The sequence below is a fragment of the Pelmatolapia mariae genome, linkage group LG8, assembly GCF_036321145.2.
Source record: "Pelmatolapia mariae isolate MD_Pm_ZW linkage group LG8, Pm_UMD_F_2, whole genome shotgun sequence".
In the NCBI taxonomy this organism is placed as follows: domain Eukaryota; kingdom Metazoa; phylum Chordata; class Actinopteri; order Cichliformes; family Cichlidae; genus Pelmatolapia; species Pelmatolapia mariae.
In genome coordinates this window covers 6,729,468-7,268,212 of record NC_086234.1, presented here as the reverse complement: position 1 = coordinate 7,268,212, position 538,745 = coordinate 6,729,468, and the positions used below count along the sequence as shown (strand labels likewise).

The 538,745-nt window shown below is 39.0% G+C and overlaps 29 protein-coding genes, 2 non-coding genes and 1 pseudogene across 53 annotated transcripts; 18 read left to right on the top strand and 14 right to left on the bottom strand.

Annotated features, from left to right (window-relative positions):
- Window positions 1-14,309: 14,309 nt before the first annotated feature.
- Window positions 14,310-16,784, bottom strand: LOC134633070 (peroxiredoxin-like 2A; annotated as a pseudogene).
- Window positions 16,785-17,435: 651 nt separating this feature from the next.
- dydc2 (DPY30 domain containing 2) lies at window positions 17,436-22,036 on the bottom strand. 2 transcript variants are annotated; one of them, XM_063482144.1, is made up of 9 exons: window positions 21,993-22,036; window positions 21,599-21,761; window positions 19,868-19,960; window positions 19,446-19,616; window positions 18,923-19,207; window positions 18,617-18,769; window positions 18,166-18,312; window positions 17,833-17,988; window positions 17,436-17,513 (listed from the first exon to the last, which is right to left on the bottom strand). In XM_063482144.1, exons 2-9 carry the CDS (start codon window positions 21,743-21,745, stop codon window positions 17,484-17,486), a joined length of 1,182 nt encoding a protein of 393 aa, XP_063338214.1. In that variant the 5' UTR covers window positions 21,746-21,761; window positions 21,993-22,036; the 3' UTR covers window positions 17,436-17,483. The 2 variants fall into 2 exon arrangements, with proteins under 2 accessions (XP_063338214.1, XP_063338215.1); XM_063482145.1 differs by lacking the exon at window positions 19,446-19,616.
- Window positions 22,037-38,251: 16,215 nt separating this feature from the next.
- Window positions 38,252-55,011, top strand: scn4aa (sodium channel, voltage-gated, type IV, alpha, a). Its single transcript, XM_063481929.1, has 25 exons — window positions 38,252-38,506; window positions 38,702-38,820; window positions 38,901-38,990; window positions 39,073-39,201; window positions 39,725-39,816; window positions 39,951-40,241; window positions 40,350-40,413; window positions 40,581-40,722; window positions 40,833-41,030; window positions 42,767-42,937; window positions 43,040-43,169; window positions 43,652-43,890; window positions 43,978-44,151; window positions 44,259-44,615; window positions 48,107-48,589; window positions 49,158-49,281; window positions 49,399-49,553; window positions 49,666-49,839; window positions 49,938-50,060; window positions 51,137-51,418; window positions 51,503-51,556; window positions 51,777-51,914; window positions 53,007-53,111; window positions 53,352-53,622; window positions 53,720-55,011. Exons 1-25 carry the CDS (start codon window positions 38,252-38,254, stop codon window positions 55,009-55,011), a joined length of 5,652 nt encoding a protein of 1,883 aa, XP_063337999.1.
- A 7,358-nt stretch (window positions 55,012-62,369) lies between these two features.
- Window positions 62,370-70,329, top strand: cd79b (CD79b molecule, immunoglobulin-associated beta). The gene is made up of 5 exons (XM_063482136.1): window positions 62,370-62,497; window positions 65,128-65,439; window positions 65,574-65,692; window positions 67,267-67,320; window positions 69,602-70,329. The coding sequence occupies exons 1-5, from the start codon at window positions 62,446-62,448 to the stop codon at window positions 69,689-69,691; spliced, it is 627 nt and encodes a 208-aa protein (XP_063338206.1). The 5' UTR covers window positions 62,370-62,445; the 3' UTR covers window positions 69,692-70,329.
- A 211-nt stretch (window positions 70,330-70,540) lies between these two features.
- On the bottom strand, window positions 70,541-71,647 carry LOC134633207 (interferon a3-like). The gene is made up of 5 exons (XM_063482082.1): window positions 71,516-71,647; window positions 71,319-71,402; window positions 70,923-71,072; window positions 70,725-70,820; window positions 70,541-70,639 (listed from the first exon to the last, which is right to left on the bottom strand). The coding sequence occupies exons 1-5, from the start codon at window positions 71,645-71,647 to the stop codon at window positions 70,541-70,543; spliced, it is 561 nt and encodes a 186-aa protein (XP_063338152.1).
- A 4,770-nt stretch (window positions 71,648-76,417) lies between these two features.
- LOC134633214 (interferon a3-like) lies at window positions 76,418-77,571 on the top strand. Its single transcript, XM_063482089.1, has 5 exons — window positions 76,418-76,549; window positions 76,653-76,745; window positions 77,039-77,188; window positions 77,291-77,386; window positions 77,473-77,571. The coding sequence occupies exons 1-5, from the start codon at window positions 76,418-76,420 to the stop codon at window positions 77,569-77,571; spliced, it is 570 nt and encodes a 189-aa protein (XP_063338159.1).
- Window positions 77,572-79,872: 2,301 nt separating this feature from the next.
- LOC134633236 (interferon a3-like) lies at window positions 79,873-80,872 on the bottom strand. Its single transcript, XM_063482115.1, has 5 exons — window positions 80,741-80,872; window positions 80,554-80,637; window positions 80,253-80,402; window positions 80,055-80,150; window positions 79,873-79,971 (listed from the first exon to the last, which is right to left on the bottom strand). Exons 1-5 carry the CDS (start codon window positions 80,870-80,872, stop codon window positions 79,873-79,875), a joined length of 561 nt encoding a protein of 186 aa, XP_063338185.1.
- A 4,973-nt stretch (window positions 80,873-85,845) lies between these two features.
- Window positions 85,846-94,280, top strand: LOC134633452 (uncharacterized). The gene is made up of 10 exons (XM_063482293.1): window positions 85,846-85,977; window positions 86,096-86,179; window positions 86,275-86,439; window positions 86,505-86,564; window positions 86,941-87,023; window positions 93,214-93,415; window positions 93,516-93,599; window positions 93,740-93,889; window positions 93,988-94,071; window positions 94,182-94,280. The coding sequence occupies exons 1-10, from the start codon at window positions 85,846-85,848 to the stop codon at window positions 94,278-94,280; spliced, it is 1,143 nt and encodes a 380-aa protein (XP_063338363.1).
- Window positions 94,281-96,832: 2,552 nt separating this feature from the next.
- LOC134633451 (interferon a3-like) lies at window positions 96,833-98,776 on the bottom strand. The gene is made up of 4 exons (XM_063482292.1): window positions 98,642-98,776; window positions 98,457-98,540; window positions 97,849-97,998; window positions 96,833-96,928 (listed from the first exon to the last, which is right to left on the bottom strand). Exons 1-4 carry the CDS (start codon window positions 98,774-98,776, stop codon window positions 96,833-96,835), a joined length of 465 nt encoding a protein of 154 aa, XP_063338362.1.
- Window positions 98,777-102,596: 3,820 nt separating this feature from the next.
- LOC134633067 (interferon a3-like) lies at window positions 102,597-103,595 on the top strand. The gene is made up of 5 exons (XM_063481927.1): window positions 102,597-102,728; window positions 102,831-102,914; window positions 103,055-103,204; window positions 103,303-103,386; window positions 103,497-103,595. Exons 1-5 carry the CDS (start codon window positions 102,597-102,599, stop codon window positions 103,593-103,595), a joined length of 549 nt encoding a protein of 182 aa, XP_063337997.1.
- A 2,537-nt stretch (window positions 103,596-106,132) lies between these two features.
- LOC134633449 (interferon a3-like) lies at window positions 106,133-108,050 on the bottom strand. The gene is made up of 4 exons (XM_063482291.1): window positions 107,916-108,050; window positions 107,731-107,814; window positions 107,152-107,301; window positions 106,133-106,228 (listed from the first exon to the last, which is right to left on the bottom strand). The coding sequence occupies exons 1-4, from the start codon at window positions 108,048-108,050 to the stop codon at window positions 106,133-106,135; spliced, it is 465 nt and encodes a 154-aa protein (XP_063338361.1).
- Window positions 108,051-112,143: 4,093 nt separating this feature from the next.
- LOC134633068 (interferon a3-like) lies at window positions 112,144-113,142 on the top strand. The gene is made up of 5 exons (XM_063481928.1): window positions 112,144-112,275; window positions 112,378-112,461; window positions 112,602-112,751; window positions 112,850-112,933; window positions 113,044-113,142. The coding sequence occupies exons 1-5, from the start codon at window positions 112,144-112,146 to the stop codon at window positions 113,140-113,142; spliced, it is 549 nt and encodes a 182-aa protein (XP_063337998.1).
- A 3,864-nt stretch (window positions 113,143-117,006) lies between these two features.
- Window positions 117,007-118,316, bottom strand: LOC134633065 (interferon a3-like). Its single transcript, XM_063481926.1, has 5 exons — window positions 118,134-118,316; window positions 117,981-118,064; window positions 117,440-117,589; window positions 117,199-117,297; window positions 117,007-117,105 (listed from the first exon to the last, which is right to left on the bottom strand). The coding sequence occupies exons 1-5, from the start codon at window positions 118,314-118,316 to the stop codon at window positions 117,007-117,009; spliced, it is 615 nt and encodes a 204-aa protein (XP_063337996.1).
- A 2,423-nt stretch (window positions 118,317-120,739) lies between these two features.
- On the top strand, window positions 120,740-139,115 carry plekhm1 (pleckstrin homology domain containing, family M (with RUN domain) member 1). Of its 5 annotated transcripts, none has more exons than XR_010094776.1 (13): window positions 120,740-120,917; window positions 121,590-121,676; window positions 124,602-124,843; window positions 125,803-126,474; window positions 126,875-127,328; window positions 128,270-128,417; window positions 129,861-130,829; window positions 132,256-132,401; window positions 133,325-133,518; window positions 133,674-133,737; window positions 133,824-133,981; window positions 135,687-135,850; window positions 136,741-137,710. XR_010094776.1 is itself a non-coding variant. In XM_063482643.1 (13 exons), the coding sequence occupies exons 2-12, from the start codon at window positions 121,626-121,628 to the stop codon at window positions 135,793-135,795; spliced, it is 3,207 nt and encodes a 1,068-aa protein (XP_063338713.1). In that variant the 5' UTR covers window positions 120,740-120,917; window positions 121,590-121,625; the 3' UTR covers window positions 135,796-135,800; window positions 139,012-139,115. The 5 variants fall into 5 exon arrangements, 4 of the variants coding, with proteins under 4 accessions (XP_063338713.1, XP_063338712.1, XP_063338710.1 ...); XM_063482643.1 differs by lacking the exon at window positions 136,741-137,710 and adding an exon at window positions 139,012-139,115 and having other exon boundaries at window positions 135,687-135,800; XM_063482642.1 differs by having other exon boundaries at window positions 135,687-135,800.
- A 732-nt stretch (window positions 139,116-139,847) lies between these two features.
- On the top strand, window positions 139,848-151,643 carry LOC134633683 (kelch domain-containing protein 1-like). Its single transcript, XM_063482637.1, has 13 exons — window positions 139,848-140,121; window positions 140,901-140,971; window positions 141,246-141,363; window positions 144,918-145,030; window positions 145,248-145,338; window positions 145,431-145,529; window positions 146,411-146,485; window positions 148,322-148,380; window positions 148,494-148,606; window positions 148,896-148,968; window positions 149,132-149,216; window positions 150,454-150,533; window positions 151,265-151,643. The coding sequence occupies exons 1-13, from the start codon at window positions 140,020-140,022 to the stop codon at window positions 151,383-151,385; spliced, it is 1,200 nt and encodes a 399-aa protein (XP_063338707.1). The 5' UTR covers window positions 139,848-140,019; the 3' UTR covers window positions 151,386-151,643.
- Window positions 151,644-151,828: 185 nt separating this feature from the next.
- Window positions 151,829-163,820, bottom strand: LOC134633684 (LIM and SH3 domain protein 1-like). Of its 2 annotated transcripts, XM_063482638.1 has the most exons (8): window positions 163,650-163,820; window positions 162,595-162,689; window positions 161,005-161,089; window positions 157,283-157,390; window positions 155,810-155,917; window positions 153,258-153,327; window positions 153,080-153,171; window positions 151,829-152,307 (listed from the first exon to the last, which is right to left on the bottom strand). In XM_063482638.1, exons 1-8 carry the CDS (start codon window positions 163,716-163,718, stop codon window positions 152,134-152,136), a joined length of 801 nt encoding a protein of 266 aa, XP_063338708.1. In that variant the 5' UTR covers window positions 163,719-163,820; the 3' UTR covers window positions 151,829-152,133. The 2 variants fall into 2 exon arrangements, with proteins under 2 accessions (XP_063338708.1, XP_063338709.1); XM_063482639.1 differs by lacking the exon at window positions 157,283-157,390.
- Window positions 163,821-164,653: 833 nt separating this feature from the next.
- On the top strand, window positions 164,654-164,725 carry trnac-gca (transfer RNA cysteine (anticodon GCA)). Its single transcript has one exon. It is a non-coding gene; the product is annotated as a tRNA-Cys (tRNA).
- A 755-nt stretch (window positions 164,726-165,480) lies between these two features.
- Window positions 165,481-183,127, bottom strand: LOC134633063 (plexin domain-containing protein 1-like). Its single transcript, XM_063481924.1, has 13 exons — window positions 182,581-183,127; window positions 175,100-175,260; window positions 171,802-171,945; window positions 171,647-171,716; window positions 171,397-171,519; window positions 171,193-171,311; window positions 170,962-171,061; window positions 169,624-169,719; window positions 169,450-169,531; window positions 169,321-169,381; window positions 169,118-169,235; window positions 167,085-167,242; window positions 165,481-166,340 (listed from the first exon to the last, which is right to left on the bottom strand). Exons 1-13 carry the CDS (start codon window positions 182,654-182,656, stop codon window positions 166,215-166,217), a joined length of 1,434 nt encoding a protein of 477 aa, XP_063337994.1. The 5' UTR covers window positions 182,657-183,127; the 3' UTR covers window positions 165,481-166,214.
- A 6,536-nt stretch (window positions 183,128-189,663) lies between these two features.
- On the bottom strand, window positions 189,664-189,736 carry trnav-cac (transfer RNA valine (anticodon CAC)). The gene has a single exon. It is a non-coding gene; the product is annotated as a tRNA-Val (tRNA).
- Window positions 189,737-197,694: 7,958 nt separating this feature from the next.
- On the top strand, window positions 197,695-198,475 carry LOC134633031 (dickkopf-related protein 3-like). The gene is made up of 3 exons (XM_063481888.1): window positions 197,695-197,847; window positions 198,002-198,176; window positions 198,270-198,475. The coding sequence occupies exons 1-3, from the start codon at window positions 197,695-197,697 to the stop codon at window positions 198,473-198,475; spliced, it is 534 nt and encodes a 177-aa protein (XP_063337958.1).
- Window positions 198,476-202,951: 4,476 nt separating this feature from the next.
- Window positions 202,952-206,371, top strand: tectb (tectorin beta). The gene is made up of 10 exons (XM_063482289.1): window positions 202,952-203,018; window positions 203,319-203,509; window positions 204,014-204,165; window positions 204,274-204,346; window positions 204,536-204,639; window positions 204,733-204,816; window positions 204,911-205,073; window positions 205,825-205,903; window positions 206,001-206,033; window positions 206,295-206,371. The coding sequence occupies exons 1-10, from the start codon at window positions 202,952-202,954 to the stop codon at window positions 206,369-206,371; spliced, it is 1,023 nt and encodes a 340-aa protein (XP_063338359.1).
- A 1,190-nt stretch (window positions 206,372-207,561) lies between these two features.
- gucy2g (guanylate cyclase 2g) lies at window positions 207,562-218,899 on the bottom strand. The gene is made up of 22 exons (XM_063482288.1): window positions 218,570-218,899; window positions 217,611-217,959; window positions 217,101-217,225; window positions 216,156-216,338; window positions 215,920-216,064; window positions 214,816-214,951; window positions 214,598-214,701; window positions 213,760-213,926; window positions 213,539-213,679; window positions 212,826-212,909; window positions 212,550-212,654; window positions 212,367-212,438; window positions 211,819-211,987; window positions 211,574-211,729; window positions 211,027-211,204; window positions 210,703-210,843; window positions 210,418-210,610; window positions 209,826-210,000; window positions 208,960-209,058; window positions 208,016-208,107; window positions 207,840-207,932; window positions 207,562-207,657 (listed from the first exon to the last, which is right to left on the bottom strand). The coding sequence occupies exons 1-22, from the start codon at window positions 218,897-218,899 to the stop codon at window positions 207,562-207,564; spliced, it is 3,333 nt and encodes a 1,110-aa protein (XP_063338358.1).
- Window positions 218,900-221,124: 2,225 nt separating this feature from the next.
- On the top strand, window positions 221,125-229,666 carry acsl5 (acyl-CoA synthetase long chain family member 5). The gene is made up of 20 exons (XM_063481923.1): window positions 221,125-221,280; window positions 221,380-221,491; window positions 222,787-222,851; window positions 222,950-223,051; window positions 223,164-223,263; window positions 223,533-223,711; window positions 223,859-223,891; window positions 223,983-224,034; window positions 224,793-224,866; window positions 225,007-225,084; window positions 225,156-225,290; window positions 225,409-225,543; window positions 226,815-226,910; window positions 227,178-227,250; window positions 227,385-227,473; window positions 227,855-227,971; window positions 228,739-228,882; window positions 228,961-229,062; window positions 229,152-229,223; window positions 229,529-229,666. Exons 1-20 carry the CDS (start codon window positions 221,125-221,127, stop codon window positions 229,664-229,666), a joined length of 2,052 nt encoding a protein of 683 aa, XP_063337993.1.
- A 3,221-nt stretch (window positions 229,667-232,887) lies between these two features.
- On the top strand, window positions 232,888-410,995 carry ank3b (ankyrin 3b). 16 transcript variants are annotated; one of them, XM_063482630.1, is made up of 47 exons: window positions 232,888-232,940; window positions 316,453-316,554; window positions 317,002-317,100; window positions 320,628-320,726; window positions 323,127-323,225; window positions 331,972-332,157; window positions 333,501-333,524; window positions 338,121-338,219; window positions 340,335-340,433; window positions 340,914-341,012; window positions 341,106-341,303; window positions 343,270-343,368; window positions 343,674-343,772; window positions 345,403-345,501; window positions 347,431-347,628; window positions 348,774-348,872; window positions 349,052-349,150; window positions 350,006-350,203; window positions 350,551-350,649; window positions 352,184-352,282; window positions 352,376-352,474; window positions 352,559-352,654; window positions 353,330-353,402; window positions 361,046-361,169; window positions 366,046-366,148; window positions 367,797-367,841; window positions 368,761-368,867; window positions 370,667-370,699; window positions 372,238-372,462; window positions 377,691-377,845; window positions 378,444-378,655; window positions 378,809-379,016; window positions 380,066-380,162; window positions 380,252-380,480; window positions 381,090-381,215; window positions 382,629-382,751; window positions 383,253-383,279; window positions 383,895-383,979; window positions 395,042-395,116; window positions 396,833-396,964; window positions 397,119-397,262; window positions 403,596-404,280; window positions 404,364-404,556; window positions 406,395-406,478; window positions 406,884-407,132; window positions 408,593-408,664; window positions 409,524-410,995. In XM_063482630.1, the coding sequence occupies exons 1-46, from the start codon at window positions 232,905-232,907 to the stop codon at window positions 408,638-408,640; spliced, it is 6,006 nt and encodes a 2,001-aa protein (XP_063338700.1). In that variant the 5' UTR covers window positions 232,888-232,904; the 3' UTR covers window positions 408,641-408,664; window positions 409,524-410,995. The 16 variants fall into 16 exon arrangements, with proteins under 16 accessions (XP_063338700.1, XP_065327699.1, XP_063338689.1 ...); XM_063482619.1 differs by lacking the exon at window positions 232,888-232,940 and adding an exon at window positions 283,683-283,861 and having other exon boundaries at window positions 366,061-366,148; XM_063482618.1 differs by lacking the exon at window positions 232,888-232,940 and adding an exon at window positions 283,684-283,861.
- LOC134633394 (microfibril-associated glycoprotein 4-like) lies at window positions 303,364-308,991 on the bottom strand. Its single transcript, XM_063482249.1, has 6 exons — window positions 308,883-308,991; window positions 305,741-305,781; window positions 304,609-304,806; window positions 304,128-304,224; window positions 303,752-303,919; window positions 303,364-303,614 (listed from the first exon to the last, which is right to left on the bottom strand). Exons 1-6 carry the CDS (start codon window positions 308,989-308,991, stop codon window positions 303,364-303,366), a joined length of 864 nt encoding a protein of 287 aa, XP_063338319.1.
- Window positions 410,996-420,960: 9,965 nt separating the features above from the next.
- On the bottom strand, window positions 420,961-423,434 carry LOC134633061 (glucose-6-phosphatase catalytic subunit 1-like). The gene is made up of 5 exons (XM_063481922.1): window positions 423,165-423,434; window positions 422,965-423,074; window positions 422,323-422,425; window positions 421,892-422,007; window positions 420,961-421,733 (listed from the first exon to the last, which is right to left on the bottom strand). Exons 1-5 carry the CDS (start codon window positions 423,395-423,397, stop codon window positions 421,231-421,233), a joined length of 1,065 nt encoding a protein of 354 aa, XP_063337992.1. The 5' UTR covers window positions 423,398-423,434; the 3' UTR covers window positions 420,961-421,230.
- Window positions 423,435-424,512: 1,078 nt separating this feature from the next.
- Window positions 424,513-426,714, top strand: LOC134633089 (glucose-6-phosphatase catalytic subunit 1). The gene is made up of 5 exons (XM_063481947.1): window positions 424,513-424,730; window positions 424,854-424,963; window positions 425,551-425,656; window positions 425,743-425,858; window positions 426,206-426,714. Exons 1-5 carry the CDS (start codon window positions 424,513-424,515, stop codon window positions 426,712-426,714), a joined length of 1,059 nt encoding a protein of 352 aa, XP_063338017.1.
- Window positions 426,715-430,572: 3,858 nt separating this feature from the next.
- Window positions 430,573-438,049, bottom strand: psme3 (proteasome activator subunit 3). The gene is made up of 10 exons (XM_063482617.1): window positions 437,905-438,049; window positions 437,374-437,406; window positions 436,710-436,772; window positions 434,189-434,293; window positions 434,042-434,090; window positions 433,851-433,969; window positions 433,406-433,542; window positions 433,229-433,283; window positions 431,851-431,937; window positions 430,573-431,760 (listed from the first exon to the last, which is right to left on the bottom strand). Exons 1-10 carry the CDS (start codon window positions 437,944-437,946, stop codon window positions 431,680-431,682), a joined length of 771 nt encoding a protein of 256 aa, XP_063338687.1. The 5' UTR covers window positions 437,947-438,049; the 3' UTR covers window positions 430,573-431,679.
- A 77-nt stretch (window positions 438,050-438,126) lies between these two features.
- On the top strand, window positions 438,127-452,015 carry nbr1a (NBR1 autophagy cargo receptor a). 2 transcript variants are annotated; one of them, XM_063482615.1, is made up of 22 exons: window positions 438,127-438,328; window positions 438,678-438,740; window positions 438,833-438,851; window positions 439,868-439,890; window positions 441,078-441,260; window positions 441,464-441,541; window positions 441,644-441,867; window positions 441,988-442,107; window positions 442,311-442,610; window positions 442,961-443,120; window positions 443,585-443,833; window positions 445,916-446,056; window positions 446,271-446,346; window positions 446,524-446,634; window positions 447,806-447,985; window positions 448,075-448,233; window positions 448,366-448,514; window positions 448,604-449,013; window positions 449,147-449,232; window positions 449,443-449,530; window positions 449,760-449,859; window positions 450,506-452,015. In XM_063482615.1, the coding sequence occupies exons 1-22, from the start codon at window positions 438,227-438,229 to the stop codon at window positions 450,686-450,688; spliced, it is 3,204 nt and encodes a 1,067-aa protein (XP_063338685.1). In that variant the 5' UTR covers window positions 438,127-438,226; the 3' UTR covers window positions 450,689-452,015. The 2 variants fall into 2 exon arrangements, with proteins under 2 accessions (XP_063338685.1, XP_063338686.1); XM_063482616.1 differs by lacking the exon at window positions 442,311-442,610.
- Window positions 452,016-454,550: 2,535 nt separating this feature from the next.
- On the top strand, window positions 454,551-461,892 carry tmem106a (transmembrane protein 106A). Its single transcript, XM_063482103.1, has 8 exons — window positions 454,551-454,660; window positions 455,737-455,900; window positions 456,222-456,285; window positions 456,435-456,588; window positions 458,594-458,734; window positions 458,828-458,871; window positions 458,994-459,047; window positions 461,459-461,892. Exons 2-8 carry the CDS (start codon window positions 455,744-455,746, stop codon window positions 461,568-461,570), a joined length of 726 nt encoding a protein of 241 aa, XP_063338173.1. The 5' UTR covers window positions 454,551-454,660; window positions 455,737-455,743; the 3' UTR covers window positions 461,571-461,892.
- A 2,200-nt stretch (window positions 461,893-464,092) lies between these two features.
- Window positions 464,093-471,049, top strand: arl4d (ADP-ribosylation factor-like 4D). Its single transcript, XM_063482614.1, has 2 exons — window positions 464,093-464,222; window positions 465,153-471,049. Exon 2 carries the CDS (start codon window positions 465,265-465,267, stop codon window positions 465,868-465,870), a length of 606 nt encoding a protein of 201 aa, XP_063338684.1. The 5' UTR covers window positions 464,093-464,222; window positions 465,153-465,264; the 3' UTR covers window positions 465,871-471,049.
- Window positions 471,050-506,526: 35,477 nt separating this feature from the next.
- Window positions 506,527-538,536, top strand: dusp3a (dual specificity phosphatase 3a). Its single transcript, XM_063482613.1, has 3 exons — window positions 506,527-506,881; window positions 524,934-525,166; window positions 529,902-538,536. The coding sequence occupies exons 1-3, from the start codon at window positions 506,691-506,693 to the stop codon at window positions 530,129-530,131; spliced, it is 654 nt and encodes a 217-aa protein (XP_063338683.1). The 5' UTR covers window positions 506,527-506,690; the 3' UTR covers window positions 530,132-538,536.
- Window positions 538,537-538,745: the final 209 nt, after the last annotated feature.

Sequence of the window (538,745 nt, the reverse complement as noted above, 5' to 3'; positions counted from 1 at the left end):
TACTGTTTTAGGTCTGAGGCACTGTACCTGGCTGAGGATCCCAGTCCTTTAGGTTTCTGAATATTAAACTTGTTACTGCCTTTCATAGTGTTTAATTTAAAGGCCCTGAGTACTTTCTCCCACATTGAAAACACTTGAATGATAAAATTATTTTAACAATACCAGACAATTAGTTATTTTAAACTTTTCTAGCAGTCCTTCACGAAGAGGGAACAGTCTGTCTATTCTCTCCATCTCTCAGCTGGTGCTGGCTCTTCCTCTTCCTCATAGCTACAGGATTCAAACACATGTGTAACTTATAAATACATGTTCACACCTTTATTACACAATCAGAGAGAAAGAAGGAGAAAGAGAGTGCAGGACAGACAGGCGACTGTCTCAGGTGTATACATTGCTATAAAACAGCAAAAGAGAAGGAGTATTTTGTGTTTGTGTGATTATGAGTGCTAAACAAGAAGGGTTCCCAGATGGGACATGTGTGACTCCTGTGATTAAAGCATCTTTCTTTCAGCTTAACAGAGCACAAAGTAAAACAGGAAATATGACACGTGCGCACAGACACGGACTCAGAAACGAGAGTAAGATGGCGACATCAAAGACGTGGCAACAGAGACCGGGGACCAGGACAGGCACAAACTAGACATTGAAAAGAGGGGACACGTAATCAAAACCTAAGAACTAAAACACACAGAGCAAGGATGAACTAGAGCGTTAGAGATGCAAAACAGAAACCAAAACTATGAACAATAATAATCAAATCATACATTTACTAGTACCGTGACATGTAAGCTTTTGTCTCACTCTGCAAGTATGCATATCTGCCTGGGGTTTCTAAAACATCTACTTTTACATAGCATCATTGAGGTTTACACAAATACTTTCATCAGGAGTCAGGATCACTTAATGATGTTGTTAAAGTTACCTTTGCAACATTTTTTTAGTGTAAATAAAGCTGAGACTCTTGGAAATGTAAATTTTCTCAGCATTTAATTATGTCACTGTGTTCTCACACATGGCTTTTATTCCCCTTTATTAATCAAGCATAATATTTAAAAAGATGGAAAGAGATACATGTCATAGATGATTTTTGATGTAAAGTGTCCTAACCGAAACAGCCAGCCAACCAAAACAGTGTCTGTTTCGGTTGGCAGGTGGGCTAGGGCTCTTCAACAGTCAGACAGCTGTCAGATGGTCAGCCGGCCTGATAGGTTATTATCGTCAACCCCAGCACAGGTCCGGTGTTCTGAGAAACCATCCTACTCTGACAAAACGTCCTACCCATATTATAATTTGACGGTGACTTGCGACTAAACCTAACCCTACCCCTAACCATAACCCTAACCTTAAGAAGTATTCTGGATAGGTGAGAGAAAAAGAAGTCAATTCGGCGTTGGTATTGTGCGCATGCGCGGCGTCTGCGCAGAAACATTGGGTAGGATGTTTTTTCAGGTAGGATGGATTCCCAGAACACCGGCAGCGTGGACCCCAAACTATTAGCATCTTTTTCATTACCTACTTAGATCAGCAGGGTTTTAAGCGATTTTCATTAGGTGGTGGTACCTGGTACCAGGCACTGTTTTCGTACCTACTCGGCCGGTGCTCCAAATTATCTGTGGCAATTCGAAAATGTGACATCAGCAGACTGCATACCACCAATTGGCCAGTCGGTTGCGTCACTCGTTGAGTCATGAGAGCGTCTCCTTCACGAAAATCTAAACCGCCATTTTTGACACCCAGCAACTAGGGAAATAGCTACATAAAAAACAACACCCTGATCCCCAAGGTTGAAAAGCCATACACCGATCAGCTAGTGTACCAATGTCACAACGACCTCCTTTGTTGCGCCATTTGTGTGTCATACAAATGACATTACGGGACATTTGTGCATCTACTAAAATGCTGAGGAGCAGCACTGGTGGCTGCCAGTATTTTTTCTTTTAATTATCATACACTAAAAATGTCAGGGTTGGCTGAAGGAGAACCCAAATGCTGGACTTTTAGAATGGAGAAAGTGTGTTTATTTACAGAAAAACAGTGCCAACAATCCATAGTGTGTGCTCTGCCAATTGCCTGTGCCGTGCTTCCTCTCCATGATGCATGGTAATGTTTCGTCCTCCTCTGTGCCCGTGTTCAACAGTGTGCTCCTCCCTCCACACGTTTCTGTAATCACCCTGGAAACAAGAGATGCCACGAGTACCGTCCCATCCCCCGGTCGACAAAACACATTAACCATTCCAACAAGAGAGTAATTGAAAACACAACTATACGAGCTAACTATATTTCTAGTTTAACCATCGCACTCCGATTGCTGCTCCACTGCTCTCTTAAGTAGAGCTCCTCGATTAGGCAGATCGGCAACAGGTGAGTGATTCTCCAAGGTGTGGCTGGCTCCAAGGCAGGAGACTCGCCAGACCTGGTGGGGCAGCAAAAGTGACACAACAAGACACACGGGGAAACGAGGGACCAGGAGCAGACGACACCACAAACAACCATAAACCATTAAGAAAGACGAATAAAACTCATAATATTCATTAAACTCAAAAATAACACATGATCCCTGGGACACAGACCCAAGGCCATGACAAAAAAGGAATTAGACAACATTAAAAGATATGTTTTATAACAAAATGAAGGCAAATGATTAAACTGAGAATTTCCTTGAATAATCTTTTGTATCCAAATTAAGATCTTTCTTGCATGAAAACACTGGTACCTGTTATCCATTTCAAACCTGCTGACTCATCTTAATACAGAGGCACTTAAATAAAGCAGAATTTAAGTTATTCAGCTTCACTTAGTTGCTTCTATTATTTTCCTTTAGAAATGTTTCTGAACAACACTGAAATTGATTATGACCCTGAAGCAAAGTGAATTTATTTAAAAGTTTCTCCATGTGGAAAATAATATCCTGTAAAATCCCCTGATGCTTGCAGGGAAAGACTTGTACACTACACAGCTTTAGACTAAATAATTTCTATATCTGACCTGTTTAATAAAGTGACAAACAGACGTGTAAAAATCCAATTGACTGTGTTTATTGATTTTAAAATGCCCAACTCTGTTGGTGGTGTTTTATTAATTTTGTGTCTTTGAATCCAATTAGAAATTTATTCACTCAAAGGTGAAGAAACTGGTTGCAATTGATAGAGGAAAGAAAGGGAGAGAAAATAGTAGAAAAGAAAGGAGTAAAGAAAAGGTAGATGGCTAAAACATAGAGGAAAGAAGGTGTTGAGGAGCAAAAAGGGAAAAGGGGAGAAAAGGGGTCAGAGAAGAAGAAAGGGAGAAGAGAGAATCCCAACAATCCCCTATGAGCAAGCACTAGGCAACAGTGGGGAGTAAAAACTCCCTTTTAACAGGAAGAAAACTCCAGCAGAACCCGGCTCAGGGAGGGGCAGCCTTCTGCCGTGACTGGTTGGGAGTGAGAGGAAAGAGGGGAAAAAAAGAAAAGGGGTGGAGGACTATGACTATGGTAGAGTGAAATCTTGGGTATTGTTGATGTTATAGCTGCCCAAATTCGTTATCCATCTGAATTCTTCTTTTGGCTTCTTGAAAAACTGTCAGAATTCAGTCTATTGCTGAGTAAAAAGTTGCAGCTGTGACCTTCTCAATGAGTTGATAGAACATGTGGAGCATAAAGATCACAGTGTAAGCTGCCACAGTAATTCTCAATGTTGTCCAGGTTGTAGCTGCCTCAATTAGTTGTCCAATCTGAATTTTTCTTCGGGCTGCTTGAACCACTGCCAGAATCCACTCTATTGACCAATAAATAATTGTCCGAAACGCAGCTGCGACGTCCAAAAAGACTTGATAGAGGATGTGGAACATAAAGATCACAGTGAAAGCTGCCACAGTAATTCTCAATGTTGCCCAGGTTGTAGCTGCCTCAATTAGTTGTCCAATCTGAATTTTTCTTTGGGCTGCTTGAATTACTGCCAGAATCCAGTTTATTGGCCAGTAAACAATTGACCGAAATGCAGCTGCGACACTCACGAAGAGTTGATAGAGCATGTGGAACATAAAGATCACAGTGTAAGCTGCCACAGTAATTCTCAATGTTGCCCAGGTTGTAGCTGCCTCAATTAGTTGTCAAATCTGAATTTTTCTTTGGGCTGCTTGAATTACTGCCAGAATCCAGTTTATTGGCCAGTAAACAATTGTCCGAAATGCAGCTGCGACACTCACGAAGAGTTGATAGAACATGTGGAACATAAAGACCACATTGAAAGCTGCCACAGTAATTCTCAATGTTGCCCAGGTAGTAGCTGCCTCAATTAGTTGTCCAATCTGAATTTTTCTTCGGGCTGCTTGAATTACTGCCAGAATCCAGTTTATTGGCCAGTAAATAATTGTCCGAAATGCAGCTGCGACACTCACGAAGAGTTGATAGAACATGTGGAACATAAAGACCACAGTGAAAGCTGCCACAGTAATTCTCAATGTTGCCCAGGTTGTAGCTGCCTCAATTAGTTGTCCAATCTGAATTTTTCTTCGGGCTGCTTGAATTACTGCCAGAATCCAGTTTATTGGCCAGTAAATAATTGTCCGAAATGCAGCTGCGACACTCACGAAGAGTTGATAGAACATGTGGAACATAAAGACCACAGTGAAAGCTGCCACAGTAATTCTCAATGTTGCCCAGGTTGTAGCTGCCTCAATTAGTTGTCCAATCTGAATTTTTCTTTGGGCTGCTTGAATTACTGCCAGAATCCAGTTTATTGGCCAGTAAATAATTGTCCGAAATGCAGCTGCGACACTCACGAAGAGTTGATAGAACATGTGGAACATAAAGACCACAGTGAAAGCTGCCACAGTAATTCTCAATGTTGCCCAGGTAGTAGCTGCCTCAATTAGTTGTCCAATCTGAATTTTTCTTTGGGCTGCTTGAATTACTGCCAGAATCCAGTCTATTGGCCAGTAAACAATTGTCCGAAATGCAGCTGCGACACTCACGAAGAGTTGATAGAACATGTGGAACATAAAGACCACAGTGAAAGCTGCCACAGTAATTCTCAATGTTGCCCAGGTAGTAGCTGCCTCAATTAGTTGTCCAATCTGAATTTTTCTTTGGGCTGCTTGAATTACTGCCAGAATCCAGTTTATTGGCCAGTAAATAATTGTCCGAAATGCAGCTGCGACACTCACGAAGAGTTGATAGAACATGTGGAACATAAAGACCACAGTGAAAGCTGCCACAGTAATTCTCAATGTTGCCCAGGTTGTAGCTGCCTCAATTAGTTGTCCAATCTGAATTTTTCTTCGGGCTGCTTGAATTACTGCCAGAATCCAGTTTATTGGCCAGTAAATAATTGTCCGAAATGCAGCTGCGACACTCACGAAGAGTTGATAGAACATGTGGAACATAAAGACCACAGTGAAAGCTGCCACAGTAATTCTCAATGTTGCCCAGGTTGTAGCTGCCTCAATTAGTTGTCCAATCTGAATTTTTCTTTGGGCTGCTTGAATTACTGCCAGAATCCAGTCTATTGGCCAGTAAACAATTGTCCGAAATGCAGCTGCGACACTCACGAAGAGTTGATAGAACATGTGGAACATAAAGACCACAGTGAAAGCTGCCACAGTAATTCTCAATGTTGCCCAGGTAGTAGCTGCCTCAATTAGTTGTCCAATCTGAATTTTTCTTTGGGCTGCTTGAATTACTGCCAGAATCCAGTTTATTGGCCAGTAAATAATTGTCCGAAATGCAGCTGCGACACTCACGAAGAGTTGATAGAACATGTGGAACATAAAGACCACAGTGAAAGCTGCCACAGTAATTCTCAATGTTGCCCAGGTTGTAGCTGCCTCAATTAGTTGTCCAATCTGAATTTTTCTTCGGGCTGCTTGAATTACTGCCAGAATCCAGTTTATTGGCCAGTAAATAATTGTCCGAAATGCAGCTGCGACACTCACGAAGAGTTGATAGAACATGTGGAACATAAAGACCACAGTGAAAGCTGCCACAGTAATTCTCAATGTTGCCCAGGTTGTAGCTGCCTCAATTAGTTGTCCAATCTGAATTTTTCTTTGGGCTGCTTGAATTACTGCCAGAATCCAGTCTATTGGCCAGTAAACAATTGTCCGAAATGCAGCTGCGACACTCACGAAGAGTTGATAGAACATGTGGAACATAAAGACCACAGTGAAAGCTGCCACAGTAATTCTCAATGTTGCCCAGGTAGTAGCTGCCTCAATTAGTTGTCCAATCTGAATTTTTCTTTGGGCTGCTTGAATTACTGCCAGAATCCAGTCTATTGGCCAGTAAACAATTGTCCGAAATGCAGCTGCGACACTCACGAAGAGTTGATAGAACATGTGGAACATAAAGACCACAGTGAAAGCTGCCACAGTAATTCTCAATGTTGCCCAGGTTGTAGCTGCCTCAATTAGTTGTCCAATCTGAATTTTTCTTTGGGCTGCTTGAATTACTGCCAGAATCCAGTCTATTGGCCAGTAAACAATTGTCCGAAATGCAGCTGCGACACTCACGAAGAGTTGATAGAACATGTGGAACATAAAGACCACAGTGAAAGCTGCCACAGTAATTCTCAATGTTGCCCAGGTTGTAGCTGCCTCAATTAGTTGTCCAATCTGAATTTTTCTTCGGGCTGCTTGAATTACTGCCAGAATCCAGTCTATTGGCCAGTAAACAATTGTCCGAAATGCAGCTGCGACACTCACGAAGAGTTGATAGAACATGTGGAACATAAAGATCACAGTGAAAGCTGCCACAGTAATTCTCAATGTTGCCCAGGTTGTAGCTGCCTCAATTAGTTGTCCAATCTGAATTTTTCTTTGGGCTGCTTGAATTACTGCCAGAATCCAGTTTATTGGCCAGTAAATAATTGTCCGAAATGCAGCTGCGACACTCACGAAGAGTTGATAGAACATGTGGAACATAAAGACCACAGTGAAAGCTGCCACAGTAATTCTCAATGTTGCCCAGGTTGTAGCTGCCTCAATTAGTTGTCCAATCTGAATTTTTCTTCGGGCTGCTTGAATTACTGCCAGAGTCCAGTTTATTGGCCAGTAAATAATTGTCCGAAATGCAGCTGCGACAGTCACAAAGAGTTGATAGAACATGTGGAACATAAAGACCACAGTGAAAGCTGCCACAGTAATTCTCAATGTTGCCCAGGTAGTAGCTGCCTCAATTAGTTGTCCAATCTGAATTTTCCTTCGGGCTGCTTGAATTACTGCCAGAATCCAGTTTATTGGCCAGTAAATAATTGTCCGAAATGCAGCTGCGACACTCACGAAGAGTTGATAGAACATGTGGAACATAAAGACCACAGTGAAAGCTGCCACAGTAATTCTCAATGTTGCCCAGGTTGTAGCTGCCTCAATTAGTTGTCCAATCTGAATTTTTCTTCGGGCTGCTTGAATTACTGCCAGAATCCAGTTTATTGGCCAGTAAATAATTGTCCGAAATGCAGCTGCGACTCTCACGAAGAGTTGATAGAACATGTGGAACATAAAGACCACAGTGAAAGCTGCCACAGTAATTCTCAATGTTGCCCAGGTAGTAGCTGCCTCAATTAGTTGTCCAATCTGAATTTTTCTTCGGGCTGCTTGAATTACTGCCAGAATCCAGTCTATTGGCCAGTAAACAATTGTCCGAAATGCAGCTGCGACACTCACAAAGAGTTGATAGAACATGTGGAACATAAAGACCACAGTGAAAGCTGCCACAGTAATTCTCAATGTTGCCCAGGTAGTAGCTGCCTCAATTAGTTGTCCAATCTGAATTTTTCTTCGGGCTGCTTGAATTACTGCCAGAATCCAGTCTATTGGCCAGTAAATAATTGTCCGAAATGCAGCTGCGACTCTCACGAAGAGTTGATAGAACATGTGGAACATAAAGACCACAGTGAAAGCTGCCACAGTAATTCTCAATGTTGCCCAGGTTGTAGCTGCCTCAATTAGTTGTCCAATCTGAATTTTTCTTTGGGCTGCTTGAATTACTGCCAGAATCCAGTTTATTGGCCAGTAAACAATTGTCCGAAATGCAGCTGCGACACTCACGAAGAGTTGATAGAGCATGTGGAACATAAAGACCACAGTGAAAGCAGCTACTGTAATTTGCAGTGTTGCCCACTGTATAGCTGTCCCAATTTGTTGCCTCATAAGATTTTTTCTTCTGGCTTCTCGAGAAATTGCCAGAATCCTGTTTATTGCCCAGTAAACAGTTGTCAGAAATGCAGCTGCGATGTTCACAAAGAGTTGATAGAGGATGTAGAACATAATGATCACAGTGAAAGCTGCTATTGTAATTTTCAATGTTGGCCACAGTGTAGCTATCCCAATTTGTTGTCCCAATAGATTTTTTCTTCTGGCTTCTTTAAAAACTGCCAGAACCCAGTCGGATGCCCAGTAAGCGGTTGTTTGAAATGGACCTGCTGGGGTCTCAAAGAGTGGATAGAACATGTAGAACATGAAAATCACAGTGAAAGCAGCCACTGTAAATCTCAACGGTGCACACATTGTAGCTGTCTCATTTTGTTGTTGCATCTGAAATTTTCTTCTGGCTTCTTGAAAAATGACCAGAATCCTGTCTCTTGCCCAATAAAAGGTCCTGACAAATGGGGCTGCGGTGTTCTTAAAGACTTGATACAACATGTAGAACATATAGATCACAATCATAATTGGAGCTGTAAGTCTGGTTCCGAGCCATGTTATAGCAGCCTGAGCTCTTCTTCTGGCGGCTTGAAAACCAGCCCCAATGCTGTGTAGTGTGCTGTAAATAAACCCATTCTCTGTTTCAGGAATTTCCACATTCTCCCAGGCCATGTCATTTATGGACCAATAGCCAGTGTAGGAAGAATCGGGTTGGGATTCTGATTTTTCTTCTGGTTCATCTTTAAAATTTTCACTGGCAGGTTTCAATGTATGAGTCACAGAAGTGGACTGAATTTCACTCAAATGCGAGGTGACATGGTCATATGGCTTATCAGTAAGACAAGGAAGCATATCATTAGACACAGTTCCTCGCCTAGCTGTGGAATAAATAATTATTGATCTCTCGTGGCTCCAGTAAACTGAGAAGTCATCGTCAGTTGTTGTCCTACTAGTAGAAACAACAGTGACAGTTTTTTCCTGGGCCCAGTAAATTGATGCCATTCTTGCTTGACCCATGCTGTCAAAAGGTTTGGTCTTCTCTGAACCCAGGAATTCAATATTTAGCCATTCTCTCTTACTTAGGGCATAAATACTTCTTACAGTTAGCCGTGGGGGTGCACAGGGAGAAAGCTTGAGCTCTGAAATGGCAGAATCCTTTGTTCTGTGCTCAGGTTTCTCTTGCGCCATTTCACTGCAAGAGTGCAAACCAATGGAACTGGGTCCATGACTCTCATAGATCACCTCATCACCATCGTTGCTTCTGACATTTTTTTCTGTCTGAGCCGATGGCTGCACAGATGTATATCGTTCGTGAGCTTTTTCAGCTATATATGATACAATATGTGGAAAAATATTTTCCACATTCTCCCAGGCCATGTCATTTATGGACCAATAGCCAGTGTTGGAAAAATCGGGTTGGGGTTCTGATTTTTCTTCTGGTTCATCTTTAAAACTTTCACTGGCAGGTTTCAATGTATGAGTCACAGAAGTGGACTGAATTTCACTCAAATGCGAGGTGACATGGTCATATGGCTTATCAGTAAGACAAGGAAGCATATCATTAGACACAGTTCCTCGCCTAGCTGTGGAATAAATAATTATTGATCTCTCGTGGCTCCAGTAAACTGAGAAGTCATCGTCAGTTGTTGTCCTACTAGTAGAAACAACAGTGACAGTTTTTTCCTGGGCCCAGTAAATTGATGCCATTCTTGCTTGACCCATGCTGTCAAAAGGTTTGGTCTTCTCTGAACCCAGGAATTCAATATTTAGCCATTCTCTCTTATTTAGGGCATAAATACTTCTTACAGTTAGCCGTGGGGGTGCACAGGGAGAAAGCTTGAGCTCTGAAATGGCAGAATCCTTTGTTCTGTGCTCAGGTTTCTCTTGCGCCATTTCGTTGCAAGAGTGCAAACCAATGGAACTGGGTCCATGACTCTCATAGATCACTTCATCATCATCGTTGCATCTGACATTTTTTTCTGTCTGAGCCGATGCCTGCGCAGATGTATATCGTTGCAGAGCTTTTTTAGCTATATATGATGCAATTTGTGGAAAAATATTTTCCACAGCATATGTGAGAGCCACACCAAAAATGTTGTCCATGTTTGCAGAGCAAATGGGTTTAAATAAAGCCAGTGGTTGTGCAGTGGCTGAAAGGCACTTGCTCCACTCACTGTTGGGATTTCTAGTTGGACTGCTGTGAGTTCTGATTGCAAAAGTATTTCTTGTCGTCCTCTGGAGCTTGAATAAAGTCCAAGGTGAAGAAAAGCAGGTAAATATACGCCAAACTGTGCACTTGCTTTGAAAGCAGCAGGAAGGAATGATATGAGACTGGAACTTATTTGGGCTATTTAAGCTTTTAGGGACATCAAAGGAACAAAAGGATGATGACATCACAGAGGGTCAAAGCATGCACATGCAACATTCCGTGGCTTTAATCCAGAGATAGAGAAAAACTAAAACCTTCATGTTTATGAAGTAGTTACATATGAGAGTTTGTGTTGCCAGTATTTAGGTTTGTTTTTATTTTTTTCTTATACCAGTGATGGTCTCAAAGCTTCTGGTTCTATTGTGCCATAATGGTCACTTTGAAAGTGTGCTGTCTTTTGGATGTTTGCCTTCTCTTCACCCTTCTTTTTTGTCTCATCCATGTGCTGTACTCATCATCTCTTCTGCTCTCTCGTCCTGTGAGGAATACAGTCAGTATGTGTCAGAAAAGCCAAATCTCTAATATCTGATGTGATTATTAGGTTATTATCTCATAGATTTTCTCTGCTTATTTTATACAGTGACACAATCAAGAAATATCAGCTATCAGAAAAGCAACATTTATTACATACAATTCATTCTCTGTAGTGTCATCAAATATATATTAATACAGCTTGAGCAAGGAACAGAACATAGTATGTCAACCTCTGCATTACATCTTCTTTATTGCATACTTAGACAGATACTCAATTTTGAATAGGAAAATAAAAATGTCATTAGCATTGTCAGTACAACAGAAATACATACAGTACACACACACACACACACACACACACACACACACACACACACACACACACACAGATATATATATATATATATATATATATATATATATATATATATATATATATATATATATATATATATACATATATATACATATATATATATATATATATATATATATATACATACGTATGTATGTATGTATGTATGTATGTATGTATGCATATATATATATGTATGTATATATATATATATGTATATACATATATATGTGTGTATATATATATTTATATACATATATGTATTGTGTATATATATGTATTTTTACAAGGTTTTAGCACTGAGGTACAATGTCAGTATTTTATAGACATAGTAATGAGATCTTTTTAGGGGGAATAATTCATTTCACAGCATATTTCTGTAACCTTGTTCCTGCGTGCCTGTGTATGTGCATAGTTTGAAGAGAAAATGAGAACTCTCTGTGAATGGTACTCACGGCCAATTGTTAATTCTCATTGATCAGTGGTTATTGATCAATGTCTCAGTCATTATGCAAATGTCCTGTTTATAAGGTTGAGGAAAGGTACATTGAGACTGAAGATGAGTGAAGAAAGTTTTCTCCCAACCTTTGTCCAGTTTAACAAAATCAACTTTTTGGGATTGCCCTACGGGATGATTGTGGTGACGGACTACTAGTCTATTGTGCGCTGCACACGTGGGTTTGAATCCCATCCTTGTAGCTGTACTTGGGTCTTAAATCTGTTGGGATGTGGTGAATTACATCCTGGGTCACTTCTGTTATAGTTCAAAGATCAAACACAGGAAGATATCTCAGTGTCTCTGCTGAAGAAAAAAAAAACATGACCTCATGCACAAATGAAATCACTGCAAATTAAATGAATGAAAGGCTTGGAGGTGTTTACTACTCTCATAATATTTATCATTATACCTTAACTTTTTTTTGTATAAATAAAAAAATTTTCATGTCGGCATATACTTGAAATATTACATTAAATATTTGTATTATTTTTCTAAATAATACTGAAGTCATTGTTTCTCTTCCATAGAAGTGAGGTGTAGATGATGCTGCAGAATAGAAGCTGTCAAAGCGGTGACTGTGATGTGAGTGCAACTGTGGTGTTTGTGCGGGTCAGATGACTGAATCTTACTGGCAAACTACTGTGAGAAAATGAACATAAAAATTGAGTTAACGCAAAAGTTAGCCCAACATCATCACTTTAACAGACTAATGAAGAAGCTTCTTGAATGTCACAGATTTCAGTGGAATAAAAACTGGTCTGCTGATCTGGTAAAGCTGGGCTTAAATTTGGGTCATGGTTATGGTTGATATTCCTAACGTCACACAGTTAGTACTGCCACTGTAACTTAGTGTTCACAAACCTGTGGTTGCATTCTTACAGCTGTGTTTTTATGTATCATCTTATACTGCAATGATCGTACCTTATGCATATCTGAATGTTTATTCCTGAACTCCTGCTAGACGACTGGTTCAATCTTCATGAAACTTACCCCCATAAACTGGTTTCAAATTGTTAGTTAATATGTTTTCCTTCAAATTCTCAACTGTAACGGTCCAAAGTTACCAAGTTTGCAGGTTTGGCAGAAACAGTCTGTAGGGGAAGTTTTTGTTTGATGTGTGGAATAATATAAAGTAAGTAAAAATTCTAGAAAACGTTTACAAAACAGACATTTTACATAATAAAAATCAAAAGACAAGCATATTCTCTGATGACAAGACAGATAAAAATCAAGTGTAAAACCAAAATCCATTACTAAACATCTGACTAGACCTAGTGATACACCCATGATTGGCCCTCCATGCAAAAACACAAATAGGCTGCTTCAGTACAATTTGGTTGTGTTGGGAGGCGAACAGTCCTGACCTTGAAATATCTAATATCAAAGGTTTTCAACACAACTCCCACAAACAATACTGAATAGATCTAAAAAATGTGAATTATATCTTTAAACTGAAATGTATTCATGTAATTTTCCTCTCTGCACAGGGCTAAACCAAGTTTCCTCGCTACCAGAGCCACAGCTCCACTCCTCAAAGCATATACAATGCATTTTATTTAGATTTTGGGTAATGTTTGGTTTTTAAATAGACAGTAGACCCCTAACTTACTTGATATTCTTTTTTTTTCCAAACATTTCTCCTCTTAAGTTCTTCAGACAAGAACAGGGGGGTGAACATCTGTGTGAATATTAGGGTAACCAGTTCCTCCAGTGAGAGGGTTCTGACTTTATCTAGAATAAGCTAAAGTTGCTACAGGTAAAGAGACACATTAAACACATCCCCTTTCAGGATTTAAGAAAGCTGAATGGGAACAGAGAGAAAAGTCAGTCATCTCAAGATGGATAAAAGACTTCTTTTGAGAAACAAAATACTAAAAGGTAAGCCTAATCCAACAATACAGCACACCAAAATACTAATTAAATACCAAATCCAGAATCCCTGCATAATTAAAACAGACCTAAGCAAAACTCCAGTTTCCAAAGAGCAAATTTAACATTTCATGTGTGAAGGCAATATTTTTCCATTTTATTCTGGCAATGTACCACTCAATGGTGTTTTTCAAAAGGTACAGATGCCTACACCCAAAACTAAATTTGTAAGACTATAACACTGTGTAGCAAGGCTGTATCTAACCAATGCTTTTTAATGTTTGAGTTTCATAAGTTTGATTTTTTCCCCCCCAATCTCCTGAGCTTATCCAGTATATCAGGTTGTGTAACCTGCTTTGTAATTGATTTCTAAAACCAACACAAGTAGATTACAAAACATGTTTTAAAGGACCACAGCCTTCATGTCAAGTCAAGCTCATGTCCCTCTAGGCAGATGAATATCTGCAGTAAACTAAAATGCTCATATTTTATAGTCTTAATAAAAATGTTAAAGGAAAAAAAAAATAGAACATCATCCAGGAGAAAATGAAGTCTTTCTGAACACAAGACTCAAAGATGCTTTCTGAACTGTGCTTCTTGCAAAGTTAAAGTACAAAGTGACTTCGATAGTTCTCATAACTTAATAAGAGAGAACTCAACAGGAAATAAGACTTATCATAGATGATGATCTTGGCTCTGAAAATGGTTCCACCCTCCACCCACCCTGGTATCAGTCCAGCTACTGAATAACTTCAATGCATAGAGAAAAAACAAAAAGAATACAAATCTGCCGAGCACCGAAATGTATTTTATTGTTCAAAAGATTAGCCTCATTACTTCCAGGACAGCATAGTGGTATCAGAGTTTTAAGAAAATGAGCATTAAGCATCAGGTCTGCTTCTTCTATAGAGTTTAAAGACAGGCCATCATTAACACACTCAGACTCTTAAAAACAGTCATACTGCAAAATGCATCCTTATCTTAAAGAGACAGGCAAACTATCAAATGTACAAATTTCCTCGTTTGAAAGAAATTTTAAATTTCTATACCATATATTTAGACAGTGCTGTAAATTTTATGTTATCTGAAAGGTGTTTGTTAATTTTATGAGATGTTCAAAAACACGAGTAATACAAAGAATTATTTCTTCTCCAAAGACTGTAGTTCCTGTGGTATTTTTCTGACAGCTTGGAGGACATCTTCAATGTTGACTTTATCTCCAAACTCAATCTCTCTGTGTTCCAAAAGTATTCCCTGCAGGACAAACAGACAAGCGATACTAAACATTTTCTAGTATGATGGCTTCACTCTTCTTAAGAAATTTGTATTGCAATATATTAGAACCATTCCAATGACATTGGATTAATGTGAAATTTTTACCTGCTGTCCTTGCCCGATGACAAAGACCCCACCAAGGACAAAACCCTCTCCGAGAACATTTCCCACAAAGCCATTCCTGAAAGCCCTTACGCCATTCATCCACACTCCAACACGCAGGAATGCCAGGAGACCCAGCTTCCGCTCACGAGGCCCATAAAAACGTCTCTGCAAGCATATCAGAATGCTTTGTTAATTCATGCAGACCTAAAGGGATTTTTCACACACTCTAAATGGGTCCAAGTGTATTTGGAAGTAGTTATGCTTAAAAACAGGCCAAATGTAGTTTGCAGATAACTTTTGACCATGGTAGAACAGTTCATTAGAGGAAAATTGACCTTTTCATCCAAGAAGACTTCCCCCTGAAAGTATGGCCTGAAGTTCTTGACCTCTGTGCCAACATCTTCCTTTACAACAGCGTACAGAGGAATCCCGAGTTCATCCAGCTGAGGTTTCAGAGAGGACAGCTCTGCAGCTTCCTGCAGCCAAAGAGCATTAAGAATCTTAACAGCTAGCAACTGCAGTTACAAACGGAAAGGTACAATTGAGGGGTCATGTTGTATTCATTATATGCACACTGCCCATATTTTGTGTGGTAAGCAGGGATTGTGGGGTCCTGCAACAGTACTTTGGGCACTTTATTGTATTATTACAGGAGGATTATGACTTTCTGTTAATTCAATCTAAATACTTATTTGACCACACTTAATTTTCAGGCCAATTTCATGTAATAGAGCAAAGTCAGGTGGATGCACTGCAATTATGTGCCCTCTCTGACGGGGAAAAATAAAATATACTGAGACACTTCTGGGGGCAAGGTGAGCTACTGATTTACATATACATCCTCGTGCCTTTTATAGCTTAGATTTAGAGGATTATAACCACACCAGGTTAAAATACTCCAGAACTACCTCAGATTTATGCTATGCAAATCCACACTCAAGAGCTCAAGTTACAAGAGGCAGACATAGTTGTAGAGTATGTAGGTACTTTATATGAAGACTGAACTTCACAGCATTTGAGAGCCACTTTGCACCTCCAGTGCAGACATTTTCATAGTTTGTATCATTTTAATCACCATACCTGAACTGAGACCAAATGTTTGATGTTGTATAAGTTATCCATTCCCTTATTCATCCCCCTATGTTGCCTTTTGGTTACAATTGACAAGAAATGGAAAATATGTGTATGGCAAACTTTCTCTTTTGTGTAGCAGGCAAAACCAAAGGGCTTAAAGTAATAAGCCAATAGTTTATGATAGCCAACTGTCACTGGAACAATACCTCTCTGCACAAAAATCATCCAGGACGCCGGACTGCCATGATAACTGCTCCAGACTTTTCCCACAGAGACTTGGCTTTGAACGTCTTTATTTCTAAGGAAAGAGATTAGGTGAAAGGGTAAAAGTTTAGCAACAGGCTAAATGCGTAACAAATCCGAGCAGGGAGGGAAAAACGATTTTAAAACAAACTATTTTTATAATTACATGGTTTCTTTGGGTAAACACAGATATGACTCACCTCCCTTCGTGGTCTTGAGTTCAGCCTCCTCTAAATATTTGAGAGTTGCTTCCAGCGGCGGTGTGAGAAATCTGTCAGTGAAGAAATTCATTACACCGGTAACGAGGCCACCGACAGTGGCCACAACATTGGTTACGAGTTCCATTACAGCCTCTTTTTGCAGCCCGTTCTTGATTAAAGCATCTCAGCTCCGCTGTTGTTGCGCACTCTCGACAGCGCCGCGTTCAAACGCGCATTTAAATTCCAACTCCAGCTGATCTGCCAGCGTTTCCCAAACCCAGCCTCTCTTGGGTGCAGATACTGATCAGATTGAATACAGCTGTATTTCATCAGCGACGAGAAGGGGAACGCAGATGCGGAAACATTCAATACAAACCAGTCATATGCACCAAACTTTGCCCTCCTCCTCCTCCAGGCTAAAGGTCACTCAACAGCCTGGAAACTGCAGCGTCATCCAGTCGAAATGCCAGCCATGACGAGAATTACTTTGCACGCTTACACAATCAAGCATTTCTATAACAGGATCAATAAAAGCTAATGCAAACTTATATTATCATTACTACTATAAAAGCTAGTTACAGTTTCAGCTATTGTCTGCTCTAATGTGGGTTGAAGAAGCAGACTATCACATTAATGGTTTTCTTTATTTGCTTGTATGTCACTCCACATTCCATTAGCTCTGCACAAAGTTTGAGTTAAGGCTGATTTTAAATTCACCTGCTAAAAGGGGGGGGGGGGGGGGGGGGACAGTTTATGTGGAATCACCTTTAATCTCAGTTTAACATGTGGATGTGCCATTGGGATTTTGGACACTGCAACGTGACTGGAAGCCAACTGTGCTACTTACACAAGTGTGATGTGGAAACAAGCACGTGGACTGGGTTGTTTTCATAACTTTTAAAAATGTCTAGAGGGGATCTTTAACGCTATGCAAAAACAAAAAAGGACAAATGAATAAACAATAATAAATTATGTTGGCTCACTATTTATTGTGTATTTTCTTATTTACACATTAGTAACCATTTATGATTTCAGCTTCGGTAAAAGCTCGGACATGTGATGTGATCAAGCTTGGTCTTCTTCCTCTTCTTGGTCCTGAAAAGCAAACAAAGCTGAGTTACAAATTAATCAGTATTAAGTAAAAAAAAAAAAATATATATATCACACTTGTCAGAATATAGATGTAGACACTGGTTCTCAAACACAGAGACCCTGGAGGTGGTCCCTAAATGACCAGAGAGTGGGAATGATATTCCAATGATTTAGAAAAAAATTATATGATCATGCTATATTTTATTTCACTAAAATTGAAACGGGATATTTTGTAATCGCTAGAAACCAAACATATTTGCTGGGTGCTCGCAAGAAAAAGTTTGAGAACCAATAGATGAGTAACGCATTCACTCAGGTCAACCTTCTCCTGGGAGTCTTCCTCGTTAGACGGAGACTTTTCAGGTTCCTCTTGTGAACTCTCAGGTTCCCCGCGCTGCATCATTTCCTCTGCTGTTACCTCAACCTCAGCTGGAGGTGAGGAATCAGTGCTTTTGCTCTTCAGTTCTTCATCACCTGCCTGAGGCCAGAAAAGTTCTGGTTAAGCCTTGTTTTATTATTTCCAGCTTTTGAACAGACCTTTGATTCTGAAACCCAAAAGTGCTGCTTCCCCTGGGCAAATTTTCTACATCAATGTTTAAAAAATGAGCAAAGTATTAAAGGGAAACATTGTGGATTCAAAAGAAGGTCATGCCACCTTTTCTTGGTCCAGGAGAATTCCTGATTCCTGTGCCTCCTGTTCAGATTCAGATGTCTTCTCAGGTTCGATGTTCTCTCTCTGTGGAGCTGAAGCTGGCTCCACTTGGATGGCATCTTCAGGTTTGCCAGTTTCTTCTTCATGGGCCTTATGGTAAAGGAAAAGTAAAGCAGATTAGATTATGGAGAACATAATAATTCTGTGTTTCTACCTGTGCTCAGTCTGACTGTGTTGTCTCAGAAAACTCTTGCTCTTCTCATCTTTATTTGTGTTCCTTGTCTCCTCTGTCCTCCTCTGGCCTGAACTTTAACTCATCTTCAAATCTACCTCACCACTCTGCTGATCTGTCCTTCATCTTTTCTTGAACTTGAGCCTGCACCTCTTGCCTCTTCGATCTGAATATGTGCCAAACTGAATCCTCAACGCACAGTCTGCATTTCACCCGCTTCACCTTTTCTGTGTTGTGAGAGTCAAGGTCAGGAGGACTTTGCTTGCTGTATTGATCTTCTGTTTCATTTGATTTTGAATCACTCCCATCTTGTGTGAGAGTTGACTGTAGTGGGCCAGTCTTCTCAGGTTCAGCAGTTTCAGATTGATCAACCTCCTGCAAAGCAGATAAGAGCCACAATTACTAACTAAACCATTTTAGCACCACAAACAAAATCAGGTTGTGCCATTTCTTTATTGACAGTGTTTGACCCCTGTTTAATGATATTTCTTACATTATCCAGGCAAATACGACAAAATTTCTCCTGACCTTATCCTCATCTTGGTCACCTTCCTTCTCTTCTTTTTGGCTGGTAATTCCTTCCTTCTCCTCCTCTTCAGTTTTTTCCTCAACACTATTCGTACTTGGCTCTATTTCTGTTTTTTCTTCTATTTGCTCCATCCTTGTCTCCACTTCAGTTTTTTCATCAGGCTTCTCTTCAGACTCCTCTTTGACCTCTGTGCCCTGCCCCTCAGATAGGTAAGAATGACTGACCTCTGCAGGTTTTCCTTCAGGTGGCTCTGGAGTGGTTGCTGCTTTATCTGTGATGTCCACCTGGCAGATCTCAAACCATTTATAGTCAGTGATTTGTAGTTTCTTTCAAAAACCATACGATGCAAGTCATGCAGTTTTAGAGTGAGCTTGGTAGACTGACCCATCACCAAAGAAAAAAAACCCCAGAAGCACTCATGGCTCAAAACCAAAAACCACAGAAATGAAAGGGACAATCAGAAAATATCACAGAGATTGCCACCACCTCCAGAGGCACTCATATTTTTTTAATTCTTATCACCTCCTTTTCAGTGACATTTTCCTGCACTTCAGTTTGGCGATCTTCTGCGCCTTGCTGGTTTTCCAGATTGGGTGTGTTTGATTTCTCATCTTGTACGGGTTTGCTGTCCTCAACGACTCCTGTTGTGGCTGCGGTGGGTGCTTCAGAATCTGTGGGCTTCTTCTCAGAGAGCTGTTGATGTGTTTATGTTATATGCTTTTAAACAATTTGCTTAAAAGTGTTTTGGAGTAATTGGAAGCAAGTGGAGAGGATTGAAACGAAAATAAGCAACTGGTCATTTTAAAGGATAACAGGAGAAATAAAACATCTCAACACATACTAATTTTTTAAAATTTGATGTAAGAAACACAAACAAATGTTTGGTTAGATTAAAAGTTTTGTGTTTTACAAGTAGTTTGCGACTCCTCCCAGGTCTCACTGACCTTTCGCTCCTCCTCCCTTAGCTTCGCCTGGTGTAACTCCTCCTCTCTGGCCTTTGCCTGCTCTTTCTCCAGGAGTGCCAGTTTGGCCTTTTTCTACAAATAAAATTGTGGTTACAACAAAGACGCTTCTAACTATGAGGTAAAAAGCTTTCACCTAGACCTTTTACTCCTTGTAATCCTAAAGCGGCTGTAGATCTCTATAGGCATGCAGGGATCTGTTGGTACTTCCTGAGTCAAGGTAAAAAGGTGACTGGGTTTTTGTTACCTTGGCTCTTACAGGCTTTTAATCTTTCAGCCTGATAAGCTTAGACTGTCTAAGCCTCTTTTATCCTTTATATCAGCCCTTAAAACCTATGTAAGGACAGAGGCTTTAAGGCACTAGTAGTGTGAGCAGAAATAGTTTCACTGCTCACACTTTAACAGCCAGTGGAAGCTTCCAAGAGCTAATCATCTGTTTCACTGTCAGCTGTTGTTTACTACAACACTTTTGTAGTTATTATGGTGCTAATTTAACTATTTGGATTCTGTTTAATACCGTATATTGCCACATAAGGCTGATGAATGCTAATAGTGCAACACTGTAAAATACTCCAAGTGTTTACTCCACTGAAAATAATTTAGATTTGAGCACTTGTAGCTTCTTAAACAAATGACACTAATGCTCATTGTTAGTTACAGAACACAAAGACATATTTGGCTTTAGATTGTGACACTTGGAGTGGGAATAAAATTGACTCAAAATACTTTGAGGGCTTCTAACTTGGACAGTTTTCAGATTATAAAGGTCAAATTTAAGTTACAAAGTACAAAAAAAGAGAAAAGAACCCCCCCGCTGATTCTGAAGGGGTCAAATGGGAGAAAATCACATTTTTTATGGGCTGTCCCAATGTAAGGAAATTAATTTTTCCAAATTTTCCAAGTTTATCAACTGAGGCTGTGAACAATACAACTAACAGTGGTAGGACAAATACAAAACAATGAGTTATAAATGTTAACGGAACCTTCAATGTCTTTTGTCTAAAAAGACGAATAATTCATTTCCAGTTTTAAAAATTGTGGAGATGTCACCAAGCCAAACATCCATATCAAAACAGACTGCAGAACTGCATTAACTCAGTACTTTTATTTCAAATTAGTATTGCTTCGGATGATCACACCAAGCATTATATTTTGTAAGTTAATGGTGTTGCACCTGTTATTATACAGCACAGGGCTGGTCTCCTGTACACGATATGGACAGAACCACAGCAGCTCAGCCACAGAGCAAGAGTCACCAACGCTATGGGTTAGTAACTGCAGAGGTCTACGCTAGACCTTTGGCGTTAACAGCACTTAAACCACAATTTAATTCCCAAACTTAAAAGGTTGTCATTCACGTTCGCTGCACTGTGACAAAGGCTGAGCCTCATATTAGACAATAAGTTGTGCATGCTACCCCCTACTGACAGGACAACAAAACAGCGACTATTATCAGGGAATTTTTTTCTTCCACGATTCTCAATTTTTTTTTAAAATTGTTTCTTAGTGGCACTGATCATAATCTTGAGTCTCCAACACTTATAACAAATAACCAGAAATATATGCAAAAATTAGATCTGTCTGGCTTTCCCCCCTATTAATGCCCCGATTTACTCATCTTTTGATTCAAGTATTTTTTCTGACTGTGTTGTCATAAGATAGCATGACTTGTAAACTGTAACAGGTACAGTAATGAATAAAAGAAGAGCTCACCTCTGTTTGGTATTCACGGTTTGAGCTGTACTTGTAAAGCCAGTGAGCCAGATACAGGATCGGGTTCACAGGTCGCTGCTCGGCCACTTCAGCCAGGCCGTCCGCCAGGCACTGACCCAGGTTTCTTTTTAAATACTCCGAGTCCATGCGTATGTTTTCCTGTCTGAATAGCGAAAAACATCATTATATTAACAACTAAAGTGATAAACGCATGTATCACTTTTAATAAACAGCAAGTAGCGTCGGTGAACAGGAAGTTTCCCAGCAAATACAAAATTTCGGTCGTTTTTGTTTTGTTTTTTTCTGTTAGCGGTTAGACTAAGCGTTTTTCTCTTCTGTTTTATAAATGTTAGTTTCACACAGTAACTAAAAGACGACAGGAAGACAAACAAACCTATTTCTTCCTGAAAGTCCGTGTGTAGTGGTTAGGGCTCCATGGTAACGGTGTCACATTATTAATCTTCCCCCCAGTGTTTTGAATTACCCAACTTCTGACTGCTACTACTCTACATACCGCAAGTATATTCTCCCAGTACCTATACTGATATTTTTAACCTATAACTGCAGCTTATGCAGTGGAGAACAGTGTGTTATGATTTATGAGTTAATCATCGTACATTTGCAAGTTTAACACATTTTAACAACCGCTAAATGACTGTGATTTTTTTACTTAATAATAAATAGTTTACACAACAAACCACGTCACGAAACGTGTATCTGGAATTGTAGAAAATCTGTTTTTTTGCCTGCCTTCTTTTATTTTATTTTATTTTATTTTATTGTATATTTGCCACATTTACATGTTTCAGGTTATTAAATGATTAAACTAAAATATACTGAAGAGTTATGACTTTCCTGTCACTGTTCACTGTAATCCTGTAATTTGCAATTAGAACAACATTTTGGTGACTAAATTCAATTATTCATAAATAACAATTCTACAAAATAATAGAAAACATAATAAAAACATAATTCAAGAGAAAAAATGTAAATATCAAGATGAAGCCATATACATCAAGAAACATGAAATGTCCTGAAAACATTATATATAACTGTGACATTAACGAGCGTTTAATAAGTACATTATATTTCTGATAATTTCCAGCAACCTAAAACTTAGCTACTTAGATGCATATCTGCACATTTCAGACATTGAAATTGCATTAATCTATGCGTTTCACTCAGACAAAATACAGACAAACATTTTGAATTCTGTATGGTGATCTAATCATCCGGTAAGAATGTGACTCAGGTGCCTTCATGATAATTCAAATGGCTTCTCAGACCAGTAACATTAAATAACATTCCAGGAAGAGAGAAGTCAGACCTCTCTCTCTTGGCTGAACAGCTCCCTCTGAACACCAGACCCAGTGCAGAGACTGAACATGAGAGGCTTTTTTTTTTAAACATATGATGCTATATATGTAAAAGTTTCCAGGAGTTTAATTTAGTGAATGCTTTATTTAAAACCATTCTTGTTTTAGTGACTCTGATCATAATGTTTCATGGAATAACCCTGCTGGTTCCTATTTTGTGCAGGTACAAACAGCTTTGCCTTTAATAATTATTTAAATAAAGACACTTCCCATTTTGCAACCATAACAAAACGCTTTTGTCTGCAACACACAGCTGTGCAAGGCAGCAAAGCCACTTTGTGAGTTTCGAGAAATGAAATGTGCAGAGAAATGAAACTATAGCTGTCGTGGTATGTGGGCTTGGTTTTTTTTTTTTTTTTTTTTTTTTTTTTTTTTGCTTCCTTAGTTTATAGAGTTTAGGTTTATCCTAAAGGAATAATGATTGTGTTTTTGTGATTTGTGTGGTTTCTGCATTAGTTTTCTTATTGTTCCTGCTATTGCTGATTTGGTCACTTCCAAACTAAACACAATTAAAATACTAAATTTCAGGGTTCTAAGTAAAGTGTTTGTAAAGTAACACACGGGGGCAGTGTTACCTCACAGCAGAAAGGTTCGATCTGTATCTGAACTAAATGGTTGCAGCGATAGAAACCATGTTCAGTTAGGCTTCTCAGTCAAACAGCCATGGTTTTAATTTGTATAGAATATAAATGTCTTATAATGTCCCTTCTGTTTGTTTTGGTTTCATTTTGCAAAATGGGTTTGTGTATTTCAGTTTCATTGTTAAAAATGTTAGCTTTTCCAAGTGGGTTTTTGGTACCATGCAGTAGTTGTCAGGAGGAAAGTATTAAGAAAATCAAAGGAGATATTATAAATCCAAACCACCACACTTTGAAGTTAACTGTTGCTCAGTGTTTGAGAAAGTTCAGTTCACTCTAATTTTAGGATCTTTTATTGCATGGGGGGGAAATAGATGGTAATTTTGCAGCACACACAGGAGGCGCAATACTGCCCGAAGATGATGCCATCATTAACTGGATCTACCAATCTCATACCCAAGGTGTCAATTAATACTAAGTTATGTTTAGTATGTAACCCAGACAAAACCGTTTTATCATCTAAACTTAGCCAGCTAGTTGTTACAGACTAAACCTGACTAGTGAGTGGAAGTAAAACTTAAATGGGAAGGGGAAAAAATGAACTAAGTACAAAACATAAAACTCCCAACAGGACATGACGCAGGGCCACCTGGCTGTCCACTCTGGAAAGTGTCCCCTTTAGACTCAGTTTTAATGAACATGCCATAAAATTGCTGGACTGTCTCCATTTAACTTCAAGTCCAACTCATGCTGGCCAGACATGAGATATGAGATGTTTTGTCACATTTGGAATATGAGGTGTTGTTATCTGGGTCATAATGTATCCTGCTCATTTCACCACAAACCAAAAATAATACTGTGAAATATTCATGGTAATTATTCTTTTTTAAAATGTGTACTTCTTTGTTTTTTCATTTATTAGTAGTTAAGGATTCAAGGCCTTAAGTTGTATAATTGACAAACAAAATACAACCTGAATCACTGATCAAACTTTTAAGCCAGATCTATTTCATCATTTAGGATTATTTTATTTTATATGCTGCTCACTGTGTTCTGAAACTGAGACAGTAAGCTGGCCTGAGGGAGAGGAGAAGGTGGGAAAATTGTAGCAGGCTCCATTTCCAAGAAACCAATGACACCCAGTTAACATTTGTAATCGCAGGTATCATTTTCCTTGTATAATCATACTACACACCTTTCAGCCAAATATAGCCTTCACATCGACATGAGGGACTTTCACAATCAGGCCCTCTGACTGCATACGCAGATGATTTTTAAACCAAATGTGTTGTTTGTATAATGTGACCCTCCATAAATTTTATAAGAGGTGACATCCTCATATTAATATTATTGTCATTAAACTGCGGATGCAGGTTTAATTTGAGTCATAGACGTGGGGGAAGCACATTTACTAAACATTTGATACTTTTCATTTTTAACATACACATACATTTTTAACATCAGCATAATACATGTTTTGATTTTTAAAAAAAAAAAGAAAAACACTAAAATCAGTGGTAGTCCGTAGTAAGTCCTTTACTTCTTTCATGTCTTTTATTGGGGTGCAAAGACATGTGTTTTAGATACTTAGGTGAGAACCTTAAATCTATAAGTATGTTTTATTCGTTCAAATATTCTTTCAAACATTAAATTGGGGCCATCGTGTGGGTCCATTCAACTGAATGTCTTTAAAAAGTGTGTTTTGGAGAGAAGCTGGACATACACAATGGTAAACCAAACTGCCAATTTACTCAGAGCAGCAGTTTGATTTATAACCCTCGTGCTTCTTTGTAATGGCAGTAAATTATCAAAAGTGGTCAAAACTGATGCACATTGTTAAATACCAAACTGTTGACATCAGAATGGCCTGATAACAAGGGGAAGGTGTCCCACTATAAGTGAGTTCACACAGGAGTTTCATCCATTATCCTCACATCCCACTTATTGATGCAATATATTTCTATTGGCTCCAGTCTGTAAGGATGGTATCAGCCACACAGCTGACATAATAGCTCACAGTGGAAACAGTTATTGTTAGAGAAAGCTTGAATAGAGATGTTTATTATTTAGGCTCATGAACATCTGGAAAAAAAATTAATCCAGATTTTAAAACTGTACATTTGTTTTTCTCGTGTACTAACCTGCAAAATATGCTCAAGTTTATTTCTGAAATCAGATAAATGGATTACAAACATACAAGAATACTCAAATACAATAAGTTTAACACCTCTGATTTAAATATTTTATTGGTGAACAGAGCTGAGATTTTAAGGTTCTTTTCTTTTCTTTTCTTTAAATTCAACCAAACACCTGCAGTCCTGTTTTCAGGCTATGTTTAACTCTCCTGTGTTTATATCAGCACTCTCCCAAGTGCTGATGCAAACGTATTATGTCACCAGAAAGTCTTAATGTGCAGATTTTTCACATTCTGGCAAAACCTAAAACTACTTCAGCTCTCAGTTCCTTATTTTTATAATGCTCAACAGATTATGCTCCAAAACTTTTAGGTGAGAGGAATCATGCGCTCATGGGTCCGTGCTGGGGAGAAGAGACCGTCGTGCGCTCCGTTCATCTGCGCTGCCGCGGTTCTTTTCTTCTCTCTGCCACAAAATAATAGTAATCGAGTCTCACTCTCGGAAATGCGCTCAGGAGCGACCAGCGGTGTGGGAACGGGACGCGATTCCGGTACCGAAGTGTCAAAGGTCTGATTTTACCTGCAGCGACTCCTCCGGTTTCACTGCAGGACGCCACACTGCGCCAGCAACAGCTGCCCTGCAGCCCCGCGCTGGAAGGACAAGAATTGCGTTCTCAGTGTAAGACTTGAAAGAAGACATTGTTTTATTTTTCTATTTTCTTGGATTCTGTGGAAATATTTCTGTTCCCGTGCAAGGTAACGCACCACCTGTATTCTGTTGCCTTCCATGAGCCTGGAGGTGGCTCCTGCATTAAGTTCAGACTCGGAAAAAGTTGCCTGTCTGGCTGCAGTTTCGGGAGGGTTTTGATGATTATTTGGCGCTGTTTGGTGTCTTCATTGGTTGTGAGTTTGCTATATTTGCTCCCTTACTTGAAATTAAACGGACAAGTTTGGTATCTTCCAGATTTTAAGATGAGGGCAGTTAAGCTATTCTTTAGAATCACTTGATTTTATGCTCTTCTCATTTGACCTGGGGTGAAACCTTCACAGTTTTCTGTGGCTGGGTACTGCGTACTTCCACGCCAATCAAAAAAATAAATAAATGAAAAGCTTTTTGATAAGAGAGGCTTTGGATTTGTTCCAGAAATACACTGTAATTGAGCTAGACAGATTTATGGCTTCACAAAAGCTTATTAAATATGTGTATGAGGAAGCACGTGGTTGTTTGTGTGCATACATAAGCATACATGTGACAAATTATTTCACTGCAATGTTATGCAATAGTAACGCAGGGAAAGCGTATGTGAACATCACAACAGGGCCGTTTCTACACCTGCGAGGTGAATATCTCCCATGTGGCACATATCTGTAATGTCCAGTGTGGACACTGCAACCTTCTCAAAACCCCCACTACGCTTCCTCCTGCAGAGACAGGGTTGTATTTTTAGCTCATGTCTTCATAGCAGATGGGCAAGATCCTGTGATGCTGTGGATGCTCCTACCCAGCCGTTTCCATTAATCCATGCTGCCCAAATCAGAGGTGCAGGACTATGCATACAGCCTGGCTCCATGCAGGCAAAGCGGCGTCAAAAACCCGGAGGCTGGTGTTCCTGTTAGAGGCTGCCAACAATGCACCTGCAGATCTTATGTAACAGCTGGACTTACACAGTGGAGGCCAAGCAGTAGGATCAGTGCAAATTCCAACATGGGTTGGGACCTCAGGGGGCATTTTTAAACATTTTTAAATTTTATTTTCACAATTTTAGTTCATATTTAAATTTAAAAATACAAAGTTGTAGTTTCTGTTCTGCATTCTTCCCTAACCTTCTTACTTGTGACCTGAGATATCTGGTGTAAATACATATGTGTGTTTTTTCATATGCACAAAATGGAAATTTTATGGAGAGATCTGTTGGCTTCTTCTCCCTGAGTGTGTTTGTGTGTCTTGTATCAGATGTTCTTGGACGCAGAAGGTGTCGGTTTTGAGTTACTTTCTCCAAGTAAGACCATGTGACTGCCTGGCCGGGGCTCTGTATTTTCCACAGTATTCAAAAGGTGAAATAAGGTTAAAGATAAGTAAATATTTTTTTCTAAAAAACATGATCTAATTTATTCAGCTACCTGATGCAGTGTATTTGTCTTTAAAATATTGTTTGTCTTTGAAATATTATTTAGTGAGATGATTCAAACATAGGCAGCCCCTCATATAGATGTCTGTTTTTTAAGGTCTCTGTTGGTGTTATGGTTATGATAATAGCTCCCCCTGGTCCCACACAAGCTGGATGGAATATTCTCCATATCACTTCCACATGTAATCTACTCAGATTTCCGCTCAGTGAGTGCAAAGGCCAAATGGGTCAGTTTGAGACCACAGAAATCTGTTTAGAAAGTTGTATCAGACCAGAGGACAATCTTACAGGAAGAGAGCTTTCATACCACCACCAATGCTGAGAATTCCCTCTTCACAATGCATGAATTGCGCCTCTATCTCTGGATTTGTTTGTGATATTTCCTTGGTGGTGTCAAAATGATGTCTCACAGTTTTTCTTATTTCATTTTCATGTGTTGTTGTAAGGTGAGGTGATATGAAATGTCTAAATTTGCCTTGTCACCTTATGATAAAAAAAATCCATCAGAAAGTTTCTATATCCACAATCAGATAGAATCATGCAGTGCCATCAATAGGATTTAGAGTAATCCTGCCTGACAAAAATAAATAAATAAATACATACAAAAATAAAATACACAAACGAATCATCCGTAATGATGGAAATAACTGTAGCTCTTTTTAAAACAAGCTTGCTTCAGTAGTGATCTCCTGCTGTCACAGCTGCGATGGCAGGCTGTGTGGAGTGTGGAAATTAGGACCCAAGATGCAGGCACAGCCTCTGATGTGAGTGAGCTTTATTTTGACAGTGACGGTACAAATGGCAGTGATGATGGCAAGTGCAGAACCTAAACTGGAAAAAACTAACAAAAGCAAACTTGAAACCTTTAAATGGCAACACAGGGAGACTGGGCAAAACAACACAGACAAACCAGCAACAAGCAGGTAAAAACACAGGGCTTATATACACACAGAAACAATCAGGGAATGAGAAAAAGGAGAGAGACACCTTCAAAGTAAAACAGGAAAACACACCAACTGAACTCTGGACACGTAAACTTAACACAGACTGGGGAGACAGAACATCGGAACCTGAAACGTGGGACAGGAGAGCACAGAGAACACTAAACACTGGGAATAATCACAAACAACCCAAAATAAACAAAACCACAGAATATTAATAAACTTAAAACATAAACACGGACCGTGACATCTGCGTTAGCTCTAAGACTGACTTTCCCCACTTGAAATCTCATATTCTATTAGTATCATGATGTTTTGAAGTCGTCACCATCCAGGAGCTCAAACATTTATGTAAGCAGTCGCTGTAGTCAGCCAGAAGCACATTATTGGGCAGTTTTCTTTAATGAAAGTCTAGATTAAAAATCTATAGCTATTCAAGATCTCTGTCTAAATAAATAAATAAATCTGGGTAAATTCCCAGATGATTAAATATGCAACTATTTTGCTGGCAATAACTGAAATGAGTAAAGAAAATCAACAGCCTATTTATGCAAGATAATTCATAATTTTATTGGGGGGTTATATTGGTTGGGTCTGATTATTGGGGGCGGGGGGGGGGGGGGGGGGGGGTCATAATCCCCCTAAACCCCCTGGAAATGACGCCCCTGCTATGATTTGTCTGTTGGTATCCATGCACTTTGGTTTTGTTTGAGCATTGCGAGAGTCACTTTAGATGTGGTATTTGGGCCAATTTGCACTTGTTTCTGCCTTTTCTACATCAGCTTGTATTGGAAATAACTTCTTGTAAAGAAAAAGTAAAAATCTTGGTACCGGTTGATGATTACAAATATAAACTTATTTAATGCTACAGTCACACAAGGGAAAATAGACTGTAGACCTTAGCATGGCTAAAAGTACTGTGACCATGTGCATTGAACTTGTGATCTAATTTGATCTGAAAGAGTTACTTTGTAGACAGGGACCAGATTCGATACCACTCTCGTCTATGTAGCCAGTGCATTAACCAGGTAGCAATCAGTTGAGTCAAGTCTACTATTGGAAAGAGATGCAGTGCAGACAAGTTGTGCTCAGTGGCACAGACTGACTAAGATTCATTGAGCTATATGTTGGCAAGCTGTCTTAACAAATTAGATGGCAGTTATTTGCACAGCTTCGCCAATCTGTCCCAGAGCAATGTTCCCTCTAATTTTTCATGTGTCTGAGCAAACACACCAACTCCCTGAGCGATCCCTTGGACCACTGTGAGCAACATCAGACGTGTGCACTGTAGTTACGCCAGCATCGAATCCATCCAAGTTATATGGTTTATTAAATTAATCAAATTACAGCATTTACATTTATGTTAGACTACTTTTAATTAACTGCTTTAGCCCACTTGCAAGGAAAATGTAAAAAAAAAAATCTTGTTCATGACCTGTGTAGTATGTTAACACTATTGGAAGTAAAAATAACTTGAACTCCAATTTTGAAAACACAACTTTCTTTCTTTCTTTTTTTTTTTTTTTTTTTTTTTTTTAATAAAGCACTGACTTGTATTATGAGTCTGTGGTTTGGGAGAGAGTCCTGTAACTCTCTGTCTGCAAAATACAGTATATAATGACCAATGTTGGGCAATTAATCATATAGTTACTTCTTCAAAAAAGTAACTGAGTTATGCGAACAACAAAGTTTTTTGCAGTTGTTTACCTAAAAATGCAGCCAAGGCGTTTTTAAAAAAATAAACATTTCCCACTATTTACAGAACAATCAGGTGTTCTGCATCAAATTTGATGCCACACAAATTATTTGTGCCGCTCCAAAACATAATTTCTGTCCACTATGAGATAAAGGAGAACAACAGCCTGATACCTGCAGGCCTGACAACAAGAGATGTATCACTCCTGTAACACCTGTAACGTTCAGTAGTCGCCTCATTGTTCTGACACACACACAACAAAACTATTGACTACACTACACACTAACTACACAAGCTAAACGTCGCAAATCTCTCACATCCCAAAACACCACCGTCACTCCTAAAACTTCCCCCTTCCTAAACATCTAAATGCCACGTTGCCATATCATTTTTTGATTGGTCGACATGGTACATTTTTCGACCAATAGGAAAGGGTGGGGTTGTTTTGGTTTTGGCTTTGCTCACAGGCGGAGAGTGCTTTTGAGCGTTTTCCTTATAAAACGCCGTTTTTACCGTTTCTTCCCGCAGTAAATATAAACAACGTTGGTATTCAGGAAGAAAACCAAACATTGCAGATATTTTTATCATAACTCTGGTTTTACGTGGCCTATCAACACAATTTAAAAACTGCTATAAAGTCCACACTTTTCTGTCAATTGTTCGGTCTGTCCTGCTCACATCTCCAATGGTTGTACACGTTGTCATTAACGTGGCTTCACTCCACATCAGCCACGCCGCTTTGCTAGCTAAAACACCGGTGTCGGCACATAAGGACGCTGTCATAGACTGTCAACGACGTTGATTAGCTGCGTATATACGAATGTGAATCGCATTATTGGCTGGACTATGGGATAAGGTGGCATCGTTCTAATCCCATATGGTAGCAGCCAGACACTTACTGACTAACACTGCAAAACAGAATTGTTAAAGTTTTAATTTTCATTTCAATTCAGGTTAGATTTTTTTTTTTTTTGTGTGTGTGCAACACAGATTTTCTGTGCGCAGAGACCGTGCCAGCAGTGCGCAATTGCGCACGCGCGCAGCTTAGAGGGTACATTGTGAGTGATTGCATTTAGTCCAAGTTGGGTTGTGATTGTCTGGAAACAGCAAGCAACCTGTGATTGAAAGAAGTCACCTAGAGGTTGAGGGTGTAGCATGCTTAGACCCATTACTGAAGAATAAAGACTGAACTATATAGGAGGCATTTATCTCTGAGTAATGCTGTTGCACTTTTTCCCCTTTATAGTGCTTCTTAAACATTTCTATACCTCGCATCCCCTCTGAAATCTATGCCTATGGTAGCAGCATACAGTAACACCACAGGGAGAAGCAACAGGTGCAGTTTCTGTTAGTGTGGCTTCCTGTGAGAGTATGAAAAATATGGGTAATTGGTGGATGACAGTGTGAGAGCAAACTACGGTGTTGTAAGTTGACCTCGTGAGAAAAAAAGGGAACAGGAGGATGGCAAATGCCAAAGGATGTGTGAATAAAGGTCCTTGTTTGCTCTGTGGTGCTGTCATTTATAATTACACAGCACTCAATTATGTGCATTGAAGGGACTGAGATGTCTGCTGTGTGACCACAAGATTTGTCTTTGAACTCCAAGCTGCTGTCATGCTTGTTTGATGTGACATTTTTTCCCCTCAAGATCTCGTTGCTCTTCTGATTATGTTAGCAACTTGAGGATTTGGTGTTTGATTAATGGTGGTTAAATTAAATGTATTTACTATCTCTGAGTATACAGCACACTCTCTATCACCATCTGAACTCAACCTGCCCTTGTGATAAAAGCCAAAAGCCAGCTGACTTGGTTTCCAGAGGCGAATATTGGCAATTGCATTCCCCAGCCATATAATGTAACGAAGAGGTATCTACATTACCCCGTCTATATCCTCAGCTGGAATGTCTCAGATCACATGGCGTCCACTGACATGCAAGGTGATATATATATTACTGTCGGGGAAGGCTTCTGAAATCCAACATTCCCTCCCTCTTCCTCTGTTTCCAACTGTGTCGGACAGCATGGAGGCATGGTCGTGATGATGTGTCTTAAGTTTTACTCTCAAGATAAAACCAGTGGAGGAAAGGACCTTTCAAGAACTATACTTAATGAAATGATAAAGAACTTATAAAGTATGATAAATATTCATGCAACTATATTTTAAAGGCCATATTGTATGTTCTATTCTATTGTATTTATTGTATTTATTTATTTCTTCTTCTTCTCTTTTTTTTTTTTTTTTTTTTTTTACAAATACCATACTAGGTTTGCACTCAAATTTATCTCTATTGTCAAATTTCTGGTCAATTTTAATAGCTAATACTTTCAAGAATGCATTTCATTAAATCCCCTTTTACTCTCCACACTGTTTTTTCAATTAAACCAAAACCTCATAAAACACGTCAAAAGTCCAACAACCCCAGTTCCCAAAATGTGAGGAGCTTTTGTAAAATGTAATGATTTGCAAATCTCAAGAACCAATATTCACAATAGAACATAGGATAAATGTCTCAAATGTTTATATTGAGACATTTTTCTGTTTCATGAAAACAAATTTAATGACGGCAACACTTCTCAAAAAAGTTGCAATGGGGACAACAAAAGACTGGAAAAATAAGTGGTGGTAAAAAGAAGCTGCTGGAGGAACATTTTGCAACTAATTAGGTTAACTGGCAATGGGTCAGTAACATGACTGAGTATAAAATATAGAGAGACAGTGTTTTTCAGAAGTGAAAATAGACAAGGGTCAAGGGTTTTGACAAATCAGAACTTGAAATTCCTTTTGGAAAACATGGACACCATGTCCTCTGGACTAAAGAGGAGAGGAAACATTCGGCTTCTTATCAGCTCTGTATCCTAAAGCCTGCATCTCTGACAGTATCGGGGTGTTGGTGGAACTGGCAGCTTGCACATCTGGAAAGGCACCATCAATTCTGAAAGATATTTTAGAGCAACATACGCAGTCTTCTTCAGGGAAGGCCTTGCATATTTCAACAAAATAATGGTAAATGGTCTGTATTTGTATAGCGCTTTACTAGTCCCTAAGGACCCCAAAGCGCTTTACACATCCAGTCATCCACCCATTCACACACACATTCACACACATTATGTAAACAAAATAATGTTAAACTCTGTACTGTATCTATTCTAACAGAACAGCTTCCTTGTAGAAAAGTCCGACTACATGTGTATTTTTTTGAGATGTCTTGTTTTCAATTTGCTACACTGAACAAAATGTGAAAAAATGACATTTTACACATTGTCCCAACCATTTCAATATTTGTTTGACACTGAAAGCAGAAACCTTCTGGTGCTAAATTGTTGACCCTTGCCAGAAGATTCTGTGTATTTTCACATATCCTACATTTATCCCTTACAAAAATCTCAGTGTCTGGTTGAGACCAAGAGCTAACCATTCAAAAAGTAATTTTGTTTTAGTAGTTGGATAACAGTTCCACTGAATAATTATTTTTAGGCCCAAGCACTCCAGTATCTTTCAAAAAAAAAAAAAAAAGCAAAGAAAAAAAGTGTTTCAAATGTCTGTATGGCTTCTGTCTCTAATTAATCATCTCAAGACCTCTTTTACTTATCAGGTTGCAATCAGAAGGTAACCAAACCTTCTATTAGTAACCACCAATTAAAACATTTGGACAGTCATCAAGATGGCTCCTCATTCTGGGGCTTATTTTACTGCAGCAACTTTGATGTTAAAGACCTACTGAAAACTAAGTGATTTTAGATTATTACTTTTACTTAAGTACAGGATCAGATTTTTTAAAACAGTGAACCAAATGCTTTCTTGGTGCTTAAACTCAAAATTAGACAGGATTTTATTTACGAAGATGGTTTATTGAGGAGTAAGATATCAAGAATCTCCTTTGGCTGATACAGAATATCGCAGGCTCTTTCAGTGCTGGCTCTTTCCTGTGGAGAAACACACACTGATATTTGCAGTTTAAAAAAAATGATGAAGAAACGTATTACTTACCTAACTTATGAGTGAACAACCAACTCATGAAGACTTTTTTTTTGATACTGAAGGACCTAGCTTTTTTTTTTTTTTTTTTTAAAGGACATTTGCTGGCTTCAGCAGTTATAGAGTGATGTAATGCAATCAGGAAATGTTCCCCATAAGCCAAATAGAAACACATCCAATCTCACGATGTGTATTTTAGGGTCGCGAGCAGCGAGGCCCTCGGGGTCCAAAACGGGGTTTTTGAAACGGGATGATGAGAGAGGAAACTGGCGCTAAGAAGGGGGTGTGAAGGGATTACTGGGTAGGTGCAGATCTGCCCAACTGAAATAGCCTGGTTTTATAGGTGAATGGTCATAAATAAAGGACATGCAGACCAATTTATTGATATTATTTCAGGGGACCACAGAGTTAGAGTCTGGTTTGTGTTTTGTTGTGATTAGGAGCAAAGATGGTGATAGGGTAATGAGTTTGATGAGTGATAGGGTAAAGATGGTAATGACTGAATGAAAGAACGAGAGTCTCAAATGCCATGCGGCGGGATAGTGGGTGGGTTTGGTAAGGGTGCAGACTTGGAAGCTTACTGTATATTTGGGGGCCTTGGGTTTAATAGAAGGTAGAGAGAAGAAGCCTGGTAAGATAAGTTGGCATGCTGTCCTGTTTATCGGAGGGATGTGAGGCGCAGGGCAAAGACTCAGCCAGGAAGGAATGAGCAGAGTCATCGGGCTTCTGTAACACGACGCTCCGTCTTGATTGCCTGTAGCAGCTGGGCAGCCACCGTATCTGTGCGAGCGTGTGCGTGTCTTCACATGTGTGTGAATGCAGAATTTTATGTTCGAGTGAAGTGGTTCGAGCAAGTATAACTGCACGTTCACGTCTTTGATCAGTGCATCAGTCTGTTTATGCCATCATGTTGACTTATGCATGTGAACTCAAGAACCTTTTTCTTTGTACAGTCTTCTTTGCCTGTTTTGGTGATTTAGTGTTATGTCATTCCTTCTTGTGCAGTCTTTATTTAAGAAAATCCAAACTTTTGGTACTAGACTTGTAGACAGTGTGTTTCTCAGATTGTATTAGTTATTCTTTTCAGTTTAAGGCTCACCTCCAGTTATGCTTTGTTTTCCTGCTTGAAATTAGCATATCAAAGCTAAAATAACTGTATATTAATATTGTTGTTCTTGGGCAAATTCCTAAGGTGAAATGTTTATTTATTCTGTAGGATGCTGATGTTATTCGTCTTATTCATTAGTCATATAGAGACATATATTTCATTTAATAAATGATCATGTCCAGCACAGTGGGAGCTAACTTTAGCTCCTCCAGACAAAAGTGATCTCCTCTGGCTGCTAAACACATCAAAGGATGTAAGCAAATGCTGCTTGGACCTGATGTGAAGCGCCTGCTAAGGTAATAAGTAATCCGATGTAGACAACTAATGTCACGGTGTCTTTAGAGCGGTGGGAAAGTCCAGGACCCTGTCCTAAGTCTGTCTAATCATTTTGCTAACATATGGTCACTTTTAACTGCTTGTGGTGCAGTGGTGGGCGAGGAGGGTGAGGTGAGGGGGCAGTGCTGGGCTGAAGATGTAAAGCAGAAGGTAGAGGGCAGAAATGAGAGATGGTGAGGTGTTTGGACACACATTTGAGCAACTAAGACCTATAATTAATTCTTTGTATTTAGGACATATGTAGAGAAATGCAGGGTGTGTTTACATTTGGCTTCAGATCATCATAGGTTTATGTGCTTTAGCAAAGGTCCAGCCATTTCCTATCTTTGTCAGTAAAATGTACACAGCCTAGATATACCTTTGCTAGTTCTGGGTTGAACCCCCTTTTTGCCTTCAGAACCACCTCAGTTCTTTATGCCATGGATCCAAAGGCATGCTGAAAACCTTTCTCAGTGATTGTGGTCCAAATTGAGGCGACCACATCACACAGTTGTTGCAGATTTGTTGGCTGCTCATGCATGAATGAATCTCCTGTTTCACCATATCCCAAAGGTGCTCTGTTGGATTGAGATCCAGTGACTGAGGACGCTATTTTAGAACTCATTGTCATGTTCAAGAAACTAGTTTGAAATGATTTGAGCTCTGTGACATGGCACAGTCTCCTGCTGTAAGTAGCCATCAGAGGGTGGGCAAACAGCTGGGGCAACTGTGGCTAGGGCTCAGGTGGAAGAGTGGTTTATCTACCAATTAGAAGGTTGGTGGATTGATCCCCTCTGATCCCTGAGTGGCATCCATTGGCTTGTGAGTGTGTGAATGTTAGGTAAAAGTGTTTAGGTATAGATAAAAGCACAGTGTGCTAATGGGTGAATGAGGCATATAATACAAAACTCCTTGAGGTCTTATTCTGAGTAGAAAGCTGCTATATAAGTACCAGTCCATCCATTTACTGTTGCTGTAAAAGATTGGACTTAGACTGCAACAGTGCTTTAAACAATGCTTTCCTGCCATTGAGGGGCCCAAAGTGGACCGAGAAAATATCCCCCACACTATTACACCACCACCACCAGCCTGAATCATTGATACAAGCCAGGATGGATCCATGCTTTCATGTCCATTGCAGCACAAATCAAGAATGCTTAGACCAGGCAGCATATTTCCAGTCTTTTATTATGCAGTTTTTTTGTGTGAATTATAGCCTTAAGTTTTCTGTTCTTAGCTGACAGGAGTGCCACCACTGTAGCCCATCTGCTTAAAGGTTTGATATGTTGTGTGTTTGGAGGAGGTGTTCTGCATACCTTGGTTATAATGAGTTATTTGAGTTACATTTGGCACTGAGTGTATCAGCAAATGTTGTGAAAAGTGCAAACTTTTGTTATTTAGTTATTTATCCCATTATAAAATCTCATGCTCTCTCCCCTTTATTCAAGCATGAGTAAAAAAATTCTCTGCAAAAATTAGTCCATGAAAAGCTTATCAGAGAACAAAACAGTGATCCCCCCCCCCCCCCCCCCCCCCCCCCCCCATATTAGATCAGTGGTATTTGGTAAATATCCAAAACGGGTAACACAATAAATGGTACATTTTAAGTTAACAGTAAAAGTCAACCAGTCAATTAAACAACAACAACTCATAATGTTTACTGGTGTATTTGGTCCATAATTGGTTTGTAAACCATCATTTTGAAGGTTATCGTAAAGTTGCAACAAGTGTTCATAAATCTTTTTTTTTAAGGTTATTACATTTTAAGCATTATACATGTTATAAAACTGCTGTTTGCTATACATGTTTGTAAAGTGGCAGGCAGAGAAACAGTTTTATAAATCGCAAGACTGTTAAACTACACACTGAGGTTTCAGTCAACCTTTAACCTTTAGTTATTGTTTACATCTGCATCACATTGTGGATCTGATGAGGCTGCTTGAGCTGATTGCAACCACTCAAGACTACTTTTTAAGTTCCACCTGAATGAGTTTTAGAAGCATCCTTAAAGTGGCTCTCTGCTCAGTGACACTTAAAATAGCACTGCACAAGCTGCACAGAGCAGCCGAGGAGGACAAGAAGTCAGACCCAAGAACGTCATAGAAAAACTGGGCAATTTTCAACAAAAAAGATGCACAACAGTCAAGACAAAGTTCACCTGGGCACCTGATGCATATTGTTAGTTAGAAAAGGCAATGTTATACGGGTTATGTAAATTTGTAAAGCTCATGTTTTGATTTGCTTTGTCTTGAAGGTTTTTGTATGTCCTATCTGCATGTGACACCTGGACCTATTTAAAAAACTATGGTTGTTTTATATTCTCTCTGTTCATTCACTGTCCTCCCTCCAGCTCCTTCTAGGGAAACCCCGGCAAGGCGGTATCCCTTCGCAATGCAAAGATGGCGCCGCTGCTTCCTCCCCCAGGCACCGATGCGTTTCGCCCCTTTACTCGGGAATCACTGGCGAAGATCAAGAGGCTCAAGGAGGAAAGGAAAAAGGCAGCAGAAGTAAAGGCTGATGACGAGGAAGAACCAGCAACCCCGAATGCTGATCTGGAGGCAGGCAAGGGTCTGCCCATGATCTATGGGGACCCTCCACCAGAGCTGCTCAACACACCCCTGGAGGACATAGACCCCTTCTATGAAACACAGAAAGTCAGTATGAGCACACATGGAAGAAAAAGCTCTGCTGAAGCACACAAACACATTGCACACTCAGGCTCTGATAAACTTGACTGTATCTTAAAATGTGACATTGCAGCTCCATGCAGGGTCTCTTAGAGCATTCATTGAAATGTTGTTTTTTGTGCAAAAAATTACAAACTTTATAGATAATTTTGTGTTTTTCAGACATTCATTGTGATCACCAAAGGAAACACGATCTTCAGGTTCAACGCAGAACCGGCGTGCTACATTCTGAGCCCCTTTAGTTTGGTTAGGAGAGGAGCCATCAAAATTCTCATACATTCATATCCTTTTGATTTATTGAGTGTATTTTAGTTTGAATGGTATGACAGTATTCTTGTACGCTTCCTTAATCCTGACTTAAATTATTTAGCATGTTCATCATGATTACAATTCTATCGAATTGCGTGTTCATGACGATGAGCAACCCACCAGCATGGAGTAAAACTGTTGAGTAAGTAGCTCATCACTGATTATTCACACGTCACACCTCACACAGTATTTTGGATAATTAATTCTGATTAATTTCTTTCTAGGTATGTCTTTACTGGTATTTATACCTTTGAGGCAACAGTTAAAGTGTTGTCTCGAGGTTTCTGTGTTGGATCTTTTACATTCCTTCGAGATCCATGGAATTGGCTGGATTTCATGGTGATCAGCATGGCGTAAGTATCTGCTTATGTGTTTATTTAAACTATGTAGATGCATTTGGTAAATAGTTGTTCGTACTTAAATGACAGTAGGAACTACACTCTTTTTGCTGGTGCAATATAACCACTGAAGGTTATCCAACAAAGACATTTGGTTTTAGTGAAAGACTGACTAAAACCAAATGTTTTTCCATTTGCTTCATTACATCAGAACATCCCATACAGTGTACCTGTCTTATTAGCTGCTAGTGTGGTTCCCTTTTTACACCTCAGCTGTAAAATTCTGATGGGGTATTGTCGTCACCTTGCCGGGTGGGTGGGCAACATAGACACCCAAGTTTGTGAATGCGATAATTCAAGAAGGAAGTCACCTAGGATTTTCAAATTACCATAGGTGCATCTGTTAAAAATCTGAAACACACGAACACAGAGCCGCTGCCAATATTTTTGTTTTATTTTCATGGTTTATGATGAGACCTCTGCTTACATCGGGGTGGCACAGAAACCATTTCCTTGATATGTTTGTGCCTTTTCCCAGTTACGTCACTGAGTTCGTTGACCTCGGCAATGTGTCTGCTCTGAGGACATTTCGTGTGCTTCGAGCCCTTAAAACAATTACTGTGATTCCTGGTATGCTTTCTGTTTTAATATAACACTAATAGTTTAACTGAACTCAGTACAGTAATGATACATTATTTTTACTGGTTTTTGAGATATTCGACTTCCAAATATAGACCACTCATGTATCAATTGTGTTTTGTCAGGTTTGAAAACAATTGTGGCTGCTTTGATCCAGTCAGTGAAGAAAATGGGGGACGTGATGATTCTGACAGTCTTCGCCCTTGCGGTTTTTGCACTCGTTGGTCTTCAGCTTTTTATGGGAAACCTGCGACAGAAATGTGTGCGATGGCCCATCCAAACAAATGACACCATGTTTGAAATCTTTAACGGCACCTCTTCATTCAATAACACAGTGGACTTCAACAACACCATTGGCTTAAATAATACATATACCAACAGCACCTTCAATTTCACTGAATATATTGAAAACTCAGGTATTTTTCATCTCATCTCTAAGTTTTTCATCTGTAATTTTAAATCAATATTGTCCACAGTGGTGTAAAGGTGTAGCTTTTCCAATTTCTTTTTTTGGTTGATTATAGAGAATCAGTACTTTCTGGAAGGCAGCCAAGATGCTCTGATTTGTGGAAACAGCTCCGATGCTGGGTGCGTATCACCACAAAGATGCTACAGTGCTAATTTTGTCTTTTATTTGGGGTAGGGGAGTTTCAGTGCAGACATGAGTCTTAATTGAAGTTTTAAAAAGGTTGCAAGTGTGATTTGGAGGCTGGGAGTCCAGATGTAGTTGGATAACTTTTCTTCTCTGCTGACAGGAAGTGCCCCGAAGGATACACATGCATGAAGGCTGGGAGGAACCCAAACTTTGGCTACACCAGCTTCGATTCTTTTGGCTGGGCCTTCCTTGCCCTCTTCAGGCTCATGACCCAGGACTACTGGGAGAACCTTTTTCAGCTGGTTGGCTCTTCTTTCATTTGCTTCATTACAGTTTATGCTTTAATTTAAAAAATGTATTGTGAAGAAATGTGTCCTTAGTTCTCGTAGCTTCTTTTCTGTTCTTAAAACAGATCATGAGGGCAGCTGGTAGGACATACATGATGTTCTTTGTAGTCGTTATCTTTCTGGGCTCCTTCTACCTCATCAATCTTATCCTGGCTGTGGTAGCCATGGCTTATGACGAACAGAATCAGGCAACTCGGCAAGAGGCCATCGAAAAAGAGGAGGAGTTCCAGCGGCTACTAGAGCAAGTCAAGAATCAAGAGCAGGTAACTTGCACCGGCCTGTTACACTGAATCAGAATTAGTTCAAAAACTGATTAAAACAAATGGCCAACACATCTGTGTTTCATTTGCTTGATTTATTATTTTTTTTCAAAAACAATCAAAAGCATTTTTGATGCAAGTTTCAAAGACTATTATTGGCAAATAAATCAAACTTATACACAGAGACAGTATTTACAGTGTTGAACCTCCTTCTTTATACGCAGTTCTTTCTGGCACTGGGTGCTCTTCAAGGGATGTGATCTAGGGAGACTCTTGGTCATAGATTCAAAACTATTATTTACTTTGCCTTGTGACATTGTGCTTTTTCCTTCCTGAAAAATGCACTGATTAACACTAAATTCCTCCTGGATGACTGGAAGAAGTTGGTCTTTGCCTGGATCAAATTCAAAATAAAACTGAAGATGCAAAGTGTATAAGACACAAAATATGTGCCACAACAACCACTTTTAACCACAACTATTTGGATTTAGTGTCCCAGCAATCCCTGACTCATTGCCAAATTTATATTACTTTAGAATAACTTCTCATGCTGTCCATGTGTTCAACCATTTAGAGCATTATTACAGGTCAAAACTAGTCTCACCTTGAAGCCTTTTGGCCAAAATCCCAGTACTGGTTTTTGCCATCCTATGGCTCATAGTAAAAACTTTGTTTTCTTTTTTTTATTCAGTATTATCCATCCATCCTTCCACCTTCTTCTGCTTAACTGCGGCTGGGTTGCGGGGGCAGCAGCCTAAGCAGAGAAGCCCAGACCTCGCTCTCCCCAGCCACCTCCTCCAGCTTGTCCGGGGGAACACCAAGGCGTTCCCAGGCCAGCCGAGAGATATAATCTCTCCAGTGTTTCCTGGGTCTGCCCCAGGGCCTCCTCCCTGTGGGACATGCCTGGAACTCCTCAGCCAGGAGGGCCCAGCAGGCATCCTTGTCAGATGCCCGAACCACCTCAGCTGGCTCCTTTTGATGTGGAGGAGCAGTGGCTCTACTCTGACCTCCTCCCCGATGGCTGAACTTCTCACCCTATCTCAAAGGGAGAGGCCATCCACCCTTCGGAGGAGGCCCATTTCTGCCGCTTGTATCCGCGATCTCGTTCTTTTGATCACTACCCACAGCTCGTGACCATAGGTGAGGGTAGGGAATTGCTACCTTATCCTGGTGTAGGGGGTTTTGTGTCCCAGGGCTCCCAGGGGCTATGTCGTCCAGGGGCTTCTGTCCCCTGGTAGGGTCTCTCATAGCAAATTGGTCCTGGGTGAGGGACCAGACAAAGAGCAATTCAGAAGACCTCTATGAGAAGAACACCTAGGGAACAGTTCACCCTGCCCGGGATAGGGTTACCAGGGCCCCACTCTGGAGCTAGGTCCGGAGAGTTTGCCAGAGGGCAAGCGTCTGGTGGCCGAGCCTTGGTCCATGGTGCCCGGCCGGGCACAGTCCAAAAAAGGGACATGACCCATTTTCCTGCACGACCACCTCCTGCAGGTGGCACCGTTGCGGTCGGGTGCATTGTGAGCCGGGTGGTGGCCAGGAGCGGAGGCCCTGACGGACCGATCCCTGGCTACCAAGACTGGCAGATGGGACATGGAATGTCACCTATTCAGTACTAAATTGTAGTAAAGTTATATTTTATACTGTAAAATTACAGATGAGCCATATTTTAAAGGGTTTTATAAACTGTCCAATGGAATAACAGAGGCATCTTACTGAATGACTTATCTTCTGCCAATCAGGCTAAGATGCTCGGTAGCCAAGGCACTCTAACCAGCAAGAACTCGCTCAGCCATCACACTGGGTCCGATTTGGCAGATGATGAACAGAGCCTCGACCGTGATGAAATTGTCAAAGATTGCAATGGGAGAATTGTTCCACGTTTGATGATCAGAGCACCTACCATGAACGAGGTAAGTTATAGTTAGTGGTGCCTGTATGAGTGTTTTTAAAAACCTTTGCCTTGTCCATCTGCAATTACATGTGTTTTGAGAAATTCTCAAACTATTTTACAGTCTGCCATGGATTATGAACGCAGAGAGAAGTCACTGGGCTCCGTTCACAGCATGCTTCAACTGGATGAACCATGCATGAGAGAGAGAACTGCTAGTGCTCTGACTGTGCTCACTGCAGCTGCCATGGAAGGTACAGCACCGAACACACACAATATTGATATCACACTAACAAAATGAAGGATATGTTGTTTAGCTTTGATTAATGTAAGCTGAGGACACAACAACATAACCTCTATTTCGGGGTAATGCTTTTTTTATACTGCGTGGAGAAATCTAGGTATCTGGAAGTGTCAGGTGCCACTGAGGGTGAAGAAGAAATACACAAGGCTTAGCATTAGGTGCTCTGGTGTGAGCAATAATTCCTAAGATTATCAAGCAGTTGTTAACATTGTTCATTAATTTATCCAAGGCCGATACAGTGGAGTTGTCTTGAGCTTATCATAATGAGGCTAAGAATATTGTGTTTAGCAGAGATTCCTGTCAAACATGGTGTTAAGCTAGATCTATTTCAGCACAGCTATAACCTGAAGCAACAAGACTTGGACTTTAGGTTGAAAGTTTAGGCTTAAGTGAGGTTTAATATTACCTTTTGTTTTCTGCCTCTTTCTCTAGAGTTGGAGGAGGCTCAGAGGCCATGCCCACCTGGCTGGTACAAATTTGCTGACCTTTTCCTGAAGTGGGACTGCTGTACCCCCTGGGTGGTCTTTAAAAAGTGGGTATACTTTGTTGTGATGGACCCTTTTGTTGACCTGGCTATCACTATCTGCATTGTGCTCAACACCCTCTTCATGGCCATGGAGCACTACCCCATGACCCCGGAGTTTGACTATATGCTGTCAGTGGGGAATCTGGTATGTGCCACCTAACATTTTAAAATACTTTAAAGACATTGCTCAGATTTTAGGGGTGAACAAAACATTTATCTTTTTTTAAAAAAGGTTTTTACAGGTATTTTCACAGCAGAAATGGTCTTCAAGCTTGTTGCTATGGATCCCTACTACTACTTTCAAGTTGGCTGGAACATATTCGACAGCATCATTGTCACACTCAGTCTGGTGGAGTTGGGGCTGGCAAATGTTCAGGGTCTGTCAGTCCTCAGGTCATTCCGTCTGGTGAGACACACTGATTGAATTTCTTTGCATCAGTTTAACACAGTGGAATTACCTGCTCTGCTATTACTAAATGTCTTTATTTATTTTTGTCGCATGTTTGGTGACAGCTTCGAGTTTTCAAACTGGCAAAGTCCTGGCCCACTCTCAACATGCTCATCAAGATCATTGGTAACTCAGTTGGGGCTTTAGGAAACCTGACTTTGGTGCTGGCCATCATCGTCTTCATTTTTGCCGTCGTGGGCATGCAGCTCTTTGGCAAGAACTACAAAGACTGTGTGTGCAAGATCTCCTTGGACTGTGAATTGCCGCGCTGGCACATGAACGACTTCTTCCACTCATTTCTCATCGTGTTTCGCATCCTGTGTGGGGAGTGGATCGAGACTATGTGGGACTGCATGGAGGTTGCCGGAACTGGGATGTGTTTAGTTGTCTTCATGTTGGTCATGGTCATTGGAAATCTAGTGGTGAGTCCAACAACTGCATGCTATCTCCAGATTGAAGAAAGAAAGTTTTAGTTGTTTCAGTGATCCACATAGAAGATTGTGAGGTAAATATTTGAGTATGTTAAGGAAAAACTTGGGAAACTTTTTTTTGTTGGAGCTGGAGGAAAACTGTTTACACCAATCAGCCAAAACATTAAAACCACCTCTCTTATATTGTGCATGCCCCGTCGTGCACCCAAGAAAATTCTGACCCATCAGTGCAGGATCACCTGTGGTACGAGACTTCAGATCCTCTGGGTTCTGTGGGTTGATGTATAGTATCCATGAGTCAGGCTTGTTGCGGCACCTCTCACGGGTGTTTTGATATTTTTCATGTTCCTCAAGATGCTCCTGAGCAGTTTTTGTTGTTTGATTGGATTCATTGCCTAACTGGAGGTCTCAATGGATGACATGTGTCAGAGTGACATTTATTTCCCTGGAGAGTGTTTCACCTGTCAGTGGTTTTATTGTAGTTGCTGACCAGTGAAGTACATATTTATGTTCATGAAAAGAATTCAGAACATATTCACTGTGTTTTAAATAATCACATTTAAATGTCCAACATATACAATTTAACATAACAGCCTTTGAACTGATTGAGCTGTACAAACCTTTTCATGCAGAGTCTGGCTTAATTTTCGCGATGAGGCTTCAGGGTTTGTAATGCTTTCTGAAGAATGCGGAGTGTCTGCAGCATGAAAACGCTGACCTTTTTATCTTGGCCTCACGAAACAAGCCATACAGACGATCACTGTCAGACATCTTTTCAGCATCATATTTAATGACTAGAGCCAAATCCATTTCCTGTCAGGTTATTCATAGAAATAAAAAGGAAATGGCTCATCATCAAGGATTGAAGTATTGTGTTAGGCACACTGTGCCAAGATTGTTGAGGCTTCTGGGATCTTAAACTCTTACTTACCCACTGTTAAACCTGAGCATGCTTACTTAACACATAAATGTACACTTTTTTGCTCTAATAATGAGGCAAATAATGTACTTACAAGGTTCACAGGACAGGGATTCTATTTAAATCAAATGACTTAAGCCACCAAGCAGTGGTTTTGACCTTGAGTATGCGCTAAGATCCGGCTCAAGTAAGCATGCTGCCACTGATGGAACAAACATGGACAGCTGAGCGAGCACAGCTCAGGTGGCAGGGCGTCTGGGTGTAAAGGAGAAGTCATTTGATAGCAGATTGAACCCTAATTGATGTGGAGGTAATCATATTGAGCCATCAACACCACAGCATATGGAGCAGAGAAGATTTAAAGGGGACTTATTATGTTTTTATTTATTTTATGTCATACATTACTGTTAGAATGGTGGATGATCATTCTATGTGAGATGGGCAGCCAATTAGAATAAACTTGGCATAGAGGGAGGGGCTTATTTTGAACTGAGAATCACGCAGAGTATTTTCTCTGGTTGAATGAGCATGAAATCACCACTAGCTTTTATGCACAGTTTTTATTAAAACTTAAACAAGTAATAATATAACATCAGCTCAAGCTGCTGGCTGTGGCTTCAGATAAAACCAAAAGTAATCAGTTTTAATTGTTCTGAATTTTTGTTTTTATTTTCAGCTATTTTTCTGCAAGAAATTGACTAGGTACATTTCCTATAGGCCACACTATTCCTCTAAGACAAGGAAGAAATGTTTCATTTCATTAGGTTACCAGAGCTATACAAAGCTCATGGAATTTGAAACTACTGGCAAATCACCTGAATTATATTCCAGGAGACTAGGAGCAGGACCCTGAAAAAACACTATAACCTCTACCACAGTTATTTTTTCGACTCATCAAAGATCATCAAATCCATTTTTGATCTTTCCTTGTCAGGTTTGGTTTTTGTGCAGCTCATCCTGTTCATCAGCTTTATTTTCTTATTGACATCTTTGAAACTGGAATAAGCAAGGCGAGCGTTCCCACTGGTCCGTGTAACCGTGATCTCCCGCTAAACCTGGGAAATAGAAACCACGAAATCGAGACAGGAGGCAGACAACATAATATTTATTGACATGACGTCATAGGAACAATATGATATATGATGTCTGCTTGAGGTATTCCAAACTTTTGTGTTTAGTTCAGCAAAGTTAGCACAGGAGATCACTGGAGATTCAATTCAATTTTATTTATATAGTGCCAAATCACAACAACAGTCGCCTCAAGGCACTTTATATTGTAAGGTAGACCCTACGAAATTACATACAGAGAAAAACCCAACAATCATATGACCCTCTATGAGAAGGAAAAGCTCCCTTTTAACAGGAAGAAACCAGAACCAGGCTCAGGGAGGAGCCACCTGCTGCGACCAGCTGGGGAGAGAGAAGGAAGACAGGATAAAAGACATGCTGTGGAAGAGAGCCAGAGATTAATAACAAGTATGATTCAATGCAGAGAGGTCTATGAACACAAAATGAGTGAGAAAGGTGACTGAAGGTAAAATACTCAATGCATCATGGGAATCTCCCGGCAGCCTACGTCTATTGCAGCATAACTATGGGAGGATTCAGGGTCACCTGATCCAGCCCTAACTATATGCTTTACCAAAAATGAAAGTTTTAAGCCTAATCTTAAAAGTAGAGATAGTGTCAGTCTCCTGAATCCGAACTGGAAGCTGGTTCCATAGAAGAGGGGCCTGAAAACTGAAGGCTCTCCCTCCCATTTTACTTTTGAATACTCTAGGAACAACAAGTAGGCCTGCAGTGTCAGAGTGAAGTGCTCTAATAGGGTGATATGGTACTACAAGGTCATTAAGATAAGATGAGGCCTGATTATTTAAGACCTTGTATGTGAGGAGCAGGATTTTGAATTCAATTCTGGATTTAATGGGGAGCCACTTAAAGGAAGCCGATATAGGAGAAATCTGCTCTTTCTTTCTAGTCCCTGTCAGTACTCTTGCTGCAGCATTTTGGATTAATTGAAGGATTTTCAGGGAGTTTTTAGGACATCCTGATGATAATGAATTACAGTTGTCCAGCCTAGAAGTAATAAACTAGCCTAGAAGCATAAACTAGTTTTCAGCGCCACTCTGAGACAGGTTATTTCTAATTTTAGAGCTATTGCGCAAATGGAAGAAAGCAGTCTTACATATTTGTTTAATATGTGCACTGAAGGACATATTAAACAATATGTCCTTCCAAGGTTCCTCACAGTGTTACTGGAGGCCAAGGTAATGCCATCCAGAGGAAGAATCTGGTTAGATACCATGTTTCTAAGATTTTCAGGGCCGAGTACAATAACCTCTGTTTTTATCTGCATTTAAAAGGATCACTGTTGTTGATCACTGTTACGCGGTCCAGTAATGATTCTTAATTCTGACTTGTTGATTCAGGCGCCATCTCCACTGTCAAATAATTATTTTCACTAAACAAAAGGAACAACAGTTGGTTGTTAATTCTATGTGTGAAATATGGGCTGTACGTATGGTGCGTATTCATGATTATCTTCATCACTCTTTGAACTCAGGTGCTGAACCTCTTCTTGGCCTTGCTCCTCAGCTCGTTCAGTGGAGACAACCTTTCTGCAGGAGAAGATGACGGAGAGATGAACAATCTCCAGATTGCCATCGGCAGGATCACACGGGGCATTGACTGGTTTAAAGTGTTCATTATTCAAACTGTCTTGCGGACTCTTGGCAGAAAGCCCAAGGAGCCTGACGAGGGCCCCACTGATGACGTCGACCCTAAAACAGAAGGAATTGAAATGAACCATTTGGACACCGGTCAGACTTTCAAATTGGAAGCTGGGATATCAGATTGCCTAGTTGAAGGCCGGCCTTCTGGATTTATTGTGGATGGAGAGTTTAGTCTTAGTGTGCCAATCGCCCAGGGAGAGTCAGACTTTGAAAATCTGGGAGAGGATGATGAGGATGATGAAGATGAAACCAGTGATACTGATGATGATAATGACTCTGAGATTTTAGATGAGAGAAATAGCCAACAGAATACAGTAAGAAAACCAGATGAGAATATTCTGTCCTAACCCAAAGTCTTATACAGTTTATTATAACTGTATAATAACTGCCACCTTTAAATCTAATATTAATCTAAAAATAACATTTTAACAGCTCGAAGTCAACATTGGTGATGATTTCAAACCTAACTTTGAACCCTAGCCAGAGCTCTATTTAAAATCTAAAAATCTGTTGTGTCAGAATGATTATTTTCTTTGATTTGGAAATGAAAGAACAATTAAAAAAAATTGAAATGCATATTTTGTTATCTTACGGCTAGGATCACTTCAACATATAGATAATAATATGAATACTTTCACAGTCTTTATGCTTTGTCATTTATGTGACCATGTAGAGTTTGGAGACACGTGCTTGACCACCAAAGATAAATTGTATTGGTTAATTCATAAAGACCCCAACGTGACTTTTTGTTTTCAAATTTGCAGCTAAAATTCTTCTGTGTTGGATGGTTCTCACACTGCTGAGTTACCACTATTTTCATGTGTGTGATTGCATAATGCATAATGCATTTGCAAAAGAGCTTTAATTGTGATTCTTGTCTAGTTGATGGGTGCTCGGAATGATGAGGATTCTTCAGTATGCAGCACAGCGGACTATCAACCACCTGAGCCTGAACCGGAAATAGAAGAGCCAGAGCCACTGGAGCCAGAGGCGTGCTTCACTGACAGTATGAACAACAATTTTATTAAATAAACAAAACAAAAAGATACTGTAAATTCTTTTTAAGTACCCATGCTGTAACCTGACATTGTGAGGTAATCGTAAAACGTTCCACTTTTCCTAGACTGTGTGAGGCGCTGGCCATGTCTAATGGTGGACATCACCCAAGACAAAGGCAAGAAATGGTGGAACCTCCGCAAGACCTGCTTCACTATTGTGGAGCATGATTGGTTTGAAACCTTCATAATCTTTATGATCCTCCTCAGCAGTGGAGCTCTTGTGAGTGTTGTTATAACAGCAACAGATTTAGAAACAATTACCATTTTATGATGGTGTTAAGACACTGATCATGTCATGACACGTCTAGCTAGATAATGTTTTCTTATTGCAGGCTTTTGAAGATATATACATAGAAAAGCGCCGAACTATCAAAATTATTCTGGAGTATGCTGACAAGATTTTCACCTACATCTTTGTCATCGAGATGCTCCTTAAATGGGTTGCATACGGCTTCAAGACCTATTTCACCAGTGCCTGGTGTTGGCTAGACTTTTTCATTGTAGATGTAAGTTTCACTGCTTGCCTGTATGTGATAATACATCTCCTATGCCAGAAAGGTTTTGTGATAGCACTTGAATGGGAAATGTTTTGATTCTGCTACAGATTTCCTTGATTAGTTTAGTTGCCAACTGGATGGGCTACTCTGACCTTGGGCCAATCAAATCCCTCAGAACCCTCAGAGCACTAAGGCCTCTTCGAGCGCTATCAAGATTTGAAGGGATGAGGGTAAGTTATTGGCTGCTAATGCTTGTTTCATAGAGAATGTGTAATTCTTAATGTTAACATTATAATATTTTGAATGTTTAACATTGATTTAGAAGATGCAAACGTGTCATGTTTAATGCACTCTTGTACTAATTTGCATGGCTTTGTCCAACTGTGTTTGTTGAATGCGTGCTTAAACCACAGCTGCTGTAACAGAGGTGACTGAGGTAAGTTTCCCAGATCAGTTGACTAACTAAGCAATTATTCACTTGAGTAAGTTTATTGTTATAGCCCAAAACAATTCTTTCCTTTTTTTTTTGCCTCCAAGGAGGAGATATTCTTATTGTTTTTAAGTGTTTTTGAGCAAGTTTTTCTTGGTTTCTGAAGATCGTTCAAAGCTTTTCTTTGGACATTGGCTGCTTCTTCACTCATTTTTGGTCAGGTTCTTGTACGTGACCTTATCTTTCCTTTTATTTTGTTTATTTCTTTGTTAAGTCACTTAAGACTGACCTATGAATCATTCAAGCATAAAAGAGATATCCAACTCAAAGGATCAGTATTGTTCTTGGCTAAACATAACAGTTCAGCCAAGAATCAATTGTAATTGTATCTTTAAGCACTTTGTTTCTAGCAGCGTATTGCAAAAGCACATAATGTTTCTTTAGCTGAGTCTATAAAAAATGACATGCAGTCTGGGATCATATTGGTAGAGAACGAAACAAAAGGCGCCGAGAATTCAAAGAGCTTGGGATATCAAGAAGCCTGGAGAACTACTCCTGAGGACTCCTTAAAGAAAGTAGAATAAAACTTGCCTAAGAAAGCTCAGACTACAATATAGAAAATGGGTGGCAATGCCAAATATTGACTTTAAATGTTGCTAGGGTCTAAAAACTCTTTTTGTGCCTTACATACTGTGCTCTCATGAATGTTTGCACCTTTCAATAAATTGCTCCACCTATTTCCCATCTTGCTAACAAATTATAGAGAAAGGTTGGGTGCCTTTGCACAGTACTTCAGGTCTTACAGCTGAATAAATTATCAAATAAATCTGAATATCTATAGCAAAATTCTAAACAGAGTCTTGTCTTGTGGGGCAGGTGGTGGTAAACGCTCTTGTTGGAGCAATTCCCTCCATCTTCAACGTGCTACTGGTGTGTCTGATTTTCTGGCTCATCTTCAGCATCATGGGAGTTAATTTGTTTGCTGGGAAGTTCTACCGCTGCATCAACACCACATCGGAGGAGCTTTTCCCCATTACTGAAGTCAATAACCGGAGCGACTGCATGGCCATCAAAGAAGCTACACAGGAGGCCCGCTGGGTCAACGTGAAAGTCAACTATGACAACGTTGGACAAGGCTACCTGTCCTTGCTTCAAGTGGTGAGGTTTTTTGTTTGAGTTAAAGAAAATTTGTAGTCATGTTTACTGATACATATTTTATATGAATGTTTTCACTGACTGCAGGCAACTTTTAAAGGTTGGATGGACATCATGTATGCTGCTGTCGACTCAAGAGAGGTAATGATTTCGTATCTTTGAAGTTCTGGTGCACTGCATATAGGAATCCTCATCTGGGGCAATAAATCGCTACGATGAGTCCAATTACAATTATTTCCTTAGAAGTGCATGTATGCATTGCAACCCTACGTTGTAAAATCAACTGAAGAAAATCGCATAACCTATAACTGAGCAAATGATGATGATTCAGCATTTATTCACCTGTATTTTTTCTACTTAGGTTGAAGAGCAACCATCCTACGAAATCAACCTCTACATGTACATGTACTTTGTCATCTTCATTATTTTTGGCTCTTTCTTCACACTTAACCTGTTCATTGGTGTCATTATTGACAACTTTAGTCGGCAAAAGAAAAAGATAAGTATAACACTACTACGCTGATGACTGTCAGATTTATCTGCCTCTGAAGCAGAAGATGCCTTCTCTATTAAACCACTTCTAGCATGTCTAGAAGACATTAAATCTTGGATGTCCCTAAACTTTCTAAAATGTAATTCAAGCAAAACTGAGGTGATTGTGTTTGGTCTTAGCGGACCTTGCGAACCCTCCGCTATTGATTTGGGACCCCTGGCAGAGTATTTTAAATCTGCTGTTACAAACCTGGGTTTTAAGATGAACAGTGATTTTAAATTGGACACTCAAATTAGGGCTGCTGTCAAGTCCAGTTTTTATCATTTAAGGCGTTTGGCAAAGGTAAGACCTATTTTATCCAGGCGCATTTTGAAACAGCTTTTATTTCATCTCGTTTGGATCACTGTAATGCACTGTATTTTAAAGTTAGTCGGTGTCTTCTCTCTCGTCTGCAGCTGGTCCAAAATGCTGCTGCACAACTTTTAACCAGAAGTCGTAAAAGAGAGCACATAATCCTCGCTTCACTCCATTGGCTGCCTGTATATCTTAGAGTTCATTTTAAAATTCTCATGTTTGTTTTTAAATGTTTAAGAGGGGACAGGGCCTTCTCTATTGCTGCTCCTAATCTCTGGAACAATCTGCCCCAGCACATTAGAGAGGCCCCTTCACTGTCCACTTTTAAAACACGTCTTAAAACCCATTTTTACTCCTTGGCATATGACACAGTATGCCCCTGATTTTATTGTTTTAATCTAATGTGCTGATTTTATTATTTTAAATGTCATTTTAATTATCATCTTATTTTTTATTTTATTTTTTTATCTTTATTTCATTTTTATTTTTTTTTTAACTTATTCAATGTATCATTTCTGGCATGTCAAGTGTACGGCACTTTGTGTTCAGCTGGGAGTTGTTTGCTATATAAATTGCTTGCTTGATTGCTTGCTTACTTTTTTGCCTCTGAAATAATGCCTGTGCAAAAGCATTGAGTGTTTTCTTCAACCTCTTCAAGTGTACAGTTTTCTAACTTTAAACCACATAGACTTGTGACATTATTTAAATTCCTATAATGACAGTTGAATTCTGCTTTTTCTGCACTTTGGAGATGAAGACATCTTTATGACTGATGAACAGAAAAAGTACTATGAAGCCATGAAGAAACTTGGTTCTAAGAAGCCACAGAAGCCAATTCCCCGTCCAACGGTAAGACATTATGATTATTTTAGTTTTCTGTATTAGCAATGCGTTACATTGTTCAGTCCAAGACTGGAAATCTTGCATGTATGAATAACATCAGCAGAAGTAATGATGCTTCACGTCGGCATGCATAACGTGGCTATGTTCACCTTTTCTGCACACTACTTGTGTTAACAGGCCAAATGACTTTCCTGGATTTGTATTTCTGTTCCTCACTGCTCTCGATTTACCTCCTCTCCTTTACAGAACCTAATCCAGGGCATAGTGTTTGACTTCATCAGTCAACAATTCTTTGACATCTTCATTATGGTCCTCATTTGCCTCAATATGGTGTCCATGATGGTGGAAACAGATGACCAAAGTGCAGAGAAGGAGGATTTCCTCTTTAAGTTAAACGTGGCTTTCATTGTGGTCTTCACTGGAGAGTGTGTGTTGAAGGTCTTTGCCCTGCGGCACTACTACTTCACCAATGGATGGAACATTTTTGATTTTGTCGTGGTCATCTTGTCAATAGCTGGTGGGTAATTAATGATTTAAAAGTACAGCTGTGAATTGCTAATTTGGTCCAGCAGATATATTGATACATTGTTGCATTTCTGTGTGTTTTCTTCCAGGTACAATGCTCTCAGACCTAATTGAGAAGTACTTTGTGTCACCAACTCTTTTCAGGGTGATCAGACTGGCCAGGATAGGCAGGATTCTACGTCTTATTAAAGGAGCTAAGGGCATTCGGACACTTCTATTTGCCCTGATGATGTCCCTACCTGCTCTATTCAATATTGGTCTCCTGCTCTTCCTCAATATGTTCATCTTCTCTATATTTGGGATGTCAAACTTTGCCTATGTCAAAAAGGAGGCTGGGATTGATGATATATTTAATTTTGAAACATTTGGAGGAAGTATTATCTGCTTGTTCCAGATTACAACATCTGCAGGCTGGGATGGACTTCTACTTCCGATGCTGAACCGGGAGCCTCCAGACTGTGATCCAGACTTTGAGCATCCTGGCACGAATGTAAAGGGCAACTGTGGAAGCCCTGGCATGGGCATGGTGTTCTTCTGCAGTTACATCATCATCTCATTCTTGGTGGTGGTCAACATGTATATCGCGATCATCTTAGAGAACTTCAATGTGGCACAGGAGGAAAGCAGCGAGCCACTCAGTGAGGAAGACTTTGAGATGTTCAATGAGACATGGGAGAAATTTGACATTGATGGAACTCAGTTTATTGAGTATAGCCAGCTCTCAGATTTTTGTGATACCTTGCAGGAGCCACTGAAGGTTGCCAAACCCAACCTCTTCCAGCTGATTGAAATGGATCTCCCCTTGGTTGCTGGAGATAAGATCCACTACTTGGATGTGTTGATGGCTGTCACTCAGTTGATCTTGGGAGACACAGTGGAGATGGAAGCAATACGGAATAGCACTGAGGAAAAATTTAAGGATAGCAAAGACACCTTTGCACCAGTTGTCACAACGGTGCGCCACAAAGAAGAGCAGAGGGCCGCTGTGGTTATTCAGAGGGCTTACCGCAGCCATCTTCTGAGGCGCTGCTTACGCCATGCAGCTTTTATGCATCGATCTAAGAAGATGGGGAGAAAGAAAGAAGGTGACGATTCACCAGAAAAAGAAGGGTTGCTTGCACGAAGGTTAGGGGTTCTCTATGGGAGTAATGCGGAGCTTGCTGAGGAAATGGAGCAAGCTGCTTTAGAAACTTTGGCAAGACAACAGCCCTCTAATCCTGAGGCACTGTCACATTACAGAGAGGCACGGTGCTGTCCAGAAACCCCTGAGCAAAATATTGTTGTTGTTCCTGTAGAAATCACTAATGAGGTTTTATTACATTCTGCCCCCAACCAACACCTCTTGACTCTACAAGCAAACCTGAGAGAGTCAGTTGTATAGTAAACTGCACAATATAATTATTTGTTTCTTCCCTCTATTCTTTTTTTTTTTTTTTTTTACCAGTGATGAAAACTGTTCTTGTTAATGTATAAGTGTCGCTGATATGCTTTTTAACTCTAGATAAATAAGAGTCTAACCGATGTTTCGAATGCAGTTTTTATCCCTAAACTCAAGAATCTATTCCTCTTTTTTTCATGCTATATTTAATTTTCTCGGGTATTGAAAGTGAAACTGAAGTGTGTACTGCCAAGCAGGTTCAAAATAATAGGGTTTTTGTGTGCAAAAGTGTGTGTTAACTACCTTGACAAAACCTACAGGTTCAGTTTTAGGGAGTTCAGTTGGTGGTGGTGGTTCACAAGTGGTGGTTACCAACTTTCTCTGTTAACCCCAGTTTTCTGTTTCAGGCTCAGGGAGATTTGATGCCTTGTCTAACTCTTCTTCTGCACAAAATAAACAAATTGCCTTGCATCAGTAGGGAGGAAAAGGAGGGTTATATATCACATAACAATTCTTACAGCAAAATCAAACAAAAATAAAAAATGTGATGAGAAGAACACACCAGAAAACTGCTAATGTTGTAAATCCACATGTGAATATATGTGTTTTACCATTCTCGTCAGTTACACATAGGAGGTCTGAAACTTCAAACTATATTTCATCATGATATTGATGAACGATAATGAAGCAATAAACATGAAATCATGTATATACATTTCATGCATCATCAAATTAACGTGTGCTAACTCTCGTGGCAATGCGAAGCTTGGAGTTTGCGCTGTTGCAATTAGATTGGGGTTTTAGGCTAATAATAGTCTATGGCTCAGCTGGTATTAAAATAATATTCTCTCAGCTCAGAATCATATTTCATTAAAAGAACTTTTGAAAACACAACACTTACAGCTAATTATACCTAACCTATCCGGGTTAAAAGAGGGCCACATTAGTGACAATAAATCTCTGGTTTAAGTCTGAACATACCTTGTCGTATACCCCTCAATATATATTGACTTTCCCTCATAGAAACATAAACATTAACAAAATTGGTCAAGGAAAATTGTGATTTAATGCACAATTCAAAAATAATGAAACAGTAAGATATGATTTCTTTCAGTTTAACAGAAATACAAGATCTAATATTTATTTTAACCTTTATTATCCAATGAAAACATGCTAGACTTTACTGTAGGCTGAAACATTACTGTGGACTAGAATCTGTTTTATGATAAATTTCTAGTGGGAAGAAAACAAACAAACAAACAAACAAACAAAAAAACAAAGGCAAAACCTAAATTGAGATAAGCTAACAATAACATGAAAATTATGATAGGGGATGTGAATATGAATCAGAACAGATGTATTGCAAAAACTATGATGGAAAACATGAACCGAAGCGTGAAAATAGTCCTGTGACTTGAAGTCCATGATGCTAGACAAACAGACAACCCGACACTGAACAGAGAACAACAGAGGACCTAAATACACAGGATAATAACAATAATGAGGGAAAACACCTGGGGATAACGAGCTGATACAAATGAATCTGAATGCAACAGGGGAAGTACAACTAAACACACTGAACATGGCACACCAGACCCTTCAAAGTAAAACAGGAAACAACAGAACGTAGACAAGACAACACAAGCTTGACAACGTGAACACAAAGACATTACAAATGACAGACTTCACAGAGGACAGGAAAAGACTCATATCAGGAGACATAGACGAAACATAAACTAAACTAAAACTCAACTTAGACAAACTAATAACACTGGAACTTAACATTATCTCAATATATAAGAAGCAAAGAAAATACAAAATAACACAAAAATGCAGACCCAGCCCCCTGCCAGATAAAAGCAAAGTTTCTGAACATATTTCAGTTCAGAATGTAAATGTATTTTAAAGCACATTATAGTTGAATCTTTTATTTGGGCTTAGAAATGAATGCACTGATCATTTTTGTCTTTATATAATTAGAGTTTAGAATACAGTTTAAAATTATTTCACAGTGTCCTTACATTTAAAGAACATACGATATGCTTTCTTTTTTTCTGAATATGACATCATTTGAGCTCTATTAACAGTCCCAACAGAATATTTTATATGGTAATATGCACAAATCACTACTTTATCATGATAGCCATGTTATTTCATTAAGGTTTAACAGCAACAACAGCAACAACAACAACAACAACAACAACAACAATAATAATAAATTGCATTTATCAATTTATCAGCACATTTTAAAACACCCAAGGACACCATACAATAGATGAACAAAAACTAATAAAACACAGGGAAAAACCAGTTTAAAACAGATGGATTTTGAGCTTGGAGTGGTAATTAATCATAATTCATGTTATCAGAAGGTAAAGAGTATAAAAGATTAATATTAGTGTTTTATTATTAATTAGATACCAGATGACTTTCTATGGGGAATCTGTTTTGTACACAGGTAAATAAATTGCTATAAAATAGAGTCTCTGGATCTCATTGTCCCTCTCTTTCTGTGAAACTACTTATTAGTTAACAATGGGGTTAACTAAACCCACATGGTGTGGCTAATATAGTTAGCATCTGTTCCTAACAGGCTCATTCAGACAGGCCCAGTTTATATTGCACTATTTATGTCCCTCCAAGTCAAATAAGAGCAGTTAACTGCACTCCACTGAATGATTTCAAAGGTTATTTCTCACTCACACACTGTATGCATGTTTATATTTATATTTTTTGGTCCCTTCAGATATCAGATGTTCTCAAAACCTAAATCAGCCATGTTTGGCCATTTCATTACTGGATTTCCCTTTCAGCATTGAGGTTTGAACGCTGTCTGTAAACTTACAATGTGATGTTTTTATGTTAATGTGGCTGCATTAGAGAACTGCTAAGCACATACTTACTTGCTGTGCATTAAAAGGAAGTTTCGTCTCAGGTTAGATCACAAGATGCAAGGCACACACATTGAATGGTTGAAAAAAACAAACAAAAAAACATGTGCCACTTTCCAAAATATAGTTAATCAGATCTTTTTACAAATTTACAAGAAAACCTGCAGTGGAACTAGTCATATAAAGCTAATTCTCTTGCTTTTGTCTAAGTCTTAATAGAAATTATGATGTCTTACTTTAAATATATGGTACTGTGTAAAACTTGCAGGCAGTTTTAAAAGTAATTTCATATAAACATATTTTTTTTAATTTAGCAATAAATGTCATTTAAAGCGCAGTAAACACAGAAAAAAATCAAATAAAATCACTCTTTGTGAATATAATTTATTTCAAGAAAGGTACCACTCCTCTTTGGTACTTCGCCATGCAGTATTATTATTATTATTTTATTTTTTCATTTTAATTTGCACAGGTAGGTTGTCCCAAGCATCCTAAAGACTTTCCTTGACTGTTTTGTGGATTTAGGCTTTCTCGTTTTTTTCTCTTCATGCAGTTCTCGACTCACAAAATGATGTTGATATCTGATCAGATGCCCCTTTACATTCTGCACAGTACTGTATATACATGAATAACATATGCACTTTTACAGTTTTCTAGCTTGTGTTTTTTTAACAATAGGCAATAAGATGTCTATTTTCATTTGAGTTTGACACTGTTCCAATGTCATCTTTGGAGAAGGTACATAAATTATGAATGTTTCCTCCACAAGGGGTCTCTCTTGTCATATCCTGCTGCTACAGCATGGCAGTTTTTCCTGTCAGGAGACTGTAACGTGACCATCCGAACTCCTATGTGAGACTGAGACACTGCTGCACCACTCAGCTATAGTGTCCTCTGATGGGACAGTCATATTCACAAGACAGTGTCCTCTTTTTGTTTACATTTCTACTGGAGGAAAAGACACATGGGGAGCTTGGCTGGTACAACCTACAATCACCTACAATGTTGCTTGTACATACTTTTTTCTTTTTTCCTTCTGAAATGTACATTTATATCATTTTGTTATTTTAAAACTATGTTGTTACAATAAAACAGTTACTGTAAGGAAAAGTAGGCTGTGCGATCACGTTGTCAGTTACTACTTTGTCTTGTCTGTGAAATTGCATTGATGCACTGTAGCCCTCTGCTGGTGGAGAGGTTGACAGGCCACACTAAAAACTGAAGATGGAAAACAACCAAGAGAACACAATGTAGTGACTTTTTACTCTTTATAAAAGCCACTATAGTCAGACTTTTTAATGAACTATGCTTTACATTAATCTCTATGTTTATGAGTGTCCATCTTTTTGCATAATTATAAGAAATGTTAAGCCTCATCAGTCATCACTAAGGAGCAACACTTCGAGAGCTCTACTTTAACCTCCTTAAAACAACTTACAACTGTTAAAGATGTGCAGTGTGGGTTTTTTGTTTTGTTTTGTTTTTTTTACGGTCAAACCATTTTTATTAACAGGGGATTAATTGAGGCCTTAACTTAATAGCAGGTTCTATGTTGAAAAATATGCGTTCAGTGACTTTTTCAAGCATGAGTGTCAGTAGATTAAAAAACACCGTTTCTGACATGGAGTGGGACGATGGAATTTTTGATTTATTTGCATTTTATGTCATTTCATTCTGCCTCACGCAGCTGGAGATCACCTCTGCAAATGCATGTTTCTAGTGCCTGTTTTTTGCCACCTAGTTTTCAATGCTACTCTTTTTTTTGTTGTTTTTTTCTTCAGGTCCTAATGTCTAGTAAACCAAATTGGTTAAGGTTGGCAACATTTTTTTAACAAGTAGGATTAATCCAGAATTTTTACGTCAAATAATTAGAAAACTGTAAATTGATCTGTCACAATTAAGTGCCAAACACCAAAATGACATTTAATTTTGTAGATTTTGTGCTTGCATTTTACTTTTGATTGATTAAATAAATCAGCTTTGCAAACAATAGCAGTCACCATTTCTTATAAAAATTTAAAGGTTAGACACCCTAAGCATTACAAATCTTTTTGGAAATATTTCTTTTCTTTTAAGAGAGGTACAGCATTTCTAGTTATTACATACTTCTTGAAAGAAGCTTTTTATCTCTTCCTTACAGACTGTGATAGGTGATAAAAATCCACACTGTACGCAAATATCGAGGACTCTGCTGTGCGGAGTTTATCAGCTTTGAAAATTAGGGAAATGAGATCAGCTTGACTGACCTGAAAACTTCACTCTTGACTGCAGCTTTATGTTGCATAACAAGATCGAGAGTCCACAGCAAAGGCTAAAAGCTGTTTGGGGATGTACCGAGCCACTTAATGGCATTGTACGTTGTGTTTGGCATGACATTCTCATTCTCAAATATATATATTGTTTATAGGTTTGTATTTTTCTTAGTTTGTTTATTTATTTTACTGTATATTCCATTTTTTATTTTCAGTTCACTTTAGTTTCAGTTAGTTTCCAGAGTTGATTTGGTCGTTTCAGTTTAGTTTTTTATTAGTTTCAGTCTTAGTTTTAGTTTTATATCATTATAACATGGGTGGCATTCAGAAGTTCAGAACATTTATTACTATGCACATCATTTTAATATCATTTAGCCAACCACTCCCAAAACACGCCTGTGTTAAAGCTTCCTGATGCTTGTCGGGTTGACAAATTTGTGTGTAGTAAGAAGGACTAAAATTAACGAAGACTGAGATGATCAGGTGTTTTGAGCTGAGTTTAATTCAACAGTACCTTTATTTTTTTGTTCTTTTTCATAAGTTCATAACTTATAAAAGCATAAACAATCCTCCAACTCTTACCCATTAGTTGAGCTTGTGTGACTCGAGGCACAGCGAGGGGACTGGCATGGCCTTCATTGGCAGAAGACTAAAGAACTTTGCAATTCAATCCCCCCCAAAACAATAACATTGTGTTTTTTAAAATCTCCATCTAGTTTTAAGAACCACCACTGCATGTATCAGTGCAACTAACCAAACCATCCTGTAACAGTCACACAGACTAACAGACTTCTGTCTAACACCACTGGGTATTTATGCCCAAAAGGAGGCTTTGGTTTACAATTAGACTTTAGGCTAACTAAAGTCTAAAAAAGCCTGCTATTTTCACTTGAACTCACAAAATTTGGCAAGTTAGATGTGAGTCAATGTTCATTCATAATTAAAAATTCAGACCTTAGACAAACTACTTATTAAATACCTCATTTTTGCAAGACAGACAACAGAAACAGATTAAACATGAGGAGTATGCTATAAGCCTGGTTAAAATGATGAGTATATAAAAGTTCCCTGTAATCAGTTAAATATAAATGATTACAGGTAGTTAGTTACTGATACCTGATAGTCATTTCTTCAAACTTTTCTGCTATGCAAAACTATGAACTACTATCTTATGGCAGCTAATTCAAATAGCTACTTTAATAGCCATTATTTCCCTTTTGGACAAATTTGGATTTGTCACTTGATTTGTCACCTCTTGCCATTGATTTTCAGAGCATTTCTGAGGAAGCTTTGGCAAACTGTATATATGTGGATCAACTTAAGGGCCAGGTGTATCTCTCAGGCCCTGTTTCAGGTAATTGGTAGAGGGTTTTTTTTTTTGTTATTTTTCATACATAACTTTCAGTTACTGCTAATTTACCACAGATATATATTGTTATATATCGCCACTTCTTCTTGTGTCACTTTTCCAGTTACCTCAATTTTTTAAGGATACACTGCACACCATGCCAAAATATGCTAGTTTTCAGGTAAAAGCTCTCTGTAAATTGGGTTTTTCGGTCTGAAGAGACCATTTAAAATTGGTTCTTTGCCAATTTGCTTGTGAAGTAGTTCATCAATTTCAGTAGGTGCCATTTTTATGCTGGAATGATTCATAGTTCAGTGTTGAGTGGTTTAAAAACTGTAGAAACTTTAGTCCAAGCCTGGAGATTTGTTGCTAAAGACCACTGCTAAAGACAAATCTGACTCATTGGAAGCAAACAAACAAACAAACAAACAAACAAACAAAAAGGGTTGAAAAGTCTCAACGACTTTTGCACAGTACAGTATCTTCTTTTGCATACTGTGTCTTGTAAATGGTCTTTTTAAAAAGGAATTAAATGTTTAAAAACGATCTGCTTTGGTTTCTTGACCATAAAGGCTTTCTTTAGAAATCTAAGTTATCTAAAAACATCATCTTGGCATCAATATTGAAACTATGATATTATATTGGCTGTAGTATCACTAATCATAACCTTAATGTTTAGCTTAATAATGCTGTTTCATCTATCCCTAAAAATGGAACATTTAATCATATGTGTTACCGACAGTAAAAGTGTGGGCTGTTATTTTGGTTCAACGATAGAGCCCTCTTCCTCTTATTTGCCTGCCTGCATGGTGACGGAAGACAGACTGCACACCCACTGATGCAGACGCTTCATCTTTGTTCACAACACTTTTAGACCTGCAGAGAAACTCAGATACAGCCGTGGAGTCAGCATCTGAAGCGTACTTCTCTTCTTTTTGAGGACATCATGCGCTGGATGCTAGCTGGATGCTGGGGGCTTGTTTTAATCAGTCTGTCAGGTAAAGGGAAATTTTTGGAATATAATAAACACGATTTTGTGACTGAAAAATGAAACCAATACAGGAAAAATACCAGTTTGAGTGCTACATAGATTAACTCACAGTGCCAGTACACCAAAATAATTCAGCAAAGTACAGTACTGGTAATTTATAACACCTCACACAGTCTTTTTAATTGTATTTTTTTATAACTGTTAAACCACAACTACACTGCATACTAGTGTTTTGCATGTTATTTTTGACTCTGCAGCACCATTACTTCCTGCCCATCTGGGGAAAAGAGGAAGTTTTCTTCTGAAACAAAGACTATAAGATTATTGTCATGTTGATGAATTGAAGTCCTTTATAATTTTATAGTAAATAAATATCACACATGCACCTCCAAGTTATTCAGTTCCTAGTTTCCATTGCTTTATTTTACATAGAACTTGCAATCTAATTTAAAGAATTAATATAGAAATAGCAAATAAAAGAAAAAAGCATCTGATATTTATGTGTTGTAAACATTAAAAACAAACAAATATGATATCCTCATACATGCATGTATACATGTCTTGGGCCACAAATATGAATTATTTTCAATATCAGTGGATAATAAGGCTTTTATTTACATTAATTGATTTATCACTACTCCATAGTATTCGAGAAAATAGCGCAATAGTGTCTTCTGGTCTTATGGTTTCTACTCCTCAATCTAAAAATATTCAATTTATCATTTCATTGGCATTACCATTTCAAAAAGGAAATTAATTATTAACTTTGTTTTCTAAACTTTGTGGATTGCTATAGAAACGGTTATCAATTTAATTTTAGCTTATCTGAAATGATTGTTTTTGTGGCAACATTCATAAAATCTTCCTATTTTTGATGCTTGTGGTTTGTGTAATTTATACTGTCGGTTAGATGAAACCTGGAAATCTGGCAACATCTTTTTATTATGTTTTTTAGACTGAATAAACTGAATAATGGAGACAAAGAATAATGTCAATAATGTCCCTTACAACAATGGCACTTTTCTCCACCATGTGTACCACTTGGTTCCGTCATCATCTTGAAGTTTGTCTCTTTTTATGTAGTAATTTTTCATAATTAGTGTTACAGGGCATTTATCTTTTGTTTCCACATGCATTAGCCTCTTTAGACCTGAGCTCTTGTTTAGTACGCATTTTTAACTTCTCCTAGCTAGCTCCTTCATGATACAAACTAAGCTTCCTCTTTCAACAGGAAGCCCTTATGATTTCACAGAAAAACATGTCCTCATCTGGGGACAATGGGTTTATTTCACAGGATAAAACAAGAAAGTTAACATTACTTGAAAAAATACAAAATCTCAGCCCCCCCCAGGTGTGGGTTAGGGTTAGGGGTTACCCTGCCGGTGGCTGATGCCCCCAGCCGTCAGTGCATTGATGGTTCTCGGTGTCCGGGGCTGGGCACTCAGGTATGCACTGACTCACTCTTGGTGGGGCCTGGCACCTGTGGCTCAGTTGGGCCCCTTCTGGGGGGGTGGGGGGACCTCGGCCCTCTGGACCTGGGGATCGTCCCGCTCTGCGGCGGCTGGCTGCCGACAGGGGCTGCGGGCAAGTCACCGCAGTCTCCTGTAGCTTCTCCACCGTGGCTGCTGGGTGACCCCCAGTCTGGGGCTCTCCTCAGCTCTTTCCAGGAGGATGGCGCAGCTGCCCCTCCGGTGATCCTCCTTGGGCTCTCGCGCTCTGGAGGGCCTCTAGATGTTTGGGACCTGGATCTCCTCTTCATGTCCTGGGGGACAGGGCTATGGCTCCCCACACCCTCTATCAGATAGTTAAATGGAGAAACCTTTTACATACAAGCGCGCTCACGCAGACAAGTCTGCACACAGGTGTACACATGGGTGCTCATAGACACACTCTATATCTTCCTTTGCTGCTGCCTCAAAGCATACTGTGCATTGTTGGTCTTGTGTTCTGCTCGGTAACATTCAATATTTATTATTTACTGTTACTTATAGTTATCAAGGTTATTGCTGTGGTCTCCCTACTGTGTTGCTCTCTATTTTTTTTTTCTTCCAGCAGGTGAGCCAGTGGACTTTTTAATGTCTTTTCTCACTGTCCCTCTGCCTGTTTTTCTTTCCCCTCTCCTTTTCTTGAACTTCTCTTGTCTTTGTCTTCCCCTTTCCTATCCCCCAGTCATGTCTGTTCTGTTTGTAATAACTTAAAAGTTAAAAATAAATGAATAAATAATACCAATCAATCTAGTGGGCCAATAATGATCTACTTGATTAAAAAAAAAAATCTGTTGGGCCTTTTTTTGGCCTTCAGACAATAATTCTGATTGCTACAGTGCCGAACGGGACAGGCACAAAAAACCCCAACCAACCAACCAAACAAAAAACTACGTAACATGATTCATTAGAATGACGTATAAGGTGAAGAAAAGGCTTAATGCAATGTCCCTGTATGAGGACACGGGGTCCCAGGAGGTTACGTACATCACTGTTCTCTGTAAAGCAAGCATCTCATAAGTGGCATACACATTATTTATCCTCAACCACAATGACAAAATCCTTTTAATGTATATTTTGTCCATTTGAAATGTGTGATAATTGCTGGTATAACTGTGTCACAGTGTCTTTCAACCTTTCTTTGTCTGCTTAGTTGCTGATAACGAGAAACCGCAGATCAGACAGAAACCCCGCTTCTATGGTGTGGCAGTTAACAGCGATGTGCCCCTTTACTGTTCATCCTCACGACAAGATAATTCTACTGTGCAGTGGTTCAAGGCCAACAAGATCGGAGACAAGCAAACACCGCTATCGACATTGATAGATGACAGCATTAGTTTTCAAAACCATGGTTTTGTCCAAAAGGCCTATCTTCACATCAGCAAGATACAAATGAGGCACAGTGGCGTGTACTACTGCAAGATAAATAAAACACAGGGACCCGGAACCGAAGTAAACGTTTTCAGTAAGTAGCTGGAACAGCATGTCATCAGCAGATTTTTAAAAATACAGTGCACTTTTACCATATTTTTTATTTTTAAGTATGTACCAACTCACTCATGAAAATGCGCAGCTGACATACATCTTTTCACTGTGCAGGACCCGTTGTGATGGAAAAGGCAATCTACAGGAGCAATGTGAAGGACGGTCTTATTGTGTTCCAGGGTTTTCTTTTAGCTGTGTTCATTGCTGCTCTGTTGCTACGTAAACAAAAACTGGTGAGGAACACGATGAACAAAACTCGAGGCAAATGTGTGCTCCAAAAAAGGATTTTGTGCAGAACTTGCATAACAAATCTTCAGCAGAAAGCAGGGTTCTTTGGATCAAGAATTTTTTTAAAATATGGTTTATTTCAGGAAAACTTAGAGGTTTTTCTTTAGAAGCAGGGAAAAGAAATGACAAGGCTGTAGAGAAAAATATGTGCATTTACTATGATTAAACTCACAACAGAAAGGCTTTCTAAATGATCATTTCGCTTTGCTTAATGTGTATGCAACGTGGTGCACTGAGTAAAATGCTTTGTATCCCAGTGGCGAAGGCAACAGCTTTACATTGACTTTTCTGTAAACATACTAACAGTCCAAAGTAAAGCAAAAGGCAGCAAATCATCTAATTAAGAAGACAGTAGATCAACAGTAGCTCAAATATCATAGCTGCTGCCTGATCATTTTCTAAATTGTATCAACACACATATATAGAACATGCTTTGTTATCTCATCTTGTGATTTGCTCAATAAAATGCACATATAAATGTTGCTGTTGCAAAACAGAAGCTGGCTTTTTGTCAAGACGCTAGCTTAGTTTATAGTTAAAAAGAAGCTAGCTGTTAAGATTTCTGACATGTTGAAATGATAAGTACCTGATTATTAAGGCGCCAGCCAGATACCAATCAGTGCCAATCTAGGTTAGGCATTCCCACTATACTGTAAATGGCTGCATTTCATCCAGGTGCTCATGAGATAGCTATTGAGCTACACAGCTAAAATAACTATTTACACCTGCTTCACATATGTCTGAAATTAAATTAAAACAACACCTATGTCCTTAAATTTTTCTGAAAAGCAAGCCAAAAGCAAACTAAAACCTGTAATAAATCTAAAAAAATGTAATAAATCTAAAAAAAGATGATCAGTATTGCCAGAGGAAACATGTGCACCCCAAGAAATACAATTTTTTGGGCTACAGCTCCGTAGGCCTTCATTCATTCTATGTTGTAACCAGCACCTATGAAACTGGAAGTGGAGATAATAGGAGGTTTCAAATAGACGTATTAGATAAGAGGTTCTCTAACATACCAAAAATTACCAAAGGTGTGTTGATATTAATAACTGACAGTGATCTCCACCGATATTTAAAAAAGAAAATCCATACATTTTATTAAAATAGTACTTACTCGGTTTAATTCTATACATGAAGTTAAATCTAGTTTTTGAGTTATCACAGTGTTAGCTACAATTATGATGCCATTTAATAGGTTAATCATTTTCTACAAACATTTATTTAGCTTTTGTCTTTATAACACAGGAAAGCAACTGCAACTGTATTTTTTTTATATAACCTACAACAAAACACACTTTAGTCATTTTCACGACAGTTATTTGAGTTGACCGGTGCTTACAACACCTACTTCCACATTTCTGCAAACAGACAAATTTTGAAAAAAACAAAACAAAAAAACTTTCAATATCATTTTAATTTATTTTATTGTGTGTTATGTGCGATGTGTCTCTAAATAAGATGGTACCAGCTCATTCATTCTCCCCACCCACACCCCCATTTCCTTTTTTAACAGTGGGAACGAAGGGACAGCGAATACGAGGAGCCGGAAACAGATCACATCTATGAGGTTTGTCAGCTCTTTGTTTTAGAATAAAAAGTGAAAAAAAGAAAGACACTGGCTTTCTTTAAGAAAAAAAATATTACAGTGATGCTTCACTGTGTGGTCTCATTTGTGTAAACATGTCACAGTGAATACACACCACAGCTGTGTGACTTTACATAAAAATGCAGGCGCACAATAGACAGCGAAAAAACAGGAATCGCAATCTCCGTGCACCACTGAGCTCCTAACCACAAATTTACCGTCAGGTTTATTGTTAAATGTATGAATACACACCCTATATTTGAGTTAATAAATAAAGTACATCTAGCTGGCTGAATTTGTATTTCATTTGTTTATTGCATTAATAATAACACATCTGAAGGATTTTTATAGATCTTGTTGCTGCTGTTCTCTTGCACAAGAAACAGAACTGTTTGTAAATCAATTATACCAAAAGTGTAGAAGGTAGTCTTACTGTGATTGCTTGACTTTTCATATAGTGAAGAGTTATTTAAAGCAACATAGCAAAAACATAGTCATAAATTATAATCTTACTAAGGCTCCAGAATAGTGTACATAAGTGTAAGTTAATAAATAATAATAATAACAATAGCAAGATCAACTTCAATTATCGTACTCAATACATGAGTCTTTGTGTTTTTTCTTGAGACTTTTTCATCATCAGTGTGAGTTTAGAAAGAAAATAACATAAAATGCTGGATGCAGCATATGTAATACAAATTAAAGCTCATATATGCAAAATAATATTTAAGGTCCATTTAACATCCCGACGTTTTGTCACGTCCTGCGGCGTTCCTGAGGAACGCGAAAGGTGACCTTCCACGTTGTTATGGTACGCGGCGGTTTCCAGCCCTGTACTGCAGCCCTAAACTTAACCTTATCACTAAGCCTAACCATAACCTTATGCCTAACCTTAACCATAACCTTATGCCTAACCATAACCTTATTCCTAACCTTAACCATAACCGTATCCCTACGCCTAAACCTAACCTTATCCCTAAACCTAACCATAACCTTATGCCTAAACCTAACCATAACCGTATACCTAAGCCTAAACCTAACCTTATGGCTAAACCTAACCATAACCTTATTCCTAACCTTAAGCAGCACTTTAATGAGGTGAAATAGTGTTTTCTAAAGCGATTTTAAGGGAAAAAGCGAAGATGTGTAGATTGAGTCCAAACGGTTCTCATGTGTCCGCAGTTTTCCGATGTCGTGACGTAGGAACGCCTTGGGTGCCCGAAAACGTAATATGTTGACGATTTGTCACCTAGCGTAAAATGTTACGATTTGGGAGTGAGAACGGGTTGTTATTTCATATTTCAGGCGTTACAAGGTTAAGTGGGAGAAATTATAACTTTTATTTTGAACATGAACGTCTCATGTAAATCAGTCAAACCCACAAATTAACCAAATTAACATGGCTGTAATTCAGAATTTCAAAGTTTTACTAATATCAACACTTTGAATCACCTTATTAGGAACTACTAGGAAGGTAAGACTGCACCTGTTTTAAAAGTCAGTGAGCTCACTTTTTCTTGCAGTCCTGTGACCCATACATCACTTAGTTACAATATATTTTATTAAGATTTGAACAACCTTGAATATGAACACTGCACTATAGGAGTGTCAGTTGCAATGGCTAAACCTTGCTAGCTAAACCTGTACATTGTTCCAGGTTATATAACTACTGGAAACCACACTTACAGCTTTACATAGTTTAACTAAAATAATGACCTAAACACTGCCAAACTAAGGATTTGAAGTTAAATATGAACAACTATTGGTACAAATTATTAAGTAAAACTAATAAAAAATAAAAGAACACCCAATCACACTTCTTAGTATGCAGACAGCAATTACAGATACATTAATATAATTAAGTAAAATTCAAAAATAAATACAAATGAAGTGAAATCCATCAACTCAAATGAAGTAAGGATGTTGGGCTGAGCTCCAATTTGCATTATGAATGAAGAACAGTAGCGTTTGAGGTTAATGCAAACATTGTTATGTTTTGTTACTTTTTCAGTTAATGTCATTCTGCAGTGACATTAAGCGGGAGCCCATTTTTAACTCTGAGTCATGTCTGAAACACCAACTATGCAAATAAAAACTGTAGCTGCCAGTATGCCCAGACATATACAGTAACTATGTAATGGATTTTCAGAATTTTTTTAATCATCTTTTTAATCGTATAGTGAGAGAAAGGGCCCTCAAACCTAGACACATGTATGAGTAAAACTAATTAAGTTAGTAAAACTGACTTATTTCCGTCTTTTAGGGCTTGGCGATTGAGACATGTGGTGGAGGTCTGTATGAGGAACTCTCCGTGTATGCTCAGGCTGAGGGAGCTGAGGCCCCGTGGGAGTGAGACTCACACAACTACTTTTCACCTGCTAAAGCCTCTGAATGAGGACAGATTATATGTTCTTAATTGCAAGTTTTAAAGTAAGTCCTTAAATAGTTTACTGAGAATGGAGATGTGCATTTTTCTCACAACACAATGCATGGTTTGTTTGTGGATGTGCAGCAGCATGCTTGCCCTTTTTTTTAATGTGATGTTTAGTAACACTGTTTTGAATTAATCTGTTGTCATAAAGTGTAAATAAGCCCTTCTGCAATTTAGACCCAAAAGCTGATATTTCAGCGGACCTTTTTGGTGCTTCTGGTGATGTTTATTTAAACTGTATTGTGTATCAGTTGGTCCTGTAAAAGCCCAGTCTGTCAGTCTCACAGGCTCTGGGTTGTACCCCTGCTCTTGATCAGTGTGAGCTGGGACAGAATTCACGCCCCTTATGACTCTTAATAAAATAAGTCTTAAGTAAGTAGATGGATGGATAATGTCATACTGACTGTGCTAACATGAAATTTTGAAGCCTGAGGGTGGTGCAAAAACAAGGACTAACTTGTGTCAGTAAGAACAAAAACAACATCTACTTGTTTTTTTTATTTTTCAGTTGTTTGTTAAGATTAAGTATATACATATGTATTTGGTTTGTTTGACATGAATAAAAACAATAAATACATCTTTCTTTGCTGAAGAAATTTATTTTTTCCCATAACTAAGGAAAACATGATTTTTCTTTTCTTTTTTTAAATCACCAACATGTTTGATTAAAAAGACAATGGTAAATAGAAATACGGTAAATTAATAAGTAAATAAATAAATAAATAAAAAGAAGCAAATAAATTAACACATCCTTCCTGTAACAGACAGATTTTAGTTGGCCGTGTGCAGAGATGAAGCCAGCTGTTCTGCTCTCCTGAGATGGGCTTTGGTTTCCTTCCTGATCACCTCCCAGGCTTCAGCACTGTGCCCCTACAGACAAAACAATATTATCATTAGTAAAGTATTCCAGAGGTGTTTAATAGAAGAATTGGTTAAAAAATAAATAAAGACCTACCTTTTTCTTTAGGACATCATCTGAAAGTCTTTTGAAATACATTTTTGTCTTGAAATACAGCTGTGAGTTCTTCTTCTTGTGACTGTGGCTCCCAATCTAAATCAGGAAAAATAGTCATTTAAATATATGTTTTAGCCACATTAGCACTATAATTGATCTCAGTTATCTCAGTAGTGGTGTTACTGAAAGTGAACTTACACAGGAGTGAAGCTCTTCTGCCTGTTTGTTGACAATATTGAGAAAGTTCCTCATTGTGCTGTCCTCCCATGATGCAGAGCTGTGATCCTCCTCAAACAGGGCAGCCACTTCCTCCAGAATCTGAACTGTGAAAGCCAGTTTATCCTCAGCCTGGAAGAAGAAGAAGAATCATAGGTTTTTATAATTCAAAAAACTTGAAAAATAAGAACAAATATCAGAACACTCAGACCCGGGTTTGCATAATAAGAACTTAAAGTTATGACGGTTATGAATTTTAGTTTTTGATTGTATTTCATACCCATGGTAAAATTTGAAATCCTTTACATTATTTTACTTTAAGGAGAAATTAGTCTGGGATTTTATGCGATAAAATGAGAAAAGCTGAGGTTTACTTACTGATGCTTTTGATGCCTGGTGGTACAGATGATTAGGGAAGGCCACGGTGTCCTCCACCTCAGTGGTGTTAGTTGAGTTGTTACCCTGGATCACACACAGAAACAGACTTAGAGTTGAAGTGCAGACACTAAGTCTGAATAATTTAATTTAATAAAAATTCAACAAAATTTTAAGCCTATTAAAAGAAACACACTCACCATGGTTTCAAGTAGATTCAGAGTCTCCTTGTTGTGCTGTTTGAATTTATGATCCATCCATTTGCAGCTCAGCGAGGAGCCTGCAGTGAACAGACCAAGAAACAGGCAAGCAAAGAGAATCCTGCTGATCATTTTTTAAGGATGTCAGTTGTCTTCGTATGAAGCAGACTCAGATATCTCCTGTTCTGATGGAGCTGACCTGCCCAGCAGCACTTATAGCAGAGCACACCTGTTTCATTTTCCATATTCACCTCTGTGGCTTTCACCTCAACAAAGGTGGGTTCTGATGTCACACATTTCAGACTTGGTTTCTATGGGAAGCAAAAACATCCCACATTAATTTTTTTTTGTCCTGTTCAGCTGTTGTATAAAGCAGAATAATGGTCTGCTTTGTTGTGCCACACATATTTGCTTTCTAAAGAGGAGCACTTGACCAGGTCATTTTCAAGTGTCTTTCATGACAAAAGTGCATACACAGACACTCACACACACAGACACACACTGGGTTTCATATTTTAGTGAGGACGTCTAATTGTGACATAATGCTTTCCCTAGTTGCTTACCCTAACCCTAACAAACAAAAATGAATGCTTAACTGTAACCCTTAGCCTAAACTTAGCCATAACCTAATTGCAACCCTGACACTAAAACCACATTCTAAACCTCAAAAATGCCTTCAAACTCGTGGGGATGGGCACTTTGTCCTTACAAGTGGCTGTTAGTCCCCACAAGTATAGCAGCATGCCAATTTTCTGTCCTCACAAAGATATCTAAACGTACAAGCACACGCACTGCAAAATTGTATATTTGTTTGTGATCCAGCATGTCTGTTTGCTTTATCCTCGACTTTTCCTCCTACCCCCTTCTTTTCTCTCTTTTTCTGTCGTTTTCTTCTTATATTCCTCCGTTTTCTTCTATCTTTCGCCAGTTTGGCCTTCACCCCCGTCTGCTCAAGCATAATATCCATAACAATATGGATAATGAAATACTAACAGTATAATCCATAATGTGCAAAATATCCCCATAAATGCGCAATTATAGAATAGTAAAGTGTAAAAAAAAAACATTTAAAAAAGTATAGAAACGTTAGTGTTATAGGTATTTTACTGTGAGTATACATATAAATGTTTTTAAAGCCTAAACATTTTACCTACATGTCCTTACTTAAATGCACGTTGCATGGATGAAATTTCCGCAATTCATGATGATTAAAAAACAAACAAACAAAAATTTTAAAAAAAAATGTTTACATTTACGCACTCTCTCCAGTGTGGTGGTTGTAAGTGTACATTAAAGCTTTTGAATGGAGTCCCATTTCACAGTTACTTCTAGTTGCGATTGTGCCATAAAAGGGAAGTTCGTATACGGAGAAAAGAAAAAGTGGCTTCGTGACTCTTTGGCCTACAATGACGCTCATTCATACGAACCAGTCAGCGAAATTTCACCTTGTTTTATTGAGAATATCTGTTTCACCGTGGGAACCAGGTGAAGGGGATTGTCCTTCACGATCAGTGGGAAAATTAGAGCATATTTTCAGCCTGATATAAATCAAAAACGTGCCAATATGTGCTTTTGCTAATGCTTTTATTATATTCTTCTTCCCTTATTTTGGTCTATCTTGTTTTACAACTTTTTGTTTTATTGCATTATGTCTGTTTTGCCAGAGGACAAGAGATGTGAAACTAATTATTTTTAGTGCATGTCTAATCACTAAAAATTCCAATTCAGCAAACACTTCAAGCAAGCAGTTTAAACCATAACTCATACATTCAATTGGGTAGGCATAAATTGTTATTTTGTAAGTACAAACTGTCACCTCTAGTTATGCTCACACTTCCCTGTTTAGTGTGAATCTTTAAATATACAAGGACAAAAGTATTGGAATACACCATTTATTATTTGAATTCAGGTGTTTTCAGTCCCCGTGCCACAGCTGTATAAAATCAAGCACATGCAGTCTGCGTTTACGAAAGTTCCTGACACAATGGATTGTTCCAAAGACCTCGCTGAATCCCAGCGAGGTTCTGAATTATAATATGATATCCCCGGTGCAACAAGTGTATTTGTAAAATTTATTCCCTCCTAGATAATATTATTGTAACTTGGAGTGAAGGGGGAGAGCGCGTAAAGTTATGGGGTTGCCAAATGCTCAGGCGCAAAGTGCGCACAAGTCTCCAACGCTTTGCTGTCTCAGTAACTACAGATACATAAACCTCCTCTGGCATTAACATCAGTATCAATCACATTACGACCCTCCTCATATGCTGGCACTGATTTAAGTGTTTGGTGCTGATTTATCATCACGTTAATTCACATCGTTTGAATGTGTGGTGAGAGGTGAGTCCAGAAGAAGGGGGATGAGGCGGTACTGACCCCCACTGAAATATGACTGGCCCTCCACGAATACCACTGGGTAAATTAGTGGCATCAAGGAAAATAAGTCAGAGGTGTACACGCCAGCGAACTCAATATGTGGATATTAATGGGGAGAGTTGCTTCATGAAGGGAATATAACATGATTTGCTGCTAAATCTTTGTGCGAATCAGAACAATTTCATACTATATTGGTTACTCGGATGGAAGTAGGTGATGAACTTGGCCCGCTTAAAGTCAGCAGCCAAAAGAAGAAGTTGAAGACTCAAATACTTTACTGGAATACTGTTTTAATGTACTTGTACTTTAAGTACCTCTTTATTATTTTTACTTCTTCTCCACTATAAATCAACTTACCTTACCTTATTTTACCTATTGGATGATAATATTTTGCGAATTATACTATTCGTGTTAAGGCTTCATTTACTGTTTACTAGTATTCATATCATACTCTAGAAATATTGATATCCAACCTAAGGAATTAAAATCTCCAGCAACAACAGTGAACAGGTGAATGAAGCACGCATTATGAGATCGTGCTTTTGCTGTAGCAGCTTCAAAACTGTGGAACGATCTGCCTTTAGAGATTAGACAGGCCTCTTCTCTGCCTGTTTTTAAATCACTTTTGAAAACCCATCTCTTCACCCTGGCCTTTGACACCTTGGTTTTTTGTTTTAGTTGATTCTATGCTGTTTTATTTTGTTTTTTAAATACAAGGCTGTTTTAATTTTTATGTATTGTGTGTTTTATTTTTCGCTGTTTTGTTTTATTCTATTGTTCCTAACTTAATTACTGTACAGCAATTTTGTCCTGTTCTGGGTATTTTAAAGTGCTTTGTAAATAAAGTTGGATTGAATTTTAAACTATTACTAAAGTATGATTATGCTGTTTTGTTAAGGAAAGGGTCTAACTGTTTCTTTTGTCACATTTTTCAGTTTAAGAATGTATTTATGTACGTGACCATGGATAGATAGACAGTAAGATAGCTAGATAGATAAATCAAGCACTCTTGCGCCCCCTGCTGAAAAGGAAGAACGGGCCTCACACAGTATTATACCGCATTAAAATGATTGATCGTGTTTATTGTTTGTTGCTTAATTTAAAATCAAGGCTAAATTTCACTTATTTCTCATGCTATACTGTACTTTGTGTCTGTGAGGTATAACTGTACTTAATACATAAACTGACTCAAATTAAAATAGATAACTACATTCTTCCTCAATTTTAATTTTTGAAATAATAATAACAGCAATAAATACCTTTCTGATTCCAAGAGGAGGTGATCCTTTTATGCTATAAAATAATGCAAAAATATCTAATTTTTCTCAATGAACATTTTAAAGAATACAGAACAGACATAACATTTCATTTTCATTTCTATATATATATATATATATATATATATATATATATATATATATATATATATATATATATATATATATATATTTAATTGTTATTTTAAAAATAATATCTCTGTATGTATCTCTGGTATTTCACAATTATATAGTTACTTAATTTCTTTCATTTCCACGGATATTTGTCATGGTTTTGTTTCCCCAGCCGTTCTTTCCATGTAGGCACAGTGTTTTCGGCCTGTACTCTCCGTGTTTGTTTGGTTTTTTTCTGTCGTTCAAATTACCTAATTGCGCCTGTTTGAATAATAACCCTTTATGCAATACGTAAAACTGCAGATCTGCTTGTTCAGTATCCAGTGTGCCGTAAAAGGGAAGAAACTGTGTTGAGAAAGTGAAAGCGTCCTGGTGACTGGGCGCCTGAGCTGTGACGCTCATTCTTACGAATCGGTCAGTGATATTTCGCCTTGTTTTATCAGCGTGTGAACCAGATAACCTGGAGAAGGGGATTGTCCTTCACATTTTAATAGGAAGATTAGAGTAGACTTTCATCCTAGTAGAAAAACGAAAGTCATGCAATATTATATTCAGCCTAAGACTGATAAGAGAGGGTGTCTTTGCTTAGACTTTTCTTGTTCCTCTGCCAAAAATAATAATTAAATAAATAAAATAAAATAAATCTTATAGGCAATCATAGGTGATCATGGCTTGTTGTTTGCAACCTACTTTTATTAGCAGCTAAAATCCCAATAGTCCTTATTACCATTTATATTTTTCAGTATCAAATATCAAAGATTAAACATTTCAAATTACAGCATCGGTCGTGAGCTGTGTTTGTTTTCACTTGCTGCGTGTTATGGCCGGTGTTTGTAGGCTACTGTTTTACCAGGAGCCCTTTTATTTTATTACACAACTTATTCCTACTTGAGCCGATATTCTTACCTTTTGTACGCCAGTGATTGTTTCACACGATTTAGGATCAAATTAAATCCGAAATATGTTTGATTCTACCTGAATGCTGCGGTGAAAGCCACAGGTTCCGTTCAGGTCCCGCAGGTAGAAAACGAAATATGTTGCTCTACCATAAATGCGGCGTTACAGGTCTGCTCCATCAGAACACCAGGAGACATCCGAGTTTGCTTCATACAAGAGCAGTTAATACCTTTTGAAAATGATGATGAGCAGGATTCTCTTTGCTTGCCTGTTTCTCGGTCTGGTCACTGCAGGCTCCTCGCTGAGCTGCAAATGGATGGATCAAAAATTCAAACAGCACAACGAAGAAACTCTGAATCTACTTGATACCATGGTGAGTGCGCTCTTTTTAAGAAAACTGTAACAACATTTAGTGGTTTGAACTTGATGTTTGATTATTTTAACACACAAGCTGTGTGTTTCTGGTTGTTGTACAGGTTTATAACTCCACCAACAGCACTGAAGATGCTGAAGTGGAGGTCACTGTGGCTTTCCCTAATCATCTGTACCGCCAAGCGTCCAAAGCATCAGTAAGTTAATCTTAGCGTTTATTTATAAACTAATTTTCTCTGAGTTCACAATGAGAGCACAGTACAATTTTTCCTTATATATATAAAACAGTCTAAATGGGCCACATGGTTCATATTTCTATGTTTTTTTCTTTAAATGTTAGCCCATAGTATCAATAATCTACAATGTTATGTAAATATTATATTGGTAATTTAAGTGAGCCAAACAATATATTTCTGGCACCTTTGCTACTGAATGTCTCTCTAATAGAGGAGGGAATTATGGTAATCTGTTCTTCTTCTTCTTCTTCCAGGCTGAGGATAAACTGGCTTTCAAAGTTCAGATTCTGGAGGAGGTGGCTGCCCTTTTTGAGGAGGATCACAGCTCTGCATCATGGGAGGACAGCACAATGAGGAACTTTCTCAATATTGTCAACAAACAGGCAGAAGAGCTTCACTCCTGTGTAAGTTCACTTTCAGTAACACCACTACTGAGATAACTGAGATCAATTATGGTACTAATGTGGCTAAAACATATATTTAAATGATTATTTTTCCTGATTTAGATTGGGAGCCACAGTCACAAGAAGAAGAACTCACAGCTGTATTTCAAGACAAAAATGTATTTCAAAAGGCTTTCAGATGATGTCCTAAAGAAGAAGGTAGGTCTTTATTATTTTTTAAAACCAATTCTTTAATTAAACACCTCTGGAATATTTTACTAATGTTAATGTTGTTGTGTCTGTAGGGTCACAGTGCTGAAGCCTGGGAGGTGATCAGGAAGGAAACCAAAGCCCATCTCATGAGAGCAGAACCGCTGGCTTCATCTCTGCACCCGGCCAACTAAAATCTGTCTGTTACAGGAAGGATGTATTAATTTAGTAATTTTTTAACTTATTTATCTACTAATTTATTTACTGATTTTTAAGTTGCTTGTATAAGTGAATATTTCTAAGTGTTAAACAGCATATCTCATCTCATGAGAGCAGAACCGCTGGCTTCATCTCTGCACACGGCCAACTAAAATCTGTCTGTTACATGAAAATATATTCATTTATCTGCTTGCCTGTTACTTTTTGTATTTATTTATTTATCTATCTATTGACTTCTATTTATTGGTTGACTGCATCAGTATTTTCAGTGCTTACAAACTAAATCTAATATTTTTTATTAATTTTTTTGTCTTGAAGTAATAAAAATAACACTTATTGCAAATGAATATTGTCAATCTTTTGATTCATAGGAAACAACAAGAAATCTAAACTTGTTTGTAATTAATACAAATAAGCGGTTTGGTCAGTTCAGTAAGGTTCAGTAAACAGGAGCATGAAAGTCTTATCTTTAGTCTGGAGCAGTTTATTTGTAGCTATAACTGCTTCACACTGGTTTAAGTCTTCTCTGACTGACTGATCTGTTTCTATTAACACTGATGGTCATTTTGCGTTGTTAGCCCCTCACACCTGTAGTGTTCAGATTTGCCTCTTGGGTATATTTTTAATGAATTTTATGATGGTGATTACTAGATAATGACCGTGACTTGTCTGTCATTTCTTTACGAAGTTTTTAATCTTATGTTAAATCTCAGGTCTCTCTGTCTCTCTACACTTTGCCATTTTAAATGAAAGTTTATTGATTAGTCCTTCTCTCCTGCCAGAGGTGTCACAGACCTTGCTTCAATGCCTCCCTTATGTAATAGGCTCATCCTTGTGCAACACTCATCGATCCATCATGGAACCTATCTAAGCTCTCATAAGGCAAAAGGAGGGACGTACTCTAAACAGGTCGCATACATTAACACAATGACACTCACAACTACGACCAACTTTGAATCGCCTGTTGAACCCATGTATACTTGTCTGTTCTGTGGGAAGATGCCACAAGAACAGAAAGAGCATCCAAACCCCACAACGATAAAGGATCCCTGTGACCGTGCATTAAAACCTGTGACCGTGTCACTGGAGTCAAGAGAACTAAACACATCACAGCACTGTTCGGTTTTATTTGAGTCTTCTGTTTAATTAGACATTTCAAATTTGTTCTTAAAGTTCTATAATGCCCTCGTTTAAAATGAACTATCGTGCTTTTCTTAGTTCTGCATTTATATATAAATTTCCTATTGCAATGGTCGATGGCTTAATAAATATGTCCAAAGTTTCAGGTATTGTCAGAGTATTTACTTTGAAACAAACAGGCATCTTAGGTTTTTCACCTGTCTTGGCTATATATGATGTCAGTGAGATGGGATATATTTAACATGGTCATTTCAGCAAGACAGATAGGAGATTTATGTAGAAGGCTGAGTATCCAATCAGAGGAAAGCTGGCTTCAAAAAGTGGAAGGGGCAAAAATGATTTGGTGCAAATAACATTTTCTTTTCTTCTTAAGAATCAAGAAATGTAAACAAAGCATAGTTTACTATACTCCAGGTCTACTGAGAACATAAACTCTGGTTCTTTAGAAAGACTCCAACAGCTAATATTTATAAAATGAAACAAAACATTATAACTAGTAGTAGTTATGTCTTCTCCAAAAGAATCTTGGATTATACGTGCTGTGCTTTGAAACTTGCTTATCTTGTTTAATGATTTTTATTAATGTTTTCATTTGTATTTTTCAGTAATCAGTCACAGTCCAACTGCACAATGTCAGCAGCATAGTGTATGAAGAAATTTGAATAAGGTTTTTTTTTTTCGTCCCCTTTAGCTAAATGTTGTGATATCTTATGATATCAATCTTATGATAAAGTGAGAGAAAAAAAATAGACTAATCTGTTTTTGTACTTTCTATGTTATACGTGCAGATCTGTCTTTGTGAACGATCAAAGAGATTTTTCTTTGGCTTGGCAGGTTTCTGATATTTGATTCTACCTATTAAAAAGGAATGCAACATCTGTTTACTTCATTTTTCAGGAAAAAAAACATGCCCACTTTCTTTTTTAAATGGGAAATATTTATTGATTTCAACATATAAAATGATACAGAAAATGTTCTGTTTAGTTTAAAGTAGATTCACAAATAAATAAAGATATGCTGTTTAATACTTAGAAATATTCACTTATACAAGCAACGTAAAAATCAGTAAATAAATTAGTAGATAAATAAGTTAAAAAATTACTAAATTAATACATCCTTCCTGTAACAGACAGATTTTAGTTGGCAGTGTGCAGAGATGAAGCCAGCGGTTCTGCTCTCATGAGATGGGCTTTGGTTTCCTTCCTGATCACCTCCCAGGCTTCAGCACTGTGACCCTACAGACACAACAATATTATCATTAGTAAAATATTCCAGAGGTGTTTAATAAAAGAATTGGTTAAAAATAATAAAGACCTACCTTCTTCTTTAGGACATCATCTGAAAGCCTTTTGAAATACATTTTTGTCTTGAAATACAGCTGTGAGTTCTTCTTCTTGTGACTGTGGCTCCCAATCTAAATCAGGAAAAAATGTCATTTAAATATATGTTTTAGCCACATTAGCAGTATAATTTATTTCAGCTATGTCAATAGTGGTGTTACTGAAAGTGAACTTACACAGGAGTGAAGCTCTTCAGCTTGTTTGTTCACAATATTGAGAAAGTTCCTCACTGTGCTGTCCTCCCATGATGCAGAGCTGTGATCCTCCTCAAACAGGGCAGCCACCTCCTCCAGAATCTGAACTGTGAAAGCCAGTTTATCCTTAGCCTAGCAGGAGAGCAATCAAATATTATTTACTCACAGGACTGTCTCTGAAAAGAAAATTAAGTTTCTAAGTTTCTAAAACTGAAGTTGGCTTACTTTAAAGAGTAGTTTGGGATATTATGGGATTAAATTAGAAAAACCGAGATTTACTTACTGATGATTTGGACACCTGGTGGTACAGGTGATTAGGGAAGGGCACGGTGACCTCCACTTCAGTGATGTTAGTGGAATTATTAGCCTGCATCACACACAGAAGCACATGGAGTGTTTCAGTAAACAGGCACTAAATTTACGCACATTTAAAATTTTTTTAGCATAAATATTAAAAGACGTGCACTCACCATGGTATCAAGTAGATTCAGAGTCTCTTCGTTGTGCTGTCTGAATTTTTGATCCATCCATTTGCAGCTCAACGAGGAGCCTGCAGTGACCAGACCGAGAAACAGGCAAGCAAAGAAAACCCTGTTGATCATTTTCCAAAAGGTATTAACTACTCTTGTATGAAGCAAACTCAAATGTCTCCTGGTGTTCTGATGGAGTAGACCTGTAACACCTGATTTATAGCAGAAAAAACGGAAAACGGAAAACACCTGTGGCTTTCATTACATCATGCAGGTAAGTGACACGTTTCAGAATTTTTATTTATATTTTAATTTATACATTTCAAACATCCTAAACTATTAATAAAGATTAATTTACTTATAATAACTATTCATTTAATTATAACGCCTACGGTTACGAAATGCATTTTATTTATAATCACTGAAATGCTTTACCTTCTCTCTGTTTATATCGAGACCTAACATCTAACAAATCAAAATTTTAAACTTATTTTTGGATACTTGACTTAAATATCTTTAACACAAAATATATTAGTCATTTAAGCTCATTTATATTTTACTCTATTTATTTAATAATAAATTATTTCATTGACTTTTATGTCATGATTTTTTTTTTCCAAGGAATTCTTTCCATACAGACACGACGTTTTCGGTAGTAATGCGGATGTTTTTTCATTTTCGAATTATCTAATTAACTACATAAACACGTAAAACTGTTAATTACGCAGTACGTGACGCTGCAGATCTAATTGCACCGTATCCACAGTGCCACAAAGTTCCTGTATAAAGAAACTGAAAGAGATTTCGTGACCCAGCGCCTGCTCTATGTCGCGCATTCTGAGTAATATTTAACCTTTTGGGAATTTAGAGTGAGAAGCAGATAACCTGGAGAAGGGGATTCACCCTTACATTTTAATGTGGCACTCTGAGCAGATTTTAATCCTGATTTTTTTTTTAAATCACTGTTTAAATTATGAAGGAATGCGACTTTGTTTAGATTTTTATTCTTCCTCTGCCAAGCCAAAACCCTGTCATCACTGCTTGGTGTTGTAATTAACTGTATCTAATTTTCCAGAAATAATCTTCTTAGCTTTGTATTGGCAGCTAATTTCCCAATAATACATATGAGAGTATAAACAATTCAAATTATGCCATCAGTCGTAAATTGTGTTTGTTGTCATTCTTTTTTACGGTATTTGGTTACTTGTGTTCCTGCTTGAAGCCATTATAATGATGTAAATTCATCTTTATCTATGGTGATTTTTTTTTTTTTTTAGCAAACTCTAAATATTTAGTTTGCACTAAATGTGGGATTGTTTCTTTAATTACAACGCAAATTTAAATCTAAAAATATACTGATAATTAACATTACAAAAGACAGATTAAAAGAATGAGGTTACAGCCCATCTGCATATTGAGATGAAAGCTGCCAAAAATGAAAAGTGTGCTCTGCTATAAATGAAATGCTGCAAGTACACTCCATTAGATCACAAGGAGACATTCAAGTTTGCTTATATAAAGGCAGTTTATATCTTTTTGAAAAATCATAAACAGGATTTTCTTTGCTTGTCTGTTTCTCAGTCTCTTTACTGGGGCCTATATGAGCTCGCACAGGGCCACAGACAGGGTATAGGTAGCAAATCTATCACAGGGCAGACAATCATTAACACACACATTCACAGCTATAGCCAATAATTGGCAGTCAGCCGAAAGAATGCATTTCTTTGTGGAAGGAAACCTCAAGCATTTGAAGAACAGAAAAACCCAACACAGAAAGCCCCCAGCCTTTTTGCTGTGACTCAGTAACATTAACCACAACACCACCACGCTGCCCTTTTTAATTTGATTCTTTCTTTTTCATATTTAAATGCAAATTTCTGTCAGATAAAATCAGTTGTCGTTTTCAATACACCTGGATACAGAATGGTAGGTGTGTGGGAAGAAAAGCCCCCTGTTGCAGAGGGATGCAGGTTTAAAGACTTCCATTGTGGAGCTCTTATAAACAGGTGCACACTTAAGTGCATCAAATGGCCCTTGGAAAATTCTGAGTCCAAAAACAAGGCACTGAATCATCTTGTATCGCCTTGCAAACTTTAAATACAAAAATGAAATTATACAGATGTCTCTTTTAAGTCAAACTGCCTCTTTCTGTCATCTGTCCTGATATAAAAAACAATTTTTATGCCATTTTTATCAGCTCTGATCCATCCTGGCTACCTGCAGCAAGTCACATCAAGATGCAGAATACTGTCAGCTTCAACACTGTCTGCATTTTTGATAAACCTGCACAGATGAGCTAAGCTGACGGAATTTAATCTTAACTTTAATTATAGTTGCCAGGCTGGAGTCACTTCCTTTTAACATTTGAGGGACTCACAGTCAAAAGTCTAAAATGCAGTTGCATGCACAAATAACAGTGGATGACCTTATTACATTATACAAACTAGAGGATTATATACAAAACAATAGGAAGACAACATTGGAGAGCAAAGTGCTTGGAAGCAGTGCAAAGCAGTTCAGTGTTTAAATATTAAACATGTTAGTTTTACTGTAATCAACGGGTACATGTCAAGTGTAATCAAAATATTAAAGTTCTGACAAGCTTAGACTTTTAAGTTCATCAGCTTTTTACAGCAGTTGGGATTAAGAGTAAAAATGTTGAAACTGAACTGCAAACGAGCATAAAAACTCCCATTTAAAGACCTTGAGTAAATCATTTATTACTTGTAGACTTGACTATGTATTGACATAGTATATTGGAATGAGCAACACTGTATCCCAAGATGCTTCTAGATGCTGGCAGCATGTATTTAGAATATAGAAAGAATATCATAAAAATATTTGCTCAGTATAAATTAAAAGAAAAATGAATATGTTGATCAGCATTAATAAATCAAAAATCAACACACAAACAATTTAATAAATAATAATAATAACTATAGATATAAATAGAGAATCGAATACATTAAAACAGCGTTTATGTCACAGACATGATAACAGACAGATTTTAGTTGGCACTGTGCAGAGATGAAACCAGCTTTTCTGCTCTTATTAGATGGGCTTTGGTTTCCTTCCTGATCACCGCCCAGGTTTCAGCACTGTGACCCTACATAACAATATGATCATAGTTATTATTAACATATTGTGGAATACTTAATACCTAAATATTAATTCTAAGTAAACATAAATCATAAGGTCTAAAAAACTTGGAAAGAAAAGCGTCTGGACTTCTTTAAGTTGCTTGAAGACGTTTCACCTCTCATCCAAGAAGCTTCTTCAGTTCTAGGGTCAATTGGTGGAGAGTCCCAGATTTAAACCCTGTGGGAGTATCCCTCCAAGAGGGAAAAAAAGGACCCCCTAATGATCCTCTACCTAATCACATGAGCCAAGGTGTGAAAACGGGTGTAGGTCACAATCAGCCAAGGTTTCAGGGGAGCTCATTGTAAAACCTAGCCCCACCCTATCATGTGATTTCCTAAGGTCAAATGGCCCAGGATGTGAGTGGGCGTTAAGGCGTCTGGGAAGGGATCTCAAAACTGGATTATAGATGGCAGACAGTTCGTGTCGTAAACCACCGACTCTGTTCAAAGATGGTTGCTCACAGTGGACATAAATGGCCTCTTTTACTCCTCTTTCAAACCATCTGTCTTCTCTGTCCAAAATGTGAACATTGGCAACCTCCACTGGACAAAGGTCTAATGGACAAAGGTCACTCTTTCGAGGATACCAATGTTCACATATAACTGAAGCAGGTGCACGTCCAGAATTTTTTCTTTAGGGGTGGCCATATGGGGACCACGAACAATATTTAAGTGGCACACCAAAAACAGAACAGTGTAGGGGCACAGCAGAGGGGAGGGGGTGATGACAGGAAATTGTGATAGACATACAAAGTGACACAATATGGCTGACAAAAAATGCATATCAAAGAATAAACAAGTTAATGTTTCTACTTATTGTCGAGTGTCGTCCTCTGTCTTGTGCTCACGTTTATTAAAATTATTACCTACATAGCTACATAGGACAGTCTTACCAAGGGGGCCAGCCATGGAATTTTTGGAATTTTTGGCTACTTGATTTAATTCTATCTAAGGCAGAATATTTGTGCTATTGCCCATTTATATGTTTACTTAATTTCTTTCATACTAATTTATTTCTGTGATTTTCAGTCATGGTCTTGTTTTCCCAGGAGTTCTCTCCGTACAGGCACAACGTTTTCGATCTGCACATTGACCAACGCGGTATTTTTCTACTGTCCAAATGAGCGATTTATTTACTTAAACGGAAAATCACGCAATACGTAAAGCTGCAGGTCTAATTGCACAGTAGGTATCTGTTGTACCAGAAATGGGAAGTTCAAATATAAAGAAACTGAAAGTTAGTGAATGTGCGCCTGCACTGTGACTATCATTCTTAAGAATCGACCTTTGATATTTCGCCTTCTGAGGATTTAGAGCGATGAGTAGGTAATCTGTAGTAGGGAGTTCACCTTTACATTATAGTGGGAAGATCTGAGCAGATTTTAACCCTGAAATGGAAATAAAACTTGCGCATTGTTCAAAGTTTACATTATAAAGGAATGCGTCTTTGTTTAGAGTCTTATTCTTCGTCTTCCAAGAAAAAAACCTATATGTGTGCATTGCTTGGTGTTGGTAATTTAGCACTCATTATCTAATTTTTCAGAAATTATCTTCTGAGCTTTGTGCTGGAAACTAAGCCCAGTAATACACGTTTTCAATATCAAACATCAAATAACTCAAATTACACCATCAGTTGTGAGTTTTAATTGTGATTTTTTTCTTAATTTGTTTTCTTTTTTTTCTAGGTATTCAGTTACACATGTTGATTGCCTGTAACCGTTATAATGATGGCAATTAATCCTCAGTGTTTAAATTTTTGTTTGTCCTAACATTTGGGATATTTTATTTCCTTATGATACAAATTAAAATCCATAATGTTCTCTGCATAGTGAAAGCCGTCATTCACCTTCGGGATTCCCACAGCAAGTTAGAAAATGGAAAGCTATATTTGCATTTCAGGTATTCTCCATCAGAACAAGAGGAGGCTCTTGCTTCATGCAAAAGCAATTAATACCTTTTGAAAAAATGATGATGAGGATTTTCTTTGCTTGCCTGTTTCTCGCTCTGTTCACTGCAGGCTCCTCGTTGAGCTGCAAATGGATGGATCATAAATTCAGACAGCACAACGAAGAGACTCTGAATCTACTTGATACCATGGTGAGTGCACATCTTTTAATATTCAGTCTACATATTTAAAAGTGTACTGACTGTAATTTAGTTATTTAAACTTAGTGCCTGTTAACTCAAACATGATATGTCTCTGTGTGTGATGCAGGCTAATAACTCCACTAACACCACTGAAGTGGAGGTCACTGTGGTCTTCTCCAATCACCTGTACCGCCAGGTGTCCAAATCATCAGTAAGTAAATCTCGATTAATTAATTAATCAACTTATTTATTTATTTTCAGAGACAGTCATGTGAGTAAATAATCTGTAATCGCTCCTCTGTCCAGGCTGAGGATAAACTGGCTTTCACAGTTCAGGTTCTGGAGGAGGTGGCTGCCCTGTTTGAGGAGGATCACAGCTCTGCATCATGGGAGGACAGCACAGTGAGGAACTTTCTCAATATTGTCAACAAACAGGCCAAAGAGCTTCACATCTGTGTAAGTTCACTTTCAGTAACACCACTACGGAGCTAACTGATATCAATTATACTGCTAACGTGGCTAAAACATATATTTAGCTGTATTTCAAGACAGAAATGTATTTCAAAAGACTTTCAGATGGTGTCCTAAAGAAAAAGGTAGGTCTTTAATGTTTTGACCAATTCTTTAATTAAACACCTCTGGCATGTTTTATTATTATTATTATTATTATTATTTTTTTTTTTTTGTCTGTCCCATTTGGTTCTTTAGCCGTCAGAATTGTTGTCTGAAGACCAACAAGGATACCAAATGGATTTATTTTGCCAAATGGATCATCATGGCATTGCCGTATTGGTCCATTTGATCAACTTTTGTTGTTATTATTTATTTTATTTTCAGTAGTTACAGATGAGACAGACATGATTGGGGGATAGGAAAGGGAGAAAGAAAGAGAGGAAGGAAAAGAAAAACAGAAGGGAAGAGGGACAGTGAGAAAGGGATGTTTTAATAGTGATAATATTGTTGTGTCTGTAGGGTCACAGTGCTGAAACCTGGGAGGTGGTCAGGAAGGAAACCAAAGCCCATCTCATGACAGCAGAACCGCTGGCTTCATCTTTGCACACTGCCAACTAAAATCTCTGTCACATAAAAAAATGTATTAATTTATTGACTTTATTTCTTTATTTATCCATTGATTTTATGTATTAGTCGACTGGCTTTGTATTTATTTTCAACGATGACCAACTGAAACTAACACTTTCTATAAATGTTTTGTCTGGAATTCAATAAAAAATAACACTTATTTCCAATTAAATGTTTTCATTATTTTGATTCCTGGAAAACAAAATAAGACAAAAGAATTCAAAACGTGTTTTTAATTTATATAGGTAAGTGTCCTTTGTAAAGAAGAGAGGACTCTGAGAGTCTTACTTCCAGTCTAGAGCAGTTTCTTTGTAGCTTCACACTGGTTTCAGTCTTCTCTGACTGACTGATCCTTTTCTAATGGCACTGATGGTTATTTTGTTTTGTTAGCCCCTCACACCTGTTGTGTGCCTCAGTTTCAAGAGGTTCACTATATACTCTACCTTTTGGGTATATTTTTAATTAATTTTATGGTGATGATGATGATAATAAAATGAAACCTAATCCGTCCATTCCTTTAAACTGTGAGATGAAATCACAAGCATGGGAAGAACACCAAAACTTTACTCAGAAGGACCACAGCTGGCCAGTGGATTCAAATTGGCCATCATTGTTGTGAGTCAACACATCTGCTTTGGATGTTATTGGTCCAGTCAATAGGCATTATGAATAACTACAGAACCAGGCTGCCCTGTTTTATTTCATTTTTCCTTTAAATTAGAATTTTCAAATCAAATCTGTTTGCAGTTCTTCTTATTGTTTTCAAAAGTTATCTTTTTTTGTTTTGTTTTATGGAATTATTGCTATTGGTTGCTGGAAAACAAGTGTAAAAAAGAAAAGCCTTGAACTACTTGCAATATGAGAAAATGTGGCTCGATCACTTACAATTCAGAATTCACAGGTTGCTAATGACCTTTCCAAAAACATCTTGGAGTGAGGTTCTCCAGTTAAGCAGACAATATTCAGAGCCATGTCTTTAGCATAAAGGCGTTTCTAAAGGCCCAAGTGTACTGTTGCTGCTGTCCTTGCAAACATCACAGAAGGAAGTCATGAAAGACTCATTATTCCGCATTTCTATTAAGAAGCTACACCGAATGTCTGATGGAGTTTGCTACTACTAAAGGTGGTTCTTGGAGTTACTTCATTCATGCAATTATTCACTTTTTCAATTCCGTTTGTCACCGAATTATTAGAGTTTCAACGAGACATAATTCAATATAAGGTTACACAATATATCTCAGAAAAACAACAAAATAAAAACTTACTTTTTTCATGTAAAAAAGTCAAAGTTATGGTTAGCATTTAATAAGCCTTCAATTTATGAAAGCGATGACAAACAGCTTGAAATATCTAAACTATTGCATTTCAACAGCTTATCTTATTACATGATTGCAGAGGATCTTCAAAGGCACTAAACCTTTAACATCAATACCATTTTTTTTGGTTAAATGTTGCACAGCATACATAAAATCTGTGATAAAGTAAGTGTGGAGGAGTGTGGTTTGTGGCGCGGGTGCAGGGGAGGCTGACACACATTGGAGCTCCATCAGCTCATCACGCCTCCTCCGTGTAAAACGTGCCGGGACCTGAGGTTGTTGTTGTGTGTGGGGGGTTGTAGCTGAAAAGTTGCAACCGAGTGTCGTAATAACCAGCAACCAAATAAAACTGTTAAAAGAGCGAACTATGTAGTCGGGTCCGGGTCCAACTATTTTTGTAGTTTCTGTATTAAAAGAGCAGATCTGTCTTGGTGAATGATCAAATAGATATTTCTACACTAAACACTCACCATGTTTTAGGCATTTTTTCCTACTCATTATAAATAACGGCAACACCTTTTTGCTTCATTTTGCAGCAATCTTTCCAAATCTTCCCATTAAAATGTGAAGGAGAATCCCCTTCTTTGGGTTACCTACTTCTAAAACTACATCCTAGAGAGGCAAATATCACTGATCGATTCCTATGAATGATCGTGACAGTGCAGTTGCTCAGTCACTAACTCACTTTCAGTTTCTTCGTACAGAAACTTCTTGTTTATGGCTCTATGGATACTATGCTTTTAGACCTCCAGGTTTTTCTATTACATAGTTCTCTATTTTACACGCCTAGGTAATTAGGTTGGTAATTCGAACAACAGGAAAATACCACATTGCTAATTGTACATATCAAATCACCTGTACCCCCATAGAGTATGGAAAGAATTCCTATAAAAATAAAGCCATGCCAAAAATAATAATAATACTGAAATAAAAGAAATATAATAATAAATATATAAATGCGCAATACTACAAGTGTTCTGTAATATTAAATCAAGCAGTCAATAATTGCACTAAAACGTTTATTTGTTTGATGTAAAGTCACCATATAAACACTTTATTTCTTTTATCAAGCTAACACATATACAGGCTATGATAAACAAAATAGTCAGTTATGAGTTGTGTTTTTTAGTCATGCTTTTTTTGGGTTTTTTTTAGATCTTCAGGTACATGTGTTTCTTTTTTATCATTCTGATATTTTACCATGTTCTCAATTCTTTTGTGTAATTATAGATTTAAAGCCAACATTTAACAATCTGCTCCATCAGAACACCAGGACACCTGAGAGTTTGCTTCGTACAAAAGCAGTTTATAGCTTCTGAAAAAGCGATCAGCAGGATTATCTTTGCTTGCCTGTTTCTCGCTCTGTTCACTGAGGGCTCCTCGCTCAACTGCAGATGAATGGATCATAAATTCAGACAGAACAATGAAGAAACTCTAATTCTACTTGATACCATGGTGACTGTTTTACCATTCTTGTGTTTTACCTTTCAGTTTTGCTAAAGACTTTTTCAAAAGCCTCTTGGAGGGAGGTTTTACATGTTGTCAGAACAGACTTGTGTGAACCATGCTTTGATCATGTCCTTTACTGCTCTATGGAAAAACAAAAAGCTGGAAACGGCCGCAAAGTCGTTGAAACATCACAGTGGGAAATCATGAAAGAAGTGAAAAGCAACCAAAGGGCAAACAGAAAGAAAAGGTTCTATTGATTAAAAGGTCAAGGCAGGTCAAAATTTCCCCATTATTGTGCAGCTTTGATAAGAGCCTACAGCAAATGTCTGATGGCATTTACTGGTTCTTGAAGTCACTTGGTTCTCAAGTTTCTTTTCACGTTTTCCAGCCTGTTTGCTGTTGGATTATTACAGTCTCGACCAGACATAATTTAATGAATAATTATAATAAATAAAAAATAACACACAACATACTTTAGAAACAAAAACACAAAGTAGAAGCAAAGTTTAATATTTAATAACCCTTCAGAAAGCTTAAACATTAAGTATTAAATAATTATATCAAATGTTAAGTTTAATACATATTTATAATTATGTATATCTGTTAGCCCACACAGTGGAAAAAGAATCACTTATCCAAGCAGCTTGTAAATGAAAAGAAAAGAAAAGAATATACTACAAAATTATAAGCTAAATGAAAAAATCCTTCTTGTAAGAATTAGAATATTGTAGACTTTTTTTCTTCAGATCATCATCTGTGAGTTTCTTGAAATGCATTTCTTTCTTGAAACACAGCTGTGTTATTATTCTCTGGCTCTCTTCCTCACCATGCCTTTTATTTTGTATCCTGTCTCCCTTCTCTCACTCCAACCGGTCTCACTCTAAATTGGTAAAATAAAAATAGAGTTCCTAGGCTCACTTAAACCTAAGCATCGTTGTCTCGAGGTAGCCAAAAATCAATCATCCGTTTTACAAAAACTCGGATGTCTCTTGGTGTTCTGACGGAACAAAATTCATTTTCTAACTACCTGTGGGGAAAAAAAAACTGTGATTTTTTACTGCAGCATTTAGGTATAATGAAGCATTTTAGTTTTAATTTGAGAGTAAAAGAATCTTATTGGCAAATAAAAAGCTAAAATATGGTTCAGTGAATTGTGTAATTAACCTCTCAGAAATTTTGGCTTTTGTTCACAATTACACTCCATTCTGCTTGAGAAATTATCTTATATTTTTATTGTGTTGTGCCATTCAAGAACACCTTTACTTTCAAAGATGATGCTTATTTTTGTATTAGGATAAATAATCCGAAATAGTTATGGAAGAATTAAAAATGCATCCCAAACTAGGTCTTAGGTATCATGAGGCTCAACAGGTCTCCCGGTAATACAACAGAAGCAGCACTTCATATTACACAGGTATATCTAAAGGTATGTTGTTTATATTTATTTGAATTGTTTACTCTTTGAAGTGGGGAATTAAAGTCTCAAGGGATGTTAAATTTGTAACTTTAATTTCCTCAGTCTTCCCATGTTACCACAAGTTTCACATATTCTAGGTAAAAGAAGGTGAAATATCACTGGCCGGTTCCTTTGAATAAATGCTGAATGGTAACAGTTGCAGAACCACAAAGCCACTTTTTTATCGCTTCCTTTTTATGTCTCCTGTGGATACTGTGCAGTTTCATTTATTTATGAAGTATTACTTTTCCACACAAGCAACTGAGTAATCAGAAAAAAATCACATAGGTCAGCCTACAGTAAAAGGCTGTGTCCGAATGGAAAAGAACCCAGGAATAAGAAAACAATTAACCAAACCAAACCATTAACAATCTGTGGAAATAATTCATGTGTAAATGCACAATACCCAAATTCAGCAGCTAACAAATCATTTTAATTGTATAACAGTCTAGATGTAATAAAGTTGGAATGATATTCTTGTAACAAAGTATATTTTTTTATACCAAAACTGAAAAAACTAATAAAAGGAATTAAAAAAAGGAATTAATTAAAGAAACTAAAAATTACGCTTTAAATAATATAGGATTATAATGTAGTGGAAACGGTAAATTGACCTAACCTGAAAATTCGAGATCTGCTCCAGTGATCTAAACAAGTGTTATCTGGCATATTGGTGCAATAAGTCCGTCAGATGAAGTAGGGTTACACCATTCAAGCATTCAAAAATTAGCTACAAAATTCACAAATGCTAATATTTTATTAATTCGCAGTGAATATATGCTCACATTTGCATGACATCAGAACCACCTGCACTGGGGTATTAGTGTTGTTCATTCCAATATACAGTGAATTGCTTAATCAGATCTACAGGCGATAAATTGCTCAACGTCTTCAAAAGTTTAATGCTTTTTATAGTGGTCACAATTCAAGATAGTCCGTATTTGTCCTGTACCGGTCCAGAAAATTTTGAAAATTGAAATTGTGGGTTTCAATCGGGGTTACTGATCTCATGTCTGCCTATACAATAGTAGTGTCTTTATTCATTATTTCTCAATTGAGATGAAAACATGCGCTAATCTTCCGATTATGATGTGAAGCAGAGTCTAGTTTTTCGTAGGTTACCTAGTTCACATAGGGAAGCCACAGGTTCAAGATAAAACAAGGCGAAACGTCACTCATTGGTTCGCGTTCAACACGTTCCGCACAGTCATCAAGCCACTTTCAGTTTCTGAATGTAGGAACTTCCCTTTTATAGCACATATGGACACTGTGCAATAGACCTGGAGCTTTAGGTAAAAAGGATTATCATTTACAAAGAAGCAACTGAGTAATTCCAACTATGAAAAAAATACATTGTTCGTTGTTCAAACCGAAAACGCTGTGTGCTGTGTGAAAAAAGATGCCGAAAAAAGGAGAAAACACAAACAAGCAATGCAAATTGATGAAATGTGCAATACCAGCTTTTATTATAAATTACACAAATTTAAGTAAGGTTGCCGTTAATGAAATTTCATTGTATTTAATTATTTTTATTTTCTGGATGTAAATCCAGAAAAATCGCGATAAATATTCAAGGAAGACGTTATGTTTTCATATCACAACTTAACTATTTCAGAAACATGTAGAGGCTATGAAAAAAGAAAAAATAATCAGCCGTGAGATGTGTTTCTTGTTTTGTGTTTCACGTATTTAAGTTCATGTATTTATGTTTGGCAGGTAACTCGTAGTGACGTAAATTACTAAATTAACGAGGGTGATACCTTAGCTTGTTTAAAAATGCTGCCTATCCTCCAGTGTGGAATATTTTCTTTGATTTGGATGCAAATTCTAATCTGAGATTTCCGACATTACAGTCTTTTGCTGAGGCCTCAACCCGCTCACCTGCGGGTTTCCCAGGTATGGAAAATGAAATATGTTTGCTCTGCTATAAATGCGGCACTGCAGGTATGCTCCATCAGAACACCGAGAGACATCCGAGTTTGCTTCAAACAAAGGAAGTTTATACCTTTTAAAAATGATGAACAGGATTCTCTTTGCTTGCCTGTTTCTCGCTCTGTCCACTGAAGGCTCCTCGCTAAGCTGCAGATGGATGGATCATAAATTCAGACAGCACAACGAAGAAACTCTGAATCTACTTGATACCATGGTGAGTGTTTTAATGTTTTAATATTAGTTAATTTGTTATTTTTCGTGAAAGAATTATTTCAATTTAGCATCTGATGACTAAAACACTCAATGTGTTTCAGGTTAAAAGCTCCACTAACACCACTGAAGTGGAGGTCACCGTGGCCTTCCCTAATCACCTGTACCGCCAGGTGTCCAAATCATCAGTAAGTGAACCTCAGCTTTGACTTACTGAAAGAAAACCCCATAATTTTCGTTTAGGGTAGATTCATTTTTTCTTTTAAATCCACTCTTACTATTGTTAAAGCATTTCTAACGTGGTCTGTGTTTGATCTTCGTCTTCGAGGCTGAGGATAAACTGGCTTTCACAGTTCAGATTCTGGAGGAGGTGGCTGCCCTGTTTGAGGAGGATCACAGCTCTGCATCATGGGAGGACAGCACAGTGAGGAACTTTCTCAATATTGTCAACAAACAGGCTGAAGAGCTTCACTCCTGTGTAAGTTCACTTTCAGTTAGGTTTTTATTACATTCGAATATGATACTTTACATGACATGACATATTCTTAATTGTCGTTTTGCTTGTAATTAAATTAGATTGGGAGCCACGGTCACAAGAAGAAAACCACAAAGCTGCACATGTACTTTAAGAGACTCTCACATCATATCCTAAAGGAAATGGTAAGATCACATCATTCCCATTAATTTGGGGTTTAGATCTTCCTTAAGATAAATAGATGGAATAACTTGTTTCAATAACAATAAGAATACTAATATCGATATTTCTGTAGGGTCACAGTGCTGAAGCCTGGGAGGTGATCAGGCAAGAAACCAAAGCCCATCTAATGAGAGCAGAACAGCTTGCTTCATCTTTGCACACTGCCCACTAAAACCTGTCTGTTGTCATGTCTGTGATGATGGCTGTGTTAATTTAATTGCTTGTCTATTTATTTAATTTATTTATTTATGTACTTGGTTGTTTGTATATTTATTTTTGTTTTGATTGTTTTTCTATGCTGATCAATATTTTGGAAAAAATTTTATCTTGATAATGAGCAAAATGAACATTTTGTAAAATATTTTTTTACTAAATAAAAGATTTTATCTTCTTACAAAGTGAATTTATTGTTTGTATTACGTTTTTATTATCAAAATGGGTAACTTGTGAGTTCCTTTAACCAGATTTTGATTGCAATTAGAAGATGATCATTTAGCCTGGAGAAATAGTTTGAATCCTAGGTTTCTCTTCAGCACTGTAGCTAGGCTGACAAAAAGTCACAGCACTGTTGAGCCAACCATCCCTTTAACATTAACAGGTAATGACTTCATGAACTTCTTCGCAAATAAAATTTTAATCATTAGAGAAAAAATAACCAATAATCGTCTCACAGATGTAATATAATCTACAGCTACTTTAAATACCATTGATATTCATTTAGACTCTTTTCCTCCAATCGATCTTTCTGAGTTAACTTCAATAATTACTTCCTCTAAACCATCAATGTGTCTTTTAGACCCCATTCCTACAAAACTGCTCAAAGAAGTCCTGCCATTAATTAATTCTTCAATCTTAAATCTGATCAACCTATCTCTAATAATTAGCTATGTACCACAGGCCTTCAAGCTGGCTGTAGTTAAGCCTTTACTTAAAAAGCCACCTCTAGACCCAGCAGTCTTAGCTAATTATAGGCCAATCTCCAACTGTGCATGTAAATGGAGAGTCCTCTTCACACACTAAGGTCAACTATGGAGTTCCACAGGGTTCAGTGCTAGGACCAATTCTGTTTACATTATACATGCTTCTCTTAGGCAGTATCATTAGAAGACATAGTATACATTCTCATTGCTTTGCAGATGACACGCAGCTCTATCTATCTATGAAGCCAGGTAACACACACCAATTAGTTAAACTGCAGGAATGTCTTAAAGACATAAAGACCTGGATGGCCACTAACTTTCTGCTTCTTAATTCAGATCAAACTGAGGTTATTGTACTCGGCCCTAAAAATCTTAGAAATATGGTATCTAACCAGATTCTTACTCTGGATGGCATTACCTTGGCCTCCAGTAACACTGTGAGGAACCTTGGAGTCATTTTTGACCAAGACATGTCCTTCAGTGCACATATTAAACAAATATGTAAGACTGCTTTCTTCCATTTGCGCAACATCTCTGAAATTAGAAATATCCTGTCTCAGAGTGATGCTGAAAAACTAGTTCATGCATTTATTACTTCCAGGCTGGACTACTGTAATTCTTTATTATCAGGATGTCCTAAAAACTCCCTGAAAAGCCTTCAGTTAATCCAAAATGCTGCAGCAAGAGTCCTGACAGGGACTAGAAAGAGAGAGCATATTTCTCCTGTATTGGCTTCCCTTCATTGGTTTCCTGTTAAATCCAGAATTGAATTCAAAATCCTGCCCCTCACACACAAGGTCTTGAATAATCAGGCCCCATCTTATGTTAATGACCTTGTAGTACCATATCACCCTATTAGAGCACTTCGCTCTCGCACTGCAGGCTTACTTGTTGTTCCTAGAGTATTTAAAAGTAGAATGGGAGGGAGAGCCTTCAGTTTTCAGGCCCCTCCTCTGTGGAACCAGCTTCCAGTTTAGATTCGGGAGACAGACACTATCTCTACTTTTAAGATTAGGTTTAAAACTTTCCTTTTTGCTAAAGCATATAGTTAGGGCTGGACCAGGTGACCCTGAATCCTCCCTTAGTTATGCTGCAATAGACGTAGGCTGCCGAGTTTTTCCTTTCCAGTCAATTCAATTCAATTCAATTCAATTCAATTTTATTTATATAGCACCAAGTCACAACTACAGTCGCCTCAAGGCGCTTTATATTGTACAGTAGATAGCACAATAATAAATACAGAGAAAAACCCAACAATCATATGACCCCCTATGAGCAAGCACTTTGGCAACAGTGGGAAGGAAAAACTCCCTTTTAACAGGAAGAAACCTCTGGCAGAACCAGGCTCAGGGAGGGGCGGCCATCTGCTGCGACCGGTTGGGGTGAGAGAAGGAAAACAGGATCATCTCTCTCACTCATTGTGTTAATAGACCTCTCTGCATTGAATCGTACCTACTATTAATCTCTGTCTCTCTTCCACAGCATGTCTTTATCCTGTTTTCCTTCTCTCACCCCTCCCTGAGCCTGGTTCTACCAGAGGTTTCTTCCTGTTAAAAGGGAGTTTTTCCTTCCCAATGTTGCCAAAGTGCTTGCTCATAGGGGGTCATATGATTGTTGGGTTTTTCTCTGTATCTATTATTGTAGGATCTACTGTACAATATAAAGCGCCATGAGGCGACTGTTGTTGTGATTTGGCGCTATATAAATAAAATTGAATTGAACTGAATTGAATGAGGCACCAGGTGAGATCCAGGACACGCTGGAGGGATCATAGCTCTCAGCTGACCTGGGAGTGCCTTGATGTTCAGGGAGAGTTGGCCGGGTAGAGGGAGGTCTGGCCTTCTCTGCTTAGACTGCTGCCCAGCGACTCGGCGCCGGATAAGCGGAAGAAGATGGATGGCTAGACAGTGTAGAAAGAAAAAATGTAAGATATATTCAAGAAAGCTGGAGAACTACTCACCACTTTAAAAACCAATAGAAAGTCTTTAAAGTAGTCTTGGTGCTCATACTCACTCCATATGAGGTATCAGTACTTCTGCTTTCTATGTTATAAGAGCTTTTGTGAAGAATCAAACCAGTCTTTCTATATAAATCTGGACAATGTTTCTAATGTTTGATTGTACTCATTAAAAATGAATGCTTAACCCCTATTCTTGATATTTCAGGAAAAGTCAACATATTTCAGTTTGTGAGATAAGAAAATATTTATTGACTATAGCATATAAAATAAGATGAAATATGTCTAGTTTATGAAAAAGTTACAGAAATCAAATAAATAAATAAATAAATACAAATAATAGTATAAATATTAGGAATACAATAAATAAATTAAACAAATTAAGAAATACAAATAAATCTTTTAAAAATGTATCCGACAGACAAGTTTTAGTGGGCAGTTCCCAGAGATGTAACCAGGATTGCGCATTGTCTCAGATGATCTTGTGTTATGTTCCTGATCTCCTCCCAGGCTTCAGCACTGTAACCCTACAGACACAACAATATTATCATTATTAAAATACCAGAGGTGTAATATATGTCATATCGAAATATAGGTTCAGTAAAAACAATGCAGACTTACATTTTCCTTTAGGGTTTCATTTGAGAGCCTCTTGAAATGCGTCAGCTGTGTCGTATTGCTGTGGCTTCCAACCTAAATAAACCACAAGGAAAGAACAAAATATATTTGAATACATCATTCACCGCTTTAACTTATTCACATTTGTCAGAGACTGATATATAATATATATATAATAGAGACTGAATTCATTGTAAAATTAAAAAATGTCATATCAGTGTTCATTGTAATGAAAGTGAGCTTACACAGCACTGAAGCTCTTCAGCCATTTTGTTGACTATATTGAGAAAGTTCTCCACTGTGTTCTCCTCCCATGGTGCAGAGCTGCGATCCTTCTCAAACAGGTCAAACAGCTCCTTCAGAATCTGAACTATGAAAGCCAGTTTATCCTCATCCTGGAAGAAGAAGAAGAAGAAGAAGAAGAAGAAGAAGAAGAAGAAGAAGAAGAAGAAGAAGAAGAAGACGAAGACGAAGAAGAAGAAGAGATCACTATGGGAATACTTGTTCAAAACTTCGAGATGGATGGCTAAATAGTCAAAGAACAAGAATCCACACAGCTATGAAAAATTTCCAGAGACCGGAAATCTTTGTTTGCACAGGAACAAATGTTTGAAAATAAGATTGTTGTGTTTTGTCCTTGAATTATACATTTTTATGCACAGGAGTTATGACAGAGTCATGATAAGAGACAACTCCCTTGGCTCTGTGGGAGAGAATCCCTACGAACCTTTAATAGCTGAACAGTCTATATATAGGTAAAGACAAACTTTTGTAGATTTGCCAACACAACACTTTCAATTCATTCGTTACAAAAAAAGAAACAACTTTATGTAAAAAGTTGGGGATGACTTACTGTTGCGTTGAACTTCTGGTGATACAGTTGATTAGGGAACGTCACGTTGTGCTCAATTTCAGCATCCTTAGCTGTGTTAGTAATCTGCATCACACACAAAACACACACACACATCACATGCATGGAACTAATCAAACTATTTAAATCAATACCATACTAAACATTATGCAAAGAAGTGCACTCACCATCATATCAAGTAGACCTAAAGCTTTTGTGTTGTATAAACTGAAATGATGTTTTACAATCCATTTGCAACTTAGCAAAGAGCCCGTACTGTACATGCCGAGAAACAGGCAAGCGATGAAAATCCTGCTGATCATTGTTGAAAAATTTAGAAGTTTCCTTAGTGTGAAGCAAATTCTCAGGTCTCCTGGCGTTCTGATGGAGCAAACCTACAGCGCTTCATTTATAGCAGAGTGCAAGAATTTCATTTTCTAATTAACTAGAAAGTAGAAACAAATTATGTCGTCAATTTCAGTTTGTATTTGTGTTTTAAGGGGATAATTGTGTCGTATTAACCCTGGAGAACCCATGGGGTCAAATTTGACCCCATGGTTTCCCTAGAAAACCAATGGGGTCGGATCTGACCCCATGGGTTCTCCAGGGTTAAGACAGGATTCCATAAAAATAGGGAAATGTTCGAGATTAACTTTCAGGTGATTTTAAGCAAACGTAGATTAATGGTCGTTTAATAAAAATGTAATTTAATTACGTCATGTAAAAGTATATTTATCTAAATTTTTTCTTACATTATTTATTACGTCGAACAGTTGTCATCACTCATGATGAAATACAACGAAAGCGGATGTGTGCCAAACGTCACTGACGCTCCTTACGCAAGTTTGCTTTCATTTTGAAGTAGGGCTGATTACAGAAGAGAAGAAAGGAGTATAGGGTGATTAAAGTTTATTTTTTTTCAGGTTGTGAAACAAATAAAAGTCAAATATACTGGTCATATATTTTTTCAATGATGGCATTATGCGGTGGAGTAGTGTATAGGTTTTTAAGTTGCAGAGTGTGTTATGAAAAGTCTTTAGCAGGGCAGGAGCTGTGAACGGAGAACAGACAGTCCTGTGGCGTCTACAACAATATGTAAAAGAGCACTAAGGTGTTAAATAAAATGTCACATGAGACCTATCAAACCAAAGGTGCGAGCAAATAGACTGCAAACCGTCACACCCAGTTTAGAGACACTGCAATCAATTTACCACTGGGCACACACTGCAAACAATTCGGGTCTCAGCACAGCTGGGAATCAGCGATATGCATGACCTGCAGTCCGGATTTATAAAAGGGTAGTGTCACAAACAAATAAACGAAAAAACAAAAAAGAGAGAAAGAGAGGTTAGTCCGCCCTTCATTCATAACAGTCTTTACGGCTGGACGGACTAACCAAAGCAAAATTACAAATCAACCAAAAGAACAACTAAAAAAGAACTGCAGAGGCATCACAACAACAGAATATTGATCGATTTTCCCGTACGCAGTCGATCTAGAGCTTGAACGCTATTAAAACTTGTCGTCACACGAACAACATACCCACTCGCACCAGAGTGAGTTAATTGTCTCTGGAACTTCCCACAGAAGAGCGCTGACCTCACCTCACACACCTACTAATTTTTCAAAGTTCCGCCCCAAGCAATCAAATTCCATAGATTTTTAAAAGAGTTTGATTTTTCTTAGGCCCTTATTCAAGTTATGTGTCTTGTTTATGGAACCTCACTTTTAGAGATTTTATGATCCCCCTTGTTTCCTTTATTTCTGTTCCTTTTTTTCATTCTTTTTTTTTTGTATTGGTTATTCATCTTTTATATTATTATTATTATGTAGATGTGTGTGTATAAATGTGTATGTATGCATATGTATATGCATGTATATATATATACGTATGTATGTATGTGTATGTGTATATATGTATGTATGTATGTTTACTTTCAGTTATTGTCGATTTCATTGTGGTGTACCAACTGCACTGTGGCAATGATGTGTATTCCTCTGATTGGGAGAAAAGAAAAAGGAGGTGTGATTCTGTTCTGAATGATTCAATATGTCGCTTGTCTCTTTGAGATTGTCATTGTTATATACATATATATATATATATATATATGTGTGTGTGTGTGTGTGTGTGTGTGTGTGTGTGTGTGTGTGTGTGTGTGTGTGTGTGTGTGTGTGTATATATATTTATATATATATAGATAGATAGATAGATAGATAGATAGATAGATAGATAGATAGATAGATAGATAGATAGATAGATAGATATTGGTCGCCAGTGAAACTGAAATCTCGCCAGAGGATTGAAAATGTTTAGATTGTGAAATGCAAACATGAGCCCTGTTTGATATTTAATGTGGCAGTAACTCCTGCCACATTAAATCATTATAAAAAAATTAGCTAAAAGCACCTAGAACAGTTACGACCAATCTCACATACCCCATGCAAGAACTCTGTCTTGAGCAATTTTATTTTACTTCTCCCCATTTGATTGTGTTTTACTTTGTTTTCTACCTATTGAGCTCTTTTATTCCGTTTTACCTTTTTCTGTTTATTTGAGCTCTTTTCTTTTCTTTTTTTAAAATAAATTTAATGTTATTGAGTTATTTTGGTTTTCCCAAACCCTATTCAGTCTAAAGTATTTGATAATCTAAAGGAGAAACGACCTTAAAATGAGCAAATGCACATCAAAGTTCGCTTTGTTTGTTTCTTTCTTTTGTAAAAGTTAAAAAGCTAATAGCTATAATTTTGTCTAATTTTGTCTAATTTAGTTAGACAAAATACGAAATGGGGAGATACGGCTCAGGTTCACAATTCATGAACAATATTTAATTTTAAGTAACGGGCCAGGCAAGTGACACAAACCATGTCGTAAAATATCCTTTGGTATCACATGTACCATATGGATGTAGAGAAGAAGGACATATAGAGAGTTGGCGTGACAGAAGTTCGTTATATGTCCAATAAACTGTGATGTTTGACATTAGTATGAAACGTTGGGGCTATTTTAAAGGGAGTTTATAACATTGCTCCTTTTTTTAATTTCTTTTAAAGAATTTAACAGCAATTAGGTAAACGTTTATCTGTCGACATCACTTTTACTTCGTTAGTATTTTATAAAAAAAAAAAAATTGGAGGCAAAAATGTACAATTACGGGTCAAATATGTGGAATTTCAAATGCATGAACGGTGTGTACAAAAACATATCGGTGCTGTGTCGTCAGACCAAGGAAAATGAAAGCGGCTGCAACGTGGATGAAGAATGAGCGCAGGTACGAATGAGCAGGAGTATTTGCCTTGGTGCATTGCATCGTTGCATCATTTCATGTGGCCTGCATTTAGCTTTTTTAGCAGTTTCTTCATTATTAAACAGCTTGCACTTCTGCTGTACTTGTAAATCAGTTGTGATGTATTTGTGTTAGCCTCATGTAACCAATAGTGGTGGGCAAACCAGGAGTTTTCATCAGCGATAACAACTCAGCTCCGATTCTGAATGAGTCTGAAATAACAATAATAAAAACAGACCCCCTAACCAAAACAATAAAAGAAAAGAAATCCAGCACCTGTAGTAGTTGCAGTGACGTTATTGTTAACCAATATCTGACCTCTGATTTGATCAGTTTTGCTCCTGTTTTGTTGCGTCACCTGTTACAGCGAATAAAGACGGATTAAACTTCTGTCCCACGAGTCGTGCTCTGCTTGCCACACACCGTTTCTTGACAATAATAGATGTAAATGTCAAAGCAGCATTAATATCCCAGTAACACGTTAACTGTTTAGTATCAAAAGGTAAACCTATACACGTTGTGGTTACAAATAAAATCATCAGTCGTGAGTTGTGTTTGTCGTCATGTTTCTTAGGTGTTCAGATGGATGTGTATCTCCAGGAATCCTCATAATGATGTCAAGTAATTTTTAACACTTATAAATTATGATATCTTATCTTCTTTAAGAAATTTAAATCCCACGTGTCCGACATTACAGCCTGTTGTACGCTGAGGTGAAATCCGCCGCTCACCTGCGGGTTTCCCAGGTATATAGAAAATGAAATGTGTTGCTCTGCTATAAATGCGGCGCTGCAGGTCTGCTCCATCAGAACACCGGGAGACATTTGCTTCATACAAAGGAAGTTTAGACCTTTAAAAAATGATGAACAGGATTCTCTTTGCTTGCCTGTTTCTCGCTCTGTCCACTGAAGGCTCCTCGCTTAGCTGCAGATGGATGGATCATAAATTCAGACAGCACAACGAAGAAACTCTGAATCTACTTGATACCATGGTGAGTGTTTTAATGTTTTAATATTAGTTGATTCGTTATTTAAATAGTTTTAGAATTATTTCACTTGAGCATCTGATGACTAAAACATTCAGTGTGTTTCAGGCTAAAAACGCCACCAACACCAGTGAAGTGGAGGTCACCGTGGCCTTCCCTAATCACCTGTACCGCCAGGTGTCCAAATCATCAGTAAGTGAACCTAAGCTTTTGACTGTTTATAGAAAAAAAACACAATTTTCCCTTAGGACAGATTAATTTAGTCTTTTTAATCCACTCTTTCTATTGTTAAAGCATTTCTAACTGGTCTGTGTTTGATCTTCTTCTTCGAGGCTGAGGATAAACTGGCTTTCACAGTTCAGATTCTGGAGGAGGTGGCTGCCCTGTTTGAGGAGGATCACAGCTCTGCATCATGGGAGGACAGCACAGTGAGGAACTTTCTCAATATTGTCAACAAACAGGCTGAAGAGCTTCACTCCTGTGTAAGTTCACTTTCAGTTAGGTTTTTATTACATTCGAATATGATACTTTACATGACATGACATATTCTTAATTGTCATTTTGCTTGTAATTAAATTAGATTGGGAGCCACGGTCACAAGAAGAAAACCACAAAGCTGCACATGTACTTTAAGAGACTCTCACATCATATCCTAAAGGAAATGGTAAGATCACATCATTCCCATTAATTTGGGGTTTAGATCTTCCTTAAGATAAATAGATGGAATAACTTGTTTCAATAACAATAAGAATACTAATATCGATATTTCTGTAGGGTCACAGTGCTGAAGCCTGGGAGGTGATCAGGCAAGAAACCAAAGCCCATCTAATGAGAGCAGAACAGCTGGCTTCATCTTTGCACACTGCCCACTAAAACCTGTCTGTTGTCATGTCTGTGATGATGGCTGTGTTAATTTAATTGCTTGTCTATTTATTTAATTTATTTATTTATGTACTTGGTTGTTTGTATATTTATTTTTGTTTTGATTGTTTTTCTATGCTGATCAATATTTTGGAAAAATTTTTATCTTGATAATGAGCAAAATGAACATTTTGTAAAATATTTTTTTACTAAATAAAAGATTTTATCTTCTTACAAAGTGAATTTATTGTTTGTATTACGTTTTTATTATCAAAATGGGTAACTTGTGAGTTCCTTTAACCAGATTTTGATTGCAATTAGAAGATGATCATTTAGCCTGGAGAAATAGTTTGAATCCTAGGTTTCTCTTCAGCACTGTAGCTAGGCTGACAAAAAGTCACAGCACTGTTGAGCCAACCATCCCTTTAACATTAACAGGTAATGACTTCATGAACTTCTTCGCAAATAAAATTTTAATCATTAGAGAAAAAATAACCAATAATCGTCTCACAGATGTAATATAATCTACAGCTACTTTAAATACCATTGATATTCATTTAGACTCTTTTCCTCCAATCGATCTTTCTGAGTTAACTTCAATAATTACTTCCTCTAAACCATCAATGTGTCTTTTAGACCCCATTCCTACAAAACTGCTCAAAGAAGTCCTGCCATTAATTAATTCTTCAATCTTAAATCTGATCAACCTATCTCTAATAATTAGCTATGTACCACAGGCCTTCAAGCTGGCTGTAGTTAAGCCTTTACTTAAAAAGCCATCTCTAGACCCAGCAGTCTTAGCTAATTATAGGCCAATCTCCAACTGTGCATGTAAATGAAGAGTCCTCTTCACACACTAAGGTCAACTATGGAGTTCCACAGGGTTCAGTGCTAGGACCAATTCTGTTTACATTATACATGCTTCTCTTAGGCAGTATCATTAGAAGACATAGTATACATTCTCATTGCTTTGCAGATGATACGCAGCTCTATCTATCTATGAAGCCAGGTAACACACACCAATTAGTTAAACTGCAGGAATGTCTTGAAGACATAAAGACCTGGATGGCCGCTAACTTTCTGCTTCTTAATTCAGATAAAAGTGAGGTTATTGTACTCGGCCCTAAAAATCTTAGAAATATGGTATCTAACCAGATTCTTACTCTGGATGGCATTACCTTGGCCTCCAGTAACACTGTGAGGAACCTTGGAGTCATTTTTGACCAGGATATGTCCTTCAGTGCACATATTAAACAAATATGTAAGACTGCTTTCTTCCATTTGCGCAACATCTCTGAAATTAGAAATATCCTGTCTCAGAGTGACGCTGAAAAACTAGTTCATGCATTTATTACTTCCAGGCTGGACTACTGTAATTCATTATTATCAGGAAGTCCTAAAAACTCCCTGAAAAGCCTTCAGTTAATCCAAAATGCTGCAGCAAGAGTACTGACAGGGACTAGAAAGAGAGAGCATATTTCTCCTGTATTGGCTTCCCTTCATTGGTTTCCTGTTAAATCCAGAATTGAATTCAAAATCCTGCCCCTCACACACAAGGTCTTGAATAATCAGGCCCCATCTTATGTTAATGACCTTGTAGTACCATATAACCCTATTAGAGCACTTCGCTCTCGCACTGCAGGCTTACTTGTTGTTCCTAGAGTATTTAAAAGTAGAATGGGAGGGAGAGCCTTCAGTTTTCAGGCCCCTCCTCTGTGGAACCAGCTTCCAGTTTAGATTCGGGAGACAGACACTATCTCTACTTTTAAGATTTAAAACTTTCCTTTTTGCTAACGCATATAGTTAGGGCTGGACCAGGTGACCCTGAATCCTCCCTTAGTTATGCTGCAATAGACGTAGGCTGCCGAGTTTTTCCTTTCCAGTCAATTCAATTCAATTCAATTTTATTTATATAGCACCAAGTCACAACAAAAGTCGCCTCAAGGCGCTTTATATTGTACAGTAGCTAGCACAATAATAAATACAGAGAAAAACCCAACAATCATATGACCCCCTATGAGCAAGCACTTTGGCGACAGTGGGAAGGAAAAACTCCCTTTTAACAGGAAGAAACCTCCGGCAGAATCAGGCTCAGGGAGGGGCGGCCATCTGCTGTGACCGGTTGGGGTGAGAGAAGGAAAACAGGATCACCTCTCTCACTCATTGTGTTAATAGACCTCTCTGCATTGAATCGTACCTACTATTAATCTCTGTCTCTCTTCCACAGCATGTCTTTATCCTGGTTTCCTTCTCTCACCCCTCCCTGAGCCTGGTTCTACCAGAGGTTTCTTCCTGTTAAAAGGGAGTTTTTCCTTCCCACTGTTGCCAAAGTGCTTGCTCATAGGGGGTCATATGATTGTTGGGTTTTTCTCTGTATCTATTATTGTAGGATCTACTGTACAATATAAAGCGCCATGAGGCGACTGTTGTTGTGATTTGGCGCTATATAAATAAAATTGAATTGAACTGAATTGAATGAGGCACCAGGTGAGATCCAGGACACGCTGGAGGGATCATAGCTCTCAGCTGACCTGGGAGTGCCTTGATGTTCAGGGAGAGTTGGCCGGGTAGAGGGAGGTCTGGCCTTCTCTGCTTAGACTGCTGCCCAGCGACTCGGCGCCGGATAAGCGGAAGAAGATGGATGGCTAGACAGTGTAGAAAGAAAAAATGTAAGATATATTCAAGAAAGCTGGAGAACTACTCACCACTTTAAAAACCATAGAAAGTCTTTAAAGTAGTCTTGGTGCTCATACTCACTCCATATGAGGTATCAGTACTTCTGCTTTCTATGTTATAAGAGCTTTTGTGAAGAATCAAACCAGTCTTTCTGTATAAATCTGGACAATGTTTCTAATGTTTGATTGTACTCATTAAAAATGAATGCTTAACCCCTATTCTTGATATTTCAGGAAAAGTCAACATATTTCAGTTTGTGAGATAAGAAAATATTTATTGACTATAGCATATAAAATAAGATGAAATATGTCTAGTTTATGAAAAATTTACAGAAATCAAATAAATAAATAAATAAATAAATACAAATAATAGTATAAATATTAGGAATACAATAAATAAATTAAACAAATTAAGAAATACAAATAAATCTTTTAAAAATGTATCCGACAGACAAGTTTTAGTGGGCAGTTCCCAGAGATGTAACCAGGATTGCGCATTGTCTCAGATGATCTTGTGTTATGTTCCTGATCTCCTCCCAGGCTTCAGCACTGTAACCCTACAGACACAACAATATTATCATTATTAAAATACCAGAGGTGTAATATATGTCATATCGAAATATAGGTTCAGTAAAAATAATGCAGACTTACATTTTCCTTTAGGGTTTCATTTGAGAGCCTCTTGAAATGCGTCAGCTGTGTCGTATTGCTGTGGCTTGCAACCTAAATAAACCACAAGGAAAGAACAAAATATATTTGAATACATCATTCACCGCTTTAACTTATTCACATTTGTCAGAGACTGATATATAATATATATATAATAGAGACTGAATTCATTGTAAAATTAAAAAATGTCATATCAGTGTTCATTGTAATGAAAGTGAGCTTACACAGCACTGAAGCTCTTCAGCCATTTTGTTGACTATATTGAGAAAGTTCTCCACTGTGTTCTCCTCCCATGGTGCAGAGCTGCGATCCTTCTCAAAAAGGTCAAACAGCTCCTTCAGAATCTGAACTATGAAAGCCAGTTTATCCTCATCCTGGAAGAAGAAGAAGAAGAAGAAGAAGAAGAAGAAGACGAAGACGAAGAAGAAGAAGAGATCACTATGGGAATACTTGTTCAAAACTTCGAGATGGATGGCTGAATAGTCAAAGAACAAGAATCCACACAGCTATGAAAAATTTTCCAGAGACCGGAAATCTTTGTTTGCACAGGAACAAATGTTTGAAAATAAGATTGATGTGTTTTGTCCTTGAATTATACATTTTTATGCACAGGAGTTATGACAGAGTCATGATAAGAGACAACTCCCTTGGCTCTGTGGGAGAGAATCCCTACGAACCTTTAATAGCTGAACAGTCTATATATAGGTAAAGACAAACTTTTGTAGATTTGCCAACACAACACTTTCAATTCATTCGTTACAAAAAAAGAAACAACTTTATGTAAAAAGTTGGGGATGACTTACTGTTGCGTTGAACTTCTGGTGATACAGTTGATTAGGGAACGTCACGTTGTGCTCAATTTCAGCATCCTTAGCTGTGTTAGTAGTCTGCATCACACACAAAACACACACACACATCACATGCATGGAACTAATCAAACTATTTAAATCAATACCATACTAAACATTATGCAAAGAAGTGCACTCACCATCATATCAAGTAGACCTAAAGCTTTTGTGTTGTATAAACTGAAATGATGTTTTACAATCCATTTGCAACTTAGCAAAGAGCCCGTACTGTACATGCCGAGAAACAGGCAAGCGATGAAAATCCTGCTGATCATTGTTGAAAAATTTAGAAGTTTCCTTAGTGTGAAGCAAATTCTCAGGTCTCCTGGTGTTCTGATGGAGCAAACCTACAGCGCTTCATTTATAGCAGAGTGCAAGAATTTCATTTTCTAATTAACTAGAAAGTAGAAACAAATTATGTCGTCAATTTCAGTTTGTATTTGTGTTTTAAGGGGATAATTGTGTCGTATTAACCCTGGAGAACCCATGGGGTCAAATTTGACCCCATGGTTTCCCTAGAAAACCAATGGGGTCGGATCTGACCCCATTGGTTCTCGAGGGTTAAGACAGTATTCCATAAAAATAGGGAAATGTTCGAGATTAACTTTCAGGTGATTTTAAGCAAACGTAGATTAATGGTCGTTTAATAAAAATGTAATTTAATTACGTCATGTAAAAGTATATTTATCTAAATTTTTTCTTACATTATTTATTACGTCGAACAGTTGTCATCACTCATGATGAAATACAACGAAAGCGGATGTGTGCCAAACGTCACTGACGCTCCTTACGCAAGTTTGCTTTCATTTTGAAGTAGGGCTGATTACAGAAGAGAAGAAAGGAGTATAGGTGATTAAAGTTTATTTTTTTTCAGGTTGTGAAACAAATAAAAGTCAAATATACTGGTCATATATTTTTTCAATGATGGCATTATGCGGTGGAGTAGTGTATAGGTTTTTAAGTTGCAGAGTGTGTTATGAAAAGTCTTTAGCAGGGCAGGAGCTGTGAACGGAGAACAGACAGTCCTGTGGCGTCTACAACAATATGTAAAAGAGCACTAAGGTGTTAAATAAAATGTCACATGAGACCTATCAAACCAAAGGTGTGAGCAAATACACTGCAAACCGTCACACCCAGTTTAGAGACACTGCAATCAATTTACCACTGGGCACGCACTGCAAACAATTCGGGTCTCAGCACAGCTGGGAATCAGCGATATGCATGACCTGCAGTCCGGATTTATAAAAGGGTAGTGTCACAAACAAATAAACGAAAAAACAAAAAAGAGAGAAAGAGAGGTTAGTCCGCCCTTCATTCATAACAGTCTTTACGGCTGGACGGACTAACCAAAGCAAAATTACAAATCAACCAAAAGAACAACTAAAAAAGAACTGCAGAGGCATCACAACAACAGAATATTGATCGATTTTCCCGTACGCAGTCGATCTAGAGCTTGAACTCTATTAAAACTTGTCGTCACACGAACAACATACCCACTCGCACCAGAGTGAGTTAATTGTCTCTGGAACTTCCCACAGAAGAGCGCTGACCTCACCTCACACACCTACTAATTTTTCAAAGTTCCGCCCCAAGCAAGCAAATTCCATAGATTTTTAAAAGAGTTTGATTTTTCTTAGGCCCTTATTCAAGTTATGTGTCTTGTTTATGGAACCTCACTTTTAGAGATTTTATGATCCCCCTTGTTTCCTTTATTTCTGTTCCTTTTTTTCATTCTTTTTTTGTATTAGTTATTCATCTTTTATATTATTATTATTATGTAGATGTGTGTGTATAAATGTGTATGTATGCATATGTATATGCATACGTATGTATGTATGTGTATGTGTATGTATGTATGTATGTTTACTTTCAGTTATTGTCGATTTCATTGTGGTGTACCAACTGCACTGTGGCAATGATGTGTATTCCTCTGATTGGGAGAAAAGAAAAAGGAATTGTGATTCTGTTCTGAATGATTCAATATGTCGCTTGTCTCTTTGAGATTGTCATTGTTATTGTTCTAAATAAAGTTCATTAAAAAAAAAAACTTTTCAAAGTTCCTCAATCACACGGCAGAAGGCAGCAAACTGCCAGGTGACACTTGTTACAAATAGAAACGCTACGCCGCCTATAGGTGTTACTTGTAAACTACAGCTTCCACTTTGTTTTTTGTTTTTGTTTTTTTTACCTCTTCTGTTTAGTGTTAGTTAAGGTATAGCTACTGTTTGCATGTTGATTGTGCTCATTTTTAATGTGTTCTCTTAAATAAAAGAAATAACCCAGAAATCAAAAGATACACACACACACACCTATACATCTCTCTCTCTCTCTCTCTCTCTCTCTCTCTCTATATATATATATATATATACATACACACACACACACACACACACATATATATATATGTGTGTGTGTGTGTGTGTGTGTGTGTGTGTATATATTTATATAGATAGATAGATAGATAGATAGATAGATAGATAGATAGATATTGGTCGCCAGTGAAACTGAAATCTCGCCAGAGGGTTGGAAATGTTTAGATTGTGAAATGCAAACATGAGCCCTGTTTGATATTTAATGTGGCAGTAACTCCTGCCACATTAAATCATTATAAAAAAATTAGCTAAAAGCACCTAGAACAGTTACGACCAATCTCACATACCCCATGCAAGAACTCTGTCTTGAGCAATTTTATTTTACTTCTCCCCATTTGATTGTGTTTTACTTTGTTTTCTACCTATTGAGCTCTTTTATTCCGTTTTACCTTTTTCTGTTTATTTGAGCTCTTTTCTTTTCTTTTCTTTTTTTAAAATAAATTTAATGTTATTGAGTTATTTTGGTTTTCCCAAACCCTATTCAGTCTAAAGTATTTGATAATCTAAAGGAGAAACGACCTTAAAATGATCAAATGCACATCAAAGTTCGCTTTGTTTGTTTCTTTCTTTTGTAAAAGTTAAAAAGCTAATAGCTATAATTTTGTCTAATTTTGTCTAATTTAGTTAGACAAAATACGAAATGGGGAGATACGGCTCAGGTTCACAATTCATGAACAATATTTAATTTTAAGTAACGGGCCAGGCAAGTGACACAAACCATGTCGTAAAATATCCTTTGGTATCACATGTACCATATGGATGTAGAGAAGAAGGACATATAGAGAGTTGGCGTGACAGAAGTTCGTTATATGTCCAATAAACTGTGATGTTTGACATTAGTATGAAACGTTGGGGCTATTTTAAAGGGAGTTTATAACATTGCTCCTTTTTTTAATTTCTTTTAAAGAATTTAACAGCAATTAGGTAAACGTTTATCTGTCGACATCACTTTTACTTCGTTAGTCTTTTATAAAAAAAAAATTGGAGGCAAAAATGTACAATTACGGGTCAAATATGTGGAATTTCAAATGCATGAACGGTGTGTACAAAAACATATCGGTGCTGTGTCGTCAGACCAAGGAAAATGAAAGCGGCTGCAACGTGGATGAAGAATGAGCGCAGGTACGAATGAGCAGGAGTATTTGCCTTGGTGCATTGCATCATTGCATCATTTCATGTGGCCTGCATTTAGCTTTTTTAGCAGTTTCTTCATTATTAAACAGCTTGCACTTCTGCTGTACTTGTAAATCAGTTGTGATGTATTTGTGTTAGCCTCATGTAACCAATAGTGGTGGGCAAACCAGGAGTTTTCATCAGCGGTAACAACTCAGCTCCGATTCTGAATGAGTCTGAAATAACAATAATAAAAACAGACCCCCTAACCAAAACAATAAAAGAAAAGAAATCCAGCACCTGTAGTAGTTGCAGTGACGTTATTGTTAACCAATATCTGACCTCTGATCTGATCAGTTTTGCTCCTGTTTTGTTGCGTCACCTGTTACAGCGAATAAAGACGGATTAAACTTCTGTCCCACGAGTCGTGCTCTGCTTGCCACACACCGTTTCTTGACAATAATAGATGTAAATGTCAAAGCAGCATTAATATCCCAGTAACACGTTAACTGTTTAGTATCAAAAGGTAAACCTATACACGTTGTGGTTACAAATAAAATCATCAGTCGTGAGTTGTGTTTGTCGTCATGTTTCTTAGGTGTTCAAATGGATGTGTATCTCCAGGAATCCTCATAATGATGTCAAGTAATTTTTAACACTTATAAATTATGATATCTTATCTTCTTTAAGAAATTTAAATCCCACGTGTCCGACATTACAGCCTGTTGTACGCTGAGGTGAAATCCGCCGCTCACCTGCGGGTTTCCCAGGTATATAGAAAATGAAATGTGTTGCTCTGCTATAAATGCGGCGCTGCAGGTCTGCTCCATCAGAACACCGGGAGACATTTGCTTCATACAAAGGAAGTTTAGACCTTTAAAAAATGATGAACAGGATTCTCTTTGCTTGCCTGTTTCTCGCTCTGTCCACTGAAGGCTCCTCGCTAAGCTGCAGATGGATGGATCATAAATTCAGACAGCACAACGAAGAAACTCTGAATCTACTTGATACCATGGTGAGTGTTTTAATGTTTTAATATTAGTTGATTCGTTATTTCAATAGTTTTAGAATTATTTCACTTGAGCATCTGATGACTAAAACATTCAATGTGTTTCAGGCTAAAAACGCCACCAACACCAGTGAAGTGGAGGTCACCGTGGCCTTCCCTAATCACCTGTACCGCCAGGTGTCCAAATCATCAGTAAGTGAACCTAAGCTTTTGACTGTTTATAGAAAAAAAACACAATTTTCCCTTAGGACAGATTAATTTAGTCTTTTTAATCCACTCTTTCTATTGTTAAAGCATTTCTAACTGGTCTGTGTTTGATCTTCTTCTTCGAGGCTGAGGATAAACTGGCTTTCACAGTTCAGATTCTGGAGGAGGTGGCTGCCCTGTTTGAGGAGGATCACAGCTCTGCATCATGGGAGGACAGCACAGTGAGGAACTTTCTCAATATTGTCAACAAACAGGCTGAAGAGCTTCACTCCTGTGTAAGTTCACTTTCAGTTAGGTTTTTATTACATTCGAATATGATACTTTACATGACATGACATATTCTTAATTGTCATTTTGCTTGTAATTAAATTAGATTGGGAGCCACGGTCACAAGAAGAAAACCACAAAGCTGCACATGTACTTTAAGAGACTCTCACATCATATCCTAAAGGAAATGGTAAGATCACATCATTCCCATTAATTTGGGGTTTAGATCTTCCTTAAGATAAATAGATGGAATAACTTGTTTCAATAACAATAAGAATACTAATATCGATATTTCTGTAGGGTCACAGTGCTGAAGCCTGGGAGGTGATCAGGCAAGAAACCAAAGCCCATCTAATGAGAGCAGAACAGCTGGCTTCATCTTTGCACACTGCCCACTAAAACCTGTCTGTTGTCATGTCTGTGATGATGGCTGTGTTAATTTAATTGCTTGTCTATTTATTTAATTTATTTATTTATGTACTTGGTTGTTTGTATATTTATTTTTGTTTTGATTGTTTTTCTATGCTGATCAATATTTTGGAAAAAATTTTATCTTGATAATGAGCAAAATTAACATTTTGTAAAATATATTTTTTACTAAATAAAAGATTTTATGTTCTTACAAAGTGAATTTATTGTTTGTATTAAATTTTTATTATCAAAATGGGTAACTTGTGAGTTCCTTTAACCAGATTTTGATTGCAATTAGAAGATGATCATTTAGCCTGGAGAAATAGTTTGTTGCTTTATAAGAAAGCCCTCCGTAAAGCCATCTTATTATTCGTCACTGATTGAATCCTAGGTTTCTCTTCAGCACTGTAGTTAGGCTGACAAAAAGTCACAGCACTGTTGAGCCAACCATCCCTTTAACATTAACAGGTAATGACTTCATGAACTTCTTCGCAAATAAAATTTTAATCATTAGAGAAAAAATAACCAATAATAGATGTAATATAATCTACAGCTACTTTAAATACCATTGATATTCATTTAGACTCTTTTCCTCCAATAGATCTTTCTGAGTTAACTTCAATAATTACTTCCTCCAAACCATCAACGTGTCTTTTAGACCCCATTCCTACAAAACTGCTCAAAGAAGTCCTGCCATTAATTAATTCTTCAATCTTAAATCTGATCAACCTATCTCTAATAATTAGCTATGTACCACAGGCCTTCAAGCTGGCTGTAGTTAAGCCTTTACTTAAAAAGCCATCTCTAGACCCAGCAGTCTTAGCTAATTATAGGCCAATCTCCAACTGTGCATGTAAATGAAGAGTCCTCTTCACACACTAAGGTCAACTATGGAGTTCCACAGGGTTCAGTGCTAGGACCAATTCTGTTTACATTATACATGCTTCTCTTAGGCAGTATCATTAGAAGACATAGTATACATTCTCATTGCTTTGCAGATGATACGCAGCTCTATCTATCTATGAAGCCAGGTAACACACACCAATTAGTTAAACTGCAGGAATGTCTTGAAGACATAAAGACCTGGATGGCCGCTAACTTTCTGCTTCTTAATTCAGATAAAAGTGAGGTTATTGTACTCGGCCCTAAAAATCTTAGAAATATGGTATCTAACCAGATTCTTACTCTGGATGGCATTACCTTGGCCTCCAGTAACACTGTGAGGAACCTTGGAGTCATTTTTGACCAGGACATGTCCTTCAGTGCACATATTAAACAAATACGTAAGACTGCTTTCTTCCATTTCCGCAAGATCTCTACAATTAGAAATATCCTGTCTCAGAGTGACGCTGAAAAACTAGTTCATGCATTTATTACTTCCAGGCTGTATGGTCGCCCCATATATTATATTATATTATATTATATTATATTATATTATATTATATTATATTATATTATATTATATTATATTATATTATATTATATTATATTATATTATATTCATGAATGTATTTATTTATTTTTAATGTCCTAATATAGAATTGAAGAAGTATGTTACCATTTTTCAGTTCTTTTACACATGACTGTGTATTTGTGTAGGCACCATGCTCATGTACTGCATCAGTCTAACTTTTACTTTGTGTTCATTGCACCATGCATTATTCTTCATATGTATTGAGACAGAGGGCGTTTTAAGCACAATCTCAAATATGTCAGTACTGGAGGAGTAATTGTATCATTTATGTCAGTTTTTCATAAAGCACAGTTTGTAAATTAAAAAAAAAGTTTAACAGTTGGTCTGTTTTTTATGATCAACATTGGAAATCATCTTGTTGATGGAAAAATACTGTTATCATTGGCATTTTTTGTAGATATGACAAAAGAACCTGCAAACAAATCATTTTTTCTTTCTTTCTTTGTTGTGACAGGTGCTAGTAACAAAGTGCCAAAATATACCATTTAAAATGGGTTCTCTGAATCTTGGTTCATTCCTTGAGTTTTTTACTTTTTAATGCTGAATGTCTTAAAGGTCAGAGTTAAGTGGCTTAAGAAACAAAACAAAAAATATTTTTTCAAGAACTGGAATAAAAAAGCACACAGTGTACAAAGGGACAGACCTGGCACACCTAAATGTGTAGTGAGGGTGTGCTGGGAATGCTTAGGAGAGGCCCCGGTCCGCAAGATCTTCAACTCACACCTCCGGCAGAGTTTACAACCCAGTGGCAGGAGTTCGGGCAGGCCACGGAAAAAGCCTTTGGGACTACCTCGAAGAGATTCTGCCAAACCATCCGGCAACTCGGGTGAGAAAAGCGATGCTCTAACTGCACTGTGAATAGTGCAGGTGGAGCACTGCTAACTTCAACTGACAACATTTTTGGGCAGTGGAAGGAATACTTCGAGGACCTCCTTAATCCCACTGGCAGAGTCGGGGGATGAAGGGAGCCACTCGTCTATCTCTGAGGGTGAGGTTACTGAGCCAGTTAAACAACTCCTTGGTGGCAGGGCCCCTGGGGTGGATGAGGTTCACCCTGAGTTCCTGAAGGCTCTGGATGTTTTAGGGCTTTTTTGCTTGATATGCATCTACAATGTTGCCTGGAGATCAGGGGTGGTACCTCTGAGGTGGCAGTTAGTCGAACCTTGGACAATGCAGTTTTCGTCCTGATCGTGGAACACTGGACCAGCTCTTTATCCTCTTGAGGATACTTGATGGTGCATGGGAGTTTGTCCAACCAGTCTACATGGGCTTTGTGGACCTGGAGAAGGCACTCGACCATGTCCCTCAGAGTGTCTTGTGGAAGGTGCTTCAGGAGTATGGGCTGTTTGGCCCATTGCGATGGGCCATTCAATTCTCATACAACCATTTCAGGAGCTTGGTCCGCATAGCCGGCAATAAGTCGGACTGGTTTCCGGTGGGTGATGGATTCCAGCAGGGCTGCCCTTGTCACCGATTCTGTTCATAATTTTTATTTAGAGAATTTCTAGGTGTAGCCAAGTGGCAGAAGGCTTTTACTTAGGTATTCTCCGAATCTCAGCTCTGCATTTTGTATATGATGTGTTTGTATTGCCTTCATTGGCTGATGACCTCCAGCTCTCACTGGAATGGTGCACAGCCAAATGTAAAGAAGTGAATGAGAATCAGCACCTCCAAATCTAAGGCCATGGTGCTCAGCCAGAAAAGGGTGGACTGTCCACTCGGGATTAGAGATGAGTGTCTGCCCCGAGTGGAGGAGTTTAAGTATCTTGGGGTCCTGTTCACGAGTGATGGGAGAAGGGAGCAGGAGATTGACAGACAGATCAGTGCTGCGGCTGCTGTACCTGTCCATCAGGGTGAAGAGAGAGCCGAGTGTAAAAGCAAAGCTCTCAATTTACTGGTCGTACTTTATAAACCAAAAGAAACCAAACCAAAGAAAGTCTTTAAAGTAGTCTTGGTGCTCATGCTCACTCCACATGAGGTATCAGTACTTCAACTTTCTATGTTATAAGAGCTTTTGTGAAGAATCAAACCAGTCTTTCTATATAAATCTGGACAATGTTTCTAATGTTTGATTGTACTCATTAAAAATAAGTGCATAACCCTTATTCTTGATATTTCAGGAATAGAAAAGTCAACATATTTCAATTTGTGAGAAAAGAAAATATTTATTGACTTTAACATATAAAATAACATGAAATAGTTTATTTTAATGAAAATTTACAAAACAAATAAATAAATAAATAAATAATACACAAATACTAAAAATAAATAATAGTGTAAATATCATAAATACAATAAATAAATTAAACCAACTAAGATATAATTTAACAATAAATTAACAAATACATTTTTTAAAAAATGTATCCGAGAGACAAGTTTTAGTGGGCAGTTCCCAGAGATATAACCAGGAATTCACTTTGTCTCAGATGATCTTGTGTTATGTTCCTGATCTCCTCCCAGGCTTTAGCACTGTAACCCTACAAACAAAACAATATTATCATTATTAAAATACCAGAGGTGAAATATCTGTCATATCTAAATACAGGCTCAGTAAAATAATGCAGGCTTACATTTTTCTTTAGGATTTCATTTAAGAGTCTCTTGAAATACATTTCTGTCCTAAAAGACAGCTGTTGCCCCTTCTGTGTCGTGTAACTGTGGCTTCCAATCTAAATAAATCAAGAGAAATAAAACAAAAATATATTTAAATAAATCATTCACCACTTTAACTTATTCACAGTTGTCAGGTATTTTACATAATAGAGACTGAATTCATTGTAAAATTACAAAAACGAATGAAAGTGAACTTACACAGGAGTGAAGCTCTTCAGCCTGTTTGTTCACAATATTGAGAAAGTTATCCACTGTGTTCTCCTCCCATGATGCAGAGCTGTGATCCTCCTCAAACAGGGCAAACAGCTCCTCCAGAATCTGAACTGTGAAAGCCAGTTTATCCTCAGCCTGGAAGAAGAAGAAGAAGAAGAAGAAGAAGAAGAAGAAGAAGAAGAAGAAGAAGAAGAAGAGATTACTATAGGAATACTTCTGTGACACTTGAAGATGGATGGCTTAGAAAGTCAAAGAACAAGAATCCACACAGCAATGAAATTTTCCCAGATGTATCTTAGTTTGCACAGGAATAAATGGTTGAAAATGAGTTCTTTGTATTTCGTCCTTGAATTATGCACAGGAGTTATGACAGAGTCGTGATAAGAAACAACTCTCTTGGCTCTGTGGGAGAGAATCCCTACAACCCTTGGTAAAGACAAACTTTTGTAGATTTGCCATTATGACACTTTCAGTTCTTCCATTAAAAAAAGAAACAACTTTATGTAAAAAGTTAGGGATGACTTACTGTTACTTTGGACGTCTGGTGATACAGTCGATTAGGGAAAGCCACGTTGTGCTCAATTTCAGCATCCTTAGTGGTGTTAGTAATCTGCATCACACACAAAACGCACACACATCACATGCATGGAACTAATCAAACTATTTAAATCAATACCACATTAAACATTATGCAAAGAAGTGCACTCACCATCATATCAAGGAAATCTAAAGCATTTTTGTTGTGCAGACTGAATTGACTCATTATGTCGCCTGGATTTTTTACAATCCATTTGCAACTTAGCGAGGAGCCCGTACTGTACATCCCGAGAAACAGGCTAGCGAAGAAAATCCTGCTGATCATTTTTGAAAAATGTAGAAATTTCCTTAGTGTGAAGCAAACTCTCATGTGTCCTGGTGTTCTGATGGAGCAAACCTCCAGCGCTTCATTTATAGCAGAGCCCAAGGACACACCTATTTCATTTTCTAATCAGCTGGAAAATCCTCACAGGCACACGTCTCAAAAGTAAAAACATAGCAGATTTATGTCATCGTTTTCAGTTTTAATATCTGTTCTTTGGGATAATTGTGTATAAAAATTGGTTATGATATAAAAAAAAGACTGAGGCAGCAGCACCATGAGATGACGTCAAGTTACCACATTAAAGCATAAAAACAAAAATCTCCTCCTCTAACTATGTCCATCTCTTAATGCTTGAGATTAACATGAAACCTTTAGGCGATTTTTGTAAACGTAGAACAATAGTCGTTTAATTAGTTTAATTAGTTCAGTTAATTTAAAGGTAATTTAATTACCGCCAAGTAAAAGTTTATTTATCTGTTTTTACTTCTTGATTTTAATCTTGGAAAATTGAGGATAGGAGATTTACAGCAATGTTTTTCAGGGAGTCTTTACCTTCTTGGCAGTTTGCAAGACATTAAGGTAGGTAATTAAAAATAAAATAAAATAATGTTAAAAAAAAAAAGATCAAACAGCCAGTTAAAATCTTTAAATTGGTGAACACAAATGCATTGACGGTTTGGACACACACACATCAGTGCTGTGTCTGTAGACACAAAGGAAAATGAAAGTACGAAACTTCCTTATGCACGTTTGCTTTCATTTTCAAGTACGGCTGATTACAGAGGATAAGAAAGGAGTACAGAGTGATTGAAGTTTATGTTTTTTGAGTTTCTGAAACCAATAAAAAGCCAAATATACTGGCAATATATTGTTTCGGTGGTGAGGCTATGCGGTGGAGTAGTTTATAAGTTGCAGAGTGTGTTATGAAAAGTCTTTAGCAGAGCAGGAGCTGAGAACGGAGAACAGAAAGTTCTCTTGCGTCAACAACAATAGAACCACTATGTCGTCTTTAAGTGTTACTCGTAAACTACAGCTTCCACTTTGGTATTTTTTTTGTTTTTGTTTTTTTGTTTTTTATTACCGCTTCTGTTTACCTTTAGTTAAGGTTAGTAGTTAACCTACTGTCTGCATGTTGATTTTGCTCGTTTTTAATGTGTTGTCTTAAATAAAAAATAACCCGGAAACCATAAGACACAACAAAAAAATATGTCGACAGTAAAAATGAAATCTCGCCAGAGGATTGGAAATCAACTTGAGTTGGAGCTCATGTTCAGATGGTGAAATGCAAACACGCTCTATGTAACTCCTGCCACATTAAATCCTTATAAAAATAAGCTAAAAGCATGTATAACAGATAAAACAATGTTATTCTATTTACTTTTTTCTATTTAATTGAGCTGTTTTCTTTCTTTTATATTTGTTATTTTCATGTTATTAAGCTATTTGGGTTTAACCCTGTTCAAATACCATGATAGAATGGTTTATCTTCTGGGTGATAAACCATTTTATCATCCATAAGGGCAAAATAGCCATTTTTGTCTTTTGTTTTTTGTTTTAATGTAAAAGTCATAAAGCTGATAGCTATAATTTGTCACTTCTAAGTCAGATTAAATAACATAGAAGGTCACATTTACAATTCATGAAGAATAATTTTAATGTCAGTGGCAGGGTAGGCATGCAAGTGACGCAAATAATGTCAATAAATTATGGTTGTTGTTTTTTTGTTTTTTTGTTTTTGTCATGTAGACTGAGGAATAAGTTCAGGCAAGAGTTTCCATTGGCTGTGATGCTCGCAGATGACATTGCGATCTGTAGTGAGAGTAGGGAGCAGGTGGAAAAGGACCTAGAGGTACGAGCCATGAGGGAAGGTTTACAAGACAGGAAAGAGACCTGCTATGATTTATGGTTTGGAGGTGGTGACATCGACAAAAAGACAGAAGATTGAGCTGGAGATGTTAAGGTTTTCTGTGCAAATAATCAGACTGGAAATGAGCATGTCAGAGACAAAGCTCAGGTCAAGCACATTAGAGATAAAGTTAGAGATATAGGGCTGAGATGGTTTGGACATGTGCAGACAAGAGATACTGCATATACTGGGCAGAGGATGTTGAAGATGGAGCTCCGTGGAAAAGGGGAAGACCACGGAGGACGTTCTTGGATGTAGCGAAGAAGGACATGCAGAGGGTTGATGTGTCAGAAGAGGATGCTTAAGATAGGGTGAGATAGATGGTCCACTGTGTCCTTGAAGAGGATGAGGAGGAGAATGAGAAGAAGATCAAGAAAATCATAAAGAAACTCAAGAAGAAGAAAAAGATCGACAAGAAGAGAATCCATGAGAACAAGCCCAGTTTCACAGCATTTGTGATGGAGCCTGAACGCATCACTAGTCTGAGTTCCCATGATGCACTTCGTCTTCAGTTGGATGGTGACAGTCGAGCGTCTAAAGTCGAGCTAACTTCTGCTCTATTTTTAGGCGTTTTGGAAGCGATGGAGAGTGACTGCACGGATTTTTGTGCCTCTAACGTGCAGCTCACGTGTTTACGTTAATTTAAGGAGGACACGCGCTTGTTTTTCGACCTGTTAGCCAGGCTGTTTGTTTCGGTAAGCAAAACTTAGCTAGTAAAAGCCGCCGACAACGTCTGATTTTAATATTATTACATAGCTGATAGACATTTCGTTATGTACACAGCTTTTTTATTTTATTTGTTTAATTTACAGTGTTTCGGTCGTACATTTCTGTCATTAATGCACACACGCCCAGTGCTCGTCACTGCAAAGCGTCTGCAGAGAAAACAAATGCTTCTAAATGTCGCTTTGGGTGTTTAAAACGAAACTATTAACCAGCCACTGTTTGGTAAACAGTACTTTGTTTGCTGACAGCCCAGCACTTGATGTATTTAACGCAATCTTATTTGGATGTGATGATGTCAGGGTGGTTGGATTACATGCTGATTAGTTCTCAGAGTGCCTCTCAGTTTTTATTGGGGAAGTAAGAAGCTGCTTCCCTGCAGACGTCCTCTTTAATCTGTGCTTCACATGACTCAGAGGGCTACTCACAGAAAGCATGAAATGGCAGATAATGTCACAGAGCACAGCCTCGTGATAGGAAATTCTGGATACTCGATGTGAGGAGGGAAAATCGTTTCCTTCTCGTCACATGTCTGGCTCGTCGGCGTGGCCATATTCAGGATACAAACTCGCATGACTCGTTTGGTCGCTGTTAGTCAAGCCTGCAAGTGCAAAAAGGGCAGGTCTTTTTTTTGTGTGTTTCAGTGTGCCATGTTGGAGTAACTTATTCCAGGAGGTGCCATGCTCGCCACGCAGACTGAAGCTCCGCACGAGGCTAAGGATGTTAAAAAGGTAAGAATCAGCTCGTTTCACGTTGCGGATTTCACTTCTGTCTGGCTCCTTCCTCTGCTGGTGAGACAGCGTGAGAGTTGGCTTGTGATATTTAAGTAGTATTGTAATGCAAAGTACCCCCTTGATGTTTAGGTTGTGGGGGACATGGGGTGCTCCAAAAGAAAAAGAAAACAACAACAGCACAGCCTGTTTTCAATACGCCACTAATAGCGGATGCAGCAGAGGAAATGCATCATAATCCCGGTGCTAAGCTCATCAACAGAGGATTTTCATTATGTTTAATGGTGAAGCTGGTCTTGCATAGGTGTAGTCCCACCCAGGACTACAGGAGCTCTTCTGGTACAGACAAGAAGGGAAAAAAAGGCCCAGATGGACCTCTCTGCTGCTGTTGTGCACACTTTAGGGGACCTGCATTGAAAGACTGAATGAAGGTTAACCTAAGAAACTTGTAACAAGTTCTATTCTTTTGGATCAGTGGTGGACATGTTTTGTCTCAGAGGGTCTTACTTACTTTGATAAATTAACCCAAGAGTCAAATATTGAACAATTAATGTGAAATATGTTCACATATTTCAGAAGTATTTCAAGATTTTTTCATAGACATAACTGACGCATCAGGCCTGGGTGATCGTGTCAGGAATCAGGAACTTGCTGTTAGTACTTTTTGTGCTTGTGTGTCTATGGTGAACTGTAACATAAAACCACTGCAGTACAAAGCTGAATTACTTAACAAAGAATAGATCTGGCTAATATTTGCTGTTTACTTTTAATATTTTAACTCACACATTGGCTTTCTTATACTTGATACATGCGGCATTAGTTTATTTTCAGTGTGACTATTTTTGAGAATTGATTATAACTCTGAGATTTTAATGAATCACCCCGTGTTTCTTGAATCTAAATAATGACAACAAGTGAGACAGTCACCTCTCACCATCAAAGCTGTTATGTTAAACATGTTATTGCTCCAAATGTGTTTGGGTTTTTTTTTAACCACTAACCAAAATTAAACTCCTCAACATCATTCATATTCAATCTGTTATGATGGCTTGCAGAGATTTGTTGTGCACTGTATATGATTGTATAACTTAAACTGTGTTCTTAACTGCCAAGGGCTGCCACCAGTCTGTGGGCTACTCTTTGAGAGCCCTGTCTAACTCTAGCCTGAATGGTAGACTTCAGAATCAGAATACTTTTATAATCCCTAAGTAAATTATGTGTGTTAAAGTTGCTCCAAGACAGTAACAGACCAAACTAAATAAATAATGCAATATGCTACAAAGGTTACAAATTTAAGAAACAGCGCTAACATATACAAATTGCTCAATTATAAATATCAAGAATATTACAGAGGTGAATATATGATTGACATTTAACTCTAACCTGTGAACTTTGTCATTTGTTATTTTACTGTAGAGAGTGTGCAAAAGGGTGTAACTATTGCAGTGTTTACAGGATATTAGATGGAGGAGTTGTACAGGGAGATGGCCACAGGCAGGAATGATTTCCTGTGTGGCGCAGTGGGCTTTTTGGTAATCTCAGTCTCTCATTGAACGTGCTCCTGTGACTAGCCTGCATGTAATGGAGTGGTATTATTCAGCATTGTCCTTATCTTGGACACCATCCACCTCTCAGACACAACCCTTCCTGCAACATTACTGGCCTTTTGGATCAGTTTGAGTCTGTTGGCATCTGCAACCCTCAACCTGCTGCCCCAGCATGCAACAGCATAGAGGACAGCACTGACCACAACAGACTAACAGAAAATCCTGAGCATTGTCCGACAGATGTTGAAAGACCTCAGCCGCCTCAGAAAATAGAGACGACTCTGGCCCTTACTGTAGAGTGCAGTGGTGTTCTTAACCCAGTTCAGTTTATTGTCTTTGTGTACAACTAGGCTTTCCTAGGATCATAAAAATGAAGACGTAAATTATCCTTTAACAGTAGGAAGCCTGAGTCATAGGTGGGACTACCCACTAAAGAGGTTTTTGACCTTTCACCAAAGAAAAGTAACCAGAACTATGATTACAAATATTTGTAACCAGTATTTTTTTTTTAAAGTGAGGCTTATTTTACCCAAGTTTAAAATACGTTTTTTTTTTTTAATTTGTTTATAAAATAGCTAAAAATAACAGGGAGAAACTTCTGTTAGCTTAGATAACAAATCTTATTTTCCGTAACTATGGACCAGTCGTTGTGTTGTCATCCTCCAGACGCCAGGAAAACCCCAGGGTTATGGCTTTTTTTCAAATGTGTTTTTCAGATGTTTCAATGAAAGGAAAAAATGAGTTAAAAAATGTAAATATTTTTTATGTTTTGTTAACAAGGCTTTGAGACCTCAGATCATTAGGTAAGGAGAAACAAAGTCATTGCTTTGAGTATAGTTGGACAAACTGTGCTTGTCTGGCCCATCGTGGACCGTGGAAAAACCCTGTTTTTAGTTTTGCAGAAAATAACCCCGCTGCATTAATGTACTGTATATGTCCAGGTGCTTGGAACTGGACCTGCAGATGTTTTTCTTCTAACAAGTCAAGCACAGCAAAGGAAGAGTTCTTCAGTGCTCAAGAGCACTAAGTTTCTTGTGTGTTGCGAAAGAAGCTGCCTTTGTCCTCTAACCTTTTACATAATGTAGGTCTGTTTGTAATGTGTTTATTTTTTCCCCCATCAGCTGACAGTGGGTGACATGTGACAGGAGGTTATATACAGGTTGAGTGTCATAACATCACAGCTGATCTCAAACTGCTTGTTTGTCATCACACTGTGGAATGAAATGCAGAAAAAAGTGCCAGTTAATGCTTGAAGATGTTTTCTATATATGTGGTTGAACAGGAATTTCTTTCTTGTTTGACAGCTGCTTCCCATCAGAACCAGTTGAGGAATGTGTTTCATTAAAATCCTTTTCCTCTTCCACGTATTGTTTCTTAGATCAAAGAGAAGTTGGCGCAGTCGCTCAAGGCCCTGCAGAAACGATATGTAGCGTCAGACTCGGTAGTCACCAGTGATGATTCCGATGCTAACCACCTCTGCTGTGCCCTGGAGGCCGTCTTCATCCACGGTATCAAGAGCAAGTACATCCGCTCAGAGTCTCGAAGCAGCAGTAGGAAAGGGGACCGTGGACCCCTCCCTCAGCCTTTTTTCTGGAGCCTCCTCAAGAGTGTCACCCACCGGTAAGTCAGAACCAAGGCACAATTATTCCTAAACTTTGGGGTTTTTGGACTTTTTCCCTTTGGAAAAAAAATACATTTGGAGATTTGATCTTAGACTTCAGGTTCATTTTATTGTAGTGTCTTTACCTTATGCAAAGTGCCTTGAGGCAACTTGAATAATCAAGTATTCTAACAATTATTCCACTGATTAATCGAGTAATCTGATGACAACTACTTTTTTGGGCTAAGGCCTGTCCTTGCTATCACAGGGTGAGAGCCATGGTCCACCCAGCATAGGTTGCCAATAAAATAAGGTATACATTAATCTCCTTCTTGAAAGACTATCTTCCAGGAGGCAAAAAGAATTCTGACAGTATTGTGTCTCCTGGATGAGGGGGTTTTGGTGTGTGTTCATGTGTATGTGTGTGTCTCTTTAAAGCAGCATGTGGTGGCTGCAAAGAAGAAAAGTGAACATACAATGTTAAATCTTCTCAATAACAATGTTATTGAGAAATTCAAATCAGTGATTCCCAAAGTGTGGCCCTCAGCTTCCTTTTGGGTATTGAAGGTATGCAGGTTGTCTGTGTGGTCAGTGAAAAATTTACAATTGTTAAGCTTGAATTTAAAATCTTCTGAGTTCCCTGAGTAACATTTTCAAGCTTTAATATTTCCATTTACAAAACAAGTAGAAGACAAAAGATTTTAAAAATTGACTGATCATTATCAGATGGCAAAAAAGAAGGCTGTTAATAGAGAATTACACAGAATAAGAGAGATGATTGATCAAATGAAATGAAGAACAGAAACCTCAGGAGGTCATTAATCCGAGTCTTGTGTTTAAATCAGAGTTTTTAGTAAAGGGTTAGAAGTGTCCCTGAAGATTTTCAGAGTTCCTATTGAGTGATGCCGTTCTTAAGTTTAAGTATGACTGATTTAAGGTATTATTCTGTGAAAATGCAATACACTCTTTCTTTACCTAGTGATGTGATCACAGAGCTGGAGAAGATAAGCTTTGTGGGCACTGATGTGGGTCGCTGCCGAGCGTGGCTGCGGCTGGCCCTCAACCACGGCCTCCTGGAGTGCTACCTCGTATCGTTGTTCCGCGAAGACTCCAAGCTGCAGGCCCATTATCAGCCCAGTGCCTTGCTCCTGAACCCGGAGGAGCGAGAGGTTCTGCTCAGCTACCTCCAGGGTCTGGCCTCCCTCACATTCAGCCTGTCTTACAAGTCATCTGTCCTCAATGAGTGGACCACCACGCCTCTGGCTCTTGCCGGACTCTGCCCTTTGTCCCAGGCAGACTTACTCGACCTGCCCCTCAATGGTGGAGACCCTCCCACCTCCAAGCCCATATGGAAGGAAATTTGGGATACAGTGTCTCAGTCATCGGGTTCTTCGGACGCACTGGATGTACAGAGAGGCTGCCCAGTTTTAGTGGGGAGGGGATCAGATCTTTTACAAGGGAGTCAGACTGCTCTTCGTTCTTCTAATTTAAGCCTGGATACCACAGGCTCCTCTCAGCTGTCCTCCAGCTTGAGCTCTGACAGCCTTCTGCAGGGACAGGACCCCCGCAGCCCGACAGGAGAGCATTGGTCTTCATGTGACTTTGAAGCAGCCATTAATCCCAACATCTGCACCAAGAGGCCACAGAAAGAGTATGTATACATTTTAAACAGTTTTTAATCATTCTGGAGCAAATAGGAGTTAATTAACTTTGTTCTTAGCACCTGAATGAGCCCCATCTTGTAGTATATTTTTAGTCAGTCCCTCATACACCATCCTGTTGTTCTAATAATCACCAGAGCACCAGATGTGTGTTAATCATTGGCAGGAAATAGCCTCCAATAAAACTGAAAGATATGTGCACATCCACCCCAATATGGGCTCTGGCACGGGACTGAAAACCAGCCAATAACCAGTATATAAAATTAGCAGCTTGGATGCTGAGGGTTTTTTTTTTTTTTTTTTTTTTTTTTTGGTCTTTCATCAACAAAAGCTTTTCTTTTATTTAACTTGAAATAAAATACATGTTTTGAGTTGTCTGTATCTCTGCAGCTCGCTGACTGATTTCCGGGAGAGCGGACACTGCAGTCAGGACTCGACACAGGAAGACTCATTTGTCTCCAGCATGGGTCCTTCTCAGTTCTCTGAGAAGGGTATTATCAATGACAGTGAGCCCCAGGCTTCTGAGTACCAGCCTCCAAACTTTGGACAGCTTGATTTAGAGCAACCAGAAACAACCACTGAGCTGCCATCATCTGATGATGATAAGTGTCCCGCTGAAGTCTGCAAAAGTGCCTTTTCAGAGTTGCACTCGGACATAGGTCTTGTCTCAGCAGTCAGTGAACCTGCAGAACCTGTGGAGGAAGTAAGTGTGACTGTTGAGCCTGTCCAGGAAGAGAAGCCAACGGAGAGCTCTGAAAAAACCAACGCAGACTCTGTAGTTCATCAGTGCCCACTTCGCTCTACAAGCATCTTGAGCAGAAAGTCATCTTCAGATTCACTATCAGTAAGTATAACATCTCTATAGAGGGTAACCGTTATTTGAGCAAAACCACAAACTTTATCTGGCCTTAATGCAAATTTGTCTCATGCACTCATATCAGTTCATAAATGCTGTGGTTGCTGATTACGTAAAACGCAAAAACCTATTTGATATTTGTTGCATGAAATGTCAAGTAGGATGTTCAACTCTTAATCTTGGAAACTAGTGAATAAAGCATAGAGGAAAAACAAACAAGACAGTCTCTCTTTTACATTTCCCATTTTAAAACCACTCACAAAAATGGTTAGTAGTCACACAAGTTTTACTAACTTGGTCTGTCCATCCATCCATCGTCCGTCCATTATCTAACTCCTTGTCTAATTAGGGCTAACTTTGATTGACTGAGTACTGAGTCTTACGACACCTCTCTGATCTGTGGGAAGTAACTTAAGCACGCAGCAGAAACCCACATGGGCACAGCAAAAACACACCAACCTGCTGATCCAGTGTTCAGTGTTAATAGACTGAGGATACTGCCGGAAGGCAAATTGGTAGTGATATGAAACCAGTCCTGTGGCGAGATGTTACTAAAATGGAGTACAGAAAGTAGCCATACTATACCAGCAAATGCCTAGAATGAAAATGAACTCCCGTGTTAACTTTGATCTCTAAATAAGAAAAACTAAAGATATTTCTTAGTGTTTTACACAAATATGGGAAAATCTCTTAACATTAGTCAGACACATTTGTGCTTACATTTTCGTGACTGTTTAGAGACCACTGTTTATAGGTTCTTCACCACTAACACCAATGACACATGATAAAAGGGGAACCATTTTTTGCAAACTGCACTCTGCTCTCTGAAAGTCTCAGCTCCGTTTTTTTTCTGTTAGTTACCATTAACATGCAAATGAAACCCTTTGGTTCCCAATGCTAAATAAAACATCCTCTCCTGCTTTTTGCAGCATTCTTATTCTTGGATCTCAGACGATGACATTTATAAGCCCCATCTGGAGAATTTGCCGGACAGCGATGACGCACCTGTCTCTCCTCCCTCAGCTGAGCCCAGCATCTCACCGTCACGTCCAAGTGTCGTCCATCGCAGACAAATAGGTATCATCCCCTGTCTCCCAAGCTTGTAATTGTGCACTATAAGCTTGTGTATGACAATGAAAGATGTAAGACTTTTATGCAGTATAAGAAAAATGTATAAATGAAGGAATAAGAAATTATGGGGAATCTCAGCAATCTCACTGCCCGAGGAAAGAAGTCTGAGTTTCAGAATCCTGCCAACTGAGTTTCTCTGAACAGACTGTGTTTCTATCACAAATAGATCATTGCATTTGAGTGAAAGAGACAGAGCTGTTAAAGAACAAACTAAACAGAAGCCCACATGTAAAATCGTTGCTCCACAGCACTTCTAGTGGTACCTGCAGTGTGCGCACACCTGGTCAATACAGGTAGCCACTGAGGGATTACGAATGAAGTAACATACTGCACTAAAGTCCAGGAGCACTAGAAAGCGTGGAATGAGATTAAAGCCACGCCCCCAGATTTTCCCAGCAGGTAATTTCCTTCAGGTCTCAAAAGAGAAAACGCCTGCTGTTACATAATGCTTGGCGTGTGGCCACATCACTGGAATGTGATTTTACTACATTTGCAGGACGTTCCTTGGATGAGTCCCATGGCCTGTTTTAAAAATAGAAATAATGTGAAAGAGAGTGTAACAAAGTAACATTAACAGCGCAGATAGTGAAGCATGTCATGGGACATTTTGTGACAAAGCATATGGACTATGTTTATTATTTATTTTTTAAATCATTTTGTCAATAATGGGACTGTTCACGAGTAGCTAATCTCAGTCATTCACATCAACAGATTCGATTATTTAACTGTGTTGTGAGTCAATGTTAACTTATCTATTGAAGCAAATAATGGGGAATGTTGGCTGGTGAAATTATCCCACTGGGGATGTCAACTTGAATTCCAAGCCTTCTTTTTATTTTATTTTCGTGCTGCTAACAGGAACTCTGAAGTCATGTAATAGTTGATTGGAAATCCAATGTCAGCTCACGTATCGGCCTGTTCTTTTTCTTGTAACCCCATTTCCTTCTCCATTTTTTTTCTCTACATTGCATCACTGTGTTGTAGCAAGTTGAGAGGACTTGCCAGGGAAGAATTACTTTCTGGGGAAAGTAATTTGTTAGATTACTTATGTTACATTTGCATTACCATATAACATGACCTAAATGTCATAGAATTACCAGACATTAATGTAATAACACATTAACAAATAATATAGTTTCTTACATGGACACAAATTCCTGTCCTAATGAGGATTTTTCTTTTAGTGTTTAAGTTTTAACACACAGTTGACAGCTACATTTTTTTTTTTTATTATTTCTGACAACCCTGCAACTTTGCTCAAAATAATGCAAAAGGTTCAATTGTGGCTTAATTTTCTGTATGTATAGCTCAGCTAGTAAACATGGATATAAAAGAGGCATTCTCTGTGTGAAAACACGACAATGTCATCTATGTATGTGTTTTTCCCAGGGCTGTCCAACCCCTTTCGAGGGTTGCTGAAGCTCGGTCACCTAGAACGACGCAGCGCCGTAGGATTATGGCGCGACTACTACTGCGAGCTGTCACCCTTTGAGTTCCGCCTGTATGTGAATGCAGATGAACGGATATGCTGCGAAAACTGCTCCCTGGTGCGATGTGAAGACGTTCGCATCACCTCATCTGAGGGCCGCTTTGACTTGATCTTTCCTGGAAAACGGCTTTACCTCCGGGCGGCCAATCATGATGAAGCTGAGGACTGGGTGGACCGGATTATTGAGGCTGTCAACAAAAGCCGACCAGTACCGCATGACGAGCAGTGGGAGGTGCTGCACACCGGGTGTGAGAATGGTGTGGATGAACGTGCAGTTTCTTCGCCACCCTTGTCCCCTTCCAGCCCTGAGCAAGGCCCGTCTGGTTCTGATGCTTGTGGAGGGCAGGATTCGCCATCTCCTCCTCAGCAGGAATTTGACTGGACATCGACTACAGATTTAGAAACAGATTCCATCAAAGAAGCTGTTTTGTACTTCTCCACAGATCCTGAGGCCCGGACGTGGGAACGTATGGTTTTCTCTCTCTCCTTGGAGACCTTGAAAGGATTTCTCGTAAAAGAAGGAAGGAAGCTACAGCGGCTAAACTACCCTGTTGAGGAAATCCGGGATGTGGTTCCCGATGTTTCTCAGGGGGGACCAGCCTTTTTCAAGCTCCTGACAATCCGAGAAACACTTAGATTTAGAGCGGAGAATGAGAAGGAGGCTCGCTTTTGGAGGAAGTTTATCCGAGATGCTCTTGACTCATACCTCGAGAACGGGGAGTGTGAAGGCTCTGAGGTACCTTTGGAAGCGACTGGAAATCTGTACAGACTGGTGCAGCATAGGCTAAAAGAAGATGGAGCACTTCTTGTTCACCTTTTCAAAGTTCCCTCGGAGAAGGGCCTGGACACTCAGAGCTTCAAATGTGCAGGTAATGTTAGAATTTTAAACAATATATTTAAACCTTTTTAAGCCTGTTTGATGTAAAATCGAGCAGATTTTGCTTGTTGTGGTAATCCATCCTGTCTGCAGTATCAAAAGTTAAAGCTTTTCATTGTGCTTCTTGTGTAAGTGATGGGGTCAAAACCCTTTACTGGGTTTGAGCACGCCATTTATTTATTTTTTTTTTAAATTTAAGACTTCAGCACTCTGAGACGGACAAAATCAACCTTGTTTTAAAATTCTCAACTTAACAGCATTAAAAAGCATCCTCGAACTAACACATTTTTGGACTCTTGGATAGTTTCGTCCTTCATTAATAAACTTTACAGTAAATGAATGCTTTAATAACAGATTTGTTTGCATTAACTAAAGCTTAAAGTTAAGGGTGTTGCCTAATGTTTATAACGTGTCTTTTGGAACATTTTAATGGACCTGACTTGCTGTGTGGTACTGATCACTGCAGATGCGTCTGTGTGTGTGTGAGCCTATGGCTCGAGCTTGCTTGTGTTAGCTAATAACTTTGCACTTCAACCTCTTGTTCAAATATTGTTCACTTCTGGCTCTGCAAAACTAATATTTTGACACCCAAAACAATAATGCTGAAACTTTAAAATCCAGGATCCATAAACCAGTAGATAATGTCATTTTATGTACTAAAAAAAAAAAAAAAAACTTTTACATTTAGAAAACTGGAGATTATGGAAGATTAGCACTTGTCTGTTCAGTTTGTTCATTTCCTGTTGTGCTTAGTTTGGTTTTGAGTGTGATGATAAAAATCAGCATGTTGCCTAGGAGTCTAGGACCTGATCTTGTTGTTCAGTTGTATTCTTTACGATCCTTTTACCCAAAAACCAATAAAACTCATCTTTAAGATCCACCTATTTTCCCAAAAGAAATTTAAAGTATTATTCCTTTGCTTTTGTCCCACTTCTCCACCAAGTATCTTAAAACTCGGTCAGGTGTTTCTTTGCGTAATCCCATTGACAGATCCACAAACAAACGGCAATGCAAACATCACTTCAGCCAACGCGACGCCTTCTTAGCGGCAGTATTGAAAAACAAAAACGCAACACATTTTGTGATCTGTCTCTGGCCACAAAAAGGAAGAGTAAACGTCAGAAAAATCATTTACAAACTGAAATAAAATTACCTTAAATGGAGTGAGACCACGTTCAAGTGGAGAGAGCTGCAGATTTGAATGTTTTTTTTTTTCTTCATAAAAAAGAGGAGCTTTCGGGACAGATGAGAGGGATAAATCTTGGGATGAAAGAGAGCAACTTCCGACACGGGGAGCAGATCAAGCATAGCTTTGTATATAATAATGTATCACTGGCTGAGTCTACGGGAGGAGGAATCCGACTCATTGTGAGAGTGGATGTGACTCAGACTGAGTTGTGTTTTGCTGTGTCTTGCAGGCTGTCCTCAAAAGATTGGACTGTCACTGGGCAGAGCCAGGTTATGTGAGTTCTCTGGGCAGTACTACTGTGAGTCATGCCACAAAGGTGACACCTCCATCATCCCCTCACGCATGGTGCACAACTGGGATGTCACCCATAGAGAGGTAGGTGCAACACATAACTATCTGCAAACAAATTTCTATAAAAAATGTGTTACAAATTTGTTACAGCAATTAGAAAAAAACAAACATATATGACTTCCTACCTGCTAATTTAGATGAAAGCTTAGTGTCATTTGAAGAAACTGGCCTTGGGTATTAACACGAGTGCTGCAGACTGGAAGCATGAAACACACTGTAATATGTTACACCAAACTCTATGAACTTGCATCTTAAAGGTCTGAGTCTCATTTGAAACTACAAAAATGTTTTCTAATATTTGTTTTTTTGTTGTTGTTTTGTTTTGTTTTTTTTGCAACTTAACTGTTTTGTGACCTCTGAGGTTAAATAAAAAGATGGCTTTGCTAAAACAATCAAGTCAAAAAGTAAATGCCATTTCAGTTTTTAATATCTCAAATTTAATTAAGGAAATATTTATATTCACATACACTAATTATGAGCATAAATGTGATCATTGTCATGAATATGAATGAGTAACCTATTTTTTTTTTTATTACTTGCAAGTTTTGAGGTTTGATTCAAACATTGATTTAATATAGTGCAAACCTGAATCAGGAATTGAAGAATGGATTAGGCTAATATGTACTATATGTGCAAACACAGTGCACATATAGAGGCGGTCACCTCTTTGCAAGACCAAAAAGTCTGGTTGTTTCTGTTTGTCACAGAAACTGTTCACACAGCGCCATCTGCTGGAATAGAGTTAAATGACTATTTGCATTTCCTCCAGGCTGACTGACAGTACAGTCCTTTTACAGTTTTTGTGTGTGGGTTTGTTTTATGAATTCTAATCCACTCATAATTAAATATTCTAGTTTGTCTTTTTTTTTTTTTTTTTTTAAATTACTGAACATTTTGAAGCAACATGTCAGCCTCATGAGACTGCTTACACTTGTTTGTCTGCACAGGTGTCTAAGAAAGCCTTGTGGCTGCTGAAGCAGGTAGAACAAGAGCCTCTGATCAACCTGGAGCAGCTGAACCCTGAGTTGGTTGCGCACACCGAGTCCATGGGTCAGGCCCATGAGCAGAGGCAGAAGCTATGCCTTCTGGGTGAATATCTGCGTACCTGCCGCAGTGGAGCCTGCAAGAAACTCCAAGCGAGGTGTTTGGCAGAATGCCTTGGCAATAACAATAAATTACTCTAGGCTACATTGTTCCTATTGAGTTTCTTTTCAATAGGAACAATCAATTTAAATGCTATAAAACATCTTAAACACCTTTCTTTTCTTTTCTTTCTCCTTCCATTTCTCTCTCTAGAATGGGGCAGCGAACTTACCTGTTGGAGTCAAACCACCTGTACAGTGTCAAGGACTTGCGACAGGTAACCTTCTGGCTCACTTTCATTGCATACAGGATCCGCCACCTTAAAATACCTACATATAGGCATCTGTATTTTTTTTTTCTCAGGTAGCAGAGGGCCAGTATGTAAACTTTCTGCGCAGGCTGGTGCAACATGCCTCTAATCATGTGTTCAGCTGTGACCTTTGCACCCAGCGTGGCTACATTTGTCAGATATGCCACTCTAATGACACCATCTTCCCCTTCCAGTTTGAGACAACCACAAGGTATGTTTTCCAAAGGCATCACTGTTCATTCCTCATTCTTTTTATTTGTTTGAACCCTAAAACAAAAATAGTTTTAAAAAGAAAGAGGAAAAAGTCTCCACAATGAGGCCAGTCTTGTTGTCCAAATATTCTAAATTAAATGCTAAACACCAGCTCCAACTTTTTAAACATCCTGTTCTTCTGTGTGACTTCTTTTCCCTTGTTTGTGTTTTCAGTGTTCTGTTTAGTCGCCACTGTCTGTCGCTTTTTAACGTGGGCTGCATAAAGTGTAAACAGGACAAAAATAAACTGAAGCCTTCTTGTTAATATGAATAGCAAGACACAATCTACCAGAGAGACGTAGAAAACACTTTTAATAAAGCACACAGACCAAAATGATCTTCTTTTGGCTGCTACTTTTAGGGGTCGCCACAGTGGATCACCTGCCTTCATCTCACCCTATATCTAGCACCCTCCTCTGTCACTCCAACCCGCTGCATGTCCTCCTTCTCTTCTCTGTGGTTTTCCGCTTTTCCTCCTGTCTGGCAGCTCCATGTCCAAACCATCTCGGCTTTGCCTCTCTAACTTTGTATTCAAAATGCTCATCCTGAATAGTCCTTCTGTTACAATAAACTTGTCTGTCCTGCTCACTCGCACTGAAACTCTTAGCATTTTAACTCGTCTACCTGCAACTCTGCCAGCGCCACCATCTCCAAACCATCCATCTTAGTAGGTCTCACTACCATCACTACTTCCAGGCTCATATGAGATTTGTCACCAACCTAATGAACATCTCTTGACGTCAGTCACACAAAATCTGTAACAGACGATCATCCGTGTCTTTGTCACCACCCGGCTGGCTTACTGCAGTGGGGTCCTGTTCGGAAATTCCCGCAAAGCCCTGGACAGAATCCAGTATGTCCAGAACTCATCTGCCAGGCTTCTAACATGCACTAAGCTCGGTGAACATATCACACTCACCCTCATAAATCTCCACTGGCTCCCAGTCAAGTCACGCATTACTTACGAGATCCATCTTCTCATTTACAAATCCCTCAATGCCCTGTTTTCATGTGCTTTTTTTGAAGTGGAACTGAAGTCTTTGCACTCTTGTCAAACCAGCCAGATTCCACTGACAAAAATAGTAATTATACCTGAGAACACACTTTAGATTTAGATTAGCAACCGCTGTCTGGTGGCTTTGAAAATTACAATGTACTCACTAGTGTGGAGAAAGTCCAAGGGGGCTTTGAGCTTCTGAGTGAGAGTGGGTGTGAGGCTGAAGGAGCCTAAGGTATAGTGTGACAACTGCAACCACTCGCTCGGCTTTACCAAAGAAGCGCTTTATAGAACGTGAATTCAAACTGTTCTAATATAAATGACTGTCTTGTCCTGTACCTCATTTTAAAATATTGATAACATCTTAAAATCTGTGTCTCCAAAGCTATAAAAAGAACACCTATATGTGTGGAAATTGTTGGTGTTTTGTATTCTTGGAAACAAGAATACAAAACATTGGGGAAACACATTTTCTCTATCGGAGGATTTAAGGCTGACACCGTCAACTGACTGAGAAATTCTTTTGTGAAAATCATACTTTAAGTTGTGGAAAAGCAAAACAAAACCTTTAACATATGCTAACTTTGGTCATTAGTATTTTTACTAGAAGTGGTGTGGAAATTGTGTCCACAGTGCCTTTAATTTGGTTTGTTTTTCTCTTGCCCAGGTGTGAAGATTGCAAAGCTTTGTTTCACATAAGCTGCAAGGCTGATGAGCAGTCCTGTCCTCGCTGTCAGCGGATGAGGAAATACATGGAGAGGGATCTGCAGGACTGAGCACGGTCAGTAGGGACAGTGCTGAGCTGTGAGCCACGGGGCCAGACTGTTAAACGTAAGCTGGTGGAGAGTAAAGAAAACAAAATTTAGCTTTCACATGATGTAACCTCAAGTGCAATTATGAGTTTGCCTGCCCTAACTGACTTAAAGCAAGCATGAAGATGAAGGTATTTGAAGCTACAGTAGCTAGACTCTCTTGCACTAATGTAGAGGCATTCAGAGCCTCGTGCTGCTCACATGATGCAGCCAAATGTTACTGACCAGTGATTTAAATACCTCTCTGATTTCTGATTCAGCCACGACATCAAAAAAGGCCAGGTCAGACGTCGAGGTTGCTGCCAATCTATTGTATCCAAACATTTTTTAGAGTTGGCCATTTTCCACTGCAGGAACTTATAAGTAGCTTGCACCATTACCTATTCTAAACTCAGGAATCCCCACACCCACTCCCGTAGAACCTCTTCTAGGACTGCTTCTGGATCAGTATCTACTCCAGGATAAGAGCCTGTACTTTGAGGTTCTTAACTACTATGAAACACTACTTTTTTTTTTCTTTTTTTTTTTTTTTGTTTCAGAACAAGAAAATCTTTGAAAACCCCCCAATCCTATTCGAACAAAGAAGATCAGGAGTCTTTCAAATTGTAAAATTTAAGTGGATAAAACAAATGACAACCATCATCATCTGGTTTCACAGATTCATAGTTTAACTAGTGGTTTAATAATTTTGAAAATGAGACCGAAATCGAGATGTAAAGTCTCTGAGACTGTGTCGAAGACTTATTCCATTTTCCTGAACCAAAGCATACTAGTCTGGTAAAAGCTGTAATGCGCCGATCAGTGTTATTCATTCCTCTAGAGAAAAACCAAGGTAGGAGCAGAAATCATAGCATTGGATAACTGTCTTACCCTTCGCTTTTTTCTTTTTTTTTTCTTTGGTGCATTCAGGATCTTCACAGACTTTAATAGCTGATCATGGGGACTTCCTGTAAACTTGGTTCCTGCTACAAGTTTGTGCAGTGGAAAAGTGACCATTGACACTCTTTACTTTGCTTGTCACATCAATGTCTTCTTAACCATCATGTTTACACAGAAGTGATCCACAGTACGTTTCCTGTTTGCTCTCGATGCACAAATTATTCAGACATGATTTCCAGCATTAATATTTAGTACTGTACTTGTAGAATAATGAGAAATGTTTTGATTACCAGATCTTGATTGTGCCTTGTCTTTTATTTAAGCTTTACAGTTTTCCCATGATATCTCACTATTACGGGGCCAAAATGCTTTTTTTTTTTTTAAATTTTAACCTATAATCATGCAATAAAAAAATTAGATTGACCAATTAAATATTTAGATTTAGCGTAAATATGAGCGCTTTGTGGAATGTTTCTCTATATATGTGTGATTAAACAGGCAATTCTTAAGGCTCACAGAGGAGATTTGTTTATGCTGCTTATTCATGCATTTAATGAAATAATTTAATAATAAGTGTGTGGCAAAAACATAAAACATTAAGATTTGAGATGAGTGTTTATAAAGTTTAAAACGTAATTTGCGTATTTGCACTCGGAAATGACTGTTAAATGGATATTTCAGCTGAGTTATTTGAGCTCTAATATCTTCAGCCACATTAAATTATCCCTAAACTAAAACCCAGCTGTGTTTCTGATCTTTTTTTTTCTTTTTCTTTCATTTTTGACTTTGAACTGAGAATCATCAGACTTCTCTGGGGTCTGCAAAGAACAAAAATAAGTTGAAGATGTACTGAACTCCATTTTGCTATATGCAGAACATATCATATGCAAAGGGAAAATTGCATATACTGCAGTACTGTTATTTCCTGATTTGTATTTATTTTGTCTCATTATGTATGAATGACTGTATTGAAATAAATGTCAGTGTATTTGATTCGGTTGTCTTTTATTTTAAGCTTTTCACACCAGATAATGTTCATTTTACTCACAAAGCCATGGCACACACAGGCATACCGGCTAATTTTCATCATCAGTCCCTGGAAGGCTGATGAAGACCAGACGCTTATTTTGCAGTACACACACCCCGGCACCTCGCAATCACAGAGTCATTTCCTCAGCAAAACAATATTAATTCCTAATAAAGTCAATAATATATAAACGATTAAATACAACTGCCAATAACGTACAAATATGCAAACCTGGATCGAATAGTATTATTGTGCATTACAGTCTTATAGCAGCTTGCACTGTGGTGCACTGAGTCTTTGGCTGAAGATGCTACTGTTGATAACCTCCAGGGCATGGAGTGGGTGTGCAGGGTTGATCATAATTGACTTCACTTTCGAGAGGATTATTCTTCCACCACCTGCTGGACTACCTCCATTTTGAGACTGTACCACAAAGCTAATCTTCTTGATATGTTTGCCTCCATTGTGGACACACAAAAACCAGGCTGTGCAGTGCCTACCATATAGAGATGATGTTTGCTAATGCACATACTGTGGTCTAAGGAAGCAAACTGTAATAAGGTTTGATTTGACACAATAGCTCTGATATACGAGAGGACCAGTCCCTCAAGCATCTTAATGATGTGTGGTGAGCGCTACGGGTCTTGTAGTCTTGGTATTCGGTGTGATGACTCTCCTATGCAAAAGGGACCAAGCAAGATGTGTTTCACAGGCTTGGGACCTTTTGCAAATGCAGGTGTGCTGGGGGACCACATATTTCTGCAGAACATGTTTTTAACAGCCTTGGGCTGATGTCCAATAACCTTGTATATGAAAGTATTCCAGTCAAATGTGAGGCCATTTGTCCAACGCTAAAGCTTGGTTCAAATTTGGTCATGCAATGGGACTCCATCAAGTTCTGTGGAAACTTTGTTTTTGTGCAGTCATGTTAAAAACAATAACACAGTCTTTAACAAGTTACTCTGTGCAATAAGGAAGTCAGTTTCATCGCCATCTGTCACACTGAAATCATTGTTGGAATTTGGGTGTGTCTTTACATGTAGAAAAAATAGATGGGAAATTCCTGTTTTCAACAACTTTTAAGATGGACATTTTGTGCTTTTCATCATTTTCTGTCATATTTATACTGATACATCAGGGGATCCTTATATTAAGATGAAAACATACCAAAATTGCGAATAATGAAATCAATATTTATAAATGACGAAAGCTGATGCTTCAAAGTGTTCTAAACAGATAGTTTGATCCTCACTCTGGACTCTGTTTTATTTCAGTGAGCGTGGATATCCCTTATATGGTCACATGTGGCACACGGCAATCCCACGGACCTTATGTTTACCAATCAGAAGAAAGATGGCTTAAAGCAAGAGGCCCTAAAACAGTCTATGGGGCTGTAACAAAGACCAGTATGAGAAAAAACAAGGATTATTTTTAACTGAATAATGCAAAGCTGCTCTAGTTGAGTCCAAGTTTAACACGAACCTTGAAATGTGCAAGACTTTTAGAGACAAAGAGCTCCTGCAGAAGGAAGTGGATGACTATTAATATGTAGAGAAAATACACAGATTAAATGTGATTTACAGTATTATGGAAAATAAACAGGATCAATGAAACTAATGTTTGACCTTCATTTCACTAGAATTCAACTAGGATTTTGGAAGCTCCTGAAGAGGGGAGGAGGGGGAAGTCTTGGCTGTATAACAAGTTGAGCTGCTCATTTTAATTTTGGACATCTTGTGTTGCCAAATTGACAAGCAAAGCAACAGATGTATCACTCTGAGCAGATTCCTTAATACCAAACCATACCTAAGGCTTCTATGCTCTGATTTCATCTGTATTTGGGGTGTTAAAATATCCACTTCACTGCTTCTAACCTGCCTGTTTATTGTTGAGTATACTAGCACGATTATATTTCACTGTATCACAGAGAAATTACGCGCAATGTGTTAAATTTTCATGCGGCCCATCTAAACAAATGATTCTTAATCACTTAGGTATTCTAAACACGCAATACCTCAGTGCGCTGTGGTGTGCCGGTGGAAGCGAACTTGCATGAAGGGCTCATGCTTATGGGAGGAGTAAGCAAAGGCAGCAAGCCTGAAAAACACGTTCCGCAAAGCTTCCAATCCAGACGGCTCTTTTCTCTGAGTCAGGGCGACATGATCAGGTCCTCTGAGCCGCCACAGCATTCACCTTAAGCTTTGTTAAGCACTTTTCGGCGGTTTTTATTTGAGCGGCGTGGCGCTGCTCATCAGGCAGGAGAGTCAGAGCGCAGAGCTGGGATGGATGCTGCTCAGAGAGACGCGCCGGTCAGCCCGCTGGAGAGGAGCAGCCACACCGCGTTCATACACAACAACACGCTGTATGTGTGGGGAGGTTACCAGGTAAGAAGAGCCGAGGTGTAATTATAGCCTCGCTACCTGTGCAGGTCCCCAAAACTTGATTCTGTTCATCTGGACGTCATCAGTGGGAGAAACGTTTCGTCACTCATCCAAGTGACTTCTTCAGTCTCGTACTGATGATGAAGAGAATTAACTTTCTAGGATTTCCTTTCTTTACCTGGATGATTAGGTGCAGGTGTTTCTACGCGGAGCCACGTCATGACAATAAATTAAAAAAAAAAAAGTCACTGGTGACTGCTTCTATGGTAACTCAGTGCGACCTCGCTGTGTTTACTTTGAGGAAATTGCATCCTAAAGGAATAAATTACCGGAGTAAATCAGTGCTCGTATTTATATGATGAGTACGACAAATAACATGCATCCAGCATGTGTCGTTGAAAGGTATTAAAGGTTTGGCTGCTACTGAACTGAATGAGTAACACAAAGGTGTACCAGCACCTTTGTGTAACACATTTAATTCAAAGTGAACATTTGTTTTGGTTCAGTGCGTTTGTGACTGTATATGTATATGTAGACCTAAAAAAACCCACTGCGGAAACCAACTTGGCAAATGAACTGGAGATTTCAAATATCCTTCTAGGAATCCTTAGCTGCAGGAGCATGTTTCAACAAGAAACATTTTTTTAAACTGCATCTTTCTGCATCCTGGTTGTTGCAATGTCCATCAGCCATCTAAAGCTACCACAGCTTTTCAGCAATGTGCAGCTTTAGTGAACAAAAGAGGACATTCACAGCTTTATCTTGTCTTTGTTCCTTTACAGGTAGTTGCCGGACAGGATGTCGTGTTGCCCAGTGATGAGATATGGCTCTGTGATTTAGACAGTGGGATGTGGTAAGATCAAATAAGGGCTGTTTATCAGCTGAGATAAACGGTGTGTCACACTGACAAATATCAGAGGATAGGACAAACTAGATAAAAGTGACTTAGCAGGCTGTATAAGAACACATATTCAAACAACAGCCTTTTCTTTTATGGTTATTTGAGTCAGGTCAACTAAAACCAAAGCCAACCTTTCTTAGTGTTTACTTTATAGGTGTGTTTAAGATTTCTAAGGCTTTACCTTCTTATCTTTTACAGGCGTTTTTTAATGTTTTTGTCTTTGCAGGGAGCGGAGAGAGATGACTGGAGACATCCCACCAGACCTGTCAGGCTTCTGCGGTGCTAATATTAACACTAAACTCTACATCTTTGGAGGATATGAAACAGCTGGGTACTCCAACCAGGTGAGATGCTGGGCAACACATTCTGTTCCAACTCAGACCTGAGCGTCACGTTTGATAAAGATAAACGCTTAAACAAACTTCTGCAATCATACAAAAATATTCTTTCAATTTTATGGTTTTATGTATCAGGACGTAATAAAATATATCATCTGGTACTTACCAGGTTCATCCATCAAAATGCAGAAGTAGTGTCTGAAAAACTTCAGCGGAGGAAATAATTATGCACAAGGTTGTGTGACAGCGTTTCAGCTTGGTTGAGGTGTGGAACTTGATTTTTTTTTTCTTGTTCAGCCAATTTAAATAGTCTTTAACATGAATACAGCCATTACTTCCTCTTGAAAACATAATACTAAACTTTTTAGTGTAAACATATTCCAGTATTCTTTATCTCAACTCATATTATTTTAAATGATCATATCTTTCATTAAAATACTTCTGGTATTGCCAGATGTCGACACTTAGACATCTTGGCACTATCCTATGGATGCTGGAGAATCTGGATTTTCATTTTCTTCTTTACGGTGATTTTCTTATCTTGGACTGGCAAATCATGCGCTCCATGGCGTTCACTTGCTTGGTTCCTTTTCCTGTAGTCTTTTTTTTATTTATTGAGCTTTCACTCAAGCTGTAGTGAGTGTCTGACAGCAGATTGCATAGCCCTGTTGGTTCAGAATAATTCAGCTCTACCAACAAATGCACGGTGGTAAGTTAAAAATGGGCCAGTGTACATGTTTCACTAATGAGACACTAATTTTACAATTTTCTGCAGGGTAAGAACTTTTCCATGCAGATATTAGTACTTAAGGTAAATGCCGTCTTGTATGGCTCAGTTTCAAGGAAGTTTTAACTTGTCACAGAGATGTCCTCACATCTAGAGGAGTTCATGGTCCTGTGGCTGCAAAATAAGCCCTATAATCATTACCCATCCACCACCGTACTTGACAACTGGACTGCCATGAACTTTTACATTTAACATGTTAACAGAGGCCTATAGAGTTTAAGCTCTTGGGTTTTTTGCAGTTTCTCAGAGCATGCTATTAACAGCGCTCCAGCTACTTCCATCCATCCATCCATTTTATTCAGCTTATCCAATTTGGGGTTGTTAAGGGAGTGGAGACTATTCCAACTGTTATAGAACAAGAGGTGGGGTATATCCAAAACGGGTCGCTAGTCTGTTGCAGGGCAATCATTCACGCTCACATTCACACATATGACCAGTATAAGTTCACTATTGCACTTAACTAACTTCATGGTAATATGTGAAACTGTTGGAAAATGATTTCAGTGTCTACACTGGGTGTAGATGTATCAGTGACTATTTGCCTACCAGTTTGCTCCTGTCAGATAGTTTACTGTGAAATTTGGTAAATGAGTTGTACAAACATGTAATCCTGGTTTAGAAGAAGAATGGACAAGAAAGTGCACCTTCCCACCTACTCCCATCCTTACCTCCAAACTGTCACCAAGGCAGGTCTTATATATATATATATGTGTATATATATATATATATATATATATATATATATATATATATATATATATATATATATATATATATATATATATATATATATATATATATATATATATATATATATATATATATATATATATATATATATATAAAGTTACAGTTCAAAATTAAAACGTCTCATTCACATTGGAACATTGCATTTATACACTGACTGTACTTTGTCTTTGATATAATGAGCAAATATTAGCATGCACAAAGTCAAAAAGTTAGCTAGTGACTTGAGCTGGTGTAAATGTTAGACCTGAGAGGCATCAGCATCTTGGCACTGTTGTTCTTGTTAAGATCAAGTTATCGTTCTGAACTTTGCTAGATTTGCTCACAGTGGGAGTACATACTTCAGCAGAACTGTTTGAAGGATAGTTGAATAGATTTGGAAAACTACACCCAGCTACCCGCCCGTCAACTTTTGATATCAGACTTTACATTTTTTGGTAACTTGCAAAAAAAGCAAACCAAAAAGCAAACAATTTTTTTAAAAGTCAGTTTCAGCACAATATTACTAAGATGCACAATAGTAAGAAAGCAGACAAGATCTCTCTTTCTAGGGGTTTCTAAAAAACAACAGACAAAACAAAATTCCTTGCATAACTACTTGACACTTCACATGTATGTGCAGCGGTATGCATGCCTCCTTCCCCAGGAGCAACACATTTGAAGTTATGTATTTTTTTAAAGTGTAATATTGTTCATTATGCTTCAGATGTACTATTTGAGTAAGTCTTCTGAGCGTTTTTTAAAAGAAAGCTGTAAAAGTTGTTTGACTTTTTCAGAGGTCATCAAATATTTGTCTCTTCTGAAAACGGGCTCAGCTGTGTGACGTCATTGTTGTGATAATGTTTAATAAGAACTTACTCAGAGACTGACCATTTCTTTACGCTTTCTGGTGGCTATCACTGATATGGAAGATTGGACAATGTGATCGGACGTGCATAAAGATTGCCCCAGAGTCACAGGGGCTTGTCTGCACATCAGTGTTTAGAGAGGCATAAAGGAGATTCATCTATTTAAAATAATTCATTTTTTTCATGTTTTGACTGTAGTGTTTTGATTCAGGGTATGAAGACAGTCTCCAAATGCAGTTTGTCTTGTGTATTATTCCAAGCACTGTGTGTGTGTGTGTGTGTGTGTGTGTGTGTGTGTGTGTGTGTGTGTGTGTGTGTGTGTGTGTGTGTGTGTGTGTGTGTGTGTGTGTGTGTGTGTGTGTGTGTGTGTGTGTGTGTGTGTGTGTACAATTCACAAATGCTGTTTTGCCAGGCTCATACCAGACTCTGTAGAGACTGGAGATTATCCAGCTCGATCATCTGTTCTGATGGCTATTTGAAGCGTGTGAAAGCTCTCTGCAGAGGCAGACTAGAAGTTCACAAAGAATGGCTTTTAAAATGAAAAGGTGCATAAGCAGTGTGGGTTTACCATCCATATAATATGCAAAATTAAGAGTCAAGAATTTGTGGTTCATTTTTGACAATAAAATACAAACAAAAGCAGCCAGGAGCTCCTTTAAAAAAAGGTTTGAATTAAAAATTGGCTAGATGGCTAGACCGTGTGCTGAAAAAATATCCCCTGCATCATTGACACCTGAACCATGGATACAAGGTAGCATGGATCCTTGCTTTCATGCTGTTTATGGCAAATTTGCTCCTACCAGTTTGGTTTCTCCTCTGATGTCTGACATCAACAAGGCATTTTTTCCCCCAGAGAACTGACACTCGCTTGATATTTTCTCTTTTTCTGACCATTCTCTCTAAACCCTAGTCATGGTTGTGTGGAAAAAATCAGTAGATCAGCAATTTGTGAAGTACTCGGATCAACCCATCTGCCACCAAAAGCCGTAAATCACCTTTTCTCCTCATTCTGATCCACAGTTTGATCTTGGCCATGTCTATCATGCCTAAATGCATTTGACCATATGATTGGCTAATTTGATATTTGCATTAAGGAGCAGCTGATCAGGTGTACCTACCAAAGTAGCCAGCGAGTGTATTTTCCTTATTTTGTCTAATAAATTGAATTTTGTTTGTAGATGTTCAGCGTTGACCTCTCTGAGCCGTGCTGCTCATGGAAGAGAGTGACTGACACGAAGGGAACGACCCCCTCACCTCGTAACAAACACTCCTGCTGGGTACACAGGGACAGGTCAGTTACTACAATACACAAGCTGTCAATGAATAGCAGCCCCAGTTTTACAAATACAAATAGCAGTGGTTTATGTTGCACCTTCACCTCATTGTTTTGTGTAATTGAAGGATGTTTGTTTGTATTTTTTTTTCACAAATTCTTCCAGGTTTCAGTAATTTCATTTGTAAATGAAGGTTAAAAGAGCAGTATTGTCTCCTTTTTTGTCTCTGTGCAGATTGATCTACTTTGGTGGATATGGATGCAAGACCTTGAGGGAGTTACGAAACACATCGTCATCAAACTTCACTTTAGAAGAGATGTCCTGGGTAGATATTACTCTGATATAGAACTTTGGTTGCCAATTTATTGGTTAATCGTTGTTTTACTAATGATGATCTATTTTTTTTTTTCTTTTTAGTCAAGAGCTGTAAATGAAGTAACTCTGTGCAAGGGATGGAACAGTGAGGTGAATGTGTTTGACACACTCACAGCTACATGGAGCATGCCAGAGACTCAAGTGAGTAAAACAATAAGATGGTCTTACTTTTGAACTATTAGGCTATAACCATGCTAACAGTTCTCAGAGGCTGTATTCAGACACAGCTGTACCAAAAGCTATACTAAAACTTTGATGTTTTATTACAATGTGCTGACATCAGCCTGCTTTTCTAACAACACGCTGATGTCTGACCTATGACCTTGAAGCATTACATACTAAAATGGTATATTTTATTATCTTTATCCAAATGACTGGAGCAGAAGTTGATCCCAGCTGAAAAATTACACGCTTTAAAATTTTTTTTATAATTTACTAAATTAATACCTTGTAATAATTACTGAGACATTAAAATAGCAACTGAGACAATACACTCACCAATAAAGTGCTTACGAAGATCATAATTAAGGGAGCTGAGGGCTGTTTTTTTTAAAACGGACTTGTATACAATTAGACACCCTTTTGCAACCAGAGGAGTCGCCCCCTGCTGGCCATTAGAAGGAATTAAGGTTTTAGCTACATCCTACATTGTGTTTACCATGCTCACATAATAGTATACATGGTGGGTATATAAAAAAATTTTCCGGTATGTAGAAAAATTAGGGTCTAACTGAAAGCGAAGGGACAGGTTTCAGTGGTAAAGTCACTGTATTGAAATGCTGGTGGTGCTACAGGAAAAGCTGCGGGTCTAAGCTTCATCATCTGAGGACCATTTTCTGGAGAATCCGTTTGATGGCTGTGGGGAAGGATCACTAGCCTCATCAGTTCTTGTCAAGCTTATCAGACCAGCAAGGATGAGCCTAAAATAATTTTAAAAAAAAGTACTAGGATGATGCCACAAAACTCCATAATTTGTGTTTTGCTGATTTTTATAATAAAATGATGTGTTTTCTTTTGTTCAGGGTTCTGCTCCATCCCCCAGAGGCTGCCATGCCAGTGCCTTGCTGGGGAACAAAGGTTACATCAATGGTGGTGTGGTGAGTTCACTTTTCTGAGCTGCTTAACGACACCATAAACAACCAAAAATATGCGGACACTCTTGCACGCAACCTATTTTGTATCGGTTGATCTGCATTTTGTTTCAAGTCGTCCTCAAAGGGAAACTTTAATGCTGAAGTATACTGCGACTATTTTAGACAATACTCTGCCTCCAACTTTGTGGTAACAGTTTGGGGAAGGCCCTTTCCTGTTTCAACATCCCTTTCCTGTTGTGACGTGAAGCCGCTCTCATGCACAAAGCCAGATCCTTTATAAAAATGGTTTTCTTTTTTGGTGTGAAAGAATTTGACTGACCTGCACAAAGTCTCGACCTCAATCCCATCCACCCTCTCTGGGATGAGGTGGAAGTCAATGCTTATCACCTAACAACAGTGTTCCACTTTACAAATGCAGCTACAGTCTGGTGGGAAAATCTCAGAAAAGTGGAGTGGAAATATGACAAATTAATACACATAGCTTTATATTGAGATGCTCAACAATAATATATATTCTGTCGGTCATGTAGTGTATGGCAGATTAACAGTCATCTCTTAAAACTTTATTTCTCCAAAAAATATGATTTTAAATGCCAAAAAGTTTCAGGATTTAAGATTTCCCAGCTGCCCCTTTTAGGTTTATCTCCTTCCACACCTCCAGTCCTCTCCCAGCTTGGCCGATATTATTAGTTTGCTCCATAGAAATTCTGTTCTGACCTCAGACTGACTCGACTGTCATACAGTAAAAAATATGACAAAGTCCAGGTTCAGACACTAAAGGTCGTAATAAAAGGCCTATATTTCTGAGGGCTACACACACTGAAAAAATACACCAACTCATATCAGCTTGCAGCTTCTCTATATGGAGACACAAAGAGGCAAATATATTTTCACTCACCACAGGTTTGAGTGAAAGTGTAACGTAAGCCCCCATGGGATCACACAATGAACATAAACCTCAAGGTGCTCTAAAAGGCTGATAACACCTTTCTTGCCCAGAATGGTGTAGACAAAGAAGAAAAAAATAACTTTGCATGTAACTAGTCCTGTAAGAAAGATGAGAGAGCAAAGTATGCATTGAGACCAGCATAAGTGGTGGCCTTAAAGGCATACATTTAATATGCCTTATCTTTGTGTGAAGCTTCTGATTTTGTTGCATCATCTTTCTTTTGATTCGACTTTAATATTGAGGATCAACACTGCAGCATTCACAAGATTGTGTGGAGCTGAACCTGAAATTAGCTGCTTTTTACTCCTCAACTGCAAAAGGGTGATGGGGTGTTGTTGTCACCCCACTGATCGGGCGCCGTGGACACCTAAGTTTGTGAATGCAATAACTTGAGAACAGGGTGATTTTGAAATTGATATCATAGGTGTGTCTACTAGGAGGCTGAGGGGTTTTAGAGTTTTGTGAAAACAAGAGCATATTACTAACTCACCACCTGCCCTACTTGGCAGACTGTAACTTCCTGTAACTTTGTCCTCCTTCTCCTCAAAATAAAAATGTGTTGTTGTTTTGACAGAATGGTGGAAGAGCCAGTAAGTGGTCAAAACAGGACTTCCAGACTGTGCATAAAAGATGGACATAGCTTCCAGGGCTGAAAAGTGTAGCAAATATGGAAGTGCTTTGAACTTTCCTTAAATGGCCATCAGGGGGGATTATGTCAGTCCCTCTTTTACATACAGTATAAAAATAGCAGCTGCAAAAAAAAAAAAAAAAATTATAAAGTTGTTGTACTTCATATTTTTCTTTTAATGCTGAGTGCTGGAGTCATTTACAGCCAAGTGCAGTGCCTCAGGCAAGAACAATGCCTAAAAAATCTGAGTTTACATTTGCAGGAAGCAGCAGAGTTGGACATGTTCTGCTTAGACCTGGACACCTGGACCTGGACCAAACTGTAAATTTTCTTTCACTCTTGCACACATTCAAAAGCAGTGACCTAACAGGATTTGTCCTTAGTGGCTTACTGACCACTGCTCTGTATTTTTTTTATTTATCTTTTTTGAACAGTGACATCTCCTCAGCTATTGCACCTCTTGGTCGCTCTTGGCATACCATGACGCCCACGTCAGATCACACGCTGTTCATGTACGGAGGTTTTGGCACAAATGGAGATACTTTAAGTAAGTCTAAGAACCCAGAATAAGCACCGATCTGTTATGGTATAAGAAAAAATACTACAAGAATGAAAGTAATTATAAAGAGGCAGAAAATGAAGTGATTCTTTGTGATTCGATTTCCAAAAAAACTCCCAAATATTTAAGCAAATCCCTCCTTGTTTTGCCTGATGCCATTTATAAATCAGATAACCATTCTGATTGCATATAATGATAATCATTCTTTTGGTTCAAGGAAGTGAATGGTTTATAAAAGTGAAGCTTCTTTATTTTATCATGAGCCTCTTTCTTTTAGATGATGGCTGGCAGTTTAACACACAAACAAGAGAGTGGACCAAGATGATACACCCCCACAAAGACAAGCCCAGGTAATTAAAATCATTTTATACGTGTTAAAATTAAGTGTTTCAGCTTCATAGTTTTATCATAATTTGTTCTCATGGAAATGTCTATTTTATCCATAAAATCCCGAACTCTTCAAAATGCACAAAATTTAAGCTTTTCTGCAGTAAACCTTTATTTACTTGTCAGAGTTTTCCATACGGCGTGCCTGGGGAGGGATAGTGACGTCGTGGTGTTTGGGGGAAGCAGGAACCTCTGCATCGTCATGGACTCGGTATGTGATTAACATCGGTCATATTGTTTTGTTACACTGTAAGGTTTTACTGAATAAATCCATTGTGGTATAATCCTTTCACATTGCAAACATCAACAAAAGGCTGCTGCATTAAACAGCAACTTTCCTTAAATACTTTTAAACCCCATTACTCTTAAGGTAATTTGTTGAGTGAACCAATTACAGCGTCGTCTTTAACCAGGAGTGTTACATAAATGAAGCATAAGTAGTTTAAGGGCTCAAAGTATTAAATGCACCTGCAATGTGTTGCAGAGTCATGTGAAAAATAACCTCTTTCAATTCTAAGGTTTTACATGTCAAGGAAACAGAAAAAGTAATTTGGTCCTTAGCAGGTCTTAAAATGAGGTAAATGAGCCTCAGATTAACCACAACAACATGGCACTTTACAAATTGCCATTATTTATTTAACAAATACTAAGCCAAAGTGAAGTTTATTATCTGTTTATCAGATCATCAGCAAGTGTGGAGAGCTCTATAAAAACATACATTTTGGCAGTTTGCTGGTCTGGAGCCTCCAGCTGTGTGTTAGCACAGTGTAAAGGAGGAGAGACACCAGCAATGATCTCAGAGAAGCCATTATTGCTGCTCATTGATCTGGGAAGGGTTACTGGGTCATTTCCAATTTATTTGAAGTCCATCATTCTACAGTCAGAAAGTTTATTTACGAGAGGGAAGCTGACGATGTCTCCCAATCTGTTTCCCTCAAGTTCAGATCATGCAATGCTCAAAGAAACTGCCAAAACCCCCCAAACAAAACAAAACCCTATCCTAAAAGCTACATCTCAGACTCAGATGTAGAACTTTTAGCATTATGCTTTGTTCACAAACAGAAAACTAACTCAAATAAGATGACTGGAATCACTGGTGCTGATGTTGCACAGAAAAAATTAACCTAGGAGCGTTGGTGGGAGAGAAATCATGAGCTTTAAAGACAGAAAAAAAGCATTTTGACATTTCATTCTTAATGTTAAATGTAGCAGTACTTTAGAAAATGTCAGGGATTTGAAGAAAGCCTTCAGGATTTATCATCTGCAAGAAGTCCGTGCAAACGTTGATATGACCGTACAGTCGGACGTACAGAGTGTTCACTGAGTGTGGCAACCATAAACTCTGATTCAATTTTTGTGCCCAAAAACGTTCAAGTAGGGAAAAAAAGTATAATGATTCTTTCATGTATCATCCATCCTCATGGGATTATTTTGAATCCTGTCATCAGATGGTTATTTTGAGGCTTCCATCACCACATCACTGCAGAGACGTACTCATCTTTCAGACTCAGCCTTACTCCCTCTCCAGGTATGACTAACTAAAATTTTAGGATTCATTTAACACAGATGCAGCATGGGTTTCATACTTTCTGTTGTGTTAATGATTTCATACTTTAACACATGTATTTCTTGTCATCACTGAAACCTCCATTCACAGTCTCCATTTACACAGAATTAATTAAGTTTTAATAGTCTGCAAACACAGCTATGCAACTCCTTGTAGTTGTGCTGCCTCACATGCAGCAAGGTGTTAGATTAATAAGCTTTATCTTGGTATTATATGAACACAGGTCACTTTATTAGGTACACGTTTAACGGCTTATTAACACAAATGTCTAATTGGCCAGTTTCATGGCAGAAACTCAGCTCATGACCAAGACAACTTGCTAAACTTCAAATGGAGCATCAAAGTTGATTAAAATGACTTTAAATGTCAGTTGAGTCCAAACAGGCTGAGCATTTTAGAAACTGCTGATCTTCTAGGATTTTCCTGCACAACCATCTGTAGGGTTTAGAGAGAATTCTCTGAAAAATACAAAACATCCGGTGAGCAGCAGGAATAGAGATGCTTTCAGCACTTTGTCTGTATCATAAATAATTAAGGCAGTTTTCAAGGCAACAGAGGGCCCCAAGCTGGTACTAGCAAGGTTTACCTAATAAAGTGGTTGGTGAGAGTGTAGGTGATAGAAAACATAATGGTTCCCTTGAATAAATAAAACTGCACGCTGAGGTATTTTCCTGTGTTCTGCTCTTCTTCAGGTTATGTGAGGATGTCATTGGTCGAAACTCAGAGCTGCTCAGGATGCAGCTCAGCTGGCTGCCATCGAAGCTACAAAGGACACTTGAGAAGAGAATGAGCTTTTTTTCTGCCAGTTCTTAAAACTTAAAGAGGACTATGTTTAGACTAGACACCAAGATTCTGAGTAAGTCTGTCACTGAAATGTCTTCATTTATAAGTTGGGAATATGTATTTATACTTTAAAAAAATGGTGCTAAAGATACTTTTTAACTTAATTTGTAAATGAAGCCTTTTTTATTTTGGGTAAAATATTATTCCGTTTTGTGGTTTCATGTTGTGCTGTCTGTTTAATGTTTAGAAATCGTCTGTGAAATAGTAATAAAAGGTATTGATGTAACATATTAGTGTAGCTTTTTTTTTTAAAATCACTTTCAGAGTGGAAAATGTTGCAAAATAAAAGCATAAGCAATTGTAAAAATATAAGTAATTGTAGCTTTAAAAATACACTGGATAACATTCTACTCTAAGAGTGGCCTCTGTGCTAGTAAATGTTACCCTCCAAAAATATAAATAATTAGTAAATCTGAAGATTAATGGGTTTTATTGTGAATTTGTTTCCTTTCCCCTTTGACCTTATTACAAACATAAAAGCTTTATTATCAATATTTATTCTTCATGGAAGTCAAAGAAACCATAAGCAGAGCCCCATCATACGATTTGAAAATTACATTTATGGAAAAAATGCAAAGCAGAACCAGGCAGGGATGCTTTTTAAATGCAATATTTCATTTGCAAAAAGGTGATTTCAAAGCCTGATTGCAGGTGCGGGCAGCAGATCCACAGGGCAGGAGGTGGATCTCTTAATATCTGCTGGGCAGAACTGTTTGTTTCACACAGGTCGTACATAGTTAGCAGGAAGCATGCCCCGCTGCCCAGTGCGCTGGTTAAAGCCGAACACCCATCCCTCGTCTATCGGCTCCACATCTAAGATCAGATCACCTTCCTGCAGAGAAACCTCATCCGCTTCAGTTGCCATGTAGCTGTACATGGCCTGGTAGCGCTTCTGAATGAGTGGAAACACACACAGAGAAGAGATGAATGAACAGAACCAGTCAGACATGCAGACACACTGATATAGCAGATAACGACATAAAGAGCACACAGTCTACCAGGATAAATTTGAATTTAATTTCCCTACAGGAAAAATAAACAGAAGCAAATGTAATACATGGCAAGAAGTTTTAACAATTCACTAGAGCTTGCTGTGCTTATAGTTAATTAAATCTAAAGTCTAAAACTGTGAGCATTCACACCTATGGTGAAAGATTAAAAACTACAGCTGTGTTTTATGAATTGATAGTATCCGGGATCTGTGTTATTGCTGCAGGAGACAAGAGAAAATTAAAAAAGCTTGAAAAGCATTTCACAGAAATACAGGGTATGCTGTATGAGCCAAAGTGTGTAGACACCTTTTCTTTACTATTAAAATATGGGAGTGCCCTTTAAATGACCTGTATAGAAAATATAATTATGTGGCAACAGCTTGTGTTTCTTCTTGCGGGTTTTTTTGTAAACATATCACCCAGTCTACACAGTCACGTCCATAAAAACCTGGTTTTCTAGTCTGGTATACAATAGATTTGGTTGAACTGGAAGCCAGGCCTTATCTATCAACATTCATACTGAATCCCTGCAGATTCAGCCTCTGGAGGAATCTCTCCAGATGATTGATGTACCTACAGAATGAGGCCCATCTTAAAAGAGAGCATGCACACAGGTGTAATGTATGTGTCCACATACTTTTGGGCATACGTTTGCTTATGTATTGTCCTTACCCCTCCACTGTGTGGTGCTACAGCAGCAGTACGCATTTGTCCAGCAGACTGACTGAAGTGACTGACAGGGTTGGATGGCTGGTCCTCATAGTCTAAACACACACACACACACACACAGTTCATACACACATTTAAAGGAAAAATTGTTATAAAGTCCCTGTGTAAGGATCTGTCTCACCTTGCCTATTTTCCGGAGGAGGCGCGTCACTTCGAATCTTGCTCTTCTCAAATTCTTCATGGTACTTTATCTGCACACACACGCACACATGTTAAATCCACACGGGGGTGCTGAGCTTTCACATTTGACGGTTCAGCCTCAGCAAACCCTCCCACTGTGAGAAGCAGCTCACCATTTTAGGAGGTGCTGAGAGATGATGAGTGGATATCGCAGCCACAGACGCAGAGAGAGAAAGACCCACATCTATTTAGTGTCCGCTTTTATTTGTCTATTTTCAGTAATTGCAGCCCACTTGCTCATTTTTGAAGGTCAACCACTGTCACATTTGTTTAGTTTCACTTGAGGGTGGCTCAAAAAGCCCCCACAGACTCCCATGTTAAAAATGCTGACCTTTATATCATTAAATACCATGTTTATAGCCCAATACAGAGAACAGTTTTTTCCTTCATTAAATAAACAGGAAACTATTTTTTAATTCATTCATTTGGATATTACAGGGAATCACTTTGATGTGCAGGTGTGCTGACACAGGCTTGTAGCCGAAAGCTGTCTTCAAGGCTTCACTTCCAATAACAGGGTTAGGGTTATAGTTAGGGTCCTCTGAACTGGACCGCTTTGCCATGTTTGTGCGTTTTGAAGCTTTTTTAATGGCATCATCAAACTTGCTGTGCGGTTACCTGTACTAACAGCATGTCCTAGAAGCTTCTTTTGGTGCGTCTTACACTTAGCAATAATTATGTTTCTCTCCACTGGTTGCAAAAGGAAGTTGCAAATGCAGTCGTACACTTCAGTTTATCTTTGTGGTTAGTAAAGACGTGTGACGACCCCTGACTCTTGTTTTCAACCTTTTCACATTTGTCTTGATGCACGCTCAATCATCCAGTTAAGGAAATCCCCAAAAAGTTGATTCTGTTCATCTGGATGTAGCGTTTTCAGTGGGAGAAACGTTTTAGATGAACAGAATCAACTTTTTTAGGTTTTCTCATTTTTTTTGATGTCGCTGGTGGGCAGAGGAGGGTTTGTCAGTGCCAGCTGTTCCCAGACTGTAAATCTAGAGCTGGCACTCTCTTTTTCCCTCCTGCTCCTTGTGACCATCACACCCTGCATAGCACTTGTTTTTGCACACACACATACATTGCACACGTACATTCACTTACTTACATCTCCTCACACATCTACACCCTACATCACTGAGGCCATTGATTTGCAAATGTCAATAGTTTCTATTTCAGTTGTTTATTTTGGTTTAATAAATAATGTTTCTATTGGCAAACGGTGTGTCGACCTTTTTGTCATGGCCTTATGGGCCAAGTTGTGACACTTGTCTAATAAGTTTATAGCTTCAATCGCTAATTTAACATATTATTTAATAAAACGATGTGTTTATGCTGTCAATTATGTTGCCATTCAGACTAATACTGATGACAGATCACTGTCATATGTCATGGAGATCTACCCCTCACTGATTAAAATAAAATAAACCAACATGGCTATGCCAAAAATATTCAAGTTGAGGCTTTAAAACAGAATTTCACTAATGACCTAGTGACATCACTGGCTGAGCTTTTATATGCAGTAAATTGTATTTGCCTTTTTTAGTCTAACTGTCTGAAAGCAACTTATTTTTAAAAACTGCTTTTTTCAGTGTTTTCCAACAGAAGCTGCCGGTGATGGGGTATGCAGTGACACAAAGCAACTCAAAGATTCTTGAACTTTATATGTGTTGAACTTATTTTGTTGTTAGTTTGGTATGTTGCTTGTGCAACATACAGTATGTCCCTCAAGAATAAAAACAACTCTGGGTCTAGTACTTAGAGGAAACTGGATGTTGCTTAAGGAAGAGAAGGAGCAGCCTCCTGTGACCTCAAGAAACCTCGAGAGGAGTAAACAGAAACAGGAATTTGTGGGAATAAAACTGGAGGAAAGGGATTGTTTTTAAAGTGGGAAGTGAGGGTGGAGAAAGGAGAAAAAGAGTGATACGAATACCAGTGGAAAAAATAATATATTGCCCCTTTGACACACAGCTTATCACCCATGATTCCTTTCTACAACTAGTGCTCTCATGAGAGTAGAAGAGAAAGTTTGTGTGTATGTGTGTGTGGATAGCAGTTCCCTTTGTATCCACAGCTGAGAGACTTTGACCATATAGGGCAGCTGTTCCTCAGTGGATGGAGAGAAATGCCTGAAATGTGCCTGTGTGTCTCTGCAGGGTTGTACTCTTGACATCTTTTGCTGCTCTTTGCAGCAACATGTTCTCTGCTTTGTATGCTGAAGCCGTCAGCAAATCTACAATCCTGATCTGGACTTTCTCGTTTTCTTCTTAGAAAACTAAAATGCCTTGTTTAACATCTGCAGACTTGCTGCTTGCATCTGTCTATGACATGCTTCTGGAACAGAAAAATGTTGCCATAGTGAGATGCATACCAGATGTTTGACAGTCAAGGCCAAACATCTAGCAGTTTTCCCTCATTTTTGCAAGTGAAGAGCAAACTGAAGATACAAAAGTTCTATTAGAAGGTATTGAAGGAGTCTGACAACATGACTGCACTTACGTTACTGATCTGGTCTTGTGTCTTCTTCACTCTCTGCATCTCTGGAGTATCGACCACCACACTGAAACCTTTCCCCTTGTTCTTCTCAAACTCCTCCTTGTAAAGGGCCTGCAAATTTCAGAGTTATTTTAGAAGAATAACTTGAAGTTTAAAGAAAAACCTGCTTTCTTGGTAAAAATTATTCTAAAAAAATTGACTCCACTCTCTTTGTGTATCAGGACTGAGCTGTATCTGTTATCCAACCGCATGCCTTTTTTTTTTTTTTTTTTTTGAAAAGATGGAGATACCACTTGTGACTAAAAAATATGTAGTAATGCTGTGCTTCCTTTCTTTTGCATCAAATTGGTTGCATTGTAGCCCAGGTACAATAACATCTGTGTGTACTGACTTTCCTTATTGCTATAAGGTTTAACTGCAAAGGTCTATATTTTTCCTTTCGGCCTTACAGACTTAGAGCTGTTATTGACTAGATTTAAACTTTGTTTCATGAGGACAGTTTAAAGCGGTTAATATGAAGCCGCTAACTGTCCCCCAAATTCCTCTTGAAGCATGTATAAGGTTCACTAGTGAACACTTTCTCTGTGAAAACAGTGTAAAAATGAATCTGCAGCTCTTAGGGGGTAATGTTATTGATATTAAGAGGCCTAATGGTTAAACTAAGCCAACTGGCTGATGGCTCATTATTAGCATACGGACATGAGAGTGTTGTCAATCTTTTTATCTGCCTCTGACCAAGAAAGTGAATGGTCATATTCCCAACAATGATCCAATATTTCTTTAAACATTAAACAAGTTAAATGACACAAGTGGAAGGAAACAGTTAGCTTTATTACATATCGAATGCATGCATCGTTTTATCTTTGACATCACCTAAAAACACGGAAGTCGAGTTTTAAAATGAAGCTGCATTCAGTTTCACTGTGCATCGTTTTACTGTTACAACAATCTGTTTTTACAGCAACAAAAAATCCAATCCTGCAGCCCGTCTACCATGCACGCTAAAAGAAAATAGTTCTTTTCATGGCTTCTTTGCAGCCTGAAGTAGAAAATCTATGACATTTTGCAAATGCTTACATTTTAGTGAAGCTTGTAAACTAAGCAGATACCTCTTTAGAACTTTTCATCTATGCTTTAATTATTTTGCAAGGCACACCTGCAATTGTAACTTCCTAGGATTATTATTATTTTTAATTTCATCTCAAATGTAGCACAACCTGAATGCAGCACTGAATCAAAGCCAACAAAGGATGATTAACAAACACTTTTACATGTAAAGAATAAGATGGTATGGAAGCCCATGCAGACATGCAGACATGCAGATAGCAAAGCCGCATCACAACCTTCGATAATGTTTTAAAGAAGGAGGGAAAAAAGGAAGGAAGATCATTTGTTATAATTGGAGAGATAATGGATAAATGGAGATGTTATCGGAGAATTCGATTCTTGACGGTCTTTAAGGTGGACCGAGCATACGTTACTGATCTGGTCCTGTGTCTTCTTCACTCTCTGCATCTCTGGAGTGTCAGCCACGGCGCTGAAACCTTTCCCCTTGTTCTTTTCAAACTCCTCCTTATAGAGCGCCTGTAAATTTTCATTCGTCAGTCTTTATTGTTCATTTTAATGTTTTTAACTTAGACAAAGGAGCTTAGGAAAATGCTTTGGCTTAAATTCTCAATTCTAAAGGGTTATACTTGCTAAAATGACCATGTTAAACATTTTTACTGCATTTGAATCAAAAATATACAAGAACTGATTCATGCAGGGCTTTAAATGGCCTTTTGGCAAGAATTTTTGAAGCTTAAAACCTCAGGGAAACACTTGCAAACTTATTCCATGCCTGCATGTTTATTTGAAAGTAAATCTGAGATCCCCGCGAACTCACGCAGACATGCAAACATAAGTGAGTCATGATGTTGCTATGAGGAATATGCCTCCTCGGTAAGAGAGCTTGACTGCAGAGACTTTTATGGTTATAAACAATGAACTGGGCTGGTTTGATGAGTAAAGCGCAGAACGGGAGGGGTGGTGGTGTAAATTTGATCATGCTGTTATAACAGCCGTGTTGAAATGAAACGACAGATTTAATTGTTAACCAAAAATACAGCCGCTCTTGGCGTGTTTGTCCTGTTTCATCAGGTGCTTGTTTATTTAGAAACTAACTGTTCAAAGAGACAGCTTAAAAGGAATGTAGTGGAATAAAAAATAAAAGACGCTCACATTTTTTTTTATAGGACTTTGAAAAAATAGAAAACCAGAAAAACTCAGTACAGCCTTACTGTGTCCATATGAATTAAGAGTGTAAGTTGCAGCCAAGTGCTGCTAATCAAATACACTTAATTAACTGATCGTCAAAAAGTTTCAGCACTTTATTAAGGTGTGTGGTAACACAACGCCACAATCTTCCTGGGGGTGGATTTCCCAGCAAATTCCCCCCAAAGATTGGGAAGTTATATATCAGACCCTACACACCCCTCAGTAAACATGTTAAATAATAAAATTCATAACAGCAAAATTAGAAAAAAGGTGAATTTTTTTTTTTTGCTTGTTTGGAAGAGTTGGTTAGAGAAAGCCTCTACATGGCAGTAGACGATATATCGAATAAACTTTATGTATCGTGAGTTTTTGCCATGTACGATGGTAAAAATAGCTTTATCATAACCATCCAGTATAAACGGCCATGGCAATATTAAGCTGCATGTAATTCAGAGTTTTTTCTCCCACACGCTGCGAATGCATCATTAATCCCCCCTCCCAACAGGTACATTTCCTCTTATCACTCAGCCCTACTTGGCAGTATGGTTTAGGTTTGCAAAGCTGCATCTGAACGAACTGCAAGACTTTTGTAACAATGTGCTTTCGACAGAGGAGAACAAAGTGGAAATGGAGCCATAAAGAACAGCAAACCAAACAAGCACCACATATACCTCACACATCATGAGATTTTGCAACCACAGGACCTGGGCAGTCATTGAGTCGACCATGAACTCTGTATACCAGAGTATTCTAGAGTCAAAAGTGAGGCCATGTGCCTGACAGCTAAAGCTTAGTCAACATTTGGTCATGCAATAGGACAATGATTGCAAGCACAGCAGCAAATCTACAAAGGAAGGGAATGACCCAGTCAAGGTTACACTTCAGCCCGGGTGAATTGCTGTGATGGGGACCTTAAAAGAGCTGTGCATAAATGAATGCCCACAAACCTCAGTGAACTGGGCAGATGTAGGTCACAGTGCCTCTCATCAAACAGATGTGCTAATATTTACCATGAATGGTTTTGATTTATTACCACATGTTGACACAGAAACACTTGAAAATAGCAAGGCGGTGACAAAGGAAACAGAATAGCAGCACTGAAAGTCAATACTGTTTGATGCATTTATAGATGACATCAATGAAGCTACAAAAATACCAAATGGTTTCATGTAATTTTAGACTTTAAAGCGCGTACCTTTAAGATTTTTTCAGCCATTATAAGACCTTTGCATTGTTCACTGCATTGAAAAAGTTACATTTAAAACTGTGTCCTCTCTTTTCAGAAACAGTTTATGTGTTGAATAATTCACAAAATTCACATTTTTCACTTGGATGATTTTTCTTGGCAATGCAGATTAGCGTTCTGCATACCTACGCAATTGGTTTAGCTTAACTGCTGGCATTATGAATGGGGGTAGGGGTCGAGGACCATCCAAAAAGCTAACTGTGCCCCCTCAGCTATATTCCTTTTACATATTTATATGTAAAATCCAGTCATACAGTTTGGTAATTAAGAAGTGAAACACCCACATTGCTGTTAATTTATTGTAATAACAACCAAGCTCATGTTAATGATTCTGTGAATAGCACCTTAGTGCATCTGCAGTAAACACTTTAGCATGACCAAAGAGGACAATGATTCTGGAGCATTTGGGCCTAAGCAAGTCAGACTTTGACAAGTACCCCTCACTTTTCTTAAGAACTGAAAAAACACCATTCACCAGCTTATGCAGTTTCTTTTAAAGCACTTGAAAATTTCAAAACAAATGTGCAAGAGTGCATGAATACTTTGCTATAGAAATCATTTCCTGATAAACAGGAAACGTGAACTGGTAAAAGGTTATGCAGTGTTCAGTGTTAACTAAATTTAACTATTCTCTGCAAATTTCGATATTCTGTCTCACAAATACAGGTCTGCACGGGTCTTGCAGAAATGCAGTCGTGAGTGGATTGCCTGACTTTTTTGTCATTTTAAAAGGGAAGAGAAGCTTCACCTCAAAATGCTGAGTGGCAAGATGATCCTTAAAGTTTAATCTGTGAAGGAATCTCTTTAATTTTGCGTGACTTGCAGGACTTATCTCTTTGATCAGGTTAGAACAGGTTGGCATGAACAGTGTGATTAGATTAGAGCTTAAGAACAGGGATGGCAGGGAAAAGGAGGCCGGTACCACATCAGAGGCTAAAAGGAGACTGGATCTGAGAGTATTTTTAAAAATGCTCTCAAACCTCTGATCATTTACAAGAGTTCCTGACGAAACGCATTTGAACTTCACGAAAGTCAGATTGGCTCATGTTGTAAAAGTAGAGTCTCAAAATGAAGCTACCGTGTCCTTATTCAAGTAACTCATCAAAGGGTACCTTTGATTTAATCAAAGGAATCCAATTGTCATGAGAGCAGAGCCAAGATCTGCGTCCTGATCTCCTGCTCTGATACCGAGCTGAGTGAAGGAGATATATATAGAACTTTTCCACCAATGGGTTGCTGTTGCCAGTGCTTAACCTAGAAAAAGCTCCACTTATTTCCACCTTTAAAAAGACTGATGCTGGTGCCAAAAATGCTGACAACAGCACAGCTCCAAACAATTGCTGCCACCAAAGTTGGAATCACTGCTCACAGTGGCGGTGTGAGGGCCATGGCGGAAAATTCAGGGCTAATTTTAATAAAACATGAGCCAAAGCAACTTCTGTTAAAATGTCCAGCTTTCACAATGTAACGTTCAGTTCCCTGGCATATCTGGTTATCAAAGACACCAAAGCAGAACTGTTATTTCTCGCACCAGCTTCAACACTGTGATGACGGAAAAGAGGCAATCAGGACTGACAGACATGTAACACCAAGCGATGTTGCTGCAGTGAGCTTGCAAACAGTATCTCCTTTCTCTGCGGGTCAAAACCAAGATGTAAATGATAGCAGAGATAGGCCTGAACTGCTAAAGTCTCACCTGACTATTAAGCATGCTCTGTTGTTTGAGACGCAGATTCTCGGGGGTGTCGGTCACTATGGTGAAGGAGGTTTTGGGGTAATGCCTGAAAAAAAAAAAAAAAACAGAAGGGAAGAAATTAGATAAATGAAGATTCACATCATGCATTCATCCACCCATCTATCCAGTTAAGCAGCAAGACCATGATTAGATTGATTGGTGTTAACCAAAGTCCTACAACATAACAGCAATCTTCTATGAAATCCAGCCCAACAATATGATTGGCTGATAGAGTTTTTCCATACATTTATTTCAGGTTTTGCTGAATGTCTTCTTCCTATGGATGTTCAATGGCTTTATGCTTGGCTGCTTTGTTTTTTGCTATATTTGATTTTCAGGAGAAGCAAACTGTTGTCAGAATGAATTGAATAAACTGATTAATTTGTTCATTCTGCAAATAATTTGTGCCTTATAATATTATGTAAAGAGCACAACAGATGAACCCGGGGTGCTGTTTAATAACAATCGGACAGCAAGTTTCTAATCTCACGTCAATCTTTAGGAATGACTGGAATCACATGATTCAATCTGTCTGCTCACACTTCTCTTTTCCATCACTTCCACATGCTGCCTGCAGCTTCTCCTGCTCAACTGCTTCAGAATTTAACTTCTGCTCATGTGGTAGATTTGTTAATGACGAAACAACCAAACCCGTTCAATCACCTTGCACAGATAATAGAAAAAAAGGCCGTAGTAAATAATTCCTATAATGCTACGTATTCTAATTTTGTGGCTATAGTTGTGTAATGAACTGATTTTGATTGAAGCTAATGTTACTTAATAACAAGCAGTAACCTAAAGGAGCTGAAAAAGTGAAACGTCAAAAACTGTAGTGCCTCTAAAGGCCATTTTAGGCTGGCTCCAAAAGTGACTCCCATGTTAAAATGTCCAAATTCAGCAATAAACGTACAATATTTGCCGTTTATGATTACTGTACAGTGGATTTTTTTCCCCAAGAAATCACTCATTTGGATTTAGTTGAGCCCTTTGACTGACAGGTGTGCCAACACCTAGCCCATAGCCGATACTGTAGGCCTCACCTCCAGTAATCGGCATTACTGAACTGTACTTCTGGACCTCGTGTGTTAATGCAAACTCATAATATCTGACTTATAATATGGCATGCTGCAAAGCACAGCCTGTCCAAGAAATCTGTGCTTCAAATTCAATGAATGAAATTCTATAATTTATTAGTCAGTTACTTGGCACTAGTTAGCACACATAGTGTCTGTGTGAATCACCTCTACAGTGTAAGGATGCAGCTTTCTGAACAAGCTTGCTAGCGTTTCCTCATAACTTAGCACTTGACTCTTTCATCCAAATAAGGCTGGCTCAAAAAAAAGCAAGCAAACAAACAAAAAAACCACCACGTCTACGTCTGAAATGCTAATGCTGAGGCTTCAGGGGAAAGGTAACCACATCTTTTATATTTTAGATACGGTTTTGTTTCTTACAAATATACTGCAAGCTCTTAACAAAGAATCAGATGCTATCCAGCTATTTTAAGTGTTTGTTTTAGTCATCATGGTGGTGCATGCTGTGAACACTCACATAGTGCAGTAAGGTTTCTTCTCAAAGCCTTTGTAGTTCGTCATGCTCAAGGCCATCTTGCAGACCTCACAGCTGAAACAACCTTTGTGCCAATACTAAGAAAAAAGAGACGAAATAAAGTCTAAAGTATTAGACTTAGAAGAAAATGCATTTCCATCGACACAAATTTAGATCTGTATTAACCTTTTTTGACAGAACACTGTGGAAATCTTGTTCACTCTTACTGGCTGATCAAATTTAATGGTTTTTCATTTGAAAAAATAAAACTTTTTTTCTCTCTCTTTCTCTCTCTGAGCGGGGAAATCCCTTGACTCCTCTACATAAGGCCACAGCTGTCCTACTAATCTGTTTCTATTTCTCCCATCACTTCACTAAAAGATTGCCAATAAGAAATGGTTCCAGTGGAAAATGACTGTGAGAAATAATGCTGTGAAATTAGGTGCATTTTTAAACCTATGCACTATGCATATGCATATAAATTTTCCCATAAATAACTTTTTTTACATTATTAAAGAAAAGTCCTGCAGGAAGCCATTTTCCCCAAAAGAAATCAGGAATTGATAATCTCTGTAACTCAGGTCACTTTGCTTTGATTAAGTCCTTAAATTGATGAGATTATCTTGATTATAAATAATATTCATCTGATTTCACTAAAATGATCAGAGTACATCTATTTGAGAAACCACAGGTACATAGGTTATTACTGATTATGTAAGATATCAATTTTTTAACATTTGGAGATTTCTAGTTGATTTTTATGCGTAACAGGGGTTATTATCTGGACTTCCATTTTGCATGTTTTTTGTCTTGGTTGTGACTGTACAAAATATGCACCTAGTTAAAGCATCACATGAGATATGACTGCATAAAAATATTTTTAAAATTGTAGAATAAAAAAGAACTTTTGCAAGTGGACAAAACTAATTTAAATTTAAAATATCTATAATAAAATTGACAGTATAAGTTAGTCTTGAAAATCACCTGATAAATCTTTGCATACACTAGAGTAAATTACATTAAGGTCAGTAGATGGGCTTAAACTTGTTTCACCTTACCTTATCAAGGCAGTTTATTTTTTCTGTTGGGTAAACTGGTTTATTGCATCTCCCACAGGGCGGATTCATGATTGCAGAAAAAACAAAAACAAGTTTACTGGTCCAGTAAAAAAGTTCAGGAGTAAAGGACCTGTAATGGGCAGCTGGTACTCAAACCGTCCTCCCGCTTTCTCGCAGGCATTTCAGTTAATATGACCCCAAGGCGAGGAGGAGTCAACTGTGCTGCACGGAGACCTCATGTTGCCTTTATGGGTCGTCGGATATAGCAATTTTACTTCTGGTGTTTAAGTAATTAATACGATATGGTCGTCAAATGTGATTCAATATGATATTTTTAGTAACTTAAAATGAATTAACAACGAAACAAACGAAACCATTGCGCATCATTCAGCGGCCTCTTTAGCTTGTCCAAATATGTTTTGTAAATTACAGGGTTTTCGCATGCCATGAAGGCAGCATCAGCAGCGTTGAGGAGAAGTGAGGTTGATAACCTTAAAAGGAGTAACAACATAGACTAATCCAAATGTACTGTAATGACGCTTTTAAATAAATAAGGTCGACTCTAAACATAAATTTATCGCGGTAAGCTCTAAATATCTACATCAATACAACAACGGGATTACAACTTTTTATTTAAAAAAAACAACAACCCATACACAGCACTAACACAAAAGTTTAACCAGTAAAGAAAACAAAGAATTATTCATGTTATTGATGACGTGAATGATAACTGCTACGTGGGGACATGATAATATCCTCTATTGCGGTTCGACTTTGTTTATTTGACTCCCTCTGCTGGAAACAAGCTCGATTACAACCAGGTCTGCCATTTTGTTTACATTGTTAACGTTAGCGGAAAGCTTCGGACTAAACAAACGTGTGTATTATAATATATGTTGGGATCTATGAGTAAATGCAAGAAACAACTATTATAATGTGTTCAACGTGTCAGTACTGAACATGTGGTATATTCATATAGCCAGTACTTGGGTGGTTTGTACATCGGGGGTATAGCTCAGTGGTAGAGCATTTGACTGCAGATCAAGAGGTCCCCGGTTCAAATCCGGGTGCCCCCTCTTTTCTTTCCTTAGTGACTTTTTGTCGTTGCGTTCGTATAAATAAATGTAATAGAAATCTTCACGGATTGCCTAGCGATATATGAAGTTTATTCCTTACTTAACGAACATAATCTCTACGAGTAGCCGTATGTCGTTTTGTCGCTTTTATGTTTCCCATCGCGTCTTAAAATACTATATTCCACCTTATTTAAAAGAAATTCTTCAGAGGGTTTTACCACTAAATTAATTACATGTCCCAATGTGTACTGTTACTTTACTTTTTGATTTTGTCACCATTAGTTGTGTGGAAAATCTCTTTTCTTATTAATCTGCAAAGTTTACAAGTATTTATAGACGTTGCAAGCGGTTAATATGCCTGTATGTTAGCAAAACTATCGGAATATCTGTCTCTGCTCGGTACACACCTTCATTTTTAAGCTCAATATAATAAACGATCACCATGGCTGCACGTGTCATGTGGGATTTCGTGTTGTGTTATGGCGCCATCCTGTGGCAATGCTGTGCACAGCCCTAAATACCTTACATTTTTGCAAGTTTTAACCTATCATGGGACTTCAGCAAGGAAGGAGATACATTTCCATCCATCCCAGCTGTCTCAGGGCGAGAGAGATACATTTGCTGTAAAATAAATTTGCATAAAAAATGAATTCCATACATGCAGTCATTTTGAGTTATTACAGCAGTGCTTACGCTATAATGTAAATTTATTTTTAAAAATTAGATGCACATGAAGTATTAATGCCCACATAAGGTATTTCTCTAATTGTATCTTTAATGCTGTTTCCTTCCATTTTAGTTATAAAAACTGAAAACCATCTAAATAGATTTGTTAGTCACTCACCAGACTATGACCATGAGATCAAAATCCAGACTCGTCACCAGCTTTTATTAGAAGACATTTAAACAGAAAGGTTCAAAGAAAACCCTCATAATTTCACATCTCTAAAATTCATCCAAACAACATACCTCCCTATAACTATCAGCTATAAAGCTAAATATCTGTCGTAGTGAAGTCCACATAGATATAACATTTTATGAACTCATCGTTGCTCGCGTAGAAGTTTCATGAAACAAAAGTGACTCCATAAAATGGATAAAAACAAAAAACACAGAGTAAAGTTGAGTGGTACATTGATTTGCAGTATGAAGGCTAGTTTAATTCATTCCCTGACAGGCCCTTGCATCGTTGGCTTTTGGACATTTGCATCTCATCATTTACGTACTGCCGTCTTCCTCTCAAACCCTCCAACCCTTAGATAATATGGCTAATCCCCTGTGTGATGGCAAACAGCAAAAGACACAGAGAAAGCTGGCAAGAGCTACAAGAGCAGTTACAGTAAACACTGTCCAGCCTCAAAGGTTGGAGTAAGGACATCTTGTGTTGATGGTCAGCCTGAATGTCCATATTCATCCTCCTGTAGTACCGCAGTTTTCCTCAAGATGGTGTCCTCTCTTCCACTGATTGAGTCCTGCAAGTCCTAGACCCTTAGCAGCAGTGCTCAGCTTCAATGAAACCTTCCTTTTCATGGCCCCCGAGCTCGACTTCAGCATAACTGGAGTGACAGCCCTGATTGCGGAACTTCATAGAGGGCCAGTAGTTATTGGTGCGTCGCTGCAGACAGAGAAACAGTAGTAGGTAAAGACCACATAGGCAAATGGGAAGATGCAGGCTTCAACCATAGACGGCATAAAAGATGAATGTAGCCACTGCGATGTGCCTATTGCACATCCATAAATCCCCTAAACTTTACTGCAAGTGCTTTTATGAATTTTAAAGGTGAGTGTTTTCAAGTCAAGAGTGGGTTTTACTGTGAAGCCACAAACTCATTGGCCCATTGGAGCTTAAAGAGCATCAGGAGAGTGTTTCCAGTGTTCAGGGCTGTTTTGTCACAGACTTCTGCAAGTTTGTTTGCAGACACATGAACATCACCCACTTCTCATTCATCAGGTGAATCTGTCATTTCATTGACCTGTGAAATAAACTGGTCACCCAGTGACAGAGTATGCATGCTTACACGTTTCACCTGTCTGAAGTCTGGTAGTTATGTAGACATGATAAAAGATGGACATAACTTCCAGGTTTAAAAGGGAAGCCAATGCAGAAGTGCCTTAAATCTACATTCCTTTTAATACCAGCATCAACGATGTATTTCAACAGTGGCTTAAAACAGCTTCAGTGTGCATTACCACCACCATCTGACCATAGCAGTATATTACAGCCCACCAGGTCAAAGTAAAATTAAGGGAAAACATATATTTTAAGACAAGAAAAGGTCCTCCATATTTTAAAAGAAAATTAAAGTCTGTGACCATCCCTACTGCAGAGGCAATGAGAGCTGGATGTTGTTTTTCTGACCTGCATGAGGTAGAATGGTGGAGCCACTGTGGGATGTGTGTTGATGTAGTAAACAGCCAGTAAGGTGAGAGCCACAAGCAGAACTAGAGCAGCCACAACGCCTGCGATGATGGCCGTGTTCTCTGTCATCCCGTTGTTTGGAGGGCTCGTCTGTATATCTGAAAGGAAGGAAGATTGTTGCTCCTGTTAAAGCATTTCTAAATATAGAAATGTCTAGGTAGCTAACTATGGACTTTTCTTTTGAAAACTCTGTGGCCATCCTTATAACTTCCTAAAACTAAGTGGGGACGATTTTCTTTTTAAAATTTGGAATACTGTAATTCATAGTGCCTGTCTCTTAAGACGCAGAGGAATTTTTACTGAAAATCTGTAGGGCATTGCTGTTGTACTGAGCTATTCTGGTCTTTTATCTCATTGGCTAATGTTTGCATGTGTATATGTATACATGTATTTTATGTTCACATATGTGTGAATGTGTACATTTTTGTATATGTATGTGCATATTTGCATGTACAGATATTCTTTATAAACATATATGGATGTCTGTTTTTTTTTCTCTTTTCTCTCTTTTTTTCCCTCTTTTTCTTGCTGTATTAGTCTATTTGATTCACCTTTGCGTTTATTGTTTATTTTATTTTATTTTCACTTGCTAAACACGGGACAGACTTGACTGGGGAAAAGAAAAGGGAGAAAGAAAGAGGGAAAGAAAAACAGTGGGGAAGAGGAACGGTGAAAAAGGGCAAAAAACAAAAACCAACAAAACAAACAGACAAAAAATACATATATCAATCACCATATATGGATGTCTTACAATGTTTTCTATAATGGTTTCATCTTATCTATTTTAATTCTTTTTATTATATTATCCCTCTGTTCAGCACTTTGGCCAACACTTGATGTCTTTTTAATGTGCTATATAAATAAAGATGACTTGACTTGACTTGACTTGACATGAGTAAAGTAAAAATGATTTGTCCTTTATTTACCACATTATATTTAAGCCTTTGAATACCTTCTGGATTTTTATATGAAGCTTTTAATTACTATAAGTTTATAAATGAACTGACATTAAATTAACATAACTCCTAGAAGCAGAAAGTGATGCGTGGATTGAAAAAACAAGAAGAAGAAAAATAAATTCATGTTCACTTGTTTGTATTTACAGTAAATCTCCCCAAAATCTGTATACACAGAAAATCCACAGAAAAACATTAAAAAACAATCATCAGTCTCTTCCCAAAGTCCACATGGAAAAGCAAATATTTGACTGCTTTACTGTTGGACTTTATTAAAGTTGAGTTTGACACTTACATAATCTTTATTTAACTAGGATAATAGACTACTTGAAAATTTTGAACATATTGAATGAATAAATTGTGGTCCTAGGATTGATCCCTGGGGCCTACCCCTGGTTAGATTACAAGCTTTGGAAATCATAGCTTCTGCTCACACACTTCTGTGGGATAATTTCCAAATTATCTAATGGTTTCTTCTGTTTATTACTGTCAAAAATGAAAATTTAGTTATTCATAAAAAGTGTCCAAGCCAGTGCAACAAAAGGCACTCCTATTTGCCTAGGTAGATTTGATTTTACATAAACATGTCTTTGAAAAGATCTATACAAAATCTCATATATAAATACACACATAAGATCAGCAATTATTAGTCATAATTTTATAGTGAGACTAGCTTTATGATAAGCTTTCTGTTATTGTTATTTTTTACATTTTGAAAATGTTTGTGAAGATGTACAAGTTTAAATCTAACACAGATTTAAGGGCTATCTCCTGTTTATATTGAGTCGTGCAGTCGGTACCTGTATGCTTATGCTCTCTATGGAAATTCAGCTTTAATTCTGTAATGCTCAGAAGTCAGAGAGCTACTAGTAATTCTGCTTCTCCTTAATCTATTCACAAAGGGTCACATTTTGCATGATCCCAAAAAATAAACAATTAAATATTCCTTCATTAATCATTCACCAGTTGTGGGACTGAGTTTTTGCTGACATACCAGCACTGTATTTTCCAACTCACCCCTAGTAACAGGCTGTTCTTCAAGCACTGAAACGGTTGGACCTGGAGAGGAGTGATTAAAGGAGCTCATAGTTGCTTCAGGTAGAACTGTGTTGTAGTCCTCACACATGCCTTTAGCCTGAGTGAATGCCGAAAAGAATGACTCAGGAATCAGTAACAAAGCTGCTCATCTCTCTCTTGTGTGATATGGTAATGAGTCTCACCTCTTCAGGGCAGTTGTAATCCAGCCACTCTTGTCTATGTCGGTCTATACCATCAGAACATCTAGAAATGAAAAGCAAAGTGAGAAAAGGCGAGAATCTCATAACATCACAAATTGAACTTTGTCTTACCGTTGAAGTGTGTTGCACCAGCCACAGTCGCTTGTCAAGTTGGATGTTAGGCAGAGATCACAGGATGTGTGTTGAAGACAAGCTGGGGGAACGGGAATCGCATCGTTACGCAATTACAGGGGTGAGTAATGAGGCTAGGCTGTCGAACAAAAGCTAGTTTGAAACAGGACTTACTGGGCAGAGGTGTGAACTCAAAAGCTGATCCGCTCACAATCTTGGTGGTGTCAATGGCAACACGATGATACTCATAGATAGTACGCCGCTTTGCTTCTATCAAGGCAAAAATTGAATGTCAGCCTGCAAGTCTTTCTTCTGTATTAAGTCTCACGTGAAAACTTAAAAAGAAGTCTGTGCTCCATGTTTCTGAGAGGGGACTAACTCCTGTTCAAATTGAACTACTTGTGATTGAAAGTATTTAGTTTCTGCTTTTACTCCTCTGCCAGGGTGAGAGCTGAGATGGAGGCATGTGATTTATCCAAATAGCACCAATTCACAACAACAGTCATCTCAAAGAGCTTTGTATTGGAGGATAATGATCCTACAGTACTAGAGCGAGTACCACTTGATGACAATGGGAAGCACCCCGTTTTAATAGGAAGAGACTTCGAGATTATAACTTTGAGAATGCCGGTCCAATTTTCATGAAACTAGGCGAGGAGGTGGAGGGTAAAGACATCAGATCACGTACTTTTAAACTGCAAAATGTAGTGCTGGTCTTGGCACAAGATGTTATATCTGAGTTCAAGTACCGTTTATATTCTGACAACGTGAAAAAGGATTTTTGAGATGTATACGAGTCTAAAGATGGACTTTGTCTTTATTTATTTTTACAACAGACTCTTAAAGAAATTGAAGAAATTGATATTATACTTTACTTCAGACCAGGTTAACTGGCTCTAATATAAAGCTTTAACTTTTAACAGTAAATGTAACTTGGAATTTCTGTGCAGGAATTTGTTGTTGTGTATTTTTTTTAAATGTATTTATCATCCATTTTTATTTTAATAATGCAATATTTATTTCTTTATTTTTCTTTATGGCAGCAATATGGCTTTAACTAGGCATGTTTCTAGTAGCTAATGTGTTAGCTAGAAGAAAAATCAAACTAGTCAGTTTTTATAAAAGTTTGAAAATGTTCAGAAATGCTCAGAAAAGCAAAAGAAAAAAAATCTGTGTTTGTCTAAGGGTCATTAGTAACCTTTATCCAAAACCTTGTGAAACCACATCACCTCATCAGCCTTCTTTCCTTGCAGGTTAACACCCACACACCTGTGCACAATGTCCTCTGATCACTGGTTTGATCAGTTTACTCTGATGTAGCTTACATAAAGCTGATTATTTTGTGGATCATTTTCTGAAAAACTGCACTGGTTTGTGAGGATGTCTTATTGCGTATCCCTCAAAACATATTAGACCCCACAGTTAACTGGCTTAATAATTTACTAAAATATGAATAATTACTTTAAATTAACAGTGGAGGAAGTATCTCTTCTTTATTTTAAAGGAACTGACCTGACAGCTGTGATGTAGGGAGGTATCCCATGAAAGCGTCAGACAGTCCAACTTTCAGCGGATGCTCAGTAGAATTTATTTCCTCCACTGGCAATGGGATCTCAAAAAAGGACAGAAGAGTTCGTATTGACACTGGTAAACCTGACATTCAAGCTGAGCTGTGTTTTTTACAAAATATTGAAGTGGTGGAATTATATTTTTGCTACATCTGATTAAAAATACATAACTTACATCTTTGTAGTTGAAAACAATTGTTCCATTTTTGTGGAGCGCTGCCTGGAAAGTAAAAGGCCCCGCTGCCTCTCGGTCCTTTAACCGCACTTTGTCCCACTGCACGACAAATAAATTACCTGGGCAAAGCAGTATACAAAGGCCAGTCAGAGATACCCAGGAGCTCCCAAACTCTAGAGACTTCATAGAGTAACCTTTACCTACCATTATCCAAGTACCTCACTGTTGAATTTTTAGAAAAGCTAGGGTCAAAATTGGCCATGAGGGGAGCGACATACTGGGTGGCGGTTAGCATTCTGTGAGTTATTTCACCCATGTAGATGAAACCTGAAGAGAAACGTTAAGATAAGTGAACAGTTAAAGATTTTAAAAACACCTCTACCCCGTGGTTGAACAGCACATCTTTAAAGTGAAGGAGGTGAGTTGATAAATGCAGCTGCAGCATGTGACCTACCTCCAGTTGCTATAATAATTTGTCTCAAGGAGTCCCCATAGAAGGGGAAATTAAAGGAGAGTGCCACTCTCTGTGAATAAGAAGAAATGTCAGATGTGGTTAAATCTGTCTGTAAATCAGACATTAGTACTTGAATGTGCGAACGCTCATCTCACCGCTGCCTGTCGATGCGCGTTGGACAGTATGCCGTGAATTCTGACTTGGTTTTTGTGCAGGTTGTCCATATCCACCCACAAGTTTGCAGTCTGTCTGTCTGTTGGACCAAAACTCTGCCATCTGTAGTACCTCTGGGAGTCCTCCTGAGAGAAAGAGGTCACTCATTAGACAAGTTTCCAGAATACATTAGTCATGGTGAGGTAGTTTAGAGTAGGTCTCTGTATGAAATAGACCGATTTACATTGAAATCAATGAGTTACTACAGGACTGGATAATTTGAAATGTATACATTTTGTGTAGCTCTAGCCGCCCAAAATAAAGATCTCACTTCAATCTTGTTTTATGTACATTTTAAACTAGTAGTCTAAAGGATTGCTGCGTGCATTTTAATAATAACAAATGAAAAAAGTAGAACATCTTACCCTTTTACATATCTCTGAGAAGAAATCTTATCAAAGAGAACTCACCTTTAGGAACATTTGGGGGATTTTTGCATCCTATTGTATCAGTTTCTAATAGCTAATCAATACATTTATCATCATTCTAAACAGATTTCTTTTTACATTTGTGTTTGTACAAGGTACTTTTTTGTAATTACCTTCTTCAGAACTTGACTTTCACCGACAGGAGGCAGCATTTTGTGAGTTGGTTTGTTGAGATTTTCCAGCTACTCTATTTCCTGTGCTCTTAATGGCTTACTTAGTTAAATAAAGCTTATAATTATTCGCTGCACCATTTTGTAGTACAGGTATTATTACTGATATTAGATGAAAGTACAGTCTTACCTTTTTTCCTCTTTTTTGTGAAAAATATTTAGGTTAGTGTAAGTGTGAACTGAAAAAAAAAGTCGATCAGCTCAAAAATAATGTGAAAAAAGCAAAAATGTGAAAAAACAACTGGGATAAACCTCAGTGAGTCATGCAGGGATTTTTCCCTTCGGTCCTGCCCATATAGTGCCACTTGATGGAGCTGTTTACACATTGGCTTTGACAACAAGCACTTGTGTCTTCATACAGATCTCCAGTCTTGATGGCATTATTAATGTATAGCATAGTTGAAGGTGACAGAGAGCAATGGTTCTGGGGTTTAGTGTGGGCTCAGAAAGTGGAGCAGTTAAATGCAGCGCTCTCACAACCTCTCCGGCTGCTCCATTTACAGCAAGTGACCCACTTTTTTCTTCCATCTCCACTGCCTGACACCAGCCTGTATTTTCTAGGGGGATTCTAGGTGAGGAGAATAATCATTTATTTTCCCTCACAGCTGACTGACTTATTGAAGTGACTCTGATTGGACAGGAGATGGAGGGTTTTGGAAATTGGGATCAGGCCTCCCCCTAAAAAAGCAGCAGCAGCAGCATTATAACAGGGTTACTTGTGATCCCATCCAAGTGAGTCACACACACATGCACATACTCGTGCGCAGCCATGCTTAAACAAACACTGTAAGCTGGCAACACAAGTATGTGGTCTGTTTTCAATTTGAATTGTAGGGAGAGGAAGAAAAAAACGTACAACACAATTTATTTGGGTTGAATTTTACTGAGGCTGATTGAAGTGAAAGATGAGTCTAGGAGGTAAGACACTCATAAAACCTCATCCCATGCACTAAAATCGCACACACGCAGACACACACTTCTAAAATAATCACTGGAAAATGGCACAGGACAGTGATGTGCTACAGGCTTTACCTTCGACTAAACTTTATTTTTTCTGGCTTGGCAGTAGCTACTTGACTTGTCAGCACAATATTATTACCAAAGCCATTTACAGTTATAGTTTGCCTCACATTTATCTCTTCATATTGTCATACACAGATAATAATAAGCTATATTAAAAAGTATTAACCTGACCATTGGGCTATCATGTTGTGCATTTAGGGGTCAGCACACCAACCTGTGATACCCCACCCCACCCTATGGTTAGGTTAATTCTGCAGCTTTTGTGAAAGTAACTCTTTTCTTGGTTTAAAGATTATAATAACCATGTAAACATCACTATATTGATTGACACTAAAGATTCTTTGGCTTTGGTGTAATGGATGGTTTAGTTTTCCTAAAATAAGTAGGGGATATTTATCCCTCAGGCTAATGTAATTTTAAGTTGGCAGCTATTAATGCCCTTTTTCTTGCAGAACCAGTAAATATAAGAATTCTCATTTCTGTAATTCAGCTGACAATGACTTGCACAGCTGTGTTGATCTCATTCTCACTGGTCACAGTTTTTGGGGCAGTTTTTCTCATGCTCTTACTGGTTGTAGCTCTGTGGCTGTACAGTTTTCTACAACAATGAGCCCTCCATAAGGAAGTATTATGCAGTTTAGGCTAATTTTAGCATAATTTTACATACAAACTTAGCAACAAAACTGACTCTGTAGACACTTCCTCTGTAGAACTTTTAAAGTTCAAGACAGTACAGTTAGAAAATGGCTGAGTAACATGGGTTGTTTGGACTGCTCTTCTCTCTAGAAAGAACATAACAGCATGCTAAGGTTTGCACAGTTGCAATCCTAAGTGCCCCTTGGAAACATAAAACCAAATTGAAGATGTTTGGTTATTATGCACAGCGCCATGTTTGCAAAAAACCAAACACAGCATATCTGCTCAACAGAAAACCTCATACCAACTTAGAGTTATGACTGCTGAAAGTAGCTCTATAAGAAACTGTTGGCGGTTTTGGCCATTGCAGTCTTACAAAAGGTTTGCCAACCCAAAAGCATCTGTTTTATTCTAAATAGGACCATAATTTCCTAAATGAACATTATTCTCAATTGAAAAAGAGTTGGCCATTTAAGAAAAGATAAGATAAGATAACCTTTATTAGTCCCACACGTGGGAAATTTGTTTTGTTACAGCAGAAAGTGCACAGTGCAAAGTTATATAGCAAAAATTAGAGAACACTGGAATACAATAAGAATAAGATACTGAGCTAAACAATTAAGACAGTAAAAGACATTAGGAAAGTGTTTACTTTGGTATGAAATCGATTGATATAAGGCTCACTTTCTCATGGCCATCTATACAGCTGGACTACTTTTTACAACCAGAGCAGATGGCCATTAGAGAGATTGAAGGTTTAAGGAACAGTTATACGCTGTGTAGCTTTAGCTTCAAGCATAGGCATGATGTCATTATTTTAGAGCTTACATTAAACTTGATATTTACTATACGTGTTGTTAGTAAAAGAGCAATGGGAGCGTCATTTCTATGAACATAATTTAGGCCATATTAAAATAGTTGATTTTCCTACTGCCACTATTGTAATCTAAGGTCTTAGCCATGAATCAGTCGTTGCATCTCACCACTATGCGAGTCATGTTGTCAGGCAGGGGACTGATATCAACACCCCCTCCTCCTTCAGCCAGTGAGCTGCGGGCTTCCCTGTGTTTGTGTGGGGTCTGCTGGTCTCTCCTGGTTCTGTGAAAACTGGACGGATCTTCCAAAGCAGTTCCACTCCATGCATCTAGAACAACACAAGGCAGCAGCACACACATACATGCAGATTCATTCACGATGATGTATTTATTGAGGATTCAATCCATGAATAAATACTCTCACCACATAATCTCTCACCTGTTGTTAACCATCAATTTGAGACATAAGAGTTCAACAAACAAAAAGTCACAGACTTGCTTACTGAATCACAATTACTTTGAGGAAAAACAAGATAATGTAATTATCTCTCAAAATGTGTGAAAACTGTCTTATAAAATGTAGTTTTTATAGACATTATAATGACTTTGGCTTTATACTCTGTGGTCACATCTGTTCTTTATTGGTTTCCATAATCTGGATCATTAACAGGCATACATATCTAAAGAAAATTAAATCCATGTTTAGAGGTCACGGAGCAATAACTCACACAGAGACAGAAATAAGATCAGCACAAACAACACCATAGATTTTCTGTACATCTGTCATGCAGAAATAGGGTCATGATTCCTTTTTAATCATGTGGTGCCAACATTGTTCTTTGTTCAAATAATCCCTATGTATGTACAAAAGGATTGTGGGGTTTTGTCTGTGTGTGCATCTTTTTAGAGCATTCACATCTCTACTGACCACCTACATTTGTGTGGGTTTTCGTGACATCTGCTTAACAGATCATAGATGGCTGTTTATGTTTTTTCAACCGATCTATGACTCACTGTCCACATTTTCAGTTGGCAGTTGCAAAATCAGCAGAACTCACTGATAGTTCAACAGGGTTAAGAACTCATTATTCCCTCTGAAACAGAGGGATTAAATTCCCTTTGCTGTCTGGTTCTGAGCTGTTAGTTCACTGAACTGAGCTATTAATTAACAGCATGTTATGAACATTCCCTTCAGTGTGAGAAAGATGAACCCTGTCTCGAAGTTATGGCCAAAATTATGTGGATAACCCCCCTCCCTTTAGTCTGGAGCTGTTTTATTGGATTGACAGTTTGTTCTGATTAAAATGTTAATGCCAGATTATTAGTTTAGCAGTAGTTTGTATTCCTCCCCTGTCTCATCTAACATGAAAGGCCTGTGTACAAAAAAATAGGCCTATAAAAAATAGTTTTCACCGTTTGTTGTTGAAAAACTGCACAAACCCCCAACCATGACCCCATTCTGCAGCTCTGGTATGAACTGAAAACTTTGACCGTGATCCTAAGATGACCTAAGATCAAAGGCTGGACTTACTATCATCTCTGTGCTTGAAAGTGAGATTGGCAGGAAAGCAAATCGCTGCTGCATAGCTTTGTAACCTTCCAGTTTCTTAACACAGGCAGTAAATTAACTATTAGTAGTTTTACTAGTAATTTTTTCACAGTCATCTATACAATCAGACTTCGTGTTGTGACCAGTGGAGTCAATCTCTGCTAGCAATTAGGGGTTGGGGAAGCTGCTTTAAGGCACTTCTGCCTTGATGTTGCTTTCCATCTTTTATATAGACTATATATTAGTACAAAAACTACAATGAATATTTATGACTAACTCACACCTAATCATAAAGACTGAAAAAGATTGATGTAGTTCCTGGGTCTTAACCCTTGTGTTGTCCTCGGGTCAAAAATGACCCCTAGGTGAATGGCAAACAAGTATATGGGAATCCCGAGGACAACACAAGGGTTCTTAAAACTGTGTTCTTTTTAATGCTCACCAGGGTGAAATACATGTGGTTGCAAAGAGAAGAGAAAGTGGCCCTCGTCCCTGGCCTCTGTAAACACTTTGCTGATGAGTTTATGGGCTCAGTCGCTCATTTTGTGTCATACTGAATAAAATAAAATAAAATAAAAATCAATTTTGTAAACTTTGGTTTCTATGTGTCAGAAAGAAGGATTATCTAGCGCCTTGGCGTAAAACTTCAAAACACTTTCAAAACAAAGAAATGTCGATTCAGGTTGAGGCTTCATAATGGGACTTCACAAGCCAATGTGTCAGGGTGGCTTCGACCTTATAGTTTTTGTGCACCTAATATAGTCAAACTTAGTTTTATTTAAAAAAAAAAAATAGAAATTTGTGGCTTCAACATCAAAAGGTACCTGTCCGGTTTTAAAGTCCAACATTAACTGCCTGTGTTTTGATTGTTTCGCTGATTCAACAAACATGCACTCCACAAAGTTATACCTGATACCACACGAACAGAGAGTGCATAAAATAAATATATATAAAATGTTAATTTTTCTAAATTAAGAATTATATCAAACTAAAAAGTCTTAAGAGACAAAATAGGACAAGTGAAAAAGAGAGGTTATTACACACTCGGGGGAGATCGTGCTAATGAGGAATCTTGTTTGATTATGGTGCGGTGGAAGCTAATTTCACTGCTGCAGAACAAAAAGCTTCTAACTGGGTCAGATTGGCACTCATCATCATCATCGCTAAACAGCTGAGGAGGCTTCAAACAGCAGAGTGAAACAATGAGGAGGAGCTTTGAGGAGCAGGAAAACTGAAAAGGGGAGTTCAGGGGCTGCACACAAGTTAGCGCCGTTTAGGCTACAGTCTAATAGACTGTGACTATACTTAGATTTTTCCTGCCACCCTTACAATGTATAGGTCACTTAGAGATTTGCTTTACAGATCTTCCAAGTCTTCACGTTTTCTTTCCTAGAACATCGTTAACCTTATCTAACTGTCTGCATGTGGGGCTGGATGAACTTCAACATCAAAAGTGTGCTAGGCTTTGCATAAGGACCTGGACTTAAGACAGGCCTCAGTAGCATCATGTCTGGCAGACACATGTGCGTGTGGACCCTGCACTGGGAATGTGCAAACTGGTGCAAAAAAAAAAAAAAAAAAAAACTATGCTGATGAATCTGGAACAAGGCCAAATGGTCTAATTGTTGACGCGACAGATGTGATGTGTGACAGATGTACGGGTGAATAGTCAGTGGCTTCACTGCAAATATGCCCTCTGATGTTGCTGCTAAATAAAATCAAAGGCATGAAACACGTTCTGACAGTCCTTTGAATTTACATCTATGAATCTGCAGGATGTCAGATTTTCTGCTTTTTTAGCCAACCTAACACATCCAACAGCAGAAAATCCTTATTTCTGTGCCAAGTCTGTTGACTTGATTAAGAAACATTAAATCCCTTAACAAATGCTCACTATTTTGAGGAGATGGCACCTGCATGGCAGCGGTGTCCACTGTACCTTCACATGTGTCTGCATTGCAGCAACAGCCACAAATCTAGTGGGTGTTGTCAAACTAGGACACAGCCCGATGAACCATATACATTGCTCTATTGATACACGGATTGTATTCATTCATGCCAGTACCATGTTCCACACTCCTATTCCCATTTCTCTCATTTTTTGCTCTATTTTTTTCCTTTATAAATATGAAAATACAAAGCTATAATATAATAACAATATAAACACACAAACCTTTTATTTATCCTTATAATTTACCTCATCATCTGTTGTCAAAGACAGATATCTAAGAAACACACCAGGGTATATTTTCTTCTGTATGAAAGTATTTTTGAAGGCTCTACAAAAACCAGAGCCACGTTCCTAAACTGAGACAAAAGCTAAATGGCCTTTCAGTCTGCTCAGATGGATCAAGTCCATGGGCGAAAAATACATTTCTTCTGAAAACAATATTTTCCTGGGTAAATGTGCAACACTTTGAAGTTTGAGTACAGGCGGGAATACATCGAGGGCATGTACTTGGTCAATGAAGGGGAAAGAGAATTATCTGCAGGCACATCAACAGAGAACAAAAGGCCAACATCTTTGCTCCAGAGACAGACACACTGAAGAGAGTGAACTATTGTGCACTGTCCAAACACAGCACACGAGAGCAGATTAAATCTCAAGATACAATCAAAGTCTTGACCCTATCACTCTTTTCTAGTGGTGGAAATGAGACACAGTATTATGTGCTTTGTCAGGACAGGGATTAGCAAAGCACCTGCGGTCTTTTGGGTAAAGAATCATTAATGGAACAATAATCACAAGACGAGGTCATCGCTTGTCGATTCAGTATAGTTCAGTGCAGTGGTTTTATTATGTTTGGATTTTAAAAGGGTGATCTGTGTTAAAACCAGCCTGGAGCTAGTAGCGTGGGAGTACCCTGTTTGGCACCTTATCCTCAGAACAGCAGTAACCATAACACACAATCGCAAACACTAGCAGCTGGAATGATAAAGACCTGAAACTAAATAGAAAAATGTGATGTTTAGATTAATGTGCACAAATTGACAAGGGTCAGAGTTGAGAAAGTCTTTGTTTCTCAACTCTGACCCTGTCAATGTAACAGACAAAGTTGTTTATGTTTTTGAACAGATCTTTCATTTTCAGTCCAGATGACATATGATTTGAGTTTGCAGATGTGCTTGGCCAGTTGTAGTTAACTGTTTATTTAGTGCTTTAATATTTATAGTCATAAATCTGAGATTACCTTAGTAAGAAATGTGCAGTAGCAACCAAGAAATGACTTCAGAGGACAATTATGTTCTGCCCTGTGAAATGATCAGTGCAGCCTGTCAGATTAAAACTCTTGATAGTGCAAATCCTTCTGCACAAGGCATATGTTAACCACGTGGGGCTAAGAGGTAGTCTCACGTTTTAACGTCTAACTTAATAAATACACAAAAGTTTAAATTAATGATTTAGCAATGACCATCTATTGGAAAATTCTGTTTTGTATTTGAAAGCAATTTTCCACAACTTATTATTAATATAAATGAAAGCCACAATGTATATTTATAGTCTTTATACATCTGTGCATTCCCTTTTTCTGTTGTAAATACTGTTAAAAACTTTAAATATTATTTCAGCTGCTCTTCTCCCACCTAATGATCTTTGGGTTGCAGTAGGTCAGCGCATCTCTTTTTGAACCATGTTTCTTGTGAGACCCACATGTGTTCACTTTTGTAAAAGAGTTCCAATCAAAATGCGAGACATCATCTCAGTATGTGGAACGGCGGGACAAGGGACAAATATGCTGTGCATTCCCATATAAAGTGGGACATCTGGTAACCCTCGCTTCTGGAGTCCATTGCCAATTTTTGGAGGTTTCCAGAGTGTTCAGGCGATATCCGGGCCAAGACTTTGTCCTCCGTCCTCTATTCACTGTTTGTTATGCAGAAAAGTTTTTTCAGCTAAGAAAAAGCTAAATTCTCGTCAGGTTTAAAAAAAACTACACTTTGGCTAATGTCTGGTTGGCTCTTAGTGCAGATTGTTTGCCTGTACGCGACCAGAATCTGCTCAAACATGATTGGTCATTAGGAACTTGGACTACAAATGGAAACCATAGAGGTAACACAGATCCTGTCCCTTATAGTGGCTACTTGTGCATATATATAAATTAAAGCTACTTTGTCATTAAAGATCCTTGTGATTATAGTTTAGATTTCAAGCCAGGGAGGTTATCGCGCAACTTTAGAAGTGCACGACTGTGCATACGAAACATAGGTTGCTGTCATTTGTTGACCGACAGAGGTCTTGCAGCAAAGGCATTTTTAAGCTACAACCTCCCTGTTGCCTTAAGATTTTTAAGCTCTGACACTACATTATTGTTTGACTGACGTGTTTTAGCTTTTGACCTTTATAGCATCATCAAAGCCATCAAGACCATAAAGTCAGACCTTTTCCTCTCCATCTTGAACGTAGGTGGTTGTGCCAGAAACCTATACTGTGCTTCTTCCATTAGGTTCTAGTTGGATTGGTTGTTGTGGAAATTTGGTTCAGCTAACATGAAGATGATTAGTGAATAAACTTGGGCTTCTCATCTAGTGCTTTTAGCCCAGATACCTGGGCCACATGTTGTTTGTGTTTAAGATTAAATGGCAAAAGTTAGCATGCTAACATGCTAAGGATAATGACTGCTAAATACTGTTAGCACTGTTATTGCAAGTTAGCAACTAGCATCTTTATAGACTCATAGTTACAGTGTTCTCCAGTGTTGCCTGCTTTTGCACAAACTCATTAGCTCAGGTATTTTCCTGGTATTTTTCAGACAGATTTGATATAATATGATGATATCCTGCTTATAAAAGCAACACATACATGGATATATCAGCTTTCATAAAATGCACACATATCTTTTATGTGGTGTTTAACTTCTGTGAAACTTACACCGAAATTTGCAGATGTGTAAACAGTCTTGATGGTCCTGACCTTTGAGAAAGTGGGGACAGCCCTGTAGTCTTTTTACCTAACTCTGCTGTATTATTATCTGCTCTGTAAAAGAGATTTAGCATCATCTGCAGTCAGGCGTTCCTTTGGATAAGTCATTGAGCGTGTAGTCATTTAATTACCAAGCTTCCAGCACTTCCTTTTTAGTTTAGAGCTGTTCTACTTTCTGTTGCAATAGAACACTAATCTAAAAACGTCTGAGTTTACAGGGCCCAAAATAGGGATCCATCTTTACGAGGGAGACTCTAATAAATTGATCTGGATCACTGGTTTGGGAGTATTTAATGGGAAAGATGAGCCTGGACACTGTGCTGGACTTGGTGTGACCATATATTTGAGGAGATCTGTCTCTCTGTATGTCTGGTTGTCCTCTGCAGAGCTAGGCCCCTGATCAGAGGAACTGGGACCACAGGAGAGGCCAGAGAAACTAGAGCACTGCTGATTGTCGGAGGAGGAGGAGGAACAGCGGAAGAACGGGGGCTGGCTAAAAATAATATATCTCCAAGGAGAACAAAAATACATACATGCACACACGCACCAACACACACCTACAGATAGGACGGCAGAGGATCCATATACAGGAAATGCACAGAGCAGGTGATGAGACACAGTCTGAGATGAAACTTTCCAAATTTAAGAAATCCTAGCTCAGATGCTGTTCTCACTGACTGACTTTCATCTTTTACTTTGGAAATGAATCTTAAAACCTCAAATATTTATTTGTTAAAATCCAGAATTCTCATTCACAGGATCAGTATTATTAAAGCAAATGAACCCCAGACATTTATTTTTCCCCCTCCAAACTGGAAATACAGAAGTTTTGGAATAGCATCATGAAAAGAGAGAGAAAATAAAAATCCAGACTCGCACACCATCTTTTATGTGCTTCCTGTGACTGACAGTGAGAACTACCACGAGACCAGTTAACTTCACGCATGCACGTATCCATAGACATGCCATAAAAAGTGCCAAAAAAGCATTTTAAGCCTTCAATAGTCAGTGACAACAAATTCAGGTGTGTGTGTGTGTGATATTAACTTTAACTGAGATGTTTAGAAGCTGTTTTGTGTGGCACTTGATAGTCTGTTGTGCAGAAAGGTAGTCGTAATGGTGGTGTTGTTTGTAGATCTGTAGTGCATTGGGTGTTGACGTTAAAGAAAGGGGGCTTACCTTCATGCTCTTGAGCCCAGACTCTGCCTAGCTCAGCCTGGGAGAGACAGATGAGGAGAACAGCATAAAGCCCCATGTCCGGCTGACTCTTCTCCCTCCTTCCCCTTCTCTTGATCACTCCTTGTCTTCTTCTTCTTCTTCTTTTCCCCAGTTTCCCCTCTCACTTTGTGTAAAGGAATGGGGCGCCTCACTCCACCACTCCCCCACCTTTCGTCTCTGTCTCTTCGCCTCTGCTCACCCACACAATTGCTGTTTCCTCACTTCAGCCAAGTTTTACTGTTTTTCTCCCTCCTCCTTTCGTGCCCTTGTTTGGCCCTCAGAATACTGTCTCAGATGATCGGTCCATAACAGCAGGAGAGATGATAAACAGCTGAAGTGTTGCAGAGTGAAGAGATGTGTTTTCTCTGTGCTCTTCCTTTGCTTCAGTCACATTTCTATCTTTGAATTAGCTCTTCACTCGGTTGTCTCACCTCCTCCCCTCTGCATGTCTGTCTGTCTCTCTTGTGTTTTTCTGTTTTCTCCAAAACAGAGCTCTGGATTTTTAGAAGACTTCCCAAAATGAGGAAATATTTATGTATTTCTACATTTTTTCCTTTCCTTCCACAGTAGAAAAAAGGGGGTGTTGAAGATGGGAGGAGCATGTCTCCCCCATGTGGAAGCAAGCTGAACCAAAACAAATGTGGTAGTTAAATGGTTGGCGTTTTGAGAAGAACGTCCTCTGTAGTCTGTTACAGAGATAATGCACATTTTTAATTGAAAGGTTTGAAAAGAACTGTTTTTCTACTCTTGGTAGTAGAAGATTATTTGAAAAGGAAAATGTGTTTTGTGTCCAACACTTGAAAAAGAAGAACGTGGAATTATTTAGGTGCTGTTGATAGTGGCGCTATGGTGACCATTTTTATTTACCAGTTTCTTTTCCCTCTAGGAGTGCTATATAAGTCTCTGGCCATTTCATTAGGTACAGATTGGTAGTTTGGTCTTCAGGACTATCTTAATTTTTCGTGGAAAGAATTCAACAAGGAGCTGGAAAAATTCCTCATTCATCTTATCTATTGGATTGCTGGATTTTATCAGAGCTTTTCCTGTGTTCACACTAGATGCCTGATATGTCACTAATAAAACCCTCTCAGAACTATGGGCCACTTCAGGAGGGAAAGACTGGTGTCGGTGCTTTAAGTAAGTAATTAAGCAAATATTGCAAATAAAAACTGACAAGCACACAACTTAGGTATTAGCCTTGTGTGTAGTTTAGTAACGTCTTTATTTGTGTAGAAGAATTACTGTTACGATACGTGCTGCAGTCAGGCACCGAGAATCAATGATATGACTCAAACCTAGGGTTGGGCAGTCCTAAAATTTTGGATTTAACTGGTGCATGGATTTGGATGTGTATGTGTGTATGTACTACTAATTTTGGACTGCTGTCCTTCTCGAACAGTCTCGTAAAAGGAACTTTAATCTTTTTTGTCTTAATTTTCCTGGTTAATTAAATAAGAAAAAACAGTAATTAAATTATCTACTCTGACCACTAGCAGTTTATAAAGACATAAAATTAAGATTATCTCTTTATAAACTGAACTATATTCATCTTATTCACGAGGCTCTGAACAATAGTCCCAGTTTTGGCCCATTGGTAAATTGGTAATTGCCCACCCCTGCCCTCACTCACACAAAGTAATTATGTTTAGGCACAAGAAACATCATCTGAAAGCACCTCACAAGCTTCTCCATCTGTCCCAATAGCATGTTACAGACAGCTGTCCACATAAAGAAAAAAAATCTCTAAACTCTGAAGATTTTTCCTTTTAGAGAGCTTACATCTTTTTCTTTTTAGTTTGTTTTTATTATTGGTCTTACATAACGATCACAAAAGTATAAAACTAAAGAATAATTCAACTAAAATAACAGTCTTTGTGGCTGGCCTTATTTTAAATCTCATTAAAAAAAACTAAATCATCGTCCTCACCTTTTCTAAAACGCACAGCAAATTTATGTAAGATATAAATCTCATAGTTTTGTAGTTTCATTTTCATATTTGATGCTGATACTACAGCTTTTTCAAACATCTCCTGGGGACTATTTTAACACTGCAGATTAATACACATTTGGTGCTCCAATGAGCATTTCTGTTAACAGGATAGGACGTCAAGGTGTGTGTGCTTGTTGTAATAAGGGAACATGTCACACACTGAATTTCTGACATGTTTTTAATCTTTTTTGTCAATAGTTGAGCTCCATGGCAAAGAAGAATGTGTGTGTGTGTGTGTGTGTGTGTGTGTGTGTGTGTGTGTGTGTGTGTGTGTGTGTGTGTGTGTGTGTGTGTGACTGTGTGTAGGCTGTGGCTGCACAACAATAATTTTTACATGAATCTCTTTATTGTTTTGGTCTTTTCATAGGATTTGTTAACAATAAGGAAACCACCAGCACATATTTGCAATTGGTGCTGCTCTGCTTTCAGCGATGAATGTCCCAGTGGAGTGGGATGATGAAATGTTAGTAGGTGTATTAAGATATTCATAGTTCTTCTGAAATGATCAGTTAACGCCCCCCAATATTTTTCTCCTATGGTATTCCTTATTATGCCTTAATATTCCCCAAGAGATAATCCTGTGTTTTTATGAACTGGTAGGAGGACATCATGTGGTTCTGTGTAGAGTAGGCCTTGTTAAATTCTTGCATTTATATTATAAATGTTGAAACGTGCAAATTCCCAGAATATGCACATTATATTTTGGTGCATAAACCAAACAGAGCAGATGTACACAAAACTAGTCCTAAATTAAACAGGCAGTGTGGTCGGCTTACTTTAAGCGTATTCTGCTTTTTGTATTGTATAGGATATTTTCATTTTTTGGTTTTTCTTTTATCTTTTCTATGTGTCTACATTGGGTTTCTCCTCATGTGACTCCTTGCTTGTTCACAAAATACCATAATTAGGGCAAAACTCTGGATGAAAGGTAAAAGAGGTTTAACTTGACTAAACCAAAAAGGCTAAATCAAAATGTGTTTCACGCCTGACAAAATGTTAAATGAGTGCATTTGTCATCAATTGGAACAAGATGTTGGATGGAGATGAGCTGCTAGATCTGGCTGAAAATGATCCAACACACTGTGATCCTTTAGCGGGGAGAATTATGCTTAAAATATGACCTGCCTTGTGATTCCCCATAAACTTACACAATCTTTTATTTTCCCCTGTTTTAATATGCAAACACAGCGACTGTAGAGCAGAAGGTTTTACTGTTTTTATAGGTCCAGTAAGCCGGTAAATTTGTTCCACATGATTACTTAGGAGACTGTTTATTTTGCCGATTGATGTGAGAAGTTCATTAAAAGTACATTCACTGATATTGCTACAACACACAAATGTTTGCCAAATATGAGAATTTCCAGACTCATAATGTTTGTGAACTGTGTGAACTGTTTAAAAAAAAGAAAAGAAAAGAACAACAAAACTAATGTGAGCAACACAATGTTTGCTGCATTAATGAGAAATGTTTTATACCATATGTACACTTTAATCCGCTTAAAACTTTAAAGCCTGAGCCATGAAATATTTACCAGAAAGTAGTGTCTTAATTGAAAATTCTGATTTAAAAAAAAAAGAAATATTAATTTGCATATTTGAGTTTTTAACTTCACTCACACTGATCCTTGAAACACTAGATGTTAAGTGGTTAAAGGTATTAGATAATAAAATGTGTAAACTAACTTTATTCAGGTTGGAGAATGACAATATGAAGTAATACAGGGTGGGCCATTTATATGGATACACCGTAATAAAATGGGAATGGTTGGTGATATTAAAGTCCTGTTTGTGGCACATTAGTATATGTGAGGGGGCAAACTCCTCAAGATGGGTGGTGACCATGGTGGCCATTTAGAAGTCGGCCATCTTGGATACAACTTTTGTTTTTTCAATAGGAAGAGGGCCATGTGACACATCAAACTTATTGGTAATGTCACAAGAAAAACAATGGTGTGCTTGGTTTCAACGTAACTTTATTCTTTCATGAGTTATTTACAAGTTTCTGACCACTTATAAAATGTGTTCAATGTGCTGCCCATTGTGTTGGATTGTCAATGCAACCCTCTTCTCCCACTCTTCACACACTGATAGCAACACTGCAGGAGAAATGCCAGCACAGGCATCCAGTGTCCGTAGTTTCAGGTGCTGCACATCTCGTATCTTCACACCATAGACAATTGCCTTCAGATGACCCCAAAGATAAAAGTCTAAGGGGGTCAGATCGGGAGACCTTGGGGGCCATTCAACTGGCCCACGATGACCAATCCACTTTCCAGGAAACTGTTCATCTAGGAATGCTTGGACCTGGCACCCATAATGTGGTGGTGCACCATCTTGCTGGAAAAACTCAGGGAACGTGTCAGCTTCAGTGCATAAAGAGGGAAACACATCATCATGTAGCAATTTCAAATATCCAGTGGCCTTGAGGTTTCCATTGATGAAGAATGGACCCACTATCGTTGTACCCCATATACCACACCAAACCATCACTTTTGTTGTTCCAACAGTCTTGGAGGGATCCATCCAATGTGGGTTAGTGTCAGACCAATAGCGGGGGTTTTGTTTGTTAACTTCACCATTCACATAAAAGTTTGCCTCATCACTGAAAATCTTCTGCGTGAACTGAGGGTCCTGTTCCAATTTTTGTTTTGCCCATTCTGCAAATTCTGTGCGCCGATCTGGGTCATCCTCGTTGAGATGCTGCAGTAGCTGGAGTTTGTAAGGGTGCCATTTGTGAGAAGCTAATATCCGCCGAAGGGATGTTCGACTAATGCCACTCTCCAGTGACATGCGGCGAGTGCTACGCTGTGGGCTCTTGCTGAATGAAGCTAGGACAGCCACTGATGTTTCTTCATTAGTGACAGTTTTCTTGCGTTCACATTTTGGCAAATCCAACACTGAACCAGTTTCACGAAACTTAGCAAGCAGTTTGCTAACTGTAGCATGGGAGATGGGTGGTCTCGTAGGGTGTCTTCCATTGAAATCTATTGCAATGACCCGGTTACTGCGTTCACCAGATATCAACACGATTTCGATCCGCTCCTCACGTGTTAACCTCTTCGACATGTCAATGGCTGTGAACAAAGAGAAACTCATGAAAGAATAAAGTTACGTTGAAACCAAGCACACCATTGTTTTTCTTGTGACATTACCAATAAGTTTGATGTGTCACATGGCCCTCTTCCTATTGAAAAAACAAAAGTTGTATCCAAGATGGCCGACTTCTAAATGGCCACCATGGTCACCACCCATCTTGAGGAGTTTGCCCCCTCACATATACTAATGTGCCACAAACAGGACTTTAATATCCAGCCATCCATTCCCACTTTATTACGGTATATCCATATAAATGGCCCACCCTGTACAGTAGCTCTAGCAAAATTGGTTAGTAAGCTGCATTTGTAAAGTGTTAAAGAATAAATATGTGTTCTTAGTGCTTATTTTCTGATTATATTGTTTTATGTATTTTAATAATAAAGGCCTGTATAAAGCAAGGCCAGCTGTGAGAGAGAACTAGGTCAAAGGGTGACTGGTTGCCTTAGCAACAGAGGCTTAAGTTAGTGGAAGTTTAAAAAACAGGAAGTTTAGTGCAAAGCTGCAGAGGCATATTAATAAAATACAGGAAACCAGACAGAAAAAGCGGAACTAGTAACACAGAAGGAGTTGTTTTTATCGAAACTATGTGTGACGTGTAAAGGACCAAAATAACACCTATATGATACGCATTTTGGTTTCTAATGCTAGAGATTTTTGCAACTGGCTTTGGCCTGTGCAGGTCTCTCTCTTCCAGAAGATGATTAAATAAAAATAATTATAAATATTTTGATTAACTGAGTCGTGTTCTCTCTATTCAGTAAAAGAATGACAAGAACCAGATTTAATAAAAGTGTACAGGTGCACAGCGGTGATGTGGATTGACTTGCCATGGAGTCAGCCTCAAGTGGCCAATCCAGGAACTGCAGTTTGGGCACTTGTGTGGTTTGGCCTCTTCTTTTGGTTTCTTCTGGTTGTTGTGAGCAGTTTATTATTTGTGGGCTTCGTAAAGCTATTTTTACAAACCTGATGCTGGTGCCCAATCTAGAACTGGATCCACACATTTTCACTGTCAAATACTGGTGTTGGTGCCAAAATGCTGACACTGACACAGCACTACAAAATTGCAGGGTTTAAATTTGGGACCACTGGCATGTTTGACTTGCTATGGATAGGGCTGCCACAAGAAATCCATCAGTAATTAGAATCTGGCTGTTTTGATTTTTCTACCACTGAAAATTTCCCAACTCCCAATAAGCAATGTGCTTGGATTCTCTAACATAATGCCGCCTGGTTCTCAAAGGGCACCAAGGAAGAAAGAACTGGTGCTTCACTACTAATTACTTAAAGCTCAATGTCAAACTAAATATGAAGGTTTTATAAAACTGATGGATGCACAGTTATTTCAAATCAGACACAGAATGGGGGATCTTCAAGTAAAAAAAAAAAGTAATGGCATGTGTGTATTCTAAGCTCAATCACAAACCCAAAAGGAATAGAAGCAGGATGGCTGTAAACTCAAGACTTATTACACAATTGTTTTGATCAAACATTTATGGGAGAGTGTGGGAATACAATTTCCCAGCAAAATGGAAAATCTAGCAAATTTCAGACCCTTGTTGGACCTGTGCTAAGTTCAAATCAAATCAAATCAAGCTTTTTTGTCAGTTTGCTGCGCATACGGGCGTAGCGCAGGCAAAATGAAAGGGCTATTCTCCAGGGTCTTGAAAATATTATAACCCACACACAAACAGCATGCAAACACCCTACCCCCCATATTCAGACACGCATACATCCCATATGTGTTGCTGTAATGAACTGTAATTAAAACTGAAGCAAAAAGACTACCAAATGTCCTGGATATGGTGTTGTACATATCCCAATCAACACTTTCACAACTTGTGGGTGGAAGCTGTTGATCAGTCTGGAGGTTCTGCCTTTTATACTACGGAACTGTTTACCTGATCGTAGTGGTTCACAGAATTTGTGGCAAGGGTGTGAGCGGTTTTTTTATAAAAACGTGTTTCCGCCCGGTTTCGAACCGGGGACCTTTCGCGTGTGAGGCGAACGTGATAACCACTACACTACGGAAACTGCTGCATAAGCCCCACTTGACAGAGCAGCTTGAGGTCAGTTTCCAAAGTGTATGGATTTGCCTCTGCATCAGGAGATTAAAAGAAATCACAGTCTCTCGATTTCTAGGATAGCAGTGTCAGTACTTGGCAACATAAAGCAGGTTACATTTCCAGCAAGTATAATCAGAGTGAGCAGGTCAGGTAAGCAGGTGGGTCAAGGGTAGACTTTCCCAAAGCATCCCTGAGCAGTGGAAAAGACAAGTGAATAACTATTACACAGAATTAACACAAGCAAGCTGATAAGTAACTAAAGGCCTGAGCAATACTACTAAATGGGTATGTTAATAAACTGGCAATGCATATTGAAGGCTGAGTTAAAACACTGTGCTGACTGCAGATGGATGGCAGGTATGGCTGGTCAGGGTTTCTTCCCATCACTGGAAGACATACACTATATTGCCAAAAGCATTTATCCGTCCATTCACATCACTGAAGTCAGGTGTTCAAATCATTTCCAGTTCAGAGATGTATAAAATTAAGCACCTAGGCATACAGACTGCTTCTACAAACATCTGTGAGGTCTCAGGAGCTTATTGAATTCCAGCTTTGTACTGTGATAGGATGCAACCTGTGCAATAAGTCCAGTCATTAAATTTCCTCACTAATAAATATTCCAGTCAGCTGGTAGTGGTATTATAACAAAGTGGGAATGACAGCAACTCAGGCTCTGTAAAGCAGGGTCAGCAGATATTGAGGTACATAGTGGGCAGAGTTCATCAACTTTCTGCAGAGTCAGTTATTACAGATCTCCAAACTTCATGCAGCCTTCAGATTAGTTCAAGAACAGTACATGGAGAGCTTCATAGAATGGGTTTCCATGGCCAAGCAGCTGCAAGCCTTGCATCACGAAGTGCAATGCAAAGTGTTGGATGCCGTGGTGTAAAGCACCCCACAACTGGACTCTAAAGGGTTTGGTCACGTGTTATCTGGAGTAACAAATCATGCTTCTCCGTCTTGGTTTGGTGATTGCCATGAGAACGGTACTTGTCTGACTGCATTGTGCAGTCAGAAGTATAAAGCTTGGTAAAGGAGGATTATGGTGTGGGGCCTTTTTTAAGAAGTTGGCCTTGGCCTCTTAGTTCCAGTGAGAGGAACAATTTCAGGCTCCCACCTTCATGGGAACAGTTTAGAGATGGCGCCTTCCAGTTCCAACATGACTGCACACCAGTGCACAAAGCAAGGTCCATAAAGACATGGATGACAGAGTTTAGTGTGGAAGAACTTGACCGCCCTGTACAGAGTCCTGACCTCAACCTGAGAGAACACCTTTGGGATTAATTAGAACTGAGACTGCGAGGCAGGCCTTCTCGTACAAAATCACTGTCTGACCTCACAAATGCGCTTCTCGAAGAAAAGGCAGTACCACACCTGGCAGACAAGGAGAACAATGACACAGAGTTTTAAGATCTTAAAGTGATATGTTAGGCAGCTCTACACCAAATTAGGGGAACATTTTTTTACAAGATAGACCAGTAAAGTTTAAGAAACTTAAAAATATGTACCAAAATACACTGAAGATGTTCCAGAGGTGCCTATTTTGACACAATTTAAATGGGGGGGGGGGGGGGGGGAATCCCCTTTCCTCAAAAAGAGGATGTTTTCTGGTCCAATTATATGCTTTAAACTAATATTAACAACAGTTTTAACTATTGGGCACCAATGACCCTTGTTCTAGATTCTCTTTTTGTCCTTTGCTTCTTTTCCCATCTTAATAATAAAAACCCTTAAACCTGGCACAAAGAAAGCATGCCTGTTTCCCATTATAGAAGGAATCACACTCTTAGGTCTTGTTCCAATTGAAAACAGGTTATAGAGAACATAATTTAAACCTGGATAGGAGTGTACTCAAAGATCTAATGACAAAATAAACACACGTTTGGTTCACTTTGGAACTGGTTGAGTCACAGAGGCAGACATATCGTGTTTTTGTGAATCCTTCAGCTCACCATATATTGTGTTAGTCGATTTCAAGATGAGTCAAATTCAAGACTTATTTTTTTCTCACGTCACCCTTTTAAGTTCTTGTTTTCTGTATTAAATTAAAGCATAGAAGTTCAGTTCAATTCAAGAACAAGTCATCTTATTTACAGAAAACCTGGCACTAAACATAGGAGCCATTCCCTTAGAAATAACATCTGTTTTACCAATAATAAAGATCCCTCATTTTTTCGAGAATGCAGTTAATGACTAGACATTACTTCATCAATTGTCTATCAACTACTTTTGTATTACTTTAACTTTACTAGTAATACAAACTTTACTTAAGATTTTTTTCAACATGTACGTGTATTTGTATTTGTGTACTGATGTGAGTACAGCTTTAATCCTATCTCAGTCCCAGCAGCAGTCTTCTACCTGCTAACATCTACTGGCTTCATTTCACTGCTCACTTCATTTCATGCAAAGCACCATAAAACCTCAGCCCTGCTTGCTTAAGGTGTGAATTGCCTGCCCACAAACACCGGGAAAAGGCTTTAAGGCATTTCTAGCACCTCATTTTAAATTGTAACCTCAATTTAGATTTAAGGCTGGAAAGAACACTATGATAGGAACACATCGTGCTACAGGGATACAGCCAGATTCACAGCGTGGGGGTGACACCTGTACACATTCTGTTCACACTTCTTGAATTGTTCTCGGAGGACAAATTGTATGAATATCATTGCATTTATCAAAGTGTTTAGACATTTGGATGGAAGTTGATTATTTGGAAATCAAAGTCCAAAAAGTCAATTTATCCTTTAAGGGTTACAGGATGTTGGCCAAATACAGAAAAAACATGTCTGTAGCTTTAAGATTACAAAACAGTGAAGCTGATAAGAAAAACATGGATGCCCCTTCCCCCCCAACAGTCCAACAAAAAGAACAATGTTAAGCTATGTAACTCTACACAAAACAGGGAAATTAAGTAAGTAAAAAAGAATGGCAGCGAACCCCTACGAAGCTCTTAAACTCATCAAATCTAGTTATAGAAACCACTTCTGACAATGAGTAAGCAAGGCAAGGGGGGGCTAAACAAAGCTGCAACAGCATGCTGTCATAAACAAACATAACAAACATCAGCAACCACTCAACACGCAGGTCGGTAACCAAATCGCAAGGACTTGATATCCAGATATCAATTTTGCAGAAGAAAGTCACTGAATGTTACGCCTTGTGTTTAACCATAAAAACAGAGAGAGAATCCCAAAGACAAACGTGCAAATGCAATGACAAAATAATTTTTCAATATTTCCAATTTTGCCTTAACTTTACTGTCTGCAGATCTTTTAAAATTAGGTCTGAAAAATGTAGTCATTGAATATTTTCTGATGCATAAACTTCAAATAAACAATGCGCTATTTTTCGCAGATACTTGTGCAGCAAACATCCGATCTATGAGGTAAAAACTCCCACTTAGCATAGCCATTCACTGGCCATTCAGCCAGTTGAATTGGCCTTTTCTGTCTTTAGCCTCTGGCAGTAATGTTGCATGGATTGTGTTTGATTGACAGTTTCTTGTAAACCTAATGGATTTAATCAGAAGTTTAATCATTTATGAATGTGCAACATGTGCCTGTTTTTCTTATTGTGTCATTACTAAAGCACATCTATATTACTCTTGATTTACAAGTCTTTCCCAATACATCTAAAACCTTTTTTTTTTTAATCATAACTACTGGTGAACAACGCAAAATCAATGCTGACAGTTTTCAGTCATACACCATCCACTAACTGATTTTATTGTCCATAAAGTTTCCACTCTCCAGTTGTCACGAAACATTCAAGCAGCTAACAGAAGAACAAACAACACAGCTGATGTAGCACAACTTGCTTTTGCCTTTCCCGGACTATAAATATTTATTACCATGAAGGCCTGGTATCATCTGACACTGCACACTGTAATTTCAGTAATGCTGAAACGAAATGTTTTCCACTGACCTGAATAAACATGCACTCTAAGGGACTTTTCCAAATTTTCCATCCATCTTGCACTGAGTGTTTTCTTGGAAGTGGGAATGAGGACTCGTCATAACCTCCACCATTCACAGCTCCCCATGGTGGTGGTGGAGGTGGTGGTCTTGGGGGGTGTCAAGGTCCATTACAATGGGCAGACATCAGCTTGTCTATTGTCTCTGTTAATCCCTAATTGCACGACCATCAGCGATGTTGATTCTTTACATGCATTACAAGCGTCATTAGCAGAGTCATTAACACAGGGAAAACATGTTGAGGACCGTAGAGACACAGTTATCTGTCACTGCATTGGGTAAATAGTCAGGGTGATATCTTACTGTAAGTACAGATGTATAACAATAGTGTTTTTGTAAAAGAATGATAAGGGGAGGGAGTGGGTGTAGTTTAAACTGTAATCCCTATGATGCAAAATGCAGTGCTGTAAATCTTATTAGGAAGGATGAATATGTGTACGTGTGACTCACTTTAAAAGTTCTGTTTATGAGTTACAGAACAGAAAGGTTGATGATGCAATGATGAGTCTGCAAGCTCTAAAACTTTTCCTACCAAAAAAGACATTGAAAAGATGACTGTGCCAGACACGTACCTAATATTCAGATTCGGCTAAAAAGTAAAAAAAAGAAACAAGAAAATATATTACATTAATATGATATAGTATATTTAGTGAAAATGTATCCTTTTACCACAGGTTTTATTTGAAAGGCAAAACGACATCATTACTTCTGCAAACTCATTCAAATCTAACCCCTTTTTTATTATTAACAATTTTCATTTCTGCTTAAAACCAAAGCAAACAGAGAAACAAATCAGCTTAAAGACTAATAATAACCACTACGCTTACCTCAGTTCTGCTCAATATTAATTGTGTCTCTTTGTAAGCTTACTGGTGCAGCCCACCACAAGAATCCTAGTTTCTCATGCGGTCCCTGGAGGAAATGAATTGCCCCTCCTCTAAGCATCACTCTTCTCATGTTTTTATCGGCAACAAGTTGGTATATCTTTTCACCCAAGTCTACACAATCACCATGGTGACAAAAATAATGGATGCAGAGTCTTAAAATGAAGAAGTTGTACCCTTGCATCCCTTGACATGATTTTAACGTTCCAAAATATACTTGCCCCTTCTTTACCATCTGACCCAGCACCTTCATCCTAAGAGGCAACACTGCTTCCCAGTTCCCCTGCCTCTGTGGGAATAATAAGTTTTCATTATCCAGAGGTCCATATAAATATCCTTACCATGAAACACATATCGAGACGTAACCCCATGAGAAACAGAATTTAAGGTCAAATGCTGTTTAACATAAATGCATACATGGAATGGACATTGTGTAGCTTTGTGGTTGCAATCAAGTCACAGCCAAATAAGTCGGGTGTGTTTAAAAAACCCCCCACACACATAACACGTTATCATTTTTGAAACAACAGCTAGGCATCCCCTAGACATCTACTAAACTTAACCAAATATAACCCAATTTTAGCTTTGATGTAGCCTACAATTTAGAAACATTGTAATATTTTAGACCAATAATGAACAGAAAACTTATGAGTACGATAAAACTATCTGTCATTTATTTGAACGGATTGGAATAGATTATATTTTCTTTCTCTCATTAATGCATCCCTTGCATTACCTCTTATAACTCAATACTCCAGTCAAAATGATTAGACTGCTCCAAAGGCTGCATAACCCTGACACAGTGCTTATTTACACATTGCTAATTGCCACTATTGTGCCCACTAACTGTGCCATTAGTCTGTGTTACTCTGTTCTGATAAGGATAAGGAGCTAAGACAGTCCCAGACTGCAATATCTGTGTATCTGATCTGGGCTGTCTGCCACTTAGAAAATGTAAATTAGTGACAATTATTCAGGCACCTCAGTCTGAGTAAGAAATACCTGGTAATGTTAGATAAAGCTCTCCATACAAGGTGCATTAATTATAATTATAGACAAGACAAGATGTTGTCTTAGTTGGAGAGACATTAAGTGATGGGTTTTATAGTGGCCTGGAGGTTCGTGAGTGAGACATAGGGTCTGTGTGGGCTTATCGAGGTGTAAGCTATGACTACATTCATCCAAGCAAAACAAAGAACCAAATCCTATTTCCAAAAAAAAAAGATTGGATGCTGTGTACATTGCAAATTTTAAAAAACGTGAAACCTCTATAACGAATGTTAAAAATGTGAAATTTTATGTTTTTGAAAATATATACATGCTTATTTTGTTTTTGATACAAGAAAAATGTTTTACAAAGGTCTGCACAGGGGAAACAAAGACTGAAAAAGTTTTAAAATGCCTATAAAACATCTTGTGGAACCCAAATGGAAATGAAAGAGAATCCCAGAAAGAAGAAGATGACTGTTTCTGAATCTAAAATTACATTTCATCATGGATGGTTCATAATATAATTAAGATTTAAAGGAACTGGAGAAAACTCTAGATGCATGGGACAAAGCCCTCAATCATTACTGAGTAGTCTTTGAAGCTCTCAGTCAGCTCTTCATTAAAAACAGACTCTGTTTTGGACATCACCGTATGGACTCAAAAACACTTCAGTAAACCATGCTGTAGATGTGGAGTGTCATTTGAAATCATGGACAAGTGATCATTTGAATCAGAAGCCACCATTGCTGATGGTATGGCCTGTATTTATGTACGTGGGTAACCTTTACATCTGTGAGGACACTACTGAAGAAGAATACTGCTATATTTTTAAGGGAAGGCCTTGCTCATTTCTGCAAGAATGACCACATTTCTGCATGATTGCTGACGCCATAAAGGAGACTCGATATCATCTGAATTTTAATAACTGTCTAGAATTATCTGTATCTATATGTGTAAAAACCACAACCAGTATAGTCTATGTCTCACAAATGTTTGTTCCTGGAGTCAGAACAGTACGGAAGGAGCTGAAATTGTCAGAACTGGTCATTGTGGGGGAGTTTAAGCTCTTTTGGTCAGTGTGACTGCTTTTAATTTTACTTTTGTAATGATCTGTTATATGACTAAATCATATGGGAGACTTTTACCTGGATAAATAAAGCATAACGAAATGATTTCAAACACAGACTTTATGTATATTAAAAACTTAAAACTAGCTGATTGTTGGACATTTCAGTTATTATCATAACTGTATTTATAGAGAATTGCTTGTCCTGCTTGTCATGTATAAAGATTCCAGGACAGAAATGTGAAAAAAATATTCTTTTTGTTCCCCTACAGCACCTTGTCTCCCCTCTCCTCCTGATGGTAATTACATTTAATGAGATCAGGGTTCATCCGCAGGGTGCACTTCTCCAAATTGCTCACAGCGTGGGGTCTGAAGTGGGATAGGGTAGGGGGTATCAGGACAGTCGAGGTCGGGGCCAGGAGTGTTTACCCAGTGTTTGGGGTCAAGACTTGCAGTGGCTCTACTTGTCAGAGAGCAGTGAAACATGTCATTAATTTGTCTGCTTTTGTCCTGCTCGTTTGTTTTTCTGGTAGAGATAATCACGTGAAGGTGGTGCTTGTCTTGGCTCTATTGTGTGAAACTGTTGTCAGTCCATCACCACCCATCCCCTCAATGCCCCATCTCTCCTCATTCCCTTTCTCCCCACTCCATGAATGGCCATTTTGCCACTATTTTCTGACTGCAGGGGGTGACCCCAACAATTTAGTTAATCCATTAACAACTAATTGTCTCCTCCTACTCTGTTGTTTGGACAAACAGCCTGGTGGGGGGAGGTCAAGTCCTTCTGACCTATAAAAGTCAAACCAGAAGAGCAGTGAGCCACTGTCACTGCATGGATATCTTCAGTACTGACTGTTTACACTTTGACTTGCACTTTTAAGCTCTGGTTTTTTGTTTCGAGGTTTCCTTGCTATCTCTTTGACTCACCTCTTTTTAAGTTCATTTAAGTTCATTTTAAGTTCATTTATTGTTCATTTTTTATTAATCCTTTTTGTGCATTTTGGAAATGTTTGGAAATCTGTGGTTGGTTTGTTTGTGTCTGTCCTTTTATGGGACAGAAGCACGTATATGGGCCTGGATGCTGAACATGCCCCACAGTCCTCCCAAAGAAGGAGCGAAAGCACTTCGACAGAGCGCTCCTGTTGCCAAACCAGTCACGGTAAGATGCTTGAAAGTGGCCATGATTATTTTGTTCAAATTAATGAAATCATTTGACATCTGTGGAAAAGGTATGAGAGCAACATGGCACTTCTGTCTTAAACTGGGCTTAGAATTTCAGGCAAAGTTTGCAATGATTTCCATCTTTTCTTCAGGCTGCATGTGACCACGACAGAGCTTGTGGAAGGGGTTTCTCATGTGATCGCCACTTTGGCCTTTGTGTGCCTCTAAGAGGGGAGGGTCATTACTGTCGGAGAGATGCACAATGTGTTCGTGGACTTAGCTGCATGTTCGGGAAGTGCCACCGCAGTATCCCCGATGGACAAGAGGGTAAGGGTGGACCAACAAATGTAACCAAATCTTTTAAATTTCCTAATTTTTCTTCAAATGAGACCAGAAGTGACCACTGTTTCCTTAATCCAGGTGCCAGGTGTAAAGTTGACAGAGACTGTGGAGCATCCATGTGTTGTGCCCGGCATCATGGTGAGCAGGTGTGCAAAAGAAGACTGACGTTAGATGAGAGCTGTTATGTGCCTGATGGTGGCCTGGCATTCAGCATCAACCAGATTTGTCCGTGTGATGAGGGTTTACTTTGTCGTGAAAGCAGTGGAAAGCTACAGAGAGAGTAAGTACTACAAACACTGGTTTTCATCATCAGATATTTTACTCAACAAACAAAGGGTTCGCTAAAGTGACTGATATCAATATTCACTCCAAAGCTTTTAGTTCCATTGACAAATCAGTTCTGGGGTCTTTGTTATCTAGATTTTATTGCAAAAAATAGGCAAATGACAATCACATTTATACCATTTTGTGGGTGTTAATTCAAATTCTTCCTTGACTTGTACACAATCGAATGGACATGCAGGGTTTTCTGGACTTTTAGGCCCTGGACGCCATTTAGGCATTTGTTCAGTTGGTGAAAGTGCAGGTCGAGGACTAACTTCCCAGAAAGCTTTTATGCCTCTCTGTTTGTACAACTGTAGAAATTTCCTAACATTAAAAAGTTTATCTTTTTATGTTACTTTTAAATTTTTATGTTGTATTGTGTATTTTTAAGACTTTTACAAACTAAGTAGGTTTAGAGTTGTTTTTAATTTATACTGGAAATGTACACGTCTTTGGCATACAACAGGTTCCACAATACAATTTACAGATGAAATTTAAGCAGTGTTCTGCTATACGTTACACACAGACACACATAGTTTCGATCAAAACAACTCCTTCTGGTCTGACTAATGTGTGTGTGTGTGTGTGTGTGTGTTACTTAGTTCCGCTTTTTCTGTCTGGTTTCCTGTATTTTATTAATATCCCTCTGCAGCTCTGCACTAAACTTCCTGTTTCTTAAACTTCCCCTAACATCCACCTCTGTTGCTAGGCGACCTATCACCCTCTGACCTAGTTCTCTCTCACAGCTGGCCTTGCTTATACAGGCCTTTATTATTAAAATACATAAAACAATCTAATCAGAAAATAAGCACTAAGAATATATATTTATCTTGTAACAGTTCCAAGATGGAAAAATGAAAAAACCTTTAGCTAAGACAGTAAAAGAAACAGCTCAGAAAAGTTGCTCTAAATTGCAATGTAAATTTGTATGTTTGCACTATGTACTATGATTGTCTACTAATCTACAGCCTTAGTAACAGCAAGCTTTAAGAGCCTTTTCTTTCATTCAATATGACAATAACTGCAACTGAGTAATATGTTTTAAACATGGTTCAGTTTATCTAAAATAATTGTTACTTGCAAAGACTAACTTGGGTTTGTTTGTCTTTCAGGAGGGAGTTTATATACCAGCCAGAACGAACGAGCTGGACCTGTCAAGTGCCCAACCTTTGATACATTATCAACAGAAGTGCTATTTACTGTGTAAACATACTGTATATATTTAAATGTATATATTTCTAAATATGCTGTATTGTTATTTGCTCTTATTAGAGACTTAAAGAAAGGTTGTTTTTAAGATTTCATTTTGTAAATTTTGACAAAAAGCACTACTGTATGTAGCTGGGCTCAACAAAGCTAGTGTCTTATCCAAAATCTTCATCATGATCATTTGCTGATCTTTCTTTCTCTAAATGTCTGAAATGCTTCAAGTTTTAAGCATAAATTAAAGAAAAGGTTTGCCAAAACTAATGAGTATAATTTGTGTTTCACAAAAAATGTATTACAGTTTCTTCATTTTAAAGCTTCCAAGATCATTCCCAATCACTAATCAAAACATATGGGTAATGAGTAAAGTACCTGTGCATACAGAAACATTATATACACACACAAATGTAAAACATTTATATAATCCAGACTTTACAGACAAAGAATGTTTTGAAATCAAAATATGTTTTTTGGAGAATTTTGCCAAATAACATCAAGATAACAAAGGTAATTAAATATTGCAAAAATGAGAAGTAGCATCAGAATTATACATTTTTAAAAAGTAATGACAGTAAAGTCACTATTATTCTTTAAAATAAAATTATTTTAGATTTTAGTTTGTTTTTGTTTTTTGTTTTTTAGATAATTTGTATATATTCATTTAGCATACAATCAATTAAAATGTAGAGACATTTTGAGAAAAGTTCATCTTCTTGGATGTTTTGTTATCTTCCTTACTACATAGTAAATTTAGTAAATTTCATATTGCATGTTTATATAGTTAACTGTTTAAATGAAAGTAATTGGAAATATAGGAGTTTTAATTTGTTTTACATTTGCTGCATCTTTTTTTTTTTTTTTTTTTTTTTTGCAATTCATTGATTAAAAATGTATTGTGCAATTTTATTGAGATTTGATTATGTAGAAGTCTCAGAAAACTCATGTTTCAAATATGATGAAACTGAAACGATTTTAGGTGCAGTATTCCTTTAAAGCATCAAGTCGACTGTGCAGTCTTATGAAAACAGAGTCTGTCTCCCTCTGAGCACGTTTCTTGGACTACAGGAAGCAGTTACATAATATGAAGGAATCTTGCAACTCCTAATTGTTAGCATCACCAGATGCTGTAATGCTAGCTGTCCCCTGACCCATTCTTAGATCAGTATCTTCCTTGGACTACGTCGGGCATAGTCTGAGGGCCATTCACATGCTAATCGTCCACAGTTTGCCCCTTCAATTTCATGGTGACTTGAATTGTGCTGTGAAGGACATTAGTGTCTAACCTCTTTGCTATCATGTTACAGAGCTTATCATTAAGTCTTTGCAATGAGGTATTTGGTGCTGTGAATAGAGCCTCATGACAAGAAAGACTGGAAAGTCTTAGGATGTTTTATTAAGGTATTGATGTGTCTTTTCTGACAAACCTTTTGATTTTATGAACAAACAGGATGTAAAAGGCAAAGAAGAATTAATGCCAGAAATAATGCACAGTAACTAATCACAACTAGAGTTATTAAGGCTTCAGGAGAAGCCAGTGACTGTTCTAAACCTGCCAGTGAGAACACACGTTTCACACACATAAGAAAGGCAAACGAGACAAAAGCGATATCTAATAGCACAAGACTTTGAGAAACCTTATATTGCCGAATGCTGCAAAACAGTGGCCTATCATCTCCACCTAAGAACAGAAGTTACCATTGTAGGCAGCACGTATCACAGTCAACAATCGCATTTTGGAGGTATCTATACATGTCTGTTTGCACTATTTAGCTTCTTAAACGGTTTTCTATTCCTGAATGCTTTGTCCTCTAGCATAAAAGGAAATAAAACCATTGTAGAATTTGAAGACATTTTAACAAGCTGCCTATTTCTCTTTTTACTCCAGATTTCTGTAAATATTCGCCTGATGTATATTACAAAACTGATCTATCTATCTAACTATATCTAACTATAAAAAGTGATTGTTTTTTGTGAAGTTAGTTTTTATTCTATTATTTCATATTTATCTAATTTTTATACCCTTTATTTAACCATAAAAGCTTCAGTGAAATATAAAATCCTTTTTACAAGAGTTACCTGGCCATGTAAGCAGCAGTATATTATGTTACCAGGTATGGAGTTAAGGGCGTGGCCACCATTATTAACAGAGGTACCAATCATAGATCGTACAAAAGGTGGATGTAGCCACTGTGATGTCACCCATTGGTTTGTGAAGTCCTATTTGCAGGCTCAAGATTGGTGTTTTCGGACAACTTTATTCAAAAACAAATTATGCGACAAAGATAACGCTTCCTGCAAAGTACAACCAACCAAGCAAGTGAAATTTTAGTTTTTTTTAAGTTACTTAGTGCTAATTAGTAGATATGTGTTTCTTGAGTCCTAACATTTTAAGAATGCAGCTTGCTAGTCTAGCTTAGCTGAACTTTACCCTCTCCCCTACAGGCGATAACTTTTGGCTAAAGAAAACCTCAATAAACTCCAAAAAGTAGTGTCCACAACCAGTGGTCTTCAAGCAGTGTATAGTTTTAGTCCCCAAAATCACATGAAGGTCAAACCAAAAATCAAAAAACTCAATGACGACTCTACTGGTTATGTAAATCATGTTGTTTTGGTCAGATGGGCTTAATTTGATAAAACTTGCATCCTTCGGGCTAACATTAGCTTACTTGCTAACATGGATCTATGTGCATGATGTTCATATTAGTTTTGCAACAATAACAACACTGATCACACATAAAGAGATCACACATAGAGAGACTCGCTTTAAATTTTGTTCTAGTCAAAAACTAATAGTTTTCATTGTATAAATTTAAGAATTCTCTATTAGCTGTCTCGTACATGGGGCTCTACAACCCTGAGAGCTAATCCTTTGAGACTTTGGTCATTTAAAAGTCAATGTCTGAGCAGTACAGAGAGCTTTTGTGAGAAGCTGACAATAGAGCTCTTAAACCCGTCCTGCCAAGGGAAAAAGTGGAGATAGGAGAATGGGTGAAAGTCGATTAGCCTTACCTGTGATAGTATAAAATCCCTCCCTAAGTTATCAAGAGTTGTTAGCTCTTGAGTCACCACTCCAGGTAAACTGCTAAAGAGCCATGCGGAACCTCTGACCTCAAGGTGGTTGAAGACATTACTTCTGTCAGGTAAGTGTCATATGTGTTATATTTTCTCAGACTTACTTTACACATTATCCTGTTATTGATAATTCTTGAATTTCTCTGCAGCATCACACTATGGCTTTTGTCAGTGCACTGTTAATGCTGCTGCCTGTTGCATGGTCATGCATTCCCCAAAAAGCAGGTAAAAATACTTTGACACAAAGATGAGTATGTATTTAACATGCTTGTGCCTCATGACCTGCATAGCATTTATATGTTGATTTTTTAGTCATTGCTTTTTAATGCAAAAATCGCCATGCATCCTAAAACTATGACTTATATGAGTTATTTTCATACATATATGAAAATCATTCCTTAATGTGAATAAAACTCCAGAGGAAAAACAAAGAAGGAATTCATAACCACTACTGTCACAGTATGATTAAGTAAACTGTAAGGTACAGTGTATAATATTCCCTTTTTATTTTCATTTTTACTTCAGATTATGTTATGGTGTCATGTTTCCCTAATGCCATAATTGCCAACGTCCCAGAGTGTCCTTACGGCTGGGAGATTGAACACTTGTCTCTCGGTGGAGTCTGTTACAATGGAATACACAGCCCAGGTTACTACCGCTTCATCATCCCAGATCTCACACCCAAAAATCACTCTTACTGTGGGACTCAGTCTGAGGTGAGAAGCCAAGTAGGCCATAATAACCAGTACTATGCCGCCATGCTTAGAGATTAATTTTGTCAGTTTTTCTTGAGACAATACCTGAGATTATTGTTGCCTCTTTACCTTACAATACAAAGCACCCTGAGGCAGCTGTTGTTGTGGTTTGGCACCATATAAATAAAACTGAATTGAAAGGTGAAATACTGACTTTTTATTTTGCAGACATAGGGCAGGGACTGGAAATGTAATGATAGCATTGCATTGCAGTGCATTGCATTGCAATGAGAATAACAGACAATCAACAAAATACAGGGCCACTAAAATGCAATCATGCTGAGGTTATCCCAAGATCTTGGCATATAAAATTAAAATGATCTATGTAGGTATAAAAACTACTGCATTATTTTTTATAATTTGGTCTTACTGTCCCTTGAGGATAGTACTATTTAAATACAGAGAAGTTTCTCTCAGTTTATTTAAAAGTATTAATAACATTATTTTATACTTTTCATGCCACAGTACATGCCCGGCAAAGACCCCAAATACATCTTCTACAACTCCATTGTGTCCAACGATACTTCACTGACAGTCAGAAACCAACCTGTGAACTACACCTTCAGCTGCACGTACCGAGCAGCCTATCTGGTTAATAATGCTGTCTTTAGCCAAAGGTAAGCACCAGTTCAGGATACGAGATGACCACAGCTGCTGTCTGGATGATATGTGCCTTCTGACCCAATGACTTGCAGCGTTTTTACTAAACCCTCTGCTTTTTCCAGAGTGGCTACAGTTTATGTCAACAATGGGAGTTTAGGCACTTTTAGATCACAGTTGTCTATGAATGTGTTCACGGTGAGTAGCTGCTCAAAGATTCGCCCGGTGGAATCGACATGTTTAACGTAATAAATGCTTTTTATCAGTGTGTTTTTGTTATAAATACTGTCTTTAATAAATGAAGGTATTATCGTGTACACGCCACGATCATTGATTGCAAATGAGAACTGCAGACATCTTGAAAAACAAATGTCCCATATTTCATAGAATTCAAAGTTCCTGTATGCCAAGGACGCTCCCTATGTGATTGATACCTCTGAGATAGGCTCTGAAGTATTCATTGGCATCGAGGCAAAAGGTCTAAGTAACAGGTAGACTTTAGATGTTTGTATGTTTATTCTCGTAGTTTTAAAGGTAAGATTCTCCCAGACTTCTAAAGCGCATTTGTCCTTTACATCTCAAAGATTCAAAGTTGTGATAAACAACTGCTGGGCCACTCCTTCACCTTACTCCACAGACAGGAAAAGGTGGAGCCTCATCATTAACAGGTACTAAAACACAAAAGGCTAAATTCAACTTAAGGAACATTTTGTTCCCACTTCTTTATGTTTTATAGGATGTTTAATTGCTGTTTTCCAACAGCTGCTCCTCTGACAACACTGTGACTATTTTTGAGAACGCCAAAGACAGCCGCTCGATGTTCAAGTTCAACTCTTTCCGCTTCCAGCGGCAGGAGAAGGTGTCCACTGTTTGGCTTCACTGTGAGGTCCAGGTCTGTGATGGAGAAAGGATCATCTGTCAGCCAGTGAGTGTTTTGTTATTTATTGATCCCAAAAACATTATAGCACTGAAGTCTTTCCCATCTACATGTTGCTGTTTTGCAATTGCTCTTTTTAAATGTCATAGTAGGAAAAGCACAGATGTTACTAATAACATTTACTGTGGCTCTGTTGTTAATTTCCAAAGTTTGACACGCACCAGATACAAAACCTGAAACATCTAAATGGAATTCGGCTATTACAGTTTTCTCAGAGTTTAGGTCCCTTAGTCAATCTTCTTTAGCTCATCATCTCTGAGAGCTGATTTTCTTCCAGGCTTACCTGATTTCTTCCCTAGATGCAGATCACTTAATAGATGCATTCACAATCCTGCAGGTTAATCTGGGCTGACCAAACCATTTTAGATTAAACTCATTAAACTCACTATCAATGGACTGATGCAGACTGCAAGGCTAGCAGCATTAACCAATACATTTTAAGTCTTGCTTCCACGTAGCTGCCTTTACTGGCCAGTCTATGTTTTGGCCTTTGACACCATGCAATTATAAACTGAATAACAGATCACTGTAACATTGAATTCTGTGTCTTTATAAAGTTAGGTACTTTTTCTGCAATAACATTTGCAAATTAGTGATTTTCCTCTATTAACAAAAAAGCTAATTTCATATTCTGACTGGCTGTTTTTCAAGTTCTTATACTGGCCTTTAACATCAAGTTGAGTACAGTGTAAAAAAACAAACAAACTAAACAGGAAACTATGGTTGCTTTTTCCTGAAGAGCCCCTGCTCTGTGAGGAGTTTGTCATCAGAGGTAGACCCAAATGGGGGGATCCTTACTGCTGAATTTCACATTAAAGGTAGAGTAAAACGTGGCATATTTATGACTGAGATCAATAAAGAGCAACTCATGCAGTCGATTGTATAGTATGAACAGTACTGTCTTTATTCTAACAGGTAATCAGTCTTCTAATAATGGACACATAACAGGTAAAAAACAATGCGATGATAATTTTGATTCAAATCATAATCGCTACAAAAATAATCTGAACAATTAAAAAATTTTGATAACTAAGGTCTTTTATGCTTTAAATAAATAGAGTTTAACTGAAATGTTTAAATCTGTGTATTGCTTTGTACATGAGCTGCAAAACCACTCAAGTTTAACATGAACTCATCCTCTCAAGGCTTAAGCTCAGCTAATCGTGTTTAAACTTTGATCTGTTCATTTTTTTCTCCCTCCTTTAACAGGCGTCTCAGTGCTCATCCTGCTGGTGGTCCTGATAAACACATGTTATGATTTCATCAATGGATCAAGAATTTTATAAAACAAAATCATCAGTTTCCATAAACACACAAACACAGAGGGGAGTGCCACCCAGGACTCAGGGAGCGTATGAATATATTCCTCCCCACGCGATCATTATCTCACAATATGATTTTTATTTAGTATGTTTATTGATGCTTTGAACCTTGTGTGATATTTCACTCCTTCCTCCAATAAAGATTCATTAAATTTTGAAGGAAAAGGAATTTTTTTTTCCATTTGTTCCAAGCCATAAAAAACAAAAAACAATTTCATTCAGTCCTTAAATTAAAACCAAATTTTCGGTCTGACAGCACTACAACAAACAGAGCACATGACTAAACATAATATTACATTTTTTCTATTTCCATGACAAAATCCAGAGCAACTATAAAATGTCTTCTTCATTTCATGTTACACTGAAAATAAAAACTCTGATATGTGATTTATTTATTCAGAGGAAAAATGAAAACAGATTTTAAATCTCGTTGTTTGCTTGTCATGTTTTTATGGAGTGTTTTATAATAGGAAGAGGTGTTTTTTTCAGTGATCAATCACAGCTCAATCACAGGTATTTGATTATTACTATAATAAGCATTATCAAACTTCTGATTTACATGATCTAACCAAACTCCACAGTGATTGAGTTTAGTTATTTGTGAAATAGTCATATGACAATAATAGAAAAATACTCAATTACTGATTTATTTATTCTGTCCAGGTCTTAGTGGCCAAAGTGTGCACAGCTGGATGACAGATGTCAGATACAACAACCAGCTCTGCAGCTGTAAGAATAAATTAGAAATGCTTGATTAGCTTACAAAATATTTTCTTATGAGATAACTTTAGGCACATCAGAGCTGTCTACATGTGCCACAACAAACAGTTTGAATTGAACACTAACCATTTTGAAATAATTTACAGCCTTGTGTGCAAAAGTGGATCCACTAAATACTTAAATCACAAAGAATAAAGACTTTGAACTACATTTTGTTAAATACATTTGTTGCAATCCAAACTGCAGTCTCTGTTCATGCATTGTGTTTTGCATTTTCACTTTGGCCTCCATCCACATTTTGTCTCTAGTCCTTCTTTTTATACGTGGATGACTCAAACTCATCTTTCATGGCATTTTTTAAAAGCTGTTAAAAACTGATATCTTAAAATAAATTTTTGCAGTATTCCCTGCTAATTAATATGCGCCTTTTCTCTTTAGATGTGTACTGGAGGCATCATGGGTTCAGTTATAGGAGGTACAGTCAGGTTTTTTGGGGCTCTTTTGTCTTCACCTCTGGTCACTCCTGGTTTCTTCAATGGGAGAAAATACAGTAAAACAATAAAAATACAAGTCATTATACAATACAACATATATATATATATATATATATATATATATATATATATATATACATACATATATATATATATATATATACATATATATATAAATATATAGATAGATAGATAGATAGATATATTTCTGACTGTACCTCTGTTTTTACTGGTGAAGAACCACGGTCAGTGAAGACAGGATTAAATCCAGCTCTGTTCAGCAGCCAGTATGTCTTTTGAGTCCCTTTACCCTGTCACAAAGAGAAAGACGTTCTGGTCAACCTAACATCTTTGTTATTTCATTGCGAGGGAAAAAATATTACAGACTGTTCACCTTCATTTGAATTTCTCCTCTTTCTTCCAGTTCAAATGATCCAGCCTGGAAAAGAATGTCTGCCGTGGACTGAGATACATGAATCTTCAAGGCTGTATGTGACATACACATATACTTCTAAAGAGAGGTTTTAAGCACCTTTACCAAGACAAACTCCTAGGTTTGCATGTAAGTTCAACAGCTCTGCATGTTTAATCATGCAAACATGTTAATATAGACCATCACATCAAGTTAATTTTTAAGGCATAATACGACTACTGTAGCCTGTTAGCGTGGAGATTAGCACAAAGTACAGAAGGACAATGCCATAAATATTTGCAGGTATAAACCAACCAAGAACTGGACTAAATGAAATATTGACCTGATGAAATATTATGAAATATGAAAAATTAAGGGATTATCAACATAATTAGAATTCATCCTCAAGGCACCATTAGCATCTAGAGAAAATTTCATTTCATTCTCATACACTGTACCCAACATAAACTTTGATGTAGACTGTTGACTCCCATTTTGAAACCTTAAACTCGTATGAGTGATGGATATATCTAACAAACCAAGGACACTTGTCACTGGTCTCTCTGTAGCCAATGAGGTCAGCCCTGGCTGGTCATGTGAAAGAATGCAGTCTTGTGGAACTTGGGCACTGACTTTGCTTTCAGGCCTTCAGACCCAGACAGTGCATCTATCATTTATAAACAATGCCACGATGATCCATTCAAAAGCAGCCAAACTAGTTGACTGAAATCTAAAACTGTCAAACTTATAGTGAAGCAAGAAATCAATAGAGTCATAATAGTTTTGATTTATCTGAAAAATGCATTTCTGCCCTATAAAAAAATTAAAGTGACAATAGTCACTTCAAATTATACCACAACTACATAAATCTGATCTTTTCAGGGTTATTCAGAGTTTAAATTTTGAAATTTCAACTGCTTACTCACGTAAGCTGTTGCTTTCCATGCGAGAAGCTGTGTTCACTGTGTCACCAAAGAGGCAGTATCGAGGCATGGTGGTCCCTACCACTCCAGCAACCACTGGACCTACAAAATGTTTAATGATCAGAATGGATTTTGTTTAAATTACTCAAATGTTCAATGCACATACTATTTTTCCCACTACAAAGTCGTTCATACTTCTTGTCACTTGTACTCAGGTCTCAGTAATAAGCTCTAGGAGCTTGTCAGTGACCATATGCTAGCCAAGTGGTGACAAAGGAAAATGTGTATTCCGTGACCAATTGGCGAGTGTTTGCTGGAAATTGCAGGGTAGTGACTAGTGTGAAATTGGTCCAAAAAGTATATAGTCCTGGACCAAAAGCCCCCGTCCAATGGCTTTGGTCACGATTTCCATGGTTGCCACTAGTTTGTATGGAAGACACCAACTTTTCTGTAAATATTTGCAAATAACTGAGAAGTGCAACACAAGCCAAAAAGAGAAGTTTTGCCTTCAGCGTAAAAGTTGTGTCTTATTGGTGAAACCAACACATTTTAAAAGGTGCAACTTTTACACTCAAAGCAAATAATCTCAATTTCCAGTTTTGCTTTGCACTTTTTGAAGTTGCACTACCTCTTTGTGGTTAGTGTTTGCAAACAATTCAGCATCTTCCAAGCAAACTACGGGTAACCGTGACAATCTGCTAGTGACCAAAATAATCAGAAGGATTTTTCTTTGTGCACCATTCTCTTTGTGACTAATTTTACCCAGCAACAGCCACCAACCTCTGGCAATCACTCACCAACCAGTTGGGGTACTTTTCAAGACCTTCAAATTGTGTAATGCCATGGTCTCCATTGCTACTGTATCTTACCAGAGTGTATCCCAACGCGAATTGCAAGGCTCTCATTTGGCATGTGACGAATTCTGAACACCTTTATGCCTCTCAAGAAATGTAGCGCCATTGTGGATATCTCCAAAGCATGCAAGTTTCCATTGCTGATAGGTAGACCACTTGCCACCATGTATGCATCACCAATTGTTTCCACCTTGTAATGTAGAGATGAAAATGACATTTTTTAAATAAATTAAGGCTGGAAGAAAATAAAACATAGCACAAACAGAAAAAAAGATCCCTGAAATTTCAAGGAAATTAAAATTTTCATTAAACAATTGAAAATTGTTTCTTTGATTTCATGTAATAGCAAATACATTTTCTAAAGTTTTAACTTTTACAATTTTGCTTTTAATCAGATATGATTTCTCTGCATTGCTGGTTAAATTTCTTTAATTGTTTTTTTTTCTTAATAAGATAATCTAACTGGATGCTGAGTCAGTAAATATGGAAGGAAATGGTAAAGCTATTCTCATCTCTTGGTAAGAAAGTCAATATTTATCAAAATATCTATTACATTGCTTTGTTTTACACTAATTTTTATGATCACAGTATGTTCACTGTCACTTACTTTGTAGACATCATACATCTTGATGATGTCATCAAAGAGACTGTAGAGGTCGTTGAGGAATGTTACCACTTCCATTGCAGAGCTGACTGAGCACATGGAGGTGAAGCCGACAATGTCAGAAAAGAAGATGGTGACCAAGTCATAGCTTTGTGGCTCCACTGACTTCCCTGACATCAGCTGTTCAGCAATATATCTAAAATCATTGCAAAAAAAAAAAAACAACACAAGATAAGGTTGACTGAGTATAGCAATACAAAAATATATAGTTCCTTTTTTGTCAAGTACCTTGGCAACATGCTGGCGAGGAGCTTGTCTGCACGAGTTTTCTCCACTGTAAGCTGATTGGTCCTCTCCTCCACCACCTCCTCCAGGTGATTTGCATACTTTTCCAACTTGTCCACCATATTATCTAGAATGTTTGCATGGCTGCAAGATAGAAATTCATCATTAACTCTTTTGCAATGAGGATTTAGTTAGGTTAAATCTTACTTAGATTTGAGTAAGACTGAAGACGGTTGGAAGTTTTAGCTGTGAACTTTAACATTTATGGGCATTATGGGAAATTTGTGTTTTACTTTATAAAATAAAAATTTAGGGGTATGATATTACCTGTCTGGACTAATGTCTTTCAGCCGCCTCCGTACAGAACCAAATGGCGGTCGGTAGTCAGGGTTTTCACTCCAGCAGGCTTTTAGCAGTGCATTGATGTTCTCTTCAACCAGCTGTTCAGACAGCACTGGTCGGAGGGGTTCCCCTTGAAAAGGTGTCCTCAACTGCATAATAATCTCTGTAAGAACATCTAGCATTAGAATTTAATGGGCTATATCTTTCAACTTTGGTTCAGACTAAAATATAATACCGGAAAAATTGCCATAAAATTTTGTACTTCAATCCAATGCTACATTATTTCATATATACTCAGTAATCCACAAAGATACTTAAGAACTTGGTTGAAACCATCACATTTTAAAGTTATTACAAAACTGGGATAGACTGATAATTACAGCGCAAAAAGAAAATGGAAGTAGAAATGCTTCTAATGGTGCCAAATTACCAGAAAGTAAATAAAGCTGGAGATTGTAGCTAACTAACAGTAACTGATTTTGGGAGTTGACAAAAAATTTGTAGGTTAAGACAGTTAAGAAATCATGCCAACCTTTAGGGTCCAGATTGATGTCCTGATACGGACCAGCTTTGGAGTTGTACATTAGTTCCCACATTATTATGGCAAAGCTGTAGACATCACCTTTGGGTGTTCCATTGATCGGGGAACCGACCTGTCTGAGAAGCTCAGGGGCGATCCAGTACATCTCTACAACATGTTCTCGTGTGTTACTTCTCCATCATGTGAATTTATTTAGGATAACAGTGATTATTACAACAAATTCTGATTTCACTGACCTTCGTAATTGGGGTTTTCCAGTGAGTTCATCTTGCCTTTGTTTCCATATTTAAACTCCCACAATCCAAAGCCAGAGAGTTTGATTTGTAGTCGGCTATCCACCAAACATGTGCTAGGTTTCAGGTTTCCGTGATATTTTAGGCTACTTTTGTGAACAAACTCCATTCCCTGGACAACAATTTAATTATTTTAAGATTTAAATAGTAAAACATTTCAGATTACAAAATACATAATCAGAATTTTAACATATAAAAGTAAAAAACCCAAAAAATGGTATACGTACAGTTTGATGTCTATTTTAAAAATGTGAAAATACATTTCCAATTGATTTTTTTAATTTAATTCAGAACTTATAAAAAGATTAATTAATAAATTCATTCATTCAGTCATCTGTTTCTTTTTGTAGATATGTTTTAATTATTTTATTTATTTATTTTTACAATTTCTTAGTCACTTTATTGTTAATAAAGTTCCTGCTATGGACCTGAGTACATTTTTTAAATTGTTATTAGAATAAGAAATTTACTCAGTAAATAAATAGACTTACATTGACAATGTCATATGCAAAAGACAGCTTGAACATCCCATCTAAGTCAACGTCTGAAGCCTTAAGAACATCCTACAGAAATATGCCAACATGGTTCACTTTTAAGTTAAAGGTTTATTTATGGTTAGATGTTAAATTTCAATGCAATCCATTTTGAAAAAAGAACCTTCAGACTTCACTGACCTTCAAACTACCTTTCTTGCAGTACTGGAAGACCAAAGAAATGTTTGGTGGTTCGATGCATGCGCCAAAAAATTGCACCAAGTTCTCATGTTTCATTTCTTTCATCTGTCTTGAAGAGTTTAAGAAGGTTAGGTACAAAATAAATAAAAAGCGAAATAAAAAATAATAGGTTGTAGTTCAGTTAGATACAGTCCACCTGGATTTTTGGCTGTTAGAGTTTTCAGAGTAAATAAAAAGTAAATTCTGTTTTATCTTGAAAAAAATGAGGAACTTTACCATATTGAACTCTGCAATGATCGAAGGCTTCTGGAAATTACAGTTAACAGGGTTCTCAGTGTACTTGATAGCCACTTGATTTCCCTATATGAAAATTAAAAACTTTAGAAATATACACATCTTAAAGTCATACTAAGTAAAGAAAAAAACACCTCTTTATTTAAAAAAATTTAAAAAGTTAATTACATAAGCATTAAAAGCTTTCTTTATATTTCTTACATAAACAATAATTCATATTTGTATATGTGTTGATACATTTTCTTTTGCATTTACATTAAATAATATTCAAATAATATTTGAAACTAGCCATTCAGACAATAAGCTTGTTTACTGAATTCATAAAAGCCTATATGATACTCAAACTTTGACTGGAGTCACTGCAATTCACATTAATTCAAGTCAATTTTGAATTGAATTGAATTGAATGTAATTTGAATTACACATATATTCTGTGTTTGTCTAAAACATGCCCTATGTTATCATTATGTTTAACATGTACACGTAATGGATCAGGTATTCTGTCCTCAATATAGGTAAACTGAGACTGCCAGAAGCTAAATAAAGAGCAGAAGCCATAAAGACTGCTTTAGCTTCGGTTTTGTGGCTTTAAGTTTTGTGTTGGAAAAAAGAGATACCATCCTTCTCTACCTTTAACCTTAATATAGTCCCGAAAGTTACACAGGCTCGCTGTAAAGTCGGAATAAAACTAGTACCTGGTAGAGACCTATGGTGGTGTAGATATGTTCTTTGCCTGCTTTGTCCCTCAGGTCGTAGCTGTTGGTGGATAAACTGGCCTGAGAGCTACCGCTCCCAATATGAGTACCTGAATTGCTTAGAGACATACCCTGATTTCCCTGAAGGAAAAAAAAAACACATGTGAAACCTTGTACACTTATCATTGTTCGACTTGACAACACCTGTCGAATGCTCATACTGTAGGTTCTCTGATGATGGTGATGTCGTTGTAGTTGATCATCCACCAGTAGGAGTCATCCAGCCTCGTCTGGAGTCGTAACTTCTGCAGCACCAGCACCCCAATGCTCAGAACTGCCAGTACCCCAATAACAGGGAAGGTCGCAAGAAGAGCCAGCAGGGCAATGTCTGTGTCCAGTGAGAGCAGTAAGTTATTATGACAGTTAGACATCAAAGTTTCTTCAAAAAGAATACACACAAAATAAAGTCTTAGCGTTTTGAAACGAAAAATGTAGGTAAGGCATTAAGTCAAGCTGAGCTGCAATCTAGCACATTGGTTGATACTGTGGCAGACTCAAATAATTTGTGCTTTTAAGCTGTGCTTTTAAGCTGCTTCTCTCAGCCCAACTCCTTCTCTCACCCCAACCGGTTGCAGCAGATGGCCCCGCCCCTCCCTGAGCCTGGTTCTGCCGGAGGTTTCTTCCTCTTAAAAGGGAGTTTTTCCTTCCCACTGTCGCCAAAGTGCTTGCTCTTAGGGGGTCATATGATTGTTGGGTTTTTCTCTGTATCTATTATTGTACGATCTACTGTGCAATATAAAGCGCCTTGAGGCGACTGTAGTTGTGATTTGGCGCTATATAAATAAAATTGAATTGAATTGAATGTCCACATCTGCTTCACATCTGCAAGCCACTTTGCAACCTAGTAAGTCCACTCTGTATTTTGTATCAGCTCTGCTCTGTGCTTGGACGTTGCTGCTGCTTTCTCTACCTGTGCCTTTCCAGACATGGGTGTGGAAGTCCCAATAGGCATATGAAAAACAAAAACTGAAATCTAATTCCATAAGGAATAGGTTTTACCATTAGTCACCCATTCACAGATTTCATTGTTGAAGCCACATTCTGGCACATCAGGTGGAGGTCTTCCTTTCGGCCACACCACAGACGCAAACATTGAAGTTGGTCTGAAATAAAAGATTTTCTGATAACTACCATGTGTCTATTGTGTTTTTTGTGTTAACACTGAGATGTGACTGAAGATTGTTGTCATACAGATGTGATACAAAACAATTTGGTACCTGATATTTTGGGTGTGACTGTCAAAATGGAGGATTGGGACAAACTTGGTGGTGGCACCTGTGTGCTGGAGGTCATAAATTGAGTAGTCTAGATTTCTCTCTCCCTCTTCATCAAAATGGACCAGTCCAGAGGCTCCTGCAATGACAATCTGTTAGTGAATCAAAGTGTCACAGAACATTATGTGTCACCCTTGAGTTTGATTGTTTTAGCAAAGTGTTTGTGGGTGTAAAAGTCAATTCACCCAAAACATACAGTATCACCTACCCTCTGCCCATGGATCTGATTTCAGTATCAATCTGTGTTACATCCAGAGATGAAGCTATTTTTAACTACAGCAGGTTAAAAAAAAATACCAACAGCTAGATTGTCTCACTTTTGTAGAGATGAGGAAACACAATTTTGTCCTCCCCAATTTCTAGATGTAAAATTTGAACTTGGATGCCAAACTCAATAACACGAGGTATCTGATAAAAATACAATTAAGGTAAATTTAATTCATTTTTTAAAAGGTTTTTTCAAAGTTCAAGTCAAAGTAAACTTTATTGTGATTATTATTTTGTGATTATGCTTTGTAGACATGTTGATAGACTGTAACAGGCCCAGAAATATCCTCTTTATTATTGTTGATATTTCCTCTTCCTTGTCAAGGTTTGGTGGCTTGACTACACTGATCAATGCTACGAGCATCTAACATACAATAAGGTTTGGACAGGCTTTTCATTTTAAAATGGCACCTGGGACAGTTCATTAGATTTTGCACAGCTTCCCATTCATGGGCTGAATTGGTTCAGTTTAAATGTTTACCTAATGCAGCTCTGCCATGATGGTGTTACAGAGAGTGAATGTGGCGTGATGAGGTGGTTGGCATAGTTTAAAAAATAACAACATAAAAATTACTCGTGCTTTAAGAGCTGATGGTCAGCTGACATCAGCAGACCATCAGCATTATCCAAATTTATAACAACAAAACAAACTGTTAGCACTAAACTGATTATTTCCTTCACTAAAGAATATAGAAGCCTTTCAAGAACCAAATAAAAAAACAATATTTGCACTTTACACTGAGTCAAAATTAAAATACAGGTATTGAATTGTGTAGCTACCATAAAATTGAAAGTTGTTTCTTTTTTTCAGGATCGTTAATAACTCCCGACCATCATGAGGGTCTTTGCCATCTTTCAGGACTTCCTTCAGTGCCATCGCGTACAAAAGCACAGCGTCATGCAGATAGGCAGAGTATGGGCTAACCTGAAATACATTAAATCAGTAAAATAAATATATGAAAGTTCAGTATTTTCCATGATCAAATTCATGCTTTCTGTTCCCTGTGCCTACTTGCCTGTTTTTCAGATGTTAGGTTACTCCGAAATGGATGTCCGTTTAGTCTTTTAAAAACTTGTTCAAAGAAATCATAATACTCGTAACCTTCGTAGGATTTCTGAGCAATAATGAACACCATGTCAAAAGCTCTTATGGCAACCTGGTCTATCTTGCTGTTCAGGGCATTTTTCCACAAGTTATCCTGCACAGGAAAAAAAAAAGTTTAACATGAATAATACATGAGTCGGTAGATGTATAAGCATTTTCAGTACTCCTTGAGAGTAGAAAAGCGCTATATAAAAATCAGTCCATTTACTATTTACCATAAACAGTGTTGATCAATTTTGATGGCTCATAAAGATTTAACTCAGTCTGGAAGACGGACGCTATGATGCTATTTTATTTAAAAATAAATAGTCATATTCCTAATCATACATAAAATCATGTATAAGCTCACTAACTCTGTACCACTATGCAGATATAACACAGCAGTAACAAAGTTTGCTTTTATAGCACAGCTCATGCAACACTACATGCTTTACATACAGATTATTGACACAAAGGAGCAAATATTCAAATCCATGAATTAAGTTATATCCAGCATGTAAGCAAAATGTGCACTAAAACTGTATTTGAGCCTTTAATTTTAGATAATGTGTGCCTAAGAGTTTTATTTAGTTTCCCGATGAGTACTGTTCTTAAAGACAACATATCCAACTCCAGAGTCATTCGAAAAGTAAAATATTGGACTTTCTGGGACTAATTTTAAAAAAATAATCAGGAGGCTGTACGTAATTAATGTTGCTGACTTTTGTTTGATAAGAAATAGTCTCAGGATATAACAAATTTAATTAAAGCTTACCTCTCCTGTGTCTTTTCAGGCTTTGCTGTCTTGGTGTCCCCGTTTGTTGGTGATTTACGCAGCTGCATGTTTGTCTTACTGTGTTGTAAAAGTTTTACTCACCACAGTGCCACTGACCTCAAAATGTTGTACCAGGAAGAAAACGTAGTCACCATTCATCAGACCCTGACTCTCAGCCTCCAACAACAGAGCCATAGTATCCTCTTTGTTCGATAGCACCACAATAACTGAAGAAGGGTGGATGAAGAAATTTGAATTCAATTAAATTTTATTTATACAACACATAAGAAGTTCATAAAAACAAGGTTCTTCTATTGTAAGGTAAAAACCCATTCAATAATAGAGGTAGAATCACAGAGATCCTCAAGGCGACAGTGGGGAGGAAGAGCTCCCTTTTAAGCTTTTAAGCGAAAGAGACCTCGAGCAAAACCAATCTTAGATTTGGGATGAAGGGAACAAGAAACAGAAAAGAAAAGCCAAACAAAAAGCAGACAGAGGACAAACTATTGCAGAGACTTAAAAAAAAGGGGGAAAAATTAAAACAGAAAAAGATGACAGACAAAAAAGTGGTTTCATAGTTTGCTACAAAGTGCTCATAGACATTTCTCTTACCTCTAGCAACCTTTGAAATGTACCTAACATTCTGCTGAACTAACTGGGGATTGCTGGTGTCAAATTTAACCACTGCAGTGAGCTTGAATGTGGCTCGCAGAGGATCCTCAATCGTTTTCCACAAAGCGTCAACCTTGTCCCAAGTATTCGAGTCCAATCCCCCGCCGATCAAAGCTACGTGACTCCACCCGAAGAACTCCAAGGTCTTCACCAGGACCCCGGCGCTTCTTCTAAGAGGGGGCATTACAGTGATGTAGGAATCGTAGATGTCACTGTCGTCCATTTTGGACGATTGTCCCACAAAGCCAAACATTGGGATGTTCCATTTTGATGCAATGAGACCAGTCACCTGGAAAGCAGTTTTAGTAAGTAAAATTTAAAGGGTAAGATTATTATTTTTACAAACACTATTTTAAAACACAAAAAGGGTTGGTTTATCAGACAATGGGAAAGCAAGTTTTGAATTAATATTAACTTTAAAAGGAAAACGTCAAAGCCTTACAACCACAGACTGTTTTTATTTAACTAAAATGTCTTTTTTTAGAAACACCAAGAGATTTATAACATAAACTAGTCCCTGATGAGGGGAACAACAACTTAATAACCTGTCAAATCAACCACCTTCTTTGGGTGTATGGATGCACAATTAATTTCTGAAAATGGTCATATTTCATGACCTGATTCTGGACCACTTGAGGAGCCAATTTGGCCCACAAGCCATATGTTTGACGCTCCTGTAATGAATGAGTCTAACATACAATAACAAAAAGTTAGAGTAAATACAGGTAAAGTCATTTAAAATCCATCAAATGCTCTTTATTTACAGAATTGTATAAACTTTTAGGATGATTGACAATACATCAAAAAGAACCATACTTTCTGCTTATGCAGGAAGTATGCAACTTATGCAGGATATGTATTTCACATAAACAAAAACATTAATTTCACATGAATTATACCTCAGCTTCTTCAGGACATGCTGGACCAAAGAGCGCAGACACCTTTTCTTTCCACACCTGGTGAATAAATGCTCCTAGGGACTCTTTGGGACTACACTCAGTGTCCTTGAACACAATATCCAGACTAATGTTTCCCAGGAAGGTGGGGTTGGCGTTCACCTTCTCCACAGCTATCTGTATGGCTGAGCCCAGCCGCAGGGCGCTGAAAGGGAAGGTCATGTTCCAGGGAGCCTGGAAGGCAATGAGCAGCTTGTGAGGCTGAGATCCATTGGTGCCACTGCTGATGCTAGCAGCAGCAGTTAACAGAAGTGTGAAGTGAAGCACCAGCATGGGACTCGTGCCACGGCAATATACCCCCCTCAGCATCACTCTCATCCTGTTAGTGGCTTCGTGTTACAGAGCTTAAATACGCAACTTCACTGGTGATGCTGGACATTTGGTTAGGGAGGGGAAAATGTAAATGCTAGGAGGAGGGAGGTGGTATAGAGAGGGAACGTTTATTATTGTTTTTGTGGTTTGATCCTCTATTCAAAACAACTTTTAGTTGATACACAAATCAAATAGTAGAATTTGTGCCTCTTTACTTTTCTTCTGTGTAGCTCATATTTTTATCCAGAAAACATTCAACAATCCAAATAAGAATTCATAATTATCCAAAGATTAACTTTTGATTTTATTGATTAACAAGATAAGCTCTTGATTAGGTTTCAACTACAATAGACCAATAAATCCAACTGGTGCGACATTTATGTGCACATGTAGTCACTGCTTCCAATCATAAATCCAGTGTCAAAGTTCAACCCGATCTGTTTTACCTTTAAAAGAGTCATACCTCCACTTCAAACAAACGCATAGCAAAGAGGGAGCGGAAAAGAGGACAGGTTTATTTAAAGAATGTGGGCTAAATTCATAAAGATTTTTTTAGGGGGGAAATGAAAAGTGAAAACTGTTGTAACTCTCTCGGGTGTGTTGTCTGCTTCTGCAGGGCTGCAAGAGCCAAATGAGGCAGGTCGAGCCTTGCTCTGTGCAGAGGAGTTCTCACACCTGTGTGCAGTTTAAGGTGCTAATGACTGCAGGTGGGCAGGTTGTACATTAGTGGTGTTGCTTGCTTCAGCTGTTTTTTCTCCAGGGGATGAGCCAGCTCAGCCTGGTCCCCAACTACTGCCGCTAATCCCACCAGGTAACTTTTAATGAACCTATTCCCTTCATTTCACTGCCTGACAAAATTAACTCATTCACACAAGATAACCTGTTAGAAGATCAGCACTGTGGTTCTTGCTTTAAGTGAATTGACAAAGATAGGTATGGCGATTGTTTGTCAAACGTGTGTTCTGTACACACAAGTGAGAAAATGCACAAATACTTCAGTGAATTCATTGGTATCCTTCAGAATTGCTGTTTGATGTTTCATTTCACCATTACTGACTGTAACCTGATGATAAGCTGAGCAAATGTGAGGTGGCGTTTCCTTTTATCTAATCTCTTTCCTGATTTCAACACTATGCAATACACCTTGTACTGTCTTTTGAGGGGGGGAAGTGCTGTGTGACACTATCCAAGGTTAACTTATGGGATTTAAACACATGAAAGAATCAAAATTGAACTTAATAAACAGGAGATAAGACTAGTGCCCTTTCACCACGTGCAGCCTCTTGGACTTCCCAGTGTACACACATAAAAGTTTTATCTATCTGGACAGAAATCAAAGAAATTTTGTGGTTGTAAGAGCTGATGGTTGAAAGGTGGTTTAATAAATTGCACAAGGTACACTTTAATAAAAGACAGGGTTTGATCTCTGTGATCATGTTCTTTATTTTTATCAGCAGAGGTGATGGTGGTCAAGGTTCAAAGGTTTTGAAGTCTCATGCTCATTCATTTTTATGGGTTCGTATTCTCTGTGTTGCCCTTCAGAGCAGAGGAAGAAGATCTGCTGTTAGCACACACCACGCACCTCTAAGGACCAGCAGCAGGTAGGAGAACCTGTCGCTATTTCTAATTGTGTTGGTTAATTTCTAAACCATCATTAATTTTAGGACCTGTTCTTAAAAATCTCATTATAAATGTGTCAATAGATTTGTTGCACAAAAGGTAAAATATTTTTAAATGCACCTGCTTGACTGTTCAGTTGTCTAAATTAACATCTTTACCTAAGTGCAGTTCAGCAGTTTGTCACAACGGTCAAGAAACCTTCCTATGCTTAAAGTAAAATGGCCATGAAAGCATGGATTTATGTTCTTCTCATTTTAGGTGTTTGTAAATATTCTGCAGCGCTTACTGTCTTTACACTGTACGGGCTGTAATTCTCTCTTGACCTTTTTTGGGTTGGACTCTAACTTGAGTGACTAGGATAACTTGCACAATTCATGTTGACTTTGAACTTGATTTATGGGCAAAATATCGAGAGCAGTGTGAAGGAGCCCAGATGCATCACAATGATGTACAGTATAGTTTAGCTTTTAAAGAAACTTGACTTACATTTGATCAAATAGTAAAGACCTGGAGGTCTAAATCATTATAAATCCACAACATTGTTCTGTATCCCTGCAGACTCCACCATGGACTTCATCTTCCACTTCCTGTTCTCCCCACTCCCAACCCCTATAATTGTCTCCTTGTTTGCTTTGGCCGCTGCCACCCTATTTTACCTGAACACTCGACCAAGTCCCATCCGGTCCCCCACTGATCTCAACTGCCAAACTATGGGTATCAAGGTAAAAGTCAGCAAACTGTCAGATGTTGTCAAATATGACTGTTAAATTGGTGCATAATCTGCTACAGAATGTCACAGTGTCTCTGTTTGAAATCCTTAGGATGGTGCAAGAAAGTCTGCTTTGTTGGAGGATAACAACAACCTGATATCATATTACTACAAAGATGCAAAGACACTCTATGAGGTTTTTCAGAGGGGTCTGAAGGTTTCAGGTAATATCACTGAATTTGTTATATGCATCTTTTACAAAACAAATCCTAATGTTGCCTAGCTTTCTTTTGAGGTTTAGTGAGCATGTTTTCAGTCTGCCTTGATAAAGCTGGGTGGTAGAAATGGCAAAGGTTACAATGTTATCAGTTCATGTTATCCACGGTTCTGGTTATCTTATTTTGGATATGGATTAAAACCTGATAACATACAAAATGATTTAATTAACCGAAGACCTAAGAAAGTTCTTCAGTCTTAAAGTTGGCATCTACCTGTCCCTTATACTTGGTGGTTAGTTTATTCTGAATTTAACTCCTCCGTACAATTTCTTCAGATAGAAACAGTAATTCCACTTGGGTGTGACCCTTTTGTGAGTGTGGTCTTAGTCCAAATCCAAAAAGAACTCAAAGTTCTTAAAAAATAAAAAATAAAAAAAATAACGTGATCCAACCTCGATCTGACTTAACTTCCATATGTATGCTGCAGGTTTAAGCTAAACACTCTTCTGGTAGTAATGAATATGCAGAGTATGTGTGATGTACTCAGAGTGATATGTGTGGATGGTGAAAATGTGCCACTTGTAAGGAATAAATGCAACAAACAGTTGTATAGGCTTTGCTGTTCATACTTCAACTGTATAAATCCAAACATGTTAATTTCAAACACAGATGCCCTTTATAAACATTAATAGCCATAACTGTTTAAAATAATGTGTACAACTATATATAAATAAATAAATAAATAAAAAAATAAAATAAAATAATTTAAAAAAGTCAAAAATTGGTACCTAAAAACAAAAAGGTATATAAAAGGTGCATGTAAATTTAAGCGTTCATGTCAAGTTCACTGGAATAAAAGGGGCTGACTACTGTGTCGGCAGTCCTATGCTTTTGGCCACGCCCTCTTCTCAACAACGCTGACAGGCGTCTTAATTGCGCAAGAGTGACGTAGAGCGAGGCCTTGCTAAAGAGGAAATCACAATAAACCAAATTACTAGTCAGGCTCATAAGTGGGATAACTCGTGCTGAAGATGGCATAAAATGTGTAGCATAAAGCATTTATGCTCTGTTTAACAAGACAGTTTTTCCAAGCAGGAAAAATGCTTCTAAAGGGGAAACTCAGAAACTAGATGCTGCTTCTCCCAGCTGAGAAATGGTCCTAAAGCAAACAAGCGAAAATGGGAAAACTTGAGTATATGCATAAACTAGTTAACTCTTTTGTACTACATAGATATTGATTGCATTCCTTTAAGCACCTTGACAGTGTTGTGAAGCTCACGTTAAATCTCTTGTTGTTCCAGGTAATGGACCATGTTTGGGCTACAGAAAACCAGGAAGACCATACCAGTGGCTGAAGTACCGACAGGTAAAAGGATCAGCATCTCTCAGCATCTGGGGGAAAACATTAACACCGGTTGTGAATTTCAGTTCATACTCAGCCCCTCCCACCCCCCTCTCCAAAAGGTGTCTGACAGAGCAGAGCACCTGGGATCTGGGCTTATTCATAGGGGTTTGAAGCCAAACTCCAACACCTTTGTTGGTATCTTTGCCCAGAACAGACCTGAGGTCAGTGAAGTTTAGATTTTTATTTATTTATTTATTTATTTATTTATTTATTTGTCTTTTCAATGTGATCAGCATGCTGCAAATGTCTTACTGTTTCATTGGTCACTTGCAGTGGATTATTGGTGAACTGGCGTGTTACACCTATTCAATGGTAGTTGTTCCCCTGTACGACACGCTGGGTCCTGAGGCTCTTGTGTTTATTATCGACCGAGGTAATTGAGTTTCTCTTTGAATCCAATTCTGCTAATTAGAGCTGGGTGGAAGTCCGGTATCTCCCTGATCCCTTCAGGGATCTGTGACTTTGGAAAAGAAAAGAGATTAATGCAATGTGCTCCTTCAAACATATTTTGCTTTTGATTTTCTGATTTAGCTCTGGAAAATTTATTATAAGTGACATTAGATTGAGGCATTTGATTGTTTCAATTTGAACAATAGCCTTCTAATTTAATGGGAGTCCAGCTGATGTTTTCCTCTGTTTCAGCTGAGCTTTCCACAGTGCTTTGTGACAATCAAAAGAAAGCAGAAACACTCCTGCAGAATCGGGAGAAAGGCCAGACTCCAGTCCTCAAAACCATCATCATTATGGATTCTTTCAACTCCGAGTTGGTCGAACGAGGAGCAAAGTGTGGTGTGAACATTGTATCCTTGGAAGAAATGGAGGTAATGCATGCTGAGCACAAATAGTGGTTACAGATGAGTCATTGCTTTTGTTTTGTCCTCGCTTGGGAACGAACATTTAAGATCTGTACTAAAACTGCTAGAAGACATTCAGCATTATTGAAAACATGCTTTGTTTTTATTCTCCAGGCACTGGGGAAAAGTAATCCTCAAAAGCCAGTTGTAAGTTTCTGATACAGCCATGTAATGAAATTCATTTGAGTCTTAAAAACGTTGCACACTGTTCTGATGAACTGATTTCATGTTCCAACAGCCACCGAAGCCAGAGGACCTCAGCATTGTTTGTTTCACCAGCGGCACAACAGGTAATGGTTTTACTTAAGAATATCAAAGTCATTTCCTGCAGGCATTAATTCATTTAGGAAACTTAAACTTGATGAAAGTTAAATCCAAATTTAATATAACAAGGCAAAGTGGCAATGATGAAGGTGATAATTAACCACAATATGGAAAGGATGGCAAACTTGGTCTCAGTGAGGGTGGGAACCCTTTGGAAGGGTTGCTATAAAATTATTTTGCACCAAATTTGGTGACTCACTGGACTTCCCCATGAGTACAAACACGAAGTTAACATTTGTGGTTTGAAGCAAAATGTGTTGACAGCTATTTGATGGAACCTTGTAACCCTTTTTTTTTTTTTTTTTTTTTTTTTTTTAAATGAATATTATGTCTCTACCAGGAAGAAATTAGGCGTTTATTATCGTGACTGATCCTATAGCAACATCAAATGTTTTCTCAATGTCCATATCTCCTTAGCCTGCAGCCAGCCTGTATATTTTTCACAAATTGTATTTGCTGGGAGGTTTTTTTTGTTTGTTTTATGGGGGACCTGCACCTACTGAATTGTTCATTAAAATGAATCAAATCCCTAGAAATGTTGCCAAACAGTCTTTAGGAAACGTGTCTTGGTATCATAATGAAAGCATGTAAGGAAAACATCATGTTCTTCCTGGCCTATTATTCAAATCAGTTGGAAACTGTCTGAAAACATTTTGGGAGAAGTGGACAGCACTGCGTTTGATGTTTAGGCTTTAAAGGGTAAATAATTGTACTCATTTGTCAGGAAATCCCAAGGGAGCAATGCTGACCCATGAGAACGTGGTCGCCGATGCTGCAGGTGTACTCAAAACCACTGAGGTACATGAAAAGTGGAGTTTGTTTGGTCTTTTGGGTTTTTGTTTTTTGTTTGTTTTTCTTTCCCATTCTAAATGTTGGGGTGAAAAAACTCATGCAAATGAGCGAATATTAGTGCTGACAGAGCTTCTGTGTAAATGCAGGTATCGATGATTCCAAACACCCAGGATGTCACCATTTCATTCCTGCCATTGGCACACATGTTTGAGAGAGTCGTGCAGGTAAGGTCCAGACTTGATCATCATTCAAAAAGTTCTCTTTAGGTGTGCTAACTTTGTTTTGTATCTTGCAGACGGTGATCTTTGGTGCTGGAGCTAAGGTGGGATTCTTCCAGGGTGACATCAAACTGCTACCAGATGACATGAAAACACTGCAGCCCACCCTCTTTCCAGTTGTGCCTCGACTTCTCAACCGTATCTATGACAAGGTGGGTGTATGTGTGTTTAAGCTAAACAGCTCACATTCCTTTTAAATATACTACAAAGAATTAACACAACTACAGTTTCATTGATATCAAGTGCACAAATTTTCTTTTTGACTTTTAGGTTCAGAGCGGAGCCACTACACCTTTCAAGAAATGGCTATTGAACTTTGCAGTGGAGAGGAAATATGCAGAGGTGAAGGATGGCATCATCAGGAAGAACAGCGTATGGGACAAGCTCATCTTCAACAAAGTCCAGGTACTGCTTCTGTTTGAATAGCTGTAGTTCTCAGGGGACACACACCTAATAAAACCACAAGCAGCAGAGTAAATTACTTGTGTGCACTCATGGCCACTTAATTAAGTACAGCTGTTCAGCTGCTTAAGGCAAACATCTGATGAGCCAGTCACATGGCAGCAGTTCAATAAGGCTTGCTGAAGTTAAAACTGATGATTTTTAAGGGGAAGGAAGGTGTTTTTAATAATACTATGAACGTGGCATAATTCTGCCAGACAAGACTGCCCTTAGTATTTCAGAAACTGCAGACATGCTGGGATTTTTTTTTCCCCTCCCCCACACTGCCATCTTTGGGATGTAAATGGTCCAAAAAAGGATCATTCTAAATCCTGCGAGCAGCTGTTCTCTGGGTGAAAATGCCTTGTTGATGTCAGCTGTGAGCTGATAGGAAGGAAATGGTAAGTCAAATAACCACTCAATGCAACCAAGCTGCACAGACCATCTCTGAACACACAGCATGTTTAACCTTGAAGCAGATGGGCTACAGTAGCAAGCGACAGTCCCGTCACTAAGAAAAGGTATCTGAGGCTACAATTTACACAGAAATGACCAAAATTGGACTGGAAAAATGTTACCTGGTCTAATGAGTACTGGTTTATGTTGCAATGCCAGGGTCAGAATTGAACAGAAATAACATGAAAGCATGGATCCATATTGCATTGTATCAACAGTTCAGGTGCTGTCATTAAATAGTGGATATTTTCTTTGCACGCTTTGGGTCCTTTATTACATTGTTTAAACATCACAGCCTAGTTCTTGTGCATCCCACAGTGTACACATCTTCCAGCAGAATAACACACAATGTCATAAAGCTCAAATCATCTCAAACTGAACATGACGGTGAATTCACTGATGTCAAATATCCTCCAGTCACTAGATCCCAATCCATCCACCTTTGGGATGTGGAACAGGATATCATGGATGTGCAACTGACAAATCTGCAGCAAGCTTGTGACACTATCATGACAATATTGACCAAAGTCTTGACTAGACTGTATGGCATAAAGAATTAAGCAGAAGGGGATCCAACCCAGTACTAGCAAGGTGTAACTAATAAAGTCACTGACTGCATGTTGAACTGTCAACAGGTAATTGACTGTGCAAAAAGGGTAGATGGTTCATGAGGAAATGGTGATGTTTTGGCATTTTGCATTCACGGGGAGCCCCCTCAAATATTCAAAAGCTGCAGAAATGCATTCACTAAAAGTATATGTGCTCAACCTTTCTTTTAGGAGTCTCTAGGGGGGCGTGTGAGGGTCATGGTGACTGGAGCAGCACCCATATCTCCCTCTGTTCTCAAGTTTCTCAGAGCTGCTCTGGGTTGCCAGGTAATAAACACTTTAATCCTCTGTGTGTGTAGTTTGTATTCAGATTTCTATGACTCAGATAGTCTCTTGATATTGAAATCTACTATTAGATGGTGTTTACTCGACTTTCAAAGGCTTTGGTACATGTGCATGTTTACAGGAAAACATCTTTTTAAAATAACATCATTAAAAGTGAATTAGGTCCAAGAACAGGAGGCTCCACAATGGTATCTTACAGATTTAAGATCACATGATTACAATGTTCACTTGTTTTATTGGTCACCTTAGATCTTTGAGGGGTATGGTCAGACGGAGTGCACAGCCAGCTGCACGTTCACCATGCCATGTGATGCCACTGCAGGTACATGGCACAGAAGCATGCTGACTTTATCATCATTTGTGGCTCTTATAACTTCCCACTGACATTTTGTTTAAATGTTATTTTCATCTTAAGCATTTGGTTTCGTGTTTTGTTTTTTGTTCCTCCTCCTACAGGACATGTTGGGGTGCCGTTGCCTTGCAATTTTGTGAAGTTGGTGGATGTTGAAGATATGAACTACTTTGCTTCAAATGGTGAAGGAGAGGTAGGTTTGTTGCAGTTCAGACAGTGAGGGTTTGGGATATTTAAACCTGCAGCAAGAGCAGTTTAATCTGAAGTACTGAGGTAAGTTCAGTAATTTATCTAAGCATGTTCTTAAAGAGTAAATAAGAGTAAGTTTTTAAACATCATCACTTGTCTCAAAAGTAAATAGACTAAGTTGTAGCCTATAGTTAACCATATAGTTCTGCATCTGTTTTCTCCATGAATTAAAACAGGTGGGTAGGCAATGGTTTACTTTGAACTGGTTTGTTTTGTTTTTTTAAAAGGGAAAAGTGGAAAACTGCATGGATGGGTTAAATTAAAAAATAAATGAATAAAAAAAATGTCCTACTCATCCTGTAATTTCATTACCTTTTCTTTCCAGGTCTGTATCAAGGGCAACAATGTGTTCAAGGGGTACTTAAAAGATCCAGAGAGGAATGCAGAGGCCTTCGATGATGAGGGTTGGCTCCATACTGGAGACGTTGGGAAATGGCTTCCGGTAAATAGTCAAGCCATTTTTAAGTCTGACCTAAAGTACGACCACATGCTTTCCTTCCATGTACCCATCATATAGAACACAAAGTAAAGTTTAGTAGAAAATAATGAGGTGGAATCAGAGTTTAAGAGCTCAAAGGCTCTTATAAGTGAGCTACTAAATTAGGATTGTTTTTTTTGTTTTTGTTTTTTTGTTTTTCTTTTCGCTGCTTGCCCTGGAAGACATGATGGTTACACTGCCTGACAAGAATGTAGGGGATTTCTTGAGGTTCTGCCATTTAAAAGGATCAGACTGACCTTCAGGTGCTTGTTCTCTTGCATGTTAAGTTTAGTGAAGACATCCAGCAACTCATTTATCTGTCAACTAAATGTAAATCTTCAGCAAGAGATGGCTGGCTTTTGAAAGTACTGGGGATTTAGGGGGGAAGTTGCATCTGTTTTAATATGGGGAGGGGGAAAAAAAAGTTGGTTTTTTTGGGAGGGGGGGGCTAAAATTAAATCTAATAACGTGCAAGCTCCTTCACTTTAGAAGTACTGGTGAACAGAATGGGGTTTTTGTTTTTCCTGCAGGCTGTAACTTTTGGATTGGTATTGGTTTTCAAGGAACTCTTACCAAGAAACCAACATAACTTCCATTTAAAAATGTTTACTTGACGCTCAGGAACAATGCTTTCCCAGATGTGGACCATTATTTTAATGAGACGTAGGGACACACAACAGTTCAATTCACTCTCCCATTCTCTGATCTGGCCTGTTTTTTGTTTGTGGCAGAGTGGAGTTCTCAAGATTATTGACCGGAAGAAGAACATCTTCAAGCTGGCTCAAGGAGAGTACATCGCACCAGAGAAGATTGAGAATGTGTATGTACGCAGTGCACCAGTGGCACAAGTGTTTGTGCATGGAGACAGTCTACAGGTAAATCTTTGGGCACCTTTGCTATGTATACACAGTGGATAAAATTCGCCTAGACTACACTGCCTTCTTTGTCTCTAGTCTTGCCTGGTTGCCGTTGTGGTCCCTGATCCTGAAGTCCTGCCAGGTTTTGCTAAAAATCTTGGCTTCCATGGTTCCATTGAAGAACTCTGCAAGATCCCTGTAATGTTTTTGTCTCTTGCAAGTTTTGTAACACAATCGTATAAACTTGAAATGACTTGCTGAAAATTTGTTTTTGTCTTCGTCTGCAGGAAGTTAAGAAAGCCATTATTTCAGACATGACCAAACTAGGAAAAGAAGCAGGACTCAAGTCTTTTGAGCAGGTGATGACTCATCCTTTATTACAAAAATGAAACAGCTGAGTAATGTCTCTGGAAGTTGGCTGTTATCCACATTATCAACACCTTTTTGGAGGTTTTCTGCACTTCTCAGTAACCTGGCTTTTATCACCCTCTAATGGTTAAAATGTGCAAAATCAGCTCATTCTTCTCATGTGCCCCAAAATGTCAGTTTAAATTATTATTAGCCTGTTAATCTTTGGTTTACAATATGTGCCATAACTTCAGAAATGTAACATTAATTTGCTTTCTATCATGGCTAACATTTTCCATTTTACTTACTCATGCAGGTTAAAGATGTGCACCTCCATCCTGAGCAATTCACCATTGAGAACGGCCTGTTAACCCCCACCCTTAAAGCCAAGCGGGCTGAGCTCAAAAACCTCTTCCAGTCACAGATTGACCAACTTTATGCTAAAATCCAGTAACCTGAATAAACAACTTAAGACAAAAAAAGACAAGTAGTTATTTTCCATCATCTGTCAAACTTTATAGAATGGTGACTTAAACATTGATTTTAATGCTCTCAGAGAGGGCACGCGCGCGCGCGCACACACACACACACACACACACACACACAGGAAAGTGAACTGAAAACAAAAGCAGAACAAGCAGTGTATACAAATTCATGCTGCCGCTGCCTGACTCTGAGGCTGTTTGTATGTTGTCTCCAGGACTTCATCTGTAATCAAACTTGATATGAACATTTCTGCTGTGGCTCAACACCACCCTCATGTGTTGCTTTCAAACATAGCAGGAACAAACACGTTTGGTGCTACAACAGCTGTATTAAAGGGCAATCAAGTGAATCATTTCCAGTCTATACATCACAGCTTTCAAGTGTTCAGCACTAAGAAACACTGATTTCAGCTTTAAAAGGTAAGGTAGGCAGAACACTGACACTTTAAGTTCACAGCTAATTTATATCTAATTTCGTGTAGGAGTTGAAGCTGTGCTTTTGCATTTCAATTAATTTTTATTGAACCCCTTTGTGGATGTATGCCAAGATAAAATCTGAATTTATGCATATTTTGACTGACTTGTAAACGTGCTTGTCAGATAAGCTTAGCACAGAAAGCGGGAGAACAGGAAATAAAAAGGCTCTTGGAACCCTTTACTCATTTTAAGATGTTCGGTATTAAAAACCAGTATATATTTTCCTGCTCCAGTAATACTTTCCACACTCTCCTACCCAAACTATCATCCTCTCCACTCTTAACTCTCTCCCTTTCTTGCATACAATTCTCTTCCTCATCGACTCCCTCCTACCTTCTGTTCTCTCGTGTTTTTTTTTTTTTTTTTTTTTTTTTTTTTTTTTTTTTTTTACCCCTCTTCTACGCCCTTCTATTCTGTACCTCTCTTTCATACTCACCTTTTTTTTTTTTTTTTTTTTTTTTTTTTTTTTTACCCCTCTTCTACGCCCTTCTATTCTGTACCTCTCTTTCATACTCACCTTTTTTTTTTTTTTTTTTTTTTTTTTTTTGTTACCTTTCTTTCACCTCCATCTCCCTCTTCTTTGTCTTCCTTCACTTTTTCACTTCAGACTGTTTCTTCGCTCTTGAGAACAAAGGGCGAGGATGTACCCCTCTCTATCTACCACCAAGCAGGTGTTTTCAGGTTGTAGGTTTCAACCTGAAAGCAGAAATATCGCATTTCTAATGTGATCAAATGTTAAACACTGACCTAATTGTGATCCAAGATGCCTGTATTGGTCTGCTCCATATGAAAAGGTCATGTTGTGAGGAAGTCTTTACCTGCAGGAATCAAGAAATTACACAGAGTGAATAAGAGGCTTGAAAAATGAATTTTGTACAAAAACATCAGTTGAGAGGTTTGAGGTAACGGGCACCAATGTTTAAATAAAGAATGATTAAATTGACTTTGCTTATTATTATTATTATTATTATTATTATTATTATTATTATTATTATATATATATTTTTTTTCAAAGTCAATTTAATCATTTGCTTTTATTTTATTCTGAAATGCAATAATAGACTAATCCTTTCTCATGCGAATATAAAAGAATGAAAACAAAGCGCAGCATGTGTCTGCAGGGCCCATGTTTATTGTACGTCTCCATTAGTGATTGACACATTGTTTTCAAAACAGCCTTTGCAGTGCTAATGTAGGTATGCAGGTCCAAAAAAGCTAAAATGATTTTCTTTGTTCTTTAAGCAAACTGTTACACTGTGCAGAACCATCAGGGTGAAACTGTTCATTTAGCTATGTAAAAACTTCTGTTTTTATTCTAATGACTTAACTTGGCAGCAGTTGCATGTTTGCATTCACACTACTGACTATTAATCCTATGTTTGGAAATTTCTGTGTCTAAATCTTTGTTCCATGCATTAGCTTATGATGTGAACTTTTTGATGAACAGGGTCTCAACACATTATGAAATTCTCACATAAAACTGGTATGTCAGGAGTGCTGATGTGCTTTTACAAACCTTGGTGGTAGAAATGTCAGCAAATCTATTCTGACTGAAATAAAGTTTCAGTTCCTGAAAAAACATGATCGCATTAGAATTTGGATCATACTGATCTCTTATCTGCACTAATTCCTCTTCCTGGTGCAAGAAACTTCCCTATAAGGAATTATGTTGAGACAAAGAGTCTGGTTCTTTTAAGGTTTTTATAATATACTTTATATTTTTATGTAGTCGTATATTTAGTAATTGTTTCAGCAGTTTGCTTGTTTGTCCTTTTAAAACCATTAATTTGAGAAATTCTATTATAGCCACACAAATTTTGAAATGGTCACTAATTTAGAAGATGGCCCATCATATTCACCTATTTTTTTTTTCCCCCAAATCCATGAAAGAACTTGATCACTGGCTCCATATTTCTATTTTTCAATAAGAAAGGGAGGTGAATTGACTTTAGTTATTTATAATTTAGCTCCTTATGTTGTGTGTGTGGCTGTGTGATTTCCTTTATGGATCTTTATTCTAGAAAATATTTGGCTGATTGAAAAATAATGAACACTTTAAACATAAAACACCAGAATTTATTAATATAATGTACAACAATGTGTGCCTACATAAATGAAATAAAATGAAATGGAATGAATGAATGAACAACCCAATGGGCTTTGAATGGGCTTTACTATATTTTATACAAATACATTTGATAAGTATCATCCATTATTTGATTTCAATTTGCCAAATAGGAAATCTGGGGGAAAAAAATCGCATTAACTTAATCATTTATTTCCAAATTTCTGGCATCTCTGAATACATATACTGAATATTAGTACTAAAAAAATATATATATGCGAGTTTTCCAAAAGTGTATTCACTGATATTATCGCCTGCGCCATATTTTTACCAACCATAATACAGCAAGCTAAGATGCTACAACTGATTATGGTGGTAATGCTGCCCCCTTGTGTCGGGTCTCCTTCTGCGTCGTCTGAGCGTAGCTGCAGGCTGCATCTGCATACCGCTCCACCTGGACTTTTTACCGTTTCCGAAGAACTTACACCGCCCCCTTCCTGCTCCCTGACCGCTTTAGAGACTCCTTGGGGGTGCACGTTTAGTGAGAAAGTGAATCTGTAAGCAAATGTCACCTCTTTTTAAGCGACTATTTGGACTCAGGGTGAATTTGTTGTAAATAAACTTACCTGTGAACCGGACCAGCTGCGCTACACACCTCCTTCAATATGGCTTCTTCCGTTACAGGTGATCACGAAGATCAGGTAAGTGAACTTTTAAGTTGCCCCGCTGCTTAAAACAACTTCACAGCACAATGAAGGAGAATTTAGCACCTTGTTGGACCTGTTGTCGTCTGTTTAGACTGTATTTGCAAATGCAAGGAACGTGTTGTTTACTCACAAAGTACAACTTCTTCACTGTTGATTTAAAGTTTTATTTTCCTCAAAAGGAAAGTGGAAAAACAACAACAGCCATAAATCAAGCGAGGTGTTGCATCACGTATCTAAGAATTCCTTTGATATCCAAATAGTTGCTTAAACTCCTGGTTTAAGAGTTAATCCGTATCGGTAACACATGCAGGTCATTCCTTGTGTTGACAGTGCTGATACGATTCCATGAAATTATTACTCATGCTTAGTCATCACTTTTGTCCTCTCACATTTCATGTTAGATTTGCAAAGGAGCTGCAAATATTGCAAAAAAGGTGAACGGAAACCCGTTACTACTTGAAACGATAGTGTGAATTAGTCCCTATTTCGAAAATATGACGTGACTTGCAAAGTATTTTCTTGTGAAGCTCAGTGAACTACAGTTTGCACAGATACTGTGACCCTTTTCATGGCTTTATACACTTGGTGTTTCATCCAGAAACGATAAGGACTGAATTAAAACTATATTAAATGTATATGTTTTTTATTATTTTATTTTTATGTAGAGTATCGCCGATATTGCACATTTGAGTGGTTCATGCAGACTTTTATGGTGTAAAAATATTCTCATATTCTTTATCTATAATTACTAGAGATGCACTGATACATCGACCTATGGCACTGGCAGCAGCCAATATTTATCTGTTATGTAATGTAAATTTTGCACAAGTTCAATATATACATTAAAATGTGTAATTAAGGTGTAAAATTAATTTGAATAACATTGGATATTTATTCAAAATAAGGGTTTTACACACATTATTTTGAGTTGCTTGATACAACTATATTGTTAGGGTGGAATAATGTGTATTTTGGGATAGTGAAATGATTCTTGAAGGTTGCCGGTGGGTTCTGTAGAGCAGTGGCAAAACTTGAAAAGGTACCACACAAACTGGAAATGGAGACTCTTTGCAACCAGTGGTTGCCAAGGTCGCTAGACCCATCTTTCAACCACTTGCCAGTCCACTGGGAAATAAACAGTTTTCTTGCTTTTTGGGGGGCAGTCAACAACCACCAGTGCTACTGGAGTCTTATCTACTTGACCCTAAAATGTCACCATGATTGACAAAATGGGCAAAATGGCAGACAAGTTAAAGCCAAGTCAAGAGGTTAGTGGTCACGTGACAGTAAAAAGGCCACATTGTTATTCTAAACCCCAATGCTGCTGCAGAATTTCACTGTTGGTGCATCACATATTACAGACAGATGACAAGCTGAAGAAAAGAGCAAACATAGTGTCTTTCTAAGGTGTAGGTAATTTGTGCTTTGCAACGTGTGCCGCAGACAGTGCTGAGAGTTTTGTAAACAGCAGACATCAAACTACTCTGCTAGACAACCTATGTTATGACATAATCTCTGAATTACTCCAAACATTGTTTTCTGTATTAGGTTCATTGTCAGTTCGTAGAGGACAACATAGCTGCTGATGAAGTTGCATAAGTGCACACTTGAGGTGACAGTGTCTGCAAATACGTTCTGCCTCAGACTGTGTGAGGTTCCAAACCCTGACCCAGTGGAGGAATGTGTTTTGTATCGGACAGAGTAGTTAACAGGCTTCTACTTGTCCCTCTTATCAGTACTGACATAGTTACTAACCCGGCACAACTGATCTGCAAATATCATAAATATGTCTGTTAGTGCAAGAGTCTGAGCTTTACTTTGACTTGCGTGTGCTCGATTGAGACTCTTTTAGTCTTTCTTCATATACGTGTTAGGTGTCTTTCCCATCTCAGGGCTAAAGGTGTCACATTCGAAAGGTGACCACTGAGGAGCTACATACTATTAAAGTATCAACACTATACTGATGCTTATGGTCTATTTTGGCAGATGGCATACACAAACTTAATGGACTACATTGTTTTGTTTTTGAAGAAAATGTTGCTGGCTCCTTAGAAAGATGTTACTTTTATCAGACTTGAATATTTCATTATAAGGAAGTGAGATATGCAAATTTAAATAGTGACACTGTTGTAAAGCATGTCCTCAAACTGGATTTTCATAACATTTTGAACACTGTTAAAGAACAACAACATAAAAAGACTTCAATAATCTAGTTACATTAGTTGCACCTTCCTAGTAATGGGTTCGACCTCGTTTTGCCTTCACAACTGCCCTAATCTACCAGCCTCTCTCCTGATGCTTGCTCTATGATGATTTTTGGTTCAGATTTTTTTTCTATCTTACCCTTCTAGTTGTCTTGTAACCTGAAGGCTATTGACCAGTTTTGTTTGAGCAGTCTTTGGTGGCATGCAGGCTAACAGTCAACATTGTGTGATGGCATAACAAAAGGATATCGTCTAATAATAGTTAAACAATTATTTTAAATAAATAAATAAATAAATAAATGTATCTAAACTGATGAAATCTGACCTGCTGACAGAAACAGAAATCAACCTTGGTTAAAACACCTTTTCAGAAACAGGATTTTAGAAACTTAAAACATGAATAAAATCGTACATGTTTTAAAATGATCATAGTATTATGGAGTGGTATATTCATGAATGCTTTTTAAAGGAATTCACTGGGATTTGACCTTAACTCCTACTGAAAATATGTACATGGCCTTTTATTTATATATGTATTATATTATTCAGTTCTACTCATGTCCTTTGTACATTTTTAAATATTTGCCAACATTCCTGTGAAATACTGGAAATAGTAAAGCCTTTTTTAGCTCTACCAGCTCTCGTCTTTCCATTGATTTCTTTGTGCATCTGTCTGTTTGCGGTGTCACCTATCTGTCCATTAATGTTGGACCACAGATTGTGATGGGAAATAGAAGGCTGTTCAGTTTTCTGAGTGGTGCTAGTAATAACTGCCTGTTGCCAAGGGGCAGGAGGTTTATTGTGGCAGAATAAACAATGTGAGACTACACCTATGTCCTGCTCAATAGCAAATGGACAACGTGGTGATTACCCTGCAGCTGCAGCCTGCAGAGCTGTGTGTGTACTGGGCGGTCTGATGAGATGAAAAGACTGGCAGTAGTGATATTACTGTCATCTGTCTCACAATCGGCTTTATCAGCTAATGCTAGATTTTTTAGTCCAATGACACCAATGAGACTTGATTAATCTTCTGATTGCTGTGTTTGAGTTATTTCTGTTTGAAAAATAGTGGTTATAATTTCCTGCAGCTTGTGGAGGGGAAAAAATCTGATTGAAGAAGCTAGAGGAGGTGGCTAGGAAGAGGTAGGTCTTGGCTTCTCTGCTTAGGCTGCTGCTCTCGTGATCCGGCCCCAAATAATCTCAAGAAAATGGATGGATGGAATTAAAGTAATAAAAATTATTTGGTATTTTAATGTTAATATTGACAACAAACTGGAGCAACAGTGAAGTGAAGTGACAGGAACTTGTGTAAAATGTTTCTTTGGCTACATACAGCAATTACTTCCTCAGACATAAACCTGTAAAATTAATATCTTTTTTGTCAAAGCCACAAAGATGTGCAAAAGAGCCACATGCCGCTGTGGAGGTTTGAGGTTCCTGGACTTTTCATTTAAACAATAAGCCTTAAATCATCATCACTGTTCTTTTGTGAATCTGAGTAAGTCCTTGTTTAATAAAGGCATTTAGTTTGTTGACCGGATTTTCAGCAGTCCTCTGAAAGCCTAAGTTAGAAGAAGATAATGCTTAAAATTAGTGAAGTGGTAAGACATTAAAGCACATTAATGTTTTACCACTCTACTAATATTAAGGATTATTAGTCTCTATTAGAAGCTTATTAACATCAAATTATTTTTTACATTAATAAAGAGACAATATTAATATTTTTACTAAGGAATCCAAGTGCTAGTAAATGTATATTTTAAGCTTAAAGCAACCATGTAACAATCATGTAAAACTTTATTTTAGATGTATTAATGCAGGGGTGTCCAACTCCAGGCCTCGAGCTCCGGTGTCCTGCAGGTTTTAAATGTGTCCTTGATCCATTACAGCTGATTTAAATGGCTAAATTACCTCCTCAACGTTTCTTAAAGTTCTTCAGAGGCCTGGTAATGAAGTAATCATGTGATTCAGGTGTGTTGACCCGGGTGATGTCTAAAACCTGCAGACACCAGCACTTGAGGCCTGGAGTTGAAAACCGCTGTATTAATGCATATGCAATGCAACATTCAAGTTGCATATCCATCTTCCTATCCATTAAGTGATGCATATTGAGAACCATAATACAAAGTCATAACAGAAATGATTTAATTACGATGCTTGTTACTTTTTACTTTGGCTCAGGCCAACACACCTTTGGGTGCCTCCAAAAATGGTAAAAAACACCCCTAAACTAAGAAATCTCAGAGGATATACGAAATTCCTCTGTAATAATTTTCCTAAATCGACTAATCTGTTGACTGAATAGGCAGTTATTGTGGAAGAATTTGTGTTTCCTCATCCCAAGACCACAGCTGAATGCCACGGACTGATGAGTCTTTCAATAACGTTCCCACGTTCATATGAAATTAATCAACAGCAAAGCGCAAATTCTTCACTGAGCAAACTGCTAAACATTAACAGACTCAACCTCGGTATATGAAAGGCTATATTTAAGTTACTTTTGTATTGTTGTCAAACAAAACAGGAAATTTGAAAATGTTACTCTGAATTTTATAAAATTATTCCTGTCTTTTCTTTTAAATAAACCCCATACATGCACATAATCAGTCTTGTAATTAATGATTAATAGCACCAATGAAAGGTCATGAGACCAGTAAAGGTTAACTTAGTCATTGTACACATTTTCGTTTTTGTTTAATTTATTTTGCATGAGTCCTTTTGTATTTCTGATTATAATGAGAAACTTAAGCTGACTCAGCTTGCTGCAGGGGAGGGAGTGAGCTTACCGAATCACTTTCTCTGGCTTTCAGAGCTGGGTATTGTAATGAAACAAGTAAACATGACCTCAGTTGTGGTGAGGTAATGTCAAGTCATTGAATAAGTGTGTGTTTATCTATTAGTAGTTTGTTTTACCACACTGCAGTTATGTTTAAATACTTGCTTCAAACACAAGCTTCAAACATATCGATGGATTTATGTCGATTTAGAGGCAAGTTTTATTTACACTTCAATGTGAATGACTAATGGCTAATCTTTGTGCGTACATATGAATTCTGAGCTTGCTTTTATGTATGTGTGTGTTTGTGTGCAAATCTGTGACGAGCTGAGCCAGATACATAGCAGGCCACAAAGAAACAAACCAGAGACTGTGAAACCTGAATGGTAGTCATTCAGAATCACAGATGGAAGGAAAGATGCCAGTGTATAAATTCCTGGTGGGTTTGTCAAGCTGCATTTGTCCCTAACTTTGAAGGGACTGAGGGGTTGTATGAGTAAAATGAAAGTAAATGCACAATATTTTGAAGTGGTTCCTGCCAAAAACACAAAACATGGGGAGAGGAAACAAAAATTATTGAAATTCACTATTCTTACCTGTGTCTCTTTCCTAAAAATACCAATTAAGAGCAAAAAGGTGTAAAAAATCATTGTCAAAAAAATTAAATATTCATATAAGAAGAAAAGTCAAACTTTTGCTCTTCCTTTATTATTACCAATCTTTTTTCCCCTCAGCACACCAAAACCAGATAAGCTGCAGCAGTTCTCTCTTACAGCAACCTGACAAAATAAAATTATGTTAAAAAATCCCCAAATTTGCTATGGGTTCTATTATACTCCTGTGCTGTTTATCCACTAGGAGACAGATTAAAATGTAATCATTCCTGCATGTAAACAGATGCTTAAACAAATCTTCCTTCTGACCTGCTTTTGCACACGAAACAGGCACTATAGCGACGCTCATGAAGGTTACAATATTTGATTGTTCACTGACCTTTTCGGCTGCTGCTTAGCTTTGTGTTTTTTTCTAAAGGTGTTCCAGAAAAGCAGCCGTCTGATTGGTTTGTTGAAAAGAGAATTAATAGTAATGACTGAGGCCTCTGGTGATGTAAAGTGTGCTGTAAATAGAAAAAAAAAAAGCTATGTAAATATATTAGTATAATTTATGTACCAACACTGTAACATGTGCATGACTAAATGCAATAAATAGATACGGGTATGATCCTGATCCACAAAGTCCTGCCCAACTTTGGCAGTGTGGGTGAAAAGTACAAGTTGGAGCAGCTCATGTTGGTGCCTCTCTACAGTCTCATTTCCAGCAATGAGATCAAAGATGTTGCTGTCATGGACATGCAAGGCTGCGTCAACAGCTCAAAACTGGTATGCTGTCAGCATCATGCTTGCCAGTAACTTCTGGCTTCTGTCAACTTCAGTCAGACGCGGCATGGCGGTACTGATGAGTGTTATTCATATACTGTTATGTTTGTATTCTGAGACTTCTGGCTTGGGAATGCAGTAAACTGAAGCAATTCTTCAGTCTACAAGTGAGTTAATTTGTGTGCGGGAAGCAAATTATCAATTCCTCTATTCACTAAAAGCGTCCAACCAGAGCTGAAAACTACTCACAGGAGACATTTGGGTATTGTAGTAGATGAAAATGATTTATTGAAAAATTGATTTAAGTTCATCTCTTAAAAAAAAGTTCTCACCATACTTCCTATTAGGAAGGCAATGATGACAGCAAACAAAATTATAATTACTTGTTTTTTTGTTTTGTGTCACATGAATCGTAAACTGAACGTTCCTAGGTGTTGTGATATAGAGATAAAAAGCTAGTAGTTTTTTTTTTTATTAGTAACAATTTCTATTTTCACCTGACAAATAAATAAATAAATAATAACAAAAACAGCCAAATAACTTGTAAGTTGAAATTGGTTGTTTTTAAGAATTTCCCACTGGGAAGTTTATGAGTTTTGAAATGCATCACATTAATTTGTTTTTTTGATGTACACAAATCCTTCTCTAAGGAAAGAAAGTACATTGATGTCCTCACTGTTATTTTTCTAATTCAGAATCCTGTGAGAGATCATTGGATTAAAAAAGATTTGTCTCTAGATTACCCGTGTAAGTGCATGGGTAATTTGATATCATGAAAACCTTCCCTGTTTGGAAAATGACTCATGAATCACAATCATTCAAGTTTTCCAAGAATACTTTTTTGTTCTATCAATATCATGTATGACAATTTTTACAGCAGCATTTTCATACTGTTTTACAAAAACTGTCACATGGTTCTGGTATACAGTAAAATTAATGTACATTATATCACTGGCCTTCCTGGAGCCTAAAATTAAAAATCTATTGTAATCGATAGCAGAACAGAAAGTTTCATTTTCTACAGCATGGATATGGACATTACTCACTTATTTCACAAAATTATAAGAGTGCGATGGTAAAGTGCAACTCCATCCAGGACAGAAAAAACTGCATTTTGCTTCTAACAGAACTTTGGCTCTTTGCAAGCATCTGCACAGACAGTGCGTTGGTTTTCATCTTTGCTTTGTGTTTATACGTAGACAATAAGAAAAAGATTTTATGTGTGTTTTTATTAGAGATAACAATTTGTGTAGCCTCTAGGTTTGTATTGTTAAATCATAATTATGAGACAGTGCGTTTCAGGTCATTTTATGCACAAAAACATGAAAGTAGTGTAACAAATTGATTTCTTCTGGATGTAATTAAGTAACATACTGCATTACTTTAAGAAAAGTGTTCAGTGTAATATGTGTATTAGATATGTTTTTTTTTTTTTTTTTTTGAGTGGTCACACCAACAACGATCACAACTAGAGGGGAAATACCTCCAACGTGCAGAAACATTTGACCACACAGCATGCAATGAATTTGCACAAATGTAATGCCTTTAATATGCTGTGATGGTGGTGACTCTCAAAGCAGAACCAATGACAACCTAATGAAATCTGATAAGGGAACTGATAAGGAATCAACTGATAAAGATATCAAAACTGGAATTGAAATCACTAAATTCTTATCAATTCCCATCCATTGTCTTAATCTGTAGCATTCAGCATTACAAACAAAGCTTGTATTTTGCTGGCACCTATAAAATGCGGACACTAGGTTATAAAAGTGCAATACACATTAACCTGGTTTAATCCGTTCGGTTCACTCCAAAGCACAAAGAACTTTAAATGTTAAACATTGACAAAATTAAAAGAAAAAGCATTCTCATTTTAAACAGATGTGTTTACATGATGCAGCATGTTGTGCATGCTTAAAATGCAGAGTTTCAAAAGTTCTCCGCTCTGTCTTGATTTTATGGTGCTAAAGATTAAAAAACAACCCACAACAAAACAGACAAACAACTATTATCGGTTTGTAACTAACAGCATCAGAATCGGTTTGCAGTGGCAGAGAAAAGATCAGTTACTGTCTGAACATCTGCACATAGAAAGAAAGGGTGAATGAATGAATGCATACCAGTGTAGTAGCAGTAAATACTAACAGACAGATTTCTCAAACACTCACTCACTCAGAGACACTGCATGCAGGGTCATTGCACTGACTGACACCAGAGTCTTATACAGCAGAGACTGAGTGCTTCTGTTATATGTATCTGAATTGGCGAACATGTGACAGCTGCCCCTCTGTCACATGTGTCTGGTCAGAACGTGGGTGCTTGGTCACTGAATGTCAGTAATTTTCATCCAGGAATTGTGATGTGAGGTATGATGTAATCGTTTGTACAAATATAGGTGGATGGAAGTATTTGGGATAGCATTCATGTAAAAAATCATTTGATTGAACTGATTTAGCAATGTAATTTTGCCTATTTAAAATGATTAGAATTTATTTTACATTTACACTTATTTATCTATACATCCATCCATTTTCTGGCTCTTAGGTATCTTATTGTAGGTCTTGGGGCACAGCAGTGTAAGCACAGAACGTCACGCTGGTAATAATTTACAGGGAGGCACACACAACAGCCTAATTTCCACTAGTACCTACTCAGCATGACTTAAAAGATCCAAATTCATACACTATTAGAGGCTTCAAAATTCTCCGTACCATCCAGAAGAGTTTCAGCTTGATGAAAGAATAATGATGAAATAATATTTGTCACTGGATGTACATTAAAAACTGAAGTAAGGGCCAGGGGAAAGCAGCTGAGTGGTCAGGATCCAGCTCTACTCTTGTCCCTGTGCCGCTCGCTGGTCTTGGCGATGAGACCATTTTAGGCGTGGAACCATGTCCTTTTCTCTGCCATCGGTATTGTGTGAGAGCGCCGAGTCTCGAGACAAAGACAAATTGTAAATCAGGGGAGGATGGAAAGTCTATCTCTTTGTGGCTTGTGTTTGTGTGTCTGCTCTTTCTCAATAGTTGTGTCTGTTTGTGTGTGTGAGAGAGAAGGATTCCTTCTGTAAATGAGGCTCTTTTACTTTACAATTGTTCATTGACCTTTTTTTATGTGATGCTTAACTTTGTTTCATGCATCTTCCAGAAAAGCACACGTCTGATTGGTTGATAAAACAGAAAGAATAACACCTTGAATAAACAATTCCTATATTCTCTGTAGCCTTTAGTGTTGTAATATGTGGCAGCTTGTAAGGGTGTTAAAAACTGGCCGAAGAAGTTGTGTAAATATTTGAACATGAGGGAGAAGTTCAGCCACTGCTGACTCTGTCACCTCTATAAAAAGTTTCCATCACTCTTGGAAAATTATAGAAATTGCACAACTCAGTCCCCTTATTTTTGATGTAGTCATTTTATGGTGGCATCCGCTGCATGCTGTGAGGTTTTAGTAATATTACACTTCTCCTTATTGGTCCCTGCCCAGGTTGCTTCTAGGATGATTGGTTGCTACCAGACTCAGACAATATTCCACTGCTCCGCCATAACCGAAGTGGCTTGTCAACTTGAGATATTGCATTTTATGCTGATAGAATTAAACTTTTCTGTAGCCTGATGTGAATCCCCCCCCCCCCCCAGAAATCTGACTACTTAACATAGCAATGTATACAACAAGTACTTTGATTGGTCCACAGAACAGCTGCATCAACATGCAAATCATAAACCGGGCACACTGAGGGAAAGCGATTTCTTCTAGAAAGAATATGTAAGACTCTGGCTTGTTTTGGCCTTCTTATAGTGCTAATGATGCCCTGCAAGTTGTAACATGTCCCTTCAGTCACATTAATTATTAGTTATTGTTAATCCCTGGCTTTCTTCCACCCTGTGTCTTTTTACCTGTCTTCCTCCAATCACCCCAGCCGGTCGTGGAAGATGGCCTCCCCTCCGTGAGCCTGGTTCTGCTGGAGGTTTCTTCCTGTTTAAAGGGAATTATTGTTGGGTTTTTCTGTTTTCTTTGTGTTATTGTAGGGTCTTTACCTTACAATATAAAGTGCCTTGAGGCAACTGTGGTTGCAATTTGATGCCATATAAATGAAATTGAATTGAACTGAATTGGAAAGTTGTTTGTTTTTGTTTTGTTTTGTTTTTTCAGAAAAGCCCTACTCAGTAGAAGATTAGCACTTTTTTCTAGATTTTCTTAAATTAGAACAGATTCTGTAACCTGGTGGAGAGTTAAAGAAAATGCGAAAGTTACTAAACGAGGAACTGTGTTTTATAATGAGCTGAATATTAGTTTTTTTGAAAAATTATTTTGTGTATGCTGTCAATTTTAGTAAAAAATGCATTTGGGGTAGACTGAGCTCTTCTTTACTATCTCCAGTTCAAACCACAAGGATTGATGACTCAGAGAAAGGGGCTCAAATCGTTTGTGTTTGTATTATAAAAGTGAATTGAGACAGCAACAGATATGATGATGGTCGTACCAAAATGTATTTTCAAAGCCCAGAGAGGTTTACCTAATAAAGTCTCAGAGTTTTATGGTGTTGTCATTGAGAACTCCTTACACATTGGTGTTGTTGCCATGGAGATCTATCTTTTGCTGTGGCATTGCCTTGGCAACCACGTGTGAACCTGGACTAATTTCCTTCTTGCTGGTCATCATCAAGATTCCCTTCAAAGATATAATTAATATGCAGCATGTGTCACTGATAGTTTGTATGGGAGACAGCTGAAATAAAGTCAGCCTATTTATTCCATTCTTAATTTGAACATTAAAGGGGTCTGTATGGTCCAAACTGTAGTGTTAAGCTACTGTTGTCTTTGTAGAAACACAAAAGTGAGGAGAAGAAGTTAAATGTAAAGATTATAGTTGCAGAAGTAGATGGCAGAGGAGGTAAGAGAGATGGAACAATGGAGATGAAAGACAAGAAAAGCAGATATAGGAACAGCTCTTAAGCTTACAGGAAAGACAGGTAATTGATATGAGAGAGGTAAAAGAATGGAGGAGGATTTTTTTTCATTGGAACTGTTTACATGAAACATTGATCGTTATCAGGTTGCTGTGGTTGGGCTGACATTCCTAACTGTCAAGCAAACGAAACCGATGAAAGCACAAAGGCATGTTGTGCCTGTGTGAGGTTGTTCCTTACATTTAATATCTCTGCTTGGAAGAATTTCTGTCTATGGAGGCCACAGTAACTGGAGCAAAACCTCTATGTGCTGTACATTGTTGCGCTTTGTAAGCTAAGACATTAACTACAAATTGAGTTTTGTTCTTTTAAAATTACTTGAGCTCTCTTTTTTAAAAATGGATTTCATAATCTACAATTCACAGTTGCAACAAGTTTCCACCTGTGCTTTTGACATTAACAATTTTTTTTAAACTTTGGGCTGAGGGTGAAACAGCATATGAATCAGGTACTAGTGTGTACAGTAAGTACATGTGGCGGGAAAAGTGTGTGCATAAATTTTATCACAATTCCAAAATATTTTTTAGAAATACTGTATTATGATTTTTAATGTATTAAGCTACAAGAGAACATTCTTTGCTGAGCTCAGTGAGCAGTGAAAAAATTACAACTGGAAGTTTTACATTTTAATTAGTAAACTGTTTGTTATAAGGTGAAAATGACTTGGATAGTTGACAGACAAAGCTAGCACTAGCCAGACTCCAAGTTGTTTAGCAAGTCTGACTCATAATTCACTGTGATAGATAAATTTAGTAGTCAATACACTTAAAAACAAACCGTAGTTGCAGGAGACTCTGCACAGTTGACTCCTTTGCATGAATTTGTGTACAGCTGAACACTAAACAAACCAAAATGTCATGTTACTCAAAGTGTTCATGCCTCTAAAATGGATAATTGAAAGACAAATTGATAAAACAATGATGTAGTGAACTATGAAACCAGAACTATTTTTGTGTACCCAGCTGCAAATATCTTAAACATTCTAGTGTATGAGTATTGTGGGCAACTTATGAGTTGTGTTGACTTCATTTTTAAAAGGCCCAGGGATTGCTGCTTAAACGTTAGAAGGAGACATGGAGCTGAAACAGCCTGAATTTAAAGCTGAGCCAGAATTCTGCAGCAGCTAACATGATGGTAGAAGTATAGTTTCCAGTTTTTAAAAAAAAATAAACCTTTTTAAAACTGTTTTTTGAGGCAGCCTACACTTTCTGAGACTTCGACATGCAGTTTAAATGTACAGATAACAACTGAACTTTATGTTAATGTAGACAATGCTTTGGGTCAAGAGACTTTCTCCTGGAAGGACTTTGGTTGCTCAATAATTCACTTTAGCTAAACTTGTTGAAGTTCTCTTTGCCTGTTGCCATATAAATAAAATTCAAATGAAAATCAAATTAAAGCCATTGTTCACAGAAAATGAAGCGCTTGTCTGTAGCTTAGTGTCATGTGTGATAGTAGATTGTCTTGCAACAATAAAGCTTATCTATACAGAAAATCCAAAGAAGGAAAAGTGCTTAGAACCAATAAAGTAACTGCCATCAAACTTTACAGCATCACTTTTGCATGTGGTTTAGGATAGATGTTAGCTTTAGTTTCCATGCTGGTGAACATGCAGTGGGGCAATCTTATATTTGTATATTTGTATTTGCATGTCACTGTTATCTGCTGTCACCTCCACCTGCCTGAATCTAGTGCACACACTAGCCAGATCATTTCAGTGGTATCAAGGTCTTTTGTTGTTTTTGTGATGAAAGTAGCATCTCAAGTTTCCGAGGAATGTGTCGACATTTACTTTGTTTATTGTTGCCTACTTTTGAAACAGAAAAAGGGGATTTTCTCATTAAGTTATTATGACAGTTGAGAATCAAACCCACAGATACAGTTTATACCTATCTAAAGGACTTTTATCCTCTATCAAGATTTATGATTTACTTGTTGTGATAAAGGAGTGTTATGCGTTAACACCCACTCAGACAAGCAGACACAAGCCCGCCATATGCTTTTGAATCATTTGGTACTGTCAGGTATTTTAGGCACAGCGTGAAACATTTTAGATTATGAGAAAACTTTTTATCACCATGCAGGGCACAGGGCTGCAAACATGAGAATCCTGTAAATGCAAGTTACAGCATGATGAATAAAAGTGTTATTGTAAGCTTGTCAGTATGACAGTAACAGGAATGTTTCCCCTTCCACTTAAACATTTCCTTTGCTTATTGTTACCTAATTTTGATGTTTCCATATTAATGCATGGGAAAGGTTGTATGTGCCAAGCTTGGCACCTGAAATTTTTGCTCTCACTGGATAATTGTCTTAACTGGAAATTGTGCAAAAAATGAGGAGAATGAGTTCAGAGAAATGACAGGCAGTAAAATTTTGGGTGGCCGGGAGTTGAACTGAGCTGCTGAGGGTGTTTTTGCTCATGAGGTATGCGTCCTGAACACTTGGCTGCCAGATTCCTGCAAACAGCCTGAATTTCCAATTAAATGGAAACTTGAATCTTCTGCTTCATATACACTTTGAATGGTCTTTGCAGTGAAACAGGGACGTCTTGCAACTAGTTGTTTTCTTGTTTAATTATTATATTTAAAATAAATCCAATGAGGGAGAGGGAGTAAATGCAATTCCAGGAACTTGTAATAAACTTTTTTTTTATTGTTCTGATAAGTTTTCTGAGATTTTTAAACCAATATAACTTAAATAAGCAATTGTGTTGTTTGAATCCTTTTTTTTTTAATTTCAATGAATAGATATAATATCTCATAAGTAAATGCTGGGTAGCAGAATGAATCAAATGCAGAGACTACAGAGTGCAGAGAAAAACACAGTAAAACACAATATAACTCTTTATTAAGTGCTACTACCACATTGGATCTATTTTTGCCTTCAGAACTACCATAATTCTTTGAGGTATAGATTCAACAAGGTCCTGAAAATGTTCCTCAAACGTTTTGGCACATATTAACATGATAGCATCACACAGTTAAGGCAGATTTATCAGGAGTACAATCATGATATCTATCTCCTGTTTCGCCACATACCAAAGTTGACCTATTAGATTGAGATCTGGCAACTGCAGAGGTCATTTGAGTACACTGAACTCACTCTTAAGTTCAGGAAACCAGTTAGAGATGATTTGAGCTTTCTGATATGGTGTGATATCCTGCTGGAAGCAGCCGTTCAAAGTTGAGTACTCAGCTTAGTCATAGTAGTCATCACATCGTTACACCAGAAACAGCCTGAACCATTAAGTAAGGCAGGATGGAGCCGTGCTTTTTCATTGTGATTCAACTATCCAAATGTCACAAAACGTGGTCTCGCTTTCCTGTTCTTAGCTGCGATTGGTGATGCATCTGTAGCTGTAGCCAATCTGCTTCAACCTTTGATGCGTTGTGTCTAAACCTTGCACCTCACCTTCGTTTTAACGAGTGATTACTTGAGTTGCTGTTCCTTTCCAGTCAGCTCAAAGCAGACTGGCCTTTCTCCTCTCACCTCTGACATCAACATGACATTTTTTGCTTTGAGAGCAGCAGCTCACTGGAAATTCTTTAACTTTTTGGGCCTGCTTTCATTAAAAACAAACCGCTTGAGAACGTCTTCTGTGCTGCAGAAATCCACATGATGGCTGTCACCGCATTGAGGAATGTAACATACAAACCTCAAAGAGTTGACAAATATAGAAACGTGGTGTCTCTCTTCTCTGATCCTTCCCATGTCTCTCTTCTCTTGCTCAGAATAAAAACTCTTCTGTTTCAGCCTCTCAAGCACTCGTTTTCTGTCCCATGTCTGAGATTTCCATATTCTTTAAAATACGTACCTGCGAGTGCTTCTCGTCTCAAGTCTGACTGTTTTGGTGCCAGTAGCAATCTACTGGTGCTTGCCAGCCTCTGTCTCCTGTAACCATGAGTTCTCTTTACCTGTTATTAATCAGGGTTATGGAGCACTTATTGTGCAGTTATAAAAACCACTCCCTTTTCCAGTAGACCTTTTAGTGGCTAACTGAAAGAGAATATTAGCTGTAAGCGTATCATGTTACCTCTGGGTGCATGGATGTAAGCCTTTGAAGACACATTATTTGGTGTGTGTGTGTGTGTGTGTGTGTGTGTGTGTGTGTGTGTGTGTGTGTGTGTGTGTGTGTGTGTGTGTGTGTGTGTGTGTGTGTGTGTTTGAGCTGCCATGTTTAATTCAGGATGAGAGATGAGGAGACACATCAGAGACTGGACTAGGCAAAATGAAAGGAATAGAAGTGGACGTAAGCAAAAGGTGGTGTTTGGTGACGTGACGAGCTAAAATAAAAGTCATACAAAGCTGGATTGCATCTTTTTTTTTAGCTGTCATCATTTTAAGTCAAAACACAATGACAAATATCAGTTGTTGTGTTTGATATCGCAATTCCTATTGATGTAGAATTTAAATTTATGCCAGTGGAAAAACTTATAAGAGAAAGCCTTTTCATTCAGTACAACATGCATAAGGACAACACTTGTTTTATATATGCAAGGGCTTTATTGCCTTATTTTTATGCTCACTTCTATTGTGGAGGAGGAAGTCATTGTTCAAGATTAATTTCCAGGAACTTGAAGCTTCGACTGGTCCCAGAGTTCAATAAACAGACTCTGCAACATCTTCACCACAGACTATAAGTAAAAGATGGAGGTAAGCTTTGGGTCTGAAGGAAGGGAGGAAGTCCAAGGTTAACTGCCTTAATCATGCCATCATAATTTTATAAATTTATTATACATGCTGTATTAAGGCTTTCCCTGGCAGCAGAGAGTTCTACATAGTCTGGTAATTTTGGGATGGAGACTTCAGGTTGAAAAAGTAGCGTTGAAAAGAAGTGAGCTCACAGACATCTTTATCCTCATTTCTGCTTGAGGCCAAAGTTGCCACTAGCATCTGAGTAACTGATCAAACTGCTGGTAGGTTGTATAATGTATCTTTTGTATGGAATAAATATGTTTAGAATATAAGAAGTTATCTCTGATCCTCCTGTACTGATATTTTTTTATGTCCTTTTCAAGCTCACGAGTAATTTAAGCACTCTGATGTAAGCATTAATCTTGGGAAAATGTAAAGCTTTACTGACATGGTCTAAATTTTCTTTTCATTGTGGAAAAGTAGGAAGCATGCCAATCACTATAAAGTAAATATTGTGTACTTTTAGGTTATCTCTTATGTAATTTGATTAGAGGATCCATGCTATTGTTATGAGGCTTTCTTAATGAAGAACTACAGATACAGGAGATACATTGTTGTTGTTGTTGTTGTAATGACAAACTGTGGCCACCAGATGTCAGACAGGATTCTTGAGTTAAACCAGGAAGTGTTACAGTAAAACTTCAAAGCTTGTTGGTCTCCACATTGAAAGCAACAAAGCAATAATTAACCTTGACTCGCCCAGAGCCAAAGTGAAAATCTTGTATTGTACCTTATTTCAGTGCATTGTATTCAAGAACTACATACACTGATGGCAAAAGACAGTTGGGGTCAGAAACTGCATGTGTGCGTAAGTTTGCAGAGTGTGTATCTCCATAAGAGAAAAAAAACATTAATGAATAGCCCTGAATACAAATACTTGAATGCCTCTGCTTCTCAATGGACAATACAGTTATAATTGTACTGGGCAAACTGACTCACATTGGTATAATCCACTCACAACACACACACACATAAAGGGCAATAATCCACAGTGATCCACCACCAGGGGTTTCCTGTCTTTGTTAATTATTGATAAGGAGGAGGCAGTGAGGGGTGTAATGGGGGTGGTTGTTGAAGAATTTTTGTCATGCTTTTCCAGTAGCAATCCATCACTTCTTTATTTTGCCCTCTTTCTCTTTTGAACCTGTTACATAGGCATCTAATTGTAAAGATTAATAAGTTGGTATGAAATGTCCTCGAAAACCTGTGCCTTTGTGTTGTTTACATTCCTGCACCAATAAAAATGGGGATGACTGAAGTGGATTGGTTGACAGCTTTTGTAAAAAAAAAAAACATCAAATAAAAATCTCTACAAATATATAATAATAATAATAATGGATTGCATTTATATAGTGCTTTTATATATATATATATATATATATATATATATATATATATATATATATATATATATTTAGACTAGTGGTGATAGAATCATGATTGAACCAATTTGCATTGCTCATTAAATTCTAAAAGAATAAAAGAATAATCTATTTATATCTGTATCTATAACTATATTTATATATATGTTGTAAGTGGGTGTTGTGTTTCTAATCAAGAAGGTTGGTGTTTTCATTCTTGGTTATAACAGTATGCATACCAAAACATCCTTAGACAAAATACTAAATCCTAAGTTGCTTTCCAATGAATTCAAACACTACATAAAATACAGCATATAAAAGATTGTTCTGAAAAATGAAGTCAAGACTGAATTCAAGAATTAGAATAACTTTATTGTCAGAAATCAGTTCATAATAAAAATGCTCATAGTAATCAGTACATACTCATACGTGTACATACATAACACCTAAAAAATATAGAAATACGTCACAGGATCATATTAATCAGTAAACTAAGTACATTTGGCACAAATAACCCCTTATACACTTTTTTACTAAATAGGAGCGTGCTCTAAAGTCATCCTAGTTCAAAGTTGTTGTCATCATATCTTTAGCAAGCTGAGAGGGACAAAGAGCAGTAGAGTAAAGCAAGTCTATCAGCAGTAACAGAAAGAGTCATTTTATACGTCTCTAAACCAGAATCTGGTTTCTTTTTTTTTCCATCTTTTTTTTTTAAGAAGAAATTATCTTTTGCCCTTTAAACTGTAACACGCACATCCACACACAAAAACTCAAGCAACCGCTGATGAGCTGGTGTTGAGCCCTATTAATACTCAAGCCTCCGTACTGTAGCTTGTTGCTGCTCTGCTTTCACTTGTGGAGCGTGTGGGAGGCGACGGCATCCGAAGACAGGTACAAGTGAAGTAAGTGAGCAAGAAAGAGAGACAAAAACACACACAGGGACGGAGAAAGAGCGAGAATGTACGTCTCCCCCCCCCCACCATCACTCCTGCTGAGCTGCCTTTTTGGGTTCTCTTCTCGTGGACAGAGTGTGTGTGTGTGTAACTCTGTGTGCGTGTGTGTTTTTGTGGAAGTGGGTGTGAGCAGCTGAGCGAGTTGGCCGCTGCGCGTGCTGAGAGTGGCCACCGCTCCACTCTTCACCGCTCATCCATGCTGGATTAAAAAAAACCTTTTTTGGAGTCATACAAACAGCTGTTGGGGACACGTACAGCTGCTGCCATGAGTGAGGAGGCTAAAGACAAATCTGCGGGGAAGTCGGCTCATCGCAAGAAGAAAGGGAAGAAGGTAAAAGAAACACTGAGCTCTACTTGGCTTTGTAAACAACATGGTGTGGTTGCTTCTGGTGAAGCCAAATTAATTGTTAGTAATTCAGATTAGAAATGAGCGCTGCTTGTATTTTTATAACAGAAGTTGTAGCATATTTTTTCAAAAAGGATTTTTTTTTATTTCCATTATTTTGTCTTTGTGCGTGGATTTGATGCTGGAAAGCAGCTCTTTTGTTGTGGTTGCTATCAGCCTTTGTTAGGTGATTTGTTGATAGAGCTCTATCTTGGATTGCCGAGCTCTCTTAACATTTTTAATTACCTTTATCGGTCATATGAATATGGTAATTAATTCAGTATGGATGCAATATTATTTGATGTGATGTTCACTGTGTACAGTTCACTTACTGAAGTGACTCATACAGAGCGAAAGGATTCGTGATGTGGCAGTAATCCTGTGATACTTGAATATTTGTTTGTCTCACACAGTAATCAGCCACATATACAGGAATCGTGTCTCTTCAACAAAATATTTTAAATCTGATATTTTTTATTCCCTTTTAATCTGAATATAGTAAACCACAAAGTGTGATCGTAGGCATTAAGCACCTGTTAACCTGTAAAGATGCTCAGTGAGAGCTTAGAATAAGAAGTGGAAGAGATCAACAATGAAATGGAGGGGAGGGTACTCCAGGGAAAGCTGAGACAAAAGGATGACAAAGCAAGGAAAGGCTATGGAGGACAAAGAGGGAGAATAGGTGTAAAAAAAAACTGAGAGGTGAAGAAGAAAAGTAGGACAGGGCTGGAAGTGAAAAGTGAACTGAGAGGTCAAGATAGGAGGGGGGGGTGGAAATGGGGTGTCTTTGACCAGCAACTGTATTGAAGCTATCCAGGGTCACATCATGCATCATTTCATCAAGACCGAGCAAATGTGGTAATGATTTGTTTGGATGGTAACGCAGAAAATGCTTTCTCACTGCTTATTGTGTGATCAAAATGGATTTCCCTTTGCTTAGCAGAACCATTAAGATTTATAGTTCTACATTAGCTGGCTGTCTGGCTGAGTGGGTGGAGTTCTGTGTGTGTGTGCATGTGTGTGTGTGTGTGTGTATGTGTAGCGTGTGTGTGCATGTGTAGTGTGTGTGTGTGCAGCTCTTGGTTGTAACAAAAAATACACACCCTTTTAAAGAAGAATCTCTGGAACTATGGTAACAGTTAAGTCATTTTTGATTAAATTTAATCTAATCAAATCACATTTGCTTACACTTACTAGCCACTTTGTTAGGTACACCTGTTCAATCGCTTACTAATGGAAATATCTAATCAGCCAATCATATTGCAGCAGCTCAGTGCAGACATGGACAAGGAAAGCTGCAAACCACGTATCATAATCGAGAATAGAAATGATTTAAAAGACTTGGAACTCGCATGGTTATTGGTAGCACATGGGCTGGTCTGAGTATTTTAGAAACTGCTGATCTACTGGGATTTTCCTGCACAACCATCTTTAGGGTTTACAGAGAATCATTGGAAAAAGATAAAATATCCAGTGAGATCTGGTGACCCCCCCTACAGTCACCAGATCTCAATCCAGTAGAGCCCCTTTGAGATATGATGGAATGGGATATTCACTTCATGCATGTGCAGTCAACAAATCTACAGCGATTGTGGTGTTTCATGTAAATATGGACCAAAATATCTAAGGGTTGTTTCCAGCACTGTGTTAAATCTATACCATGAAAAATTAAGGCGTCTGAATTAAGGGAGTCCAACCCAGTTCTAGTTTTTATTAAGGAGGATAGTTTAGACAACAGAAACCCTTCCCTGTCTTTAGCCAGGGGCTGCCATTAACCTGCCATTAAGTATAGAGTGACTCTATCACTGTCTGGCACGAATTAATGTGTGAATAACTGAATGAGAGCAGATTGAAACACAAGGTTAAGAAAGGTTAGTCCTGTCAAAGTGTCTATGAGAGCTCAGTGAAGTTCAACTGATGTCATTGCAGTGTGCAAAAAAGGTTGTACTTCAGTGCAGCACTACTTTATATTATTATTTGCATAAATGTTTTTAAGAAATGTTAAAAAGATCTTGCCTACCATCTTGGTTTGAATGCATGACATTGCCCTAACTCTCAGCAATGTTTTTCATGCTTCAGTTCATCTTATTGTTGCTAATTAGCAACTTTGTAGCGAGATTTGGTGACTCTTCATACCTCTTTAGCAACTTTTATTCAAGTAGGCACCTAGTGAAAAAAGGGTGGGAGCTCTATCTGTGGAGTGAGGAATGCTTCCCTCTGTACTGTTTGTGTGCTGTGTTTGCTTCTAATTCTTCTGGATAATTGTACCCCAAAAATTATGTACAACTAATACTGCTACATCTTTAACCTGAAGCTTTGGAGATCTGCTGTTGATTACCATCAAATATCCAAAGCTTGCTAGCCATTTTAAAAACCATGAATTACTTTGTTCTTCTTGCTGAAGTGGAGGTGGATGTGTTTTACTGTCTATACAATTTGTGGGTTCTTTGTGGCCCTACTGCCGCAGACTAAAAACTGCAAGCTAAGCATCATTATTCTGTAAGATTCAGCTTTATGTTTAGTCAGCTATTCCTAATAGCCTCTCTGCACAGATACACCATAGTCTTCTTTATGAATTCTATGTAACAGGTGTTTCTTGTCGTCCCAGAAAGCAACATACCATACATTTACTGCGCCTTCTAATATTGATGTCCTTTGGAAGCAACATTATATCAGTACATGTTGGGCTGTCATACTGGTGCTAAGATTAATGGTTCCTATTGTGTTTCAGGAATGCAAGTAGGCAGTCAAGAGAGGACAGAGGGAAATGAGGCTGGAGAGAAATGACCAGAAAAGTAGTGGGTAAAAAGAGAAAGGAGGAAAAGGCGACCAAGTTAAACAAAAAAGCCAAAGGAAGAAAGAAAGAGAGGGAATGTGATTAATAAAGTGCAGAGAGTGAAAAGAGAGGAGCGATTGGACTGATAACCTCATGATTCGGTTGTGAGACGGCGTCTCAGCTGATGAGAGATGACTGCTGTGTCGCTGTGATCCTGTGAGGATGAGACAGTCAGGGAGAAATGTGAAGGAAGGGGAGAAGTAGCAGCAAAAGCAGATGAAAGAGTGCAGACTGAAGTGGAAGAAGAGGAGCTTGATGGCTCTATTTTAGTAAAGAAGCAAGAAGGCAGATGAAGAGATGGGTAGGCAGAGAGTGAAGAGGAGGGATATAAAGAGGAATCCAAAGACAGGATAAGTAGAGAGATCAGGAGGATAATCTGGAAAATAGGAGGGGTCATGTCTCTGCTTTGAGATGAATGTTGCCTCCACTTTTTGCCTGTTGCTATCTTCGGTGGAAAAACCAGAGTGGAACAGGAGCACAGTTGTTGATGACAACATGCTGGATGAGTAACGCAGGAAGATCCAAGAACCATCACACACCTCTAAAAGGAACAATTGAATGCTTGCACGTGGGTGTGTTTAAAGTGAAAATTATGTGAACCTGGTGTTATATTTCAGTGGGAGGACCTCAGATGAAGCTCAATAAACGTACTGTTGTCTCAGCTGGGTTAATTCCAGTTTATTTCCTTTTAATTTTTCTGTTGGTCATAAATTGGACAGCCCAATTCTGCCCCCAACAGTTAGCTGTGATAACATATATGTTCTCCAGCACTCACCTGGGAAAAACTTTCAAGCTTATGATGCTTACTTCTACATATGCAGTTGCTGAATTTGTGTTTTGGGGAGATTTTCAGGCCCACGTTGGTGTCCATGTGATTAGCTCTTAACCTTAACTTTTTTGACACCACTTCCTGGTGACAGTAGCTGTCTGCAATGGGTCTGCATGATCAAGAGGCGGCCTTGGCCTGGAACTGAAAAATAAAGTCAATATAGAATGGGCAGAAACTGCAACTTCCCCTAACAGCCACTTGAGGCTGACTCCTACAGTGAATCAGTCCCTATACTCTAATTTCAAAATCCTCACCTTTACATAACCCAAAAGCATATTTATATCCACAAAAATATGGTTTTGGCCTCTGTGGATAGTTTACTCCTTTATAACAGAGTTGGGTTATTTTGACTCAGCTGGACCTGGGTCACTGGATTTGGCCTCGAGACAAATGGATTGTTGTGTGGTACTGATCATATATGAGGTTTTTTGGTTCAGTTTTGCTGAGCGGACTTCTAGTGTTTAATTGTGTGTTCCTTGGCAGTAAGAAAAGTTGTGTATGATAACAGAGTTAACTAATGTTAGCTGATAACTTAACACATCACTTTTTCATCCAAATACAGTATATTCTGGCTCTGAAAACAAACGTTGAAGTAAATAAAACACCAGTGTTAAAGCTTCAAAATGCATAGTCCAGAAGCAATAGGTGACATCATGGTGGCTTTGTCTATCTTTTATGTTGTCCAATGCTATGGACTGCTAATGAACTTGCACAGGCTATTCTAGGGTAAATACTACATTTCCCATCATGCAATTCAATAACCTGCTAAACTTCTTTTGTTAAACCTCTCAGCTGTGTTGGTAATCACCATCACACATTCACTGCACTCAGAAACTGCTACTTTCACTCTGCGTCATTATTAGCTGTAGAGTCATCCAACCGTCATTGTGCCGTCTGTAAAGTGTGATGCATTGTATAGTGGGAGTTGTTAGCAAACATTGTTGTACATGTCATAAACCCTTAGCCTTTTTTTACTTCCATTGTGCAGCTTTTGAAAGCATCATAAAGTGGACAAAAGTACTTAATCAAAATTTCAACAATCAAGTAAATCTATAAAAGTGCTAATGAGTGCAGTTATGCTGTTTTATTTTTATAACTCGGCGCCTGGTAATTAACCTGGGTGGACTGGCAAAGTGACGTTGTCATTATACTGCCTACAGATAAAATATTTTTAGAGTAGCCAACAAAAGGTGATGCTATTTTTTCTTCTCTTTATTGCATCATGTTTTGGTCTAGGTTATTACATATCAGCGGTTTTCTTTAAAGCAAAGTCTCTGAATGTTGCACAACTGGAAGCAAGAAAAGGTGAGAGGCGGAGACCCTGTGGGACCAGAGAGCTTAGCAGGTGTGTTAATGGATGTAACTATGACAACTAAAGACCTGCTGGGAGAGGGAGGAAGTGAGAGCATCAGAGTGGAGCTGTGGAAGTTAGTCATCAGGTGCAGAGAATGCATAAAGGCTCACGCACTATGTGAAGTTGTTTCATAAGTGGAAATCCTTCAATTGGGCACTAGAGTGCATGTAAGTTTGCCCAGAGTAAAAGTGTCTTTGAATAAACTGGATGAACTCGAGGTTTGGAGGATGAACACATATATATCAGCTGTTACACCCTGTGTGGGTCTATACACACATATACACTTGGTTTGTATGTCCAGAATGGACTCATGCAAGTAGGGAAGACAGGAGACGGCATGCACGTGTACCAAAAAAATACCTCAGCAGAGTGTGGAGGTGGAGGTGCCAAATTCTAAGAAATCTCTTCAGTCTGCTCAGAAGTGATGCTGGTTTATCTAAATACTTAATAAAATATGATCAAATCCAATCACAATGCATGATAATGCATTCATGTGAGGTATCAGCTCAGCTCTGCAGGTTCAGATTGACTTCAGGAAAAAACATTCCATCCCTCAGAGGTAGGTGAGCGGCACATGTATGCCCGGTGTATCTGTGTTTTTGTGCTGTTTTAGTAAGAGAAGTGGACTATTACTTATGTAACATGACTGCCCACGTTCAGTCATTTTCAGCCCACACCCTCTCCAGTGTCAATACTGTCAATGCTTTCAATAGGCACGAACTGGTAGTTTCAGCACACTGGCAAACTGCTTTATCTGCAGTAAAGAGCAAGAAAATAGAGTTGTTTGCTGAAATTTTACTTTGTCATTTACAAGAAATGTATAAATGTTGATCTAAAGCTTTTACTGCTTACATGACTGCTTTGTTTAATTAATAAATAATAAGGTCTTATCTTTTGAGTATCCTTCCCACTCAGAAGGGTTTATAGTGACGATGCTTTAGTCAGAGGTTCATGCAAAATACAGTGGATGGCAATAGTCCTCACATCAGAATAAATGTAATCAAATTACTCAGAAGCTTTATTAATATTACACTCCCATAACATTGTTTTAAATGAATAAAATAAATAAATACATTGCATTTATATAGCGCTTTTCTAGGCACCCAAAGCGCTTTACAATTCATTCACTCTCACATTCACACACTGATGCAGGCAAACCACAGTTGTAGCCACAGCTGCCCTGGGGCAGACCTACAGAAGCGAGGCTGCCGTATCGCGCCATCGGCCCCTCTGGCCAACACCAGTAGGCGGTAGGGTAAAGTGTCTTGCCCAAGGACACAACGACCAGGACAGAGAGAGCTGGGGGATCGAACCGGCAACCTTCTGGTTACAGATGAGCTTCCCAACCACCTGAACCATTGTCTCCCCATGGTTTTATATAAATTTAAAAGGTTCAAAACTGACACAGACAGGATATTTCTATTTATTATGAATTCTTTATTTTTTCATTGGTGCCTATATCGCTTGCAGTGCAACTCGACTGGATTTCAGCTGCATTTTCAGGTGTATTACGCTATAATATAGCTTGTAACTATAACTCTACAAAAAAAAAAATACAAAAAGAATAATTACTTGGTTATTTTCATATACACTCACTGGCCTCTTCATTAGGTACACCTTGCTTTGTACTGGGTTGGAGCCCTTTTTGTATTCAGCTCTGTCTTATTACTTCGTGGCACAGAGTCAACAAGGTGCTGGAAACTTTCCTGAGAGATTTTTGTCCATTTGATGCAATAACATCACACAGATGTTACTGCAGATTTGTTGGATGCACATCCATGACGCCAATCTTCCGTTCCATTACATCTTAAAGGTGCTCCATTTGATTGGGATATGGATTGCAGAGGCCGTCTGAGAACAGTGAACTCATTGTTACGTTGAATAAACCAGTTTGAGATGATTTGAGCTTTGTGATATGACACACTACAGGGTGGGCCATTTATATGGATGGAAGTTGGCCATCTTGGATACAACTTTTGTTTTTTCAGTAGGAAGAGGGCCATGTGACACATCAAACTTATTGGTAATGCCACAAGAAAAACAATGGTGTGCTTAGTTTCAACATAACTTTATTCTTCCATGAGTTATTTACAAGTTTCTGACCACTTATAAAATGTGTTCAATGTGCTGCCCATTGTGTTGGATTGTCAATGCAACCCTCTTCTCCCACTCTTCACACACTGATAGCAACACCGCAGGAGAAATGCCAGCACAGGCATCCAGTATCCGTAGTTTCAGGTGCTGCACATCTCGTATCTTCACACCATAGACAATTGCCTTCAGATGACCCCAAAGATAAAAGTCTAAGGGGGTCAGATCGGGAGACCTTGGGGGCCATTCAACTGGCCCATGACGACCAATCCACTTTCCAGGAAACTGTTCATCTAGGAATGCTCGGACCTGACACCCATAATGTGGTGGTGCACCATCTTGCTGGAAAAACTCAGGGAACGTGCCAGCTTGCATAAAGAGGGAAACACATCATCATGTAGCAATTTCAAATATCCAGTGGCCTTGAGGTTTCCATTGATGAAGAATTGACCCACTATCGTTGTACCCCATATACCACACCAAACCATCACTTTTGTTGTTCCAACAGTCTTGGAGAGATCCATCCAATGTGGGTTAGTGTCAGACCAATAGCGGTGGTTTTGTTTGTTAACTTCACCATTCACATAAAAGTTTGCCTCATCACTGAACAAAATCTTCTGTGTGAACTGAGGGTCCTGTTCCAATTTTTGTTTTGCCCATTCTGCAAATTCTGTGCGCCGATCTGGGTCATCCTCATTGAGATGCTGCAGTAGCTGGAGTTTGTAAGGGTGTGAGAAGCTAATATCCGCCGAAGGGATGTTCGACTAATGCCACTCTCCAGTGACATGTGGCGAGTGCTACGCTGTGGGCTCTTGCTGAATGAAGCTAGGACAGCCACTGATGTTTCTTCATTAGTGGCAATTTTCTTGCGTCCACATTTTGGCAAATCCAACACTGAACCAGTTTCACGAAACTTAGCAAGCAGTTTGCTAACTGTAGCATGGGAGATGGGTGGTCTCGTAGGGTGTCTTGCATTGAAATCTGCTGCAATGACCCGGTTACTGCGTTCACCAGATATCAACACGATTTCGATCCGCTCCTCATGTGTTAACCTCTTCGACATGTCAGTGGCTGTGAACAAAGGGAAACTTGTAAATAACTCATGAAAGAATAAAGTTACGTTGAAACCAAGCACACCATTGTTTTTCTTGTGACATTACCAATACGTTTGATGTGTCACATGGCCCTCTTCCTATTGAAAAAACAAAAGTTGTATCCAAGATGGCCGACTTCTAACTGGCCACCATGGTCACCACCCATCTTGAGGAGTTTGCCCCCTCACATATACTAATGTGCCACAAACAGGACTTTAATATCACCAACCATTCCCATTTTATTACGGTGTATCCATATAAATGGCCCACCCTGTATATTGCTGCAAGCAGTCATCAGATGGCTACACTGTGGTCATAAAGGAATAGACATGACATAATCAGTAATCAATTGGCATTTGAATAATGCTCACTTGGTACTGAGGGGGCAAAGTGTGCCAAGAAAATAACCCCCACAGCATTATACCACCACCAGCCTGAACTATTGGTACTAGGCAGAATGGATCCATGCTTTCATGTTGTTTACCATATGTTGTTTGTGAACCTACCATCTAAATGTTGCAGCAAAAATTCAGACTCATCAGGTCAGGCAGCTTTTTTCAAGTCTTCTGGTGTCCAGTTTTAGTGACCTGTAGCCTCAGCTTCCTGTGCTAAGCTGACAGGAATGGCACCCAGGCTGGTCTTCTGCTGCTGTAGCCCATCTGCCTCCAGAGACGTTTGTCTGGATACCTTGGTTGTAAGGAGTGGTCATTTCATTTACTGTTGCCTTTCTTTCAGCACAATGCTGCCAACGAAGCATTTCACATTGTATTTCTATTTTTGAAGTTATTCTGATAAAACCTTAGAGGTGGTCGTATGGGAAAATCCCAGTAGATCAACAGTTTCTGGCATAAACAACCACGTTCAAAGTCTTTTAAGTAAGATTATAGGTATTATATGTGGATTATTGACCTAGTATTAATTTAATTTTTAAATGCCGTGGTTATTGGCAATACATGCACAGTGCGACACCTCGGTACAGAAATTTGGAAAAATGCAGTATTAAAAAAATAAAATCGACTTTTCTAGTAGGCTGTCAGCTAAGCGGTATGTGTTTTTATAAATTATGATGGGTCTAAGCAACGTGAGAGTATTTACACATTGGCCTGAGTTTCCTTCTCTTCCAGAGGGCGGTGCTGGGTGGAGTCAGACAGGTTACCCTACACCGGGGTTTAATCCCAGTTGGAATGCCGGCATAGCATTTTGCAAGCACAGAGCTGGCTGTCCTCCCGTACAGTTCACCATTCCTGTTGAGACGGACATTACCGGGGATATCTGATAAGTCTTCAGAAGTGTTATGAGCCATTGGTAGAGTTTGGCCAGGTTGTACTATGAGTGCCATATTGCAAGCCATTCCCTGAGAGCAGGAAGTGCTGGCTGCACAGCGTGACATTAACTGACGAGATGGCCCATTCTGAAATTCTGCTGGCTTGCTCAGAAAGTCTGCAACGTTATACTCAAGTCACACCCATGGCATCATGTACCAATGGGGTGGAAACAGCATTAGAGGGAACCAGGAAAGTGAAGAGATTTTTAAAAGTTGCTAATAATAACAAAGTCCACTTTAAAAACGATAAGACGTGAAACTTATAAGTGGACTGGTGCTGATTTTGCCCCAAGAAATTGTTTATGCATCTTTTATTACAATCTTACACTTCCAATTACAAAAATAAGCATCTGATTTATAGTAAAGACTTCAATTATTTTTCTTTAGGAGCAAGGCCTCCTGAACAGCTGTTGGAAGTATTTGACATGACGAAGGGATGGCTAGGGGCATTCACATTGTGCCGCTAGAGGTGAAATTCTTGGACCGGCACAAGACAGACGAAAGTGAAAGCATTTGCCAAGAATTTTTTCATTAATCAACACATTATTAATTTTATAATGAATCTTCATTATTACAACTATCCTTTTTTTAAAAAAAGCGTATTACAACATCTTTATTTGGCTTTCAGTCTATGAAAAGAAAACAATAATGGAGTGCTGTCAAAATGGCCATTCAGTCACTATTTAGCTACGTTTTCAGATTACTTCAGTGGTTAAGGACTCTTTCTTGTTGGAAAGGTTAAAGTAGCTGCAATAATACAGATTAAAAGGTCAAGAGTCTCATTCAAGCATGCTGCATTGTGAATGTATATGATGTAGTCGAGCATGCTGAGTCAACCAAGTGTCCTTGAATCCCACACACACGGCTATAAAAATAATTAAAAGAATTTGAGGGTGAATACAGAAAAAGATAATGATATTAAATCAAGCATTTAGCGACAAGATGCTTTTGATGAAGTGAGGATAAGAAATGTGTGCATTTAGAGGAGCAGACTTTAATACTTGGTGTTAATACACAGTATATCGATGCACTATTCATCATGCACTGATTTTCAGTCCCTCCCCTGTTTATTGTTTGTATAGATATTCCAGCCAAGTAAGCAGCACACGGTATAATGAAGCTGGTGTAATTCTTTGGGGTGAGAGTTCCTGCCAGCGGGGTCCTTTAGAGCCAACATATTGTGTTTTTGCTGAGGCAGCCGTGGAGCAGAATGCTGCACTTGGCTCCATTTTTCACACTTCACAGGAACAGAATGAAGCCCTGTGCTTTTATCATGGCTGCTTCATTTGAAAGGTTTTCACTTTTTACCCCCTCTTCCTTACTCACACACCCACACGCATGTAGAGACAAAGACAAGTTACTTGGAAGTGATACGGTGAAAGAGAAAAGCAAAATAAGTTGGTTCCACTTCTTGGCCTGCACTCAATGAATCGGTTCCAAAAGTACATTGCTGTGTTTGCCGTACTCAGCAGTTGACTAGCACCCAGGATTGCAGATCTTTTTTTTTTCTCTCCCAGATCTGTGCTTTAATCAGCTCTTAATCCTCAGAAAATAGAATATCTGTACAGCATCCGTTTGTCTTTATTTAGATCTTCCGTTTTTTATTCCTATAGACTCATTAACAGCTGAATGAAAGGTTAATTAACAGTAAATTAACAGTAAATTATTTACATTTTAACTGAACCCCTTATTGAGCTTTGTGACATGGAGAGTTATCCTGTTAGAAGTAGCCAATGGAAAGATGGATACACTGTGGTCATAAAGGGAGGGACATGTCAACAACACTATGTGACATGGTCAGCAGGTGGTATTTAAACAATGTTCAGTTCCTACTAAGGGACGCAAAGCGTGCCAAGAAATGATTCCTCACATCATTACACCACCAGCAGCCCTAACTACTGATTCAAGGCAGGATGGATCCATGCTTTCATGTTCTGAACCTACCATCTGAATGTCACAGTAGTTAATCGAGACTCAGCAGACCCGGCTTTTGTTTTTTCCCAATTCTCCGTTGTCCAATTTAGGTGAGCTTGTAAGAATTGTGGCCTCAGTTTCCTGTTCTTCTTGACAGGAGAGGCACCCAGTGTGGGCTTTTGCTGCTGTAGTCTGCTTCAAGGTTCTACAGGTTTTTATCACCTTCCTTTCAGCACAAAGCAGTCTAATGATTCTGCTCTGGTATTTTGTCCAGGGAACTCCTGCTTACTGGAGCTGGATCAGTTTTTTCGGACCATTCTCTTTAAACTCTGGGGATGGCTGTGTGGGGAAAATCCCACTTTTTTTACTTTTAGGCAGGGTGATTTTATCTGCCATGGTCTCAATACATGGTGGCACGCTCCTAAAATGAGTCACATCAAAACATTAAATGTGTATATGTGCATAGAGGAATATTTTTCAAGCAGTGAAGTAAGAGCTTAGGGTTAGCAAAACAGTTATCTGCTCATTTGTGTTGCATCTTTAGAAAAGGTTGCCCTGCAGGAACTGCTCTTCAAGTATTGGTGAGATATTTATCTGAGAAAACCAGGCACTTTAAAGACACTTCTAATTGAAATACACAGGCTTGAAAGTTCTGGAAAAGGTTTCATGAATTGCTTTGGGACCGGGTTGTTATAGAAGAGTTGTGGTCATTTTAAAAACCAGCAAATGGTCTTCTGTGTTGACTCATTAATTAACCACAGTGTTGCTCCTCTGCCAGCTCTCTAGCCCTGCTATATTCACTCTCCTTCCTCTTTCACTGTGATGGACAAGAGGCATAATTCTTCGATCAATTGAGAACTTTCTCAGTTAAGTGAGCAGTACATTATGTTGATTTGGGGTATTGGCTGAAACAACTGATGCTCATGTTTCTTGTGAGGACAGTCTGCAAAGAACTTGTTTTTCCTTTTTTGTCAAATTACTATATTTGAGGTCTCTTTTCATCAGTTTTTAATAAATAGTGAAAAAAGAAAGCTAAATGCTTAAAGGTGATATTTTGTGGTCAGTCTTTTTAGTTATGAGTGGACAAGTTAATGATGGAAAGGGAAGAGAAAGTCTTCTGTTTGTGAGCTTCGGTTAACATAAGACGCTAGTGGTCATTTTCATAGCTTGTCCCCGAGATATTTTTCATCATATTAAAACAAACACACACCTTCAATTTTGGTCTATTTGATGTGTGGAGCCGATGTAGCAGGTATAAAAGTAATAAATCCCATCGGTGAATACCGTTGTTGCTGAGAGGGGACTTCTTCTAGTATCACTTTATGCCAAAGACTGTAGAAAAATGTAAAATGTGCACACACACCATATAGCTAGTGAATTAGCTTAATGTTGGAGTGACTGACTAAGCAGCAGCAGTCTCAGAAGGAGCCATAGTTTGCAGAAAAGCTTGCAGCGTGTCAGCTCTAGATCACTGTTCAGTACCTACACCAGTAGTGCAGTAGCTCTACTCGAAAACATCCAGATTTCAGCTGTGCTATACAGTTTCCAACCCACAGAGCGCAAGATAAGATCAGATCTCAGGGGTTGTGACATGATGGGCCAAACCTTAAAGAAAAAGTACAAAGTCTTGAAGCATGTTTTGTATTTTTCATCAGACCTTTCTATGTTGTCATCCAACAGTTGACGAAACTACAATTAAGTGAGGCTGGTTTAATAAATAGGTTCCTTAGAGGATTTTTCATGTGCATGCTTGCTTTTACTTTGTTGTACATTATATGTATATTCTATTTAATATATGTGTGTTCACTTTAGGCAGAAAATAAAAAGTGTAAATTGTTTCTCACATCAACAAGTTGTCCATATGGATGTGTTTAATAGGTTTAAGTAGGATGGAAAAGTTCATCATCAAATCTGTGTGGACTAACATACAAATGGATATGTGGGCAGTTTCAGTTTTTAAAAAACAGTTTAATTAGCAGTAACCTAAAAGAATAAAGTATAAAATACTCTTTCTTCTACCACCATTAGGGCTGGAAGTTAATCAAATCGCATGTGATTTTGGAAACACGATAATCAAAGCATAATGATTGTTGTATTGCCTCGATTTTCACATTTGTTTTGTTTGTTCTGCGACAGTACACCTCCACACGCCCTGCAGGACCATCCCAAAAATCAAAAAAGACAAACTCACTGGTAGTGTTGACCCAAATGCAGACACAAAAGACTTGATGAGAAAACCAAAAGTCAGTCTTATTTAAAAAGTCAACAATACAGTGCATGAAGGAGGGGAAGTGCTATATCAAAAATACTAAACTTAAAAAAATGCAGGAAATTGCAAACACAGGAAGGAAATGCACTATACATACACAGAACAGCAGCAAGGAAACAACTAGCAGGAGATTAAGAAAGACGAAGACACAAACACGTAGACACAGACAGGCAAGCACTGGGAAGCTAAACTAATTAAACCAAGACGGAGACTAAAACCCAGCAATATCAAAAAAGTGAAACTAATCTTTTGACCAACCAAAGAAACAGAAAGACACACAACATTGACCATGCTGACTCATCCATCACCCCCACTGCTGTTCCTCTGCCAGCTCTCTGGTTCTGTTATATTCAACTTGCTTCCTCTTCACTTGTGATGGACAAGAGTCATAGTTCCTCGATCGATTGAGTACTTTCTTAATTGACTGTGCACACAGTATTGCTGGTTTTCAGGGAATTGCTGGAATAATTCATGCTGTCTTTCTTATGTGAGCATTATCTCCTCATTCAACCTTTTTTTAAATAGCACTTAATTTAGATGTGTTTTATTCGTTTTTATCGCTGTTCTTTCAGGTTGTTGTCTTTCTGAAATCAACATATTTCAGATATAAATTTAATCCCTGCCAAGTTCACGTAAATGAGGTTATGCTGGGAATAATCACAACTCAAAATATGACTAAACCCTGGCTTCAGTCAAGATGATGGAGAGAGAGAAGAGGCTCTGATCAATAACAATCTGTCTAAAAACCATAAAGATCACAATGTTCCTGTAGTTCAGAAAATGCATGCTGATTGTTAAGTTCTGAATAGTTGTTAAATAACAGTTTCTAATACTGACAAGAATAATCATCATGATGGCTCTTGGTATAATAGAGCAGGCCTAACCACTGAGGATATTTGTCACATTCATGAGCAGTCCCTGCTGATTTTATGTAAACAGAAAGGAGACCTGTTGGCAGGTGGGCAATCTGTGCATTACCACATTGGCCTCCAACCAAATTATGTGCTTGCACTGAAGCTTGCCCAGCAGAACTAACTGGCTACCAACTCCACCTCCAGAGTGCAATCAAATCTTCTGCTTGAAGCAGTCTAACAAAGCCCTTTGGGGGGGTGGTCTATTTCTGTAGTCAGAAAGCAAAGTAGCCACCTTTTATCCAAACCAACTAACAGGAAGTGGCAGACGAGACAAACCTGACACACAGTCAAACGTAGAGAGCCTGGAGCTCATGGATGGAGCTAGCAAGGCAAAGATAGTGAAGGTGTTACAGTGTTATGATTAGTCTAATGTGACTCTGTAGCCATGGCAACAGGAGCATAAGAGGGTGATGTAATCGTTTTAGAGGAAACATGCACATCTCTTTTCTTTCATGTCTGTCACTTTATATCATCCAGTTTTTTCCTTACTTTCTCCTTTCGTTTCTCCCTTTCTTCCCATGAATGACAACTCAGCCTCACTTACAGTCTCTCATTTATAAGTGCTCTTCCTTTGTCTCACTCTGTCTTCCCACTTTCACCCTCAGCATTTCTCTGCCTCTTCTGTTTCTTTTTTGTTTGTTTTTTGCTCTGCTTGCTGTACCCTTGCTACTATAATAAAGGTAAAAAGATCCAGCAATCAACTTCTCAACAACCTCAAAATTCACATAGATGGAATCCAGTGATAACAGACAAGTATAGAGGGGAAAAGTGCAGAGGGTTAGATTTACCCTTAAGAGTTGGGCCCTAGGTAGGCTTGCTATTTGAGGGTATTTTCAGTCACTTATGATATCATGTGGCATCTGTACAGTGCATGTATTATGCCATTTTTTGTGTGGAGTGCATGGTGTACTTCCTCCCACAGTCCAAAGACAGTCTAATAAATGATTCTTGAATTGGCTGTAGATGTGAATGGTTGTCTTTGTCGTTTAAATTTTGACAAGCAGTCAGAACATTGGAAACAGTTAATTAACAAAAAGATACCTTTATTTTGTGTGGCTGAATTCAACAGGTGGCAGAAAAACAAAGATCATAAATCCAAGAAGAAAAAGGGGGAAAACTCACCGGCATACAAAATGGTACAAACAGTTAGCATGACGCAACGAAGAACACAAGGAGACTGAGGTTTTAACTACACAAGGTGTAGGGCAGAGTCGAGACACCTGGGGAACTACACACAGCTGAAATGAATCTGACAATAAGAATTAAGTTGTAAAACTAATTACAAAGCACGAGAAATAGCAGGGTACGACTATCCCGGACAAGCCCCCATTTGTCACAACCCGGCTCAAAGGATGTGACTGTTAAGTGTGAGACCACACACAGGCTTTTAAAGGCTGTAAGATATTTTAATGAAATAAATTAAAGAAACCCAAACACAGGTTAAATGGTACAACAACCATGACTGAATGCACCAATCGGAACATATCCTAGGAAGCATAATGAGCCACAGACGAAGAGCCGGAGGTTCAGTTAAAGTAGCTCTATAATGCACGGGGTCTGGCCTTCTCAGGTGTGCTGCATCCATAATTGGGTCAGCTCCACCTACTGGATACCTGAAAGAGACAGAAAACAAGAAAACAAGGCCAGCCCACTGGCTGTCACAGTACCAAAATAAAACAGGAAGTAACAATGGCAAACAGAGACAAAGCTTTAACAAGAAACAAAATTTGGGAACTTATACCACACTGAAACACAAAGAAGTAAATACGGATCACTACTCAAGATGTAAACAGAAAACTGATTACAAAAGTAACTGCAACTAAAGTCTAAAACCCCCAAATAAACTCCAAAAACCATAAACTTTACAGAAATCGATGCACTGGGTCTGTATCTGTATTTTAAATCACTAAAGAGAGACTATTGGTATCTTTAAGTCCCATACAGGATGGCAACAGCCAAAAAGCCAAAATTTCGCAAGTAGTTCATGCCACTGTTACTACATCCATCTCATATACAGTCTATAGTTTGACTTTTAGCAGAAAGTGCCTAAATAAACCTCATTCAAAGGGTTACCTGTTTTCACACGATAACAATAGATGGAGGAGTATAATTGACATAAAATGACAAATACGAGGGTAAAAGGATCAATTGCAGTAATGATGTGAGTAGAATGAGGAAAGGCAGAAGGCAGAGGGGTTTCTGGATGAGAACACTTGAGAGTACTGGCAGGTCGCCTGCTGGAAATACCCAGACTGTTCCTCACACACTGAGACACACGTCATCATTGTCTGCATGTGTGTGCGTGACTGTTTGTGTGTGAAAACCATGTATGTTTACAGCGAATGGTGCCATCATTAATCATGTCATGATTCACCATCACAGCTAACCTTGCAGTTAGGAGGAAATATGATCTGATTGTGTTGTGTACAATATGAACAGCATCCTATTAACAAACAGAACCCTTACAGAACATCATCAAAGAGGCAGGCACACCCTCTGTGCGTCTCTCTTACTGTTTCAGTCTATTTGTCTCTGTCATTCAGGCATGCACACACCAGTGTTCACAGTAATATCAGCATAAAAACAGCACTCATATACAATAAAATAATTGATTGGATTGCGTGGTTCTAGCACAAATAGGTGCAAACACCACATTTTCTACAGTCTAAATATGACCTTACAATGACTTTTATCCCTTATGTTATCTGGGTGATTTTCGATTTTCATTACTTAATTTAAAAAAAGGAAAAAGAAAGAACCACGGTCTCTTGATTTTCAGATTTTTTTGTTTCTCAGCTTGTATATGAGTCACACTTTCTTTGACAGATTGCCTTTTTTCAGCTCCTTGTAGCTTACAGACGATTTGGACTTTCTGCAGGCAACCTCGGGATATATCTTTATGTGCCACAAATATATCTCCTCAAACAAGTGTCACATGAAAAATTCTTGTAAGTGAAAGTAGATTTTCTTAAGTTTCATAGAGTTTTGCAGTAAATGCATTTGTATAGCGCATTACTTAGTCCCAAAGCGCTTTACACTACATTCAGTCATTCATACACTGGTGATGGCAAGCAACATTGTAGCCACAGCTGCCCTGGGGCTCACTGAAAGAGGCAAGGCTGTCGGACACTGGCGCCACCGGGCGCCAGTGTCCGCCCTCTGACCACCACCAGTGGGCAAACATGGGGTTAGTATCTTGCCCAAGGATATTTGGCATGCAGCTAGGAGGTAGCCTGGGATCGAACCACCGACCTTCTGATTAGTGGCTGACCTGCTCTGCCACCTGAGCTACAGCCACCCCACAGTAATTGCAGGTGAAGATAAAGCTGAAAAAGCAAAAACCCTTTTCTAATGACATCCATAATTGAATAATGTGTTGTAGATATATGTGCTAGACTGTGGAAACTGACTTATTTTTCAACTAATCTTGTTACTCCCTGGTGGCCATTAGAAAGAATGCATGTTTAAGGCCGTATTGGCTTTACTAACTGTGGTTAGATTTCTCTGCTTGCTTGCATATCACATCAATAAATTTGTAGTTTTAAATGGGAACCTTCAGTATTTAGTCTCAAATTTATAAGGTTAGTGTGCCTCATACCTATGTACTCTTTGTTAAATATATGTTAATTCAATAATAGAAAGACTCAGTATTGGCAGATAGGCAATATTAAGCACTCTCATCTGATCTGATACCCCTTAGGGATGTTTAGGATTAGGTATCTAAAACATGGAGGCTCAAAACAAAATCATTTCCCTTTTTCCATTTCTTCATTCGCTCACCGTTTCACCTCACTCACCTGATAATTTCCAGGGTCTTTAATCTTTTATTCTCATCTCTGCTTCTTCCTTTTTTTATTCACACCCCTATTACCCATTGCTTTTGGTTGTCTTTACCCTGTTAATGTTCCTCTTTCCTCCATTCTGTACTCTTCCTCCCTCATCGTCAGCCGGTGGCCACATGACTGCTACTTGATGTGTTGCCATGACAGCCTGCCAAAGTGTTGTTGCCTGGGTCATTTTTATACATCTTTACTGAGCATGCTCACTAGAGTGGGGTCAGGATCCCCGTCCTGAAGTAACTGCGTCGTTCAAGTATGCATTTTGAATGTCTTTGTGTGTGTGTGTGTACGTGTGTGCGTGTGTGTGCTTGTGTGTCTGTGTGTGTGTTAGGGACCTCAGAGACTACATTTGCAGTGTGTGTGAATACATGGATTAGGATGAGCTATCAGTATCCATAATGGAAAGTTCATGTCTAATTAACCTTTATAATGTCAGGCAGGGTTATCATTCCACATGGATTAGAGTAAATACACACTAGCTTCCAGAGTTTGTTGGATATACAGTATTAGCGTTTGATCTCCAAAGACGACCAGATGAAAGTGTAATGTAATATTCAAATCCAGCGTAATTTGAGTTGATCCTTAAGGAGGTTTTTTGGCGGTTTAGTCATCACACAGGCGACGAGCAACTTCTACAAGCGTTAGTGAGCGTGCAAAATTTATCGAGTCTTGTAACCAGGCTAAAAGTAAGAAAGCATGCTAACTTCTAATTTTGATGTGAGGGGACCCAGAAACACTCTCTGAAAATGAGAAGAAGTAATAAAACTTGCATCTTCTCCTATTAGTGGAGGAGCTATGGCTGTAATGGGTGACCGGCTGCGGTTAGTGCTTGTACGGCCATCTACCCAAAAGTGCGCGGTATGCCAGATTACCAGTCCAGCCCTGATAGTAAGACAACTTTAAATGAAGTGGGAAAAAACATAAACCTGCATTATTATGGGCAAAAGGTTCAACTCCACTGGTTGCAAGAAGAAGTTTCACTTGATTTATCACCCCAGTAAATATTTCCCTGATGACTTTATCATCTCAGTAGGTAATCTTAGGTCTTTTTAAGATTTTTTTTCCTCAATAACCAAAAATTACATTTCAGCTTCCTAAAACTGCTTAGATTACATTTAGATTTGAGTTGAATATGCCAATAAAAAGATCTAAAAAATCCTTGGTGTGTTGTGTGGTGTTTTATAAGTAACTGAAATGATTAATCAGTCATTCAATGTGACCCTTTGAGCTAATTTTCAGCTCCAGATATTTAGTTTTGGATTTTGTGTGACTAATAGTTAAAAATAAACCACATTGATCTCATACTGGGCCTTAGTGCAACCAATCAGATCATCCACTGTCTGACACAGGCTGCTTTATGTCCTCTCACTTTATGCCTACTTTCTTCTGATTGGCACTAGTAAACACAAAAATTAAACAGCAGGTGTGTGTGACTTTTGCACTCACAGAGCTGTGTGGCTGAGATGACCATATTAGGCATATCCCCTCTGTACCACATCCTATAGATAACACGTCTAAAACTAAGTATTTTATATAAATACATACATAATATGAAATAACTCAAATCATAGCATTTTCTTTAATGAGATCTATCTGTTGCTGTGGAGGGATGTGAAATGTGAAGGAGTGTGATGAGGTTTCATATGGCCCTGGCGCGGCGAATGAATACTCTGCTCGCAGTGCTATTTGTGGCTCGTGTATCTGGTTGCCTAGGAAACAGCTGGCAGAGCGCCAGCAGGAGACTGAAGTTGACCCCAGACAGACAGACAGAAAGTCCCAGATAAAAAAGAAAAACTATAACTGAATACACAGATGTATACATTCAGTCATATATCATAGTTAGTTTCACAGTGAAGGTGAACTCTGGTTGACTTGTATCTCTCTGTCTCTTCTAGGTAAGTGGCTGTAATCGTGACTGTGGTCTCAGCCCCTCATTTGAACCCTTCATACTTGTCCTGCGAGCTCTATCCTTCTCTCTTTTGGCTTGAGAAGTCAGAAGGTAAAAAGCAGATTTGACATATAGTTTGACACATGCTGACCATTAACGCCAGGGATTAGATGGCACTTTTGTGGAAATCACCACAGGGTTTAGTCACTTTAATTCAGACTAAAGCATTGTTATGATGGGGCTGACCTTTCCATTGTGTAGTGAGAACTCTCTGCTCTCATTAACAGAAGACTTGGTGGATGTGTTGCACAGGTGAAATGCACAACTTAGGGCTGTATTGAAATTATATCGAGTTAAACTCCTCCGTCCTTTTATTACATTTCTCTCAGGCTCATTTGTAGAGCTGCGGTTAGCCTCATCAGTCTCCATAGTGATAGCACACTAATCTTCTCAAGCCCCTTGTCGTTTTTCTATCCTCAGTAGTGCCTCCTTGATTGGTCCTGATGATTTCGAAACAACTTTCTGGATCTCAGTGTGAGAGGGAGTTTGCTGATGTTGGCAGGTTGTAATCAGGTCATTGAAATAGCTCACTGCTTAGACTGATACTCATAGGATGTTTTGACCAATGGGGGGCAGCAAAATCAAACTGTGACCCATTTTTTCCTACCCTTGGCTCTGCATGATGCCCTAACATGGTCATCTAAAACACACAGAAGTCCATCCACCCAGCTTCTTTTTGCCATGTTTTCTTACGGTTCACCTCTTCAACATCACGGGGGGGCTGGATCCTATCTCAGTTGTTTTAAGCCAAGAAGCAAGTGCACCCTCAGCACGTCGCCAGTCTGTCTGGGAAGCATATAAAGACAGAAACCAATTTAAATTCACATTCACACCTACAGCAATTAACCTAACCCCATGCATGTCTTTGGGTTGTGGAAGCAAGCCGAGATAACCCACCCACATGTTGATAGAAAATCCAAACTCCACAAAGAAATCAAATCCAGGACCTTCTTGCTGTGAGCCAACAGTGCTAACTGTGCTGGCCCTGTTGTTTATTTAAAATCTTTATTTGGATTTACTCAATTAGACCCCTTTTGAAGTTGGTGGCTCTGGGAGCATTTTTATCGCAGTTGCATGTCACTTACCATGTCTTGGCATAGCAAACTCTTAAAAAGTCTGTAATATTTTATTTGTTCTGATTGCACCGATTAGTAGGAGTCTGTGTGATGCAACCGGTCTACAGTCTATGGATGCACTTTTCTAATCAAACTTGATTGCATTGGCTGAAGTCGTCATCTGTTGTTCAAATACGGCCACTTCTGGCTCCTTAACGCCAACATAGTGGCTTCCAAAATGTTAAAATTGAGGCTTCAAAATGAGACTCAACAAACCAGTGTGTGGTGGCTATGTCCATCTATTCTATTCAGTCTATGGTTGATGCAACATTTACGGAGCAATATTCTTCACCGATTCTCAGTCGAGTTCCATTACCCGTTCTTGAAGCTCTCTTCCATGTCCTGTCTCTTTAACTTGTAAATGTTTAATATGTTTTTAGTTGCCTTCTGGTTTTGAGTTAAAAAACAAAACAGCAGTCAGAGATTCAGGTGACAGCGCTTAGTGGGGTCATTTATGTTCTCATTCAGTATCTGTTATATGCAAATAGTATATTTAACTGTTAAGAAATTCATGGTTAAGTACAAATAAAGTGCATAGTACAGTATGTAATACTATTAATAAACGATAAAAAAATAACAATGACTTGTTATAGTACTGCAAACATTTATAAGAAACTCAAGGCTTTTATTAAAGTCTTTAAGTTTTAGTTTTTTTATAACTAGTTATAGATTTTCAAGAATATTAATATAGCAATAAATTGTATTAAAAGGGCTTTCTGATGATAACAAACACTTTGTAAATACATACCTTTTAATTAAGCTCTATCTAAAGCTTTACCAAAACTGATGCAATGCAGTTGCTGGCCTCACCACACGTAAAACAAGTCAACTGGTCAGTTGGTTGCACTGTCTCCTCAAACATGAGGGCTCACATAACAAACAAAGCATCTGCGCCAAAGGTCATTCGAGAAGCGGGAGATCTGGGTTCAAATGTGAATTTTTGGTTCTGCTTTGACATTTAAAAAGAGGTTTTGCTACAGTGGTAATGGAGGTCCGAGAAAAGGTGGATGTATGATGGCTACTATTACATGCACCTTCCCTTATGAACTCAACTGTGCTGCTAATGGATGTTTTTTTTTTTATGGGCTGTCTGGACCAGCCACACCCAAAATCTCCCTGCCTCCAAATGTGATCTAATCTGCCTGACTGCTGCTGCAGACTCCAAGCATCATCCAACAGCTACTTTAACATTGCAGAGCGTATTATGTTGTTATATGTATCCTTATCTAGTTTAGGTCCATTTGCAGTGTACTGTGTCGGATATCTGCATTGTCAGTGTGGAGAGGGTGGAAGGAATAAAGCGTGTGTGTGTGCGTGAGGAAGAGAGAGATTTGCAGAGAGTATCAGACAGAGTGAAGAAACAGCCGGGGGAGACAGAGGCCATGTGATGTCAAAACAATAAGTGTACTTCTTAGACATGACAGTTGAGAGTCACTGCGAGGGCTGTGATGTATCATTTATTTGTGTATTTAGTAGAGACCAACAACTGCTTGGATTTGCAATATTAACAGCCGTATTTGCAGATTTTTATATATCGGTGCAAACCAGAAATTTATTGGTCTTTAAATGTAATATAGTAATATTTATTATTGCATGATAAAAGTAGATCAGAGTATAATAATTACTGCACGATAAACCAGATTTTTGGCCGCGAATTTACTCACACAGACTTAAATATTCCCGGCAGTTTACAGATTATGAAGGTAGCACTTGCTGTTTAAAGTCACCTAAAGACTGCCAGGGAAAAATCTTCACAGGATTTCTGACTCCAGCTTCACTATCTCCAACTTTGACTGATGTTTGATGTTATTCTTGTGTTTGTACTGAAGCTGTGTCATTGAAAGATGTTTCAGGCCTCAGTCACAGAGCCTTAGAAACCATTCAGTAACATCCTGGCAACCACAGGTTGCTAGATAAAAATGTGTATTCTCCAACTGGTTTAAGAGTGATTGATGGGGGTTGCTGGCTGTCGCAAAGAGAGTGCTTTACCAAAACCCTCTTATCGTAGCTTTGGTCAATAGCAGATTGTTGTAGTTTGCAGGAAAAATGCCATCTTGTCTGCAAACACTGGCCAACTTCTTGCTAAGCGGTAGTCAAACCTGGAAAAAGCGTAAACTTTTGGTTCTTGTTTATGCTTTGTGTTTCACTATTGACAAATTTGACAATATGTTAGTGACCAAAGCAACCACAAGAATGTTTTTGATGTAGTACCATGTACCTCTTTGCAATCAGTTTCACCTAACGACTTTAGGGAATATCCATCTTTCCCCTAGTGACCTGTGGTTGCTAGGGAGCCCCAAACCTGTATCTAGGCCTGTGTAACTGAAGCCTTAACGAATTACCTGACAAGTTGGTCATCCAATTAATTCATTTATTTCAAACAATAACAAGATAGACAAACAAAGAAAAGGGACAAAGTGAAAAAAGATAGAAAAGTATGAAAATCAGTATGGTTTACAGCAAACAACAATTCTGAATGACTTTCCATTAGGACCACATCCCCTCCACAAAAGTTACAGAAAGAAAGTTCCTACAGAAAGTTCCCAGCTCTTGTATTTTATTTAAAATAAAGAATTGGATAGCTTACAGTATGAAGACTTTGTCTAAAATAAGTGTAGCCGAGCAGTTATCTGAGATGACACGTGCATCTAAATGATGTTATTTTTTATAAAACCCTGACTTCACGCCTAAATCCACTAAGATGCCGATGATGTGCCAAGTAAGATGATCTCTTACCTTTGACCTCTGCATTTTTTTAAAATTCATTAAATGCCATGCAGTATTTAAGTCAGGATTCAGCAGCAGCAGCTCAAGGCCTTATAGTCTTCTCTGATTGGTCAAAGTTTCCATTTATACCTTTTTTCATGTCCCTTGGTGTGTGAATTTCCAGTGTTCTCTGCATCTTTGACAAACTCAGATGCAGGCAGATACTGGTTGGACCAGTGCAGGAGTGCCACTTATTAACAATAGGACATCCGGCTCTCCTGTTGTTAGCGATGAGGCTTATCAGTCAGCAGATACCCTGGCTTTTAACACAAGTTGAGTTCAGTATTGATTACAAGATATAAATCACTATAATTCTGGAGTACCTGAACTAATAAAAAAAAGAAAGAAAAAACTGTGAAGAAAATATGCTACTGCGGTGGGACATTTTTGTTTTATTGAGGCTCAAATTGGTATATTTGCTTTATCCTGCACTGGTAACATACATTTTTCACATTGGCAGCTCATATTTCTGGGTGTGGTATTGTGGTTTGGGGAATTCAGTAATCTGCTTATGGTGTTGTTTGTGTTCTATGCTCGGTTTCTTCTGCAAACTAAGATTAAGAGTTAAGAAGTGCATGAATCAGCGATATTAAACTTGAAATATTATTGTTACTGGAGTCGTAATGATTCCCGTTTCTGGCAAGTGGAATTTGGGATCACAGTGAGGTTGCATATCAAGTTAAAGATTTACTGCATCAAGTTTGATGTCCTTTCTTCAAACAGGATATTGTATCAGGACATAACTCAGGGCAAATGAGTGCTGTATTATAGAGACACTTAAATTTAATGAACAAGGTGGAGAGTTGTGCTCCAAATGGATTAAGGATACCACTCGGGATCATTTAGTGAGTCCCTGAAACTCCATGAGGTATATGTACACTAATGGAACATCAAATTATCTGATGCTTTTGTCTTGCTGTTGTAATCCTCACCCACCTGGTGCTCTGGTGGAGGCTGAAACAAACTCTAAGAATGACTTTAATCTATGTTCAGTGCCTAAACACTTTCCTCTGTTTCCTCTGTTTCCTCTGGTTTGTGAGCAGGTGAAAAAGAGCATGTTTTTTATGTTGACGTCCTTGTGTATGTTAAGCGCTATGAATGAATGTTGCATTAAAAAACAAAAAACAGGAAAAACAAGCGAATCGGTTAAAAAAACCCGGACATATTCATGCGGATGCTAATTTGAGTGCTGTGAAGAGTCATTATTGACAGGTCCTAGCTCTTTATTTTATTTAAAACTAACTGAGAATTAAACTAAATTTGACTTTTTAAGTCATTTTCACATTTTACATATACAGGGACTGCATTAGGTTGTGCGTGAACGCCACTCAAACTTCTAAATATTGTATTTTGAACAAGCCCACAGGAAGATATTCTTGTCTGTGCTGTGCTGCCCCCAAGTGATCAGAAGAAGTGCAACTGATAGTATACAAAACCTGCATATTGCCAAATCTTTCACCAGCACATATAGACACCCACACAAACGCCCAGCTCTCATGTTTGGATCACAGTCATATGTGCATATTCCCTCGTGGTGACAGGAAACAGTCTCTGTGAGTTTAATGTCTGCACATTTGCTTCCGCTGCGTAACTAAAGCTGTGCAGGGACCTGGCTGTACAAAATTGATTTGCCAATAGAGGGAGCCAAACACCACAGTTGAATCACCTGTGGGAGTCGTTGTTAACGACATGAAACAGCTTATAATCCACTTTTAAATATATTCATTTTGGTTTCTTGTTCATTTTGTGCACCAGGGATGGATGTGCCCTGTTTTTTATGAAAGCAGATATGAAATTATTGGAGATAAACCTTTTCTTTTGTGCACAAACGTACATGAATGCAAAGGCACTCTCTGACTGCTGTTTCTAGCCCTCTGATATTGTTGGCTTTTACTGCCCATCCCTGAACAATTAGACCAAAACATATAAAATGCTGTCTAGAATGTTTGTGCAGATGAAACATGAGTGTTTGTTTCCTCCTTGATAGTTTGATGAGCTCTTCCTTTCTTTGCAAATGCTTCTTTGCAAATGATCAACCCAGGGAACAAAGTAGCTTGTGCATGCCCATATAAGTTGTAGAATTTTAAGGATTCTTATTCTGTTTTTGTTTTGTTTTTTTCATTTTTCTGATGCATTATTAGATGATGAAATGAGTTATAATTCATACATATTCATATGGATAGTAGTTGTTGTTTGGGGGCAATTTTATCTTGGGGAATTCTCTAGTTTTCCCTCAGGTCCATACTGTGATCATCTGCTATATTGGTTTCTACCCTGTAATGCACACTCCTCCAAGACTTCATTAACTGCAGTTTCATGGGTATGTGCACTGAGTAGTTTGCTGCAGGCGATGGTTAGATCAGCAGCGTAGGGACAGAAAGATTGATAAAAGAAAAACATCAGAGATAGACTGAAAGGAAAGGAGGAGATGATGAAAGAGTAAAAACGGGGGGAAATGCAGTTGGTTTGCTGCTGACCCACATTTGGAATCATGACATTTTTCCTGAGTGTGCTATTTCCTCTGTGAGTAGGCTGAAAGAAAGCCTGAAAGAAGGGTAATTTCACTGCAAAGACACCGCCAGAGACTGCAAGCAAAACGTGCAAACACCCTCGACTTTTTTAAAGAATAGTTTTAAACATCTGATCCGTGTACAGAGAAATCACCTGCTGTTAATCCCAGTTTCACAACAGACAAAAGGACTTTAAGGTCCAGTAATTCTAATTCATAAGCTCCTTTTACAGATGGAGATAATGAAGGATTAGTCCAATAAATCCTGATGTCACTGGCTGACTGATGACTTATTATGGTGCAGTAACTAGAGTTTAGGATGTGATTAGCTTGAGTGGAATTTTTGACTGTGGAGTATTTTCCTTTTGATTCTAAGGTTGTTTAAATATGTATCATGATAGTTGAGGGGACTGAAAAAGACGCTCAGTACAGTAAATGAATGGATCGACTGAGCGTCAGCATTGTTGATGCATTCCCAAATTGCGTATGCTTTCAGTCCTATGCTATAACCTTTGACCTGTTGTATTGGAACAGCTTTAGTAAGCAGCCCTGCAGGAGACAAGTGCCAAACTGGCTGAGTCCAATTCCCTCTAGTTATTGGACAATTGTAATTTACTGTCTCACAGCTAGTATTTGTACAGTATGACCTTTTGTGACATTCATTATCTATCTATCATTATCTTTTAAAATATTGTCGTTTAGTAACAGTGCAAATACTAAAGTACTCACTTGTAACATGTCTGTGAAATATTCAAATTCGGATAAAAATGCAACTAGATTTACAGGAAACCGCTGATCAGTATTCACACAGTGTTATCGTCCCAGGCTAAGGAAAAGAAAGGTTGCCAGAATTTTGTTGGTTGACTGGTCAGGTCATGTTCTGTGTGTGTGTGGATACATTGATGGGGGTTGGACAAGGATAAGGATTAAAAATAGTGCATTGTTTATTTGCAGTTTATACATCAGAAACTGTACAAATTGCATTTTTCAGCCATAGTTTTGAGAGATCTACAGACAGTGATGATAACAAACACTGAAAGTATGGCAAAGTCTGGCTGTTGCTGATTGTGTCTTTGCTTGGCTGTTTTTGTGAGCAGCCTGAAGCTTTGGCTGGCTTTGGCTGTGTTATATCACACACACACATGCACACATCTATATATGTGTTAAAGTTAAGTAAAATATTACAAAGAAACAAAAAAAATACATTATTACAATACTTAAAAATTTGCATATACATTAGTTCCAGTACCCAGCATTGAAGAACTATTTTAGCTGCTTTTACTGGGAAAACTGTTTCCTTCATCAATCAGTTGTTATTACTGGAAGATTAGCAAGCTTTCTTTACAGTAGCTATGCACATAGTTACCATTTGCAACTGAGTGATGGTGTTATTCACACTAGATGCAGTCATGATGTTTGTCCATTCACTCACTGGCTCGTAGCCAGAGGCAATATCTGGGGCACAAGCTGTAGTGCAGCTTAGCTGTTGTGGCTGCATAGATATACCACTCTAAACACCCAATTATGATATTAACACCTTTCCCATGGAGTTATCTTCAGTCACGCTGCATACAGTTAATAAAATTATGTCTTGCTCATTATGTCTTGCCAATCAAAATCATAAAAAACATTCTTGGGCCTAATTATAGCTTAGAAATATAGAAAGAAAAGGAGATAAAACAGAAGATAGATGTTATATGAAAAAAGGTGCTGTTTGTTCATATGAAACATTCTCTCCTCTCCTCTTTGTTATTGTCTGTTTGTAGGTAGGACCACCCTTTCAAAAGCAGCAAAAAATACAACGTTCTCATATCCCAGACAACCAATAGCCAGGCTCCTTTGCCCTCACGTGTTCTTACCATAGACCATCCCCCCGCCCATGTTGTTAATATTCAAAGGCTGCAGTATCCAGAAATGAGCTCATAGCAGGACTCATCACACACATCCTGGAAACCCCAAATAAGAAATGAAAAGATTTAGAAATGCATTTATGACATGATCTTTCTGACTTTACACACTGACTGTGAGGTATATACAGAAATATGAATGATCGTCATTTAAGGAGATGTGATGGCTTGTTGTTCATTACTCTTATTACCTCAGGAAACAAACTGGATCTCTGCTTCTCATTAATTTTATGCTGGTTGGTAATGCTTCCTTGAAAGTAGTTAATTGCCACTAAGGTCTTGTCATCCCATATCTGATTATTTTCATTTAAAATGAATATGTATCTCAATAGTATCCCAGTAATTGATCTGTTGGTCCGAACATGTCTGCATATAGTTTTTTCATTTAGTTCTACATCTGAAGTCAAAATGTTTGAGATTTACCAGGCTGTTATTTTTAACAGGATGACATTACACAGTATGTTACAATAAGTTTCTTTCATTAATTCAATATTCAATATTTTCTCAGTGTTCTGAGTATGATGCTGAAATATTTTGTGTGAAATCTCAATGCGTGCACCATTGCCAGTAATACAATGCCAGCAATATAATACAAGTTACCTTTGCGTAAGCAATGCTAACTAATCTGAATTTCCTCGTAGCAGTGTAGCATCTGGCACATTTTAAAGACATCCCACATATTTTATTAATGAGCAGCCTCCATAAAAAGATCAACATATAAGCCATCCTGTTTTAGTGTATACCAGGATACCAACATTTCCTAGTTACCACTGAACAAAAAGTACAGCGGAAGCCAGTGGAAAACACGGCCAACAGGGGGCGATGTAGAAAAAAGTCAGACAGTGTAGAAATAAATGACTGACATCAGCTAACCTTAATGTTCCAAAACATAGTATGCTGTAAAGTCGAGACACACATCCCCACTAGAATGTGCATTATCCCATATTTATTGCTATAAATGTTTATATCAGGAATATGGCATTCTGCTTTAATAGGCACAGAATACTTCAAAAAGAAGAAAAATTTATTAAACAAGGCTAAATGTGAGTGTGAATGCATGCTGTGTTTGAATCACTCTGTTCCAGGATTTGTTTGTGTAGGGTTTTGATATCTTCATATCATCATGACAACAAAAATCCAGTTTATCAGCTAGCACAGGTCCTCACCCAGATAGGACAAAATCAATTCACCAATTTGAGATTGAAGAGAGCTGGATATTCTGATCTAAAATCCATGGTACCAGAGCCAGCCCAAGCTTTGATGGGGTCTTAAGCACAATTTCATTTGGGGTCCCTGCCCACGCTTAGTCCCATCACCAACCACTGACCTCAGCACTGCCAATATTATCTGTATATTGCCATGGACGCTCATTTGTGCATTATGCATCGAGCACAGCCATTATCATGGCTTATGAGTGTCCTGGAAAGAAAAACAAACAAACAAAAAAAAAACAACAGGAGACCATATATTTTTCATTATTTTTGGAATGTGCAATGAGTCACAAAGAATTTGACATGGGTCTAAATATTTTTTTTTTTTACATAAGAATCCAAATGTAAAAACAGAGAATATTAATTAAATTAAATGGAAACCAACTGACTGGTGAGCAAGCAGTAGGCTACAGCCTGTGGTTTCCATAAAACATGACCGCACTAAGTTCACCACACCTTTAGAGAACTAAACGCTTCTTTGATGCTTCTGTTTAAAGTAATTGTTAGTTAATGCTAATAATAAATAATATGTAATTATTCCTAGAAAAATACCTTTATCCTGTTTTGTTTTTTTTCTTTTCAGACCAGAGCGATAAATCCTTTTTGAGACATATTTATCAAAATATTCCACTGTCATGTGTATGATTACTGTATTACTATATAAATATACATTTATCAATTTATCAAATGTCTGGTGTGACATTTCAGGTGCTCTTGGGGGCTCCCGCCAGCTGCTTAGTCGGCTTATGCCTCAGGCTGGCTCTGCATGACACAATAAGATTTAGCTCAACTTTCAAAATAAAAGCTTCACTTCACTACTTCAGTTGCAGGTTAGCACTGTTTCCTCACATTAAAAAGCAGTGGTAACATAAGTCACAAAATATACTTAGCTGTTATTATAACCTACAGAAGAATAGTAAGTGTGTGGATTTATATGTACAGTGCACCTTTATGCTGAATGGTTAGTCAAAAGCTAAGTTAAACATTATTATTGTAGCTTTGTATTAGATTGATCTCTGCGTAATACTTTGTGATTCAGACAGTTAAACTCTGATTAAACAAAACGTGGTAATGTATTCAACTGCCCTTGTTTTCATATGTAAAGGAAATAAAATGAGGATCAAGATGGCAAAGAGGCTGAAGTTTCGTAACCAGAGCGTCATGGCTGCAGACTTCTGCACGGTGTGATATGCTGGACTCCCATTGTGTGTTTGTACTGTATGTACCCTGCATGAAGTCTCATCTTCCTTTCTCTCTTTATCTCTCAGCCATAGCCAGCTGGTACTAAGCAGAGGTATTCATCCATCCCTACTCCCTCCTTTTTTGTGCTGTCCCAGCTGCTCTCTCTACCTCTCTCTCTCTCTGCCCCCTCCTTTTGCACCCCTCCCTCCTCTTCCTCCCCCTCCTTCTCCTTCTCCTATCTAAACCTCCTTTCCTCTGTCATTTCCCTGCTGTTCATGTGTCCCGGCGAGGCGTTGCGGACCAACCGTGTGTGTGTGCACATAGAGGATGGCTCAGTGCTCAGGTGCAGGCAGCAGACTTGGGGAACCAGTCAAGCAGGCAACAGGACCAGTCTTTACACCCAGACAGAGCTTTTTGCTGGACTGAGGGCTGGAGATTGAGCCCCCTTTTTGGACCTCCATCCCTGAAGCTCTCTTAATCTACCTGTAACTAAGCTTTCTTTTATACAGTATTCATTAACAAGAGGACCATTTCAACTGTGTGTGGATCCTAAATGTTTAAAGGAAATTCTTCTTTTTGTATTTGTTATAATTGGCACTCATTTACACTGTGAGCTCTGAGTGGAAGCAGCTGTCTTGTCAGCCGTGGATTTTGCAGAGGTGAAAGAGAGGAGTATGTCCTGTCTGTGCCATGCCCCAAACTGGACCTTAGTGGCTAGCTGCTGAGGGAAATAAGGCACAAAAGAGAGAGCCAAATCTTTAAAACGAGGACAGGAAAGTCCTCAGACAATCTCCCTCTCACACACCTGTGAGGGCTCACTCTCTGACAAAAGAACAGCCGAGAAGAGGAGGAACAAAAAGATAATTAGGAGCCAAGAAGATAAGGCTAAAGGGGAGACTTTGGGTCCAGACTCCCTTCCTTCATTCATCCCTCCTTTTTCAGTTCCCACCTGTGTGGATTAATTGGGCTGGAGAACCATGGCGCATGCCGCTTCGCAGCTGAAGAAAAAGGCGGACGAGAACCTCGCTGCAGAGGAAGAGAAGGAGAAGGAGAGGAAGAAGTCAAGGAAACGGTCTCGCGAACCGAAGAAAAAGGTAGAGAAAGACGAGGAGGGAAGGATGAGTTTAGAGGGATAAAATATGTCTTAGTAAGAGGGAAAGTAAAGGAGGAATGAGAGCTGACACACAGGGGGAAAGAGAAATGTTTGAGACGTGGTGGTCTAGTGAAGGCTAGGTGCTTCTCTTTTGTCACGATGCAGCCTCCCATCACACACATGCACACACATAATCATGCATGCACGTACGAGACACTCAGTGGGATAAGAGGGGTGGTCCCAGAGGGAATACTGTCGGGGGGTGAGTGGGGAAAAAAGACAGAAAGATGGATGTGCAGGGAGCACGGACAGAGAAGAAAGGAGAAGATAACAGGAATCAGCTACAGAGAACAGACTGGGATTTCAGGCAGCTGTGTCAGCTGTTGTTATGTTTTAAGTGACTTAAACTCACTGGTTTGATGGCTTTGTTGTAAAGAAAACAATATTTTGAAAATACATAAAAAAGGTACCACACATAGGGACACACATACTTTAAATCTTCCTCTCTTTAAGGAACTTTTTCAGAAGAAAACATAATGTCCCGTTTTATGCCATCACACCACATATTCAACCTCCTGTTTGACTGTGACGTGAGAGGTGTGGGACTTCGGGGGAGAAACGTGTACCCCAGCCAAAAGCGTCAGCAGTCACACCCTGCGGTTAGGTGTGGGCTGTCTGTCTGTGTGCGCCTGTACAGAAGTCATTGTGCAAGGACAAAGTTAAGACGAAATCACTGACACACAAAAGCACCTAGAAGATGATCAATAGGTCTGACTTGAAATCAATAAATATTCCTCACTGCATTGACAGCTTCACTTTGTAAACTATCAGTCTTTTAGCTGAAGTTGGACATCAGCGTCAGGTTCAGTGTTCGAATCCCCTTGACAACTTGCGCGTACGTGATTATTTGTCCAAATGCATCTTTGTTTGTGCTTAAAATGCTTCCCGTTTGCTCTTGCGTGCACATGCTGACATTTGGGCTTTTGTGTTTGTACACATTGACCAGCCCGAGGCTATAATTAGTTCAGGGTTAGCCACCTGTCACAGAGAGTCAATACCCCTGACCTCATTAACATCAAGGTCAAAATGGAGAGTGACATCACTTCCTAGGCCTACAGGAAGTCAGCTAGATGTGAGTTAGCTGTGCTCTCGTGGTGATTTCATTAATTTATTCATTGGCAATTAAGCTTTTATGAGAAGACATGGTGTAGAAATTAAAAAATAATAACTTAAATATGAAAGTTCATTCCTACATCTGCCACTAAATCATTTTCATAACAGATGTTTGCCCATATGTGCTTAAAATTCTTTAGTAGTCTCAGAGGAAAATCTTGCCTTAAAACGACCTAAGACATAGGATGCAGACTCTGCTGTTTTAGGAAATCTTTCCACTCAAAAAAATTGCGTAGACCGGACTAGAAACCAGACTAACTTTCATATGGCTATAGGAACCCTTCACTTCTCTTGTCCACTTTGAGCAAAATTGATTGGTTCATTGGAACAATTTTCTGTGCAGTGTCTTATGTTGGGTTTTGTGAGTTGAACAAATAGGACTTAAAATCTGTCTTTCTTTCAGTTTCTGTGGAGAAAATCCTTGAAACTAAGCAACAGATGAGATTGTGAATGCCACCTTAAATCAACTGTATTCTTTTTTGTTTTTATATCCACTCATCCTAATGGAAATGATAGGATGAGCGAATGCTGCAACTAATGGCTATTTTAATTATTTATATATTTTGCAGCTGGAGAAAATGGATTCACAAACTCCAGGAACTTAAAGTGATGTAGTTTTGTCACACAAACAATATAATTCAAATGTGTATTTTGACAGTAACTTAACTAAAAAATTAAATGTCAGTACGCTTTCCAAAAATGTAGTCAAGTAATCAGTTAAGCAAATAATACTTTCAACTCAAAAGTGAAACATTCAAACAGTCTGAAATGACACTAGTGCCATTTGGTCAGTTTTCATTATAGTTGGGCATGGGTGTCTCTCTGAAGTGTTGTACAATTTTCTTTCTTTCTGTGCAGTGTGTTGGCATCTGATAAGCCTTCAAACCCATTGATCTATTTCTCCAGCTGTTTTTCCTGGGTTATATATTTCTTGCGAAATTGTTCTTTTCTTGGAAACCTGACTAAACCTGTGAAACAGTGCTTTTTTTTTTCAACCCAGACCATGGTCTTTTTCTTAACACAAGTAGTTTGGTACCTAAACCTAGGTACCAAAACACATTTCCTCTCACCACTTCTTATCTCCCCCAAGAGGACTTCACTTTTTTGTGTCCATGAACACTTATGAATAGATAGGTTTTTCTATGTATACAGAAAGAGAAAAGTAGTGTCCCTGAAGAAATATCAATAGCATGAATGTCACAAGAATGTTGTATAAATGTATTTTTTCAAAGAAATTTAAAACCATGGGAATGTATTTATTGTGTTTGCCAGGTTGGAGTCATTCTTTTGAGAACCAGCAATGATCATCGGCTACGTAGAAGGGCAAATGCAGCAGTTTATGATGTGCCATAAAAACACTGCATGATAATGGGGTTTCATCAGCAAGCTGAAAGAGATTCAAGGATTTTTGAATCAAAAGAACTAAAACTGCAAGAATGCAAGCAGAAATGGAGTAGCTGAGGTTCGACAGCACAAGCTGAATTTGAGTCTGTTTGGTCACAGGTTTATGGTTTTACTATAAGGCAACAGGTTATGTTGATGTAGTATAATGTGTGTATTCTGACGTCAGCAGTTTCCCGGTGTTTGTGGCATAACCTTGTCATGGGGATATCAGCTATCACTGGCTCACTCAAGGTAAATCTATAACCCCGTCTGCCCAGGGCTAATTCTTGGCACCAGGGTGCAAAAAATATCTTCTCCCTCCTCGGCTCACATCGCCACAGTTATCTTTAACTCTCCTCACTTTACTTGATCTCTCTCTTTTCTCATCATCTCTCTCATACTGTATGCCTGAAATGGCTCTTCAATGTTGATTAAATAACACACTTTCATTTTAGATCATAAAAGAACAGCTAATTATAAAGAGTATCAGTATCATTGTTGGCTGTATGTTAAATGGGTCACTGGAGTCATAGCATAATCTACCACTAAGGATATTTAGCTGCTTCCCATATGCAGTATAAAAGATGGATGTAATAATGGTGATGTCTTGGTGTTTTAGATGTAGATGTGACACGTGAGGGTTGAGCTCTGGAGCTAGTGACTGGTTAGCTTCATATCTGAGCCATTAATGAGAAAATTCATGGGCTTAGTCAGAAGGAACAGAATGAACAGGGAAGTATTTTTTTAGGTCAGGGTCAAGGCTTCCTTAGACTTCTATAGAGCAAAAAATCTTTTTGCAACACCCTTTAGCCTTACTTACTTTAATCCTGCACAGTGCTGCTAGTCACTTCCTGTGGACAAGCCTTAAGGGTTGCTCTTCAAAAAAAAAAATATAAAAATACTTAAAAACTCTGGAGTAATTTTCATTTTATACAGCTGGTAATTTAGAAAAGTACTTTACTGGGCAAGTACTGCCTGCCTTGCTTGCTCGGCTGGAACACCACTGATCCCAACCTACAATACATTTGTTTTGTTTGTTTGTTTTTTTTAATTCAGTATGAAAATTAAAAATATAAGTGTTTGTTAGTAATGTTAGAATTAAACTTTCTGATAGTACTTTTTTTAACCTCATTATGCAGTGAATCATATTTTAAAAATATGATTCACTTCTTGACCAAGAGTTACACGAGAAGATTAATACCACTATTATATTATCTAGTTTAGTTATGACACAAATAGAAATGTCAGTTTGGCATTTTAAATCAAGCTATGTGCTTTGCAAGCTCACTCATGACTTATTTGTATTGCTTGCAGTTTTCCTTTTGCCACATTTTTTAAATAGTAGTCAAGATTGCACGAAATGTACATCTTTTTAACTCTTACTTTGTTTTTTAAGTTGCTTCAGTAATGGATTCAGAGCCTATAGATCTTCACTGCCGAGACTGTCCAACACTGTTGATGGTATGGATGTTACCAGAAACTGGAAAACAGAAGTCATGCATTAAGAGTTCCACTGAGATCAGTGCACTGAAGAGCTACCATTAATGCTATTAGATGCATGCTCCAGACAAACATGAAGCCACTCAGTGCTTTCAAGCCGGATTACATGAACAAGTTGCATCTCTTGTAGCAATAAAGTCAGCATGCTTTTCAGATTGGTCAGCTGGCTGGTAAACTGACTGGCTGAGTGGCACACTATGGTTAGCCTGATTGATTTATACATTAAGAGGCTGTTGGATCGTGTGTGACTGATTAATGCTCTGCTGTGTATTTGCTTTGTCAATAGTCTGACTGACTGACTGACTTAGCACAGCTAAAACTACACGTCACTGTCTTTAGCTCACGGTGGTGGATTTTTCTATGTTCTATGTTGGAAGCATAATGGACTAATAATACGATTTTTTTTTTTGTTGAGAAAGTAATTTTTGTGATAGTCTGTCTTCCAGAGTAGCAACAGACTAAAACCACTGTGTGGAATAAGATGGGCTTCAAGCCAGATTGAAAACACTACACTTAGTGAGAATTGTTGGCATTACTTATTCATCTCCTGGTTATTTCCTTTATTATTTTGGACACTGTGCTTTTAGTGATTGTGTTACTCCAGTTTGTGGCGGCTTTACTTGACCCCTGCCTTGTCCTCAGACTTGAAAGTCACACAGAGAGTCGGCAGGATACATTTAAATTCTTACCATGTATTACGTGTTTTAAGTCTCGCATGAGTTTGAAGTATATTTAATTATGACTCATGATCAAATTTAGGGAGTAAACATGATTAAAAGGGCAGGGGGAAAGTGTGATGTCTAAATAATCTATAGATCTATAGATAATACTAGATAAACAGATCAAATAAGAACAATTCAGTTTAAAAAATGGATGGTATAGACTTTTCAGTTAGCAACTTTATCAAGTCAGTGGTTTAAATTGTTTAGTTATTTGGTTTTACTACTAGAAGTGTCTGGAGAAATATCCAATTTTGCATCAGCATCAGTGTTAATTATTTAGCATTTTAGCATGCTAGTTTCATATGAAGATGCCAAACATAGTAAGCTTTATACCTACAAAAATATCAGCATTTTTAAGTTGTCATAACATGATGTTCAACACCTTCTTACTCGTCGATCATTGTATATTTGCACTTAGTGAGGAATTCCTTCTTTTCATAATTTAATCAAGAGAAACTCCATAGCTTCACTTTCCAGCATGCTGTGTGCCACTTAACTACTCTTTTGATATATGTAGGTAAAAACCAACAGCCAAACACCTGCGTTAGGAGACAGGTGGGATAGCAAATGGCATAACCATGCAACCTCCAATCTGAAAACTACGGAGCCCCTCTGATGACATGGTCCAAAAAATAAATAAATTGTGGCCACAAAATACCACTTCGTGCCCTCGAAATAGTATAACGTGCGCACGAAATGCTCATTTCTGGGCACGAATTGGGTATAACGTGGCAACGAATTACGCATTTGTGGCAACGAAATAGATAACGTGCGCACATCATATTGATACAATTCCTGGACAGCTGCATAGAGACATAAGCATAAGAGTAGGCTAAACCTATACACCATGGACAGAGACAGTCTGATTGAGTTTTATTTTAGGCTGGGAATGAGCTACAAATGCATTTTGAAAAGCCTGGCAATGCAAGGAACCATTATTATGGAGAGACATTTAAACAGGATATTAAGATAAGATAAGATAACCTTTATTAGTCCCACACGTGGGAAATTTGTTTTGTCACAGCAGGAAGTAGACAGTGCAAAAGTTATATAGCAATTATTATTATTGAGAGCCCAGTTGCTTTACAGACGTAAGTACGACCTGGACGCCGGGATAGATTTTATTGTCAACCAACTGCAAGGGCCTGGGAAGGATCATGGTTATTGGTCAAGTGTTTCGTGCCCACAAATTAGCATTTTGTGCGCACGTTATACCTATTTCGTGGCCTCGAAATAGTATTTCGTGGGCACGTTATACCCATTTCGTGCCCACGAAGTAGTATTTGGTGGCCACAATTTATTTATTTTTTGGACCATGTCATCAGAGGGGCTCCGTAGAAAACAGGAGTCACAAGACCTAAAACTGTTTGATTGGGTTTAGAAAAACACCGTATTTTGAGTAAAAATAGAACAGAAATGAAGTTCTCCTATCTGCAACACCTTTCTCTACTGTTTACACGGTTATACCACTTAGAGAAACTCTACACAGTTTTTGTATATTGAGGGATTTTTATGGAGCTCTTTGGATCCTTCAACACTTTTAGAAATAGCTAAGGAAGCAGCATCACATTGGCATTGTGATATCTTTGGGTCCTGACCAAGCATCAGTATGTGATGAGTAGCGTGTCTGGCATGCTGATACAGAGGGAGTATGGACCAAACTGCTAGCATGGCTATACACTGATATGAAACAAATGTAAAAGCAAATAAAGATATACTGGACTATCTGAGAGGATGAACCTGTATTAAACTGAATATATGAATTGAAGAGAATGAAATCCAACAAAGGTCTCATACAGGGTGCACTGAGCTCTCTATTATTTCAAAGTGAGACAAGAATTAGCAAGGGGGATTGGGGGGGGGTGAGGCTGGAAAGACTCTGCTTCTTCTGAGGTTTATTTTTGGGAAGGACTCGATTCTGGCGTCTTTTTTTTTTTTTATCTGCTGCCGCTTCTCTCCTCAACTCTGCTCTCCCCCCACCCATCCGGCTTTATCTTTCTCTCTCTCCCTCCTTTTTTAACCACTCTCCATCAATGCCCTGCCTCCCTCCCTGCATGTCTGTCAGCTGGCAGAAGGCTGTATTGTTCTGCCACACTTCTGCTTCTGGGACTGGGGGTTGGAAGCAGGACACACACACACACACACACACGCAGAGATCCCCTGTGACCATGCATTGTACCACATTAATCCCCCGACACTTATTTAAGCCAAGATTCATATCAGAAGCCTGCTCTTCTTTCCTGCTTTTCAACCAGCGTGTTTATATCTCTTTGTCCTCCACTCCATTATACCTGCTGCCCATTAAAATATTCAGTCCTTACATTTCTCTTTGTTGTCTGTCTTTTCTGAGCACACATGCTTGTATTTTTTATTGTTTGCATGTTGGAAGGTTTTAAAGAGGTTTTAAAGAGGACAGAATTTTTTGCTTACATTAGCGCCAAGTAAACTTTGTATTTTAGGCTGTTTATATGACTATTAATGATACCAGTATTTATTAGTGGGGGAAGGGGACATGCATTTTCACACTTTCACCATGCGAAACCAATTTAATCTTCTCCCCAATTATAAAAACTGTGTTTGTGTATGAGGAGAGTGGTGACAATGCAGGGTTAAACAAACTGCTAATAATGCACCAGTTTTCTAGGCGATTTCACAATTTTTTAATCACGGTGACCTACCAGTGTTGATTTTCTTTGTAAGAACTATAACTGACAGCATATGCAAAGAAAAAATCAACTTTTCTTTTTCTATTATTATATTTAATAAAGCAGTAAGGTACAGGATCTGCTCTCACTGAAACACCTGCAAATAAAGTGCTCTGCTACTAAAAAGAGGTACAGATAATAAACAGAAAATGAATTAGTTTGCATCGTTTACCATTCATACTGAGGCTGGCACTGAGCGCTGGCTAGCTTTAAATTTAGCCGCTTTCCCTTTTGTTAGCTTCTTCAAGCTGGGCATGTTCAGCTGGATGACAGTGATTTAAGTGTCTTATTTAGGTTTGCTGTTACGTATGAGTTTTTGGGGGGGTGGTTCCCTTATTGTTTTGTGTCTTCCTCATTTACAGTGAGAGTGTGAGTATCTATTTCCCCGCATCACTGTGTGCATGTTGTGGATGCATGAAACAGACTGGTTTATAATCGGACATTTTCTGAGACTGATCGGTTGGTCACTGGTTTGGGCTGAGCACCCTGACAATTCATCGTTCGTCGTTCCAGTCCCTGGCCTATCAAGTGGTGCATCTCTAGCGTTAACACAAGAGAACAGATGTTCCTTTTCTATAAAGATGTGCTGCAGTGTAAAGAATTAATGCATGTGATATGAAAGAGTTCCTGTATCTGTCCAATCAGTTTACCAACGTTTCTTTGCTGTCTCTCAAGTAAGTGGTGCAGAGGGTGGTGAGAACTATCCATAATGCATAACAGTTTGTTCAGTGAACAGTTTGCAGCCTTCCTAATTAATTTATTCAGTTTGTTGGTGTCACCAGCTCCAATGCAGCCCTCCCCTCCAGAAGACCACAGCATAGCACGCTGCGCTCCCACAACAGGAGATCTCTAACATACGTTGAGGGATCTCTACTTCCTTAAGAAACACAGCCTGCCAATCTACTTCTTATACGTGCCCACTGTGTTCATCTCCCAGTTGAGCCTGTTGTTGAAGGTGCACACCCAAGTACTTGTTCTCCTCCACCACATCAACACGCTATCGTAGGATAGGCAGCCCTGATATGAGCTAAAATTACTCTGACATGGGCAAGTAATTAAATCTCATCTTTGAGGCAAGTTACTGTCAGCTACAAAGCAATGCACTTCAAGTAAAAGTGATATTTTCATACACTGTGTCACCAGCTTTTCATGTCTGTTGTTGGGGAAGGGCAGGTAGGTTGCTGAAAACAGCAGCCTGTTCTGGCTGTAACAAAGCTGATACATATGATGAATACATAGTATTGCTCCAGTCCATTTAGCCAAAATAATGATGATTAGTGCAGCTTTGGCGGTTGCTAATTTTACAAAATAATTCCTACTGTGAGGCGCTGATTGGGCTGCAGCGAGCTATCACTCTGTTATCTTTGTTGACAGCCAGAGAAGGAAAACTAACAGTGACTCACTAAAAGATCTATTAAATGGTTTCATCTCAGAGCTGTCAACATGAAACCCACTCCACTCATTTCTCTTCATGCTGTCTGATTGTTGCAGGGGTTTTTATCACCACTTAGAGAAACTCAGTTGTCAAGCTAAAACAAAAAAACCCAAACTTTTTTTATGTCATCAGAAGAATGCAAAGTCATTTGTATGATAACATCAAGATTTAAAAAGCCACATGTGAGCATTTACAAGCTGCAGTAGCAGATGCCAGCAATGTAGAATCTGACAGGACGGAGCAGAGATAACAGAAAAGGAGTAACTTAACTGAGGAGAGAGTATTATGAATAATAGAAGAGACTCCTCTCAGAGCTGAGCAGAAATACAGCTGGAGTAGAGATGGGAGAAGAAAGTGTGTGTGAACTGAAAGGTTACATGTCACCATATTATGCCATCCTTGTGGCACCAGGATATTATGTTCACTTTAACATGGCTGTGAAGGGGGTTGCTGTGCCAGAGGATTGGTGCAGAGCCTCTCAAGCGTTGTGATTGGTGGACCAGGAAGGCAAGAAAGGGTTGTTGGGGATGCGGGGGAGAGGTGATGCATAACACAAAAAAGCAAGAGGAAGAGAAAAATATATATGATGAAACAAAGTGAAAAGATGGGGGAATTAGAAAAGGCTTACTGAGTGAGATTGAGTTAGATCAAGGAGAGCTACTGATGAAGTAGCAGGGAAAAGTAGGGAAGTGGAGAGTAGGCAGAGTGAGAATGACAGAGAAGATGAGGATGTTGTTAGTTAGGTCTTTTATCCTCCCTTCCTCCGCTTCCCTGCAGCCCTGTTCTCTCTTCTCTCCTCTGCAGTGGAAGATCGACACCAAGAACTGGGACAGTCCATTCATTTAGCACACACACACGCACACACATACGCATACATGCACGAACACGCGCTTGCGTTTCAACAGATTTAGCTCATCTTGTCTTCTCATTTAACCGAACCCTTCATTATTGTTGCTTTTCCATTTCTACACACAGATTAGTGCTTAGCACAGAGACAGCATAATGCAGTAAATTGAATTAATTTGACTAAAACATATTTATATCCATGTAACTTTCACAGGCAGAGTTGCTGTGCAATCGGAATCTTTGTAGAGGTGTTTTGCAATTCCTGTAGTTCATATTAAGAATGTTGGAGAAACTTTTTTCTCTATGTACAACAGAAGCTGCTTTTCTTTCTCCACTTTTTGTCTCTATAGTTTTGAGATATTTTGATCTTTGAATGCTAAGCTTCTGGGGCAGGTATTGGTTAACAGGTCTATTATAGAGAACGGTGACTACATTGTATAGTCCATAAAACCAAAAGAATGAGCTGAAAAATCATTAAAAATGCACACAGAGCTAAGGAGGACGGGAAAGTCTGGTGGAAAGGTCTGGAAGAGAAGCAAGTGATTTATTTGAAGGTTTGGATTGAGATATCTATGTTATCTATAGTGGTTTGGGGTTGTCAGTGGGGTTTTCCACTCATTCTGCTTGTCAACATGTGCTGGACACAATGTGGCTTGACCCTTGACAGTTTGGTCAGGGACTCAAGTGTGTTAAGAGCAGTTAATGTACTGCAGTCCCAAGCTGCTAGGTCTGAACACAAGTGCAGAAGAGTTTATAGATAGTTAAGTTCACTTTATTCTAAATATTCCCAACGGTTCACATTTAAGCTCTAATCATATATACTGTATATAAAAGATGGACAGAGTCAGATTTACATCAGCCATGGGTTTGTTAAGTCCTGTCAACTTTTACTTCATGACTGTCTGGTTTTTTTTATTTTATTTGTTTTTTTGGTGCTACAAACTGCTAACTAGCTTGGTTATCAATACATGCATATCCTGCATTGCAGAAACACAGTTTGTACTTAGAAGATACTTGATCAAATGCAAATAATAGAATATCAACAATACTAAAAACTTGACCAAGAGATTCAAAATCTGACTGTCAATCAAAGCTGCCACGCCCAGAGTAATATTGTTAGTACTAGTTTATTTTCACTTGAAACGTGGGCATTTTAACATGGCAGTCTATGGGGATGTGAGGCCTCAAGTGGCCACTGTAGGTACTGCAGTTTTGCACCAACCTCAGAGACCAGTTTCAGCTTGGTTTCAGTGGTAAAAAAAAGATACTGTTTATTATATTTACCACACTCTTCCCAGAAAGGTGTCATCCCCGTGCAGCCTTGCAATTCCTGGACAGAATAGAAGCTGAAGAGCTGGTAATCAATATGTTGTTGTTTTTTTAGAAATACAGTTATGTTGTAAAAGAATTACAGAGGGTGTTAGATGGTGGAAATCAGCGGCAAAGATATCAAAAACTAAATTTCTTATTAGGGAGTTTCTAGATTATCTGAAATGGGTAGGAAATCATAGGATAATTTGATGTTTCAAGGCTGTGTGCTCTCTGTGGGTGAGGTGTCGGTGCGTGGCATGGGTCCAGCAGAGAGTCACGACACAGACAGGATGTGGGTCTGTGCGCGTTTGTGTTTGAGAGGGAAAAAAAACTACTCCTGTCTCCTGCCCTCCGCTGTATTCTCCGGGCAAGGCGGACATTTTGAAGGTGAGCAGCAGGAGACCTGTGTGGATCAGACTGGACAGAAACAGTGAGACTGACAGAGGCTTATACACTCACAGACAGTTCACTGAACGCATTGTTTACGTTCGTGTGTGTGTGGCAGAACAAAGGGGAGGCTTGTCTTGTCTCAGTTAGACAGTATCTGGTAGCGAGAAGCTTCCAGCTCTCGTGTGGAGAGGCCGCTGGCACTGGAAACTCATGGAACACATTTAAACTTTGATTTAATTCATGCAAAATATTGACCTTGCCATTAACATGACCTGGTATCTTTCAGAAGTCTTGACACAGCAGATGAAATTTATCTTCTGTTTTTAGATAAATAGATTTACAGTTTATATCAACCAAGTGCAAAATATTTTATTTTCTTTCATTTAAGAGTATTCAGCATGGATTGTTTACATGTGTTTTGTCTTTTGTTAATATAATAATTCGACATGCCTAAACCTGCAAAAAACCTGGAATTGTCTTACATTATTTTAGCACAGAAGGAATCACAGCTAAAAGATCAGCTTGATACCAGAATGTTGGTAAAAAGGATACCAGTCATAGGCCGTAACCTGTTCTGACCAGCCTCCTTCTTCACATAGTCACATGACCTTTTAAAATTTGCCCAAAATGCACTTTCCCCTTGCAAATGATCAGAGAATGCTTATTTTCATTCCTCTACATAATATACACGAAATTAGCCAACTACTGAAACTGTGATTTATTACAGAATATTGATTCTCAAAGAAAGCTTTAGATTGTGATACATGGAGTGGGTATAAATTTGATTTGGTTCTAGTTTTCTGACAGAGGTTAAATTCGTTTTTTAGCCCTGAAAATTTCATGTTGACACTTGCACTTAAAAAAGGATGAGGGTTTAAAAAATGCTGGTAAATTAAGCTTTAAAAAGTGCCAAAATTTAAATCACCTCTATATACTGTACTTCAAGGTTTTCTAGCTTGGAAAAAATTCATAGTATGAAGGTAACTTTGCATTAAATAGACCGAAATTATAGTCTAAAAAAACTCTTCTAATTCTGAGTCGGTCATTCTTTTCATCGAATGACCCACCTTTGAATGCGTTGACTGCAAAAACAGAAAGATATTGTGCAGTTTTACAGTGATGGAAAAGCGTGAGGGGGAAAACATAGAAAGAAATATATATAGTTATAGTTGGATTGATGCAAACAATATCAGTAGTGAGTTCACATTCACAACAACATCAAATATATCAGTCTTATTAAAACGAGCTGAGTGAAGTTTGCACAGCTGAAACTGTTGAACTGATCAAACTGCAGGCAGCTGAGCAAAACTTCAGATGTGCTAGAAATCCAGATGATCAGCCAAAAGCCAGACCTTTAATGGTTCAGGAAATCAAAGTGTAACCAGTTTGGCCTTCACTGGTGAAATACTTCACTTTTAGTCTTTAAGTGCTGTGAGGCGCTGTTGTTGTGATTTGGTGCCATATAAATAAAATTGAATTGAATTTTACTCGGGGAAACTTTTGACCGACTTACTCGGGGAAACTTTTGACCGATGAATTATTCGATGGAACTGTTATAACAGCATCCTCCACTCTTCTCTCAGCATGAAGTCATACATCAGAAAATCCCGTGGGTGTTTCATAACAGCAGTGAGCTTTTCATAATCCCTTTCACTAGGCTAATTTTTCATAGTGTTATTGTCTGCTTTTTGTCAGTGAGCGTTCAGTGAGACAATAGCAGAAGAGAAGATGTTTAGTCCCCGGAGGCTGAGGTGAGAAGTCTCTGCTTCTTATTATTTTCATGAAATTTCGAATGCAGCTTTGCTTCCTAATCTGCAGCAGCTGCAGTGGCAGAGGAGGTGATGTGAGGTTGACGCCCACATCCATCGACTGAGGAGTGAATTATTTTCCTGTGATTCATCTTCAGGGCCATATGAAGATGCAGAAAAATGCAGCAGTATTACACAATATGCACATAGACAGAAGGTGAATAGTGGCAATCTGTCTTGCTCTGTGGTACGACACTCCTCCTCGTCAAACTGTAGATCCGAACATCTGGACACCCAACACAAAATATCCCAGACTGACTTTTAGCACCCATCATTTGCGGTGGGATCACTGGTGTAGAGAAACTTTTTATTCAGTTAATTTGATAGAGAGAAAAAAACAATTGTGATCATACTCAGGCAAGTCAGGCGGGAATAACTTATGCGCTAAAAATAATTTTCAGACACACCTGTTCTTAATGCAGCTGTTCACACTGACCGTTCACGCTAACCAGTTTATATGAGGTGAATTGTCCTCGGAGTATGAATGAATATCTAAAAATTTAAGGAACCTCTCATTCATGTTTATTTGATCAATCTTTCCAAAAAAGATTCTTGAGATTTTCTTTTCGGATTTTGTAGCAAATTAACACAAAGTGAAGTTGTAACCAAAGTGAAATGATTATTGTACACTTGTACAAAAAAAAGTGGTAAATACAGCGGAGTTCTTCAGATATTAAGCCTGTGAATATCTACAGATTGGGGACATGGATGGATATGCTATGGACAACATTAGACTTTTTATTACTGTTATCTTTTCCTTTCAGTGGTATATTTCAGTTTATTAGGGTAGCTGCAGCATGTCATGATCATTTTGTGCCCATAAGTTCTGGTTTTACTTTAGCCATCCGTGGCTGACAAAGGACGCTTAATTAAAAAAGTGTAGGACATTAAAATGGGAACCACAGCTCGCTGTCTATGAATGATGATGGTCACTTGGCTCGAGACTCAGCAAAGAGAGGAAAAAGCAATGCTGATGTTGAACATTCATCTTAAGTGCCCTATTGATTTACTGAGCAATTTCTTAATTAGCTTTGTGCTCTGTGAGCTGTAAAGCTAAGCTCACTGCTCACATAGTGCTAGTCTCTGTTTACTGAAGTCTTTTATTGTTGAGAATCAAGCTGATAAATAAAAAGCTTGTAATATAAATTTAATCTAAAATACCACAAAATTGATTTGTTTTTTAATGCTTACTCTTTATCAGTCAAACTTTAGATAATAATAGAAGAAAAGAAAAGTGTTACTAAAGTCCATATAAGAATTATCAATTTTTTTGGGACATCTCCCCAGAATCCAAATATTCTGTATGCAGATAAATTAGTAAAATTAAAAGAGAAAAACAATAAATCTTAACAGTTAAAAACCTGAAAACCAGTGAAGTTGTATTTGATAAATGGTATAATTATTAGAGTGTAGCTCACAGATTTTCTGTTCAGTGATTCATTAACAAGGTTAAATTGTTTCAGGTCAATTAATATCTTTACTGAAAATAGTGAAAAAAATGCTTTATTATTTGTATTTTCCAAATAGATTGCAGTTCGTCATCTGGGAGAGACGTCTACAGCAGTAGTACAGCTTAATTATATCAATAAAACATCAAAAGCTATATACAATATATTCAGTTCCAGAATTTATATTCAGTGTTAATTGTAGCTAGGCTCAAACCGTTAATGCTATCTTATTTTAATAAGCAACACTGTTATATGCAAAACTAGGGTGGTACATGCCACTCTATGCCACCCCTGTAAAGCCACCCCTGGATGAAACCTGCTGACTGATTTTTGTTTTCCTCTGAATTATTATGATTTATTGTTACTTGTGTTGCCTGCAGGAGGATTATGACTTATCCAGTTATATATCTGCATCCATTGGACAGAGGGACTCAGAATCTGAAAATTTGTTGACTCTGGTTAGTGATGTGTGATACTTTGAGTGTACCCCATAATGTACAGGACAGTAAGATGGCAGACTTATATGTATATAGTTAGTGAAGTCCGACGTCAGGCACAGCCTGCCATGGTAAACATGCTAAACATTGCTTTTTTAATATGCTGATGTTGGCGTTTAGAACTTATGTATCCGAGCACAGCCGCTGCCAAGATGGATCTAACCTCTTAGCCTTGTTAAACTCTAATATCAATATATCCCAAAAATCCAATATCAGTAAAGCTATTTGTATAATGAGGGAAAATTGATGTTGCAAACAGGATTTTGTGTGTGCCTGTACAGACAGTGTGATTGTTGACTTGCACAACACACTTACTGCTCATCCCTGCTGATGCATTATGTGCTATGCATGCTGTTGGTCCCAGGCAGATGTTAATTTATTCATGACCAGTGCTCTGTCTCTGTCAGGGAAGATTAGCAGCGAGCAGTGGTACAGTACCTAATCCTATCCCCTCTTTTCTTCATTTTGGACCTTATTGTGTTTGTTTGCTGTCAAGTAAACCATATTGAAATTAACTCTGCTTTAAGGGTGTTTTGGGGAAGGCTAAGAAAACATGACTGACTTCTGTCTGAAGGTGTGTCTATCTCATTTCTTGTTTGTCCTTTCTTCTGAGCGGTCAGTCAGTCTGTCTGCTTCTCAGTGATCATACGCACCCATATAGACGTGCAGGCAGCCTTACATCAGCACAGCCCCTGTAATCCAGCAGCAGAGCGACGTCATCTGCTGCCATCCAGTGAGAGGAGAGGGGGACGGGTTTGCCAGCCAACTGTAAGGAGACCTAATGAGGCATAGGGCTTCCTGATGCATGGTACATGTGGTTTCAGCCGGCGTTTTAACTTCTTAAAAAGACACTAAAAATATAGCCAATTTGACATTCAGTCGTGGGAATGTGCTTCAGAAGAAGAACAGATGTGGAGTCTGTCACAATGAGCTGCCGTGAAATGTGAAAAGAAATGACAGAAAAGGGGAGTTCAAGAGTTGCTGTGTTTTTATCCTCCTCCATCTGTATCTCAAGTGCTGTGAGAATACAGAGACTGCAGTAGCCAAGCAGCCAATCAGATTGCGGCACTCAGAAGCCAGTCAGAGGCAAGACAACACACATGCCCAGAAACACACAGGTGCTTTCATCTGCTTATTCTGTGCAGGTTTTATAATATACACAATAATGGATGAGACTGTTTATCAAAGAAACACCGTTTTATGTTGCATTCTTATGCAATCAAGACTTTATTAAAAATGACTTTTGCATAAAGTAATAAAAACACATTACAACAAACTCAGATAGGACCTTCTCATTGTTTACACATTTTACACTCACAACTGGATGTTTTTTACATTTTTTACAAAAAAAAAATTTTCTCTCTTGCTGCAGTTGATGTAGTATTACTGAAAGGCCACTAGGGACTGATAGAGGACCTGAAAAATGAGCTTTGTATTTGTGAGACTGTGCACACTGTAATGGTTTAGTTAAAAAGACTTAACACTTACACTTAAAAGCAGTCTTTTTTGCAAGTGCATAAAAATTTAAATGTTATTCTTATAGTTACAAGTTATATATTTTAAATTCCAACAGGGTTGTAGACTTTTAATCATCAACAAGTTTGGCTTCTGGGTTCAGCTTCTTAATATTTGTTTTTTCTTGAATGGTTCTAAATTGAATATCACAAACTCTACAGCAAGTCTGAGTACACTGTTTGGAGACAGGTTGCCTCCTGCCAGACGACCTGCACAGTCACCTTGGGTTCACCTTGCATGCCTCCCCTCACCCAGAGGTTAATGGGAGGATTGCTCAACCTCAGGGTCTCCAGTTGTTTGCTACAGTTGCTTGCAATCGGTCACTGAATGCAAAAAATCAATGCAATCACTGGGCAGCCAAAATTTTATTTTCTAGCTGGGATCCTATTTTGTGCTCTAGTGTGACTGAAGCACATTCAGCAAAGATATATAGTGCAGAAGAAGATGCTCTACATTTTCACTAGTAGAGCATCTCCTTCTCTATTATTTACAATATTCTGAAAACTGACTGGAGGGCACGTAGCAGAGTAGCATCACAGCTGTGTAGTGGTGTGTTTGGTTTAAGTTCTTAACTAATGTGTAAGACACATGGCTGAGGCATAAAAAACAAGACAAAATATAGAATGTTTAACATGAATAGGAATCCGACCAGACAGTCAGTGCAGTTTCTTTCTTAGTCTGTGCTTGTGATCTCTATAGATCGGTACCAAAACATTTTGAGGTTTAAAACCTGCCTCTGCTGATGTAGCTGTCTGTTGGTTTACCAACCATCACTATGTGTGTGTAACATCTGTACACCATTGTACACAGATTTTACTGGTGCCAGTCCCACCACATCCATGCCATGTGGGTTACTTTCATTGTCAGTTCTTATAGTTTTAGCATCAAAAGGCCCCAACTGGCCCACAACATTAAAAGAACTTGTGAAATTTAGGAACCTCAGTTGCCATGGCAACCCATCCTTCTCAAATTCTTTTTGCCTCCCTTCACAGAAGCCATAAAATACCAAATACGGATCATTAAACTCTGTGTGTGTGGGGGAGTGTGTCATGGTTAACTCTGATTCTGTGGAGCCTTCTGTGAAATCCTATGCGCAACATACCTGTGGTGACAACAGAAATATATTCCTCTCTTTTTTATTCCTAGAGTTCATACACATAAAATTTGTTTTAGTGACCCAGTTGGGATGATTGGCCACTTTTCTGGATGCTATAGTGCTGCAAATTAAAAATATCTTCAGGGTTTGTCAGGTTCTGAGACATTTTAGCAAATCTTCAACACTGGAAACAGCTTTAGGCTGAAGAAAAATGTGTTTAATAAACATTTAAATAAGGGTATGACCTCAACTAACAAGGTTAGCATTTATAAGTTATACCAGTGAGTCAAAGCTGTGTTTTTCTAAGTTTAGTTGTGTGTGTTGTTAAAGATGAGAGCTAATCCTTAATATTGTCATCTCAGACACGTAGTTTTCACTGAAAGCACAGAAGCCCCACCCACCTGCTATTTAAGCTTTCTGTCAATGAAGGGCAGCCAATTGGAAGAGGAGTAATTAAGAGCTTGTTTCAGACAGTGGAGGGCACAGTATAAGATAAATGAGGATTTTGAACTGCAGTACACCTCTGGACCTCTAATTAGCCTCTATTTAAGTAGAGGCTGATATTTTCTTGACAAATCTTCACACCAAAAATAAACAAACAAACAAACAAAGCCATTAAATATATCACAAATGTACTTTTGTGTTTTTCATACGATTAAACAGCCAATCAAAATGTGTTTAAATAGCATACAATAATAGAATTAAAAAGAAAAACTGCATGTAACCAGTAAAAGCAGGACTCAATAATTACAAAAAGCATGGTGTAAATCCAAACAGGTACACTAATATCACCCAAATTAACATCTAGCAGATATGCATTTAGCTCACTTTTAAAGCATCTGTGCAATGTGAATGTCTTCAAGTCAAGTCAGGCTTTAGGCTGCAGCTATAGACAGCTAGAGCTATAAAAGATGGATGTAACTTTTACCATGACGTCATCCACTGGTTTCTGAAGTGCCATTTTGAAGCCTTGACATGAGTGTTTCTACTGTTGCCATCTTGTATGCAAAAAGCCAGATGTGATGAGGAGGGCCAGGTCTGACGGTGACTTGTGATCAACATTTCATTAACAAATGAAAATGTGGTTTCATATCATAGATATACAAGATTTACAAATTAGACTTAATTTAGACTCAGCCTGGGACTGTTTTTTGTTGCATATGAATACATATTTTGTGATTTTTGTCAGTATCTCTGGCGGTGTATGTGACACTGAATCTAAATATTTGGTCATGAAGGAACATGTGATCCAGTGTTTTCAGCACTTTTTGGTCAAAAAAATATTTCCGTTGTTATTTTGTTTGTTTATTTTTCTGTTTGGAAAACTTTATGGAGAGATTTCTTATCTGTCCATAATTTTATTAGAAGTGAGGGTCTTGAAACTTGCAAAGTAAATAACTTTTGGACTCAATCCATAGGAGAGATTTTTCAAAGGGTTCTCTATCATGGTTGGTTAGACATTGAACATTTTTGCTTCATATCATAACAAGCATATGTACTGAAGTAAGTAAGATATGAAGACATAGTCCTAATGTTCTTGAAAATATCATAAACTAATGTGGATACAGGGACTATGTTAATAAATACAAAAGTTTCACAATTTTACAAAATTGTAAGATATTTCAAATCTAGTCACATTGCTAGTTCTCCAGGTTGTTGTGTTTTGGTTGGTTTTTATGTAGCAGCTGGTCTAATTTTCATTACCATGGTTTTTAGGGAGTATTCAAGCCCTTTAAAAGTTCTCCAGTGCACGCCAGTTAAACGGGTTGAAGGTCCCCACATGTAGATGGCATTGGGGTTGGCAGCATAGCACGCGCTGTACCAGAATCCTCCATAGCACACCCTGGCACAGTTCGAAGGATGTGTATCTTGATCATTGTCGATGGTAGTGAATTTCATTCCATTGTGAGCACTTAGAGAGTCTCCTGGAAAAACAAACCAAAACAGAAAACACAAATTTTGTTTCAACTACTGAAAAATCGTAACTTTGTTGACAGATTATGAGTAGATGAAGTAAAAAAAAAAAAAAGTTCTTATAAAAGAGAGAAAAAAAAAGTCCCACCTGCTGCCCCTTTGATGAAACTTCCCAGGTTTAACTTATATCCATCTGACTCTGGGCCAACAGAGAAGGAGGAGTAATGGGCAAAGACCTTCTGGCCTTCAAAATCTTCCATGTCGACCTTCAGCTCATAGTTCTTGCCTTGGGTTAGCAGATGCATTGTCTCCAGGCCTGGGAAGATAAAACAGTGAGCAACTGTGATCATCTGAAATAAACTGTTTTAGACAAATTTGATGAGTTTGAGCTGATGTTATTGTTGTTAAGAAAGGAAAAATGTACAATAAAATAATTTAATAACAGTAAGGTTTATTGACTGCTCAAAATACGATCAATCAGAAGTAAAGGCAAATTTAATCCAAAAAAGAACGATGAATTTTACCCAGCCAGTACTCTCCAGCAGCACTCCCAAATCCAGTTTTGTAGTGCTCCCACTTCTTGAAGAAGTTCACTGTGCCATCTTGTCTTCTCTGAATCACCTGGATTTAACAGAAGTTTCACACAAACTGTCAGTAAAAGGCAAATTATAGACCCCCCAGCAAAAAGGACTCCTTTTAGCTTTGCTAACTGCACACAGGGTAACTAAAACTAAAAGGTCTTCTGGTGCTTCTCCCTTACCTATAGATTTAAATATATCTGTGTATAGAGGTGATCCTTGAATAAAACCAGTCACCCATGTGCATAAAGAGATATTTAACACGAAATTCTGACTGTGTTAAACATGAATTTTTGAGCCAAGATGTGTGAAGCAGTTCATAAAGTTAAAATAGGTAAGTTCTGGCCAGATCTTTTTATCTCTTATTTCAAGATCAAAATCAGAAGAGGCAGATTAGTTTGGAAAAGGAGGGCTGAGCAATCCTCACCGTCCATTTTTCTGCTGAGTTGTCGATGTCGTCTTGGCTCATGTCACAGTAAACCTGCACAGGAGAGGTGGAGCCAGCTGGATAGATGGTGTATACTCCATCCACGCCTGCACCACCTCTGTAGATGTCACTACAGTCTGTGGGCAGAGGGGATTGATAAGCTGCTGCAGGCAGCAGCACTGCGAACACAAGTCTGATCTACAGCAAAGAAAAAATAATGTCTGTCAAAGTTAAGGTTTGTAACAGGATCATGCACATTTCAGATGATACCTTAAGTTTTTAACATTTTCATAACACAAGGAGGCAAGCAGTTTTTAGATAGATATTATTAATTTACTTGAACTTCTCATGGCTATTATGGTACTGCAAGGTTGTTCTGGAGCTAGTTTAAAGATGAACTGATTTTTATAGTATTAACCCTCAAACTGCACTGAAGATATATTTATTTGTCATGTTGTGTGGACTGGTTTGACATCAAATTAGTTGAAGATTTGGTGTGAAGTTTACGGAGACTTTACCAGGAGAAATGATGGTTGCTGTGATTAGGCCTGTAATCTGTTAGTCATGAGTCAAGCTCTGTTATCTCTATATTTGATTGCTTGGTGGTGCTGAAGAGATCTGTCCTCTCTCTATCTCTAGATCCTCAGTTAATGAGTGCTCTGCTTCTGCAGTAGACTTGACTCTACTTCTCTACTTTGCCGTCTCTAATTTTATTGGAGAAGGTGGCAGTGATGCAATTTAATGATCTTTCTGGTGTAAATATGCACTGCAAGGCTGTTTGACACAGTTTTAAAATGGCTATGATTCTCCACAAATTTGCTCAATGGTTGTGTCTCGGATAGATTTTATTTGTGATTAGAGCCTCCGGGTTAATGCTAACATGCACAGGGCACGTGTAAGAGGCTAAGGATAAAGAAAAGTGTGGCTAATATCAGGCATGCACACACTAAATTACACTTGAAGAAAAAAACAGCCATAGAAGGAAGATGGGGTTGCAAATAAATTATTTTAAATATTGTGTCTGTGAAGTTGTAAGAAACTGTAACATTAAAGTATTGTTTGTGATGCACGTGTTTTTCTAAAATGAGATTGTTTAGGCAGCATCATATGTTACATACCATCATTCTTTTACCAGCTTGAAGTGGTTACCAAAGAGAAGCCACTCCAGATCTCCTGAAAAGAAAGCAGAGACAGTTTTAGCTTTTAACAGATTCTATAAAGTTGATTATAGGAGCCAAACATGCACTGGGGTCAGATACAACCTTACCAGTTAAGTGCTGAACTAAATGTGTTTCCAGAGTAAGCAGCTTCTTTTATATTTGAGCAACTCTGACTGTTTCATCACCCAGTGTTTCCCCCGTGTTCTCCCACATGCAGTAACATAGTGTTTATTTATTCTCAGTATTTTTTACCTCCCTCTCTTGCAGTTTGTGTTAGTACATCAAATACATTGTATCTATTGTAGCGTTTCCAAAATCCCTTGTCTTTTGTTTGTGATTATCTAATTTTAAAATATCTACTGATTTTGGAAATTCCTTTACAAAACTTATTTTCACTGTTGTTTTAGGTTTGATTGAATATGTGGGCCTTTGGCTTCACTCTGTTCATTTGCTACAATATTTGTCAACTCACTATGTCAGATTAGGCTATGTTAGTCATAACATTTTGCCTTTATTGCAATGTGCCCTTTCATCATAAAAGAGGTGATATGAAATGGGCAAGATAAATAATCAGGATTTATAATAAAAAGGTAACCATAGTTTATTTGAACCATGACCTGAACAATGACGATATCAATCCCCCAAATTTAAAAAAGCAATAATTAAGTAAAGTGGCAAATTGTCTTTTTGTCTAAACCTGACTAAACATACATTTTTGTAGTTTTATCAGTTTTGCTCCACTCTCCACTCATTAAATTTATTTCCACTGTGCTATTCAGAAAATAAAGTTTTACCGGCATCCATGCAAAAAGTGTTGGCCAACTGTTGCCCTGCCACTACTGAAGTCAGGACATAAAATGCTTATAACTGCTGTTATGGATGGCATCGCTAACTGACCTACTGTATCTACACATTTTGGACTAATTTATTATAAACTGCTATAAGTAGAGCAACTCTGACATTCAGCTGTTCAAAGACACTTTATTTGATGTTTCCAAGACACTAATGCTGCTTACCTAGCTGTCAAGTTAGCTCAAAACTGACTGCTAACACAATTGTCTCAAGCTTTATTGTCTTGACATGCCTGCTTCTAAATGGATTTTGTCTTGTTTACTGATATTCTCAGTCTCCCTGACAAATTCCTCTATGAAGTTAACCAATGTTGTCTCTCTCTTTAATATCTCCCTAATCTACCTGCTGGACTTTGACCCTTTAAGTCTCTGCTTGTGTGTACTTGTGTATGTGTGAATCTCACTGTATTGATGAAGAAGGAAAGTCGAGGTAAATATTTTGCGCATGTGTGTGTTGGTGGTTTTTACTCTGACACTTTTGTTGTGTGAATAGATAAAACGCTGATACTTGACTGCCAAGTTTTTTGCTGCAGTTTATTTTAGGTGCAATGGTTTGTGTTAACCGTTCAACCCACACACCTTTTTAGAGTCAGACAGGAATTTTCACAGGTGGAGAGATTATTGTACTCTTATTCCAACCTGCATTTATTGTAATCAATATGCACACCTACCTCAGTTAAAGTATCATAATATGGTGCACCAGTGGGCAAGCAGCATATGGCTGTTGTAGCTGTTAAGGTCACACTGTTTTTATAGTTATATAAGGTTAGATCGGGTTAGACAGACCAGTGATTGCCAACCAAGGGCTTACATGCTTCCAAATGATCACAAGAGAACTGTGAGGGTTCATGGGTTTAAAGGGAAAATGTGTTTCTAGTGAAACTGTTAACTCAGACTTTAAGAAGGACCTTCTATGCTAGTTTCCAACTCCATAATTTTATTTTTGAACTCTACTAGTGTATCTTTGAAGTGATTACAGTTTAAAATAATCCTTAATTTTATTATAAATTGCTTTGCACGTGGCCTCATTTCAACTAATGGAGTTTCCATTTAGCCAACTTTCTTACAATTTACTGCTAATGGCTTAAAACAGGGTGAGCGTCTGTACTCTGAGCTAGAACTGTGTGCCTACATGACCCTATGAGGATGTCTGCTCAGTGACATGATATAGAGCCAAAAGCAGAAAAAAATTATCTGAAGTCTGAGTTTTTGGCTCACACGAATTACTTGTAGTCAACCCATTCTTTTCTGCTTATCTAATACAAGGTTGCGGGGATGCTGGAGCCTATCCCAGCTGTCTTAGGGCAAGAGGCGGGGTATACCCAGACTGGTATTGATGAGAGGCGGGGTCTGTCATAGGGCTAAACACATGGAGACGGACCACTACTCGCACTCACATTCATACCTATGGGCAATTTTAAATCATGAATTAACCAAACCCCACTAACTGCATGTCTTTGGACTGTGGGAGGAAGCCGGAGTACCTGGAGAGAGCCCATGCAGACACAGGGAGAACATGCAAACTCCACAAAGAAAGGCCCTGGCATGATGGTGAAATTGAACTCAGGCCCTTCTTGCTGTGAGGCAACAGTGGTAACCACCGCTACTTGTAGACAATATTTATGTCAATATTTCATATATTCGCTGTGTTTAAAAGCAGAATCTGCCATCATAATAGTTTTTGACAGAAATTAAGGAGAAAGCATGATAGCTTCACTTGAACTTTGCCACTTTGTGGGACGGGGGGACAAAATTACATGTTAGCTTTGTGTGAGCCTCAGGCCAAAAAGGTTGGGAACTAAAATCTTAAAAACTTATTACATTTTAAATTCCTCTTAAATATAAAGAAGTGAAAAGAACTAGATGGGATTTTTTAAAATTTTGCTTTTGACAAGTAGCTGTTGGCATTATTATGTATCTAAAAAAAAATAGATAAAAAATTAAGGACTTCAGAAAGAATCTCTTTATAAAAAGTCTTGAGTGTTAGTCTCTGTATTTGTTCAGGTTTTACAGCCAGTCTGATGTGCATATGTTTATCGAGACTAGGATTCATGAGCGTGAGTCTAGTTTTTTTTATTGTGAGCTCTTTTGTGGATCTTAAATTTTGAATTACTGTGAAACTAGTTAGAAGTAATTATAATAAAACAAACCTTTCTTTAAACAATAAAAACTAAACTGAAACAAGTTAGTCCATTTGGGAAACTCGACAAACATTTTAAACCTTAATAAAAATCAAAAATTGAAAATAGAACTCTTAGCACACTGGCTGCACACTCAGAGCCTCTGTCCTCTGATCCTGTGCCGCCACCTGGTCTAAGATTAACGCCGGAAGTCTCCTGCCTCCCCCATCCCTCCCTCTCGTCCTCCTCCATGCTCTGGACTTTCTCACTGCAAGCCAGGTATTTTTAGCTGTGACATAATGCCCCCCTCTCTCTCTTTCACTCACAGCCTTTCACTCTCTGTCTTTTCCTCTCTCCCTCCCTCTCAAACACAGACAGTCCCTCCTCCTACTCCCTCTCCTCTCTTGCCCCCATCCCTCTCTCCCTAGCTTCCAGGCTAGGGCTTAGCTGCTATAATTGACTGCTCAGGTTTCACACTTTCAGCTGCGGGCTGAGAAACATGGCAGTGGAGGAGGCAGCAGAATATTTGGCAGAAGTAAGTCTTTACTGTACTTTACTGTAAAAGTCACTGAGCTCACAGAGTTAGCCTCCTGTCTGCTGATATGCTGCTGTAATGCTAACAGGACTAGAGATTGTGTAGCTGGTGGGATTTAGTGGTGTTGTAGCAGTTACCCGTCCAGACATGAGACACTGTCGAATGATGGTGATGGGAGATTGTAGACTGGGGGGCTGTTGATGGGATGGGTCGCAGTGATAACTCTGCTGCACCACTCTGCTGCAGTGCGTGTGTGTGAATGGATGTGTGTGTGTGTGTGTGTGTGTGTGTGTCTGTGTTTGTGTATGCACTCCTGTGTGTCTTGTTGCAATCCTAACTACTTAACTGTGATTGCACATATATAAAGTCCTCTTTATTGTGTTTTTATAAGTCTGTAGATACGATTTCCAGTGGATACAGTTTCATGTTACAGACTGATATGAATGGAAGTACCTGACCTTGGATAGTGGCGCATGCTCTGTATTGTTTGTGGAAAAAAGAAAACAAAAGAGCAAAAAAGGAAGCTAAAAACAACAAAAATGGTGAAGATTGGTGCTTTAATTCATTATTAATGTCGCTTTCATTCAGCTGTATTTAGTGAGGTAGAATGGCAGCTTAAACACTGTTATGTCTTCAGTAACCTGCTGATATGTGATATACTCTATGCAGCATTTTCTGTCTTACTGTAGCCAAGCAGTAGTTTAACAGTAGTTAAAGTGGGGTCACATAATATGTAACCTGGTTAAAAACACAAGTGGGAGGGTGTTAATCTTAATGCCCTGTGGAGTTAGCAGAATACTGTTCGAGTTTTAAAAGTGTGTCTATAAAATTAGCTTCTACACAAAAGCTGGCTGGTGATATGTATGACTAACTCTCACTCTCGTCCCTCGGCGTCAGAGGGCAGCTCTCATGTTGGAATGTGTGTAACTGTATGAGTGTGAAGTGGCGTGTTGTGGAAAAAGAGCGACAGAAGCATTCTTTGCATATCTCTTTCACGGATAAATAAAGTTGCACTCGAATGACACTTAGCAAAAAAGCTGAGCAGGTCTCCACTCACATGGCAATTTAAAACATGAGTTTTGGGGTAAACAAAGTTTTTGAGTTTGAAGCCTTTATGGTTGCGCTCATGTTGTTACAATCCTACTAGGCTGAAGTCCTACAAACTAGATGGCAAACTAAGTGGAACTTTTACACAATAAAACTTGCAAAGTTATTTTGTAACAAGGTAAATGTTACACATAATTATTTTTAATTACATGTATGTTGTCTGACTAATTATTATTATTTTCACTGACCAACCATTCAGTTGTTATACAAAATGTATTAATGAGACCAAAAGGCCTGAATAGCTGTCTTCAAATTGATTTTCTTTTTGTTGATCCAAGAGACCTTACAGGAAACCCAGTTTTCTGTAAGGTCTGTAGACAGAAATATTGTGATAAAAGTGACAACTGTGTTGGCTCACACCAGCCAGGTTGGCACAGTATCAGAGCGGAGCAACCTGAGAGCGATGATAACAAATTTATTGGAAGTGTGTGACAGGAACTGCAGACATCAACTTTCGTTTGAAAAGGAAAACATGATTCTTGGTTCTATTATTGTAGCTGAGTGGCCTTCGTGGGCAGACATTCCTGAGTGCACGTAACCTCTCCGGTCACTTTGTTGAGCACACCATGCTTATATCAGAATGAACTACCCTTTGCCTTCAGAACTGCCTTAATTATTTGTGGCATAGATTCAACAAGCAGATCCTCACATATTGTTAACCATATTGACTTGATTGCATCACACAGTCAGTCGAGCTTTGTGACGTGGAATGTTTTCCATCAGAAGATGTGTGCACTGTGGTCAGATTTAATAATCATGTCGCCCATGGCCTACATCATCAGACTGAACCATTGATACAAGGCAGGCAACGTTTTGGTGAGCAGGTGTTTCCTGTTCTTAGCTGACAGGTGTGCTATTCTTCCGCTTTAGCCTATCTGCTTCAAGGTTCAACTTGTGCGTTCAGAGAGGCTTTTCTGCATAGCTTAGTTACAACGAGTGGTTATTTGAGGTGCTTTCGTATCAGCTTAAAGCTGTCTGTCTATTCTCCTCTAACTGCTCACACCAACAAGACATTTTCACCCAGAGAACTGCTGCTTACTGAATATGTTCCCTTTTTTGGACCATTCTCTGTAGCCCCAGAATTGGTTTGGTGGAAAAGTGTGGGCTAGGATTACGTTTAATCCATGTCTGGGTGTAAAGAAAAGAACATAACATGTAAGTTTAAGTTGCAGCACTTTACTTTGTTAAATAGATATCCTTAATTTAACTAGGTAAAACTCTCAGTAAGAACAGAAAACATCTTCTTCAAGCAACCTGGCCAAAAAAAGAAAGCAAATATTTTGTGAGCGTAGATACAAATGTAGACACGGGTCTTAATTTGATATATTGGGTATGTTCAGTATCCAGTACATACAAGTATGCAACTGGGTTTTCAACAAGCACAACAAGTGTGTTTAGTGAAAATATAGCAATTAAATAGTCAAAAACTGCTTTTCTCTCAGTCTTTGAAAATGTACTTAAATTTCTCCAGAGTAAATAAAGCTCAAACTGCATTGTTTTCTTTCCAACAAATGTTCATACACGGATAAAAAGGAGCTCTCCCCAGCACAGTTTAATGTCAAAAACGCTCTGTGTTTATTCATCTTTAGTCTAGCTGTGCATTTGTGTTGGTAACAGAGGCAGAAAATAAGGGTTTCTTTTAATGAACATCTCAAATAAAAGCTATGAAAATATTTAAAGATTATATAAAAAATGTTTTGGCATCTGTCTTCATCTTGATTACCTGCCATGCAGCAGACAGTCACAGCAGTGACGTGGTTATTTTCAGTGTCGTGTGCTGTGTATCAGCTGATGTCAGCCTGACCAAACTGGGAAGTCCTGAGCTGGACTCGTGCTGCTCTTTGACCAGAGTACTTTTCCAGAGGATGCCGCTTTGAACTGGAACTCTGATAATGCCCTGAATTATAAGCAGCCCAGGCTGCCCCCACATTAAATTTGAAAGGCTTGGCACCAGGCCTTACAATCCGTCTCTGGGTTTTAAAAATCTCCACGGCACACTGTTTCCAGACTGGTAGAAAGAACTCTTAGTAAATATTTTATTTTGAAATATGGAATTGTATTTGATTACTAAGAAATGTTTTTGCATGTATTTACTTGTGGTAAACATTAAACTGTGTTGCAATTTTTTCTGTCACATGTTGTTTTTATTCTTTGGATTGTACTTATATTTAAACGTCCAAACTATTGGGACAATTTCTGCATGATTCCCTCATAGAGAGAAGAAAATATCCTTTTATTTTACAGAAATAATATGGGGACGCTATTATGTTTCTTTTTTACATTTGCACTGTTGATGATATAAACTGAATTATGTCAGGGCCAACTCTGGCAAACAGGATGGTCTTACTACTAGAGTGTTTTATATTAGTTGGGACAGTTTACTAGATTAGTGTTATTGATACGGTTTCTATTTTGTTTCAGGTTGAGTTACATGTTACAGCAAGGCCAGGCAAAAAAGCATGCAGGGATCCTCCATAGAGGTCTAAATAATGACAAGAATCTGTAACCTTTACAAAAGCTGCAATGCAGTACTTTCACTAAAAGTAATGTTAAACTCCATTAGAGAGGTTACTTGCAGTTTCAGTCATCCAGGAAACTCCCGTGTTTGACATCCTGTAAGCTCTCCTGTGTGTTTGCGTATATGTGATGAAGGCCTTAGATAAGATCTATTCACTGAGTGGGAAATGACCTCAGCAAATAACACAGCTCATGGTGCAATGAGCTTGACTTGATTGTTCGTGTCACTGTAGAGATTTTTACATTGCGCAAAGACTGATTGTGAAATACACAATACAGTTTAAAGCAATAGCCCAGTTTATTCAGTTCAATTATGCTTTTAATGAAAACATTAAGGCTGCTATAATCTGTATTTTTACAGGAACAATGCATCAAAGGCAAAGTTGAAAGACATAACTTGATTCAAAGTGAATTCCAGCTTTGCTGCTTCAGTTCAATGTTATTGGTCTTTTGTGATAGCAGGCAGCAGCTACATTTCCTGCTCCATGACAGAGAAATGTAGCTGGAGACTACAGTGAGTTCAGTTATTTTGTCAGAGCTCAGAGTAGAGCCACCGTTCCTCCAAACATCAAAGTAAAAAGGAAAAGAGCACGCTGAAGTGTTCTGATTAGCATCCCTCCTGGACACCTCCCAGCTGAGGTGTTCTACCCCGGACACACACATTGTGCCTCTTGACTAGGTGATCACCTAGCCAGAACAGCTTGAGGAGGTGCATAGGGAGAAGGGAAATTTTAAGAAATCACACTCTGCTCTTTTTTAAACTACTTTAAACCTGCAGTTTAGCATTTGCCATCATCCATGTCATGGTAAACAAATTCTTCTGTAACCATTCTCAGTGATGCTTGAAAGTAATTGTATGTTAGTGAATTAAATTGTCTTTAATGAAGTGAATTCTGGATCAAACACTATGTGAAAATGGGTTTGTGAATGATCCCAGATGTGAAATTAAGATAATCTCCTGGAATGACAGGATCTGCCTGATGCTAACTTTAAATCCTTTCATCTACTTTGTTGAGAATACTGCAGGTTAATGGGCACATGAGCAAACAGTAATTTGAGAGTGCCTATCCTGTGCACTGTGTGGGCATCCATTCAACTACATGGGTGTGGTAGGCTGAAGAATCACAGCACTGCAATCATGAAATCAGATACACACACACACACTGACTATCTGCCATCTTTTCAACCTTTCTGCTGTCACAGTGCGCTCAAATTCAGCCTGTTTCTGCTCTGCCTACATGGGCCACACCCTGAAATCCTGGCACACAGGGACAGATATAAACATGTGCACATACAGCATATTCACTTCCCTCTTTCAGAATCCTCAGCTCAGCTTGATAATGACACATGTTTGCAGCTGTGACAGGTTAACTGCAAATAGCTCTTCAGCTGCTGCTGCTGCTCCCCTTGGAGACACAGTTAGTCATCAGGGGTGCTCGCAGTAGATGTTAGGGTTGACTGTGTGTGTTTGGTATAATTATACTCCCTTTGCAAAACAAAAAATACACTTTACTTTTCAAAAACAATAATTTTGGATGCTCCCAGCATCAAATGCAGGTTTGACAGGTTTGTGAGTGTACACTTTATTCAAAACTTAGTGAGGGTTTAATCATGTTTACTACCGGGTAGCTGTAGCTCAGGAGGTAGAGCAGGTCACTTACTGATCAGATGGTTAGCGGTTTGATCCCTGGCTCCTCCAGTCTGAGTGTGAATGTGTATGAATGTAGATAGGAAGCAGTCAGTTTAGAGAAAGTGTGTGATTGGCTGAATGTGGCATGTTGTATGGAGCACTTTGAGTAATCCAGGAGAGTAGAAAAGTGCTATATAAGAATCAGTCCATTCACTGTCTGAACAGAGTTTCGTCATGTTGCTTTTGCACTATTATGTTCTGGCACATGTTGTTATTACATGGCTTGATTAAGGTACACATTAGGCTGACATCTGGGGCCAGAGCTGAAACTGTTCTGGGCCTGTTCTGTAACTGGCCTTGTACTGGCCCATGTGTGGGCCACATCTGGCAAACCTGGTCTGGACCACCAAAGGGCCGCCATTCTTTGCAGTATGTGGGCCATGTGTAAGCACATTCTGTGAGCCAGATCCTGGCCATACCAGTTTTGCTATGTGGGTCAGTAGTCAGTCCCCTGTCTAGTCAGCTTTAAAAAATATTTGGTTTTTATGTGTTGATAAGATGGATGTGATCATTTTGTACTAGTATAATGTTTAGTATAGTGTAAAATCTGTGCTATAACCTGATGTGCATCTTCTCAGAAATGTTGCTACATGTTGTAGTTTTATAGATGCCAACAACTGTGATAGGCCTGCTTGATAGAAATATTGGGTAACAGAAAGATTAATACCTCTGTAAAACAAAACGCAATAGGCTGAAATAATATGTAGCATGCTCATTATGTTAATAATATTGTCAGTTTAGACAAACCATTTTTCTAATTTTCATAGTGCTGACAATGCATTTACAGATTAATTTGGTACTGATCTTCTCTTCTTCCTGCATCCAAGACATATTACCTCACTGCAGAGCGTTGCAAGCACACCAGCAGATGAGTGTAAATGAAAATAATGAGCTTTAGTCTTAAAAATGTGATGTCTTGTGTTCCTAAAGTTGCACAGGTACCACTATGCTTGTTTGTGATGTAATGCCTCCCAAAAGAAAGGCTGCATTAGTGACAAAGTACTTCTACTTCATCTGATTGTGATCAAATGTTATTGATTCTTTATTTAGTTACGTTGATTAGTTTCCTAAAATGTGCCTGAATAGAATATCAGTCAAAACAGGATAGCGAGTTAAATTTCTTAAGTATCACGATAAATAACTTACTTCTACATATTTAATTTTAAGTCAGGGTTGTCAAATTCAGTTAACTGAGTGCAGTTTGATGTTTAGCTTAATCCAGATGTGTCATTGAATCTGTAATAAAATGTCTTATGCTGGCACCAATCAAACTTGAAAAAATGTATCAAGCAGAATAAATCCTGTGGTTTTTGGCTTGGATTTGGCAGGCTGTTTTTTCTTGGCTGGGTTTTAGGGAGTTTAACCCAGCAGGCATGTTGAAGACCACTTTATTTCTCTCAGACCCACTCTTATAAATGTTTTCCTATTTTGGCTCTTATTCAGCTTCTTTGAGCTCTCAAAGGGTTTACCACACACATTCTAATCTATTCATTTTGGCTAATAACATACAAGCTTTGGGGGATTTACTCAACTTATCTCCTGTTGCAAGGATTCATAAGTAAGCTTTGACACAAAAATAATAGCCTCCAAGTTGTTTTTCTCAACATATTTCTAAAGTATTAAATAGTCTAAAATAAGCTTCAAACATTGAATATTACTGCTGTTTTAGGATAATAAATACTTTTCTTTTTACATAGGAAAAGTTTATTTTGGCAGCATTCGAAGATTCTAATTGTTTGTGCATTCATTTATACAGTTTTTCCCATTTTCCCTGATTTCCTGTATGTGTCTTTTGTTCAGCTCATTGCAATACATTGTATGTTTAGGATAATAATCATTTTCTCCTGTCTCTGTCTTCCTGCAGACAGATGTAAACGCTTGTTATCTGCGGGCTGCTCGGGCTGGCAACCTTGAGAAAGCGTTGGATTACCTGAAAAATGGGGTCGACATTAATATTTGCAATCAGGTAAGCTTGCTAATAAGACTGCACCATTGTAGAGGTTTTTAAAGTAAAATTTCTCTTTTCCTAATCACCATATAAACAACTCAAACCGTGTATCCACAGTCTTTTTATCCCTGAAACTCCAAACTCAGCTTTAAATTGTAGGAATAGTTCTTCTAGTTATTTATATAATTTGTGAAGCAGGCACAACCTTAGACTATTGCCATGCCTGCATGGTCACCAATTCAACCTATGGTTTGTTGTGTTACAGTCCCTAAATATACGACTTACAGGAACTAGATTAAATTAGTTCAAGTATACCAAATGGTTTGGATTCAAAATCACACATAAAGAGTTTATATGTTGTATGTTAGTCTCAATAGAGACCAGATTTGCAGGGGAAAAAACAAAACAATAAAGATTATTTTAATTTAATCTCCATTCCTCTTCCTCTCTTTTCTTTCTCTCCAGAATGGCCTCAATGCTCTCCATCTGGCCTCGAAGGAGGGCCATGTGGAAGTGGTGGCTGAGCTCATCAAGCAGGGTGCCAATGTGGATGCTGCTACTAAGGTGTGTGCCACCCAGGAGTCGCATAAACACACAATCACTCACACAGGCACACTGTGTATGCATGAATTCACAGACACACACACACACAAGGTTTGCTGAGTCTGCACCTTCCCAAAGTCACATTGATTAAGCAGCAGGAGAGGAGATGAATGGCTGCATGTGAGCAGAGAGGTCAAGTACTGATTTAGTATAAGTCTTGTCGCGGACATTCTGGTATTTCACCACATAGGGCTTGTTGGTCTGGTAGTGTATGTAAAGTGTTTGACAGTGAAATGCTCCACTGCATTAAATTTATCCATTAGAAGAAAGGCGATTAAATTCATGATGATTAGATTCTCTGCCATGATGCTGACATCACCACACTAAACTAGGTTAGTGGGAGTAATTAGGTAATAATTCACAATTCTTACAGATGTTTCCCAGCACTGAAGCAGTCTGCTTACTACAGTGTTTTTAAAAATACTAGTACAGGGTCGTGGTATTAACACCAGAGACTTGCAGCTGATGCTATTTGTGCCCATGTGCCATGCACTATTAGTTTACTTTGTCTGATTTTTCATTATATTGTTCAAGATAGTTGATGGAGTCAACCCTTCTGTAACACATCTGCGCGCATGAAACTCCAAAATACTGGGTATAAATGTATAAGCATTTGGTTAGGCTTGATAATGACTTATTAATACTATCTGAGAATGCTGGAAGTGAGTGAAAAGGCAGATGTAAAAACAGCTCAACAATTAATAAACAAAATTGCAAAAAGCAGCTTAACAGGTGTAACAAGCAAACTGGAGTCAAGCTACCCTGCTACACCAGCTGATCCGATCAGCTAAAACTCTTCTGTAAATCCAATTGCAATTTAAGTAATTTTAGCCTATGAGCAGTTACTGTTGCCCCTGCGAGCTGCTGTGCAACCCCTCTCCACCTGAGCTTCCCCTTTTCATGCTAGTTTTTCATACCTTTATAGAAAAGGCAGATCTGATATTAAAACATAATAGTGCACATTTGCAGACAGCCTCTCCAGTAAGAACTTCACAGTGCTGCAAGTAGTTATTCACGTAAAACATGATAGGCACGGTTACAGAAACCTAACTTGGTTTCTCACATAGGAATTTTGTGTGACTATTCTGTTCTAATCTTTGAAATGTCAACTTTCTAACTAGAATATCTGTCAGAAATGCTTCCAGAAGGTCAGATACCTTAGAAAACTCCATTATCTGTAACGTTCCAAAGCTGATAATCCGTTATTGTCCAGCTGCATATACAGGTGACATTTAATTGCACAGGGCAGAAAAAACACAAGAACAAGCGAAGAAAGGAGAGGCCTTTGTAGCCCTGCAGGTGTGAGCATTGTAATATATCAATAGTTCTCTGGGACTGTAACCTGAATCCTTCCAGAAGAGGACAAATTCTGGTTTTAATATGTGCTTATATAGTAATTATGCAAGTTTTTAAAGTGTGGCTGTAATGGCAGCCCTTGTAAGTGTTTTATGTGCGACATAAGTGAGCCAAGGAAAGAATACACTACTGTACATTTCATTCAGTCACAATTTATGTTATGCTGTGATGGGGGAAGCACTTCTATTCAATTTTAGCTTGAATAGCAAACTGAAACTACAACATTAACAAAAACAACTATGTCAAGGAATGCTATAAAACTAGTCAGAAAATGACCAATAACAGGTATTCTCTGAACAGACATGTTACAAAAGCAGTTTAAAGGTGTCTGATGTGTATCCCTCGCTCATACAATGGCTACCCAAATGAGCCATGAAAACTTCAAGAATCCCAAATTAATGTCAGAATCAAACCATTGTATCTTGTTCTAAACTGGATTCAGCAGCAGTAGGAAGGAGAGGTGAAGCATGTGAGGAACGAAGCGAGGTGTATGTGCAGAGGGTTTAGTGGCAGTAAGAATGACAGCATGGCGACAGCTGCTGCTTGCTATGGCTGACACACATATAACAGGTGCATCCGTTAGAGCTGCAGTATGAGTAATGCACATATCAGACTAGCTTTGCTAGTCTTTTCAGTATGCCAAGTTTTCTTCTTTGTATTTCCATTTTTTTCTCTTTCTGTGACTCTTGAAGGTTCATCTTCCCGTTGCACAGTATGTATCTGTTATAGTTATTCAAGTTGAACCGTTGTTCAGAAGTAATGCTATAACCTTAATTTTCACCCTTAACTAATATGTGCATATGTGTTGTTCATGGTTATGTATATTTAATCTGTATATATCTGTATATGAATATGCTGGGTCAATGGACAAAGGGAAACAGGCAAAGTTTCTTTTGGTTGCACACAGTTAAACACTTGATGTGAAGTGCAAAAGATGCAGTCTTATAATTAGCTAGCTACTGACAACAATGTAGCTGTTTATGTTTCCAAATGTACAGTATCTGACAGTTACCGTAGACTGTGTTAGGGGCCTAACAAGTTAAAAATAATGTGGCATCACCAACAACAACAGTCCTATAAAAGGACAGGTAAAGCATTACTCTAGAAATGCTGTTTATTTCGGTAACAAAGCACAAGACCAAGTTGACTGGTTATGAAGTATTAGTACTTGCAAGCTAAGGCTAATGGGCTAACTGCTGGTGTCCTGACTGTTGGGCTAGTGCACTTGACTCAGTCGTGTTATAGTTAGCAGAGCTGGACACATCAAGATGCTCTAGTGCTCGATAAGTTAACTACTGTTAAATGCCAAAGTAAACAAAGAATAAAATTCATGCTAGTAAAGTTAGCATCAGTTTCTAGCATCAATCAGCAGACCAGCTAATGGATTCAGATTGTGTGCTCATTTTCATTCAGTGGGCAGCCCTTTAATCTGTGCTTGCCAACAGAACAAAAGACAGTGAAAATGAATGATATTCATGAACAGATATGAACAGATTTTGATTTGTAGACTTATTCAGTTTGTCAGTCTTCTGTTTTGGGGGAATATGCTCTCTCCAAGCTTTACATTATAAATTATATAAATTATATTGCAAGATGCAATTATTATTTTGTTAGCCTAATTTTATTTATAGTTTGTGAGATTAGTGCTAATCATAGTTTGCATATATACACACACAGTACGTACATGAAGCTGTCGCTGAATCATTTTGATACAGCAGAGTCCCAAAGTTATATTAATTGTCCTTTCCTGTGAATTCTAATTTATGATTTACAGAAGTCACAGACAATGATATCATATTGCAGCAAATATTAAAGTTTGACTGAGATAGGACTTTAATAAAAAGTGATATTTTTCACTTGCAGCAATCAGACACTGAAGCTTGTAAAAGTGCTTTAAAAGCTTCCATAGCCTTAAGTCAATCCATGCTGCTTTTAACTCTCCTGCACTCCCCCAGAGAGATGTGTGTGCAGTTTGCACCTCTGCTGTAAACAAGCAATATGCAAAACATTTCTCCTGTGTGACTCATAAACATCCACATAGCCCAGGCCTTTACATGCATCCAAAAAGCTAAAAATAATTATTCCTAAGTTTTCCTAAAATTTAAAATGTTTGTTTTGTTTCTATTCTTTAGAAAGGAAACACTGCCCTCCACATAGCTTCTCTTGCTGGACAGACAGAGGTGGTGAAGGAGCTTGTCACCCACGGTGCCAACGTCAATGCTCAGTCTCAGGTAAGGCATCCCCTCCCGAAAACACAGACACATGAACTCACAAGGCTGTACAGTGAAATCTTCTCTGTTGGAAGACCATGTTTGAGATCGTGCATTCATCCAGAAGAATGTGTGCATACAGGGTCCATTTGTGTGTGTGTGTGTGTGTATTTGCTTGCTGTGTCAGCAACTCTGCTGTGCAGCTTAGCCCACATTCGATAGTCAGGATGCGCACACACTCACAGTGGACTTGTCGCCACAGCAACTATAATGATGTCACTGTGAAGGCTTTGGCTGGAGCTGATGAGAGGAAGAAAATGACATCAGTATTGATGACCTTTAATCTTTAGTGCTGACCTGAACTTCTTTCCATCTCCGATTTTACTTGAAGAGTAGGAGAAGGTCAATTGATTTTATGCAAATTCTAGTAGTTACCAGTGTACATCACCAATGTCCATCACTGTACCAGATTTAGTCGTTACAATGCAGTTGCAATACTTGGGTTAAAAAGTATCTTTAGTTATCTGCACAGTGCCAAGTGCTTTTCCCAGTGTGAACTTCAGCATTTTGTCCTCTCTTTTTCTACTGACGCTTGATTCCACAGTAGAATTACAGTAGCGGGCAATGCGAAGCTTTAGTTTTTAACCATGCAATCAAATTTGTGTCATTTAAACACTAAAAGAAAGAGTTAGTTTTGTATGACAGTATGTTTATGTGGGACTGTAGCCTCAGGTTTATGCTGTTAGCTGGTAATTATGAGACAGTGCATTTCAGCGCTTCTCATGGAGTAACATGAAAATAATCTAACAAGCAGTGTAACGAAATTGCTCTCTTCAAGGAATAATTAAGTAACAAATAATTTGTAATACGTTACTGTGTTCACGGCATCTAAGGAGTAAATGTTTAGGATCTCTCCAACAGTAATGGGTGGTGCTTATTCTCTTCTCACATTAAAAGGGGCTTGTAAACCAGAGTGTCACTATAGCTAAGTTTTTTGAACAGGCAACCCATATGCTGAAGGCTGCAGGGGCCTTGTTTCAAAAATGACCCAGTCTATTTCCTCCATGTTAATCCCCATTAGTCTCTCTCTACTTTTCTGTCTATGCTTTACTGTCCCTGTCCAATAAAGGATAAAAATGATTGTTCTGAAAAATGCTTTATGGAGACAGGAGGGGGTCTTCTTCTCTTATACTTTCTGGGTCACTAGACACACCGGGGACATATAATTATGATTCAAAAGAATGAAAAAGTGGATTTCGCATAATTTGCCCCCTTTAAATTATGTGTATAACGAGAAAAGCATTTGGTGCAGTGACACCAGAATAACTACAAAGAATGGAAGAGGAGGATGAAGAGGAGTTTTTTTGCATGCTGAAGTGGTTTTTGGATGCCTGTGTTGCTATGGAGATATGTTTTCTTATATCTAGTGTGGTAACACACACACACACACACTTGTCAGCTTCAGCCCCAGATTGACTTTTATCTACACTCTTATCAGGTGTGAGGTATGTGTTGAGGTGACGGTATGTACACCATGATAACGCTGCTGGAATATAACATTTGTGTGGGGTGGTGGGAGTCAGGGAAAAACAATCTCCCTACTCTCAAGTATGATTGGGTCATCATAGTTTTAGTGTATAATAGCAACGTGTGGCAATCAAGTTTTCTGAAAATTAAATTAAGAAACCTTTTATAGAATAAAAACCTGTTTTGCAGTCAATTTCACACCTGACACATCAAGGTGCTTTATCACATTATTGCAGAAATCCTATAAAGCCAATATTGCCAAAAAGCAGTACTGCTTATTGATGTTTCAGCACTGCCCACAATGACCTAATGTAAGCAGAGATATTAACGGGATTAATCACCTTATCACCTGACTCCTTGATATCAGTCTGACCAACATTTGTTGTGTTTTTAGTCTATTAACACTAGTCTTTTTAATCATTTGTATTGTAACTTTATTTAGTTTGTTTTGTCAAATGTGTTTTACTGTACAGGTTCTATATTTTTCTTTAGAAAGAAGGTATAGATGTCTACATAATGTCTTTCAGTCCACATGCAGAATTTTATTCATATTTCTGTTTTTTCCAATATATGATAATTTCTTTGGGGTGAGAAATGACAATCACATCTTTCTTTCTGTAAGGGTCATTATTTTATATAACTGGACTTTAACTGAGACACTATTATTTGGTACTAATAGAAGTAATTTTTTCTACAAGCACGCAAACACTTTATCAATATATACAAAATAAAGCATGCTTCGGTGTTCTTGCGCTGTTTTTGGCTTGGTAAAGTTTCATTAATTACCTCTAATGTTTAAATTCCCTATCCTTGTGACACATAGATCGAGAATCTGTTAGAATGTGTCATTTTTTAAACATTAACAGCATCATTTCTTCTTTTGTTTCTCTGCAGAATGGCTTCACTCCGCTGTATATGGCAGCGCAGGAGAATCACTTGGATGTGGTGCAGTTCTTATTGGACAATGGCTCCAGCCAGAGCATCGCCACTGAGGTAAAGGCAGTCTCTCATACACATACACAAAACACAAAGACACAACCTAACATGTGTTTGCACATGCTCACAAACCCATAACATCTTCTAACAGCTACCAACCCCCTCTGTAATTACATTGCAACATTATGACCATCGGTTTCTTTGTTTCAAATGTTAGATTAGTGCCTGCACCCGCTAGCTCATTTAGTAGACGACCGGTGTAACATATGAGGTCACTGTTTATTAGGGTTAGAAAAAATAATTATTTTTCAGAGATTAATCTGTTGCCTAGAGGGAGTAAAGAGGCAGAGTGATTAGAGTGAAGGAGGTAGAGACGGGAGCAGCAGCAGCATGTGTTCGTTCAGAGTGACCTTGACTGTCTTCAGCTGCCAGCAGAGGGAGGAACCGGTGACGTTAACAGGAGAAAAAGCATGAGTGGCGAGACCAAACGCTACGCTGTGAGTGTGACACAGCGATCCATCATCTGCAGTAGTAAAGCAGACGGCCGACTGCCACCGCTGCAAGACTAAAGTGTGATGATCGTTTTTCATTTTAGTCACATCTTTCAGTTTCTGATCCATAATCATTCTAACTGACACATGAAAAAACTTTATAATTTCTTCCAAACAAGTTAATTTTCCTTTCATACAAAATGTAGGGATAGGCTAAGGTTAGCACTAATGACGACATTCTGAGTATGAATCATTTAAATACAAGCATCTGTACAGTTTAAATTTTGGCTATGTTGTTGGGAATCTTAAAGTCTAGATCACACGTGGGCAAAGGAGGGCCAGGAGGTCCCTGAAGTATCTCGATCCAGTCCACCACATGTTCAAAGGAGAATAAAATGAGCATCTAGCGATATATACATATACAGATGCAGTTATGTGGATTACAAAGAAAAAGTGTTCGGCAGATCGGACATAAAGAATAAATCAAATCAAATCACTTTTTTATCGTCACATCACATGTGCAGGTACACTGGTACAGTACATGTGAGTGAAATTCTTGTGTGCGAGCTTCACAAGCAACAGAGTTGTGCAAAATACAATAATGTAAAACAAGCAAAATATAAAAATGGCTAATCTAAAAAGTAATAAATATATGTACAATATGTAAAGGTATATACATTACTGAATGTGTATACTAAATATGTTTTTCTACGTGTGTGTGTTTGAGTGTGTATATAGTATGTATATACATGTTTTACAAATGAAATAAAGTAAACAATAAAATAAGATATATAAAATATACAGAGGTTGGTATGTGCAAAACAGTGGTATTTATATACAGTATGGAGTGCATAATGTTGAAGTTCCAGTAGTGAGGGTGAGGTGTCTATGAAGTGTTCAGCAGTCTGATGGCCTGATGGAAAAAGCTGTCTCTCAGTCTGCTGGTACGGGACCGGATGCTGCAGAACCTCCTTCCTGATGGAAGTAGTCTGAACAGTTTATGGCTGGGGTGACTGGAGTCCTTGATGATCCTCTCCGCTTTCCTCAGGCACCGCTTCCTGTAGATGTCTTGGAGGGAGGGAAGCTCACCTCCAATTATCCGTTCAGAGCACCGCACCACTCTCTGGAGAGCTTTGCGGTTGTGAGCGGTGCTGTTGCCGTACCAGGTGGTGATGCATCCAGTGAGGATGCTCTCAATGGCACAGCGATAGAAGGTCCTGAGGATGCGGGGGCTCATGCCGAATCTCTTCAGTCTCCTGAGAAAGAAGAGGCGCTGCTGCGCCTTCTTCACTGTTTTGTTTATGTGTACTGACCACGTAAGATCCTCAGCCAGATGTACACCAAGGAAGCGGAAGCTGCTCACTCTCTCCACAGCGGCGCCGTTGATGGTGATGGGGGTGTGTACTCCTCTGCACCTCCGGAAGTCCACTATCAACTCCTTTGTCTTTGCGACGTTGAGGGTGAGATGGTTGTCTTGACACCAGTGGGTCAGGGCGCTGACCTCCTCCCTGTAGGCCGTCTCATCACCGTTGGTGATAAGACCCACCACTGTAGTGTCGTCCGCAAACTTCACAATGATGTTGGAGTTTCTAGTGGCCGTGCAGTCGTAGGTGTAGAGTGAGTACAGGAGAGGGCTCAGTACACACCCCTGTGGAGCACCAGTGTTCAGTGTGATGGGGGATGAGGTGGTGCTGCCCAGTCTGACCACTTGGCGTCTGTCAGACAGGAAGTTAAGGATCCAGCTGCAGAGGGAGCTGCTCAGTCCTAGATCCTGCAGTTTCCTGTCCAGCTTCGAGGGAACGATGGTGTTGAATGCTGAGCTGTAATCTACAAACAGCATTCTCACATACGTGTCTCTCTTCTCCAGGTGTGACAGGGCAGCATGGAGTGTCAGGGCTATGGCATCATCAGTGGACCTGTTGTGGCGGTATGCGAACTGTAGAGGGTCCAGTGAGTCGGGTAGTGCAGAGCAGATGAAGTCCCTGACCAGCTTCTCGAAGCATTTGCTCACGATGGGGGTCAGGGCTACGGGTCGCCAGTCGTTCAATGAGGAGATGGTGGAGGATTTGGGTACAGGGACGATGGTGGCCATTTTGAAGCAGGCTGGGACTACAGACAGAGAGAGGGAAAGGTTGAAGATGTGTGTAAACACTCCAGCCAGCTGAGCCGCGCATGACTTGAGGACGCGGCCGGGAATCCCGTCCGGACCAGTAGCTTTGCGTGCGTTCACCCTCCTGAAGCACTTCCGCACATCCTCCTCAGACACAGTGTGCGCACTGACGTCATCCGCGGTGCGCACACTGTCCGGTCTCGTGGTGTTCGCTGTGTCGAATCTAGCGTAGAATACGTTTAGATCCTCACACAGAGAGGCCGTGGTCTGCGGTGTGCTGGTTTTCCCTCTAAAGTCTGTGATCGTGTTTAGTCCCTGCCACATACTCCGAGGGTTGTCAATCTGTTGCTCCACCCTGTCCCTGTACTCACGTTTGGCTGCTTTGATCGTCTTCCGGAGTTGGTAATGTGCGTGTTTGTAGTCCGATGTGTTCGCGGAGGCAAAAGCGGTGCTCCGTGCCGCCAGTGCTGTGCGAACATCTCCGTTAATCCAGGGTTTTTGATTTGGGAAGGATTTAACTGTTCTGGATGGGACGACATCTTCCACGCATTTTCTGATAAATCCGCAGACTGAGTCTGTGTACTCATCAATGTCTTTAGCAGCCACGTGAAACATTTCCCAGTCCGCGTGATCAAAACAGTCCCGCAGCGTAGACTCCGATTGGTCCGACCACCGGTGCACCGCCCTCAGGGTTGGAGCTTCCTGTTTCAGCTTCTGCCTGTAGGCGGGCAGGAGCAGGATGGAGCGGTGATCTGATTGGCCGAATGGGGCGCGGGGGAGGGCTTTGTATGCATCCCGGAAAGAGGTGTAGCAGTGGTCAAGAAGCCGGTCTCCACGAGTGCTGAAATGGATGTGTTGGTGTAGTTTTTGTGAGACTTTCTTCAGGTTACCCTTATTAAAGTCCCCGGTCGTGATAAACGCCGCCTCTGGGTGTGCGGTTTCCTCACTGCTGATCGCGCTGTACAGTTCCCTGAGTGCTCGGTCAGTGTCGGCTTGTGGGGGAATGTAAACCGCCGTAATAATCACTGCTGTGAATTCCCTTGGTAGCCAGAATGGCCGGCACTTAATCATCAGGTACTCCAGGTCCGGTGAGCAGAAAGATTTGACCGGGTGCACGTTCGCATAATCACACCAGCTGTTGTTGATCATGAAACATACACCACCGCCTCTGCTTTTCCCAGTAAGCTCCTGTGACCTGTCCGCGCGGTGCACAGAGAACCCCGGTAGTTGTATTGCGGAGTCCGGTACCTTGTCCAATAGCCAGGTTTCTGTGAGGCAGATCACGCAGCAGTCCCGCATCTCTCGCTGGAATGAGATCCGTGCCCGAAGCTCGCACAGCTTGTTCTCCAGAGACTGCACATTAGCCAGTAATAAACTGGGTAACGGTGGTCTGTTAGTGCGCCGTCTCAGTCGAACCAGAACGCCAGATCTTCTCCCTCTGCGTCGGCGTTTGCGGCCTCCACGGGCCCAGAACAAAGGCGTCTCAGGTGAGATGAATGGGGGGTCTGCAAACGGAGGGTCCGTGTTGCAAAACTTGAACTCTGGAAAGTGATGAGAAAGTCCATCTTTTATGTCCAGTAAGGTTTGTCGGTCGTACACAAGGAGACATGTGCTACTCGTGAAAAAATAAAGAAAAAGTAAAATTAAACACAAAAAACAGCTGTTGCTTGGGGGAGCTCGCGACGAGGCTGCCATACTCGGCGCCATCTTGGTTAAGTTGTCAACTGAAGCAGTATGCAGAACACATAAAGATTATACTGTCATGATGTTATTCTGTACTTGCTGTCCATTTAGTTTTTGGTTTCAGTACCTTAAATGTTGCACTCAGCCCTAACAGGTCATTTAATTTCTGCTAGTGATGCAGAAACATCTCATAAATATAGTTCTTTTTTCAGTTTTTATTCTGTATAAAACAGCTGTTATTTGAGCAAACATTATTTAAAAAGGAGCTAATCAAAGTTTTTAGATAGGGATTAATAGATATGTTGTGCTCCTGTGAAAAATAATGACAGGACAGGAAACAATGAAGCTCCAAAGTGCACAAAGATAAAAAATACCAGGTATCAGATACCCGTACAATGTTGTAAGTGGGATCAATCAGACTCATCCTTTTAAAATATACTTTAAAGCTTTAGTTTGAAGGTAATTAGAGAGGTGCCTTTTATGTTCTGCTGATGTGTTCTGCAAATGCACATTTGATGCTGCTTTTATCTTATTAGTATTAGTATTAGTGTGGTGTTTACAGAACTGTGTCTGAGACATTTCACTCAGGCCTTCGTGGCACCTCATTTTTCCTCCTCGTCTTTCTTCCTTTTCTCTCCTCCTCATTTCTTTTTCATGCCCTCCATCATTCTTTTGTCTGCCTCCGTCTCCTCCTGCTCCCCTCTTATTCCACCACATCTCACTCTTCTCCTCTTTTCACCCTTTTTGTGACTACTCCAGTGGGGTGAGACCAATGTGAATTATTCATGTGAGGAAATATATCTATGAAGCAACTCCTGCTGTTTAATAATTCATGTTTAAGCATTTAATTAGAGAACAAAGCCTTTATAAGAAATATTTGTCTATATTTGAGGATATTAGAATCATCTTTTTTGCCATCACTTTATAAGGGGCTTTACAAAATCTCTTTATTTTTAGTGTGCAACTTTGCTGATACCCCATCAGAATAACTTGATTTTTTTAATAACTCGCTTTGTATTGTTCAAAAACTGGCTTGTGCTATTTTGGTAAGAAGGAAATTGTGCTCTGTCACTTTCCATTTTTAAGCTTTTAAAGGAATATCAAAACCCTGTCTTTGCCTTTTTGTTTGAGGCTGCTGATGCTGTTGTTTGAGTCCCAAAGTATTTTTAGGACATTAAACTATTTTTTTTTTCTTTTCCTGATTCCGAAATCAGATGAAACGGGAGCTAGTGCTTAGGGATGGATTGTGACCTTTAAAATTCTTACAAAGCCTAAATTTATGCATTTGAATGTGTTTGTGTGCCCAGGGGTATGCGCATGTGTGGGTGTGTTTTGCAAACATGTTTTTGGATCACATTATGAATGTGTGTCAGCCTGTTTATGCACGTGCCTCTGTGTGTGTGTGCGTGTCTGTGCAGGCGAGGGTGTGTTTGTTTCTCGCCCTCACTGATTATTTGTGTGAGCGGCGTTGGATGAGGGGGGAGTTTCGGCTTTAATGTGTGGGTGTCTAGTGATGCCGAGTTGGTTTTATCTAGACAGTTGGTGTCCTATATAAACATACAAGTGTGCACACAGACACACATAAACACACAAAGACACACATACATGCAGAGTATATTGTTTTCCTTGCAAGGAATCTTTCCTTTGATGAGTCATAGACGCTCTCCTAGTAGCATCTTACATTTATCTTATTGCCTGCGTGAGTCAGTGTCTATATATAGTATGTATATGTGTGTGTGTGTGTGTCTTTGTGTTTGTAGGCAGTATGCAATCTCATCTTGTCTGCGTCCTAGTATGTGTCCATTAGCAGCTAAATTTCCTTTCCGTTTGTTCTTAAGTGAGACACTGAACTTACTAAAGCACTTACAGTGTCTAAAACTAAAATGCCTAAATTGCTGAATGGTTATGTGATTGCCCTTTACTTGTTCAGCGGCTGTATGTAAATTTGATCATAGGGACTTAAATATTGTTGAATTATAAAGGTGATTGCCAGTGTCTCAGTGTCAACTAGTGTCTTGAGTTTAACCATAAAGCAGCCAAGCTATTTTATAGTAACAGTTGGGTCATTTTATGATAAACTCATATTTTATACATAACTACTTTTTAGCTTTTCTCACTCAAGGACCAATAAGCTTAATCTACTGTAAGACGTAAAAATTATCCACGATTCACAAGAATCGCTGTTCCTAGAAGATTGCTCAGAATTTAGTGAAACTTGCACACAGTGGTCATATAAGGGGTTCAAATTCACTCAGAATCACATTTTCTTCTACATTAAAGTTCAGTTTAATTCAATTCTCTTTAATCTATATAGCGCCAAATCACAACAACAGCCACCTGAAGACGCTTGATATTGTAAAGTAAAAACCCTACAATAATACAGAGAAACCACAACAGTCAGATGATCCCTTATGACCAAGCACTTTAGCAACAGTGGGAAGGAAAAACTCCCTTTTAAGAGGAAGAAACCTCTAGCAGAACCAGGCTCAGGGAGGGGTAGCCATCTGTGGCAGATGATTGTCATTGACATTCTGGTTTAAAATAGTTGTGTTTATGTTTATCAGACAAACATGTTTATGCGAGAAAGGAGTTAACCTGAAAGATCTCCTTCACATGAACTGTTTTTATTGTCAGTTTGGGTGTTAACCATCTGCCTTTAAGGCTTGCTAGCTATGTAGCATTCTGTTAGCCACTGTTCACTGCAACCTCTGACTCTAACATGCATAACATGCATCTTTCTCAGCCCTACTACAGTTAGTATCGTTCCTAATTTAACTCTCAACAAGTTCCTAAGGAGTTCTATGACAATGTCAGGCATTTTCCTCATGGGGGGACCAACACAAAAGGGAGGAACCAGTGACGTTAAAAACACCACCCACAAAAGATTATAGTTTTTGGTTTTTAATCATGCCAGCTGCCGATTGAATGGATGAATAGTTTGATAGCTGCCGAAATGTTTTAAATATAGAGCGCAATCTGTGAGTGCCAACTTAAGAATCTGTCATTTTATGCTTCTTCCGTGTTGGACGTCAGTAGACAGGCATCAGATTTAATGTGTGTAATCTGAAATTATGAACTTGAAGTGAAAATGTGTAATTGAATTCACTCTGAGAGTATTAGTCACATTCACAGCAGCAAGAAAATAAAAGTTCAGGCTCTGAGAGAACAAAGGCGACTTGATTAAGTCTCTCATTGTCTTATAAAAGCGACGTGCCTGAATCACGAACAGCTGTCACTTTACCAGCTAGAAGCAGCTACAAGCGTATCATATGCCATCTCTGAAAGTGTGACTGTCAGCTGACGTCAAGAAGAAAGGAGTGTCCATGATTATTAAGATGATATTTTAGGATTCTTAGCTCTGATTAAGGTTGTGTTGAAACCTCCGAAAGGAGATGCAAGCACACTCCTCTTCTTGCCCCATATTTACAGATGGCGTCCAAACTGCAGTGCTTCGGATGAGAAAATAATACTAACAGGACTCTGGAGGCACACTGGCCCTGTGTCCCTCTCATCTGCTTTATAAGCCGACAGCCCTGATTTATATCATGCAATTTTACAGAGGATGGCCAGGCTGTAAGGACAGCAGGCAGACACCTCAAAGGTGTTTGATTCGATTTTTTTGGCTGATGATTTAAAGCACCAGCAGCCAAAAAAATGTCATGTATAAAACATGTTTAATTCCCACTGCAGGACTTTAAATCACATCAGGTGAGCTTTGGAAAAGGTGACCTGGTGTGCTTAAATACTTTATACCTTTATATGTAGGTTTACCCACCACTTTTTTCCAGACTTAAATATATTATTATATATAAGGCTGATATTTTTGACGACTTTCATAGACTTTACAACTTTTAATAGAAAGAAAATGAAAGTAGAAGCAGCTGGTGGTCAACACATTTTTGCTTTACAGGCAAAATATTCCCAGTTTGATTCCGGGTGGAGACACAAATCCAGTGTCAGGGGTTTACAAGCCAGTTTAATCCTAGTGACGGTCCCAAGCTCAGATAAAGGGGAGGATTCCTTCAGGAAAGGTATTTAGTAAAAAAAAAATCTGTGCCGAATCGAATATGCAGAGCCGTCTGCTGTGGTGACCTATTGGGAAATAAGAGAGCAGTTAAAAGTACTTCCTAGTAGTGTAAGCAGCATCCTGAACTCAGATGAGTTTCTTGAAAGTTTTTTTAAAGATAGTCATGTTTAAGTTGCTCTTTTCTACCAATTTTACCATTGTTATTATTTTATTATTATTATAATGCTTCCAATTTTGCCCAAATACCTGAAAAACTATTGACATTCACCTTCAGGCTTAGCTGTAATTTTCTAGTGCAATAGCAACTATTACCTTGCTAAGCTAAGAGGTTTTACATGATAAAATATGTGCATTACATTAGCATGTATTCACTGCCATCTTACCGTATGTTGTTAAAGGGTGTCGTACTTTGGGAAAACACTTAACACATAATCACTTTATTGTGTCTGAGGTGACATTTATAGCTTACAGTTGACTTTTTCTGGTTTGCAGGATGGTTTCACTCCGCTGGCGGTTGCACTGCAGCAGGGCCATGACCAGGTAGTTTCCCTTTTGCTGGAAAATGACACCAAGGGCAAGGTCCGCCTCCCAGCGTTGCACATCGCTGCACGTAAAGATGACACCAAGGCTGCCGCCCTCCTCCTCCAGAACGACCACAATGCTGATGTGGAGTCTAAGGTATGAGCTATGAGCTGGACTACACTTCCCATAATGACCTGCTGTTTTGTCGTGTCTGAGATCTGGTCTTACTCATTCATAGTCCCATGACAACTTTCATGTAATATGGGTCCGATTCCTGTTACGTCTTTCTTTACGAAGGTACCTGCGAGGGTTAGCGGTGGTTAGATAACTGCTGACCGTAGCATACAAACATCAAGGTGGGCTACATCTTCTCACTTTACTTCAATCATGAGAGGAAATAAGGATATTTCCAAACTATTACACCTATTTCTTTTTTTTCCAACCATGTCTAAAGACTTTATTTCCATTGGTGATGTAGAAAACAGAACCATTTGTCTTTTAAAAATCCCATTTCCTGTTTCCTTTACTTTCAGTCTCAGATTTAGTGACTGAAGTCTCACAAACAATAAACTGTCCATATATCAAACTACATTGAATTATGTACATTATATTAAATTATTTCTGTATATTAATGACAATAAACCCCAATCTCAAAAACAGTGATATAACTGAAATGTAATGTAATGGGACAAAATCTCAAACATCAAAAATATTTGCAAGTAACATGGGTTCAAATGTCATTTGTACTTTATTTGCATGGAACTGACCATCAATCACATATTACATATTATAGGATAGGGCAGAAAAGAGATTGTCTTTGCTAAAGACTAAGATGCTTTTAGAGTATCTATATAAAAACTAAGGATAGTCTACTAACAACAAAATTGTTCAAGACTTCCATTAATATGGAATACATTTTGAATTATGTGATTCTCTGGATTAATTAAGGGTACACCTTAAGCTGTGGCCTTGACTACCCTTCCCCCAATACACCTGTATACTTGTGGTGTGTGTGTGTGTGTATAATTCCCTCAGGGTATCATTGGGCTATGAATATTTATAAGTTCCTTCTGTTGTTCTGTGTTGATATTTCTATTAGTCGTTTAAGTCCCAGACAAGTTTTCTGTGGGACAAAAATTGAGCAAGTGTTCATATTTTGGATTTTTAGAGGCACTCAGGGCAAGAAACAGTATCATCAAAAACAACAATACAGCTACATTTACCCCAAGGACCATTCTCATTGTAGAACAAATACACACTGTAAGGGAGAGTTGCAGTCCATTCCCCAGTTTTGTGTACTTCTTTGTGACTGCTTTTTGGTTCTTTTCATTGTTTACAGCCACATTGTCACATACCCATCCTATAGCTTGATGCAACCATGTTGTTGGTGTTGCAGTTGTTCTTGTTGTGGTGCACTAACCACCTCATTCTCTCCTCCTTCTTTTGTTCCTCCCTCTACTTGTTCCTTTTTCTTACAAATCCCCCCTTTTCCCTTCTAGATGATGGTGAATAGAACAACAGAGGTACATCTTCTCTCCTTCTTCTCTTCTCTTCTCTTCTCTTCTCTTCTCTTCTCTTCTCTTCTCTTCTCTTCTCTTCTCTTCATTATTCACTCATGGTCACCATTGCAAAGCCTTCTGTCTGCTAGCATGAGCACTAGCACTAAATGCTGGCATGAAAGCTTTTGCTGCTGAACCCATGTGCCCATTTTTTTAAGCCTGCATGGCATTTTGACTTTTTTATTTCTGTGTATGCAGTGGCTCGCTGCTATAGTTTATAGCATTGTAAATTCAGCAGCGCAGTGCATCTGGAGGATTCACAGCGTTTCACTTGCTCCTCATTTTGTCATGTTACAGCCTTATTCCAAAATGAATTAAATCCATTTTTCACCTCAAAAATCTACACGCAATAGCCCATAATGACAAAATGAAAAAATCTTTCTTGAAAATCTTAAAAAATTTATTAAAAGTAAAAAGCTGTCTATATAACATCCCATAGTTGACAGTGCATGTCTGAGCGCAAACCAGGCCATAAATTCCAAGAAATTGCCTACGAGACAAGATTGTATTGTGACACAGTTCTTGAGAAGGGTACAGAAAAACTTCTGCAGCATTGCAATTACAGTCCAAAGTCTTTTTCAGTATGATGCTGCTGTTCAATCTTGGCTGTTTTGGGGCAATTTCTCTCATCCTTCTCTGCAGACCCTCCCAAGCTCCATCAGGTTTGATGGGGGGCGTCGATATATAGCTGTTTTCAGATCTCTCCAGAGACGTTAGTGTGGTTTCAAGTCTGAGCTCTGGCTTGGCCACTCACAGACATTCACAGAGTGCTTGCAAAGGCACTACTTTGTGTTCTTGGCTGTGTGCTTGCAGCCGTTGTACTGTTGAAAGATGAAGCAGGTTATCATCAAGGATGTCCCTGTACATTTCTGCATTCATCTTTCCAATTGACCCTGACTAGCCTCACAGTTACTGCTGCTGAAAACATTCCCATAGCATGATGCTGCCACCACCATGTTTCACTGTAGGAATGGTATTGGCCAGGTGATGAGTGGTGCCTGGTTTCTTCTAGACATGATGCTTGGCATGCAGATCAAAGAGTTTGATTGTGGTTTCACCAGACCAGAGAATTTTCATTTCTCATGGTCTGAGAGTCTTTCAGATGCCTTTTGGCAAACTCCAGTCCTGTGCCTTTTACTGTGGCGTGCCTTCCATCTGGCAACTCGACCATACGGGCTTGATTAGTGGAGTGCTTCAGAAACCTTTTTCATTAACGGATGTTGGAGGCCACTGTGCTCATTAGAATCTTTAATGCTGCAGAATTTTTCTGTACCCTTCCGCAGATCTGTTCCACAATACAATCCTGTGTCATCGGTCTACAGACAGTTTCTTGGACTTTATAGCTTGGTTTGTGCTCTGACATGCACTGTTAACTATGCAACTTTATATAGGCAGTTTTTAACTCTTAATAAATTTGCAACAATTTGAAACAAGCCTTTTTCACTTTGTCATTATGGGGTATTTTGTAGAATTTTGAGGGGAAAATGAACTTATTCATATTCCATTTTGGAATAAGGCTGTAATGTGACGAAATGTGGAACCAGTGAAGTGTTGCATATACTTTCCAGATGCACTGCATAATGTATTTCTACACTAGGGTAATACAATCAGTATATCATCACAGTCATATTACACATAGCACTTTGCAGAAAAGTAATACCTACTTGATTTTAACTTAATTTAAATAAATGTATTTTATTTTTGTTTCATGGTTTATATAAGTGCAGTCCAAGACACATTCAACTTCTTCCAGTTCCAGTACAATACCAGTGTATAGCCTCCAGGTGTCCAAAGTTCCAACTTTTTGAGTCCGAACCAGCCAATATCTGATATAAATATCTATAAGTTTATAGTCCCTGCATCTAAAATGATATCTGGTTTTAGATTAGTTTGTAATATGTTCTTGGGAACATCTACACCATGTGTCCAAATTGTTATTACATACATTTAACCTATATTTGTAAAAGTGTAATGCAAAATGCCCCAAATTTTTGCCCAGTCTCACAAGGTTAAAGAATCCTCAAAAAATTCCTAGATGGAAAATTCCAGATGTGGATTCAAAAGTAAAATTTTTCGAAGTTGTGCCAAGGTATGGTGGCTCTGAAAGGTCAAACCCACTTCAACCGAAAGAAACAGTAGAGACTAGAAATAGGCTCCAAAAGTGCACAAATCACAACAGGAGTTGGATAAAACACAGTGAAAGTTGAATTATTATAACAGGAAAAAACTAAAACCTTAAAACAATCCTGAAGAGTTGTTGAGGAGACACTAATGTGACAGAACAGCTATATGACAAGCTAACAGTAAACAGATAGGAAACGTGCATTATATGAATTATGCAATTAAAGTACACTTTACCTAGCATCCTTTTCTTCCTCACAAAACAGATGAATCCTCCACTTCTTTTAAGCGTCTCCTGGTGCAATCCTTATTGTGTTTCGGTTTCCTTTATTTCAGGAGCTGTTCTGTCACGTTAGTGTCTCCCCCAAAATATTTCTGTGTTTTTTTCTGTATTTTTTCTACTTCTATTCTGTTTTTATTCAACTTCCATTGTGTTTTGTGTTGCTTTACTGCAAATCCGCCCAAAACTTTTGGAGTAATGCTGAAAACAAAGAGACAAACCAAACCACTACTAAAATGTCTTTGGTGGAGGTAATTGAGCTTCTATCAGTGAAATCCAGCAGGGTACCAACACAGGATTAGGGAAAACAAAACTAAAAGAGGAGGAAAATGTAAAAAAAAAAAAAAAAAAAAAAAAAGAGCTCAGCAGAGGCATCAAGGTGTAAGATTTGAGTTTGCATAACTTAAAAAAGAACTTTATCTTTACCATAAATCCAGAGTTTATGGGATGCATGAAATCATCGTGGTCATCAGGAAGATAAACTGCTACAGCACAGCCTAATTTTTATTCAAATTAAATAAAATCAACAAAGAAAATTCTTTTGTTGATGTGATTTTTCTCATGCAAAAAGTAGCAGTAGCCAGTTCATGTGAATACTGCTGTGTTCGCATACTCTTCATCTTGAGTTCATTACTGGGTACATTCTCATTTAGTCTAAAATATGATGTTTAGAATTACAATGTAAACTTTTAAATGTAACTACAATTTATGTAATATTTTTATTCATTTTCTTGTCAAGAGTAAGATATTTTGCAATAACTGGGAAGCTAATGACAAGCTTCAGTTGACTTCAGCTTATCATACTGTAGCTTAAGGATTACAGATGGGGAAAATAGCTAGTTTGAGTGGTTTTGTTCATACAAAGAATTGTGATTTTACAAAAGTGAATGCCCTGAACCCTTACATGCTTGTAACATGTAACTGTATCCAGCAGTAATGGGCATTGGTTTATCAGACCATTGCACCCAGCTGACATGTGAAATGACGTGTTGGAAACCACATCAGTTAGCAAAGCAAAAACTCAAAAAGAACTTTGAAATAAAAAAAATGCATTAGCTAGTCTTGTTGTCTTTTTGGAGTTGTATTTATGTGTGTTGTGTAATATCCTTGTGTTGTTGACATTTCTTTCTCCCTTCACAGTAGCATCTCTCTGTACTGTGATCCCACTTGAGTTACAATATTTTTATTTGTTATTTGATGTAGAAACATTAATTTTTTGGCATGCACTGCTTGTTGCTGCAAAAAATAATTTTGGGAAACAAGCTAAGAATGAACAGTTCGAAATGATCAAACTAAATGAATGATTTCTTTGTTTTTTTAAGCCGTTCATGTTCAGTGAGCCGGTAACTTAAAAGTCTTAAAAAATGGCAATAGTTTAGGCTTTTCAGTCACTGTTTCTTAAAAGCAGTCTTACAAACTCAACTAAAATAGATGCATGCTCACCTGCATGCTGCTTCCTGTCAGATAAAAGCATATAGCAAGGAGTTTTTTAGGAATGAAAACAAAAGCTTAATGAGACACATAGTATTTGCATTTGTTTTTTAATCTGCATGCTTTTTTTATTTGGTAGGTTCTTATTTTTGTTTGTATTGTGTCAGACAGTGTTAAATGCTGTATACTTACCACAATAATTTCACAAAAAAGTTGAAATATGCAGTCAGTGGCCACTTTATTAGGTACATCTGCAAACCTTAATATAAACATACATGTTAGCATTCTGTTTTGATCGACATTGTCAGTCAGGTGGAAACAGAGATGTTACTGAGGTAGCAATTTGCATTGGACAAATTTATATTTGAATTTAAATCTGTCCAATAGAACACCAGCATTAAGCAAACAGTTAAATTAATGCCAATTGCCCGTCATAAGAATAATTGGTAGTGCTGTTGGACTTTATCAGCTTGCCTAATAAAGTGGCTAGGGAGTTTGTGTTTCTTATATAAGTCCACTCCTTTTATGTTGAAATTTTCAAAGCATGTCTGACTCCTGCTCAGCTCTGGTCTGCTGTGCTCTGTTAGTCTGCTTTTAGCAAGATGCTCTTACATGTAATGTCCAATCATGCTTTGCTTATTGCTCATTATTAGACAGTTGCTGCTTCTTTTTCCTTCCTCTTTAATTGTTTCTCTTCCTGTGTGTCTTGTCTCTCTCGTCTCTCTCAGAGCGGTTTCACTCCTCTGCATATTGCAGCTCACTACGGCAACATCAACGTAGCAACACTGCTGCTTAACAGAGGGGCAGCTGTGGACTTCAAGGCGAGGGTAGGTCCTTCACTTCAAAGGCGACAAGCGCGCACACACACACACACACACACACACACACACACACACACACACACACACACACACACACACACACACACACACACACACACACTCATATCTACACGCAGAGTGCTGCTGCAAACCTTCATACCAAAATTCTTACTTTATGCAGGGAAGGATGTGCAGGAATTTTTGCTTGCCTGTGTGTATAATTCCACAGATGTACTTGTCACTCTCCTGGAGGAAACATGCACATGCAGTCCGCGTGCTATCTGATCCCACAGACTGTAGGAATGGATGCAGCAGTTATGGATTTTGATAGCTGGTGGTTTGTGAGTGTGTAAATGTTATAGCAAATAAGCACTTACCATGTGGAAACAACCCAAAACACACGTCTCATACCATAATTTACTCATGAAAGTGGCCTCTTTTCTAATTATCTCACCCAATGTGCCATTTATTTGATTTATTCATAAATGTTACAGTTATGCTTTCCTAAATATATGTTAGAAGTGGGCACATTTATGAGTAAATTAATCTGTTTGTAACAGAATCCACTCAAAACTTATCTTCTGCTTATCTGAAGTCGGGTTGCAGTGTCAGCAGGCTAAGCTGGGTTTTTCAGACTTTCCAATTCCTCCAGGGAGATCCAAAGGCATTCCTAGACATGATGAGATAAATAATCTCCAGTATGATCTGGGTCTGTCCCAGGGTCTCCTCCAAGTTGGGCATCCCAGAAAACCCAGAAGGGAGGCTCCCAGTCGATTTCTGAATCACCTCAGTTGGCTTCTTTCCACATGAAGGATCAGTGGCTTTACTCTGAGCTCCTCTATGTCTGCAGCTGAGCCCACCCTTTTATATTTGCACCCTTATTTTTTTGCTAATTATGCACATTTCATCACCATAGGTGAGAAATTGGGCAACACAAGCATTAATCCACATTTACACCCCATGCTCCACCTTCCCATCACTCATGAACAGATTACAAAACATAAACATAAATAAAAGTTGTTTCTTTTCCATGTCTATAATGTCAGTCAAAGTAACTTCTAATCTTCCAAGTTAGGATTAAAGGTGTTTGTCTTTTGATGTGTTTTGGTCCAGATTCAATAAATGCATCACTTTACTCAAAACAGAAACAGAGAATAGTCATACCGGCCTCTCTGATTCCTTTGTGCCACAAAGAGCTTTATTTTTTCCCCCAAGAACCATTAAAAACACATCATTGAGCCACACCCTCACACTCAACCCTCACTTTCCTTCATTACTGCAAACATGCACAGTAGGGGTGGGCCAGTAATTACATTTAAATTGTGATTTTTCTGCTAACAATATGAAAACAAGATATTGAGCTAAAGCAGTGAATGTGCCGCATTCTGTTTTATCAGGATCTTCTCGCTTCATCGTGTTTTTTAAATGCAGGATGTTCCTTTCCTCTACCGCACTTGCATTTATTGTTTCTGAAACGCCCAAATTCATGCTCTGAATGGCAAATTAGGTTCAGTTCATCTTTATTTTGTTCATTATTTCTATTTAATTATGTTTAAAGTTAAGGAAATCTGCTGAGAGATATTTGTTAGAATCTTCAAATGTTGCATGATGTTTTCAAAGCCAAGGAAGCATTTTAATAATCACATTCAAAGCTTGGACCAAGTTTTAGTACTTTACATATCATCTCTCTCTCCCTCACACACAAACACACACACACACACACACACACACACACGCACGATTTTGCTTGTATGTATGTATCATTCAGCAGCCCGGCATATTTATTTACTCTTTAAATAACTGTGAAAACTGTGTTCTTTGGTGGCAAAATATCAAACACATACTGGAAATACACACAATCTCTGGTGAACACATAGAGATATTAGAAGCCTCTGGCATTTTTAGAACAGAACCTCAAAGCTAAGGTTGCTCTGGCTGGAATGATCACTGTCCTCTAGAGGGGGGTATTTAGCCATTTCCCTCTGGCACTGTCAAATAGAGCCAATTTTCCCTAAAAGTGACGTATTAGCAGTGGTACTCCTTCTCTTTTCCTGAAATAAATATTGATTTTTCTTTTCTTTTTGGCTGAATAGCTAAACAATGCGTCTCTGTTTCCTGCAGAACGACATAACACCGCTGCACGTAGCATCCAAACGTGGGAACAGCAACATGGTGCGACTGCTGCTGGAGAGAGGGGCCAAGATAGATGCACGCACCAAGGTAAAATCACATGCGCACAATGTTATTTGATGCAGTGTTCAGTTTATATTTAAATATTGATATTTAAAAGTGTATTCATGTATTTAATGCTCATAGACTTCAATATTTCAATATAACTTAGAAGTGCTTTACATCAAACTAACATAACTCCTGATAAAGTTAACATACAGCCATACGTAGGCTGTTTACACAGGGTGGTATGTGAAATGAATATAATGGAAGGGTAAAAAACATTAATTAAAAATGAGAGGATAAAATCCATAATCACTAGGTGTAGGGTGCTTTACATTTGTCCATCATATAATTTTTTAGCTGAGGGATTTCCAAAAACCCTAAAATTATTATTATCTAATCCCACCCACAGCCGTGCGAGGTTTAAGCATCACCTGCGGTGTCATGTCATATCTTGTCTGTTGCTCTACGAGCTTGTTGATGATGGCATGAAGTTCACGGCTGAGCAGCAGGTGTTTGTTTTCACAGGACGGTCTAACTCCTCTTCACTGTGGCGCCAGGAGTGGCCATGAGCAAGTAGTGGAGATGCTGCTGAACAGAGGAGCTCCAATACTGTCAAAGACCAAGGTTTTTAAGAACAAGTCAACAAAATCACATTAGCAAATTGCATCCGTATTAACTTCACATCCCTGAACATCTTTCTCCTCCTTTTCCTTCCAGAACGGTCTGTCTCCTCTTCACATGGCGACGCAAGGCGACCACCTAAACTGTGTTCAGCTGCTGCTGCACCACGACGTGCCCGTGGACGACGTGACAAACGACTACCTGACGGCACTGCACGTTGCCGCCCACTGTGGGCACTACAAGGTGGCGAAGGTCATCGTGGACAAGAAAGCCAATCCCAACGCCAAGGCGCTGGTGAGGGGATCTCAATTATTTATTGTGATAAAAATTGATGAAAAGTACAAAATAATGGAGAGGAATTAAAAGGGCTCATCATCTCAGAGCATCTCGTTGCTTGGGCTAATCAGGAGAAGCAGGAATTCTTTTATGTAAAGTTAAAGATGATAAGACATTATGTTGTGACTCTTATTGAAATCCTGTTCCTGCATAAAAACAGTTGTGCTGAATATTTGAGCACCTTCTTTTTAGCAATGACAATCTCAATGACAATTGCATTTAATTTGAATGTAGACAAAGCTATTAGCTGCAGATAAAAGCTCCATGATCTCATGCAGTTGTCTGTGGGCTCCCACGTTGAAACCTTAAGCTTAAAAATTTGGTGGATATTTGAAGAAGTAGTGAAGTTCTAAGTTGCCAGCTACTGCCAGCTAACTTGGTTAGCAATGTGATAACATGTTAATCAAATGTGGCTTCACTTTCTATTGGTGGATTGCATAGCCACAGATACCATCTGATCAGTGCATCTTGCTAATAAGTAGCAAATTTGCACTCCCCAAAACTGGAGCACAATATTCTTGGATGAGCTCCAGACTGCACCAGCACTACGAACTCAGCTGAGGTGACAACTAGTAGACAGCCACAGCGGCCTCTTTTGGCAGGCATCTGTCAACCAAACCACAAAATATGAATAAGCGTAAGCCTCAAAACATTTTAAATTCAGTTTGAAAAAAAAAATCCCCCCTACAGTGTCACAGAACAAAGCTGGACTGTAAACTTGTAAATGTTTATTTCTGCTCGAAGGTTTTAACATTTTAACATGATAGTCTGTGGGGATTGACATGCTTTTGGAGAGAGCCCCAAGTGGCCATTTGAGGTATTGCAATTTCAACCACTTAACGCCTAGTGTATTATATTTACTACGTATAGTTTTTGTGAGTTTTTGAGACTCCTGCATTTATCAGTGAAAAATTTTTTCTCCCCAGAAACCCTAAATAAATTCCACAATACATGTTTAAGCAATAAACTAAATCTGATTGCTGCTATAGTAAACATGATACAAATTAAAACTTATATATGCAAATTGATATGTAATGATTTTTTTTTAATTTGTCAAAAGATTCAATAAATGTTCCATTTTCAAAATAATTTAATTTTTGGGAACTTATTTGAAGGTTCAGGTTTAAAGAGTTTTTATGCTAGCGCCAGAGTTTGGTGCTGTAAAAATGCTGCTAGACCGCTGCATCTGCATAATATGCAGGGACATAGAAAACTGATGAAAATGAAGTATTAGAGCACCTGCTGTGTTGCTCAGGGTTGTGACATTTCAGTCATTTCACTTTACAACTAGCCAAAAATGTTTTTTCGTCTATTTAAGTTGTAGCTCTCTGCCTTCTCTCATTTTTTCTTCTTTTATTACAGGCCGAGATGCAGCATTTGAGGGGTAACACAAAGAAACAAGTAGAATTAGACTTTACTATCCCAGCCGATATCTTGGCATAAGACGAGCATTGCTGCTCTGTAATGGGAGCAGTCTGGGTGTGGTTAGAGCACTGGGACTTTATAACCAGAGAGAATAAGTAAGGCGGGGAAAAAGGACATGGAGAGGAAAATGAAGTCATAGGACTGAGCCTGAAACCTCAAAGTCAGGAGAGTAAAGGAGGGGAGGGATGAAGGAGGGTGAGGAGGGAGAAAAAAGTGAGTTGTAAAGGAAAGTATCTATTTCAGTGTGGAGGAGTTTTTATTTTTTTTAATAGCTTACAGTCCACTCGATTATTTCCACACATGCTTGTCTGGTTTGCAAGCAGAAGGTTTTAAGAGGCAGAGGGAGAGAAAGAGAGGGGATAAAAGAAAAAACAGTCCCCCCTTTGTGCTGTAGTTTCCACTCGGTGTTCCAGATTTGTCTGCAAGTCCTACAAAGCCAAACACAAAGACTGTTTGGACTATTTTTATACTTTTATTTCTTTCTTTTTGTCTTTCATAGAATGGTTTCACTCCCCTGCACATTGCCTGCAAGAAAAACAGACTTAAGGTGATGGAGCTGCTTCTGAAGCATGGAGCGTCTATACAGGCTGTCACAGAGGTAAGTGTGTCTGGAGTGTGTGTCTCATTTAAGCACTAAGACATCAATTATTTTTGTGTAGTTTGTTAATTTAGTTGTTGGAGTGGGAAATTCTACCTCTACTGCTACTCTACACTTGTAATCCACTACATTTCAGAGGAAATACTGTAATAGTTGGTCTTCTGCTGATTGATAGCAGGTTGACTTTCTTAAAAGTTTGCACATTTGCATTTAATGACCTACAGAAATGTTCTCGTGCTTCTTCAGTGTTTCTTTAATTCATTGACTTTTTTCTTTTCCTCTCTTCTTTGCGTTTCCATCTCTAGTCCGGTCTGACGCCGATCCACGTTGCAGCTTTTATGGGACATGAAAACATCGTCCATCAGCTAATCAACCACGGGGCTTCACCAAACACAAGCAATGTGGTGAGTTCAGGAAGTTCGTCATCATCATTACCCTGTGATAAGACAGGGAGCATGAGAGGACATTCTTTCCTTTTCTTTTCCTTCCATGTGCTGGGTGGGCGGGCGGGGGGAAAGCAAAGTGCAGTATATTTGCTTATAATATATTTTTAACCATAATATTGGAATATTTCCTCTTTACTGTATAACAGATGGACATTTTGATCTTTTTTGCTTCATTTCATTTAGTTCTCAGCATCTTCAAAAATTGTACAAACCATTTGATTAGCTCATAACTTCATAAAGCTTAAACCAGTGATTCCCAAATTTTTTTTGCTAGGCCCCCCTTTGTTTTTACAATAAAATCTTTTATCAAGTCTGATGAGCTCAGAGCTCAGGTGGCAAAAACAGAATCAAAATCCATACAGGCACACGGGGAAAGATGCAGATACGACTATTTATACACCGAGGGGTGACTGGGGATGAGAAACAGAGGAGGAATGAGAAACAGGTGAAGACGATCAATACGGTCAAAAACATAAAGCTGCAAAAGTGACACAAGACATGAAAGAAAACCGACCTTTAAAATAAAACAGGAAATACCTCTAAACATAGAGACAAGACTATCAGTACACATGGCAGACACAGTAGAAGACTGGACAATGAAGGCATAAACAGAGAAAGATGAGACAGGAAGGAGCAGTTAGCAAAATGGTGAGGGAAGTACGCCAACAGGAAATGACTACCTCATAACAGACACTTAAACTAAGGAACTCAAAACTGAGACTAGAAAGTTTATAAATTCTAAACAGTAATTAGGGCTCAGAGAGTGCAATAAACCTGAGCCTCAGTATTGCTAGAATGAAAACATATCACAACAGGAATCAAAATTCAGCCTACAAAACGCACAAATCAAACCTTCAAAGACCAGAATAGCTTTAGAAAAACCGAAACAGAAACCCAACTCAGATATTTTGACTAAGGATTCAAAACTCAAGAGCAGCACAATGCCTATGAAACCCTTTAAAAAATCTGAAACAATACCTAAAACAGCTAATTGCACAGAGAGAGAGAATTGCAAACATAGGAAGTGACTTAACACTAGCTGTTTATCCACAAAATCTAAACCTTAATTGGTGCAGACGGCAGAGAAATCCTCCGTAGGTGGAGAGGAGGTATTTAATGTAATTTGCTCATACGGAAATGTGCTCTAATTCTCATCTGGTCCATCGACACTCCTCAGTAGGAGCTACAAACTTTACTACTGACCCCGTTAACTCTGGGATGACATGAAAGGAGAAAAAGAGGAGAAAAAAAGTAAGCTGAGCCAAAGAGAAAGGCAAGAGCGAGGAAGAAAGAAAGAGGGGAACGAGTAGTGCACAGTCAACTCTTCAACCCCGAGTGTTTGGTCGCCCACGTCGTGTCTGTGGCCAGGTTACCGTAGTAACAGAGCATTATGGGACGTCATTATGGTGAGTTGGGTGTGGAGAGCGAGCGTGGGGGTCTATCTGGCTCTTTCTCTTTTTCAGTCACTCCTTCCCAGTGTACGTCTTCACAAAAAGAAGTTTTTTTGTATGAGGGTGTTTTCAAAGAAAGAGAAACATTCAAAACTTTGGAATAACTATCCATCCCTCGTTTTCTGCTTGTGCTTCAGAGGGGGGAGACGGCACTCCACATGGCAGCGAGGGCGGGACAGTCCAACGTGGTCCGGTATCTGATTCAGAATGGAGCACGAGTCGACGCCAAGGCCAAGGTAGAGCATCACTCTCAATCAGTAACGATTATCTGCGTGTTTATATGCACCTGGGCATTAGAGCCACTAAATGTGAGCACAAGTGTGTGTTTGTATGCCTATGTAATGTGTCTTTGCATGTATTTAATTACTGAGAAGCTACAGTCATGGGTCAAAATTATTCAGAACAGCTTTCTGTCAGCTTAATTTATTAAGTAATTCTACCTGGTGTGCATTTCATACATAATAATATCAAGTGAGTCTGTTTTTTTATGTGTTTTCAGTTCTTTTATGTGAGCAGCTGCAATACTTAACAAATTAGAAAATAATGTTGCCTTATGCTTTACCTGCACACTCTTCGTAAATCATGTTTCTTGTTTGTCCTTTTATGCATTTTTTGGATACAAATAGGAGTAAAAATTCTAGTTACATGAGGCTGTTTTTCGCAAGGATCTACAATCTACTCAGAGCTACAAAAGAGCAGTCATGATAAACAGAGTTGCTATTATGTGACTTTGGCTCAGCAAATGTGTTGCTAAAGTTATCTGGTTATTTACTGGGAAATTGTCTTATACAATATATTGAAAGATAATAAGGTTGTGTGAGAATCACAGGCAGTAAGTGCATGTTGAACTGGGTGATTTCCAGCATTGTGGTTCAGTTTACAGTAATGGACTGTGTTGGACTGGTGCAGAGAAGACTGTGGTATCTGTGGTCACTGTGAGCTTAAGTCAAAAGGAGAAGTCATCAATTCCCAAAATCCACCTTTAAACTGGCTTTAAACTGGCCAGCAGATGGAAAGCAGCCATATTAGTGCATACCGCATATGCTCATGTAGTAGAATTCAGTTTAGTAAATCCAAAAAGAGCAAAACAAACCTCCAGCAGAGCCAGCAGCAACAACACAGGTCAGCTGATCAGAGCCTGTACACAAAGAACAATCTCCTGGAGCTCATAGGATAAATAATGTGACTTCTAATAAGTTATTCATGTCCCTGTCCTGCACTGCTATGAAAAGTAATAGGGTTCCCTGTACCTATAACAATATGACGATGAAATAAATTCTTTCCAATAGATCCCAATTGATATATTCCTTGGATAATATTATTAGCCAATATGAGCCTGCTGCAAATATATAACATGTTGCATGTTATCCAGCATGAGCCAATAATAATGGTTGATATTCTAACATAATTTGTTCACTAGAGCAGCTTCAGATGCTTTGTTTGCAGTCTATCACATATTTAGTCAAATATACACTCCTAGGGAGATACTCCTAAGGAGATGGGGATGTGGAGATGAGCAGTGTGTTGCATTTAAAATGCCCAATAGCTTGTGAAGTACATTGCATTAAATTTAAAAATGATGGATATATTCCAATATATTTGTGCAAATATTTCTTCAATGAAATTCCTGTATCAGTTTGGTTCTATTATCATATGTATGCTATTGTTCAATACCAATACAATGCAAAAACAGTCCCATATATTACATCAGAGAAATGTCTGTTTCAAATATGCTTCAGTATTTTCAATGGATGGCTTCAGGGGAGAATAAATGTTATGCGAAGCACAGAAGCTCATTCTGAATTTACTCTATTTATTTTAAATGGCAGCGTATAAACAATGTGAAAATATAAGAGGGGTCACTGAAGAGTCTTCAGCTGTGAATCTGTCTCCTTGTTTGCTTTCTCTTGTTTTATGGCAAGTTTCTGCTCATTGTCTTGCTGTTTAAGGTGCAAATGTGTTTTTCTTTTTCTTCTTTGAATGTCACTGCAAAACAACAAAAATGCAGTTGGCACATTTAGCAGACAGAGTCAGAGATTTCCCACGGGAGTTTGGCGATACCAAAAACATTTGTTAAGTGGGCTGCATCTTGTCCAGAAACATGACTCCAAATGTTGGTCCTTTTTAATAATAAAAAGTGTTTTTTGCTTGATTTTTTCTATCAGGATGACCAGACTCCTCTGCACATCTCAAGCCGTCTCGGTAAGCAAGATATTGTGCAGCAGCTCCTGGCGAGCGGAGCATGCCCAGATGCCACGACCAACTCTGGATACACTCCCCTACACCTAGCCGCCAGGGAGGGGCACAGAGATATAGCTGCAACGCTGCTGGACCATGGAGCTAGTCTGGGCATTACTACTAAGGTAAATATGAAACTGCACACAAACATATTGTGCAGGCAAACTAGTGGATCGGTACTCACACAGACACTGATGGCTTATATGCTTATACTCATAAACTAGTCCAAAAACTTTAATTCAATCTGCTGAAGACAGAGAGGAGGTTTTATCCTGTTGCAGATCAGCTAGATTTGCATCCTTGCAGCTGGTAACCTGATGGTTGTCCTGTCTCATCCTGGAAAAGCTTGAAAAATGTTAATGTATGAATTCTACAGGGATTTTGCAACATTTGGACTGAGTGAAGTTACATGATTGTGGAATACCAGTTGCAGCTGACAGTCTGCCAGTGGAAAAGATGTGTCATAATAAGGTTGTGGACAAAGTAAGAGTATAGAGTCTGAAAATGCTGTTGCTGGAGAAGCCTTTGTTGACTTTTGGCTCAGTTTTCCATGTCAGTTACTCATTTCAAAAGCATCAATTTACGTTTCAGCAGAGCGTTTTATGGCCACGTATTTTTAACTCTTTAAAGACAGACCAGGTCATTTTTAGCAATGTCTGGATGAATCAGAAAATTTAGCAACAGGCTTCAGATGTTCGCTTTGTTTTTAAGTTGCTCCGCCCATTAGAAAGTCCACTAAATTCACAACAGCTTTAAAGACTGTGATGCAATTGTAAACCCAGAAGTGTAAGACTTTCTTCTTTGATTATGTGCATAACATGGTTTTCAAATCTTACCTTGTTTGGACCTGCAGTAACTTGTACTCAATGTAAAAGACATATGACGCACACATACGTCCCAAATCTCAGTGAGGTTTAATTTAATCGAGTTGCAGTTAAACTCCCATCTCTACATCCCATTAGCTTCCTCCGTCTTTCCATACAAACTTCTACAGGCCCGCTTCTGAACCATGATCATGGTTTTTGAATCTGTGTTCCCTCACAGCTAAAGAATCTAAATCAAGCACTAAGTTTCTCCACCCTGTGCTGATTTGTGTTTAAGGACCAAGGGGGCAGTTCTCCATGTTGTCATGACATAATCCTGAAAATTGCTCGCTTACTTTATGATTAAACACATGTGGTTCTGTTGGGCTGCCATGTGTAGAAAATGAGTCATGGGAGAAGAAGTAACTGTATTAAATTAGGTGTAATGTTCCTTTGTGTTTCTGCAGAAGGGCTTCACTCCTTTGCACGTCGCAGCAAAATACGGGAAAATTGAGGTGACCAACCTGCTGCTGCAGAAGAATGCTCAGCCTGATGCTGCTGGAAAGGTAATGCATGTTTGTGCATCTGAGAGAGACTTACATTGAAGTTGCACACATCAGTATCGCCTCAGCTGTCATCGTAGGTGTAGCTTTCACAATACTTTCCACATCACCTCTGCTCTGGCTGCACTCCACAACATGTACGATAAATCACCGTCTAACAATTGTTGTGTATGTGTGTTCAGAGTGGACTAACTCCACTGCATGTAGCAGCACACTATGATAACCAGAAGGTGGCGCTGCTCTTGCTCAACCAGGGAGCCTCACCGCACGCTGCTGCAAAGGTAAGAGACAATCAAACTGTCAGTGGAGGTCAAATTGAATGTTCCTACAATGCACTAAAACCCCTCACTTTGGCTCAGGATGAGAGCAGACTGACCTAGATTCATTCGGCCAATTACATGCAATTACACTGTGCTCCGCATGCTGATTAGATTGCCCTTCCACTCTACCATCATATATTTTGGTAGAGTGGAAGGCTGAAGTCAACAAGGGTCCAATATTTTCTGGTAGAACACTGAAGGGATGCATTTTTTTTAATCATTTAAGGCAAATATCTTCAGGTTCAGGACATAAATGAAGCTTAAAAATATTGCTCTTCACCACTAGGTAGATATTTAGAAGCATATAACATCTCCAGCTTGGCTTCTGAAAACCGTGCTGGCCTGGAGAACATCTCCACTGGGAATTTTATTGGTTGCAGACAAAAGTTACAAATAAGTTTCTTTACAAATGAAGCAAATCCTCTAAAACTACTGAATATCCATCACTCATGCCCAGTTTCCTTGCTGCATAAGAACAAGGATCAATACAAGTGGTTCCTCTTTCCTCTGGTATATATACATGCTACTTTCTCTTCAGTTTGGAAGAGGGAAATGAATAAGATTCTCAGTCTCCTTTTTTGTCTCCCCTCCTGTCATCGGTGCACATATGCAGCTCTGCTTTTTTTCTTGTACAGTTAGCATTGTAATTATTACAATTACCAGCCAGCATCATGAAGGGTCAAGAGTGCTACATTAATTCTGTGGAACATTGAACCAGGGTTAGGGTTACAGAGTTTTTGTCTTCTGCAAATTTAAATGTGACTTAGCTCCATTATAAAAGAAAAATGGTAAATTTTCCCGTTCTCTGCTTTCCAGAATGGTTACACTCCACTACATATTGCAGCTAAAAAGAATCAGATGGAGATAACGACCACCTTACTGGAATACAGCGCCTCTACCAACTCTGTAACGCGGCAGGGCATCACTCCCCTGCACCTTGCAGCGCAGGAAGGAAACGTGGACATTGTGACGCTGCTGCTGGCTCGGGATGCTCCTGTTAACATGGGCAATAAGGTGTTTTCCCTTTATTAGTGTGTAGATCTCAAAGGCTGACGTGCAATGACAGAAGATTAATGTTTGCAGTGTATTTGCGTCTGTGTACCATCGACACGTGTCTAACAGGCAGGGCCTTGATTTTACTTACACAAATAATATTTGTTTATCCAGAACTCATTTTGATGGTTATTTCTTTTGTCATTTTTCTGTCATTTGTGCTTCATTACCGTGATATGCAAACCTGTCATTTTGTCTTAAACGGCTTCATTTCAAGCTGTCTCAGTCAAACTCTACTGTATTCAGCACTCTTCTGTCATTTGTGTATTTGACTGTATTTCTGTATTTCTTTGTTTCTGTACCTTCAGTCTGGTTTGACTCCACTTCACCTGGCTGCCCAGGAGGATAAAGTCAATGTTGCTGAGGTCTTGTGCAACCAAGGAGCCTTCATAGACCCAGAGACCAAGGTAATGATAGCCTCTTCATGTCTTTGGATTAAAGTTATTAAGGCATTTGCAAAGTGGATTTGCGTATCTTGCCGCTTCACCGCCGTAAATTAAATATCATTTGGGGTTTGGGCTTTGGTCTGTGCCAGTGCTCTTACTTTTTGTATTTTTGACAAGGCAGGTTCCCACAAAAGTGACACATTTCTAGTTTTAATAGGATAATTGAATAATTAAACACATGCCTTGTAATTTTTAAAAAGACGTGATTTTAAAATGCCATCAAGAAGAGCAAATATCCTGCCAGAACTTATTTAGACATTAACAGCTGCTGAATCATGTCCAGCCTTTGAGTCTTTTACAGAACTCACACACAATGAACATGTGAAATGAACAAGAACAAAAATAAACGATATCGTTCTTTTATAGCTGCCCTTAAAGGCGCATAAACACTGTGTGATTTCAGCAGTCTTTAAAGTTAATTGCAGTCCACCCTGTCTAATGTTGTTTTATAAATATAAGATTGGTAATTGAGGGCTATGCTGTGCACAGCTGGAATACCTCTGCTATTTGTTTCCATGTCGTGACCTTCTTGGCTCGGAAATGGCAACAGCTGGAGGACGCATCATACAAACAAAGCTTCTGCTGCTGCAAATTAACTAAATTTCCTTCTTTGTAGGAATTCAGACATTGAATTTTGCCTATTTTTCCTCTCTCGCTTCCATTTGCCTTTATTTTGGAAATTTAGCTTTTACTTTGTGAGACAGTCAACTTGAATTTCAGATTGAGGCAGAACAACTGTTTTGGGTTGCATTGGACATGATTCACGTGCAGCTGCTTAAATGTTCACAGTTAAAACTCAGCTTAATTTCCAGACAAAATAAACAAGCTCTTCCCATATGGAAAAGAAATAGAAAAAACTTCCATCAGATTTGGCTTGCTTCATATAGTGAATCATATAAGGCTTATATGATTTACTCATGAAAGTGGCCACTTTCTCATTACTTTCATATATTGTTTTACGAAGAATCCAAAACATACAAGTTTCATTTATATAATTTTTCAAGGGATCTTATATCTGTTTTCACTCTTGTATGCTTTTCATACAAGTTTCACACAAGACAGATACAAACTTTATAAGATTTATATATATCTTTTCCATATGGGTTGTCTCCAAGTGTGGGTACTGAAGCAGTCTGAACATTAATTTGTCACAGGGCAAAAATCCTCATAGGCCATACAGGAATCAGTTATCCTCACCAGTTTCTCATGTGGTCTTATTGTTTTATAAAGGGACTTGAGAAGACTGTTAATTCACATAGGCCACAATCAGCTGATAGCTCATCTGTTGCTACTTCTGCAAGCCTCTTTCCAACCCACCTCTACCCCAAGTTTTCCATTTTATGTCATATGTGGTATTTTTGATTTGAGTGTCGTATCTGTTGTCATTTAGGGGGGTCTTGCACCTGCTCTCCCTGCCTTTTGGCTTCAGTGTATGAATACATGCCTTATTGTAGCCACAGTGGTGCTAACAGAAGTTACATTTCTTTTTTATCAGCTTGGATACACTCCACTTCATGTGGCCTGTCACTATGGCAACGTGAAGATGGTTAACTTTCTGCTGAAAAATCAGGCGAAGGTCAACGCCAAGACAAAGGTAACTGTTATTTTCGTGTATATTCACCATACGTCACTGATTTTCTGTCTCTGTGAACATCTTCTAACGCTCTCTCTCATCCCTCCTCCGCAGAACGGCTACACACCTCTCCATCAGGCTGCACAGCAGGGACACACACACATCATCAACTTGCTGTTACACCATGGAGCATCGCCCAATGAACTCACTAATGTCAGTACGCTCAGAAATCTGAAATATTTATTCATTTATTTTTAGCTTCAACACCAATTCTCATCATTTTTATTACTTGTCCAGAATGGAAACAGCGCTCTGTCCATTGCAAGGAGGCTTGGCTACATCTCTGTTGTGGACACGCTCAAGGTGGTCACAGAGGAGACTCTGACCACTCAGGTGTGTATGTGTTTAAAAGAGTGTTCAAATGTGATGTATGGTTTAATATGGCTTCTCAATAGTTTACTTGTATCTAACTGTATAGATACAGTTATACTTAAACTTAGTAGTAGTTATACTTAAATCTGAATCCTAGAGGCAGTTCCTGCCGCTTAGCAGCTATCTTGAAATGCCTCAGGCATTAACAGTGAAGTAACAGGCAGTTACTTCACAAAAACAGAAGCATTGAAGGCACTGACCTAAGATAGTGTTTAAAAAACTTTATTCTATGGAGCTTGGAAAGAAAAGCGTCTGGACTTCTTTAAGTTCTTTAAGAACTTAAAGAAGTTCTTTAAGAAGTCCAGACGCTTTTCTTTCCAAGCTCCATAGACTACGATGACCTGGATGACTGAGAGCCTTCACAGACATAAAAAATATATCTATATAAAAGCTACTGTCAAAGGCTTTCTAGAACATTTTGAATTATTATTTGCGCACATAAGTTTGTATTGCTACATTAAAAAAGTAACATGAAAGAAAAGACCTACATAAACATAGAAATGCAAAGTTACTGGAACATTTTCACAGTAAACAGTGCAGGAGTAGAGATGGTGTTGTACTGGGATAGAAATCTGGATTACGTGTACTTTGGTAAAGTTACTGTCATGATATTAAGAGCGTGTTTCTGTTCAACAGACTGTAATCGAGAAGCACAAAATGAATGTCCCCGAGACCATGAACGAGGTGCTGGACATGTCCGATGATGAAGGTAAAGTTTTGCTTAACAGCATTTTTAAAGTAATTCTATTGATGTCTAAATATCAAGGCTAGATTTGTCTTTGCAACCCAAAGAGGGCCAAATTCTTTAAAATATCAGCTTGGGTCACATTTGTTTTTGTGGCTGGAATAAGTGAATATTTTAGCACTGTACTCTCATTGTTAGATTTCCCTCTATTTTTTTATTGTCAATGAAAGAGTTTGTGTTGCTTCTACTTCTTCTGAATAATTCAGAAGAAAAAGCCCGCTGTTGTTCTTCAACCAGTTTTTTTATTTGTTTATTTTTTAACTTGATCATTGAAAGGTTTGTTTCCACCACTGAAAACCCCCCAAAGCAACACATATTTTTTCCATTCCTAAGTCAAAATTTCAGGTTACTATCTAAAATGTATAAGTTGCATATCTCAAATATAACTCAAAAAAACAAAAAAAACAACTTGAAACTTCTAAATTTGAGTCCAAATTTTGACTTGACATACAATCGTGTGCATGATTGGAAACTTTATTTTGATATTTTCAATGTAACAAATGGAACTAAAACATTTAATAATAATAATCACCTTTATTTTCAGTTCTTCCTTTTCCTATGATTTTGATGTGAATATGATTTCTCCATCTATTTTTGGTTCTTTTTTTTGTCTTTCCTTCATTCAAACACACAGTGTATAAAGCCAATATCCCCGAAATGATCACAGAGGACTATTTTTCTGATGTGGAAGAAGGTATTTTATTTTTTTAATCTTTCTACATTTTTTTTGTTCTTTAAAGCTTTTCCTTTTACAACCCTTCTCTAACGCGTCATTCATTTGTTCTAACTATTTCCAGTCTCTTGCTTTTCTTGTGTCACAGTGGAATCACGATTCTTTCAAAATAAATAATAACTCACATGTAAAACAGCCTATATTATGCTACAGATTAATAATGCTATTTTGAGGAAAAATGTTTCAATGCTGCAGATCCTTTTTTTCACCTTTTTTTTTCACCAAAGCACCTTTTTTTTGTCTGTCAAAATGCACAAAGGTGTCTTTGTCATTTATGTCTGCTTGCAAAAGACTAATAAATGTCTAAAAGTTGCAATATGATGGGATGCACTTGAAATCAAATTAACCTTGAAGGAGATAGAGGTGGATACTAGCAATAGAATTGGGAAAAAAAGTGCCACAAAACGCTCATCCATGCTTACGTGTTTAACACGTTTTATCTCGTAATGTCAGTTTCAGGCTACTATATTTCGTTAAGGTTAAGCAGGTAACGAGATAGAGTTTTTTTTTTTTAAATAATCATCAATTAGTTGTATTAATGTGCCATGTTTTTTCCCCCTCCAGTTTGGTTTTTGGAGTATTTCATATATCTGGTTGCTAGCAAAAAGCTCAGATGTCAACCATATTAGAAAAAAATTATGTTTGTTTTATTGTGAATATAGTGAAGTCACAGCACTGTGGATGTCTTAAACTTATGATGTGATGAGGGTGATTTATTGACGTGACACTAGAAGCAGTGTTTTCAGTTACAGAGAATCACTAACTTTGGCATGGGCTCTGCAAACCTTTCACATGTCGTTTCACTGAAAATTCATAAAATGCATGGTAGAGTTGCATTATAGTGTGGTGAAGGTACTCCAAGCTAAATTATTTAATATTTAAACAGTTGTTGAGGTCTGTAAATTGTTCATGTCATTGGTATGGCTTTAAAATGGCACTACTCTCTTCTTCATTGTTTTCCCAAGTATTTTTCCAAAACTTTTGTTCTTCATTCATGCATGTGTGAGACACCACGCTGTACTTGAGTACTTTCCCCTGCTGCCTTCCCCCTTCCACATGCACACACTGCATTTTTGTGAAGCCTCCTGTACGTTTGTGCAACCAAATGCAGGGGATATGCCTTTCTGCCGGTTGCCATGCCAACTGTCTGGATATGGAGCGTCGGGAAGTGTGTAACAGATTTCTTTTCACACCGCGGAGTAGAATACACATACACTTGATCCTTTGTCTTCAAGGGCTTGTCAGTGATGCTTTCATTGTAGTTTCACACGTTCAGGCCAAAGCAAACACACTGAAGCAGCTGCTGCAGTGTGTGTGTGTGTGTGTGTGTGTTTACTCTTTTCTACTCTTTTTTTAGACTCCTGTATGGCTCAAAAGGATCTGAACTTGAGCTCTTGACCACCAGTGCCCAATGACAAACAGACAGGGAATTAATGATCAGTAGATTTCTTTTTTTTTAGGGGGGGGGGCTTGGCTCGTCCTCCCCCCTGTGGTGTTTTTCCAATGATAGGCTTTCATTTTTAGCTTGTCACATGCTTCATGGTTTCTGTAGTTTACAGTGGATAAATATCAGCAACTTGCAGAAATGTAATCTACTTTTAACAGTTCACTTTCTGCAGTAGTGTGAATATATCACAAAATTACTAGAAAACCTCTGCTGATGTCAAATACAGTATAGCTCTATGTCTGGATATTCTGGTGACCTCACAGTGAGTATTACTGAGTTTTACTGGGTCAAGTTTGCACTAGAAATTTGAATTTTTTGAAGGAAAATAGGATAAAAAAGAGATGAGATGGCAACTGGTAAAAACGAAGGCTGGAGTAATGTGATCATGCACAAATCTCGCCTCCGCCTTCCAGCTTTTTGAAATAGGATGTGACAAGCAAGTGTGGATCTGACTTGAGATTGACAAGTCATTACCCAGTGAGCATACCCTAGTTAATCCTCCTCTTAATAATGACCATAATTTACATAATGAACTACATCTTTCATTTAATTTGTCCCAAAAACTAGCGAATTAGTCTATTACATAATACCGAGGTCCCAAAGTAAGGGAGCTAAGGGCAATTTTCCTGTTTAGTTTTTGCAGACACGTGCCTGCTAACCATGTGATGTTAAATTTTCTGCCATTTTTGATGTGTGATACTCCTGGTGACAGCGTAAGTTAGTGTGAGACCAGTCTGAAACCACTGGTTGTGAGAGGAAAAAATGTGCATTTCCTGAACGGATGCCAAAAACCTTGTTGGGATTGCTTTGGTTGCTTGCAGATTGCCAAGGTTTCCCATAGATTATTTGGAGGACACCAACTTCTCTGCAGACACTCAGCTACTCTTCAGGTGGTAGTGAAACTCCACAAGCAAAAAATGGAGACTGTCAAGTTTTACTACAAAGTGTATGCAGACAAGTTGGCATCTTCCGTGCAAACTACAGACGACTTTGGCAATATACTAGAAATGAAAGCAATTGCAAGAACATTGTGATTGCGCCAGTCTTTGAGACTGATTTCACCTAGCTACAACCAGGAACCCCAGGAACCACTTGCCAACCAGTCTGGAAATGCACATGTTTTTAGGACAGACAACTTTTGAGAAAGGTGGACGTGACGTTACGCAGCAAACCTCTGCAGACTTGTATAACCAAAAGTGTTTTTTTCAAGGAAAAGAGTCATCCCCCTACTGGTCATATAATAGTTTCCTCTTTGAGAGCTGGAAGCTAGGTCCATCTTTTATACTGTATGTGTTCCCAAATGTAGACAGAAATGGTCAAATGTGATTCTGCTTGTGTTTAAACAGAAATGGATGTTGGAAATATCTGCGTCAGCTATTCCTGTAAGTCAAACGAAAGTGATCTTGTTGTAACTAACTCTAATAACCAGTGTGAACTGGCAAAGCTGAACTGATGCAACTAAACACTGTGTGTGATTTTGTTGGTATTTAAAAAAAAAGAAAAGATTTCATACATATGTGCATGACTTGCCTTCACGCTGACTTTGTGCAGTGCTTGTTTTGGTTGTAGAGCTTCAGCAGAGTGTCCGTGTTTAATTTTTGATCTAAAAATATAACGAGGGCAACTCAACGCGCACAAATACACACTCTCAAGCTCGCATACCAGCGGAGGAATGGTGTTTAACATCTCCAGTAACACACTCAATCCATGATCTAAATCAGGAGACCCCTGTGCAGTTTGTAAACTTTGTCTTCGTGAGAGATTTTCCAGACCAGTAAAGACAGTTAAAGTTGGTTAAAGGATTTAAAGGGTAAAACATACACACAGCATGTCGGTATTCAGTTTATGACCAATAACCAATGTAGTGACTGATTTTAATGTCTTTTTTCCATCTTTGGCCCTTTATTCCTGTCTGAAGTTTTGCCGATTCACATTGTAAATATAGCTAAATATAGCAACCTGTCATTTAAGTAGGACAACCTGTTCATTTATGTAATAGAACTGATTAATAGGCTTCAAATAAGATAACCTTCTTTCAGACATGGGCTGACCAACAATGCTGGTGTTATCACTGTATTCAGGGGATGGCATTCTGTCATTGTGATGAGTCACTTGCATTATTGATCTCCTCCCAGTTTCACTCAAATGTTCCCAGAACAGTAACAGAAAGAGTCAGTGTTTCCGAGTTTTTAGGTACTCATGAGATCAGAGTTTCCTTTACAGCTGTTTTCTTTATAGTACCTTTGAGAATTTGAGAAGGCTACGACAAGTAATTATGGGAAGCCATCCAAGCAGTCTTTAGTAAACTTTAGAAAAAAAAGACTCAAACTTTTACCAAACTGCAGGTTATAAATCGCCCCTGAAGTGAGCTACAAGTGTGTGTGCAGCTCTCATGCTTTGGAGAAGCTTGCAAACAGATTGTGGCTTTCTAGTACTTCAAGTATGTAGTAAACTCAAAAGAAAACTTACATAAACAGCTGGAATCAACAAACAAGAAGTAGCTTTTCAACTGTTTTTAAATATACTTGTTTTTTTTATTGTGAAGTCTTATTAGGTGGTTACCATAAAGTTGTTATCAACTTTTCAATATGGGTGAAAGCCACTATGTGAAAGGTGTTTTGTGGTTTTGGAAAGTTCTGTGTGCGCCTCCGGCACGTTTACTAACCCTCGATATTTAATTATCTGGGGGCTTCAAGTTTTTAATACAGCCTTAGATAGAAAGTGTTTGGACATGTGGCACATAAATGGTCAGCATGAACAGATTTGCTTCTTGGCTTTAAAATGCATTACAAAAACTTGATGCTTTTCTTAATACCCAAGAGCCCTAAAGTTTGAAAACATTCTCCAGTGAGTTTCCAAAGTCAGGTTCTGTTTACTGCCTAAATGTTACCTCAAATGAACCCTTCCACGTCTATTACAGGCAGAAAATGCAAATTTGAAATTGAATTAATTTGGAGGTTCAAGAATCAGGCGTTCGTGTATCAGTGGGCCGGTATTATTGGCCAGCATTAGCTATTTACTGGTCTTTCTGTACCAACATTTAAACTGGCTGATAAATGAACATTTAAAAAGTAAAGACTAGAGAAATGCCCTTCAATTAATGTACATATAGCAGAGCAATATCTGTTTATGTTTTGTAGCTGAATAAAAAAAGGGCTGATATATCAGAATACTGGCTTTTACAAAATGATATGATAAAATCTGTGTCAGTATTGATCTTAAAAATCCATCAGGCTCTAGCCAGAACACTGACTGTCAGCCTTGTGGATAATATAACACTTACAAAAAAAGACAGGAAGGTTGGAGGTAAAATAAAAAAAAAGATGATGTTTTTAAAACAGTAGACTGTCCTCTTGAAAATTAACAGTGCAGTCCATAGAGGTGCAAACAGGCATGTCAGCAGAATCCTTTGAAAAATAATGGGATAATGTAAAAAGAAAACATGTTCATGAAAATAACATGTTGAATTGCAACTACTGCAGATACACTGAGTATTGGTATGTTGACTAGAATCTAAAAAAGTGTGTAGACATATGAACAATTTGCATTATCCATGACAATGTACAACATCGGTTTGTTGCACAGATAAATACATGCCTGTATTTCCCTCGTGTCTCTCTATAGATGCTTCGGTGTCAGTGCCAACCGGTATAATCTGCATTGTTTCATCCTTTGTTTTGATGTGGGTTGTGGCAGAAGTCACATTGTTAGAATCTTAAGCTAAATTTGGCACAGGTCACCAAAGCTCACTCTGCCCATAATGCAGTCTAGAACCACTGCATTATTATCAGCACATTTTGCTGGACTGGCTTTTCAATTTTCTACCAAGCTGCAAGTTCCAGTTCTTTATTAGATATTTGCATAATATCCGATTCAGGAAAGAAGTGGCAAAATTACAACTTTCTGACGTGCAAAGCAGCTGAACGAGTGAGGTCATTTGTGACTGACACCAAAGAATTTACATGGAGAAGCAAGAGAGATAAAAAAGGGGGGGCAGACAGAGTCAGCAGTACTTTGGAAATTCAAGAGACATACAATATGATATGTAAACAAACCAGTGCACAAATAGAAATCACAAGATTGAGAACTGGAAGTTAAGGAAATCAGAGTTTGTACATTCCACTCTATGTTCTCCTGTACATCCAGTTTCAGTGTTAGACGGCTAAGTCTGAGTCACACACCCACTTACTATTTCTGTCCTGCAGTGAGCTCTAGGTGTCTGTTCGGAAACTCACACACACACACACACACACACACACACTGGATAATCCTGGAGTGGGGTGGGTAGGCGGGAGAAAGCCGATCTGTTTGTGTGAGTGCCGGGCTGTGAAAGAAAGATAGACAGTGTGTGCAGGAGAGAGCGACAGAGAGCTAAAGGGAGGTTACAAGTCGAGGAAAAGTTAGTTCAGGGCGAAATCCTCCAAACTGGACTTGTGGCTGAATGAAGTGCTTTAAAGCAGGAGGTGAGTTTATGGCTAACTGAGGAGGGGGTTTCTGCTCATGTTGAAGCTGAAATGAGAAGGGTTCCCGGAGAATGGGTTGGAATGTGGCCAGATGGGGTCTGTAAAATGTTTGTGAATATGTGTGTGTGCAAGAAAGAGAGCGAAAGTTTAGGGGGAGGGGTGCTGTACCAGCAGGGGGTGAGGGGACACGAGAAGGAGAGGGAGGGTCTCTGTTGCTTTGTGGTTGCTGGAATGCCTTCCTTTTCTTTCCCCTCATTTTTCTGCCTGCATGCACTTGCTCTCCTCCCCTCGCTTTTTTAACTGCAGTCACAGGTTCATCAGTAGGATAGGAACTACTGTACCTCTGAGGGGAATAGCATGCTCCTACCTGTTTTCTTGCGACACCTGTAACGTATGTTTCTATTCACTTCTTTGCTACATACTTGCAATGATGTCCTGGGGCTCGGCTGTAGAGAAAGCATTTTCATCTTGTGGTCAGTTAAACCTGCTGAAAAACTCTGAGTTTACCTTTATTTTGATATAAAAGTTAGTTTTGTAAGCCCTGATAGTGGAATTATTTGCTGTTTCCAAGCTTTACTTGTTACTGTTAACCATTTCTTTGTCACCAGGAGACAGAGACAAAAAGCTTTCAGTGACAGCAGGACTTTTGTTTGTGTTTGTTGAACCAAAACTGGACTGGAAAACAGCCTGTAGGCAGAAGCTGCATTGATTTGTCTAAAAGAGCCCGTGTGTATGTGTGTGTGTGTATGTGTGTGTGTTTGTGTTTTGGTCTGCATGAATGATAAAAAACAAGGCCAACTGACTGGGCACCACAGATTTGTGTTAAAGATCTAACCCAGAAAGCAGTTATTGATTGAAGAGACTGCGACCTTAAAGTTTTGGCATTACCTGCTGCAGACGAGAGTAAAAATGTATGCAGAACCTTTTTTGTAAAGTTAACTCCCTCTGTGTTTTAAACCACCAGGTGACGATGCGATGACGGGGGACACGGACAAATATATGGCCCCCCAGGATCTGCGGGAACTGGGCGACGACTCACTCCCTCAGGATGGCTACATGGGCTTCAGCATTGGTGCACGATCTCAGAGGTAACATGCTATAACATGCAGCAATTTGCGTTTGTGCTGTGTCTGCTCCTAGCTTTTGTATGTTTTCTACATGTAGCATTATAACATCAGTTGTTATGACATACATAACATTGTAGCTGCCATAAAGACTGTGAGAAATGTAGAGGTTTCCAAAAATTTTACATTTCCATGGCAAAAAAATTTATTTATTTATTTTTTACCACGGCTGTAGTTTTGTTTCAACATTTTCCCAGGAGCAGTATTTATAGATCCACGACTCTTATAGATCCAGGCATAGCTTCTGGGTTTAAAATGTGAAGCCAACTATTCTGACCTTAATTACCTCACTCAACCTTTTTGTGATGATTTTATGGTCTCATCTGGCAGTTTAGGTCTATTAACTTGGTGATGGTGGCATTTAGAATAAAATAGATGATAAAGGGTGTAGCTATGTTGCGATTTAGACAACTCAGTGTGTCAGGCAGAATCACCGTTGTCTCTTTATACAGCCTAATATCTGACATGGGAACAGACAAATAGTATTTGCAAAAGAATGAAGGTTTAAAGACTAGTTAAAGGTGAAAATATCTTGTGAAGAAAGCGATTACCAACCTGACCGACTTAGCCCCTTGATTAACCCTTTATTGATTTAAACAGAGCTTCCTTGCAAGCAGTCAGGTGGCTGCAAGCTATCACTACGTCACCAATCTTCTCATACCACATATTTTACAAAGATGTGCAGATAACGTGTGCTGTGGAACTTGTTCAGCCAAGACCTAAAAGAAAAAACATGGGCGTAGCACAGGTCAAGTGGCTGTAAAATAAAATCTCTAAAGTACAAAACAAGAAACTGCTCGTTCAAACGAGTTTGTGGATTTTTTGGAAAAATAGTTGGGCACGTGCTTGTTTTCATTTGTGGTCATCTCTACTTTTGTAGTGCAATTTATTTTTATTTAATGGGTCTTTTTCAGACACAGTTACTGCTTGACTAGATACTGCAGTGTTAATCAGAACAGGGTTCATGAACTACTCCTTTTAACAGCACAAGAAATCTTGTGATACCTCATGATCTAAAAATACAGTTTGCACACGGAAAATGGATAAACTCACAGAGATGCAGGTTTTTAAGTTGTATATGATCTTATTTGTATGTCAGAAGATTTTAAATAACAATGTAGCTTTCCATTATTCTGATCCCTATATGTCACACACACAAACACACCCAGAGGTTACAGTTTGCACCCTGCAGCTGCTGAACATTATGCTTGTATGAAAATATTGACACTTGTGCAACTGGCTGAAGAGGGAGGGGTTATTGAATATCTGAAGCGTGACACACATGCACGCTGAGCCACAGGAAATTAGAAGCACGTTCGATTGCATGGCCTTGAGTGCTGGGTTAGATCAACACACACTGTTTGAGGGGTGATGTCTGTGCGTGCGTGTGTGTGCGTGTGTGTTTGACCAATCTAGCTTAGAGGTAGTTTAACAAACTGGTTTCTCCTGCAGTAATTGGTTCAAATAACTTCCAGTGCAGTCCATCTAGAAGATAATTAATTTTAATAAAAAAGCTATAAAAATAAAAAAGTTTTAGAAAGTGCCTTCCAGGTTTTCCTCATAATATTATTAACCACAGAACATGAGTATCATGTATAATTTATGATACTAGAGGTTCATGTAATACAAATTCTGATCCCCAATTTCAACTTAGCAATCTTTTTTTGTTAGAAAGAATAGAATAAAATAGCCTTTTATTGTCATTTTACATGTACAACGAAAATAGTGGAAGTTCGTTGTAAGAATAGATCAGATTTAAAGTCTTATTCAATGTGATGAAATGGAGAATTATCATCCGTGTGCAGTTCATCTCAGCTCTAGAATGTTTGGAGTTTTACAAACACGTGATTTGGTTCCATGGTCTGAAACACGGGCTATTTGGTTTCAGTCTTTTTGTTCTCCCCTTTTTTTATAGCTACAACAGATAAAACTCAAATAAAACTAAGTGCTTCATACCAGCAGAGCAACAAAAAGCAGGCAAACCATAGCTAACTGATGAGAATAGTGGCCTCAGAGATTAAGGGTCATTCAGATCTCAGAGCTGGACTACCTCCCTATTTGCAACTCCTCCCTCATGCACAAAGTTTCAGGCAGCTGGTTAGGCAGTCAGCCATTTGTCATCATTGTACCAACCTGCATCTGTGCTCTGGCTTCTCGTTTTTCTGTCCACTCCTCTGTTTGTTCATGATGTTTTATTCTCTCCTCATGTCCGTTTTTAACGTTAGTCCGAAAGTCAGGTAAGACTCAAGGCATGAAGAGGCCTCGCTATACCTCCCCCATCTCACCCCTTCCCCACTCCCTTAAACCCCAGTTGCTATCAGTATCATGACTCTGTGGTTCAATGTAATGCATATTGACCATATTTGTTTAACACATTTGACTACTAACTCAATGATCTTGACCAGTTTTGTTAACTCTGTGGCACTGTGTGTTTGCTGTGGTTCACCTGTGTGATCTCTGTCTGATTTCTTACTTTCAGTTAATAAGCGCTCAGCTGGTTATAGAGAATAGTGGTGTTTATTTTTATGTTTGATTGTATCTTGGTCTTTGTGGGTTTTCCACAAAGGTGGAGCTTTGCATCATTTTGATTTCTGTGTGAAGTACTCCATCGAGCTTCCAGGGACCTGAACTGATATCTGTAGGCAATGAGGATGCTATTGCCTTCATCAGTTTAGGCTCAAATAGTTTATTCCTCTGTACGTTCAGAGAATATATACTGTATACTCTGTAATAAAGATATCAAATGTGATTTCATGTGGATAAGTAGTTACATCGTAACAAATATCACAATGTGAAATTGCAATGTTATTGTGGAAGAAACAAATCCATGCCAAGTGACATTTTTGTGATCTCATAACATTGCAAGCATAGTCTGTAAAAGAAGAAAAGGAAAAAAATCTTTGGAAAAATCCTTTTGTTGTATCGAGGTCTGTCTAAAGCCAGCATTCACGTCCATTTTTCCGACCTCAGTAAACACTTTCCTGCTGATTTTATGGGCTCAGCTGCTAGTTTCAAGCCTGCTGAATAACATATAAAATTATTATCATAGCATTATGACCATTATCAGAATGAGAGAAGGAGGATTATCTATCATCTAAAGATATATTAACGTGCTGTTAATCAATTCTGTGTCATAGTTAGATCTCCCCTTAAATCCCCTTCGCCCCTGGCTTATCAGGTCCAATTTTAAACCATCAACCTGGCGAAGGTGAAAAAAATGATTCTTGCAGATCTCTGGGACTTCACCTCTGTGGTTGATGTCACAGAGACACAGCTGAAAAAACAAACAAACCCAAATAAATAAATCCCTGCAAACAGGTTGAGTAGCACTTTATTATAATAGTTGTTATTACTGTAGTAACTATAGTTGTTATAGTTATTTTTCCTGATTTCCAAAGCTGTGACTGCATACATTTGGTCAGTTGCAGTGATAGTCCCAGAGCAACATTAATGAGAAATTGCTAGAAGCAGAATTACTTGTAAAAGTATTCAAATTTTAAGTTGGAGCTGTACAAATGAATTTAATGTTATTTAGATTGTTGTTTGGACAGGACAAGTGAAACTCTTTCAGTACTGAATCGCTTCACAACACAAGTCTGACTTTAACTACGGGCTGTAACAAAAGTCAGATATCATCTAGTCTTTTTTTAGATCATATCTTTGGCTTTTTTTATAGAAAATCAAGATTGCTAATTATGCCCTCATTAAGATCATTAAACATTTTTGTTCTGCAGTTTCCTTTAGTTTAACCAGTATACAGTTTCATGCAATATACATTTATCTCCCCGAAATTATTCCACCAATTTGAAATAAAACATTTTTTTCTTCTTCAGGAATAATTTATGTTGAGGACATAACTTTTGATTCCTGGAGACACAAATCAATTGAATGGAATGAATGGAAAAAGGACTCCCAGCTATAAATGTAAAATCTTTGGATAATTGTATAAAAAAATAAATCTGTTGCAGCCACATCTGCTCTTGGTTTCCACAGCCTTGTGATTTTAGAATTTAGAGTTGTGCTGTAGAGCACTTCCTGCCATTGATAGTTAATTGGTTCACATCAGTTTACTTGCATAAAGCTAATGGCACTGATGTAATTGCTGTTGGGATGTTGCAGGCAAACATTCATCATGTCATTGCTCAGGAATGCTCTTTATTTGCCTCATAAAAGTTTGTCTCAAAGCTCCCATCACAAACAACATTACAGCCTGCACAAGCTGACAGATGTATACAAAGACATGAGGAGTCAAAATAGCGCCAGCTAATTATCACCAAAGTTGTCATTATGATGGGTAAATACCAGCTCCCCTCTCCACCAGCATCTGTCGTCCATCGTGTAGCAACCTGCCTTCATTTTACACGCTATCCTGCTTTACTCAGGCTTATGGTGCTTTATTCTGTGTGCAGCATGGGATCAAAGTGAAGAGGCTAAAAATGCAGGAAGTGTAAGAACAGGTGTAGATGGAACATGTGTTTTGTTTCTTTTACTGTACACTGATCGCCCCAGAAGTACAATCTCATCTGCATCTGAATTTTTTTATTTAGATTTTTTTTATCACTTCAGCGAAGTTACACATCAGTCATTTCTCTTAACTTTTAAAATGTTTTCTTGTGGTTGTTGTTGTCACTGGTGCCATACAGTCAGGTTCCTGGAAGCTGCATGCATTTAATGTGTTTGTGTTTGTTTTTTTTGTTTGTTTTTTTCTGTTCACTTTCATACCCCTTTACCCTCTGCTCCCCCTACCACCACCACCACCTCCTCCTCCTCCTCTTCCTCACCTCCCCTTTCCATCACTGTGACTGTTGTCTTGGTAATCTACTACGACAACCACACCAAGCCTTCGTTCCTTCAGTTCTGATAGGTCCAACATGCTGAACCGGAGCTCGTTTACACGGGACAGCATGATGATAGAGGAGATACTGGCGCCGAGTAAGGAGATGGTACGTACACTGACTGGACCTTCGGGTCTTAAAAGTGGACCTATTGTGCTTTTTCTTATTTCCTGTCATATGAATCATGTTACAATGTTTAATCTTCAACATAACCAGGGCCAACGTGTCAAACAATGAGGTCAGTGTATTTACAAATAATCCAGATAAGCTCAGACTTAAGACTGCTCTAAACTCTCAGTTTCACACAGTCCCTAATATGGACATCACACATAAAAGTCACATCCAGCTGCTGTTCAAATCTTTTGTTTGCGAGGAGCAGCCAATCACAAGAAAGTTGGCTTAAAGGAAGGGTGATGGGCTCTGAATCAGCTTGTTTCAGATTTTGGATGAAGTGAGAGGCTGCTCATATAAATAAGGATTATTATGAATTGCAAATCATGCAAAGCTATTCTAGTGGGAGCAAAAAATCAGCATTACAGGCCCCGTTTGAAGCTGCTCATGCTATGCTTTATACCTCTTGCTGGCTGCTCCCTTAGTTTAATTCTCTCAGCCGGTAATCTGCTGGTCATTAACTTTACAAGTGACACACTTCTGTCTCCAAATGTACCGAGGTGTCTTGGTGCTGTGCCAGAGGCTATGCAATACACCAATCCTCTTACACTTGAGTTGCCACTGACATAAAGACGATCAATCCAGTTACAATTTACTGAAAGAGGAAATGAGATTAGTGCTACCTGCTGCTATCTAAGAGGGATTATTGTGATGCCCCACTTACTTGAAAGATGCAAGAAAATAGCATTTAAGGTTGCGAAGAAGTCAAGTAAAACTTGTTTATAGAATACCCCATGAGTTCAATGATAGCGCGGATAAAGATTATGTTTGCCTGTGAAGTGACAGGTAAAGTCTTTCTTGCATAAGCAGTGGCAAATGTGCATCTCTGTGTCTTAAAATGTAAAATTGGCACCAAACATGACTCTTTGAACTACTTGGTTTGCTATCCACAAAAAAGCTGAAACATGCTGAAAACTGCTAAACAGTTTTGCTTTTCTCTTTTCTTTTCTTTGGGAATTACTTCAGCCAGAACATGGTACATAATCTTTATATGTCAGCTAGCTATCTAGCTATCTTGTTGCTATTGCATAATGTAACTCTGCATTGAATCTGTGTAGAGCCTCTAATGTAGCTGACACAACAGGCCTACGCCTTTTCCATCATTTATAATATCAGTGGAGTTTCTCTCGTCAAGGTTATCTATCCTCCTCCAGTCGATTTAAAAATCCCACTGAACACCACTCAACCTCTTCAAACCTTTATTTTTTAGTTAATGCTTGACTGTAACACAACTGACCATTTTACTAGATTTACACAAAAATCCAGATAATTTTATTAGATAAAAAGAATTTGGACTTTTGTTTGAAACTCTGAGTGGTTCTTTTATATTTCATTGCTTTTGCAAGCTGAAGGGGCATTTGGACCCAGAAGTGGATAAAATGGTTTAACTCTGAATTAAAAACTTTGCTCCTTTGCACAAAGAGTGGTCAAAAACTCTGTGGGGTCTATTTAACTGAAATTTAAAAAAAAACTACATCTGAGACTATCTGCAAATTTATGACACCGGGACATATGATTGTGTAACTGGAGAGTAAAGATGTACTAGTTATTGAATAACCACTTGTTTCCTCTAACGCTGCTCCAGATGCTTCGTAAGGAAAAGTCTTTCATTGTAGAGCAGCACAATAAGGTAGATGTAGAAGTCATTATGCACTCTTCGTGTCAGTGGGTTTCCACATGTTGGTATCATTTAGTTGTGTAAAGCATTGTTAACTTTTCTTTTTTTTATATCACTTATTTCATCAGTTGGATTCATTTGTTACCTTACTGCTTGTATTTACAGTGTTTTAGTAGAGTAGCCTCCCTGTTTTTACTTATCCATGTGCCTTGGATAAGTAAAACCAAACTTTGTGTCTTTGTCACTCCCCGTTTTTCCGTAGCAATTTGGAGATTAATATAATATTCCAAGTATTTTTTCCTCATTAAATGTGAGCGAGTTTTCAGAAGTACTCTAAAATTTTAGCTTTAATTTTCTGTTTGAAGCGTGGTCTTCAACTTGACATGTCATATTGGTGCACATCTGGAGTATAAATAGTGAATCTGAATCTTTCAAGAGCATCCTCAGACTGATGACACAACAGGCCTGGTGTCAGTGCATCTGTCTGTCTGTAAACATTTTTAGTCGCCTGTTTTCTCCCATCTGATGTCTGTTTTTTCTTTCGATCCTTAATGTGGTGATTTTTCATTTGCATTTTACTCTGAGCTTCGTTTTGAATGTCATCAAGATGTTTTTGACAGCTTGTGTTCTAATGAAATGTAACATCTCCAGATTTGTTTTTCACGCTAAGCGACATCTGCTGCTGTCTTTCTCGTGAAGAAATGATTTTATGACTCATTCATAAATTTGCAAGAAATATCTACAAAACTAGTGATCCCCCTCTAAACTTTGACATTAAATAGGGAATATTGAAAAATCTGTAGCCTCCACACTATTAGCCTTGCATGTGCAAAAGCAAATGTAAAGACACAAGTCTTTACATTAAAAGGAGAAGTTAGTTGAGATTTTCACACACTCGTGAATTGCACTGACTCTGTTGTCTTCTCCACAGCATTTGGCAGCGGCTAAGGACTTTGACAGCGACTCTCTGAGGAGGTACAGCTGGACTGCTGATGCACTGGATAATGTCAACCTAGTGTCTTCACCAATACATTCCGGGTAAGCATGTTTGAAAATGTGAATGGATAAGAACAGGAGGAAAGAGTGGGGGGAGTAAAAAGGGAAAATATCTACTCTTCTGTCTGACCTAATCACAAAGATGGAGTGAAAAGGTGGAAGGAGAGGAAGGAAAACGGCTTACTAGTTTTATACCCTTTAGAGGAAAGGATGAAGTGACTGTCATCATCTCCTTCTGCTTATTATGTGTTTTCTGTCTGTTCTTCTTGCTGAGTCTCATTTTCTTTCCCTCTGACAAGGCAGCTCATAGATGCAGCATATTTTCTTCACCCGTTTTGAATCTTTAAAGCTAATACTTCGAGGATTTATGTAATTAAAAAAAATCAAACATTAATAACAAACAGGTGAAACTAGAAACTCTTTAAAACTGCTGTTAAAAATAAACTTTTAGTCACAACAAAGTAAAGCTGGAAAGTTGGCCTCTCCTCACCTTGATTTGAAGGTCACATAACTCATTGGCTCTTGCAGCTGTAACAGGTAATCTTGACCTCTTGGTTAATTGCCCGTTAAGGGACTCGTTTGAAAGTTACGTACACTGCCTGGCCCAAAAAAAAAAAATTACAGTTGCATTAATTTTTTATCAAAACTTCGTCTTGTTTAGTCAGACCACTGCGTAAAGCACATCCCAAGATTCTAAGGTTAAAGCCTGGACTGAACCACTCTTTTACAATTTGTCATCTTAGAATATGCCACCAGAGAAGAAACAATGCACTGTTCAAAAAATCTGGTCATTCAGTATATAAAGGTATTCACCTGACCTCATTTCTGGGGTATATAACATACATTAAACCAGATATCACCAACTAAAGCAACCCTAGATTATAACACAGCAAGCACAAGGCATGATGGGTACATCGCTTCATCAACTACTCCTGGTGCCTGAGGCCCCCATCACTCTGGAGCAGGGTAAACTGGACTCATCCTGTCCACATTTACCACGTAGATTTATTTACAGAGTCCAGTCTTTATACTCCTTATCAAACTGAAGCCTTTAATTCTGATTAGCCTCACTGATAAGACTACAGTTTGTTTGACTCTTCTGAAACACATCTTACAATGTGTTTGCATGAGAAATGAGAAGCTACTCACTGCATCAATTAGAGATAATTAACCTGTTTCCAATCTAAACATATTATGGGAGACTCTTACGTATTTGCTTAGTTAAACGCAGGTGGTGAGTGTTTTTGGCCAGGCAGTGTACAGCTGGACACTTCAGGCATAAACTGTTAAGTTAGGATTACTTAAATTCTATCTGTTACTTAAGTAAAGGAAGATAAAGCTATATTTTAAACAAAGTTTTATTTGACATGTTTGGGAATGGTGGAAATTTGCCTTTCAAGGGTGGATTTAGAGAAGAAGACTGGGGGAAAAAATTAAGCCACTGCCAGCAGTTGGTTATCTTTAGATTAGTGCAAAGATGGGAGAGAAGGAAACTGCTACACTGGCTCTGTCCAGTGGAAAATCCACCTACAGGCAGCTCTAAAGCTTGATTATCAACATGTTATATCACCTATGTTAAAGCCGTATAAAGACAAAAATACAGTTCTTTTGCCTGTGTGATGTAATTGGCTGCTGGCTGTTTAACGAATAAAGAAGACAATCTCCTCATCTATATCTCCACAAAACAGCAATTAAGACTATTTCCCATTTCCCACAGTTTTCCCTCAAATTCTTCCTTTAACTTGGGGTTCATTAATAATGATCTTCTCAGCTGTATTTCCGATTACAAAGCTCTGTGGTTGACCTGTCACTCCTCCGTTGCTTTGTCGTCCATCCTGCAGTTTTTCCTCTCCGCTCCCGCAGTACGACAGCAGGTGATTGACTGTGATTGGTTGCCTTCTTTTTATCACCACCACTACCTTTTTTTATTTAATTTTATTTCCCGATGACATTGCACCTTCCCCTTTATATTCACTCATAACATCTGTGTTTGCTGTTCTCACCCTGTGTTGTTACAGACTTGACGTAAAGTGTTTCGGACTGTTATCCCTGTATTTATTCTTTCCTGTTTGTTAGGAGAAAATCTTTGAGTTTCTAACTGATCTGAAAGAGTCTGTGTTGCCAGATCTGACCAAATGTGACTTTTAAATTTAATGTTGCTGACATAGGCTTTAGCCATGTGTTATGGTTTTTGCATTCTCCAGCAGCAAGCCTCTACTGTCTTGACAATCACAGGATTAGCTTTAAATAGTCAGTAAAAACATGGCAGATATGTCATTCTAGATCAAAATGTTAAAACTGAAACTCAGTAAAAGCGTCAGTTTGGTTTATAATGTGACAGTGAACCCAGCTCAGTATTTTATTCTTGGACTCTGCTAGAATAGTTTTGCATGAATCTTACACTGGCTCTCTGTGGAATCTCTCTCTCTCCCTTTAAGCATTCTCTCTTTGATTGGCTGCCCCTTGTTAGCAGGGGATTTTAACAGCAGGTGGGCGGGGCTTTATTCACATACACGCCCCTCTTTATGGCATCATGCAGAGCCAAGAGTAGAAAAAACTGACTGAAACGTTTCTTGAAACTTTGGCTATGTTTAACATGAGTATAGATGACAGTTAGAGTGTATGTATGACAGAAAATAAGGAAGCGCATAACAGATCCCCTTCAAGCATATTTTTAAAGCAACAATTCATGTGCTGTTTGTTAAATAACATAAAAACTAACACCACATTTTAGTTACAGTATTGCATGGTGTGCGTCTGTGTGTGTGACTTATAAGTTCGTTGTTTGAGTTAAATGAGCTGCACACAGAGGTACACTACCTTCTAATGTGGGTAAAAAGGCAAGACACACTGGAGGTTCCTGTGTTGGTGTCCTGGCTGTCAAATTTATATATCATCTCCAAAAAAACCCCAATAAAACATTTAATCTAAAATCCTATGGAATCGACTAGTTTTTACATTTTAATTCAAAAACATTCACTTTCTGTAAATGGATTTACCAAATTTGCGACATCTACGTGCCAAAGCTGTTTTTGTTCTTATTTTATTTTTTCAACTTCAGTCATAGCCAGCACAGAAACCTCCGTACATTTTTGTTTTTTCTTCTTTGTTCACCTCTCTTTCTCCCTTTTACTCACACTTACTTTGTCAGTGTTTTGAAGATCACAGCATGGGACCTCGACTAAAGCTCCTCTCTCGTCATCAGTACAGCTGATAAACCAACATTTGTTTTTCTTCTTATTCCATTTCTTTTCTTTACCCTTTACTTGCCCTCTCTGGTTATCTCTTTTTCTCTTCACTTTGTTTTACCTCTTATCTTTGCACACTCCGTTTCCCTTGTTCTCTCTCTCCTGTCACTCTACGTCTCTCCCCCTCTTTTTCCGGCTCTTCCTACCTTTTTACTTTCCGTCAGGTTCCTGGTCAGCTTCATGGTCGACGCCAGGGGTGGTTCCATGAGAGGAAGCCGTCACAACGGCATGCGAATCATCATCCCACCCAGAAAGTGCACAGCACCCACCCGGATCACGTGTCGACTAGTGAAGAGGCACAAATTGGCGTCGCCTCCCCCGATGGTGGAAGGAGAAGGCCTGGCCAGCAGACTTGTTGAGGTCGGTCCCGCAGGAGCGCAGTTCCTTGGGTAAGACCTTCTTTTTAAACATCGCTGAGATCGTTTTTGCTGTTGCTTAACGGCTTATTTTTGTGCACCTTTGTTCTGTATCTTGACATTTCCTTCCTTCTGCTTCTTGCCATTGCCATTTCCAGCCACCTGCGTTTATATTGGAAAGTGTGAATGTGTGTATGTGCATGTTAAGGGGTAATATTTGCAGTACAAGTCTTTTTGTTGTAGTCTGCTCACCCTCAAGTAAGCAGTGTTTCCCCTTTGGCAAAGTAAAGGCAACATTAGTAATGACTGTAACATGTTTAAGAGTAAATATTGTAATGTAAATATGTTGGCATAATTTGGTTTTAATGTATAGCTGTATTGCATGTGAGGAGTTTTTTTTTTTTAATTCAGCAGTTACAGTTTTAATATGATTTTAAAAAAATGACTGCCTGTTTGATAAAGACGGCTTAGAGCTGTGTATCTTGGTCCAAACTGCAAGACAACTCAAATATTCTGAAAGAATACTGCTGAATATGATGGGATTTCAATAGAGCATATATCAAGATATTTGTTTAGGATGACGCCAAACGCACAAATAGGATCACAGGTTGGAGTTCAGTAATAAGTTCAAAACTAAATGTTTGGAAGTTCAACAAAGAATTGAATCCATTTGATTTATGGCAGTCGAAGCTTTGTTTGCATGATGTGTTTTCCAGTTGTTATAACAGCCACAAAATGGCACCAAAGTGCAGGGAAATAACAGCTGTGCATCTGGGTCCCAACTGAGTAGGTTTTCCATAAACCTGATGTTGTACACAAGTTCATTAGACAGATGTAAAATGAAAACGGGCATTAAATTGATTGAATTAAAGTCTGGGGGGCCTTGTGGTTAGTCCACAGAATCAGTGACGAACACACAATTATACCACTGGACTTATGATTTTTCTAGCAGAATTGTTTTCCAAACCAGTCCTCTACAGCCCGGTTCAAGTTTTAACAGTCCAACCTCTTCTTGCAATTTGTATTAACTCAGAAACTTTATCAATAATTTAAAAAAGAGTAAACTTAGCAACTGTTTTTAAACACTTTTAAATGAGTTGAGGATTTACATAAACAAAAGCTTTTTAAATCCTTATGGTGCACATGGCAGTACTGAGTCAATAATAGCTTGGTCACACTAGTGTTAAAACCTGCGGTTGCTTGGTGATGATTTTCTTTTTCGGCCTGACTCACTCTGACTGCAGTCACTCTCAGACATATTGGTGAAGATTTGCAAATAATTGTGATATAATTTAGAAATGCTGACAGATTGCCGACAAGTTGCAGTCAATCTGAGTCAGCCTTCTGCAGCTTGTCTGTTTGCAGTAGGGGACTGAACTCAGCTGGTTGCCAACTGGTTGTATTCTGGTTATATTTCTATACAAATGTGAAAATTGGGGGCACTTGTTTTTTATTTTGCAGTTAATTTATAATTCTGCAACAACTGTGTAACTATTTGTGGAGACATTTCAGGATTTTTGTTGTAGATCTCTGAATGTAAGCATTCGATGTGAATTTCTATGTATGTAGACGGCAACAGATTTGCAACGAAAGGCAACAGATTTGAAATTTCCTTTGGTTTTTCACAGTTAATTATTGCGTTATCCTAAACAGAATGCATGCACAGTGATTGCCAGCTTGACCTCATTCGATTGCAAACCGATGGCGGGCTGGCTACACTTTATTGCCATTTTATTGCTGTCTTGACACACCAATGTGGCTTTGAAGACAGTAACTAACCAGGTCCATGTCTTTTCGAAGGCAACAAGTTCATTTCGCACTCTCACAGTAACTTTGGTTGTGTTGCGGTCTGCAACAACTTGTGCAATATAGTTTAAGAGCCTGAAATGTTTAATTTCCATGTATTATAAAACAGAAAGTAGCAGCATTTGTTCCCATTGAGAAGCTGTCACCAGGAATTCGTTGCTATTTTTGCTTGGAAAATTTCTAATTATTGCCCCATCTGCTACTCTTATTACTGCATAACTCATGAGATATGATTAAAGTAAAGAAATCTGTGATGTACAGGCAACAAATATTGCCTCTCTCGCTTGTTGCCATTGCTGATGCCACTAATTGTACCTGAAACAATAAATAAGATGTTGTTACTGATAAAAGAGCTTATTACTGATACAGAAATAGAAGTCGGTGGTGTGTGTGTGTGCTTTTACTGACTTTGCGAGTGTGTGTTTTGTGTGTATGTGTGTTTCATTATTTTGCCGACACAGTAAACTACATCTCCCCAGAAAGCTGCCAGCCCTTAATGAAGGCGAGAGCCTGGTTAGTCCCGTGCTACAGCTGGGACCCAGAGGAACTAGATTTATTGGGTAGGAACCAAAAATAGCACCCCTTTCCCTCCTCCCTGCTCCCCTTTCTCCTGTATTTCCCACCTCCCCAAAGGAAACAACATGACCGAGGCTGATTCATGCTGATGGTTTATTTTACCCATCTCTGTTGACTTTGATTTGATAGGTTACAGCATCAGTATGGGTGCCATGTAGTTTTGGGAAGAAATAATCGATATAGTTGGAAGATGGGTCAACCAGTAATAGCCTCAATGACTTAACAGGCAGAAATTAGCTTTTACATGCAAATTCTTCCTAAAACTACACAGTTTAACTGTGAACTCCATTACAGTTAATTTTCCGCCACTTTCATTTATATATCATATTATTTTTTTTTATTTCAGAAGCTCTCAGTGGGCCTCTGACATCACTGAATGTAAAGGTTTTGATTGGCTGTTTGGACTGGACTGCGCTTGTTGGGCATGAGCCTTTTTTTTCCCTGAAGCCAAGCATCATTCTGCTTCTCATGACTACTGTTATCAGTTTTATGTCATCTCACGATAATTTAATATAATTAATGTCAAAAGTTCTTGGTAGAAAGTGTTATACTGATGACATTTTTATGTGAGCAGGGTTAAGATCCTAAAGCTGTGCCTCAACATTCAATTTTGACTCTGTATGTCCAACAGCACATTTGAATTAAGCTCAATGAACAAATGAAGCCAAACGAAGACCCAACCAGACTTTCAGGATTAGTTAAAGGGCCTGATCAAAGTATTACTTCAACCATGGGGGAACTAAATCCAGTTTAATGCACAGTTGTGTGCTATACATGTTTTATGTCTTCAAAAATTAATCAGGTGTCTTATCCAAGTGGGACATTTGAAGCTTTATATGCAAGTAAAAAAGGACAAATTTGGGCTGCCAAAACAAAAAACAGTGAGCTCGGCAGCATAAAAGGCCTGAACATCCAGAGAAGACAAGTTTTGTGGATGATCACAGGATCCTTTCTATGTTAAAGAAAAACCCCTTTTCAACATCCCCTGAGGTAGGCAGACATAGAAGGTAATCTACCATAAAAAGAAAGACTTTACCAAAGAAAATACACCAGAAAGTGCAAATTACTCATCAGCCCTAAAAAGGGAAATGAAGAATGGTCATAATGAAAAGCATACAAACCTAGTGAAGGAGCTGTATTGCATGGTTTCAGGGACAGTATCCAATAGCAGTGGATCAATAGTATCCACTTGTATCAAGTCAACTTTACTATGTAGAAAAACTCTTTCTTCCGATGACCATGATAGCCAGCAGTAACCTTGCATGTTTTGTCTTTTATGGCACAAGAAACAAAGCATGCAAAGTTCCCCGAGAAGTGCTAACAGCTTTGAACCTGGGACTTTCTTGCTGTGACACCATCATACTCCTAGTTTTTATTAGTATTCCTTGTTTATTTTATTGCTTTTTTTGGCGCTTTTATCAGCACAGAATTATAGAGCTTCATGAACGTAAAATTGAAGCCACGCACAGTAGTTAAAGCACATGATTTCACCTTTACATTTTTTTCAAAGTTTCCTTTTCTCAAAATTGAAGCAGTCCTGTTAGTTTTCTGGGACAGGTGACTTATCGTACCTACAGTGCGCTGAGGTGCGACTGCAATAATTGCTCCTTGTGTCTTTCAACTAGCTCAGTTTTTCTCTAATGCTGGCTCAAATTTGTGAAAGTGAATTCTTTCTTCTTTGATTGAGAAAACAGGAAATTCAAAAAAAAACCTTTTTTATTTCATTTTTAATGTATATACTTACTCAGACAGCTTCACTTTAAACTTACTCTTCAGTTCTACTGCCTACTCTGAGAGTAGTGCATATTCATCTGTCTCTCTTGTGTTGCTATCATGCCTTGTTTAAGTAAGGGCTGTGCAGCTTTCTCCTCCCTCCCCTCATTACATCATGACATCATCTGTCTCGTCAAGTCGTGCAAATTCACTCTGAACGTCCCATCGACCCTGCAGCATGGCCGCCGCAGTGATTATGACGCTTCACTCTCATCAGCAGAACCACATTTCATTCACATCTGTATGTTATCACACCTGTATGTTATTAAGATCAGTGTCTCCACTCTTTGTACTTTGTGTAAATTTGGTAATACATTTTTATTTGAATACCATGAATACCGTAGTATCTTCTTAAAGAGTTGTCATTTGAAAACTCTGTTATCATTTGTCTTTCAGGTTTAGATTTAAATTAATCTAGCACAAACTTCCCTCACCATTCTTATAAGAGAGGACTACACTGTCTGCTCTCCCAGCTGCTCAGATAAAGGCCCTCATTTATAAAAATGTGGAACGTCTTTCCTGAGGGCTTGTGTCATTTGATTCATGAATGACTTTGAGCATAAAAAAGAACTTTGCCTAAGTAGGTTCTAAGAATCACATTTGTAACATAAGCATCTGAAATCAGTGATTATAATCAGCAATCTAAATGAATGTGCAATTTCCCCACAAACAGGTGTTGGTTAAGGAATGGAAAAGCTGACTGAAGCCAGGCATCTTGTGTTATTTTATGGATCAAATCGTGAATTGACAAAAAACAAACATGAAAGAGTTTGGACAGAAGCAGAGATGTATAAAGTTCAGAACACTTATGTGCCTTGAACTGCAATAGCCCTACATGATTTTTAAGAAACCCCTTTACATCAAGTTAGAGAAAATTTGATCATCAGCCTTACATTTCAAGTTACTACTGAAATGTGTGGTTTTTGTGCTTACTTTAGATTTTTACTATGACTTAACTGTCAGTCCATTTTAGAAAAAAAGCCCCAGCTCCTAAAGACAAATGGTAGAGTGGTACCTTTCGTTTTGGCTTACATACTTACTTGTCATGCCAATCAGTCAAAGTCAAAAGTCAAACAATGATATTTCCTCAACATATACCTTACCAGGCCTGTGATAGTGGAGATCCCTCATTTTGGCTCGATGCGGGGCCAGGAGAGAGAGCTGATCCTGCTGCGCAGTGAGAACGGAGAAACCTGGAAGGAGCATCTGTACGACTGCAAGACTGACGACCTCAATCAGCTCCTCAATGGCATGGACGAAGGTGAAAAAAGTGTTCTAACTTTGTTTTGCTATGCTAGCATCTGCAGCACTAAACACCTAAACCACAAGTACTTCAGTTTCTGTTTTAGAGCAAGCTGTGGTAAAAGTTGGCGCATTAATGAGCAAACACTGAAATAAACTGAAGCAACACCCTGATGATAACTGGTTCAAGCTGATTGGAGTGCTTGTAAAATATGTATGACAAACATGTTGATTTCTGTGCTGAATAATGAGATACTTGGCTTAATTTGGAGGAAATCCAAAAATAATTCACATGGAGTAAATGACCTGATTAAATTGCATAGAAATCAGATAAAACATCAAACGAGCTTGATCACAGACTACTACTAGTACAGCGAACATACATTGGCAAATATTTCAAGATTTTAAGATCATTCTGGGATTTAATCTGAAAAATGCCTGTAAGTGTTTGTAAGTCTGTAAGTGCACATTTTTGTGATTACAGAATGTGATACTGAGGGAGTACGCTTGTGTTTGTAGTCAGTGAAATAACTGAAGATTTTAAAGTTTACTCCATGAGGTCGTTTTTTCCTTTTTTTTCCCATTTCATTTATTTGATTTCTTTTCATTCCCTGTAGAACTGGACAGTCCCAACGAGCTGGAGAGGAAGAGAATCTGCCGCATTATCACCAAGGATTTCCCGCAATACTTTGCAGTAGTGTCTCGTATCAGACAAGAGACGCACCAGATGGGACCAGAGGGCGGGACTCTGTGCAGTCGCAGCGTCCCATTGGTTCAGGCTTCCTTTCCAGAGGGCGCACTAACCAAGAAAATCAAGGTTGGATTGCAGGTGAGTTTGAGAGATGTAAACATTTGCTGTTTCAGTTTAACTGCAAGAGTTTATGATGTATAGACAAAAGCACACATAGTACTATAAATGTACAGTAAGGCTACAAAAATAAAACAACAAAATCCTCATTCCCTGTCGGCTCTGCTATCCCAGGCTCAGCCGGTACCCGATGAGGCCGTGAAGAAAATCCTTGGTAATCGAGCAACCTTCAGCCCCATTGTTACCGTGGAGCCAAGAAGAAGGAAGTTCCATAAACCAATCACCATGACAATCCCAGTCCCGCCCCTCTCAGGGGAGGGGCTTACAAATGGCTACAAAGGAGACTATACTCCCTCCCTGCGCCTTCTCTGTAGCATCACAGGTATATGTGCTTTTGAGATGCCAAGAGAAGAAATATTTGAAAGTAACAACATTTGGGCCAGTCAGCATTTCTCCTGAAATAATGTGTCTTTATTGTTAATGAGAATTATTACACAAAATCGTGTCTTTGTTGTTTGAATTAGATATTTCCATTTAGAAACATGGTAACATTGCTTCATTACTTTACATTCTTGTCGATTAAAATTAGTGTAATAATTCTGGTCTGTGACCTGTTTTAAGTAAGTAAGGTCCATTTCTTCCTTACTTACTACTTTTAACATGAAAATGCTACACAATGCTTAAACTTGGTGACAACCACCCTTTTAAATTCTGACCTAACTAGCAAAGCCACTTGTGCTAACTGTAACTCTGAAATATCTCAGCCATGAACAACCCATGGTAGATGTTTAGTTGGTGGCTGCTAGAGCAAACAAGACTCTCCGAGCGCCCGTGTGAATGTACACAGTGATTTACTTTTATTAAATGTTTGTGCAAACCCTTTTATGCCAGCCTGCTTTCTTAACAAGTACCAGATGGGATATCTGTCAAAGTTAAAGCTCAGTGATTTTCAGTTGTGCAAAGTGTTATTCAATTTAAAGCCCAAGAGAAACGTGCGACAGAGGTGTAAGAGTTGCATTTAAATGTGACCACTTTTTGTCTTTAAAGCAACAACAGTTCTTCTAGAAGGTGGATGTTAATGTGTCTGGTTATATTCTTGGAGTTAGTATGTTGTTGTAGAGTTACTTAATCAAACAAAATGAGTAATTTACCTGCTTTGCATATCTAATATTTGGGCCTTGTTCAGTAATATAAGTGCAATGTAAAACTCACAGTGAGAATGAACATTTCTGTGAAATGTTAAACTTTTGAAATCAACATCATATTTTACATTTTTCTAACGAAAAGTGAATGAATAGCATTTAGGTAATTATCCAGTACTTTAATAACATTTGCATCTTACATGTCTTAAAGCATGTCAAGTTGAAAGTGGAATAGACATAAAGAAGAGCCTGATTTTTTCTAAACTTTATCTGGATAATTATCTGCCAGGTGGTACATCACCAGCACAGTGGGAAGACATCACAGGCACAACTCCTCTCACCTTTGTTAATGACTGCGTCTCCTTCACCACTAATGTTTCTGCCAGGTGAGATCAATTTTTCAAGTCATACATTTATATTTATGTAGATATTAATCTGTCTTAAACACTGATCACTTTACTTGCTTCTTGTGCAGGTTCTGGTTAGCAGACTGCCACCAGATACCAGAGACGGTGGGCCTGGCCACGCAGCTCTACAGGGAGCTGATCTGTGTACCCTACATGGCCAAGTTTGTGGTGTTTGCTAAGATGAATGACCCAGTGGAGTCCAGCCTGAGGTGCTTCTGTATGACGGATGACAAGGTGGATAAAACCCTGGAGCAGCAGGAGAATTTTGAGGAGGTGGCCAGAAGCAAAGACATAGAGGTATGAGGGTTAAGTGCAGTTTATTTAAGTATTTTTCTCAACATTAAATACAACTGATGTTACTTTTACTTTCATTATTCCCCAAATCCTATCAAGTATAACTCATAGTACAGTTTAATCTATTATGGAATATTTTGTCATCTGTAAATTTAGACTTTTTGGAACGTATCAATGATTATTAGTGAAAGCATTATAATTATTCTATGAGGTTATTATAATGCTCTGGATCTACACACACGTCTAGATCATTAGGAAAATTAGAAAGAAAATGGAAATGCTGCTGAGGGTGGTGATAAGGACAACATAATCGAATAAAAGAAAATAAATAAAGTTAAGAAATGAAGGAATTTAATAGTTTGATCAACTGGGAGAAAATAAGATTTAATTTTGCACTCCTTAGTTAACTAAAATAAATTTGTATTTATTGCTGCATTAGGTTTTTGACACGTCTGACAGCGTGCAATCAGTTTCAGTGCTTGACACTGCTGAGCATTAGGAAGTTTCTGCCTGGTGTCCTTAACTTTATCACAGAAACATTTCTTTATCTCTATTCTTGTAAATTTGTTTTATATTTTTATGTTGACTATGAATGCTGTTTGTTTTATTCAGGTTCTGGAGGGCAGGCCTATATATGTGGATTGTTATGGGAACTTGGCGCCCCTGACCAAAGCTGGTCAGCAGTTAGTTCTTAACTTCTACGCCTTCAAGGAGAACCGTCTGCCTTTCTGCGTCAAGGTACCTTAACGTGTGCTCCAGCACCACCAGCACCTTTTGGCTAGGCTAGAATACAATGTTGGCTTCATAAATCCATATGGCAAAAAACTTAGTGCAGTCCAAATACAGGGTAAAAGCTGCAGTAATGGTTAAGTTAGTTCTATTGTTGTTTACTGCCTTTACTGCTCTTATTCAGATTCAAAACGCAGTTCCTATTCTCGAGCTAAAGTCGTTAAATGAATCATTCTTTTTGTGTCATTTTGCATATCATTAATGTTAAAACTACACCTATGTGTGAATTATTTTATCACATCACTGTAACAAAAATGAACAGTACTAAAGCAGAAAAGTTGGACTATTTTTTATGTTACACTCAATTTCTTAGCATTTTTCCTCCATCTGATGTAACATGCTACTATGCTGTCTACTTTGTCTGACATGGTTTCAATTGGTGGTGTAGACGAGGCAGGTGGACAGGTGGACAAAGGTGACGCGACCATGATAAGGTGGAGATGAGGTCACATGAATGAAAGAGTTGAAAGCAGAATGACAAATGAGCACTGAGATTTAAAGGGCACAAACAGAGGCTGATTGACTCATAAAAAGCAGATGTAAAAATAAAAATTGAGAAACAAAATTGTTGGAAAGTTGAAGCTAAGCCCAAACACCCAGGAATAGTGAATACAAATCTTTTTTTTTACTGAATTTATGAATAAGCTTTCATGAGTTTGGTTAAAATTTCTTGAGTGTTGGCATATCCATTAGACTTCCAGGGGTCAATCCTGGAAGGCTACTGGTGAACCTTTTTTCCTCTTATAAAAGCACCATAACAGATGAGAATTTGGTCAGGTGGAAGTATATTGACCAAATGTTGATTACATATAATTACATACAAATATTTAAGAAAAATTGTGTATGTTTCTGTTCTGTGTCCTGTGTACTGTTTGTTTGTATATGTGTCTTTTTGCTGCTGTTACAACCAAATTTCCCCCTGTGGGACAATTAAAGGATTATTCTATTCTATTCTATTCTATTCTATAAAGTCTATGCAAAGATGCAAATCGAGGAAAATTCACATGAATTTGCACCAGTTGACACAAAAAGAGATTCTCCCACAGACCATGGACTATCCTGATACCCATTTCTACTCCTCCTCCCATTGGATGTGAACATTTTGTGTATTTAATTACGTGTTTTTGTGAAAATAAAATGATAAGATTCCTTTATAAGGTGTTATAGGTGAATACAAGGTAAAAATGGGCAATTTTGGCCTGTTTGTAGATAGTTTCTAGGCATAAAGGCAAATAAAGTATATACCACTAATACCCTAGTGCTGATAAAAAAAAAGTATATATATTTATATTAAAGTAAATCTGCAGTAACTGGCACATTGTAAAAGAAAGGAGTTCAAAAAGAACCATTTTCTCACTGTAGGTCAGAGATCCCAGTCAAGAGCCGTGTGGTCGTCTCACTTTCCTGAAAGAATGTAAGATCACGAAAGGCCTTCCACAAACTGCCGTGTGCAACCTGAACATCACGCTTCCCGCAGTGAAAAAGGTAAGGTAGCATACACCCACCATTCTCTGTTGTCACATCCATAACCATATTCATGGTTAGGGTAGTTTCAGCCCCGGATAGATGAAAGACAGAGAAAGACTTTGGCCAAATTGCCGCCACTGTGTCTTTTATCTGTTTAAAGCTTCTCTCTGTGTATATCGGTTACATCTGCAGTGGATTCTTGTCATTGGCTGTTTCATTTTGTTCCTACTCGCCTTTTGATTTGGATGCTTTTTGGCTGAGGGCTTGTGTGCAATGGTTTTTAGTTATCAGGCTGGCTTTTCGTGGCTTCATTTTGCTGCTGAATGTTGGTGCTTTATGCTCTTTTTTTTTTTGTTTGGTCTGTTTTTCTTTTTTTGGTTTTTGCTTTTTCCTTTGCTTAAGTGGCTCTCTTCTGAGTTGGAGCTTCTGTCAATCACTCCTTTTTCACCCCCTGTTTCTTTTCCCCCTGCTTTCCATTATGTTACTCCCCCTGTTCCTGCAATGCATCTTGGGAACCAGGAAACGGAGTCAGATGCCGAGGATGAGGTAAACCACACCCTCCCCACCCTGTGCTGTCCTCTGCGCTAGACCTATAGTGGCCCTGCTCTGCTCTTCATAGCCTTATTTTTTCCGCTTCTATAAGGGCATTGCAGGCTTCTTCAAAGCAACTTTTAGCTGCTCAGTTTTGCATGATATATGGTAGAAATGAAAAACTACTTGTCTTGTGTCCACTCCTTATCCCTTGCGTTCTATAGTATGTGATACAAATGGCTCTAGAGTTTACTTGTTCTTAAGATTTAGCATGTATTAACACTAGCCCCGAACTCATTATTTTCATTTTTAAGTACATGCAGTAGATAGTTTGTAGGCTTAGCTTGACAAACTCAAGCTAAAAGACTAGCTTGGCAAAGTAATATTTAATCTAAATAGTATTAGCACTTCCTAAATAGAAGATTAAAACCTCTTGAATACTCTTAAAGGAGTTGTTGTTGGTGCCATATTTTGCAGTCATATATGGGCTTTGTATTTAATGTCAGTGCAGACTGAAAGGTTTGCTTTAATTTGACATTGCAAGGTCCAGTTGTTGCTCATTTGGCAGCAATAGTCAATGTAGGGTGACCTAGAACTGATAGGCTTTTGTGTTGTTTGCTATTGTTGCAGACTGAAAAGCCAGATCGACAACGTCATACCTTTGCATCCCTAGCCTTACGTAAGCGCTACAGCTATCTGGCCGAGCCTGCACTGAGTGAGTTTGACATCTTCACTAACAAACCCTGTAATGAATTTAATTATACCAAGTTTCGTGGATAAGTTAGTTAACTAACAGCTTTAATTAACCTGTAAAATACATAATCGATATGTAGATCGGTGTGACTTATTTAATGTGGAAATGCATTATTTCTCATCCTACATGACACGCACTGTCCACATGCTTGTTTACAAAGTGGTATATATTTTTGCATGGGTCAGTAAGTGGTTTTGAGTTTCTGTGCCATGCTTGCCCACATTGTGAGTTGTTGTTCTTCTGGGTTGATTTCCACTGCTGTGTTATATAAGTCAAATTTTTTCTTTGACTTACCAGCACCATGGTAATAGGCATTTTGGATGGAGGTCAAAGTAAAAAATTTTCATTTGTCCCCTCTGATTTTAAAGCTCTTTTTGGCTTTGTGATGAAGTAGCAGTTTTGTGTGGGACAAAAATGCATGTCAGAGGTCTTGAGTTTGGCTTTCTTTCAGGTGTTTATTTTAAGTTTTACCACAGTCTTTGCTTGTCACCAATTTGATGCTGCATGACAAAATGGGCCAAAACTTTAGTCTTGGAAAACACATTTTGTCATATTTGTTTTAAGAGAAAATGAAAATGGAACCTTCAACAGCCATTGGCTCTGTTGGATCACAGTTTCTAAATTGTCTGAGGAATCTGTCATCATGTACTTTTTGGACCAAACAGATAAAAGGCACTTAAAAAAGCGGATTGAAATTAGAGCCAGTACCCAAATGTTGATATTAGAGTTTCTAAAGTCCAAAGAGAGAAGTTGTTTTTGTGCTTATCCTGGTGCATTTGTCTTGCCATTTTTTCTGTTGTCAGTTGTTGGTCTACGCCATTGTCTTTGGAAATTTACTTTGCTGCTGTGTGTGCTCTCTTCTGTTTATTTCTTATGTTGTTTTTGCTGTTTTTTGATTCATCTGCCAAACAGAAATCACACAGGAACACAACTGTTTTTTTTACGCCATCTTTAGTCTGTAATTAAATTTCTTACCTCATGTAACTGTTATTGTTCCTTATTTAATACTAGGACTGTTTTACTGACCAACTCTTCCTCCTCTGATCTCCTCTTCTTTCACATTTTTTTCTCCTTTACCTTCCCCAACATGATTTTCTGTTTATCTTTACTGTTCTGCATTTTTGTTGTTATTTTTTTGCCATTCCTTCTTCATCATTGTTTCTATGAATTCACCTGAAGAAACAGCAGTTGAACGAAGCGCAGCAGCAAGAGCATTGCCTGCTGGTTACCCTCACAAACCTGTCTTTCCAACCAGACCTTGCCCACCATGGTCGACTGCTCCTATTACCGTCCCTGGCCAAACAAGGTCCGTCGGAATGGGGGGTGCCCTCATCTCTACCGATTCACCGGCAGCCTCACCAGCTGCTTCTCCACTGAAATCTACTTGGCCCCTCTCAGCCCCATCAGCTGCATGTCCCACAACTATAAAAGTTCCACCAGCACTTACCCTGTCATCCCCAGTCAAATCTGCCAGTGACATAGCGTCCTCATCCCCCATCCGTTCTTACAGGACTATGCCCTCACCCATTAAAACTGTAGTCCAGCAGGGTCAGTACCCTGTCCAGGGATCTACCAGCCTTGTGTCCTCTGGAAGTCCATGCAAACCTGCCACTGATCCAGCTTCTATCAAAAGTCTTGCTTCAGCATATACATCAAGGACTTCTCCACTTCACGCAATGCCCAATGGTTATATACCAGAAAAGTCTCCAGCTCCTGTTCCTTCTACAGCATCACCAAAGACATCGTACAGCATGTACAGTTCTAATCTACCTTTTAAAACTGCCCTTGGGTCCACAGTTGTGACAGATGCAGGGGCGCATACCCTGTCTTCTGTTAAAAGCATCTCCAGTCTGTCCTCTTTGAAAACCTCTGTAGACTCAACACTCTCATCCCGTGGAGGGAGGACATCCATCTCATCTCTCTCTTCCACTGGCCAAACAACCATTGCTTCTTCAGAATTGTCCATGATGAATGGATCTGTCTCACCTGTAAAATATCCATCCTCTTCGTCCACTCCATCCTCCCCTTCTTCACGCCTTATTTCAGAGAGAAGTAGCAGCCTTCAAGAGAGGATCCAGGCCACCACCCAGGCAGCAACCTCTGGTGTCAGCGCAGCCATAAATGAGGCTATTGACTCGTACTCTGTCTCAGGCTATGGCACTCTTAAGTCACTGTCGTCCTCGCGTAGATCTGCAACAGCAAGCTCTGCTTATGGTTCTCTGAGATCTGTAGCTGCCTCCCCAAACACGGCAGTTTCGTCTAATACAATGACTGTGCCTGTCTATTCACTGGTTAATGTCATCCCAGAGACCCCTGCCAAACCAGGACCTGGGTCTCTTAAGATGGCTCTTCCCGACCCCTCTCGCACCTCATCATCTCCATCTTCCTCTTTGTCTTCCTGTGTTACTACAACAAAAATAAATTCCCAGTTAAAATCCCCTCCATTTATCACACCACCCATTATCCACCCAACTGCAGCTTCTAACCAGGAGATATTGAAAGATGTAGCAGACATGAAACAAGATCTGATTAGGATGACAGCTATTCTGCAGACAGACACACAGACTGCAGCTAAAACTGTCCAAACCTCACATACTGGCACTCCCAAAGAGACTAAGTTAGAGGAAGAGGAGCCATATACTCTAGTGGAGAAAGTAAAAGAAGATTTAGTCAAAGTCAGTGAGATATTACAGAAAGATATCATTAGTGAAGCTAAAGAAAGAGCCTCGGAGGACGAATGGGAAGAATTTTCCAAAGATGAGATTGAAGAGGCACAAAGAAGTGCCATCTCAGACTTTTACCCTCCTTTTGATGAACACACACTTTTACTTAAGCACCAGTCAAGCAAAGAGTTAGACTTGGCTAAAGTAGTAGACTTTTTAACAAATGATATCGGTGCTAGCTCTCTCTCAAAAATGGCAGAGCTGAAATGTAAGTATGAGGAAGAGGCAAAAAGGGATGGGGAAGAGAAACAGAAACGTGTTCTCAAGCCATCCATGTCAATACAGGAGCACAAACTCAAAATGCCTCCACCAGTTTCAGGCATGCTCAGATCTCCCTCAGAGAAGGACCTAAGCAAACTTGCTGAGTCATATCAAGGGTCGGACACTATATTGGAATCGCCAGAGGATCTGTCTCATGAGCAGGATAAGAGTCCTCTGTCAGACAGTGGGTTTGAGACCAGGAGTGAAAAGACACCCTCTGCTCCCCAAAGTGCAGAGAGCACAGGACCTAAGCCTTTATTCACAGATTCCCCTATCCCCCCCTGCGTAACAGAGACCAGGACTGAAGTAGTCCATATTAGGAGCTACGAGCAGCCTGACGAGCTTTGTGAGCCCGGACTAATGGAAGAGGCTGCAACTGCTCTCCCTGCCATAGAACCACCTGAAGCAATTTCAGCAAGCTCCAGCAAAGCCCTGCAGATGAAAATGCCTGAAGAGGACTCAATGAAAAGCATGTGTCTTAAAGAGGAAACCCACATTACTACTACTACCAGGATGGTCTATCACAAGCCCCAACTGACTGATGGTGCAGAGATGATAGAGGAGGCAATGTCAGTTAGAGATATCATGAAAGCTTTCCAGTCAGGTAGGGATCCATCTAAAGATTTTGCAGGCCTTTTTGAACACAAAGCTAGCCAGGATTCTGTCAAAGGTGATGAGCTCACTCCTAGATTTCTTGACAGAGACGTTAAATCCAAACCCAAAGTTGAAAGGATAATTGAGGTTCATATTGAGAAGGGCCACAGCACTGCAGAACCGACTGAGGTCATTATCAGAGAAACCAAGAAACACCCCGAGCTTTATGTTTACAAAGGTGATCGGGGGATAAAGGAACTGACTGATTATGATGAAGCCCAACAAGAAGAAGATGAGCTTGCTGTTGAAGAATCCCTGCCCACCTTCCTGGAAACATCTCGTGTTAATACTCCGGTGTCACAGGAAGAAGACAGTCGTCCGAGTTCTGCTCAACTCATAGCAGATGATTCATATAAAGCACTTAAATTGTTGAGCCAGCAGTCCATAGAATACTGTGACGATGAGCTATCAGAGATCCGAGGCGAGTCGTACAGGTTTGCTGAGAAAATGCTTCTCTCTGAAAAACTTGATGCGACATCACTGAGCCACTCTGACACAGAGGATTCAGCACTGGTTTGTGACAAAATCCGCCACCCGGGTACTGAAGAAAGTAGTAGCCGTAGCATTGAGGGTGCAAGTCAACAGCAAGGAAGCCCCAAAAGAGAGTTTGTCTCAAAGTCATCAAAAGATGGGTCTCCTAAATCTGCTAAATTCCTGCACAGGGATGATCCATCTCAGTTTGATAAGGTAACAGTGCTCCATTACTCCACAGAACAGGGCAGCCCTAAACATGCAGTTTGGATGCGTTTTACAGAGGATAAACATGACAGGAGCAGGGATAAGTTACTTTATGAGGATAGGGTGGACCAAACTGTAAAGGAAGCTGAAGAAAAACTCAGTGAGGTCTCACAGTTCTTCCGTGATAAAACGGAAAAGCTCAATGATGAGCTTCAGTCTCCTGAGAAAAAGCCTATAAAGCGAGAGCTCAAGGATCCCAGGTCTTGGCCTAGCTCACCCAGCAGCAGCCCAGAGAAAACCCAGCAGAAACCCAAAGCAGAAGAGGTGTTCAGTAAAAGCAAACTCAGGGAGCCTTCAGTTGGTAAAATGTTTGGCAGCACCACAGCAGCTGAAAAGAAAAGCTCTAGTCTACCAAGCAGCCCACAGAAAACTGTTCTCTCTCATACTAGTGAGGATAAAATCAAACAACAGACAAAGTCCTGTGTGTCTGAACCCTCCTCTCCTGCTCATGTAAAATCAACATCCAAAGTGAGTGAAGTGAGAAAGAAGTTTGAATCGGAGGCTCAGAAAGTTAGTCAAAGTCAGGCTAGTCCAGCCAAAATTCCTCCTCCAGTACAGCCAAAACCGTCAATAAAGAAATTGCAGGAGAGCAAACTTCCCGTTTATCAGTTTTTTGCAGGAGGAAAAGTGTCAAAAGCATCTGAAACTTCAGAAGAAGTAAGCCCAAAAAAGGATGCTGAGAAGGACACAAATGGAAGTAAACCTGGTTTGATATCAGCATGCCCAAAAGTCCCAAAACTAGACAAGCCACCTAACAAAAACATCCCAGATGCCTCTGTACAAATCAGTGAAACCAAGACAGACAAAGTAAGCACTAAAGGGAAGGATAGTCCATCCAGTGCAACTCAGGCAATTAAAGAAAGCAATAAAAGTCAGAAAGCTCAATCACCTATAATTCCTGACAGTGCTAAAATTCCAGAAAAAGCCACTGACAGTAAAAAATACCAACAAATTACAAAAAGTGAAAGTGCTTCCAAAGAAATTATAACTGAGCTATTCAAAAAGGATGCAGAGGAAACACTAAATAAAAATCTTAGAAAAAAGACAGAATCTCAAATTCCTGTTAGAAATACATCCCTCTCTTTAGATAATGACCTCACTAAGAAACCAACAATAACTAGACCCTCACAGATACCAACACTACCTAAAACCAAAGTACAAAGTCATGAGACAGTCCCAGCCAAAACAGATCTAACCTTTGAAATTCTTGATAATGCACCCAAAGATTCAAATTCCAATAACCTTCCTAGCCCCATAGAAATGTTGGAGAAAGCCATTACACCTCCAGCTGCTACAACAACCAGAGAGAACTTCAAGGGCATAAAAACATTACCTGTTTATGTTGGCGTTCAGGTGGGTAGACAGGCAGAGAGGGAAGCTAAAGGAGCACTGTACAATGTCAAACAAAAATCAAACTTAGCCCTAAGCCCCATAAGCCCAGATGATGACACACTAGAGCAGGTTTCTTTCATTGACAGCTCGGGAAAAAGTCCCATTACACCAGAGACTCCCAGCTCAGAGGAGGTCAGCTATGATCTCACATGCAGGACCCCCGATGGCTTTATGGGATTCTTGCCAGGGAAACCAAGCCCCATCATGGAGGTATCTGAGGAATCAGAGGGAGATGACCAGGGCAAGGTTTTCTCTTTTAAAGAGGCCCTACCAGAAAGTAAAACCAGTATTTACTCTACCCAAGCAGACATAGCTAATGCCAATAAGGAAGAAATAAAAACTGATAATCAACACGAGTTGAGCATCAGCAATTTAAACCAACATGAAAGAGTCACTGGCATGCATGACGAAATAACAGGACAGGAGAAGCAACAAGCATCAAAAGACAAAGGTATTGCATATATTGAGTTCCCTCCCCCTCCTCCTCTGGACTCAAGTTCAGAAATGTCAGACCCAGAGAGAAAAGGTTCCTGTGCTTCTTCCGAGACCGAGACGGAAATGATGGAGGTGAATTTGCAGGAAGAACATGACAAGCATTTCCTGACCGAGCCAATTATACGAATACAGCCCCCATCCCCAGTGCCCCCTGGGGCAGATGACAGTCAGTCAAATGCTGATGAAGAGGATGATGAATCAATCTTCCAACCCATTCCTTGCAAGAAATTCACTTCTAAAGTTTCTGAGGAGGAGGACAAAAAGAAAGAGAAGGAAAAGGCATCTAAATCCAAAAAACATGACAAAAATGGAAATGGGCCCAATGGTGGCACCAATGGCACAAATGGTTCTAGTAATGGCTCAAAAGTTTCAAATGGCAAAGGAGAGGACTATGAATGTGAACAAAATGGAAATGACCAGTCAATTACAGACTGTTCAATTGCTACCACGGCTGAATTTTCCCATGACACTGATGCGACAGAAATAGACTCCCTTGATGGATATGAACTCCAAGATGAAGATGATGGCCTGTGTGAGCAGGCAGACTTACGGCTGTTTGGTCTTCCAGACAGCCGGAGAGATGTCTGGGCAACAGATACATTTAGGTCCTCTGATCGCTCTTTTCCCCAGACTAAACTGGAGGTTATTGAAGAGGAAAAAACCCCAGAGGAATGTCAAAAGGATATTATTGGTAAAGAGATACCCTCAAATGGTGGAAAGACTGATGGTGTTAATAAAGATGGAGCTAAAAGTCAGGAACAAAAACATTCAGATAAAGAGGGGTTTTCAGACACTTACTTTAGTTATAAGATAGAAGAGGAGTTTAATTCTCCTTTTAAGACTGTTGCCACCAAAGGGCTGGACTTTGACCCTTGGCCCAGTAAAGGTGGAGAAGAGGTCGTTGATATGGGAGGGACACGGGGAAACAATGGTGAGCCTAAGCCTTTTGGACTGGCAGTCGACGACCAGTCCCAGGCCACAACACCAGACACTACCCCAGCCCGAACTCCAACGGATGATAGCACGCCGACGAGCGAGCCAAATCCATTCCCCTTCCATGAAGGGAAGATGTTTGAGATGACACGCAGTGGTGCGATTGACATGAGCAAGAGGGACATGGTGGAGGAGAGGCTCCAGTTTTTTCAGATTGGTGAGCATTATTACGCAGCGGGCAGGTACAGGGTCAGGGACACTGAAGTAGATGGGAGGGAGCAGTTTTATATTCAGGAACCCACAAATACCTTCTCAGTCCCCCATGTACCCATTCAGACTACTACTGTCCAACTAGAAATATCAAATCAGGCTAGCAGTTATAGCACATGCACAAACTCATCCTGTAACACGAAGCCTAAATTCTCCACTTTTAGAACTGAATTCAAGCTGTCATCTGATAAAACATCCAGTGCCTCAAATAGCACTGCTAAAAGTGGAACACCAAGCACCTTTGATCATTGTAAAGACAAAACCTCAGGGGCAACTGTAGATAGTTTTTACCATGCAACATCAAATTACACAGATTATTTTAATTTTTGTGCATCAAACATTACTCCAGATAGGTCCAAACAGACAGATCATTTGGCATGGACCTCAGAGTTTCAAAACACAATTTACCAAAGCACAGATTATTCTTCTGCACCTTCGCAACAGATTAGAAGTTTGCAAACATCGAGCGACAATATCAGTAGCAATATTCCCGAGTGCCATTCAGATGTCTTTCAGACTGGCAGTGTCGTGTACAATGTGTTGTCCTCTTTAAGATCCACTCTGCAAGAGGTCAGCAGGATAGAAGCTTCCTTCAGCCAGTTAGATGAAAGCAAAAGTGAAGGCAGGGGTTTTTCTAATGTAGCAATAATAAACACTGAAGCCAAAAAGGTCAAAAGCCAGATATTCAAGTCCAGGTTACCACTGAGGGTACCCTGCCAAAAACTATGCAGTCATAGTCAACCAGTGACGAAAGACAAGTCACAAAAAAATGATAAAGTCCTACTTAGGAAACATGGAATTCTTAAAATCAGGGAACGATTAGATCCTTTTAAGACTTTATTACCAAGGTCGAAAATTCCAGTATTAAAAGCCATTAAATACCCTTCTTATTTGCAAGAGCAGAAGCAGGTCAGTACTAAATCTACAGTTAGGGGTAGGAGCAATAACTCTGCCAGGGATGGTAAGCAGCTAACTAAAAGCAAACCCATTTTGATAAAAACCACCAGTAGAAGTACAACAAAAGAGATGGGGAAAAAGAACAGCTCAGTGTCAAAATGTTTTAAAGCAAAGTCTGTCAGTAGCCAGATAGTCAAGTCTTTGGACAAAACCATTTCCAAGGAGGCTGAAGCAAAGTTAGAGGGGAAAACACTGCCCACTGAGGACGAAGAGTGCTGCAGCCTCAGCACTACCAGGAACACTTCCTTGTCACAACCACCTAGAGCTTCTAGAAGTTCCTGCCCTTCACGCACCTCTACCTCCACCTCCACCAGCACCACTACATCAACATCATCTCCTATAGATGTGAGAGCTGAGGTTGAGCAGGCCAGCAGTGAGAGGATGAGGAGGAGCATGAGGAAAAGTAGGCGGACACTTGGAGGGGAGGAGCAAGAGCAGAAGGAGGAAGGGAGTCAGGTTGATCAACCAATCCCCGCTCCTGTCACGGAGAACGAGACTAGTTTGTAAACTCTTTCTAAAAACTTGTTATACTTTACCCTTCTCTCTATGAGATGCATGCAGCTGTTGTGGGTGCTTGTGATGTGACTTTGTAATGTAGCCGTCATTTCTTCTTCCTGTCATTCTTTTTATATGTCCTGTGCTGTCTGATTTGTTCAGATAGAGGCTACAACATGGAGAATCTGTCGTAGACTTTTTCGGTAGAGCAGAAGACTTTCACATAATTTAAGGTTTTAATTCTTTTAGGAAACAGGATATCACTTAATAACATCATAGAATTACTGTTCTGGTGGACAGAGCTTTATAAAAGCGAGGTCTTTGGATAGAAACCGGTACAAGCAATTAAATTTCAGTATCAGGAAGCACCTTTTAGTTGTCATAAATGGTTGCAAAAGCACCTCTGGGAGGCTAAGTTTGTGAGTGTACATTTCTTTCACAATAAGACAAAGTTAGCTTTGCACCTACCCACATGACACAGCACCACAGCACTCACCTCCACTCTAGATGTGTCTGAGATCTAGACTGTTTTGGGGAAATATGAAGGTGTGTTTGTTTTGATCTGCTTGCCTGGTTTGTAGATATGTTTGGTGGTACTTTTGCTCTGTGAAATCACTGTGAAAACAATACATCGGCTGAACTTGACAATCACTTGAATGACAGCTACACAAGGGCATGTCAGTGTAGTCAGCCACTGGCACTTTGTTGTAGCTAGATTGCTTTTGATTTCAAGTTTAAGCTATGAATTGTTTTTATCAGTGAGTGGGAATGTTGCTTGATGGTAGATTGTTTGTGGTTAGTTGTGTGATACTTTGAACTCTAATTACAGAAACTAATACTACTAAATATCAAACTTATTAGTGTAAAAATGTCATTGACGATTTTTCTGGCCTCACAGATTCTCAAATCTTTGATTCCCCTTGATATTATCAGCCACCCGTAAGCCTAAAAGTAGTTAATATAATGATTCAGTTATATTAAGACCTAATATTTAGTACACTGAACTAAAGAAAATAAATTGAATATAAAAGAACAGGTCTGCAAAGTAATGTCAGTGTGGAAGGGCTTGACACCTGCATTCCTTCTAATGGCCAGCAAGGAGCGTCTTCTGTCCTCGCAAAAAGAAATTTGATTGGTTCAAAGTTGAATTTGCCTCAAGGCACTTTGCCTTGTAAGTAAGGTAAAGACTCTACAGTAATACAGAGAAAATCCCAACAATCAGCCGACCCCCTATGAGCAAGCACTTGGCAACAGTGGGAAGGTAAAACTCCCTTTTGCCAGGAAGAAACCTCAGAGTAGAAGCAGGCTCAGTGAGGAGGAGCCATCTGCCACGACAGATTGGAATGAAGGGTGCATCTAATTGTAAAGTTGTCATATTTTAAAGAACTGATCAAAATGTAATCAATTAATGCTTCATTATAGTTGTACGTTTTAATACTTCTTTTTAAATGTAGATATCATTAGAGTTACTTCTTTTAATAGTTGCATAATCAAAACTGTGCAAATGTTTCCCATCCCTGGGTACAGATGATGTGGAGGCCCACACAAGGTCTGGAAATGAAATCAAAAGCTGTAGAATATAGCCCTTAAAACATCTCATTGGAGAGCTTCAGCAATTGTGGTAGGTTTTGTGTTAAGCTAAGTAAACCATGGACTTTGAGTAAATTAATACCAAACAGACAGATAGTATTGGATTCCTTCTCATCCAGTTTTCATCAAAAGAGCAGAAAAAATCCTAAAACTATTTAAATAAGCATTTAGTTTCTTAACAGAACGTTGAGGTTTGTCAGGCCAGAAAATCTCTTTTTTTCTTATAAGTGAGACGTGGGACAGTGAGCTAAAGTTGGTCTTTCTTTGTTCGGTTTAATATAAACACTGCATTAAAAACAAATGTTCATTAAGTAGTTATTTAGCAGGTTACATCAAGGTGAAAGGTCCAAAACAGACAAACTTAAAGTTCACAATCCCAATCTGTTTCTTTCATTACATTCTCCGAGTCTCTGTGTGTGTCTCTCACTGAGAACCACATGTGATTCATTTGGAAATTTCTGTCATTACATAACACTAACTGTTTGTACCCTACCCTTCCTTGCTTCCTCGCACAGGCCCTCACAGTCCCTGTGAGAGAACAGACCTCCGCATGGCGATAGTAGCTGACCACCTTGGACTCAGTTGGACTGGTGAGTCTAAACACATCTCCCCCTTTTTTTTTTTGTTTGTTTACTTTCACATTGTGTAAAGATTAAGCCAAACAGAACCACAAAGTGATGTAAGAAAAATGATTATCATAAAATGTGAGAATTTTTAAGGCTGAAGGAATGATCTGGACTTAAACGGGCTCTATGTGTCAGTTTTTAAGGGTTTGTTGCCACCTGGTGGACGTATACTGTAACAATTTCTCAACTGAGCAGTACTGCAGTGGTATTTATAGCCACATAATACTACAGCATCATCGGTACATAGCATATAACAAAAAATAACTAAAAAAACTTCTCATGTTTGGATGTTTTTCAAACTGTGAAGATACTTAACTGCTGAATACATGTAGGAGATACTAGGATTTGAAAGGGTGAAGAAAATATATAAAGCAATAAAAGCTTCATTGATTTTAAGGAGCATAAAGCTTTGATACATCTTTATATTTGAGTGTATTTTTAGAGGAATAGCAGGCGTATATTTTACTTGAGCAGCGATTAGGGCGTGGCCCCTGCGGCCGCCTGCACTGCAGCACTTTGCCCCACGCCTACCAGTATTTGTGCGACTGGCTGTGAGTGCACTGCAAACGTATGTCCGCTGAATGAGTGCCCAGCTGAGAGAAGGAATCTAATCCATATTTAATGTGTGTTCCAATTGCAGAGCTGCAGTGAACCATCAGACCTGCTGAACATTAGCTTCTCGTGGGTTTAGATTTAGAGTCGTAATCCTAGTACTTCATTAGCTGCAGACTGTGTCTGACACATTGTTTGGCAGTAATTCATTTCGGTGCTGCAGTTTAATCAGTGCATCAGCACATCCGTCACCTCCTGCTTTGTAGGCAGTCAAGTGTAGCATGTAACATGGGCCCAGACCAGATGTAAGTGGTGCAAACATGAAAACCAATTCAAAATACCACTTTCTCCACACGCATTTTCTAGCTAAATACTGTTGCTGCATTTGTTTTTGCATTTCTACACATTTCCCTTTGTTAGGCATGATACTGTCAGATTTATCAACTGGAGAGCAATCTCTATAAACAGATATCTTCATATGAACATGTCAGATCTGGAAGCTAGGGACATGTTTTCTGTCTGCTTTCTGTTTGTAGTATGAGTTCTAGTCAGGTTTGAGCAGGCTTTGGCATGCATGCCAGTAAATAGTGATAAAGTGAAATGATCAGCTATTGTCTCACAGTGATTTAACTTTACAAAAAAGAAGGAAGCGATGCATGGCACTGATGGCATCAGATGCAGCAAAACTGTAGAGCAACAGTAGCACACTACCCACATTCATACCACAGGTGTAAATGATGGCAATGGCAGTGGCGTCATGCTTGCAGGCAGTTCTCCAGAAAACCAACAACACGTTGTGTCAGCTTGACATGGATGATGTTGTGCATAGGTTGAATGCTGACTGGTTAAAAAGAGGGAACAAGAGAGAACAAGAAAGAGAGCAATAGCTCAATTTAAAAAAAATAAAAAGATAATTAATGGCACGCAGTTTCACTTTAGCTCTTTGTATGTTTGAATTTCTCTCATGGGAATGGATGGCTGAAAGACTAACAAGAGCATGAGTAAGCGTAGCCCACAGACCAGATAAAACAAAACATGTAACCTTGGTGGTCAATAATGGCGCTGCAGAAATGTCCTGTTGTGGAACTCCAGCCCTGCAATTCAGCTATCTATATGCTGCTGTTACAGAGCTGGCCAGGGAGCTGGATTTCTCTGTGGATGAGATCAACTTGATCAGAGTGGAAAACCCCAATTCCCTGACGGCACAGAGCTTCATGCTCCTAAAGAAATGGGTGCACAGGGACGGTAAAAATGCCACAAGTAAGTACAGAAGTAGATATGGCTGCTGAAATTCATACTCATATATATTTCAGTTGCTGGTTTATGATAAAACGAATCAATAAAAGGACATTATCAATGTTTGCGATGCCACAACATCACCTTATGAAGTAATTCCTGTCTCTCTCCTCCCCAGCGGATGCTTTAACCGCGGTGCTGACTAAGATCAATCGGTTGGATATTGTGACTTTGCTGGAAGGGCCCATATTTGACTACGGTAACATTTCAGGCACACGCTGCTTTGCCGATGATAACGCAGTATTCCCGGATCAGTCCGATGGTAAAGTGTAGCCCACCCTAGCTGAACTCAGTCTATCTCTCAGTCTATCCCTTCACCCTTCTTCACCACCTCTCTCAGCCAGAGGCAGTCGGACATGACTGCGTAAATAAATATTGAACCAATCAGGCTTGACTAAACTGTGGAAGTTAATGACCAAAGTGAATGAATGCTCCAGCAGGTTCATTGAGTTCATGTCAGATAATGGACCGTCAGGTAGTAAACGCACTGGAGCCGTGTTTATTGAGCAGTCAGCTTGTTCGTTCACCAACACAGGCCAGTGCAATTCGTTCATAGCACTCAGTCTTTGGAACTGTAATGACAAGTGACAGATTGATAGAAATTCGTTCCCATATTATTGATTTTAATTAAGCGCAGGAAACTCTGTACCATTTTTGGGTGCATGAAACTTTTAGTATGTTTCATTGTTTTTGTCAGATGTACAAAAGCATGATGAAGGAAATGAATGCCGCCTCTGTCCCCGCTGATAAATGCATTTTTTTTAAATCTTGAATGAATTTTTCAGATGGGGCAGGGCACTGCTTTGTAATTTGGTTTAACAATAGTTATGTTTATGTGTGTTTTTTTAATTAAACACAGCCATGACATGAGGATACATGAAAACATAATTATAACAACCAATTTTTAACAAGGCATGCTTGCTTTAAGCAGTATGGCAGACCCTTTTCTCTCCCTCTTCTGTATTTCTCTCTTTCCTCTTGTATGGAAATGAAGTATGGCAGCAGTTTGTGACTCTGACAGACACATTGAAGGCCATTTCAGAACTTTTACCACAATGTGCTGTTTCCCTCCTCACATTGCAGATACGTTCTCAAATACATTTTTAAATGAAAATGCTTTTTTTTATATAAATTTGACCATTTTCCACTGTTAATATATCTTTAGATAACTAAATTTCAATGAGGAGAGATTACTTGGAAGAATTTAACATGATTTATTGAGATGGAGAAATTCATGTATTTGGCGATTAGACTCTGATGACCCATCATAGCAGAAGAAAATCCCAGCGGTGATGGATTTAGGACAGGACCCCCTGGAGTCTAGACACTGATGGTAGTGAAGATGAAGACTGAGGCTTGAATAGAGCTCTGACTGCGGTGGAGATGGGGAGGTGGTGGGTTGCACGAAAGAGAGCCTGAAAGGTAGAATGACAAGAAGATGATCGGACTAGAGAAATGATGTCAGTACTGAGATTGACAGTGTGGGAAAGCATAAACATGTAAACAGAAAAGAAGCTGAACACCCAGGAATGCAAGCAGTGATTACAGATCTTCCTTATTGAACTTAAGCATAAGCTTCATAAAACAGGGGTAGAGCCAAGGGATGGATACGGGGAGCAGCACTGCAGGCTCAAGACTGCCAATCCGTTTGACAACTCAACAACCACCACATAGTATCAAAGGACTGAAAAGAGAAGCATGTAAAAATCAATAACAATATTAAACAGCATAATTATATTCACGAATGTCTTCAGTTAAAGCAGTAATAATGCTTTTTTATTTCTCTAGCCTGTCTTTTGTCCCTGGCTATTACTGCAGCTCTATTAACCGACTGCCATTTTTTATTTAAGGAATTAACCATTTAACATGATTAGCACGAGTAATGATGACTAATTATTAACTTCTGCCGCCAAATCCAATGCCAACTTTTTTCCCATGGATTTTACAGAACCATTGCTATGAATGGAATAAAATAAATCTTTCCACTACTGTTCTTTACTTCTTCAAGAAAAAAGCAGATAACACGCACTAAGTAAAGCCAAATAAGCTCTTCTCTGGATTCAGTAGACGAGTTTAGAGTCTGGTTTGGCACTTTAAAACAAAATTCTGAAATGGTCTCATTTCCAGTCTGTGTAATTAGGTTTTCTTGAAGTCATCTTAACACAAGGATCAGTGTTCCTGTTGCCTTGAATAACAACTGAGCTGAGGTGATCTTTTTGCAAAGATGATTTCAAGGGGAACCGACTTAAGTAGATTAACAAAATGCATGGCTATGGCTTTGTGTGAAGGGCTGCCTGCTCTGTTGTTGTTGACTCACATTAATACACTTCTAACACTCTTTAAATGGGCGAAGCCTTTTCAACACATCCAGAAGTGTTTTTTTATTTTTTGATGACTTGCACATTTTGATCTGGATGTGCTCTGTTCCACACGGCACTCACAGATGAGTTGAAAATGAAACGCCTTTTTTCAAAGTGTACAGTGTATACTAATGCTTCTGTGTCACTGCTGTTAGCTATGTGATACCTGTCATCTCCTGGTTCCTACGAGCCTCCCAGCCTCTACGCTCCACTGTAGCTTCCTCTGCTTTGAGACCAGCAGACTCCCTGCCTCTTCATCCTCCTCTTCCTCTTGCTTCTGAGTGACTAATTTCCACAGCAAATGCCCTTGTCTACTGAGCAGCACTAATCAGCTACTTCCCACCAATGGCTACCTTTTGCTAACCTCAGCAGCTTCAGGATCCAGTCATAGCTTCTGCTCCCACCCTTGCAGTTGAGTAGAATAAGAATAGAACAGCACAGCCTGTCATTACTAACAGCTTTCTACAGGTTGTGGAGGAATATAGCAATCTTACAGCTCTTTGGTGAGAGTTTAAGATCGCTCTTGTCAGCCTCTGCGCAAGCTGGATGACATTGAGAGCTAATTGCTGTCGAGGCCCATTTCAGATGCTCTTATCCATGGCATAGAAGTGCTCCAGGGGAGTCTCTAACAGTAAAGCTCATTTAACCCAGTGTACATTTGCCAAACCAAACCTTAAAGACTATCAAGTCTTTAAAAAATCACTGTAAGGTTGAGAAGTTATTGTTTGGTTTGGCAAATGTGAATCATAGCCATTCTTCTGAACTTTTCGATGTGAAACATTCAGGATCTTTTTCCATGAAAGAGTCTAAACATTGTGACATACTGTGTAATTTCCTTTTAGTAAGAAATCTGATATGAGGTGTTATCATAAGGTTCTGCAACTTTGTCCACAAACTATACTTGATCTGAATTTAATCAGATTTCGACATCATGTCCTTGTGCACCACTAGACCGCTTTCAACTGGCTGCCATTTTTAGATCACTCCATGAAAGTCGTTCTGACTGGTGACTGTGATTTCAGCATGAACCTCAAACTTGCAGATTGAGCCTACATGACCTTTTGAGTTTAAAATCATTGGTGATGAGAGTTTTTCACCTACCTACAATCAAGAGACAAAAGAGCAGCTATGAATGTACAAAGAACAGGAAAAACTTGAGTAACTAATGTATTTGCCTCCCCCAAAAAATATGACACAACCACAAGGTAATTAAGACATAATGCACCACGCACAGCGTCGGCCGCTCACATTGAAAGATTCACCACAGATGTGAGATCGATCCTGGAGAACAGGATCAGGCATCCTTTAGATGTCTTAGAAGGATGACGAGTTCTGATGGGGGAACTTCGAGGAACCCATCTTATACCAGCAAATAGTGGATTAAAAAGGAAGAAATAACAAAATCACCATCTCTCCTCATCTGATTTGGATCCCTGCAACTTTAGTCATTTTGCCTAAATGATTTGAGATAGACTCATTTTTATGATAGACTGGAGGAGATTCAGTGCGCATCACAGAGGCACAAGTGCACATGGTAAGGATGGGACTTTCATGGAGTGATCTACAGAACAGCACATGCAGGTTTTATGGACAGGGTCACAAAACCTCATACTTTAGTATGCTCTGCATAAAATTAGTAAAAGTCTGGATTTCTCTAAGAGAGTGGCGGTATTAGAACTTGGAATTTATAGAGTCTAGACTTTTAGTATTTCCAAGCATTTGCCCTTTCTCTTTTCATAAACATCTCCTCCTCTTTAAACCTCCTAGACTGTAAAATCTCAGTTTTCCAGCAAAAAATTATAAAATTATTGAAATTATTTTTACTACCCTGGGGTGAAGGGTCCAAAGAGATGATACTCCTGCTGACTATGGTGCCTCTTCTTGCTTATCAGCTGAGATGAGCAACCCGATGAGTCCTACGCTCAATCTCTTCGCTTCTGCAGCTTTGTAGATTTTAAGCCTTCATCAGTCACATTTTCACTTCATTGTCTGTGTGTTTGACCTGTTTTATTTTTACATGCCTTGTTCTGTCTTCTAACCAGTTTTTGTCTAACATTTGTTCTGTGCCTTTTGTTCTGTGTCTTGTGAACCTTGCTAATTGCAACAGCTCCAAAACGTCTTAGAAGTCCTCAAATGCCTCAGCCTTCCCCTCTGCACACCACCTCCCTTTCTTCTTCCGCTCCACCCGTTCAAACCACACATATCAACACTTTCTCTTCCTCTTCTGTCTTTTTCTTCCCATCTCCCCCTTCCACACCTCCTGTTTACCTCCTGCCTGTGGCCCCTGTTCTCCCTCACTTCTTCACTCTGCCTTATTCTCCTCCTCTTCCCTCCTCCCCTCAAAGTCCTTTTAGCTGCCCTTCTTTCTTCTCTCCTCACTTTCCGCCCTCGGCCCTCTACAAGCCCCTGTCTCCTCTTTCTTCCTCACTCCCAACTCTTCACCTTTTACCGCCTCCTCATTCTGCCTCTCCTACATCTGCTGAGTCTTCTCTCCCTTGTGCCTCTCCTCGCACATTATCAGCTACTACTGTCCCTTCTTCTCCTTCTCCATCTTTAATATGTGCCCCCTCTCCACCTTTACTTCCTCCCTCTTCTACACCTCCTCTCTGTCCTTGCTCTTCATCCTCTTCTCCACCTCAAAATCGCCATTCTCTATCTCCACCTCCCCCATCCCCCCCACCCTCTCCCCTCCCTCCTGGTGTTCCTCCTTACTTCAGGCGAGATCGTTCAGTTCCTGAGGTTTACATTTAGAGGCCTGTGTGCTTCTCACTGCCTTTTGTTTGAACCAGCACAATTAAGCTACCTGAACTCTTCTCAAGCTTTTGCTCATAAACAGACCTAATTACTGAAAATGAAGTCCAGCTTGTTTTAAAGCATTGTAATGAAGTGTCCCGCCTCACCAACTTCACTAATGTTGCATTTATTCGAGTGAGGCTGGGTCTAAGGCTTCGTAAGTTTAAAAATCAAAACTCAAGTGCCAATTTTAGGATACATAAACAGTATATGCCAGGTTTTTGGTTTTATTTTTATATTTTGTGTATTTCTGTTTCCACCACTTTTTGATGTGGTCATGTCTACTCGGTAGGGCTGGTTCAAAAGTCATTTAAAAGTACTTGAAATTATTAATTCTTTTTCTACTTCTAGAGGCGGCAGAACAAAATTTAAACACAACAAATCTGATGTTCGTATATATTACATATCGAGTACAACTGGAATAGCATTATCATTTATCCACAGGAATAAATTCCAGAGTCTGGTTTGAACTCTGGTTTGTTCTGCAAGAAGCAATCCAGTACTGGCACAACACATTCGGATAGAAATGCAGCCAGAGCCACAAAAGTGTAGAAATATCTGTCTTAGATGGCATGGTGTACAAAGCAGGAGAGATGTTTCCTCTAAGTGAAGAAGTAGATTAATGAACTCACTCTGGACACCGATTGTGCAAAATATCCTCAACACATCGTGCATTTAAAGTAGCTGAACACCTGATGAATGGCCTGTTTTTAATTCAGAAGAGACATGAAGGGCATGCTTCTCTTAACAACAATGTGGGTGTTTATCCTTTTTATTTCCAAACTGTATGTCCTAATTAAACTTGTAGTTGTAAAAATATGTCACAAGAATTCAGCTGAAAGCACACTGTGACCTTTGTAGATGTGTATAGGTGTGTGTAGCATCTAAAGAGCCAGATGTGTTTCTGAGCAGTTCACAAAAATTAAATTATAGCTTAAAGGGGCAGCGGCTCCCACTCAGCCGGCAAATTCCACTGTAAATATTGCTACATGTCTGCTCTATGTGTATGTGATTTGAGATTAAATACAGATGTAATACTTTGCATCCATAGACTTTAAAGGTAATGGCATGGCGTATTTTTGTTCTTATTTCAATTTAATATATTTCTGAATACTAAAATTCACCCACCAAATGCACAAATACCACAAGCAGAATCTAGAGGTGCAGTTCCCAGGAAGTTACCACTGGGTGTAAACAGACAAAGGTTCACCATAATAACTTTATAATATGTAAAGTTGTGTTTACATCTTATTCTGCTACTTAATCAGTTACACTTGTGACTTTTGAACAGATGCTACCCTTAAATGTTTCAAATGTTTCTCATTTCATCACCTCCACCACTTTACCTCTCCTTACCTCCCTCTTCCAACCCCCTTTTTTTAATCTTTACCCCCTCTTCGATCCTCTTGTCCTCTAATCCTGTACTCCTACAATCCACCCAGGCTACGACAATATAGATCTGGAGCTCCAAACCCCCTCAGACCTCAACTACGTGCCCCCAACCCCACTGCGCTCAGACGACTTCTTTAGCGAGGGCGATCCTTTAGTAGAATCCCATAACAAGTCCACGCTTACTAGACCTAGCGACCTCTCTCTCACTCAGACCACCAGCACCTCCAGCAGCGACCCCCTCACAGTGGCCCCGGGTCCAGGCTCCACTGCCACAGAGCTACCCATTGCTGGGCCTGAAGATACAGAAACTGAGATGTTTACCGAAGAAAAAACAGGATTGGTGTGTGTAGAGAGGCCAGATAATGACAGACGGTTGGTAGAGCAATCAGGAAAGGAGACAGAAGAAGTAAAAGCAGGAGAACATCTTGTTTTGGAGAGTCAGGGAGGGGCCGTAAAAGAGAAGGCTACCGCAGACACTGGTCTTGGAAATGGAGTGGAGGAAGAAGAGGAGGAGGAAATGACGCAGGAGAGGTTGCAGAGTCTGCTGGAGGATATAAAGCTGGAAGAGGGCATGGAGGAAGAGGAGGTGTCAGAGGAGCTTGTGAATGCCATCCTTGAACAAGTACGGAAAGCAGAAAAAGACATTTATTCAGTTCCAGGCAGGAGCAGTGAGACGTCTGGCGCAATCGGGGAGTCAGCAGCCCCTGGCCCTGTTCCGGGCTCTGAGGAGGGCAGGTAGGACTTGATTTTATTTGAAATTTATTGTCACGTCTTTCTGCTCCCAGGTGTATTGTCCTAAATCTATTTAACTCGTCCAGCCCCGACAGTCTAGCTGATTCGCTGGAGGAGCCCCAGGTTCAGACCAACAAACAGAATGGAGGTCAGACTGAAGCAGCCAGGGAAGGCATGGAAAAGGTGCCCAGGAGGAAGGAATCCCAGGAGGACAGCAGCACAGCGGGACCAAGCAGAGGAGACAAGGACGGAGGCAACAGGTCCCAGCACAAAGTCCAGGTGGGAATCGGTCCTTCACAGAGAATCTTGTCTTGAAGCCTTGAAAAAGTCTTTAACTGTATATTATATTATTCTCCTTCTGTTGTTATGTGGGCTTAAAATATTTAACCTCTGAGATTAGCCCAATTCTTCTATCATATGTTAACTTTCCATATGAATCCCACACACTCTGGCCTCGTTGACATTACTCTGCTGCTGTGCTGCCTTCATCAGGAGAGTGTTAGAGAGAAGGAGTCCGACTCTGATGAGGAGACCACTGTCACTACCAGGGTGATACGCAGACGGGTTGTACTCAAGGTCTGTTAGGCCTGGTGTGCAGAGACATGTTGAAGCAGAGTGCAGTGGACCGATAGCGTGTGAAGAAGAGTGATACCAGAGAGACTGAACAGAAGCTATTTGCTATGTGTGCTGAGCATAACAGTAGCAGTGTTTTTGTGCAAGTTTGTTAACATGGAGTGGAGTGTGTGTGCAGCTATAGTAACTTAAAAGATAACTGGAGACGGGATATGTGTGAGGAAACAAAGAGACATTTTTTTTAGATTAGCATATGACCCAAAGAGGAGTTCTAAATTTTCTCTAAATTGAATTAGAAACTTGACTACAGCTGTTTATACGTTTAGCTTTGCTATAGCATTAAGTTCTAATTGCTTGCTTGCCTTGCTTGTGCTCTTCTACCTGGCTGGTGGATTGTTGGTTGTGCTTTACCATATATATTTAATTCACTGACTAAAAGGAATGTGCCAACCTTCTTCTGATTAGCGGAAGAAAAGGTGGCCTTAGATTTAAGCTTCTTTTTTGCATCAGCTAGAAGCAACTAATAGATATTTTAATTATTGATGCTAAGTGTTTCCAGGGAGTCATCAGTTAATTGCTTAGTGTAAAAAAAATAAAATAATAAAAATCAGAAAATAGATTCATAAAGCCCTAAGTGAAGCTTTAATACAAATTAACAAGATTAAATCAGCATATATTTACATATAGGATAGCGGAAATAAAAAAACTGGTGTTTTTGCCTAATGCCGCTTTGGAATTGACACATTGCCCATATTGGAACACATTTCCAAAGTGGAAAAAGTCTGCTTGAAGATCTTATAAATTTAATAAAAAAAAAAAAAAACTAAAGCAAGAATATAACATGTACAGTATTCACAGACTTTGCTGTGACAATGAAAATTGAGCTCCGGTGCATCCTGTTTCCACTGAAAGTACTCCAGCCATCATTCAACATTCAACACAACCTCTTCACACCCTCCACAAAAGGCCGAACTGGCTCGACACCAGTAGATACCAGTTATATTCTATATTCTTTATTGTTTTGTTACAATCTCTGGCTCTATCAAGGTTCATTTTGAGGTGATAATAAGATGCATTTGTATGGTTTTTGAACGAGGTTTTGCCTGAACTTTTATTTTTCCATCTATGGACACATCCTTCTGAAGCTTTGTTTAGAAGAAACACTTTTATTTTATTCTTTCCATATTTCTATATTATAAATGTCTTTTAAACAGCATTTGGTGTTTCCAGTGCTTTTGCTGCTGCTGGCTTGGGTTTTGAAGTTTGGACGTGTTGAGATGGCCCGCAGGATGCAGTGTTACATTACATTATTTAACAAACCTACCGATCTAAATACTCACCTTTCCAAAACCTTTCCACTTTATATGATAAATATGTTCTAGGGCAAAAATATCCTGGTTTTGCATCCATTGTGATTTGTGGGCTGTTTGGAAATGCTTCTTCATTTATTTGATGAATAACAGTCTTGGAGCTAACCCTACCTGCACCTTTACCTTCCTCATTTCTTTCTCAATTTTCCATCCAAATAAAAAATTTCACCCCAGGGAGAGGAGGCCAGAAACATTCCTGGAGACTCTGTGACAGAGGAGCAGTTCATAGATGAAGATGGGAATCTGGTCACCAGAAAAGTAACCAGTCTTTCTCCTCCATTGCTTTTCTTGTCTTACACCACATGTATATGCCATGTACAGCCACAGTAAAATTTAATAGGGAAAACGATGAACCATGGAAGGCACAAATCTGTTATGTGAGCTCGATCTGTTTCCCCTTTGGCCATACGCCCTTGGTTTGGGATTGATTGGTTATCTGACCAGTGACCTTCAAAATTGAGGGTTTGGGCCAAGCAGGGGAATTCAGATTGGACCTCATTGTCACAATGATGCCGACAACCTCTTAGATGCATGAACCAAGCCTATCACATACCATCCCATTGACTTTTACAAAACACTTCTACATATCTCCCTCATCCTTTTTTCTATCACTTCTCTCAACTCCCCCACCCTCCTCCTGCTGACATGCTTCTTCCCCTGCAGGTGATCAGAAAGGTTGTACGCAGAGTGTTCAGCTCAGAGGAAAGGAGGCAAAGTGAAGGCGAATTTATTGCAGCAGAAGAACCTGCTGCTGCTGGTGGGGGAGGTGTTGGTGGTGGTGTAGCCTCAGGTGGAGCTGACACTGCTTCTTCATCAGGAGCGGCAGCAAGAGCCACGGGGGGGAAGGGCAAGAAGAAGGGGAAGCGCTCCCGACACGGCCACAAGGAGGAGCCTCAAAGAGTGAAAACTGAGGTTGCTGTCGAAACAAACTGCCTGACTTAGTGAGCTGAGCTGTCTGCATGAAGCTGTAGCTTTGTGTAAACTCTTAATCAATCAATGTAAACTCTTAATCACCTTTTAGATGAGCAGAGGACACACATTCTGACAGCATTAAGGCAGCCATAAACCAAAGTAAACTGCATTCCAGTGAGGGGAGGTGTACTACAAAGCGAGAATAATGGGTTAGTGAGTTATGTTTAGCCTGGCTAGATCACCATGGCACCTTCTGCTAAACAGATAACATGGTCCAGAGTGGTTTATTCAGGGTTTTGTTGTAAAATTGTCTTGAAGCATCACATTACCACAAATGCTTTTCCATACAAAGTGCTTGGTTGCATCCCGTTTCTCATAGGTGACACTCAGTAAGCCCATTTCTGTAAAGAAGAGTAAAATTATGCGTCAAACACTCCCTTTGATGTGAGCATGCATAGATCCTAAAGCAGAAAGCCCAGTTTGCCAAAGAAAGTTGATAACCATCATCGCTGAAGGTTTAGTTTTCATAGAGCAAGCTAACACAAAGAAATGCTCTCTAGTAGCCTCTGGTGGAGCCAAGCGGTAAGTTTTAGTTCAGGTTCAATTCCCCTCTTGCCCCAAGTGTCCTATGAGTTGAACCTGAAGCACAGTTGAGCTGCGATTAAGACCAAAAAAGCGTTTGTGATTTAAAAAAAAAAAAAATAGCACCTAAAAGTCCAGCTAAAATTTGGGCAAAGCAGGTTTGTCAGGAGAAGCAAGAGACAGGTGAGCAAAGACAAAATGCCATGGCCATATCGTCACTGGGGACCTCAAGTAGATTTATAAATACACATCAGTTTACGCATGTACAAACAGAAGATGAAGATCTTGGCTAAGATTGGTTTATCCATACAAAATGGTAAAATGACAGAAGTGTGAAATGTAATGACTAAATTGTGATGTTCATGCAACTCAAACTTTATTTTGGCATTCAGGTTTTGTTTGCTGTTTCCTGTTTGAAAAATTGAGTGTGAGTTTATGAAATGCTATGCAGTTTAGAACAATTTCATAACAGCAACCTTACTGTCTGAATACAGTTTGCAGTGGTTGCAGTGTGTGTTTCCTCAGTAGCAGCTGCAGCCTCTAGGTTGAGACTAGACCGAGTTTGAGAAATACTAATATCAAGTGATTCAACTAATATAGAATGTCGTTATTCTCTCTATTAAGCATGTGTGATTTCATTTGCAAATTTACAGATGTAGTAATTTTAACATTTTTCACTCCTTAAACCCATCTTTCCTCCAGCATGCTGCCTGATGTAGAAGATGAACCAAACTGTGCTTCATTAACACTCACTGATCATGCCTTGCCTGAGTTTAGTACTGACATTTTCTTTCTCTCTCTCTCTTTTTTTGTTTTGCTTTTTTTTGTTCCTGTCTTATGCTGAACCTCGCTGCTTTTCTTAATCTCCTTCTGCCAAGCCTGGAGACGGTGCCAACAAGAAACCAGGGAGGAAGAGTCAATCGTAACAGTAGAGCTCTCAACTACAACTGGTAAGAGGCCACTCATAAAGACACTAAAAACTCCCATAAGTTACCCAAAAATTCACCTATAGACCATAAAGATTAATTATGTGTGTTTCTGTAAATACAACAAGAATATAATTTATATTTTTTGCTTAATATAAAGTATGGTATATAAAGGCATGTTTAGCTGAAGACTTTAATTCTGAAATTTAGAAGTAAGACCACTCAGATGTCTGTATGCTGAGTATGAAGCCATCTACCTTTTAACTCTGATGTAATCAGGAAGACAAGAACTGAGTTTTTCAACTGGAATAAAATTGTCAGTGCTGTTGTACTCCCATGCATTACAGTCAAGCGCACCATGCAGATCTTTATTAACAAGAATATTTGCAAGGATTTAAAAGCTAGCAATAAGTTAAGTTGCTAGTTGACATCTCAATGTGACTTTTATGTTCTAGTTAGTATTTTAAAAAATATAACCTTACGTTGTATGTAAACAAGATGAAAACGAATCACTTGCGAGGTTTTGTAGGACACTTTCTGTAACGTTCCAGAATTAACTAAAGCTATCAAAATGGTATGAACAAACATTGCTTATGAATTCATGTCCAAAATGTCTTTGTACTGTGTTGAACAGATACTGGAGATGAACTAGAGTCAGGTGGTACTTTCATGTAATTCCAATTTGTACCACAAGGTGGTGCAGTGAGTAAATAAAACATATAAACAGGAGAATTAATTAAAAACACAATTACAATCGAGGCCAAGAAAGACAAAAAAAAGAGAAGATATTTAAAAGATATTTAAAACTGCAACCCTAAAGCAAAAAAGCACTTTTTTTATACAACAACTCAATCTGAAGTATAATACTTTCCTTTACACTCAGGTCCATGGACATCCACCTGTGACCCCCCACACACGACCCTGGGAGGAAAAACAGACCAGAGCCAATGAAACCGGGAGCCAACACGTGTCTGAAGCTTTCGCTTTACAACGCATGGTTTTCAGCAAGACAACACGTTACTTTTCTTTGATTTCGCATGAGCATGTCACCAAACTCACTCACTGTTGGAAAACAACACCGAAGGACACGCATGGACGTGAGCTGGAAACTTCTTTAACCTTCGGCGAATGAAAGGCGTCTGTGACCAAAGACGGCAGAAACAGCGGGGGAAAAGACTTCACTCTCTCAGACACTCGCCTTGTATGGCTTTATTTTTTCCTCCTGCACTCACAGTATTGGGGTGCACCATGTGGTTCTTTTATAAAACAAAACAAAACAAAGGAGATATAATAGTACCTGGGTGTTTTTGTTGTACATAAATGACACTGTATAAAATCTTTAAAAAAAAAAGAATTGGTAGCTTCACAGATTGTTTATGCACTGATTTGAGTTGATGAAGCTTTGCAGAGCCAGTGCATTTGTATTGAGAGGTCGACACTTTTCGTGCAGCCTGGAGTGTGTCTTCTGACGTGCTCTTCCCAAATATAAAAAGGAACAAAAAAAAGCTGTATGTGAATGAAACGAATGGAGAAAAAAAATTATGCTTGATTTTCAACAGAGGACATTTTCTTTAAAGCCAACAGCTACTCTGCTCTGTCTGAGGGACATTCTTCAGAGAAATGATATTTTGCTGCATGTGATGTCACTTTATTTTTAACGCTCTCCTTTCTTTCTCTTAATTCAAAGCACTGTAATACAACTTAGAGAGGGTGTGATGGTACTTCTGTCTGTGTGAGCACTCATAGTAACCCAAACATCTGTCATCTATAACTGTTTTTTTTTTATTTAATTTCTTTTTCTTTTTTTACAAATGAAATGACACTCCACATCCTAGTGGCAACATAGTACAGCATCCTTCTTATGCAACAGGAAAGTACTGACACTGTCCAATGCATCTTTCAGACTAGCACATTGTTAGCTCTAGACCGCTAGCAACGCTGTGTGTATGTGTGTGTGTGTGTTTAACATTAAAAAAAAAAATCCATGCATACTAGAAGTGTATGTTTAAACTTTTAGTTCTACTGTGGTTTTTAAAAGGGGACTTTTACTTTGATGATTTTTATCTTGTTTATTTGCTTCTATTTACACGAGAACAGAGAATCTCATTTTTAGCCCCATCACTCAAATCTAAATCTTTGTAATCACACACAAATCACTGTCAGTTATTAAAAATGTGACTTTCTGTTCATGTGTAAATCGTTTTTCTGTTTTGTTTTGTTTTTCATATGAATCCACCCTAAGCATCCATTGTTGATAATAAATCTGGTACCGACATGTATGACAAACCAACATAGCCTACACTGGATGATCCAAGTAATTATTTAAGCAGAAAAATAAATTGTGTTTAAACTGAACCTCTGCTAGTCAGTCTGATTTCTCTTTCTGGTTGCACAGGCCCAACAAAATACTGGACATGAATCATACTGATGTCTTTAAGACGTCAAGAAACCCCATGGAAACTAAAAGACAATAAAAGACCTGAAGATGTAGGCTAAAGAGCTTTGTGCATCACAACATATTTGCCGCACATGCTAGTGTCCACCAGTAAATAATGCCAAATAAATGAAATACAGTCACTAAATATGTGGCCCATTCTCTTTGTAAAGGCAGTATTATACACACTACATTACATTACACAATATAAATAGTTAAAAATGATAATCGTATACACGTCTTAGACCAAATGCAGAATAAGGGTATTTAGGGGGATATATGTCCATACTTCCATGCCACTTGTGACCCACAATGCCCCAGTCATGATCTTAACTAAACACTGGTCATGTGACCCCTTACATTCTGCATCTAACAAATTTTACATAAAAATATATATTTAAAAAATTATTGTATATATAAAAAAAGACCTTTACAACTTTTTCACTTATATGTCAACATCTGGCATAAATCAAACATGCAGATCATCAAGAATGTGATTTCTATACTGGATTGGTCAGGGTTAACAGGGTGCCAGTGGAAACTGTGCTACTGTTAGCTAAAGACAAACGAAGAGGAGAAGGGAAAGGCATGATGGAACCATCATTGGCAAAGAGAAAGAGCTGATGGGACATGCAGAGGGTTGGTGTAACAGAGGAGGACGCTAATGATAGGGTGAGTTGGAGGTGATCTGTTGTGGTGACCCCAAAACTGAGTAGAGAAGAAGAAAAAGAGGAATTTGACCAATAAAATCGCTGAAAAATATCATTCTGTGTTTCGCAGACTACCATGTTTCAACCACTTGGTACAGTGAAAACCAAATACAGCATTTCTTTTTGGAAAAACTAGACCAACTATACTTTTTATCAAAATTATTGGAGATTTGTTTTTATAATAATCTTTCAACAATAAAAAAGTACTGATCGATCTATCTATAAATATAAATAATGAAATATACATTTATATCTGTAATTTTCATTTATAGTGACTCTGAAAAGATAAGATGTGAAGCTCTATATAAGAAGATATTAATTGTGAAATCATACAGAGCTGTTTTTATAATTAAAGCACATACAATGATACTGGATAAAAGAAATATCTTAATATTTTACACATATTTTGCATATGACTTCTTAATATTTCCAGTAATTGCCCCGCAATCTAGCTAGGATTCAAACAACTGGTTTATGAAAACAGTAAAATTTGGACTGTACCATCAGAGCGCTGCAAAGCTCTCAAAATATAATAAGTTCAAAATAACCCATATCTTATACCGGGAATTGGTGCAGCTCTTTTGTTAACTTCTTGTCTGAAACAAGACATTTTAGCTGTCTTTCTGTCCAAGTCAACTTTATTCTGATTATAAAAGGTTTGGACAGCAGGTATGTGGTTCTGCTCCATGACATCGTCCAACCTCAGTAGAAAAACTTTGTAGAATCGGAAGTCTGAGATTTTTGGCTAATGGGGCGTGCGTTTTGGTTTTCTATTTGTCATATTGTTACGTGTTGTTGTAACTTCTGCTGCCCTCTTGGCCAGGTCTATCTTGAAAAAGAGATTTTAATCTCTTTTAAATGTATGTGATTTTTTCACCTGATTGGAATATTCAAAATGAAATCTTATAACAAAAAGGACTTCAAGCCAAAAATAAAAAAGAGACTGGATTTCAGAGGCAACATCATTTAATCTCTGAAACTGTGCATGTTTGCCTTGATGCTCAAATGAAATCTAACAGTAAGACCTGAATAATGTAACCTGACTTTTTGGATTAATAAGTAGTACCTAATCTCAGCCTTAAAGACTTTAATAGACTGATCATCCCCGTGAGTTATTAGATGTCTTTTCAGTTCGTCTTTCCTCAGGAATGTTTTCCCACGGGATGTGTCAGCTCTCCTTTGTGGACACCCATGTGTTTGGAGAGTGAAGCTTTTCCCACAGACATTACACAGATAGAGCTTCTCACCTGTGTGGGATCTCATGTGGATCTTCAGCGCGTCTGTGACAACTTTTTATCACAGATCACGCTTTGATGTGTGGACCCTGCTGTATGGATCTTCATGTGTTTTCAGAGCGCCCCTTTGTCCAAACTCTTTCCTGCACATCCTGCACAGAAACAGCTTCTCCTCCGTATGGATTCTCATGTGAGCCTTCATGTATTCTTCAAAGCTAAAGCTCCGACCACACACGCTGCAAACACATGGTCTCTCCCCAGTGGGAGCTCTCATATGCCCCATCAGGTTTCCATTTTGAGTAAACGCTTTCCCGCAGACAGTGCAGACAAATGGTTTCTCTCCTGTGTGTGTTCTCATGTACAGTTCCGTGTGTTTGTGGCCTTCAAAATGTTTGCCGCAAACTTCACAGTCATTTATTTGGGGGTAAGCTTACATCGAAGCTTCAAGGTTTCCTGGGTCTCAAAATGTTTCCCACACACGCCACACATATCTGCATCCTTCTTGCCTTCCTGTGCATGCTTCAAGAAAGAGGTAGCAGAAAGACTTGCTAGAGAAATCCCTCTTCCTGTGTCCCTTAGACTTTGTTTTTTCTGTCCGTTTTATCACTCTGTTCACTTTTCTTCCAGTCCTCATCACTCTCACCCTCTGTACTCTCAGCATCAGAAAGGTCTGCCTCAGATGTTTCCACAGACTTCACAAACATCTGCACTTTTTTTCATGTGTCAGTGCACATTTCAGAAAAATGCATCTGTACTGAAAAAACTCTGCAACAACTGCATTCAGTATTTGGTTTTTGTTTGTTGTAGCTGTTCTCTGAGAACGATTTTTCATCTTTTTTGGAAAGATTTTCCATTCACTTTGTAAACATCCATACCTGGAGTTCCTGTCCGAGGTGTTCTTGTCTTTGATTTAAGTAGCTCATCTTTTATATCTTTATCTTGACTCCCACCTTTTGTATTTTTGTTGACAGTACCTTTAGGTTGAGGTCCCCTTTTCTGCTTGTTGGGTTTAGTAAAACTGTGAAGGCTTGCTGTTGATAAACTCAGAGTCTATCTCTGTATACATGTCTTTAATCTGTCATAGATCAGGCCTTGTCTCATCATGCATCTGCTACTCAGATGAAATGTTCTTTTCACCACTGGACCCAAACAGTGATACTTTATCTAAAAGGAATATCAAAGAGGAAATTCCACATGGAAACAATGCCAATTAAAAAAACAACATTAAAGGCAGCGATTATATTTCTGACATGTATTGATTTGTGTTTCTGGATGTAAATTAAATAGTCCTACTTTTAAAAGGCAAAAAGGTCCCCATTTAAAAGCTGGATGGGATGGGGGTGGTGTAAATAATGTCACACAGTGCAGTTAAAAACTCTCCAAATGTGTTAACCTTAGCTGCATTATTTATTTTCACCAAAACTACTTACTACTACTTACGATTTAGACACTAAAAGCTACACAGGGTTATTTTTCATTCATTATCCTTAATTTATCCAGGTAAAAGTCTCATTGAAATAAAGAAACCGTGGAAAAGAATAAACTAAATATTGAAATGGATGACATGAAGTAATTTTACTTTTCAAGATCATTTCACACTTCCCTCGTGTAACCTGTGTGTAGGCACAAATGACACAAAAGAGCACAGTCAAAAAGTAGTGAATGAAGCCTCCAGAGACCAAAAATTCAACCAAACACAGAATTGATCCTAAGCCTATAAAGCTCTAAAAAGTGTTTGCACCCAAACTCAATCTGGAAGGACTAATTAAGTTAAAAAAAAATAAATAAATACACAATCACAAAAATGAGGACAAAAGAAGAAGTGGAAGGGAAGGCCTAAAAATACTATCTCCAGCAGGTAAACAGTATCTTAAAGTCATGTCCGTAAGAAACAGGACAAAAATCCATCAAAGGACTTGATGCAGGACCTGAAAGATGCATCTGGCCTTTCAGTTGAGGCACCTGCTGTTCACTGAAGCCTCATTAGTGAAGGTCACCCTTACTTACAGAAGCTTCAATAATAAAAATGTCTCCACTTTTTGCTCAGTATGAACGATATAAAAACAAACTAGCTGAAGGCAGGTCACCCTGATAAATGTCACTACTGAAGCAGTCATTTCTTTTAAAAGGGGTCTTGTGTTTCCAAACCTGGAGTGTGCAGCATTTTCTCCGTTACGTCCTCCACAACTTCTGTCAGTCTCTTCTTCTTCTTCTTCTGTATAGGGTTTATTGGCGGTTGGCAAACAGCAAAATGGTGCATTACCGCCACCAACTGGTGTGGAGTGTGGACCGAAATGACAAAAATAAATAATTAAACAAATAAATTAATTAATTAAAATAAAAGAAAATATTCAAATTCTTCCGAACAAATGGGTCTGTCTTAAAAACCAAAACACAGCCTGATAACTTTCACTCATAGAGCTCACGCGAAATAAATCAAACAAGTCCAACTTCACTTTCATATCGTCCAGCTTTTTGATCCGCTGTCTCCTCTCCATATCATACTTCTGACAATGCAATAAAACAAGTTCTATTGCTTCCTGTTCCCTAGTGCAGTCACACTCCCCTGTACAGTGTTTACCTATTAAAAAATAATGTGCTATTTAAGCCAGTGTGTCCAAATCTCAGTCGTGATATAATCGTCTCCTCTCTCCTGTTTCGTCCTGTACTTCTCATTTCCCCCACTTTCCTTTGGATGTTGTACAACCATCGCCCTTTCCTCTCCTCCTCCCATTGCTTTTGCCACCTTTCCTTCATTTTGTGTCGTATTCTGCTCTTGAGCTCCGTCCTACTCACACTAATAACCATATCTATCATTCTGTCAGTCTCTCCGCGACCAGCCTCCATTTCACTCATAATGGAGCACAGAGGCATTTATTTCCATTTCTGAATATTTTTTATAACTCCTAGAGCTGCGTAAACACTTTATCACACATGCAACAAACTAACAACTTAAAAGCCCGAACAAACTGAAAAGGAGCCATGTTGCTTCTGGTGTTTTCTTCATTTTCAAATTGAAGAAATACTTTTGGTCAGTGGCACAACACTGCCACCTTTTAATATGTGGTCACTGCACTGAGCAGGTAATACAGTATTACTGCTATACTTCATTGTATCTAAAAGAACAGGGAAATCGTTGTACATTTTACTATGACTAGATTTAATTCAGAGCTTTATTTGGCATATTTCTTGGCACACATTCAACAAGGTGCTGGAAACATTTCTCAGAGGTTTTTAACCATAATAACATGAAAGTGTCACACGAGTTGCTGCATATTTGTCAGGTTTTAGTTCTATTCGTTCTGTCACATTCTAATATAATCCTATAAAAGCATGTCAGTCTTTCAACTGCCATGCTCCACTACACAGCAGATAAGACTAAACAGCCAAAAATTTAACACAGACATGGCAATAACTGAACCTCTGCCCTGTGACAGGGCTAACACATCAGGCGTGCAAACAGGTAGGCAAATTCATTATAAAACCACAAAAATGCATGCCTGTTTTGCAACTACGGGACCCACACAGCAGTCAAGACTGACAAGAATTATCCAAATATGCATAATATTTTACCAGGCCCCAAAGCCAAAATTGCATAGCATTAAACATAGTCAAGCACTCTTTTGCAGCAAAAGTAGTAGAGTGAAATTAATTAATGATAATATTAAACTGCTCATAATAAGCCAATCGTTGTTATCTCCATCTCAGTGCTTGGTTATTAAATGTGACTTGTTGCTCGGGGTTTAGGGTTTTGTTTTTGGGGGTTTTTTTGTCATGAGGGGGACTGATGTCCAAAGTGTTCAATATGAGGAAGGTTTTTAACCATGTTTTGGTTTTTTTGGGTTTTTTTTCTTTTTTTTGTCTGTCCCTTTTGGTTCTTTAGCTGTCAGAATTGTTGTCTGAAGACCAACAAGGATACCAAATGGATTTATTTTGCCAAATGGATCATCATGGCATTGCCGTATTGGTCCATTTGATCAAACTTTGTTGTTATTATTTATTTTATTTTCAGTTGTTACAGATGGGACAGACATGACTGGGGGATAGGAAAGTGAGAAAGAAAGAGAGGAAGGAAAAGAAAAACAGAAGGGAAAAGGGACAGTGAGAAAGGGCACTTACAAAGACAAAGAGAGAAAAAAAAATCTCCTGGATCACCTGTTGAGAGAAAAAGAAGAGAAAACAAGCAAAAAACAAAACAAAAAACAAAGCAACATACTAAACACAACACCATCCCGTTAATCTAGCTAAGTGTGAACAGCAGTAAATACTAAATATTGAATGTTGTTGTGCAGCACGCAGGACCGACAGCGCACAATGTGCTTTGAAGTAGCAGCTAAGAAAGGTGTAGTTTATGTCTATGAACAGTGAACACCCGTGTGCACACCTGTGTGGATCAGCGCGCTTGTATACAAAAGGTTTCTCCATGTAACGGTCTGCTAGAGGGTGTAGAGGGCCATAGCCCCGTCCCCCAGGGCATGAAGCAGGCATGGAGGAGATCCAGGCTCCCGACATCCAGAGGCCCCAGAGTGCGAGAGCCCAAGGAGGACCACCGGAGGGGCATCCGTGCCACCCTCCTGGGAAGGGCTGAGGAGATCCCCAGACGAGGGGTCACCCAGTAGCCACGGAGCAGAAGCCAGAGGGGGCTGCACCGGCATGCCCGCCGGCTCTGCCGGCAGCCAGCTGTGCCAGAGTGAACCGAGTCGCAGGCCCCGAGGCCGGAGGCCCAAGGGCCCCCTTTGCCCCGGAAGAGGCCTGACCGAGCGACAGGCACCAGGCCCCGCCAAGTAGCCACCGGGAGTGAGCTGGTGCATACCTGAGCGCCCAGCCCCGGACACCAAGAACCACCAATGCACCAACCCCTGAGGGCATCAGTTACCGGCAGGGAGTGTGGTGAGGGGAGATAGACCTCCACACTTAACCATGTTTTTAATTGAAGTTGGAGAATGGTCACATGGATGAGGTAAAGGGGGGAAAACATTTTTTTCTTAGAGTTTTTAGGATTATGAAGTTGCTCCTTAAACTTAATAATTTTACAATATAGTAGTTATTAAAAATACTGTGATGTAATTATATTAACTAATGATGGGTAGAAGCTGATAACTGAAAATTTCTGGCCACTGTAGATTATAATGCTTGGTCATTATTTAAAGAATCTAAACCTTATTGTTTATCACAAATTAGAACAACAGGAATCACGTTAAAGTGTTGGGGGCGGGGTTTGCTTGTTTTTTTGTCTTTTTTAATTGGCAGGAGGTGCTGCGATGTCTTACTTGTGCGACAGAGGGTGCTGCAATACCCTCTAACACCTTGCTTCCCATGCCATGCACTGAGTTGCTGGCAGAGGATGCGCAGTTGAACGAGTGTACCTAATAAAGTGACTGATGAGAGTATAGGGAAGTGAGACAGCCTGCATATAACGGTACAGCAGATGCACCAAGAGGACCAACTGAACATTCTTCCCGATATTTTTCACCATATATAGTGTCATCGACACTATATATCAAGTCCTCTAAGAGTACCCGCATTACATATTCAAACATCAAGCAAAAGTATCAATAATATGCGTGTTTTAGCTGGGACTTTAATATTTACCTGCATCTCTCTGTCACACACACCTTTCCTTTGAGCGTCCAGACCTCCCGTGTCTGAGAGAGATGGAGTTAGTGGGTATTAGGAACTGCGTGAGCGCATCCATGTGCGTCATTGAGAATGTGACAGACTCAGTGATTGCATCGATTCTGAGAGCTTGTTGTTCTCATTCCTGATTTTTTTTAAGGCACAAATTTGCCAATGACAAGCCAGCAACCGTCTTTGTCTCTTTATGTCTGCACGGATGCTTAGCAAAACTCTACCGCTTTGTGATAGCGGCCAAATTCTTTTAAATTAAATTTTCTATCAATCTTTACGCATTTTTATGCAACTGCAGCAAATCTCACTTTACTTGGTGTTTTTCCTCTTGTGTCCCACTTAACTGTTCATCAGGCATGTCACGTGTGTATTATGCAAAACACAGAATGGCAAATATTGAATGTTCAGTGTGCACTTTCGGCCCCGTGTGCCTGACGGGCCCACAGACACGGGTATGACGTGGGAAATCGCTGTCATCACTGCAAGTCGAGATAACGGATCTGAGTTAATTATTGATATCATCCCAAAATGTTATCTTTATCATATGAGGTTATACAACAGCCAAATGGGACACGGGGTCTCTGGAGGGGACGTGAGGACGAGCGAATATATTCTTGATGTATTCAACATCAGGTCTGTTTTTCAGTGTCCAAGATTTACTGCTTATCTGATCCCATAGGAATCCAATAATAGAGCAAAGCTGGAAATGTCTTTAAACAGTGAGCTTTTATTTGTGTCTCTGGCAAAAGAGGGGAAAAAAACAACAAAGTTGATGAAGTCTCATGTCAGGTATTCAGCTTCTTCTTAACTGTATTAAATTCCTATGGATCTATTATAAGTCGATGTAAAAACATATTAAAAAACTGTCCAATTGTATGCTAGTGCATGCATTTTTCTCCACTATAGGCTAATTTATCAAACTATATTGTTTGATTTGCATATCCAAATGGAGGCAGGATAGAATAAGTACATGTAAGTACATTTAAGTACTTAGTACTTTCATTTCCATCTACTTTAAGAATTTACTTAAAGTAGATGCTATGATTCAGAGAAAAATATTGCATTTTAAACAACATTATATATTGGAGTATTAGAACTGTAGTTAATGTAAAAATAAGAATGAATAAAATGTAACCCATTTAAAAAATGTCTATGTGTGTGTGTGTGTGCAAATATAACAATTTTCTGTTGTTTTTTTCTAATAAAAAAGTAAGTAAGCATTTTAAAGTTGTATGTAATTGGTAATTCATTAAATTTACTTTTATGTCATTTCAGCTTTTATCGTTTTGTTGTTTTATTGTCTAAACTTTATTCTCTTCTTTCCTTTTTACTGTTTTAGTAAACAGATTAAACCAGGGATGTCAAACTCATTTTACATCAGGGGCCACATACAGCTCATTTTGTTCAGTAAAACTACATGATAAATGTGTATAATGACAGAAAGACGTATGGATAGTTCATTGCACTGCCCTGTAATTATAAAATATAAAGTTTTTTGTTAGTTTACTGTGAATAACAGGAACTTTCCCATCATTTAATTGTTTATTATTTTGGTGTAGGATGAATGACAGTGAGGGTAGGAAGTCTTTATCAATAGGAAAAGCTGTAAAACATGAAAATACTGAACATACTTTTTAGTATTAAGTTTAAAATCGATACATTGCTTCACATTATCTGAAAACTGTCCACTTGGCTGGATTTGAGTCTTCACCAGGCCAATTATGGCCCTGGGGCCTTATGTTTGACACCCCTGGATTAAACTGATGAGCCCCTTTTAATATTTGCATATGTATTTTTATCTCTGCACCTACTGTACCTTTCATTTCTGCACATATAGTATATTTTATACTGCATATGTGTTATTTATTGTTGGTTACTGCTTTCTTTTCTTTAAGCACTGATGTGGGACAGTACACCAATTTCATTGTACTGTTGTACAGTGCATGACTGTGCAACGATAATAAATTGCAAATAATGAGTTAAAAGTGTTTGTTTTCTGTTTATTTTCTTTTAATTGAGATTATTCTGAATATTATTCTTATTGTGTGATTTTTAAAAAAAAAAAAAAGAAAGCTGAGTATCTGAGTAAAATGGAATAAATCTAAGTCTTAGTCTAAGCGGAAGAAAATGGTCATTAGTCAAGTATTAAAGGTACATTCCAGTAATAGAACATTTTTAAAAATGAACCAAGTCATTTTTTTTACATTTACAAAATTTTTATTTAAAAATATTTCAACAGTCCCAAAAATACTTTTAATGACATTGAAAAAATACATTATTAATACAGTTAAAATACTATACTGAAGTCGTGAATGACCGTCCAGGACAAGCGTCATTATCGTGTTGTCGCATATTCAAAATAGTTCTTTGTGAATGTCACTGGGCATCCCGGATAGTGCTTTCACTTAGTGTCACACAATGTTCAAGGTTCAGTGTCCAAATAACACAAAATGCATTTTCCTGTTGATCTCAAAGCTTTTCCTGAGGATCACGTGGCCGTGTGGATAAAACAAGCACCAAAGGAATGTGTTTTAATAGGAAGAGATTTCCTTTTCATTAGTCTTTGTGATATGAAGTTGGTGCTCACACTGCCTTTTTGTTGTGCTGGCTCAGAGATCGGTTCACGCAGTATGGGATGATACTGACAGTGACCAGTGGCACTGTGGCACTCTTGCAGAATGACAGCAGGTAGAAGAGGGCAGCGGTATGTGTGGGAGGCTTGAAGGAGTCAAACAGGTGCAGCAGGAGCAGAGAGCTGATGATGCATCCTGCTTTGACCAACGGGCTGCTGCTCTTTTTGGTTTCGGTGTAGAGGGGGGAGTGCAGGCCCAGACCCAGGCCAAACAGCGTGCCCATGTTGCGGAGGAGGCTGGCAAAAGGCGTGGTGTCCAGGTGGACCCACTCTGGTCTGATGCACCACTTCTGGGCTTTCTCCATGGTCCACAGCAGGTCCACACCCAGAGCTTTGAGCAGCACATAGAAGCCAACAGCGAAGGAGGTGAGGAACAGAGTCGTGTAGAAATACTTCTTCATGCTGGCGCTGTAGATCCACTGAGTTCTGTTAAAGGCCTCAGCCACAATCATACCTAGAAAACAATGACCCACATTAGGAAAGCAGAGGCGAACATTTTGCGTTACTTATCATACCACTGCAGGCTTAATAACTGACCATATTTCTGACTATATATTTTACTGAACGACTGAGGCATAGCCAGCCATTCACTGAAACTGTAAAAATACTCACCTGTGATAAGACCAGCGATGACCTGGTGGGGGAAGTGGGCAGCAATAAAGACCCTAGAGAGGCAGACACACACCTGGACCCCACAAAAAAGTGTCCACAGAAGAGCCTTCAGATACCTGTTGAAGTACAAATTCACACAGCTTAGATTCATTGATTTCCAGCAGCTCGAGATTACATGAAAGAGAATCTTTTGAAGCACTGTGACAATAAACACAGTTATTCTTCTCTTATCATGAGAACTTCAGCTGCCTGCACGTCAAAACAACCCGTGTTTAACACCCTGTTTTCAATCAATACTTCTCAGAAGTCAATGATCAACCCCAGCACGAAGAGATAGTGTGTCCAGAGCGATAAGCTCTGAATGGAGAAAAATGGTAAACAACACCAAAATCGGCAGGGCCAAGAAAGGAAAAATAAAGTTACAGACTCACCACTGACTGTTTGTGGATTTGTTGCTGGTCATGATGGCGAGGATCGAGGTCACCAGGGTGTAGTAGACTCCTGCAGCTCCCATAGCATGGCCAGAGGGGCTGCCTGGGTAACACAGACAGAGGGAGGAAGGCAGTTATTAACATGTGGGCCAGAGCAACCTGCACTGCTCATTCATTCACTGTTGTTTTAACCTAAGTAATAAATGAATGAAAAAGATAGCCACTATTTTATTTTAACTTTATTTTAAACAACTCAATAAGCTCATATGTTTGGCTGCGGTCCAAATAACCTAACTGCAAATAACATAACATGCATGTTTATGGACTGTGTCACAGGGGAAACATGCAAACTCCACACAGAAAGGCAGACGGAAACCAGAGGATACAAAAGAAACGTTCTTTCTGTGATATGTACGAATTAAGCACAATATCACCTGACAGCATTAGGTCTTTATCTTGAGGATGAGTGCCAAGATGTAGAACTTTAGAATGATAATTTATTTGATTTGGCCAATTTACTTCAAAGTAAAGTTCAGGCAGGAACACATGCAGAGCGAGAGGAGCTGTGGGCTAATGGGAGTCGGTTTATTTTTACCCTCACGCAAGTTAATGCAGCCGTGCATGAATAGTGGTGTCTCTCACCTGGTCCAGTCTCACAGGTCATTGGGTACTGCTCGATGTGAGGGGGCACGGCGTTTGCATAGTAGGCTGTCTCGTGGACCCACCAGTACGGCCTCTCTCCAAACAGAATCCTGAAGAGGACAGCAGAAACATGCATTTAGTTACCATCTAAAAAAAGCTTATTTCACACGATTATATATCAGTTAAAAAAATACGCTCACCATTTGAACACTAAATTAAGCCAGTCTCCGATCACAGCCACCCAGATCAGCTTGATGCCCACTGAAGCCCGCAGGTGAAACCAAAGGGGGAAGAAGATGAAAAAGGTGTTCCTCAGATCAGCCGCCCAGGAGACCCAGAGAAACAAGCCCTGGGCATCTTTGTAGTTGGTCTGCAGGTAGTGGGTGCTGCTCACCCCGAAACCCTGCACGGCGTCCATCATGGCATTAAGCATCTTAGCGTTAAGAGGAAGAAATCTCAGTCTAGTGATGTGTGAGTGGAAGAACAGAGAGTGCTGTTATCAGCGAGACAGCTGGCTGTTTTTATAGCGAAGGGACCCACTACCCAAACGCATGCACACGCTGATCTTTGGACCTTACGCATGTGTAATAAAACACCGGGAGTCACTAGAGTTTGGGAGGCATGTCACACAAACAAGTTGGGAAGATAACAGGAAAACAAAACGTCAATCGTCTATCTTAGAATCACTGTACAGAGAGAGTCACAGGAGAGAGGGAGCCAATCGATCAGTGGCTGTCCTCCTCAAGTGTGACCCAAATTAAACACTTTGCAGAGAGATTTTTTTTCTGCTGACCCACAGACTATTTTTAAATGTCATCTTCATCTTCTTCATTTTTGTCCACGTGGCTTTGACTTTGGCATTAATAAAGGATAGCCGTGTTTTTCATATTTTCCCTTCTTACAAGTGCACATTCTCACTAATAATTTATCAGTTATGTCATTGATTTTTTAGTGAAAACATGCCGCCGTTCAGAATGATGGAGTAAGCCATTTCTATATTACATAAGGAGATCAATGATTAAATGAGTGAGTTTGGGATGAAACAAAGCTGATGAGATAGTTGGTGACAAAACAGAAAAAGAAAAAAAGAGATAGCAGGTGGAACATAAGGTACTGCACTCTTATGAAAGAAAGGTCTGGTGGGGACATCTGCACAGATTAGCTCATATTTTGTTCTGTTTCCAGAGACATGTTTACGAAAAGTTCAAAACCGTTTTGTTGTTTCTCACATTGGGGTTCAGGCACAAGTAGAGATAACGGGTCTTTGCTAGAAGTCTGCAATCTGTCCATGGGCAGCTGCTGCTTGCTGTTACGATAGCTTTTAGCAGAGGGGGCCCCCTGAGGTGTAAAGGTTAAGTGACCTGTCTGCACTGTCGCAAAGTTAAACAAACTTGCTAGCCTTGAGTAAAGTCCAGTGGGAATCATTCAGTGGAAGAACGGACAGGACGGCCTCAAAGAGCTTTGCTGAAACCTAACCAAGAAAAAAACCAATAAAGAGACGATATTTTCATAGCATCGTCCTCAGAAAGAGGTCTGGGTTGTGATATCATGGATCTTCTACACAGCTGGGGCGTGGAGCTGGCTGTCTATCTGCAGACCAGATATGGTAAATATGAAGGTTTGTTCAATCTGGCATCCACAGTGGCCGATCTGCACACCACGTTCTTCTGGTTGTTCCCGATCTGGTTCCACCTGCGGAGGGACACGGCACTCAGGCTCATCTGGGTGGCTGTCATCGGAGACTGGCTCAACTTGGTCCTAAAATGGTAACTGGGTGAAAGAGTCCAACTTGAACTAACTTAAAACTTAAACATTAAAAAAAGGAACAGTTGCATGATTCGTTTCCTGTTTTTTTTTTTTTTGTTTGTTTGTTTGTTTCACTGTGGCAGGGTTCTATTTGGGGAAAGACCTTACTGGTGGGTTCATGAGACCAAGTTTTATGGAGCAGGACCGGCCCCTTCACTCCAGCAGTTCCCCATCACATGTGAAACTGGACCAGGTAGAGCTCACGACAGGCATGCGGACCGCATGAAAACTGAATAGAACTAGTCTGTCATAATAGAATGATAAGATTTATCTGGCACAGTGCACAATTAGTCTGATAAATACTCCAGTATATCATTGCCAGATGATAGCTGTAACAATTGGCAACTGTACACGACTTTCTGTGAATGGGTATGACTTTAATGGTGATAAATAGGTAATAAACTTGTAGTGCCTTTTATCTTGCTCCAGTTTCTTTGAGAGATCTCTGTCCTTATACCTAATAGTAGAAGGGAAGGTAACAAGGTGCAAGTGTTTTTCTTGGGGGGGGGGGGGGGGGGGGGGGGGTACTGTAATTTTAAACATGTGTTATGTATGTATTAACGTTCTGGAAACTGAAAAAAAAAGATAAAAGATAACAACAACTTTCAGCAAAATATGACATATTCAAACCCCCTCAGACTTGGTATTGCGCTTACTCTGGTCACCTGCAAACACAACTGCCAAGTCTGACGAGGATTGGTCGTCACGATAGATGAAGAACCGACTGATTGGTTTTCACTCTAAATTAGTAAATACTAAGCCCAGTTTCTTTCTTTGCAGGAAGTCCTTCAGGTCATGCCATGGGTGCAGCTGGTGTCTGGTATGTGATGGTAACAGCGCTGCTCTCTATTGCAAGAGAAAAACAGTGCCCCTCGTTGCTATACAGGTGAGTCTGTGTTAATACAATCACCTTTTCTGGCTCTCTGGAGTCTTTAGGTTCTGTGCACCTACAATCAGTGTTGTCCCTGTCAGATTTTTGTATATAGGCCTGTGGATGCTAATGGGCCTGGTCGAGCTGGTGGTATGCATGTCCAGGGTCTACATGGCTGCTCACTTCCCACACCAGGTTATTGCAGGAATCATTACAGGTCAGTCCATCTAAAGAACTCTAGTCGATAAAGTGTTGACTTTTACAAGGACTTTGATGTGCAGAATTTTCATAAAAACATTTTGTGAGGGTTGGAAATTAAGTTTACTGAGTTATTATGTAGCCTACAACTACCAGTAGCATATTTTTAGGAGCAAATGCTAAAGATCAAACAAAGAAATATTGTAGAAGAAGAATTAAAATATGGCTCAGGTGTAAATGCAATGGCAAAATTACAAAAATATGATATATATCTTAGACCATTTTTACTTCAAATATTGTTTTATTGAGTGTACATGTTACACATTGTCCCTGTTTAATAAACCACCTTGTCTGTTTTCATCTTAGGCACACTGGTAGCTGAAGTTGTTTCCAAGGAGAAATGGATCTACAGCGCGAGCCTGAAGAAGTACTTCTTAATTACCCTCTTCCTCACCTCCTTTGCTGCTGGCTTTTATGTGCTTCTTAAAGCTCTGGATGTGGACCTGCTGTGGACCATGGAGAAAGCCCAGAAGTGGTGCATCAGGCCAGAGTGGGTTCACCTAGACTCTGCCCCCTTTGCTAGCCTCCTGCGGAACATGGGCAGCCTGTTTGGTCTGGGCCTCGGTCTGCACTCACCGTTCTACAAGACAACCAAGATGAAGATTATGAACGCCCCTTTCAGGATTGGATGTATTGTCATCTCTGTATCCCTGCTTCACCTGTTAGATGGATGGACATTTTCCCCTGAAAACCATATGACTTTCTATGCCCTTTCCTTTGGTAAAAGTGCTGTTGCACTTTTGATCCCAACTACTTTGGTGCCTTGGGCTCTCAGCAAGATTTACCCTGTAAAGACAGAAGGCAAAAACTTGTAGCTTTAAGGCAACTGGAGGATTAATGTTCTATATTTACAAGGATTCTTACTTCTCATTTTTAATAGACATGGATTAAGGCTCATCTGTACTGTTCACTGTTTTTTTCTGTTTTAATCTGGGTCTAGGTTAACTCCATATCTAGGAAACTTGCTATAGAGTTTTTGGAACATGTCTGAAGATATTGTGCTGGCTTTGTTACCATTTAGGAGCAGAGGGAAGAGGCTACTTTACTGATTGGAACAATAACATTTAATTGGATGTTACCATTCCCAGAATCTAGACTACTTAGGGACAGAAAAAGGACGTAGACACCCACCTAGCACTTTCAGATAATTGCTGTAAAGCTCACTGATAGACCACATTTGCTCAATTTGACCGTCCCCTTCACGGTATGAGCAGTAAAGGGTAAAAGTAAAACACAAAAAGTCATCTTAAACCTTTGTTGTTGTTGTTGTTTTGGATATGCTAAGCTAAGCTAAATCTTTCCTGGCTCTACAAAGTGCTAGCAGCCTTCTAATTTAGCTGGGTTTAAGTAAAATATGAACATTTTTCTACAAATGTTTTCTACTAATTGTTTTCTAAATGGTCTTATTGGAACTTCTGCTACAATTATTACAATTAACCTCCTTGAAACTGAATAATGGTTTATTTTTGTCCATCAAATTACATTTAGTCATGTTTTCATGTTTAGAATAACTGTCTTTTCAGTGTCTGTAATATTGTAAGCTTCTTTAACATCCACAGTATATATGAGATAAAGATTTTTACACATACACACAGCCACCACCTCAGCAAAAAAATAGTATTTTTTAAACAAATAAAAACTGTTTCTTGTGATCATGTTTTCGTGCTTATTTGAGAAATGCGGTGCAGCCCTGGCAGTTTTCTCAGAATGTCTCAGACTGATACTGATTAATTCTCTGGCCAGAACAACCATTAAATATTAACCAGAGCATGCTCCACTCACTCGGCAATCCCACATAGTGACACTGCCTCGCACCACAGCCATGCGCTTTCAAAGGTACATGAAGGGTCAAGGGGCAGAAAGCGTTGCCGACAACACGTGGGCCTCATAAGGCTTTAAAAATAGAACCTTGTTCAGGTGACGAACTATCGAAGCAGCTTTGGATGTATGGTACTGAGATCAGCAGGATTGCAAACAAAGGTCACTATCATATTATCACAGACACACCTCTATAAAACTGCTAATTACATTGTGAAACTGCAACGTAAAGTACAACTGAATGCAATCATAGGTCACCTGAAGTTGCTGTGGTAATGAGAAAAAGCAGGAAACTGAAGGTGGTCGCTGTGGTAACTTCGCTGGACATGAAGTCCTGCATCAGATAACTTAGATCTCGTAGATCTAAACATCATGGAGCCAGTCTGGGATTACATAAGAAGACTTAATCCACCAAAGAAGCGTTCTTGGAAGAGCTTGGAACAACCAAACTGTAACATAGCTTAATAAAGCAGATAGAGACTGTCATTATATGGCATTGTTTTTGAGAACAGCCCCATGTTATCTTGCCTAAAAGGTTTGATCAGCACTGCACTGTTTTACAAAATAAATCATACTTAATCTTAACAGGGCCCAGTGATTATCACAACACATCCCACCAGCAAACACCAAGTGCCCCTTTTTTGATCATTTTATCTCATTTTCTTCTTACGCTGTTCTAGTTATTTCCGGTTCTTATCTCAAGAAGCTATATGGGAGTTCTTTGTACAGGTATGCTGCATTGCGTTTGCGTGACTAGGAGGCAGGGGGACAGACAACTACGTCAGGGACGTTGAGTAACTGTTTACATTAGTTTACAGTCACAATAGTCAGCTCGCCTTGGTTGTTCTCCTCAATTCTGATGTACAGATCAGATCTTATCACTGTTTATTGCAACTTTTGGGAAAACAAACGTTTTTGCTTCGTTTTAGTAATAAAAAATATACTATATTATGTAGATGGGAGGCTGAGCTGTAAAACTATCGGCTGTTTGAGATTGAGGAGGGTGTTAAAGACACACCGGAGGGAAAATGGAAGAGAAATTAACTTTTGAATTTTATGCATGGCATACCACACATAGGATGCATCTGGGGCAATTTCACTAAGGAAACACTGACATGCAAACTAGGAGTGCTAAGAATTGAACTGTTAACCTGCTGTGCATGACCTGCTCTAATTTTGCAGACTTTGCAGATCACTGAATATATTTTCTCATCCTCACATAACCTTTGCTATATTTACTTAAAGATGCAGCTCTGGACCAAATAAATAAATAAAAAGAAGTGTCGGCATAAAAGGTGCTTAAAAAAACATGCCTCACAAATATGCACAGTCTAATCTGATCAGTGAAGTCCTTCATGCCCCTTGTCAGCTTTTCAAAGTTAAGAAAAGCATTAAACTTTGGGTATTAGTCTAACTGCAAAGAGTGCAAGTGTGCGAGACTTACCTCTGACATATACAATTCCCATATTATGCCTTAAACCTAAAACTAGCACCAAATTAATACAAACTGAACTAATTAATCAAAACTGAACAGAAGTAAAAACAATACCACAACAATACCAAAGATTTAAAAAACTAATGACAAACACAAAACTGTAACTACATCTCTTCCCCTCTCTCTCTGCCTGCTTTCCCGTCTAACTTCAGTGTCTCTCTATCAATAAAGGCTAAAAAATGGCATAATAAAGAATTTAAAAAACAAAACATATGCTTGTTGTCACGGGGCGTTCTCCTGCTAGAAGCAACCATCAGAGGTTGGGTCACTGTGGTTATAAAAAGATGGACATGGTCAGAAACAATCCTCAGGTATTGATTACATCACCACCGTCAACCTGAACCGTTGCCATAAGGTAGGCTGGATCCATGCTTTTATGATGTTTGCACCAAATTCTGACCTTACTATGTGCAGCAGAAATGCAGCAATGTTTTTCCAGTCTGTGAACTGTAGCCTCACTTTCCCAATCTTGGCTGACAGGAGTGTTGACCAATGTGATCTCCTGCTGTTGCTGCAGCTCTTTAATATGTTCTTCTACCTGGTTATGACAAGGAGTTATTTTAGTTTCTTTTCAATTCTCTTCTGAACTTTGGCATTTTGTCCTATAGAACTGCCGCTCACTGGATATTTTCTATTTTTCAGTCATCATCTGTAAACATGAGGTGGTTGTGTAGGAACCTCCTAGCAGTCAGCACTTTCTGAAATACTCAGACCAGCCTGTGTAGCATCAACATTCACATTCAAAGCTGCTTAAATGATCTTTCCCCCCATTCAGATAATCAGGTTGAACTTCAATTGGCTATCTTGACCATGTCTGCATACTTGAAGGTGTCGAGTTGCTGCAATGCAGTTGTCTGATTAGATATTTCTCCTAACGAGAAGTTGAAAAAGTGCGCCTAATAAAGTAGCCAATTAATCTATAATATCATAATCTGCTGGTTAGTTAAATTTTAGGAATCTCAAGTTTTGAGTTGCTTAACATGCGAGTAAAGTTACCTCAAAACTTTCCTATCTGACACCCATTCAGTGCAATCCCATTAAGCACCACTTGACCTTTAATTTTTAAACTGTGGATTTGCTTTTATATATATTTGGGATGCTGACTTCTGTGTGAAATAAATGCACATGGGACAAAGGATTTGATATTTAAACACACAAAAGTCGGGACCTTTACACCTTGGCTTAAACTAGCAAGCACTTACAAGCCACAGCGACATCTGCAGGTCAAGAGGAAACATTGTATCCATGTCACACCAGTATTTGATGTTTTGCTTCAAATTTCAAAACCAAACAAACAAAAAAAACCCTACAACATGCCTCCAAATGTCTTATCAAAAAACAGTCTTTTATTCAATACAATGAGTGCTCCAACATAAAAGAAGCTATTGACTCATGAATTTTCACTGAAATCATTTAAGCCCACGACTTAAAACTTGCATCGTTTTCATATTTTGTGATATCTACACGTCGCAATGTGTAACATTCGCAGAACAAATTAACAGCATGTTTTGCATTTCCTATGAACCACTGTACTGATGATGCAGCAGGAGTCCAATATAAGACAAAATAATTAAAACAACAAATGGGCAATAATGACAAACCACTTTGCTCTGAATATTTAAGAGCTACAAATGAGGCCGTTCACGAGGATCTGAGGACAAAATGTTTAATTAAAATTAAAAAATACAAAGCGCTTTTTGATATCAGAAGCCCCTTTCAGACATGCACTTTTCAAATAAACAGCCATCTTAACTTTACCGAGCCAGACTGCTTAACATTTTTATTCACTCTGCAAAATCCTGAATTCATGCGGTAGCAGAATGGCATGCGCAGGTCCTGAACAGCAACAAGACCATTTTAATAGTATTTTATCTCATCGGCACCACTTAAATCATTCTTCTGGGATTACTAAACCAGGAAAGAGTTTTATCCTTTCCAAGCCCGAGTGGGAATGACGGGGTACAGCTCCTTGCACATACACAGAGAGGCCCTGCACTCAGAAAGAGATGCAAGTGTGGTGACACTTCACCGCTTATACGGATAATACTAGCTGCCACATATCGCATGCACACAAGAACTTCTCTGCAAATTACGAACAAACATGAGGAACATTAACATAAAATTGATGAGTGCATGACAGACTGCCATCAGTTTAATAGCAATGATATCTGGCGCACGTCTGAAAAGGGCTTATGATCTGTCTCCCCATTTTCTGAGTGAATACTCTTCAAACGGTTTAAAAACAATATTTTACAATTAAAACAAACAAAACAAAACAAAACATGTGTCCATCTATAGAAGCTATGTCTTTGTATTGGGCTGTCTTGATTGTATTGGAGAAGGTGAATGTCTAGCTGTAGTCCTGTGGACCAGGGCCCGGCTACTGTAGCTCAACAGGCATGGTGAAGAGACGAGGGGGCAGACGGCGTGGGGTGGGTGGGTGGATGCTGAGACAGCTGGATGAACATCAGTACAAAGCGTCAGCATTACTGCTTCGAGGCCTCTTGATCTTCTCGATGTTCTTCAGGATCATGTCATGTAACGTTACCTGGAAACAAGCAAACATATCAGTTATTCTGCTTTCTGAATGCAGGCAAGTATAAATAGATGCTGATAAATAATGAAGGCCACAACATACGTATTGATTTCTGAGCTCCGAAACGATGATTTTCAGACTGATGTATTCCTTCTCGTCAATCTCGGTTACTGTGCGCCGATAGTCCTCCTGTTTAAAAAAGTTGATTCTATGTTTATTTTTAATTGTACATCTTCTTTTAAATATAAAACAGAACTGCCGAAGTCAGTGGAAATGGGTGCAGATAGGCTGAGTTTGTCATTTCACTAAAGGATAATTGATAATAAGAACTTTCAATTCTGCAACAAGACAATTTTTAATCAACTTTTATTTAACCACGATGCACCTTGAGATTAAAATCTTTTTCAAGGGTGACCGATTCATAGAGTTTTAACAGAAACAGGCAAACACATAAGAGCTTTAAATTCTTCCAGATATACAAACACACTCTGCTTTAAACTCAGCAGCACTTACATCTGCTCCTTTCTGTGAGGAAGAACACTGCCACAGCCTTTACAAAAAGACCTTGAGTGGGCCACTGGTTTGGATGTTAATGATCTAACTGTCAGAAACTGACTCCATGAGGGTGGCATGAGGGCCTGGTGTTCTTCAGTGGGACCTGTGCTCACCGACCAGCACCGTGCAGGGAAATCGACTGAGAACACCAGAACTGGCAGGTCCTCCCTGGCACCCTATTCTCTTCAAATGGGCGCAGGTCTACACTGAGCACATGTGACAGACGTAAAGGAGTTGAAGCTCATCTTGTTTTTTGCCTCTCCAGTGCACCTGCTGTCACTTTCATTTACACCCAAGCACATGATGGTTTTACAATGATTTCTGATTCACAACTGGACAAACTGAATTCCCTGAAGTTTAAACTCTTTTGTTTTAATCTATGTTCTCTTAATTTTCTGCAGAGAAATACTGACATTTTTATTTTTATTGGTTTTTTTTTTTTAAGGACACAAAGTTAGAGCAGTTTGCCAAAACTTTAAATTCTCTCCACACAGGATATAAATTGAACCTTTCTGACAAAAGTAACAAATTGTAAATGAGCAAGGTGTTGTACCTTTGGCGCTAGCTGCAACTGGCTGCTATACATGTTGTAAACCACTAGATGTCATCGTTTACAGCCTAAAACCAAAGACCACATATTTTTTAAAGGCTTTCTCTTTTTCTCTCAATATTTCTTATAAAACCCAAATAGTTATTTTACAGCCTTAAGTGTATAGGTTAATTATCCCAAATGTACAAATCATCTGTAATCCTTCTCTTCTCCTTTTGTTTATATGTATAAAGGAAAAACTCTTAATTGAAAGAAATTGTTTTTAAAAAAAAAAAAAAAAGCAAATAGTTAATTTCTCAGCATTTGATAGACTTTGACATCTATAGTACAGCTTATATGGCTTTTTACTTTCTAGTACTTAAGCTATTCACTTACCACGTGTGGATATTTTGCTATTTTAGAAACCAGCTTTGCCCTTGTGATGTAGTATCTGGAGGTACAGAAGAAAGACAAAGATGGTCTCTTAATATGAAAGCGACTTCACATTTTAAAGACAAATCCCAAAGCTGGGATGTTCATATGAGATTGGGATTTCTGCAAGGTTCTGCAAACCTTGATATCTGGTCGAGGTAAGATGCAGCCTCCCCTTCAACTGTTCTGAGTTCAGCTACTGTCTCCTCCTGGATTGACACCCCAAAGTTGTTCCCATCCTCTATCCTGGGGATGAGGAGCTGAACCCACATTTTAACCTGCAGAAAGAGACAAATATAGATAAGAAAAGAGGATGCAACATCTGACAAGTAAACACTTACGCCAACAGTATTTTAGCTGATGCTGAGCATGTGATAGTCATCTTATAAAAAGAAAAATTCAATACCCTTTGCTTGTTTTCAGTCCCGACTCTTAAATCTGTGCCTTGCTTCTCCTGTTTCATTAGTAAGCCTTCATTTGTCACACATTCCTAGCTTTGTTGTAAGTTCATGGCTCCTTGCTGGGTATGCCAAATGGCCAAAATAACTTACTTACTTAGATGAAAGACTTTAGAGCTCTTACTTACTGTGTTACATTTTTCTATGAGTGTCCTGATCTCGGGCTTGACCTTTTCAATAAGATCAACAAGGTTTGCATTGCTCTTCATCATCCCATCAGGCATGACAAAGACCTTGGTGCCAGTCACTGATAAAGGAGTAAAAAGTTAAAAATACATAAAATACAGACTAAATATTCAGCTAGCAAAACTGTACTTACCCATGTCATCCGCACTTCCATCCTCCAGCTTCCTCTTTTTGGCATTTTGCTGTGAGAGAGATGCAACAGTTACGAACAACTTCTCATCCTTGCCTCACCAACAGTTACTGTAACCATACGAAATCGAACTCTAAAATGTATCCTCACCGCTTCTAGTCCGTCGTGGAGATTTGAGAACAAGATGGGATCTGGCACTGGCAGATTTATGTCTGAGTGAATTTCCTTCAGTTCAGTGATGTTTATGCTTGGATCCTGAAAAAAAATGAGAACATTAGTTGTCAGACATGGTACAAATATAAATATACAGACATGGTAAGAAGAAAGCACATCTGCTGCCAAATCTAATCTATTTCACATGTCAGGACATCAAAAAAGATGATCTAGAAGGTTTGAAAAAAACAGATGAATACAAACACAGAAGAACTACATATGACTTATGTAGTGACATATACAGTAATGTCCAAGACTTCATATGATTATATCATTATGTAGTCAACAATAACCAAGCGATAGGACAGAAGCAGTGTGAGGAAAAACTAAGAACACACCATGATTCAATAGCTTGTAGAACCACCTTTAGCAGCAACAACCTGAATGGTTTTCTGTATGATATCAGTCTCTTACAGGAGGAATTTTGGCCCACTCTTTATATGCTGCTTCACTTCATTAAGGTTTACAGGTATTTACTAATACACAGTCTCATAAATCCCTGCCACACAAAACACCTTATTCTCTCTTTTTCACTCATTCTGTTGAAGATCATTGGCTTTTGTGACCCAACTTTAGCTGTTAAACAGATGGCCTCACATCTGAATTTATTTTAGGACAGAGAGGAGTTCATGGTCGCCTCTGTGACTGGAAGGTGGCCAGGTCCTGTGGCTGAAGAGCCTTCTCCCAGCAAATCTTACAAACAAGCCACACTAGTCCAGTCTTTAATTGTGCTGTCATGCACTTTAACATTTCACATTCTAACTGAGGCCTGTAAAGTCAGAGATATAACTCTTACAAAAATTACATCTGAACATTGTATAGTGTGACCTTGAGTGCGAGTTGACAGTGATTATTACCAGCCATTTCAATGTTTTCCTCTTGTGAGCAACCTACCTCACTGGAAAATGATGGACTTCAAATTGTTTGCTTTTATAGAGATGTTTATGTTTGCTGATGACCAGTTAGGGTTAGGGGGTTAGGGTTACTGGCTGTTACTATTTTAATTCTGGACAACTGATAAAGCAGGGCTCGCAAAATTTCAAAATCCCTGGTAGCCCTTCAGGCAGGCACTCGTCAGTTTTTGGTAGCCCAAAATAAATTTAAGTAGCCCGAATTAAAAAAAAGAGGACAATTTTTTGATTGATGTTTTGTTTCCTTTACAATATTATACTTTAATGTATAATATTGTAAAGGAAACAAAACATCAGTCTAAAAATATTTAAAACACAAATTACAACCATCAACTCAAATATTTGGTTCTAATTGAACAGAAATTTCTATGAGCTTGCAAGAACTGTGTAGAACATGAATCAGTCTGTGTCAGATCCTGAATTTGAAATTTCCACTGAAATCACGGGTAAGAGGCAAGTGGAACCAAGATCTAGGACATTTGCTTTTTAAAGTTTGCAAAGACTGCTAAATTTTGCCAATGGTAGTTCACTCTTTGCAACATAGCACGCTGTTCTAAACAGCTTTTTCAGGACTTCTTGTTATGCTTGGTTTATTTTTAGTATGTTTTTTGCAATTGGTGTTTGTTCTGGGAAAGATACTGCAGACTGAGCAATAATGCATTTCTTGCATTTCTCATGGGTTCTGATGGGGTCTTTCTTAAAATGACTGGTCCCAGTAACAAAGGCGCTTGTCGACTCAGAAATCGAGGGAAACTCACAACACACCCGGCAGAACATTATGTTATTTAGCTCGTCATATTCCAGCCACATAAATTCTTTTGTCCATGAAACCAAAAAAGCTGCGCTTTCCTTTTGCCTCATAGTCTGATTTGTCATAACTTTTCCGTTTTGTGGTAGGCTTTTCTTTGGCTGCCCCTTCTTCACCCTGACCTGTCTTGTTTGACTCTGCAGAACTAAAATACCTGCGTAAATCCATCTGCTTTTACACACGTACTTACATAACGGTCAGCAATTCTCTGCGCAATCAACCTCTATCACATGTTTAAGCTTGCTGCAGGAGATTTCACTTGTCATGTTTGATAGTAAGCTAACGATTGATAAGACGATGCCAGAGGAATTGGTACGCAATTAATCTGTGACTTACCAATCAGTGCTGCTGCTCTCTATACACAGTTCGCGATCGCAAAGTGAAAGTGAAAGCAAAAAACAAGCGCAATTCAAACGCGATTTCAATGTGTCACATATTGACAGTGGCTCATCGATGACATAATTACTCAGCTACATTTGTGAAAGAATGCAAAAGCATTGACATATCTTTCCTTCCTATGATAGCCCGACGGGCAGGGCGGAAATGGATTTTGGTAGCCCGACTGGAAAAATCGCTAGCCCCGGGACGTCGGGCTAGCGATTTTGCGAGCCCTGTAAAGACTGACTAACAGATAATGAACTTTAACGCCAAATAATACATTGGAAGGAATGAGTTTCAACTATCCACAAAGATTTAAAATTATGCCAACTTTATTTAGCTGAATGTACAATTAACTGACCTTGAGGAAATGGTCAAGTTCCAGTAACTTCTTTGGGAAAAAATTGGCGACTAGATCCTCTGCCTGGAAGAAATGTGCAGTGTTAGTGGAGTCTTGGACATCACAGTCATAATAGGTGTGTATGAAACTGTGCTCACCAAATATACACATTTAGCTATACATATATAGAAACATCTATATCTGTGAGCTTGCGCACTAGCTACACATCAGAAGGTTGGTAGATTTATCCCCTGTTCCTCCACTACATGTGTTAATGTATCCTTTGCCAAGATACTAACCCCAGTTGTCCCCAATCCATCAACTGGGGTGTGTGTGTGTGGGTGAGTGTGTGTGAATGTCAGATAAACAGTGCTCAAGTACAGATAAAAATGCTGTTTGAATGTGTGTGTGTGTGTGTGTGTGTGAGAAAGAGTGCAATTGGGTGAATGGGGCTTAATAGAAAGTGCTTTGAGTGCTCAAATAGAACAAAAGGTGTATTACCAGTACCAGACTGGTGTTTCCCCCTTTAGTAAGTTAGATTTAATTTACTCATAGCTGGACGCAGGCTTCCATTAAATAAAGAAGCAGACTTTACGCCTTAACTACAGGCCCCTAAAGGCTCGCTATGAGCCAGGATAAACTCTGCATGTATATATTTAATTTACAACGTAAGACAGAGACTTACTTCTGCGGTGATACGTTCCTTGAAAGCAGCGACCTGTAAACACAAACAGACGTACGAGAGTTTGAATACCAAAAAAAAATACTCATTTTACGACAGTAAACTTTATTTTGGTCCAGTTTTAAACACATGACCGGGTCATCAGTGTGAGAGACAACCTCTAGCATTGGTAACTCAACGCCGGTGTGAACGGCAGCTGGCTGAGTTAGCTAACTTGGTGGCTCAGGCCTTCTTCAGTGCATGTGGTCGTAGTAGCAGCAACCATTTTCCCAGCACAGGGGGCTGTAAATCAAACTTCATCTAGATCCCCGTTACGCTTAGCGCCACCCTGACACCACACCTGGGGAACGGTTTGACAGGTGTACTGCAGTAGGCGGGAAACAAGAAACCGGTTAGCCGGTAGCTGCTCTTAGCCTGGCCTTATCCGAGCTCCCACATCATGCTACTAAATGTGGCTAACATGCTAGCAAAGAACATGGCAACAACAACACGCAGTATAAACTCAACTGGAATTCACAAAAGGCCAAACCTCACCTTGGTTTTAATTTCACTATCCACCTTGAGGAGTGAAGACATCTTATGTAGTCGAATATGAGCAGAACGATTGTCCCAACAGCATTCAATTCACCTGTAAACGTGTGGCTTATCACTTGTCTGCCACACTTCGTGAGCTTAAAGATGACGACAATAAACATGCGACGGAGGCGGTGTTGCGACTGCGCTTGCGCGCAACGTCACCGTCTTTTTCTAGACGCAGCTGACGATGTAAACAAGAGAAAACATCCGAGGGCAGCGGGGCTCACACAGGCCGGGTTTCACGCAAATGATAGCCATTAAGCACCCATAGACGGTGGACATGGGGCTCCCTGTTACTATTAAAGTCAATTTCCGGGGGAACGTGAAGAGGTTTCTGGCTCAGGATATGGATAAATTGGAGTGGGAAGCTGTTGAAGTCTGGGTAAGCAGCTAGCAGAGTCTTGGCTAAACGCTGGCGCAGTTTAGTGAAAAAGTAGGCCTAGACGTTTTGGCCTAGACATATAAACAGAGCTCCCAAAGGATAATCGATGTTGTTACGACAATAACAATAATGTATTTGTAAATAATATTTTTTAAGCCAACCGGAGCTTTACAAAATATAGGCACACAAGTGAGGACGTGCTCAGTTTGATTTAAGGTTACTACATATGTATAATACAGTATCCAGCTGTGGAGGTCTTTCTCACTGACTCAGACATGGTTCATGTTTTTCCTAACACGTGTGAGGAGAAAAACTGAACTGTTCTCAATTGTTCTGCGTTACTTTTCAGATCAAAGCATCATTTGGGATCAACCACTTTCAAGTGAAATACTTTGATGAAGACAATGAAGAGGTAAGGGATTGTGTACATAGTAGATTTTCAGTGCTAATGTTTTGGCAGAGTCCAAGTTCAGTTTTTAATTTTTCATTTACCTTATATTTCAGATTTGCATAAACAGTCAAGGTGAGGACAATATTTAATTACTTGTTTTCTATATATTTTATGTTGAATATGTTTAGGTTTAGGTCTTCCTTCAAAGGTAAATCACCAGGACTTTGTTAAAAATATATGTAGCCAGCATTTGTTTAAAGCTTGGTTTAATATACTCAAAATTCAAATACATGTTTGATTATCAGATGGCTGAAAAATATCATGAAAAAGCACAAACCTCTGTTAACTAAGATAACAAAGACTCTTTTCCCTAACTACATCCTAACCCATTATGCTTACATGCATAGTCACCCCCTAATGACCTGTTTTTTATTCAGGAAAGCTGTCCAACTGATAGATTCCTAACCTGATATGGATCTATGATAGATAATATTGGCATTCATAACATGTATTGTAGAAATTATGTCAAGTCCTGTCTTCAGAATTTGCTTTGGTGGTACATTTACCTAAATACAGTGGACTTACCAACAGCTAAACCGATGTGAACCATTGAAAGGCCATGCAAAACATGTGGTCCACACAAAGGTGTTAAACAGAGACAAAAGGTAACACAGCAGGGGCCTGGAAGACAACAGTGGGGTGTTAAGATCAAAGACATTTAAATGCACAGGTAAAACAAATGGGTAATTCTATTGTAGGCTCAAACACTCCATGGTGGAGGCAGCTGCCTTTTGGTTACAGGGATTGTGATCAACATCCTTTTCTGCGTTAGTTATAAAAAATGTGTGTCGCTCAAACCGGTTTTGTATGCATTGTGTTGAATACTCACAGCTCTGCCTGCAGGACATGTAGCATAATATGCATAACAGTAAACAATGATGTGTGGAGTCAAGCTGTGTCTTTTAAGTTGTTAACTGGTTTTAAGATACATTGCTGGAAAGTTAATACATTTGGAACCTACATTTTTTAACCCTTACTCCTGGTGTACCCCTACATGAACATATCAAAATACCAGGGAAAAATACAGATTTGAGTCACAAAATGTGAAGTTATTTATTGTTTGTTTGTTTGTTTTTTTCCCCCCACAGATGAATATGAAGAAGCCATCAAGGTACTGTAGCAGTGCTAGGTTTAAACAGAAATGACAGAGTGATAGCTTTTGTTAATGTAGAGCAGTGATTCTCAAACTTTTCAAAAAGAGTACCACCTCATAAAATATATGGCTCTTAAAGTACAGTAGTATAGGGTTACTTAACAGCATATACAGTTTACACGAGACAATTTTATTTATTTTATGAATGTTATTTATTTTAACTGTCATGAACAGGATGTGACAAGTGATAATACTAACAACTGTACTGCATTAAAACATTAACAGCAGGCGGGATATCCAATCTTTAAGTGATGACGTGATGAAACCTGCTTCTGGGTCTAAACTACTCTGCGTTTATTAAGGCTCTTGTGTTTTTGTTGTGTATCTTGTTCTATTTAATCTGAACAAGCCCCTAAAAATGGCATTGATCACTGTCAGCCTCTCTCGGTTATATCACCCCTGTTCATTTTAAAGCTCAGTTTTTAAAACCTTACCGTGTAACTACAGCCCAGCCCATGCAGCAGTATATTAATGACTAACCTCGTATTTTGGATGGATTATCTCAGTCGTTCTCCTGACTGAAGTTTGGTCCATTTACAGCATCCTGCCATGTGATTGCGTTTGTCCCAACCCATCGGGAACCCTCACGTTAACTTTTATCAAGTGGAAAAAAAGTTAGCGTTCAGCCTCCAGTTTCACTGTGTTTATATTATGCTAACATAGCTGTGTCGCTGGCCATCATTATGTACCAGCTAGCCCAACTTCAGTAACCCTAAAAACGTCGCTGCTGTTTAGTTTTCTGTCTTCATTTATGTCGGAAGTGATAGCAGAACTATTTTAATTTTTCAGAAATCTTTCAATCAGAACATGGTATATTATTCAATCTTTAAAAAAAATTGGAGACTTCACATGTACCACTAGAGGGAGCCCACATACCACAGGTGGTATGCGTACCACAGTTTGAGAACCACTGCTATAGTATATATCCTTACATAGAGAACTTGCACTGTAAAACTACACTTAAGACATAAACAACACAACTGTGTCCTTAATTAGACTACTAAAGCTATAGAAGAACAAATGGTGAAAATAACAGAATATATGTGCAGTATATGTACTATGCATCTGTACACACATCACGTTGCTACTGTGTGTTCTCATGTCACTTGACTGCGGTTTGCATTCTATGCTAATTCTCCATGCAGAGTGCAGAGAAGCAGGGAAACCAGTTGCACATGAATGTGTACAAGATGAAAGGACAGGCCTGTGGGGGCCCACTGAAGACTGAGGTGAAGGAGCTGAAAGGAGACCTTCGACCCGCTCCTCCTTACCCCTCAAGGGTTAAAACAGTGGACAAAGGCACGCAGGTCACCCCTGAGCGAGAAGCTGTAAGTAATTCTACTCTTCCCCCCAACTTTCTTCTCCCTATAGATTCTCACATGTGCAGTACCTTTGAAATCATTTTAATAAAGTTGGTGCCTCAAGTCAGTTAAGTTTTTGTGCCTGTTGAGGGAAAGGTTTGTGCTTATTTATTAAAAGCTAAAATCTCTGATTTTGTGACTTAACTGAAGAATGGTGTATTTTCATGCAGGTAGCAGTAAAAGATAACAAGGGGAACAAACCAGATGATGAGCCCCCTCCTATGTGGTTTAGATCATACATGGAGAAGGTAAAATTTAACCGCTGCTGTGAAGCAGTATTTTTACATTGAACATTTTATTTTTGATTTGCGATTAAATAAAATACTGTGCTCTGCTTCTGTTTTTCATAGTTTAAGGATGAGGTGGTAAAGGAGGTAGTAGAAAGAATGTGCAGCGACTTTTCTGTCCAGTGTTGTACCCACAAATCCCCTGAAGGTCCCCCTGAGGCAATTGGGGCTATTGGCGGTATTATGGGACCCAAACCAGGCCCCTCCACCTCGAATGGATCCCTTGGCTACACCCCAAACTGCAGCAGCTGCAACAAACTCACCTCTGAAGGAGCCTACAAATGCAGGTATGCATGAAATTAACTCTAGTCATCACAACATTGTTTTTAACCATTTGTACATGCTTGTTGTTTTTTAAGTAGCTGTGTAAATGTTTACATTAATGTCTTTGTTATTTTCCCCGCCAGCGTGTGCCCATCCTGCATCCTGTGTGAGATGTGCAGACATAGCCATGACCCTAGCCACAACCTCGTGAGAACCAAGACACCTCTCTCCATCCCAGAACATGGAATGTCAGGAGAGTTAAGGTAAACAACCTAATCTGAGGATAACTCTGCATTAATGAAGGAAAATATGAATAGAAACACACACAAAGTGGGATTGTAAATTATTCTTGCAGCTAGATTACTGTAATTAATGACTTATCAATGGGAATTTTGATGATTTTGTTTTTGGAAAATAAACATTTGATAGTCCACAAATAGGTGTTCCTGATGACATTTTAAACCAGGTTCCCAAGGCGAGGAGACAGGACAGTGCGCAAGGCCGAACGACAGCGCCTCAAAGCAGAAAGAAGGCAGCTAAGAGCCGAAGTGAAGGAAATCAAGAAGAAACTGAGACTGGAGAAGAGGGGGCTGCAGTGGAGTGGGCCCTCTACCTCAGGAAGAGCCACTCTGACAAACATGGCCTCCACATCCACCCAGGTCCCTGCCCTGTCCCCTCCTACTGCCTCAGACACAGCCTCAGGTCCAGCCCCAGCCCAAGGTTCCATCCCTGCCCTGGTCCCTGAACCCCAGGCCTCCAGTCCAGAGTAAGAGCCACCTCGGAAGAGCGTCCGACAGTGCTGGGTACCTTGAACCCAGCATGGATGCAAAAAAGTCTTTTTTTCCAAGAAAAGAAATGAAAATATGCCATCTTTGTAATCTAGTCTGTATGAGTGTATCGCTGGCTGCTCTGGGGTGGTGGAAATTGTTGGAACTACCTCAATGTGAAAACTGCTGCTGCTGCTTCATAGATTTTCTAAGAAAATTGCTTTTGAGCTGCAAAAAAAAAAAAAAAAAAAAATCTGCGGTCCTGCTTTTTTGATTCGTAGAGAACAAAAGATGGGTATTATAAGAAACCAGGGCTTTTTTCAACAATGCTCTGTACACTTGAAACTAGGGGTCCCGGGGTCTCGCACACGTCCTTGGTGCCCACTATGGCTGCCTTGTTTCTGGATGAAAATCTGCCTGACGGCACCAATCTGGAGCCTGGTACCAAGTTCATCAAATACTGGAAGATGAAGAACACGGGCTCTATCTGCTGGACCTCAGAGACTAAGGTACCCCTCCCACTCGTCAAGAGGACAGGCTGCACTCTATCTTTCCCTCCTGCTTTACTTCCACTTTGAGCCCCCACTGTACTCATAGCCTCTTCTTATCCACTAACACCTGTTAAGATTTTTTACCCAGCGTAATACCACTAACGCCCTCTCTGTCTAAGATATTTCTTATTTTAATTCAGTTAATCTGTGTTGTAGTTTAAGTTTGAAGTCTTTGTCATTGTTTGAATGGATGGGTGTGTGTGTGTGTGTGTGTGTGTGTGTGTGTGTGTGTATGTGTGTGTGTGTGTGTGTGTGTGTGTGTGTGTGTGTGTGGGTGGGTGTGTGTGGGTATGTGTGTGTGCCCCTGACTTGATTGTATGTATTCTTTTAGTTGTGTGACTTTTTTGCATGCTCTCGTCTTTGTGCTTTTTCGCATGTGTATTCCTATTTTGTGTTTTGTGTATGTGTGTACGTGCACCCAGCTAGTGTTCATGTGGGGAAACCTCAGCTTGGCAACAGAGGAGAAGAGGGAGGTGCCGGTGCCCTTGCTGCCACCCGGACATGTGGGAATGGTCAGTGTGGCCTTAGTAGCTCCTGTGACAGACGGGACGTACACCTCTCACTGGCGCCTGGCGCACTGTGGGTCTCAGTTTGGCCCGCGTGTCTGGTGCAGCATCGTGGTCAAGCAAAGAGACAAACGCACCGGACTCAGGCATCAGAGAAAACGACTGGCAAGTCTGCTATTCAGTAACACCCTGCACAGCTGCAACATGTGCACATCTAGATTATTGACTTAATTCAGGCTGTTAGTCGTGGACATGGATGACGCACTCTACATATTTCTCTGAAACAAACAGGATAATTATAGGGCTGTGACAGCATGACAGAAGCATTAAAATATTTTCTACAATCAGTTAAACTGTTAAAATGCATTTTAAATGTTTCCCGTTTGCTAAATGTGTGGATTTGCTTTTCATAACACAGCAAATATAGCAAGTTAGGCCTCAGTCACACGGGCTTGGAGACCAGTGGATGACCCACAGGCGACCTGAGGGAAAAGTGCATTTTTCCCTACTGGTTGGTGGGTGGTTACTGCCTCCCACTGGATGAAAACTCCTTGTGATTTCTTTGGTTGCTAGCAGATTGCCATTGTGGCACAGGCTTGTAGCCTGAAAGATGCTAACATCTGTGCAAAGATTAGCCTTTTACTCTCTGAGCTGCAGAGAAATTTAAAAGAGAGAACAACTGGCTTCAAAGTAAAAGCTGTGCCTTACTACTGCAACCACGACATTTTAAAGGGCGCAACTTTTACTTCATGTTCTCCGTTTCCAGTTTGCGTGGTTTCACTGCTGCTTGGTGAGTAGTTTGTGAGTGTTTGCTTTGCATCTTCCATGCACACGACAACATGTTGGTGACCGAAGGAATCACAAGGAGGTTTGCAGCAAACCACTGCCAACCATCTACGTGGTCACCAGTTTGTTTGTAGGCCTTGTGAAAGGAACTTTAGGAATCGATTTCACAACAATCACTCGCAACCGGTTTGTGAATAATTATTTTTTCTTCCGTATAGGTTGTCCACAAACTAGTTTCCAGGCCTGTGTGACTGTGACCTTTAGAATAAATTCTAAAAATAATTGATAGATCAGTTACCAAATTAATTACTGTTTCTCAAAAAAGCTGGGCAGCTGTGCAAAATATCAGTAAAATTATAATGCAATATATTTTAAATCATGAAGCTATATTTTTTTAATCGAAAACAGTCCAGTAATAATATATCAAATGTTGAAACTTTTTTTTTAATTTAGTGTATGTGTGGTTTCATAGCGTAGTAGTTTACACTTTTGCCTAACAAGTATAAAAGTTCTGGTTCTATCCCGGAAGCACATACAGATCCCTTTATGGTCAGGAAGGTTTTCCAGTGTAAAACATTTACCAAATCAAACATGCAGAGAGAACCACTGTGATGTCGCCCGCAACACATTAAAAAAAGTGAAGAAAAGTGCAACCAAGCACAAAAACAGAGCATCACAGGCAGGCTGAGGTCTTTAGAAGTAAAAATGGGGCTACATTTTACAATCCACCTGTCTTTAAAATGCCCTGAAGTAAAGTGGAAAACAGTCTTGTGGTCTTACCAGTCAAAGTTTGAAAACCCAGTATACTTGATGGTAAAGACGGGCCTTAGTACACATGACTTGGGTAGTAATGCTACTGTGTACAGGCTTTCAAGACACATTTGCTGACGTGACATGAGTTTGTAGGAAGTTCTGGACTGTGCAACAAAGGAAAATCTCAGATCACATTCTTCATTACAGCTGCATGTCTTCATAGTAAAAGAATCTCCCCACTAAACCGGCCTGCCTGCTTTCCAGACTCGTGAGCCATTGCAAACATTTGAAGCATAATGAAACAAAAAAGTCTGACATAGGAGGCTCTGGACTGCTGAGCTAGTGGATTCCTTTATTATGCAAGAATAGGATCACATTTGCTTTTAAAACTTTTTGAATTCTGTTCACAGCAAAAAAAAAAAAAATCAGTTTCAACATTTGACATAATGGCGTTGAGGTATTTTACAATAAATAGGAACTAATTTGTAAATCATTGTACATATTTAATGTTCTCTACTGCAGTATGTGAGCATGTGACTCTGTGTACTTGTGATAAAATAGAATATTAAGAATTAAAAAGGTTAATGCATGACAAAAGATCATATACTATAAACACCAGAAGTGAAATAAAAAAAAATAATATTATGAATGGAAAAGTTTCAGTACACTTTAGTGACACTAACGATGGCACACTTGTTTGTCCTTCAGAAGAAAGATCTAAGACCACTGAAGGAAGAGATGGAGCCAGAGGAGAAGGAGGCGCGGGCCAAGAAGGGCCACAGTGGCTTCTTGGCAGGCCTCTTCTCTGAAGACTACTACTTCCCACCAGTGGACTTCATGACTGCACAGGTGTGCACTCAAAAAGCTCAGAAACCTAAAACATGCTTTAAAGTAGCTTCAGTCAATACTCCTGAAAGCTAGCAGCAAGGGCAACTTTTAATAAGGAAAATATGTGAAATCTGTTGAATAACAAACAGTACTTGGCTCTTAATTATACACAGAGCTTGGCAGAAGTACACTGGCACTTATTTTTGTATTTTCCCTAATTTGTTTTGTTATTAAGGATCTTCTATCTTTTGAGTTGCTGGATTTAAATTTTGCGGACGACCTGGAAAAGGTTCCTCATAACACCCCTGCAGGTGAGTCAAGTTTAATGCTTTAATACAAGAAGAATAACTGTTATTATTCATTATCTGTTTTTTGAATAAAGGTTTTGGATGAACTTTGTTCTTTTCAGGTTTAACAGTTTAACCAAGTGAACGCATCAGGATTTAGAAACATAAACTGTGTCGTGTTTTCTCTTCATTCATTTCTAGATTTGACACCGTGTATATCCCCTCTTCCCTATTGCACTGTTGTGTTGGACAAGTCCAGCCCATCTCCCAAAAAAGAGGAAACAGAGATCTCAGGAGTCCGAAAACTTTTTGGTGAGGCGAATAGAGTAATAGAAGACACACAGAGTAATGTGTATTCAGTATGAATTCTTACAATTACTGGAAAACTAAGTCTGCCAAAGCCATGGGATGTTAGGACTAAAATTAAAACTTTTGAATTAAAAGTATTTTTGCCTTAAATCAGCTGTTTAGAGGGCAGCTTCAGTCATTTTACACATTAGACTTCAGTTCAGGTTAAGCTCTTTGTACCTCTAATTAGATTTGGTTTGCACAATGAGTCTTAATTACTTACGCATGACTTATACTATATGTGTTGAATCTGCTTTGAGCCTACAGTGTCGTCAACACAAGTGCCTGACGGCCGTATTCTTGGATTGCTCAACAGTTTTGCCACCAAGACACTAGCTGGTGGTGGAGTTTCTCTCTTTGAGTTCAATCATTATCTTCCAGTCATTTAAAAAAAATGGTGGCAGTTTTCTGTGGAAGTGCACTTCAAACTTTAGTGAAGGTTTCTACAAATGTGTAGATTTAACACAGAAGCATTAATCATACTTAACATTTAAAATAAAAGTGTCTTTGTCATGTAAGATAGTATTCATCTGAGTGATGGCTGCTGGATCAACGCTGTTAAACTTTATCAGGAAGGAAGAAATTGCAGCCATCTCAACAAAGAACACGAGCTGTCGATTAAAAATCAAGCCAGCTAATTGCTGTAACTGTCTGGTGGCTCACTGATCAGCCCACTCGAACCTTTCATGATTTAATTTCTGGACTTAATGCAAATTTATGGCGTTTACAGTTAAATAGCCGAACAATATCACAAAAGAAAAACAATCAAAGTGTGATTTTTAAATCAAATAAAATAATTATATTTTTTTTAATTAAGTGGACTTCCATGCAGTTTAATTAGAACTAGGACGCATAAACTAACAACTGATTTAAACTAATCCTACAGCACCATCATGGCAGGGAGTCAAAATACTTGTATTATCTCAGTTATAAACCGTGGTAGCCAAAGTGTCTTGTTTTAAAGTTTTAAAGACATAGTTGTTCCAAGATAAGTGACTGAGGTTTGGTGAGAATGTCTTCAAAAGTCATTCTCATATAGTTTGGCTTACGTATATTTAAATAAATTCTTACTGTCCTGTAGGCTGTAAGTGAAGTGCAAAATTAATTATCTAATTGTTCGTTGGACTTTCCTAAGGACGGAAACTGAGGAATCTGAAGGAGGTGTTTACGCCTGTGGCCCAGGAGGAGGAGAGGGACGATGAGATCAGTGGAGCGCAGTTCCTGTGTGAGACCGTCATGCGATCCCTCGCTTTGGAAGAAGCCCCCGACCACAGACCCCCTCGCAGGCTCCAGCGCTGCTGCCACGAACCAAAGGGTGAGGAGCCTACCAGTTTACCAGTTGTCAACATCATCTTGTTTAATGTGCTAAGCTGTTGTTTTTGTGCTACTCTTACACGTTTCCAGTAGTTTCCCCGGTTCTGAAATTTGAGAAAACAGATGAGTCTGAGGAGACCGATGAGTTTCAAGAAGGAAATAAGATCGGTGCCGTTAAACCTGAAACTTCAGTTCTGCCTACAAACATAGGACTCAACTGGATCGCCCAAAAAGAGGAAACCAGGCCAAGTTAGTGCACAACATCTGGGATTTTTTTCGTTTCTGCTTTTTTTCTACCAAAATGTCTGTTTCTATTTGTATGTTATGGTGTGACCTCAATATCCAGATGTTGATTTTAGTCATTTCTTTCCTTCTTGCAAGTTTCTCCACCTGAACCAGAGAATAAAAACCTGCGTATGAGTTATAATAACGAGGACAAAGACTTTGAGGTCTGTGATGGTACCCAGAACGTGACGGATGATCGAGAAGAGAAAGAGGAGGATGGAATCAAAGGGGAAGACTGGGATGAGGTGACTTGATTAGATCTAAATTATTGTAAGAGAGTTTGTATAGAAATTCTCATGTAATAATATCCTCATATTCTTCTCTTGTGCCTCAGATCAGCAGCCAGATCTCCTCAGTCTCCTCTGACGATTACAGTGTCATCCTCCCAGACTGCTTTGACACCAGCCGGCCTCTGGGGGAGTCCATGTACAGCTCCGCCATGTCACAGCCTGGCACTGGTGCTGCTGTGGCCTCGGACAAATCGGATGTAGAGCAGGAGGAAGAGGAAGATTCCACCATGGAGCCAGGCAGGGATGCACTACTGGCAGAGAGGCAGGAGCTGACAGAGGTGGCCTCTGCTGAGGATTTACTGGCAAACGCTGGGCCTCCACTAGTCACTCAAATAAACAGCAGTGTGAACCAGATGCCCTGTGCCTCCCAAACTGTGGATGAGGTGACCTTAACCCCTGAAGTGGTGCCATCCCCTGACCCCCTGCTTCCCCCGCCGACCCTCTACTCACCCAGGTTAGATGGGGAACACATTTGGATGTTAGATAATATGAAAGCAAAATGTTATTATTTTTTCCCTGCCAGTATTTTTCCCAATGCCCAAACAAGCCTCATTTTTTTTAAAATAAAAGTTTCTGTATTATTTCAGGTCTGAGGCACTGTACCTGGCTGACGATCCCAGTTCTCCAGCCTGTGACCCAAATGAGCCGCATCAACCAAGAGTCCACCTCAATGGTGAGTATCACTGCCACAGCTAGGTGTAACTACATTAGATATAAATAACAGCACAGCTCACATTACTTAGGAAACACATTTTGCCCACTGAGCCAAGACAGGAAGTTAGACTGCACACCACCTTTAAGGATCTGTTGCTTCAGCGAAGGGTTTTGTTCCTCATTTAACCTTTGTTTTTGTGTAATTTCCCTTTTTTTATCTGTTCTGCAGTATCATCTGGTCTGTCAAGATCAGCAGGCTCAGCAGCCAGTGCCTTTGAGACATATAATCCCAGGCCCAGCAATGCTCTGCAGCCAAGGTACAAAAAAACAACAAAGATTTATTTCTGTTGAATGTGCGTCTGTCTTTAACACGTTCATGTTTCATGTTATTGTTTGATCTATTAATATCCTGCAGGATCAGTAAAATTTCTTAGATTTGTGGCATGCTGTCTGCGTTTCGTGACAACGTGGCTAACTGTGCCACATTGCTTCCTGTAACACTGTTCTGTGCAAGGTTGTGTAACGACAGCGCTGTATTCGTTGCAGGGGCCAAGGAGGAATCACAGAGGGACTTGTTAAGGGAGCTCTTTCTGTGGCAGCATCTGCTTATAAGGCTCTCTTCACTGGACCAAGCTGTTCAGTAGAGGTATATAACACATCCTGCTGTTTAGAAACACTCACACACAGAATTTATCATCTCTTCAAGGATTTAATGAGGATTGAAAGAAAATTTAACATCTCTGTTATACTCTGTATCTTCTTTTTTGCTATGATTGAATCCCATAAAGCATTTACTGCAGTAAAAATGCCTCTAAGTTCTGTGTTATTTATTATTTTTGGGTTAATTAATTCTTAAAGTCGCTATAATCAACAATATAATGGATCATGTGATTATTTCTATATTAAATCAGTGATCCATCCTCAAACAGTGATCCATTTTAAACTCCAGATTTTTCCTCTTTTACTCCGCTAGAGTAGCTTTGCGTAATTCACAGCTCAGACTAATTATTATTTATTTTGTACTGGGCCTTGGTGGAGCCCCTTAATTCTGTAGAAGCCTCTTGGATGAGAGGGGAAGCGATCAGTAAAGTGTTTACTGACAGAACGAGGGCGCTTAGGGCCGTTTTCCCAGGGATTTCTGGAAGTCCTTCTGAAGCCACATGAGTGAAACCACAGAAAGTGCAGTTTTAGTCACAACAACCTCATAATCATAAGATACACATCCCTGATTATATTCCTCTTACCACCCTGCTTCGGTAAAAATTCACCCACATTTCTCTTCTCTTCTCTAGCGAGGCATCGACCCAGCTACCACACAAGGCCCTTCCAAGATGGACCAGCTTTTGGAGATGGGTTTCAGAGACCAACGGATGAACCGGCGACTGCTGAAGAAGCACTTCTACAGCCTGGAGCACACCGTCGACGAGCTGGTGCAGTTGGCCGAAAACCGCCGCAACAGATATAACGTTACTTAGGAGCGAAGGTGGCAAAGATGTGAAAAGTCAGCATTAAGGTTGTGAATTAGTTTGACTTTAAAACACAGTGTAAGGATAATAAAAATAATTGGATTCAATCTATTGGTTGAGGGTTGAAAGATAATTGGGATCAATATGAAATACCGTAGCCTTTATTTCTTAATTATAAGAGATAAATGAACATTCATTTGTGGCTGCTCCTGCCTTTGCCTTTAATTTAGCTTTACCATTTTGATACAGTTAACCATAGATACACACTCAGAAGTTATGATGATGGCGGTTAATCTTTGCCATGCCTACCTGGGCCTTAGAGCTCTATGGTGCTGGTCAAAAGGAGCAGGAAGTAAAGTCTGGACAGGACTAAAGTGTATATTCCAACTCATCATCTTAGTGTTCGTATGGCCGTAGCAGCTGCTTCCTCAGTGCTGAGAAATAAGTGTATAGGCAGGGCTTGGCTGGAGTCTCATGGAGCACAAAGCTGTGAAAATGAAAACTGCTGAATGTCCAAACATGTTCTGAAAAGCCAGCGCTCGTGTACGATGATGCTATGTGAATCCTCTGGGGGTTAGGGGTAAAAGTGCAGTAATAAGAACAAGAAACACATATTTAAGACATTTCTTGATTATTGTAGTGAAATCTGCCTAACAATGCAATCTTTTTCTGTATCAGAGTACTGTTATTTTAGACGTTGACATGTGGAATGTACACAAAACTGTCCGAGCGGATCACTGCTCGGATGCAAATGTTTCTGTTTTGTTTTTTTATACTGCTGTTTAGGAGACACCTGCATGACAGGTAGAGGCTTTTAGAGACGAGTCGTGTTTTTCGTGATTTTTAGCACAGTTAGAATGGAAAACGTCCGCTTTGCGTCATCTGTCGTCATCCCTGCCTGCCTGCATCTCTGCTCGTTCTCATTTAAACACCAACACCAACTTAGAAAATGTCTTTAAACACTAACTCAAGCAGAAACGTCTCTAACGACACATTCCTCAAGCTCATAACGGAAACAGAACCAAGTACGTTTTTATTTCGCTACATTTCCTTTTTTTCTTAGTTTACTGAAGGACACATGTTGGTTGACATGTTGACTGTGATGAGCGTCTGTCAGGTTTTAAGTTACTGTACATCTCTTTGAATGATTTCGCCTTTTTGTGTGTTTGGGGTTTTTCTTAATCAGTATTTTCTTATGAATATGACTGTCCATGTTTCAAATCCATGCTCTAGAAAATAATTCTGACTATATCTACAATCTCAAGTTATTCTGTCACAGAATATATACATTAAACAATGCTCTGTCAATCTGCCAATAAACTATTTGCACATCCCTGTTGCCTGTCCAGTTAATGACACACTGCTTGTCTTATATAGTATGTGTTTGACTCAGGTCATACAGCTTTGCAGTCCCTGGGGACACTAAACCACCAGGAGCTCCATAAACCCCGATTTCTTTAGAAGTAACAGTACTTAGTGACTTTTACAGTTTAATGACTCAGTGTTAAAACTATGTTAAAATGCATATTACTAAAAAATGTTGTTTTTGTAAACTTCCTTTGTGTTTCAGATGCAACTACAAGTTTTATACAGCTGTAATATTTACACAGTAAACTGCCAATTTTTGCATAGAGATTGTAAGCAAAGGGAAACAGATGACCAGTTAAACTAGATGTACACTCACTAACACTTTATTAGGTACACTGTGGCATAGATTCAACAAGGTGCTGGAAACATTTCTTGGAGATTTTGGTTGACGTTGACATGACAGCATCATATAAGTTGCTGCAGGTTTGATGCCTTCACATCATCCAAGACTGTTCCACCACATCCCAACGTGCTCTACTGAAGATATGATAACTGTGGAGGCCATTTGAGTACGGTGAGCTCACCGTCATGTTCAAGAAACCGGTTTGAGAATATCTGAGCTTTGTGTCGTGGTGAGGTAGAGTCAGCTGGAAGCAGGCATCAGTTAATATAAAATAAGATGGGTCTGTTTGTTTATACCCATTTCTGAGCTTTCTGTCTAAATCCCACAGCAAATATTCAAACTCATCAGACTGGACAACATTTTTCTAACCTTCTGTTGTTTAATTTCCAGTGAGCCTCCAACAGGAGTGGCCTTGCATGTTGTGATTCCTTCTCTAGCCTTCTGCAGCCTTCATTACAAGGTTCAACATGTTGTGAATTCAGGGCATTTTCTGTAAACCTTAGAGATGGTTATATAGGAAAACCCCAGTAATCAGCAGTTTCACTTTTACAATGAATTTCTTTAGGATCTCATAGAGTCGGTTTTCATATAATGAAGATACTGCTAGAGGTCCAGCACAGGCCCGCACACATCTGCCACTCTAACTGACTCATTTCCTGTTTTAATACATTTTCAAAGACTAATATTTCATATCAAACACTCACGTGCCGCCCACTCAAAACCTCTTCTCTATTGAAACTAGTAACTGCATCCAAAAGCTGTGCCAGCCGGGACAGTTATAGTAAACTGAACTGAAATCTGTGGGTCAATTATGAAACAGCAAATATGGTGGGAGAAGGGTAAAGTCTCTGTCAAATATGGAGTTGTGTTTAAAGGTTTGTGGCCACTTGTACAGGATTTGACTGTTTAAAACGTTTGCTAACAAAGCAGGGAATCTGTCAGAGTGGAATGAAATAAGGAACCTGATGTTAGAACAGACACTGTGTTTATTGAAGAGCATATAGCATAAACAGGTTGTGTGTCTAGTGTCGGTGCTTAAAGGTGTAAATACACAACACAAACATACTGTTAAGCCTAAAATGATTCATCCCCCTGTCGTATTTAGGTTTAAAGTCATCTTATGACTGGAAGTAATCTTAACATTTTGGAGTGTCCCACCTTACTCTGATAGAGAATCTGCAGGGAGTTGGAGATTATGGTGTTGACAAAGACGCCTTCCAGGCAAAGAAAAGAAAAATCCCAGAAGAAACCTGCAAAAAGCTGGTCAGCAGTTTTAAAATTGGTTTGAATGCTTGAACACCAATAAAACTTTTCCACTGATTATTGAGAAGAGTATAAATAATTTTCTAATTGCCATTTTTACTCCTTTTACATTGTTCTGTTATATTTTGAGAGATACCTGCCTTGTTTCCTACCCGTTTCTTGTTTAAATTTAAATCTCTACTAGAATCTAGATCTTTCAGAATAATTTGGGGCTCATTTTATTACATTTAGGCTATGTTTTTATTATGAATTCCTGTGGTCTGTCTAGCTACAGAAATGTGTTTTACTAGAAGAAAATAGGGAGTTGTTTTGTACTCAGAAAGGTGTATTTTTGTTTCCAGCAGACATCTTTTGGAGATGTACAACAATCGGGGCAAATGACATTTTTATAGGACGTCTGGAAACCAACACAGAGCAGTTTACTTGTTGAAGAAGTGTTATATTGAGTATTAAAGTTTATGTGAATCGAGTTTACACGTGATTATCCTCTTATTGGGCAAAACTTCCTCGGTTTGAGATAATCCGAAACCACGTGAGAACAAGAAATGTAAATTATTTTCTGTTGTAATCCACAAACTGAACGGTAATGTGTTTCACAAAAGTAAAACGTCTAAATTCCACGTCTAGTTGTTTGGAGCTGGATCCGGTCTCCCTGCCCAGTGCGCGCACCTGACGCAGGGGAAACAAATTCCGTCGTGAATAACGACCATGGTACGACACAACGTTAAAGATAGTTCACGTTATCCGTAATATGCAAATTATTGTGTCAGCACCCAGTTAAATAGCTTATGGTATGATAGTAGGGTTGGATAATAGACAGCACATGTGATCAGGAAATGACTGACACATAAAAAAGACAAGGAAGTGTTGCACTCAGTACATTGTGTGTATATGAAGCAGCCACACCACGGTCTTAATGTAGCTTCTGAAAAAGCTGAATCATAAAGGAGCTAGCAGCGTTTATGTGCTCATCCTGAATGATATTTGGACTTGTTGTGAGCTGTGAGGTGAGTTTGCAGTGGATGAGTTTTTTTGGTCTCGCTTAGCTTAATTTGTATTGCATATAAAATTGTGATTTTGTTAAATTAATAATACATTTTATAATTTTAGACTTCAGAATCATCCATTACGTTTAGGAGTAATACTTTCAGTAGTTTATTTCTTAATTAGTGTTTAAATACTTGTTTACACTCAAGCCTTGCAGAGTAGCGATCAGTCTTTCATATACAGCAGATAAGATTTGTAATCTCCACTCACAGAAATCTAAATAAACCATTTTATTTTATTTCAAATAATTTTCTTCACTTATCTAGTTGATTATATCTAAAGTTTATAGAGTCACACAATACTGAGTAATAGAACAAGCTATTTGCTTTTTCATATAGAAAAAAGTTTAAAATATGTAATTTAAAGGAAAAAATTGTACTTCATATTCAACTTGTGACTGAGTACAAACTGTTTCTAAAACACAGAGCATACTGTTGTTTTAGTGTGGCTTTATGGAGACTTCCTGCATACTTGTGCCTCTGCAGGACAGCACAAACCAAACACAACAAACCAGTTTAACATCTGTCATCTGAGTTCAAATGTCTTGACTTCTTCCTATATATATATATATATATATATATATATATATATATATATATACATATATACATATATATATATGTTATGACTGTGCAGTGTCAGTCTTGACCACCATCTGTTTACTAGGGGCAACCAATCAGAGAAAGGTTAGTTGAAAGTTGGTTTTGTCACGTGAATTGAGGGTCTTCAGGAAGGCCTGGTATAATGATTTTAAACTTCAAAAGCTACTCTAGTACAAATGAGCATAAAAGGCATCGTTTAAAATGGAGACAGGAAACATAAAAGTAATTCAGGGAGGTTCTGATCACTCCCACACTGTAGATTCTGCTCACATCCTAACATGTATTGCAGTAATAAGCGTCATTTATTGGTCATTTCAAGGTTTGTGAGGGGGGGAGTAACAGCTGACTGGGCAACAGTCACTTCTGTTTACTGCGAGTTATAAACTGTGGTTTTTGCCCTTTTAACATGTTCTTTACTGGATGTTTTCTTTCAGGAGTGCTATGGTGGCACAGCAGCAAAATAAAGGAGATCCCGATGTAACAAAAAAGATGGAGAAGGTGAAAGCAATGAAGCACTTTCCTCCATATGGTAGCATGGATGAAAATACAACAGGGGACACCTGCCCCACATGCCGTGGCACTGGACGAATCCCCAGAGGTTGGCCTTTTTTTGTGAAGGAAAATCTGCTTTTACATGTCTTTACTGTCAATTGTTCACTGTTTTGACTGGAGTTTTAAGGCTTTGACATCATTGTCTGCTGGATGCTTCTCATGCATGATAAAAGCTAGAGGAACCAGTTGTGAAAAACTAACACCGGGTTGACTTCTTCTTCTCCAAATTACTTTCATTTCACATTTAATAGCAAGTTGACCGAAGGAGACTGAAAAACATGGCTACGTATGTGCTGGTGTCAGCTAAGATACTTTCACATCATTTCTGTGGTAAGAACAAAACTTTATTTCCATCTTGTACTGGCAGGACAAGAAGACCAGCTCGTTGCCGTCATACCGTGTAATGATGTAAGGCTGAAACCCAGACGCACGTAAGGAGTATAGCAGTACATGAATGTGTGTGTGTGTGTGTGGAGGGGTGCTTTTTACAGTTTTGAACAAGCGAGTTAGAAATATTTTTGTGTTTATGGTTTGCACTGTTGTTCTATTTAAAATATAATTGTGCATATCTCTGTTTCAGGAAGCTGTATGTGTGCATCTCCATGGGCCTGTGTCTCCTTATTTGCTGTCTGATCCTCTTTTTCCTCTTCCCACGGAGTGTCACCCTTACCCCAGTGTCTGTACAATCAGTCACAGTCTACTTCATCCCAGATGAAGTTAAAATGGACGTCACAGTAAGTAATTTGAAAATCACTCTGCTCATCAGTAGTTTTGGTGTTACAGTAACCAACCAACCAACCCCCCCCCCCCCCCTCCCACAAAAAAAACAAAAAACAAAACAAACAAACACTGTATGCATCTAAATATCTGGGCAGCACTTAATGTTTCTAGGTGGGCATTAGCGTCCCAGTTATGAGGCTAATCAGATATAGTCCGATAATTCAAATGATGACTGGCTTGATCACTGTTTTTGAGATACCACAAAGTCAGTTTAGTTCAATTTTAAATATGGGCATGTGAAAAAACAATGTTTTCACAGGACACTGTGCAGTTTTGGCAGTTTGCAGCTCTGGAGCAGTGCTACAATCTACAATCATTCCAGAAGTTTATTTTCCAGCAAATTCATCACATTTGACTGTGCAATGCTAACAGGAATTGCCCAAAAAAATCCAAGAGCTAATCTCAGACTCTATAGACTGCAGTTAGCATGTTAAATATTAAAGTTCATGACAGTAAATTAGAAAAAGACTGAACAAATATGAGTTGTTCCCAGGAGAAAACCTTTTCTCTCTGACCAGAACATGGCAACATGTCTTGAGTTAAGATTTAAGACTCCTAGAACAATGTCCTTTGGCTAGATGCACAACTTGGGCCAAATTCGGTCCCACAACAAGACAGTGATCCCAAACACACCAGCAGATCTACAGCAGAATAAATGGCCTGGTAAATGGCCTGTATTTATATAGCGCTTTACTAGTCCCTAAGGACCCCAAAGCGCTTTACATATCCAGTCATCCACCCATTCACACTCACATTCACACACTGGTGATGGCAAGCTACGTTGTAGCCACAGCCACCCTGGGGCGCACTGACAGAGGCGAGGCTGCCGGACACTGGCGCCACCGGGCCCTCTGACCACCACCAGCAGGCAACGGGTGAAGTGTCTTGCCCAAGGACACAACGACTGAGACTGTCCAAGCCAGGGCTCGAACCAGTAACCTTCCGATTACAGGGCGAACTAATAGATGAAAAAGAAAACATTTAGGTGTCGCAGTGGCCTAGTCAAAGTCCTCAACCTGACTGAAATGTTGTGGGAGGAGCTTAAGAGAGCTGAGCATAAACAAATGCCTTCAAACCTCAATGAACTGAATAGAAAATGTAATTTGGGGTTTGTGAATATCTGCCCAGCTTAATTAAGTGTAACTAGTAAACTACAGTATATATATGCTTGTCTGCTTTGATGACAGACTTCCTCCTATTACTGTGGATTTGTCATGCAGTGTCTCTGCCCTCTTTTACCCACATCTCTGCAAATCTGTGGACAAAGGAAGGAGGTGACCTCTGAACCTTCTGCTGTGATAAACATTAGGCAACTGGATTTTGAGAGTCAATAAATATCTGAAAATGACTCACCTTTGTAACATGTTTTAAAATAACATGAACGTCAAGTTCTAACTCATGACTCATGTATGTCCTGCAGACGTTGCTTCCCATTATAGCTGTTGCACCATCGGTTGCATTAGACTATGGCTACAGGAGCTATGCTAAACCCTGATTGGCTCTAAGCATGCTTTTTTTATCTCTGAAAATGGACATTAGAAAATGGGACTGACACTTTTGAAGTTGGGATCCTTTTTTTAGAGGTTTCTTTTTGTTCATGTACAATATTGCTCTATTAATGCACATTATTATTTCTGAATTCTTGGTGACCGATTCTATATAAAAATATATAGAATTAGTTGGAAACAAGCAGCATAACATAACTAGTGTGTGTTAACAAGTGGAGGTCCCTCATACATAGTTGTAAAAGAGTTAAGCCATATTTTTACAACCACATTTTTTATTGCCGCTATCAAAACACTATCCACAAAGAAGCACTTGCGTTGCATTCACATGACAGATGGTACAGTAGGTCACTGCCCCACTTAGATGGTGGGGCACTTAAAATTCCCTGACACTTTTTAATAATGCACAGGTGTGTCAGCTGCACTTGACTTGTGGATTTTTTTCCTTTTCCAGAATCTCATCAACATCACCAACAATAACTACTATTCAGTTCAGATTGTTGACTTCAGCATTCAGGCTGTGGTTGGTCAAACAGTCATGGGAAAGAACAAGATCACTAATATGACCGCAATCGAGCCCAGATCACTGAAATCTGTAAGTTTCAGACTGGATAACAGGTCCTGTTGATATCCAGCATTTGTCATGTGTTTAACATCTTATCTCTGTGTCCTCTGATATAATTTACAGAATGTAATTTCAGTCGGCCTGGATATTAAAGATGAAGGCATAGGGTAAGAAAGAAATCTTTGTTTTCAGCACATAACATCAAAAAACATCTCAAGATAAAAACTATTAGAGTCCATTGTTGTTGTTTAAATGTCTGACTTCAGCACAACTTGTTCATGTCTTTCAGCTCTTACTGCAAGTCAAGCAGCATCAAGATTCACACCTTATTTCTGGAGCTTCAGTAAGTGTCAACCTCTGTCAGCGGAAGAGGCAGAGACACTTTAGAGTTTTTAAACCCACAATGTTAAAAGCTTCACTTTTCTGCAGAGCACAAAAACCACAACCACAAAATTATTTTTCTTCACAAAGCCACAGTCGAATCTTTTAATCTGAAATTTTATAGAAGGACATGAAAGGCATTCCTCTAAGTCCAGTTTTTCCTTTGAAATTCAGTGAACTTGGAATTAAATCACAGAACAGTCACGGTGCTGCTATTGAGGAGCTGCTTTTTACCTTAAATGCGTTCGAGAGAAATGTGCTCATTCAGTGATTTCAGTGGCTCATAACTTTGATGCTAACTGGACTAATTAAGAGACAGGTAGCACAGTGGTGTGGTGGCAAAATGTCCTATGTTTGAATCTACCGGCTAACCAGGACCTTTCTGTGTGGGGAGATTCGTGGGTTTAGGTTAATTTATGATTTAAAACTGGCGGTGGGTGTGAATGGTTGTGCGCTTGTCTGTTAGCTGTGTGAGAAAATGGTGAATTGTCCAAATGTGTACCTTATGATATTCTGGGGTGGGCTCCAGCCCCCTCCCGTACTACCCTGAGTTTCATAAATAGATGGACAGAATAAAGTTCAAATAGATTGTACTGACTACATGTACATGTTGTTTTTAAGTTGCTTAAAAAAAGGAAACCAAACAGCATTTGTCACAGTCATGGTCATGGTCAGCAACAATATTCATGTAGGCATTTAAACGGTGCTCGATTGTTACCAAGGGGCCCAAAGTATGCCAAGAAACTATCCTCTACACCACTGTGTTGATATAAGTCAGGATGGATCCATGCGTTCATTCTTTCATGTTGTTTACACCAAATTGTGACTCTACCACGTGAATGTCACAGCAGGAACTGAAACTCATCAGATCCGGCAATGTTTGTCCTTTGTGGTCCAATTTTGGTGGGAATGGTAGCCTCAGTTTCCCGTTCTCAGCTAAACTCCAGTGTGGATTATGCCACACTGGGTAGCAGGGTAGCTCACCTTTTGGGCTGCTGTGGTATCCCATCTGCTTCAATATGTGGTCTGTTGCACCGTCAGAGGTGCCTTCATGCACACCTTGGTTGATTTTAACGAATGATTTTGAATTACAGCTGTCTTCCAGTCAGACCATTTGTCTCTGACGTGTGGCATCAACAAGGCATTTTCATCTATAGAACTGCTGCTCACTTGATATTTTCTCATTTTTCAACCATTCTTTGTAAACCTTACAGATGTTCATTAAAAAAAAATCCTAGTAACATCTGGCACCAACAAATATGCCACATTCAAAGCAACTTGTTCAGGTGTTGGTGGCTCCGTAGTGTAGTGGTTTACAAATTCACCCGAGTAACAGATCCTCCGTTTAATCCTGGGAAGAGACAGAAATCCCTTTGGGGAGATTTGGCATAAAAAAGAAATCTGCCAACTTAAAACATATGGAACTAGCTGCTGTGAGACCCCTTGTGAATAAGGGAGCATCTTATAGCAGCTTTCTTCTATATTCTCATGCTCAGTGTGAACTTCAGCAGGTCATCTTAACCATGTCCACATGCTTAAATGCTGCTGTGATATTGGGTCAAAGAGCAGTTGAACATTTGTACTTAATAAAGTGGCTGATGAGTGTATTTTCGAGCATTTTTCAGTCCTCACCACTTCATAAGAACAAGAGCTATCCACAGGAATCACATATTTGCTCAGCATTTGAGCATCAGTAACGTGTGATATATCGCAGTTTCAACAGCAAAAATGCACCAACTTAATGTCTGTGATGTACAGTAACAGACAAAAAGCATTGGTAATCTGGGTGATTTATCTGTTTTCTGATAATTCACTGCAGAAACCTTTGAAAAGTGAATGCAAAGAATCATGTCACTGTGTGGGTTAGGTGGCTGTTCAAAACAAGCTGCAGAAAATGAAAACTCTTCCTTTTATCTACTTTTTGGATCCTTCTGTGCAAAAATAATTTCTTATATAGTCATATTTTGACACTCTGGATTTTGGTATTTTAATGAAGGCATGCAAAATACCAAAGTTAGTGCCCTAGAAAAAGAATCAGCTAATTCTTAGGAAGGTCAAGTGGGTTTTATTTCGTCTTAGATTTGTTTGATTTGTTTGGAAAGACTCACGAGCTGGTTGCTAGCTTTGTATGTCAGCTGGTTATTGCTGGCTACGCAGAGCACAGCGGGTTTATTGCAGCTCTTTTGGCTGATGTGGCTGAAAACAAAGCCAATGAGAGAATCATTTTGGATGTAACAGCTAAAAGACACTAAAATGCTCCTAGAGTTGAAGGGAACGCCCATCAATAAACCCAGAATTATAAGGGAGTCAAAAAAAAATAAACACAGATGTGAAATATGAAAATGTAACAAAGATTTTTTTTTCTTTTTTCAGAATGACAATGAATATTTCCTATCTCTCGCACACGGAGCAGCTGTCCGTGGAGACCTTTGAGTATATTGACTGTGGCACCAATTCAACAATTCCACATCCTGTGAGAATATGACTTCAATGTACTGAATCTGCAGTTTATACACGTTAACTGCTCTCTGTTGTTTTAACACATAATAAGACTTTAAATGAATCACTACAGTGTTATAATGTAAAAATATTGACGCTTCAAACATGCATGTGTGTAAAATGCACAAAGAAGTTTCAGAGCATTGTGTGAAATGAGCACAATTTGTGAATTTCAAAATGTAAAAATTATTTTGAAGTCATACCAATTTTAAATTGTCTTTAAATTTGTGTGTGTGCACGCGAACACGTGTGTACTACTGTGTTGACCATAGATCTCCTTATTGTTTGTCATTTGCACTTTATTAAACTGTGAAGGTTAATGTTACATATTATATGTTTTCATTTTTTCCCTCATTCATTGCTTCTTCATGATATTTTATACACTAAAAGGGTGTGAGCAGGTTGTCTTGAGGTCAGCTTTCCATTGTCACACTAAAGTGCATATTTATATAGCTAACTTAAAAACTTTAATACAGAAAAATATGCAGGTAAAATGTTAAATTTCTAAACTTAGAAGCATAAAGCAAAGTTACAATCTCGTTTTAAGGTCTTGTGTGATAGTCCTTGGACAGTCATGTGACAGTCACATGACTCTGTGCAGTCCTGTGGAACCCTTACTGCTTTGATAGGAACTGAGAGGGAAGCAGTAGCAGCTGGGTGCTGCTGATCAAATGCATTTGATTAACTGATCATCAGCAAGTGTGACCAGCTTTATAAAAGAAGACGCTTTGGCTGTTTTCTGGTCTGAAGCAATCAGGTGTGTGTTATCACAATGGCAGTGAGGAAAGACAATTGTTGCTGCCTACGAACCTGGAGAGAATTATAAGGTCAGCTTCAAAACTATTTAAAGTCCATCATTCTACAGTGAGAAAGATTATTCATGAGTGGAAAACATTGAAGACAACTGACAATATCTCTAGGACTGGACATCCCAGGAAATTCACCCCAAGCTCAGACCGCACAGCATTCCGAGAAACTGCAAAAGTGCCAAGAGCTACATCCCAGACTCAGCAGGGCTCAGTTAGCATGTTAAAAGTATGATAGTACAATTAGAGACATACTTATTAAGTATGACCGGTCTGGAAGGGTTTCTAGAAGAAATTCATTTAAAAAACAACACTGCAGCAGAGCTTAGGTTTGCAAAGTTACATTTGAAGAAAACCACAAGACTTCAGGAACAATGTGCTTTTTACAGACGAGACCGAAGTGGAGATGTTTGGTTACAATTCAGAGAGCCGAATTTAACCAAAACCAAACACAGCACATCAGCACAAAGATCTCATACCCACTGTCAGCACGGTGGTGGAGGGGTTATGTCTTGGGTTTGTTTTGCAGCCATGGGACCTGAGCACCATCACTGAGTCCACCATGAACTTCTCTGTATACCAACATATTCTAGAGTCAAATGTGGGGTCATCTGTCCAACCTACTGTATCACAGGATGTACTTAGTTATTTACCCATCATTGTTATTTCATCTGCTGTTCTCCATATCCTTTTGGTTTTAGTGAGTATACTTTTTGTCATGTTTTTAACTAGAGCCAATTAAAAAGTCTAAATTGTCTAAATATGTAAGATAAAAATATATGTTTTTTTCACTTTCCAACCTAACCCAGTGCCCACCCTATCGACAGTAGGTCACCAATATTTTTCTCCTGCTCTGTCATTGACTCTACACAAGGTGGACCCAAAGTATCATCGCAGAGTGATACTCTCTGGGCACACACTTCACAGCAGTATGACATGCTAATATTATGGCACTTTGGGCACTCTGGAGTCTCTGTAAGTTAATGGTCTAACCTGAACCACTGCAAGTGTGAAAATTCCAGTAAAGCCAATAAATACTCTATTTTATTTTTTAACTGTACTGCTGTTACTGGGGTGGGGATTGGACCAATACATGTGAAGATATTTGTCGAGCTAGTTAACTAGCAAGTTGTTTGAAATCATTAATTTAACCAGGTTGTTCCACTGGCCTCTTTTTTTTCAAAAGAGACCCATTAACAAGAGGCAGGTAGATTAAAACACATATAATACATGTAAAATGCATGTCAACAAATTCTGAAAAGCATATGCAAGAGTTGCTGCAGACACACAAATGACCATTTCAAATGTTTAGGTGGCAGCAGAGAATGTAGCTTCATGTTTTGAATATGTTTAATGTGAGATTTACAGCAAACTTTGTCATCTGTTATCACACCCAGGAATTGAATTTTATTCACTCTATGTTCACAACCTCTTAAGACTAAAGGAACATGGTTAAACTCACTTGTGTATTTGAAATTACACTTGTTCTTCTTGTGTAGATGTTTTCAGAATGCATTTGCATTTGCTCACACTTGAAGAAAGAGTAACACTGGGAGGTGTTTTACTGTATTTATTTTTATATGCACGTTATTATGCATCAGTGTTTGCTGGTCATGACACCCCGAATGCACGCAATTCACTGCTGCACCAGCAGGGGGCGCGGAGCAGCAGCCCTCCAGGTGGCCGTGACGTCACCCGGGCTTAAGGTGCTGTGCGCTCGAGTCTCTCCGGAGCTCCTCAGTGCTGCTGGAGGAGAACACGAAGATCGCTTGTTGTGAACTATGGCCGTGTTTATCGCTTGTGGATGATGATTTCACCGAACATCTAAAAAGGTAGGACGGTTTTTAAATATGCAGAGGAGAGGTCAGGCTCTGTTTTCAATGCTGGGATTCGTGCAGGCTCTGCAAACTGCATACATGTTTTATTTTCCTATCCTATCCAATCAATCCAATATATCAGGATTCCTACAAGCTCAATAGGTAGACGATGTTGAAGTTCTTAAATTTATTTGCGGTATATCGATCAGGATAAACACGTCACATGAAGTAGATGGTGAGATTTAATGCAGTAGAGGGAGAAAACTGGAGAAAAAGGTGGATTATTCCTCATGTATATATATACACACAGTCATACAACGAGGTTATAAAAACATCTGTCAATAAACATGACAGGGCATTGCCTGTGCAAGCAATAACAGCTGGATGAAAGTCTTTGCACACTGTATTAATATTTTTTTGGGGGGGAGGGGGGGGGGGGTCAAAGTGAAAAACAAAAAACAAAAAAACAAGATAAAACCTGCCCTTGTAAACATGTAATGGTTTTATTTAGTCCAAACAGCAGCTGTTTGATGGGTATCCGGATGTCAACAACAACCGGATTAGTGCAGCTGAAGCAGTCCTTATAGGCAGTCAGCAGAGAGACCCCCTGAATACATGTTATCCATCGGCTGCATTCAAATCAATCTGGCCCAGGAAAAGCCCTTCAGGTTTAACAATCTTAAGAGGATTAACCCTTAGCAAATAAGAAACTACATTACCTCAGACACCTGTACAGATACTCTGTAATGTGGCACATTTATAGTTTTAAATCTAAAGAGTCAAATTTTGAAGACACACACACTGCTATTGCAAAGTAAGCATCTCGGTAGTAGCGAAACATTTTAAGTACAGCTTGGTTTGCAAACATTCCTTAAACACCCATTGTCTTTTCTTTAAATGTTAACCCAGTCTGTGTGTGTGTGTGTGTGTGTGTGTTTTGATAAGGCCTCCAGCACCATCTGATCTTGGACAGGGACCAAATGCCAATCCACTGAGAAAGGATTAAAACAGGAATCTTTCACCTCACCTAAGTAGGTGTGAATTGCTGGCTGGAGTCATGGGGAACCAGCTGACTGATATCGCTCCCAGCACGCCGTTCCTGCCAAGCTTCCAGTGCCTACACGTGGTCGTCATTGGCCTCGATTCGGCCGGAAAAACCTCTCTGCTCTACAGGCTCAAACTCAAGGAGTTTGTTAAAACAATCCCAACCAAGGGCTTCAACACAGAGAAGATCAAAGTGGCAGTCGGGGCATCTCGTGGAATAAACTTCCAGATTTGGGATGTGGGTGGGCAGGACAAGCTGCGTCCACTCTGGAAGTCCTACACTCGCAGGACAGACGGGATGGTGTTTGTGGTGGACTCCACCGAGGTGGAGCGAATGGAAGAGGCCAAAGTGGAGCTCCACAAGATCACCCGCACGTCAGAGAATCAGGGAGTCCCGGTGCTAATTCTCGCCAACAAACAGGACCTGGACTCGGCCTTGTCTGTGAGCGAGGTGGAGAAGCTGCTCTCTGTTCATGAACTGAGCATGTACACGCTGTATCACGTGCAGAGCTGCAGCGCTGTGGACGGTCAGGGGCTCCAGCTGGGCTTGGAGAAACTCTATGAGATGATCCTGAAGAGGAAGAAGATGGTGAAGCACAACAGGAACAGGAAGAGATGAACTACCGGTTCACACTGTGGACTTTATACACCAGAGATTTATACACTGCTCAGATGCTTCCAGGTTTAATGGTCCTCTTTAATGGGAAAGCAATTTGTGCCAACAAAACAACAATTACACACGGCCTGAGGGTCCGGAGAAATGGATTTGCTCATAATAACTGAAATAGTATTGACATTTTTTTTGTTCTGCAGCTGTCCTTTGACAACTTATAGATTTAAGGAAACCTTGATAGCAGTTAGTCCTCACTAAGTGCTTTTCTACACTTGTTTTAAAGAAGATTTCTGAGAAGACACTTGCCTGTTCACTTTAGGACTCATAGAGGGCCACATTCCCATTTGATGAAGAAGATTTACTTAAAATAACGTTCTTATATTCCTCGAAAGGCTTGCACAGATTCTGTACCACTAAATTGCTGTTTTTCTTCCACAATGTACTGATCTTTTTTCAAAATATTTATTCAGTGTATATGTATTTGTACTGGACAGAGGCTCCTTTTTCTTTTTTGTAAATGAACAGCGTCCAGCGCTCACTTAGCACCAATGATATTTAGTTTAATTCCTAACAGATCCTAAGTGCATTCCCTTCACAGACACATATATATATACAAATTTAGCTACCACTGTATAATTATACTGTTTTTACAAATTGTAATTTTTTCGTAAACTGAAGACTTAATAAACCTAGCACTGTACAGAACATACATTGCTATCTTTGTATTTTGAAGGTAGTTGATAGGAATGAGTTAAACTTTTTGGATTACATGGCACGCATAATCTCTCAGCTCTAAATTCACCTCAATATTGAGATTTTCTGGCCACTTCTACAGTGATATTTGAACGTCATCTGTAGCCGTGACTTTAATGTCCAAGTGGATTCAATGATCAAATCAAAATATTGCAGGTAACCTCAAAAAACACTCGCTGAAAACACATTTTATTGTAACTGATAATAAGATAAACTAATATTATTCATGGACAGCAATACAGACAGCAGATTTGGCATAGTTATCCATCATTAATCACTATTTGGTGTGATTGGACAGACAAGCATGCTTTGTTAACTTATAATTAAACTGCAGCCATGACTGACTGTTGATGCATTTGTATGTATGAAAAATAAGTCCTGCTGATGTTTGCGCAACTTGGGAAACACTTGAGAAGTGTTTGGGAAAGAGGCTGGGAAGCCTTGATAAAGTTGTGGCCCCGGGGCCTGTGATATCTTCATATGCCTCTGCTACCTGCTGAGCACCAAACAGCACTAAGCACCTAAAGAAACATATTTCCCCCAGGACTTGGCAGACGGAGCTGAAAGACAGTGAATATTAAATTTCCTTTGTTGACACACACAAAAGAGAAAATACATCAACCAATGCATATTGATGGCAGAATAATTAATTTGCCAAAAATCTGCATTAGTCCCCCGAAATCTAGTATCAAACAGGCTTTAGTTAGTATTTCTTTACATCAAATATTTGCTACCTTAACAGATGATACCATTTTAGCGCTCTTACCAAAATAGGGGGGAGGATCTCCTCCTCGTCCCCTCCCCCACACAAGACCAAACAATCCGTTTAGTTTGATTTCCACCTACTGCTGACAGTGTAACTGCATCAATTAGTGGTGAGACGGCTCAGAGGTGAGCTGGTTGAGTTGTGCTGTTGATTTTGTGGTCATGTGGGGCTGAATCACCTGAGGCCATCTGTACAGCAGATGCTCTGTTGCACTCTTGCTGGAAGTCAACTGACTGTAGCCATCTCGTCTTACTACTTATTTTAATGTTAGTCTCACATTTATGTGTTTAGTGACCCTGGGATGAAATAAAATAAATAATACCACTGGTAAAAATGCATTTCAAAGACTGGCAAAAGATATCTGGCATCTTGAATCGAGTCAAAGGATACGTGAGCTTCTTGTCTCTTGCTGTCAAAAATATGAGAAACCTGTTTTCATAAATCCAGGAGATAAATAAGAAAAACAGAGACCTTTTCTTTTATTTAAATTTCACTATACTGGCATTTTAAGAGTTTTTACACTCTGTTTCTGATGTGTCATCTAACTGTTCATCGTTACTGTAGCAAATATCAGAAATGTTCCATTGTACTTAATACTAGCTCTGATCACACACTGTATATAAAAGATAGGTGTCGCCATTATGACGTCACCCGCTGCTTTCTAGACTATTTTGGCCACTGTCACTGATCCCAAAGATTTATATGAGAGGGTGGAGTGCTAAGTTTCCAGCTAATGTGGATGGTTTTTATCACACAGTATTCCATATTATTTGTCAGATAATCTATTAAAAATGCCCCATAAGGCACTAACAGCAAAAATGCAGTGAAGAAGTTCAGTTTAATATCTCAAAGTAGTGGAGGGAAGGCCTAACGGACCCTGATTGGCTCCATCTGCCTGTGTCAGGACACCTGCCAATTAAAGCAGTCGTGCTAATAACTCTAGTGTTCAGGTGGATGAGTTAGAAAAAAGCTATCAGTCATTATCCAAAAACATACCTTATACAAGCTGTAAACATACTTTATAATGCTCTATAGCAGGCCTCTTTAGCTAGTGAGTCTACAGGGTTTGACTCACATTTGCAGCTAGCCTTTGGTGGCCAGTAGTGGAAAAAAGTTTTTGGCACTTCAGAGTCGGCTTCATTTTCCCACTTGGTGTTAATCCTCTCTTAAGTTGCCATTCAGCTACGCGTGGGTGTGCTCCTGGCCTGTATTTGTCTTGCCTGACATGATGAGATAATGACTTGTTACCTATTCGCGTGCCGCCCGCTGAGTGTTCTTAAACGCTCAATGTCAAGCTGCACTTGCTTGCACTTAAGCACGTGCATGTCCATTATGACAAGAAACCCGCGCACCCACACGAGCACCCATGCGCATCTTGACTTGTGTGACCTCACCGTCCCTATTATTCAAAACGGTGAGCTCATTAAAAGTTTCAAGGATGTGTTGCAGCATCATCCTGACACAGCAGCTGGTCGCTGAATAAATTTGCATCATAATGTGGTGTTTTCAACAGCTGAGACACATTCTGGGCATTTGGAGACATCAGTCAGCCAATGAAAAACAAAAAGTATGTGGCTGAGCTTATCTCCTCAGATAAGCCATACAATGAAGCGATGGGAAACTGTTGTTGAAGCTAGGTTAAGAAGACAGGTGACAATCAGTAGGCAGCAGTATGGCTTCATGCCATAAAAGAGCAGATGGAGAAGTATAGAGAAGGTCATACGGAGTTGCTGTGTCTTTGCGGATCTAGAGAAAGCATATGTGGACCTGTGGTACTGCACGAGAAAATCAGGAATGGCAGAGCAGTATGTGAGGGTCATGCAGGACTGCAAGACAGTGGTAAGGTGTGCAGTGGGAGTGACAGATGGGTTCAAGGTCGGGGTAAGATTACATCAGGGATGGTCTCTGAGCCCCTTCTTGTTTGCAGTGGTGTTAGACAGGTTGACAGATTAGGTCAGGCAAGAGTCTCCGTGGACTATGATGTTTTCAGATGACATCTGTAGTGAGAGTAGGGAGCAGGTGGAAGAGAGCCTGGAGAGGTGGAGGCATACATGGGAGAGAAGAGAAATGAAAGTGAGTAGAAACAAGACAGAATACATAATGTGTGTGAATGAAAGGGAGACGAGCGTAACAGTGATTTATGTGAGTAGAGCTGGCGAAGGGAGATGAGCTTAAATACCAGACAGTGCACAAAAGAAGTGAAGAAGGGAGCCCAGTCAGGGTGAAGTGGGCGGAGATGAGTGTCAGTGGTGATTTGTGACAGAAGGATAGCAGCAAGAGTGAAATAGAAGCTTTACAAGATCGCAATGAAACCTGCTGTGATGTGTGGTTTGGCGATGGTTTGGAAATGTAGTGAAGGAGGACATGCAGAGGACTGGTGTGACAGAGGACGCTAGGGGTAACGTGAGGTGAAGGATGACAGTCCACTGTGGCGATTGCTAAAGGGACCAGCTGAACAAAGAAGAGGAAAAACAGAAGACAACTATGACGCCAGTAAGGCGCAATGCTGTCGTGCCCACAGTCTCCCGCACACCTGATTGACTTCCATCCAGCGGTGGAAAAACCCAAGGGAGCTGCATGTGCATTGTCTTTGTTGCACAGTGGTTTTCTCTTGCATGTTTCTGTCACATGCTGTGCAGACTCCTTGTTACTCTCTGCCTTGCCTCCTCCTTTCTAGGGCATCCTGGTGGCTGACAAGAAACACACAAGAGAGGGAAGCCTGGGGATTATGTGTCAGGGTTTAATCTCACATAGGCAGGTGTATCCCTGGAACGGTGTGACATAAATCAGAGACAGGCACACCACTGGGCTTTGAAAACAATAAGCAAAGCCACAAATAACAAATTCTTCCTGTTCTCCTTAAAATTCACAATGCAATGACTGCAAGGAGGCACAGTCTTAAAAATATAAGCCAGAATATATTGGGTCTATGAGTGAGGACTGGCATAGCAGTGCTGTGAACAGATAGATGACTATGTTAACATATTTGATGAATATCCTCAGTTATTACAACTGTGGATTGATGTAGTGGTCTACAGAAATCTGAATGAATTTCTGCTAAATTAAAATGAAATTATATCAAATAAAGCTGTTGCTGGGTCTCAGATTGTTTAGACAATGTTGTAAAACTTGTGAAACTACAGGCATATGGACATACAGGCTTTTTAAATCTTACTGAGGGGAAAGTCTCCAAAACTTTACAGCAGATTTAGCTGAATTTGTCTTATGCTCACGTCCCACTAACTAGTAAAACTAAAATTAGAGGCTTGATAATAATCATGTGGATTCAATCCATGCGAGCTGCTAAGAGCATACTGGGATCAATGAATATGTGACCATTTTGAAACCCAAACCGACATGGTCTCAATGTCCTTTTGTAGTTATTTATATATAGTATTATTATCTTTATGTGCCCTTTGTTTTTGTGTTTCCCCCTCCTTTCTTTAGCTCTTTTGAATAGTTTATTGTTTTTAAGAGTTGTGCATCTTCAGTCTTTTTACATCCTTTGCTTCTCTGCCCTCATTAATCTCACTTGTGTCCAATCAGTCCTTTTAGTCTTCTCTTACTTGTCAGTTATCAGTTCATTTTGACTTCAGTTTGACCCTGTACTTATTTAGATACTGGTTTTTCTAGCAAATTTTTTTTTTTACATAAGCTCTTAACAGGTTTTAATAAAACTCGACTTCTCTTAGTTAACCTGTCTGTGGCATCTGCATTTGGCTCATCTTTCCTGTGTATCGAAAAGCTGAGGAACAGAGGGGTGCATTATTAATGCCTGCTAACTCAGTCAGGGGGAGGTGTCTTTCAGTGCTGGCCCTCCCAGTGCCCCCCCCTGGCAAGACTGTCCTGTGTTGGTAATAATTTTAATAAATGTGAACAGAAGAGAGAGGAAAACATCCAGCTGAAACATTAACTAAGTCACTTTGTATGTCCCTCATGATTTCCCATTGTCACCTCCCGTCCACTGTGCCCTCAAACACACATAGACAGAAACAGAAGCTATTTTTATTGGCCCTCATATGGTTACCCACATGACAATATTGTGGAAGCACCAATTTTCGCAGTTTCCTTTATTTATGTATGCTTTAAGTAGATTATCTGCTGAAGACATTTTTTAATATATGCAACTTGTTAAGCTTTGCCTTACTAACACCACGAACACCTGCGCTAAAGTTACAGCAGCACAAACTGCGTGGCATACTCACTGGCATTTGCATGCATTTAGTTGGTGATGCAGAAAAACTCTTTTGCACTCCTGGAATTACAGCCACTAAAACACAGAGCAGATAATCAGATGTATTTGAAAGCCATTTTTTACCAGCAACATCTATCTTTACAGTAGGAAGGTAAAATTAATTTAACTTTGTTCTGGAAACAAACTAAAATGATTTCCTTGTCTCCTTTATCAGGCTAATAACAAGACGTGAACATACTGAGTAACATTTAACGTTTAAATGTATGCAGTTTAAAGTTTCAGAGCTCTAATGTGCAGCTGTTATGTTAGAAATAGAAAACAGCACTGAGATTACACTTAGTGAGAAATATATGAATTTGAATTGATATATTTATTTTCCTGCTCAGCGCACTTGAGATGATTGAATCACAAGATTAGCAATTTTCTGCAATATTACCCATTTGTGCAGTCACAGTGTTGCATTTTAATGTTATATTTTTGTTCTTTATCAGTCTTTATCAGTAGGCGGTGCTCAGTTGATCCATTTTCTACAGAAGAAGAATCAAATAATGCGCCAAATGTTCCCTTTTCATGCGAGCACATTCAGAGTTTGAAGAAGAAAGCCTGAGTTAACAAAGTGATAGCTGTTGTCTCTTTTAGGTTTTGTCAAGCCAGCTAATGTGAAGAAACTCTAGTTATTCGTTTGGCACGAGTTAGCACAGTGATCGACAGAGCACAGAGAACACGACACCAAAAGCTCTGACTTCAAGCTGAGCATGCTAACCCATTAATTTTGTTTCACAGTACACCCTTTAGGTGGAGACTATTTGCTTTATGTCTTACGTCAATATACGTAGCATCTAAATATTAGTCTCTTTGCGCAATTAAATATTGTAAATTAATCAGTGCGCTCCACTTTCCCTTTAACCTAAGTGAGAACCAAAGCATTGCACTGACTGCTGAACCAACCAACTCACAGCTTGCATGACTAAATACAGAAACATGAAAAGCAAATTTCCATGAGTAAACTGGCGGATGTACGTAAACAGCCAACAGCATCAGTCATAAAACTTGCAAAAAAAAAAAAAATCATCCCCATAAATAACAACAGACACGTAATGCTCTGCTACAGTCTCTTTATAGCCCCTTTGATGAAAAGCAGCAGGGTGCTGGGCACAAATCCAACGCTCTTAACATGTCCAACCAGGCCCTATAGACGTAATTTTCTCTCACCATGGCAACCCAAAGTCAGCAGTCACTAAAGGGTGACCCGAGAGGGCAGCGGTGGGGGTCAAATTGCTTTTTGTGGCTGGATGTCCAATCCAGCTGGGGTTATCGAGGGGGCAGGGAGATTAGAAAAAGAAGCTCGGATCAATAGAGGAATCCTGAGATCATCGCCTGGTACTGTCTATTTCTCTGTTGCTTTCTTCTCTGGTCCTTTTTTCTAACTTTTCTCTCTCTGTATATATCTGAATTTACTCAGCATCAGTTTTAAAGTTCTCAATAATCTCAGTGTTGTTTCCTCTTTCACGCTCCTCTGCTCTGTATTTTCCTGTATTGATATCAATCACTATTGAAAATATCTCAAATTTCACTGCAACAGAGGCCTTTCCAGGAGATCGACCTTGATGACATTGCTGGGGCTGCAGGGGGAGGCTGGTGAAGGGGAGAGCTGGTTGTTTGTACGGGACACGGTGCAGAGTGAAGGTCTTTTGAGGGTTCAAAAGAGACAGTGTTTGTGGGAGGGCTGGATTAGCTGCTTCAGCTTTTATTCCTGAAAGGTCGTAAAGCTGCCATTGGCGTCCTTTAGAGTCAAGCCTGTAGGCTGAATAGACGCTATGGGATTGCAAAGGAAAGTAAAGCCTGAAATCTTCTGCGCTTGGGGCTATAAATGAAGAAATAATTAACATCAAGGCTATATTTCTTGGTAGTGAATAAGACAATGTGACCACGGGAGGGGGTTCTGTGTTTGTGCCGCATCGCTTTTATCTCCAAGCTGAGCCTCTACGAAAACATGTGGTTCAAATCATCGCTTTTATTCCTCCATTGCTATCAGCTAAAAGGACAGAAATCAATTTATTGTGAATAAGCAGTATCACATCAGGGGTCAGGGAGCATTTATTCATGCTTATATGTGCTCTTGTTTCCCAGCAGACTCAGAGCGAAGGATGATTTATTGCTCAAGGGAGCCGTGAGGAAATAATGGGCTTCGTATTTACTGCGAGTTAAACTTCATGGCCAAACTTTTCTATAACTTGTTCAGCTGCAGGACTGATATAAGAATGACTTCATGGATGATTTCATGCCTCCACACAGAGTCTCAGAGGGTCAATTGCTTTTCAAGAACAGGTTCTCCAGGCTCATGAAGTGTTTCATTAAAAGAAGATGTGGCAAATCACACTGCTGTTGTGTTTTTGATTGTTTTTACACATACTTGATTACAAATCAGTAATGCAGCTTTTAAGATATATTTTCTTTTATCTTAATGTGGCCGCAGTTAATCCCGTCTAGATTCCTCACTCTGCCACCCTGGGTCTACCCCTGATCCCACACTAGGATTATCCAAAGACCCATCTGGCACATGCCGGCTAGCGGGGTGTACATGAACAGTACCCAGCAGCCACCAAACACAAAGTTAGCTAATCCTGACTGTTCCTGCTTTTTAAGAGCAGACAGACCTCTGAGCTGTAACCAGACTCTTGTGGAACAAACTTGCTGCGATGATCAAAGCTGGCTGTTTGTGTCGTGCTGGCAGTGGGTTGATCTGGGAATGTGCTGACATGGGATTTCTGTAGCTTGATTTAGGGTGATAGAATGATCTAATATGAGAGAAGAGGGATATAAAATTGTCACTATTAAATATGTACTCAGAGATCCAAGTGGTGACTCAGTGCAGCTGACTGATGAGCAGTGAGACTGTGAAAAACTGCTGTAAAAATACAAGAAATTTGCCAGTAATGTACCAGTTTTTTGTGAATACAGTTGCTTGTGCCATGTGGATGCTTTTGGGGAAAAATAGTACAAAGAAGCTGGTGTACAGTGGATCTAACCAGTGACTGATATTTTACAAGTAGCGTGTGCAATTCCAGCTTTTATAAGTTTGTTCTATGAATAATCATACTAACTCAAATGGATCAAAACTATTCACATGACAAAAGTGAGTTTTGGACATCCTCTATATGGTTACCACCTCCAATTCTCGATTTTAAATTCTCTTTTACCCGAGTGTCCTGGATACAGAAAGGCAGCATTAACCTAACTGTCCCTTAGTAATAATAATAATAATAATAATAATAATAATAATAATAATAATAATAATAATAGCTATTACCGATCCCATAGTTTGGCTGTATCAGAAAAAAGGTATTAAAAATCTCAACACCAGAAAGAAAATAAACACATTTAGACCTGCTGGTAAATATAGCACAGCTGATATTTCCATCAGAGCTAAAAGAAGGTAAACAGAGCACTCTGGTCAATGGAAACACGACTCCACATGAATCATTGTTGTTGGATTATAGCTGCTAGATGTGCAAACAAACAGCATTTACTGCAGCTGATCTGTGCTGCTGCTGCCCTTTGTGGATTTAACCAACCTCAGTCTACAATATATAAGCAGATGTTACTATTTTCCAGCTTCTAGCCAGAATAAAACTGGTATAAAGATGGTTTTTTACTACAATGTTAGCTACTCAGTTTGGTAACCTCTAACATTTAAATATAGACAGTTTTACTACTTGGTGGGTTAAATCCTAAGATTAACAATTAATCTTTTGTCCACTGTTTTTTTTTAAAGTTCTTTATAGATTTTTATTGCAATTTTATCATCAGCACCATTGATGATTGGAGTAGGGGTCACTCAGGGATTATAGTAAACTAAATACATATTTTAGGCAGAACAAGAGTTACATGACCACACACAGAGGCTGAAGCAGACTGCTTAGAAAGCCGATAACTGCTGTTGTGATACCTTTGTGGTTGGGGGCTTTACATTTCATCAAAACAGCTGATTCAAAGAAAGCCAGGCTTTGTTAAACCTTCCACTTCCTGTTTTACTTTGGCCATTGCTTTCTTAGTGTGTTCCCTGTACTTCCTGTTGTTTTTCAGTTGATTCCTTGATTGTTTCTGCCTGTGTTGTATCTTCCCTCATTTGTGATTGCGTGTCCCACGCTAATTGTCTTCAACTGCGTCTCCTTGTCCAGTACTGTGTGTATATACAGGTCTTGTCAGAGAACCCAATACATGTAATGTTTGAACTTCTTAATGTTTAGCTCTTTCTGAGCATTTGTTACCTTTTAAAATCTCCTCTCTTGTCCTTTGTTTCGCTGTCTCTGAAAACAAAGTTATCACATATTTATCAAACAGGTAAATATATGACTCGGTACCTTTAGCTAGCAGACAGACTTTCTGTTTTAAAAATAAAACATTATATTGCCACAGTGTTAACTCTTTTATATTTTTTATCTGAAAAATAACAACCAAGGGAAGAAATTTACCTCATCTAACTCATATTAAAGGGAGCTTGTACTTTGTAAAACCACAGCTGTGTCAGAAAGGATGACTCACTCCACTACAAACACAAACTGTATCTTTGAGGTCGTGCTATCTCTCCCCATGTGGGCTTTGTTGACTGTGTGTCCTCTCTGGGAGATCAAAATCAGAGCTCCATCAAGTGTGGGGACCCCGATGCCACGTTGGCTCTCTCAGTGATGCAGGAGCAGCTTGGGCTTTTGTTCAGAGCACGTGGGAGTGAAGCTACACGTGAACTGTGGGACTCATGGCAAAGCAAAAATGAACCTACTGGGTTGATAAAGCTTTTTTTCTTCCCCTCTCTCTCTGCTTGTGATGAGAAACCATGATTATAATCCAAGGACTGGTAGGTTATGTATGTCTGTTTCTAACCTCTCCGTGCTTCCTGTTCCTTTTTCAAGTTAAATATTTAATAATATTTAAAATTTTATAAATGCCTGCCCCCAAACAAAATCTATCTGCATTTCAGATATGGAGAAAATGTAATCTCCCATCAGGAGACTGCACTGCTCAGTCTAAACTCAGGGTCCACTTATGTACTTGTTCCGCAGGGTTCAGCTATTCTGTGGGGTCCACTATTGCTTGCTTTATTTCCTTGTTTGCAATATTTAGTTTTGGGACTTTGATGCCCCAAATCTCTGACCACCTCGTAAACACGAGTTTGGCATTTGTGGTTTAAAATAAAAAGCCTTAATACTTAACCATTTGATTGATTGGCACAAAAACTGGCTGAGAAATTCATGTCCTTAATTGTAATAACTCACCAACAGGTCAAAATTTCACTTTCTCTAGAACTTATTTTAGGATGAAATTTCTGCCTCCTTGTCTCCTCTATCATCCTGCTCTTGACCTGCAAATCCACGAAGGATGTTTCAAATCCTAAAATACACTTGGATGAGAGAGGAGGCTTGTTATAGCGGCTACACTTGAGGATACAGCAATTTCTGGCACATGTAAATGTTGTCCTTGCTGCCTGTACACAGCCATTAGCTGGTGGGAATGAAAGGGCTGAATCTCTTTTGGGTTTTTTTTAACGCAGCATGTGTCCTTTACTGTGGTGTTTTTACCTTCACCATATAAAAGAGGTGTGGCACACAGCTGGAATATACAAACTATGGTGGGAAGTGGACTCTTCATAAACTGTAAGTTTTATAGTTTGGTCAGGATTTCTGCCCTTCATGTTTGTTTCTCAAGCCTCTGTCCTTGCAGCATTTCTCTTCCTCGCATCGCTGGAGAAAAATACTAAGATGTACAGAGAGGAAATGAAAGAGAGACGGGAGGATAGTCATCTTGCCTTTTGTTCTTGTTGTTATCATCTCCTCTCCTTGTCCTTATCCCCACCACCTACTTGCTTCATAATCAGTTTTTGCACTTAAAGGACTATCTTCAAATCAAATTAAGTGTAAATATACTATGTGTTTATACTGTGTAAACTTGAAAGAATCTACTAATGCTATGACACATTCTAGTTATGTGTAGAGTGGGCGAAAAAAGGCATTGTGATGAGAAGAACCCAGGAATCTTGACCAAAGTTGTGAGGGTGAATCCATGCGGATCAGATCTGGTATTTGGGGCTTGAGGCACCCATCATGGCCTTTTGTTCATCCCAACCATGCTGTGGTCTTCCACAAGCTATCACAGCATTGCTTTTGTCGCTTTTTTGTGTGTTATTCTTTCAAAGATTTCCCCATTTGAGGGTCTCAAGTTGGCCAGACTCTCAGGTCATTGCTTCATGGTTGGGTAAAGGCTATGCAGTCGAGGTCAGCAATAAAATCCCAATCTTCCACTAGCCATAACTACATGGGATAAACCAGCTATCAGTGCTGATATGACAACCGGAGATGTGGTCACTGAATCACAACGCATAAAACTGGAATGAAATTTGTTTCTAATGCACAAAAAGCAGCTGGCCATAAAATGATGGGGTACATTTGCTCATCTTTTGGCCAGACCTGCATTTTTCCCCCCTCAGCTGAAAGGCATGGGGCCCTAGTTTGTATTAGATATGTACTGGAAGAATGGGAAAATAAATAAAATAGAGAGTACTGTTAAAAGACAAGAGAGAAAAATCAAGGTAATTGACTTTCTTACTAAAAGTCTGATAAAAAATTGGTACAACTTGCACATTTAATACTGTAAAAAGCAGCTGGCTTAGCACCAAAGACTTGAGGTTGGTATTTTGTTAATATCAATAATAAAGATAAAAAGGTGATAATCACATTATACAAAGACCCCTCGAAAGTTTTATATTACAGATTTTTTGGTTTAAAATTAAAGATTTGACAGACAAAATCAGAGCTGTTTCTATTTTAGGTTCAATAAAAAGGCAATTTATTCTGGCCCTCCTGTCCTCCCAGAGTACTTCCCCAGGCTCCGGCTGGTGCACCTGTGTCTCACTATCACTCACCTGCTATATTTATGTGCACCTCACAGATTGTTGATCTAGTCATTGTGGTCAACTTGTTCTGGAGGTCTTAACTGAGCAAGTTTACCTTTTGCCAAGCTTTGAATTTACACCCTACCTGCTGTGTCCACCTTTGTCCTAGGAAACATACCTACCTTGCCTGTGATTCTTTTTATCCACCTACTGAAACAAGCAACCCTGCATAACAAATATATAACCTGTGCCACTGAAATGAGAAACATGATGAGCTGTTTAGATAATAACTTGCCTGCTTTGGACTTGGGAAAAGTTGAAGTAGAACTCTTACAGAAGAAAAGTGGTTTACTAAGTTCTTACAATCCTTCATTGAGAATCCTTGCCTTGTAAAACTTCCAACCTGTTGATCTTCTAGTCGAGCCTCCTGCCTGTGAGTTCTTGTGCCAAGCCATCACACTAATGTGTTAAACATTTTCTAGTTTTTGTACGGTGGCCCTGAGAGGCCAAACAGACTGCAACTTAAGAAAACACCAGCAATAAGAAAAACGCATCAAAAGCACACAAAACACAACGAAAGTAGGAAAAACGACAATGGAAATAGGAAAAAACAAAACAGAAATAGGAAAAAACTGATTTCCAAAAGCACAAGGGAAGTGTTTCTGGGGAGACAATAACCCGACGGACCAGTTGCAGGAACCAAAATATGCTAAGAATTGCACTGGGAGACACTTAAAAGAAGTGGAGGATCTATTGGTTTTGTGAGGAAAGAAAAGATGAGAGGTAAGTGTGTTAGCCTAACTATTAGCATAAAAATCCGTCATCAGTATTATATTATACCATATTTTGGGTTCCTGCAACTGGTCCGTCGGGTTATTGTCTCCCCAGAAACACTTCCCTTGTGTTTTTTCCTATTTCCATTGTGTTTTGTGTTCTTTTGCAGCTTTTTTCTTGTTGCTGGTGTTTTCTTAGCCATAGATGGTTCACAGACACCATTGTGCACTTATTTATAATAACTCAAAAAAGATAGCCTGGGCTAGGGACTACTGACAAGTATTTAAGAACAAAGAGCTTTAAATGTATATTTAGAAAAGATGCACTGTTGTGGGACTCAAGTGCTTCTCCTGCCTCCAACACAATGCTAATGCTTCATTTAGACTTAAAAAACTTGTATGGGAACGTGTAGCAGCCTGTCTTCCCCTCCACTGTACATTGACCTGTGCAGAAGCACCAATCTTGCTTTAGTTACAATGGAGGGTAAGTATTCAAACACTGGGTGGAAGTCCAACATGGAAGCACAACGCACAACCAGCTGGGCATAGAGGAAATATGCAATGTATGTGACATCGCATGTAACGGTCACTATACAGTACATTTAAGGTAGAATAAGGGATGAACCAGTTTTGTTCATTATATCCTGGCTAAAACAGGACAGATGGCAACCCTATATGTGCCTGAGATACTCCCCATGTCTGCCTGTGCCCTTTCATCAATCCACTCAAAGGTCTTAAACCAAGCTCTGCATGGCCTCCCAGCATTAGTCCAGAATAAAATTAATTTCTATCCAATCCCTTGCTGTAACTCGCTCTGCTCAGTTATTTTCTGCCATCTCTCCTTTTTCATGAACTGTCTACCCTTTGAAACCCAGTGACTGCACAGGTGTAACTCATTTTGTTCATCTGGGACACATAGGTAGGACTAAAAACATGTAAGGTATAAAACAACAAATCTATTGATTAAAACACACTGAGTAAAAATACTAAATTACTTTTACCTCGTTTTGTTTTTTATCATATGATAGGTTGCTAATCCTTTGCAACATTATCGTTGTTCCTAAGATGTAGACTGTAACTGTAATGTAGCCTACTTTCTCTGCCATGTGATTCATACATATCATGAATAAAAGCTTCTGTTGAGAGACTAAACCTCTGAACATTTTTGCTAACTTTTTACTGTTTCGCCTCTAAATCATTACTAAAATTCAGCTGCCTCTAGTCTTTAATGTTGCTGTACATCCAATATCCTGGGTGTTACAGCTGTTGGTTTAGTAAAATGTCTACTGACCCTCCTGTGTTCACAGGTACCACACACTGATACTTAAATCATTTTGGAAAAGCCTAAAACTGGGAGGGTTGCCAGGAGTCACAGTGGAAGGAGACCATCAGGTCATAAATAGCCTTAATTCCTGTCTAGACAGGAGAGCTAATGGATGTTAACACCCTGCATATGCAGACCCACATGTACTGCCAAATGATCAAATAATTATGTGTGAGAAATCCAAGCAGGAAAAGCATACTTCAACTTTACTTAACCTGAGCTTACATATTAGACTTACACATATAATTCCATCTTAGCCTGGATAGTGTGTCCACCAACTCTTTCTCTGACAGTAAATAAGCAAAGGACATGATGTGTTGTGCATCCTGAGAACTCATTAGCATCAGACAACGGGCACAATTCTACCTTCCTTATCTCTTTGAGCCATGCATTGTTGATTAAAGGAGAGAAATAACCGAGAGGTTGCACACTTTCCTTTATTATCCCTTTCCCCCAGTTGTTGTTTTTTTCCCTCACATGGTGCAATGTGATTAAATACATAGTGGTGCAACCATTTTTTTCTTACTTAATTGAGCAGCAGCTTTTTTTCTTTATTTTCCAGTGAGAGTATGGTGCACTCTTGAAACCATCATGCCATTTTCCTAAGGAGGGGAAGGGGACATAACCATTGTGCTTCCCTTTGTCTGTTGCCTGAGACACCCCCGCTTCCATCACTATAATAGAAGAGGAGAAGGAAATGGAAAGGCATTGTATGAATGCTTTTTGGAATATGTCCCATGGCACACATTTAAATCACCCTAAATGGAGCATCCAATGATCTGTAACTGTGCGGAGGAGATTGACTTAAACAGCTTCCGCTGGCCCTCTTTCATTAGCAACTTATTAAACCTGAATGGAAACTTTGAGAGCGCAACAGTAAGGAGGGGGGGAAAAAGCCTCGGGCTCCAGCTGAATGTGGCTAAATACCCTGTCATTCTGTCAAGGGCACACTCCAATTTTAGGGAAATGCAGAGGATTTGGGACTACAACGTGCCACTTGCCTTTACTTGAATATAGCAGTTATGTTAAGGCAGTAGAAGCCACAATTTGCAACTCCATTCATTATTCACCAGCTGTGTTTTAAAGCACACATGCTGGGACTCCACAGCAGGAAATCTGCAGAAGAATACACTTGGTATCTTCATTTTTGTTAAGAATGAGCAGAATAAATATAGTTATTTCACCAAGAGAACAGGAAAAAAATTGATGGCTTGTAAAGATAAAAAATCTAGTATTCTCTTCCCAGAAGAAGACATAAAGGGCAAAAGCAATACTTTCTCATCGGTGTCAGCTGCAGCGTAAAAGCTTACTGCTCAGTGTGCGTCATGGGACAACAGCTCAGAAGGTGAAGCAGGACAACAGAGTATCACATTACCCGATGTGTTGCCCGGTGGTCTGTGCACAGGCCCAAGATGACACACAGTGCATATGTTACAGACTCTGCAATGCAGAAAGAGAGAGAGGAGGGAAGGATACAATAACAGGTGCACACGGACACCAATAACTTGCTTTCTGCAGTGTACAGTGACTATTATTAGCCAATCCCACACTAACAGCATTAAATGGATTTGAAAAATGCATGAGTAGCTCAGAGGTAGTTTTTTACGACCTGAAAGAGAGGCGTATTTGTTCAGCTGATGACAAGCACGTGTTCTGATGATACTAACACAGAAAGGTATGAATATTTAAGTTCCTTTTATATATACTTAGAAAAAAGGTCAAAAAAGTCATCCTACACATTGTCTTTTTTTTAAATATTTTATGGAAATACTCCTCCAAGGGCATCCAATACTGCTGTTCTGTCAGTCTGTGTCCTTTGCCAACTGTACTTTGACACAACATTACTGCACATCTACACAATCTATAGTAGAAGGATCATTTGTCAGGCAAGAAACCTGTTTAGAGCTTTGGGCTTTAAACTTTGCTTTGCTTGATTTGCTGATTTGTTTTTCTTTTCATTTTTACATGCTGATTAGGTTGATGCACTGAAAATTGCTTGGTTAGGTTTAGGAAAAGACCTTGCATGTAGGAAAAGTTATGCTTATATCCTGAATGCTGAATGTGTTAAATGTAAGGTCATGGGGTCCTTTGCATGTATCCATGTGGTTAACTCCTAGAAAAATAGAGCCTGCTACCTGACATGCTCAGAATCAGGTAAGTATTCAATATAAGCCCTCATATAACTAATACTTTTCAAGGAAGAGCCTGCTATAAAAAATTAAGTAAGAATTAAGCCTTTTATATGGCATACTTACTTTTTATCTGTGTCCATTCTCAACAGACAACCTTGAAAAATGATCTAAAATGCACTTTTCAAAGTTTTTTCCAGCAAATGATGAGAAAAAGATAAAATATCCTTGGCACCCATGCTTGTTTCAAACATTAGTCGAAATGAGCCACCCCCCTAACAGGACATGAAGGATGAGCACACGTGTCACAGCAGGCTAGTTCATCCCCATTCTGATGTTTAACCTTTCACAGTTACCCCCTTCAAAGTCCACTGTGCCCTCCAGAGAGGGGATAAAAGTGATATGCCAGATGGAAGTGGCCACCCATACATTGTAAATAAAAGATGAACAGGTGCAGTTACATCACACACTAGTCAGTAAAGTCCAGTTGTGAAATCTCGATCCTAAGCGTTTTTGTCATTGCTGTCATTGTTTTGAAATCGGATGTGATGAATGAGGGGCAGATGTGACTGAGAAACCAGGGGACACTAAAGGCTGATATGGTAGCAAAGTAGGCCCATCTTAAAGCTTACCCTGATTTATTGTCCTTTTTCATTCTGATGGGAGCCATAATTTAAAAAAATGAATATCATGTTTTATTCATTAAGACTCAGACCAGTTCAAAGAAACCAAAGGGTTTGAAGGGTTGTTCTCTCATAGACTTCTATAGAGCCTGCTTTTGGTTTTCACACCCAAAAGCTTCACTCATCTTTTTAAACACCCCAAAAAAGTGAGAACTCACTTAAAAGAGGGGTCCATGAGATAAAAACGACACATTTGTGTATTTGTATCTATTATAGGGACACTTTACTGTTATGTTACTGTTATTGGACGGTGATATACAACTTTCAGTTTATGAAATATACCATGAGAAAGCAAATATGCATTATTACAAACCCCAAAGCTTAAGGGACCGGTCTCAAAATGCAAACATCTCTGGTTGGATTAGTTTATCCCCATCTCCTGAAGCTGATGCTTAATTGCCTGTTCTTCAGCCTTAATATGACAGCAATTAACATTATTAACGCTTGGTGATCGATCAACCTATTTGTGGACACTTTGCATAGAGAAATTAGACTCTGTTATCTTTTTCCCCCCACAAGGAGATACTTCTGCAATAAAAATTATGCTTTAAATTCTATGTGCAGCAAATGAAATGTGAAATTTGCATTAACTATCAGAAGCAATTCAGCACTCATGTGCATAATATGCAATATGCTGTAAGAAACTGATAATTGTTGCAAGCACAAAACTCATTTATTAATAGTTTACAGTCTCTGAGTGAACTTCTGACTGAATTTAATAGATTTCGTACCAGCAGGAACACAACTGCGAATCCTGAGAGGCCTGCGGCTTATAACTTGCCTTCAGGCAGAAATCAGTGCTGCTCTGGGAACAACACTGAGCCTTCCAGTGTGCACTAAAAAACAAACATCAGTTTCATGTTTTCAACCCAGAAGTAGGTTGCTTCCTCTAATCTGCCCAGTAACAGTTAGGCCGCGTGCATATGCATGTTAGCGCGTGTGCGTGGGTCTGTTGGTTGTGTGCAAGCATGTATTAGTGTGCATGTTTTGCATGTGCAGCCAACAGTGAGTGGGCTGAAGGGAGTGGAGGAGGAGGAGGATGAAGAGTGGGAAGAGGAGGCCAGTGGTAAAAGCCTCAACAAAAAGCTAAAGATAGCTCAGTGCTTGCAGGCACTCAGTGAAGCTTAGCTTACTCTGTCAAGGTTACTCACACACACACACACACACACACACATACACACACACGGACGGCAGCAAGGGCCCATGAGTGCAGGAGAAGCCTTTTCTGAGTAAAACCACCTCACTGGTAACTGAGTATGTATGGGATCATTTACACTATCGTCCATAACACATTACAGCGATGGCCACATCAAGGTCTATCTGATGTCCTAAATTAATATAAATGATATAGGACAGAGAAAAATATTTAATATTTTGTGGTATGGAAATTACACAAGCTATGACAGATCAAAAACATCTATAACAGGACACAGATTATATGGAACAAATAGCATGGACTTTTTTTTTCTTACAAAAATGCTGTCAAAGTTCATTAAATTGTTCTCTTATCTTCCTAACACACTGCAATTGTAACATTTCATGCAGCAAATGCCTGACGATTTAAACTGGACCAATTATACTCATTTCCAGCTTGATATTTTTACACTACAGTAGCTTTGCATGACTCATAGTTTCAGAATAATCCTTATTTATCTTACTGGGCCTTACTGCAGGGCCTCAGCTCATAAGAAACAAGCTAAGCCAACTTTCTTTTTGGCTGCCCCTCGCAGACAGAAGCTGGAGCTCTGTGCCTGAGATGAGGATAAGATGTCAAAATACTACTGCTACACAAGGTCACCATTCAGTGCCCCCTCCTTCTCTCTAATTAGTTTTTAATTGTCTACATACACTATGCAACCTTGTGTCATTGAACATGAAATCACCTTGACTGCATAATATTTTCCCCTCTATATCCTGCAAACAATGGAAGAAGAGTACAACAGTGTCTGTAACTGTCACCGCGCCTGCAGTGATACCAAAACATTTCAAGTTCATGTTAAACCTGACACGAGATCCTCTGTAATTAATGTTTGCTTTGTCTGAGATTTTTCAGGATGTTCAGCAGCCTGGAAACCAGACAAATCTAAGAAGTCGTGTTTCATTTGTTCTAGTAGAATGCGTTTGGCCAGTATTCTATTTAGACACAACTTTACCAATCACAATCAAGTGTGTGAATCCATCAGCTAGTCGAATGCAACATTTGGTTCTCCTGTATGCCTCAGCCCAGCTTTATAAAAGCAATGTGAAGACTAATGTATGGTATCTTAGTAAGATGTTGGTCATAATATGCAAGCAGAAAAGTTTCCAGTGCTCCTCAAAACTGGAAACTGGAAGGATCAAAGGCTATATTCTAAAAGATATTCCCTCATTTGGTGTGGTGACAAAGGTAGTAGAGAGCACTGTGTAACACTTTCTCCCTTGAGGTTGACCAATCAGTCAATATGTGGTAATTCTGAAGACCATAATATATGATCCATACCCTTTCCATACTCATGGATATGGGCATCGTCATCTTAAAGGAAGTTCTGACACTATTTATTATGTCTTATGGACTAAATGCACTCTCAGTTTCTACTGAAACAGATATTTTCCACCTGCCATCTTAATACATTTTTTGAATCAACATTTTTATACCACAGAGTTTGTAACCACTCATTTATTATGATTTTTTTTCTCTCATTCATCTTTAGTTTCTGTAGAGTAAATTCTGGTCATACACCCTTAGTGGTAAATGTGAGGATTAAGCAGCAAATTAACCACAAATTACATCATCAGTGCAGGCAACCCATTGGTCTACTTCCCTTCGGCCACACATCAATTTGTCTAGACGGTGCTATCCAGCTCACTAATAGCGTGGGTCTAAAGATAAAACTGAACTAATGGACACTGTCCAAAAGGCTGATAATCACAGCCACGGGGTCAGTCCAAGTGCTAGTTAAACCCTCTGTGGAGCTCTATTCAGCTGATTTCTCTGTGATCCTCACAATCATAACAAACCAGCTTTCATTCCAAATGGGATAAAACGCTCCTCTATGAGGTGTTTAATCTTATCTCACCTCCAGCACACTGTTGCCTCATGGCATCTAAGCATCAGTCAGCACATGAATTGATCAGAATAAGACAGGTGTGTTAGATCTTTTTGTTTCTTTCATCTATTTCTAAAAATGCTGTGAGTCTGATCCAGTAAACATCTGCAAACATAGGAAAATGAAAGACAAATACTGTTTCCAGTGAGCCTGATGCTATACAAGGACCAGAAGCATCACATCACACCAGCTTAATCTACCGTATTTTTTGGGCTATAAGGCGCACTTAAAATCCTTTAATTATCAAAAATCGACAGTGCGCCTTATAATCCAGCACGCATTATGTATGAATTCGGTTCTTACCGGTTCTGACCTCGAACCGATTTTATGTGGTAGCCCTCAAAAATCTGTCAAAAAATATTTTAGTACGACTTTGGTAAGCTACGAAGCCGCACCGCTTGATGGATTGTCGGAGCATTACGGTTACCACAGTCATGAGCCTCGCGGAGTCTATTTCAGGTCCCAAAGTCAAACACTGCGGCATCACTGAGAGTTAAAATCTGTCTAAATTCTTTCATCTTTGATAAAATGATCAGCCTTGCTTCTTTACCAGGTGTAACAACTAAGTTTAACATCCAGGCATCCATGAAAACAGAATTTATTTAATTTAACTGAGTTAGAAGTTAGCAGGAAGTTAGCTCGCTAGTTTCCACCTAAACATGATATACCATGTTCTGACGGAGAGATTTCTGAATAAAATAAAACGTACAGCTCTGCTATCACTTCCAACATAAATGAAGACAGAAAACTAAACAGCAGTGGCATTTGTAGGGTTACTGAAGTTGGGCTAGCTGGTATATAATGATGTGCTACGTGATCGCTAGCAACACAGCTATGTTAGCATAACATAAACACAGTGAAGCTGGAGGATGAATGCTAACTTTTTCCACTTGATAGAAGTTAACGCAAGGGTTCCAGATGGAACCGCATGACAGGATGCTGTAAACGGACCAAACTTCAGTCAACAGAACAACTGAGATACGAGGTTAGTTATTAATATACTGCAGCAACATGGGAATAGAGCAGCTGCGAGAGAATTCAAAATAAATGAATCAATGGTACGGAAGTGGAGGAAGCAAGAAGAATGAGTTGAGTAAAGTTTGACTTTTATCAGACTGTTTTGTTTCGCTTAATGCGCCTTATAATCCGGTGCACCTTATGGTAGGGTGACCAACCGTCCACTTTTCACATTATGTCCGAGGCGTCCGGAGGGATTTTCGAGATTGATGAAAATGTCCGGGTTTTCCTACAGAAGTCATGTGTGATGTCATCCCTGAGCTGCGGCTTTGTGAGTTGTTGTTCTGCGCTCACAGACGGGACAGACAGCGTGCAGTGGCGCGCCTGGTGATGTATAAAAGATGCCAAAGCGCAACTGCAGCTTTTCAGACGAACTGCGAAAGAAATTTCCCTCGTACCGTCCCGGTACTGGTAATTTTTCTTATACAGATGAGGCCAGTTCGCAGCCGAGTGTGAAGCGGTGGGAATGAGAATCAGCACCTCCAAATCTGAGGCCATGGTCCTCAGTCGGAAAAGGGTGGAGTGCCCACTCCGGGTCAGGGACGAGACCCTGCCTCAAGTGGAGGAGTTTAAGTATCTCGGGGTCTTGTTCACGAGTGATGGGAGAAGGGACCGGGAGATCGACAGACTGATTGGTGCAGCGGCTGCAGTGATGCGGACGCTGTACCGGTCTGTTGTGGTGAAGAGAGAGCTGAGTGTAAAAGCGAAGCTCTCGATTTACTGGTCACCTATGGTTACAAGCTGTGGGTAGTGACCGAAAGAACGAGATCGCGAATACAAGCGACGGAAATGGGCTTCCTCCGAAGGGTGGCTGACTTCTCCCTTAGAGATAGGGTGAGAAGTTCGGCCATTCGGGAGGGGCTCAGAGTAGAGCCGCTGCTCCTCCACATCGAAAGGAGCCAGTTGAGGTGGTTCAGGCATCTGACAAGGATGCCCCCTGGGCGAGGTTTTCCGGGCATGTCCCACCGGGAGGAGGCCCCGGGGCAGTCCCAGGACACGCTGGAGAGATTATATCTCTCGGCTGGCCTGGGAACGCCTTGGTGTTCCCCCGGATAAGCTGGAGTAGGTGGCTGGGGAGAGGGAGGTCTGGGCTTCTCTGCTTGGGCTGCTGCCCCCGCGACTCGGCCCCGGAGAAGCTGAAGAAAATGGATGGATGGATGGACAGATGAGGCCTTATTTCTGTACCATTATTTAATTCCAGAGGTTTTTAAGTTTTTTTTTTGCCCTTGTTGACTTGTAAAAGCCTATATGACATTTTTATTTCACCATTCATTAACTGCACAGAGAAGGCATCGTTTAAATATGTTAAAATTTTCTTTAAGCAAACAGTATTATTAAAGTTCTTCATGACTGGGCTGAGTGTCCTCTTTTTTGGAAATCAAAATATGGTCACCCTACCTTATGGTCCAAGAACTACGGCAGTAAACGGTACAGAATTCAGGGTTTGTGTCCAGTGCCAGCGACACTGAAGGAGATGCTGTGTATTACATGAAGTAATGGGAAAGTATTTATAAGTGACGAGCTCAGGTCGGTAGATGGACATGTAGTAAAACATAAAACATAAAAATATGTAACAGTCATATATATTGTTATAGTGGTGGATGTTCATATTAAACATGGATAGCCAAGATTTCAAATAATGAAGATTTCAGAGTGCTCTGAAAAGTGTGATAAACATGGGGAAAAAAAGGAAATCGGGAAGGGGGCAACCACTTTTTCACACGGAGGATTAAGTTAACTATGAGTCATCACAAGTCCGACGATAAAAATAAGAAGTTGAAAACAAGCATAATAGGTGTCTAATCTCTAATAATTACAGCGACTCGAATCCTGGTCTCACTCCCGACTTATCATGGTTGGGTAAGGCCATCTTAAGTGCTTTATTGTACTGAACACTGTGAAAGTGTGACATATTACCCCAAAAATGTTAGGTTTAGTCACCACCAAACACTAAGCAAGTGCAAAAAAACAGTGATTTATACCACCTTTACCTCTTCTTCCTCCATATAAGGACTTTATGTGTGTTTCAAACTGGAAAATTTGCATTTATCACCCCAAGAATGAGACAAGCAGTCTTTTCTTAACTGCACAGTAGAAAAGAGACGTTTTACAGCAATCAGAATGCAGAAATTTTGGCATTTTTATATGAGGAGATAACACACTTTAGGTCAAACCCACAGTTTGTGGGTTGATGCTGCTGGGAGAGAGACCAACTGTCTTAGTTATAATTACACATCTAAAAAACATATGCTGTGAACTTGATCCCAGGATCTCTTTTGTGTAACATGATCTGAAAAGACGGCAAGCTGTGTTTGCTCCAAAATATAGTCTCTTATGTATTTTGGCTCAGACATGGGTATAACTCATGACTCTAATCTGACACAGTGACCATAATAAAAGACAAGTTTATTGTGTATAATCTGTCTTTGGCAGAGCTAGATTACCAGCTGTGCAAAATGGAAACTGCCAACGGGCCCCATAAGCCTTGAGTTGACTCTATTTTTGTCAACAGAATTTGATTAATCCTGAAATTGCTGGAAATTTGCTCCAGTGAAGCACAAAATGAATTACAATCTCTGGTGCGCTCTGGTCTCACAGAGGGCCTGAATTCGGTTAGTTTATTTGTTTTGGTTGGTTGTTGTTTCATTTTCTGTGTGTTTATCATGTAACTGACTAAACTTGAGAGACATGCATTATTCCCTAACTGTAACCGGCAATTAAAATGAACAATTACTAGCAGCCACAAACATCCATCATTATTCTCTGGAGTTCAAGACATCAAGACATCAAATCAGCCAGTTAGGAAACAGTATCAGGAGCGCCACACCTGCGTACTATAGGTCAGATAACTGGAATCAAAAACAACATTTATTTTGTAATCGAGCCTCTAGAAGCCAAAAGGGAAGAAACTATTGACCTTCGCTTCCCCGGCCCACTTAAAATCAAAGTGGGCTGTATGTGGTCCATGATGTAAAATGAGTTTGAATTCCCTGGGCTACAGGATCACCAACAATCATTACTAGTATCTTCTATGGAAAAGCAGCATTAAATATTGCTGGCATTATAGACTGCATACAAGCGAGGTGTCAAAACACCAAAATACCTGCTTAAATACAGTACATAAAGCTGTTCACCAAACTGTGAAATAACTAATTTAAACATTGAAATATGACATTAAAAACAAGACAACAAGCAGCCTCCATCTGTTGTATGAAGAAAATAGAAATGATATAAAGAAGAAAAAAAACTGAGTATTTTGCAAATCAAATCCAGACGAACAAATGAGTGTTCTTTAGACCAGCTGCCACAAAAGCCACCAGGCCTTGTATTCATGGATTTACATGTTCCCAGAGGGCTACTATTATACATAAAAGGAATTCACTGGCTTAGATATAACATGACCCTGAGTGCTTACATAATATGAGAGGACAACCCTCTAATCTAATGTTATGTAAAAAAAAAAAAAGAGGTGTGTGCACAAGGTCAGCAAATGAGTGACAAAACATCTCATGAGGACAGGTTATTCACTGGTAAAGTCTTGATAATGCATACTGAGATTTACAGTACTTCACCCATAGACACGTGCTAAAAACTGTATCTTAGACAAATTATATAAACATAGCTATTATATCATTACCTATTGGGTTCCAGTCTCTAGTTCTTAAGACCATCAGTAAATCAGTGACTTGTATAATAACTGCATTTGGAGAAAATGTGTGAATGCAAAGTTAATGGCTAACAAGCTCTTGGCTAACAAGCTAACAAGGAACTAACGAGCAAATTAGTTGAGGTGAAGCTTTCCAGAGAGCTAGTGTCTACATCTGTTTTAAGATCATTTGGCAACCTCCAGAACATTTCTTGTCTCCAAAAGTAAGTAAATCCCTATAGAATCACACGTAAAACTGGGTTATAAAGAAATGTGTTTACATTCTGGATGCTGGAGTTGAGGGCACAGTTGCTGAAACAGCTAACCAGTGACCAACAAAGCTGTGGCAGGCTATACACAAAAATAATTAAACTCACTTCTTAATTATTTGTTCCCCTTTTTTCAATCACCTTAATACACCACCAGTACAAAAGCTCAATGGAAGGAAAAAGTGTTAAGCAAACAAAAACAGCATCAAATCCTACTACAAATTGCAGCCAACATCAAGTTTCACCCGTGAGCTCACCCTACCTTCATGCCCATCACCACCGGATAAGAATGTGAGTGCAACTACTTTTAATCATGGAGAACAACACACCCAAAATGACTCACTCCACAACCAAGAAGCAGTGCAATGTGTGCTTACAAACCAAGCCCTTTGAGATACAAGGACCTCACATAAATGGCTTCTACAGTTGCTCTGACTGACAGGAGTCCCAACAATAGACTACAACAAGTACATGCAGCTGCAGTGAGCTCACCTGTTTCTGAAGCGCTGGTCTTGCAGGGCCTCAATCCCGCTAGTCAATGAACTGAATTTGTCCACTGTGTTTGCACTGTTAATGCATTTTTGAGCATCTTTATAGAATTATCTGACTTAAATAATGACTTGCTGTGTAACACACTCTGTCTGAGAAATCTCGACCTCAGTTTTCATGTTAAATTCTAATATTTTATTTGTTTACTTACTACTAATTAGCACATACACGTGTCTGCGCTTTGAAACTCTTTATAGATGCATTTTACTAAACAAGCTTATTAAACAAGGTTGCTAGTGTTACTTGTTAGCCTTTCCCTCTGGTATAAAAGTGGTCACTTAAGGCCAAGGCCATACCGCTAACAATCAAACTGAGGGGACAAATGAATACATAACTTTAAGTTTGTGTTAAAATCTCTCTCTCTATATATATCTTAATTTATTTTTTCTTGACTTAATGGTATGATAACTAAAACTACTGACTAGCTGAGAGGTTTATGTGGACAAACTTTTACTACTGACAAATGAGAACTATGTAGGACTGTATAGCCATAAACTGTAACATTTTGACTAACAATAACGATATAACGATAATTAAATGCAAAAAACTAAAATATTCTCTTTATACTGAGTCTTCATTTTGCAGCTGCTTGAGACAAAAGCCTCGTGCCCTTCGGATTTTTTAAAATCCTGGCTCTGATTACTTAAGACAACACTAGTGTCCATAGTTATCATCACATTATCACTCTGCGGTTGAAATGACATTAGGCCTAATCAGGATTTAACAAACAGGGCGCTCTAAGTGAAACGCAAATATGCAGGCTGTAAATCTAATTTCAGACAATGGGAGAGATCCTCTCCTCAAACATGCTGCTCAGCTCACAAGACTAAGGTTTGTTTGCTGTGGAAAGTGAGAACAAGTATTTGTTGTAGAAGAAGAATGTTATCTGTTTCCCCAGACGTCGTTGGGTTAAACTCTAAGCACAACCGTCTGATCGCTGTAAGCTTGCACAGGCTGGTGTTCAGTCACGGTCCAACCTTATTTTACTGAATTATGAAAAAATGAAAAGTAGGTTATGCTGGAATGAGAAGAATCCAGATATCGTTAAACAAGAAGGCCAGCCTGTTTAAAAGGGTAGCATGAAGGACTTTACTAAATAATGCATGCTCACTCCTCTATTTTAAATGTTAATAATTTACATGGAAGGAGAATCATGTGTTTCCATCACATCATTTTAAAATACTGAAAAACTGTAGAAGGATCAAGAATGAGAACTGAGAGAGAGATGCTAACTTTAAATATAAAGCTTTAATCTAAAGCGACCTAGCGCCATATAAGGATGGACTACTGAGCAGAGAGGAGAAGACAGGTAGTTAAATATCCCACTGAGCGACTCTTTTAATATCCAGTGGTCTCGTTAAAAATAACTACCCAGTAAACAGTGACCTACTCCAAATTATATGGAGAATTAAAAGGCTACAGGTCAGATTTAGCCACATAATTGGTGTCAGGTCAGTGTGACTCAGTCTAGACTGAAATATCTCCACAAACGGTGCAGATTACTCTCCGAGTGGTCCATTCAGAAATATTACAAAATTTCCAGCACAGGCTTGCACAAAACTTCCAAAACTTGCATACATCATAGCCCCTAGAGAATGAGCCTCCTGATCTTTAGGTTACTTTTTCCCTAGTGCTACAACAAATCTAGCGCAGGTGTTCATGCTCACCCAGGAATGTTTAAAATAACTTTGGTGATCCTTTGACTTCTCTTTTTACTCGTTTGTGGCCAAATACACATAAATCTAAAATGGTGTTTCCATCAGCATCAGTAATGTGTGTTCAGTGGTAATTGTGCTGACCCTAGATAGTGACCTTCGTAATATTACCTTCCAAATGTCAGCATGTCAGTATTTGGCGTCTTTGCACTTGCAAAACACGCCTGAAATTATAACCTCACAAGCTTGTTAGCAAATTAGTTTCAGTAAAATTTGGATATTTTCATAGTTTCAGTGCTACGGTCTCTGCCCAGGTACCGCTGGCTTTTACTCCTATTTTCTTTTTATCTCTTGCTATGAGAGTAGAGTGTATCCAGAAAGAATTCACAGTGTTTCACATTTTGACACGTTGCAGCCTTATTCCAAAACGGATTAAATTAATTTTCCACCTCAGAATTCTACACAATAGCCCACAATGACAAAGTGAAAAAGAAGTTTGTTTGAAATAGCCTTTGCTCTGTGCTTTGTTGAACCACCTTTGGCCACAATTACAGTCTTTACAAGTGTTTTGAGTGTGATGCTACAAGCTTGGTATGCCTTGGGCAGTTTTTCTCATTCTTCTTTGCAAAACCTCAAAAGAGCCATCAGGTTGGATGGGGAGTGTTGGTGCACATCCATTTTCACATCTCTCCTGAAATGTTTAATCAGGTTCAAGTCTAGGTTCTGACTGAGCCACTCAAGGACATTCACAGAGTGATCCCGAAGCCACTTCCTTATTATGTTGGCTGTGCATAAGGTTGTTTTCCTGTTGGAAGATGAACCGTAGCCCCAGTCTGAGGTCCAGAGTGCTCTGGAGCAGGTTGTCATCAAGAATGTCACTGTAGATTGCAGCATCTTTTCCCTGACCCTGACTAGTCTCCCGGTTCCTCCTGACAAAAAACATCCCCACAGCATGATGTTCCCACCACCATGCTTCAGCAAGGATGGCATTGGGCAGGCGATGAGTGATTCCTGGTTTCCAGTTCCTCCTGCCTAGCGTGCTTCCCATCAGCTCATCTTTCCTCTGTGTATCAGAGGACCGGCTCAGTCACCCACACTTACAGCTCCAGTAGTGATATTCCTCTGCGTGCCAGACAGTTTCCCAAGTGCTGGGAATCTTAATCTTGCCTTACTCACCATCTCAACTCACTGCCCAGATGAACTCACCTGGTTGCCCGCTCTCCACTATTTCATTCCTCACCAACCAATTTATCATATCCATCTGCTCATGAGAATCTGAGAATCTTCCTAAACCTTCTAAACATGCCCCAGGTCTTCCAGTTTTGGCTAAAAATGGGAAATCTGCACTGGTTCTCTTTGTTGTAGTATCCATTCATATCTGTTGTTTGACCAAATGTTATCATGTCTTCAGTTAGAGTTTCTTCACAGTGGAGGGTTGTTTATCATTTGCACCCATCAGTTAATATATTAAACTGCTAGTGTAGGCCAGAGGCCTTCTGCAAATGTATTTTGATAATCAGTATATAAAATATATTGTCATTTACAAAAACGTACATGTAAATCACTATCACAGATATTGTTATTAACGTTACAATAAAAGGTTTATGCCCTCCCTTCTATTTGGGTCCAGATTCTGGGGGCAGCACTCTAGATCTCCCAGCTTGCTGTCTGGTTATTTTGTTTTACAATTTTTGAAGGTTTCCATGCAAAAATGGCCACCATGTCATCACTATTGAAGGTGGCTAATAGATCATTGCTTAACAATATAAATTGATCAGCATCTAAATTAACAGTTTGTACAATATATACTGATTTAGCAAAATTTTAAGTAACATTTAGACCAACTATATTTTTCTCAGCAATCTCCAGGCATTCATTTAAATTAGGGCGTGAGGGGAAACACGCTCTCACAAAAGGTGACCGAGCAAACCCCTGAATTTACAAGTCACACCAGGAACGAGCAGACTAGCTGACTGAAAATGATCTCCCCTGAAAGGAAAAACACCCGAGGTCAGGACCTCTTCTCTCATCTGTGAGATTAATGTGGGCACAGACTGACCACCCAGAAGACACACAGGCACATTTACACAAGTTATTTATTTATTTTTTTAAAAAGGACAAATACATGTACAAATAAACACATGTATTAAACTCTGGAAGGCAGCCAGGAAACCATCAAAGTAATTTTGCAAATTTTACCCTCCACATCATGTTTGTGGTGTTGTTGCTTTCCCTGATAGTTGAAATTCTTCTGTGATCTTTGCTCTTATCCCAAGGCATCAGCATTCAGCACTCCAATTTAATCAAGGTGGCCAGTCAGGCAGATGGTTATTTCAATCACACCTCCGCCTATAGAAGCTGCTATTGTTGTATATTCTCAGACATAAGACAAATAACCTTCTACTGTCTGGCTACAAAAGCTTCTGGCCAAAGCAGTGGTCAGTGTGAATAAAAGGAGCTCAAATTGATTGAGATGCACTGATTCTGGTGTGAAAGGAGCTGCTGGCTAAAAGGCACCACATGCGGATATGCATTACAATGGAGTGAGCATGTAGAGGCAACTCTAAATGATAGAGTACAGCACATGCAGAGGCCATCTGGATAATTCAGCAAAAGAGCGGTGATGGGTAGAAATCTTTCATACAGAAAGGGTGTCAGGAATGAAGAAAAATCCTTGCTTTATACTTCAGAGTTTTGCTTTCTGCTCGGTTCAGAAAAACATTTACGTGTGATATTATGTAGTATTTGAAAAGCATAAAGTCTTCAAAAATTCAAAAGGAAACCCATTATTGCACACTCCACCAATACTAGTTTAACCCTCAAGCGACCAAGCTATTTTAGCAACTGAAACTGACCGAATGGGGTCATTTATGGCCACAAGGGAATACTTTTTAATGGTCCTATTTGTGTTTATTATACCTGCTTTCTTTTTGTATGACAGATATGTTAGAATTTGTCACACACGTTTTTGGTTCCACTTTAACTTTATTAATATTTCTTTCAGTTTCAGTCTCACTGTGTTTTTGGTTTCTGTCTGGATTTTAATGGATTTTTTAATTAGCCACCTTAGTTTTCCACATTTTTCCTCCCCTGTATTTTGTCTTTGTAATGTGTAACCCATCCATTGTCTTCCGCTTATCCTTTTCAGGGTTGGTGGGGGGTCTGGATCCTACCCCAGCTGTCTTAGGGCGAGAGGCAGGGTACACCCTGGACAAGTCATCAGACAGAATTAACCTATTCCCACTAACTGCATGTCTTTGGACAGTGGGAGAAAGCTGGAGTTGCCGGAGAGAACCCATGCAAAACTGATCTGGAAATTTTTAGTGCCCAAATTTAACCAAGCAACATATTTGTAATTAGTAATTATTTTTAAAAATGGCTACAAAAATGTGCTAAACTCTATGTCCAGTATGACTCAAACTTTTCTTGTGTTAACAGGAAACTTATTCGCTGCACTATCAACCCTTCCAACTTCCTCATATGGACTTTTTTAACCTTTTTAAATGTATAAAATATTGTTATTTTTGTGCACAAAAATAATTAGTAAATTTGTGTCCAGAAACACAAATCAGTAAATAAAAGATGTTGACATGAACAGATGTGAGACCAGGCTACTTTGTTTCAGTATTGGTTGTTTGGTCATTTTCTTGTTTCTCCTTCAGTTTTCTCTTTTCTAGCCTTGGGTTTTGGGTCCTGACTGTCTTCACCTGCACTGATGACATGCACCCTTGCCTCGTTCCCCAACACGTTTTCAGTCCTTATTGTTTTTGTGTATTGTCTTGTCTTCTCCTTTCTTTGTCATGTTGTTGCCTCATGTGCAGCTCAGTTTTATGCTCATTGATTCTCTCAAGAGTGAGACTGACATTCTGGTGACCCGGTGCAGACAACAGCCTGGAGCTCAGTGCTGTCAGAACAGTGCAGGAGATTGTAGGCTTCAGCATGAAACCAGTCCCGCCAGATTCTTTCTTCCTGCAGGCCTGCCAAGTGGAAACATCAGTTTCCTCATCAAGATCGCACAATAGAGGATAGTACTTTTGCAGTAGCTGATGAAATTCAGCTTGCTGCAGTGGTTGTGCACTTTGCTATATCTTTAATTTTTCCATCACTATCTAGTACACTGCTGCCACATCTATGGACAAAGGCAGACTGCAGAGTGTCATTCATTCTGCTGAGACGTTGACTGACTTGCAGTTTGCTGTCACTCAGAAACCTCTAAACCTCAAGGACACTGAGAAAGGGAAGGAAGACTGTTGCTGACCCCTCCCCTTCCAACTCAGACATAAACTTTTTGTGTCACTCCCCTCTGGCAGGAGGCTGTGGTTCATCAAGACCAGTACTTCATGGCACAAGAACAGTTCTTTTCCCCATGCAGTTGGATGACTTTAAAAAGACTAATAAAGTTTTCTTTTGTTTTTTTAATTTCAGTTTATAATTCAGTTTCTAAGTTTTCAGTTTTTATTTCAACTTTATGAGCCAGTAAAAGCTCATTTTTCATTTCTTTTTCTGCTGTCTGCATTTGGGTACTGTTGTTTTTCTTATTATGCCTTACAGTCATTTTTTATAGAACAAGAATAAAACAAAACAAAAAAATCAAATTGTATGAAAAAACAAATGCATGATGTTTTTCCAGCATTATAAAGTTATTTATGCATTCTTAGGTTATGTTTGAGTTAACTGTGAAATAAGGTATGCTGGTATCGCTTAAACACCAAAATATAGATGAACGTGTAACTCCGTAATTCTTTGACCATCAACAAATTACAATGAAGTTTTCACAACCAGTCTCCTTTTCTCATTTGTTACTTCGAAGCTGTGCAGGATGGTCGTGGAGGTTAACATTGTTCCTCACAGTGAGAAAACAATGTGTGGAGTTTGTTCTCTCCAGGTGCTCTGGAGTCCAAAAACGTACATACATTAGGTTAATTGGTGAGTCTAAATTAGCAGTTCATATGAATATAACAGTGAACAGTTGTCTGTCTCTGTATGCTTGTTCTGTCACAGACTGCTGACCTGTATATGCTGTATTCTGCCTTTTACCCTATGAAAGCTGGGATAGGCTCCAGTCCCCCAATCACTCTAACATATGTAAGATAAGTGAAAGGAGTGGAAGAAAAAGGGAAGAATGGATATTTCCAAGCATAAACATGTCTTGAAGGGCTCACAAATAACTTCTCTTGATCACATGAAGGTTTCACCTACACGTGTTTTAAGGAAAACCTGCCACTTTCACCATAAGGATTGACATGTTTGTAATATATCTACAATCCTATAATTGTTTTTTAGAGCATATACTATGAGAAAAATTCCACTCGGATGTTGAAAAGAGCACCCAAATTGAATCTGCTCTGCTTGCAGGTGAAAAAACAGAACATCTTCCAAGCCAGAGCTGCTTGAGCCCTTAGGAAAAATTTGGCAATTATTGGGCAAAAATAATGCCGAAAAAAGAATCACTCCATCTACTTTAAGTAGAACCTACCAGAGTTGTCCTTAAAATCAGAAAATTTGGAAATAAAAGGGTCTAAAATATCACATAACCTGCCAACTGCAAAGATCAAATCAACTAATACATTAAACAGATTTTCAAAAATAAAAATATCAATGATGCATTTTAGCAGATCAGCTAATATCAGATACTGACGAGACACTTTCAAATCAGATTTGAGTGTGCCCTGTAACTGCACTGCTTGTCACTGATAGCTGATCTGCAGAAGGACTCAGGTGGTGGTCATCCAATTAAACTGGTCATGCAGCATCATGATGTAAAATAAGGACAGAAACTGTCAATAAAAAGGCTAATAAATCAATGTTTAGCCTTGACATGTCTCAACCAGATGGGGCTCCTGGTGGCCTCTGTTGTAGAAACCCCGTATAATTGATCTATTCTACATCTTTGTGTTACATTATCTCTCCAGTGTCTGCTGCTTTCTACTTTAAAAAGGGGAATAAAGTAAAGATGTGTCTGGATGTAAAACCTCACAACATACAACAAGAAAAGTGTTAAAATGTAATTCAATAGTAGAGTAACAGAAGAGCACACCAGGCACCACTCCACTATTCAGTAAATGAAATAAATATGGTAGAACCATAGACTGTATATAAAAGATGGATAACACCATCATGACATCAGCCAGTGGTTCGCAAAGTCTTGTTTTTAGTTTTATGGAACCAAGATGTAATACCATAGGGTGGGTCTTAGGGACTGTAACTTTTCATTGGCAGTGTCCACCTACTCTAAAGTGTCATGTACTTTATCATTTCTCTGTTGTTTTCAATTAGACTCTAAAAAAGTCATTGAACGCCTAAAACGTTTATGTTCAGGAAAGTGTTTATCTAGGGCAAAATTGATTTTTCCCATGGTTCAGGAGACATTTTCCTATAGACTTCTATACAATCACATTTCTTTTTGCCTCAACATTAGTCTCTCCCTGTTGACCTTTGGAAAAGAAGAAGGCACTCGGCGTATTCTTCACATGTCAAACCTAGAGGACAAACCCATCATTTATATACACTTGCTTGCCCCTTTAGGTGCACCCATTCAACTGCTTGTTAACAAAAATAGCTCTTCAGTCTATTTAATCTATTTCATGTAGACATGGTAAAAATGACCAGCTGAAGTTCAAACTGAGCATCAGAATGGTTGTTGGTAACAGAGGAAAATGGCCAGACTGCTTCGAGATAGGCAGACAACAGAAACTCAAAAGCCTCTTTGCCACTTGTACCTACTTGGATTGACTTGACTTAACTCGACTCAGCTCTACTCACTTTTGGTTGTTTTCCATTACAATTAAGTGCCACCTAATCCATATGGGATCGTCATTTGTAGGTGACACAACAAAGGAGGATGCTGAGGCTTTTTGTCTAACTCACAGCCACAGTGTTGATTTTTGTGCAGCCATTTCCTTTGTTACTGGGTTTCAAAAACTGTGGTTTTGATTTTTATGAAGGAGTTGCTCTAGTGACTTGGAGTAACGCCATTGACTGGCCAATCAGTTTCATGCAGTCTGCTGACCTCACAAAGTCTGGATGGATTTCACTTGGAACCATGGAAAACCACAGAAAACCACGGAAAGCCCTAAATCTGAGGCAAGCCAAGCCGAGTATGTGGAAAAGGGCTAAAATAAGATAAGATAAGATAAGATAACCTTTATTAGTCCCACACATGGGAAATTTGTTTTGTCACAGCAGGAAGTGGACAGTGCAAAAGTTAAATAGCAAAAATCAGAATACAATATGAATAATATACTGTACACAACTGTACGGAATAGAAATAAGCACTTGTTACAAATAAGGTATGCAGAAGAGCATCTCTGAAAGCACAACACTTTAAACTTTGGAGAAAATTGGTTACAATAATAGAAGATCACATCAGACGCCACTCCGGATAGTGAATAGTTCTGGTGCAACACTGAATGGCAGGATCAGAATTTGGTGTAAAAAAGAACATGAAAGCATGATGTTTAAAACATGGTCACATCTGCTTTGCAACAATATTCTTACAAATCTAATGTGGTTGATCTCGGCCTGTTCTCTAAGACGATCCACATGCTACTTTCATAGAGTAGAGAAATGCAACATGCCAGTTATGACTGGGACAGAGGTTAATACCATTTTATTTATGCCAACAATGTTTGAATTCAGTTCTTCTTACAGGTCTAATTACTTATTGAATCCCTATTGACTCCCAATCAATTATCTGTGCTGACTTAAGTAGGCATACAGAGATTTCAAAGCATCAATGCAGCTGCTATCTGTGTTTAAACTCAGTCTGGAAATGGAGCAGAAAATGTTTCAGTGTCATAAAAATAAACCAACACTTGTAGTAAAAAATTACCACGTTGAAGGATTATGATCAAACAATTTACAATTTTGCTCATATGCTCATTAATGGTTAAAAAAAACACAATCTTCTTCTTGAACAGGAGTATGTAAAGCTTCTGTGCTCACACAGATCTGATATACATTGATACACTTTAGATGACCATATTAGGGGTCCTCTATATGACATCACACAGGGCCAAGATTAGGGAATAAACTGTCTGAAGCTGAGTGTTTAGGGCAGTCTGAAGCCAAACTATTTAGCTCACTGGGATTACCATCATGTCCTCATTGTGGGGAGTTATAAAATTCCATTTTGTCAGATGTTACCTGGATTTCCCTGTTGCACACACGGTGTCCTTTGGTGTCAGCCCCTTGATGCTGTGGCAGTATTAGCCACTAAGATATAACAGTTCCAATTTAGAAACCTAAGAAGTCCATTTTAGCAGGTTGAAGGCTTGCAGCTTGTCAAACAGGCTTGCTTTCCCCCCCTTTAAATTAGTTCAGTTCTTTGATTTTTCACTCTATTTTCACTTTTGTGTTCACTTGCTGGTTAAGTTTAGGCATCAAATCCTACTCAGTTTGGGTTAGTAAAAAGTCGGGGTTTGGGGCAAAAGATGGACTTCACGACAGCAATCCCGAACACTGAAAAATTAAGGATTGGGAGTAATGAAATAATCTCTGTAATGCTAATACTCTGTTCTGCAAAAGGACAACTTGTGCATAAATGAACCACACCAGAAACACTGACAGAAAGATTTGAGTGATGTTTTGCGAATGTCCGGAGAATAGTCTGGGATTACTTGTGCATATGATGACCTCTTTGTATCAAACTTTGACCATTGCACCATTGTAACGGTGTTTATATGTGACAGAAAATAAGGAAAAGCTCAATAGGCAGACTTTACTGTTATAAGCACACACAGGTGTATGCACAACAGGGAGCTTCAGTTTTTGCTCCATGAGATCTGTTGTTGCCATGGCATTCTACTGCATCTGCTTATATTGCCATGGAAACGCAAAAGTGATGACTGGCATTGGGGCTGTAAGTGAAATGGGTCAAGAGCACCTGCGACGAGTCAAACAGTGAAACGAAATCCGTCAGCGGGCTTTACGGGCCGACCACAGCAAACCCGGCTCAGCCCGAGCTCTGGAGTCACAGCTGGGAAAAACTCTTAACCTATTAACAAACAAAATGTGTGTCACATTAACGTGTCACTTTGATGTTCAGATGTAATTCTGCTAGGTGACTTAGTGGTGACAGGAAACTCTGCATTGTAGACAAGTCAGATATATTCTCTGAAATAATTGGGGTGATGTGCATTTTGTTAAATCAAAGAAAACAGAGATGAATAATTGTCTGAGAAGCTTGTAATCAGCTGTGCTCAGCAAACATTTCCTCTCGAGTAATTTTAACTAAGTGAGATCAATCTTTTGTGGGCCACTGGCTGAACACGACTGAGTGCACCTGAATTGTTATGACTCATTAACCCACTTTAAAAAAACGAGTCATTCACCGTCGCCACCAAGAGGTTACGAAGAAGAACAGCTCGGACTGCCAAGGCTGTGGATTTAAGCCCTCCAACTCTGCTGTGAACCTACTGAAACACAACAGATCATTTTCCATGGATAATTTACTTTTCACTGGTGTGCACTGTGTATAATTATTGTTTGGATAAACAGCCCCCTTTCTGTGCCTCTGAAAATCCCAGGTTCTTGTATTTAAGAGTGCTGCATTAATAGCAAAGTAGCTCCATCTTGTGGTTCTGTGTGACCATTTGAGTCAACGCTTTGCTTCAGTACAGTGCAATAAAAATTATATCTTGGTCTATCAAACCAAATAGATTTGCTTATGTTTTTTCTTATTAACTTAAAATTCAGATCCTAAAATCACATACAGTTGAGCTGTTTCAGGTTTTGCTTCAATTAGAAGGGACACATACATTAACAGGAGCTAAATATAGTCACAGATAGCCCCCCAGGGCTGCACAAACAGGCTGTTAAAAGCTCATGCTGACATCTAGGGGTGTAGTGAGCTAATACTTCTGTTAAGATGTGTCAGACATATTCATTTGGAGGATGGTTCGAAATAGCTGAAGATGTTATTACACCAAGACAGTAACTTTTCTGATCATATTATAATGATGAACACAACCTGTGCCAATAAAAAAAACTTAAAATACAATAAAATCAAACACAAAACAACAGAAAAAAATCTCCATCAGATTAGAAGTACATGAATGAGTTTAAATAAACATAAAAATAAATAAAACAGAGAATATATAGTAGATGTTTCTCTAATAAACAGGTGTTTCATTCTACACAATTATTGCAGTTATATGTCTGTGAAGGTTCTCAGTCATCCAGGTCATCGTAGTCAAAGGAGTTTGCAAAGAAAAGCGTCTGGACTTCTTTAAGTTGCATGTGATTAGAGGATCACCAGGGGGTCCTTTGTCCCTCTTTGGGGGGATACTCCCACTGGGTTTAAATCTGGGACTCTCGACCATTTGACCTTAGAACTGAAGAAGCTTCTCGGATGAGAGGTGAAACGTCTTCAAGCAACTTAAAGAAGTCCAGACGCTTTTCTTTGCAAACTCCTTTGACTATTGCAGTTATGAAAGACTTCTTGTGTCTGTCCTTGTGGCAATGGAGCTGAATCATCCTGTTAGAATTAGTCCTAATTGTTATTATCCCACATATAACAACACAGAGCAGCCACGCCTTCAAATGCACTGAAGAAATGGTTTTTAAAGGTAAAAAGTACTAATGTTTACCATCTCTGCAGAGTTAATGCTGATGTAGAAGGGAGCCAGGTCTGCACTTACCAAACATTAAACAGAACACAAGGATTATTTCTTCGCATTTCAAGAGTAGACAGAAGTCTTGTTTGGAAATCTTATGGATGACATCATAGCAATCGCGCAGCCCACAGGAACATAAGTCCCCTCTTTCTCAGCACTCTGTCAGGCACCACAGTCTTCAACACTGAGCTGGCATGCCTGTTCAAGTGTCCTGTCTGCTTCCTCCTGAAGTTGAAGGTGATTTCTTTAGTTTTGAGTGTGTTCAGTGGGCTGTTTTCTGAACTCTAAGCTGACAATTTCAGGTCCAAACACTGTAGTATCCTGACCACATTTGATTATGGTATTATTGGGGTGGGCAGCACTATACAGGAAGCGTTTTGAGGAAGACAGAAATCATTTCAGTAGTGGGAATAAGCAAAATTATATTCACAAACAAAAAATAAATAAATAAGTAGAGCATAAGAAACACTGACTATTTCCACACTTTTCCAGTTTTGTGAGAGTTTGGACCACTTGAGTGTTCATAATTAATAAGACTTTGACTTTTTGACATGGTTTCTTTCTTTCATGTTCATTTCAAAAGTGTGTTTGAGGGTTAATTCTTGCTTTTGGGGTTAAAGTTAGCAAACTAGGTTTGTGTTAGAGTTATGGTAAGGGCCTGTTGTATAGTAGAGCCTGGTTCCATGGCAACACATGAAATGGTCATTAAAAACAAAAATAATAACTAAAAATAATTACACAGTCATCGGGAAAGTGGACCTTTAAAAAGTCACAACCATTGTGTTTAACCCAATTCAGAAACTTTTTCTAATCCCAACCCTACCCAAGGAGATCCATGAAATGAGCCTCACTACCCTCTGCCTCTTCTATGTGGATACTGACTACCTGTTTTAGGACGTTAATAGAAAAATATTAGGACCCTAAATTATATTCACATTTAGACTGTGTCCTGAAATCAATCATAAACTCATGTTAAGTATGGACAAGCGGTACTTGTAGTGCTATGAAACTTGTTCAAAAAGGTTCTAAACTGATCTAGTTTTAGCATCTCACAAACCGTACTTGAAGGCAGCATCGTCTGCGTGTGCAACTACCATCATTCTCATATCCAGCTCCCGTCTGACCGCTGGCGGGGTGTGTCTCCTGGAGATAGCGGTGGCGAAATGGACCAGCGTCAAGTGAGCATCAAACAGACAAGATTGTACCGGAACTTGAACCTGTATTGATGAAAAAAATAAAAGTACTGGCTTGTCTTTAACTGTAATTAAACTTTTAAATAAATGAATTTGAACTGAAAGACAAGACAAAGACAAATTTGCAGAGTGTGAGATTACAATTTAAACTAAACTTGTAAAAACTTAGATTTTTGTGCTACATGTGCGTTAGAGTTCAGTACTTATTTAATAAGAACTCACATTTAATTTTTCTTTTCAGTTGAAGGGTGTGATTGAGGTCATTGCTCTGTGCAGGACAGTCAGTTGTTACTGCCGAGACAGTGGAAATACGGCTTGAATCACTGTCCCTACCAACTGCAACCTCTTCCTTTGGAGTACAACAAGGGTTATTAAGAGATCCTCATATCTTATTCTTTGCAGAAGTACGTTTCAGGATTTAATACTGTTGCACAAAAAATAAAATGAAACTGAAACCCTACTGCAGATTCTTTCAGAAAAATAGAATCTTCCAAAACTCCCACTGATATTCAAGATGTCCTTTTTTCTACATAGTTCTGTCTCAGTAATCAGGTTTCCTTGTTTCTGAAAGGTAAAGGCCATAATGGGCTGCAACTATCTGCTGATCTCCCCACCCAAGAAAAATTACATTTTAAATAAAGAAAAACTAAAGTAAAAACAATAAAAATAAAAATAACATTTAATACAATGAAATGAGACCCAAAACTGAAAAAATACCCCCCCACCCCAACTACATTTCTAAGAAATATTAAGTCGCCTGAAAAAGAACAATAAAAACTAAAAGACCACAAAAGAAAAAGTAAAACTGAAAAACGAAAAGCAAAAAAACCCCACAAACAACGATCAAACTGAAATAAATCTATAAATAAGAAAAAAAAAAGATATTCAGTATAGTGTTATAATCTAAAATATATGCAATTGAAAAAATAACACAAGAAAATTAAATGATAACTTTCTAAATCTGGTATTTGATGCTGAAAAGTAAAAAAAAAAATGCACTGCAAAAATAAAGAACAAATCAGTTTTTAGGTTTTTTATTCAAAGACATGTATCTTTTACTTTGAAAGTGTGACCGGAAGTCTTTCTAAAAACTGCTTCGCACTTGTCGCCGTGTGTGTGAAGCTGTAGAGCTCGCGCCTCTTCAGACTCAGACACCTTGGAGACAAGAAGACAGCGCGAGCACGACTCACACGCGGACGTATAAAATGCTGTTGAACAACGAAACGAGTCTGACGAGTCGGGCGCTGGCTAGATTCTAACATTACTCTGCGAGCAGAAGAAGAGCCATGAAGAAACACCTGAGTCCTACGAAACAGCATCAACAGCCGCAGCCGCCACCACCGGCTGAAGTCCCGGTTCCAGCCTGCGAGGTGACCGTCCAGCAACTCAACGAGCTCCTGTCCGACGGCAACGGCTTTTACAGCCTACCGACACAGCACTTCAACGAGGTCTTTCCCAGGATATACATCGGTAACGCGTGAGTCATTCACCATTGAATCTAACACGTGATGCCGTTGTGACACTGACAGGTAGGGCAGCGTGTATTTCAGAGACACTCCCTACACATACTCCGACCAGACGCGACCATGACAACGGTGTCGCATGTCGGGTAGCACGCGCGCACGAGCGGTGGTCCTCCGCTGTCATCATCATGGAGGAAGCGACAGGCGGTTGTTGACAACAGATAACCCCGAAATACTAGCCTGATTTCAGGGAGAAGTCAGTAGCCAGACAGTTGGATAACAGATAACACTGCAATATCACGACTATCTGTCAATATATATTATTATTGTTTTTATTATTATTATTGTTATTATTACAAATCTACGCGTGATCCTCTTTGCCTTTAAAGTAGAGGAAACCAACGAATTCAGAACACGAAGGACGAAACTAAAGAGGTGTTTTTACTCAATGAACCCCTCTCTGTCATTAGTATCACTGCCATGTCTTCATCAAGCCGCTCCCCATTCAGTCCCGCTGGGCTGCAGGAACACAGCAACCGTCACCACTCTTTCCCCACCCCCATCTTTCATTCATTATATGACAAGAAAAAAGAAGAAAAACATTTTCTCGCAGAGCAAATTGTGGAAAAAAAGAGATGTGAAATTCTTAGTCTAAATTGTGAAGATGCTCTTTAGACAGGAATAAACAGGAATCTAGTCAATTCATGTCATATATAAGTTAATTCAGCAGTGTCAAACACATTTTACCTCTTCCTATTAAAAAGGATTTCTTGCTCCCCACCATAACCAAGTGTTTGCTCATATGTCATTGTGTGATCTTTTGGAAACTCCTGCATATCTCTTTAGGCTGGCACTATGTTAATAAAATTATATTGCATTAATTCCTTTGTTTACTTATAATGTTAACAAGTACACTCACCTAAAGCAAATGGAAACTGCAAATGACTGCAGCTAAGATACTAAAAGGAGGTCATGTGTCACATTCCTTGCAGAAAATGAATTCATATTTAATATTTTTCCTGCCAGGTAACTAATTAATCAGGTAATCTCCCATCTCTGTAAAGAAATTTGACGTATATATGTTTCTTTCTCACAAAACACAACACAAAATTATTTGCAAATACAAATCTGTGCATTAAATAGTTGATTGTAAACATCTATTGGAAAACGTCTAAGACTGAACACAGGCACAAACCAGACCAGTGCTTTCTTTGTGCATAATCAAATCATGGAACAAAGGTAATAGAATTAACTTAATAGCAGCAGTATGTTTTTTTAAAAATTTTTTTTATTTCTTCCTGTAAGAGATGCTGCGCACACACACACACACACAGACCCACACATGCAGCGTATATGCAGTATAATGTATATTTGTTTATTAAACAGGTCCGCAGCTGAACCATAAATCCATGGTTGTTTGTTGACTTGGTGCTATTGGCTTTGTAATGAACATGCTGACTGTTTAGGAATTTACTGCCCAGTGTTCCAGTAAAGCCAGTTCAGATTGTGTATGAGATGTACTGTAAAATCTTCCTACTGAACCTAGAGATAAACACACAACCCTCTTCGATCCTCGTCTCACTACTGGTATTGCTATTTTGGGCTTTTCCTTTGCCTTTAATAGCTCTTTTACAATACGCGCATCGCAGCTCTGAACTTTTCCAGACCTTATTCGACACAGCTGCATGTGAGGCTGTAGAATTTACATTAATGCGTTTTAATCTGCCAGCTCTTTACTACAAATGTAAATTATAGTCTGGTGAATTTAAAATGAATGAGTAGAAATCATCTATTTTATATCTTGCATGCTCTATCCTAAGAGCTCCCTTGCCTAAACCAGAGTATTTCCAGTAGTGATAAAGTGGACTGTCTCCTACTGTGTGCTGCATGTGAGAAAGAACAATATCAGATAATATCCTGAACTGATTCTTGCCAGTTGCATATGCACAGCCGTGTTTATGAATATTTTATGCACAAATCTGTGATTCCCCAATATTTTCTTACCTGATTTGGTTGTTTGCATGCTGTGAGGCAGTTATTAATACTATAACATTTCTTGTGGCAAAATTTTAATTTATTTACCAATAAAGCACTGTTACCTAGCAAGAGGTTCCTGAGTTCAATTACACCATCAGGCCAGGGTCTTTCTCTGTGGAGTTTGCATGTTCTCCCCATGTTTGCTTGGGTTCTCTTCGGGTACTCTGGCTTCCTCCCACAGTCCAAAGACATGTAGTTAGTGAGATTGGGTTAATTGGTAACTCTAAATTGCCCATAGGTGTGAATCTGAGTGTGAATGGTTGTCTCGCTATGTGTTAGCCCTGCAATATAGTGGTGACCTGCCCAGGGTGTACCCTGCCTCTCGCCCTAAGACAGCTGGGATAGGCTCCAGCCCCCCGTGACCCTGACAAGGATAAGCGGAAGAGGATGAATGGATGGATGGCTGGATGGATGAATGAATTGGTTAGCACCATCAACAAGGAGGTCCTGGGTTTGAATCCACCTGAACAGAAAGCTGGAACCTTTCTGTGTAAGGTTTGCATGCTCTGCCTCTGCATGTGTGGATTTTCTCCAGGTACCTCTGTAATTTGAAATTGGCTGTAGGCGTGAATTAGGGTTGGTCGATATGTAAAAAATTTTCCAACCGGCAATCGTCAGTACAGTAATTGACAATGGGCGATATATTCGCGCATGCGCAGACTTGATGGGCGGAGCAATGTAATCATGGAGGGACTGATTTGCGCGTTTACAACACAGAAGAAGTCCAAACATGGACGAACTAATTTCCCAAAAAATTAGGGCTGTCAGCATTAACGTGTTAATGCAGCATTAACGCGGCCATCACGATTAATGCGATTAAAATTTTTTAACGCGCTCAACCCATCTGGAGCGCAGAACAAACAAACTTTGGACAAAATGCCCGAAATGCGTTGACAGAGACATTTCAGAGATTCTGACTCAGTCTGCGCTCCAGATGTTAATTGTTAATCGCCTTAGTTGTGATGACAGCAGGTTAACGCTGACCGCACTAAAAAAAATTATGAAGTCGCCAATTCGGGATTTCTTTGGCTTTAAACCAGATGAAAGAAGTTAACCTAAGGATCTAACCAAAGTGGAGTGCCGCTTGTGCAGACATATACTGCGAGCAAAGTACTCTAAACACGACTAACTTGCATGGGCACCATCTGCCTGAGTATGCTAGGCTATCACCAGCTTCTGCAGGTCCATCAACAAGCATTTGGGTGCACTCTGAGGAGGGTGCATTTGCTTGCAGATAAAAGAGGGTGCTGTTAAAACAGCGCTATTATTTTTTTTTTCTGTTGACTGCTTCTATTAGCTCCATCATTATTAGCAAAGTTACTCTTAAAAGTATATTACTCGACTGGTTGGTGAGTGGTTGCTGGCAGTCTCTAGGTGAAACTGGTCACAATAATGGTCCTTTGGTCATTACTAGATTGCCACAGTTTCGTGTAGTTTGCATGGAAACTGGGGTAATTTGCAAAAAAAACTCTTTATGTGTTTAAAGTGTAATTTTGTTGCTATTAAAGAAACTAATTTAGTTTCTTTTGCATATATTTTGCTGTGTCGTAATGTATACCAGCTTTTACAGAGCAGCTCTTAATGCCACCTTTATGGATTTGTGGTAGAGAGAACAGATTCAGGGATGCCTCAAAGAAACTTGTGGCTCCAATCACTGCCAGTAGAGTGGTGGAGGAGGGCGAGCCGGACAGAATACAAGCACATTACTGTAGCTCAGTGCTACAACACAATCAATCTGGATGTGCCAATCTGTCCGGCCAAGTCTCCAAACAAAGTGCTGGCAGACCTGCGCTCTGCTGAAGCTGATCAGAGAAAACTGTCAGCATGAAAGAGCGACTCTAAAGTCGACTCTAAGCTCTTTTGTCGAAGAGATTTTGATGTCTGATGAACAAACTAGGTTTGAGTTTTCGGTGGGGGGTAATTACTGAGCTATTTTATTTTAAAGCATATCTTAGAGCTTAGAAAAGCTTGAAAGCACAGTGTAACATAATGTGATATTACACATATCTCAGGCAGGGAGAGGTGGTATTGATTGTTGATTAAAGGCTGTGCCTTGTCCACAGTTTCCACCTCTGGGACCCAGTAATCCTCCCTGCTCATCTCATTAGTTGTACCTCGTTATAAATCAAATTATGTAGCTGGCCGGTAAAAATCAATTGGATTAAAACCAGTGCATCTATTAACACAAGACTAGCATGTGGTGCATCTCGCATACGCGTTTTTTACAGCGCTCGACTTAAATTAGAAAGAGATCTGTCCTTGAAAATGTTCATTAAACTTTCTTATCATAGGTACCCTCAGGAATTGGACCCATTAACCATTTTAGGTTTTGATATACAGTTGCCTGTCAGATTTTAATTTTTTTAGGTCAAGACACAGTTTCATTTACATAATAACTGTTCATTTAAGATATACAGTAGTCACTCATGCTGACATTTGATGGGAAAATGTACAGCATTGCATGCCCTTCTTTATTTTCATTTAATAGAAAAATCAGGGATACTTATACAGCTGCCAAAAAACATCCTATTTTGGTACTCTGTAAGGATTTAACATTTTCAACAGACCATTAAATTGTAAGTTCATATTTTTTTTGTACATACATACATTCGCTCATTGTGCATCACTTTAAAACTCATAGCTAGTCGCTTGGTTTCCTACTTAACCCTCTAACTTATTTATTACCTGTTCATTTGTCAATCAACAGTATTCTTCACTCTCATTGGTAGTTGCATTCAATTCTCAGATTCCGCCCACTTCACAATCACAAGAAATTATTTTGCCTGTAGTTACCTGCCAATTGCCCGTTAATACAAGTTTTCTTAGTCTTTGAACTCAACTGGAGTGACAGTTCTTTCCTATGTTGGTGTTTTGACCACACATCTGCATTTGTTGAGTCTTTCTGCTGATTTATTCAGTTCTTTTACTTAAAAGAATGTATACAGCAGACACTCAGTAAAAGTTTAAAGTCACTAATTCAATAAACAAGACGTTGACTAGAGCAGCACTTGTGTTTATTGAACTAGTCAATGTTTGCATCCATAAATGGATTATGAGTCTACTTTGCCAGCTTGCAATGTTTTCAGTTCAGTTGTAGTCAGCACTCTTAAACCACGGTGTGCAGCTCAGGGACTTAAGGTGTGGTTGTTTGCTTTGAGAAACGCTCTGGCTCTTTGTGAAGCTGGTCTTTAATAATGGATGTGTTGGGACTGCAGATCCCAGGGTAAGGAGGCCGGGACAGGCCCGGCAAATAGGAAGGAAGCCATCGGCTGTGAACCCAGTTGAACCTACTGTGCCTCTGCATTGTGTTGTGTAGAAGTACAGTATAGGCCTTTACACACTACTACCCTTTACACACAAAGAGATACGCATGCCTACGCTTTACTTGCTTCACTTTTTTTGCATTTAAGTGCTCATAGTGTACATGCATATTGAATCATTTATGAGCACTAGCTTAGTCTAAATATACACAGACTTTTTGTGAATGAAATGAAGATATTATTAATGTGTAGCCTGGATTTCTGAATCTCTGCCCTGTAGCTACGATGCTAGCAGACAGGCTGCTTCATCCCTCCTCCTTTGGTTGCAAAGTAACATTGTAGCAGAATTTCTTGTTAGGTATTGCAGAGAGGGTTTTGCAGCCTCCACCTCTAGGGAGCTGCCCAGGGTCACCTCACCTCGCCTCCAGGCTCACGTTGACGTTAAGCCTGTATAGTAAAGCTTTGTCAGAGTGAACAATTTACAGATTCGTGAAAAGTCATGGTTTTTAAATAAAAAACAATACATATATACACTTATATCATGAATAGTATTTGTACGGCAGGCTACAAGGGCAAGCTGCAGTTAGTGATGGGTATTATTAGGAATTTAGCAACACTATCATTGATACTACAGTCTGTATAAGTCAGATTATTGCTGCTTCTGACTTATTGCTATGCTCATTTATGTTTGTTTAATTTCAGAATTTAGAAAAAGCTACTGTCCCTTCATATATGTGCAATAAAAAATTGTAAATTTTAATTTCAGCTATAATCTTGGCTTCTATTATTGATCTTAATTAAATAATCTTGATAAAACTGTCACTCTTGTCCTATTTGCTATGGATCCCTCACTTTTCTATGTGTTATACATAAAGTACACCCCTTTCCTTTACAGTGTCAATTTCATCTCTTTCTAGAAGCACCTAAAAACATGCTTGCTGTTTAGTTCAGCTCCAGATGAGATAACTAAATGAGAGAATTCAATTAACAAGCTATGTCTAAAATCAGAATGAGAAAACTTTATTGTCCATTGCAGTGTAGTAGAAATATGTCTTAAGCATAAGTGTATGCAAATAAAACTGCAGATATAAGAACAAAAAAACATTATAAACAACACATACCAAGGCAGAATTATTACTCACAAAGTTTAATCTGTGGAGAATTGACTGATGCCTTTATTTCTGGATTTCTCAGTCTCTCACCCATTTTCACTCCATTGTCACTGTACAGATTTCCTAAGGCATGCGAGCTTCCACCTGGGGCTTTCTTTGCCCCCATCTGTAACTCCAGACATTTAGTGATGGCAGCAGGCTGGCAGGCAACAACTGTAACCTTTGTGGTGTTTTTATGGCTATAAACACAATGTCAAGAACCACCGCTTTTTTTTCTTTTATTTGGTTTTAATTTTATTTGCATTTAAAAATAAGGTCAGGGTAAATGAAATTCAAGAACTGCATCAGGCTTATTAAGTTAATGATTATTTATGTCAAATTATCACCACAATATCGAACAAAGTAATCTTTAGCAGACTTATGACCAAAGAAAAATTATGTCTGGCCTCCAAAACAGCTCACACTAATTTCAAAGTATATTTGATATTATTTGTGGTAGTCTTCATGTTCCTCCAGGTAATTTCCTGTTTTACTTTGAAGTTTAGTTTTTTAGATGTGCCTTATTTTGGTTTTAATTCATGCATTTGTTCTTTTCCCTCTTTTGTGATTGTCATTACTTTCACCTGTTTGATTGCATCCACCTGTGTCCTGTTCCCACCTGTCTCTTATCATCATTCACCCTTGTGTACTTTTATAAACCTGTCTTTCCCTTAACTTTGCCACAATGTTTTCTTCCGGCTTCCTGTACCTATTTTTTGGACTTCTTTTTAGCTGTTGGACTTTCTGTATTTTTAGATTCTTGTATTACCTACTTTTTTCTCTTTTTGTTTTTTTCGCTACCCCGTGCCATGCACTTGAGTCCAAAATCAAAACTTCCTTAACACAAACATTTCTCTAAGAATCAGTGAACATTGGATAAATACTTATACTGTAGCAGCAGTGTTTGTCCAGATGCTTACCAAAGCTTTGGTGTTATCCGCTCTCCTCATGTCCCATGTCTAGCTGTGATCTTGTTAGATCAGCTGCTCTCTTTTTTTTTTTTTTTTTTTTTTTTTTTTTTTTTTTTAACCTGTCCCGTTTGGTTCTTTTGCCATCAGAATTATTGTCTAAAGGCGAAGAAAGATGCCCAACGGATTTACTTTACCAAATGGACCATCCCAGCCTTGCCGTAATGGTCCATTTGATTCAACTTTTTATTGTTTATTTTATTTTCACTTGCTGAATACGGGACAGACTTGACTGGAGGAGAGAATGTGGAGAAAGAAAGAGGGAAAGAAAAAAACCTGAGAAGAGGGACGGGGAAAAAGGGCAAAAAACAAAAACCAACAGAATAAGCAGACAAAAAATACATATATCGATCACCTGGATCACCTGTTGAGAAAGAAAAAAGAAAGCAAGCAGAAGAAAACGAGAGTAATAAACAAGATCACAATGATATATGAGAATATGACAGTAAATACTAAATATTAAACATTATTGTGCAGCACGTGAGATCGACAGCGCACAGTGTGCTTTGAGGTAGGAGCCAAAAAGGGTGTAATTTGTGTGTGTGATCACCCGTGTGTACACCTGTGAGCATGAACGCGCTTGTTTTTAAAAGGTTCCTTCATGTAATGATCTGCTAGAGGGTGTGGGGGGCCACTGCCCCGACCTCCAGGGCATGAAGCAGGTATGGAGGAGATCAAGACTCCAGACATCCAGAGGCCCCCAGAACACAAGAGACCAAGGAAGACCAACAGAGGGGCAGCCGCGCCACTGTCCCAGAAAGAGCTGAGGAGAGTCCCAGATGAGGGGTCACTCAGCAGCCGCGGAGCAGAAGCCAGGGGGGGTTGCAGTGACGTGCCCGTGAGCTCCGCCGGCAGCCAGCTGTGCCTGAGTGGCCGAGCCCCGGGCCGTGAGGCCGAGGGCACCCCATCCCCAAAGTGGCCCGAGCGAGCCCCAGGCTCCAGGCCCCAATAAGCAGCCGCCAAGGAGTGAGCCGGTGGGTACCTGGGCGCCCACCCCCGGAGACAGAGAACCACCAACGCACCGATGTCTGAGGGCGTCCGCCACCGGCAGGGGAAGTGGTGGGGGGAGATGGGCCTCCAAACCTTGGAGGGCCTGAGATGTCCTCAGAGAGGTGGCGTCTGATACCCAACCTGACATATAGACACAGACAAACAGGCACACACAGATACAAACATCTATTCCCACCCTCATGCTCTCATATACAATTGCTCAACACTCACCCAACGTGGAGACAGACATAGAGAGACGCTGTACACACAATCACACTCCCCAAGCGTACTCTAAGCCCCGAGTCTAGGTACCCTTGCCCCTGGAGGGGGAAACTGCACCCAGACTCAGGTGGTGTAACCCTTTTCCCTGCGGTGGGGAGAAGCAGACCGCCCCGACTCCGCAGCAGCAGGGAGGCCCCATACACCAGACCCCAGTCGGACGGCCAACTCCTCCTCCTAGCCCCCCTGCTCCAGCAGGCCGCAGAGAACGGGGGTGTAGGAAGACTCCAAACCTCCCTCCACCCGCTCATATGTACTGTTGATGTATGTGTGTTCTAAGGTGCATTTAAAACCCAGGAGGGCATGGAGCCACCTGCCAGAGCAGCAGGTAAGCATATAGCCCCTCCTGCTAGCCCTCAATGTCTACATGTATTTAAAATTGAGAGGTGGGCAACGACGCCAGGGGTGAGGTGTACACCCTGATGGTAGTTTGGAATCCGTGTAGCGTGCCCACCTCCAAGATCCTATATGTATGTGTAATGAGAGTGTGAGTAATGTGAATGTCTAAGTTGTGGGATAAAATTGAGGCAGAGGCAGCCAGAAGGGGACAGAGGGGGGGATGTCTCCTCTGCACCCTGGTGACACACCCCTACCCCAAGGCCCTGCATGTGTGGGTGATTGTGGTGGAGCGGGAAGAGGGAGGCCGCTGGAGATGGGGAGGGAAGGAAGGGAGGGGCAAGTGACCCCTCCCTGGGGCCAGCTCCCCCGCTGACCCCAGTAGGCACCCCCATGCTGTGCAACCCGCCAGGGAAAGGGGGCCCAGGCCCATCCGGACCGGGGCCCAGTGCAGCAGCGCCCCCCGGCCCCACAGAGCCCGGGACAATTCACCCGACCCCACCACAGAGAAAACTGCACCCACCCCATCATCCACTCATCTTCCAGACTACACAAGACAATAGACGCCCAGGCTGAGATCTTCCTCCACCACTCCTGTATCTCCTCCTCCTGCAGACAGAGTTCCTGAAGAGAGGAAAGCTCCTGCAAGATGTGACAACCTCCCCCACCAGTTGAAGAGCCCCCCAGGTGGCTCGATGCACCGGCGGCACCCCGCGCCAGGGCCGGGCCCCCATACACCCACCCGCCCACAACCTCGGCAACACACCAACCAGGACCCAAGCCCCTGAGGCCCGGCCAGGGCCCCAGCCCAGAGACGGAGCGCCCCCAGAACCTCACGCCCATCCCGGACCCACCCAGGGGCAGCCAGGCTACCAGGTCAGTAACCCACGTCCGTCAGCACAGACCCTCCCCTAGCCCCGCTGCACGCAGCCACGAGGAAACCGTCACCTAAGAGCCAACAGAGCCCCTAATTGGCCATGACCGCTACCCCGGGTTGAGCCCCCCAAGGAAGATGCTCCTGGGGAACCCCCCGACGCCCTAAGCCTGTCCCTACCCCCACACCAATCACAACAGTGAAGGTGGGACCAAACTATGGCCCCCCACCCCCGCTAGGTGATGGAGCTGATCAAAGGAGCCCAGAGCAATTGATCTGATGTGGTGGCAGAGGCTGTATCAAGACTAATGTAATCTAATAGATAATTTCTATACTGGTTAGAATTAAGATTATTTTTATTTTTCCAGTTCATGAGGACTGTTTTCTTGGCTATGCATAGGGCAGTGAAAACCATATGGGCTATATTCTTTTCCGTAGTGACATTATCTAAGCTGCCCAACAAACATACTAAAGGAGAAGTTGGAATGTTACATTTCAGACACTTTGATAAGTCTTCACATATCTCACGCCAAAACTTCTGAACTGGTGGACAGAACCAAAGAGCGTGGATATAATTGTCCGGTGAATTGGTTTGGCAGTGTGAGCAGTTGTTGGTAGACGTAAAGCCCATCTTGAACATCCGATGACCTGTATAGTGCACTCTATGTAGTATTTTGTATTGAATTAATTGAAGACTGGGATTTCTAATTAAATGAAAGGTTTTTAAGCAAATCTGAGACCAGAAGTTTTGGTCTAAGTTAACTGATAAATCCGCTTCCCATTTTGCAATAGGAAGTGATATTGATTCATCTATTTTAGAAAGCATTCTGTATATTTTGGATAGTAATTTGGGGGTTTTAAGAGTAAGAAATTGAACCACACTTGGTGGTGTTTGTAGTTCAACTTGACCCGGTTTAAATCTCTTTTTTACTATGGATTTAATTTGTTGATATTCTAAAAATCTTTTCTTGTTGATCCCATATTGTGTAACTAGTCTGTCAAATGAAATAAATTCTGTTCCTTCTAGTATATGTTCTAAATATTTGATTCCTTTACTACTCCAATCTGAAAAGTTTATCATATTATTGTTTTGTAATATGTCAGGGTTGTTCCAGATAGGTGTACGTTTGCATGGGATTAATGAAGACTCTGTCAACTTCAGAAACTCCCACCACGCTGTCAGAGAGGAGCTGATGTTGACGCTTTTGAAGCATTCATGTCGTTGGATGTTTGAGCTGATAAACGGTAGATCTGAAATCTCTAGATTATTGCAAAGTGCTTGTTCTACATCTAGCCAAGGTTCATCTAAGAGGGTATGTTTTTGCCATCCTGAGATAAACTGAAGCCTGTTGGCCAAGAAGTAGTGCTGAAAGTTAGGTAGTTCTAATCCTCCTTTATCCTTGGTCTTTTGTAGTGTTTTTAAGCTTATACGTGGGGGCTTATTTTTCCAAAGGAATTTGGACATATATGAATCTAGAGATCTGAACCAATCTTGCGGCGGTTTAGTTGGGATCATTGAGAATAAATAATTTATTTTTGGTAATACCATCATTTTTATAGCGGCAACCCTTCCCATGAGTGATATGGGTAGACATTTCCACCTAGCCAGATCACCTTCTACTTTCTTTAAAAGTGGGATATGGTTTAATTTAGTTAGATCTGCAAGCTTGGGAGAAACATTAATACCTAAATATTTTATATTTCCCGATTGCAGTGGAGTAGAAGAGGAATTATGGAAGGAGCAATTAATCGGAAGGACTGTAGATTTTGACCAGTTAATTGAGTAATCTGATATTCTTGCAAAAGAGTTTATCAGTTCAATCACCCCAGAGATATTGGTTTGTGAATTTTGGAGAAAGAGTAACACATCATCCGCATAAAGGCTGATTTTATGTTCCACGTTCTTGCATTTTATGCCCTTAATTACTGAATTCTGTCTAATTGCTGCTGCTAGTGGTTCGATAAAAATTGCAAACAGTGAAGGGGAGAGTGGGCATCCCTGCCTGGTGCCCCTCAGGAGACAGAAGCTGGAGGATGTCTGGTCATTTGTTCTGACACAAGCTGTTGGGGAATTATATAATATTTTTAACCAGTTGATGAAAGAAGATCCAAAACCAAATTTGTGTAAAGTTGCAAATAGAAATTTCCAGTTAACTCTGTCAAACGCTTTTTCTGCATCTAGAGAAAATATTGTAGTTTCAAGGTTTTTACTGTATGAGTAGTCTATCAAATTAAGTAATCTACGTGTATTTGTTGATGAGTGCCTACCTTTTATGAAACCAGTTTGGTCAGGATGAATTAAGAGGGGGGTTATTTTCTCTAGTCTCTTTGAGAGAGCTTTGCAAATTATTTTAAGGTCTACATTTATAAGGGATATTGGACGATAGCTTGAGGGATATACAGGGTCTTTGCCTGGTTTTAGCAGGAGATTAATGTTTGCAGAATTCATATTTGGTGGAAGTCTGCCATTTTCTTTGATTTCCAACAACGTTCTGTAAAAAACTGGTGCTAGAATCGTCCAGAATTCTTTGTAGAATTCTGCAGGAAAGCCGTCTGGACCTGGAGCCTTATTATTGGGCATATTTATCAGGGCTTCCTGGAGTTCACCTGGCGTCAGTGGCGAATCCAGTGCCATTGCTTGAGTGTCTAATAATTTTGGGAGAGTTATGTTGTCTAAAAACTGATCAATTTCCTTTTTAGATGGGTTTATTTGTGGTGAATACAACGTTTTATAGAAATCCCTGAAGATGTTGTTTATTTGTTTCGGGTCATATACTGTATTCCCAGATGAGTCTTGAACAGCACATATAGTTGTTTTTTCTTTATTTATTTTTAGCTGGTTTGCTAGAAATTGACCGGATTTATTACTATGTTCATAATTTTGTAAGCGTAGTCTTTGTACTAAGAATTTTGTTTTTTTATCAATTATCTCATTTAATTCTAGTTTTGTTTTGCGTATTTTGTTCAATGTTTCCTGATCTTGGTGGGACGCGTAGGCTTCTTCTAGTGATTTGATGGTTTTTTCTAATTCCTGAATATTTTTGTTTTCTTTTTTCTTTTTATGTGATGAGAAAGAAATTATTTTACCTCTCATCACGGCTTTCCCTGCTTCCCATAAAACAGAAGCTGATGTTCCGGGAGTGTCATTAAAGTCTAAATATGAAGTCCACTCTTTTTTAAAATATTTAATAAAGTCTTCATCTTTAAGCAGTGATGTATTAAATCTCCAGTTTTTACTTGGCGTAGTATTATTCTTGTGCATTAGTGTTAAAGATACAGGAGCATGATCGCTGACAGCTATAGGGTGAATCTCAGTGTCTGAAATGTCACTCAGCAGTGAGCTGCTGACCAAAAAATAATCCAGACGAGAGTAGGAGTGATGAACATGTGAGAAAAAAGTATATTCCTTACTGGTGGGGTGAAGGGAGCGCCATGCATCGCAAAGACCAAAGTCGCTCATATACTGTTTGATTATATTTGTGGACTGCCAATTACGCTGAGTTCCTGCTGTATTGAGCCTATCCATTTCTTCATTTAGTCCAAGGTTGAGGTCGCCTCCAAGAACAAGTGTGCCATCTAAGTGTTCAGAGAGTGCACTGAAAAAACTGTGAAAGAATGAGGGATCATCAACATTTGGACCATATACACTTACAATACATAGCTTTTTATCAAGTATAGATAGTTTAATGATTAAGAATCTGCCCTCTGGATCTATAACTGTATCGAGTACTGTGAAATTAATATTTTTATGTATTAAAATTGCTACTCCCCTTTGTCTAGAATTATAACAAGCTGAGAACACATTAGGAAACTCAGGTGTTTTAAGTTCATTCGAACCTCTAAGAGGTCTGTGGGTCTCTTGTAAAAGGACAACATCTGCCTGTAGTTTTTTGAGTTGGTTAAATATTTTTAACCTCTTTTCTCTGGAGCCAGCTCCATTTACATTCCATGTAACGAATCTCAGTGCACCCATAGATGTCTGTGTATAACTAGGGGTGTATGCTGTGTGTGTCGCTTAGACAGGTGGAGAGAATACATCACTTGTTCATAAATAAAGAGAGGGAGAGAGAGAAAAAGTGTGTGGCGAGATGCTCCCTGAGTCTGACTATGTGTTTGCATATTTACTAAGATGAGTACACTTGGCTTAAATGTGTGTATCCTATACAACTGTGTGCGCTGTCTGAGTGATGTAAATGTGCTGCCGTTGAGCGCATGACTGTGCGTGATCGTGCTGTGCGTATGTGTCGAAATAAAGGATGTTGTTTGTGGATGAGTGTGGAAGCAGGTGATCGAAGCAGTGAAAGAAAGAAAAAAGAAAGAAACCAAGGACAAGGGTGAGCAGCATAAAAACAAGAGGGGAAAAGGAGAGAAGAAAAAACAAGGAGAAAAAAAAAAAAAAAAAAAAAAAAAAAACCGGAAACATTCTAATCAAACCCTTGACGGAGAGTGATGGTGTTAATACTGCTATGATATCACACCTAAGATGCGATTTGATACTGGTAAGTTAAACAGATGTTAATGCAAGTTAGTGTGAGTGGATGGGGAAAGGGTGTAGCGGATTCTTATCTGGTGTGAAGTTAATACAGCCACGGAGTGATGTCGGGGTCGCGGTGGAGCTGTCCGTCCACGTACAGCCGGTCCACAGCGATGACAGCGCGGGAGCCCTTCTGGATGAAGCCGCGTCGGATTGGGAAGAGGACCCTGCGTCGTTCCAGGATCTCTTTGGGGAACTGGTCGTTCACGCTGAAGTCCGTTCCTTTTAATTCCCTGCCGCGGCTTTTCACATGTTCCTTTTGTTTGAAGTGGCCGAATTTGGCCACGATAGGACGTGGTCTCCCGGCCGTAGCCCGAATGGGGCCGAGGCGATGCACCCTATCGAAGACGATGTTCTTCACCGTGTCCTCCGGCAGCTTCAGGTGGTTTTTGATGAAGCTTTTTACCGTGGCCTCCGCGTCCTCTCCAGCGGCTTCTGGAATACCAGAAAATACCAGGTTATCACGCATGCTACGAGCTTGTAGATCAATAACTGTTTCTTTTATTTTTTTATTTTCTCTATTGAGCTGGGTAACATTTTCTGTGAGACATTTCACCGACTCCCTTAACGTGGCATTTTCAGCAGCGAGCGTTTCCACCTGCTGCTGGCTGAACTCCAGGGATTCTCGCAAGCATTTAAATTCCCGGTGAAGAATCTCCACCAAGGACAGCCTTGCGTCGAAGCTGGACAATCGCTTGTCGATTGACTCCAGTATGTCGGCAATATCTTTGCCGGCTGGCGATGTTGTGCCGGGGGAATCTGCCGGGCGAAGTCTTTTCGACGATGGCGTCTCAGGTTTGGCCGGGGAAGATGCACTCTGGGCCTTCTTCATCACGAGATCCTGAAAGCACTGATCAATGTAATCTTGGAGAGCCTCTAAACTCTCCCCGTTGTTCTCCAGGGTGTTGGAGATTATTAAGACAAATATTGTTAGTTATAAGACAATTGATAAGTGTATTTGGTAATACTGAAGCTTAAAGGAATTTGTACAAATCTAAACTACCATTTGCTTAATTTTCCGCCAAAATCTCCGGCGTCTGACGTCAGTTACAACATGAGTCGCTTACCTTGTCCGTCACTTCCGTCACTTACCTCTCACCTTTTCCAAGGAAACGCCAGAACAGCCCACCAGTTCTGAAGCAATGCTTCTCTGTAAAGGGTCAGGACAATGCCATACTGACAGCTGCTCTCAATGCTAGCTAACATAAGCTCATGGCTCAGCTGATAGGATTCATTGCATTCCATTGACGAATCTAACATAAGACGTGCTATTTGCACTGCTTTGCTATGCCCATAGGTGCTGGTTCTTCTGCAAGCTACTTTGAAACCCACCTCCAACCACTCATCACTAAATCACTAAATACAAATGACTGCAGATAGAAATAGCAGTCATCTTATAAATATAGTAATCTTTAATGAAATATATTTTGCTTGCATCATAACTTTGCCATAATATGTATAACAGCTTTTATATACTTCCAGTTTTCTTCTCCATTTCTATTTCTTTGTGTTTTCGATTATGTGCAATTTCTTTTGTTTTAAAAATATTTTAAAAATTATGTGCAATTGGTGGCACTAAATGTACCATAAACTTGGAATACAACTTATAACCTAAATACACAAGGAGGTATTTTGTTCAGAATCAATGGGCAGTGCCTTTGGCCAGGTTGGATGTGGATGCAGGCATTGGGCCAGGCAGGCTGGAGCAGCCAGAAGCTTGTACTGCTTTGTTATGGTTTGTTAGCTGTGTGGGACTGTTTGCTTTGTATGGGTCTAATGTGCAATAACGCAGCTCTAAAAGGGGATGTGTATTAGAGCAGGAGGTAAGCAGAAACAGATTCATTGTTTCCTGGAAGTAGGGTGAATGATGATGGAGGTGAAAATACTGGAGCGGAGCTGTCTGAGAATAGAGAGATTGTTCTTTTTGTCTGTTGTCCTACAAAAAAAATAAAATAAAAAAGACAAATACATCAGAGTCTGCAGACTGAAAATGGGCACCTTTATAGGTCCTCAGCAAACAGTTTCAAATGGTGCCCATTAGAGCTGGATTGGACTGGTTTGTGAAGAGGGTAGTACACACTGCTGTATGAAAACTAACCATTACTGAGAAAAAAATACTTTTTTGGGGGGACTATAATCGAACTCACAATGGCTGATGCTTTAGACACTCAAATAGCCTAATTTTATTTTTCTTATTTTCAGCACAGTACAACAGCACAAGCTGTGCTTATGTGTCATAGACATAGGAGTAATGCTTACTGAAAATGAACCTCTACTTAGATATTCAAGAGAAATAAATAAAATAAATGATCTAAATGATTCCAATATTCATTCAATTAAAACATTTCAGATATATTTATCGTATTAGAGCGCTTCATGCCCCCCACTGGATGAAGGCAGTATTTTAACAGACACCCAAGGATGTTTAGCAGTTTGTTTTTTTCTCCATCAACTTGACTTCACTTTGTTTTAAACTGCTCAGTAGCTAGCCCAGCCCTTCCTGGTTTACATTACACTGACCAGGTCACTGTTGTGGTGATTACCTGAGAGTCTCATTCTGTAGTGTGGACTGTAGCCAGTAACAGGAGTCCTTGTTGTGATTCTGTAGGAAATCCTGAAATAAATGCGGTTATTTTTCAAAAACAGTTATTCCAAACCTTCAAAATGTAGTGCAAGTCTGGCCACACAGTTTACGTTAACTAGATGAATATTTAGGGTAAGGGAAACTGTGTTACTTTAGTGTTTAATGAGCACATGTGCTACCGTTAACACGAATGATGGCATGTTAGTGAATTGTATTACATTATTAAATTAAATTTTTTAATTTTATTTTAAATTACTTATCACTGCATATTTGTTTTTCTTTTCTCACTTCTACCATTGGTAACCTTTGAAGCACTTTAACCCTATAATGCCCATTGTGTCATATTTGATATATGAGTTTCTGAGACCTCTAGCTCATCAACATGATCAATACTTGCTGTAATTTCAAAATGTTATAGACAAAACTCTAAAATTAACACTGTTGTTAACAAAAAGTTGCCAAAAATGCCCAGTGTATTCAATGCGATACAGAAAATATATAATAAATATACAATAAAAATATATCATACACAACATGATATAGCAAAAAAAAATTTGTGGATTTTGTTATAAGGGTTAATAAACATCTCAGTTCCAAAAAAATCAGAATTTTCTGGCTAGTTTTTTGAAGGGTTGGGTCTTACAGGGTTAAACTGGAAAAAATGTTGCTGAACGATTATAGGTTTGATTGATATTTGTAATTAGACCTCGAGTCATGAGAAGTCTACTTGTCTCCCAGCAGATACTCAGTATTTGGCTGTTCATCAACAGATGCAGTGAAACACTGTGGTGTTATTGCGACCTGTTTGTCAAAATACCACTTTAAAAAAAATTGTGCTGACACACTGCTTTGCTGTATCTGTCAGGTGCTGTTAGTACTGTTATTTGTCTCAGATGTCTTGTTCTGTGTCTGCACATTCATCATTTTATTTCAATTTCAGAGGCTCTGTGAGTTTAGTCCAGTGCCTCTAAAATTGAAATTAAATTTTAGACTGGTAAGCATATTTGATCAGTTTTTTCATCTCTGATCATTAACCTCTTCTCGCCTTTGCAGGTTTGTCGCTCAGAATACAATGCGTCTGCAGAAACTTGGTGTGACGCACGTCTTAAATGTAGCAGAGGGCACCTCCTTCATGCATGTCAACACCAGTGCGGATTTCTACGCTGGCACGGGCATCACCTATCATGGCATCCAGGCCAATGACACAGAGCAGTTCGACCTCAGTGCCTTCTTTGAGGAAGGGGCTGATTTTATCGACAAGGCCCTAGCGCACAATAATGGCAAAGGTGGGGTTATTTTGTCGTGTATGTTTTATCTATTGGACTAAGGAGCTAAATGTTAACTCTTGAAATACATGTATTCATTTTTAGTAGAATATTTAAATAATGGCCACCAAACTTTTGTGTGCAAGTGATCTACCACTTAGCAACAAGTGTACAAAGTGGTAGGACATCCTAACACTTTGCACATATAATGTTGTTGACATTTTTTGCTTGATTTGTAAATGGGAAAAAAAAAAAGGACAGACTGTGGGATGTTTTTCTTACTTACGCTTATGTGCATTAAACTGTGGACTACAAGCTGTCCAGAGACCAAAGAACTTCCCGTTACGGTCTTGTGTAGCAAAGAAAAGCACTATATTCTGTTAAATAGCTGTTTGCCAAATTTGTAGTCGGTTTCTTGAGAAAGCACAAAAATAATACATCATTTCTACATTCTTCAGACTATTTTTATTTAGTGAGGTCTGAAAAAGTTGTTCAGGAGCCATAACTAGAGATAACACCCACTCAATGTTTGAAAAAGCCCATTGTTTTCCCTCTATTCACTATATATGCTGCTTGGAAGTCTGTATGCTTATATATGCACAGGTAGAGAATAGATTGATTGACTATATTACATTACGTCAGTATTAGTATGTGTTAGTACCCCAAAACTGGGGTAAAACTAGCACCTAAATATATCCAGCACCTCAAAGAAATGTATCCCTTATGCTGGATATTTATATTTATTTAACAAATGGGAGCACTATGCCTTTCTCACTTCAATAGCTCACACTTAAAAGTAATTTGCTCCAAAAGTTGAGACATGAAAACAAGTTCCTCTTGTTGTTTGTCTAACAAGATCCAGTCTTAGTTCCAGTCTTAGTACTCCTCATTGTTGTGGATCTTAAAGCAACAACAGGAGATGATCACAGTGGCCCTAAACACCTCTCGCTAAATCTGACACACTCATGAGTCCTGCTCCATATTCCATTATCCGATCACATCCCTGCACATCAGCATTGTCACAATGTTTGATGTGCAGCACACCTGTATGATGTTAAACGGGTGCTGTAATACTTTGGGACTGCGTAAAAGAACAGAAGAAGTACTGCAGTAAAAAGTTTTAAGAAAGGGGAAGATACAGAAATCACTAGGGAACTGAGTCTTCATTTTCATACAACTTCTAGGTCAGGCATACTATACACCATTTCAGGTGTGCAAACTTTGAATTTTGAATAGTACGAATCAAAAAGCAGCTGTTTCAAATCTGAAACTGAGCATCTTAATTCCCCTATTGTTTTTTGTCACAACAGTGCTGTGGTAAATCAAGAATGAAGAGCTCTTTTGGAGAAGAGCACATAAGAGATTTAGCAGCACAAATATGAGGAGAGCATGTCTCAGCTCTGCTTGGTGGTTTTGCTGCAGTTTGACATTTGTGCATTGTGCCACATTAAGTGTGACATTTTGTGACCCTCAACTGTAAGCTTGGAAAAGGTCCAAGGTCCAGGATTTTAATGAGGAACTGCACTGATGCATTGCTCCTGTGAGTTTTCCATAATGAAGACACAAGGTTACAGTGTGCAGATCTGTGTATTTTCCTCCAATCAACAGAAAATCAACACATTAAACCTGCAATGATAAAAAGTAATTTAACTGCATCAACTGTGGTGATATGGAGAAATGGTTGGATTCATGATCTAGAATTAAAAGATGATAGATAATAATTTATGCTGGAATGTATATTTCAGACAAAATTTATATTTTTTAAATTAATTATTAATTTATTATTTATAGTTATTTAGCTTGTCAAATTGAGGCCATGCAGGGGGTGGAGGGTGCTGCTCCGTCTGTGCGTAAGCAGCCATTGAGACTGTATCGGACATGCCTCCTTGCTTGATTGGTTGTTTTTAATTTGGGTGTGGTAGATTCTTGCAGATGACATTTGAAGCACTGAGAGGAGCCTTAAGAGCCTGATGCTTTTTTTTTCAGTGGCTCATGCAGTGCAACAAAAATGTGTTGCTGCACCGAGCAAGCGGCAGGACATAGTTTAGGAGCTTTTTTGAACACCACGGCCATAGTTCAACAAATTTGGAGTGTGTTGCCAATAAAAAGGAGGCATCCTGCTGGAAGAACTTTTAAAAATTCTGCCTAATCGTTCTGTCCTCTGCAGCTCCATCAAACAGTACGCTGAACCTTTAAGGTCTGAACAAAATGATGTAATGAATACATGCCCATACTTCCACACCATGCATGAATCAAGTGCCTGGATCCAGAAGGTTAGCTCAATCTGAATTAGTTTATATTTTCTTAAGAGCATCGGGATGAGTTTTTCTCATTTTAGTTTGATTTTTGAAGATATGCAAAATGTGGAAGTTTCTTCCCACGTCAAAATTCCTAGCTCCTGATATGATTTCAGATGAACTCCAGGAGTTAATCATTTCTTATTTGGGCCCTGAGAAATTGGTAGGCACATTGTCACTACAAACATAAAATTAATCACTCTCATAAGTGGTGGAGGCATGCGTGGATTAATATACTGTGCATGTCCTCGTGGGGAACATGCACAGTTCCCCATGAGGAGCATTAACGTAAATATTTTTTTTAATGTTGTAGTGAAGGGAACATGATTAGAAAACTGTTTAAATATTTTGTAATTAAATCATATGTTGTTTCTGTAGATCCAGTGCCAGCTGTCAATATGGTGGATGAATGGTATACAAATAGACAAAGAACGGGAGAAAGGGTCAGTCAGGGGGGTGTAAAGTGTACATAGCTGTGCCAGTGCTGCAGTTCGGACTGGATGCTAATGCTGCTAACTTGGTCTACAGGAGGACCGCAGCATTGAGAGAACGATGCTGACTGCACCCACTGACAACTCCTGTTGAGGAAAAGAGTGCCCAACAGTGGATAGCATTTAATGTTTTTCCAACATATGCAGATAAGACTATTAAGCCTAATAAAACAATAAAATACAAGACAGTAAAGACTGAGGGATATTGGAGCTGGACAGTGATGGAGCGAGTGAGTTGAGAGCCAAAGGGTGTGTGTGTCTAACAAGAGGATACAGTGGAATTAGAATTGATCTGTGGCAGACAGGGTGATTTGGTATTGAAGAGGTCACGTCATTGGCATGGAAGTGTTCCCGGTCGAGTGTAAGAGAGGAGCCAGTAAAAGAAAAAGGAGAGAAGAGGGAGAGAGAGATGTTGGGGATAAAACTATAGTAGAGACAGAGAGAGGTGTTGGGTTTCAAATAAAGTGCAGAATCTGCAGATCTGACCTGAGCCGAGCACATCAGCTGCTCTGTGAAGGTTGCCAAGTTAAATCCCTTGTGGCATTTTAGCCAGTCTGTAATGGAAGTGTAAGTTAGACAAAAGTACACCTTAAAAATGAACACAAACACGCAAACTGGCATGAACATAAAAATACAGAACAGTAAACACACATGTATTTTGCACACACAAAGACGACATTGATTCTTTGCTGTGGTCGGGATGTGGGTTCATCTCAGCTGGTGGAAGATGATTGACTTTGCAGCAAAGGTCATGTCTAATATATGCAGCTTCTAGAAGAGAAGCTGCTTTGCTGGACAATCTTGGCCACAGCATATGTTTTCCAACTACTCTAATCTTTTATTTTCTATTTATTTGTTTCTGCTTCATTTCCTCATTTTCTTCCACCTCCTACTTTTTGTCCTGCAGTCAAAGTCTCAAAGCTACCATGAGGGAGAACTCCTGTTTGTGCTCTGGTGCTTTAAGGACACTGTATACTTGATACGAACCTGAAAAGTCATGTTTTATTTCTGTGTTGAATGTTCAGTTATCTTGATTTAATGCCCTACATGTGACAAATTAAAGGAAACAGACACAATATATTTGATTTGATTAATGATTTGCATTACAGGGGACTTTTTGTGTTAATTTCAAACTCCAAATGTGTATTCTTGGACTCGACTAGAGTAGCTTTGCATGATTCATGGTTTATTTTAATCCTTACTTATCTTGTAGTGGCCCTTAGTACTGACGTTTACTTCATTCTCTGCCTGAACAACTATTTTGCCTCCTTTCTGAAAAGCCAGCTTTTTTTTTTGATTGGCTGTTCTTCACAATCTATATGTTTAAACAGTTAATGGGAGGGGCTTCAATTGTCACAGCCTGTGCCTACGGTGACCATATAAGGCATAGCCATTCTCATATATTTGGGTTAATTAATAAATCAAGCGCACAGCTTTCCTTTACACTGTAGTGCTTTCTCTTAAATCTCAAACTCACTTGCTGTTTAGTTTAGCTCGAGCAAAGATGACCAAAAGAGTTTTCAGTCAAAAAGATCTATCTAGAGGAAGTTCAAAGAAATCCCAATCAAGACAATATACACAGATCAGTAAGTCCATGACTTCACGAATAATTGTCATAATTGTGATCATAGTTTTTGTGGCAGTCAAGCAGCCTTTAGCGTCTTCTGTAACAGCTGGTCATTGTTCATGAATAAAGATAGCCAGGGCAATCCGACAAGTTTCATTTATATGCTTCTTCCAGTGTTATACTGGGAACAGATATTTTTGACGCTCTTACAGAGTGACAGTTAGTTACAGGATGTACTAGTTTACGCTTTTTCCTGTGCAGTGGATAACAGATAGCAGAGGAGCCACAATGAGGCCTGAGAAAACTCTTCTATGAAAACTATTTCTCTGTGGTGTGTGTGTGTCTGAAACCAGCCTTACACCATAAACAGCTTTCATCTTATTGTTCTCTGTGTCCTCCAGGGAAGGTGTATGTACACTGCAGAGAAGGCTACAGCCGCTCCCCCACCATGGTTGTTGCTTACCTCATGCTGCGCCACAGAATGGATGCACGGCTGGCGGTGGCCACTGTGCGGCACAAGAGAGAGATCGGTCCTAACGACGGCTTCCTTCGCCAACTGTGCCAACTCAACGAGAAGCTGGCAAAGGAGGGCAAGCTGAACGGGGACCTGGGCAAATTAAAGGCCAAGTGAAAGCTGGAGAGGTGCTGCCCGTCTCCTCCGGTCATGCCTTTGACTGGCTGCAGCTGCTCTGGTAGACTGACCCCATCCTGACCAAACCAGCACTCATCTAACACATCAGGGGTATTCTGAAGCATACATGCATTTATCTGTGGAATTATTCCTCGTGTTCACACACACTTGCACATGTACATGCTGTTCTGTTTGAATCTTTAGTCCATGTCTCTCACTGCTGTTCTACAAAGAGTGTGATCTCAAAAAAAACCCATCCCCCTTTTTATAACGCCATACAGATTTTGCTGCTCATACCCTATAGCTCTGAATTCCTCTCATTTCTGAGCTACTTAAAGCATTCCTTCAATTCCCACAACTTAGAAATTTGATATCTTTGCCCTAATTTTAAAATTTTACTTACAAACTTGTAGGAAATAGAAGGTTATAGCACAATCATTCCATAGTTTACCACTGCCGGGAATGTCAGTGATGTCTCCGCCAGCAGGAGTACTCTAAATAATTCCATATTGAAAGTTGATGGCCACAAATGATGCAACACAGAGTGGATGAAGGAAAATCCCACATTCCATTAAATCTTAAAAAAACAAAAAAAACAATGACGCCCAGTCTCAATCCTAAAAATCCTCAATTCTTCCCGTTGGGAGATAGATTTAATGCACAAACACAGATGACTCACACTCTAATGCACCCTAATACACAATGTAGCATTTCAGTTAACAGACTCTCAGGCCTCTAGGTTGACAGCGGTAGCATGAAATTTATCTGCAGTGCAAACGGTTGTCGACAGAGCCGCCGCTGCTGAGAACAGGAAAAGGTCGAGCCAATTAAAAATAATGAGCTGCGTGAGGCGTTCACGTAGCAGCCATATTTAGCCTCTGATATGATGAGTGTTCACTGCAGCTGGATAGTAGCTCAGTACAGTAGATGCAGAAATCTGAGGAGAACGCTGGATCAAATATCTGCTTAAAAACAGGAAATGCCTTGCCTTCAATTTGAAATTAGTTTATTGTCATTCCCAGTAATGGGCACATGTGAGTGGTTTTAAAGTATGTTTGTAGCCAGAGGACGGCTTTTCTTTTCTTTTCTTTTAATAACATTTGTATTAAAAATAAGTTTAGGTTTGATAATCTTCAAATTTGTGAGACTACAACAGCATGTTAGGGTCACTAAAGGTTAACAAAAAATAAAATTGAGGCTAATTTCACAAATTTACAAGAAAAAAACTTGTATCTGCCTTTGTTTCTCATGAATTTGTATGTTTTTGTAAAATAATAAATTGTCCTTTTTTCCTGAATTTATGAATATGATTGTAATCTTGAAGATTTTGGACTTTTTCTCAGATTGTAAACATCCTTACCAAGCCCCTTACACACTCGCAGTGGCCCTAATACACTGTTGCTAAATGTTCTTAAAATACCATAATCAGTATGTTTGTCAGTAACTCTTGCTTTGTCTTTCAGCACATTGCTTTCCTTTAAAAAATAGTTTACAGAGTGCTTTGACACAATACACATTAAAGTCACACGCAAAGAAACAAAAATAATCTAAATTTTAACATTTTAAACTGAACATGCATTAGTGAAAGACTAGAAACAGGCGATAAGCAAAACAATGACCAGAAGGGAATAGACATCCAGTTATGGAATCACACAAAAGCCAAAGTATAAAAATGTGTTTTAAGAAGTGATTCAAAGCAGGTTGCATAATTTTCATGTATTGTTACATGTTAAGTCATCATCATGATCTCAATATGGAGAAAATAACTAACTGGGATTATGTTTTTTTCTGAAACCCAGCAGCACGACCTCTTGTTCTTAGAGGAAAATCGTAACTTGCTTATCTTTATCAACAAGGCTAAACGTAAAGTACTCCCAAACAATTTACTAGTTATAGTTGCACTTGTCTCCTTTAACAGGTTACTGAGCTGAAATAATCATTTCCCCTGTAGAGACTGCCCTCCGGTGGTGTTTCTCTGCATTACACATCAAGGCATGACCTCATTTCTGCACCTGTATCAGGAGCTTCTATTTTTTCTATTTTTCTGGATAATATAAAGGTAACACACAAGGCTGTTGCATGTGAATGTAGGTTCTTCAGTTAAAGATGGCAAAATAGTTACTGTTGCACTTTAGGTTTGAGAAAGTGGGTTATGAATATTCTGCTCAGAGGTGTTTAAGATGTTGTTGTTTACTCTGCCACCTTCAAACTAGGGGCCTGTTGTTTTAACTGTCAAATGCATCACCCAGATGGGATGCCACCCGCTTTCAACAGAAAGATCCAGCCATCACGCCACCAGAGAGTTGCCCACTGCCAATTCCCTGACACAGCCATTCACTCAGAATCCCAAAACCACTGTTTCATCCACACAGAGGTCCCCACACAACATGCCACTTATCTCACCCCTAAATGTGTGTGTCATACGCTAACTAATACACACACAGGGTCAAATTAGATCACAACGCCTTTTTTTTGTTTTTGTTTTGTTTTGTGTGCACTAAAGCATTGCAATATATGTCAATACCCCATCCGATATATAGAATGTAATCACATTTATATGACTAACAAGGCAGTAGCTGTTACATATAGGCAACTTTAGTTCAGCAGTACATTTTGAAAGACACTGTATTTAATACTGGGCATAATACTGTAAACTAGACCTAGTGCCAGGAAGAATGGCGATGGTGTGAATTCTTGCACCACATGAGTCCTCGAGTCTGTTTTAGAGAAGTCGCACGAGCGAGATCAGACACGCATAGACTCGTGAACTAAATGTCATGTTGGCAGGATTGTTGTCACGCAAGAGAGGAAGATGAAAACTAGGTTCTCACCTCATTAATGGCACTATTTATTCCTCCTTTGATATATCTGTATACATTTAAATATATACATGTATACTGTATATACATATTTAAGTGTTGACATATATGAATGTATGAGCAATGTGTCTATAACGTGTAGGTAACGTCAGTATCGTCTTTATATAACATGTTCTACTTGTATGTAGCGCTTTCATTCTTTCTGTTAATTACATGCACATTAATATTTGGATATGATGTGCATGTAAATTGTTCTGTGTAATTGTGGTAGTTCATATCGCAATTGTGCAAAACGTGCTTATGATGGCAGGGTTTTTTTTTTTTCCTGGTGTAGCCAGGATACTGGGGCATGTAATCATTGTATCTAAGTAGCGTTTTGTACAGCGTAACGTCTTCATATCAGTGCAAATGGATTCATTAAATACAGCAAGATGCAGGTGGCATCATTAGACGCAAGTGACCATCACATCCAAGGATGGACTCATCCCATCACCCATTTCATTTGGCATTATTTCCATCTCTCGCTTTTGATGCTTTAGGATCGATATATGGGTTTGTTTGGATGAGAGTATTAGTGAGAGGAATATTTTTAGAGGTGAAAGGAAATAACAGGAGCACGTCTGGTGTCAGTCAAACCACTCGTGCTTATGGAATGAAAAAAGAAAAGAAATGGAAAAAATATGACCAAAAATATTGCATAAAAGATCCATGTCCAGAAACTAAAGGGAGGTTTTGAAAAGTGACAAAGGGCATTTAATATAAGGCTAAAGATCCACCTTGAGTGCTTGGACTTGGATATTTTATGGTCCTAGTTTTTCAGCCATTCAGGCCTTGCAGATCTGTAGTCTTGTTGCTGTCTCCTCTTACGTAAAGCGAGCACAAAGCAGTCAAGCAAAGTGCGCCATTAAATAAGTCAGCTTTTACATTTATATTTTCCTTTATAATTGTAGGTACATTAAGCAGATCGAGATTAAAGTCTCACATTAAATGTTCATATTTCAAAGCAAGCAATGGAAGTCTACCCAAATTAATCACTTACTTGTTTGAAAATGAATTTTTCAAGAGAGTATTTGACTGCTCCAGCACATTTTTTATGTCTTAAAGTAAAATATCTTCTGCTGTTGGACTGTTAATGATAATTTAGGCTCTGGGAAATTACAAAGTTCAGTTTTCACTGTTTTTCCAGAGGTTTTATTGACCAAATAACCTATTGATCAATCAGGAGAACAATTCTCAGATTGATTAATAATGAGGAAAAAGCACCTTCCTGGTCCATGTAGTGCAAGTAAAGAGTACATGAGTCTACAAATATACAGCCAGCAGAGACATTTTAAAGGCCATGTGTTTGTGCTGATTCCAAAACATACACTGAAATGTCCAGTGCTGCTGTGGCCTCTGACTCATTATTGGCCAGGAGGAAAAGTCAGAGAAGATAATGTTCTCACAGGGAGTTAAAACCGAGGACAAACCCTGCAGAGCGAGAACATGAGTGCGCTTGTGATTGCGGTTCATGCGCAGGTTGTTCCAGTTGACTCTGAGCCCTCTCATTTGGCCATTTTTATACATGTGAAAATGTTTTAAGCAAAGCATTTGACTTCACATCTTGCAAACGCTGCTTCCTCTTGTGGCAAGATAAATCGGGTGCAGTAGTTCAAATTCCCGACCTTTAAGTATAATTTAGTAAATGCGTCATACCACTCATTCCCATCACCTCATCATGAACCCCACACCACCATTATTGTCAGTGAAAAGGTAGTATAGATATACGGCTATATTATGTGTTTAAATTGTCAGTTCTAAGCGACATACGTGACAAAAACGATTTATATTATAGATGATTGGCTTTGTCATCATTCAGATGGCCTGGGGTTTCACTCATGCAACTGTTTGGATCTGCTCTATAATACTGCCCTCCTTCTGAATACACAAAAAGCAACAACAAGACACGGTTTGGTACCTCTTTAAATTTGGGAATTGGTATAAATGTCCTCAGCTCATTCCAGGATGAGGGTACGTACTTTAAAGCATCAACTGCCTACACCGACCTGCTTATCGGGTAACTCATGGAGGGTTTTAAAGCACTCTGTGGTAGCCCAAACTAGCCACGGTAGATGTTTTCTGATGCAACTGAAATGACTTTTTGGATGCAATGATGTGAACAGAGAGTTTTTATCATGGCAACACTGCTGGCTTAAACACTGTTCTGTAAAAGAAAAAAACACTGCCACCTGCTTGTTCAACAAATCTACTGGTTTGCACACCAATTTTAATTATTTAAAGTGGACCTATTATGCATATGTATTTTTCAATTTTTTTAGTAGTATAACAATGATGCATGCTCATTTTACAACTTACAGTTAGGGAGCTAAAATGGCTCATTGCAAACAGAAGACAAATGGGGCTGCATCGAGGCTCAGTATGAAATAAATATGGACTGTTTTGAATGAGAATTATGCAAAGCTAATCTACTAAATTTAGACTGTATTTATCTAGCTACAGTTCAAGGCAAACAGTTCTCTTGAGGTACTTTATATATTAAGATGAATATTGGCTGCAATATTAGTGAGAGAGCCTCAACATTGAGCATCAGCAATGGTGGGGAGAAAGAACTCCCTTTTAATAGGAAGAAACTGGCTCTTGGGGGGGAGAGAGAAAACAGAACAAAACACAAACTCCAGACAAAATCAAAATTAAAGTCATGCAGTTGTGGCGTGGAGACACACAGGACGTCGTTAAGGGTCACCTTATTCAATGCCAGTTATCTTTGAAGAGAGGTCCTCTGTCTCCTGAATCCAATGTGCAGGTTCCTTAGCTAAATGGCTCCCATTCAACTTTTAGAAACTTTAGGAACCACAAATAACTGGGGATTTATGCTTCATCTTATCTGCAAATAATTCTGAAACCCTATGACATAACCTACAAACCTACATCCTAACCCTAGAAATGAGGCTACAAGTCCCATAAACATGGCCCACAACTACCATGATTGGCCTGTCCAGTACTGTTACCACTCAGCTGTAACACGCCGATGGGATGTTGTCATCACCCTGCCGTTTGGGCATGTGGGCGGGCGGTGTGGACACCCAAGTTTTTGAATGTAATAAGTTGAGAAAGAGGCAACCTAGGAGTTTCAAATTGATACCATAGATGTATCTGTTAAAAGTGTCAGACAAGTTTAAATCTCAGTGATCTCAACCCCAAGATCAAGGTCAGAGGTCAAGTTTTCTGAAAATCTTCTAAATCCGATAACTCAAAAAGGAAGTCCAAGGATTTTGAAACTGATGCCACAGGTGCATCTGTATTTTAAAATTTGTCAATAAAAGAATAATAACCATTGCCTCAATATAAGGAATAATAATCATAGTATCAATATAAGGGCAAATATCAGCAAATTCGTGAAGGGGTACTGCCAAAACTTTTGGAATGGACATGAGGGAATGTACAGAGAAGTGGAAAAACTTGAGGGATAAATATGTTGGCCTTTGAAGAGAAAAAATACTGACCACAACAAAGAGTAGTGACGCCAGGAGGGAAAAATGCCGGACATTTTATTTGTTTCTATCGTGGCAGGCACCGCATTTAAAACACTGAGACACAACCACAAGGTAATTAACACACAACCATAAATGCTGCCAGCAATGTCGGCCGCTGGAGTAGTTCATGTCATGGCCTCTAAAAAGACTCACTGCAGAAGTCTAAATCAGATAATACTCAGATAATAATTCAGATATAAGATACCGTAGGATCTGATTGTGAATCCTAACCGTGATACTGAATGATTTTAAGGAGAAGGGAGCCAGTGAAGAGAAGCCAATATGGATCTGGAAATGAGCATAATAGGTCCACTTTAACACATCGTAAGTATTTATAATCCAGTCTCATGTTGTTTGTCTAGGTCTCTTTTAATTTTTATTTTTTTTGCCCCTTATGTGAAACCCTGAATTGCCAATCTGAAGCACCCGTTTGTTTAAACAGTACCAGCATCATTTTGTGGGCAATAGAGTATGTGTTATGTATTATCGAAAATGTTGAAATGCCATTGATATTGATATATATGGTTCTATATTCTGAGTATGTAACAAAAGGCATTAAGACCGTGGTGAATTGCTGCATTTTACTGTAACTGGGGTGTTACAGTGTAAAGATAGGACATTGTTTGATATTGGGAGTTATTAAAAAAAAGTTTGACTTATTTTCTCCTCAAAGTAACATTTAGTTTTTTAATCTAGATTAAAGTTTATTCTTAGTTTCATTAAAGAAGGCTGTTTGTTTGTTTGTTTGTTTTTATTTCAGAGGGTTTTTTTCTATGGTAGGAAATGTGTGACCCACTTCTCCAGTGTAATGTAAGTTCATTATCTGTGTTGTTTTTGGATGAGTCACTCACATGTATAATGGTAGTCAGACTAGGGCCAGACTGTAATTGCAGCTCATTCATAGCGCCCGTTTTAAAACCAGAGAGGAGAGGAGGATGGAGGGTTGTTAAATTACTCGACTGGAGCCAGGTAGTTGTGTTTATTATTGCAGAAAAGTACCTTAAATTGACTTACAAATAATTTCCTGCGATTTTCACTCAAACTCGCTGTCCCGTGTGGCGTGTCTCGGCCATCTGTAAGGCAGGAAGCTGCCATGTTTAAGACCTCTGTGACTGACAGCCGATATCGTACATCATGGAAACTCATCTGGCTTCATGATGTAGTAAACTCCTTCCCTTCTCTTACCCTTCAGGGCGTTCAAACAAACACCGGAAATGACTTGCAAATACCATCTGGCGCAGGTAAGGCGCTGACATCCAGAGCTGTCATCATTTCTCTTCCACTTTGCACTCCCATCCTGATGAACAGCTTAAAGCAAGAGTTTTAGCACAAGTGAGCCCACTGCCCGACTCCTCCTGGAGTCCATTACACAGTCTCGTCGCATATTTCTGTTGTACAGATATGTACAGATGTTGCAAAGGGTGTTGTTGGGATGATGTTGTATTGGCTGTTAATGGGTATATGCACATATATACCGATCGGTGGCAAATTAAAGGAAAAGTGAGGGGATCCAGTGGCTTTGTTGTGCTGTTGGAGGCATTTTGCAGGCATGGTTTTTCCCCTTAATGATACTCGTCTCTTCCAGGATGACAGTAGCCCCATAAACGGGGCACAAAAAGTGGTTTGGAAATTATGTGAGGAAACTGTGGCTCATCATCATCCAAATGCCAGTGCCAAGGAGCATTGAAGCCACTCTTGCAGCTCATAGTTGTGCCACACCTTTAAAAGCCACTTTATGGTCTTATTTTTTTCCTGTAATCTGTCACCTTTCTGTACATATATATATTTGTCACCACCACTGTCATCTCAGCATAAGCATCACAACAGTAACGACACGGCACTTGGCACCCAAAGCCTTACGGAAACGATCGATTCTTTACGATATGTTTTTGAGTTTTTTGTGTATCTCACTTCACACAGTAGGAAGGGACAGCTCCCTTATTATAGAGCGAGACATTGTTGAAGTGCACTTGATTTTAAATTGCAATGTTATTTTTCTTACCTTTGAGAAGTCCCTTCTTTCTTATGTTTAAGAAATAAATGGCTGAGGTATTAACGGCTTTGAGTGGTTTATTATTTTGTCAAACATAACATGACTATTTTAAAGTGACTTTGTTGTCTACCGTGAGAGAAAATCATCTGGGATCAAGAGACTGTTGCATCAAAACCAGACAGTGCTAATAATTTATATGTAAAATATGAAATAAGCTAACATTGGTAAACAGTGGCCTAACCCCCCCCCCCCCCCCCCCCCAAAAGAAA

Bases quoted from the DNA above. Each gene is read 5' to 3' on its own strand.
- tectb (XM_063482289.1), top strand. From the start codon at position 202,952: ATGGCTTTTGTCAGTGCACTGTTAATGCTGCTGCCTGTTGCATGGTCA. The intron at 204,166-204,273 runs GTAAGCACCAGT...TGCTTTTTCCAG, and splicing joins AATGCTGTCTTTAGCCAAAG to AGTGGCTACAGTTTATGTCA. The intron at 206,034-206,294 runs GTAAAAAACAAT...CTCCTTTAACAG, and splicing joins TAATAATGGACACATAACAG to GCGTCTCAGTGCTCATCCTG.
- LOC134633451 (XM_063482292.1), bottom strand. From the start codon at position 98,776: ATGATCAGCAGGATTTTCATCGCTTGCCTGTTTCTCGGCATGTACAGT. The intron at 97,999-98,456 runs GTAAGTCATCCC...TTCTTCTTCCAG, and splicing joins ACCAGAAGTTCAACGCAACA to GATGAGGATAAACTGGCTTT. The intron at 96,929-97,848 runs GTAAGCTCACTT...TACACTGTCTAG, and splicing joins CTGAAGAGCTTCAGTGCTGT to CCATCCATCTTCTTCCGCTT.
- LOC134633449 (XM_063482291.1), bottom strand. From the start codon at position 108,050: ATGATCAGCAGGATTTTCATCGCTTGCCTGTTTCTCGGCATGTACAGT. The intron at 107,302-107,730 runs GTAAGTCATCCC...TTCTTCTTCCAG, and splicing joins ACCAGAAGTTCAACGCAACA to GATGAGGATAAACTGGCTTT. The intron at 106,229-107,151 runs GTAAGCTCACTT...TACACTGTCTAG, and splicing joins CTGAAGAGCTTCAGTGCTGT to CCATCCATCTTCTTCCGCTT.
- scn4aa (XM_063481929.1), top strand. From the start codon at position 38,252: ATGGCGCCGCTGCTTCCTCCCCCAGGCACCGATGCGTTTCGCCCCTTT. The intron at 44,616-48,106 runs GTGAGTCCAACA...CTTTGAACTCAG, and splicing joins TGGTCATTGGAAATCTAGTG to GTGCTGAACCTCTTCTTGGC. The intron at 48,590-49,157 runs GTAAGAAAACCA...ATTCTTGTCTAG, and splicing joins GAAATAGCCAACAGAATACA to TTGATGGGTGCTCGGAATGA.
- gucy2g (XM_063482288.1), bottom strand. From the start codon at position 218,899: ATGCTGGTGCTTCACTTCACACTTCTGTTAACTGCTGCTGCTAGCATC. The intron at 211,730-211,818 runs GTCAGTGAAATC...AACATGTTGTAG, and splicing joins GGAAAACCCCAATTACGAAG to AGATGTACTGGATCGCCCCT. The intron at 208,108-208,959 runs GTGAGTAAGCAG...TGTCACATACAG, and splicing joins CATGGAAAGCAACAGCTTAC to CCTTGAAGATTCATGTATCT.
- LOC134633452 (XM_063482293.1), top strand. From the start codon at position 85,846: ATGATGATGAGGATTTTCTTTGCTTGCCTGTTTCTCGCTCTGTTCACT. The intron at 86,440-86,504 runs GTAACACCACTA...ACATATATTTAG, and splicing joins TCTGTGTAAGTTCACTTTCA to CTGTATTTCAAGACAGAAAT. The intron at 94,072-94,181 runs GTAAGATCACAT...ATATTTCTGTAG, and splicing joins ATCATATCCTAAAGGAAATG to GGTCACAGTGCTGAAGCCTG.
- cd79b (XM_063482136.1), top strand. From the start codon at position 62,446: ATGCGCTGGATGCTAGCTGGATGCTGGGGGCTTGTTTTAATCAGTCTG. The intron at 65,693-67,266 runs GTGAGGAACACG...CTTTTTTAACAG, and splicing joins TGCTACGTAAACAAAAACTG to TGGGAACGAAGGGACAGCGA. The intron at 67,321-69,601 runs GTTTGTCAGCTC...TCCGTCTTTTAG, and splicing joins AAACAGATCACATCTATGAG to GGCTTGGCGATTGAGACATG.
- LOC134633068 (XM_063481928.1), top strand. From the start codon at position 112,144: ATGATGAACAGGATTCTCTTTGCTTGCCTGTTTCTCGCTCTGTCCACT. The intron at 112,462-112,601 runs GTAAGTGAACCT...TTCTTCTTCGAG, and splicing joins GCCAGGTGTCCAAATCATCA to GCTGAGGATAAACTGGCTTT. The intron at 112,934-113,043 runs GTAAGATCACAT...ATATTTCTGTAG, and splicing joins ATCATATCCTAAAGGAAATG to GGTCACAGTGCTGAAGCCTG.
- LOC134633214 (XM_063482089.1), top strand. From the start codon at position 76,418: ATGATGAGCAGGATTCTCTTTGCTTGCCTGTTTCTCGGTCTGGTCACT. The intron at 76,550-76,652 runs GTGAGTGCGCTC...GTTGTTGTACAG, and splicing joins TGAATCTACTTGATACCATG to GTTTATAACTCCACCAACAG. The intron at 77,387-77,472 runs GTAGGTCTTTAT...TTGTGTCTGTAG, and splicing joins ATGATGTCCTAAAGAAGAAG to GGTCACAGTGCTGAAGCCTG.
- acsl5 (XM_063481923.1), top strand. From the start codon at position 221,125: ATGGACTTCATCTTCCACTTCCTGTTCTCCCCACTCCCAACCCCTATA. The intron at 226,911-227,177 runs GTAATAAACACT...TGGTCACCTTAG, and splicing joins GAGCTGCTCTGGGTTGCCAG to ATCTTTGAGGGGTATGGTCA. The intron at 229,224-229,528 runs GTGATGACTCAT...TTACTCATGCAG, and splicing joins GACTCAAGTCTTTTGAGCAG to GTTAAAGATGTGCACCTCCA.
- tmem106a (XM_063482103.1), top strand. From the start codon at position 455,744: ATGGTGGCACAGCAGCAAAATAAAGGAGATCCCGATGTAACAAAAAAG. The intron at 455,901-456,221 runs GTTGGCCTTTTT...TTGTACTGGCAG, and splicing joins CACTGGACGAATCCCCAGAG to GACAAGAAGACCAGCTCGTT. The intron at 458,872-458,993 runs GTAAGAAAGAAA...CATGTCTTTCAG, and splicing joins ATTAAAGATGAAGGCATAGG to CTCTTACTGCAAGTCAAGCA.
- nbr1a (XM_063482615.1), top strand. From the start codon at position 438,227: ATGGGGCTCCCTGTTACTATTAAAGTCAATTTCCGGGGGAACGTGAAG. The intron at 441,868-441,987 runs GTATGCATGAAA...TTTCCCCGCCAG, and splicing joins GAAGGAGCCTACAAATGCAG to CGTGTGCCCATCCTGCATCC. The intron at 449,014-449,146 runs GTTAGATGGGGA...GTATTATTTCAG, and splicing joins CCGACCCTCTACTCACCCAG to GTCTGAGGCACTGTACCTGG.
- psme3 (XM_063482617.1), bottom strand. From the start codon at position 437,946: ATGTCTTCACTCCTCAAGGTGGATAGTGAAATTAAAACCAAG. The intron at 431,938-433,228 runs GTAAGTGAATAG...TTTTTTAAACAG, and splicing joins TAGCAAAATATCCACACGTG to GAGGACTATCGGCGCACAGT. The intron at 431,761-431,850 runs GTATGTTGTGGC...GCTTGTTTCCAG, and splicing joins CGGAGCTCAGAAATCAATAC to GTAACGTTACATGACATGAT.
- LOC134633207 (XM_063482082.1), bottom strand. From the start codon at position 71,647: ATGATCAGCAGGATTCTCTTTGCTTGCCTGTTTCTTGGTCTGTTCACT. The intron at 71,403-71,515 runs GTGAGTGTGTTT...TGTGTGATCCAG, and splicing joins TGAATCTACTTGAAACCATG to GGTAACAACTCAACTAACAC. The intron at 71,073-71,318 runs GTAAGTAAACCT...TTCTTCTTCCAG, and splicing joins ACCAGGCATCAAAAGCATCA to GCTGAGGATAAACTGGCTTT.
- LOC134633089 (XM_063481947.1), top strand. From the start codon at position 424,513: ATGGATCTTCTACACAGCTGGGGCGTGGAGCTGGCTGTCTATCTGCAG. The intron at 424,964-425,550 runs GTAGAGCTCACG...CTTTCTTTGCAG, and splicing joins CACATGTGAAACTGGACCAG to GAAGTCCTTCAGGTCATGCC. The intron at 425,657-425,742 runs GTGAGTCTGTGT...TGTCCCTGTCAG, and splicing joins TGCCCCTCGTTGCTATACAG to ATTTTTGTATATAGGCCTGT.
- dusp3a (XM_063482613.1), top strand. From the start codon at position 506,691: ATGAAGAAACACCTGAGTCCTACGAAACAGCATCAACAGCCGCAGCCG. The intron at 506,882-524,933 runs GTGAGTCATTCA...TCGCCTTTGCAG, and splicing joins AGGATATACATCGGTAACGC to GTTTGTCGCTCAGAATACAA. The intron at 525,167-529,901 runs GTGGGGTTATTT...TGTGTCCTCCAG, and splicing joins AGCGCACAATAATGGCAAAG to GGAAGGTGTATGTACACTGC.
- LOC134633031 (XM_063481888.1), top strand. From the start codon at position 197,695: ATGTTTGGAAATCTGTGGTTGGTTTGTTTGTGTCTGTCCTTTTATGGG. The intron at 197,848-198,001 runs GTAAGATGCTTG...TCTTTTCTTCAG, and splicing joins CTGTTGCCAAACCAGTCACG to GCTGCATGTGACCACGACAG. The intron at 198,177-198,269 runs GTAAGGGTGGAC...TCCTTAATCCAG, and splicing joins TATCCCCGATGGACAAGAGG to GTGCCAGGTGTAAAGTTGAC.
- plekhm1 (XM_063482643.1), top strand. From the start codon at position 121,626: ATGCTCGCCACGCAGACTGAAGCTCCGCACGAGGCTAAGGATGTTAAA. The intron at 127,329-128,269 runs GTAAGTATAACA...TGCTTTTTGCAG, and splicing joins CATCTTCAGATTCACTATCA to CATTCTTATTCTTGGATCTC. The intron at 133,738-133,823 runs GTAACCTTCTGG...TTTTTTTCTCAG, and splicing joins GTGTCAAGGACTTGCGACAG to GTAGCAGAGGGCCAGTATGT.
- LOC134633684 (XM_063482638.1), bottom strand. From the start codon at position 163,718: ATGAATCCGCCCTGTGGGAGATGCAATAAACCAGTTTACCCAACAGAA. The intron at 153,172-153,257 runs GTGAGACAGATC...GTGTGTGTTTAG, and splicing joins TCCTCCGGAAAATAGGCAAG to ACTATGAGGACCAGCCATCC. The intron at 152,308-153,079 runs GTAAGGACAATA...CCACTCATTCAG, and splicing joins TAGCACCACACAGTGGAGGG to AAGCGCTACCAGGCCATGTA.
- arl4d (XM_063482614.1), top strand. From the start codon at position 465,265: ATGGGGAACCAGCTGACTGATATCGCTCCCAGCACGCCGTTCCTGCCA.
- dydc2 (XM_063482144.1), bottom strand. From the start codon at position 21,745: ATGGACTCGGAGTATTTAAAAAGAAACCTGGGTCAGTGCCTGGCGGAC. The intron at 19,208-19,445 runs GTGATAAGAATT...GAGATCTGCCAG, and splicing joins AAAATGTCACTGAAAAGGAG to GTGGACATCACAGATAAAGC. The intron at 17,514-17,832 runs GTTGACCTGAGT...TTTGCTTTTCAG, and splicing joins AGGAAGACTCCCAGGAGAAG to GACCAAGAAGAGGAAGAAGA.
- LOC134633683 (XM_063482637.1), top strand. From the start codon at position 140,020: ATGGATGCTGCTCAGAGAGACGCGCCGGTCAGCCCGCTGGAGAGGAGC. The intron at 141,364-144,917 runs GTGAGATGCTGG...TTTTGTTTGTAG, and splicing joins CAGCTGGGTACTCCAACCAG to ATGTTCAGCGTTGACCTCTC. The intron at 145,530-146,410 runs GTGAGTAAAACA...TCTTTTGTTCAG, and splicing joins GGAGCATGCCAGAGACTCAA to GGTTCTGCTCCATCCCCCAG.
- LOC134633236 (XM_063482115.1), bottom strand. From the start codon at position 80,872: ATGATCAACAGGGTTTTCTTTGCTTGCCTGTTTCTCGGTCTGGTCACT. The intron at 80,638-80,740 runs GTGAGTGCACGT...TGTGTGATGCAG, and splicing joins TGAATCTACTTGATACCATG to GCTAATAATTCCACTAACAT. The intron at 79,972-80,054 runs GTAGGTCTTTAT...TTGTGTCTGTAG, and splicing joins ATGATGTCCTAAAGAAGAAG to GGTCACAGTGCTGAAGCCTG.
- ank3b (XM_065471627.1), top strand. From the start codon at position 283,745: ATGGCGCATGCCGCTTCGCAGCTGAAGAAAAAGGCGGACGAGAACCTC. The intron at 353,403-361,045 runs GTAAAGTTTTGC...TTAAACCACCAG, and splicing joins GGACATGTCCGATGATGAAG to GTGACGATGCGATGACGGGG. The intron at 404,557-406,394 runs GTGGGAATCGGT...ATTTCACCCCAG, and splicing joins GGTCCCAGCACAAAGTCCAG to GGAGAGGAGGCCAGAAACAT.
- LOC134633063 (XM_063481924.1), bottom strand. From the start codon at position 182,656: ATGGGGCTTTATGCTGTTCTCCTCATCTGTCTCTCCCAGGCTGAGCTA. The intron at 175,261-182,580 runs GTAAGCCCCCTT...GTGTTGTTCTAG, and splicing joins CTGGGCTCAAGAGCATGAAG to ATGCATGGAGTGGAACTGCT. The intron at 169,382-169,449 runs GTAAGACAAAGT...TTTCATTTCTAG, and splicing joins TGGTGCAACACACTTCAACG to ATGTTCTGATGGTATAGACC.
- LOC134633394 (XM_063482249.1), bottom strand. From the start codon at position 308,991: ATGGAGGAGGACGAGAGGGAGGGATGGGGGAGGCAGGAGACTTCCGGC. The intron at 304,225-304,608 runs GTGAGGATTGCT...TGTTAAATCCAG, and splicing joins ACTCAGCAGAAAAATGGACG to GTGATTCAGAGAAGACAAGA. The intron at 303,615-303,751 runs GTGGGACTTTTT...TTGTTTTTCCAG, and splicing joins TTTCATCAAAGGGGCAGCAG to GAGACTCTCTAAGTGCTCAC.
- LOC134633065 (XM_063481926.1), bottom strand. From the start codon at position 118,316: ATGATCAGCAGGATTTTCTTCGCTAGCCTGTTTCTCGGGATGTACAGT. The intron at 118,065-118,133 runs GTGGTATTGATT...TGTGTGATGCAG, and splicing joins TTCTTTGCATAATGTTTAAT to ATTACTAACACCACTAAGGA. The intron at 117,106-117,198 runs GTAAGCCTGCAT...TTTTGTTTGTAG, and splicing joins ATGAAATCCTAAAGAAAAAT to GGTTACAGTGCTAAAGCCTG.
- LOC134633067 (XM_063481927.1), top strand. From the start codon at position 102,597: ATGATGAACAGGATTCTCTTTGCTTGCCTGTTTCTCGCTCTGTCCACT. The intron at 102,915-103,054 runs GTAAGTGAACCT...TTCTTCTTCGAG, and splicing joins GCCAGGTGTCCAAATCATCA to GCTGAGGATAAACTGGCTTT. The intron at 103,205-103,302 runs GTAAGTTCACTT...TAATTAAATTAG, and splicing joins CTGAAGAGCTTCACTCCTGT to ATTGGGAGCCACGGTCACAA.
- LOC134633061 (XM_063481922.1), bottom strand. From the start codon at position 423,397: ATGCTTAATGCCATGATGGACGCCGTGCAGGGTTTCGGGGTGAGCAGC. The intron at 423,075-423,164 runs GTGAGCGTATTT...TGTCCTCTTCAG, and splicing joins CTTAATTTAGTGTTCAAATG to GATTCTGTTTGGAGAGAGGC. The intron at 422,008-422,322 runs GTGAGTCTGTAA...GTACTTCAACAG, and splicing joins AAATCCACAAACAGTCAGTG to GTATCTGAAGGCTCTTCTGT.